This window comes from Cylas formicarius, unplaced genomic scaffold (genome assembly GCF_029955315.1).
Source record: "Cylas formicarius isolate icCylForm1 unplaced genomic scaffold, icCylForm1.1 PGA_scaffold_1__22_contigs__length_36826433, whole genome shotgun sequence".
Taxonomy (NCBI): domain Eukaryota; kingdom Metazoa; phylum Arthropoda; class Insecta; order Coleoptera; family Brentidae; genus Cylas; species Cylas formicarius.
Genome location: NW_026844264.1, coordinates 15,202,447 through 15,779,162, shown reverse-complemented (window position 1 = coordinate 15,779,162; position 576,716 = coordinate 15,202,447). Strand labels below are relative to the sequence as shown.

General features: G+C 33.3%; 13 protein-coding genes and 4 long non-coding RNA genes across 36 annotated transcripts in view; 9 read left to right on the top strand and 8 right to left on the bottom strand.

Annotated features, from left to right (window-relative positions):
• The window catches only part of LOC132697019 (uncharacterized), a 286,016-nt gene extending 219,121 nt beyond the window's left edge, over positions 1 to 66,895 (top strand). For 3 of the 4 annotated variants that reach the window (XM_060662263.1, XM_060662262.1, XM_060662264.1), the window contains 5 exons: positions 7,287 to 7,492; positions 25,099 to 25,234; positions 38,581 to 38,714; positions 56,990 to 57,254; positions 61,273 to 66,895. In XM_060662263.1, the coding sequence (XP_060518246.1) occupies positions 7,287 to 7,492; positions 25,099 to 25,234; positions 38,581 to 38,714; positions 56,990 to 57,254; positions 61,273 to 61,370 (839 nt within the window). In that variant the 3' untranslated portion in view covers positions 61,371 to 66,895. Of the gene's footprint in view, positions 1 to 4,653; positions 4,827 to 7,286; positions 7,493 to 25,098; positions 25,235 to 38,580; positions 38,715 to 56,989; positions 57,255 to 61,272 lie in introns of those variants that run through there. The other variant, XM_060662265.1, reaches the window with a different exon arrangement.
• Positions 66,896 to 91,629: 24,734 nt separating this feature from the next.
• Positions 91,630 to 127,166, bottom strand: LOC132697513 (period circadian protein). 4 transcript variants are annotated; one of them, XM_060663114.1, is made up of 20 exons: positions 127,086 to 127,166; positions 122,251 to 122,385; positions 122,116 to 122,196; positions 121,712 to 121,845; positions 121,468 to 121,569; positions 120,549 to 120,685; positions 120,285 to 120,492; positions 119,205 to 119,408; positions 103,055 to 103,240; positions 102,712 to 102,995; positions 101,635 to 101,772; positions 101,356 to 101,576; positions 99,237 to 99,395; positions 98,229 to 98,710; positions 95,383 to 95,690; positions 95,084 to 95,203; positions 94,224 to 94,406; positions 94,012 to 94,170; positions 92,270 to 92,398; positions 91,630 to 92,218 (listed from the first exon to the last, which is right to left on the bottom strand). In XM_060663114.1, the coding sequence occupies exons 2-20, from the start codon at positions 122,343 to 122,345 to the stop codon at positions 92,087 to 92,089; spliced, it is 3,462 nt and encodes a 1,153-aa protein (XP_060519097.1). In that variant the 5' UTR covers positions 122,346 to 122,385; positions 127,086 to 127,166; the 3' UTR covers positions 91,630 to 92,086. The 4 variants fall into 4 exon arrangements, with proteins under 4 accessions (XP_060519097.1, XP_060519098.1, XP_060519099.1 ...); XM_060663115.1 differs by having other exon boundaries at positions 121,468 to 121,527; XM_060663116.1 differs by lacking the exon at positions 95,084 to 95,203.
• On the bottom strand, positions 103,610 to 104,803 carry LOC132697516 (uncharacterized). The gene is made up of 2 exons (XM_060663119.1): positions 104,665 to 104,803; positions 103,610 to 103,956 (listed from the first exon to the last, which is right to left on the bottom strand). The coding sequence occupies exons 1-2, from the start codon at positions 104,708 to 104,710 to the stop codon at positions 103,610 to 103,612; spliced, it is 393 nt and encodes a 130-aa protein (XP_060519102.1). The 5' UTR covers positions 104,711 to 104,803.
• LOC132697517 (uncharacterized) lies at positions 105,131 to 109,617 on the top strand. The gene is made up of 4 exons (XR_009618164.1): positions 105,131 to 105,263; positions 105,324 to 105,387; positions 105,444 to 105,772; positions 109,603 to 109,617. It is a non-coding gene; the product is annotated as an uncharacterized LOC132697517 (long non-coding RNA).
• Positions 112,758 to 118,772, bottom strand: LOC132697518 (uncharacterized). Its single transcript, XR_009618165.1, has 4 exons — positions 117,112 to 118,772; positions 116,988 to 117,051; positions 116,603 to 116,931; positions 112,758 to 112,772 (listed from the first exon to the last, which is right to left on the bottom strand). It is a non-coding gene; the product is annotated as an uncharacterized LOC132697518 (long non-coding RNA).
• Positions 127,167 to 128,356: 1,190 nt separating the features above from the next.
• Positions 128,357 to 130,239, top strand: LOC132696627 (RE1-silencing transcription factor-like). The gene is made up of 2 exons (XM_060661565.1): positions 128,357 to 128,956; positions 129,013 to 130,239. The coding sequence occupies exons 1-2, from the start codon at positions 128,449 to 128,451 to the stop codon at positions 129,591 to 129,593; spliced, it is 1,089 nt and encodes a 362-aa protein (XP_060517548.1). The 5' UTR covers positions 128,357 to 128,448; the 3' UTR covers positions 129,594 to 130,239.
• Positions 130,240 to 130,706: 467 nt separating this feature from the next.
• On the bottom strand, positions 130,707 to 136,302 carry LOC132697515 (WD repeat and HMG-box DNA-binding protein 1). The gene is made up of 3 exons (XM_060663118.1): positions 135,943 to 136,302; positions 134,898 to 135,881; positions 130,707 to 132,498 (listed from the first exon to the last, which is right to left on the bottom strand). The coding sequence occupies exons 1-3, from the start codon at positions 136,017 to 136,019 to the stop codon at positions 130,848 to 130,850; spliced, it is 2,712 nt and encodes a 903-aa protein (XP_060519101.1). The 5' UTR covers positions 136,020 to 136,302; the 3' UTR covers positions 130,707 to 130,847.
• Positions 136,303 to 136,446: 144 nt separating this feature from the next.
• Positions 136,447 to 145,975, top strand: LOC132696406 (zinc finger protein 271-like). The gene is made up of 9 exons (XM_060661218.1): positions 136,447 to 136,659; positions 136,709 to 137,414; positions 137,542 to 137,757; positions 137,811 to 138,201; positions 140,694 to 140,751; positions 142,653 to 143,136; positions 143,189 to 143,464; positions 145,347 to 145,514; positions 145,567 to 145,975. Exons 1-9 carry the CDS (start codon positions 136,504 to 136,506, stop codon positions 145,929 to 145,931), a joined length of 2,820 nt encoding a protein of 939 aa, XP_060517201.1. The 5' UTR covers positions 136,447 to 136,503; the 3' UTR covers positions 145,932 to 145,975.
• A 1,416-nt stretch (positions 145,976 to 147,391) lies between these two features.
• On the bottom strand, positions 147,392 to 149,977 carry LOC132697249 (SUN domain-containing protein 1-like). The gene is made up of 6 exons (XM_060662589.1): positions 149,875 to 149,977; positions 149,749 to 149,811; positions 149,508 to 149,697; positions 148,442 to 148,551; positions 148,052 to 148,356; positions 147,392 to 147,638 (listed from the first exon to the last, which is right to left on the bottom strand). Exons 1-6 carry the CDS (start codon positions 149,963 to 149,965, stop codon positions 147,393 to 147,395), a joined length of 1,005 nt encoding a protein of 334 aa, XP_060518572.1. The 5' UTR covers positions 149,966 to 149,977; the 3' UTR covers position 147,392.
• Positions 149,978 to 157,375: 7,398 nt separating this feature from the next.
• On the top strand, positions 157,376 to 173,544 carry LOC132696316 (nuclear receptor subfamily 2 group E member 1-like). Its single transcript, XM_060661069.1, has 9 exons — positions 157,376 to 157,643; positions 165,392 to 165,516; positions 166,749 to 166,864; positions 171,016 to 171,258; positions 171,320 to 171,463; positions 171,570 to 171,766; positions 171,996 to 172,089; positions 172,164 to 172,313; positions 172,708 to 173,544. Exons 2-9 carry the CDS (start codon positions 165,392 to 165,394, stop codon positions 172,953 to 172,955), a joined length of 1,317 nt encoding a protein of 438 aa, XP_060517052.1. The 5' UTR covers positions 157,376 to 157,643; the 3' UTR covers positions 172,956 to 173,544.
• Positions 173,545 to 174,247: 703 nt separating this feature from the next.
• Positions 174,248 to 177,607, top strand: LOC132696236 (pheromone-binding protein-related protein 6-like). 2 transcript variants are annotated; one of them, XM_060660960.1, is made up of 7 exons: positions 174,248 to 174,407; positions 174,471 to 174,549; positions 175,824 to 175,870; positions 175,940 to 175,975; positions 176,032 to 176,137; positions 177,319 to 177,383; positions 177,514 to 177,607. In XM_060660960.1, the coding sequence occupies exons 1-7, from the start codon at positions 174,345 to 174,347 to the stop codon at positions 177,529 to 177,531; spliced, it is 414 nt and encodes a 137-aa protein (XP_060516943.1). In that variant the 5' UTR covers positions 174,248 to 174,344; the 3' UTR covers positions 177,532 to 177,607. The 2 variants fall into 2 exon arrangements, with proteins under 2 accessions (XP_060516943.1, XP_060516941.1); XM_060660958.1 differs by having other exon boundaries at positions 177,493 to 177,607.
• A 140-nt stretch (positions 177,608 to 177,747) lies between these two features.
• On the top strand, positions 177,748 to 181,604 carry LOC132696237 (uncharacterized). The gene is made up of 4 exons (XM_060660961.1): positions 177,748 to 178,099; positions 178,164 to 178,230; positions 178,535 to 178,584; positions 180,597 to 181,604. The coding sequence occupies exons 1-4, from the start codon at positions 178,040 to 178,042 to the stop codon at positions 180,735 to 180,737; spliced, it is 318 nt and encodes a 105-aa protein (XP_060516944.1). The 5' UTR covers positions 177,748 to 178,039; the 3' UTR covers positions 180,738 to 181,604.
• Positions 181,354 to 293,187, bottom strand: LOC132696234 (5'-AMP-activated protein kinase subunit gamma-2). 4 transcript variants are annotated; one of them, XM_060660955.1, is made up of 16 exons: positions 293,051 to 293,187; positions 292,449 to 292,646; positions 289,924 to 290,213; positions 276,584 to 276,910; positions 275,962 to 276,273; positions 275,220 to 275,408; positions 265,914 to 265,932; positions 216,941 to 217,083; positions 201,351 to 201,399; positions 187,773 to 187,910; positions 186,199 to 186,419; positions 185,583 to 185,690; positions 185,317 to 185,520; positions 185,116 to 185,262; positions 184,913 to 185,053; positions 181,354 to 182,423 (listed from the first exon to the last, which is right to left on the bottom strand). In XM_060660955.1, exons 3-16 carry the CDS (start codon positions 290,134 to 290,136, stop codon positions 182,187 to 182,189), a joined length of 2,448 nt encoding a protein of 815 aa, XP_060516938.1. In that variant the 5' UTR covers positions 290,137 to 290,213; positions 292,449 to 292,646; positions 293,051 to 293,187; the 3' UTR covers positions 181,354 to 182,186. The 4 variants fall into 4 exon arrangements, with proteins under 4 accessions (XP_060516938.1, XP_060516937.1, XP_060516939.1 ...); XM_060660954.1 differs by lacking the exons at positions 289,924 to 290,213; positions 292,449 to 292,646; positions 293,051 to 293,187 and adding exons at positions 283,870 to 284,355; positions 285,534 to 285,851; positions 289,112 to 289,448; XM_060660956.1 differs by lacking the exons at positions 289,924 to 290,213; positions 292,449 to 292,646; positions 293,051 to 293,187 and adding an exon at positions 278,068 to 278,207.
• LOC132696239 (uncharacterized) lies at positions 220,260 to 224,099 on the bottom strand. Its single transcript, XR_009618008.1, has 6 exons — positions 223,656 to 224,099; positions 223,411 to 223,603; positions 223,193 to 223,361; positions 222,940 to 223,141; positions 222,242 to 222,610; positions 220,260 to 220,361 (listed from the first exon to the last, which is right to left on the bottom strand). It is a non-coding gene; the product is annotated as an uncharacterized LOC132696239 (long non-coding RNA).
• Positions 232,213 to 236,052, top strand: LOC132696238 (uncharacterized). Its single transcript, XR_009618007.1, has 6 exons — positions 232,213 to 232,656; positions 232,709 to 232,901; positions 232,951 to 233,119; positions 233,171 to 233,372; positions 233,702 to 234,070; positions 235,951 to 236,052. It is a non-coding gene; the product is annotated as an uncharacterized LOC132696238 (long non-coding RNA).
• A 1,458-nt stretch (positions 293,188 to 294,645) lies between the features above and the next one.
• Positions 294,646 to 299,259, top strand: LOC132696490 (polypeptide N-acetylgalactosaminyltransferase 35A-like). 6 transcript variants are annotated; one of them, XR_009618039.1, is made up of 10 exons: positions 294,646 to 295,018; positions 295,071 to 295,209; positions 295,261 to 295,558; positions 295,616 to 295,820; positions 295,874 to 296,031; positions 296,081 to 296,233; positions 296,413 to 296,660; positions 296,714 to 296,942; positions 296,986 to 297,152; positions 298,590 to 299,259. XR_009618039.1 is itself a non-coding variant. In XM_060661341.1 (10 exons), exons 1-9 carry the CDS (start codon positions 294,724 to 294,726, stop codon positions 297,126 to 297,128), a joined length of 1,851 nt encoding a protein of 616 aa, XP_060517324.1. In that variant the 5' UTR covers positions 294,646 to 294,723; the 3' UTR covers positions 297,129 to 297,152; positions 298,590 to 299,258. The 6 variants fall into 6 exon arrangements, 5 of the variants coding, with proteins under 5 accessions (XP_060517324.1, XP_060517327.1, XP_060517323.1 ...); XM_060661341.1 differs by having other exon boundaries at positions 297,003 to 297,152; positions 298,590 to 299,258; XM_060661344.1 differs by lacking the exon at positions 298,590 to 299,259 and having other exon boundaries at positions 296,714 to 296,815; positions 296,868 to 296,942; positions 297,003 to 297,282.
• A 183-nt stretch (positions 299,260 to 299,442) lies between these two features.
• On the bottom strand, positions 299,443 to 403,424 carry LOC132696489 (probable nuclear hormone receptor HR38). 5 transcript variants are annotated; one of them, XM_060661334.1, is made up of 6 exons: positions 402,853 to 403,424; positions 331,676 to 331,785; positions 308,927 to 309,431; positions 305,635 to 306,236; positions 304,718 to 304,979; positions 299,443 to 300,966 (listed from the first exon to the last, which is right to left on the bottom strand). In XM_060661334.1, the coding sequence occupies exons 1-6, from the start codon at positions 402,998 to 403,000 to the stop codon at positions 300,710 to 300,712; spliced, it is 1,884 nt and encodes a 627-aa protein (XP_060517317.1). In that variant the 5' UTR covers positions 403,001 to 403,424; the 3' UTR covers positions 299,443 to 300,709. The 5 variants fall into 5 exon arrangements, with proteins under 5 accessions (XP_060517317.1, XP_060517318.1, XP_060517320.1 ...); XM_060661335.1 differs by having other exon boundaries at positions 304,724 to 304,979; XM_060661337.1 differs by having other exon boundaries at positions 403,032 to 403,424.
• Between the last annotated feature and the right edge of the window lie 173,292 nt (positions 403,425 to 576,716).

Below are 576,716 nucleotides of genomic sequence, written 5' to 3'. Positions count from 1 at the left end.
TCAGACGCCTTAACGGACATGAAAAGACTAAATCTGTTTGAAAGTCGAACTATTTCGGAGAATGTGCCATGCGTGTGAAATTTACGAGTATTACATTTTTATAGTGTCAAATTTTCAGATTTTTAGCTAGCTGTATTTTATATTTTAAACATTATTAAAATTAGATTTTTTTTTTGTTCATCATTACTATCAGGGCACTATACAAAATGCAATTAAAAAACGGAAAATAGACCGAGAAAAAATATCTGAAATATAACTGAAATAATAATTACAATTAAACGTCTTTCTTTTATCAATCAGGTTGGTAGGGACGTGGTTCAAAGAAGCATTTTACTAAGATAATCTGTCAAAAATCAAAGGTGTACCTCTCTTGCTGTATACGCTATATCGCCTCTTTTGTCAATTACAGTTATTTATGAAGACCAGATGGTTCCGATGATAACGAGGGAATTATTTTCCTTTATAAATGGCCTATTTTACGATGCGAGGCCCTGCCTGAAAATTTCGTTGGTCCGCCAAAAGGTTTTCATAATATTGCTCTTTTGTCTTGATACATACCGTTTTCACTTTGCTTTCGACCTTCCGATCATTAATATTGGGATGTAGATAAATGGTTCCATGCGGATAGAGGCATTTTTTAAAAGGATGGATGCATTTACCCGCTCGTTTTTTAGGAAATTCTGTTCCATGCCAATCATACGAGTTGTCACTCTTTAGTTTCTGAGATATTGTCCTATCATTAATCAGTTTTTGCTATAATGTAGTTATTGATTAGTTACTGTGCAGATATAATGATTCAAATAGTTCAATATAACTAGTAAATCATTATTACTATTTATTATTACCACAATAAAAATCGCTAAAACGTACTTTCAAATCAGTCCCCTACATTTACGTCACGCGTTCGAACTTTAACAAAGCCTGGATTATAGACTGATTAATTATTATATTGGACAGTATGTCATTTCATAATCAAAGCACTTAAAGAAGAATTAAAATATAAGACCAATAATAACAAAAGATTATTGAATTTTTTTTAATTGTCTAATAAAATTAAGGTAACTTAAGGTAACAATTGTGGTATACTTTCCACCACTCTTCGCGGTAGGCATCGAGCACTCGTGCAAATTTTGCATTAAAATAAATCCATCACTGATTCAGATACAGGAAATGCGCCAGGTATTAAATTCACTTGGTTTCATCGGTCAAGTAGAACATAATTCCTATATATAGCTTTTTTTATTTAAAACGAATGTACGTTTCGGCTAACTAGCTAGATTATAACTAACTATATTGTTAGTTATATTTAACAAACGCGACTGGAGAGTCCGTTAATTTTGAACTCTTGATAATCTTTTTTCAGACATCTGCTGCATGTCCAATGTTATATCAAATTATTTGATCCGGACGGGGAATTCGGATTAATGCACTCGGTATTAGACTGTAAACTTGCGGACCCTTTTGAGAGTAAAACAAATTGATGACCCCAAAATAGATCAAGACCGCGTTTCTCGCAGTTACGAAGAGGTGAGATCGGTTCAAAGCAACTGGAGATCTATTAGGAGCGTGACCAGGTCGGAATCAGAGCACCTAATTTACTTCTCGCGCCGCGATCCGTCTAATCTTTAAGCAAAATATCCTTTGCCTTATGATACTTGGAAGTTCCTCCGCCATTTTATTTTTTATTATCCCTCAATCGCAATTTAATTAATTACCCCGCTAAGTTTCCTCAGTTTACTTGTTATTAAATTAAGGGAGGGAAACTATTATGAAAAGTTTTATTCAATCGCCCAGTTATGAATGTAGCCAGACCGAATTCTATTAATTGAATTAAAAACTTTTGGTTTGCTTGGTTTTTTCGAGGCACCCGTGAAGCAAAAAGACAAAATTTAATGGAGTGAATTCTCGAATACAACTGAATTGTGGAATTTGTTAGCACTTGCTTTAAGCATGTACTTTTATGATGCAATGTTACCTCTTCTTCTAAAAAGTTAATTTCCGAATAAAATATATCTAAACCTATCTTAAGCGGTTTTCAAGAAATTAATTATTTTTCATATTTTTATTCAAAATATAGCTCCAACGAAATCATTTCACCTAATTCGAATTCGCGAAGATCTATTTTATATACTTAAAGAAGTTTACTCTATAATACGCAGGTGCGTTCAAAATTTGAGATTATACCGGTGGAAACAAAAATAATGAATATTTCATTTTGGAACGCCCCATATTTTATCAACTGTTCTGAAAGACAATTAAAAACCCTCTCAAATGATATATCATGTTGATATACTTCAATATTAATGATTCCGAAATAAAATCGAGTATCTGTAAAAATTGGATTATTTGGCATATTTAGTTAGGCAGCCATAAAATTGTCAATCAATTCTATTGTGAAACTCTTCGAAATGGTCATACTTAATGGGTGAAAAAATAAACGACAAAATGTTTGGACAATCGCAATATAATTTCCTTAATTATGATTTAAACTGAATTTAGTAGTCACTCTAAATTAAAAATACGATAAAGCAGCATTTAGGAAAACTTCTAATTATAAATTATATATTGATGTATTTTGTTTTAAAATTTGTATTCGATTTTTTTTATTTTATAACTGTCTCTCTTGTATTTTGTATCGTCTCATTTCACCTTAAAAATGGTTAAAAAGATGCATTAAGCCTTAAAATTTTCGTACTTTTAACTGGGACTGGGGAACACTTATGGGACTCCAGCCGTGTGCGATTATGGAAAAATATACATTTGAAATACGTATTTAGAAATCAAAATTCCCTATTAATATAACAGAAGAATTAAAAAAAAACGAAATTCTATTACCATTCTATATTACTATTACTATTGTATTAAAATGTTTAAATACTAGTAGACCTAAAGCTTAAATGTCCGTGAAAAAAATATATCTTCTTGGCAACTTTTGTCTTAAATTACTCAAAAGAAGTAATTTCGCTTTTCCTTAGGAAATAAGGAAGTAAATATGTAAAGATGTCTTTCATGGTCTGCTCAAGAAACAATTGCTTATAAAGATCTTAAATTTAACTAAAAACGATTGCTAAGAATTAAAAAAAAAAAACATTCAAATACTTTGAGGCCATCTAATGGTGATATAAATTTTCGTTATATATTTTGGTCCAATTTGTTAACCCTGCTATTTGAAAAACTTCGTTGATCAGACTTTATAGTTTTAAACTGGATTTATAATTACAATTGGTGTAATATAATTCAAACGAACTAGTCTCAAGCAAATAGGTCGGGCTTTTCCGAAAAAATCTCAGCTCAGGCTATTTAAGGAATCTCTGCATTGCAATACCTTACCTTACCTTACTGGCTTCAGGTAAGGACCAAACAGCTAATCAAAACAGAAGCATAGAAGAAGGATAAAGTACAAAGAGCTAAGTAAAAGGGCAGAACGACGGAGCGAGCATCAACTTAGAAAATGCTGAATAATTGGTCTGATAGCTTTTTTAAATTTGTCATCTGTTAATCGTCTAATATTAGGTGTCCCGAAAACCTTTCTTGCGTTATCAGTGAGCTTTAGTAAAGGGTCTTTCAGATAAACTTTAGAAAATGCTGAATAATTGGTCTGATAGCTTTTTTAAATCTGTCATCTGTTAATTGTCTCATATTAGGTGTCCCGAAAACCTTTCTTGCGTTTTCAGTGAGTTTTAGTAAAGGGTCTTTCAGATAAACTTTAACATGTTTGGAGTATAAATTTCTTGACTGACTTTGTCCAAAGAGTACTTAAATTCTTAAATCAGAATTAATCTTATCATTTGCGTCTGCGATATTTTCGAGATATACAGAGTGTTGTCAGAATATAAATTAGCAAAGCAATGACGCAAGTGCCCTATTAGCTGAGACGTATGTAGACAGAAGAGTACAGGCCCGAACATAGAACCCTGTTGAACATCGCAAGTTATAGGTGTCGGAGATGAAGTGCGACTGTTTAAGTAAACCACCTGCCGCCTCCCAGTTAAATAGTTATTAAGAAGTGATAAGGCGCTCTTGTGAAAACGAAGATAACCCAAAGTTAACCCATAACCCAATTTAAAGAGTGTGATCGAGTTTATCAAAGGCTTTACTATAGTCTAAGAGAACCAAGTTAGTTAAATTCGCCACGTTCTGCAGCGGCAAACATTTTGTCGATCACTTTTAACAATTATAATAACAACAATATTTTATTACTTTTCTGACTGCCATTAACACCGGTTAAGACCAGTCGTTTACTATTTTAAAAGTTGTACGCACCGATCGATTAAATGCGATAAACGCCCAGCGCCATTTAGTTATTTGAGCGTGACAAGCGGTTGAAATTTGTTGAATTTATCTCAAAACGAATAAACAAATGATAGTTTATTAGTTCAATTCGAGCTGTCGATTATAATCACCCACATATTAGCAGTGACTGGCATTGGAAATTGCGTCGCCGAAACGCGCTGAAAGGTTGTGAATAAATAAATGGTTTCGGTTGGCCGCCGATTTAATGAATCCGGAAATGTCATTTCAACAAATCGCAACGCTGCGGAGCGACGGCGTCGCCTACTTCGTCCGCGCACAAATTCTGTGCGCATTTTTTTGTTCGAATTGGTTCATTCATCTGTACGTATTATTATTAAACGAGTCCGCGTCTAGTTGCGCGCAGCATAAAATGCGGGTCAGCAAATTTAATTGACCGTTTTAACCGATTCAGTGTTGTGTACGTAGAGGGAAACAAGTTGCTTGTAAAGCAGAACTTTGTGCTACACGCCGCATTTAGCGGTCACTGGGCAAACTGTTCTGCAAATGGAGGAACACGAAAACTTTTGACCAATGTGAGCTTGTATGAATGCGAACTCAAAGGGAACAAGTCATTGTTGGACATTTTTGCGCCCATATTATTATTTAAGCAAGTGTTTAAAGTTTATTTTGCGCGACGTACCGTTAAGTAAGTTAATTTCAGAACATGTTTTAAATCGACCGTAACAAGACTTCATTATTAACTGTTAAGTATACTGACGTGAAAAAAATCTTTTTATCAATAGTGTTGCACCCTATTATCTTCAAAAGTTACATATTTCAAACGACGACTCTGATTAGCAACGGCCAACGATAAGACAGGCGACATTTGCCATCCTTCTTCTTCTTGCGGTGCCACGACCGTTGTCGATAGTTGGCTATCATGTTCGCGATCATATTTACTGTTATTGCCTTAGTAACTGCTGCCCGGAATAATTCTCGCAGGTGCTTTAGCCAAGAATTTCTTTTTTGTCCTGAACGACTTCTGGTGGCAATGTTTCCCTGCATGATCAAATGAAGGAGTTCGTACTTTTATTGTCTTGGCTATTTTCAATTCACACATCCTTGTCATCTATCCTTGATCGTGTTAGTATCTATACCATTTTTTCATACTTCCCTTTGTCAAAAGCGTTCACAAAATTAAGCGCTCAGAGAAATACGTTGTGGTTGACATCCCGGCATCTTTGGATCACAACCTGGATTAAAACAGACATTCGCTCGCTTGATCTTGCAAAATATCTTAAGAAAATAGGAGTCGGTATGTTACGACAGGCACCTCTAGTTCTGTCCACAAATGTCCAAGCTTTCGTAAAATAACAATATTATAAACATATACAGTGCGACTCGAAATAGATTCTAGCTAGTTTTAAAGTTTGAATGAGTTCGCCATTATGTTTTTTAAACAAATCAATAAATTTAATGTACAATGAAAACTGATTTTAAAATATACAATTACACATCGACCTAGCGTGCGGAAACTGTCATTTTACGCGGTCAGTTTTGTTCCCCACGGATCCGATAAGGACATTTTTGGGATATTACCACAGGGGTTTGGGTTCCTATATTTTCGGAAATGAATTTTGACGTTTGTCAATTCTGACGGTCATGTCAGTGAATGTATTCGTGTTTGCAAAAATGTACCCAAAAACTAATACACAGAAACATGTAATGCAATGTATCAGACAATTTAAATACTACGTGTTATAAGCTACATGAAAAATGTAACACGTTTGGTAAACTTTTTAAGTCACATGGTAAAGTCACGCTTTCCGCACGCTAAGTCGGTGTATAATTAGGTATTTTGCAGAAGGGAGTTGAGAATAGTATATTATGCAACAGGTGCGGTAAATGGCATTTGACTCACGAGTTTGAATAAAAGAGTGACTTAACCCTACAGAAGTGGCGCATTATCTTGCAGATTAAAATATTTGGCTGACTGACCTGACGTAACAGAATTGACAAACGGCAAAATTCAAGCCGTGGGGTAAAATCCTGGAAATGTCCGAAGGGGCTCGAATTCGTGAGAAACGAAACGGACGTGGAAAAGTGACGCTTCCCGCACGCTAGATCGATGTGTAATTTTTATTTTGCAGACGGGAGTGGAAAAATATATTTTTCCCTAGACCAAAATTGCAAATTTCGTGCTTAATAATATGCTATGCTATCTCTTGGTATATCGGTTACCAGCTTACTATTATATGTAATGCGAACAGTTGCTTTAGAATTCTTCTAGTCATACAAAACGGCGAATTGATTAACTATCGGCAGTAGATTGATACATCATATATTTTTCTTGGCGTAGCATAAGAACTATGATAGATGATAGATGATAGAAAATACAACAATATAGGCTAAATACATGATAATACTTTTAGACACAACTTAGGACTGAAAAGAAATTTAGTTTTGTTAAGTTGCAGTTTATATTAGCCCAGTACATTGCGTTATGGTTACGTATTACGTAAGTCGTATGTACTTAATATGAAAATACAGTATAGGTAGAAAAGTACACCGTGACTTTAATTTTTATATTATTAAACTATAGAATATCGATTCATGTTGTAATTACGTATTACTTATAATAGAAGAACTAAAGAAGAAAGAACTTTTCAAACTTGATAAAACGACATAACGAAGAAATACAGTTATTTTATTCAATTGGATATTATACAGCAGACCACCTCATTAAATAGGTGCATAACCGAAAAAATTAACGAATTCTCTCAACAATCCGCCGGTATCACACCAATTAAAATAGGTATAAGCTGTTTAAGAATATTAGCCCAATTAAAAATTTCCGCAAATGTTGGCAGAATAATACCGCTATTTAGTAACGATTGGTAAACAGATTTTAATTCGAGAAAAATTCCCACCCGATGTGATGGGTAAACAAAGAAAGTAATCATTTTCCGAGCCGCAATACTTTCCCGTTCAAAGCGACTTAAAAATAATAGCGCAAAATACGCGCCACAATACATTTATTATTTCCCTTTCAGGAACGTCATCTCTAAAATCAATGGTCATAAAAGTGCCGGAGGTGGCGAGATCTGGCGACACGGTCACTTTAACTTGCAATTATGATCTCGAACAGGTTCCACTGTATTCCATCAAATGGTACCGGAATGGTGAAGAATTTTACCGTTATGTGCCGAAGGAGTCACCACCGTTCAGGGCATTCCTTGTGAGGTATATCAACGTTGATGTAAGTACGATTTTCATATTTATATTTTATATTATCTTTTTTTTTAACAAACGTGGATGAGCATGTCTCAACGCATTCGGAATAATAAGGAATGCGCTATAATATATTGCCAGTTCGCGGTTTTGCAGAGAAAATATTTTATTTGACTATAATAAAGAAAAATTACAAAACATATCAAATTGTAGATAATGTTTAGATTATGCATTTTTATTAGAAAATTCGAAAACAAAATATGGATATATACTTATTCTAAGCAGTCTTTATTACGTGCATACCTGAAACAAGTGCGGGATCCATTGTCATTGATTTTGTCGCTATTAACAATTTTTGGTTATGTTTCTTCTACCATACCTGATTGTAGTTATGGGGGCCCCTGGCATACCTACAGAGCTACCAAATGTGACTCAAATATCTCCAATGGTTTTTAAACTTTTTCGAACCATTCTCCATAAAGCAAACTTTCAACATTTTTTTTATACTTCCCAAATTTTTGTCGAAAAATATCAACATAATTATATACTTAAATATTGGCCTTTAGTATATTATCAGATCAGCAATTTGGTTAAATATGAATCTTACTTGCTTGTTAATAATAACATATTCCAATTAACAACGGTATTAATTATAATTTTGACCAACAGTTGATTTTACAACCAGTCGCACGATTTTAATCACATATCAAATAACCGTTGTTGCGTTGATTATCCACGTGTTCTGGAATATTGATCTAATAAACATCTGAACAACGCAATACTAAGAGATTCATATCTCTCCGCTGGCAATAATCGCATCAATCTTGATTTGGCGTGCTAACAAAAGATTACTTCAAAAGCTTTTGAACTGTGTAATATTAAATCCCAATTACTCCCTCTCGAGGGAGGGAGAGGGATTGCTTGGAGCAACAATATTCCGAAAGGGACTGATAATCTATCTTATTTATCCGTATAAAGAAAAGGTTTAGAAGCAAGGGCTAAAGGAATGTTTTATCTAAAAATTGAAACGCGGAGCGAAGGGTAAAACGCCTAAAATTTCTTCCCACTTAACGTGTTGCTTCAAAAAACAAAGATTTTTTCCCAAATTAGCACGGCAAGCTCGTTTTTTTCCTATTAGTTTTATTTAGCTTAATGTACAGATTTTTTTAAACATTAATCTCTGTCTGAGTCTGTGTATGATTTGTTTTTTGAACGATCCATTAAAATTCAATGTGTTTTTAGTTTTGGTTAGTCTAAGTTAGTTGTGTGTGGTTTAGCTGACGCTAGTTTTCAATTTTGAAATTATAAACGCAAATGTTCCTCCACTCGAGGTAGATTTTTTGCGATTTTTCGTAAAAAAAGTAATATCCAGAAAGCAGAGTTCTCATAAAGGGAGCACAAACGAAATGAAAAATGTGTTTTGTGCCATTGTCAATACCACGCCAATGAAAAATGTTTACCCTAGTGGCAATAAGATTGTACAGAAAACCGGCGAACGCGAAAAATGGTAAAGACGAATGCGGATATTATTGAAATTGCTTACTATTCATAAAACACTTAGGGAAATGACAAATCGAAGGGCATGAAAATTCGCGATACAGAGCTGGTAAAATGCTTTACCTGTAAAAGTTTTGATTCGAGGCAGGATTTCCGATACCTATACAAAATGAGGTTGAAATGCCAATATTTTTATATACAGATAACGTAAATATTAAATATTTTCTATTGGATTCGCTAAAATAGTACTATTTTGCATTTGGAACTTTAATCAAAACTTGCATGATTGATTAAAGAGTACTTTCAAAATGGCTCCATCGTGCGTAGCAATAAAATCAAAACTATTTTCAACAGAGCTGCACAAGACAGCTCGAGTAGTTCAAGTAAGTAGTTTCAAAGTTTGGGTTTCGCAATTTCCTTATGAACCGGTAAAAGTATTTTCAATTCGCCCGCATGCTGTTCTCAGAAATAGGCGAAGAGAAAAATTATTAGGAATTTATAAATATTAAGGATGACTGGATCCGTTAAATAGGAAGAAAGAAATGGTTAATAAAGGGTTTTAATTTGATTTATTCCAACGAGTTTAAAGCCTGGAATAAATTATTTTTCTCTGTTTTTTTAATCTCCGGTAGCCGTATTTTTCAACATCACTAAATAAGCGGGGGTGGTATTTGCTTTAATCTCTCGGTTTTTACGAAAACTGACAGCACCAGCCTCGTCCACTTGAACTAAACAAAAGTGGTTGTTTGCTTATTCTTTCTTTTTAAAAACTCCCGTTAAAAAAATCTCCAAGGAGTATTCGGTACTTGGATTGTTTTGAAAAATATTTATCACAATTTGAAACAAGTCTACCTGAGTCAGGTTTACTAGTGACTTTGTTCACAACTGTATAGTACACAAATACAAATATTTATGTATTGGTATTATTATTGTTATTGTTGGATATGTACACCTTTTTAAAATACTCTGTATTAAAAAAGGGCCCAACGACTCGTAAGTGGAGTGTTTGTCAGGATGGTTGTTATGGTTACGGTTATTGTTAACTTGGGTAGCCCACACAGGCAAATTTTTATTGAAATACAGTACATTGATTTATAATGGTACTCGAGCTTTACATTGCAAACAAGTTAACATCTAAATTTTATCTAATATCATATCGTAAATTGTAATGATTTCTTATTTTATAATCTTTTTGGATTAAGGTCAAATTTTCAACTGAATTTAAGGTATTATTTTAGCAAATAAATGAGTTGTATCTACAATTTTTTTTTTTGGCGCAGATCCTTCAAAACAACCAAGAACCTACATAATATATTTTATAAATTCAATAAATACAAATCTTATTTTTTCCAAAGAGTTTTTATGCTGCTGCTGCTGCCGAACTTAGTTATGCACAACAATTTGTTGTGTGCTGGTAGCTCAAAATTTTGTGAATATTTTGTGAATTCAGCCTCCTAAGTGTGCAGAAGAGTACTGTGCAGTAGAAAGCTCACCTCGAAACTATGCAATAGATTGATTCGAGTTTACTCTCCACATTATGAACTAAACAAATAAGATGGCGCACTTCGGTCAGATAAAAGTCGCCATAGAAGTTGTTTAGGTTTCGTTAACATGTGTAACTGGGTAGCGCGCCCTCCGAATGCATATATAATTCATAAGCTAGTTATTAAGCAGCGGCCGTGTAGAGCAGTCAGCCTCCTTGCAAGGAACAAGAAAAGTACAGAAATCATCAACACATTTATGGTCCTTCGAGCCGGATTTATGTTTAAGTTGAATGTGTAACTCGGCAACAGCGTAACGCGGCCTCCGAATACATTTGTTCATGAAGTAGCGACCATGTGGAGCAGTCAGCCTCGTTGTTAAAATTAAGCTTTTACATTACCCACGGTGCCTCTTTTTGACTCCACAAAAGTAACAAGAAAAGTACAAAAAGCATCAACATAAGGTTTGATCCGACTTGAAAGAAATCATAAGACATAGTTGAACAAAGAAGGTATGGTCGACAAGACCAGTTTTTAGGATAGCCGCCAATAAAGTGATGGAAGTGGAGGAATAAGTATTTAAATATTAAGAATGAATTTTTCATAAAAGTCTGTAGCCCATCGAATAACGACCCCCACCCTGCGTTAAATGTTACTACGAGCACAATTTATTGAGCCCTTAATTCCTTCTTCACGAGTACAGGAATCTTCTAGGTGAGGAGGCAAAGATGTGCGGATATAATGGAAGGTCTAACTGCAGCTCCCAGGCCATTGGTACAAGGACGCATGGCAATGCTACGTTAAACGCAACGTAATTTTCCTTCTCTATGCCGATTTTCTGAACACGCGGCCCCCTTCTTTAGTAATTCCATTTTCTAATAACGTTCGGTAAAAAAATAATAATGAGCGATACCTTCACGTCCTCGTTATCGACTAATATTCACCTCCGTTATCTGCGAGGCAATCTCCGAAAGAGCTATTTCATCGGCGCATAAATTATGCCCGAGATATAATTTCATCTTGAATCGAATTGCATCCACTAGGCACTAAAACGCCTGATATTTCATGCAAATTGACAACGCCGCCCTTTCCCCTTTCGTCTCTGCGACGCGTCGTCGCGTCAGACGAACCCTATTTATTCAAAAATTCAATCACTGTCTCGAAATTTTCGCCAAGATCCGCGAAATTATTACGACGCCCGTCTTAATCAGACGCGTGACGTAGATGGAAAGACGCTAATTTAACAGCGGAGGGAAATTTTTAAATTAAATTGCCTCGGCGCATTCTCAAAATACAACTTTGGATTGCCGCCTAATCCCGACTTCGATGCCCTACCGCCGCCCACCGTAGCTTTCCAGTGAGAAATTTGCAAGATCCGTCCGGGACGTTTATTCGGACGGCTTTAAAAAATGACGGATGAAGTAGATTTTCGTCATCGAACTTCCGGGTATTTAAGTCGACGGGTGGGGGAAGAGACAGAGACCCTTTTCACGCTCGATTTCGTCGTCTGGAAATTTTCCGCGGGAATCAAATCGAATTCGAACGTTCGCATTATAGAATTAAAAACGTTTTAAAACATTTCAAATGTCAGAAATGGATAAAAGCAATTATGACAAAATTAATTAAAAAATAAAATATGTACAATTTCGATGAAACTGGTTCAGAACTACACCATATATATAATGCAAGTTCAAGCCTACGTTCTATCGGTAGCTGAAGTCCCACATAGCTAGTATAGTATTGAATTTTTTTGATTACACAACCCCGTAAACAACCGACCTGGAACTGAAAGAACTAACAATAAGTAAACGAAAGATAGGCACGACAAAAATTTAAGAAAGTGTTTTTTAATTCCTCCAAACCTTCCAAACCCCCATAGTTCGTGCATGTGCCGAACGAAACATAGGAAATCCCTGAAATAACTGTAAATGTTCAGTTGAAAATGTCCATAATAAAGCAGAAGAAAGGGAGAATGGAGGTTTGAACACGTTACTGCAGGTGGAGGAAAACAAAATGATTGGAACGAAGATTCTTGGACAAGCTGCAAATAAACATTAAACCACAGTGTTGTGCTCATTAAAAAAACGCAAAAATTTATCATATAAATTCGAAAAGCATAGTAGCCCCAGTAGGGAAGGCGATGAAGAAAGAAGAGTAGCACTTTGTTTTGAAATTATGAAAAAAGCAAAGCAAATGATTGGGATTTAAAAAAAAATATATTTGTTTCACTGATGAATGTACGGGGTGGGCCGGTGGGAAACTACCTTATTTCAGATACTATAGGGGATGGAGCCAAAAGTTAATTGGGGTGTTTAATTTTTCGTGGGCGAGTATAAACTTTCTTATTTTAAATGGAACACCTGGTATGACGTTTTGAAGTTTGCAAGACGTAAAATATCTGCATTTCTTCATTCGGAAGAATTTATTGTTTCACTTGAGTAAGTTTGTTGTAGACAAAGAACTCGAATAACAAATTTCACCAGAAATTTCGATATGTATTAATACAGGGTACGTGAAAAATAAAATTATAAATGAAATTAAAAATCTGCCAATTTTTTTTTTGTTTAATGGAAACTACCTAGTGTTATTGTCACATTTAGCATTAAAAATTAAGACAATTTTATGTAATGGTGTATATGTCTAATATTTTTACTTTTTGAAATATTTTCATTTAAACATTTGTGTATCACAAATAATATGCTGTTGCCATATAAGTTCAGTTAGTGGTAGAACGCTGCCTCCTTCGACGCGTGTTTTGTTGTTGATTTAATTTATTCGCTTGCTTCCGTATCTTGTTTACCACAGAGAAAAAGATTGATATATTAGAAAGTTGCATATCGAACAATAAAAACCAAACTCTGGCTTCCATTAAAGAGCCGCCAAGAAAATAAGATCTTTGACAGGATTTACCAATACTTTAGAATAGAATACTTTAGGATAGACGTACGTAATAGTACGTAACAGTGTTTGAATAATAATAATTTATTTTTATGGCAAATTTAAAAAACAGTAAAATCAATGTCCGTGTAGTTGATTGAGTCCAAATTTCAATTGGAACTTCATTTTTGTTAATAGTACAACGCCGTACTGTAATTTGAATCAAGTTCACAATATTTATGGATTCTCATTTTTTTCCATTTCTCTCCTCAAAGCACAAATCAATCCACATTAAATGGTTTTAAAATCAGGTTATTTAAATTTTAGGCACTTTTTCAGCTTCGTTAAAGCGTACTTTTATTACGCTTTAGGAAACGTGTATATTAAATTTGGACAGCAGTAAAAATTGTAATTGCCGATAAAAATATCGCCCCTCGTCCAAGGAGATTTTTCTCTTGTCCTCCGGTCCGTCAGTATCGCATACTAAATTAAGTTAGACTAAATAAATTTCCAGTTTCGCTAATGGCTCGGGATAATAAAATTTGGAACGAAAACGGCAATAAAGGGATGTTTAAACGGATTATGTATTATTATACGCCCATTGCGCGCTAAGTTTTATGGTGAAAAAGAAAAATCCCAATGGAGACACAAGATTAACGCAAATATGAAACATCACATTGAACTTAGTTTAGAATTCTAAATGATTAATAATAAAACAGCACGCTCTATTTCTTACTCTTGGTTAAAACATTATTTGTTTGAGTCGTTTAATACATCAGTTTATAACTTATTCGAAGATGTCGCCTGCCTCGCGCTTTAACGATATTCATTTTAACTAACAAATTTCATGTTTTTTTATAAAACATTGTATTTTTGTTTTATATATTTAACTAAGCGATGCACACAGTTTCGGTTAGTTCCAATAGAAAGTTACAATATTTGCAATCTGCACAAGTATATCACCAGTTCATGCTCTTTATAATGTATCCATCATTTTGGAGTAAAAATATATCATACTAACTCTTTCTTTTTCTGCATATTAAATCATGTGCAAATAACGCATACTCAGACCTTTGAACTGCAAACCGTCTATAAATAATAATATGAAAAGGGGTCCAGGAATTGATTCTCGTAGAAACCCAAAACTTGTCAATACTCTAAATTCGATATCTAATATCTATATCAATATTGAATTGATGAGTCTAATTTAGTCTCAATATTTTGGTAATGATTGATGCGTGTCTGCAAGTGAATTTCAAAAATAATCAAAGATAATCACTTTTTTATGGATAATTTGATGCCTTCAAAGGCTTGAATGGCCCTTAAATGTCTTTTCTATTCTATGAGCAGAATATTAACTGCTCAGCGTATATCAAACCATCAAATGATAAAACTCAAACAACTACGGCAAGCTTTATTGACTACTATTTCCACACACATTTTGCAAGAAGATCTACATAATTTAATTCGTCATCTGGACAGAATGCACTTTCAAAATATGTTTAATATAGAACCTAAATTATAAAAATCTAATAAAGTGTTATGCGTTGCTTGTCCAAGATATATCAATGCGTTATAAGTACTAGTCATGAAAAAAATACAATATTTAAAAGAATTGGAAAAGAAAACAACACTGATACCATTACTATCTAGATGTTTCCTATAAAACCTGTGCAAGGGCAGTTTGTAATTTTAAAAATATATACGCAGTAAAGAATTCATAATTACTAATCAAAACTGTTGTTGTCAAAATACATGAAATCGATCTATGTACGAATAATTCATTTTTCATTGTTTTGTTTCCACATTGCAATCGGAAATATTTTTGAAACGCCACTGTATTTGTTTATTATCATATGAGATTTCTAACCTCAAAACATAAACAAAATTAGTCATAGAGAAATATACGACTGAACAACGTGTAAAAATTTTGGGCTCTACGTGAATTTTTCGGCGCACAAAATCGATCTCCTGAGAGGACAATTTGGAATGTGGTTCAAAAATTTGAGCAAACTCGATCTGTAACTAACCTCAAAGTCCCTCAACATGCTCGTGCAGGTCGGTCAGATCAAAATATTGCCATTGTTCCTGAAAGTGTAGCCGAAGATCCAAACACATCGATTCGTCATCGATCGCAGCAAGTGGGCCTTACGTATTCAATCACACAGCGAATTTTAATAAAAGACTTGCATCTACACCCAGATAAAGTCCAAATAAATGGATACGAGAACAAGGGGTTCATTTTTCAACGAAAATCATCTTTAGCGATGAGGCACATTTTCACGTTGGTGGCTTTGTAAACAAACACAATGCTCGTATTTGGGGATTAGAAAATCCAAGGGAGATTGTTCAAAAAGCAATGCATCCTCGAAAAGTGACTGTTTGGTGCGCATTTTGGTGCGGAGGAATAATGGGCCCTTTTTTTCGAGGATAATGCGGAGAACGCTGCTATCGCTATCGAAACATGATATCTGATTTTTTCTGGGAGCAGTTGGAAGGTATGGACATTGAAGGTTTGTGGTTCCAACAGGATGGAGCCACTTGTCACACGTCTAGAGAAACGATGCAATTGCTACGGGGCAAGTTTCCTGGTCGCATTATCTCACGTAACGGCGATATCAATTGGCCGCCGCAATCATGTGATCTTACTAAAAAACAGAGTGTATAGAAATAAACCAAACACTATTCCAGAGCTGAAACAGGAGACTAGAAACGAAATAGCCGGCATAGAACCTGTGTCAAAAAGTGATAGGAAATTTCAATTTCAATCATTTGAATGACATCAATTTTCATACCTAATTGTAATACACTAATCTAAAATGGCAAATAAAAATGTTTGTATATTTTTATATTCTTCCGAGTTCTTTTTATTATTTTAATGTAGAAACCCTTGTTGAATCACCCTTTACAATAAAATTAACTAACTGCTTCGTACTTGCTTTCACAATTCGACATGAATATTTGCCTTTTTAAAATTATGTATTGTACTGCATGAGGCATCGCCAGTTTTCTTGCAACCAAATATACATCGCCATTAGTACAGAGATTAACAATTATTTCCAGTAGAGTTTCGCTTGCACCTCACAACCCGGAGTTCATCTGTTTCACCGCAATTCAAGTCACGCAACACCCAAAACGTAATCATACTTATGCTGTTTCACAATCAAAGAGCGAAGGGTTGGAACATGTTAATAGGAATAATGATTAATGAAGATAATCAGGCAACATACAGCTTGACATTATTCACATTCATTTCTGGGAAAATCTCACGAGACAGGCACGAAGTGGCGCGTATACGTTCACCAGCCAGGGCGTCGTTTACCCTTTGAGCCAAGTTTGCGGAGTTGCCAAGTTAAGAAGTGATTATACATTAACGACTTTCGCGCTGGATCAAATAATACATTGACTGGGTCCGAAACTTTTGGAAGCAGTTTTAAAGGGAAGGCGTTTTTATTGCTTTCACTGTATACCTGCGTAATGAATTCGAAGTCATCGATATAGTCGTTAGCTCGCGATAATGGAGCGTTCAATACTTATGCCGCTAAATTAATGACCATATTTTCACTCGTTGTTATCGATGCAACTGTTCAATACATATATAGGAAATAATATACAAACTTCTGTGTATTTATAGCCCGCCAAATGAGACCGCATTTTAATGATGCTCTCGACATTAGTTGACAATTTTTTTCTATGGGAATAAACATATTGGATAGTAATATGCCATTAAGTAACCATACTAACTACACTCATGACGTGGTAACCACGGTTAAATTAAAGTCAAACTAATTAAAAGTAAACTGAGGAACACAAAAAACGTAAGACTATGGTCAGAGGGCTTAAATCGTTGGTCAGGTTTATTATTATTCTTCTGATGGCAGTCTTTTTATCCTAATTTATTAGAGTTTCTCTTCTTCTTGTACTCGTGCACAAGTCAGTATATTGTTGACTGTCCATCTATAGTCATATGCGAACACATTTCAACTAATTTTGCAACTCCGAATATTGACTTTTGTGGGCAAAGAGCTTTGAACACATTAAAATTAATAATTTTAAACATTAAGGCACAGGTAGTTCAACTTGACATAGGTAGACTTCTCCAAACAATATACCGTTTTTACAAGTGAGTTTAAGACCCGCCTGTTGTTAAGCGAAGGGACCATTCTTTTCAGCACATGTACCACAAGCCAGAGTCGTATTTAAGATGTTAGCCGACAAGAAAATGTTTACAGAAGCCGACGACTACCAGAATTAATTATTAATGCGGGGGGCCAGTGACAATAGTGACTATTTTAATATAGAATAACTTTTTTATTTTAATTTTTCACTGCATGGACTAATAATAATCGGGGAATCTCACCGACGAAACTCTACACGAATCCATCAACTTTCAGTTTTGTATGCAGGAGAACCGGTTCTGGAACGTCATTGTGGAATTGCGAATCTATTTATAGAGCGTTACAAAGAGAAATCAAAGCGAGATAGGTATAAAAATTTACCAAAGTTAAATACTTTAACAGCATGAGTGTCACTGCAAATGTAGATGTTACCTTACTTGGAAAGTCGAAATGTGACGAAATTAAGGAAAGAGTACTTGTTTTACAGCCGGCCCACCACTGTCGACGGGTGCATTTAAAAAAACAACAGATCCCAATCGAACCCGCTGCGTTCAAACTATTCAGTCGGGTATCTCTCGAGATTAAAAGGGTTTAAGTAAAATTAAAGTAATTCAATACGTTTCGAACTCGACTAAAACTTCGTCGTTTGGAAGTTTCAACGGGAGCTGCGAGCATGACTTCCGCGTCAATACAAAGAAAACTCGAAAATATCGTTTTCCAAAGGTCCCGCCCGGACGCTCTCTCAAGAATTGAATTATATGATGAAATCTAATCAGAAAAACAAACCTAGAGAGAGTTCGGGTCTCGGCGAGCGTCCCGAGAATATTGATTTCCCATTCTAATTTTCACGGATATCTATTTAAATTAGCATAATAAATCGAGTGCGAGACGCGTGGCTAAGGATTAGTTATTCCAGTTGTCGGGTACGGGTGTGTAGGGCGGTAGGTTGGAGAAGATGCAGCCAGGAATTAAGCAGGCAACAGACTTTTAGTTGGAATTTCTAATTGTCATTTGCATCGGAACGAGTCGAGAACGATAGCGCATTCGGATCTTTGTGCTTTTTTTTACTTTAGTCATTGAGAAATTGCCTAAATATGTTAATGTCCCTTAGATTTTTTTAATATGCATGCAACGTTCCCAAGCGTCTTTAAGCGTTGCATGAAATAGATAGGAGAAGGAAGATGGTGTTGATGGCATTATTGCATATTTTGGCACCAACTGTTAGCCTAACAAAAAAAAAACTTGAAAAAAAGCTAAAAGATAACGGGGAGGTAGACTCTTATTGAAGTATTAAATTAAGGGTGGTCAGACTATATTTGTACTCGGTGATTGACTAGTCGAAAGTTGTTTAAAATTGAGAGGTACGTCCTACTTCTGCCCTGGCCACTCAATTGATGAGGGGGGGTGGGTAAAACATAAGCAAAATTGGAGAAATTTTTGCGCCACCCGTTTTTCAAAGGACGTAGCTCCTCGAATAGTGAAAAACTGATTATCACAAAACGAGAAAAGAGCTGCAAAAAAAATTCTAGGCCTTAAGTTAACAACAAGCTTCTATTGTTATTAAACAAAGTCTACAAAAAAAAGTAGGAAAAACCAAAAGTACGAGTTTGGTCTTACATGAAGCATAAGCTTCCAAAGTTATAAATAATCGCTTCAGCTTTACGGTCTTGAGCGCTCAATCCTTACATAAGCCGGCCGCATAACAGGCATGTAATACACAAAAGCTCGAAATCAATTAATCAATCCGCTTTGGAACAGTATACAAATACAAATACCGAATTTTAGTGCTATTCATACATAGAATGTTCTGGAATGGACAGTCCTCAGTTTCAAAGGTCGCCGAGACACGAACTTCACCTTTCACCTTGGGCGACCTTCTTGGAGGTGCTGACAAAAAAAATGCCTGTCGCTGGTTATTCGAACAAACTAGTACTTGTTATTTTGATAGGGCCATTTATAATGCTCTAAAATAAAAGGTATAAAAAAAAGCAGAACCACCCTAAGTACCCAGTTACATCATGCCGTACCAGAAGAAACCATGTTATGCGGATCAAAAAGTGAAATTTCAAGATATTAACTGGTATAACGAGCTTACCAGGTTGTTAGTGGCCCTATTCGCTAGTTATCGGAGTTGTTTAAATTCGCTTCACCCAATATATTCAAATCCATAAAACGTGATATCAACTAAATGGACCTTAAAATATGGGTGCGAAACTCCGATGGGTTATATCCTCATTAGCATTCTAGATCAAAAAGAGCTTGTTCTTTTAATATTGAAAATAACAAAAAAACACAAAAGGATTTGAATGGTCGAGGAAAAGCATCCAACCGATTCGATATTCCCTAGCGATGACGGACGGTTGCGAAAAATGTCAAATCAAGTGTATCAATCCAACGCAGCATGACAACATAGGTAACTTGCTTTCCTTTACTTTACGCAAGAGTGCTTTGACTTTGAAAGTTCTAACCTTAATTGCCTTTATTTACATTGTAGCTAAGATAAGTAACAATTAAATTGGGATTCCGATCGCTACCCCATTTTGAAAGTACGACCAGTGTTTCCGGGACAAGGTAACGCAAGAAGTAAATTTAATTATTAAATTAAATTTAATTTGCTTCCAAGCGTAGTTAATGTAAAATATGTCAGCAATTTGGATGGGAAACCTCGATGTCGCCGGCGAAATTGAACAGAACCAATGATTATGAACACCTAACTGAATTTAAGGTAAGTGCAACGTGCAAAAATTGTACACTAGTTGAGTACCGATAGTATTCCTAAAAGTGATTTATACACACGCTTTCTATTCATTTTTTTTTAGAAGGACGAGAAGTTACTATCCCTATTATATAAATGCCTATTATTTATACCTGTTAAAATTATGATAACTTAGGTATTTAAATAAAAGCAATTTTCTGATTTGGGATAAATCTAGCCTGTAACACAATGTGTATTTGAAGACGATGCGATATTCGTGATAATGGTTATATGTTGATGATCCCAATGAACCCGAGTGGGATTTCATTGTGATAATGACAGCCGCTGATGTTAGGAACATATAAGTAAAAATATCGTGGTAAACGAAGGTCATTTAAGAAAACTTTAAAAGTAATTAGGGGAAGATAAGATACCTTAAAAATAACCAACCAACGTATTAAAGGTTTAAATGCGTCCCTAGAATTCTAATAAGATGGTGAATATAATTAGAGCTCTCAGTCTCCGGCAACCTTTAGGTTGAAAGAGAGTGATAAGAATCTCCAGGTGGACAAAACGTATCGCAACATGGAATGTTACTTCAATATTTGAAGCGGGAAAACTTCAAGACATAGACATACTGAGAGTCAGTGAATCAAGGTGGCCAGGAACAGGTAATATGATACAAAAGGACAGTATTATCCGGACCGAGTTATAATACTACAACTTGCCGGAAAACCAATGGGCATAACTTTAATACGAATATAGGCCCCTACTGCTGACAAAGAAGACCAGCTTATAAACTGTGTAGCAAACTTCGAATTGGGCCAAAGAAACAGCAGAGGAGACCGACTTATTCAGTGTTGTGAGGAAAATGACCTCATGGTAACAAACAGCTTCCTTCAACTTCCACCAGAGTCTCCCCAAAAAACAACAAAAAAGATATAATTAGTAATCATATATTTCATTCTTATAAGTGAAAGTTTTAAGAGCCGCATTAGATATGTTAGAACATACCCTGGTGCTGATATCAATTACAATCATAACCCGGTAATCGCCAAAATTAATATACGATTAAAGAAACCTCCAAAAACAAAGAAAAAAAATCAATTTGATCCAAGACTCCTTGAAGATAAAATAGCCAAAGGTAAACTGACCAAAGAAATTAATAATAATCTTGAAAAGTTACCAACTGATATACATGCACATAACTTAAACGAGACTTGGTAACAAATCAAATACAAAATAATGAAAGAAAGTCAGAAGCAGATAAGATCAACCAATCGACCAAAGAAGGAGTGGATGATGAATTAAATATTGGCACTTATGGAAAAAAGAAGACTACAAAAGAACGGAGAGAAAACAGCTTACAGGGAAAGAACCAGAGAAATTAGAAGAAAAATAAAAGTCGCTAAAGAAGAATGGATATCGAAAAAGTTATAAAAATAGACACATCAACCACCTTTGGAATGAGAATGGAAGAAGTCATATATTGAAAAACTCATTCAAGGGAATAATCCCCCATAATCACGATAGTAATTAGCAGGCGGCGCCTCCTATTACAAAAATAGAGGTTAAATATGCCATTCAAAATCATAAAAAAGTAAAAGCCAACGCCATTTTAGCAGATTTATTTTACGTATATACAAAACTGCTATTATACCCACAGAATGGCTACAATCGATGTTCGTTACCTTGCCAAAAGTAAATCACCCAAAGCGTCGAGAAGACTACCGCACAATTAGTTTGATGTGTAATATGCTAAAAATCTTTCTAAAAGTAATACACGGCAGAATATATCGGAAATATGAGATGACACTGACAAATACCTAATCCGTTTTCAGAAATGGCCTGGAGATTCGAGAAGCGCTGTTTGGCGTCAACGTGTTGGTACAACGATGTCGAAATATTAACAAAGATATATATTTAGGATTCATCGACTTACCGAAAAGCCTTTGACAAAGTTGATAGAAATAATTGACAATCTGAACCTAGACTATTTGAAGATATCAATTTAATAACAAATTTATACTGAAATTAAAAAGCAAATGTGTTGGTTGACTCTCAGATGACGAATGATAATGAGATTCAGCGAGGAGTAAGACAATTCTGTATTGTGTCACCATTGTTTTTTAATATGTACTCGGAGGACATTTTTAATCAGGCTTTGAAGGATATTAATGTGGCTATTAACATCCACGGGATCCTCATCAATAACATCTGATACGCGGATGATAGCAACGTCATCATTTATAGTAGCAATGAATATGGCCATAAATGAACATCAAAAAAACAAAGTATATGGTAATTGAACGAGGACAGCATATGGAAACACCAATAAGAATTAGAAGTGAAGAGATACAGCGAATTTACTAATATAAATACTTGGGTGTAATCATCACCGACGACTGGAGACAAGAAACGGAAATCAAATGTCGCATCGAACAAGCCAGAAAAGTTTTTATGAAAATAAAGACATTGACAATCGTGGCTGTAATGTCGGATTCAGAAAGCGTATCCTTAAGTGCTATGCGTTCCCGGTGATTTTATGTGGAATGAATTCGTGGACGATAACATAAACACTGTCCAAAAGAATTACCGTCTTTGGGATGTGGGCATATCGCAGGTTGAATTCTCAAACAGAACTTCTTCTTACCATCAAAAAGCGAAAGTTTGAGTATTTTGAGTAAACAAATATTAATTATTAAAAATGATAATTCAAGGAAAAATTAACAGACGCAGAAGACCTCCTGGCTGAAGAATTTAAGACCATGGACTGGAAAAACAACAGCTGAACTATTTCGAACAGCGGCTTCGAAAGTTCAAATTGTCTTATTAGTTTCCAACCTTCATAAAGGAGAGAGCACTTGAAGAAGAGGAACATATATGTGTAACGTAGGTTCTCTAGCAATAGGAAAGTATGATGAACTATACGATGTGTAATAATATATTGAAACACTTCATCAGTATCTATTTTTTTAGGTCAGCAATCTGATATGTTAATTGACCAAAAAAAATGACGTGGTTAAGGGAGCATGGAGCATGGATTATGGATGATCTCTTAATTGAATAACCGATGGGCCGATTTCACTAAAAAGGGTTAAACTTGTTGAATTTTGTCAAATTTCAAAGATTTTCATGTGTTTTTTAGATTTGATGTTTTAAATGTCGGTTTTATTTATCATGTCATGAATATGTTGTAAAGTATATAATTTTTTAAGAAGTCGTATTGCAAGAAACCATTAATATTTTGTTTCAATTGCACTTATTGTTCATATTTTTTATATGTTTGTGTGTTTGAATTTTGATATTAGTTTTCCTCTTGCTGATATTTTTATTCTTGCCCTCGAAATGTAGCTTAATAAATAGAATATTTAAAAATTTACTTAACTGACATTTTTCATTATAAGCAAGATCATTGGAAATTCGCGGCAATTTGAATGATATTTTGTTGTAATTATTGAAGTACTTGAATCTATGCCCTATGAAACTGATTCAACCTCCATTTTTTAATATAAGCCTTTATTAAAATAAAATATTTCTTTACTTAACAACACAAATGTTGGAACCTCCAAGTTTTCAATAATCTTCTCCGACTATGTGTAAAAACAAGATGATTTTTTATTTTTATTTTTTATTTTATTATTTTATTTGTTATACTATCCACTAAAAGGAAGAAAAGAAGATTTTCGATTTCCGATTATACAATATTTCCCTGCCCTAAAGAACAAAAGTGTTGCCATTAACCTTTGAACATCAATATTAACCATTCCCCTGAACAAGACAACTTCAAACTCAACAATCTAAGTCCATTTTCATCTTTCATCTTTATTCCAAATTAAAACACAATATCCCTGGATATGTAGTGAATTATATTACCATTTTAATAAATAGTGAACATTACTATGTCATGTACAATGCATTTGAACTGGAAGGTTTTAAGTTAAATTTGGAAATATATTTCACATCCATACTGTATTCATGCGGTGTGTTTATTTCATTAAGATTGACAATCGAGATCCAAATGTTTTTTGTGGCTTAATCAATTATTTTTTACAAAGTGTAATTACACGTTGGGAACTCCTAGGTACCGCGCTAGAGACGCTTATAAAAAACCCAATATTGCTAAAACCATCTTCCTGCGATTTTCTTCGGTTCACGGTTCGCTCAGAAAGTACAAAATATTTGTTAGCGTTTACTTTCTTTTTCAATTACTTCCGCATCGTCCCTTAGTATCTAAACCATTTAGAGGACCGTGTCGTTAGTTACACGTTAATTTGGCAACGTTGTGTTCGCAGTCTTACTTAATTGGACCATAAACATCACCGCGAGGCGTGGGTCCACTTGGCAACAGTTAATGAGTATGATGAGTAGTTGCGCAACTCCGGGGGATGCTGTACGATTTTCGTAATTTACTGATTAGGGTTTAATTTTAAGTAGACGAGGAAAGAAATATAAACCCGACGCTATACAGGGTGTTTCCGTTTTTTTCTTTTTATGCTTTAAATGAAAAAAAAAAGTTAAGATCTGTAAATCTCGTTAGAACTTTGTATGCCTATTTTGTTGAACTTTTCTGAAGGTTTGACTAGCCTATTTGATTACTTTTGTAACCAAACATCCGAAAGAAGACTTGAAAAGAAAATGTAAGAAATATTTCAAATTATATTGTATAAAATTGTATGATGTCATAAAGTATGACACGAATTTTTCAGCAAATTTTTTATTGCTGCGGTTTGCCATGTATAAGACAAACATACAAATATTTCCTATCGTTTATATTTGCCACCGGAGCCGTGGGTTTAGATTGACGATATAATTTCGATAGTCGATTTTGCTTGAATTTGCTAAAACCCACCGTCACTCAAAATATATTCGAGATGACACAACACCGTCACTTGGTAACAATATCTAACTTAAATCATTTCATCTCGTCTCCGTGTCATCCTAAACTTTCTTCTTCTTGTTGCAGATTACGAGATCCGGCGAAAACGACGTTACGCTGCGAGGGGTGAGACGGGAGTTGACAGGGGATTACAAATGCGAGGTGTCAGCTGATGGACCCCGATTTCACACTGACATTTTGAGCGCTCATATGACCGTCGTCGGTGAGTCATATTTTATATTTTATACGAAGCTTTTTGCCGGGATTTTTTTGCTTCTTGTAAGGTTGGCGTCGATGTTAATGTAGTGGGTTCCTCGGCGTCGCCGTCTAGTGCCTGACGTCCGCCGTAGGGTAAAAAATTTGGACGTCGGAGGCTGTAAAATATGCATTTCATTTATTACATTTTGTCACGCTTTTTGTGCACCGTAACGGTATCGGTAACGCAAAGGCAGCGTTTTACTTTTTTTTCGACAATTTGTTTACCATATGGAAAACAAATAATTACGGGGAAACAATTCGATCTACTTTTAGTTGAAATCACTGGAGTTCGGATTTTTATGCACAGAAAATGCTTAAATATGGGCATAAATATATTTTTCCAAAAAATATGTCAAATATATGCTTTTTTCTACCATACATGTATTTTTATGACCTTTATTTTTTACATATATTGCTTACTGAAAATCAAGGAGAGAATAGTCAAACAACGAAAAGAATTACATTATATTATATTATATTAATTGTTAGTATTTATTAACATTAACTAACAATAAATTAGTGATTTATATCTGTATACTTATACCTCACCTATATTAAAGCGTTATGGTAACACCTATTTAATTTTACAATCAGACCTATTATTATTGTACCAATTGACAATCAAATGCAGTTTTAAATTTTCTATGGTTAATTTTTGTCTTTTATCGCTTAATATGCTTTTGTACGTGGAGAAAGTCCTTTCTACTCGACCAAAGTAATTGGCGCGAATTTAAATGATGCAAGAGGTTCTGGTTCATAAGTAACTTTTGAAACCCTTCATTTTTTGTTGTTACACTATTAAATTTATCAAGAATAATTTACCCTATTCTGCTTGGAACTTTTTCAACAAATGTTAGCACTGTTCTACTATTGAAAGTGACTCTGACAAAGACATTTATTCGGTCTCTAATTGTTTCATAAAGCCACTTAAAAAATTAAAATTAGCTTTGATATATGTCAACTGATCTATAAATTCACATTTTTCATATAAATTTTCAGAAGAAGTTGTTAAAATCACATTAGATAAAAGCGTCAAACAAAAAAAGGGAAGAGAGCTTAATCCTTAGGTAACGGGATTTGAAGGCTATAAATGCAATTGCAGATACATTTCATTTTTAACCTTGCCCGTTTGGAAAATCCCAGTAATAAAGTAAGAATGAGTCAAAAATATGCGATTTTATACTCGAAAAATAGAAAATAGTCACTTTGTGTACAACAACCAAAAATATTGACTAAATCTTTATTTTCTGCGAAATATGTACTTTTTTTATATCGTCAATCTAATTATTTCATTCTAAAACGGGTATATCCAAAATATTGGGTTGATATTCCTAATAATAAAAAATATGTTTTTTACATAAAATCCTCACACTAGGGGCCAGGAAACTTAAATGTACAATTTATTTTGAGAAACTTTTTAAATAAAGGAAAAAAATGTTTTGAACTAAAAAATACTCTGTTTTGCTGAAAACATGCGTACGAGTTTTGGTAAGGCCATATTAAAATTAGGATAAAAACAATGTTCATCTTGGAAACAATAAAGGGACAATCTGGGAGATGTGCTATATAAATATGCTCACGTGGACGCGTGGACCTAAACCTTTCGTTGGAATAACAGAGAGTGTGCAGAAGAGCGACCTGAATAAATGACTCATGAGGTAATTGCATAAGAGAGTTCACCGGAACTGAGTCAGTTGAGGGTTCTAATGGCGGAACCCTCTACGCCTGAGTCCAAAAAAATCTGTGGCGCAGAACTAGAAACGCTGGTATGGATCGAAAGGTCTGAATGCAAAACCCTGGTCGATAGGCGGAGAGAATAGGAATATACAAGGTGTTGGGGAACTGTCGACGCCCCACTTCTAAATTGCCTTCGTTGAGAGAGCTGTGGTTATTACTAGTTTAGAAGTATTGAAGTCAACCATGCTTTAATCCATAGTACATACGACGATATACACTCCATGCCTCAAGTTAACCGGAAACTCTTCGTACTGATGACATCTAGTTGTTGAAATATTTGTTTTGGTATCCAAAGTGTTGCAAAAAGATTAAATAAATAAAATTAAATTAAAATAAAAGTTCATTTGAACAATGCCTCGTTTTCATGATGCAAACCATTTTTTAAAATTTATTTCAAATTTACCGTTAAGTTATTGAGGTGGTTGAGGTGGTTCACGCAAATTCTTTAAGAATGTTATAAAACACTTACCTAAAATGTTTTTCTTATTTTTAGATGTAGAATCTGCCAGTAAGTTTGCTTCACAACATTCTGTAACACCCTGTTAAAAACAATTGTCTAAGAAGAATTTGTCGCCGAAAATTTGATTCACAATCCTCCGCCTAACTTGGAATCGACTAATTGAATTACAGTCTAGGATCAAGTTATATTCGTTGTCAAATAACCCAAACATTTAGCAATTTACTTACATCGGTCGAGCTTTTAAGCACTACCAAAACATCTATATCTATATGGCGAACAATCTCCGTAAGCGAATATATTAATTACGTTCAACCCTAAAGCAAGTCCCTATTTTCTCCTTTTCGGTTTACGACTGGTTTTAATCCGATATCACGATTTATGTGTACGACATCTCCGAAATAATCCCTATCCCCCCTTCTCTTGATCAGGACGTGGTAAACCAACAAAACGAAATGATTTGAAAAACAGGCTTCCGCATAAAAAAATGCCTGAAAAATTTCAATCGCACTCAGGCATCGCTCTCTGAATAAATTTTGCCTTATATATACATTATTAGTCTGCTGCCAAATGGAACAAAAATATAGCTTTTTGTGCGGGCTGGCTGAGTGGAGGGTGCCGAAGTTTTGAGACATTTTTAAAACAGAGAAATTGGAAATTTTGCTTTGTACCGTGGTTATATGATGGCGGAAAATTAAAATATTCTACAAAAATAGTCTATTCTGATTATATCTTAGTGGTCAACATTGAAATAATGTAAAAAATATGCATAAATTAAATAAATAAATAATTTTGAAATTGTTCCATTTATGCACCGATGTGATTATCATGCGTTTTGTACAATTCATCATCGACTCCGACATTACGAAATTAACCAACGTTTGCAATTTGTCTAATTTAGAACTTGTCTTGGTTAATTGAAAACTGAAAAAAAAACTAATTGACATACAAAATTGACACTTCCATTACCAATTTTGCGTTCTTACCCCGACATCCAAAATTAGATCAACGGGGGTAAGATCGATTAAAATGGTGGTATTCTGCTGCTGCTGTTGATCAGAAAGTTGGTTCTCGCTCCAGATCCGTCGATAGAACAAATAAAGCGTATATTGAAGTTGGGCGATTGTAGTTAATATAGTGTCTCGGATCGGACGTCTTTCCTTGTGCGATGTCCGGTTTCCCAATGCGTTTTCTTTTAAAAGGAGTTTTCTATTCCACTTCTTTATTGAAAATTCTAGAGTTGTGAAGAAGCGATTCCTTTACGCCCATGCTTGTTCTTATTTACTCGTTCGTTTTCTTATCTAAGCGAGATACTCCTGAATCTTTCCATTTCCAAAGCGTTAAATCTCGTTTTGTTTTCTTCTGCAAGTCCACGCGCTTCTGATCCATATGGAACACTGATTTTTATCATTTAGCATGTATTTTCGTTTCTTTCCTATCTGTTTTGACCAGAATATGCTCTTAAGGCAACTGGTCGTCTTTCTAACTTGGTTAGTTATATTTCTGACGTCGTCTGTTTCAGTGTTATTGCAAAATACACTATTGCAATAGAATGGTATTCCTGTTGTAGCTTTCGACCTGTGTAAGAGGGATCGCCCTTGTTAATTGCAATTAATATTTGCAAATTGTAACGTCCATAAAATGGTATCTTCTATCTTGCTAGGCATTTTCGTTTCCATGCATATAGTACAGATATTGTACTAACTGTAACTGCCATAACATGAAGAAAATTGTTGGTTTCCTTGTTAGAGACCGCTAAATAACTCATTTTATGTAACATATTAGGAGTATAAAAAGCGTATCCAAAGTTTGCCAATTATCCACGGTATGGATAACGCAACAGCCTCGTAATAATTCGTTATATAATAAAGATGATGTCTGCGAGTGCAAGAGCCACGGACAGTTAATCTCCGACATTGACTAATGATTCCGTGTAGATGGTGCATGACTAAAGCGGCCCAAAGTAGTTGCAAATGTTGCCGACCGAGCGTTAAACAGCCCCGGACATTATTATGCTTTTTGTTTCGTTTGATTAGTCGTCCTTCCGCTAGGGGGAGTACGTTAGGTTCATAAATAATTTAAAATTGGAAAATGAAATTCAGTTTAATCGTTTGAATAATTGCCGCGGCTGACAAAGTAACGTGGAATTTTAATTTCGCGCTTTTAAAATGTCTATACGCGAAGCAATATGGCGATGTTAGAGTGAAATATGTAAATGATTTAAATCACTTAATATGGTTTTTCTGCAAATGCTTATAAAAGTTCGCAACTTAACACCATTTGCATTTGTTAAGAATCTCATTTTAAAACAATTAAAAGTGGGAACGAGAAAATTATTTTAGTTATTTGAAATATTTTTCCATTAGTAATAATAATGCTTTCATTTTATTATGTCATGAACCATGTAATTCTAGTCCTTGCAATTTTGACGTCCTGAAATTTGTTAGTTATTATAATTATTTATTATTTTTGCAAATCAATAATAAATATTAATTTACTGTCTTTTCGCGGGACTAATACTGTGAGAACGGAAGACTGTATGAAGGAACGCTAGAGGTATTTCAACTAATTACATGGGGCTTTGGGAGAATTCCACGGGAATTCCCATGAATTGCAGTTTAGTCGAAATGCAATTTTTGTTTTATATTTTACGTTGTTAAATTCCCAATTTACCAATTATATACCAATTGGTGGAAGTTATTTTAAGTAACAATTACCAACACAATATTAGTTCGAAAGCTTTAAAAAGTCGAAACTGATATTTCTTTTCCATCCATTTCTAGCAGTAAGTTTTTATAACAAGTACCAACAAAGCATTAACTCATTAAAAGTTAAATTTGACATATACTTTCATTTCCAAATTCTTCCTAAATTGAAATTGCAAATATAATTGAGTCAAAAAAAAATACATAAATATTAAATATTAATTAAATTAAATACCAATTTCAAAATCAAGTTTTTTGTGGTTTTTAATGGTACTGTTGACTGTTAAGGCAGGACCTTAAATATAACTGTGCTACAAGAAGCTTATTGCATCTAGTAAATTTCCGATAGCTACACTTTTCATTTTATTTGTATTTATTTCACCAATAGAGAAAACACTTCATTTATCACTGGCTGTAAATTTCTTTAAAAAAGAACATAAAAAAGTTATTTTTGTTTTGTCCCGGTAACCGGTTGCGAAATATGGCCGCCGAATTTTTAATTAAACCTGTGTTTACCGCTCCAAGAGGCCAACAGTTTAAGAGTATGAGCCCTATGGCGAATGCACTTCAGCAAAATTCCCAAAGTAAATATGTGCCCGCCCTAATGGATATTTAGCGAGCTCCATGTCACTTAATGCAAATGCTATTCGTGTTTAACGGAAGTTGGTCTTCCTGTCGCTGCCGGTTGCTGAAATATTGCCCAATCCCTTTGCAAGATACGCTATACAATAAAGAGCTTTATGCGTTAAAAATTCAAACCGCATAGCGTATTCCTTATCCCATCGCGGATTCGCACGAGGATCACTATAAGATGCTTTCGCATTCAAATATTCACATAGAAATTGAGACGTCGGAGGTTATTGTTTCGTATTTGTAATTTGTTCGTCGAACTTGCCGTTTCCGAATTCCTTAAGGCCAAACTGAATTTTTGGGAAGTGTTTATCTAAATTTTAGGAAATTGCTTTTTTTTGCATTTAGTTTAGTTAATATAATCTTTTCCACAAATGTCTAAAGCGTAACAGGTTAGTTATAACCCCAAAAAAATAAGATGAAATTTAACTTTTCATTTTCTTGTAAAAAAAAAAATGAGTTATATATTTTTTTAGATATTTTTTTTCTTTAAGTAAATTAATTACTCATACCTTCGCATTTGTTTTCAATCCAAAAATACGAAATCTAACATCGATGTGTATTTGCAACAAATCTTTACAAACACCTTGCTCTCCATCGCAATTGAAAAAAAAAACAAGCAGCAGACCAATTTTCCATCAAGTGCTGGGAGTCTGAAAAAGTTGTGAATTTTGCAAACTCCCAAATTGAACAATTGATGCCACCATATTTTCACAAGGTGCGCATGTGCTGAGTTAAATAAACATCAGCTTGTTAGGTGAAGTCATTAGAAACAAACTTCTGTGAAAACCAAAAAAACAATTAGATGTTCAAAGTGATTAAGTTTGAAGTTGTTTTTCAATTCCTGTTAATGTTATTTGTTTCATTTATTTTTAATATGAAACCCCACTTTTTCTTTATATATATATATATATATATATATATATATATATATATATATATATATATATATATATATATATATATATATATATATATATATATATATATATTTATATTGTTTATATTTTGTTTTTTCTTAATCCTTCTCTATATTTATGTTTAGCTTTTGGTTCTTGGGTTATAGGTCTTTGTATTAAAAGCGATTAAAATTTTTTTTGTCCATATATTGACGTTTCGGTCTTCTATGACCTTCTTCAGAAAGGGGTACAGTCTAAAATTATGTTATAGTACAGTTTTTTTTTTTTACATATACACAACGGAATTACAAAGAACCTTACCAAAAAGAGACAAACACAAATCTTAAAATTGAAGAGGTAGCATCATATGGAAGTTTATACTTTAAAAGCGTTTGGTTTTGTCATAGTGCCTAGAAATATTATTGTTTTGGTTTTTTCCAACTATGAGAATAAAAAAGTCATACCCTTGATAAAAGATAAAAGTCCAACAAAAAATGATTTGTATACGGCACTCACACACATAATACACACAAATTTAAAGAAACAGTTAAAATATATATAAGAGTTTAAAATAATAATAATAATAATAATACCGATACGCGAGGTTTGCTCGCGTCGACGTTACTGTAAAAACATCGTACGATGCACGATTGTTTTGGTGCAAGGTTCAGAGGATATACAGAGTGTTTTTGTTAATTTATAATTTTTTTCTTTTATTTATTTTAAATTATTTTTATATATTATAATTTTCTATTAATATATCCCTATGTTGTTACTTTCATTGTTGTTTTATTTCAGAATGTTGCAATATAACTTACTGAGATTGTTGGTGTCTGTTTTCGAATTTATAGAGTTCTTATTTTTTTGGATCTCAACCATTTCCAGAATTTCCCTTTTTTTGTATTATTTTCGGTTTTTAGAATTTTTACTTTCGCAAAGTTGAAAGAATGCTTGGTTTCCGCGCAATGACTCTTCAGGGCAGTCGTATTTTTTTTGTCGTATTTGTGACCATTAATTCTGTTTTTAAGATACTGGCTTGTTTGACCGATGTACACACCCTCACAATCGTTGCAAGGTATCTCGTAAATGACGTGACTCTTCTTTTCGTCCGGTATCTTGTCTTTTAATTTACTGAAAATGTTTTTTACCAAATTGTATCCTTTGTGAGCAATAGTAATGTTGTGATTCATAAAAATTTTGCTAAAATTTTCGGACATACTGGGGATATAAGGAAGCGAAAGATAATTTTTTTTTTGTTTTTGTTGGGTGTTGCTTTTTTGTTTAGTTTGGTTATAGAATAGGTGTATACGTTTTTTGAAAATGGTGTTAATTAATCGTTCCGGATAGTTATTTAGTTTTAATGCTTGTTTTGCTTTAGTAATCGATTTTTCTCTGAAATCCGGATCAGAGAGTTTATTTTTAGGATTTTTTTTGCGATATAGGGTGCTGGGAGTTAAAATTAACGTATCTGGAAGACCAGGTCACTTTAGTGTACCACTCGGTTTTAATTCCTTTTTTTAAATTATGAAGGGTTAAATCTAAAAAGTTGATTTTACTTTGGGACTCTATTTCTATTGTAAATTGTAATTTCTGATGGTAGCTGTTGAAGAGTTGAAGAATTTCGTGTTGTTTGTTTTTTGGTATTGCCGTTATGCAATCGTCTACGTATCTGTAGAAAAAAGGTATGTCAAAAAGGGCATTGCTAAGGACCGACTCCTCCAAATCTTCCAGTACAATTTGTGCGATGGCGCTGGAAATTGAAACTCCCATGGCGCATCCGTCGATTTGTTGATAAAAAACTTTGTTGTATGCAAAATAGGTTGATTTTAGTGTTATTTCGACTGCTTCTAAAAAGTCATCGAGCGGAATGTCGGTAAAGGTTTTGATGTTATCCCATTTTTTGATGATTACTTGCTTAGCAATATTTATTGGAATGTTGGTGTATAGAGAAGCAACATCTAATGAAACTAGGATGTAATCGTTGGGTAGAGAAATATTTTTAATTTTGTTTTTGAAATCAAAAGAGTCTTTAATATAGTATCTATTTTTATGTATAACGTTTTGCAAGATGTTCTTTAAAAATTTTGAGAGTTTTTCAAATGGTGATTGGATACATGATACTATTGGTCTTAGAGGGATGAATTCCTTGTGAAGCTTGGGTAATCCATAAATTCTGGGTGGCTGAGAATTAAGAATTTTTAAGCTTTGCGCTGTACTATGGGAAATGTATAACTTTTTTTCCCAGGAGGACACTAAGTCGTTGTTCTTTCTCTGAAAAATAGCTGTTGGGTCGTTTTTCATTTCTCTGTAGGTGGTATTGTCTTTTAGTAGATCTAGCATTTTTTTGTCATACTGAGCGTCCGTCATAATAACTGTTTTATTTGTTTTATCTGGTATCAAAATTTTGAGTTCTTTATGTTGTTTCAGGAAACGTTCTGTTTTTTTAATTTTAGCGCATAGTTTTGAATTTTGTTTATTTTGATCTGTTTTTTTTGGTTTTTTGTTGAAGTAAATTAAAAGACAAGATACCGGACGAAAAGAAGAGTCACGTCATTTACGAGATACCTTGCAACGATTGTGAGGGTGTGTACATCGGTCAAACAAGCCAGTATCTTAAAAACAGAATTAATGGTCACAAATACGACAAAAAAAATACGACTGCCCTGAAGAGTCATTGCGCGGAAACCAAGCATTCTTTCAACTTTGCGAAAGTAAAAATTCTAAAAACCGAAAATAATACAAAAAAAAGGGAAATTCTGGAAATGGTTGAGATCCAAAAAAATAAGAACTCTATAAATTCGAAAACAGACACCAACAATCTCAGTAAGTTATATTGCAACATTCTGAAATAAAACAACAATGAAAGTAACAACATAGGGATATATTAATATAAAATTATAATATATAAAAATAATTTAAAATAAATAAAAGAAAAAAATTATAAATTAACAAAAACACTCTGTATATCCTCTGAACCTTGCACCAAAACAATCGTGCATCGTACGATGTTTTTACAGTAACGTCGACGCGAGCAAACCTCGCGTATCGGTATTATTATTATTATTATTATTTTAAACTCTTATATATATTTTAACTGTTTCTTTAAATTTGTGTGTAATATGTGTGTGAGTGCCGTATACAAATCATTTTTTGTTGGACTTTTATCTTTTATCAAGGGTATGACTTTTTTATTCTCATAGTTGCAAAAAACCAAAACAATAATATTTCTAGGCACTATGACAAAACCAAACGCTTTTAAAGTATAAACTTCCATATGATGCTACCTCTTCAATTTTAAGATTTGTGTTTGTCTCTTTTTGGTAAGGTTCTTTGTAATTCCGTTGTGTATATGTAAAAAAAAAAACTGTACTATAACATAATTTTAGACTGTACCCCTTTCTGAAGAAGGTCATAGAAGACCGAAACGTCAATATATGGACAAAAAAAATTTTAATCGCTTTTAATACAAAGACCTATAACCCAAGAACCAAAAGCTAAACATATATATATATATATATATATATATATATATATATATATATATATATATATATTCTCACGTATTGATTCACGGATGGAAAAATGTGATGACACTATACTCCGGGATATCATCCGTTCGCTCGTTGAACTCCGACTGGAATCCTGCATCCGACTGGAATCCTGCAAATCCTGCATCCGACTGGAATCCTGCAGACGTTTCGCCAAAATCTCACTTGGCATCTTCAATGCTCGCGCTCCGAAAACACTTCGAACACTGTTCGAACAGTGTTCGAAGTGTTTTCGGAGCGCGAGCATTGAAGATGCCAAGTGAGATTTTGGCGAAACGTCTGCAGGATTCCAGTCGGATGCAGGATTTGCAGGATTCCAGTCGGATGCAGGATTCCAGTCGGAGTTCAACGAGCGAACGGATGATATCCCGGAGTATAGTGTCATCATATATATATATATATATATATATATATATATATATATATATATATATATATATATATATATATATATATATATATATATATATATATATATTCAAAAACCAGACTTGCGCTTCTTACATTCGATTAATTAATTTAATTAAATTAACGTGACTAACGTAAAAACTCCAAACAACACCAAAAAAATGGGACACAACGAATCAACAAAACTAGCGTTTGTGCATATACATTGAATAAATATTTAACAACCGCTGCAATAGGAAAAGCCAAATATGAAATATATTGTTAATGATTAAAAAGGAAAACACACATATTAATATTAATTAATATAAAAAATTAATATAACATGAATAAATAAATTTGAAGCTCGGGCTCACGTCCACTTTTTTGTGTTTCGAAGCACATAGAAAGCACGCAAATATAGAGATGTTGCAGGTTTATTTATTTCCTCTTTGAATTTTTGATTTAGTAAAATTTGAACGAAGTTAGCGCAAATTATAGAAACCACTAGCACAAAATATATTGCCATATATTTAGCATTATTTGGCTATACTACAGTTTCACTAGAACAGAGCAATCGATTGTTTAGAAAGAAAATTAATGATGCGATATATTGTTAATTATCTATGTTTGCTCTAGTTTGGACTAACTAAACTTTTCACGCATTGACGTTTCTTGTGTTACATTTCGCAGTCAATATGCAAACTATATATAAACACTTATTTTTAGTTTCTGCATCTAACTACAAGCAGAAGTACAATGGCTTCTCACCTTTGGCCTGTTGGGTTTTTCAGAGCTTAATTGGTTTGCATTTTGCTGTGTACCTGCTTATATACTGTTCGAAGGAGGCGGAACAGAATGGGGTGACATAAACATTGTGAAACCAAATAATAATTTTCCGTTCTTAGATAATCTTATCAATAGATATTCAAACCGAACATTGAGTTACTCAGTTTAAGGCGGGCGTTTCCAACAGATAAAACGAACATTTCTGGGCCGATCAAAATCCGAATAAAGAGAATAAAATACCAAGAAAAACATTATAATTATTAAGTATAAAATAAGTTTTCTTATTTACGATGATGCATTAACTTCGGATAAATATTTCGCAATATAGGTAATAATTAAAATAGAGCTATTAATTATATAGGTACTTTCAAACTGACAAATTTTCTAAATGATCAACAGTATTAATTCAAAATTTTATGGCTACCTAAGACAAATATGCCAATTTTTACTCGCTTTTATTTTGGAACTCAAATAATATATCATTTGAAGGAGTTTTTAATTGTCTTCCAGAGTAATTGATAATATATAGGATGCACCATTTGGAAAAAATGATTCTAGTTGGTGTAATCGCGCCCCTGTGTATTACATAGTAAGCTTATCTACATAAAATTACTGCAAACACCTACGTAAACCATATCCATAATATGAACTCTGTACGGATTCAAATATAAGTTTTTTGAACAAAAAATATTGAAAAATTAATTTTAATTAATAAATAATTAATTAAAAATATAATTAATAAATAAAAATTATTTTTTTTCAACCAGCTAAATCTTATTCTGCGAACCCGCCATCCATCGTGAATCACCCTATATTTTCGCGCAAATTAATTTGAATCCCGAAAATAAACACGAAATAAAATAAACAAATAATTAAAATATCTAATTGAATCCGAAAACCAAGTTCCGCTAATTTAACTTTAAAAAACTGAATTAAAATAGAAATACATATTCCGTTGTATGAGAGGTTTTATAATGTATTTTATATTTCGTTCTGGATTTAAAATTAACGTTCGTTGTTCGATTCGAGTGCTCTCTATGTCCTTTGATACTTTTAAAAAAATGAGCGCTATATTCGTTGAAGCCCAAAATTTATTTAATTGCGTTATGTTCAGCATAATCATAAACATTTCCTCTCGTTGAATTTTCTATATTAATTATTAACAACACAAGGTTTCGTATTTTGCCTTTCAAAATGCTGCGGCTGGTAAATATTTTTGCAATACGTATGCGCCTAAAAAAACCGCTGGTTTTGTTGGCTGGTTGGGGTGTATATTTCTATAGGAAGTGATTTTAAGTTGAAATTCACGTCATTTGGACAAAATGTTCCAAGTTTCTATGCGTATAAAGGGTCGCTCTCAGATCGGCAACACAATATGCATAAATATATATATTTTTTAATTTGTATTAAAATGTAAAAAACTCCAGGTTCAGAACTTGACTAAAACAGTTTCAGTCAATCTCTTAAAAAGCCAACAGGATGATTGGCGAAACGTCAGCAATTTCGACTAAACAAAAACCGACGCAGGGGGAATCCAGAAGTTTTGTAAAAAGCATTACAGTAGCCTGTGGACGTTTCTTTGAAAAATTAACAAATTCGATTTGATGGGGAATTAAATTGTAAATTCCCCGATTCTATTCAAATTAATCAAGCCACTTGTCCAATTCCCATTAGATTAAAATACATTTTTGGATTCCCGGTATAAGGTGACAAGGTATTTATTATTGGGATTTAAAATATAGATATTCCTTAAGATTTCATAAATCTTTTTGATCCTAATAGCATTTTTTAATTTAAAAAAATAACCATAACAAACGCCCAACCTTGTATTTTGACGAAAATATTCCGTGAGTTTATGACCATCTATAAAGACAATTTACGTTTTACAAAAATTCATATTAAAATTCAAGCAACGAACCTGCAGTCCTAACTAAGTGCTTCTCATCACGTAAAGTTGTCAAAATTGTGTATTCGCATTTAATTTTAATTTATTGTGACTATATTCGCCCGGTGATATTAAGTAAACATTTTAAAACGTTTGCTGAAGTAAAGTAATGAAATTTCAAGCTGTATTTTATGTGCGTGTCGCGAAACGCCCAAAACAATGGAATAAGATAGACACGGACTCGTAATCTAGTTCCGGGCATTTTTTTCCTTTCCAGAACTCCCCAACGGAAATCCGGTGATGAATATAGAGCCGACCAAAGTCGAGATCGGTAAAAAGATAGTGGCGGAGTGCTTCTCCCAGGGATCAGATCCGGCGGCCAACATAACCTGGTTTATTAACGGCGAACAGGTAAGAACTCACTTTTTTCTCTCTCTTTTTTTTCTCTTCTTTGATTATAATGTCGGAGATTTATAAGACGCATTTAAAACGGCAGATAAGGCGTAAAATAAAATAAATTTTTCAAATCTTCACACCGGGCGTCGTAATGTTTATCCCCGACGTCGAGGCGAGATTTTAATTTTGAGCTACGGTGACCGCTTTTTTTGTTCTTGAAGTTAATCTTCGTCGAGTGTAAATTTCTCAGCCGCTAATGCTAATGAGTGGATAAAATGCCAGCTTTTTGACGAAAAAGACGTAATTCGACTTCTTTATTTAGAGTTATATTAAGATGATCACACACCAAATCGCATGACGCGTATTTTTTTTTTTTTTGAAGCAGGCGAAGCGGTAGCAAGTTCGACTTAACAAAAACCGATGCAGGAGGAATCCAAACGATTCGTAGAACGTATTATAGTAGCCTCTGAGAGTTTCTTTGAAAAAATGACTCGTAAATTCTTACAGTAATTTCAAACGAAATAATTTCTAATTTCCACTGCAACAGTATTTTGTATCCCGTTAAGAATTGGTCTCAGGAAGCCCAAAAAAATGCAAAAGACGCCATGACAATTTGCAAGAAATAATGTTCTTGATATTCTACGCATTCTTCATTAATCATGGATTATTATCGACATCATAATAAATTCATCGTTTCATTCTCATATTTTCTTAGGAAAGTCGTAATCAAATTAAAGTAGTTAAGGGCTTACTTTTTCGAATTTAGTACTATTTTGTATTTATACATCTATCTATTAAGATCAGGTTTCCGATGATTTGTTAAGTTTTTATTATACCGTTGTATTTAAAATTTTAGAAAAAAAAAAAACGCGAAATTATGTAATTGAACGTCCCGTGGTGCCTAGTGTCAAATGCATATAATAATTTTTTATAAAGTTGAATATAAGGGATAGAGCGCTCTTTTAAACGAGAGCTAGTTTGTTACTTTCAAAAAATCGATGAAATCGATTCTTTTCGAAAGTATATGAGATCCTCACTAAACCCCAGATCTCGATAACGGTGCGTCCTACAGCGTCGCCGTTGGTACAGATGGAATGAGCATAAAAAAAATACGTTTTTATTTTTTGTCTGTCTGTTCTCGGTTTTCGGTTCTCTGTTCAAGGATTTTTCGAAGATAACTTCCCAACGGTTTGAGCTAGACGCTTCAAATTTTGTTCATTTTAACAGTCCACTAGGGGCATAAGATATTTGAAAATGGCGGCGATCGGACATTAGCGGCCATTTTTTTTTTCGTTTTTCTACCGTTTTTTGGAAATTGCTACGGAACACGATAAGTATCAAAATTTGAACCTACCGACTTTAAATTTAGCACAGCTTGGTTTCGTGACGGAACCTATTGAATTTTATTCTTAAATTTAAATTAAAATTAAATTTTGTTCTTGAAAATTTTTCAAAAATGTACCGGGTGCGCCGCAAATTCAAAAAAACTAAAAAATGGTTCCCCCTATTATTGAAAATAATAACTGAAAGACGTGAAAAAAGGTGCTTCAGATGTCGGTTAAACAGCTAACAGCTAAAACTTTGGTATTTAAGGTTTTCGCCTGATATTAATGATAAATTAACAGGAATCTCAAATTTGCAGCTATCGACTTCAGATTTTTCAGAAGGGTAGAAGTCCACACCCGCATTTCAAAGTACTTACTTAAATAATGCAAAATATTTTTTTAAAATTTTTGAAATTTTTTTGGTATATTTTGACTTCCAGAAAAAAATTATTTTTTCGAAAACTATTAACCCGATCGGCAAAACTTGTGAATTGGAAAATGCTTGAGATCCGGGAACATAATTTTTATTTCAAGCATTTTTGGCATTATATACAGGGTTTTCAAATTCTCTCTCTCGTTCTTTTCGCGATTAAATTATTAGCCGTAAATCAAAATTCCTGAAAAATTTCGCCAATTAGTTTAAACAGTGTTATTGGCCACATCGAGAGTTACAATTTTTGTATTTGCGGTTTTCGTCTATCACATACGCTGTTCGAGATATTTGAAAAAATCCAAATGAAAATCTGCGTTTCTCGCTCTCAATCTAGACGCAATGACGTCATTTACTATTACCACCTACCGCATGGTTTCAGAAAACAAGTACTTTCTTGAAAACCACTTACTCTAATGGAAAAAGTCAGATACCAAAACACGTGGGAGATCCAGGGCTATAATCTCTATTTTGATTTATATACAGGGGGTGTCGTTGATGGGCAAAAAAATCTAAAACATTCTAAAAATTTTCGTTTTTGTGTGTAAATTATTTTGGATAAATGAAAAACTGCTAAAGATGCGATAATTTGATTTGGACAGTATCGTAAACGGTGTCGAGAGGGAGTTTCAGGATTCGTCAATTATACACGGCGCGCAAGATTTTTAAAATAATATCATTCTACAACGCTATTATTTGTACAAAGTTTGCCGTAACTATGAAGTTCGACGAGATTTGAAAGACACTTTACACAGGGTGTATGCACAATACAATTACATCGATTTTACGAAAGTTTCATAGTGGTCCGCAGGAGCACGATAGAAAAACAATATCTCCCTCTAGGACAAGAAACTGCGAAGCTGCTTCGCACTACTCGCAACAAACTTGCCCCGAAAAAGCCATCTGGTATGATTCCGGTGACCCCAATAAGGAGTAGTTCATATTTTTATAAAAACATATAAAACCTTCTTCCACCACTTTATTTTAGCAGAGAGGGAAAAATATTTCAAACAGAAGGAATAACAAATTCGGTGAGGATTATGATGACATTATTTCTAATAACTGTTCTCTATTATAGAAAAAAACCGAGAGTTCAGGACGACAACTAGAAGATGGTGCAATGGATTCAAACGGTATATGGGAATATTAAATATTTGGGCTTTTGGCATAGAAAAAACAAAAACATGTAAATATATTTGATGTTTATTAAAATGCATTAGATGGCACTTTAAAATAAAATCTCCACGATTTAAGAATTATCATTATTATTTATTTTCTTGAGCTGTTTTGGGAAAACAAAATTAGCTCCGTGGCGCGAGCCAAAAACCAAATTTCTACGAATAAGTGTTAAAAAGCGAATATTGTGCTAGCGTAGTACACGGAAACGCGGAAACTTAAAACCGGTCGATGTAAATCGTAATTTTCGCTGAAATAGGAACTTCTCGAGAAATGCGATACCGAAAATGAAGTTTTCTTTTTAAAACGCAGAATTATGTTCCATTTTTCCGCAGTATGTGTGTATCCCGCTGAATTAATCCATCCCTATATAATTTGTTGACCTATCTAAATATTAGGCAATATCCTCTTCTTGCTTCGAGTCCAAAGGGCATATTATTGTGGATGGCTATCACGTAACCCAAATGTAAATTAAGTAAAATTATATTATTTTATATTTTATGTACGGCCCGAAATGAGTTGTGCAAATTCCGAATATGGCATGGGTTACAACGATTATTCTGTCCGTCACTTCGTCAGTGTTAACGATGTTAATTTTAATTTTAATTTAATAGTAAAAATTAAAATATTTATTGGTGCATAACTAACTTGTAGCCACCCAGTTGTATTCAAAAACAACATTCCATATTATATTAGTCATTTTAGTCTACAATGAATACAATACCTTTACGAGATAAATTATTAGTTATTAGATATAAGTTAATAATATTAACGGCTTATTGGTCTAGTTTTTATTTCCATTTTTTGTACATTTCTTGGTATTATAATAGAATATTCAATAGGTATTGTTTTCGCTTTCTCTTTAGGTATATTGAGAGACAGTTTCATGAATTAGTACAAGTTGTAGTTCTGCTTGACTTCGTCAATTGAACTCAATTGAGCATTTAATATAAACCCGACTTGAAAGGCACTAATGCTGAGGTTACCCCAGTTTTTACGATTTTTATGAGAACGTCCATCGTAATGTACGAATTTTTTGAAAATTTTTTTGAGATTTTTTTGAGAATTGTTTAGCAGAGTTTTCGCTTCACATATTCGTTACCTTTTAGCGATCCAAAAAAGCGCTCGTTGAGCCAGTCCATTTTTCGAAAAACTTCGTCAATAATTCTCAAAATTTAACCAAAACTCGAAATGCGTGACGAATAAAACATATATTTTTTTAAATGGAACACCGTATTTTTTAATTTTGTTTTCAATTCCTTTAAAAGTCTTCAAATTCTTTATTAATAATATTATAGACCTTAACCCAATAGTTTTTCCAATATTTTTATTTTTGTAAAAAAAAAAATAGTTTTCACACTTGCAAATAAATTACGCTCCATTATTTTTATAGGTAGATCACTCTATTTGATATTAGCTTTATTCGGAGATGACGTAAAAGGTATATTCGACGGAATTTATTACGTGCTGCAGGGTGTTCAAAATAAACGAATATTTTTCTTACAAAAAGCTACACTTTTTTTAACTTGTCCAATATTTACGCTTCTTTCTGTCTAAGACTACTACTATAAGATTAGTTGGCCATTTTTTACCTGACAACCGAGTAAATAAATTCAAAAAATTTATTGTGGTGTCAGTAAATAAAAAAAACTAAGTATAGATTTTTCTAAAGCTGAATTACTTTATATCATTTATATACTGGGTGAAACGGAATAAAAAACCTTGTTGGCAGTAAAACTTTACAAGACGAAGTACCCTAATAGACTTCCACTAACTAGACAATTTCTTCAGTGTTTAACGGAATGGTTTGATGCTAGTGGTAGGATTCAATATGAAAAACGGAAAGTAGTAAACCGAAATGGAAGTAGACCGAGAACTTCTATACCGTGATTTTGAACCAATGCTAAACTTCTGCACCGTTATAAATGAAGCAATAGAGGCCGATCCAAATTTTTTGTCTCAAATAATGTTTTCCGATGAAGCTACTTTTCGCAGTAAAGAAGAATTTTAAAATACCCACAAAATCGTGTTTATGTGGATCCCCTACAACACCATACGGTATGGAAAATAAGATTGGGGACGCGTACAGTAGAATAACACCGTCCAACAATGTCCAAGAAAATATACGAAAAAGACTAAACATTTGTATCCAAGTAGAAGGACATAATTTTCAACATATATTGAGCCATAACAATAGTTAAAAATAAGATAAGTTAATTTGCAGTAATAGTTATTTAATATTATTTCCTTTTTCTATTAATTTAAAATTTGGCCGTTATTTTCACCAAAACTGACTAATAACTGTGTGTTGCTTTATCTATGGCTCCAACAAAGTTCCTTCTCCTGTTCATTTTTTAATCTTAAGAACCCTGTTGGCAAATACTTTTGTCATAACCAACTAATATTATAGCAATAATATTAGACAATTTAAGAAAAGTCAATTTAAGAAAATCGAGAATTTTTAAATTCAACTGATCCACCTTTAAAATAATAGCGCTAATAATGGCGCGTAATTTTTTTGCAAGATTGAAAACTAGTAATTTTTTAGAATTAAAATATTGGCAAAACTATTAGTTTGGGGAAGAGTGGGACAAGGAGCCCACCTTAAAAATTAACCATTTTTTTTTCTTCTAATAGTTATAAATCCTTGTTATTTGTACATTTTTAGCCCTTTGCGTAATACTAGGGTTGAAATGGAGCGCTTAAAAATTCTAAAAAAAGCTATATAACCGAACCATAATTAATTCATTGAAAGCGTTATTTTTTGGATAATTCTATAGATTTAGCATAAAGCCACAGCTTTCGAAAATCTTAAAAATACCAATAACAGCGTTTTTAATCTATAGAAAAATAGTTAAAATTAATTAAATACTTAAAAAATAATTATGATTATTATATGTAACATTGTAAATATGGCAGAGTGGGGCACGACGCCCAGAAGCTTCGCCAAAACTTGGATAAATTTAGTTAAAGTTAATCAAAAATAAATCGACTTGATGGTTAAAAGCCACAAAAAATAATGAAAAGCTTAAGTGAGCCGCCTTGCCCCACCCTCCCCTAGGTATGTATTATAATTGATAAAGAATTTCAAAACGAATTCAAAACAAAATTTGAAAATAGGGTTTTCCATTGAAAAAAATTTTTCGTTAATATATTTTATACTTTAAAATAATTTTAAATTGTGCATCCTAATTATTCTTATTACTTTTGTATTTACCATTTTGTCATAATTTTTGAAACCAATGAGACAATGAACTATACTCTATCGCTTTGACTCACCGGGTGCACCGTGTGCTAAATGGACCGACCCACTATACGATCTGGAAACCCATGGGAAAAAAGTCTCTTACAAAGGTTTCTGGGATTCTCCTGAAGATTTAAAATATTTTTATTTTGTTGATACAGGGTGTCCCAAAAGTGTCCGACAACAACTTTGTTATTTTCAATGGGACACCCTGTATATATCATCATTTTTGGAATCCTTGGTTAAAATAAAGGCCACTTTCTTAAGAAATTCCTATTCTAATTTTGCATAGTTTAGGCATAAATTGAGGTTATGTTTTTTTTTTCATATGAAATATAAAATTGTGTTGAGACGCTACTGATCCAGGTATTGCAACCAAAATCTAACCAGAGACTAAGGAGATGATGGGCCACTCAATCAGTTTGACAGATGCGACTCAGCTTATACAGGCTGTCCCAAATAGGTGGTGCCGTTTTGGAGAACTTAATTAAAAAAATCTTAATATTCTCAAATGAGACCCATATATTTAGATATCAATTCTAGGACAAAAAACAAGGTAAGTTTGTAATTTACCTTAAATTTCAATTTTACTTACTTTTTGAGATAATGGAGGTTTGAGATAACACCCTATAAATTATTGTTGAATTTAAAGTTGCCCACATTAGGTCAGTTGCTGGCAACATTAGGTAGTTTTTAAATAGCAAAGACACGATACTACTTCTTTTAAAGATATAATACTCCAGATATACGAATAAAACCTATTTCTAACAATAATGTCCATTAATACGTGGAGATTTTGAGAAAAATCGGCTCTATACTACACACTTTAACAGATTGACCAAAACTTCAGAATTCGTATTTAAGGAAACATTTAATAGTTAATTATCTAGCTTGATTGAAAATCCCTAATAACATAAATAAAAATTAAAGTTAACCAAAAAATTATAACTTATTTAAAATACAAATAAAATATATACTGACCATAAACTAGACAACTATGATCCTTTTAAATTGAAATATGAAAAACAACAAAAACCAACAGATATTTCAAACTTTGTTTATACCTTAATGCGTCAAAAAAAAGAAGATTTTTAAATATTTTGATATTTCTTTAGCATTTTAAGAGGGAAATTTTTAACTAAATTTTATGGACCGAATTAACGAACACTTTTTAGTTAACTTTGTTTTATAGTTTTATTTATTCAAATTTGGTTAGTTAGCCTATAAACTTTAATTACTTTTTTGAGTTATTTGGTATTTTCAATCGAGCTAGAAAATTAACCATTAAATGTTTCTTTAAATACGAATTCTGTAGTTTTATTAAATCTGTATTGTTGGCAATAGGATTTATTCGTATATCTGGAGTACATATCTTTAAAAGAAGTAGGATCATGTCTTTGCTATTTAAAAAATACCTGATATTGCCAACAAGTGAAAATGTGGGAAGCTTTAAATTCCACAAGAATTTATACTGGTGGTAAAAGTTAGAAAAATTTAAATATAATATAAATTACAAACTTAGCTTATTTTTTATCCTAAGAATTGATATCTGAATAAAAATATAGGGTGTTTCATTTGAAAATCCTGAGAATTATTTAATTGAATTCGCCAAAACGGCACCACCTATTTGGGACACCCTGTATAAGCTGAGGCGCATCTGTCACACGGATTGAGTAGTGTATCATCCCCTTAGTCTGTGGGTAAATTTTCGTATATGAATATGAATATTTGTAACTGGATTCGACAATCACTGAACCTGTTATACAGGGTAATCGAAACTGGGCGCCTGTAATTTTTTTTTGTACAAAAATTAGTCTCGTCGCGGAATTTGCTCTAAATTGAATGGAGGTCAACAGGGTGTTACAGGACGTTGCGAAGAACAGTTAAAGGCAGATTCTATATCTAAAAATATAAAAAAAGTTAATATCAATATGAGTGTGGTTTTGGTGATCAACAGGCTGAGGCGTATCTGTCAAACTGATTGAGTAGTGCATCATCTACTTAGTCTGGGGTAAATGTTGGTTGCAATATCTGGATCAGTAGCGTCACAACACAATTTTATACGGTGCAATCAAAATATTAAAAAAACACATAACCTCAATTTCTGCGTAAAGTATGCAAAATTCGAATAGGAATTTCTTAAAGATTCCAAAAATGTCGATATATACTGGGTATTCCATTTAAAATAACAAAGTTGATACCGGAATCTTCAGGGGAGTCAAAGAAACTTTTGTACGAAACTTTTTTTCGTACCTCCTATAGGCTTCCAGATCGTATAGTGGGTCGTTTTATTTGGCACACGGTGTACATTATATACACGTCCATGTTTTGGTTGATAAATTAGGCAAACAACAATTTATAATAGGGACTTCGCCAAACAGAATCATACGTACGTAGGTGGCCAAATTTGCAACACAGCGCGATATCCTTCCTCAATTTATTTTGCAGTCGCGGGGGCCGGACTAAATCATCCCATAGAAAGTTTTATATGCAACAGATAAACCAATTCGACAATATATCTTTCTGCAGTACTCCAAAATATCAAATAAAACCGTGCTACATCATGAACGGACCGCAAACGCATTGAAACTTATTTATGAGTACTAAACCGTCCGCCCGAAATTGTATAAATAATGTATTGCTCAGCATTTTCTACATACTAACGAGCGAAATTACCCCTAAAATTCGTAACGACTCTCCGCAAAACGGCTGTATTTAACGTTAAATATACGCTGTTAGACCCTTGTAATTCGACTTCCAGGTGAATGCCGTCGCACAAAGACCACGAATTTTTCAAATGCCGTCGCAACGGCGCGAAACCATTTCGTTGTGTTTGTTCGTCGCGAACACAATTAATCGAACTTTTCCAATTAAATGACGCCGTCAAAAGTGCCATTTTATATGGTAATAGTTTTGTCTAAATTCAGACGATATCGATTAGCTGATGTAAATATGGACGTGCTTAAAATAAAATCGGTTAATCATAAAGGAGGCTATTATATAAATTGTTGCAAACGTTCCTATTTGACGTTCTTATCCCCTTTTTTTATTTCAACTCAATGTATGCCTCACGTAAGAACTGTATAACCGTTGTAAAACCTTTGTTTATTGTTCGATTTTGATTTTTTTTCTGTTGGATAGTCTGTGAAAAATGCACTAAAACCTTGTTTTGCTTATTGCTTCAACTTAAAGTCATGAAACTGATACCATTTAACAAAAGAGAGAGAAAAGAGATGTACTCTTAGAATTTAGAACCCAACTATCCAATTTTTATAATGTTTCAATGCAGGCTTAAGGCTCTACATCGTTGTAAAATCTTCAATTACGGTTTGATTTGGATTTTTTTTGTTGAATAGGTCTCTCAAAAACGCACTAAAACCTTATGTTTCGTTTTACATCAAGTTATGGCCAACTGCGACTAATTTTTGATGTCAAATTTTGAGAAGCGCTATTAGAGATGTCTTTAAGACTAAAGCTTCGACGAATTGCTAGTCAGGACTACATAAAACCTAACTATACTAATTTGCATAAAGTTCGAATACAGGGTGCTCCAAATGTGGCGAGCGATTCGCTTAAGTATTACTCCTGTAAAATGTTTGTTTATGGCTCAATTTTGATAATTCTTTTTTGCAGGATAGAGTTCACTAAACGACACCAACGGTTTTCTACCAAAACTAACCAAACAACGCTTTACAACGCTGTATTTTTTTAATTAAAAAGGATTTTTAATTCTTATCTAATAATAAAAATGACAGAAATATCAAAGTTGAATGACGTCACCATACTGTTAGTTGAAAATGATACTTAAAAATAAATGTCCCTTAAAAAGTACTTTTATCATTATTTTTGAAATTTATATAATTAAAATTTGTCAGATCTTACAATAACATACAAAATTATTGTTATTTACAAGGTTTCCAATATATATTTATTTTTTTAATACATTTTTTTGATACATTTTTCTCTTAGGCATACTGCAATCTAGCTATCCAAACGGAAACCTTTAAATATATCGATTTGCTTTAAGAAAGTCTAAATTAATCGCTCACTTATTTTTTGGCCGTTCTATATAGAACAAACGAAGAAAGAAGATATAAATGGTCGCAATTAATACTATTGCTATTAGTCTCTGTTATCGGCTTGAGGGAACGACTATTAACATTTTTCAATTCGAACTGCGCCATTTTTTATTTAGTTAAAGTATTCCGGTCTTCAATTTAGTAGTTTCCTGAAAATTAGTTTAATGTTGAATGCTCGCTGCCGTTGTCACTGTTGTTGCTTAAATATTTAAGCAAGACATAATTGTGGGGAACTTGCCTTCGATAAGTTTGCTTATTGAATAATCTTGGATAGTTATGGAAATAGGTGCGCCATTATTCTTTTGGGTCGATAGCTTTTTCACTTGGCAAACTCAAATAGTGAAGGTCAAGGTTAATTAAGTGTTCCGTGTGTTCCGGGGGGGTCCCGCCTGGCGCTACCACTTTTTACATCCGTCGATGCTGCGAAATCGTTTTCTTACGTCTGACACAAAAAAATGTTTTAACTCATTGCTAATCTTGCTGGCTATGCAGAATTTGCAAATACATCTCGATAAGTTTGTGTCATGGAGCCTACAACAATTTCCTCGTGGTGAAATAATATCTAATTTCAACCATTGCATAGAATGAAAGACTCTAAGAGCAGCTGATAAAATAAGAGATCTTGGTGTGTTGCTGATGATAGGTTGACAACGGATGACTGGGGATGTTGGGTTTTATAAAATTCTATGTTGCGGCCTCCTTAAAAATTCTTTTTCCGTGTGGAACCGTCAATACGCTACAAGTATGATGATATGCGCGAGATGTCTCAGATCAGTAGCCTTACTGGACATCATGTAAGCACTATCTATCATTTCGTGTATTCTTCGGGATTTGATATTTCTTCGATTGTGTGCATTTGTAATGCACCTTATATTTCTATAAACCTAATGTTTTATATAGAACAGAAATAGAGAGACGTAATTTTGGAGACCTTTTGATGTTGAAAAAGATGCTATCTGTAACCTCAGTTTCAATTTTCATGCCTTCAATAAGATCGCTTATTGAACAATCTTGGAAAGCTTTATCACTATGCGATCCCACCCGGCGCCACTAATTTTTATATCCGCCGACATTGCGAATTCGTGCGTCAGTCTAAAGTCTCTGTTATTCTCGGATAATACAAAAATTGTTTAAAGTGATTACTAATGCTATTGACTATGCAGCATTTGCAAAATTATCTTGATAAGTTGATAAGTAAGTCGTCTAAATATAATGATTGCAAGTATTGCATAGAACGAAAGACTCTAAAGAAAAACTAATCAAATCATAAATCTGACTGTGTTTCGCAATCGTTGACAGTTTTATAAACACCCCAATTTGTTCTCGGAAAATTCTTTATTGCAGTATTACTAAAAGCTACCTTGCACAAACTATACTACTATCTCTTTTAGCTTTCGATCGGTAGCCATTGCCATTCCTCGGTTTCTTTAATCCACGTAGCACATTTTTAAATCAGATAGCTGAGTGAGCTCTGTTTGACCGACACATTTTAATTGACTCTCATTATAAGTGTGGTTATTTATGCAGCTCAATTATATCTAGAAGTTGTGATAAAATAAATAAATAAATGCTGTTCCATTCGATCTCCAATAGAGTATATTACTCCTTTTAATGTGCCAACTGCTAAAAGCTAATAAAGCAGAAAAAAATAAAAAGATCATGCTAATTTGTCAAAATCTCAATTCCGCACTGACAATTAAGCCGTTTTATTTTATGATTGCATTATTCTTTTCCCCAGCGTCTCAACGATTTACTCGTTCGAGGGATAATAAAGTTTTCTGAAAATAATTTAATAATGAGTGTTTCGCCACCGCTAAACCACTTGTTAAACTCAACATTCCCGAATATATTTAAATAACAATAACGTTACGCTTTGCCCGGGTCCGTCCTATTGTCTGAAACGACTACCACTCCAATTTTAAACCTTATTAATATGCAATGTGACTCCGCAGGATTCGAAATAAAACAATAGGGGACGCTCGGGAACACCCCTAAAAGAGACACTTTAGTTTATTTGTGCGATGGTCATGTAAAATCCCCAAAGCTAGAAATTATTTTGAAATTTTACTGCACAACGAAAAAACAAACCTTTTCGGCGGGTTGGTCGTCTATTTTAGCTTTTTGTGACGCTTTGTGCCTTCTGTGGGTAGCAAAAAATAGTTCGTGAGTTTCGAAAAATTTATTTTCCCAAGCAAAGGTGCCCTTGCGTGAAAATTGAAAAAAGCTAGAAGCCGTCGATTGTGGAAAGTTTGGCTTTGCCGGTGAACAGAACAGGATAATTGATACTATTGAGACTTTTTGCTACTTTTGATAGTTTTTTTCTCATTTAACATAAAATACGAAAAGACTTTTGTAATATCAATTCACAAAGTTAGACTAAAAAAATTTTTACAAAAATACGTTAAGGCTTGATTCCATAGTGATTACCGCGATTGAACCACAAAAAAATCTTAACAAAAATAAAAAAAGCGATGTGTGATGAGTCATTAGATGTTCAAACAAGGAACCAGCTACTCCGTAAAAACCACATCTCAATATCCTAACTTAAAATATGAATGAAAGAACTAAAGAAGAAACTAAAAAAAGTTGAATTTTAAGTAACATTTCCACATTACGATTTATTAATGTCATACTGTGCCTAATTTACCAAATAAAAACCTAATTTATTATTAAATAAAATCTCCTCATTTATCATTACATATTACATTCGTTTCCCTTACCTTTGAAAGGCACAAAATTGCCCCGCACTTAGCAGTATTACTTATTTTGCTATTAAAAATTAAGTTTAGTCACTAGCTCGGTCACTAATCAATTGTTCAAGACCCACGAATATTATTATTTATTGATGTATTTGATTTTGCATTAAAGAATAGGATCAGGCATTCATTAGAGAAAAATTGCTATTGGTTAATTTTATTTTTCTTCTTTTATTTCATGTTTAACATCACAATTTTGATATTTTAAATTAATTAATTATATTTGTTTATCAAATTACTAAATTCTTACAATTTATTGAAAAAAATAAAAAACTTCTTCTGAAAAAACTAACCGTTTAACGGATGCACCAATATAAATTTCAATATTTTGATGATAAATACTGGATAGCGGGGACTACTACGAGTTGAGCGTTTGAGTAAAATATTGAATACATTCGGATGATTGGGATCGAGAGACCTATATTTGCTTACGGCTCTATATAAAATTTTACTACCTTATTTGGCAATGCGAATGCATTCCAGATGAAATTTGTTTGGAGCAAATATTTTTTCAGAAGTAATCGAAAACTCCAATGTACTATCGCAATTGATAAAGTTGCAACCAACGAAAAGCATTTTTAGAATCAAATAGAGCCTAAAGTTTATAGTAACATTTGTACCTTAATAAGTACACAATAATCAAAGGCACTTTGATGTAAAAAAATTTATCATCAATCTTTTTCCTTTCATCCGTTATGTAGTCTCGCCTGCTGCGAACCTTTTAATTGAAGCTATAATTTGACCCTAATTATCCAATTCATTTCAGGTGTGATAGATCGTAATCTGTTGTAGGGGAGATCCCTTCAGATCGATTGACCTTCCATTCTCAATATACGAAACGAAGTGATCAACTAAATTTGACCAATTTATTATTTACACTGGCTTTGAAAAACAAAGTGTATGACCTAAGTAACGTCTTTTTTTTTAATACGAATGCAATGCTAATAAATACAATTAATTTTGGTTATAAGCAAACAAAATAAAGGAGGTCTGTTATACCTAAATTTAAGGACTTTATAGAAATAGTTATGTAGGCGAAATTTATAGAAAAAAAAACAACAAACAGGTTATTATGTTTGTTTTCAAATGAACCCAAAAAATAAAAATATAACTAACTTCCAAAAATTTCAGATTTAAAATATGTAAGTCTAGATCTTGGATACGCTGAATATGGTGATGAATATTATTTCCAAATTGTAATGGACAGTCACTAACAAAACATCTAAGAATCAACCGTCAATAAGCAGCTTTCTCGCAAAAATTATGATCTGAAATTCACTAAGTAAAGTATCAATTTAATTATGAATCCGAATCAAAAGGCGAATATTATCTTGAAGTTTAAATTTCTTATTGCGCTAACCAAGGAATAGAGATTTTGTGTCACCTCTCACCGCGTATATAGCATCACGTGAGTATTATCAATTATTAAGTATACGGGGCGTTGTATCTTCGAAGCTATGGTACTTGTTAAATTGAAAGATTTTGAGCGTCTACATTGTCGATAAAGGACACAGAATCAAATATTCCTAACGAACAAGCATTTTTTTTAACACCCACCTATTGGGTTAATTTTGAAAGATAGAAAAAAAAATGTAAATACCAAAGTTTGAAGATTTTTGCTCTATTATCTCAACATGACAGCAACATTTTTTTTATGGAATATATTATTAGCTTAAATGGTAGACCATTTTCCTGATTTCAAAAACATATAGTTTATTGACATTTCATTTAGCCTTTTTTCGAGATATTTCAGTTCAAAAATAATTGTCATTCGATTTCTGGACAATATCCATATTGTTTAAAAATGGTCAAGTCCGCCTTGATAGCAACCATATTATCTATGTTTGCAATTGTTTCAACAATGTTCTACTTTTGACAACTAATCAAAACTAAAGATCTGAGAAACACCTCACCAAATAATAAAATTGTGTTATTCAAACAATAAAAATATCAATAATTAATGCTAAACATTTTCCACGTAACCTCCATTATTTTCTATACATCGGACAATATTTCCTTTCAATTTCTTATTAATACACGAGGTGCTAAAATCAGGGTTTTCTTTGTTTAGATCTTGTTAAACGATATTAAGTCTTTCTCTTATCACTTGTAAAGTTTCAGGCCTATTATAATGAATTTTATTTTTTAACTATCCCAACAAAAAAATGTCACAAGGATTCAGGTCGGGGCTCTTGACAGGCAATTTGATAGTTCCTTGCCTACCTATCCAAAGTCTATATTTATTATTTTAGCAACCGGTTAGACATTATGTGGAGATGCGCCATCTTGATGACAAATTAAATTTAAATAATTCCTAATTTGCACACTTTCTAACAACTTTTCTATGTCTGTTGCAAGGAAATTTAAATATCGTTGTCCATTGAAGGATATATAATGTATATAATTGGTCCGACCACCATATTGTTCAACATACCACACCATACATTTACTGACGTCCGTCCTTGAATTTTCACTGCCTGCATTTTGTGTGGACGATTGGTGGACCAAAAATGTTTATTCCTCCTATTTAATACACCTGCTCATTCGTAAATATTATTTTGTTTAGAGAAAAATTCCATCTTCTGGAGATCTTCTATACATTTCAAACCAAAATTCGATCCTCTGCCTTTTATGTGCCTCGGTTAAATTTTGCACTGGAAGGAACAAACACGGGTGAAATTTATGATATTTTAACGTTCGTTAAATTTTACTATAGGACTTTCCGGATATTTTTTTAACGTCAGGTATAGAATATTCAGAAAATATGAAATATAAAGATTAAAAAAATAGAACTCAAAGTCATGATGTCAAGTGTCATAACAGTATAATATTTTACCTTGAAATTAAAGTAATATACTTATATATGTCCGTTTGAATATACAATTTTATTATTTGGCGTTTTTCTTCCTCAGTATGAAATATTTTAAGTTATTTAAGTTAGGCTGCAGATCTTTAATTTTGATTAGATGTTAAAAGTAGAACATTGTTGACCATTTTTAAACAATATAACTATTGTCCAGAAATCGAAAGATAATTATTTTTAAACTGAAATATCTCAAAAACGGCTAAATGAAATGTCAATAAACTATGTTTTTGAAATCAGAAAAAAATAGGTCTACGATTTAAGCTGATAATATATAGAGCATTCCATTTTACAAAAATGACATTGCTGCCATTTTGACTGCTTGCAATCGCTGTTTGTTCAAACTTTTGTATTTACACTTTTTTCTGTCTTTCAAAATTAACCCTGTAGGTGGGTGTAAAAATACAATGAATAACCCGGTACAATTATGGAAACATACACACAAATATATTTTTGCCTTGCTTAGAGTCGGAAATAACAATCTAAGCGAAAACCCAAAACGCGCTGGCTGGATTTTTCGCCGTTAAGGGCAACAAATTTCTGATAAAAAGTTTAATCGATATCCTTCATCAAAGTGAAGCCCAAGAGTGATTTTAATTAAATCTTCCACAACGAGAATTTCAAATTTATCTTCCACAATGCTGGGTGTGACAATTTGTTTTTCGCGATTTAGGGCACGATTTCTATCTCATCCGGGCATTTACTGAGATCCAAACAATCGCTTCGAATTGTTGTAACTTGCGGATTTTGTAAGCGACCCGTTACATATTTATCTCAGAAATCCTAAAAATTTAGAACGACTTTTTTATAACCAGAAATTTATCTTGCCATACAGATTATAAGTTATATTTAGGCAATGGTGAAAAAAAGCTTTCTTGCGATTATCAGGGGTGTTTTTTTTCGATGTATAGAACTTTAAGTTGCAATAAAACAACGATGGATTATTCGATTGACATGAATTTTATTTATCCGAAAGATAATCTTATGGCATTACATTTTAAATATTATTTCTGGCATATGACCGCCACGGCTGGCGCGGATGTAGTCCAATCTGGACGTCCAATTTTCGATTACTTTTTCCAACATTTGTGGCCGTATATCGGCAATAACACGGCGAATGTTGTCTTCCAAATGGTCAAGCGTTTGTGGCTTATCCGCATAGAGCAATGACTTTACATAGCCCCACAGAAAGTAGTCTAGCGGTGTTAAATCACAAGATCTTGGAGGCCAATTCACAGGTCCAAAACGTGAAATTGGCGGTCACCAAACGTGTCTTTTAATAAATCGATTGTGGCACGAGCTGTGTGACATGAAGCGACATCTCCTGGATATCATGGTTATTCAATTGAGGAATGAAAGATTTAGTAAGCATAGGTCTATACCGATCACCATTGACTGTAACGTTCTGGCCACCATCGTTTTTGAAGAAGTACGGACCAATGATTCCACCAGCCCATAAAGCGCACTAAACAGTCAGTTTCTCTGGATGTAACGCTGTTTCGGCATACACTTGAGGATTAGCTTCGCTCCAAATGCGGCAGTTTTGTTTGTTCACGTAGCCATTCAACCAGAAGTGCGCTTCATCGCTAAACAAAATTCGCTTATGAAAATCGGGAACAACGGCAACCTCGTTTTGGGCCCATTCGACGAATCTACGCCTTACTTGATGATCGTTTGGTTTCAATTCTTGCACGAGTTGGATTTTGTAAGCAAGTGAACAAGATCCTACCTCAAAATCTTCCATAAAGTGGATGGACACATATCCAATTCCTGTGCTCGATGACGGATGGACTCATTCGGGTCTTCCTCAATGCTACGCTCTACAGCAGCAATAGCTTCTTCCGTGCGCACCGTACGGCATCTCTGGGGATGCTAGTTATCAATAAGAGTAAACGTGGTGCGAAATCATTCCATGGTTAATTGAATTAACTGCTCTGATGGACGATTTTCTCGACGATAAAATGGACGTAGTGCCCGATACGTATTCCGCACAGAACCATTATTTTCGAAATAAAATTGCACTGTTTGCAAGCGTTGTTCAGGCGTGAGTCTATTCATGATGAATTTCTAAACCAAACTGTTTTACAAAAATACCGCGAAAGTTCTGAGAGTTTTTAACTCAGGTTATATCTTGCTGATATTCTCCTATTAGTATTATTGTATATAACAATATATGGTTTGTGTTGAATAAGACTTACGACTTGTTTATATGGGACTTTATATAAAAACTTCATTCAGTTAATTATATATCTTTTGCTAATGAGGTGGTGAAATCTCCATAAAGAACCAATTACAACAGCAAAGTAAACTAGCCATTTGTTTTTTACGCGATGTCGAAATTTGCCAATTTTTCTTTATTTATTATTAGGACTCGCGGTATTGGTTTCGTATAACAAAGCTTTTCGTTTTATTTGCAGGTATACGAGGACAGCCCCAATATTCTGATTCACCCGACATGGTTTGAATACGAATCTTCGCTGGGTCTAAATTCGTCGAAATCCAAATTAGAAGTAATCGCGACCAAATCCCATTTCTTGCACGGAGTTATGAGCATAAGATGCGAGGCCACGATTTTCGCACTTTGGAGGCAGTCAGCTGAAGATTTTGTCAGGGACGATACGCCACGTTTGGCTCCCGTTCTAGGGTCAACGTCATCGCAGAGCCATGTTGGTTCTCACTTGGGTAAATAGTTTTTTTATTTACATAACCGCGCTTGATAAAAAGTGGAGGAAGTAAAATTTCTTTATTTATTTATCTAGTTTTCCAATAAATAAACAACTTACGATTACTAGATCGCTGAAAGAGTGAATATTTTTTATCTTCCCTTTCCCTTTCCTTTAACCGTAACAACTGTCGTCGCAATTAACGATACATTCGTAGAGTTGATCTAATATCAGATTCGGAAGAGGTAAATAACGCTAGCACGTCGCTTAGCACGCAAATGCCGGCCGACTAGACGTGACTGGAATTTAATCGCTATTTACTTCGCAAAAACATGATTGACACAACATAATTTACTGACACTTATTTTCGTGTCGCCAACGAGATTTCATCTAAATCGAGTTTTGTGGGAATTTCCATTCCGATTTCAGATACAAACGCGCAGTTGTACTTAGAGTATATGAGTCAAAACATCCACCGATAAATAACATTATTTCACTTTTAATATATTAATATGGCAATCCAAACAGTGCAAAACAGATTTCACATCACTTTGAACGGTCAGTCCCTTTCAAAAAACAAAATTTTTAAATTCCAGGTGTAAATTTAATTTTTGCATTATTAAACGTAATGTTTATTATATGGATCAGTCGATTTACAAACACTTTTCCTCATTCGCTTTCACGAATTTGTAAAAATGTTTTTCATTATATTTTTTTTACTTTTTTACTTTTGTTTCTTTTTTATATTATTATTTATTTGATTTAATCAAACCTAACACATTCACATTATTAACCACACATATAATTAAAAATATTAGAGGCTGACTCGAAAATAGTTTTGCCAAAAGGTTACTTTTGACCACAATTGCGTATTTTGAGTCTTTTTGCTTTATACTAATCCACGTGCGCAAGTACTTTCGGATTATTTTCCTGATTAAATTTTTAAATCTCCTTCGATCTCGATAATTAAGTTAAATTGTTGAATTAAGCTGGCTTAATTAATTTTCGGCATTACGACAGAAATCTTTACTATATCTACGGCGAATATGCAAGCACGCTTGGTTAATCCAGGTCAAAATCATGTGGGTAAAATAGATTATTTATCTTCATCCCGTTTTTGTATTCAGCATATTCCGTACGCGTACGTGTTCGGTTTGGATAATGCTGGGTGTATGATACGATTCAACGCATACGGAGAATTATTCATATGAACCTATTATAGCGAATATTTTTTTTTTTAAACGTATGGATGTAAATACGAGTCCGGATGTAATTTTACTAATTTTACAACCCTAAACTAATTTCATACCCAAAAAAGAGCCACACAACTTGCTGTAACAAGACTGTCACATTCTAAACGCAATATTTAAAATTTAACACTGTAAGACGAGTAAGAATTTTAGATGTTAATTTAGTTAGGAAGGATCGGCATTGCGTTGATTGCCAACTGAATTTATTGTATATTCGCCATTTTTTCGATTTTCAATATAAAACTAAAAACAAATTCTAAAATGAGAAAAATCAGCATTGGTTGAATTAGCGACACATTTTGTTCATGTGTTCTAATTATCGCCTAATTTATTCTACATTCACTATAAGGCTATGTTTCTAGTTTGTAGATTTCATTTTCGATTGGAAACGTTTCCGGTTTACATTTTCAGTTTTATTATCTATTTGGAATATCGTTCTTTTTGGACAAGTTTCTTGATCGGTCGATTGGTCCAAAAAATTGCTGTGCTGTAAAATTTCTCGTTTTCATGGAAATTGCTTTTTTCTAATTACGTAAACCATCGCTTAAATTCGTTCGCAAGTTAAATCCGACTTCTAAACTGCCTGAATCAAAACTCATAAAATTTATATGCGTAACACGCTCTGCCCGTGCCGTAAAAACTCCGTATCAACTTCCCTAATTTGCGCGTGGTCCCAAATGGTTCGAAAAGCAGTTGACCGTAAAGTTTGAAACAAGCGCGAAAAGAAAAAAATCGCTTTCACTAGGAATTTAAGCGAAAAAAGGGGTGTACCGAATTAAAAATCCGATTTATGGAAATTTCCCCGCCGAAACGCGTGACATAAAGATATTTTCCCACGCCCGAGAAAATTATTAAAACGAAATTAAGTGCAAAACTTTAAAGAATTCGAACATTTCGTAGCATCCACGAGCAATATTACATTTTACAAAATCTTTAAATACTTGAATCATCCATCGGATGAGCGATTCTACTTCGTTAACTACGTTTCGGTTAACAATATTAATAAAACACTGACGTGCTATTGAAAATCTATCGCCATGCAGCGAAAAATAAAAATTGATTTTAATTTGAAACCGAAGACATTATTGAGTCGAAACTAAATGGTTCCGAAAATTTAAAAAAAATTGAGAAGGTCCATTCAACATGCGCGTGAGTGTGCGGCACTTTTATGTTGGTATAAATCAAAGATTTCTTTGGTTCAGCCAATTACGTTCTACGATTCTAAATGTCAAAGGTTCCAGTTTATAGTGATGTCAATATGGAAGTAACTTATCCCTGACAGCTGAGGGATAAATCATGAAGTGTCACTAGTTATTTCATACACTAAATACCACAAAATAATTTTGAATAACCGTTGTATTAATATTTAGAAACAAAGCACTTCAGAAATCGCAAAATGGCAAAATCACCAACAGCAAATCACCAAATTCGGAGACCATATTCGAAATGTCAAAGATACAAATACATCGGACGTCTCTTTTGATAAAAAAAAAATTATGCATTGTAGTAAACATTTAGAATATGATCGGTGCCTGTGGTGGAAACGGCCTTTGTTTTTCCAAGTATACTTGTTTTCCGATTTTCTTAAAAAGATACTTAATTGCTGCTATACGACTACCACTCAGTGTATCAAGTACAAAAGAAAACAAATACTGATTTATTTATTCGGTTTTTTTATTTTATTAAATTCCAGAGGTTAATAGGAAAAATACAACACATTGTTAGAGATTTCATAGGCATTCTGTATATCCTGTTTGTATTGCAATATTAAAATAACCTATAATTTCACAAATTTTATATAATGTTCAAGGATGATCAGGTTAAGCAATCAAGTGGAATGAGAGCCATTTTTCATTATGACTTAATCTGGCATAGAACGGAACAATCTAAAAAGCTATTTCATAAAGACCTAATATAGAGTATTATTGCAACAAGTTTCCTCTGCTCTCGAAGACAACAAAGGTAATGAAAGAAAAGGCGACGAGGGCTCTTCAAAGCGGGCTGACTAAACTTGTTGGAAAATTAGCCATCAAAAAATGGATAGGAAGACACAGGACATATACAGGCAAAGGAATTCCTCAGAGGTCCATATGTCAAATTTACAGCAGACGTGCTAAGCTACAAAAGAAAAACCTTAAGAATAATGGAAATTTTACTACTAGTAGCACTACTTCCTGCTTAAGCCTAATGGGAATGGAAGAAAATACTAAATGCAGATTCTGCCAAGAAACGGAGGAAACCATACCATGCACCATACCAATGCGAACTCCAATCGAACGTGGGCTTCCATCAGCTGGGCGTAACCAAAGCATAGTCAATGAGCTACACCAAAGAGTCACGATAGAAGCTATGGAGTCTAATCTGAGATATGATATAGCTATGGAGAAAATTATTTGGGGCGCAGTGACTGACAAGCAGATTGCTAACTCTCTCAAATCTTCAATCTTGAATTTTAAGGTTAAGATAAATTCTTACTCTTTATTATCTTGCCCATTTTTACAAAATTTATTTTTAGACCTCGAAACAGTTACAGACAATTTAAATAAATGTTTCCATATTTAACCGCAACATTTATTCTTTCCATGACTCCATTCCGTTATTCCAACTTTTTGATCCATAAAATATGTCCGCGTCTCATAATTTCGCTGAAAAAGCACGACCAATTTTGGGTTTTACACGCCACATGCTGAGGGCAATTGACCGTGATTCTCATAACCTCAACCGCGAACAAAATGAAAACTGCCACGTCCGGATTTGCCGCTAATTTGTAAAAACTTTCTTTTCCAGAAATGCAGAACGGAGCCAGATGGACGTGCTCTCTCCCCAGCACGACGACCTTTCTGGCTTGTTTTTTGTTCTCCATCATTTACGACATGTTGCGGTAATGTCTTAAGTTTTAAGGGTTTTTAATTACTGTTTAGATATATGGTGCCTACATTGTGTTTACCGAAGGTGTTGGTAGGCTGGCGACTGATTAAAAATGATTTTGAAACTATCCGTTATTTATTTATTTGGAGAAAAGTGGACAATTTTCCCGGCCTTTCATTTTGTGTTAACGTTAACGTCAGATTGATTTTTGCGTTAAATAACAACAAAAAATAGAAAGCAGCCAAAAAAAGTTCTTGTCGAACAATGTTTCGGGGTTACTAAACCCTTCATTTGTGGCCCACCTTGTATGGTTCGAGAAACGTGCGATCGCTCATACCTAAATTTATTTACAAATTTAATATTTAAAATCAATTTTATTATTTTTGATATTTAATCTTTTTCGATCTGTCAAATAACTTTCAAACAACACCAACTATATATGAAATCAAATATTTTATTTTTCAGATCAATTTTTGTATTAGGTTTATTTAAGAACCTGACATCGGGCACTGAATGAATGAATAAATTTGTATTTACCATTTCTCTAAACACGGTTCTCTTAACTCTGGCAGAGATCAAATATAATTTAAGAAGTATCAAAATGAGACAAAAAGCTGATTGGCTATTATGAGCGCCTATCAGACGTGGAAAACTTGATTGGCCCTAATTACTGGTTCAGAATGAATGTTCCTAATTTACGCCCAGTCACCAGCCTGCTAAAAAGTTAGTTTCCGGGTTTATAAACGAAAACATACCATTTTTCACTTCCACTTTAACTTCCAAATTCGCATATAAGTTCCCTACAAATATAAGAAAAATAGTGATTGATGTATTAAAAATGTTTACCTCATTCCCATTATGGTGAACAACTTGTAGCACTTGGTTGTCTCCAAATCTTAGTTCCGTAGTCATTTATTTAGATGCAAGAAATAAATTCTGATGTCAATATTTAAATATTCTTAAAAATTATGTAGCAAATTATGCACTAACAAATATAGCATGATATAAAAAAAAATATTGTTAGTGTTTACGTTTCGAAATAACATATTATACAAGTACCAACAGAATTCAGTTATATCAAAAGACTGTATTATTGTCTTTATTGAGTTTGGACTAAAATGTAGCGTTGGAGAACCATGTGTTGGTATATTGGTAGACAAATATTCGATTGAATAACCTATCGTTCAATTAGTTTTATAATAACACTCGTTAAGGCATAGTAAAAATATTATTGATTTTTCTTGGGTTTGTAGTCCATCCATCAAAAATAGTTTAGACGACTAAAACATGTGCTACGTACACGGATGACTCTGCTCTTTCAAAACTCAAACCAAAAAGTGATTTCTTTACAAACTCGGAAACTATCGATACCAATTCATCCCCCCCTCACCCCCGAACCCAAAAAAAAGAGATTATGTAAGCAACCAGGCATCTTCGCCCCAACGAAATAATAATTAGCGCTACGAAAACGTCAACAGAGCTATACTAACCAAATGTTTATATTCCGAATATACGTTTCGAGTAATAACATTACCCTGGGCTGTAAACGTTTTAGGTCTGTAAAATAACGCATTGTTTGGCGGCAATAAATTGTCCTAAATGTGGAAATCCTATTTAGCATTTTACCTATTCCCGTTTGTTATTGTTTAATTGCACAGGGTGATTTATGCGGGCGTATTTTGGTGCTTCTTTTCAAGAAACTTTTGATAACAGTAGAAAAACTTTTTACAAAAAAGTGGTACAGTACGAACCGTACGAATAAAACCAAATCATCGCCGCAAATGAAAAAAAAATCAACAGCTTCATTTTTTTAATGAAGCACCTTGCATACTTTTACTTAAAAGAAAAATGCTTTTTAACCGGAATTTCAAAATAAATAGATTGTTGGGATTTTCTTTTATCGTTACCATTATTGCCTTGGAAAACAAAACATTGTTTATAAATTTTGATGACATTCAGACAAACATTAATAATATCTACCCCTATTTACATGAAAACATGAAATAATGAATGAAGTTGTTCATTCAGAAAACAAAAAAAAACTACAAATTTAAACCATTATTTGGGTCGTTATAGTATCGCCCTGTGCAAAAGTTAATGTTGATATATTTCTTAGTAAGTAAATAAGTTTCCTAGTCCATTTATAATTATGTGATAATTGTATAGATTTAAGTAATGAAAACTTGCATTCATCTTAATAAGTTGTCACCACTCCTATTCAAGTTTTTAATGTGACTAGATGATTCTGGTTTATACCCATCGTACGGTATTGTTATTATTTTCTCTTGTAATATGGTAGAAGGGAAGAACACAAGAGAGGCTGCGTTTTCGGAAATATGTATTCAGGTTTGAGACAAAATCTTTATTCATCTAAATTATTACTTTCAAAGTACCTTTAAAAAATTCTTAGTCATTTTTGGTCATTTATATTAATTAGCTTCATTTATTTAAAATTTTTAGATTAAATTGCTTTAAATAAAAATATTAAATCCCGGGTAGCAAAATTAGCTACCATTGAAGTATACCTTAACCTCAACCAAAGGTTATCTCTTTGTTATTTCTTTCGTATCAGCAGCAAATTCTATGGTGGGCAAAAAGTAAATCGTCATGTTCAAACTTGTTAAATCTTTTTTGCTTTTGTTCCTTCTTTGAGAAGCAAATGAATACCTCGATTCAAAATGTTTGGTAGAAAATAACGTTTTACGAATTTTCTCGAATGTTACGACGGCGGTAATAATTAATATTAATTTACTAACTGTCGACAGTTAGATTAACGATCGCAACTTTGGTCGCTTAAATGGGGAGAATTGAGAAGACTTTGACGCGTCTGTAGTACAGTTTTTGCAAATCTCTTACGCCGTTTTTACCCTTTTGATGGATACGCGATATATATTTTGGTAAGATTTATTGAAAATGAATGTAGCTTACAAGCAGTTTTTGACTTATGGAAGATTTTTTTAAACCGATATTTGTCTTATATTTTCTCCACTAATATAATATAAATTTTTAAATAAATATCTTATGCCAAAGAATATTAAATTTGAGAAAATTTAAAATAATTAATTTGTTCAAATACGATTCGAAAAATCAATTTGTGTGTATTAGAACAAGGTTAGATAACTATCTATCGTTATTAAATATACGGAATACTCATTTTCTACCCACCCGGCCGGGTTAACTTTTAGGTTAGACTTTACAACCATATTTAAGTATTTGGCGTATACTTCTGTTTTACACTTTTGACGTATCGAATTTCTTTAAAAATAACTTCTATGTCAATTAACTTGGTGAGGTTCTTCCTGAATTTCTTCACAAATTAGGACTGAGTCTAAATTTCCGACAAACTTTACGCGAAATTCTTACAAATGGCGGCAAATATGAAAGTCATTAAAAAGATTATTTATTATCGAAGAAGAAATTAATGTAAATAAAAAGGTACAAGAGGCTTAAGACAGCCTTACCTCACGGCAGAAAACATCCTGTGTAATACTTTCAATCTAAAGCTACTTTAGTTTCTATTGAAAAAAACACACCGAAAACTTGTGACAGTAATTTTTTGAGACCTTTCGGCCTAATTTTCTTGCTCCTGTAGTGTATTCGATTTCCACTTCTATTACTGACTTGCAGCATTTCATTTGTTAGTGGATTATTTTACAGCGTCGAAAAATGAAGCGCTTACAATAATGTCATCAATAAATTACCTAAAGTAAACTCTGGGGATAATTTTGCTGACCAAAAAAGTGTGATACGAAAGTCCATATGTTACGTTACATTTTGTATAAATTTTGCACAATTGAAAATGAACCTCCAGATAATAACACTTTGTTCGTTATCAATTGCGCTTGGGAGAATGCAATTTGTTAAAATTGGCCTTCCTCTCATTTTTTTGTTGTTTTTTTTTTTTTAACAGGAACGCTTACTTCGATTTAAAGAGTTTGTGAGTATAATCTCATATTTTGGTTAAATTAAAGGCTCAACAAAAAATTTTCGCTCGGCTAAGAAAATTTTCGCTGATCGTTCCCGATCGGCTCGCAGAAAGGTGTCGCTGATTAATACCTCGCCGTTTCAAGTCTATTCAATATCTGAATCACGACGCCCGACCCCTTAATCTTTCGCGGCGATAATGCTAAGAAAACAAATTTGGGGCTTCCCTCATTTACAAGACCTCAAGGTCAGATGATTTAGGCGGTCGTCCCCGAAGGACTAAGCAATGTTCTCCGCCTCGTCGTTTCGCGCATTATCTGATAAAGACGGTGTGCCTATAATTTTAAGCCAAGACGGGTTGAGGCCCTTTCACCGACATCGTTGTACGTGCTTATCGGCTGACGACGCTTCTGAACGCCCTCACCCCTACGATCTACGATGCGATTAATTTACAGGGCGGCGCACATTAAAACCGAGTTTGCAAACCATAAATTCTTTTCCAGAAATAAATAAATCGCGTTAAATCGTCAATAATTTCGTGTAAATCACCAATGTCGCCGAATGTGTTAGATGATGTTAACTCAAAGCCACAGATTTTTTGGTCCTGGCTAAAATTTTAACTACTCAGCTCTTAGAGGTATCAAAAAATGATTTAAATCATAGTAGGTTGAATTTTCAAGCACAATAGAACTCTATACTTAGCTTTGCATGTTGGCTTCTTATCCTGGTGCCTATAGGAACGTACTTAATATCCATAATAGGGCAAGACGCGTCTGCGGTTGAAACGTATAACTGGTATAATCGCACAGAAAATGTGATTGGTGATACGAGAATGAAACACGAAACATCCTTACTCACTACTCAAATATTGGGAGCATCATTGTATTATATTATAATATTCATTTCAGATCTGTCTTCGGCCATGTTTATTTTTCGTATTAATAATATGTGGGTTCAATATCATACTTCGCAGGCCGGAGTTATTTTCGGTAATTATTGATGAACTCTCAATTTTTTACGTTGTAAAAGAATCCATTTTCAAAGGAAGTCGTAACGGAGACGAAAATTTAAAATTTTTAAAGCAAATATTTTTTAAAACAATAAATAGATAAGTATTTAAAAATTTCTACATAGGATTTTTTAACGTATTACAATCAAAAGTGAGAAACTACCATATAAAAAAATTCCTAGATATTCAGCATTATTTCTCAGCATCATTTCTATAAATAGCATATTATAAGAGAATATAAAAACAATAACTCCGTTTTGTAATTTTACCCAATTTAGATGATAGAAAGAGAATGTTTATGGAAGAAATACTAATAAATGTACATTCGGCTGACTGTAAATGCCAAATCAGTATTGTAAATTGCTCAAGTATGGTTATTTTTGTTAAATTTGGCGATGATAGGTATATTTATATTCTTTTAGTAAATTCATTGTTTTTAAAGCAATTTTGTTGCGGCTACATAACACAAGACTTCGTTGTTATTCGATTTCCTCTGGATTCATATTAATAATGCAGACGTAGTTTGTAAAATATATTTTGCAGAGTTTGCAACCTATACATTAGCATAAATGTCTGTAGGATGTTAAAATTTTATGTATTAGTATCTAAAGACCATATTTGTAATAAAATTTGTTAACATTACATTTTCGCATTTCATTTAATCTTCTTGCAAATATTTTTAATTTTTTTAATTTAGTTATGTTTATATGTTTTCAAAATAATATATCTAAATTTAAAAAACGAAGACGTTGTGGACTCTAATTTATAAGATGGTTTATCTCTGTTTTGGGGTATAAAATACGTAATTAAAATATTGATGTCTTGTTTTGTGACGCTCTGTATAAATCAAGTCCGGTATTTAAGGCAAGTCAATTATGAACTTTAAAAAATACAAATATTTCGACCTCTTCTTCCCATTTACTAATTCAAATTGCTTCTTTAAGTATATTGTTTCTTACAATTCATTATCTACGATAAGGTATTTGGTACAAATTTATTATTTCTGAAAAAGGTTTGGGAATTAATGAAAAAACAATGAAATCGACAGGCAGTTACCGTTCCGTCAATCAGTCACTACAATCCAACGAGTTCCAGATTTTGCCGTTTCGCTTTGTCATGTTTTATTGACTCTTAGTTTACCGTAAATCGGTTATGGCGGTTATGGCAGGAAAACGACGGAAAATAAAAGGTGGGTAATAACAGCAATAATAGAAAAGAAGAACGACGCTGTCGTTTATCATGCTTTAATCCAATAGCGCTTCCGCCGAGACACGTAATTATTGCTATGTATTTCCTTTTTTTTTCCTCATATTCTTCGCACCAGGGAATTAATGTAGCTTTGTCCTGACAAAAGGGTGATCAAATAAATTATTTTCATCTTAAGTAGGAATCAATTTTGTCGACTCTAATGGTCGATTCACGGAAGCAAACATTAATTTTATAAATTAAAGGAAATGTGTCTTTCGAGTGCCAAATATTGCTTTTAAAAAATGGATATTAGGATAACAAAATTAATATTATAGCATAGTAATACAGTTAGTGAAAAAAAATGTTCTTAAAAGTTTAGATTTACGCTTTTAAGAAATCATAAATTAATTAAAAGGCGGTTACATAGAGTAGCATATATAGCTGTTAGTTCATAGAACACAAGCTCTTCCATATATAATTTGAAAAAGTTCTATTGGAAGATGAATTGCTGACCAATTTTTGTTAGCATTTTGTTATGTAATACACAATTCAACTCTAAGCCTTTTCTATAACGTAAACTATTCGACTTTCTAATGAAAAAAGAGCATCCGCCTTTTTCAATAAACCACCATGTATGCAAATGTAGAAGACAGGCGATAAAATTTTCGTCAGTTTGTCTTTAGCAACACACGTTAAAGTCCGGATTAGTTTACAGCCTGCCGGACATAGATAATATTAAAATGTGCTGCGTATAACTTCGGCACTAATTTCTGGTTTTAAACTTACCTAGAATGTAATCCAGGGATATTTTAGGACGGTGTCCAATTTATCAAAGTTACGCCCCTAACGGGAAAAACTTTTGACACTCCGGGCTCATCTAGATAGCTCTCGATTAGTTCGGAAAAACGGTTGCCGACCTTAACCATATTTTAGAGCTAGCGATGGATATTGAAACAGTTTGGAGACAGTGGTACGAGTCTCCACAATCGATTAACGATTATGGGATTTTGCAGGAGTAAAAAATTATTTCCTTCATAATTAAAACTCGTGTGAGTAATAGAACACTATTAATATATATATATATATATATATATATATATATATATATATATATATATATATATATATATATATATATATATATATATATATATATATATATATATATATATATATATATATATATATATATATATATATATATATATATATATATATATATATATATATATATATATATATATATATATATATATATATATATATATATATATATATATATATATATATATATATATATATATATATATATATGTTACTTGCAAACTTTAAAATCCGACATTGTATATAATTCCTAGGTATTATAAAGATATATTTTATACATTTCCTAGGCATTTTATAGAATGCCGATTTGAAAATCCTCAATGTACAGAATATTATGCGTAAATCTGGCAAACATGCTTCTGGCGCTGCGTTGATTTCTTTGTTCCTGTTTAGTTTAGTATTGCATCATACTTTTCGTCGTGCACACGTTCCCTTTGTGCCATTATAATATGTCCGATTCACGAGTTTCGTTAATGAAAAATAGATTTTACGCAGAATTAAGAACTAAAAGGCTTTCAAATGCAAAGAACTGTGTTTATATTGAAGATGATCACTACAAAGTGTTAATGAATGATGTTAATAGTGCGAAATCAACAACCAAAAAGGTCCCCGGGATTATTGGTTGCTGAATCCTTATGATATTTTGACAATTGATCAAAATGTCAAACTAATATTTCCTGTTAAAGAATCTGGGAGCAACATAATTTACTACGTCTCTGATAGTGAACTATTCGACGTTTTACATGAAGCTCATATCACTATTGGTCATGGGGGAAGAGATCGTATGATCGTCATGCCGATATCAACACTTAACCCGTTCTGAAATAGAACTGTATATTCAACTTTGCGAACCATGTCAACAAAAACAAAAAGTGAACTGAGGTGGCTTGTACTTGATGAAAATCCATTTATCAAAATAAATAAGAACTAAAAGTTCAGATTTTCACGAAATTATATATTATGACATGACAATTGTTTCGGCAACACCGTGTCTTTTGCCGAAACAATTGTCATGTCATAATATATAATTTCGTGAAAATCTGAACTTTTAGTTCTTATTTATTTTGAAAAACAAAAAGGTGTTAGAAAAGGTATTGTTGTGACTTTCAGTCACATCCAGATGGTGACTATAAATTCATATTGGTTTACCAGGACCATTTAACTAAATTCGTTGTGTTAAGAGGTCTTAAATCGAAACGGGCGGAAGAGGTTTCTTATATTTTGTTAAAATTTTTTACCTTAATTGACGCGCCCGCTATACTACAATCTGATAATAGGCTGGAGTTCTCCAAACAAATTATTTATAATTTGAAGCAGTATTGGCCTTCACTGACCATTGTGCACGGAAAAGCAAGACTTCTCAGAGCCAAGGGAGTGTTGAGAGAGCGAACCAAGATATCGAAAATATGTTGACTACATGGATGCAAGATAACAGCGGCCGACATTGGAATGAAGGATTAAGATTCGTACAGCTGATGAAAAATGGAGCCTATCATTCTGGAATTAAACGAACACCTTACGAGGCTGTCTTTGGATGCATAGTAAAAGTAAGTATAGCATTACCAAAGGAAGTTGCGCAAAATCTTGAAGGCGACGAAGATTTGGAGCGAGTGATCAACAAAAATATGCATGAAGATAGTAATGAAACCGAATCTCCTCAGAACTCAACCTCTAAAACGTCGCTGGACCAGCCTTTAGCCAGAGATTATATAACTAACGAACCATCAAGTACAGAGCATGTAACTAGAGAACCACTTGATATTGGAGATATGTCACGAGCCATCTGATACTACTCGTGTATGTTGTGCATTTTTTGAGGAAACTACTGGAACTCAGAGTTGCAAAGCATGTAAACAAACTATTCATTCAATCTGTGCTGTACCAAAAGATTCAAAAAGTGATGAGGAACGTGCGTCTGAGATGTTATGTCCTTTATGTACAAAAACGCTACTGGCAACGGAAAATCGTTACTCTGCGAAAGAAAACATAAAACAACAAGCAGAAAAAATGTTAAAGCATAGCGATAAAAAATTTACTTCAGTATCTGTCGGTACAACGGTCAGAGTCCCAGTGCCCGAAGTTGATAGGGGACGAGGTGATGCTCGCAATGTTCTACCAATAGTAATAAGTAAAACAGACGATGAACTGTACCAGCTCGGTACTAAAAAAGGAGTGGTTAAATCGTTCTATGCCAGATTGCAGTTTAGAGTGTGTCAGAACAGATTCTTAGAAATTAAAGATTTTCAGGATAAAGAACCGGTCAAGGATTTGTTAGATGCAGTTGCAAAAAGAACTGTAAAGTGACTGAAAAGTAAATGCCATTCAACTTTACCTTGCAAAAATAAATAGAAAAAGCGACCTCGATAGGTTTTGAAACATATTTGAACGTTGTCTGTTATGTTCCTGTTTTCTTTATTTAGTGTAACGTTTCTAAAATAGTCCAGTGAAGATATCATTAAAAAAATGTGAGCAAGCTGATTTTTTCACGGTTAGGGGCGGAGATCATACTCACCACCCTTTGTGCAATAGGGGTGGTTTATTATTATTATTTTTTAGAATTTATTTTCCAGCTTGTAAAAAACAATATTCTCAACAATTTTGCCTTACAAAAGTTTTTGCAACTTTAATATTTCACGGCCCAGAGCCCTTATTGTTTAAAAAAAAAAACCTCAAACGTGCATTTTTATAGTTTTCTGCTAATAAATCCAAAACTTTCAGGAAAAATACCTTGAAGCTGGTAAAATTTCCTATCCAACAATTTACCCTCCAAACTGTTAGTGATGTACACTCCATACGCGTCCCACAAATAGTTTTTTTTTCAAAAACTGCACCCCCTATCAGACCGTCTAAGTCTATTGGACTGTAATTAGGGTTAAGAATAATAAATATTTTTATATTATAATATTCCAAAAATTTTTGTTATGCTCCTGTTTCGTTCGTTAAATTAAAGATTAACAACCATTTCAATAGGTTTTAAAACATATTTTAACTATGTTTCTTATGTTCCTGTTTCCTTTGTCAGCTTAAATTTTTCATTTAACACTTTTCCTAATGGGCATTCTAAAAAATTCCTAGTTATTCCATGAAATGTCTAGGAAAAATGTAAAAAAATATTTAAATCAAAAAAGATTGCATACATTGCCTGAAATCATTACTTATTTTATAAAGTACCTAGGTTTTATACAAAATGCCTTGATTTCATACTTTGCCGGTAACATAGTAACATAGTACCCTCTCTTTCAAACAGGAATTTACTATTTAGGAAAACATCCTGGCAAGACTGGCTCTCAAATATGCAGGTAACTAAATAAGGGGTTCTCAATTGTGAAGGAAGGTGTCAGTTTTGTAAAAAAAAAGAATAATATTTTCGCAAACAATATTCCCCAGTCGAGTGCACCAATATATTTCCAAAATTGCTAACACACGGCAAATAATGTTGCACAAAGTCGAATAACGTAACTAAATTTGGCACAATTTCTATAGATTGTTAAAAAAATTAGAATAAATCACAAATATCCAGGAGGAGTATTAACTCTAATCTGGCAAACGTAACCTAGTTTAGGCAATTATATGCAGCATTTACTGCATTCTGAGTTTGGTTGAGTCAATCTCCAGTCCGCAAAAGCAGCTGTCTAGCATTTGCTTCCACAATTGTCTACAAAACTGTCTAAAACTAATCAACTTCGACATGACTCATACGAAAAGTCACACTGTTATTCGTTTATTAGACACTCACTTTGCTGCGTTCCACACGTGCCAAACAAACTCGAAACTCTTTCATTTTTTCTTTTTTTTTTTGTTAGAAATATCCACCAGTAGTCTTCAATCAATCAACGTTAACCTTGGTGAGACTATTTTTAGCAATATTTACAGCATTTTGAGCCTGCTAGCAGCATTATTAAGACGAAAACATTTAAATAATTTTCATTATCTTGACTAACATAATTCGTATGTAAATGTATGAGAACGTGAACAAGATTGTTAAAATGTGTTCTTTATTTAAATGCTGGGTATAAATGCGAGTCATATAGATATATAATGTAAATGTATAAATCGCCAAAACCATTTCACCTCATCCCTATCAAACCTGCTATGTAATAAGGTTTAAATTGAAGAAGCCGCGGTTGAATACAAAGTATTAATTCGCAGAAATCGAATTCACTTAAATCGAAAGTTCATTAAAATCCGGCGCGAAACGGAAAAACCCGGCGGAAAAGATTTAACTTGCATTACAGAAGCCGAATCTCGGATTGCGCAAGAAGGGTTTGACAAAATAATCACAGCTCTCTCCAGAAAGTTTTAAATTAAAATGTTAGAATTCACCTTTTACCACCTTTTTGTCTCGTTTATCTGCCTTTTTAACGCGTTTCATTGTTCGTTTTAAATTCCTTCGCCCGTTCCTTTCATCGACTGAGATAATAAACGGATTATAAAATTTTAATGTTGCCGCTAGTGGTTTTTGTCGGCATTGCGTAAACCAAGCCAGGCAATCAGTGATATCTTTTTATTTTGTTCGGCATATCAAATATATTTAATTTATTTTAATTTCGAATTTTTAATAAATGCGTCAGGAAAACGTCCACATTCCTTCGAGTTCCTTAAATTGATCAACCTCGTTCTTTTTTAACTCTTCCTCTTGGAATTCTTTCACATATTATACAAATAAACAACTTTTAACTTAGAAATTCCGTTTCTTTGAACAATTACCAATGGTGTAATATCACATAAGCAATAGAACATGCAATAACGGCCCGAGCACAATTTGTACAAGCTTAGATCGTTTGGAAGTGTGACCCTCAAAAATTTGTTGTATAGTCTGTCTCAATCACCATCGTGATGGCTTTTGTCCGCTTTATGGAAGTTACTTGCCGACGCCAATAAAATTCAGGTGCGGTAGGTAATAAAGGACAGAATATTAGGTTTTGGTAATGATATATATTTTTTTGTTTATTTAGGAGAGTATAATCTTATTATATTGCACTAACAAAAAACAATAAAATACAATACATTCATGGCAAGCAATATCTATACATAACTTCTTTTTTATTCTAAATATCTAAATCCAATTCTGTTTCACTATCAGAGTCGTCATTGATATTAATTATAATAGGATTTATGTTCTCTTGTAAAAAAATGTAAGAGTCCTCATTTTTTATAATGTGCTGTACTGAATTTTTCCAGCTTTCAATTAGTATGTTATTAATTACATTTTTTATCAAATTTATAACTTTGGGGCTCAAAGAAGGAGTAACATTTTCTGCTCTGACCTTTGCAATGATATGGAGGAAGACGTAAACCAGTATTACCCAGCCTGTTCTTTAATTACATATAAATTTAGGACTTCCAAAAGTTGTGCTGAATTCAAAATAAATATCTTTGCTAACAAATATTCCTGGATTTCAGTTTTTTAACTTGGTCCTTTGCGTAGTTGTCGGCTGTGATAGTTGTTATTGGGAATATTTTTTAAAAGATTAAAAAAGTTCGGCACTTGTATCTTCATGATAGTCCAAGCTAAACAGCAAGCTGGGGCAAATCCGTCTTCAGATCCAGCGTATATAATGATGATGCGTTTTCTTTTATTGGGATGTGCTTCCCGTCTGACAGTTTTGAGTGGAATCAACCCATCACTTTTTATAGAGTGTCGTGTGTATCGAACCATATTTCATCAATGTAAATTATGGACCGCTTATCTAATTTATATCTTTAATTTCTTGAAGGTAATTAAATCTTCAAATGGGTAATCTGTCTGAGTACATTACTACTTGCCTCTTGTCGATTTTGCAGTAGTTAAATCCAATTTCACAAACAACTCTATGGATGGTGGCACGGCTTATATTGGTTTCTTCTTCTAGCTTCTCTTTTAGTCTATTCAAGGCAGGAACAACTTCCCGTTGATAAAGGCAACATATTTTCCTTCTTATTAGGTCCCGATGACTATTATCTATACGGTCAGCTTGAAAATTACTGCGTTTATTCATTTGCTTCAATTCTCCACAAGGTTTCGTTTCAAACTTCTTGTTTAATAAATCCTCCACTCTTTAAAGTTTCATACACATTTTTCACAACCTGTTTTGTATCAAGCGACAAATGATTTCGACGGGACATTGTTATATTCTGGAAAAATACTGGATTCACCCTGCGTCGGTTTTTCCTTAGTCGAACTTGCTGACGTTTCGCCAATCATCCTGTTGGCTTCTTCAGAACTTAACTGAAACTGGGTCGCATTTTACTCTGTATAAACACTGCATAAACACCGTCTCCGATGACTGATTCCCATATTCGTGACAGGTAGAGACCTGAGTCGCGCTTAAGATTGTTAGGTTATTTATAGATTTCTATAGACTCTCGGATTTTTCGTGGGTAGAAGAATTGATTACAAGCAAGAATGTTATTTTTATCGAATAAAATTTTATGTCCGGTTTCGAAATTGTGTTCGGAAACAGCTGATGAGTTTATTTGTCTTAGTCGTAAGGCTGTTTCGTGTTTTTTGAGTCTAGTTGATATTTTTTTGAACGGTCTTTCCAATATATTCCTTGCCGCATATGCAGAACTTTCGATATGTGGTCAGTGATATTATGAATGTAAGGCAGTGGCAAGTATAGGATTGCTTTCGGGCTCATTGCTATTGGAAGGTTGTTGTGAAGTATGTTATTTGATGAAACGCTTAATATCTTTAATGTGGAAATTAGAAAGAAGAGCAGAGGTACGGTGTTCTGATTCTGGGTTCAGTGACTCGGGCTGAGAAAATTTTACGGCTCTGTAAAAAGAGATAACCGATGATTTTTGGGCCGGATGGTGATGTGACCATGCATTAAGGTATCGGTCTGTATGCGTAGGTTTTCTGTAAACACAATGACCCAATGTTAGGTCTGATTTTCTATTAATAAGAATATCTAAGAATGGAAGGTTATTATTAGTTTCCAACTCAATGGTAAAACGTATGTTCCGGTGTATAGAGTTTAAATGTCTAAGAAAATCTACTAGGGTTTCTTGACCATGAGGCGAAATCACAAAAGTATCATCGACTTATCGTTTCCATAATTTTGGTTTTAGATGAAAGGTGTCGAGGGCTTTCTTCTCAAAGGCTGGTGCTAGTGGAGAACCAAGAGCTGTTCCAGACGTTTGTTCAAAAATTTGACCGTTATAAGAAAAATAAGTTCCAGCTAAGCATTTTTCAATTAAGGTGAGAAGGTTTGGTTTCAGATTCGCGGACTTTAATATATTTGAAATGATGTTGAGAGGTTCAGGAATAGAAACTTTCGTAAAGAGGGATTCTACGTCGAAATTAACTAAAATATCTTGTATATCTAAAGTAATACTTTTTAATTATTCGATGAAGTGAAAGGAATTAATTACGACACTGTCAGTTTTTGTTGTGAGGGGTTTTAATAAGGAAGCTGAATATTTTGCTGCAGAATATGTTGGAGAACCAATGGTGCTGACAATACGTCGAAGGACTAATCCTGGTTTGTAGATATTTGGGAGTCCGCAGAGATGAGGAATTTTAGAGTCATAGGGGGCGACCGATTTTTTTGACAGAGTCTGATGGAGAAGAAGCATTAATAACAGATTCAAGGTTGCGATCCATAGATGACGTACGATCTTTTTTAAGTAGACGTTATGATCCGCCTGTAAGAATACCTTGAATCTTTTCCTGATATTCATTTGTGTCCATGACCACCATAGCGTTACCTTTATCTGCTTTTAGGATTACGATGTCTGAATTAGAGTTTAGATATTTTAGGGCAATGGGTTCAGGCTTTGCAATATTGGATTTAGGAGGTTTTGATTCTTTAAAGATTTTTGCGGTTTCAAATCTAATTTGTTAGCTGTTTGAGATGGCAGTTTGTTTAGGATGGACTCGACATTTGAAATGATTTCTTCTTTTGGGATAATACGTAGGGCAAGGACGAAGTTGGAAGATTTTGAAAGAACTAATTTTTCCGTTTTCGAAAGTTGGTGCTTTTTTTACAGTGTTTGCTAGAGAGTTTCATGGTTTTCCTAGTGTTGATGTTAGTCTTTCACCAATATAGGAATCAGTCCTCCACCCCCCTCAAACAATATATAAACAGGTACAGAGTAAAATGCGAGCCAGTTTCAGTCAAACTCTGAAGAAGCCAACAGGATGATTGGCGAAACGTCAGCAGTTCGATTCAGCAAAAACCGACGCAGGAAGAATCCAGAAGTTTTGTAAAAAGTAAGAAAATCATAATACTTATTGCAATTATTTGTCCAACAGAAAATTGAAAATATTATTTCATTTAAATGTATGGTAAACATTGATATTAATATATGCTTCCCTGTGCACGGTACTTATACTATTTGGTTTGAGCTCGAATGTGGTGATGATGATAAATGATTTCACTATGATTTAACTCCAGAATATTTAAAAATTTTAAATGAAATTTAGTTCAAATCTTATACCATAAGTAATCAAATGCCATTTCTCGAGTATCATTTTCTTTTGCAGACTAGAAATCGAGTATATGCCCAGAAAGCACACTTTAATCATTAAAAGAAAACTTTGTACCCCCTGGGTAAAGGTTAGGTGATTCGAAAAATTACGCTCAAACGTAATATTACAGCACAAACCCTATAACCAGAGAGTAACTGAATACATAAAAGGGAAATATGGCAGAAAATATTCATAACGGTAACCTGTTCCCATGCAAATGCCGTCAATATATTTCATCAGCGGGTGGAAAAAAGAGAACATCCTTCATTATCCGACCATTCGCCGTATCCAGGGCCCAATAACGAAGAAGAAAGAAGGAACATTTATACGAGGCAGGGTTTATTTTGAATAGAAATGGTGTTTAGCGGGTCGATTTCAATTGCAAATTGCGTCTCCAGTTTAAATAGTTCCATTTCGTGAACAGGAACCGTTTTCTCGGCAAAAATTTTCGGGACGTTTTGTTCCGGAGTCGAAGGTGAAGGAAGACACGCCCACAAAAGGGGATCCACGATAGTTATTTGTGTTGAAATGGGGTAAAAACGTTCCCGCAATTCAAATTGGGTAACTGGTTAATCCCGACGAATAATAATACGCTTTAATGATTCAGAATTATTTCATTTAACCCAGATTGAGCGGGTGACATAAAATTTGTCTTCGTGCGTTCAATGTGAATATGTGAGGATCTTTTCCTAGATGTTACGATGTTAAAAAACTCCATTTAACCCACGTTTATTCTAAAAACACTAATTTTTCGGAGAAAAGAACACCTTACCAAAAAAATGAAGGCCCTTAAAAAATGAAAAATTTGAAAAATAAAATAGCACTCACCCCAACACGAATTATCCTGTTTGTGTTTATTTTTTCCCTCTATATGCTTAAATAAATTCATGAATTTTGAGATTAAGAAAACGAGATTCAGAAATTATAAATCAAAATCAAATCAATAGACTATCTTTAAAAATAAAAATTTCACAGATAAAAATAAACACCCGCTATACGTCAGCTTCCAATGTTAAATTTTTGACACACGAATAAGCTCGAATGCAGAATATTAGTCGAACGTACACTTTAGCTTGTAATCCACGAACGTACATATCGTGTAGGACCGGCTTCATTTAATTTAAAACCCAAATCCTCAATTTTCCAAAGTAGACCCTTTTCGATTACTGCGGACTTTAGTCCCTAAATTTTAAATATATTAACTTTTCTCGTTTCAAAGCTTTTACGCATAACTACAGGGTGAAGCACGGAGTGTAATAGTAGAGGTTCTGGAGGAATAATTGTCTGAAGAATCAGAATATAGGTGATGTAGGTGGAACAGAAACAGGACACAATAAGGTCTTAAATAATATTTGTCTTGAAATTCTTGGGCATATAAGTGTACAAAATGGGAAACAATATATGACAGACGAAGTTACGGAACTAATGAAAATATGTACAATGCTTAAAAATAAAAGTTCATACAAACATCTTAAAACTTAATAAGGCAAAAAAATTGCCACACAAGAATTGGTAGGTAGGAAAAACAAGACTATTTCTATATGTATAAAAAAGTCAAATAATCGACACGGGTAAGTAAGCTAAAAAAAACAAACTAGATAGATAAAAAATATTACCGACGTATTTCATCATACATACATACATATTACCGCCAGAACTAACAACGTTGGAAGATCTTAAAATAATAGATTGCGGTTGGTCCTGATGAGAATCCATGTGAGATATATAAAATTATTGAGCATAACAAAGCTACATGAATGCTATTAATTATTTTCTTCAATAAAATATATATGAGCGATAGAATTATCAAGGCATGGCTCAGTTATTACTTTACCCAAGAAAGCAACTACTAAAACATGTAGCGAACATAAAGCTCCTAGCTTAATGTGTGAAAATACTTCGAAAAATAATTCCTAGACGATTTACTCAAAATGTGAAAAATACTTGAGAAGTACTTTTAGAATTACCATCATTGTTAGTGAGGAGGTAATTAACAACTTGCAGTATGCAGATGACGCGGTACTCCTAGCATCTCATGCAGGTTTTCAAGATATGCTGAATATCAAGAAGATGTTAAAGCCAAATTGTAAACCACAGACTAACATCCTGAACAATGCGTCCAGCACCAAGCAGCGGGCGGACGGGACGAAAGGGCAATACGCTTAAAAATACAACTTAAAATTTTTAAAAGTATTAGTCAGGCACAGTCGTGTAGTGTTGCTATGAACTATGTAATAAAGTTATTGCTGTTTATACCTAAATCAGCATTTCATTCGCAGAAACCCAAATGCTATTTTGAGAAGTGGACTTCTCAAAGGAAAGAACATAAGTGGTATAATTGTGGAGAGAGAGAGAGCATTCTTATTTCAAATGTTCCAAACCCAAGGTCGAATGCTCTAACTGCAAAAGAATGTGCCACCTAAGCAAAGATTTCTTCAGAAACAAGAAATTTAATAAAATAGTTGGACACGACCACATAAACCAAAACAACTTCAAAAATTTTTTCGATTGCTGGGTAAATGGCCAACCTTGTCACTCATATGTCGATACCGGGTGTGCTACAGTCCTAATACGTGAAAGCGAGTCAAAGACGCTTACCATAATTTCTAAGCCTAGCGATGTAACAGTTGTTGGTTATGAAGGGACCAACATCAGCGTAGTTGGAAAGGCATTCATTCGTTAGGGAATCGATAAGGTGGAGGCAGAAGTTGAAGCGTTTATTGTCCCAGATGATGTCCAGGGCGTAGCTGTTATCGTTTCTAGATAATTCAGACGCCATGTTAGTGTTGTGCGAAACAACGAAGAGGATTCTACCAAATGATAAAAATATAGTAAATTCTGTAAATAGAGAACCCAGAAAAATATACTTGTGGGCCAAGGACCACACTGTCATACCGCCAAAAACTACTGTTCTAGTTTCCGTGACGTCACGAAGAAACTTTTCTGGGAAAATCTATGTTACAGGTGGTCTGCTTTCAAGATTTTTTCTTAGCTCAGTATATCACTAAAGCAGAGAATCAGTAACCTATCTCATAACAGAATTGAGGTGAGTGATACAAAACTTTCAGCCCTATCTGTAATGTGTTTTTAAAATATAAGTTCAAAAATAAACCGTTACTGAACCAAATACACCACCATTTACAGAAAAAGATATATTTATCAATAAAAATTTATCTCATCAACAAACTGCTGATGTTGCGACTTTAATCAATGAATTCCGTCATTATTTTGCACAAAACACTTGCCAACTATGTAAAACTGAAATACAATAAAATACATTTAAATGATGACACGCCGGTAGTTTATAGACCCTATAGACGAACGGAAAGTTATAAGAGAAATCGGTAAGGATTTACATAATAATAACATAGTTCGCTAGTCTGAATCACCCTATTCAAGTGCAATTCTATTGGTTAAAAAGAACTGCACTGTGACCTGTAAAACAAGTTTCCTTTTCGTAGGGTTGACGACTTTCTGGAAAACTTGCCGGCGGATATCATCACATATTTTTTGTAACTCCTGACACCTTCGGATTCGAATTCAGATTGTGTAATGCTCCCGCAGTCTTCCAAAGATTGCTCAATAAAGTTTTGGGAAATCTCCGATATGGCAAGGCGTGACAAATTCATATAAGATAATTTTAGGTAGGTATTAGAGTCCTTTACTAAGACAAATCTTACCCTGCGGTTGTCTAAATGTCAGTTCTTTATAGAGAAAGTTGAATATTTTGGTCATGAGATAAGCAAGAACGGCATTCAACCAGGAAGCAACAAAATCGAAGAGGTAAGCAAGTTCCCGGTACCCACCGATATACGAGGAATGCGGCCCAAAAGCTATTGATGTTTGACGAAGAAGGATGTCAAGTTTGTTTGAGGTGATGAACGAGCTAAGGCATACAAAACACTGAAGGAAAAGCTAGTGACTCGACCATTACTAGCATTTTATGATCCAAAACTGAAAACCGAGGTCCACACCGATGCCTCCAAGTTCGGTATAGGAGGTATTCTTTTGCAAATACAAAAGAATTTAAACTTCAGGCCAGTCTTGTATTACACCAAGCATACCACAAAGGAAGAACAGAGGTTCCATTCCTATAAGTTAGAAACCATGACCGTGGCATTCTCAGTCAAAACATTGCGGATATATTTATTGGGATCTAGTTCAAGGTTGTCACTGACTGTGATACGATACGACCCACGTAGAGTAAAATGATTGGGAAATGGTGGTTAAGCATGACGTGGAATACCGACCTGGTCAGCGATTGCTCCATGCCAATGCATTGAGCCGAAATCCCATTTGCGGAGACAACGGCGTTCAAGTTGTGGCTAACATGGTAAATATTGCACATGAAGATTGGGTACTGACTGTTCAACTGTCTGATGAGCGATGCCGATATCTTATCGATGCACTAAAACGAGATCCAACGGAAGACAAAAATATTTCTGATAAAAAGAAAACTTCAAGGAAAGAGGTAGTTGCAAATTTTCATGATAGAAGCGGACGTTTATCAAATGAGAAAACATTATCATCCTTATCTAGGGCATATTGATTTCCAGGACCGAGGAGATACGTTAAACGTACATATCCTTTAGGGAAAAAGGCGGGATACCTACATCCAATTGGAAAAGTTTTGATGAATTCCTCTACTGGAAAATCAGTGTAAAATCTACTCTTTGGCTGGGAGCCTATTTGACTAACGAAGTCGGTGTTGATTCGATGGGAGATAGAGATTTCATGACAACGCGGCTAGAAGCGTCAAAAACCATTCTTGAAAAACAGTTAAAGCAAAAAGCGAACTCCGATGCTAAACGATACCTTGGGAACTTTAAGAAATCAAGAACTCAGCAGAAAGCTGTTGCCCAAATACAGCGGACCCTAAGTAATTACCAAAGTCTTCAATCACGATCGCTGTATGATTGAGGATATTAAAGGTAGTACACATCTCAGCGCAAGTATGAAGGAATTGTTTCTATTGACAAGTTGGACAATTCAAGACAGATATCAGCTCAGAATCCGACGGAGACCCTGATGATGCTGATGGGGCCACCCAAAAAAAAAGTATATAAACTGAATTGGATGGAAATTCGGCGACTGGTTGAAAGCCGCCTATGTTTCTGGTACAAATAAGTGTATTTCGACTGGAAGTATCTTGTTTTCAAAAGTAATAAAGAGAAGAACTTCAATTTTGATTGGAAGTGCAATGGGGGTTTAAAGGTCGATAAGGTTTTTAACAGAAAAAAATGATTTCAACTGGAAATAAGGTAATCGAATGGGTTTAAAACGATAATTTTCAATTGGAAAATATAAAATTAGGGTTCGAACGAACATCCGATAATGTGGAATATATCGATTGGATTTCTTGTATAGTAACCATTGTTTGCAGTAATGCATTAAAAGACAATAGGGATACTAATTATTCCTGTGCACGTGAAACGAATGGTTTTGAGTGTTTTTTGTTTATTACAGCACAAACGAAAATTCTCCTACGAGAAGTCTGGCCGACTGTTAACGCCAAGTTGAAAGCACACGGTAACATCCTGTACAATACGTCCACCACCAAGCAGCGGTCGAACGGGGCGAAGAGAGCAATACCCCGATACCCACTTACAATTAGTTAGTGTTAGTCAGAGTCGTGTCGTGTTGCTATAAACTACGTAATAAAGTTCTTTCCGTTTATATCTAAATTTTATTTTCATCTCGGATGTATATTTTGTACAAAGATAAAAATTGTAACAATCTGTAAAGCAGCTAGCTTAACAACTAGCATCTCCGTTAAAGGGAAGGTTCTGCAGCAAGTCTATCTTGCCTGTGTTCGAACAAAAAATGCAGAAAGTCAACATGAAATAAGATCAAGTGTTGAGCAGGTTCGTGCCGTTTCCACAAAAATGAGTAAAATCCTACGCCGCCAGCATTTAGGGCTGTCTCTAAGAATCAGACTTTTGAGATGTTATGTTTTTAATATTCTTCTGAATTGACTACTAATAAAGAGGTTTTAAGGCTTTTGAAATGTGCTGTTACAGATTCTATTGAGAGTACATAACAGGCAGAAAATATCGTCTATTACAAAACAGAATGTAAGGCAACACGGTTGCGGGTCGCAGAAACAAACTCCGAGACAGTTATAGCCTAAACTCCTGCTCACTATTTAGGAGAAGAAGAAAAAGTCCCAAAGATAATTTGAGGTACTTCCGATTTAATGTCGAAGCTATTTGAACACGTTCCATTAATAACGTCTTACTGACATCAATCAGACAATCGTAAGAAAACTTGGCGAAGTCCAAATTTGAAAACACCAATACTTTAGTTGAACGAAACTTTTAATATGACACTCAATGTGAGCCACTCTATATGTTAAAATATTTCAAACGCGCTGTATCGCAGGTCCAATATCGGGTCCTAAAATTTACTGACCCTTTGAAATACGTAATCATTTATTCACGGCGCGCGTAACCACTTTACCGTTTCCGGAAAAAAAGTTTAAACGCGATAATAGTGATAAAACTTTATGTAAATCTTCAAACGAACGTACGAAATCGGCCCTTTTCGAGCGTAGATTCGCATTAACTTCGCTCTGACGACGATCGCCCTTACCATATTGAGGGCAGAACGGGGAGAGGTAGATATGCACCACTTAAATTTACAAAAGCATTGCGCATTACAACTTTCCTACGGTTATTAAAAACTTTTTCGGCAACGAACTACATAAATTGGGTTAGCTTTAAGCCTCGGGCAACTCAAATATAGAGGGAATATGCGGTTCCTCATACGATATTGTAAAGTTGCGTGTGTAATAATACTCTTTATTCACCATAGGTATCTCACGTTACATACTATTTCAATTCGTTTTAAGTCACTCGGTTATTTATAAATGCCTTTTACCACAGTAAATTATTACAATTTTTTTAGATTTTTGTTTTGTCTCGAATCTTTGTAGTGCTTAACGTGGATGAGTGAAAATATGTAATTTCCTATTAAGCAGAAGTAAAAAAGAAAATAATAAAATCACATTATATTCTAAATTAAAAATTCTTAGATCTGATTTTTTTGTTATTCTTTTTAAAAATCAACTTATGGCTTATAATACCAATAAAATGAACGTTCAATGGGTTTAGGTTTAAAGCGTAAAGCTTAGAATAGAGGCGAAACTCTCTAAACGATTTTTCGACGGGAATCTCCGACCATAAACGTTAAAGTCATAACTTCGAATTAACATACCGTCCATTTAAGTCCTTCGAATGCGCGAAAACCGTTGAAGGGAAAACCGAGGAAAAAATCCAAACGACCATATTCCGCTGCCTTACTTTTTCTGATTTATTCGGAATAAACAAAAAACCTTTTAAGAGACCCATTTCATAGTAATCCATTTAAACTGGCTTTTTCTCCAACTTTTTTAAGGCATTTAAGAGTAAATTGAAGGTTTGTTTGCTCTCCTTTTTGCTCACATATCCTCCCGGTTTGTTTGTGTTTCGATGGTTGTTTTCGTTGTTCGTCACTCGTCATACAATCGACTAATGGTACGTTTAGCTGTTCATATTTGCTCGCTTCCCCAATTTTGTATTAGTTGGTTTATGGCATGGTGCAGATATCTTACTGCGAGCACAAAAAAATTCCTTCTTCGCTGGTCAAGTGTTAAAACTTTCCTAGTAAATAGCATATTAAAAAAGAGTTAATAAAAGAGTATTCGAAAATTCCTCTTTTAGAAGCGGCCCTCCGAACTGGTTTATGATATTTTTTATGTTTAGTTTTTAGTTTATGATATCTACTGAAATTTAGACTACAAATACTTTTGATTGGGTTATAAAAGTCACTCCTGGCAAAATTTCAATAATATTTTTTTAGTTGTTTCTAAAACAATCATCATTCAATGAGATAATTTTACAGCACGAAAAATTACTTCAATTAATTCATTAATTCGATCTGTATTACTTGCTAAAACCTAAAATAACTAAAATACCAATAATTTTTTCGACTTTGAACGGTATTGTTTTTTTAAGCCCAAAAACGTAAAAGTATTCCTATTTTAAAAAGTGGTAAGAGCAAAATAAACGACATAATTTCGATTAGATAAGAGACTAATCAACAAAGTTATAATAGAAATAAGAATAAGGAAACAAAGTTTTTAATAATTTTTATGTTGATTTTAAATACACTAAGATGGGCTTCGCCAATGGTAGGACCTCTGCGGTTTCGCATTGCTCAGGTTCGAAATTCAAAGAATCTATCTACAATTATCTTTATTCATAATGTCGAATTTAGTAGTAGATGATACATTGAAACTAAATATAACTAATATAAAGTAAATAGTTTTCCTAAAAATTTAAGAAAATTTTTAAATTGCATGTTATATATACTAAATTTATTTTTAACTTATCCTATATTATGTTGTTATTGTTTTTCGGTTATTCAGTTTTTCAGTGTTTATACTTCCACTTAATATGCTACTGCTTTAATAAGGTGTTATGGAAAATACAATGTTATGGACTTTTTAGACCCGTCATTTTGGCAATGTTTTATTTTATCCCAGACTTGAAGTGTGCTCACATGATAAGAAATAACGTTTTCCCTTACGAACGGATAAACTTCAACGTTCGCTACAACGAAATAAGGTTTCCGTTAAAAAGTTTATAGCACAAGCAATGTTTCCAGTTTCAAAAATAGTTCATATTTTTTGTCAAAAATGTAAAAATATAATGATTTAGGATTTATTTCAGTATACCAGAACTGTGTACTAGAATCTATTCAATCAATTTATTTTGCTAGTTTCTTTTTAATTTGGTAGCAACCAAAGAACTGTGGTCGTTATTTTATTTGATTTCGATGTATATTTTTGTATATATTTCCTTTCGTTTAGGGAATGCGGGGATGTAATTTAGATATTTAGAATATAGAAAACATTTCCAAGAAGATCACATTTACAAGAGATAATTAAATTATAGCTTAAAGAAAATTGAGACTTAACGGTAAGAAAATTCCGCTTTGACACTCGTTCAATCATATACTTTGGTGAGACATGGTTTGACACTCCTGACAATCCAGTTACATGCTGGGTTAGAAAACGGTTGCGTCCCAAACGTGACTTAGCTGTAAAAACATTACTGGTATAAAGATACAACTTTTTGAACAATTTGAAAAATTGCCCAGAAAGTTATAGCTTTTAGTGTAAAATCGTTCCGCATTAAAAAATAATGTATATTTACTAGTCGAGAGGAAATGGGATAAACAGAGCGTTACGGCTACTATATATTATGGTAATCCTATAGCGGCACAGGTGGCATCAAATAAAATTAAGCATTATGTCGCAAAATTCTTCTCCCACTTTAAGAGGCGCCACCAGATGTTTGCACATACTCGGTTATTACTATCATATTTTTTATTATAATTAATTTAGATAAAGATATGGGCAGCGCACAGAACTGGATATAGGATTTGTTTGTCATTGTTTTCTTAAGTTTCTTAATGATAACCTTATATTTGGAGATCCAAATCGCCAAAATCAATCAATCAATCAAATCAAATCAAATCAATCAATTCTTGGGCGTAAAATTTTAATTGTCATTTAAATCTAAGTTTAAGACTTATCTCCCAAATAAATAACACTAAGCTAATTTAAATTATAGTGGGCGTATTAGTGATAAATAAACATATTTGTTTATTGGAACTATACGAGATGTGTTCTAGAAGTAAGTTTTATCAAAAAGTATTTATTTATTCATCAAAATTAATGTTGTCCTTTTCAAAGTAATTCTCCCCCATTTGTGGTAAGCACTTTCTGGTATAACATGAGTTTTTCCAGCGATTTTTTCTTTATCTCCTCAATGGTTCCAAAGCTCTTTAAATAGCAGGAGGCATATCCGGTGAATATGGTGGCTAAGACATGATTGAATTTTTGTTTTTGGCCAAAAAATTAGGCACAAGCAACGATGAGTGAGCAGGTGCATTATCGTGATGCAAAAACCATTAATTATTTTCCCACAATTCCAGACGTTTTCTTCGTTTTGCTTCTCGCCAACGGCGCATAACTTCAGGGTAATAATAATATTATAATAATAATCAGCGTTTAACATAATGACTCTAAAATATTTTCCTAAGACAGCAATCCAAAATCTTATGTAGATTTATATTGGACGTTTTCCCAGTTTGCTATTGGTTGATTTCTCGGGGTTGGTGAAATCGGAGTATGCAGTCAGTTTTATGAAATACTATTTTATTACCCGTCGAAGTTTTGGAATTATTTCTATTCCGTCTTATGTTTGCAAATAGTAATTACCAACTTACTGTGATTCAATTGTTTTTCAGGATTCAGTGTGAAATTTTTATTGAGGTACCATATATATTTTATGACAATTTATTTCTTACCAAATACTACCATTATTCAATTTTGTTAGTCACTTGCGATGCCCAGCGACGAAGAAGTTGAGATTGTGGTTGATGACGTAATATTCGTTGATGACGAACATCCGTCAAATTTAAATGGATCAAAGTCTCGGACACAGTTGCCGGTTGCCGCCAAAATTATAATTTTAAATGTGTTTCTGGGGAAAGTCGAGCCATAAAATTAACGTCCGAGATGACTAAAACACAGTATGCCACAGTAAGTGACATAGTTGTGAATGGTGTTCAGGAAAGAAAAACGTTGAAAGAGCGTGGGGTCCCAAAAAATCTACTTGACATGCACTATACCGCAATAGTGAGGTGTTGATATATGACACGTATCAGAAGAACAATTAAAGTATACATGAAGAGTTGCGAAGTGTTTTGAACATTGGCTGTTGCCAAGAGACTTTGCGTTCGTACGAATAATTGATTTTTATTACAAAACCAACAATAAGAGTAAGTTTTTGTATGCACGAAGTATATCTGGAACGTCATTGTGGAATTGTGAATCTATTTATTGAGGGTTACAAAAAGGTAGGCTGTTAAACCTTCCTAAAAATTTACCAATCTTAAGTACTGGATTATGTCGTAAAAACGGTATATAGTTTGGAGAACTCTAACAGAAATTTGATGTTGTTTACCTGCTGCGTTTGAATGGTGGCCGGTATATTTTACCATTATTTAACCTACATCCGTGTTAATTGTTGGTGGAATATGTGACAGGAGCAATATGTGAGCTAAAAATGTGAGATAAAAATACCAAGCACAAGTAGGGTTATAGTTGTTTCGTCCTTACAAATATTTTTTACCAAAACTAGAGAGTACAATCACCGACCCAACGTCTGGGCGACGATAACTTATTTAAAGTCGAAAATTGGTTGGCTTATGACGTTTCTTTGAATTCGTCGTTCTACCAAATTCACGTTAACACTTAACTTACCTAAAAGTAAGGTCAGAAAAATACTACCAAGGCTGTAAAAGCACTATAAACGATCGCATTAGTTTATTTTTTACTTAACCTTATTACGAACCGGTATTACGCAGCTAAGTATTCTCCATTATGATGCTGTCAAGACTTGCACATCACGCATCGTATTGTTCAGAAAAGCGCGCAGTGCACGTCGTTTAATTTTCCCATTCGTAGACGGATCGTATACGTACGGCACAATCGCCGTCACAAAAATCACAATGCGACAAAGAAAAATGTATGTAGATTTTAAGTACTCGAGATGGCGGGGCGCGAAGATCATTACGGACCAAAGTTTCGAAAACTTTCTTTCTAAAGAGATATGAAATCTTCCGCGCTCATAAATATTAAGGGTTGAAAATTTTGTGTCAACATCAAGTAGAAATGAGCCCGAGTCTAGTATTAATGTATGTTAAAAAGCAATATAAAGTTAGGAATTCTTATTTTAAAATTATCACCGGCTAGATTAATACATTTAGATGAGCATCTCTATTTCCAACTTAAATTAGTTTTTGCAATCTTTGTTTCTCGTCTCTCGTGCAACGCTTTACGGTCTTTTGAAATTTTTACCGTACCCAAAAGCACCGCGGATGGGTTCCCCAGCTTTCGGTGATAAAAATTTTAACGGCGGATTAGATGAGCGAGCTTGAATATCTGAGTCGCGGGAATTGAAAATGAAATTTTTAAAAAGGCATTTGGCTGATGTAACTTCGTCCAGTTTTTAATTCGCTCGCTTTTAATAAATAATGCCGCGATGAATTTCATTTCGCCATACGAAATTCGCTAGCCAACTGGTTTTTTTCTATCAGTGACTTATTAAGCACCAAAAATATTATATCCAAAAGAGGTACCACAATTCGTTTATAAAAGTCCACATAAACATAAACATTTGTGAATGGTTTCGTGAATAAATGCTTACCTATGGAAACTAAAATTGAAAATGATCGCAAATTGTTATTTCACACACCAAACACCGCAAAACCATTTTAAATAACCGTTTAACTTATATTTAGAAATGAAACACTTCTCAAATCATAAAAATGGCAACAACAAACTAAGCTGGTTTCGCGTCCAAACTGGAAATGTCAAAAATCGCAAGGCATTTGCCGCCTACTCTGATTAGGTCCACATTTTTTCGAATCATGGCAAAACGGCGTAACGAACGAATCCTTGCCTATGAAAACCATAGGATGACCATTAATGGTGATTCCAGACACTAAACACCGCAAAGTCAATTTTGATAACTGTTTAATTAATATTTAGAAATCAAACATTTCTCAAATCAGAAAAATCGTAAAGTCACCAACGGCAAACAACTAAATTCCGCTTACAAATTCGAAATGTCAAAAATCGTAAAGCATCAGTCGCCTTCTCTACGCCTTTCTACGCAACATTGTAAAATGCATAAATGGTTGGTTTTAACTAACACTCGCCTGCAGAATCCGCATTCAAAAAGAGTAGGAATGATGTGCCTCTACGTCATGTAAATTATATGTAAATTGTATTCGATATTGTTACATATTATAACACTAGTGGAAACTTGTTAACAATTCTATCCAAGTGAGGGATATAGGATTTGATCAACCTAAATTTAATTTTATTTACAAAGAAAATCCCAACCCTCTCATGATACAGACTTTAAGAACTTCTATTGTCCTCATAAGAGATTTCATTTTTTATTTGAATTTCATTATTTTCAAATAGGTAGCACCAATTTATTAATTACAACCGTAGTTGTTAGTGATTCCGTAGAGTATCCGTTATTTGTTTATTATAGTTATATTATTATCATTATTAATAATACTATTGTTATTATTATTATTATTATTATTGTAAAAAGAGATTAGATTATTATGAAGCTAAAATAAATTTATTTTTCTTAAAAATAGCTATTACATACATTATTCAGCGCATTAATTAATTAATTATTACAGATTATAATCATTATTTGTTATTGTTATTGTATCACCCAAATTTGTACAAATCTCACTTTTTGCTTTCTAGGATATCATCTTGATTTTCAAAAATTGAGTTTTTACCAGTTGTGTTGCGATCCTAAGAAGATGAGCTTAAATACGTAAACACCACATTAGGATCAAACATCTGCAAAAGCTAACGGTGTCAGACTGTTATTGCTTCGTGTGTATGCCCAATTATTTGGATTAATTAAGTAACAAAATCCACAATATCAACGAGACCTGACGATAACAAGCAAAACCGAGAAAAAATAGTCGATGCATCTCAAGGTATCGGGATAGTAATATTTCGCTGATATTTTCTGAAGTCGGATAAAGTAATCTTTTAAGGGCATTATTGTTATTTTAGTGAAATCAGATTTGCTTCACTTAAAATCCAACAAAGAGAATGTGAAACCCCTTAATTTTGAGCCACTTTTCCTATTTTATTTTTTCATTAGTAACGGCTATGTTTTTGCTCTAATTTATAAAACAAAACACAAGTCTAAATATGGAAGTATCTCTTAAGCAGCACATAATAGGAAGTATCATCATCATCATTATTTTTAGAGTAATATTGTTAGCTTTTCAAGAAAACTGTTGTTATCATTTTACCGGTAGTAAACGCAAATTAGGTTTGGGTTTTAATTCGCCGAAAAAAAATTCGGCGTTTAAAATTCTAACTCATCAGCTGTGCGTTTTTTAAATGTTGAGCTTCCAAAGAAAATATAGTTTATCCGGTAAATTTGCGTTAGGAAAACATTACCGCCATTTGTTCTCGAAACAACGTTTTGATGAACATAATACAACGTAGCCTTTATCTCAAAGCGCTTAGACGACAATAAAGACTGAGCGTTTGGTAATGCGTTTTAAATTTACCTGAACCTGAATCTACTTGGATTCACCAAAATTTAAAATTTGTTTTTCATTTCATCATAGAATACCATAAGAATTGTCTATTAAAACCGATGTAAAACGGGTAGCTTAACATTTTTCTAAAGTTAATTATCTGTAAAAATGAGCTATTATTATTATTACTTCATTTTGTTAGTACATAACATTCGTTGCCAATTCCTCAAGTACGACATTAAATTTTAATATGATTTAATACAAAATTAAATGTTAAAAAATTTAATTTAAAAATTAGTAGTTTCCTTAGTGCATATTTCTTTAATTGAAACAACATATGTAATACTAAATTTTTATTTAATATAAATTACATTATCTCAGTCTATGATTATACATTAATTACAACAATAAAAATATAAAATTTTCTAGAAGAGTTAGTAAAAGTTCCCCAAAATTAAAACTTGCTCAAAGAACATTTAAAACAGTATTAATAAATTCATCAAGATTAAATATAATACCTGAACAACGATAACATGTTTCTGAATTGAGACATAAAAATACCAGTTCAACTGTTTTTTTTTTGGTGGTAATAAATATCATATTTTAGTCTTCTAGTAATTCAGATTTTTATAAATTATCGTGTTTAATTGAAACCACATACTAATTACTAAGATTTTTTATTAAATATAAATAACATTTTCTCAATCGATGCTTAACATTAATACAACAACAATAAAAATATAAAATTTTCTAGAAAAGTTAGTAAAAGTTTTCCAAAATCAAAACCTCCTAGAATAACCATCAAAACAAATCACATCAAAGAACATTTAAAACAGTATTAGTAAATTCTTTAAGATTAAAAACAATATTTGAACGATTAAATGTCTTTGAATGGGCACATACAAATACTAGTTTGAACTGTTGTCATCACTGGAGGCTTTCTGATACTCGTTTACAAAATGCGAAGCATTACTGCTGATCTCGGACATAAAAACATCTTCTTCGCAGGTCAAAAAGTTAAACGATCTTCTTTTGTTCCCCTAAAATCAGGAGATCTAAACAGCTTCTGGGTGGCCATGAAATAACTATACCTTTGCTGGAGTTGATGGCGCTCCTTCGTTGCTACTACACGAACTGCATTCCAGAGTCAAAGCTTTCGAAAGACCCTGTAATTCCATCTCTACATAGAGCTGGTTGAGTTGGTTCCTCACCATTTCAGGCTAAAATTATCCCAAAAAAACTTGACTTTAATTTTTTTTTCAGTACCAACAAAGTATTTCCGCAATTATGAACAATAGTAGTATATACTTCGAGCGTTATTGAAAATTTTCGTTCGTTGCCAAGCAAACAAATTCTGAATTAAAATTTGGTAATAGTTTCGATTAATTTTGATTAGAAATAACGTATTATTAAAACAATAATTATGAAAATACCGAAATATCATTTAACAACGCCTATATTAAAATTTAAGGCAAAGTTACTCGCTGCTCAACTTTGCTATATCAAACAAAATTTAATTATTTATATAACAGGTTTGGTGTTTTATAATTACAATTTATCAGTGTATCGTGTGTAATGAGTTCATTATTCATTCGGAGGTGTGAATAAAATACTTTATTTGCGTGTCAGTGCCGTAAAATATTAATCACTTTCATTTTGATGATTCTGATGAAAACTTGAACTTTTAAATTCAAAAATACATTTTTCAAAGAAACTTCCAGAGGCTACTATAATATAATATTTTTAGAAAACTTTTGGATTCCTCCTGCTTCGGTTTTTGCTGAGTCGAACTTGCTGGCGTTTCGCCAATCATTCTGTTGGCTTCTTTAGTTTCAATCAAGCTCTGACGAAGCCAACAGGATGATTAGCGAAACGTCAGCAAGTTCGACTCAGCAAAAACCGACGCAGGAGGAATCCAGAAGTTTTGTAAAAAGTATCAAAAATACATTATTATTTAATCTCTGATGTTCATCTGCTACTGAAATAAAAAATCATTTTTCCCAAAACATTTTATTTTTTTATTTGAACTATATAGAATTTTAGAATATGAAATTTGACAGTTTCCAAAAGTTTATCAGACGTAAAAGCATTTTTTTTATTTTGACATTTTGCTTTTAGAATTTAAGAAGGCAAGCGTATTATAAAAGAGAAATGTCCATAAAATGCCTAGAAATGCGTTTTGGCGACTGAATCTGCTTTACATAAAGTGGTTTTAGCCTACGTTTGGATGTATGACTTCTACCAGATTGAGCCACAATGTTTGATATGTGAACACAACAAACATACAACATACAACACAAACATAATAATATGGGAACTCGTGTTGAAAATCACAGATCGGGGTTGTTCTTTTTTTTCCCATAGATGATAAACAACGCATAGTAATAATTAATTTCTTCTAGAAATATATGTCAAAATAAAATAAGAAAATGAAACGTATCCGTGTAACTGAAAGCGCGATCTACCGCGTTTTGCGCAAACAATGGCAGAAGTAATGGTATCGACCCAACTAGACGACTTAAAGAGATCTCTTTAAATTCTAATGGCTGACGAAGTGGCCCGTTTTGCAAACCTCAGAGCACAATGCTGCTATGTTACATTTTTGAAATCTAATTTTGCTGAATATTTCTGTATACTTGTACACTTGTAAACAGTACATTCCTAAAAAAAATTCTTCAAATAAAAAGAAAATTTTGGTCACTTCAGAAACTTCAGAAAGTTATGTTTGTATATTGAAAAATATATAAAAAATCAAAAATCATTAAAGTTATTTTCAAAATAAGTTTTTTTTTCAACAGCAGAATGAGCGTTTTGATATAAAAAATCATCATACCTGTTCCATGAGTTTCAACTTTGTGAGGTCGGATTCTAAGACTTCGCTTAAATCTTTAACGGCAACTTGGTATCTGTAAATGATGTCCGCCGATTTTCCAACAGTCTGCATCCATTCGGGCTCGGCGTTACCCTGATGTACTTTCATTTTCTTTGGCACCTACGAAAAGTTGAAGTTACCACGCATCTGGATACATCCAGTAGGACGCTTACATTTACGCCCTTTGACAATTTGTCTTCGGTGATTTGACTGGAGCCGTCTATCGATCCCGAACCGGTATCGGTCTTTAGAAATGACGAGAAAGAAGACGAATAGCAACTACTGGATTCGTCTACGGTTTTGCTCCGGTACGTGACTGATCCGGGCTTGGGCGATTGATTTTTGTTTTCGTTTATCTGCGAGAAAAGAATTCAAAGAATGCGGCACCGATCATCACGACAGGTAGGTCGAAATCATACGGAAAACGACAGATAATAACGTTACCAATAGCATTTACCAGCCAAATCTCTGTTGGTTCTGGTTGATCTTCCTTTGAGTTTATACTCTTCTATTTTATTTAGACACTGCTGTCATCGATCGAGATCTTCACCATATAGCAGTAAACAGAACACAAAAATGGTATTTTTCGAACCAATTTAAAAAAAAATCTTAAACATACTGTTTTCTAATTTAAAAAGCTACGTTTTCCACATTAAACCGTAATGGTTTTGCAGCGGTGCTTATTGTGTTCCCTAAAGGAAAATTTTTTGTTCGCTATTTACTGTTTCCGCAAGATGTCTTCCCAAGTACATAAATTAAAAAAAAAACGGAATTAAAGGCAAACAAAACAACAAAGAAAGGGCGATTTTCCCTGTTATATAGAAGAACTTACCATCTGTAATTTTTTGATTATTTTCCGTCATGAAACATGCAAATTTATTCTCAGGGTTCGAAGCTCTCGCGATCACTTTTAAATATAGATGTCGAAACGCAGTTTATAAACAACGAACAACTTTTTTTTTTCGTTTCCTATCAATTACGTCCAGCAAAATAAATTATAACGAAAGGATAAAAATAGGTACACAAAAATGACCTTCGAACAAGAATTTAATTCCTTCGGTCGGGCTCCTTCATCCGGACGGTTTACCATGGGCGATTCGAACGAAAACTCGGACTGTATGGCCGTTTCCTTTCGTGAACTTTCGGAAAATGCCTAAAAATATTGCGTTTTTCCCATTTAGTATTAGATAAAACTAGAAAAGTGCTTGAATTGTCTTCCAAAATGAAGCTGATAAGGGGTAAATTTATGACATATATATTAACCAAATGAACACGAAACTGTACCATATAATGAAACAGAACAAGCTTGTTGTACGCGTAACTCCATTTTACCTTGTTCGCCAGACTAATGGAAGCTATGGAACACATTCCACTACCAGGTTCCGCCTTAACCGACATCGCTTCTGATCCAGGTCTTTGAAACTGGTAACCGGTCATCGGTTTTGAGGTAGCACCGAATTGTGGTACGTTTTCATTGGTGCCATTGTTGGGGCTAACATCGGCGTTCTGTTTCATCGCGTTCATATGACGCTGGTCGGACATAGAAGTCGAAAATGGAACAGGAAAAACTGGCAGTGCCGAATAAATAACCGGTGAGGAAGATTGGAACGCGTTGTAGAACATTCCGGGAACATACTGAACTGAAACCAAAGATCATCATGTGAGCCCTAATTACTGGTTGATTTTGAAATAATTTTGTTGGTTAGTGCATTAAGTGACCCAAAATGGGATAATAATGCCCTGCATAAAATTATATAGCTACTTCCGTAAAAGAAATAAAACCATCTACGAACACAAAAGTTTTGTCGATCTGCAAGTAAATCATGGTAAATTACTGATAAAAAATGGTAACGTATGGGACAAGAGAATGCGCAATAAAGTGGATTAGATACTTTTTACAGGTATCATCTCATAGGTATTATTGTGGAAAACTTAAAGGTCCTAGTTCTGGAACAGACTACAAAGAAATAACGAATATTTTCAATTTTAATAAATAATTCAAATATTTTAAGTTTTTATATTATTGACCGTGTTGTGATTAAATACGACAAAAACGAGAGCTATCTGTCAGTAATAGAAAATATTTGGGCATTACTTTAGAACCGCAATTGACACATTTGATATTTTCGTAAATGGCATCTAGTTGTTATTTTTTCACTAAAGAAGAAATACGTTAAATGTAGGTAAACAATGCCCATACTATCAGGGAGTGGTTGATGAGAGAGCGGAGGTTAGTTTTCTCAAATAGCTTCTTTGTCTTCCAAAAAGAATACTGTTAAACTCTCGCTACTTATTTTTAAATCTATTTTATCCTGGCTGACAATAAAAAAATCTACTCTGAGAAAATTGAGTGTGTTGACATGTTTGAAAACTGTGTGACTAGATCTCCATTTCAAGATCAACATTTCTATTATTTTCCACCTATTGATTTACCATATTCTTGCAAAATATCAATTGCAAAAAGTTCCGCTCTCAATAACACTACCCTACAAAAAATATGTTCGATTTGTAACTTACTGAAAAACGAAGATGTGCAACACATTTTCTTTGAATGTCCGTTTTATACATCTTCACAAAACCTTTCTGTTAGAATTAGATTCCCCTGCATTTAAAAATATATTTGCCATCAATGAAGGTAATAATTAAATTGTTAAAACTAGAATAAAATTTGTTGGTTTCGAATTTATCACACAATCTTGAATGAATTCAACTTGTACTTAAATTTAATATATTAGGGCGTGTATCTGATTTAATGGAATGTATACTTACACACTTCATGTCAACTTTTGTAATATATATGAAATAATTAGGTGAAATAAATTACCTGGTACATAATTCCATGGTAAGATATGTTGACAGCGGTCTTTTGGCCAAACCATATCATTGTCAAGATTTTTTAAGATATACTAATATTTGTGATTTCTTAGAAATCGGCCATATAGTCGTACTGATTTAAAAAATAAAGAAAATACAATTTTTTCCGCAATATGTAAACCTTCCTAAGTAGACTCTGTATCAAAAATTCAATACAATACAAAAGAAAAAAAATCGAAAAAATTGTATATTTGTATATTGTATATAAACTAATACACATTTAAACTTATACCTTGTACTTAAATTTGGATTTAGGAAAACATTGATCGAATATTTATTCAATTTGTTAAATTATTAAGGATTATTAAGTTATTCTTATTTGTCAGCTCAGTGCGAAATATAGAATCCTATTAATAATAAAACCTGTATAAAGTGTTTTTCAAATGAAAAACTGATTGGAAGTTAGCGCGGGATAAAGAAAAATTGAAATCAATTTAAAGTTATCGAATTTGTTAATTTAGGAACTTGATTAGGTGGATTGCAAGATCTTCTGTAGTGTAACTCAAAGAAGCCAGTAATAATGTCATTAAATAGGGGACTAAAATTGCGAACCCCGTGTTCTAATATATAAAATTGTAAAAAAATTAAAACACATTTCAACTTATACCTTGTACTCAAATTTGTATTTAAGAAAACATTGATCGAATATCTATTAAGTTTGTTAAGTTATTACTAACTATTGTTAACTATTATTAAGTTTTTTTTTGTCAGCTCAGTGCGAAATATAGAATCCTACTAATGATAAAACCTGTATAAAGCGTTTTTCAAATGAAAAACTGGTTGGAAGTTCGCGCGGGATAAAAAAAATTGAAATCAATTTAAAGTTATCGAATTTGTTAATTGAGTAACTTGATTAGGTGGATTCCAAGTTCTTCTGTAGTGTAATTCAAAGAACACAGTAATAATGTCATTAAATAGAGGACTAAAATTGTGAACTCCGTATTCTAATATATAGAATTATAAAAAAATTAATACACATTTAATCTTATACCTTGTACTTAAATTTGTATTTAAGAAAACATTGATCGAATATTTATTCCATTTGTTAAGTTATTAAGGATTATTAAGTTATTCTTATTTGCCAGCTCAGTGCCAAATTTAGAATCCTAATAATAATAAAACCTGTATAAAGCGCTTTTCAAATGAAAAACTGATTGGAAGGTCGCGTGGGATTAAAAAAAAAAAGAAATTAATTTAAAGTTACAGAATTTGTTAATTTAGTAGTTTGATTGAAGTGGATTTCAAACAACGCGGTCCTAATATCATTCCACATTTTTTTAAATACAACTTAGGATGTCGCTTACCTTGACATCTGGATGCGGAATGGTCGGAACGAGCAGAGGGACCTGCCGAAAATGCAGGAATGTAGTAAAACGGTACCATGTGACCGTTAAATGTTCCATTTGGTCCTGGCTCGCTGGAATCCTTGAGCGATGTTACATTCAATGTAAACGGTTGATGGGAATCCTGATATTTACATACGGTGGGATGTTTTTTGTCCCGTTTGGGTTTCTTTGTGGAATGGTTAGTTTTGCCGGGGATCTTTTGTGTTACTTTTTTATTAGTACCGTTTCGACCCGTATTTTTTGAAATTTTGTCCCTAGATCCCTCCCACGAAAGTGGTCCACTTCGCTTGACGCCGCGCGTGCGCGTAGTAGCCACGCCCGCTTTGGAGGGGCAGTTCCTCTCCGCTTTGTCCGCATTCTTTTTATTCTCTCGATCTTTGTTGTAAGACTTTTGCACTTTACGCTGCTTTATCATTTTTTTTACCATATCTTCGTTATGCCTGAAAACAATTTTCGGAACATTAAAATTATTGACTATTGTCGAACAATAAAAAATGGTTCATTTAGCTGTGAGGTGCGCAAATTGATTACTGCAAACATCGAAAGTGTGAGAGTTCTGTTTTGAGTCTACAAATCTTACCTGAAAACTCTAAAATCAACAGGACAACGGGTAATTTTTAGAGGAATCTTCGATCGTCAGGAAAATCGCTTCAAACGCTTTCAGTAAAATTTAATTTCGACTCAAAAATTCGCATTAACTGATTTAAAATTTGGCCGTAAATGGTGTAACTTACCCGTCCTTATCCATCGGTCCATGCTACCTCAAAGAAAATACAAATCTGTTGAGCGGAGCCGGAAGGTACGAAAACCAAAGTCAGACTCATACGGATTTGAATCCCTAATTAAAATGAGTCCTGAAGATTTTAACGGTTTTTGTAGATGGGCAAGCAGTCGGTTACCATTTTTTATTAAGTACAACAAGTGTAGTAGTTTGGAGTTACCTCGGCATCGGCGAAGGGTACTTACTTAACTAAAACCGATACGGTCAGGTGAGGTTTATAAGAATCGTTTGACGTGTTCGTGGTGCTTGGTGCGGTATTCAAATTGGTGTTACTTTCGAAACTTGATAACGCACCGCTACCTGATCGGGTGTGTGCGTTTTTGGCTACGGGCGAAAGGCACTTTCTGCAAAAAAGAAAAAAAGAAATTGTGACGGAACAGCAAAAATTTTTCGCGCCAAACGACAAATGGTTATGGGAAAATCTGTTTCAGGAATTTGCATTGACTTATATACAGTTTGTCCCACTTAAGAACTGTACACCTTTGTAAAATCTTTGTTTATGGTTGGATTTTGATAATTTTTTTGTTTTATAGGTTTTTGAACATTGATCAACCTTGTTTTACTTATTGCATCAACTGGAAGTCATGGGAAACTGAAACTATTTAGGGATTAGAGATTTGTTTTTTAAATATATTGGCAATGAATTCTTATTTAGGAGCGTTTCAATATAGGGTGTTGAAAATATCGTTTGCGAGCCGCTTAAGATTGTTTGATTTTGATAATTTTTTTTTGTTGGATAGATCTCTCAAAAATGCACTAAAACCTTATGTTGCTTATGACATTTCATGGCTAACTGGGACTAATTTTTGATGTCAAATATCGAGTGTAAGTGTAAACGAATTCTTTTTCAGGACTACATAAAACCTAACTATAGCAATTTCGATTCAGTTCGAATACAGGGTGCGGGCGCGTCGCTTGAGTAGTACTACTGTAGAATGATTTTTATGACTCAATTTTGTTAATACTTTTTTGTTGGATAGATCTTACCAAAGAGAAATGAAACTAGAGAGAAGTACAAATTGAAAGTGATAAGAGATTCGTGTTCAGGACTACCTAAACTAACTAACTATTCTAACTAAAATTACGCAATATTCAAACTCAAGAAGAATTGTCAACAAGTTTAGGAATTTTGTGGCAGGAACTGGTGACATTCAGTAAGGTTGGTAAGGTTGAAAAAATGACGCTAGGAAATGCAAAATTTACAGAGTATGTCTAAATTGCTCAACACGGATGGATAAAGCTACTAAATACATAGAGGCCTGGTCTATATTAACACAGAAATATTGAGAAACGCCATTTGAAACCAGCCAATAGCACCGGCGATTTCAAATCAAACAATAATAATTACCGAAGTTTAATAAACAATATGGCTGGTGCCAATTAGACGGGTTACAGTTAGATGAAGCAATTTACGGTTCCGATCTCGTTTAATTTTCTGGGAAAACAAGTTAAGTGACGCAAAGAGCAGGTTAGTGTTTCAAATTCGGAGGCATGCGCGGAAAACCATTACATTCTCTACGAAAATATCATTGCGGCCTGACGTGCATCAATTTCTACCCTCATTAGGCAACTATATTATCTAATAGCTATGTGGTTAATTCAAGCGGATACTGGATACGTGCATCGATTTAATAAACTTAAATTGCTAAGTTGCTCACTTTAAAACAACACTTAGTAAACATGCTCGGAAGTCTTATACGTATCTGGTTACTTTTTAAAAAGTATTTATTCTAGATTGCTTGCCAAACATTATTAATATCAGTAGTATTATCTTTATTAACCTTAGATAATAGTAGATAATAATTAGATATGACAGAAGCGAAAGTCGCCTAAAATCGTATACCCAATCTACATCGGGTGGGTTAGTGAATCGACTTAAGAACATAACAAAATAGAGGACAGGGAATATATTTAATAGTATATTTAGTTAGCATATGGCAAAAATGTTGTCCAATTACTATGTGTGTTGTGAAATAAATAAAATAAATAAATAAATTATATACAAGATTTAAGAATATGTAGAGCAAATAAACTAACTTAAAACTTATCTATATTACAACAGTTATAAGATATAAAGTTACATTTTATATATAAAATGTTAATATCTTTTATAAATGCCATTAGATATAGATATATTGTTTCAAGGGAATTATTAATACATTTTGGCAAACTTCTTTAGTTATTCGTTTATTAAAAAAAAAATTAGTGATTAAGGGGCCGTTTATCAAACTGGTGGCATAACATCCACTATATCGAGAAAAAAAAGAACATCTATTCTGTAAACGTTATGAAATATATGCTTACTGATTTGCGTTGGGCTGCTGCATGGTTTTGGTGACGCTTTCATTTTTCGCGTCGCTGGGTTGTCCGTTACTTTCGTCCGAAGCAGCGGTTTTCGGATTGCTCTCGAAAAATCTCTTTATGTTCTCGTTATAGTTCAACTGGTTATAGCTAGGGGGCGTTTCCGACGAGGACTCCCAGTCGTGGTGAGGTGATATTTCGCCCAACATTACGAAATCTCTTTCCTAAAAGACTCAAATAAGCACGATGCTCGTCTTCCTCCCAAGTTTTATTAAAACCTACCGAAATACTGCTGTCCAGATCTTTGGGTGAGGCCAAACGTAGGGAATTGGCAGTCACCTCGTCCATCAGTGACCCCATGGCGTTCGAGACCGCTTTGCACCTCATGAAGACGCTACCTTCCAAAGGTCTTATGACCTCCTTAAAAAAAAGGCAATTATAATACTGAGTTTTAGACACTTTTATACAATCATACACTCCAGTATGGCAAAAATGTTTTTTTAAAACTAATTGGATAAATTATAGCTCATTAAAATATAATTTATAACTGAAATTTGGACAATTATTTGTTTAATTATTTATTTATGTATATATCGTATGGGGATCCAGAGCTCAGAGTGATTGCTTCTCTCTAATGTAGTTTATACTCAATTCTATTTTCAGTAAATGGACAGAGAAAAAGGGTGTTTCTGATTGAATGATGCGAAAAAGCGATGAAGAAATAATTTTTGGTTCAAAATTAGATTAACACTGATAGACAATAATTTTCCCTAAATCTAAACAAAGAAGTTATATGAAAGATCAAACTTGAATTTGATTATCAACAAACCGCGGCAGTAAGCCTTCAAGAAGTGTATATTTTTGCTTTTAGACTTAAAAATGCGGGAAAGAAGTGTATCGAAGGATAATTTCCTGAAGGAAATTAAATTATGAAAAATGGACTAAGATTTGTTTTAGGAAATCCTAAATCTCTGTATTCCAGTATAATTACTGTTATTGGAACAATTGTGTGTTGTAGGGTTCCAAAATGGGTTTCGTCGAAATTCACTTGTTTGGTATACAAGGTGGCCTAATTTTTGAACTACTACTATCAATAATGAAATTGAAAATTAAAACACGATGCATTTTTGAGCATTTGTGGATTATTTTAAAAAAATAAGTAAATGTTGTAAGTCTTACCAGAAAAAATCAGTTGAAAATTGGAATATTCTTAATTTTAATTTAACTACTTCCTGCTCAAGACACTTTAAAATGTTGTGGCACTTCTCGGGATATGCAAATATACAATACAATAATATAAATCTCCAGAGTATTTTATAGAGATATAAACTATTTTTTTAAAAATGTACTGGTGCTTACGTCTTTCAGCATTTGCAGAATTTCCTCCCGCAACAATTTCCCTTCTCTAATCGTTCGTTCCGGGATGTGCCGCAATTCATTCACCTCAATCGCGTCAAACACATCGGGATTTAACGGGCCTTTGACGACCCTATTTAGACTTAAAACAATTTCCAATCGCCGGGACCACGGATTTACAATGGTGGACCACTCAGTCTCGATGGTAGCGAAACAGCCGTTTTGTACAAGAAACCTGTAAGGCTTGCTCCGAAATATTGAGCCGTTGATTTGGCACGTTTTTATCACTGCAAACGTTATAAAAAAACAACGTCAAGAATAAACAGCTATTTGGCGTAATTCTTACCAGACTTGTAAACACCTCTGAGAAAAGGCATATCTTCGGGATGGCAAAAGTCAAAGATGGACTTGCCCAACATGTCTTGGGGAAGGAATCCAAAACTGGTCACTACGTCAGGATCTACGTGGGTGAATTTACACGCAGCAGTGTGACGCATTCTGAATTTGGATGATTTTTTTCTCTCTCCCGGAACTAGTAGATGTATAGTGCCGATATAAGCAACAGAAACCGTACATAACCTCAATTTCCTAACCCCCCCGCAGCGGGGGCCCCCCGCGCGTGGCGTCCTAGTGTCCCCCCTGTCTACCAGAGTGCGCTCCGCCCCCCACCCAGCTTGTGTAGTGTCCTGTTTTGCCCCGGTTCCGCCCGTCGCTGCTAGATGTCGCGCGCTTGTGTAGCGTCCTGTTTTGCCCCGGTTCCGCCCGTCGCTGCTAGATGTCGCGCGCTCCGACCGTCGTAGGCCCCCCCGGTAGAGGGCGGTGACGGTGCGGCGCGGTGACGCGGTGGATCGGGAGGATAATTAAATAAACTTGAATTTTAATACATTTTATTTTATTTTATTTATAAAATTGGTCTGGCGAGGAGTTTCTTCTTCTTTTTATGTCGATTCAGTCGACCATCCCATTGTTCCTGTTCCTTGCGTTGTTCTTCTTCCCGTTCCCGGAGGAAATCTAAATACGAAGTGCACTCCTCGCCGTCCCACTCCGTCGACCACCCACCCGGGTACTCCTGCTGCTCTTCTTTTGATCCACCGGGTTGCTCCTGCTGCTGGTGATGTTCCCTTGTCGTTTCATGTCGTACCGGGAATTCTAACCCCCGGTACTCTTTGTGTGATTTGAATATGTGACGCCCTAAGCGATGCGCCAACATAATATGCGACTTGTCATACGGACAAACCGCGATTTTTTCTAGAACAAAACAAAGTATGATATGTAGCGTTTCCTATAAAACACACATTTTTTTTTTTAAACAAAACTTCCAAAAAGGGGGGTTATCAAATAATTTTAAAAATTGTTTTTTAAGTTATACGCGCATACCAAAATTCACGTTTCAATTCACTGTCATTTAAATGTACGTGTATTATTGTCAAAAGGGCAAACTGTAATTTTTTAGTACAAAAAATAAACAAAAATATGTATATATTTCGCGTTTTCCCCATAAAACGCACATTTTTGAAACAAAACTTTCAGTAAGTGGGGGTCATCAAATAATTTTTAAAAAATTGTTTATTTTTTAAAAGCCAAAATTCCCTATTCACTGTCATTTAAAAGATATTAAAAACGCTCAATTTAATTCGATTATTATTGTCAAAAAGGCAAACTGCAATTTTTTAGTACAAAAAATAAAACATATTTCGCGTTTTCCCCATAAAACGCACATTTTTGAAACAAATTTAAAAATTGTTTATTTTTTAAAAGCCAAAATTCCCTTTTCCATTCACTGTCATTTAAAAGCTATTAAAAACACTCAATTTAAATCGGTTATTATGCAACGTAAAAAAGATGAGTATCATATTTTAAAAACAGGTAGAAACTAACCAAAAAAGTGATAACCCAAACTGAAACCCACAAGAAAAGACGCGCACTGTATAAAGGTAATTAAAATATAAAACTTACCAGTTGTAGGGTCGTAGGGAAATGGACATCGCACTTCTGTATTCATTGCACTGAATATAGTCTATAATACACATGCAACGTATTTATACACATGCACTCCCTTCCATGGTTGAATTAAAAGTCGAAAAGGTCTTCTACCCACAAGCACCAACGCCGATTTGAATAGACGCGATGTTGTCGCCAGACAACCGTGCAGGTAGGAGTCTCAAGGTCAACACGCTTTCACACGGGAACGCAACCGCTTCGGACGTTGGACGAACGTATGTTGCCGCAAAAGATCAAGGCCAACTTGCTTTCATTTTTTACAATCTCCGTATGGGATGTGGAATTTCATAACGCGCCGAGTCTAAATGTCGAGTTGTTTTGCTTGTTGAGAATAATAATTAATTGCCCCCTTTATATTTGCTCCGTGGGATTAACGTAATGGGAAAAATTTGTTGCAACGCATGTGGAGGTGTCTTCGTTTGTTAACTTTTAGAAAGTATTCTCGCACCGTATAAATACATCTCATTTTTCTCTGTTTTGTCAGTAGTTGTTTTTGGTATTATTCGTGCAACGTGGAAGCTAACTTAGTGGTTTGGTGTTCGTACAAAAAAGCAGTAAGTACCTTTTTTATTGTTTTATTTTAATTCTTTAACATTTGTTATTATTTTATAAAGGTCCTAAAGATCATCTTAGTACTCTCAACCCGTAACCGCAAATAGAATAGCAGCAATCTTAAGCGTAAGTTTTTTTTATTTTTTTTATTTTGAGATAAAATAATTAATAATAATTTATAGATGGACTTAAGTCAACTGAATCAAACCTGTCTTGCAGAAGGTGATTTTGAGCAGCCGATTGTCAAACTGCATGAATTGCCGATAGGCGTTCCGTTTAAAATTACTAGAGCCAAAATTGTTAATACAAAATTTGGCAATTCCGTGTTGCTGCAATTAGAAAATTCCGTAGTATTTCTTCCTACTCGCGTGACAGAAGCTTTCCGTCCGAGACTAGAACACTTTGCGTCGGGGCAGTACAAACTGGTCTACGAGGGATCCAAAGATATTGGAAAGCCCAACTCTTTAAAGAAATTCAAAATAATTCAAAATTAATCAACATATTATACAGGGTAAGTCTTATTTACTGTTATATATTTAATAAACCACGATGCGCGTAAAGCAGATCATTCATAGAGCGCAAATCTTAATTTTAACCTTACAAAAATTAAAAAAGCATATTTCCGACAAGTTCACTCTTAGAGATAGTGATGTGTGGCTTAGGAGACTAAATAAAAATATTGAATCTTGCAACCAAATCGTTTCTAACGAAAAGGATTTATCTATTGGGTTAAAAAGAAAATTACAAACTACAATTCAACATCTGAAAGCTATTAGAAAAATTATTCTTAATTATCAACATAAGCATTTTGGATTGGGATTACAAAGTAGTAGCCGCGAGACAAACACAAATGAAATGGTTGTATGGGAATCGGTAGCGTCGTGTTTCCAGGGAAGAGTTCAGACTGGTGTCATAATTAATTTACTTCATAAAGATTTAATTCAATTTTTAAACGATTGTCGTCCAATATTTCAACAAAAAATTAGTCAAATTTTAAAGAAATTTTTATTGCTGAAAGTAAATACCACATTTTGCGGTGAATTTATTAAGGCAAAAAATGATGTCCAAGGCGAAGTTGATGTTAAATATCTGAGTACCGGAAATGCTGTAGTTGATTTAGGAACAGAATTGAATGATTGGTTTGTTGAAAATGTCCAAGATAAAATTTTAAATCAAATGTCAGAGTTTCAGGAACGTGATTCCGGGTGGGCTTTAAATAATATTATTTATTTAGAGATTAACATTAATAAATTTGAAATGGGTAACGGGTCATCCTTCGTTGAGTTGCCTAAAGAAATTGCGAATAAAAGGGCTTGTATTAACATTAGAAATGACGATCAAGCGTGTTTTTATTGGTCAGTTGTATGCGGACTCTTTCCAGCACGTTTTCGTCAGTATTTACCCTCTTCATATCCATACTACAAAAGTGTTTTGAAAACTGAAAATTTACAAACACCTATGGAAATGAATAAAATAAGCAAATTTGAAAAAGACAATGATATTTCCATCAATGTTTATATCTTAGAGCTTAATAAAAATGAAAAAACTAGTTTTTATTCCGTGTTACCTGCACGATTAACAAAAGAAAAACGCGAAAAACATTCAAATTTGTTGTTAATACAAAATAAATATTATCCAAAAGTTAATGATTTTGATCCTGATCCGCAAGATAATGATTATGAAGAAATAAAATATCACTATTGTTACATTAAAAATTTGTCTCGATTAGTTTCCTCACAGCTCAGTAAATATAATCACAAGAAATACATTTGCGATAGGTGTTTGAATTATTTCAATAACGAAACTCGTCTACATGACCACGAAACAATATGTTCCAGTTTCAATGAGTATAAAGTGTCTTTTCCCAAATATGATTACGTTGAATTTCGAAACCATATATATAAACAAAGGACTCCGTTTGTAATTTACGCCGATTTTGAGAGTCAATTGAGAAAAGTAAATTTGAAAATTTCAGATAAAACCTCGAAATACCAAAAGCACGAAGCTTACAGTGCTGCATATTACTTTAAATGTTCTTATGATGATTCAATATCATTTTTCAAAAGTTATCGTGGTCTAGATTGTATTGATTGGTTCGTGGAGGAAATATCTAATTTATCAAAATTTGTTCGTTCAAAATTTAAGGATATTATACCAATGGATAGTGAAATTAGTCTAGATCAAAGGTCGAGTCATTGTCATATTTGTGAAAAACCTTTTTTAAAAGAAGATGTTATTGTTCGTGACCATGATCATTTTACTGGTAAATTTAGAGGTTTTGCCCATCAGGCTTGTAATTTAAATTTTAAAAAAATATTTGTAGTGCCCGTAGTATTCCAGAACCTTTCTGGATACGATAGCCACTTCCTGCTTCCGGTTTTAGCAAAAAAAAGCTATGTATCCATAGTTCCGGTTAATAAGGAAAAATACATCTCTTTTACATATTTCGAACCTGATTATAACATAAAATTTAGATTTATAGATTCGTTTAGATTTTTGGGAGCATCTCTGGATAATTTAGTTTCCAGTATGGATAAAAATGAACTATATATTTTAAGAAAAGAATTTTCCGATCTCGACGAATCAAAATTAAATTTACTGTCGCAAAAAGGTATTTTTTGTTACGATTACATCGACCATATAGACAAATTAAATGAAACAACTTTACCCCCGATTGAAGAATTCTATAATAAATTAAGTGAAAGCAATATTAGTGAAGAAAAATATTCCCACGCACAAAGTGTTTGGCAGTCGTTTGAAATAAAAAATTTAGGCGAGTATTCAGATTTGTATTTAAAAACCGACGTTATTCTTCTGGCAGATATATTCGAAAATTTTCGAAAAACTTGTATGGCAACACACGTTTTGGATCCGGCGTGGTATTTCAGTATGCCCGGGTATACATGGGATTGCATGCTTAGATTCACAAAATGTCGTTTAGAACTTTTGCGCGACATTGACCAAATTATGTTTATCGAGCGGGCTATACGAGGTGGAATTTCGGTGTGTGTTGGTAGATATGCGGAGGCCAACAATAAATATATGCCCAACTACGATTCATCCAGGGATGATTCCTATATCATGTACTTTGACGTCAATAACCTCTATGGCAAGGCCATGTGCGAGCCTCTTCCTTACGGAGGATTCGACTGGATGTCTCATCAAGAGATTGATTCATTTAATGTCATGAACATTCCAGATGAATCTTCCCAAGGATATATCCTAGAGGTAGACCTGGAATACCCGCAGAAATTACATGACACACATAGAGATTTTCCATTTTGTGCCGAACATCGAGTGCCCCCCAATTCAAAGTTACCAAAACTAATGACTACTTTGTATAATAAAGAAAAATACGTCATACACTATCGCAATTTAAAACAGGCTCTCAAAAACGGTCTCGTACTAAAGAAAATTCACAAAATATTAAAATTTAACCAATCTCGTTGGTTGAAATGTTATATCGATCATAATAATAAATTAAGAACCCAAGCAAAGACAAAATTTGGTATAAATTTATACAAATTGTTTAATAATGCCGCTTACGGTAAAACAATGGAAAACATTCGCAAGCATCGTATTGTTAAATTTGTTAAAGCGTGGGATGGTCGCTACGGTGCGAAAAATTTAATTTCTAGTCCTAGATTTCACAGTAGAACCATACTTGATAACAATTTGTTGCTTATAGAATTAAAAAAATCGGAACTTTGCTTTAATAAGCCACTTTATATTGGAATGTCCATATTGGATTTGTCGAAAACGACCATGTACGAGTTTCATTATAATTACATGCTTCCAAATTTGGGTCCCGAAAAATGTAAAATTCAATACATGGATACGGACAGTTTCATTTATAATATCAAATGTTATGACGCATATGAAAGCGTTATTAAGGCCGATTTAACAAAATTTGACACGTCTGATTATCCTAATGACAATCCCTATAATATACCGCAAATCAACAAAAAGGTTTTGGGGTTGATGAAGGATGAGACTAATGGCACCATCATTAGTCATTATGCGGGGTTAAGGTCGAAAATGTATACTTTCAAAATTTTAACGGGTTCGGTAGTTAAAAAGTCAAAGGGTATTCAGTACAATATTGTAAAAAATAAAATTTCATTTGATGACTACGTAGAATGCTTAACAAATTTTAGGGAAAAGTACGCCACTCAACGAACCATTCGTTCATACACTCACAATGTATTTAGCATCGAACAAACAAAAGTTGCCTTGAGTCCTTTAGACGATAAACGTTATCTTTTGCCGAATTCATATGAAACGCTTCCGTGGGGACATTATAAAGTGCCGTAATTATTTTTTAATATATTTTTGTTACAGATTATGGTCAAACAACTTACATTAGAAAGCCTTTGTATTATAACAATTTGCGAAAATATTAGGTGTAGTGCTGATTTTTTGCTTGAGTCACCTTTGCCTTGGAAACTAACGATACTAATATTTAAATATTATTCGAAATATAGATGGAAGTACCTTAAACAATTAGCGCTCCAGTCTGATGGTAATTCTTTATTAAATTTAGAATTCATTCTGTTGAATAAGACATTTGGATCGTCTTACAGAAATAGCATTTTGGCAACTCCAACCATTGATTTTGACGGAGAATCCGCTTACTGTTTATGGGTCAGTTATTACAGGATAAAATATTCGGAAATTTTAGTTTGTAAATCTTGTCACTTTATATTTCAAGTAGTTAAAAAATTTAAAAAGAAAAATTTTAGACTTTTATTGGATCACTATCATTTACAGCTGGATATAAATAATTTGAATGATGTATATCACGATAAACAATTTTGGTGTCAAAGCTGCTTTGAAGAAGTTTTGTTCACTGTAGAAACTGAAGATGAATGTAATTTAATGCTTCACGATGAGAGGAAATATGGAAAAAAGTTACGCTTTTCTGATAGTCCATTGAACTATTAATACTGTGGTTTTATTATAACATATGTAACTGTAGATAAGACTTTTATGTATTGATTGTATTCCATTGTATTGCAACAAGAATAAACATGTATATATTTAGACGCTATTTTCTTTTTTACCACCACCACAACACCGCATAATAATTACACAGAAGTTTGTAATTGTATAATTTATTTATTATATACATTATTACTATTTTACAATTTCGTTAAATGCTAAATTATTAAATTGTTCTAGTTTTCTTTTGCACTCTTGAGCTTGCATCCGCGCCACTTGCAAGTCTGTATTAAAAAGCGCAATTTGTGTTTCAATTTCGTTGATATTGCACTCTAATCCCGACAACTGAGACGCCAAGTTTCTTTTTAAATTGAATGCCTCACAAATGACACTTTTTTCTCTACCGTCCGTGAACACTTCGAGCCAATCAGCGGATGACGTTGGAGCTGCAAACGCTTCACTTGTGGTAGTTTTCTTCTTCTTCTTGCGGGATACGACCGACGCACTTTGTTTTCGTTTGGTCGCAGATTTTTTGGTTTGTTGCTCTACAGGAACGAAGCTGGACGGGAGCACTTCTGATGAAGGAAATTGCAACTCGAAATTTTCCAATAAATTATACAATTCGTTGGATGTCACAATTTTCTCTTGAGCCATCATATACACGTATTTATGTCAGAACTTCTAAATCGAGACTAAATTTATTTCAAAACGTCTACGTTGTCTACCCACGAATCGTGCGACTTATCCAATCCCAACCAGCGCACGAGAACCATATTGCCTCGTCTGCGCAACACCTTTTCGACGAGATATAAGTCCGGGTTAACTGTCTTCTGCAATTCTTCTTCATAAAATCCGCCCATTATGGGTTTACCCTGCATATCTTGAAGCAAATACGTTACGGGGTTAGTAACCCGTACTTTAACAATTTTAAACAATTCCGTGGTCCAATTCGGTGTATAACCTTTGTTGAAAACGTGCTTGACTTTGCTGATTCTAACGATGTCGCCGACTTTAAGTTTACGAGGACCGAATATTTTTATGCTACTATACGCGGTTTTCAAAATTCTCTTTTCGTTGCTCTTACTCACATCGATGGGTTTCGTACCCGTCGTTCTATGTTTTGTGTTCAACTCCAACCATTGATTTTGACGGAGAATCCGCTTACTGTTTATGGGTCAGTTATTACAGGATAAAATATTCGGAAATTTTAGTTTGTAAATCTTGTCACTTTATATTTCAACTAGTTAAAAAATTTAAAAAGAAAAATTTTAGACTTTTATTGGATCACTATCATTTACAGCTGGATATAAATAATTTGAATGATGTATATCACGATAAACAATTTTGGTGTCAAAGCTGCTTTGAAGAAGTTTTGTTCACTGTAGAAACTGAAGATGAATGTAATTTAATGCTTCACGATGAGAGGAAATATGGAAAAAAGTTACGCTTTTCTGATAGTCCATTGAACTATTAATACTGTGGTTTTATTATAACATATGTAACTGTAGATAAGACTTTTATGTATTGATTGTATTCCATTGTATTGCAACAAGAATAAACATGTATATATTTAGACGCTATTTTCTTTTTTACCACCACCACAACACCGCATAATAATTACACAGAAGTTTGTAATTGTATAATTTATTTATTATATACATTATTACTATTTTACAATTTCGTTAAATGCTAAATTATTAAATTGTTCTAGTTTTCTTTTGCACTCTTGAGCTTGCATCCGCGCCACTTGCAAGTCTGTATTAAAAAGCGCAATTATGCGGGGTTAAGGTCGAAAATGTATACTTTCAAAATTTTAACGGGTTCGGTAGTTAAAAAGTCAAAGGGTATTCAGTACAATATTGTAAAAAATAAAATTTCATTTGATGACTACGTAGAATGCTTAACAAATTTTAGGGAAAAGTACGCCACTCAACGAACCATTCGTTCATACACTCACAATGTATTTAGCATCGAACAAACAAAAGTTGCCTTGAGTCCTTTAGACGATAAACGTTATCTTTTGCCGAATTCATATGAAACGCTTCCGTGGGGACATTATAAAGTGCCGTAATTATTTTTTAATATATTTTTGTTACAGATTATGGTCAAACAACTTACATTAGAAAGCCTTTGTATTATAACAATTTGCGAAAATATTAGGTGTAGTGCTGATTTTTTGCTTGAGTCACCTTTGCCTTGGAAACTAACGATACTAATATTTAAATATTATTCGAAATATAGATGGAAGTACCTTAAACAATTAGCGCTCCAGTCTGATGGCAATTCTTTATTAAATTTAGAATTCATTCTGTTGAATAAGAGATTTGGATCGTCTTACAGAAATAGCATTTTGGCAACTCCAACCATTGATTTTGACGGAGAATCCGCTTACTGTTTATGGGTCAGTTATTACAGGATAAAATATTCGGAAATTTTAGTTTGTAAATCTTGTCACTTTATATTTCAAGTAGTTAAAAAATTTAAAAAGAAAAATAATCAGCACTACACCTAATATTTTCGCAAATTGTTATAATACAAAGGCTTTCTAATGTAAGTTGTTTGACCATAATCTGTAACAAAAATATATTAAAAAATAATTACGGCACTTTATAATGTCCCCACGGAAGCGTTTCATATGAATTCGGCAAAAGATAACGTTTATCGTCTAAAGGACTCAAGGCAACTTTTGTTTGTTCGATGCTAAATACATTGTGAGTGTATGAACGAATGGTTCGTTGAGTGGCGTACTTTTCCCTAAAATTTGTTAAGCATTCTACGTAGTCATCAAATGAAATTTTATTTTTTACAATATTGTACTGAATACCCTTTGACTTTTTAACTACCGAACCCGTTAAAATTTTGAAAGTATACATTTTCGACCTTAACCCCGCATAATGACTAATGATGGTGCCATTAGTCTCATCCTTCATCAACCCCAAAACCTTTTTGTTGATTTGCGGTATATTATAGGGATTGTCATTAGGATAATCAGACGTGTCAAATTTTGTTAAATCGGCCTTAATAACGCTTTCATATGCGTCATAACATTTGATATTATAAATGAAACTGTCCGTATCCATGTATTGAATTTTACATTTTTCGGGACCCAAATTTGGAAGCATGTAATTATAATGAAACTCGTACATGGTCGTTTTCGACAAATCCAATATGGACATTCCAATATAAAGTGGCTTATTAAAGCAAAGTTCCGATTTTTTTAATTCTATAAGCAACAAATTGTTATCAAGTATGGTTCTACTGTGAAATCTAGGACTAGAAATTAAATTTTTCGCACCGTAGCGACCATCCCACGCTTTAACAAATTTAACAATACGATGCTTGCGAATGTTTTCCATTGTTTTACCGTAAGCGGCATTATTAAACAATTTGTATAAATTTATACCAAATTTTGTCTTTGCTTGGGTTCTTAATTTATTATTATGATCGATATAACATTTCAACCAACGAGATTGGTTAAATTTTAATATTTTGTGAATTTTCTTTAGTACGAGACCGTTTTTGAGAGCCTGTTTTAAATTGCGATAGTGTATGACGTATTTTTCTTTATTATACAAAGTAGTCATTAGTTTTGGTAACTTTGAATTGGGGGGCACTCGATGTTCGGCACAAAATGGAAAATCTCTATGTGTGTCATGTAATTTCTGCGGGTATTCCAGGTCTACCTCTAGGATATATCCTTGGGAAGATTCATCTGGAATGTTCATGACATTAAATGAATCAATCTCTTGATGAGACATCCAGTCGAATCCTCCGTAAGGAAGAGGCTCGCACATGGCCTTGCCATAGAGGTTATTGACGTCAAAGTACATGATATAGGAATCATCCCTGGATGAATCGTAGTTGGGCATATATTTATTGTTGGCCTCCGCATATCTACCAACACACACCGAAATTCCACCTCGTATAGCCCGCTCGATAAACATAATTTGGTCAATGTCGCGCAAAAGTTCTAAACGACATTTTGTGAATCTAAGCATGCAATCCCATGTATACCCGGGCATACTGAAATACCACGCCGGATCCAAAACGTGTGTTGCCATACAAGTTTTTCGAAAATTTTCGAATATATCTGCCAGAAGAATAACGTCGGTTTTTAAATACAAATCTGAATACTCGCCTAAATTTTTTATTTCAAACGACTGCCAAACACTTTGTGCGTGGGAATATTTTTCTTCACTAATATTGCTTTCACTTAATTTATTATAGAATTCTTCAATCGGGGGTAAAGTTGTTTCATTTAATTTGTCTATATGGTCGATGTAATCGTAACAAAAAATACCTTTTTGCGACAGTAAATTTAATTTTGATTCGTCGAGATCGGAAAATTCTTTTCTTAAAATATATAGTTCATTTTTATCCATACTGGAAACTAAATTATCCAGAGATGCTCCCAAAAATCTAAACGAATCTATAAATCTAAATTTTATGTTATAATCAGGTTCGAAATATGTAAAAGAGATGTATTTTTCCTTATTAACCGGAACTATGGATACATAGCTTTTTTTTGCTAAAACCGGAAGCAGGAAGTGGCTATCGTATCCAGAAAGGTTCTGGAATACTACGGGCACTACAAATATTTTTTTAAAATTTAAATTACAAGCCTGATGGGCAAAACCTCTAAATTTACCAGTAAAATGATCATGGTCACGAACAATAACATCTTCTTTTAAAAAAGGTTTTTCACAAATATGACAATGACTCGACCTTTGATCTAGACTAATTTCACTATCCATTGGTATAATATCCTTAAATTTTGAACGAACAAATTTTGATAAATTAGATATTTCCTCCACGAACCAATCAATACAATCTAGACCACGATAACTTTTGAAAAATGATATTGAATCATCATAAGAACATTTAAAGTAATATGCAGCACTGTAAGCTTCGTGCTTTTGGTATTTCGAGGTTTTATCTGAAATTTTCAAATTTACTTTTCTCAATTGACTCTCAAAATCGGCGTAAATTACAAACGGAGTCCTTTGTTTATATATATGGTTTCGAAATTCAACGTAATCATATTTGGGAAAAGACACTTTATACTCATTGAAACTGGAACATATTGTTTCGTGGTCATGTAGACGAGTTTCGTTATTGAAATAATTCAAACACCTATCGCAAATGTATTTCTTGTGATTATATTTACTGAGCTGTGAGGAAACTAATCGAGACAAATTTTTAATGTAACAATAGTGATATTTTATTTCTTCATAATCATTATCTTGCGGATCAGGATCAAAATCATTAACTTTTGGATAATATTTATTTTGTATTAACAACAAATTTGAATGTTTTTCGCGTTTTTCTTTTGTTAATCGTGCAGGTAACACGGAATAAAAACTAGTTTTTTCATTTTTATTAAGCTCTAAGATATAAACATTGATGGAAATATCATTGTCTTTTTCAAATTTGCTTATTTTATTCATTTCCATAGGTGTTTGTAAATTTTCAGTTTTCAAAACACTTTTGTAGTATGGATATGAAGAGGGTAAATACTGACGAAAACGTGCTGGAAAGAGTCCGCATACAACTGACCAATAAAAACACGCTTGATCGTCATTTCTAATGTTAATACAAGCCCTTTTATTCGCAATTTCTTTAGGCAACTCAACGAAGGATGACCCGTTACCCATTTCAAATTTATTAATGTTAATCTCTAAATAAATAATATTATTTAAAGCCCACCCGGAATCACGTTCCTGAAACTCTGACATTTGATTTAAAATTTTATCTTGGACATTTTCAACAAACCAATCATTCAATTCTGTTCCTAAATCAACTACAGCATTTCCGGTACTCAGATATTTAACATCAACTTCGCCTTGGACATCATTTTTTGCCTTAATAAATTCACCGCAAAATGTGGTATTTACTTTCAGCAATAAAAATTTCTTTAAAATTTGACTAATTTTTTGTTGAAATATTGGACGACAATCGTTTAAAAATTGAATTAAATCTTTATGAAGTAAATTAATTATGACACCAGTCTGAACTCTTCCCTGGAAACACGACGCTACCGATTCCCATACAACCATTTCATTTGTGTTTGTCTCGCGGCTACTACTTTGTAATCCCAATCCAAAATGCTTATGTTGATAATTAAGAATAATTTTTCTAATAGCTTTCAGATGTTGAATTGTAGTTTGTAATTTTCTTTTTAACCCAATAGATAAATCCTTTTCGTTAGAAACGATTTGGTTGCAAGATTCAATATTTTTATTTAGTCTCCTAAGCCACACATCACTATCTCTAAGAGTGAACTTGTCGGAAATATGCTTTTTTAATTTTTGTAAGGTTAAAATTAAGATTTGCGCTCTATGAATGATCTGCTTTACGCGCATCGTGGTTTATTAAATATATAACAGTAAATAAGACTTACCCTGTATAATATGTTGATTAATTTTGAATTATTTTGAATTTCTTTAAAGAGTTGGGCTTTCCAATATCTTTGGATCCCTCGTAGACCAGTTTGTACTGCCCCGATGCAAAGTGTTCTAGTCTCGGACGGAAAGCTTCTGTCACGCGAGTAGGAAGAAATACTACGGAATTTTCTAATTGCAGCAACACGGAATTGCCAAATTTTGTATTAACAATTTTGGCTCTAGTAATTTTAAACGGAACGCCTATCGGCAATTCATGCAGTTTGACAATCGGCTGCTCAAAATCACCTTCTGCAAGACAGGTTTGATTCAGTTGACTTAAGTCCATCTATAAATTATTATTAATTATTTTATCTCAAAATAAAAAAAATAAAAAAAACTTACGCTTAAGATTGCTGCTATTCTATTTGCGGTTACGGGTTGAGAGTACTAAGATGATCTTTAGGACCTTTATAAAATAATAACAAATGTTAAAGAATTAAAATAAAACAATAAAAAAGGTACTTACTGCTTTTTTGTACGAACACCAAACCACTAAGTTAGCTTCCACGTTGCACGAATAATACCAAAAACAACTACTGACAAAACAGAGAAAAATGAGATGTATTTATACGGTGCGAGAATACTTTCTAAAAGTTAACAAACGAAGACACCTCCACATGCGTTGCAACAAATTTTTCCCATTACGTTAATCCCACGGAGCAAATATAAAGGGGGCAATTAATTATTATTCTCAACAAGCAAAACAACTCGACATTTAGACTCGGCGCGTTATGAAATTCCACATCCCATACGGAGATTGTAAAAAATGAAAGCAAGTTGGCCTTGATCTTTTGCGGCAACATACGTTCGTCCAACGTCCGAAGCGGTTGCGTTCCCGTGTGAAAGCGTGTTGACCTTGAGACTCCTACCTGCACGGTTGTCTGGCGACAACATCGCGTCTATTCAAATCGGCGTTGGTGCTTGTGGGTAGAAGACCTTTTCGACTTTTAATTCAACCATGGAAGGGAGTGCATGTGTATAAATACGTTGCATGTGTATTATAGACTATATTCAGTGCAATGAATACAGAAGTGCGATGTCCATTTCCCTACGACCCTACAACTGGTAAGTTTTATATTTTAATTACCTTTATACAGTGCGCGTCTTTTCTTGTGGGTTTCAGTTTGGGTTATCACTTTTTTGGTTAGTTTCTACCTGTTTTTAAAATATGATACTCATCTTTTTTACGTTGCATAATAACCGATTTAAATTGAGTGTTTTTAATAGCTTTTAAATGACAGTGAATGGAAAAGGGAATTTTGGCTTTTAAAAAATAAACAATTTTTAAATTTGTTTCAAAAATGTGCGTTTTATGGGGAAAACGCGAAATATGTTTTATTTTTTGTACTAAAAAATTGCAGTTTGCCTTTTTGACAATAATAATCGAATTAAATTGAGCGTTTTTAATATCTTTTAAATGACAGTGAATAGGGAATTTTGGCTTTTAAAAAATAAACAATTTTTTAAAAATTATTTGATGACCCCCCACTTACTGAAAGTTTTGTTTCAAAAATGTGCGTTTTATGGGGAAAACGCGAAATATATACATATTTTTGTTTATTTTTTGTACTAAAAAATTACAGTTTGCCCTTTTGACAATAATACACGTACATTTAAATGACAGTGAATTGAAACGTGAATTTTGGTATGCGCGTATAACTTAAAAAACAATTTTTAAAATTATTTGATAACCCCCCTTTTTGGAAGTTTTGTTTAAAAAAAAAAAAATGTGTGTTTTATAGGAAACGCTACATATCATACTTTGTTTTGTTCTAGAAAAAATCGCGGTTTGTCCGTATGACAAGTCGCATATTATGTTGGCGCATCGCTTAGGGCGTCACATATTCAAATCACACAAAGAGTACCGGGGGTTAGAATTCCCGGTACGACATGAAACGACAAGGGAACATCACCAGCAGCAGGAGCAACCCGGTGGATCAAAAGAAACAAAGGAGCAGCAGGAGTACCCGGGTGGGTGGTCGACGGAGTGGGACGGCGAGGAGTGCACTTCGTATTTAGATTTCCTCCGGGAACGGGAAGAAGAACAACGCAAGGAACAGGAACAATGGGATGGTCGACTGAATCGACATAAAAAGAAGAAGAAACTCCTCGCCAGACCAATTTTATAAATAAAATAAAATAAAATGTATTAAAATTCAAGTTTATTTAATTATCCTCCCGATCCACCGCGTCACCGCGCCGCACCGTCACCGCCCTCTACCGGGGGGGCCTACGACGGTCGGAGCGCGCGACATCTAGCAGCGACGGGCGGAACCGGGGCAAAACAGGACGCTACACAAGCGCGCGACATCTAGCAGCGACGGGCGGAACCGGGGCAAAACAGGACACTACACAAGCTGGGTGGGGGGCGGAGCGCACTCTGGTAGACAGGGGGGACACTAGGACGCCACGCGCGGGGGGCCCCCGCTGCGGGGGGGTTAGGAAATTGAGGTTATGTACGGTTTCTGTTGCTTATATCGGCACTATACATCTACTGGAACTGAAACAGAACTCAAATAAATTATACCGCAATTAAATTTACCAACACCGAATGTTTACCTTGGTAAGAACTGTATATGGGCATAGCGACTACGACCAGAAACATACCGCCATTGTTCTCGCATTTCAATTCGGGAATATCGGCAACGTATCTAATAGTAATGGTCAGATGAAAGGCTTGATAAGACACTGAGTTTTCGGATGCAGCTGCCGAGGTCGGATCGTTGTATCGTCTCAGGCACACGTAGAGGTAGTTTTTTACCTCTGAAAATGTATTACTTTAATCATTTTATTTTTATTTTGTTCTTAGTTTATTAAGAATATTTTTCTTCGAATCTGACGGTGCTGGGTTCATGATCATTACAAATTAAAACAACGAAAATTGGGTAATAAAAATTTAGTGTCTACTTTGGAATATTATAAAAAAATGAAGTACTACAGTACTATATAACAAAAATTCAAAATCAACAACTCATTTTAATCATTTCTTTTAATCTACTACGCCACTAGATATAAAAATCTGGAAAACTTAATTTTTTACTTTATTTTTTGTTATTATTAGTTGATCAACCGTGCTGACGTGTTGTCAAATTAAATTAATTTTAATGTAATCGCCCATCTACTTGAAAAGGTGATTAATAAATAACTTTAAAAAAAATACTCTTCTAACTTGGTTTCTAACTATCTTTGTATCTATCTATAGTTTGGTTTTACATATGTCGTCATTATTTTCAAAATGCAAAATAAATTACTTAAACATGAAACATAGATTTCGGACGTTTCTAGTATTTTAGTAATGGGTTTGGGAGAGGTGGATTTTAGCCGTGGCATTTGGCCGTTTGACAATTCAAACAATCACTAGCCATATCACTCAGTGAACGTATTCATTGCGTTTTGCAAAAATGTGCAAAAAACTAATGGAAATAGAAAGAGTATAGCACTCAACGGGTTGATAAACTTCTTTAGCTGCTCGTTTATTAGGAATTTGTTGCATAATCTACTAAGTTGAATAGTTGGTCCAATAACAATAGGTCATAAAGTAGTTTATTAGAGAGTAGAGCCTATTAAAATCAACATTATATAAAATACCCCTCAAATGAAGGTTACCGTAGGTCCATCAACTTTAAATTTGCATGTTACCTTGAACTTTTCCCTGGGTATCGATATAGGGCAACGCCATGCTGGTCACCACGTGAGTCGAAAACGTTTCCCTATCTTTAGGGTGGACGAAATCGATAAAAGATTTTCCTAACCACGTGTCCTTGGGAAACCCGAGGACAGAGGTTAAACCTGTTGTAGCGTACAACACCAGTCCATCTTGTACAGATATGATACAACTAAATCCTTCCTGCATTAAAAAATTTCATGTTCCGATCAGTGGGTAATAATACTGGGAAACTTTACCTCTTGCCTCGGCTCCTGAATCGAACCGGGATCAGAAAAATACTCTTCTTGAGGTGCATTTTGGTGCGATTCGTCGCCGGTTAACTGCATCTCTTCGTTCCATTGAGCCGTTGTCTCTTCTTCGGCTCGAAATTTTTCTGATGGTTAAAAACACAATGTTCAAAATGTTAAGCAAATTTTCACTAGCCAAGACTTCCAAATCTTTAACAGAATTATAGTTCAAAAAATAACTTTCATTATGATACGTAATGAATGAATCAAAAAGCAAAATTATGATATTATATACACCAAAATTGACGTTAACCCCAATTTTTTAATGCTTGTTGATATCTAAACATTTTTCTTGCAATCAAATTCTGAAAAGAGATGTTCTTGCTCTTATTTTTTATATTTTGTCTAAATGTCACATTCAAAAAAATCGAAATGTTACGGCATTTTCTGATTTTTTTTCGTATCTTCATTTTATTTTAATAACGTAATTTTTCTTCGTTTTTCTTTCGCCATAGACACTTACTTCCAACACTAGATGGATCATTTTTGGTCGTCAGCCTGTTTCAAATACATAATATGAAGGTAGGAATGCGAATATACAATACAATGATGTGGTGCATAACTTCGGGTCATGATCCGTGTTTAAAAAAAAATCATTTTAAATAGTATGCGTTGATAGTGGAAAACCTTTAACACAGTAACGTTTATTTAAATGGCGTTTTATCCAAATGGAGATCAAGTAAGTCATGCCATGTGTTGGAGATAGAGGGAGGTTGTTTTAAACACATTGTCGTGTTTTAGGTAGAAAAAAACCACAACCACACCGACAAAAATGTGGATTTAGCATCAGCTGCGTGACTATTATTACTTGTTTTCTCAACCTCGGATATAAACCCATTATTTTATACAATTATGATAATTGTATTACCTGGCAAAATTTGTACTGATTGTGATGCCGACACCGGTTCTTCGTTACTCGTTACATTTTCTAGAATAGAAGATGACGCTTCAGGTACGACGGATGGCAAGGCTTTAAAAATTTTTTAAAATGCGCGTTAGGTACAACACAAACAAATACAACCCCTAAAAATCATCAAATTTTCGTAACACCACATATTGTTAACAAGAGGATAGGTACGCACAAAAATAGGGTCTTATGAATAATTAAATACCTAAGTTAAGTTGCGCAGAACTATCTAAACAATCCAACAACGTGTCGCCGGGCAACACTTCGGAGGCTCGCAATTTTTTCTTGATGTGATCCTCATCTTTGTTACGTTTAGAGGGGTGCTGGTGAAGATTATCACTGCAACGGACAAAAATCGGGTACTGTGAAAGCATTAGTTATGTTTTGGCCAATTTTTATATATTTATGAAGCATAATTTAAGAAATATATCCAATCTGTTTCATTTACAAAAAAGAATACTTTACGCCTGGAATTTTCCAACTCAAGAAAAGAAAAAACTGATTTGATTCTCGATCTAGGAAAACCCAAAAGTTCAACAAATCAATAAAGAAAATGGAACTGAACCGTCGAAAGGGGACAGAATATACCATTTGCGAAGTATTTCTTACCTTCCGTTTGCATTTGGTGCTCCGCCATATCCGCTACTGCCACTCGAATTGCTCCCGCTGTGTCTGGATTTAGACCCAGCGCTTTAAAAGGAAAAATTACGTATATTACTGAGATACCAGAAAGTAGTAGCTAACCTTCTTTGCGAGTTACTATTACTACAGCTGTTGGGATATCCTGAATCGGAATTGATTGTGTTTTTCGTAGTGGTTGTGCTGGATTCAAATTCCATGATTATATTTAACAGACTTTCACGATCATTAGATTAAACTCTGAAACAAAAACACAGGATTGGATAATTATAACGAAGCATATCTGGAAAACATTTTTGGCATTTGAAAAGTAAGTAATATCCATTTAGTAAACAGTAGAATAAATTTTTTGTCTCATAAATGCTCCAAACTAAAACTACTGAAGATTTCAAAAGTTGTTACCCATGTAGTTCCACACGCCAAACTAATAAAATCCTAATTATTTACGTTCTTCAAAAACATTTACTCAAATGGGATCAATCATAGACAGACCAGCCGATATCTTGTTGACTGGTGCAAATTGAAAAATGCGTTCTTCTCACAAAACTAATTTTCCTAGGTTGCGTAACCGGTAGAATCCAATAAAGGTTGCACAAATGTTTGAAAACGTGACCCGCCTTGGAGGTGGTCGCTGTGTTTAAGACCCCATCGAGTTAATTTAATGGAATCCAATTGATTTTGAAAACTGATATACAAGTCTGAATGTGTGGGTTGTGTTCGTTATTTGCTAGTGCACCAGTATAAGGTTGTGGAGTAAATTCCAAACTGTTGCTCTTCCAACATTGTCGACATATTACGGGAAAACATATGTCACTTTTGAGGAGGACATTTCCATTTTGGTACGATTATCGCATCCCATTCGCAAATATAGCTCTTGATTATATAAGAAATTGAAATTAAACGGACTTGACGTCCAATTAATTGAGTAATCGATAGGAAATTGCTTTTGTTCGGATATTCCAAAAATAGAACTACCAATATTACATCACTCGTAACAGCTACGGTTTACAATGAAAGTGTGCTAATTTTATTCCCATTGTGAAGATTCATTTAACGAGCAATTTCAGATTAATTAATTGACTATTCTCGTGGCGTCGAAAAACGGTAACAGACACGACATTCGAGTGACTTAAAAAAAAAAGAGGTTTTTTAAGACATTCTCTAACTTTGCTAGCTTTCTGGAAAAATGTTTCTCTTCAGAACTTCCCACATTTTTAAAATTTTTGATCAAAGGTTTAGCATTTTACAGCTTTTATTGGACACGTTATGTCACTAGAAATGGAAAAGATTACTGTACCCCAATCGTTTAAAAAACTAAATTAACCAAATGGGACTAACTAATTTTTCATACTTTTGCAAATTTATTATGGTTTCTGAAGAAAATTCTCAATTAGCGACTAGAAACATTGTTATTGCTATTATTGATTATTTTGGGCTAATATTGTTTGGTTAAGGCACCAATTAATTTGCCTAAAGTATGCACTATAATCATTAACAGACAGAACTGCTCAAAACATGGATGTTTTCAAAGTGTCTCCCATTTCGAAAATGTTGATACTGACAAATGACGACAAAATGGCGAGAGCAATGCAATCACTGAACTCAAAGATTTGAATAAAGCACTTGCGGCGCATAAAACATTACATATCATTATAATCACTATAAGACAGTCATGAATCATCATTAATACGGTTAGGATGTTGAATCATTCTAGTGCCATTAACTAGCTCATATGAGGAGATCATTTAAAGTTCAGCGCAAAATTATCAAGACTATATTTAGTAAAAAATATTCTGAGGATGTTATACTAATTTTTAAACAAAATAGGCAATTAAGAATGCATAGTCTATACATATATACAAGGCAGCCAGATATACATGTAGATTTTTCAAAACTTAAAAGTAACAGATTTTGTTATTGTTATACACTGCCTTAAGGACCAGAGTGAAGCACTTTAGCAAAGCCAGTACATAAAACAAATTTTATTGGATAATTCTATTTGTGACAGCCATCATGCATCGCACTTATTGAATGATCTATTTGTGAACCTTTGTGCTATATGTTGGTAAATTCCATAAGTTTGGATAGCTATAACCTAAATGATAACAATCAATCTTCAAAAGCCCCAAAAATTTCAGTTCAGTTGATCTGTGTACCGTTTGCCCGGGTGATGATGCAATGGCTACCGGGGAAGCTAATCTCACCAAGAAATCGGACAGAAATCCCGAAATTGAGTAATAGTGTAAAAGATAGTCCACTTGAAAGCGACGATATGCTGTATATGTTCAATGTATTGAATATAGATATTGTAATAGAGTGGTCATATATATGAGCCATACACGCGATGTAGACAAAACCACGCCCAATACAGTGGTATAATGAAAGAAATACCTACAAAATTCTTCACAGTAGCACTAATATAAGAAGTAAAAACTAATCTGCCGGTCCACCCACCTAGTTTAAAGTAAAGTACTTGAATTATAGAACATGGAATAAGATATTCCAATATTTAAATTCACACGTCTGCTCAGATCAAGTTGAAATCCATTACGGTCATCGACATTCAAAACCAAAAATTGTGTAACGTTGACTTCTCGTTGCGAAAAAGTCAAACTCGCCCCTCGCATTTTATATAACTGGGATGGGGAACTGATTACGAAACGAAATAGGGATTTGTAGGAAAGGCACGTACTGATGCTCACGCCCCGTGCAACGTGACTTTTAAATGTGACCCTATTGTTTGCAATGAACGCAGCTTTAAATTTTCCACAGCGTCTCAGCATTATGACGTTAATAGGGTATCAAACAAACAAACATCAGCAAAGATAGACTAATTGTATTCAGGGCGAAACATCCGTTAATATATGAAACGCAGGTTATAGTTTGTGCAAAACTTTAGTTAAATTTGGAATTGGAAACTTTTATTTTCAGTAAAAGCTTGATAGGACAAAAAATATGTTTTGATTGATACAGATAATACGGTGTAACGGAGCTACTTTGTAGTACCGCCAATTAGCACTAAGCTGGTAGTCTAGTCACGCAAAAAATCTAAATCTACCAATCGAAATTTTCAGAAAGCAGAGGTGCTCAATTTCGGTAATATTGGGATATTTTAGACACAAAATCAAGAAATACTTGAGGTAGTTGTGGCTATTCTACTATTCTGGCTATTCTACAAGATGACATTTTCAGAAGTTCAATCTACGGTTCGTCGATCGAGAATCAACAACCTTTAGGTAGATATTGAGACGTGTGCGGTAGGCTATTACTGAAAAAACTATATATATTATATCCATTTGTGTAGAAGTGAGTACACAAATTAGATAAATACCTCTACGTATCTACGACCCTTATTTTATAAAAAAAAAGTTTTTTCTGGAGCTGAAATACATTGCCGAATTGGATTCCGTATTAATGAAACAACACAACCAAAATGCTTAATCTACAATGCAAAATTTGTTTGTTAAAATCGATCGGATCGACTATTTCCGTGAAGCCTGCAAAAAACGTTTTCCCTTTCCAAAGTAAAATAAGTATTAAGAAGATCTGGGCCATAACTCTATTTTTTTTTTAAATAAGGAAATTGCCACTTATTGAATGTTTCAAATAACGAAAATATTTCAATTAACGAATAATTATAATTATTAATGTCTAAATTTAGCAGGATAGGAAGGTAAATTAGGTCGAAAGCTTTGAAAAGTTGAACTGAAAGTTCAGATTTTCACGAAATTATATATTTTCACATGACACTTGTTTCGACAACACCATGTCTTTATCAAAAATATTTGATAAAGACACGGAGTGGTCGAAACAATTGATAAAGACACGGTGTTGTCGAAACAATTGTCATGTGAAAATATATAATTTCGTGAAAATCTGAACTTTTATTTTTGAGATCCATTTTTTACATTTATTTGCATTTACACATTTTTACTAAATTTGTTTGTGAAATTCATAAACTTTGATGGAATTTTGTTAAAAAAAAGCACAAATTTCGTATAACTTTTTTGAATATTCACTAACAAAATTTGTTTCGTAAAAATTTTGCGAATTCACTCTCTTTATACAGAAAACAAAAATTTACAACTTTTTTCTCAAATTTCGAAAAAAAAACTTACAAACTTTCTACGAAATTTTGTAAAAAAAGTGTGAAAGTACAAAAATGTTATTCGTAACCACATTCTGGTAAGTATGCAATTGCAAATGCAGCAAAACTCGTTAATTATATATATATATTATAATCTGCAGTATATTTTTTAAAAAGGTATTTGAGATTTGATTCAACCAAAAAATTAAATTATTCTAGGGTATGCGTGTTAACACTACGAACGTTTGAAATTAACAAAATTTCGGTCTTTATGTTAGATTTTCGTGTGCAAATAAAATATATACTGTCGTATATGCTCCACCAACGCCTTTAGAAAATACAAAACAAATGTTTGGGTAGAAAAAATATTGGCAATATAGTAATCTTGTCACCCGACTTCGTCATATAGTGTATTTGTTGAAATTTGTTGAATAATATATTATTACAAAAGGCCCACTTTTCCGGGTCTTTTCGATCGATTACAATGGAATGGTTGGTTTTTTAAAAATTCAAATTACTTTTGCGAGATACGACTCCAAAGAAAATCTTCCGACAGCTACGATGCAATGCCACCGCGCTTGTCCAGATCTGATTCTTAACAATTTCATCAATTTTATATTCTTAGTAAATCGATCTCGCTGCGTAGCTTCAATTACTCTATGAGCAGCACCGTTTGTCATAGTCAAGTTTCCTTATTTATCTTTTATTGCTAAATTTACATACTTCCTAAGAAATTAAAAAAAATATATTTAAATTAATCAAAATATTTTTAAAATCACAAAAAAATTATAGTGCAAAGGAATTTATATATACATATACAATTAAACTGGAGAAGTCTAAATTTGTTTCTTACCAAGTTAAGGTTGTATTCGTTGTCGCTGCTAACACTAAACTGATTGCAAATATGAGGCTAAAATACAAGCATGCGTTAGAGCGACAAGGATAGAGAAAACGCGGGATTTAACGCTCACGCTGACTGCAACGTGACTTTAAAATAAGCAAGTTATTTTAAGCTTTCTGTCTCAATAATTACCCTTTGGGGGGTAAGAAAGAAATATTACGAAACCCAATATTTTTAGTGAAACCTATTATTCTAGACAGGACAGTTTAAATATTCTTGAATGGTTATTGCGTATTATAGCTGGAAATAAATCTCTACGAACACTTAATAGCAACGACAGCAGTATTATGCTGGCCCGATCCATCCTGCTACCAGCCAACAATTTGGCTTGATGATTTTTAGGGCTTAGTACTACCTACTTTTGTTTTTCTTTGTAATTAATGCTCAAACTTGAAATACCCCCTTTTCTAAAATAATCAATTATACACCGATCAAGCGTGAGGAAATTGTCATTTTACGACTTTAGTTTTGCCACATACGACTGCAAGGCACTTCGGATATTTCCGAGATATTCTCCACAGGTTTGGGAGCGAGCACGGTTTGAATTTTGACGTTTGTCAATTCTGACGGTCATGTCACACGTCAGTCAGTGAATGTATTAGTGTTGTTTAGCAATCACTTACCTAAAAACTAATGGTCATAAAAAAAGACGGAAGACGTTTGATAGAGTTTTTAATCACTGGTAAATTAAGTGCCGTTTACCAAACTTGTTGCATAATATACTATCAACAGTTACTAGAACAAAATGAAAATTTCTAACAAATATTAAATTAACTGCATGTAGTTACAACGCTTCAGAGTTCTCCGACTTAATATATACTAAAGTGTCCAATTTTACGAAAAACGTTAATGATTTCTACCTTGAGTCGACAAAAGCCGCTATGTCTGTTTTAAACTTAATAATATGCGACACGTTCCAAATTTTGGCGCTATCTATCGGTAAATAGCAGCGTCTCTGGGCGTTATTTTTGCGTTGGTATAACGTCAAATAATGCGTACAGCAATTTAAATCTATTACGAAGGTTTGAATTGTACGCAGTAACGCAACGACGATGACAAAAGATATTCCTTCATTCTATTCTACACGAACCAAGATGGGGGAAATAAATCGTCAATGTAACCAACGAGCCAACCATACTAGCCAAGAACGGTGTTAGTCACCAAATTGATAGACCGACTTTTTATAGTTTGGTCTATGGTCATCAACTGACCATGTAGGCAAAATTAGACAGTGGTGGCTTCTGCGTCTTTTCTTTTCACTTTCTTCTTCGACTTCATCGTGTTGTTTGATTACCCGTGGTTTCATTCGTTCTCAATGAAAACCCGAAAAGAGGAGGATTCACCAGAAAACGAAGAAGATGGTGAAGAAGTGGAGCCTTTCGAATGTAAATACTGCGACTTTGAAACAGACGACATCGATATTTTGGACGCCCATATTTTTGGTCACGAAAATGAGGAGGACGACGAATCAAAGGTGGCAAAGTATACCATCAGTCCCGGAAGGAAAAGAAAAGCTAACCAAGACTATTCAATTGTATCCCCATCACAAGTTCAAACCGGCAGTGGGGCCAAGAAAACGAAAATAATGAACCAATTGGATGATGAAGACAGCACGCTCCAGAACGATGATGAAGGTCCAGAATCGTTCATATATGTGTGTCCATATTGCACTTATCAATCAGAAAGAAAAAAAGGTATTACAAAACATATATCACTCCATGAAACTCCAATTGAAGTCATGATTTACAAATGTTCGGAGTGCCCATACCAGACTAAGCGAAAGTGTGATATGCCAAAACATCTGCTAACACATTGCACAAATGGTAAGAATATTGTTTGATTAAAAGAATATTTTTCTTAATATAAATTTATTTTCCAGCACCAATGTTCGAGTGTCCAATTTGTGACTACAAAACTAAAAGAAAGAATGATTTACCAAAGCATGTTCTTTGCCACAAAAAACCCGGAGAAGCTACAACATATAAATGTGACCACTGCCCTTATACTAGCAAAAGGAAGGGTGATCTGAATAAGCACATTGCAGTGCACAAAAATTATGCCACCGGAAGATTTGAAGATCGCATTTTTAATTGCACTGAGTGTGGATACACTTCAAAACGTCTCAATGATTTACATAAACACACTGTGCTACATTGCGACAGAGAATATAGTGGAATTTTCAAATGTAAGAAGTGTGACTATGCTTCGGATAAACCGAATAAGTTTGCAAGACATGTGTTGAGCAGTTGCCAGATTATGGAGGCTTGTATTAGCCTGGATGATTGTATCTTGGTCGAGGAAAAAGAAATGCCCTATTATGAGCAGCAGGTTGAAGGGGTAACAGAACAACATGTGCTAGAAGAAAATGAAGAAGAAGTAAGTGAAATTGATAGCCAAAGGAAAGTTGTTGTTGTCACAGAATATGGAGAAGATTCAGTCGAAACTGAACAAGAAAATTGATTTAAAAGGATTACTACATAAATTTTGCCTCTCCAAAGAATTCCAAATATTTATATGTCAAAAGAAGGCATTTGCTTTTTATTTTAATTTTGTGAAATTATAATTGCTTGTATTTTACCTTGCTTATTTTTGGTGTTTGTTGGATTATTATATTTCGTTTAAAAGTCAATAATTAGTTGTTTTTACTTCATTTTATGAGGATAATCGACCAAATCTTATTACTAACTCAGAGTTACCGAGTAATACTGTACTTTAATATATAATAATAGCATATGAGTTGTATTTCTTCTAAACAGCCTATCAGTCAAAACTATTTTTTTAAATATATGTTTTACTTATATAGCTCACCAGTGGAGATTTTAAAAAATATAGGTTTATTTTGTAAAGTATAACATACAATTAGCAACAAAGATGATGGCAGCTTTATGTATCATTTTGTCACTTTGAGAACATCAAAAAACAGTTCTCGAGAGTTCGAACTCTAACTAAAGGAAGGAGGGGACTGTGTTGCATCGTAAGATGATAGTAAAAAGAATATTATATAATGAAGAGGAACAGAAACTTTTTTTGTATGTACATATGCAGAGACGATGAGGGTGAAGTTTGTTGACGAAGAATTAACATTGTTTAGAAAAATTATTACGATAAATTATTCGAAAAGCTCGGTTTGTTTCCTTTTTTACCCGCTATTTTTTAGCGCTTCAACAGCTTGTTTTAAAATATCCGGAATGTTCGTGTTTCTTTGTTGCCGGAGCCAAAATCCTCATTCTCGGCTTTAAATGATTGGGTTAGGTGTGACGTCAACAAATATATATAAAAGCATAAGTATCCTTCTCAAAATTTCGCATCCATGGAAAAAATAAGAACAATCACACTTCGTAGTATTCCTCGTCTACTATTATTGTGAAACAATTCCACTGTGCGAGAAGTATAATGTCATTGTTATCAACTTTGAATTTTTAATCTTAAGAGCAACGCTTGGTTTGTCGCGACAGTTTCACGTGAATAATAAAAATTCTCTTCTTAAGGCATGCGCACATTTATCAAATTGTCTTAAGCTCTAAGTGTCCAAAAATATGGTAATGGCAAGCTAAGTAAATATCTCGCACCTTCAGCTTGTTATTCAAACAGCAAAGCAAGTAATTAAATTATTTACAAACTAGACAAAGACAAATAACTGCGGGACGATGTATTTGTCACGCTACATAAATAAAAAAGATACTTCTATAAATAACAATATAATTAAAAGCAATTTCATTTTACAAAAAAATTATTTATTTTCTTTTGATGTCCTTTCCGTTCTTCCGGTTCCGTTTCTCCAAGTTTTCTTTTCTCGCCTACTTTATCGCGGCCCTGTAAATCGTTTTTCGCGTAATTTACGCCGGCGAGTGTATCCGTTAAACTCAATGGGTTCATTTTATTTGAGTGACCTCTCTTTAAGAAAGGATTGTCGGGGGTGCGGTGTTGGGTTGGCTCAGAACCTTGCGAAGAAAAAGTCTTGTCAACAACACTAACACCTTCTTCATTGAATAAAGACTCCTGAGTATTCACAACGGACCCACCGTCGTTCTCGTCTTTCGTTTTAGCATTTTTTTTTACAGTCCTTTTAGTAGAACTAAGCGTAAGTCTTCTTATAGCTGGAGGTTTGATAACCGATTGATTATTAGGCGTGTGAACTTCCGAGATTGGTACATCGGTTTCATCTTCTTCGTTAATTAACTTAGCTGCAAGTTCCGTTAGTTTTTCAGCCAGGCGTCTTTTGTCTAACCTTGTGGCGTATTTTAAACCCAAGTTTAAAATTTGCGGATTGCCGATAATTTCCATGAACTCAAATGCCCTCTGGTCTAGATCGTTTTTGCATGCTAAGGCGAACGTTTTCAAAGCTGTTTCTTTGTATTTTCTGTCGATATCAGCCACGTTTAGAATGGACCATGCGAATAGATTGGATTCCATCTGAGTTTTCTCAGTGTTAGGCTCAACAAATGGTGGTTCCAAAGGAAGCTCGCAGACTGTCGGTCTAGGAATAAATACCGGATACATGCTGCCTTTGCACTTAATACCGGTGACCGCTTGGTAGGACTCGAAAATGGATGTCACAAAGAAACCATCTCCAGGACTTTTCCGGTGTTTAATAAAGTCGCAGCATGGAATCCACACATTGCAGTTTTGAGGATATAAGTTTAGCATTCCAAGAGAGTCCACCATTGCTGGAGTGCCGGCATCAGAAAAACCCAACCATGAAAGAGTTGATTCTGGACCCAATGAGGCGCCTAGATCTTTAGAGATTACAGATGATTTATCAACGGTAATTAATTTTATATTGATACACTGATCATTATTTCTAATGCCGCCGAAATGATAAGCAACCAACAATGTAGTTTTAAAGGCAGCCATAGATACTATGGGCCCCGGAATTGAAACTACCGCCCGTTGTGTACCATATAGGGAACATATGCGCACTATATAATTAGACATAGCGCAGCACACCAAATTTTCCGACGCTGCTACTAAAACGACTTCTTCATTTTCCTCAAATTTGAGAATCCAATCCTTTGTGCTAGCCAGTAGGGGTACGACGATTAGCTGGCTTGAATTTGCCACTACCAAAGCACCTTTGCTTAGGCAACCCATAGTATAATCTTGATAGTTTGGCATCATCATACTATTATGAAATGTAACATCGTGAAACTCTACCTCTATGGACTTTGAAGCTAGCTCATCGTCAGCACTGTTACCGTAGCTTTTGACGATACCCACTTCATTCCAACAGAAGTACCGTGGATCAAGATGTTCGGGAGTGGATCCCGGCATGAATGGCGGTTGCAAGGGCACTTCGGGAGATCGAGGCCTCGGGGATGCAACTCGAGATGATCGCTCATCAAATTCCTTTAACTCCGACTCTGGGCTACGGAAATTTTTTTTTACAAATAGATGCTTGTCCGCAAAATTTTATTCTTTCAACATTAGCTACAATCAAGTAGAAATTGGCTTTAAAAATAGATTTTGTATCCGTTAACACTCACATTTTAAATTGATATTAAGATTAAAACCGTAATCATAGAAAATAAATACCGAAGCGTAAGCACTCTACACGGAATTTGAAAGGTTCCCTAGCCTATTTTTCGATTTTTGAACCTTTTTCTGGTAACAGAACGCAACTTTGCGATTTTATAAGAACACACAAAAAAGTTATTGCAGTTTTTGTTTATTACTTGTACCCCTCAAAAGTTACGCGCTTGGCTGAAATTTGATATTGATAATTTTAGAATCAGAGTCAGCATGCTAAAATTACTAAAACGGTAAGCTTTAGAACTTCCTAAAAAACAATTTTTAGATGCATTTATTTCATGTTCATATAAAAAACTAGGGCTTATTTTGAACGTAAAATATGCTGTTATACTTTGGCGCACTAATTTCGGGAGGCCCTCAATATCCATACGAATTTTGCTTTTATATGCCGATTCATTTTAGGATTTCAGGGTGTTTAAATTCACAAAAAAATTTTTGACCGAAACTAAAAATTCAAATGGACAATCCCGCATGATCAACCAAATTATTTCAATTTTGAAACTAAGTTAAGAGTACTAGACGGTCTCGAAATCCTGTTCCAGAGTCTTGAGAATCATTAAGGATACACACAAGAAAACTGTCAAACATTGATTTCTAAACTTATAGAATGTCAAAAAAGTAACGTTTCTGTAGGGCTCGATTGTTTTTTAATTTTCATATGTTTCGTTTTCATCATCTTAGCCAACTATACAAAAACATAAAAACGGTATAGGATTTTTACATTATGTTTGCGTTTTTTTACTAATATTTCCAACTTTTTGAAATGGGCAACATTACGCTAAGTGTTACTCTTTTTTTTATTATTTATTTATTTATTTTTATTATTTATTTTTTCAATATCATAGACCCCTAAAGTAGCAACTCTATAAGTAAATCAACTTAAAATATAAAACAAGTCAATTTTGACATAAAATTTAAAATTTCACAGACACGGTATGATTTACTTATGATATATTACGTATGTCAAAACAGTACCGAGGAATTCAAAAATTTCTTGTATACAAAGTGTTCCATTTGTAATAAAAAAATTGCTATTTGTCCACAAAATCACAAATGCCCTGTATATATAAAAATACAAAAGTATAATAGTTTAAAAGTATAAGTGAATTTAAACAACTTTATCTTCTAGTTTAAATAAAAAAATAGCACGACCTGGTACATAATCACAAAACTTAGTCACATTTATATATAAGTTCTCCAATTTGCATACTTTATTTTATACAGGTGGTAAAGCAAATTCTGTACCTTCTTTTACATATTTAATCCAGCATGCGATTTAAAAAAATTGAAAACAAATTAGTCATTTTTAACATATTTACCAGATGATGAGTGTTAATTTAATTTTTTAAATTTTCAATAAATGTAAATCTTTTGAAATTGTCGGTTAAAATTAATATAGTCATACCAAAACCAAAAATGTATGGATGTGATTGATAGATACTCTTAAATAGCAGGAAAATTTTTGTAAAAACAAATGCAAGTTTTGCCAACAAGATTGAATTCTGTGTATTACGAGGACAACTAATTTTTACAGACCCTATTGAAGCCCTTCTGATGCAGTTAAAGATCAAAAGCAGGTAAAATTATGTAGTAAAGTTTTCTTTATTTCTGTCTCTTTTTGGTTCAAATTTTAGAAAAAAATACCGTTTGCCAAACTAAATGTCAAAAATTACGCAATTTAAATACAATTTTTTACGAACTAACATTGACATGGGATAAAATGAACCTATACATACAGAAATTCCACCAAAACTAGCTAAAAATGCAACATTTTCAAAATCCCGAACTTAAAATATTACTTATTTAACACAAAAATAAAGTTAAAAAATATTTTCCATTATATTGGTCGATCTATTAACATATAACATAATACCTATTTTTGGTAAACTAGCCAAATAAATCTTTCAATTATGACAATTATTATTAACGGTAATTATAATTCCTTCACTCCTACTCCCACCATAGAAATTTTTGAGTCTTAGTAGCTGTGAATTTAGGATAGCGAGTTAATAATAATACAATATTCTATGTGGAAATCATTGAAATTACTATGAAATACTGTCACAATTTTTGATATAGTATGGTTAATCTCCTCAATTAAAACTAAATCCCATAAATGCATTTAAAGTATTCAATTAATATGTATTATTCTCTCTCTATAATTGATTCCCATTAAAAACTTAAATCCCATTGGTACAAATCTAGTTTTAAATATTGCAGTAGATAATACCTTACCTGCCCAAATATTGTTGTTTAAGTTTCTCAACCGATACAACATTGTCATTGTCTTCATCATCTTCAAACTGCACATCTTCAAAGTTAACTTCATTTTCCATGAAGCCATCCTCATCCACAACTTTGCTTATTGTACTTTCTTCACTTAACAAACATTTTGACATGATTCCCAACTGACCTTCCACATCAGTATAGACAATTTCTCCATTGTTTTTAGGATTCCACATAAGCCCACAAATAGACAAGCCTTTTTCATGTTTGCTAATTTTAATTATCTGTTTAGTTAATACCTCCCATATCACAAAATCCCCCTCAATAGAAGAGGCAACCATATATTTATTACAAGAAGAGAACTGTACAATTGAGTACGGAGAAGTAATATCCTCACAGTTTAAATAATGCTCTGACCAATCAGTGGTATTAAGCAACACAACCTTGGTTTCATGTGGATATGCTAAATATTTACCATTGACTTTATCAAAATCAATCCGACATAATAATTTTGCATTTGCAAAGCTATTTGTTTTTGGAAAACAAGATACTTCTTTCACTAACTGAGAACTTTCAACATCCCAAACTCTCAGATTACCATCTCCAGACGCGGCCGCCAATTTCTTGCCATTTGGGCATATAGCGACGCTCAAGCAAGGTCCTCTCAAATCCGTAAATATCCCAATTTTGGTTTTTGTTTCTAGGTTTAGTAATTTCACCTCCATATCCTCACAAGCGACTGCCACAATATTCCTACTTTTACAAACTACAATTTGATTAACGGGTGCAGTGTACCGATCTAAAACACCTTCCCGACTTCCTTCAGGATGCGAAAGAATTTGAATATCATTGTTGCTGGTTGCAACATACCACTTATCTTCTTTCTGACAAACACTAAGCGCCCATTCACCAATACAAACATGATGTGGATCATCGCTATTATGGATAGACCAGATTCTAATGTCGCCATCAGCCCCACATGTTACAAAAGATCTAAAAGAACAAGTGTGGAATATATAGGTATATTTGAATTAAGTAATTTATTCATATTTACTCTCCGTCATGGGCATAACATACATCCGTGTGTCCTTCTTCATGAGCGTATCGTAAAGGTTCATGAATAATAGTCATGTTTAAAATAAACGAATAAACCAACTAAACAGTCGTTGATAATTATACAAATTAAGGTTAGGCTATGTAAGATTTTATTGTTTAGAAATTCGCGCCGTTTCTTCGTTTTTTAATCTTTGTTCGTCAGTTTACTCTGCAGTTTGTTCTGAAAATTCTAATCATTCATTTTTGTGTGTTGAACATTAAAGATTTTATGCTTTGCTCTATTTCTTTAAAAAAATATCCTTTCTTATAAAATAATGCGAATACCTCATCTCGAATGGATAAAAGTAAAATACTCAGTTTTTTTTGTTAAGCAACTTAGACTATTACCGACATTAAGTAATGAACCAAGCTCAAAGTTCCCTTGTCTTGTCTCTAACCGACCATTATTTTATTTCAGGTTTGCCAATAATAAATTTTCTCAAAAAGAAGAAGATAATTTTGGGAAACGATTGATTGTCAAAAGTTTTTCTAAAAACAAACTTTTTCTTTTTGTTTAGAAATGGAAGAATGGAGTAAAAGCCACAATTCTTCAATTTGTAGAGTTTGTTTGACTGAAGAAGGAGAATTTCAGACGATCTTCATGTCGGTTCAGTTAGACAAAATAGGGATATCCATTCATCTATCAGAAATGTTATCCTCTTTTACCCTTGTTCAGGTAATAATATTAAATCTTGATTACAGAGGAATATAGTTATTACTTTTAGATGACTCTTGGTGATGGTTTACCTGAAGAAATATGTTATACATGTGTCGAAGATACAATTGCAATGTATCTGTTTAAACTGAAATGTGAAGAGAGTGATAGATTGTTAAAAAAAAAATTATTTGATATGAATGAAACCCAAACCAAGTCAAATATTGGGGATAAAGTTCCTAGTTCAGTTAGCAACCCAGTAGGAAACAAAACCAGGGACACAACAAAAGTTTTCGAAGAAGATTTTGTGGACTTTGACTATCCAAATGATGACAGTGATGTGGAAGCGGCATTTCCTGAGGAATCGGCTGAAACATCTTTACCAAAAACCACTGAAAAGTCTAAGCAATTTGAATGTGATGTTTGTTTTAAAAGGTTTTCACGAGATGACTTACTAATGAGGCACAAAATTGCCCATGCCAATAAGATGCCACAAGAAAAAGTAGAAATTGATGGGACATTTAGTATGGCTGAAGATGACACTGTAGTACTAAAGGCTGATGATTGTGTCCAATTATTTTCCTGTCAAAAATGCAATATGATTTATTTAAAAGAGGCCAATCTCAAACGTCACATGGAAACTCACTCAGAAAAACCAAATAAACACCATTTGTGCATGGAGTGTGGAAAAAATTTTAGTAAACGAAATCAATTAAGTGCACACTTAAAAGTTCATTCAGGAGTTAAGCCTCATTTGTGCAAGATATGCTTTAAAGGTGAGGATGATAGTACATTTTTTGCATATATCCCTGTCTTAATATTAATTTCATTAAAAAATAAATCTCATTCATTTTTTGCAGCAGAACTGAAACAAATGGGAGATGTAGATAATATATTTTTTAGGTTTCAATCAAATTTCCAATTTGAAAGACCACCTCAGAACACATAACGGTGAGAAGCCATTTTTATGTTCAGTATGTGGAAAAGGTTTCAATCAGTTGGGCAATCTTAGACAACACACAGTCCGGCACAGTGGGATAAAGGCACATTTATGCAGCACATGTGGAAGTGGGTTTGCTAGCAAAGGAGAATTAAACACCCATCTCAGAAAACATACTGGTACAGAAAAAAATCTTGGTAATAATCCTATTTTGATTAGTGTATATTTCAAGGGGCTCGACCATTTGTTTGTAATGTTTGCAACCATGGGTTCACAACATCCAGCTCCCTCACAAAACACAAGCGGATCCATTCAGGTGAAAAGCCTTATGAGTGTGATGTTTGTCACATGAATTTTTCAAGATCTGGCATATTGGCTCGTCACAAACGAACCCACACTGGAGAAAAACCCTATCTGTGTTCATTTTGTTCCAAAGCATTTACTCAGTCCAATGATTTAACATCCCATATGCGGATACATACTGGCGAAAAGCCATATATCTGTGATGAGTGCGGACAGCCATTCAGGCAAAGCTCAGCTCTAAAAACTCACAAAAAGGTACACTTGAATTCCGAGAGGAAGTTAGTTGCATTGATGAAATTCAAGCGGGAAATAATCAATGAGTGATGTAGTATTGGTGTGTATTTATTATTTTAGAAAGTTTTGTTGAATCTCATCAATTGTAGATTTACCCACCTTAAGTTATTTTTTTATCTAATTAGGTACAGGTCATCCAATTCATTTTTTTTATCATTTATTGTAAAATCATTCCAATCCATAAAAAATAGCAAATGAAATGAACACTTGAGTTATAAATCCTAGGTTGATCCATATCTAGTTGAAATAAATAACATATATTGGTGTTAGTTATTTTAAAATTTTTGTGGTATATGGGATATTTCAAAATTCAGTAACAAGATCTTGAAACCAATACAACGGATTTACAGAATGCAAAATTTATTTTTGGTTGTTACTTTGTAGCTTTTGCAGTTTTTGAACAGCCATTAGATAATAAGGCAAAATTGATATACATAGTGCAGGCTGTGACATCCTCCCATACATGCTGCTAAATTTCACAAATTAACCTGTACTTTAAGCCCTCTTTTGAACAACGATCTTCGCACAATTAAACTGTTATTTCCTGAAAAAACCTGATTGGCTGAAAGCAAGATTTGAAAAGACGTACCCATGCGCATCAACATTTTTTGATATTGGATCCAAAAGAGGCCTGTTTTATCAGTAGGTAAGAACCATGTAGGTACTACAGTTATAGAGGCTCTTATTTTGAGATCCCTTCAACATGTCAATCAACAATCTCGTTTTTAACCAACGACGTTGTGGCGTTCAACAACCAATATGGTCGCTGGCAGATCTTTTAGATATATATATATATATATATATATATTCTCACGTATTGATTCACGGATGGAAAAATGTGATGACACTATACTCCGGGATATCATCCGTTCGCTCGTTGAACTCCGACTGGAATCCTGCATCCGACTGGAATTCTGCAAATCCTGCATCCGACTGGAATCCTGCAGACGTTTCGCCAAAATCTCACTTGGCATCTTCAATGCTCGCGCTCCGAAAACCCCAGTGTTCGAAGTGTTTTCGGAGCGCGAGCATTGAAGATGCCAAGTGAGATTTTGGCGAAACGTCTGCAGGATTCCAGTCGGATGCAGGATTTGCAGAATTCCAGTCGGATGCAGGATTCCAGTCGGAGTTCAACGAGCGAACGGATGATATCCCGGAGTATAGTGTCATCATATATATATATATATATATATATATATATATATATATATATATATATATATATATATATATATATATATATATATATATATATATATATATATATATGTATGTATGTATGTGATGACACTATATTCCGGGATATCATCCGTTCGCTTGTTGAACTCCGACTGGAATCCTGCAAACGTTTCGCCAAAATCTCACTTGGCATCTTCAATGCTCGCGCTCCAAAAACACTTCGAACACAGTCTGCAGGATTCCAGTCGGATGCAGGATTCCAGTCGGAGTTCAACAAGCGAACGGATGATATCCCGGAATATAGTGTCACCACATTTTTCCATCTGTGAATCAATACGTGAAAATATATATATATATATATATATATATATATATATATATATATATATATATATATATATATATATATATATATATATATATATATATATATATATATATATATATATATATATATATATATATATATATATATATATAACAGTGTTCGAAGTGTTTTCGGAGCGCGAGCATTGAAGATGCCAAGTGAGATTTTGGCGAAACGTCTGCAGGATTCCAGTCGGAGTTCAACGAGCGAACGGATGATATCCCGGAATATAGTGTCATCATATATATATATATATATATATATATATATATATATATATATATATATATATATATATATATATATATATATATATATATATATATATATATATATATATATATATATATATATATATATATATATATATATATATATATATATATATATATATATATATATGTGCAACACTCAAAATTTCAAGAATGTGGTAGAGGTTTTCATTACTGTAAACACGCTACAAGAAGTGAGAAATAGATAATTAAAATGGGTATTTAATTACATAGTATCCAACTGTAACTGTAAATATCCAAATGATGGTAAATACCGGCGATTTGAAAACTGAGCCCTATCACATGTCAACATAAAGAAAATTGACTTACACAAATTGTAAATGTTAAAAAATACAAAACACATTCCAACATAAAAAAATTGTTTAACTATTCCTTTTTATGCTTCCTCGCTGACATTATTATGAATGTTTTTCATATGATTGTTTAAAAAGCTAATATTTCTAAAATATTTGCCACAGTATGAGCATTGCTTTTCGTGAGTTTTCATATGCCGATGCAACCTACATGGGTGATAAAATTTCATATTGCACTGATGACAGCAGTACTTTTTTCCTTCTTCAGTTTTTGCGCCATGTGCCCTTTTATGAATCTTCAAGTCGATGGAATTTGAATATGATTTTGGACATTGCTGGCAAGCATAGGGTTTGTAGCCTGAATGTACCCACATGTGCCTTTTTAGTCGCGACGAGCTAACAAAGCCCTTGCCACATTCATTACAAAGGAAAGGTCTCTCGTTGGTGTGGTAAGTTCGAGTATGTACTTTCAAATGATCAGATTGGTTGAAAGTTTTTCCACAAAAGCTACAACAATATGGATACCGTCCTGAGTGTAACAATTTATGTCTTTCCAAATTTGATTGTATTTTAAAAGCCTTGCCACAAGTTTCACATTTGAATGGCTTTTGAGCTTCATGAGTCTTCATATGATTAATCACACCAGCCCATCTAACAAATCCTTTATTACACAGTTGACACTTATAAGGTCGTTCTCCTGTATGGGTACGAAAGTGTACCTTAAAAGTGCTAGGATTTGGATATCTTTTACCACAAATTTTACATTCATGATCTCTTGTCATTTTATGTCCCTTTAAGTGATTAATTAATTTTTTTGATTCCTTAAATTGTTTTTGACAGATGTTGCATTCTAAGGTATTCTGACTTTTGCACCTTTCTAACTTGTGATTTCGTAATTCAAGAATAGAAATAAACTCCTGATTACATAAACTGCAATTGAATTTCAGATTCGGACTCTCCATTACAGTTTGCAAAAGTTTCAAATCCACTGAGGGCTTTATCGGCACCAAAGGTGGTAGGGCACTATGGGTGATACCCTCCACTGTTTTACAATTTAAATTGATAGAGTTTTTATCTAAGTTGCTTTCATTGGAGCCTAATGGCACTAGAGGTGGTAGTTCATACGATAATACATCCTTATTCAATTCATAGTTCAACAATTCCAAGTCCAAGTTTTCCAAAATAGGTTCAGAGTGTTTTGGCAAACTAGGTGCAATATTGTAGGTTCAGAGTGTTTTGGCAAACTAGGTGCAATATTGTCTTTTGTTACTAATGACACAGAATCAACCAAATTAGTATGAATGTCAGCTTCATCTAAAGCTATATTAATTATATCCCTTTTTTGGCATTCATTATAATAGTGTTGATGCTTGATGAAATCTTGTAACATTCTCTCCACCTGTAGTATTTTTCTGTTAAAATTGTAGAGCAAAGTCAACAGTCGAAAGCATGTATTACAAATTTTATTTGGCAATCTGTTGCTTTCAGAAATCTGTAATTTGTTTACGTAAGAATAAAAATTCGCTCAAATTTTTACATACTACCTGAACACTGGAACAATTAAAAATCATATTGGATATTTTCTTTCCTTTAATTTCTTTCATACTGCCAGCTTCCTTCATACAGAACCGACATATTTTTCCCATATCTACTTTTAAAAGTTTTTGATACAGCCGAGACTTGAGCATATTATTTTTTTAATTTTTGTATTTACAATAAAAACAATTATAAAATATGAACATTTAATGTAGATTTATCGCAACCACAGTTGGGGCAAAACTAACATAAACAGAGAAAGATGTAAAAAGTGGTAGTTGTGATTTGATCCTAGCATCTTTGGTCCCTTGAAGTTAGGAAGAAGAAATAGATAATTTGATGGTTGTTGGTGGAGATGTATTTGAATATTTATTTAATAATTTGTTGCTTGGATAACAATGAACGTACCTTATGAAATGAGCTGTAGATTTTGTTTGAAGGATTCAAAAGAAATGTTAGACTTGTTCGATCTGTTTTTACGTCCCCATGAAGTTCGGGTTATAAATTTTGTAGAGAAAATAACAGATTTAAAGGTTAGTATATTATCCAGTGATACCTCAGAATTCTATTAATTCGTGCTTATGGATTATAGATTATGAGGGGTGAATTCCTTCCTGATAGAATTTGCATTGAGTGCAATGATGCAGTCAAATCTGCTTTTTATTTTGCTAAAGTTTGCATCAAATCAGACGAATTATTAAAAATGGAAGAAACCAGAAGGGAATTCCGTAAAATTGAGGAAGAGGCACTGCACGATGATACTGAAGTTGAAGATGACCAAGCAGAAAGTAATGTAAATTATGATTTAGTATTATGTTGTGGTTGCCGTTTTCTCTCAACAAGAAAGTGGGGACAATAGTGAGGTGCATAGAAAGTCTTGTGAAAATATTAATCATCATATTGGTAATGGAATTAATGATATATCAGAAGCTTCAAACCACGAATGGAATTTGAAACAAAATGCACATTCTATAGTGGAAAAAGAACTAACACCGCAATTTAGGGAGAAATACAAATGTTTAGTATGTTGTATGAGTTTTAGTAACAAGAGCAAATTTTTGAGTCACCAAAAAACTCATGATGATTCAAAACCTTTCAAATGTGTCCAATGCTTTCAATCATTTTTGAAAGAAGTGCATCTTAATGTACATTTAAGGTCTCATACCAAAAATGAAGAAAAGAAATTTGACTGCAAAATATGTGGCCAGCATTTTATTTTTGAATATCTTCTTAAGCAACATGAGTTTAAACATTCTGATGTTAAGCCGCATCCTTGCCCAAAATGTGATAAAGGTTTGTATGTTATGTGCTTTCATTCAAACAGCTTGTGCCATTGCCGTTTTAGGATGTTTAACATCTGAAAGTTTGCGTCGTCACATGAAGGTGCATGACGAAGATTATTCAAAAAAGGTGCACATCTGTACAGATTGTAAAAAAGAATTTTTATATCCAAGTGCTTTAATGGAGCACATGAAACTGCATACTGGGGAGAAGCCCTACCTCTGTCCGTCATGCGGCAAAGGTTTTCGACAGATTGGGACTCTTCATTATCATCAGAGAACACATACAGGTTACAAACCATTCAAATGTGGAGAATGCCAAGAGAGTTTTATGTCACAAAGTAAGATTTACTTATTCTATTCATACTTGCAAATATTTCAAAACTTTATGGAACAACAGACAAAAATTATTTGAAATGATTTTGCTGATAATCAATATATGTATAGAATGTTTCAAAATATATACCAAGACACGGTAAAACAATAAATAAGGAGTAGTTTGCTTTATAAATGTTGGGTCAAAGGTCAACCATTAGGGAAAAATGTTTTTATTTCTTATCTTAAAAACAAAAGTATATAGAGCAATAAAATATTAAAGAAGGATTACTACTATAATAGTATATTATGCAACAAGTGTGGTAAAAGGCATTTGACTCACGAGTTTTTAATAAACGAAACAAAAAGTTGACGAACGTGTTGCATACTATCCTTTTTCTACGACCGTTAGTTTTTGGGTCCATTTTCGTAAAACAACACGAATACATTCACCGACGTAATCGTCAGAATAGACAAACGTCAAAATTCAAAGCGTAGGAAATATCTCCGAAAACATCCGATTGCTCCCAAATCCCTGCGATAAAATCACGGAAATGTCCGAAGTGGCTCGGATTCATAGGAAACAAAACTGACTTGATAAAGTGACTTCCCGGACGCTAGATCGGTGGGTAATGAGGTATTTTACAGACGGGAGTATAAAATAGTATATTATACAAAAAGTGCGGTAAACGGCATTTGACTCACGAGTTTATTTGACACGAGCGGAGCGTAGCGAAGCGAATTTTTAATAAACGAGTGAGTTAAAAGGTTTACGGGACGTGTTGCATACTATACTTTTTCTACGCCCGTTAGTTTTTGGGTCCATTTTCATAAAACAACACGGATACATTCACTGACATGACCGTCAGAACTGGCAAACGTCAAAATTCAAAGCATGGGAAATATCTCCGAAAACATCCGATTGCTCCCAAATCCGTGCGGATTCATGGGAAACGAAACTGACTTGGTAAAGTGACACTTCTCGCACGCTAGATCGGTGGGTAATTGGGTATTTTACATACGGCAGTAGAAAAGAACACTTTCTGTATATGTTTTATCTTTTTTTTTTTAATTAGTCAGGGGATTGGACTAGACTGCACCAATCATTCTACTCAACTAAATTTAAGGAAAAACTTAGACAATGACTTTTTTTATGTTGTTGAAACTTTTTTGTCTAATATTTTTTAAATAATATTTACCGATTTTAAATAAGAAATTAAATCGAAGCCCATTGATAAATGGGATCAAAAAATCTAGTGGGAGGCTATTACTCCTTAAGGTGTTTCTTCTTACTGCTGTATTTGTCATTGCTCAGTTAGTTTGAATACAAAATACGACTAATTCAATCAAAAATCATTTAATGTTTGAATAGTAACAGTTTTAATTCAATAATGGTGAATTACATTAATGCAAAAATTGCAGATATGCATTTTATGTACAGGCGTACGAAAATTTTATTTTTGTTTGCCCTCACACATCTACATTATTTAAGTTATAATAATAATTGATAAATGTTGCTACCAAATTCAAGTGCACCCAACTAAATTATTAAAACAAAAAATTGCACGTGCAATGCTTTACATTTTATTTCTAAGTTGTAAGTTTTATGAAAAAATTGTTATAGAAACTCATTTTGTACATACATTTAAAAAAAATTAAAATGTATGTACAAAATGAGTTTCTATAATAGTAATGTTTTCGTAATATTTTATTGTCCTATCTAATTTGGTTTTCAAGATAAAAAGTAAATATATTATGTTTCCACTATTTTTGTAGCGCGATAATGGTCGACTTTTGAGCCAACGTTTATATAACAGTTTATAAACAATCTCGTTTAGTTCTTCGAATTAGTTTTCAAACACCTTGCATATATATCTCATTTACGAAATAAATACTCTCTTTGTGTAGGTAGATTAAAAGTTCATATAAGAAAGCATACCAATGAACGACCTTACGTTTGTGACGTATGTGGAATGGCTTTCAGACAATCAGCAGATTTAAAGAGTCATGGTAGAACCCACAGCGGTGAAAAATCTGTTGTGTGTCCCCTTTGCGGCAAAAGAATGTCCAAAACAGGTAATTCAAACTCAGTAATATGAAAACTGTTCAGCACTTAGTCGTCTTTTAGGACAACTTACGGTACACCTGCGGAGTCATACCGGAGAAAAACCATACTCTTGCACCACTTGTTCGAGGGCTTTCACCACAAGGACTCTGCTAACCAAACATGAAAGAATTCACACAGGCGAACGACCCTATGTGTGTCACATTTGTGGCAAAAACTTTTCCCAAAGCTCTACTTTAAAAAGCCATTCAGTTACTCACATTTTAACACCCAAGGAGAAAGGTGCAAAGCACAAGCCAGGCAAGAAAAAAAAGCATATTAAATTGGAAGAGTTTGACATAAAAACGGATATCAAAGATCAAGAAGTGATTGCAAAAACTGAGTTTTTAGTGATATCTCCCGCGCCCATACCTTTGTTAACTAACTGACTTCAGCAACAATCCCCTTTTTTAAAATAAAGACATTATGTAAATCCATCATTTATAATTCTATCATAATTCTACTACTCCCGCTCCAAGTAATCAGTTCCGGTTTTAAAAGTGTATTGATATGTGATGAACGAAAACCAACAAAACTTACATCTCGGCAACGATAGGTCCCACATAAACCAGTAAAAAATTGAGTCCGATCAAACCACGGCGTTCATCTTTTTTTTTAGATTTTCGACTGTGTTTTGGACATTGTATGAAGCACGATAAGTGTCCTTTGACACACATAGAGTTTGAAATTTTCTTTTGTTTTTTTTTACCTTCTAGAAAAGAAACTATTTAGCCGATCAGAAAAAATTCTTGAGCCAGGATACTCGGCAGATCCCGGACTATAACCTTTAGCTCAAGCGTTTTTTCGATTATATACAGGGGTTTTCAAATATGGAGACAAATCTAAAAAAACCTTTCTCATCCTAAAATTTTTAGCTGTAAATGAAAATTCGCAAATAGTGTTATAGGCCACATCGAGAATTGCAATTTTTGTATTTACTCTATTCGAGATATTTGAAAAAATCTAAATGAAAATCGGCATTTCTCGCCCTCAATCTAGACGCGATGACGTCATTTACTATTACGACATACTGCCTATTTCAGAAAACAAGTAAAAATTTTAATATCCACCAAAGTTTGAAGTTTGTCGTAACTTTGAAGTTCGGCCGAGATGTAAAAGAAGCTGTATTTAGGAGGTATGCACAATACAATTACATCGATTTTGCGTTCCTCTGGACAAGAAACCGTGAAGAGCCAGCTTTTTGAATTACAAAGCCGCATCGCGCTACGCATCGAACTTGCCCCGCCCAGCTACGACTTGCTAAATAACGTTTTCCTAAATTTCTGTCCTTGCTTTGATGGTAGTTCCAGTTCTCGATCTAGGTCGAGTGCCAGTCGATATTGGATACCTCGGACACCAAAAACGAATTTCACTAAGCGTGAATATAATCTGAAGGAGATATTCGAAATGTCTAAAAAACAGATATTCGTTATCAAGAGTATTGGTTAGGGCCATAGAGATGCTTTTATTTTAAAGAACTTTCACTGTCCATGTTATTGGTGACAGATTTACTTCAACATGAACACAACTTTGAAATTTTAATGACAACAAATAAAGATGACCACCCGAAGGTTTATTGCCAAATTATAGTTTCATTTTAGCAACATTTAATCTTCATTAATTTAAACAATTCTTCTATCGAATCATTGCCAAGAAAAAAAGTGCATTTAGAATTTGATGTTGAATGCATAATATCTACTTATCGAATTTCATTTGGAGATATGCTACGTCATATCCAATAACTAATAATACCATCATGATTTTTTGAACAGTTTAATTTCTATAAAGTAAGTATATTCGAGTCACAAAATTATTAATTCTTATTACAATAAAAAATTCGCCCCAACAACCTAGTTACAACACTTTCTTGCTGATCCAGTTTTTCCCAATTCCCTTCTCCCATGCACTCTAAATCTATAAATGCAAGTAAATTCTTCATTTCCGTAATTACTCATAACTCTTAATTCGACCAACCCGAAGAGTTTATCGCGAGTATGGTTTTTTACCATAGGAAATGTCTGATGTTGTTTCGACGTGTAGTCGTACGTGAAGCTTCCCATGAATGTCCCGTGAGCATCGAAATCGTCTCTAAATCCCTATATATAAATTATTAGCTTAATTTATGCAGCAAGATTTTCCGCATGGATGCTTAGTTAAATCATTTTTACCTCAATAATTGGTTTTGGGAGTGCATTAGTGTAGATTATTAGAGCTTTATAATATTTACCAGATTTCTGACATTGAGGCAGGTAATGCGCATGCGAGCAATGTATTCAAGCAAGGAATTACGTACGTACGTACTTATATTTTTTGACGAATTAAGAAACTATTCTGGTTGTAATAACAGCTGTTGAACATAATAGAGCTTTTATAAGTTTGACTTTGTTTCCATCTGTTTTTGAACCTTCATATAGTGTAGCATAGTAAGTTTATAATAATTGATATTTTGTGGACCTTAAGCTAGTCACAATATTTCTGGATTTACTTTAACGATACGAATTTTGCTTACATATACTTCAAAATCTTTTGGGGCACTAGCCATTCCATCCGATCCTACCAGGATCCGCGACGCGTGCCCTACAGTAACTCCCCAAACCTCTATCTCCGCCGCCAGTCGTACTCTGATGCTGCCTGTGGATCCCCGAAAAGCAAAACAACTGCCGGGCAACGTGCAAGGTCTTAATATCTCTTCGGGACTGCTCAATACGTCCAATTGGACGAGATTAAAGAGCGAGAGCGGCTTGTGCGTTGGATAAGGGTGCGTGTTTTTGGATATCTGGGCGATGGATCCTCCGGCATAGTAAGCCGCGTGATCTGATGGGGCAACATAAATTTCGTACAAAATTTGACAGACGGTAAAGTTCGAGAAAGAAAATAGTATTTTAAATCGCGGTCTCACCGGGTAAACCAATTTCGTCGGAACTAAATATGGTTAAAGCATGCTCGATCATTGCTTCTACATTTATTTCTCCTGTATTTTTTGAATCCATCAATTTTTCGAATTTGATTCTAGAACCAACATAAACTATACAGAAAAGTATACCTATTAAAAATATGGACTGGTATGCTTAGTATACCAAATCTTTTTAAAAAGATTTTAACAAATAAAGGTGGAAGATACTTTTTACATAACTTCTGTATTCCTCCTGCGTCGGTTTTTGCTGAGTCGAACTTGCTGATGTTTCGCCAATCATCAGCTCGACTCAGACTGACAGTTTCAGTTTCAGTCAAGCTCTGAAGAAGCCAACAGGATAATTGGCGAAACATCAGCAAATTCAACTCAGCAAAAACCGACACAGGAGGAATCCAGAAGTTTTGTCAAAAGTATTACAGCAGCCTGTGGAAGTTTTCTTGAAAAATTAAAGGTGAAAGATCCTTTTTCCAGTAAAAAGTTCACACATTTCAATGCAATATGAAATTAATTATTTTACATCACAAATGTTTCAAGAAATTTACGATCTGCTTAAGGATACATGAATATTTAGGTTTATATTAAAAAAGGATAATACAAAGTAACTCATAAATGATGCATGTTGTAATGAGCATATACAATCTTTTATTTTTACTTCTATAGAAGCTACATAATTTCAATCATACTAACTGGCGGTGCAAGCTAGTAGCTTTTTAAGAAAAATATTGACACAGATACATAAGTTTCGTCAAGTGACATAAATAATTACGTAAATACATATGACCTTATAACGAAGAATTGCCAATTTAAAAAAAAAGTTCGTGTAATATTTATTTTAATTTTAATATTTAATTATTTATCCTACCACCTAAGGTGTATTAATTTTTACGGTAGTAGGACGACTATATTGTCTAAGAGCCAGATGATTTATCTCAGTGCCATAACTTTTTTCATATGTTCTTTTTGTTTTTTCCTTTCTTTCTCACAACACGCAATCGTTAGAACCCAGTCTAAGCATATATGTTTATAGATAGCTGCGAATTTATCTACTTACCTCCACATATCAATACTATCTATTTGCTCTCTTAGTAAATTAACGTCACTTTTTAAATTATCGAGAAGTAAACTATTCGATTCCTTAACACTTTGAAAACTTGCTAGGTTGGCAAAACCTGTAGAACGGCTTGTGGTCATTTCTTCATCGCGGATATGCCTGTCGTATGGCTCGTAAAAATTTTGGTAATCTAAAATCGGCTTTAAAATTGATGCACTTGGAATAAATAATTAATGCTTACAATAAAACCCCCCAAGACACATCACCACCGCACATGCTACGGCAACAAAATGAGTGCAAATACCTGAAAATAATAATTAGCCGTATTTCTATTTTGCCTGAAATTTACAAAAAAACAACATTGTACCTCTCCAAGGTACGCCTTGGCTGGAGCGGAAGTTATTACAATAATAGGCTGGCAACAGTTCCGCTACATCTATTCCATCATGCAACGACATGATTTCTTTTCTTTTAACTACAGATAATATTGATCTAGATATGTGTCAAATGAAATATTTTTAGCGTCAATCTGACTTGACAGTCCAAAGCCTACTTGTTCTGTTTATCTTCTTGTGAGGATTTGTCAATGCTTATTGTTATAATGATTCTATTAACACAGTTTTATTTTGCAACGTTTTTTAATTATGAAAATGACATAACTTACGATGAACCGTCGATACTAGAATCCATGGCCAACTTGACAGCAAAATTTCATTCGGCATGCATTAACATTTTTAAATGCAAATAAATAAGTATATGAAAGGCTCCTAATTCTGATTAATGATTTACTTAAATATTAATAATTATTTAATTAATAATAAAAAATATTTGCACCTGCACCCTATCATACAAATTTACGGGGAATTTGATTGCTAATAAGAATTTTAATAGCAATTATTTTTTTAGTGGATATAATCCAGGTCGCCTAATGGTCACCGAATATAATATAGTTTGTTAAGTTTCACTATTATATAACTCAATTGCAAAACCCATGTCACCTAATTCACATGCTTTAAAAGTGGGCTCAAAAATTTCCGATTTAAGGAGGCTTATTGAAATAATGATATTAGTAGGTGTTTAAAAAGCAAAAACTTGTATCCAGAATTTGAGCCAATCAAAAGCTTAGATAAAGACTGAGAAAAAGTGACCAATGCACTTATAAAGTGTCTGAATTCCCACGTCATCTCTCACTGTAAAGCAAACTGACAGTCTATATAATCTAAAACAATATATTTTTTAATGTAATAAAAACAACATCCCCTGCATTGTACCTAAGTTAAGAAGGCTTATTCAAATAATGATGGTAGTAGGTGTTTAAAAAGCAAAAACTTGTATCCAGAATTTGAGCCAATCAAAAGTTTCGATAAAGTCTGAGAGAAAGTGACCAATGCAGTTATAAAGTGTCCGAATTCCCACGTCATCTCTCACTGTAAAGCAAACTGACGGTCTATATAATCTAAAACGATATATTTTTTAAGCTGATAAAGAGAACATCCTAAGTTAAGAATATGGTTCATTTTAAGTAAAGAAGTCTATAGCCACTAAATACTAAATTATCTTGTTAAGACGTTTTTATTATCTTAAACCTTCTATAGGGTGGGCCGTTTATCTTGGAACACAACCATATTTCGGAAACTATAAGGGATGGAGGCAAAAGTTAAATACAAAAGTTGATTAGGGTATTACAAACCTTCAATTTATTTTAATGTTGTATATACAGGGTGTTTCATTTTTCGTGGGCGAGTATCAACTTTCCTATTTTAAATAGAACATCAGGTATATTACTTTAATTTTGAATTGTATAGAAAATTTAAGACATATTTTGTGTATCCTATCCCTAAGTCTAACCATCTTTGGCATTTTTAATTTTTTAGGCGAAAAGTGACGTTTGCACGACTTAAAATATCTGCCAATTTCTTCATTCGGAAGCATTTATGGTTTCTCTTGAGTAAGTTTCGTTGTAGAAAAGGACTCGAATAACGGATTTCATAAGAAATTTTAATACATATTAATACAGGGAACGTGGAATATATGATTAAAAATGAAATTAACAAAACTGCAATTTTTTTTTAATGGAAACTACCTATTTTTATAATCTTGTCATTAAAAATTAAGGCAATTTTATATAAGGTTGAATATGCTTAACATTTTTACTTTACAAATATTTCCTTTTAAACATTTGTCTATCAGAAAGTAGGGTAAGGTGGGTATATCGGCGTTTAAACAAAACAAGTTCTAGAACGCTGTCTCCTTAGACGCGTGTTTTGTTGTTGAGTGCTATCATAATTGACACAGAGATGATTTATTTATTTATCGTTTATAAATTTAATTTATACGCCACAGAGGAAAAGATTGATATGTGACAAAATTACAACAATAAACACCGGACCCTACCTCTTAGGGAGTATATAACAAAATTTCGATTAAGGAGGCGCCAGAAAAAAAGATCTTCGACAGGATTTACCAACACTTTAGAATATATGGAATCTTGAAGAAAGAAAAAAATAGGCGTCGTAACATTTTGAAAGATGCAGAGCAATCTTAATATTTTGTTGCTTTTTGCAGAGACCCCTGAAGAGTCAACCCGAAATGCTAGATCTATATGTCAAAAGAAGTTAGGCTTCGAACGTGCCTTCAAATAATGAAATGCAAGTCCTATAAATTCTGTCCAGTGTCGAAATTAGAGCAAGACACTTTTCAGAAAATATATTTGCTAATATTATTTGGACAGATGAGTCCATATTTACAACCTCAACTAAATTTTTTAATCGGGAAAATATCCATTATTGGAGCAACAAGAATAATAAAAAACATAAGGAAGTTACAAGATCAGGTAGAACTTCTTTCAAAGTATGGTGCGCCATTTGGAAGTTCAGAATAATAGGTCCAGTATTTTTTTGATAAGAATTTTAATTCCCAACGCTACTTAGAGCTTTTAATAAAAGGGAATGATGAACTAACTGAAGTTATATGGCAACAGCATATTATTTGTGATAGACAAATTAAAGGGAAATATTTCAAAAAGTAAAAATATTATATGAAATTATATTACATAAAATTGCCTTCATTTTTAATGCTGAATACGATAGTTTCAATTAAAAACAAAGTATTTCGCATACCCTGTATTAATATGTACAGAGAATTTCTTATGGAATCCGTCATTCTAGCCCCTTGTTTACAACAAAACTTACCCAAGTGAAACAATAAATGTTTCCGAATGAAGAAATAAAAAATTAAAAACTTCAAAAACGATTAGACTTAGGTATAGGACATTGTACACAAAATGGTTCATTTAAAATAGGAAAGTTGATATTCGCGCACGAAAGACACACATATACAAAATTAAAATAAATTAAAGTTTTTTAATACCTCAATTAACTTTTGTATTTAACTTTTGGTCCCATCCCATATAGTTTCTGAGACAAGGTGGTGCCCCAAGATAAACGGCCCACCCTATACATATTGTATAAGGCGTCCTCTATTTCGCCGTTGTATAAAAATTGATGCGAATTCCTTTCACCGTGTAGTATCTGAATCTTACAGGCCTTAAAGTGTGAAACCGCGTTCCCTAATTGGTTTCCGATAAAAGGTTTCTCCGTTTACTGTAATGGCGTCAAAGTGCCAACCTGGGAATTTGACCAGATGCTCGGCTTTTGTCTCCCAAATACCGCAAAAGGATCCACTACTGCGAACGGAGGCATTTTCATGTCGCTACCCGACGATGTCTTTGTCTGCTGGTTTTCTCGGGATACGTCTAAATCCTACAGTAAACCCCAAATTGGCGAGAATCTTTCACATTTCTTCCGTACTTCTATCATTGACTTTTCTGTAATACCTAATAGCCCAACAAAACAAAACGACAATCATATTCGACAGAATAGGGCCGCATTTGATTTCTTATTGCTAAAAGCGTAATATTACGTGAACAACTGTTGATGAGACATCCAAGGTTTTGCAGTGGGTACTGAGAGGCTAGACGAGAACGCACATGGTTCAATACGATTAAACTTGTAATTTGTAAGAAGCTCTTGCTAGAAGCAGAAATAGTGAAAGAAACTTAAAATAATTTCATAGACACCATAGTGCAACAAAACCCCGAAAGAAGACTAAAATTGACTGGATAGTAGGTTGAAATAATTCAAATTTGTAAGACAAATTGGAAAACAATTAAGATGTGGTTTTAGAACAGTTTAAACTTTAACAGAAAAATTACTGTTTAATCATATTTTTTCCATCTATATGTTTACTAACGTGAACGTCACTGGTTAAAAAAAAAACGTTTATCAATTTTTAACAAAATATCTACAGTCTACAGTGTCAATGAAATGAAGAAAAATTTTTTTTGGCTTTTACTTTTGCGCGCGAAAGACGTGCGTCGGAGAATGAGGTCTAAACGAAATTTGTTCCAGAAGTGAATACCAATAATTATTTTGATTTTTCGAAGCCAAAGGGTGCCATTTCTTTTTTTAGAAATAAAACGGACGTCGCCGTTAAAATTAAAAAAACACACCTTTTCCGTCAAAAATGCGCTTTAATGATTAAAATGTGTATTGTAAATTTCATCTGTGAAAAGAAAATTATTTTTTTTTACATGCCAAGATAAAGGCAGGCCAAGAAATTCCTCAGAAGTATGTAACAAATCCAGAGGTAGTGAGCTAGACCAGGGAGTCACTATCGAAGCTGTGGAGTGTAATCAGGGAGACGAACCTAGTTAAGGCTCTATAGCCATGGATAGAGCTATAATAGATCTTCTGGGATAGGTCGGATAGGTTATTTGCTAACTCTACCAAAGAGTGAATTAGAGCCACTCACATAAATTAGAAAAGTCGCAATTGATTAAAATATTTTATGTAATGCACCTTGTATAAAAAATTGTATAAAAATATGCAGTTATCCGTCAAGTATAAGAGTCGACTGATCAAATACCGGCGATTCCCCAATATTTACAATGTTATAGCCAGTAGATGTTATTGAACGAGAGTTGGGTCTGCGAAAGCACTCCATCGAAGCCGTCAAATGCCAGGCAAGTGCGATCTTTTGTGTCGTTCCAGAGCAGTCGCGACTAATAATCTGCCGCAGGCGTAAATGAACACTCTGAAGTTTGCGCTGTCGTTATCACTCATGTACATACATGTTTACAATGTGACCCCGATTTCGGTAAAACATATTTTTTAATCAGTTCATATTCAATAGATGAAGTTATATTTTTCAGACATATTTGAAAGAGGCACAATAATAAAAAAATAAACATGAATAAACATTTATGAATTGTTTGGTTAGTTGTGGCGATAGAGCGGGTTTTCCATAATTTGGTGCAGTCAATCAGGCTCTTCGCTTTGAAATATCTAAGCTTTTAGTTTATACATTGGAGTAAATCACTTGGGAAATCTGTTGTGCCAGCTCTGTAAGATGTATGAAATCCGTGAAATATTTGTAAAATTATAACTTCGAAGTTGTGAGTACTTCCATTTTTTAAAATTAAACAAATTAAAATAAAAAAATGCCAATAGGTAATTATTAAATTCATATTTTAAAGTTATTTGTAGATTGGCGTCTAAGGTGCAACATTTAGTTTTACTGTAAGCAATTTCAACAAATATTATTATTAAATTAAACGAACTTTATTGGTCTTAAACATTCCTTTTTATATAAATAAAATTACGTAATCAAATTGTTTAATATATTAAAAATTATTCTATTTAAAATAAGCAAGTTGGCACTTAATTCCGGTTTAACTGCAAGAGACGATATCCCAAAAATATCACTCGGATGGACACACCCATTCCAGTATAACCTGAAATTTTCAAATTATAGTTATCTTTGCTGTATGTGATGCGATAATGTTTGTATGATGTATATAAGGAAACATATACAATGTACTCATTAAAGTTTTATTGTATTTATTTAACAAGTAAATACGTTTTCTAAATCTGAAAAGTGACATAATGTAATTTAATTTATTTTACATACTCACATCAGCATTTTTTGAAAAGGTGCTTGGTGCTTATTATTTATTTTTCAGTCAATCAGTCAAATTCGTACAATTTTTTAGAAATCCATAAAATCTTTGTAAAACACTATTTGGTTAGCCAATGCTCTAAATAGTTATGTTCTTTACCCTTGTTCCGCTGATTACATCTAACTGTTTGGGTGTTATGAATGAGAAACTGCAAAGCAACAATTTTTTGTTCATTAATTAGTTAGTTTGCATCCCCTAGTCGATTTATCTTAGTTGATATTCCTTGATTGTAAGTATTGAATGTAGAAACATGAAATGATTTATATCGCTTTTAAATTTAAATTAGATTACGTTTTAAATGTAATTCCAACTACCGAAAATAACGATGAAACGGTACCACAGATCCAGGGAAACGGACGTATGTCACCAATGCGCTCGCTGCATTTGTCTTGACGTATACATGGAAACCCGAATTTATTCCGTATACTAAAAGTCGCAAGACCATTTTAAATAACCGGTTAAATAATATTTCGAAACAAAACACATTTCCAAAAAAAAAATTCGATGTCGAAATTTGAAATGTCAAAAATCAGAAAGCTTCTTCTGATCTATGTTCTATCTAAATGTTCAGGAATTGTCAGGAGTGTTGGTTGGTGACAAAATGGTAAATTTAACGAATTTTTTTATACGAAGACAAAAACAGATGCACATTCTTAGAATTATTACCTTAAAATTTAGGATTTTAACTAGAAATTTTAAGGCAGAATTTGTGATAAAGTAAAAATGGTCAAAGTTAACCACAGAGGGCAATGGTCGGTCTGCTATTTATACGTTGGAAACGGTCAATAGTGAAGAAAATATAGAAAATTGCATGAGATGCATAACATAAAATTATTTTCATATATACAGGATATAGGATAACCTTCTGACTTTTACAGTCTACCGTAATTACAAACTTTAAACAACAATATTAGAATTCTGAGATAGATAATTCTACTTATATTTATTTCTGTAACAACAAATTTGTAAATAAAGAAATGTATTTGAGAGTATTAAGTTGTATTTTATTATGTTGAAAACGTAATACTTTTCTAATAGCAAGAAAAACATAACTGGCATAAAAAAAACTGTATTCCATTTAAGAAATTTGAGATATTGTGAAGCTTCATTTCTCCCATCACCTACTTGGGATGCTTTGTATAGATCTGGCAGATTCTATTAACGTCAACGGTTAAGCTGTAATATCAGCAATATTTCTTTTCTTTTTTCCTCTTCCAATTCCCAATCAAAAAGTAAACTGCGCACATTATTTGTCAAAGAACATTGTCAACCTTTCATATTTTTTAGCAAAATAAAAAAGTTCAAAACAAATATTTGGTTTAATTTGTTATATAAAATCCAAATATGAAGAGGGTTCCATAAGAAGAAACGTTATCTTTCGTTTCCTAGTGCTAGCTAGAGAATAATAAAATGTAAATTTGCAATGGCAGGCTTCATTAAAGTGGGTCTACAACATCTCAAATTGTTCCTCAATTAGGGTCTCACTAATACGCGAACAATAGAAAGACAAGACAAATATGTATGTTAAAATTTTGAGTTTCGAGGAAATCTTAAGATTGGCTATGTATCTAGGTGGTGTGTCCCTTCGGCGTTTTCACAATAATGTAGATAAGAATGTCACTTATAAAATATTTTCGTCATAAGTACACACCTACCGCGTTCTCCAATTAAAAAATTCATATTTTATTCTGTAACAACGTCGCAAAGCTAACGAATTATTCAAGAAATGTCATCGGGGTTCGGATCGACAACCGTACCACTCAATATTTCATGCTAAATGTCGGTAAAATAATCGTCCCGTATCGCGGGACATACCTGATGATTAAAAAAGCCCCGGCGTTTCCAAAGGGTGAACGCGACAAAAAGACCGACCAATCGTGGCGTTTCAACCCTTAATCTACGACCAATGGCACCGGACCGACCTCGGTCGGAGCACCACTGATCTGCGGCCTTTTAACCCTCTAGTTCCCTGGGCGGAGATTGTATACAGGGTGTCGGACAAAGCGCGAGCGAGCCCCGAAGGCGGTTTCAATTCTGATTTCGTCTGTGCTAAGGGTGGTCGTGTACGCGTAATTGATTGTTGCGGATGTGATTTTGTGATTATAATCGGATTGAAGGTGAGGAACATCAACTCTTTGAGCAAAATATTATTTTAGTGTCTATTTGTCTATTGAGCTTACATTACGTACTTATCGACTTTTTTTTTATTTCTAATATCATTTAAAAAATTAAAAGATTAATTTTGCTCAACAAACATTATTAACATAAAACTCTATCTCATTCTTATTTCTTGAAAGGTGCTTTTTATTGTGCACTTTATGTAACTTCCATTTGTAGACCTAATGATGTGAGTGTAATATACTATAATAATTTTGTAACCAAAAGAAAACTAAATCTAAATTACAGCATTATCCTTGGCGACCTAAAATTTCATGAAATAAAAAACCTTTTTTAAGAAATGGTAAGGCCGGCTCTAGGATCGACTCCGACTCCGACTCCACTCAAATAAGCATTGGAAAAACATAGATTTTATATTATTCATCGATTTATTTATAACCAACAAAATGAAACAAATATTTATTTATCTCTTACTTGCTTCAATAATTTTTAGAATTGTTGGACTAAATTTTTATTCCTAATAAAATGTATTAAAATGCAATGTTTCTTGTTTTTATTGACACAAATTCCTCCAAAATTTGGCTTGTACCATTTTTGTCGCAAATTTCGCTTTCAACTGAAATTATAGAGAAACCAACAAATCTTTATTATATCCTCGTTGATCTCAAATAAGTTTGGAATAAATTTAACTTCGAAAATGAGCGTTCACTACTGGCTACAGAAGCAGAAACTGTAACTAAAATTTTGTATAGTAATGGTCAAATTTGGAAAAGCAGAATCCAAATTAATAGTAAAAATAAAATTGAGGTATATTTAAAAAAGCTATTTATTTTCCGACTAATACGTAAATTTGTGTCGCTAAGAATTCTTAATCTCATCAAACAATTCTGCTCGTCGCTTAATAAACTTGCGATACTTTTTTAAATTGGCGACATTTGTACTATAAATAATTGTTATTATTAATTTTATTGCCAACTTGCAGGATCGTTTACCTTAGTGCTTAGTGGTCAGGTGACGGCAACTCCAATTCCACCGTTGATTAGACATTACGTTTGTTGGGTTTTACATTTTTGTTTGCTGTTTGAAGGGATTTCGATTTTAAGTATTAACGAAAGTTTGTTATTTTATCGAGTTTGTTTGTTTGAAAAATATTACCTATTTGTCAATTAATAAAAACAAGTGGCACCAGATATTTTATTGAGTAGGTATTAAATCACTACTTTCTTACTAAAAAAAATGAAACTTTAATCCATTCATCCGAATTTAATTACTCAGTTATTAAACTCTTACTATAGATAACGCAACTAAGAGAGTTTCACTATTTTTTTTTTAATTAAACACTATAAATTTTCCAATAAAATCAAGTTTTTTCATTGAACATTTATAAAATTATCTCCTATGTTTTTCATAATAAATTTAAATGGATTTTAAGTGTTTATTAGCAAAGGAATGAAATATACTAAGCTCCAAATGGACGAAATAAACAAGATTGTTTTCGAAAAATCGTCGCTGGGCGGGGCAAGTTTGTCGCGAAGCAGCTTTTTATTTCCAAAAGAAGCCGCATTGTTTTTCTATCGTGCTCCTGCGGACCACTATGGAACTTTCCGCAAAATCGATGTAATACCTCCTGTATACAGCAACTTCAAAGTTACAACAAACTTTGGTAAATTCAAAAATTTTTACATGTAATAGCGATTCCCATTTTTTTTTTCAAATATCTGGCGCGCTCTGTATGACAGATGAAACTCGAAACTCTCTCTCGACATTGTTTAAACCAAATTATCCCATGTTTTTCATCCCATAATTTTTCATTTATGACTAATAATTTACCCACGAATACGGCAATTTTCGGGATCTCTTTGTTTTTTTACAAATAATCGACACACCCTGTACATAATCGAAAAAATGTCGCATCTAGATCTAGATCTCCCACATTCCTCGGTATATGAATTATTTCAATAGGATAAATAGTTTTCGAGAAAATACCTCTTTTCTGCAAAAATACAGTACACCGTAATATTAAATGACGTCATCGCCTCTAGATTGAGTGCGAGATATTGCGATTTTCAAAAGGTTTTTTTCAAATATCTCACACAGCGCACGTGACAGTCCAAAATCGTGAATACAAAAATTGTAGTCCTATAACACTGTTTCAACGCATTAACTATTTTTTGTACGAAATTTCATTTACGGCTAATAATTTACTCCCTAAAAGAACAATTTTCAGGGTCTTTTAGATTTTTGTCCATAAATAAAACACGTTGTATATATTCGAAAAAATGCGTGAAACAAAAGTTATAGCGCCGGATCTCCCACGTCCTACGGTTGCAAAATTTTTCGGATCGGATGAATGGTTTTGGAGGAAAAGATGTTTTTCTGGAAGTCAAAATAACCAAAAAAAAAATTCAAAAATACTTCGCGTTATTTTATTGCTCCTAATTTAAAGAGTCTATCTAAATGCGGGTCCGGACTTCTACTTCTCTTTCAAGTCTGAAGTCGGTAGCTGCAAATTTAGGGCACTTATTACGTTTTTTAATATTGCACGGAATATCGCGAACACCCTGTACAACTCTTAAAAACCTTAAATACAAAAGTTTTAACTGTCTATACGGGTTATATCGCATGTAAAAGAAACTGGCATCTAAATCACGGATTTTCAGTAATAGGGGGACCCATTTTTCAGTTTTTTTGAATTTGCAGCGCACCCTGTATATTTTTGAAAAATTGTCAACAATAAAGTTTATGGAGCCATATCCTCTGCATGTTCCGTTTCAAGAAATTTTTCGGTATTGTAAACGGTTTTTGAAAAATGGTCTTTTTTGTAGGCCCTTGCACACGCGATTTTTAATTTTTTTCCCGACGCCCCATCCCTCCATATTTTTAATAGGTTCTATCACAGGGCAAAGCTGCATATATGCGCCAAACGTGAATTCGATTGCCTCAAATTTCGGACACTTGTCTTGTTTCATAGAAATGTTCAAAGAACAGAAAATTGAGAAAATGTTGGATGCCGGAGTCGGATCGAGGTCATTTCTTACAAGCTAATGTATCTCGTGAAGCATTACAAAAAAGAAGGTAAATTTCAATTTTGTAGCTCCAACGTGTCAAAAGTTATTCAGGAAAAACCAAAAGACGAGAACGTATCCCATAGGACCTACCATTACCGAGATATAAAATTTTTATACGAGCGTAGATACTTTCAAAAAATTCGATTTTTCGACAGTAACAAGAATCCGATTCAATCCGATTCAAATTTAAATAAACTCCAGCACACGCAAAGAACCATATTCAAATTATATACTTTTCTACATATCCTTATAAAAAAATTATAATAACTATTTGGCGTAAATGTTTTATTAGTAATACAAATTTAAATAAAATTAAAATCTTTATTATTTGATTTTGTTTGCATATATTTTTTTTTCAAAAATTGTTTTTTATGTTTATTTTATGCTGTTATAAGACAAAATTATTCGTTTATATCGTCAAAATTCTGTTAAATGCAACCCCGAGAAAATGCTCACACCGTGTATGCAAATGTCCCGTCACGGCGCAACGTGCGCAAAAATGTCGAATTGATCTATTTTTTATGACAGTCATCGTTCGATTATTATTTTTTAAACTTGTCAACCGCACTAGGTTCCTCCAATTGATTGATTCTATTCATAAAGCGACCATCGTGGCGCGAATTTGCATTTATAATTCGAACCTGGGGTTGCAAAAAATACAACTCATAAGGAGGGATCGACACTGCACAAGGTTCTTTGTAGCTTATCCACTTCACAATTGCCAAATTGCTGCCGGTGTTTTAAGCTGACAAAAGGAAAGCATGAAATCTTGTGTCTGAAAACTAAGTAGTTATGTCGTTAAAAATTGTATAACCAAAGTAGCAAACAAATGCAGAATAATACCGCAGGACAAAGACCTGAAAAGCTGCTCTATATATTATTATATATTACTGATCTCCATCGCCACTCTTTCACGCGGCTCAATATCATTTCTTGAGACTAGGTGCTGATAAATAAACAGGTCGTAATGCTAGTCACACGAGTAAAAGTTTGAGATTGAGATTTACGATCCGAATGAAATGGGATTAAAAATACATATAGCATGCCAGGTCTGAAAACTCAAAGTAAAAATTACAATTATAGTTCACTTGGATCCATTTAACAATTTTGCATTTGTTTAACAAGTACAACAAAATTATGAGCTTATAAACGCAAGCAAATAAGATCCTGATAAATTCTACATAGCCGTTAAATAACATTCGAATTCATTGTCGCAAGATCGTTATGCAAGCCCAAACGTTTAGCTTCGACTTCAAGGCATCAGAAGATTCATGGAAGACAGATTGACTTTGTTGATTGATTGATAAACCACCAGATACATATCCAGCTTTCTAAAGGTTGATTTCCATCACAATATAGTAGGCCGTACACAGTGTGTTGACCCTAAAGGATTTGATTTGGGTTGATGTTTGGTATGAGGTGCCTTCTGCAGGGTGAGCTTTCCTATATGCATTCTGGATATGTCACGGTCATTACTAAACTCATATTAAACGCTTTCATTCGAACTGAACTGGATTGTGGCGCTACAGCTTGGAAACCCTTGTACATTATCAATCTCAAGCTCTCCAATCCATACTGAAGAGTTTTCCAAAGTGGTGGGGATTGTCAGACCATGATGCAGCCATTTCGTAGAGCTTAGACGAATTGCTTTTTGAGTGAGTCTATTCCATGTTTCTGGATCTTTTGGAGAATAATAAAATTTACTGTCCTCTGTTAAATAGAAGAACTTAGTTTTCATCGAAATTTCATTGATTAATACATTTAAATAAAATCCTGTAAAGTTGTATACTTTGCGTTCTTTTAATTTCTTCTTTCCTTGAGACGTACCTGCCATTTGTTATAGTTCAGTGACAAGCTACTGAAAAATCAGCAACTAAATATATTTTTTTAATTAGCGATTTAGTGGTTTGATAAGTTTTAATTCGTGTTTTACAATTTATACCAAAAAAGTTCTTAAGCGTGAGAAAATTTTAATTCCCAAATATTTAATAGTCACCGCTGCCGGATAAAAGCTGTACATTGACTACGTAGACCGAAATAATAGTTTTGACACGAGCCAAACGTATAATCAAATTGCTCGTATGCCGTGACTAAATAATTCTTAATTTTTATCGGGTACCGTTTTCGCCGTATAGAGGGAGCTTTGCGGGCCATATGTGACCCGTCTTTACTGTGGTTTACACACGTGACCGCCTTTTGTGGCTTATCGGAAACTTTGTATGCACACATTTTCCGCATGATTTGGTTTTAAAATGTTCCGGGGAACTTTTTAATAATATACCATTTTTTTGTCGTTGGTCGATATACGCCGTTTTTAAACGTTTGTTGCTGGAGCGTTTTGTTTCCTAAAACCGCAAACGACATGCGATGTGAAAGTTGATTTGAATGGGAATTTCGTATCGTTCTCGAAGCCAATGCTGTCCGTATAGGTGTCAATATTTTTTTTATATTTAAACGTTATAGTGTTTGGGTAGCTACATGATCTGTTAGAACAGGAATGGGTATTAAATGCTGCAACTTGTAAATTGATTTTATTTATCTTGACCGTCAATTGACCACTTGACAATTGATTACTTCTTAATTGACTATTCAAATTCAATCAAAATGTTTTAAATCACATTTGTAGAGTGTTATCTATCTTTACGTAATAATAATATGTATTTTATAATTAATTATTATGCGTTTGTGATGTCCAATTTACCTATAATCATCTTCAAGGAATACTAATAATAATACACAATAAAAATAACCACTCCATTCAGTTCTCAGAACGACGCGATAGCGATATAACGTACAATATAAATAAATAAATATAAATTTCATTGCGTTTTTAAAATTATTTTTGGTCAATTGGCCGGTAAATTGACTTAATTCCACAACTCTAGTTAGGTACCTAGATGGAGTTACATGGCGACAGTATCTTGCACAAACCACTAAAATCCAGTAATAAAGGCTTTGAATTGAATTGTGTATTCGCATGTTTCCAGCAACTTATTAATGAAATAAACAATAACAGTTGTAAGATTATTTATTATTAGTGATGTACTTCTTAAAATATCTATTAGTTAACAGTTTATAATATTAATTAAATCCATTAAAAATATTTGTGTGCCCGAAAGGATTAGTCATTGAATATTTTCAAGAATACAGAAATAACAACTAATTATATAGTTGTTTTTAATTTTTATTGAAGTTGCATAGTAGCATAGAAAATATCGCTGGTTTCTGATAGCTGGCGTCTTAGCTAAGCCACTATGAAGACGTTCCTTTTAAGAGAAAATTAAATTTAAAAGACTCTCTTTTAAATTTATCGGTTTAATTTAAAAAAAAATTCTCCATGCAGCGGTAGAAAAAATGATTTTAACATAAGTCGGATATAATATAATATCCATAATCCTTTTCATTAACTTCATCCGCGTATGACTCTAGAAGCAGAATACTTCAAATTTCAATTTGCCGCGAATTTTTTAAATACATATAAAAATTATTATACACCACTCGTCTTCTGGGAAATAACCGATTCTGGCAGTGAAAGGAAAAGAAATTCAAAAATTCCCTTACGCTGAAATAAAAAATTTTAGTTGTCACCCCAGCAAGCATAAAAACTGCTATTTAAACCATTTATCGTTGAAATGTCAAAATATTCGCACTCCATTAATAATCTAACCCGGAAATGACAATTAAATCACTATCTACCTACATGTTCATATGTTACGGGTTGTCAAACCGTATACTTCTTCTACCCCTATCCTTTGCACGGTTGAATTTTCTAGGCAGAATTTTTTGTCAGGAACGTATTAAGTATTTTTTCTATATATTACACATTACGTTGTTTCTCCTTCGGAAGTTTTTTTTTTGCAAAATCGAAAAACTTGGCAAAAATCTATTGTTGTCTAGGATTTCATATAAATTGATAATTGAAATGATAAGTGCAGAAAACATCCAATAGTGAAACTTATGTAGTTCGGACCTAGCATCTAGCGATTTCAATTTGTTTCCTAAATACCTGATATCTATGTATGGTGAGCGGTTTCACGAAGTACGAGATGTAGAGTATCACCAAATTTAGATTTAGAATTTTAGAATTTTAGATAATTTTTATTACGGATCTGCCGAGGGGTGTCGCCGCAGATAGTTCGAGAGATATTTTCAGGGGCTAGAGGGTTCGTGATATCTGACCACATGGTCGAGAGTAACATATTGCGTAATTTGTACTCACATTATCAACTAATTGCTAGATTTGGCTACCGCAGGTATACAATATCGGTAAGGGTTGGGGTTTCGCGGGGAAAGTTACAGGTGTTAAAGTCAGCTTAGCCCTTATTGTAATAATTGTTTGCCTTTTGTCACTATAACGATGCCCACCCCTAAAAAACGATAATATTTCGGTATTTCCTTTGAAAAAGATATTTTTTATTGCTATATCTTTATTTTTAATATTATGTTTTATATTTTGAAGAAACAAAAAATCAGTGTTTCGTGTCCTCAATAAATTACCTGCCAGGTTTTGCATAATGCCTAATTTTCCTGGATAAATCAATTTTGTTTTATTGTTTGTAATGCCAACAATAACATCACGTTTAGAAATAAGCAAGAAATAAAATGGCTTTGTATTTTGCTCATATAGTACCCAGTTGCAAATTTCTGTAGGGGAGGGATTTAGGAATATTTTTTCGCAGATGGATGAGGCCGGAAACAAAACTGAAAGTTTATGCCGCGTTTGTGGAGATAAGGCGTCAGGAAAACATTACGGAGTTGCCAGCTGCGACGGTTGTAGGGGATTTTTCAAAAGGAGTATTAGAAGGTAAAAAAGTTTTTATACTTACTCACAATGTTACCAAAGTTTCTAGGGACATATTGAAAGTCACGTTTTGCTAAAATAGATAATAAAATAAATATAAAACCTTTTTGACAATTTTCAAAGTTGAAAAAAAAATGCAAAATTTAAAAAACAAACTAAACTTATATGTGATGGGTAATGGCAGATCCGCGGTATAACTTAATTTTATTTTCATCTGTGTATTTTTCTTTTGTATAAAAATGTAATGTTTTCCTGAAAATTTTAATCCAATCCCATTCAGTGACTTACTGGACAATATAGATGTTATGTTTTTTCCGTCATGGGGTCCATTTATGACTTCCTGGACATTATAGATGTTGTATATGTCGGGGAAATATACCCGTTTTAGGTATATAATTATATGCAATTGGCATTTAATACTAAAAACAGAGCCATCCATAGTAAATGTCTAGCTATATGCCTAAAAGTGCAGCATGTCTAAGGCACATATACCATAAAAATGATAAAGATAAAATATACAAGGGGATTTCAGTTGAAACGATTAAGTTATATTTCAAAATACCACCCTAGCACCACATATATTTGGAGCTACAACATCAAAAATCAAGAAATATATATACACAGTAAGAACTGTTTCTGTTAATTAAAATGTTTTATTCTTATGGTGCAAGTAATTGTCTAATTCGGTGAATTTATGTGTTTAATTGATAAATCAATTGGTATCAATTAAATAAAATCATATAAATCGGACAAAGTTGTTTCAAAGGAGGGGATGGGGTGCAAGTATACTAGTTACTTAATAGCTTATAATAAGATATTTAATATTTCTGTTCTTAACAGGAGTATCTATATAATAATTGCTGGTATATTTTATTCATTATTAACTCAATTACAATTTAATTTGCGGAATAAAGTATTTAATTCTATACTTTTTATTAACCAGCCTTTGTTCCTTAATGTGAATTAGGTTTTTCTGCTTAGAATTAAATTTTTCTTGAGGAAAGTATGAAACTCGACTTACTTTCCACTACTCCCAGTATTCATTCATTCATAGACAGGTACCATCTTTGCGCAAAATGAAAAGTATAGCCGTAATAACATTTTGCAATTAATTATTATAAAAATGATGATGTCAAGGATTTCACTGTAGAATTAAACTCAGTAGTTGAACTAAAATGAATGGACGAATGGAAAAATTTATTTGATTGTCCATATAAATTGAGTTGCTTTTCTAGGAACTTGGAATACGTCTGCAAAGAAAACGGCCGATGCATAGTGGACGTTACGAGACGAAATCAGTGCCAGGCTTGCCGATTCAAAAAGTGTCTACAAGTTAACATGAAAAGAGACGGTGAGGGCAAAATTCCTAATTATTATTTCATTCGAGAAACGTCCGAATTCCGCGCTCAACCATATAAATCACATCACGATGTCAAAATCAACTAGATAAACAAATTTGAACGAGCGAGGCGTCATTAAAACGGGGTGTGAGAGTGGCAGAAAGCCATTGTCGACTAAAGTGAATGTTTATTTCAGCTTGAGTTTCTCACACCCTCAGAATTTGACGATGGGCGATTCGGAACAGTTGCGTTTGTTTTGTCGGGGGTATTTGGATAAAGTCACCTTTTATTTGTTTCTTTTTTAATGAAGAGCTCTCATTATTTTAATAATTTCTTATTAGTTACTTAACTGCAGTTCAAAAGAAAAAAAAATTACTTACTTACCAATTATATGGACATTAAAGAAAAAAACTTCCTTGAATAAGAATCCTTACATGGATTAAATAATAAGAACTCACATCATACATTACAAATTAACGGAGAAATTAAGCACATTATGATTAACTACAAAAATTTTTGAGAAATGACATTCAATAAGCGCACGCGCGTTTCAACCAACAAGACCTGTCATTTCAAATCTCGTCTTAGACCAATAAGATGTCGCAGCGTTCTATAAAGAACATGGTCGTTCAGAGTTCATCATTCCTACAGTTTTCAGTTCAAATCTACCCAAATCCTATTTACGTTACAATATAAGTGTGTAGAGCTGTACAAATTGGAGCAAAGTGTGTGAAATTTAGGGGGTAACCAAAGCTAATCACCACGAAAGAGGAGACAAATCTCAAAATTATCAAAGTCTTAAAATTAAAATTACCACTAGAGACGAATGTTCAAAAATGAGCTCGTCATATAGGTATATATAAACCTAACACAACGTAGAACAAAGTCCTATAAGCTATAAGCTCTTCATTGTCTCTTCTTTTTTCCATGTGCGCAAATTTAATTCATAACTTATTGTGGGTTTCATATAAAGATTATACCAAATTTATTTTTAAAATTTGACTTCAAATACATTGAGAAGATTACGATTTTTCTTATACAAATAATAAAAGATTCCCTAAATTAAAAAAAAATCTTGGTTGATATAGCAAAGACCATAATGTGATTGTAAGTTAGAACTTGATTTTGTCAATTTCTCTATGCATTTTGCAGTATATATATCTACTTTCTTTGTGTATACATTCTGCAGTTGTTCAGTTTTCTTCTGTTGTCTCACTTTTTGAACTCCCCCCCCCCCCTTAATTAAATAAACATAATCCGTCATCTAGTATTTAAGGCACTTTAGTGCCCCTCTTCGATTCTTTCAATCGATCTCAACTTTCATGGACCCGTGATATTTTCATATTTTACCCTCTCCGCATTGAAAATAATCATCGCCTGAAAGATCGAAACGGTGGCGTAGACGCTAGCGTGGGAAAAGGGCACCTGTGCGCAGCAAACACACGACGCCGAACGGCCATGATGTCATGTCACAGAGCAGGCCCTTAATGATGATTACCCAAGCCAGCATCTAAATATTTGATGAGTTTCAGTTTTATTTCTCCACGACGCGCGGGACATTGTATTTATCGCCGATTTTCCTAGTCGGTAAATTTGCGGATTTATATAACTATAATTATTTGATTTTCGTTCCTTGGATCGATGAAAGGCGCAAAAAAATTATCGAAACTTTTGGGATAAACATTTTTCCGCCACTCTTATGCCTCCAGAACCCATCCTCTTAGAAATCTTAAAAATTTATTAATGTATTAATAATAATAGTAATAATGTTAATAATAATAATAATGATTATGATAATGATAATAAAAATAATGACAATAGCTTATGTACAAATAGCACATTTAAAAGAACATTAAATAAGTAAAGATACATAAATAGTTAATAAATAGGGGAAAAGCTAACGAAATATTAGCAAATGAATATTTGTTTGCCAGCTGAATAATATACATAAGTCAAAAAATAAATGCACAAAAATAAGTTTTAAGTGTGTGGTATATAACCGACTTGCAAAAATCACAACAAACTATATAGATCTTAATTAAATGAATTGCAATAATAGAATAAATATTTCTAAACCTATGTGCTGGTGGATATAAGTCTTGGCTGCTGAATAATCCATTCTATTATTTTCTTTTTATATCCATTGTATGGTCTATTATTTTGAATCACTTCAGGTAATAATTTTTATTACTAAGTAAGGAAAGCATCTCTGACCTATAGTCCTTTCGCGCTTTGTTACTCACAGTTTTTGCCTTTGAAATATGTCGAATAATCGTGCTCTAATAGAGGTAGCTGTTCTTGCGTTTGTAATAATAATTCGTAATTTTGACAAAAATAATTGTCAAACATCTAAGATCTTTGCCATTTGATGGAGTTCTTCTGTAGGATAAAGGAGCGGTTTATTATATATAACTTTAGGAATCCACCCAAAAGTGGATTCCTAAAGTTATGGGTAATTGCAATTTTCCTGTAGTAGTTAATCTCAAGTTTTTAATGAGTTTAGTTTTTTATATTTCCAATTCATGTGCTTGTCCACGTAGATATCAAGGTATTTAACATAAATTTGGGAAGGTACGCTAATCACAGACGAATGGGAGGAAAACAGTTTTTGATATCAATCAGTGTAGTAATGGCATCTTGGGTGGATTTACCGTTCTGGAAATGAAATTGATGGTGGTGTATGATTTTAAATTTTTCGAGATGGCTAACAATCCCGTTTTTTAACTTGAAAATATAGAATCGGAGAATCAATATAATGGTTAACTCTTTTGAAGATAAACATGGGAGGTTTATAAAAGGCAATTTCTGAATTTTGGGGGAAAGCTCTCGCGTGTAAGGTATTTCAAAAATTATTCTTGCAATAGTTCTGTGGAGTTCTCAACGCTGATGTAATCAATTAAATATTTACTAATATAACAATTTTATAGGTAGTCTGTGTGTAATAGGAATGTTTGTATCGCGTAATACACAAAAAGAGTCAATCATTTACAATTTCTCATTATGTAGAAGAACTTAAATAAAAAAATTAATGACAACACTTTCGAAAATAAATAAAATAAAACGAGCATAAAACAGGAAACCAGAAAAAAGTTTGAAACAAAATTATTAGAAATTAAACCTAAAAAGACCAAGGAAGGCAAAATTTTTATATGACTAAAATAAATGTAATATGGAATCGATTTATCGTTATCGTCGCATTAGCAACTCATTTATTTATTATGTAATATTTATTCTTGATTGTGGAAGTAGGTATTGACCGATATTTAAATTGTATTCTACTGTATTTTGGGCAATAATTATTTATATGATTAAGATAGTAAGACTTTCGTTATTATTCTGCGGCACCGCAAGACCATCGGTTTTACGTAACCAACTTGCATTTTGTATATTTTGCCGCTGTTCGACATCCTAACATTAAATAAATAAATAAGTAAGTAAATAAATATATACATCATGTATTTGCACTATGTGAGTATATAACATTAGCATGCTAAAATTGTTGCAAAAAGAGTCAGAAACGATGATAAATGATCATTGTTCCGACCCCTGTGATAATTTATGTGAAAAGCAAGTCAAGGTTACCTATAAGATCTGATCATCAAAAAATGATTGTATTTTAATTTAAACTGTTTTGGATCTGTGTCCCTCTTGTCGTTTTTTTCGTTGGTCGTTTGGTTTTAAACAGTAATTATAACGATCTTGATCACGTTTAAAATTTCCTTCACACAAAATTCAACCAATACCTACATACAAAGCAGTACATACAATAAACGATTAATGCTGGGTATTGATGTGGAAGATTGTCTGTATTGCGTAGTTACAGTTCTTCAAGGCACATCTAAGAAGTGACCTAATCTAGCTTCACAGCTATATATAACCTTTTCTAGAGTGATGTCTTTTACAACTGGTTAAAATTGGTTAATATCGGCCTCTTGTTTTTTAGTGTTATATTGTACTTGTAGTATATAATAATTATAATAATGTAATTAACATAGGATACGAAAGTCGTATTATAACGATGTTACCATCAAACTCGTTTGCATAATTATAATTTAATCGATTTTTTCCCAGTGCCTAGTGCATCAATAAATCATTAATTTAATTTGGTTAGATTCGAAATGATATTTCTCCTTAGTCTTATAGTGCAAGGTTTTCTTTTTAGCTGTGCAACACGAAAGGGCACCTAGAACATCTCACGCATCGATTCACCATTACCAAATGAGTTTGGGCAGCAGGTTTCGAACTCTTCAAACTTCTCCAGTTTTCCCCGGACTTCCATTGCATTATGCCCCCACCTCGTCACTGTTAGACCACAGCGCCACTTTATCCGGAAGCTATTTATCTCACGGGTTACTCTATCCCGGCGTATTAGGCGGTTTCGCTAGGCCGGTTCATCACGGTTTAAGTAATTATTGTCTGTGGAACTAAACAGAACTACCAAAACAGCTTAATTTTGCGTACCGTAGGCATTCCGCCTTGTATACCATCGCCATATGTCATCAAATACCAGCAGAATATTAAAGAAACTATATCGAGCGGCGGTGATATACTTAAGGACGATGAGGTGTCCAGTTCGGAGGAAGTTAATCAAAACAGATCCGTTGCTGGTGGTAAGAGACTTTTGGTAAATTCATTTGGAAGCAATAGCGTGCTGGTTAAAATCATATCTGCAATTTTTTCATCTAAAATATTAACCTATAACTCGTTTCAATTTAGGAAATTCGTCTGCAGAGGGGTTGTTTAACTCCAGATTGAAATTGCCAATTTTGACGGATATGGAACCAAAGCCGCAAAGTGCGGTAGATATAGAGACCGCACCTTTGTCGGTCTTTGCCGAACCTGTGTATGAGTCAGCAGCTAAGTTACTGTTTTTAGCTATAAAGTGGGCTAGGACAATACCATCCTTTTTACAGGTAAGATGTGTTTTGATTGTTTAGTCCAAACAATATTCAAGTAGTGTAAATGCTCATTCAGTCGTGAAACGTAGAATTTGTAATTTATTTACATTCCTTATATTAGGTTAAAGACATCTGAACACCGGAGACTTTCTTGACAAGACATTAATCAACTAGCTCAATCTTTTAAACTTTAAAAATGTGTGGAAAGATGTAGAAAGCAACCAATTGCTTTTTCTTATTTTAGCTATCGTATAAAGATCAAACCATATTACTCGAAGAAAGTTGGAACGACTTATTCGTTTTGACCGCAGCGCAATGGGCACTGCCTGTCGATGAAAGTAAGTAAATGTTATTTATTATGGCGTAATTAATTAATTAATATTAATTGTTCGTAATTCGTTTATTTTTTCAGACGTATTGCTTAGCAATGTTCCGCCATCAAGACAGTCCGCTTTGGAACAAGATGCCAGAAAATTGCGAGAGGTCATATCAAGGCTGACTATGCTAAGAGTTGATCATACTGAACATGCGTATTTAAAAGCTCTAGTCCTTTTTAAAGCTGGTGAGAGATAAGACAATAGATAAAGTGCACAAAAAATGCACTAATTATATATATTTATAAATTTAGGCAAATTTCGAGATCGTGATTGGCCAGACTGACAAAAGACTTCTAAATACAAATTGAAGGCTAAATTTGAGATGATATTTTGTTTTATGCGACCTAAACATTTGAAAATTAGTATTTTAGTATAACTTTTTTATTGTTTCTAAACTTCAACAAATATTTTAACATTGCCTTTTGCACCAATATTTTTATAAAAAATGAAATGGAAATCTCCAAAATATGTTTAAATTTTTTAAACGTTTGTTTTCTTTCTCTTAAATACAAAATATTCCTTATAAAAACGGTCAGGTCCATAGTTCGTCTCTAACCTTGCACACATGACATTTTGCAGAATCTCGAGGTCTTTGTGAACCAGCCCACGTGGAACTGCTGCAAGATCAAACTCACGTGATGCTCCACGAATACTGCACGCAACGTCAAAATAATCACAAGAGCCGCTTCGGTCGACTTCTTCTGATGCTACCCGGCGTTCAGTCCGTTTCCAAGCGCGGTCTGGAGGAATTGCTTTTCAAGCAAACGGTCGGCGACGTGTCAATTGACAAGTTACTCGGAGATTTAGCTAAATCCTCTTATCTTTGAAGTTAATTCGTCGAAGCGGTTTTAATTGTCTATTCGAATAAATAATATCTGTGATTTTTATATTGATGTATGCGTTTCTAGTCACTTTTATGATTCCTAAATGATATATTCTGTGATATAAGTATCACCACACCACAGTTGGAAAATTTGTGAACTATAATGTTCAATATACAAGGTAGTTCTATGTACGTGACGAAATGCTTGGTTTTCTAGGTACAGATGGTCAAATTTAGAGAAATAATTTTGCAAACAAGTAAATTTTTTTTTGTCTCTTGGATTTTTTACTTTATGTTGGACAAAACCCCTTTCTAAAATCATAAGCCTGCGAGATACAAAAAAGAAACACTGGCGCCCATTTTTTGATAAAAAAAATAAAATAATTTTTACCTAATTTTGCCCCCGTCTACGCATCTTGAAAACTGTGCATTTCCATCTTAAAATCATGCACGTACTCCTTTATCATCCTGTATAACTGTGTTACGTAATATCTTCTATTAAAAACAATAATGTAAACGTGCAATTGTAATTTTTCATAATATTTGTTAATTGAACTGTTTCCGAAAATGCGAGAATAAAAAGTGTATTATTGGGTGTGAAATTGAATTTTATTTCTTTTATATGGAAAATAACAGGTCTCGAAGAATCAAAACCTGCTTCTTTCAAACCAAAGTTCCACGCAGCCACTTCTTCAGAGAGCTAGCTAAATCAGTTTCTATTTACCAAAAAATCTGGTTGCCCTCTATGGTGGTTTAGCATCTAAAAATAAAGACATTGTTGGTTATCCTGCAAGTAGGTCGACGTATCATGGCTATAGTCAACAACCCTTATATTTTTCACACAGATTATTACTATATGTGACCCAGACCATTTTTATGCGACGTTTGGAATTCATTTGATAACAGTCCACTACCAGCTTTATTTTTTAGGTTTTTAATCAAAAAAATGTAAAGTCTTCGTGGAATTCAATAGCGAATAAAAATTCTTATAGTTTTGGTTATAGGGACACAGTGTATGTATACGAAATAGATATAGAGGAAATTAAAATATAAAGACTAAATTTAGTTATTAATTGATGTCTGCAAACACAGGTAATGTAATGGCACAAATCATTGTTTCTGGTGGTAATTGTGCAGCATTAAATCGAATAAGGAACACGTTCGAACCGCTATCAAAAATTAGGAACTAGTTAATTACGAATTAAGCAATTTTTTTTAAATTCCAGGTAATTTAATGTCCATCGTTCGGCATCTATAATTAAGAAAGTTATTAGGCAACGGAAATGTCAAGCTGTATAAAAAAAATACAACTTTCGAAGATTTGCTCGACCGGTAAAGTAGAGTATAAATAGGGTAACCCGAGCGCCTAGGCCTAAAGTAATCCCCACTGAAAATGGCTAAAATGTTTTGGAATATTTTCGTAGCAGTTAGCCTCTTGGGCTACTTGGAAGCAAGGGTAAATAAAATGATCGCGTATTATTAGTTTAGTAATAAATAAAATCTAATGTAAATGTTTTAGATAACTCTGCCGCCAGAAATTGAGGCCTTTATCGATAAACTACACGCACATTGTATAGAAAACAGCGATCTTACCGAGGGTAAGTAGAATATTTGCTATCGGCCAAATCAGACTTTCCCAGGTTAAACTGCTTTATCCCGTTAGAACGAAATCAAAGCTGCACAACATATTACATTTTTAAAACTATTACATTAAATGTATTAGTATACAAGTATGAATATTTGAGCATTTGATTTACCAGTTTATTTCTTAAAAAAATATTTTTTTATTCCCGTCTGTAAAATACCTAATTACCCACCGATGTAGTGTGCGGGAAGCGTCACTTTACCACGTCACTTTCGTTTCCCATGAATCCGAGCCACTTCGGACATTTCCGGGATTTTACCGCACGGATTTGGGAGCAATCGGATGTTTTCGGAGATATTACCCACGCTTTGAATTTTGACGTTTGTCAATTCTGATGGTCATGTCAGTGAATGTATTCGTGTTGTTTTGGGAAAATGTGCCCAAAAAATAACGGTCGTAGAAAAGGTATGCAACACGTTCGGTAAACTTTTTAAGTCACTCGTTGTTTATTAAACACTCGCCCGCTACGTTCCGCTCGTGTCAAATAAACTCGTGAGTCAAATGCCGTTTTCCGCACTTGTTGCATAATATACTAATTTCTACTCCCTTCTGTAAAATACCCAATTATACACCGATCTACCGTGCGGGAAGCGTAACTTTACCTCGTATCTGAGCCACTTCGGGGGCATTTCCAGGATATTATCTTACGGGTTTGGGAGCAATCCGATGTTTTCGGAGATTTTACCGCACAGCTTGAATTTTGACGTTTGTCAATTCTGTTATGTCATGTCAGTCAGTCAAATATATTAATCTGCAACTAGAAGCGTTTTTCCTAAAGTTAGATGTGCCAGTGGTGGAGATTTGGGGTATTGGTAGGGTATTTTTTCTAAATATAGTAGTACATCACTGGTTTATTGATGACTGGTAACATTTTTTGTTTGCTCTTTCAATTTTCTACAAATGTTTTATAAAAATTAAAAACTGAAATCACCTGTATACCACCTCATACCCTGCATACCCAGCATCTCCAGTACTGGCACCTTTAAATTTTACTTCAGCTTCATCTACCCCCTACTCCAATCGTGCAGTGATTAAGTGTTACATTAAAAATCAGCTTTGTTGCCCATGGCCCCGAGTCACTTCGGACATTTTCGTTATTTTAATCAGGGTTTTGGAAGCAATCGGATGTGTTCAGCCGATTTTAGCCACGGACTGTATTTTGGTGTTACTAAATGAAACTAATGAAACTAAACTAACTTGTAACTTATGTAACATATATAATTTCAGAGGATCATGCTGCTTACGAAGTTGGACACAAAAATGAGGCACTTATGGTAAACGATTTTATAGTTATCAGTTATTACAACTAACTACTAAGTAAAAACGGTTTATTCTCGTTTCAGTGCTATATGAAATGCCTGATGCTCGAATCAAAATGGGTAATGAAAAGCCTCTTATTTTTAGACTCGTATCTGGATTTGCAAATTATTTTCAGATGAGCTCGGATGGAGAAATCCAGTATGACAGTATTATACAGAACGCGCACCCGTCCTATGCAGATCTTTTAACCGCCGCCATAAACAAATGTCGAAGTATCGAGAGTGAGTACGATGTAATGATAGACCGTAAGAACAAAAAATGCTTTTTTATTAATGGATTTTGATTATGCTCTCGAAATTTAATTTAATTTTAATTGAAAAAAAAAACACTTTTGGCAATAAATATGTATCTGCGCGCTTTTTAATATCTTTTTCGTAATCAGTAACTTGTGTTGCGAATTCTTGAGTCTTCTTATTATTAAATATCTTATTGAATCTTGTTTTCGAGGAAAAAATAAAAAGTTGTTTATTGCGCGTTTTGACCCATATTTTGTATTAAGGCGCCCTATAATATACTTGGTAATAAACTAACTGCTCTAAAATATGTACGAATGAAGCATGCGAAAAGTGTCAACTTAAAACCTCAGCTTTATTTCACATGTTAGCGAGCCACTTCGGACGTTGTCCGTATTTGGGGATGGTTTGGGTGTTTTCGGTACATTTTGACGGTTTTCAAATCAGATAGTCACGTTACGCTCGCTAATGCATTGATCTTGTTTTGCAATAATGCACCCAAAAAGTATTGGCCATTGAAAAAGAATAGCATGCAAGACCTATAAACTTGATAATCTTCTTCAGTTACTCGTTTATTAAGCACTCGCTCCGGTCCGCCCCGATCGTGCCAAAACAAAGTCGTAACTAAAATACCATTTATCAGACTTTTTGCATAATGTACGATTTACGTTTTGACACCTTGTATCGCGGAAAATAGATATTTTAAGACACAAGTTTTGTGTTTTTTTTTTTGTTGGTATTCGAATGTTGAACGCTACAATGGCGGAAGGCTTCATTTCTCAAGGTGCATTATATCTGCATATTTTGAAAATGAAAAACAACTAATAATAATTAAAGTTAATTAATTATTGTTCCTGCACTTGCCGGTATTGATTTGTTTTTGCTTTATTTTATGCTTTATACATCCTGGATATATTTTAATATGTTTAATGTAATTTAGCAAAAGTACAATAGTTTTATTTCAACTTCCAATAAAGTTCGAAATTGTACAATTTGTTTTAAAGAGCGTAGAGATAAATTTTAATTGTGTGTTGTTGTGGCCTCCATTATCTCGTTAACATATATTTTGGCATATTGTGTAGAGGGCTGCAGAAAATCAATCGCTTTGAATCTATAAGAAAAACTGCTACATTTGCATTCAAAATTTAAAAAATAATGTTCTCTTTTAGATGGAGCCGATTTATGTGAAAAATCTTACAATTTCAACTACTGCATGCATCAGGCTGATCCAGAAGTAAGTAAATTTGATTGTACTTCTTCTCTATGTCGTTGGACTTAAGTCATACTTCTATACCTAATGACGTCATTCTTAAGTAATGGATACTTATAATTATAATTTTTAGGACGGTTTTTTTATATTTCAGAATTGGTTCCTAGTGTGAGGTACCCGCTTCTTCGAATAATTTTTATAATTAGTATGACGAACGAATTAATATAGGCAGATTCACAACTAGAGAAGTTTCCTTAATTTCAATGACCTCTTGCCAGTAATAAGCAAAAAAAATTATTTTCCTTCGTTTTTTTGACTATATATGACTAATATCAGTAAGGCAATACCATGACACCACCAGATATTTTTCAGTTTCCGTTGTTTGTCAATCGAAAGTTTCAAAATATGTAATACACACAAGGTAAAGCAACGAAAACGTTTAAGTTGACATTAATTTAAGAAAAAAAAGTATTCAATTGCGTTGCTATCTCCAACAAATCAATTACCGTCTCGTCCTTTAAACAAGATGATTATTATCGAAGAAAATATTAGGAATTTGCGATAATAGTATACAATTGAAATAGGTAGTCAATATTTTTTTTTTACTGGCATACACAGAATGATATAAAAGAGGAGTTTACACAATCGGTAACTGAGTAAGTTGCACAAAATTATGTGTTATGCATTTTAAAGTTTTAATAAATCTGTTAGCTGCTTTAGTGGCGGTCGCCACTGGAAAGGTGGGTATAAAACAAATTGCTAGATGCTGGTTGAGGATAATTAACATCATTTGATTTTTTGAAGTTGAAGATTTCTACAACGCTGACTGAATTGCACAACACATGTGTGCAGAAATCTGGAATAACTGAAGGTAACATGGGGTATATGCCTAAATTAACGTACTGTTATTTTAATAATATATGATGTCCATTGATAGAGTTTGAACTCAAATGGTAAGCAGTTTAAAAAAAATGTAATGACTTTTTGAACTTGAATTTTTCATTTATTTTCCGAAAATAATTAGTCAAGTGACTGGGTAACTGGAGTCAAACGGTCAATATAGGTTGTAAATAAAAATAATACAAAAATAATAATTCACTTAATTTTTTTTTTTTTGGTTTTGGTTATTTAATTTTATTCAATAGTGAATTTTTAAAGTTGTGTAATCATTTTAGAAGAACATTTGGCATACGACATCCGCACCAGCAACGATTACTCAATGAAAGTAAGTTTTATTTTTGAACGAAAACGCCTATGAAATAAGTATTTTATATTAATAATAATAACAACCTTAGCAGCAGAAATGAATTTTCAATTTTTCAAAGAAACTTAAACAGGCTATTGTAATACTTTTTACAAAACTTCTGGATTCCTCCTGCGTCAGTTTTTATTAAATCGAACTAGCTAACTTTTTGCCAACCATCCTTTTCGCGTCTTCGGAGCTTGACTGAAACTGGCTCGCATTTTACTCTGTACCTGCTTTTATATTGTTTAAGGGAGCGGAGCTAAATGAAGGGCATAAACACCGTTTCGGATGACTGATTTCTATATTGGTGACAGGTAGAGACCTGAGTCGCGGTTAAGAGGTTGGTTATAGATTTTTATAGACTCTCGGATTTTTCGTTGGTAGAAGAATTGACTACATGCAAGAATTTTAGTTTTATCGAATAAAATTTTATGTTCGGTTTTGTGATTTTGTGCAGCAACTGCTGATGAGTTTATTTGTCTTAGTCTTATTGATCTTTAATGTTCTTTGAGCCTAGTTGATATTTTTCGACCGGTCTCTCCAATGAAAACTTCATATACATGGAAAGCTGTAAACTCCTGACATTTCAAATGGAATTTTGTCTTTGACAGATCGAAGATGTTGAGAGATTTTTGGACTAGTGGTAAATCTGGTTTTGATGTTATATTTCTTTAGTACTTTTGATATGTGGTGATGTTTTGAATGTAAGGAAGGACAACAGTGGCAAGTGTGGGATTGCTTTCGATTTCATTGCTATTGGAACGTTGTGGTGAAGTGTATTTTGTGATGAAGTGCTTAATACCTTTAATGTTGAAATTATTAGACAGAAGTTCTGGGTTCAACGACTCGGGCTGAGATAGTTTTAAGACTCTGTAAAGAAGAGAATTGATAACCGATGATTTTTGGGCCGGATGGTGATGCGACCATCACCCAGAATTAAAACACCTTACCTCTGCCCTTCTCTCTAATAATTTCCGCATTAAAGATATTAAGCGCTCTATCACAAAATGCACTTCACCACAACCTTCCAATAGCAATGAAACCGAAAGCAATCCCACACTTGCCACTGTTGTCCTTCCTTATAATCAAAACATCACTGACCAGATATGAAAAGTTCTAAAGAAATATAAACGTCAAAAACCAGATTTACCACTTGCCCAAAAATCTCTCAAGAATTTCCATCCGTCAAAGACAAAATTCCATTTGAGATTTACAGCATTCCATGTATATGCGACAAAGAATACATTGGAGAGACCGGACGAAAAATATCAACAAGGTTCAAAGAACATGAAAAAGCATTAAGACTAAGACAAATAAACTCCTCAGCAGTTGCTGAATACAATTACGAACCGGACATAAAATGTTATTCGATAAAATTCTTGCCTGTAATCAATTCTTCTACCAACGAAAAATCCGAGAGCCTATAGAAATCCATAAGCAACCTAACAATCTTAACTGCGAGTCAGGTCTCTACTTGTCGCCAATACAGTCATCCGAGACGGTATTTAGTCCCCTCATTTAGGTACGCCCCCTTCAAACAATATAAAAGCAGGTACAGAGTAAAATGCGAGCCGGTTTCAGTCAAGCTCTGAAGGCGCCAACAGGACGATTGGCAAAGTTAGCTAGTTCGACTCAAAACTGACGCAGGAGGAATCCAGACGTGTTGTAAAAAATGAATTTTCAATTTATTCATTACAACTTTTTTTCTCTTCAGTGTTACTTAATGTGTCTATTGCTGGAGGAAAACTGGGTAAAATTATGTAGAATCTTGATAGATACATATATTTCTTGGGATTTTGTTGTGTTGTTCTAGATTAATAATGATGGAGTTATACAGTAAGACTATATAATTGAAAGCGCGCATCCCGAGACAAAAGATGTTTTGCTAGCTTCTCTAAATAAGTGCAGAGGCATACCAGGTGACATATATTTGGTCACCAATATTTATGTATTATGTATGTATGTATCCTTAATTAATGTTTTGCTCGTAGATATTCCGGATCTATGTGAAAAATCATGATTTTGACAAGTGTCTGCATGATGCTGACCCTGAAGCAAGGAAAAATATCGTTTGGAAACGAAACATTTTCTTATCGTCTTTCCTTTTCAGAACTGGTTTCTTGTTTAAGTAATTGGCAGCTAAAAACTTTCCCTTAATGTTAGAAGAGAATATTTTAACATAAACCAAACAAGTGAGCTAATTCAAAACTATTAGTTTTTTTGAAGCAGTTGAACAACCAGCTACAGATTGTAGGTATATTTTTAATTAAAATCTGTATACGCCTTCCAACCGTTTTTAAGATAGCAGTAATCACCTACATTGTATTCAGAGCACCTTAGTTAATATGCGAAAGCTTTAGTTAAATAAATTTTGACTTTTATAGTTACTTGCCTGTTTATTTTAACTTTATATCTAAATAAATATCCGCATTAAGTTAAATATTTACTTTTACTTACTTGGCTACCTATTTTCACTTTATATTTAATCAAATAAAAATCCGGCCGGTGTGCCCCAGTAAGGCTATTGTGGCAACTTTTTCTTTCATGTGGACGGTCAGATTGCTTTTCATTTGTCTATTACTTGAATTATATTATTGTGGAGGTTTGAAAGTGCTGGTTTTGAAAACCACCCAAACGCTCTTAAAATGGAGTTAAAATAGCTATTTTCTGGAACAGCCTTTTAATAGCGTCGAAAAACCAAATAGGAGAGAAGTAAAAGTGAGAAACTAAGTCAGAAAAACAACAGCGCTCCTTAAACTATTTATTTCAACAAATTCTCAAGTTACTACACACGATAAAAAATATAACCATTTCACTCCAAAAACAAAAGAAAAAAAATTTAAGTATACTTATCTTCCTGCAGCTACAATTATTATTATTAAACATACTTTCTACCGAAATAAGGCAATTTTTTTTTCTTAGCATCGTTATTGTATTCAAAATTATCGTTCAGCGTTATAAAAAGTATGTTCAATGGTTCTCAGTAAAATGTTCACATGCCATCTTAGCCGTTAACAATATCTGAAAAGCTAGTTAGTATTAGTAAATTTTTCAACATGTTTAAGATTAAATATAGCGAATATTTTACAATCTACAGGCAAGATGCGCTGCACACATATAACCACTTTATTGTTGTACCGTTGGATAAAAATATATTACAATTCAATTAAAAATTAATATTAAGATTCCTGTGGTAAAATATACGGTTTTATGTGGGCCACCTTGCGCCTCTAATATTAACCGGTATTATTATATGTAACATACAAATAAATAAAGCATCATAAATCCTGCGAATTGTTTCATTTTGTTTGCGTAGACAAGCAGTCTTTGGTATGTTTCTTACTCACTTAAGTACAAAAAAAATTGCATCTATGTACCTCTTATCTACGAATGTTTGCGGGGCCGTTATCCAGGAAAGACCAGCTCCCATCATAATGCAAATATTGCAAAATAAAACAGAAACAATTCCCGAACTCATCTCGCGTGATCAATTTTCGAAAGCCGATAAACGATCACTACCGTACGAAAATTATGTTGTGTGTGTGTGTGTGTGTATATATATATTATATTTTGTTTCCTCATCATTCCCCCCCGCTAATGACGGTTACTTCCCTAAATATGGCGCCTTCGGACGCGAGGGATTTTTCTATAGTCGGCGTGTTGGGAAGACGGTCGTCCGAATCCTCTTTAATTTCCGCTGAATTCTCGCCCGCTTTGCCACTCTCTTCGGTCTCCTCTTCTTCCGGGATTGTTTCGGCCACTTCCTCATTCGATGAGCTTCTTGACGTGGCCATATTTCCTTGCGCCTTTAAGATGTCCTGAAATAGAATTATTTTATGATCAAGACGTGAGGAATATGAAGAAACGTTGGTTTGGCCTCTTAAGGAGGATAGAAAATAATACATAGCCAAGAAGAGCTTTGGAATCCAGAAGAAAGAGAGACCAGCAATACCAAAGAATCGAAGAGGCGATGATAGAGCATAATCTTTGGGCAGAAAAAATGCAGAGATAGGTAACAATGGTAACACAGGTGTACAGTGATTTTGACGTTTGAAAGCTGTTTGCTTATTTGTATATTTTCGGGGACTTAAAAAAAGCGTCATATTTTTGTTCTATCAAGTCATTTTTTTATATCAATATCTTAAAAACATTATTTTATTAATATTGATATCTATGACATGAATAAGTTTGTTATATGTTAGGCACGATTTTTAAAAGAATTAAATGTGATTTGTCAACACTGAACAATATTAAGATTTATCTGCAAAACAACAGAGTTGGCACAGAAGCGTCAATATAGTGTTGTAACTTGCTTATGGACATTTTGGTTTTATTGGTCGTATTTCTAGTGTTCCAGATTGTATAAATATCTGTGGTAGTTATGTCGTAGTAAAGCAAAGGCTTCTTTTGTGAAAAATGTTTACCGTGCTCATTTTGGTGTAAAAATTGGCGACCAAGACAAATCCTGGGCTCTCCCGTTTGCGTTTAAGCATTAAGAAACTGGCAAAAAGGTTGGAAGAAATGTTTAAGCTCTGGTGTTTCTATGGTATGGCGAGAGTCTAGGAATCACAATAATGATTATTATTTTTGTTCGTCTAATGGGGTCACATCAAGGTTTTACCGGAATCGCGAAAAAGATTTTACTCAGGAAGCACCGCTAGTGTATTGCAACAATATTCCTGACTTAATTTCAAAATTAAGAAATGTGCCTGTTTACTGACTCAAGAAAGCGTAGTTTTAAAGGCCTTTTTATTGCACAATGGTAACGAACTGGCCTTGGTTCCCGTTGCTCATTCGGTACATTTAAAAAAAAACGTATGAACATTTAGGACTTCCATTGAAAAAAATAAACTACCAAGAACATCGGTCGATGCTTTGTGGTGACCTTAAAGTGGTGTGCATGATCCTATGACAACAAGGAGATTATACAAAATTTCCATGTTTTATTTGTGAGTGGGATAATCGGACAAGAGATAGACGTTGGACTCATATAGAATGGCACATTAGAACAAATCTTACACCTAGTAGCAGTTGATCCCAAAAAAGTTTTACTGCCTCCTCTTCATATCAAACCTGGCTTGATGAAGCCGTTTGTTAAAAAAATAGTCAATGTTTCAAATATTTGTGGAAGAAATTTCCAGTCATATCTGATGCCAAAGCAAAAGAAGGTATTTTTGTTGGACCGCAGATAAGAACAATATGCAAAGACAAGGTTTTTCAAAACACAATGACCAATGTCGAGAAAAATGCCTGGGTTTCATTTCAAGAAGTATTTGATAAGTTACTTGGAAACTCTAAGGACGAAAACTAAGAAAGTATTAAATACTAAAAGGATGTCGAACTTCCATTGTCTTTATTTTTAACTTGCACAAAACGTTTCGTACAGTTGTATCACTATCCGTTATCAAATGTAAACTGAATCAGTGTCTTCCCCGCAGTGTCTACCGCCTTCAAGCGAAAAATTGGTTCTCGCTCTTGATTTAGAGCAGATTATAGTCAAAACCAGCATTTTCATAACTTACAGGACTGAAATTCACTTGAAAACTACACATAACAACTAAAAACCGAAACGTTGTGTAAGTTAAAAATAAAGACAATGGAAGTTCGACATCCTTTTAGTATTTCTACTGAATCAGTGTTTACCAAGTTCAAGCAAACGTAAGAAAGTATTGTTCAAAATATGTTACAACACTTTCATCGTCTAGGTTTTAATATGAGTTTGAAAGTGCATTTCCTATTTTGACACTTGAATTATTTTCCTGAAAATCTTAGAGCAGTTAGCGAAGAACAGGGAGAGAGGTTTCGCATTAAGGAAATGGAACGGCGATACCAAGGTAGACGGAGCATAACGATGATGGCGGACTACTGCTGGATGTTAAAACGTCGCTTTCTGGCAATAACACGAAGATTTCACTCAAAGGTCTGAGTAAATTTTTTATCACTTTTTTTTTACCTAGCATTCCACTTTTTTACTGAATAAAAAAATATCGTATATATATATTTAGAAATATCGTTTTTTTTTGTAATATTTGCAAAAAAAACTTACGTAATACAAATAAATGCATAGAATTTTTGTAATCAGCCTACCAAAATTATATAAAATCAGTTTTCAAAATCAAAATCATCTGTCAAAAAGTATAATTTTGTAGACCTGTGTAATCAAAATGAGGAATAAATTAATAAAAGTTATATTATTTTCAGTTTTGAATTGTTTATTATGTTTGGTTCATTTAAGACATTTTGTGGCACATTTCAAATGAATACTAAAATAGAGAGACGGTTGAATATAAGGGTTTAAACGAAATACCTGAGCTCGTACAGATGCAACACCATCCGGAGATCCGCCGTCTTCCCCGCAAGGCCTTAAAACCAGGTACAACAGTAAATCTGACAACGAGATAATGCCTATCACTTTGTCATCATCGTCGACGACCACCAACCTATGAACCTTTAATAACACCAAAAAAAATAAATCAACAAAGGTCCGCCGTAGATGGAATGTTACCATACCTCCGCCCTTACAATCTTCTCCATGACGTTGAACAAAGTTTCATCAAGTTTGCAGTTGTGGACTCCTTCGAACCACTCGTTCCTGTGTTCGTTGGCTTTTTTCAGAGAGACGTCCAAGTCGTTGTACGTCTTTTCTGCGGCCAAGTTCTGCAAAACGAATCGTAAACATGAAACCGTTTAGACACTTTTACGGATACATACGATTACGTCGAACTTGGCGTAAATGTTGACCAACCGTCCCTCCGGATCTACTATAGGTAAGGCCGAGACTCGCCTCTCGACGAACTTCTTTAACGCTAAAATGATCGAGGTGTCTTGCGAAGCGGTCTCGATGTTATCGAAACTGCCTATCCTCAGTTCGCGAAGAGTTTTGTTCATGTAACTCGGTTTGGGTAATTCGTTTATCTGCAAAACGTCACGAGCAAACGTTGGATTCGATGCGATCAAACGCAGACCACGACACTTACATACAAAAATAAGAATCTCAGTATTCTCTTGTGAGTTAAAATGTACAATACGTTTCCAGTATCTGGATCAATCACAGGCAATCTATGGATGCGGTTATGGATTAGCACCTGAAAATCAAAAACGATGGTGAAAATGGCAGAAAAACAATGGAAGCGCAATATCAAGAAAAGTTTTGTGATCATTATTTTATCATTGACAATTTTTTAATTAAATTTCATCACTTAAAGTTTCACCTTCCATAAATTCTCCAAAGGAAAATTATTATAATAATTTTTTATTTCGGTTAATTACAGTAGAAAACAATAGTTTTTTTTGGAAACCATTATCAAATATTGTATTTGTGATTTAATTCTACACTAGACTTTTGAATTGGGTTCATTTTCAGGGTTTTGATAAAATTTGGGTTTTTGTTGAACTACTTAGGAATGAATGAAAGAAACTAACAAAGAAAACAACTAAAATTAATCAAAACAGAAATTTTAACTGTCAACGGTAGAATTTTCATCGATAAAAAAATCAAGCCACCTTACAAGCAAAAAGCCAGAAATGTAGCTTTGGAATAGTATCATATGTAGTTTTTCATTAAAAATTTAAGATGGCAGCAAATCCGCTAACCTTGATGGCATCATACAGCGACGCATCGGGTCCAATATGAATCAGGGGTCTCGCGTCTTTCAGCACCCGTCTCCACGTGTCCAACTTGTGCTCTTCCAGCTCCTCCATGGCCACGCTGGGCGACTTGTAATACATCCTCAGGATTTTTATGAAATCGGTTATGGTCAGCATGCCGACGAAATCTTGTTTTTGGCTATCCCAAAGCGGCGCCGCCCTCACACCTTAATAATTAAGAACAATACACGTGTAGGGCTAAAGTTACAAATTGAAATTGACAATACAATACAATACTCGGTGAGTACGGATGTTACCCCACCTAATTTCCGCGAGTTTTCGGGGAGCACGCATATTCTTTTTAGCAAGGCCAATTGCACGCTAAGCGGCTGTACCTCGCAAGCCTTTGACTTGCGAGGTACAGCCGACACTTTCGAAAATAAATATTTAATAAGAATATGGAAATTATACTCAAGTTATTGGTACAGCCGTTGGAGGAGAACACTAAATGTGACTAGAAAAATCCAATAACCACTCACCAAAAAAAAAGCATTTACAATACAAACGAATTCGTGTCAGAAAAGGCTATGTATGATAATTTAGTAAATCTATTAACAAATGGATGGAGTAACAATTGGCACAACATATTCTGCTAGAGTTTTTGCCTGCTTGCTATTTTTATTGCTGTTTGCCTAACTGAAAAAATATAATCCGCACAAACGAGAAATTGATTTGAATTGGATTGTTTTATTTTTGTCGATAGAGCGTTTGACCGTGAATGTCGTTCGAGAGGTTAGCAACTAACACGTTTTTAGTAAGCGTGAAAGACTGTCATCAAAATATTAACCGCAACAAAGTTTCATACGGATAATATGATTCAGATTGATATATTTTTTGGGAGCGTCGAAGCTGTACGTGGCGACCTTTAATTCTTCATAAACACTGCATAATTTGGCATAATGTTCCAGACTGGCTGCAGCGTCAGATTGTCTGATATGCCAGGCCTTTTATTTGTAGGTTTATACAACCGAAATCGTTTATTTCGATCGCTGTATAGGCTTCATTTTGTGTGCCGCACATTACTAGTTATAGTATACCAATCACGCTAATTCAACTTCCGTTGGCTGCGAAAGGTTATCCTCCAATTCGTTCACTACCTTAGTAATTGAAATTTTTAAAATTTGGAACAGGTTGTCATTTTTTAGCATAAAAATCATTTTATCTGTTTTTTAAATTTATTCAATACACTGCATTATTTCCTCAAAAGTAAAAAAGATGTCGGCATGGCAACCGGAGCTTTACATACGCCACTGCCCGCCAACACGCTTCTTTTTCTCATTGCGTACATTCCACGCGTGGCACGTAAATATTTGGTGGCCTTGGCTTTGCCGTTTAGTACTTTTTTTTGTTTCTAAAGGATAAACAAGATGATTAAGATAAGCCTGTTCTACTCCGCCGGACCCCCACTTTTCGCAAAGTACAAATACACGATTTGTAAATATTGTTTAGTTCATTTTGCAAATTTAACAGTTTCAATTTAATTTTGTCAATAGATAGTTTATTTACGTGCACACTCTTACCGTTATAGACGAGAGCAAAAAAGGCTTTTTTCACCAGCAGCTGCGTATCGAACACCACCAGCTTGGCCGAAGTAGGAATAAGGTCGTAGCACTTGTGGAACTTGAAGAACTTGACGAATATTTGAGATTCATCTTCTTCTGCAAAACAAAAAACACAATAAATCACCAACACAAATAAAATGGTGTCTTATTCTGGGATATTATTAACAACTATATAATATTAACAATTAGTTCGGAATTATTGTTTCTTTCTTCAAATTAGTTGCAAATATGCGGTACTATATTAACTAATTATTAACCTGTTGGAACATAAAATAAAATTTTGTCAGGAATTCCAAGTTTTCGCTAACCACGAAAATTTCTAAAGAATTTTAGTGACCTAAAATGAAAACTGAACCCCCAGTATGCTCGTGTATAAGTGTACTGTGAATATCAATTATATTTATCAATAATCAAATTTCACACAAAAAAATCGTTCAGGTAAATTTGGTAGGTAAAAACTTAAGCTTCCATGAAGGCTCGCAAAAATTTAACAGTCTGAACAAGTACAGCAGAGAAATTATATATTTCGACATTTTTGATATAATCTTGCAAAAAAAAACAAATTTTTGGATTAGGGCTATTTTTTTTTTAAGATTATTGAAAACATTTGGTTATAATCGCGTGCATGCTCCTTCAACGGGATAACCGTCATTATAAAACCGCATTAAATAAGGGCGATCTATAAATATAAACAATTCGTTCAGAAAGATATACTTTACGGTAAACAATTTTGAATTATAAAACGTTCCGGATTTGACATTAAAGCCACCGATGGCAGATTTCCCTCGTTCCGTAGCAAATAACTTCAGGCGCTAACTTCCAGCGAGGGTAATGGACAATAAAACGTAAACCGTGACCTACATTGCTTATCTAGAATAGACACATTTTTCACAAATAAATGGAGTATTATCCGGAACGTTTAAACGAGACGATACTCCGTATGTATTGGTTGGTATCGAGTTCGACAATAAAGTAAGCATGAAATTACAGACGCAGCGTTATCTTGCGGAAAATGGTCCATCAATCAGTCGGCGATTGTCACGATAACTTTAGGAAAACAGATTTTCATGGCCGAATTTATTTATTTTGCTGAATTGAGTTGAGTTCAGATTGTCAAACAGTGTAAATGTTATGTTTTTCGTTATTAATTAAGTTAGGTCTTTAATTTTGGAAACATTATATGTATACTATGTATACAACATTATATTTATTAGCAATATGTAGCAACTTCGTCCGCATTAGTTTTTATAAACTTTTGCGCGGGTGTTCATAGATATAAGAAAGTGATTAATTGCTTTTGAACGGATAATCCAAGAGTGGTCATTAACATAGAATGCAACAAGATTACTGCCTTAATTAATAATTAATAATTACCTAAATTAATAGAAATAATCTTGTTGCATTGTATGTTAATGACCACCCTTGGATAATCCGTTCAAAAGCAATTGGTCACTTTCTTATATCTATGAACATACCATACATATATTCTCTACTCCCGTTTGTCCGAGTCACTTCGGACATTTCCGCGATTTTGCCGCACGAGTTTGGGAGCAATCAATTCTGACGGCCATGTCAGTGAACGTATTCGTGTTATTTTGCGAAAATGTACCCAAAAACTAACGTAGAAACGGATAGTATGCAACACGTTCGGTAAACTTTTAAGTCACTCGTTTATTAAACACTCGCTCCGCTCGTGTCAAATAAACTCGTGAGTCAAATGCCGTTTACCGCACTTGTTGCATAATATACTATTATTTTAAACTAGAATGAAGTAATTTAATTTAAAAAAAAGTTAACAATTAACAACCAACAACTGTGATTTTCTTCCACAAATTAAAAACGAAGAATAGCTTTTTACTTTTTGTTAATATGCCGGTTCATGGTGCCGTTTCAGCAGCCAGTTGTAGATTTAATAAATAAAACAATATTCATTTAGGAAACAACGCTGAACTGACACTATGTAAATGTGAAAATCACATTTACACATGCATCAGTTTTATAGCCTATAAGGTCAACTAACCAAAACTTTCCTAAAAATTTTTTTTTTCGGTAACTTCAATATCGGAGCATTTTGGAAATCTATTCATATAAATTTTTATTTCTATCCTGAACTGAATTATATCTGAACCACTGGACCTTAAATATTACGACATACAAATTTCGCCCCGTACGAACATTTGCTTTATTGCAAATTATTGACTATTGCACGAGATCAATATCTTGGGTGGTTGGCACTTAGACAGCCCCTTTTCGACCTGCATTTCCATTTTGACCTTTTGAAAAAGGATGATGGCAACATTAATGAAGTGCGAATTTATTACAAATACTATCACAGTACATAAGTGTCAGCAAAAAAATATCAAGTCCATTGATTTCTCAGAGCTGTGGTGATCGCGCCAAGTCGAAGCGATAGGTTGTGGCGCTTTTCTGTCTACACACAATTTATAATATGAGGATACTATCTAAACTCAACTTGGATGTTTGCCGGGTAAGCAATGTGTTCCTGAGTATTGACAGGTATTATTTAGATAATGTTTAGTTAGGATAGCTCAGTAACTTCCTCGCTAAACAGTTTTTAATTTATTATTATGAACCCTTTAAGAATTATCGGGAGCGTTACTTGATCCGTTTTACGATGGACGCTAGCAGGTCTTCAGAGGTCTGCCGTTCTATAGAGTCAATTTTGGCGGTCATGATATCGGGCGCCCAAATGTTCTAGATACAGATTTATGTAATGTTATCAAGAATCAGGCCGTTGTCTTCAAATCAATAAAACACTGAAATAGCCGATTAAGCATAGAAATTTTAATAACTAAATACTGCTAATCCAATCCAAAGTTTTTTGATAATTTTGAGGATTTACTGAAGGATTTTTATTAGAACTGCGAAAATGCAAAGAGGAAAAAATAAAATTGGGTAGATAATTGGGCAGGAAATATCTGTGCGAAATTTCAAGGTGCTATCCATCAATTGGAAACGTTCGTTTCAGCGTGTTTGTGACAAAACATGAAAAAAGGATCCGCCAATAATCCCTGAGACACAACGCCCTGTACGAAGAGCTGGTATACGTCCACAAAACGAATTTTATTTTCTGGGAACGTGACCACAATATCTAACTCATACTCGGGCATTCTACATTTTGTTACAAAAACATTGGGAACCATACATGACCCTGAGTTAAGATTCTTAATAAACGAAAAGACACAACACAAATTTATAGGTTATAAAATTTTTGTTTTACTAGGTTCATTAACGTTTAAAAACCTTAGTTAAAATATATTAAGCACTAATGGTTTTTTTTTTGATGTGTAGAACTTTAAGTTGCAATAAAACAACGATGGATTATTCGATTGACATGAATTTTATTTATCCGAAAGATAATCTTGTGCCATTACATTTTAAATATGATTTCTGGCATATGACCGCCACGGCTGGCGCGGATGTAGTTCAATCTGGACGTCCAATTTTCGATGACTTTTTCCAACATTTGTGGCCGTATATCGGGAATAACACGGCGAATGTTATCTTCCAAATGGTCAAGCGTTTGTGGCTTATCCGCATAGACCAATGACTTTACATAGCCCCACAGAAAGTAGTCTAGCGGTGTTAAATCACAAGATCTTGGAGCCCAATTCATAGGTGCAAAACGTGAAATTAGGCGGTCCAAAACGTGAAATTAGGCGGTCACCAAACGTGTCTTTCAATAAATCGACATCATGGCCATGGACATCAGGAATGAAAGAGTTAGTAATCATAACTCTATACCGATCACCATTGACTGTAACGTTCTGGCTATCATCGTTTTTGAAGAAGTACGGACCAATGATTCCACCAACTGGATGTAACTGGTGTTTCGACATACACTTGAGGATTAGCTTCGCTCCAAATGCGGCAGTTTTTTTTGTTGACGTAGCCATTCAACCAGAAGTGCGCTTAATCGCTAAACAAAATTCGCTTATGAAAATCGGGAACAATGGCAATCTCGTTTTGGGCCCATTTGCAAGCGTCGTTTAGGCGTGAGTCTATTCATGATGAATTGCCAAACCAAACTGAGAATAAATCAATTGACAGCTGTTAAATCGGTCGCCATCTTGAACAGTAATGCCAACTATACATCGAAAAAAAAAACACCCATTACATACAATATTAAATGCATTGCTCAAGTGATATTAGTACACTTTTTGCCCCTAAAGAATTATCAACGAAATGATCAACTTTTTTGTAACTCCCTGTATTGACGTGTATCGTAAATTCAGAATGGGGCACTATTAGAAAAGCCGCAGGTCCGAAGCCCCCGATCGCTTACAGCGGAGACGAGTGGCGGTGCATAATTCATAGTTAATGAGACACTTTCCCTTTTATACCAATTTTTAAGCCGTATTTGTACAAATTGCCTGGATATATAAGAATAATCAACTACAAAATATTAAAACAATCAAACAGAGCACTGTTGGGAGCCGAACAATAGCAATCGCCACGTTCCGTCCCATTACGAAATTACGTGTACTAAATCAATCATGAATTTGTATATCCCTGTTGAAAAACGTACAAAACAAACGGTTCTTATCTCATCTTTCGTTTTAAATATCGAAATAAGCCATAATTGAGATGCGATAACCTACTTTAGCCAAAATTTCGACATGTTATCATGTATGGTGGCTTACGAAACCAAAGCGCCTATTCGCGAATTATTCTGTGGGCACTGCTGACAGACAGTAAACAAACGTGTCCGTAAGAAAGTATTTATTAATGTTTACCTTTCAACGTTTAACCGGCCCATTCTATCTGCACAAAGCAGTTTTGTAGTATGTGGTTGGTGGAAATGTCCAAGCGTTATTAAAAGCAAAACTTGTAATTTTAATTCGGTCTACTGAAGAGACCAAAAACTCAAAGGGCATTTTTTTCATTGTTCCTTCAAAATAGCAAAATTAATAGGACCAGGATAATTTAATACATCCAAAGCTGTTACAACCATATTGGAGTGACACCCATCAACGGAGCAATTTGTGGTTGGATTTGCTACCGGTAAGCTGTTCCTCTAACGTTGAAGATCCGAATGAATCCATAAAATACCAAATGAAAAATTTTTTTAATCAACATCAACAAAACCATACAACGCAGATACGAAAATCAGGTAGACTAACTTTTTTCAGCCAGAGGTCTCGTTGATTCGTAAAATGGTCTACAATACCTTTCTCTAGGATGTCCGCGAGCCATTCCTTGTAGCCCTGAGAGATATACTCGAACTCTTTGATCTGATCTATACGGTATACTTCCTCCTCCTCTGCGATAGGCGGCAGCACTAGACGGAAGTGGTTGGAGTAGAGGTGCAGACGTAACATGCCCCCGCGCGCCAATCAACAACATGGCACCACCAGCGTGATCGTCGATTCGACTCACGAAAATTCGATTTTGACATTATTCACAGACATTTAACGCCGCGCCGGTGATGTTTTGACACTTTCGATCGCGACGGCAAAAAGTCAAACTCACGATATTACAAAGTCACGTGCCGCACATAATAATGCGCCCAGCATTGCCGACGAACAGGCTTCTTGGTTAGGAAACAATGTTTTGTTTTCAAGGTTCCGTGCATGACCTTATAAATTATAAAACGTGCGTTATCTGGAGATATTCACGTTTTTGGGTAAATATCATATAATTTTGCAATACAGCCCGAAAATCTCGCAACATCCGCATTTATTGCGGCCCAGATTAGATTCGATAAAGTGAAAACGCCGTAGACAAAAGCGATCAAAGTTCGAAAGCATTATGTAATGACAGTTGCCGTCGACGTGCTATATGCTATATATAACATAGTTCATAGTAGTGCAACCCCAGTTAGATGGATGATATGGGTGCTAGGATAGGAAGGGACACAAAAATATAACAGCAGCCGACCGCTGTTTTCCAAAATGTCCCTGTGTAAAAAGCATTAGTGATTTACTTGATGAACGGCTTATCGTTATCAATACTTCAAACAAACCAGTCTGTTATCTTATGTTAAACAAAGCGAAGAATCACGTTTAATGACGAACTTTGCGCAGATTTACGAGAAATTATAAAGAAAGAATAAATAGTCGATTGTTTGAGAAGCGAATCACCGACGAATTTGATTTTGCACGAGGAGCGAGACTTCAAGAAACATCATCAATACAATTAGTGTAACGGTTCGTTTAGACTTGATAAACGTCAAAATTCCATCCGTAGCTAGAATCTACCGAAAACATCCAATCGCTCACGTGACTCAAGTTTCGGAAATGTCCGAATTGGCTCACGCCAGTGAGTAACAAAGTAAACGTCTTAAAGTTGCACTCTAACCCACGCTTGATACGTGCATATCAGGGTACAGAAAGTAGGGAATAGAAAAAAATATCGCCTGTTTGTAAACCAAATGATGATTAATACCTTGCGAGATTCGAATGGGCGAGAGTGGCATTCAAAACACCCGACATGGCTAATTTGCATGCTGGTAGCAGAAAATAATAAGATGAAAGTACATTATTAAAAGAACACTTATCTGAGCGGTCTCCTTCTACTAAATTTTCATTCAGTTCAGTCTTTCCATGTATAAATCCGCGCAACTAGTTGCGGGATACAACCAACCAGGTACCTATTGGGAAATGAGCAGGCAGATTTCAATTTCCACAAAATACAAATTAAAATATGTAGACCAAACTGATGACTATAATGAAATTTAATGATATGTTTGCAGATACCGTCTCTGAATTGCGACTATACACTACTAGATTGGTTTACTGTGCTGATAGCGAAAAGCTTGTAAAGCTAATATCTGCGTCAAGCGAGTTTGAAACCTTTATAACTGATCGCTAGCTAGCGGACTGATTGATGTAATTGTTTGAAGTTCGGAGGCGTATGCAGAGTCAGTGTCAAGGTTGTAGCTTGGAAAGCTGTCGCAATAGCTGGTGTCTATATAAACTTGAAAACTAACCAACGACGATTCTCTCGTAAGGACAGAGCGAACCGCGGATATGACTGGCATTGAAGGTGAAGCTTGAACCAATACAGATTCTATTTTATTAAATATGCACTTAATTTTTGTCTACAAAGTTTAATAGTAAATCGGTAAATGGTTGAAGAAATCTTGATTAAGAAAATTTAATCCAGACGATTGCACACATTAAACAAATTTGGTCGGGAAAAATGATGAGTCAGTGATCGAAACTACTAAGCCAGGTCAAAATGGTGTAAAAGTGGGAAAACAAATTTATATAGTCAGCGATGGTGTATTGTAGAATTTATAGAACTTAAAAAACATGTCGAAAAAACATTTGCCGGTATGATTCAACGTAGTACACATAATTTATAATTGCTAATAACGGGATTAGTGTGGGAAATCTCGGGAAAATCATAACCATCAATTAGAACAGTATAATATAGCAACGTTCTCAGCAATTTGAAAAATTAGAATCCCCCACGTTTGCGGGTTTCACTTGTAAGTATCATTCCCCAGACACTTTGATAAGGCGAATTTTATTTTTTTACATGCAAAGAGAGTTTAAAATCAGAGATTGTGAGGAACGTTTCTTTCGGAAGTTAAAATGAAGCATTTTAATTGGTTGGTATTTGAAATGTTGTTCTAAATATGAGTAACACCAATGTAAAAATAAATGATGAAGATATTGGTACTGAGGTAATATATAAATAAACTTTAGATTACCGAACAAGTATCCTGAAAGTGTGAACTTTTCGATCTTTTTAAATCTGAGGCACTGGTGTGGTAATTCGCATATAAACTAATCGAAATTTTTTTGCTGTAGCTGAGAAGCACACAGTCTTAACAATGATATAAAGCAAAGGTATGAGTGCCCAAAAGTTCTTGTATAAGAAAAAGCACAGTAAACAGAAAATTAGATGACACTAGATAAATTGGGTTAGGGGAGAGGCATATATCAGAAATGTGATAACTATTAATTTATGGCGGGTGCAGTAGTCTAAAACTTTCAGTCCTGTCACAAAGTGACGGAGTCGCAATCGAAAAAACCAGGGATGATGTAAGAGTGACAGTCGAACTGGAAGTGGACACAAAGGGAGTTGAAGCAGCAGATGGAAGCAAGGGATCCCCCAATGGGAAAACAGGATGACTAGTAAACGTCAGTGCAACGTGAACGCGAATAATTACGTTCCTCTCTTATACTTCTGGGAAGTAAATGCATTGCCGGCGTTAATAATTAGCAAAAGCAAAAGAAACAAAAAGCGTTTGAATATTCATGTCGACCATGGAAAAACGTTAAAGCACGGCTCAAAGATATAAACAAATAACATTCAGCGTCGCGGTCCAAAAATAACGCGAAACATTCTCAAATGGTGGTCAACAAAGCCCCCACGTCTTTACGTGAAAACAAAACATTGATGAGCGCGGCGCGGCCGTACGAAACGGAAAAACGCTGCGGTCTACATTACCAACTGGACGTTTCCCAACGACAAAAACTATCACCCGGCGAGGATCACCGCTAATTGGTCGAGTTTTTTGTTCGTTTCTCGCTAACGCGAACAATTTTCGAAGTTTCCGATGCCCGGGAATCGTTGAAAGCCGAAATGAGACTGCCGGAATCGGTTTAAAACGCTATTATTGGCGACCGAAACGCGTCCCGATGCCAAAATTTTCTGACCGAGCGCCGAAATCACTTTATCCGTTTATCGAGACGCGCCCGCCATCGGATATATTTTCCGCGGTCCAACGGTACTGCATATCGACCAATTTCATCGATATTTAACGACAAATTTAATAGTATACAGAGTGTTAATTAGGAATGTACACCGTGTGCCAGATAAACCGATGCATGATACGATCTGGAAACCCATAGGATATACAAAAAAAAGTTTCGTACAAAAGTTTCTTCGACTCTCCTGAAGATTTGAAATATTCTAATTTTGTTGATACAGGGTGCCCTCCCCCCTACATCAACTGCAATTTTAAATGGAGCACCCTATATACTTCGACATTTTTGGAATCCTTGGTTGAAATAAAGGTCATTTTCTTAAGAAGTTCCTATTCGAATTTTGCATAGTTTAGGCAGACTCTGAGGTTATGTGTTTTGTTTTTTCATATTTTGATTGCCCCATATAAAATTGTGTTACGACTCTACTGTTCCAGGTATTGAAATGAAAATTTAACCACAGACTAAGGAGATGATGCTCTACTCAATCAGCTTGATAGATGCGCCTCAGCTTATACATAGGTGGTGCTTTTTGGCGAATTCAATTAACAAAATCTGAAGATTTTCAAATGGAACACACTACACTACATTTTTATCAGATTTCAATTATAGGATAAAAAATAAGGTAACTTTACTTACTTTTTGAGATATTAGAGGCTTAAGATAACACTCGCATAAACTCTTGTTGAATTTGTTGACTTGTTGGCAATATCAGGTATTTTTTAAATAGCACATACATGATATTACTTCTTTTAAAGGTATATCAATAAAACCTATTTTTAACAATACCATTAATACGTGGAAATTTTGAAAAAAATCGATTGTATACTACACACTTTAACCGATTTAATATAACTTTAGAATTCACATTGAAAGAAACATTTAACAGTTAATTAATTGAAAATATCTAATAATAAAAATAAATAAAGTTTATAGGCTAACTAAACAAGGTAACAAATTTGAATAAATTAATCTACAAAAAAAAAAACAGAAACAAATAACTAAAAAAAAAGCTTGGTGATAGTGATACTGTAATATATTTTCATTATATTGTCCATCCTGCTGGAGACCGCATTTCTAATCGCATCCTATTATTTAAAGCAAGAATCTCTTGTCTAATTTTTTCCTTTAGGTCATCAACTGTATAGTTATTTCGCGATCCATTAAGTGCCCCACAAAAGAAAGTCCATGTTCTTCCACAAGTTGTCGGGCAGGTTGTTTACTTCTAGCATTATTGCATTTTGAAGCAAAATTAAAAAATTCTGTCCGTTTAAATAGTTTTCAAAAAAAATGTGGTCAACAATTCTATCCCTTATAATACCGCACCACACTTGAACACACGATGGCCCTGCTTATTATTATTATTATTTTTTCATTACAAACTTATTCTCTGTGGAATCGCCTTATCAGTCCATAATATTTTGTTAAAAATGTCCCTCTCAAAATGTTCGTCCATCATGACCATGCAGAAGTTTCGTCTGGCTTTTAAAATACGTCGTACAGCTGAAATAGTCAATAAGTCAAGGTCCCTGCTTGCATCTCGCAAAATTTTTTTGGGAAATTCAGTGAAGTATAATATACGTTCAGTTCTGTCTGATTAAAAGGGTGTTCGGTTTCTCCCCTTTTCTATATTTTAGAACACCGTGATTTAACAGGTGCAGGATAATTCTATTAAAAACTGTTTTTGTTGGTATTTAACCCCTGAAAACTTTCGTTGATACTCCCTTCATGCTTAGGCTGCACTTTTACCATTGGCCAAGTAGCACTCATACAATTTTAGCAGAATATTGCGGCAGTGTAACCAAAAAGTATAACTTATTTAAAATCCATACTAACCAAGAACTTGACGACTATGAACTTTTTAAAAAGAAATATGAAAAAAAAAGAACAACAAACAAAGAGAAATGTCAAAGTTTGCTTATACCTTAATGCAGTGGTGGGGAAAGTTTTTAAGACGGGCCATTTGTAATAACTAGACGATCGTAGCGGGCCAAAGAATAATGCTTAATCGTTAAAAAATTTATGTGTTTTATAAACATATTATTACTTATTATTACTTACTATTATTACTTATTATTTTAATAGTAAAAAAGCAAAAGGTAAGAAAATTATAAGCATAAAATATAAAATGAATTTAGTGTATTTGTCGATGTGAAGTATTATCACTTTATTTTCTGGTGTCATTACTGGTTGATAGTACGCGACAAAAATGAAATTGAGACTGTTTTATCAAAATTTCATCATAGTCCGGTTCCATTTGCGAAGGAGAAATTCTTAAAACTGATGAAAGGTGCTCATCTGTAATTCTGTTTCTTAAAGAAGTTTTCCTAAGCTTCATTGTTGAAAAGATTGTATTGCATGAATCGCATGGATTTTTCCGGTTCTTTCGGAGGAAAAACAGAAAATGAATCGAAAATGCGAGGGTGCCTGGAAGTTTCGAGCGAAGAGGAGTCAGCTGTTTGGGTCGGATGGATTTACCAGAATACTATTGTGTTTTGAATATCGGCGCAGGTAGTTTTCATGCGGGTCGTCACATTACGAAGCAAGAACGCGTTCAAACATTTTCACGACGGCACTCTTAAACGGGCCGGATTAAACCTTTCCATGGGCCGGACTTGGTTTCCCCATCACTGCTTTAATGTGTGAAAAATGAAACGATCATTTTAAGAGGAACATTTTCAACTAAACTTCATGGCCCGAATTAACGAACTCTTTTTAGTTAACTTTCTGTTTTATAGATTTATTTATTCAAATTTCTTACCTTGTTTAGTTAGTCTATAAACTTTAATTATTTATTTTTGTGATTATGTATTTCCCATCAAGCTAGATAATTAAATGAAATTTTAAATACGAATTCTAAAGTTTAATTAAATCTGTTAAAGTGTGTAATATTAAAATAGAGTAAAATAATATTATTAAAACCCTTTACAGGGAAAACTGACAGTTTTGTACTTAATTCCTTTCGCTTCATTGAACAAATAAAAAGCATTACTTTAGATGCACAAGGTATTTTGATACCCGTGAGGCAAGGAAAAATATCATTTGGAAACTAAACATTTCCTTATCCTCTTTCCTTTTCAGAACTGGTCTCTTGTTTAAGTAATTGGCAGCTAAAAACTTTCGCTTAATGTTAGAAGAGAATATTTTAACATAAATCAAACAAGTGAGCTAATTCAAAACTATTAGTTTTTTTGAAGCAGTTGAACAACAACCAACTACAGATTGTAGGTATATTTTTAATTAAGATCTGTATGCGCCTTCCGAACATAAATTTTTATTCGATAAAACTAAAATTCTTGCATGTTATCAATTCTTCTACCAACGGAAAATTCGAGAGACTATAGAAATCTATAAGCAACCTAATAATCTTAACCGCGACTCAGGTCTCTACCAGTCACCAATATGGGAATCAAGTCATCCGAGACGGTGTTTCTGTTCGAGTCAACAAAAACCGACGCAGGAGGAATCCAGAAGTTAAAAAAAAAACGAGCAACTGTCTACAAAAATGTTTTATAATTCCGTTACAAATTATAAAAAATTATAAAATTTTTGCTGTAGATAGCAAAATTAATTGTGTTTGTGACAAACATGCTTTGATTTTAACAAATGTCAAAGCTCGGGGTTCGTTCGTTTATTACAATGTTATGGCTAGTTAATTTGGGTCAAGTGGTTCAGATATCATACGTTGTATTTTATCACTGAAATGTTCATCAATATAAATGGGCCGATAGGCCGTAATTCCAAAGGCGCACTTTAGAATTAGAATTTTTATTCACATTTCTAACATACTTTTTCCCATTTTGTTAAAATTTTGTGATCGTTGAGATAGGACGCTAGTCTTTCATTAACTATAGATGATAGTCAGAATTACAGAAGCCCAACAAAAGGCAACGTGGGCAATAAAGCAGCTTATACAGTGTATACCAAGTAAATTTGATAAAATTCATTCATTAAAAAGTTTATTATTTCTTAAATTTCGCGTTTTTGACACACCATTTTTAAATGTTATAATCGACTAAGTTTGATCATTAATTCTCAATTTCTGGATATCTGCTGAAGGTCTACGAAAATGTAGAAGCTCTTCGGTGCAGGTGAATATCGAATGTATTTAAGGATTGGAACTCATTATTATTTAGTTGGCACAATTAACAATGTAAAATCTGCAAAATGAATTACAATAAGTAACACCCCGAACTTGCCCAAGTGGTCCTCTGAATTCGATATTTATTATAAATGTTCATTCGCAGACGATAATTCCCAGCTTAATATCATAGGTCGAACGCTGTCACAACAATTAAACATTTTTAGTCTATTTTGATGTTTGCCAGTAGCAAACAGCTGGTGCGCATAACTTAAGCCTGTAGACAGTAATTTCTCTAATTTTATTTTTGTAAACATATGGGTCCCAGTGGTAAACCGATTAATTGAGCTTGAAACATTAACTGAGATTAATTGAACGTGAAACGCACAGATGCGTGTAAATACTTGATTAGGTACATCAAATTTACTCAAATATCGTTCAAAATACGACCGAATGGTTAGTCAATCAAACCGCATAGGATTACATACTGTTTTGCCAATACGTTGAAATCACTGCTAGAAATAGATTCGATGCATTCTAAAAGTTTGAATTCACATTGAACATGGATTTATTTATGCACCGTTCATTTTATAAAACTGTTGCGTTGTTTTTACATTCTGTTCTAATAAACTGATGTAAAATATTAAAAATTAATGTTACTAAAAATAATATTGTTTGGAAAAATTCATTATTTTTGCAATATATTTAAATATTTTTACGCGTTACCGTTAGTTTATTTAATTTTATAAACATACTATTTAGGTCTTTACTTACCTAAATCGGAAATATTTACTTTCTCCAGAAATGGATCCACAACCGGCAACTGTAAAACAAAGAAACAAAATTAATTTTCTAAATTCGTTTGCTCCAAATGTTAACGATGCTTTAAAACCATTGTACGTTGTCACGATTTGTGAGGTCTATTAGCTATAAACCATTTGTATACCTGTAAACACAGGTATGAATAAATCAAAGTTATAATTATTCATTTATATTCGTGGTATAGAACGCATTAAATTTTATACGGACTTCTTAAATGAGCTAAAATTATAGGTATGTGTGCTTCCATTTAAATATATCCGCAATCTAAAATATGGGTCATGGTACTTCCGTTTTGACGACTGATTGTCTCTTTCACAATACTCAAAAAAAAAAAGAATAAAGAAAGGCGATCTGGAAAGTTGAAGCTATGGAGTCGATTCAGTGACATGCAAAATTTTATAATTTTCATTCTTGGTTTTGTTAGAAAGAAATTAAAATTTTAAAATAAATCGCGGGAAACTGTCCAATGGTGACCAAATCTTTTGAAATTTCAACTTTCATCTCAGAATAATAGGCATCAACTTTTTAGATACTAATTAGGGGCTGCCGTGAATTATTTCTATTTTATTAAAACGTAACATTTATTTCTGTAAATTAAAATAAATTCAAAATGTGCAATTTTATTTTCAAATAAAGCCCAATTAATTAAAACGGTTTTCCAAAGTCGTTTTTTTTATTATTATTTTTTTAATAATAAACTTTAAACCCAGAATGTTTAACCGATTCGATACCTCTTAACGTTTTCCACTATTTAATTAATTGAACGATATTTATGTCAATCTGTTTGGCAGTAGGAGAGCCTTCTTCAATCGTAGCTACATTCCTCTCCGTCTATTAGGGTCGTTGTTTTTCCCTCTTTCCTCCTCGCTACTGCTTTTTTTTTTATTTAAGAAGGCTATTTTCGAGATAAAAAGCAAAGGATATTATTTCCCTGAGAGAGATGAGTGTTTCTGAATCGGAATCGCTTTCTGTATTCGATATCCGTCGCTGGTCTTTGATGCGCAACATAATGGCTGTGCCACCAGCAAATATAGTTCACTGATAAGCAGAGAAAAGCAACTCCGGAACACGTTCCTTTGTCCACCTAGATTTTTATATATACAGGGATATTTACGACCTATGACTAAAATAAGTCGCTTTTTTTATAATCCAGTCCACATAATTTATTTGTTTTAATAATGTGGCAACTCAATATAAAGATTTCAATTTTTATTTTAATTATAATGTTTCAAATATTTAAGAAGAATTTAACTTATTCAGACGAAATATAAATGTAACAGTAAATATGTTTTACATCTAAATCTTATAAGAATACTTAGTGGCTATAAATTACTTTAAATAGTCCGCAGCATTTTTTTAGCTTACTAGGGAATGTGCTTTCCAATTGTGTTTTTTAAAGAAAAGTTACATCCCAAAAGTAAAACTATTTATTTAAAAACCACGTATTGTGAATATTCCGCGCAATATATACAAACATGGCATCTGCTATTTATATATTAAATACATTTTGATTTTATAAATATTAGTCGTATTTTTAAACGATACTGTTTAATAAAAATCCTTTCAAGTTGTTGCGCTTCAAGATTGTGATTTGGCCTTTACTCCCTTATTTCAAAGGAAAACTAATTAATGTATATTGACCGAATGAAATTAAACCTGTTTGAAATTTTGCCCTGGGCATTACTCTGATTAAATCGCGTGGGCGTTTTGCAGGTATACGAGAGTTTACGGAGTTGTTTTGGAATCAATTTATTTCTTAGCGGGAGATTCTTTCTATAAACGGATTCTTATTTATAGATTTCTCGTAACAAGAATAAAGTAGTAAAATTGAATCGGCTTCCCAAAGGGAAAAGAGGATTTTGTTTTCCTGAACTCCGAATCAACTTTATTGATTCGCAAACACTGTTTCTAAAGGACTATTTAAATGAAATACGACCGGAGATTATAGTGTCGCATTTCAACTGATTTTACTTTAAAAAATAACTGTGAGCATGAATCCGATTTATTTCATGGAATATAATTTATAAAATCAATACGAGAATCTTTCGTGGGCGCATTCGATACTATTTAAATTTTCATTGGACGATAAAGGTTATTTTAAAAATTGTCTAGTTTTTATCTTGTCAGAAGCTAAGGTAAAAAAAAATATTTTGTTCGTTAAGCTTAAACTTTCAGCTCTAATTAACATCTTAATATCTTATTCTAAACAGTTTTAAGTATTTTACAAAATTGTTAGTCTGTGCGTTGTCACTGTTACTGTGGAAGTTCATTATACACTTACACACAATAACGCGTTTTACCACAAACCGAAACTCAATTTTACGTACTCGACGCGCCTGAAGATGCCAACCAAATTGGCATCTTCAGGAGAAGATTAAAACTAAACTTAATAGAACAAATGCTCTCTATATATGCTGTCATACATCGGGAAGTAGGAGAGGGAATTACGCACTATTCACGCAACCAATCAGCGCGTATAATGGGCTAAATGGGATTGGACCTCTGTCCTTGTTCAGTGCCTTATTCCTTCTCTTAACAATTTCCAAGCTTTCGTAGGCATCTAATTTTCTACTATTATTTACATGTTTAACTAATTTTAAATTACTTACAATATTCAACAATAATCATATGATTATTGTTGAACATATGTTCGGCTACACTTGATCTTTCTAATCTACCAAATTTTAAATGAACTAAGTGCTACAACATATTTCATAAATTCCCGACTTTTCAAGGGTGTCTAGTTTATCCTTGGGATTACACAAGAGATTTTTTTATTTTGATCCGGAATGATAGACTCTTCGAAGACCTGCGGCCCTGAGGACTCTATCAAGTCCACTTGTATATTGGGGAGAGAAAGGAATTGAGACTACTTTAAAATTTTCCTTATCAGCTTGCTCTCCCACTTCCCGATATATATATATATATATATATATATATATATATATATATATATATATATATATATATATATATATATATATATATATATATATAGAGAGAGAGAGAGAGAGAGAGAGAGAGAGCATTTGTTCTATTAAGTTTAGTTTTAATCTTCTCCTGAAGATGCCAACTTGGTTGGCGAAACGCGCGTCGATTACGTAAAATTGAGTTTCGGTTTGTGGTAAAACGCGTTATTGTGTGTTAGTGCAGTGCCGAAGGTTCCAGTCAAGAGATTGATTATACACTTAATCACAGTCATTCAAATAGTCTGGATCGACCAAAGAGAAAATGTGAACTGTTCATTATTTTATTCTGAAACCCCTGTACATATTATTTTTCACAAATATGTTTTTTCTTTCATTGGGATTGGTTAGATAATTCAATTTTAATCTGACATACAAACTCTCAAAAAATCTGAATAGGTCAAATATAATGTGTAAATGCAAGGGCACCTACCCCACAAGTAAAAATATTTAAATGACAATTCGAAATATAGAAAGGGATCTAGAGTTTCAATTTTCAATAAGATATAATTATAAAAATAGTTGGTTTAAATTAAAAACGTATATTTTCGATTCCCCATTGCTGGAGCGAAATTTAAAAAAAAATAGTAGCATGGCAAGACGTTCTTCGCAAAGAGGTTGAGAGCAAATAGGACATGCTTAGGGAATGTCCACCAATCAAGAACGAAAATTATTTGTACACAGATCTATAAAAGAAACTTGAATAGACTAGGTGCATCTTAGTCATGCTCTTCACAAAAATACAGAGCGTGTTCGATTAAAAAAGAAGCAAGCTGACGTCCAGTTGAAAACATTTTAGTTAGCATTTATCGCCATCCAGAAGTCAGTACATGTTTCGAACATTCAAGTGCTCATCTTCGCCTAACTCTGGTAATATCAAAACAGCATCCCACCCTCCGAAACCGTACACAAAAACAAATGGGTGTAAAAATGCAACATCTTTAATTGCGCTGCAACTATAAGTGATACATGTTTGGAGGACATTTAATTAATTTTAATTATATTAAGTTAAAGTAACCAGTAGTCACTAATAACTAGACTTTCGCAATACAGTTTTAATCCAGCTCAAGATGGAGCAAACCTTCTGTGTGTTTTGACTCTACTCAGGGTGGGATGTTGCTTTTAAATGGTTTTACATTAAAATGGTGCGGAGGAGGACACGGTTTTGTTTCCCTTGGGTTTACAACTCAACTCAAGATAGACTACTTTTCAAATTTGACGCTGTGTTGCCAAATTGGCTGGGTTTTACCTTAGATTAGTACTGTTTTATTAAAGCTTAAGTATAATTTAGAAGGATTTGGTCCGGGTGATCCAAGGTCCACACAATATAGTACATTGTGGGAACACTTCTGGTTGGCACCCTTTAACACTGAATTTATTAAGTAGATTAAATTATTACACATTTAAGCGAGAAAAATGGAAATAAAAAACGAAGAGAAGAGAAAAACAGGGCAGATAGTTAAATTCCGAAAATTGTGTTATTGTCGAATTTGTATATAGCGTTGAAAAGCCTGCAATTTTGATTACATTTTATGGAAATTTGAAAAAATTGGTTTGACGACACTGGTAAATATTAAGGTTCTAATGTATAGGTAGTGGAGACGCGGAGTAAACTAACCAAACTAACCAGAGCAGTTCTCTTGATTATTTTCGGCGACTGAAGGTTCTTCTTGACGTTCGAAGAGAGCCAGTTCCATATTCCCGCCGAAACTGGCGGCGAATGAAGAACCGTAGGGGGCGGTTTGAAATTCCTGTATTCGCCAGCGTAACTCACACGACGTAATATAGTTCTTTTTGGTTTCGGCTGAACACTTTCCATCACTCGGTACGATTTTCACTTAAAAGCGCGTATACGTACGCGCGCACTCGAACTTTTTGCGTTCCTCGCTTACATGTTTCGGGCCTAAACGAAAATACGAGAGATTCGTGTACTTCTTTCGTTCGATAGCGAGCCGCCCATATACAAAATGAAACTCGACAATTTAACGAAGTTACATACTGGCGGTTGCTAAATTAATCTTTATCTTTAAACATCCAGTTACTTATTTATACTGCTTATTTTTATTGCCCCAGTCAAGCGGTTGTAAAAACAAACGAAGCTGTTGGAGAAAAGGTAAGGAAATATTCTCGACTAAATCCATGAGACGAAATCGAGTATAATAAAAAGACGAATTCGCTCAACTTAAAGACTTTTGTGCACGTTTGACTAACTAGATGGACCGATGAGTTGGGCATTTGAGGCGAGAGTTGCCGGTTTTTCTTAGAAATTAAATACTTTTTGTCCGATTCGTTGGCCAAACGTGCCTTTATACACAGGTCGGTTACTTCATTTACACGCCCTGGTATTTGCAAGATTATCTCTTTCCTACTGTGTGAAAGACCATAGATTATTCGAATATTGCAAATGAGAGATTTTAAAAACAATTTACTTTTATTTGTCAATATTCCGATGTTCAAAAAGCTTTTAATAAAAAGGTTTCTCTTAAATTTACCTTAAATACTCGATTTCAAAGGAAATCTTCAAATCGCACCTATAAAAAGTTTCTAAGTTGATGGCAAGTTAATATGGTACTATTATTCTTAAAACCAAATACGGTTTAGTTTAGACTTTATCACAAGACTTCAAGATACAATAAAAAAAATTAAGTTTACTTGTTTTCAAAATGTTAAAACCATATAAACTTTGTATATTAACCAAAACACTTTATTAAAAAAAGTTAGATTAGAAAAACGTGAAAAAATGAAAGTTTAGCCAACCTTTAAAATCGGCACATTTGTAGAAAAGTTTCAAATTTTTCGGGGTAAAATGTGAAAATTTAAAAAAAATGTTTGACTACCTCACGTGTATCGTCATTATTTATGGTATGAGTGATTACTTTAACGGATTCAGATAAGATGCTAACAAAAACAATCAAGCACAAAGAATTGTGGTAATTGTTTCTCAGATAGAAGAATGTAATTAGGATAGTTGCAAAGAAAAACACAATACATTTACATCTTTTTTTCAGAACATATTCATACAACACAAAGATAAAATTTATAGAATATCTTCAAAAATTAAAAAATAATTACTCCTTCTTTCTGTGCGTATCAGGTATAGTTTATTGCTGCTGATGTCTGTACACAACCGACTGGCATTTTATTTAATAGCAACATCTTGCAGGAAAAAAAATTGACAGAATTATAAATACCTTTTAGGATAACGCCACAATATAATATAAAAGAAGACTTTTTCCGGTTATCTCCGAAATTATAGCATTAATTTTCTCAATTTCAAAACTGAAAACCAAAACCCACCACTTTGATGCGATGCCATTTAACCGCTTTTACTGAGATGTAATACTTTTGCCAGAATACAAGTTTCCACGATAACTTTGTAAACTAAATTTAATGCACGGAAAACTGTATTTCACAATATAACTTGGTTTTATGAATTAAGTCATTGATAGTGTCTAGAAAGTGTGCGTTTAGACTGGTGGATTAAACATGAAGCGTTTGACGGGTCTCCGTCCGATTTAATGGGATTGCTCGGTCTGTTTTACCAACTACTGCTTATTTACGAGAATCATCTAGCACGGACAGGATAAACACCGTGTACTTGCATTCCGTGAAGACACACGGACGCAATGTCCGAGAGAGCGAGGAAGGTGAACGGGTCAAATAATATCGCAGGTTCGAAACATGTTTTCGCGCGAGCAGCAATTAAGATTATAATATAGTGAGAGTCAATAAAAGTTCCTGGCGTTATCTCATTCAGTTGTTTAGATCGAACAAAGCGCTTAAAAAATATTTCCCGTTCCTTATTCAGGGCACGTACGAGTAAAAAAACGCAATATAAAAGAACGCGTCACACAAAAGGAACGTTCTTCACTAATGATCAAATAAAAACTTTTTAGGGAAAATACATTTCTCATATTGTCCATGGCAAATTCGGATAATTTAACGTTGTATATCCATCGATAAACGAACACGTTATACACATACTTAACACGAAAATCATCCCCATTTGTCTTGAAGAGTAAAGTCCATTAATTTTCCTTCATTCCTTCGAACAATTATGAACTTACGCATTCGATAATTTCTGCGACGATTTTCTCATTTCAAAAGAGCTTATTCAAAAAGTCACAGGCCTCAATCTAATTATCGAGGGCAAGATCGAGGGTAGAATAAGTGCATCGAGAAATCATGGAAATCATGGTCGCAAACATTTTTTTTATTGCTTTAATACATTTGTTTATGTATAGAAATTACACACACCAAATATATAAAATCAAAACCCCATATTCAAGTTGCAATAGATAATTCAAGTTGTGACACCCGGATATTCCTTTTAAACCACACTAAAAGCACGGGAATGACATGACGTCATACCGCTGCTTTTCGATCGATGCGGCGACACGTTATAGTGTTATTTTACGATTATGGACCGAGAATTATATTATTTACGTTTATTTTTGGCTCGTGTAAAGATGTGTTTCTATTTAATCTACGCCAGTTTGGAACACAAAAGAACATTACAAATCGAGGATCGTGTTTGAGTACAACCCGTAAAACCCCAGATAAAATTTTTATTCGTTTACCAGAAAATAAAAGGCTTCGCTCATCTTTAAAACTTTCTTTTTGATACTAGACACAAAATAACAAAAGCAAACGACAGGTTCAAGACTAAAATTAAAATTAAAACCACCAAGACGAACGGGTTGTCGTTCTCTAATGACTTCTCTATGCTACCGTCCGGCTGACGCGTAATCTTAGAAGCGAATTGACGTCACAACCGGGCACAGCAAATGACAGCGCGTTTCAAAGAGAATTTAAATTTTACAATTTTTAATTGCTTATATTTGTTGCATAGAACTACGAAATTATTTTTTTTAACAGTAATAGTAGAAACTTTTGTAATGAATATTTTTCAAATTAAATCGCAGGAAGCCAGAATTGTTGGCATAAGTTTACTTTCATTTACCAGGCAACAATAAAGACACCGGAAAAAATATGTGTTCTTCTGCGAAAATCATTTTCATGTAAGTAAACATATTTATTTATGAATCTTTAGATAAGATACATATACACCACCTACTCAGGTTATGATTTTATCTGGCTGAGGTTAGAATTCGGTTTATTAAACGATTTGAGTTTATTTATGGCGCGAAACCTTATTCAGAACGTAACCTTTAATCTCGTCTTTAACTTTGACCGATTGTGTCAAAAAAAAAAAAATTCTCTCCCCAAGAATACTGTCCGAAATCCTAGAAAAACTTTACCGTTACGCAAAATCAGAAAAAAAATAGGCAATCGTAAGGCAAACAACTAACACCATCAATCAACTAGATAAACTGTATGCACTTGTAAACTACCAAAGTCAGTAATACAAAAATCCAATATTTTCGTACCAGATTTCGACAAGCGCACAAAAAATACCGTCAAGGTAACAAAATATTTTAGGTGATAATTGTTCATCCAAATCCGATTTTCCGCACATTGTTTGAATAAAGACCTGTATACAAGGTGTCCCAGTTAAGATGGAGACGAGCCAGCATCTCGGTTAGTTTTTGAGCGATTGTTTTCATTTTCACTGCGTAAACTCATATGCGTACGTTTTATAGGGATTTGACTTTTTTCTTTGACTCTGTAGTGTGAAATTTTTGGGTTTGAGACCGCTCGCGCTGTTCAGTGCTATGCTAGTTTCTACTTCAAGTGGGACACCCTTTATAAATTGGATCGGCTAATGAAGTTTGCACACAAAACACAAAATAAACGAACAGTATTTGCCCAACACTTCGAGTCCACCGAGTAGATTTGTATTACAAACACGTGCGTTTTTATTTCTGATGTCTTTATCTGTACGGATCCAGAGGTGACTAAGATGCCTTTGACGTTTTGTTTCAATCTTACGTAGTTTTTCGCGTATATTTCGCAATTATTAATAAACAAGAAGGCGCTTGGCGATCGGCCGCGCGGTTTGTATATTGATTTTCTTCGTAGGCCTACGTGATGAACCGCACGATGTTTATTAAGAACCGATAGAGATAGGTGTATCCTATTGGCTTTGATTTCAGTTGAGAAATGACGAAATAATTCACAAAATAAAACGTTTATAGAGATAAAGATTATAGAGTTCTTCCAAAAGTGCGAACAGCATCAAAGGAGTTTTTTTATAATGCACCCCCCATCCCAAAAAAAGTCCGAGATTCCATAGACTTATCTAACCAACCAATCACCCACATGGGAGTCATTTAACTCAGACCCCTCAGCAAGTATAAAGCAGAATGCAAAACACTTTCCAATTAAGCTTTGAAGAACAGGAAGACTGACGAACGTCAGCATGTTCGATGTATCAACCACCGACGCAGGAAGAATTCAGAACATTTGCAAATAATAGACCACAACTTGAAACTCCTAATAATAGAATCCGAACCAAGGTCAAAAATTATAAAAATATAAAGTATATGTGAAAGTGATCAATGCAGCTATAAAATATCTACATTCACAGACAATAAACTAACTTTCCTGCAAATTGATGGCTTCAATAAATCATCTGTAATTCAAATTATTTATAAAATCTTACGATTTAGATACCATAAAACAATTACATAAATCATTACGTTGATTAAAACAGGCAAATCACGAACATGACACGAATTTGTGGGTGTACATGAATAAAACAAGTTTTTTTCTTTATTTGCAGTAAAATTCTATGAGATCATTCGAACTGAGCCACAACTAAGAAACAAATTTGTGAGCTATATAACGTTATTTATTGTTAAATCCGTATACGGCATATGAAGAGGAAATACCGGCTTGCGTTTCCTAGACCTTTCGCATTTGATCAACACAAAAATAAACTTTGGAGTTGTTTTTAAATGAGGAAAAAAAAAGTTGAAAAATGAATGCAGAACAGTTTGTTTTAAATGCGACAGTCGGATGAGGCGCCAGTTCGTATGAAAAATTGATGCACATAAAAATGCACTTGTTTATGGGGCAAGGTCAAATGGCGAGGAAACTGTTTTAATTGGCATAACGCTTGTTAGTAATTAAAGAAAATCTTTATGCGGAATCTGCCGATAATCAGTAATGATGACGAAATTCCATGTTTTTCAATCACAAAAATCTACTCTGCAAATACCTGTCGCGCACTTCCATAGAAACTAATCAACGCCCTAAACTTCTTCTTTATTAAAGTGAAGGCGAAGGTGAAGAACAAGATATTTTTTAAAAAAATTTTTAAGACTTGTGTATAGTAAAACCAGGAAGGCTTTAGCGAATTTTTTAGCTTTTCAATTTTGATAACTTTGACCACAAAATTAAAACTCTGACTGTCCTATGTCTTATTATCCTAACAAAAATTAACCATAAAATTAAAAACCTGACTGTTCTATTGCCTATTATCCAACTATTTTCGAGACAAAAATTTAGGCATTTAAAATATTTGGGACAAACTGCTTTTATACTTTGCTATTTTAACATACAAATCGAGATTCAAGTAAGCACTAGAAGCGAATGATACCATACCGAGTTATTTAGGGTGAATTTCAAACTGTGATCAAAATGATCAAACAACAATTTTTTTCTAGCCTTGATTAGGAACCCCTGTAGACATTTTAGTGAAAAGTCCTATATAATTTTTGTTTTAGTTTTTTGAATATTCTTTGTAGTAAAACATTCTCTTAGTTCACTTCTTTTGGCGATTGATAAGTTGAAAAGGGGTGGAGAACTTAGATGACAAACGCCTAACAAAGATTCGCAGTATTATCAAGACTACGGGATCTCCTACGAGGATTTTTATTAAACCTTAAATAATGCTTTCCATTGGCTCGGTATTCCCCGAATAAAGTATATATAGACTTCGAACAAAGCCGATGCTTTTACACTTCAAAGCTGTGCTATCGATCTTTATAAAAATACATTTTCATAGATACTGATATGCGCCTTAAAAGGGGCAGGGATGATGATGCTCCCACCAGAAATAGACCAACGTCACCACCAAGTTGCTTATTAAATAACGCAACCTTTTACAGCTCAATGCAGTTCACCAACTTTATTTGACGATTTAAGAATCAACCAAAATGAGGAGTTAAAAATTTAACAATTTCTGGAAGCTGTCAAATAGAAATCAAACTTTTTCCCCTAAATTGACTTATGGTCTTATAACTACGTTTGATCATATTTTGTTTCTGAATCCCGTTTTCGCCAAATAAATATAGTTTCATTATTAATAATTAAATCATTCTCTCTTTAATTGTCGAGGCAGCCAGCTACAACTCGCTAATGTAGCTACAGCACCGCCCATTACTTAAGTCTCTTGTCTGCTTACCAAAAAAATTGCCTAGGCAACTTTCACAAGTTACTTGCGATATGTGTAAACAGCAGCGCTAAAGAAATTTTGCTGAAAATTTCACACTGTTTCAAATTAGAAACGTCACTACTTTTATTATAGCTGACAAGTCAGAGAAATTTCCACTTATTAATCTAGCGAAGTTTGCACTTTTTTATTTCGAGACTGTTTCGCAAGTTGTGAATTTTTTTGAATTTAATGGAAGGGAATGTACATTGCAAAGATGTTAAAAATAGAGTAAAAAAACAAGAATTTGCAGAACGACATCTAAACATGAAATTCGCAGCAGTACGTAACTGAATCAGGAGTGGAAAGAACGGTAAAGGAAAAGAAAAGGTGACAAATGAATTGCCTAAAAGCAAAAGGGAATTCTTTGGTCCTTTAAAATTTACATTATAGCTACAAACACACATAGCTCTACAAAAAAATATTCTTGCAAAGAAAACTTAATATTCAGGTGAAACAAAATAGTCCTTCAATTCTTCTCGAATTATTTTAGAATCATGGGAGCAATTGTGAAAGTGTTTGTTCTTCAGTGGCAATAAATGTTGACTGACTGACCATTTACAATACTGTCTTCCACCGTTTTCTGTATCAAACATTCCTACCGGTGCATACTTTGCTCTGGACGGGTTTCTTATGAAAATTATGAAAATTAAGAGGCGCCAAATAATTTTCTTTAAATCTTTTTGACGCTTTCGTTTTACCGTATTTGTTTGTTGCTAGTGTAATTTGTCGCTATAAATCTTAAAATCGTTTCGGAATACGGTGTCCGTTACCTGCAAGTCGAGATGACGCTTAAGAACCAAAATATAAGTCAAGCTCTGAAGAAGCCAACAGGATGATTGGCGAAACGTCAGCAATTTCCACTAAGCAAAAACCGACGCAGGAGGAATCCAGAAGTTTTGGAAAAAGCATTACAGTACCCTGTGGAAGTTTCTTTGAAAAAATAACCAAAATATAAGTTTATAATTTACTGGCCACTGGGCGGTTAGTACTTACTAGTTTTGTAAAAAAAATAATTTGCCCAAAAAACGCAATAATAATTAAATAAACTTTATAGCAAATATGCAACAAAAAATGAAATACCCAAAAAAAATTCGAATTTTCGAACAGTGAAAGAAATGCACGAATCGAAGCGCTACAGTACCCGCGAGTCCCGCTCGATTCGCCTCAAATTAAACTCAAAACGGGGCGAAAACGGCAAAACCGTAACCGATGAATCACCTAATCACAGTCCGGGATCATCGAGTTCGCACTCACGCCGCACATCTTCGTCACGCACGATCACCTACAAAACTACTGTGTCGTCTCGCGTCTACAATTCGTAATAATTGATCGTAAACAAACGCCAAACAGGTGTCTGTTTATCTAAAAGCGCAACAGTGTTCTCGGCTCGGACATGTCCGTCGAAAAAGCTCGCCGAAAAACGCTTATTAATAATTCGAATGATTCTGTCTTGACGTTCACTTTTTTTGTTGTTATTGAAAATGTTGCGATAGTGCGCGTCGGCGTCGTCCGCTATGCCAGGAAAAGCAAAATAAAATCGGATAAAAAATGCGGCGGCACGTCGATTTAGCGGATCGTCAGTGGCGCCGCCCGCTTATGTGGCGGAAGTTGATAAACAAAACGCTTTGCGCGTCTCCTGGATAGTTCGCTTACGTAAGACAAGGTTCTTTTGTATTGCGACAAGAACGTTGTGGTTTAGCGGCTTGAGCATAAGCGCATAAATAACTGTTGTGTGCTGGAAAATTTACGTATTGATTTTTCATTCTTTTAGAGACAGACTTTAAACACAAGAGTAGTCTAGAAATCATTATTCGCGAATCTATTCTCCGAGGCAGTATCGTCTATAGTCGATACCATTTGTGATGGCATAGTCGGCATTAAAATGCCAAACAGAATAAAACGGATTGTTCATCTTGCTTCTACTTATATTTCAACAGATGTTGTTCCGCCCTAAATGTCTATCTGATCAAAGCAAGAAAGCCGTCACTTACTTTCACGATTTTATTACTTGGAAGACAGAATCGGTTGCACTTCGCACTTTTCAATTTATTTTCTGTTTAATAATAGAACAGGGTGTTCCTGATATGCGACTATTTAAGTAGATGAATCTACATGAAAAATTAAATAAATTATTGTACGAAAAATATATATCATATCGTATAAACTATAATTTGCCAAGAGCAAATATACAAATAAGCAATATTTAATTTCAATTTACGATGAAACATCATCAGAGCCAAATGGTACCGTTATATCAAGTGTATTCTCTTTTTTTCCAGTATTCTTTTATTATATCGCTCACTCACTATAGCTCAATAATAGTTCCGTGAAAATCAGTGCTTTAGGAAAATAAAAACTGAAATATTGAGATAACTGATATCAACTCTCTTATTACAAAATTTATAGTGACATGTCTTTATAATTACATATTGATTTGTATTATTCTCTTTTTAAAACAAAAAAATATTGATATTAACTAAAAATAGATACTTTCGATATGTGTCATTATTGCACCCAGTTAGCGATATTTTCTGTGGGTGTTATACAATTGATCCAATTTTCTTTGGTAACTGTTCGGAGAGCTGCCTTCCAAACATATACAACTGCAGTATCATCGTGCCTTGCTTCGCAATATTTTTATTAAAAAATATTTTACACTGATCCCAGGCCAAACCTTAACACCTGATGAGCGACCCATTTCAGCAAACGGCAAATTTGTTTTGTAATTTTTTACAATTTTTAAAAACTCACATTTTAGACCATTTTCTGGGTAATTAATCTGCTTACTGCGCAGTCAATTTCTTCTTTCTTTTTGTCGACGCATTTGGTACACTTTCACTAAGTCTAGAATGATGTCGTGCATTATCCATAACAATTAAAGACGGCCTTTCGAGTTTCGGCAGCGGTTCTTCAAAAATGCGACCCTGTTTTGTAGTGGAAACTGGTGTAATTATCCGGTAATTGGTGTCTGTAGAGTGTACGGCACTGGGGCGTACTAGACAAAGGTATGCACAATGACAGGTAAATCGCCGGGTTTTGCCAATCTTAGTATACGAGTGGTAACAGGTAAAATGCTGAGGCACGTTCTGTCTTGGTTTACCTTTGAAACTTTGGCCGGCTCATTTTAACTGCATAAGAACCATATCTAAACCGGCGTTTTGTGGAAGGGGAAACATCATTAAATGCAAAAGATGCAGAATCCGATAATTCAAATTGCATATATTTTTGTATTGTGCGTATCAAAAAAAACTCTATCAAATTAAGGGCCAATTATATTTTGTAAAACGCCAAGTATCCAGTTGCTTGCAGTTGTAAAGCCGGTTTGTCGGGAAGTTGCAGTTGGACAAACTGTATTGATGTAAGATATTCAAAATTGATAAACTATTTACGCTCCACAAGAGAACATAGTTAAAAAGTTGTTTACTACCATACTAAGAGATGTTTATGTAATTTGTGTATCAACTTCTACTTCTACGTCACTCCATATTTTGACAATAATTCCTATTCGCCGTAGTTCAACTGCCAATTATCTTTTTCGGGAAAAATGCTTATAAGAAATTGTTACACACAGCAGCTTACTTTAGCAGGAGTGCTTGTGTGTGCTACTGCAGGTAATTTGTTTTTTTTTTTAGCAAATCCGCTAATAATACCTACACCTACACCTACTAATAATACTATGGTTAGATCAATGTCATTGATAACATACCTAGAAACCTGCAACCAAATGACAAATCATCTGATAAAAATCTCAAATCTCAAAAGTTACGCGTGAAACTGAAAATGAACGTTGGCAATTTCATGTTGTATGTAAAAAGAAAATTTCAATACATGGTTAAAATTCATTCCCAATTTTAATTTATGTTGTTTTATATGTTTCTAAAGGCATAGTTTCATAAAAAATTGGTGGTCGCTTAAAAATTTAGGGCTTTCCTGTATATATATATAAGACTATGGTTGCGGTTATTAATACCAATACGTCACGCAATCCAAAAGTATGTATCATATTTGGGAACAATTGTATAACTAGATGAGACACGTCTATTTTATATTATTCCTTTTTTTTATATTAAAAAAATATTGCAACAAAAATCAAAATCTTTGCCAATATATAATAATATTACTTGTTTCCCAGTAAGATGAGAACGCTTCATTTAATTTAATCTAATATCTGCCGAATGCGCCAGACAAAAATAAATCAGACGTTCACCGAATATTTTAATCAAAGTAGTACTTACTCCTCGCGAGTCCCTGAACAGTATGGCCGCATGGTGGGGGTCCAGAAATGCGTCGGACGCCCTGTGTATGTTCGTGGGTAGTATCGATCCCAAGGACTGCCGCCTTCGCTCTGGATCGAGCGATCTCTGTTTTAATTGGGCTCCTATGACAAGAAATAACGTAATTATTATTAATAAAGTAATCACGTTTAGTTGATTAATTCATTATAATTATTCAAATTATTTAATATTCTAAATTTATGATAAATGATGATAATCAAACTACTTAATTCTTTATAATTATCTAATAGTAATTCCAGTGATTTAAATAAAAAATTTCGCGCTCCCACCAATATAGCAAGAATTGTTAAAGTAAATTATATTTTGCAAACGTGCCGAAAATTAATACGGCACCCATCGTCGGGACCCAAATACCAAATTTGACAAATACAAGGGTTATTTATGTGAAAACCGAAATTCGGTGGGGTTTGTGTATCAAAATGTTGTTTTTCATCAAAATCTTGGCACCAAAATATTAAGTTTAACTTTATCTTTGGTGCAAGTTGCATCGCGCTTTAAAATTAATAAATAACAAGTCAATATGGTGCACGATTTTCTTATAGAGGAAAATTACTCCGTGAATAATTTTTTCACGGAGAACCCTGCTAATTTTTTGAATTTCCCAAACGTTTATAAAACAAAATCAGTGCTGCATAGAACGGTATTATATTTACCAACAGCAGCTTCATTTTCAAAAATCTGTACCTTGATATGAAAGCGTAATCATGCTTTTCTGTATTTATCACATTGCAAACCCCACACCCATATCACAATTCGTTACTAAATCGCAGCAGTCAAATTCACAATTTCAATGGAGATTTCAAATTTTACTCAAAACCATTTTGCTGATTGACTGACGACCTGTGTTAATAGTTCCCTGCAATATGATTAAAACTGTCCCAATAATTATTTAAGTGCTAATTGCGAAATGCAGAGATTTAATTATTAGCCTTTGAATATTGCGTTCTGGAATATCAGACACAGATCAAATGCTCCAACAATCGCATTAGCAATAAAAGTGGAAAGTTCTGGAATTTAATAAAATTCATTTACGCAGTACATTTTCGTGGATATATATGTCAGTTGTTGTGCACGTTAAATCGCAATTAAAAGTTTTAACAGTTTCCGAATCCGTCTGCGAACAAATGTAGCTTAAATCGCATTTGGAGTCGAGTTGGTAATTAACACTTAACTCACGAAATACCTAACGATATTGTAAAGCTTGTAGTAAACTAATTAATGGCAAAACTATCAAGCATAATCATTATAGAACATATGAAGAAAATGTAAAGTCAACTGAACTCCACGTTTTAATAAATTTTCGTGACTAGTCACCCAACGAAACTGAAAAGGACCGTCCAACACGCAAATTTAAAAATTAGGTTAATTTACCTTCCTGTATAATAGGAAATGAAGGGCTCTTGAACGATTGTATAGAAACTTAGTACAGGGTGAGCCAACGATAGAATAAAGTTCATTACCTCGTTGGTTTCAAAAGTTGAAGAAAATGGTAAATACAAAAATTGTAAAGATTATTAGGATGCACAATTTAAAATTATTTTACAGTAATCAGGAATGCCCAAAAAAGTGTAATGAATAAAACATTCATTTTTTTAAAACGCCTGTTTTTAAATTTTATTTTGAATCAGTTTGAACATCTACCATTTTTTTAATTAATAATAACACATACACCTAAACCCAATTTTCCAATATTAATTTAATTTTGCAAAAAAAAAAATAGCGCCAATATTTTTAAAGGTAGTTTCCCTCATATTTAACATTAGCATCATTCGAAGATAACGTAAGAGCTATATGCAACGGGATTTGAATTTAATGCTATATAAAATGTTAAAACAAACGAATATAGTTGGATTATGTTATGGCGCACCATATATTATATTGTTTTTTTCTGAAAGATCTTTCATATACGTATTTTTTACTATGCGATTTTTCATAGCCATGACAAAACCATTAGCCGACAGGGCTCTGTCAAGATAATAAAAATGAAGAAGACATTTATCAGCAATTTCTGTTAAAATAGAGGCCAGATTTTAAATTCACGGATAAAGTAAATAACATTAAATACTTATTATTACAAATTAACTTATCTTATTTTTAATTGTTATTATGGTGCAATAAATGTTCAAAAATATGCTCTTCCACTTGGACACATGTTTAGCCGTTTTTCTACTTCCTTCTGTAAAATACCTAATAATACAGCGTCCAGCGTGCGGGAAACGACACTTTAGCGCATCAGTTTCGTTTCCCACGCATCCGAGCCACTTCGGACACTTCCGGAATTGGAAGCAATCGGATGATTTCGGAGATTTTGCGGCACGGCTTGAATTTTGACGTTTGTCAATTCTGACGGTCATGATGTCGGTGAATGTATTCATGTTGTTTTGCAAAAATGTACCCAAAAACTAGCACACAGAAAAATGTATGCAATATATCAGACAATTTAAATACTACGTGCTATAAGCTATAATTAAAATCTAGTGGACTAGTCCGTAAGTAAAGTGACATTTAAGCTTCCCACAGATATGTTACATACCGTTCGCATGAAATTTAGTGGTTTTTAAACTTTTTATATTCATATCTTGCCAAGACCAATCGTACATTTTTTCATCAGGATGTTATTTGTGTTTTCTAGTGGTGCGATTAACGGTAGATTGGGATGTATCATATAAGCTACTTGACTGCCATTGACCTGGTTATTATCTTGAACTTGAAGTAAAATTTCCGATTCTTCTTCCTCATTGGTAGCATTCCGGTATAAAACTTTCCGTTTATCATATTCAATGCTATCCCTACCATCAACCCGTTCCATTAAACACTCAAGAGATTATCTAGTTGATATACGTCAGTAGTGAATAAGTATAATATAGGCTTCCCCCACTCCTCTCCCTTTTGTGGGCGTATCCTCCTTCCCCACGACTCTCTAGCTCCTCCCCCTTTACCCATAATCCCTTGAAACTGGCTCCCATTGGATAAGCAACCAGAAATGCGGTTTAATCAATCTCCCCACCTCTAGTTTGCGATGGCGGCGAAGCCAATCAGAGCCCAGATATTTTCCCACCCCTAAGAAAAGCAATGGCGTCAATGAGACTTGATCATATTGTTCGCGTGACCATCTGCACCCCCTAGCGGTTCGAATGTAAACTAGTGTCCCCTCTTGGAATAAGATTTTCTTTAATAAGGTAACCCCACCTAGTGAATATTGACCAAAACATTTATTTTAAAAACATATAGTTCTGCGAATGTGTACCCACGCGGGTACAAACTGTACTTTTATTGCGCACAAAGGACAGGGGAAATAAAGACGAAAAGTGTTGGATTTCTTTTCTCGGAACTGGAAGCTGGCAGGCACCACCAATAATATCTGCAAAACAAAAAGCTGGTTAAAATTTTCATTAATAAAGTAGGATATTAGAAACCATATACCTTTTTAATTTACTAAGCAATCTACCGTGCGTTAACTTCATACATATTTCCGCATGCTTCTGTTTTAAGGTATCGTGAAATATTTGACTATTTATCTGGGAAAAGTTCATATGTCGAAAATATTATGTGTATGTGGCCGTGGTAGGCTTTCTTTACTATTATAATTTTATTTTTATTATTTAATATTTACAAAATTAATTTATCTATCTTATTGATGATTTTGATTTTCTTTGCTATTTTTATTATTTGTTTTTATTATTTAATATTTTCAAAATTAATTTAATTTATCTATCTTATTGATGATTTTAAGATATCGCAGTCAACTTTACTATTTCATCAATTTCTTTTATTTATTGCTGATCTTTGAGGATAGTGTACATACTTTTTTTCGTAACTTATCTGTATCTACCCTTTAATTTCCTATCAAGCCATAAAGCAAACTCGAAAGGCATCTTAACTAAAAAGTCATATACTTTAAAGCTGCTGCGACTACTACATGAAAGTGTGTTTCTGTGAAATCTCAACAATAATGAAATCTGGACGCTTATATTAAATACTGTAATACTCTTCTCTGCTAACGCTCTAGGAGACGCTATTTGAACCCTGTTCAAAGAAAAACTTCTACAGCCCAAATAACCCCTCTGAACCACACTTAAGCGCATCACTCTTTCACTGTCTTGCAGCCTTCAGATTAATATTCCGTACTAACTACGTATGCCATACACGAAACGTTCTCTTTTCTAATTTTTTTCTATGCGCTACATTAACGAACAGGATCTAAACTTTTCTGTCTGTGTATTTTGTTAGCCACCTTAAAAAAATTAAAAAAAAGGTATGCGAACCTAGAGGATATTTTCCATATTTTTCACAAATGGTGACAACAATTAATGCAAGTATTATTTTTAATAATAATCCATCTTTCGCTATGACACGAAAACATCGACTTTTTAATTCTAACTTTTCTCATAGAGCTTCCCTTTAGTCTCTATCTGTTCTTTAACTAAATCCCCACCTTTTTGAAAAACCAACCTCTAAAAATAGTTAATTTTCTCTAATTTAAATTTGTACGTTTTCCGCAATATGTGTGAATATTTTCGCTAGAGCATTTAGTTACTTAGTACATGTCCTAATCAATATTTTAAAAATATAATTCTAATGATACGTGTTTACGATTTGAAGATAACGAAACATTCCCCAGTTTCATAAATGAGAGCTCACTGCCAAACTACCAAACATCACAGTACAAACTACCGTACTACGCCCCCTGGACAAAATCAGGTCAGTCAGCGTCATTAATTCTACCTGCGTTAACGAATAGCGTATTGTTAATTATGGTTTAATACGCAGAAAATTTAAGTAACAAATAATTGCAATGAAACTCACTAACATCATAAATTATTAAAAAAAAAATTAGAACAGTTGGAATTTACTGGAGTAACCAATTTGGCACTAAAAATGGAAATTTTCGATACTCTACTAGGTGCCTACAATAAATTTTACTATTATTTTTTAATGCAGAGACACAACGATTTTCTAGTTCTGAATTTGATCAGGGGTATATGACCATAGTTTACGCCGACTCTAAAAGGCATGCAGTCTATTGTTTTTGAACGCCCCATTTTGTGTATTATGTTCAAAACAGAGACTCTCTGGGCTTACGACTACAGCTACCAGCTACTACTTTCAATAATATTAACACAAAAAAAGTAGGTGGCATTTCTATAATACGTGCAAAGTTTATGTGAAACTGACTGGAAGACAGAGTAATGCACCAATATGTTACTAAACATATTTCGATAGAATTCCGTAAGAGCTTACCTCCAAGTTTCCTCATTTAGTCAGTCAAAGCATCAAATGGGAAATTCCAATCCAACATAGGTAGTGGTGGAAATATATCAATCGCCTACGTTACCGATGGTACCCGACTGAAGCTTCTGCGTCTTCTTTACCCCACATGCCTACTTAAAAGATACTGGTCTAAGTCTCAATATTCCTGTTAAAAAAAGAGAGGTTCTATATTGCCATAACTATGTGTTTTCAAAATTTTACCTGAATGGTTCGTGATTCCTTATATATGCAGTGTTGGCAGCAATGTGGCGACGACTACGCTGAAACTTTCCATATCTCGTGTCCCCATGACTGGTCTGTTTCATATATCAAACCTCACCTCGCACGGGTTTGAACCTCCTTTAAAAAAAAAAAACAGGCAAGACTTATACTTATATCAAAGTAATACGAGGAACTTATATTTTATGCCAAAACTTATTTCATCACCTCCAAAGGGGAGTAGGGGTTTCTAAAGTATGGTAGGTACATCTCTTTCATTTTTTAATTAAAAAAGTGACACAATTACGCGACGTAACTCGATCCGGATCGTTAACGCGTCTCAAGATGGGGGTTTAGAGATGCTGAGGTCATTAAATTGATTCACTATTACCAGTACACACTGAAACCCCTTATTTCCAAAATAAAAAAATTGTTAACTGTTAACACAACAAAAAAAACTATTTTCTCACCAATTATATTTCTGGGTCGTTTTCAGAATTTGTCCAACGTAGAATCCCAAGAGGATAGGGCCGCAATTTCGAAAAATGTTCATGTCTCCCCACTATGCATTTGTACAAGAAGCAGGGCCGGATTAACAGCAATTATATTCTTGTCAGTCAACATACAGCCGCCGATTGAATTCTCGGATTCTGCTTTACTAGTTGCCATGGTCTGTCAAATATGTTACTTAAAAATTGTATATTTTTTTTACAAATAATATACCTTTCCTAAAATAATTCCGCCTTTGTCAAGTGGGACACGGGCACGTCTGTCCGCTTTGAAAAGCGCAGGCGTATGTATCTTCCAAAATGATCCAAGCAGGCCCGGATTGCCAGCAAATACACAACTCCCCGATTCAATTCTGAGATGTTGCTTCACGAGTTACCATGATCTGTCAAATATTTTAATTAAAAAAAATCTATTATTTAGCAACAATATACCTTTTTAAAATAATTTCGTCTTTTTTCAAGTTCAACAGGACACGTGTGTTCGTTTCAGTTGGACAAGGGCACGTCTGTCCGCTTTGAAAAGCGCGGCGTATGTATCTTCCAAAATGATCCAAATTGTTAACCTTTTTTTGATTCCTCGTTCCCCGATTCAATTCTGAGATGTTGCTTCACGAGTTACCATGATCTGTCAAATATTTTAATTAAAAAAAAAAATCTATTATTTAGCAACAATATACCTTTTTAAAAATAATTTCGTCTTTTTTCAAGTTCAACAGGACACGTGTGTTCGTTTCGAAAGGTTTCGTAGTCTGTAGCTCTGTCGAATTCTCCAAAATTCGTTAAACCTTCAGATATTTTCAAAATTTGTCCAACGCAGACTTCCACTCACGCAGTTTCGAAAACTTTCTGGTCTCCCCGCCATGCATTTGTACACGAAGCCGTTCTGGACTATCAGCAAACAGCACATCCGTCATTTTTCTTCTCGGATTCCGCTTGACGAGTTACATCGATCTGTCAAATATTTAATGTAAAACAATCTTATCTATTACTTTTACCCAATATTAAGTACCTATTCAAAATTAGTAGCGCCTTTTCGAGTTCGAAAGGTTTCGTAGCCTATAGCCCTGCCGAAATGGCATTGCATTTGTACACGAAGCAGGGTCGGATTGTAAGCAAACAGCACCCCGGTCACTTTTCTTCTCGGATTCTGCTTGACGAGTTACATCGATCTGTGGAATATTTAGCGTAAAAAAAAATTATCTATTACTTTTACCAAAAATGAAGTACCTATTCAAAATTAGTAGCGCCTTTTCGAGTTCGAAAGGTTTCGTAGCCTATAGCCCTGCCGAAATGGCATTGCATTTGTACACGAAGCAGGGTCGGATTGTAAGCAAACAGCACCACCGGTCACTTTTCTTCTCGGATTCTGCTTGACGAGTTACATCGATCTGTGGAATATTTAGCGAAAAAAAAAATTATCTATTACTTTTACCAAAAATGAAGTACCTTTTTTCTTTAAAACAGTTCGTCCTTTTCGAGTTTGAAAGGTTTCGTAGCCTATAGCCCTGCCGAAATGTCATTGCATTTGTACACGAAGCAGGGTCGGATTGTCAGCAAACACCACAAGCGTCACTTTTCTTTTCGGTTTCCGCTTGACGAATTACATCGATCGGTCAAATATTTAATATAAAAAATATCTATTTTACCAAAAATACGTACTCTTCTAAGATAAATTAGCTCTTTTCGAGTTTAAGAGGACACGTATGTCAACTGTAGGATGTTTTATTATTATATTTTCCAGTGTCTATAAATTAATAAACAACAGAAGCTTCCGAATACAAAAATTTCAACATGAGTTTTTTTTCTTGAAATTTAAAAGTTCTAACCCCTAAAACCATATTTTAATACGCTGGCGGACGTATAACAATCCCCAAAAATTACCATATTTAAATTGTTACTATTGATATATTTCTATTCCGAACTTAACTCAATACATGCAAAAAAAAACTAGCGAATGTTATTTATTATCTCCGATGGGTGGATGATTGAGAAACGTTTAAATAAATCTACCTTTCTGTCTCTCTTTTTCTATATAGGTCACTCATTCTCTCTATCTGTTACTTTCCACAATCCGAATTTACACTTGGCCCCCCAAAAATCTTGTAAAATTTTATCTGCTTAACTTCTTCGCGTTGTTCATATGGCTGAATTTTTTGGGAGATATATCGTGCGTTATTTCTATTAAAATTCTGTTTCCTTTTTACCTACTTCAAAAACGTAAGCGAGCATTTTTGGTTGTTTTATTAAACAAAAATTGATACTAACCAAGATCCGTATCTCCGACCTCAGCTTCCTTTGATCACTCCCCAATTTTTTTTAATTAAGTATAGAAACCTCGTCGAACATATACTAGGTCAAAATGTTACGCGGTTACTCATTAAAGTCGCAATTCCGAAAGCTTCTTACCTATCTTTTTCCAGTCTTTTTTGTTTTATTTATCCGTATATGAAACACACATTGAACACAAAACTTAAACTCGTTGGCGATATTGCATTAAGCAACAAACGCGTATAACAGAAACGAACCCTTAACACAAACGCTTCTTTAAACTTCGACTGACACGTGAAACAACCCGCATTCCTACGAAAGGCAGGTAAACCAAGCAGGTCAAATTTTAAGCTACCCTCCAGTGTCGTCGTAGGTTGGGGCATAGTAAATAGCGAATACAACAAAGCGGTAATTTATAATAATTTAATTTGCATTTTATTTAACTTAAGTTGTTTTGTAGAAAATGAGACATTTCTACAATTAATCAATATACTACGAGTACTTTTCCGCTTAATTACTATTTTTGAGAAACAAAAGGAAACGTTAGATTCCATTCAAACTTTTTCGGTTTTCATGATATCTCGCGTTTATTTAGAAGCTAATGGCCTGTGGCCTTAACCAGACGTTTCCAAAGCCTGGTTTGATATTATGTATATAAATCTTAACAAACACGAAAAATAGAGTTATATTGCCACCGAAAATCTGAATTTATGTTTAAAAATGTAACTTCCCGTATTTAAACTATTGCCTGCATTGGCGCCTATATTTTATAGTTTTTTTTTTGTATCCTATTTTTTTTTGTTTTGCTTGCAAATGTGTGTCCATTTTTCGGGTACTGAATTTTTTTTTCTCAAATTATTACAAATTACTCAAAACGGAGTTAAAAAGAGACGAGGAGAAAAGGGTAGAACCCTTATTTCTCCGACACTGACCTCCGATGTTTATAAAAATTGACCCCTTGACACCCTCCCCGTGAATATTTTACAAAGGATTTTTAAAATTTAACTTCCAAATAACGCATACTCTCGCCTAGTGTCACAGTTTTGGGCCCCATTTTGCTATGGTTAGACAGGTTTATTCTTGTACATTGTCGGGACAAAAGAAGCATCTCCTTCATCCAAATTGACTTTTTCATACCTAATATAACAGCTGCCGGGCATCATCTCGCCTTAATTGTTTCTATTGAATTAATTTTAGTTACAAAAAATTAGATGATCGTCAAAATTGGCATAAAAAGATAATCAAGATTTAATTAAAACAAGAATATGCACAAAAGAAAAGAGATAAACTCCGACACGGGAAACAAGGAAATATCGCTGAAACGGCAATTGATCTAGCGCGCGCCTTTTTTAAAAATAATAATTTTTCAAAAGAATTCTAGGCTAAGCTAAATACCTGGTGCAACAAAATATTGAAGGATCTTCATGATCCTACCTGTGAGCGAGTAGAAAATTATTTGCAAAGAGGATAAAGGTATATCTTAATATAAATAGTTTCACTATTGATAATATGTCCCCTTTTAAAATGGCGCATTATTTGATACGTACTTTTTTCTTGTCAGAGCTTGTCTAAAAAAAAAAAATCGGGATGGATGGAGGTTCTCCGTCAGGTTTTTTTCCTGTCGAAACAAGTATGTGCGGCGTTCGCTTTGGATCTGGGGGAATGGGTGGGGTTATACATATATAAGCTATAAGAAATTTTAATTTTTTATTCAGTTTCCACTCATACAATTTCGTGATAAGTGCAGAGTGAGAAAAATGTCCGAAGTCGAAAATTATCCAACGCAAGCATTGGATTCGTGGGGAAGATTTGTGGTCAATGCGGAAATAATCCGCGAACAAAAATACATTTACGAGGCAGCAATTACGCTGCCGGAATTCGGACTAGAAATTACCTCAGGTCTTAGCCCAGCAAGAATCTTCGCTCCGGCAGTGAAAGTGAGCTTTATCCCCTACGTTTTGGCGGAGAAAAGAAGCATTTCGTTCGACGAGATAGACTTCACAGAATTAATACAACAGCTTCCATTGTTATTGTTAGCAGGCCCGACTGGTAAAGTTATGTATTTAACCTGCTTCAAACTCAGCTGTCTACAATGTGATGGTGAAGTCTTGGTCAAGATTGAAAATAGCGAGGGTATACTCTATATTTCGAAAGACTGGGTACAGAAATTAATTACCATAAGCAAATTGGTATTTAAAAGAATACGAGTACTGTCTCGTTTGAACTTTTACGAGTACTACGATAGAATATTGTATTTGACTATACATGAAAATTTACTGGAAGACGCCAAAATCTTTCCGCATATAGAATATTTATGTTCTACAGAAGAGAGTGAGCAGAGCTACTGCATGGAGGACTACATGCGTTTTGGAAAAATGCAGATAAAACAAGATATCAACAAAAGGATAGCATGGGACATACCTGTGTTTTAATAGAAATTTACCTGTAAACTAATAATAATAAATGTATTTTTAAAATTCAGTGTGTGTGTATGTTTTATCCTTACCCCCATAAAAAAAAGTAAAAAAAAAAACAAGTAATTGCGTAAAATAATTTTATTAAAGAAAAAAAAAATAACAACAAAATATATTCAAACAAAACATGGTACCACCGGAATGAAACCATCAGAAATTACCCCAACAACGGAGATTCTCGCATATAATTTACCAAAAAAAAAATTTGCAGTGCAAAAGTCAAAGTTCAAAGCTGGCGATGCAGTGAGCATAAGTCGCACAAAATCGGTTTTTGACAAAAGCTATGAAATTAATTGGACACCCCGAAAATTTCAAGATTGTTAAAGTAAGTGGTTCCTTCCCTCTTACGTATATTTTGGAAGATGTGGAGGGGCGTTAAATCAAAGCTTCGTTTTATGAAGTCGAATTACAAAAACCGTACTACCAAATAGTCGATTCGACTATTTGGTAGTACGGTTTTTGTAATTCGACTTCATAAAACGAAGCTTTGATTTAACGCCCCTCCACATCTTCCAAAATATACGTAAGAGGGAAGGAACCACTTACTTTAACAATCTTGAAATTTTCGGGGTGTCCAATTAATTTCATAGCTTTTGTCAAAAACCGATTTTGTGCGACTTATGCTCACTGCATCGCCAGCTTTGAACTTTGACTTTTGCACTGCAAATTTTTTTTTTGGTAAATTATATGCGAGAATCTCCGTTGTTGGGGTAATTTCTGATGGTTTCATTCCGGTGGTACCATGTTTTGTTTGAATATATTTTGTTGTTATTTTTTTTTTCTTTAATAAAATTATTTTACGCAATTACTTGTTTTTTTTTTTACTTTTTTTTATGGGGGTAAGGATAAAACATACACACACACTGAATTTTAAAAATACATTTATTATTATTAGTTTACAGGTAAATTTCTATTAAAACACAGGTATGTCCCATGCTATCCTTTTGTTGATATCTTGTTTTATCTGCATTTTTCCAAAACGCATGTAGTCCTCCATGCAGTAGCTCTGCTCACTCTCTTCTGTAGAACATAAATATTCTATATGCGGAAAGATTTTGGCGTCTTCCAGTAAATTTTCATGTATAGTCAAATACAATATTCTATCGTAGTACTCGTAAAAGTTCAAACGAGACAGTACTCGTATTCTTTTAAATACCAATTTGCTTATGGTAATTAATTTCTGTACCCAGTCTTTCGAAATATAGAGTATACCCTCGCTATTTTCAATCTTGACCAAGACTTCACCATCACATTGTAGACAGCTGAGTTTGAAGCAGGTTAAATACATAACTTTACCAGTCGGGCCTGCTAACAATAACAATGGAAGCTGTTGTATTAATTCTGTGAAGTCTATCTCGTCGAACGAAATGCTTCTTTTCTCCGCCAAAACGTAGGGGATAAAGCTCACTTTCACTGCCGGAGCGAAGATTCTTGCTGGGCTAAGACCTGAGGTAATTTCTAGTCCGAATTCCGGCAGCGTAATTGCTGCCTCGTAAATGTATTTTTGTTCGCGGATTATTTCCGCATTGACCACAAATCTTCCCCACGAATCCAATGCTTGCGTTGGATAATTTTCGACTTCGGACATTTTTCTCACTCTGCACTTATCACGAAATTGTATGAGTGGAAACTGAATAAAAAATTAAAATTTCTTATAGCTTATATATGTATAACCCCACCCATTCCCCCAGATCCAAAGCGAACGCCGCACATACTTGTTTCGACAGGAAAAAAACCTGACGGAGAACCTCCATCCATCCCGATTTTTTTTTTTTAGACAAGCTCTGACAAGAAAAAAGTACGTATCAAATAATGCGCCATTTTAAAAGGGGACATATTATCAATAGTGAAACTATTTATATTAAGATATACCTTTATCCTCTTTGCAAATAATTTTCTACTCGCTCACAGGTAGGATCATGAAGATCCTTCAATATTTTGTTGCACCAGGTATTTAGCTTAGCCTAGAATTCTTTTGAAAAATTATTATTTTTAAAAAAGGCGCGCGCTAGATCAATTGCCGTTTCAGCGATATTTCCTTGTTTCCCGTGTCGGAGTTTATCTCTTTTCTTTTGTGCATATTCTTGTTTTAATTAAATCTTGATTATCTTTTTATGCCAATTTTGACGATCATCTAATTTTTTGTAACTAAAATTAATTCAATAGAAACAATTAAGGCGAGATGATGCCCGGCAGCTGTTATATTAGGTATGAAAAAGTCAATTTGGATGAAGGAGATGCTTCTTTTGTCCCGACAATGTACAAGAATAAACCTGTCTAACCATAGCAAAATGGGGCCCAAAACTGTGACACTAGGCGAGAGTATGCGTTATTTGGAAGTTAAATTTTAAAAATCCTTTGTAAAATATTCACGGGGAGGGTGTCAAGGGGTCAATTTTTATAAACATCGGAGGTCAGTGTCGGAGAAATAAGGGTTCTACCCTTTTCTCCTCGTCTCTTTTTAACTCCGTTTTGAGTAATTTGTAATAATTTGAGAAAAAAAAATTCAGTACCCGAAAAATGGACACACATTTGCAAGCAAAACAAAAAAAAATAGGATACAAAAAAAAAACTATAAAATATAGGCGCCAATGCAGGCAATAGTTTAAATACGGGAAGTTACATTTTTAAACATAAATTCAGATTTTCGGTGGCAATATAACTCTATTTTTCGTGTTTGTTAAGATTTATATACATAATATCAAACCAGGCTTTGGAAACGTCTGGTTAAGGCCACAGGCCATTAGCTTCTAAATAAACGCGAGATATCATGAAAACCGAAAAAGTTTGAATGGAATCTAACGTTTCCTTTTGTTTCTCAAAAATAGTAATTAAGCGGAAAAGTACTCGTAGTATATTGATTAATTGTAGAAATGTCTCATTTTCTACAAAACAACTTAAGTTAAATAAAATGCAAATTAAATTATTATAAATTACCGCTTTGTTGTATTCGCTATTTACTATGCCCCAACCTACGACGACACTGGAGGGTAGCTTAAAATTTGACCTGCTTGGTTTACCTGCCTTTCGTAGGAATGCGGGTTGTTTCACGTGTCAGTCGAAGTTTAAAGAAGCGTTTGTGTTAAGGGTTCGTTTCTGTTATACGCGTTTGTTGCTTAATGCAATATCGCCAACGAGTTTAAGTTTTGTGTTCAATGTGTGTTTCATATACGGATAAATAAAACAAAAAAGACTGGAAAAAGATAGGTAAGAAGCTTTCGGAATTGCGACTTTAATGAGTAACCGCGTAACATTTTGACCTAGTATATGTTCGACGAGGTTTCTATACTTAATTAAAAAAAATTGGGGAGTGATCAAAGGAAGCTGAGGTCGGAGATACGGATCTTGGTTAGTATCAATTTTTGTTTAATAAAACAACCAAAAATGCTCGCTTACGTTTTTGAAGTAGGTAAAAAGGAAACAGAATTTTAATAGAAATAACGCACGATATATCTCCCAAAAAATTCAGCCATATGAACAACGCGAAGAAGTTAAGCAGATAAAATTTTACAAGATTTTTGGGGGGCCAAGTGTAAATTCGGATTGTGGAAAGTAACAGATAGAGAGAATGAGTGACCTATATAGAAAAAGAGAGACAGAAAGGTAGATTTATTTAAACGTTTCTCAATCATCCACCCATCGGAGATAATAAATAACATTCGCTAGTTTTTTTTTGCATGTATTGAGTTAAGTTCGGAATAGAAATATATCAATAGTAACAATTTAAATATGGTAATTTTTGGGGATTGTTATACGTCCGCCAGCGTATTAAAATATGGTTTTAGGGGTTAGAACTTTTAAATTTCAAGAAAAAAAACTCATGTTGAAATTTTTGTATTCGGAAGCTTCTGTTGTTTATTAATTTATAGACACTGGAAAATATAATAATAAAACATCCTACAGTTGACATACGTGTCCTCTTAAACTCGAAAAGAGCTAATTTATCTTAGAAGAGTACGTATTTTTGGTAAAATAGATATTTTTTATATTAAATATTTGACCGATCGATGTAATTCGTCAAGCGGAAACCGAAAAGAAAAGTGACGCTTGTGGTGTTTGCTGACAATCCGACCCTGCTTCGTGTACAAATGCAATGACATTTCGGCAGGGCTATAGGCTACGAAACCTTTCAAACTCGAAAAGGACGAACTGTTTTAAAGAAAAAAGGTACTTCATTTTTGGTAAAAGTAATAGATAATTTTTTTTTTCGCTAAATATTCCACAGATCGATGTAACTCGTCAAGCAGAATCCGAGAAGAAAAGTGACCGGTGGTGCTGTTTGCTTACAATCCGACCCTGCTTCGTGTACAAATGCAATGCCATTTCGGCAGGGCTATAGGCTACGAAACCTTTCGAACTCGAAAAGGCGCTACTAATTTTGAATAGGTACTTCATTTTTGGTAAAAGTAATAGATAATTTTTTTTTACGCTAAATATTCCACAGATCGATGTAACTCGTCAAGCAGAATCCGAGAAGAAAAGTGACCGGGGTGCTGTTTGCTTACAATCCGACCCTGCTTCGTGTACAAATGCAATGCCATTTCGGCAGGGCTATAGGCTACGAAACCTTTCGAACTCGAAAAGGCGCTACTAATTTTGAATAGGTACTTAATATTGGGTAAAAGTAATAGATAAGATTGTTTTACATTAAATATTTGACAGATCGATGTAACTCGTCAAGCGGAATCCGAGAAGAAAAATGACGGATGTGCTGTTTGCTGATAGTCCAGAACGGCTTCGTGTACAAATGCATGGCGGGGAGACCAGAAAGTTTTCGAAACTGCGTGAGTGGAAGTCTGCGTTGGACAAATTTTGAAAATATCTGAAGGTTTAACGAATTTTGGAGAATTCGACAGAGCTACAGACTACGAAACCTTTCGAAACGAACACACGTGTCCTGTTGAACTTGAAAAAAGACGAAATTATTTTTAAAAAGGTATATTGTTGCTAAATAATAGATTTTTTTTTTTAATTAAAATATTTGACAGATCATGGTAACTCGTGAAGCAACATCTCAGAATTGAATCGGGGAACGAGGAATCAAAAAAAGGTTAACAATTTGGATCATTTTGGAAGATACATACGCCGCGCTTTTCAAAGCGGACAGACGTGCCCTTGTCCAACTGAAACGAACACACGTGTCCTGTTGAACTTGAAAAAAGACGAAATTATTTTAAAAAGGTATATTGTTGCTAAATAATAGATTTTTTTTAATTAAAATATTTGACAGATCATGGTAACTCGTGAAGCAACATCTCAGAATTGAATCGGGGAGTTGTGTATTTGCTGGCAATCCGGGCCTGCTTGGATCATTTTGGAAGATACATACGCCTGCGCTTTTCAAAGCGGACAGACGTGCCCGTGTCCCACTTGACAAAGGCGGAATTATTTTAGGAAAGGTATATTATTTGTAAAAAAAATATACAATTTTTAAGTAACATATTTGACAGACCATGGCAACTAGTAAAGCAGAATCCGAGAATTCAATCGGCGGCTGTATGTTGACTGACAAGAATATAATTGCTGTTAATCCGGCCCTGCTTCTTGTACAAATGCATAGTGGGGAGACATGAACATTTTTCGAAATTGCGGCCCTATCCTCTTGGGATTCTACGTTGGACAAATTCTGAAAACGACCCAGAAATATAATTGGTGAGAAAATAGTTTTTTTTGTTGTGTTAACAGTTAACAATTTTTTTATTTTGGAAATAAGGGGTTTCAGTGTGTACTGGTAATAGTGAATCAATTTAATGACCTCAGCATCTCTAAACCCCCATCTTGAGACGCGTTAACGATCCGGATCGAGTTACGTCGCGTAATTGTGTCACTTTTTTAATTAAAAAATGAAAGAGATGTACCTACCATACTTTAGAAACCCCTACTCCCCTTTGGAGGTGATGAAATAAGTTTTGGCATAAAATATAAGTTCCTCGTATTACTTTGATATAAGTATAAGTCTTGCCTGTTTTTTTTTTTTAAAGGAGGTTCAAACCCGTGCGAGGTGAGGTTTGATATATGAAACAGACCAGTCATGGGGACACGAGATATGGAAAGTTTCAGCGTAGTCGTCGCCACATTGCTGCCAACACTGCATATATAAGGAATCACGAACCATTCAGGTAAAATTTTGAAAACACATAGTTATGGCAATATAGAACCTCTCTTTTTTTAACAGGAATATTGAGACTTAGACCAGTATCTTTTAAGTAGGCATGTGGGGTAAAGAAGACGCAGAAGCTTCAGTCGGGTACCATCGGTAACGTAGGCGATTGATATATTTCCACCACTACCTATGTTGGATTGGAATTTCCCATTTGATGCTTTGACTGACTAAATGAGGAAACTTGGAGGTAAGCTCTTACGGAATTCTATCGAAATATGTTTAGTAACATATTGGTGCATTACTCTGTCTTCCAGTCAGTTTCACATAAACTTTGCACGTATTATAGAAATGCCACCTACTTTTTTTGTGTTAATATTATTGAAAGTAGTAGCTGGTAGCTGTAGTCGTAAGCCCAGAGAGTCTCTGTTTTGAACATAATACACAAAATGGGGCGTTCAAAAACAATAGACTGCATGCCTTTTAGAGTCGGCGTAAACTATGGTCATATACCCCTGATCAAATTCAGAACTAGAAAATCGTTGTGTCTCTGCATTAAAAAATAATAGTAAAATTTATTGTAGGCACCTAGTAGAGTATCGAAAATTTCCATTTTTAGTGCCAAATTGGTTACTCCAGTAAATTCCAACTGTTCTAATTTTTTTTTTAATAATTTATGATGTTAGTGAGTTTCATTGCAATTATTTGTTACTTAAATTTTCTGCGTATTAAACCATAATTAACAATACGCTATTCGTTAACGCAGGTAGAATTAATGACGCTGACTGACCTGATTTTGTCCAGGGGGCGTAGTACGGTAGTTTGTACTGTGATGTTTGGTAGTTTGGCAGTGAGCTCTCATTTATGAAACTGGGGAATGTTTCGTTATCTTCAAATCGTAAACACGTATCATTAGAATTATATTTTTAAAATATTGATTAGGACATGTACTAAGTAACTAAATGCTCTAGCGAAAATATTCACACATATTGCGGAAAACGTACAAATTTAAATTAGAGAAAATTAACTATTTTTAGAGGTTGGTTTTTCAAAAAGGTGGGGATTTAGTTAAAGAACAGATAGAGACTAAAGGGAAGCTCTATGAGAAAAGTTAGAATTAAAAAGTCGATGTTTTCGTGTCATAGCGAAAGATGGATTATTATTAAAAATAATACTTGCATTAATTGTTGTCACCATTTGTGAAAAATATGGAAAATATCCTCTAGGTTCGCATACCTTTTTTTTAATTTTTTTAAGGTGGCTAACAAAATACACAGACAGAAAAGTTTAGATCCTGTTCGTTAATGTAGCGCATAGAAAAAAATTAGAAAAGAGAACGTTTCGTGTATGGCATACGTAGTTAGTACGGAATATTAATCTGAAGGCTGCAAGACAGTGAAAGAGTGATGCGCTTAAGTGTGGTTCAGAGGGGTTATTTGGGCTGTAGAAGTTTTTCTTTGAACAGGGTTCAAATAGCGTCTCCTAGAGCGTTAGCAGAGAAGAGTATTACAGTATTTAATATAAGCGTCCAGATTTCATTATTGTTGAGATTTCACAGAAACACACTTTCATGTAGTAGTCGCAGCAGCTTTAAAGTATATGACTTTTTAGTTAAGATGCCTTTCGAGTTTGCTTTATGGCTTGATAGGAAATTAAAGGGTAGATACAGATAAGTTACGAAAAAAAGTATGTACACTATCCTCAAAGATCAGCAATAAATAAAAGAAATTGATGAAATAGTAAAGTTGACTGCGACATCTTAAAATCATCAATAAGATAGATAAATTAAATTAATTTTGAAAATATTAAATAATAAAAACAAATAATAAAAATAGCAAAGAAAATCAAAATCATCAATAAGATAGATAAATTAATTTTGTAAATATTAAATAATAAAAATAAAATTATAATAGTAAAGAAAGCCTACCACGGCCACATACACATAATATTTTCGACATATGAACTTTTCCCAGATAAATAGTCAAATATTTCACGATACCTTAAAACAGAAGCATGCGGAAATATGTATGAAGTTAACGCACGGTAGATTGCTTAGTAAATTAAAAAGGTATATGGTTTCTAATATCCTACTTTATTAATGAAAATTTTAACCAGCTTTTTGTTTTGCAGATATTATTGGTGGTGCCTGCCAGCTTCCAGTTCCGAGAAAAGAAATCCAACACTTTTCGTCTTTATTTCCCCTGTCCTTTGTGCGCAATAAAAGTACAGTTTGTACCCGCGTGGGTACACATTCGCAGAACTATATGTTTTTAAAATAAATGTTTTGGTCAATATTCACTAGGTGGGGTTACCTTATTAAAGAAAATCTTATTCCAAGAGGGGACACTAGTTTACATTCGAACCGCTAGGGGGTGCAGATGGTCACGCGAACAATATGATCAAGTCTCATTGGCGCCATTGCTTTTCTTAGGGGTGGGAAAATATCTGGGCTCTGATTGGCTTCGCCGCCATCGCAAACTAGAGGTGGGGAGATTGATTAAACCGCATTTCTGGTTGCTTATCCAATGGGAGCCAGTTTCAAGGGATTATGGGTAAAGGGGGAGGAGCTAGAGAGTCGTGGGGAAGGAGGATACGCCCACAAAAGGGAGAGGAGTGGGGGAAGCCTATATTATACTTATTCACTACTTACGTCTATTGGGGTATTTCGCCTTGTAAACTCTTACTGTCAACAAAGAATTTTTTTCCGCATCATTCAGTACATCATATCAATATATTAATGCATACTTAAGTTTTTTTTTTAATTTACTGACACCACAATAAATTTTATGAATTTATTTACTCAGTTGTCAGGTAAAAATTTGACGTCATTTTGTCATGTCCAACTAATGTTATAGCAATAGTCTTAGTCTTAGACAGAACGGAGGGTAAACATAGAAAAAGTTAAAATAAAGTATTAAAAAAACGTATAAAACATACTTAATAAAAGTTGTAAGTTTTTGTAAGATCTTTCAGAAAAATGTGTGGTGTGTCATCTAAAAACAAACGAGATTTTCCTAATTAAAATTCAATGATCCACCTTTAAAACCAGTATTTTTTTAGAAAAATTTAAATATTGAAAAAACTATTAGATTTGGGTATGTATTATTATAACTTAATAAAAACATTGAAGAATTTTAAAAGGAATTCAAAACAAAATTTAAAAATAGGGTGTCCTATATACTTTAAAATCATTTTGAATTGTGCATCCTAACAATCTTTACACCTTTTTTATTTACCACTTTCTTCAACTTTTGAAGGAAAATTCTCGAGAAAAAAATGCTTTTAGAAAAATTCTAATTATTAGAGTTTAATAAAACCCGTGACCATCCAACAGTGACGCAGCGACTTGCAAAATTACGATGAAAAAATTACTGCAGTGTAACACAACCAACCGACTCGATGCGCTTTGGTGATGAGTTACGGAGAATTCGCAGAATTGTATGTAACTATTGTGGTACTAGTTTTACTATACGTATTTTCACTTGTTGAAAAAGGAAATCAAAACTATTTTTGTTGAATTTTTTTAACCGAATGTTGCTTAGTTTCTCAAAACTTTTACTCTTTATACCAAGTTTTTTTTAAGACACACACAAGATTTCTGCGATGGGTGATGGTATGTAAAAATAGAAAATGTTGGTTAGGATGAACCGCGTAAATACAGAGGAGTCTAGGAAGACCTACAAACAGATGGTTACCGTAACAGGCACATTAAACCTAAAACTTGAATTTAATTGAATTGTTCTATGACCGATGAAATGAACTACCACATAAGACTTTTTTCAGTAGTAGTAACTATTGTTATAGTTAAAAACATTTTATAGTAATTTTGATAATGAAGAGAGAATGTTCTTATTGGACCAGATAATGAACTCAAACAATACAAACGCAAATGAAATTTGAAGAATACTTTCATAATAGGTAATAATTTTTATCGACTATGTGTTGCTTGCAGATAAAGCAATTTTACCCCAGTAAAGAATATTTTCAACTATTAGCCCAAAAATTTATCATCGTAAAAGTTTAGACCTTAGCTGAGAAAAAGTGAGGTAATTACTTCAAACGGTTTGGCACTTTTTGATTTAGTCCGTCTAATTCGTAAAACCTTATCGACTCTGTTAAGCTCAATAACGTCTAACAAGCCGGTGAAATTGTCTCCCAAAGTAAAATCATTAATCAGTTAGTTCAGGTTTTAAGTTTTATGGCTAGCGAAATGATTTTAATGTAATTTCTACGGGCGAGAACGAACTATTGCAAGAAACTTAATATGGCTGCTTAATCTAGGAATTGGCGGGACGTTTTTTGAAACTCAGTTTACTGTAAACTCTATCCGACCTTTTTGATGACCACCCCTATTTAAAACGTGGAATATAAAACCTTAAATATTTTTTCCTGGTTTCGATCGCTCGTGTGCCAAATAAAACGATCCACTGTACGATCTGGAAACCCATAGGAGACACGAAAAAAAAAATCGTACAAAAGTTTCTTGTCCTCTCCTGAAGATTGAAAATATTATAATTTTGTTCAAACAGGGTATCCTAAAAATGTCTCCCCCCCAAATCAAGTTTATTATTTTAAATGGAATACCCTGTATATTTCAACATAAGAAATTCCCATTCGAATTTTGCATAGTTTAGGCAAAAATTGAGGTTATTCATTTTTCATGTTTTGATTTCCTCATATAAAATTGTGTTTGTGACGCTACTGATCCAAATAAGTGGTGACGTTTTGGCGAATTCAATTAACAAAATATCAAGATTTTCTATTTTTATTCAAATAAGGATAACAAATAAGGTAAGTTTGTAATTTATGATATGCTTCAATTTTTCTTGCTTTTTGAAATATTCGAGGTTGAAGATAACACCCGTATAAATTCTTGTTGAATTTAAAACATTAGGTCACTTGTTGACAATATTACGTATTTTTTAAATTGCAAAGATACGATACTGCTTCTTTTAAAGATATAATACTCCAGATATACGAATAAAACCTATTGCTAATAATACAGGGTGTCCATTAATACGTGGAGATTTTGAGAAAAATCGACTCTATACTACACACTATAACAGATTTAATAACACTTCAGAATTCATATTTTAAGAAACATTTAATAGTTAATTATCTAGCTTGATTAAAAATACCTAATAAAAAAAAACAAATATTAAACTTTATAGGTTAACCAAAAAACTAAAAATACAAATAAAATATATACTAACAAAAAACTTGACAACTATGATTTTTTTAAATAGAAATATGAAAAACAACAAAATCAAACAGAAAAATGGCTAAAAAAAGGATTTTATTTAATGTCATAGCCAACTACATTTTTAAATAAAGAAGAACTAAAAGGTCAGATTGTCACCAAATTATATATATTCACATGACAATTTTTTCGACAACACCGTGTCTTTATCAAATGTTTGTACATTTGATAAAGACATTGGGATACCCTGTATACACTAAGGCGCATCTGTCAAGCTGATTGAATAGTGCATCATCTCTTTAGTCTGTGGTTAAATTTTCGTCGCAATACCTGGGTCAGCAAAGTCACAACACAATTTTATATGGGGCAATAAAAATGTTAAAAAAAACACACATAACCTAAACTATGCAAAATTCGAATAGGAATTTCTTAAGAAAGTGCCCTTTATTTCAACCATGGATTTAAAATAACAAAGTTGATGTCGGAGGGGACACAAAATTATAATAATTTAAATCTTCAGGAGAGTTCAAGAAATTTTTGTACGGAACTTTTTTCGTATCTCCAAGGTTTCCAGATCGTATAGTGGATCGTTTTATTTGGCACATGGTGTACTTGCAGGCAAAATTACTAGTACCGATTTTACCGCCGTCGCGATATATACGCTACCGGTTCTGAGTAACTTAATTTACATTATGATTTATTCATGCGCGGGTTATTTGTTCACCGGTAAAAAAACAAATCGGATATGGGAAAAATTTCAAGATCAATAGCTGCGATGTGAGCCGCCTTGGACTATATCGATATCGGATTTATTTTTACGCATCGTTTTTGTTCCAACGTGGAGAATAATAATTATAGTAAGAGGTGTTAAATTTCGTTGGCTGGTACTACTGAACGACATTGAGATGGACCAAAACATGATATCGAGGTCAATGTATGAAGGTAAGATCGTTCAAACGAAAAACATTTTCTGTTTCCGAAGTGAGTTTTTTTAAATGGATAGGACAAGGTCTGAAACAGGAAACGGAAGAAAAAAAAAAGAAACTATTTTCCTACCTCATGGGGCGCACCAAATATGTTATGAAGTATCTACCCCTGAACCTTGGCCACATTTCTTAGGGTGACGTTGATACTATAATTGATTATAATTAAGAAACGAGACGATATTATACTTGCCTAGGAATTTTTAATGGAGGGATTCCTAGCAGCAGAGATATTTGGATTGTGCCGTCCATAAACGCACTGAATTTGCTGATAACAAGGAAAAAAAGGCAGGCTTTAGAGCTCATTAGGACATTCTCTAGTATGAGACAACTTTTAATCACATCGCTTTACTAAGATTATATTGTCGAATTTCTCCGTCCAAACTAGGTTTCGGAATGGCTACTGGGAAAATCAAAGCATAATTATTACCGGGATTAAACGCCTACTCTAAAATAATTACATACATGTTAACCGCAAGCGTCGAATCACTTTGAACTTCGACCCACGACAGAGCCAATTAATGACGACGCCGTTAAAACGAACCCCCAATAGTAAAAATAGAACAGTGACACGGTGCGTTTGGCTGATGGAAAGGATCTACAACTTCTGACATTAAAAGCGTCAGCGTTAGTTTGATACTGAGATTGAAAATTATAACGAAATTAATGTGTTTTTCATCTGAACAATATTTCTGGAAAAATACACAATACAGAATGGAAACTGAAATTTAGATAATGTAGATAGAGAAAGGAGACTGACAATAAACAGAAAAAAAAATTGATGCTAGTATACTGTTGTAAAATAAAGTACCATGTCAAAGATTTAACAAAATTTAAAGTATTAATTTTGTAATATTAATTTCAACTAGACCAATGCCCAAATAATGACCAATGATTAAAATAATAAATAATAAAATAGTAACTGCTACAATAATGAATTCGTCGATACCTTTGTGGTACGCTAATTGAATATAAAACAAGTTTAACAAGTTTAATAAAAACGAAAGCTATTTCAGAGAGTATAGAAAATTAAAAATATTACCAATAATTAGAAACAACCAACAAAAAATTTTTTTTAAACATTTCAGAAAATCAACCAAAAATGCGTGAACGCAAATTAACATTAACTAAATATGTTAAAAGTCAAAAACCTATTAGTGCTATAATTACCTTTTTTTTATACCGGGTGTCCCAGTAAGGACGAGTTACAGTATTAGGGAAACAGACAGTCCTAAAATTTGAAAAAAAAATTAAGTACGTCGGCCAAGAGAAGATGGTGGAAATTATTTTCAATTATTTCAAATGGCCACCAATGATCTTTTATTAGACATTAGATAGTCAAATACGGGCCAAACAATCCAGTGAAAACCGCATCCCAATATCTTTATCCTAACCTTAAATATGAATAAAGGAACGCGGAAAGTTAGATTATGGCAAAAATTTCTACTTTACCTAATTTGCCAAATAACACGCTAATTTATTATGAAATTATCAAATAATTCAAAATTTGTTTGTATCGAAATTTTGATAATAAGTAATAAACATAAATAATAACATTTTATTTTAATTTTAAATAATAGTTTCTATTCTAAATAATAAATTATGATTTTATTTGATAAATTCAGGATAATTAGGAAATTTTTCCAAAAATTCCAATTTACTTCCGAGCATTAAGTTGTTTTATTCATATTTTAGGTTACGATAAAGACATTGAGTTTGCGGTTTTTAAAAGATTGTCAGTAGCTTATTTGACCATCTAATGACACCAAAAAGACACATCGTTGAATTTATTCCTCTTTCAGAAAATTATTATTTTTTTGCTAATATGCCACAAAGCACCGCCTGATCTCAAAGCTCGCAATTAAAATCGCGTCACTCATAGCACGATTCATAGACTAGGACACCAAGTATACTAAAATGCGTGAAGCCGTTTTTGAGAAAGGGATATTTATTTAAGCAAATGTCCGAAGAATCTCATTTCCTAGTATAGTTAGAGCAAATTGCATTACACACTTTAACTATGGTTAACAACAGAGATTTTTATAGAAATCGAATTTAGTTCAGGAGAAACTCGAAAACAATTGTCAGCATCTTCACTTAATTCAATCACTCAATAACTTTTTTTTTCCAAATTTCTAGAACCGATGGTTTCTGTAATACCGTACCTCGTTGCGTTTACAAGGGACACCCTGTAGTATTTATTCAACATTTTAAAATTTTCGCCTAGCAGGAGAAGATACTTTTAGATTTGTATACAAATGTACCCACCTTCCCGTAGAATAGTGTTGTATATCCTATACGTCGATTCGCAATCGCTATAAGCAGGTCTTTTTGTGTTGCAATCTAACGATTTGCTCCTACTTCTGAATTCATCAGAATTTTGGTTGCCGCTCTCGCTACAAGAGTTCCTGCGGTAACCACTTTCCGAACGCCAATTATGCACTTTTTTCCGAAAGTGTCCGATTAGTTCCTGTATGGAATGGTGGTGATGGTTACCGCTGCCTTGCCTTTGAAACGGGGTCTTCGGCGATGAAGAATATTCGACTTTGGGCGACGAACTAAACGATGTTTCCGACGATTCGCTGGAAGGAGTTTCCGGACAACTTTCCACGCTCAGGTTCGACGGCGGCGTAACCTGGTAATACCCGTTCAAATGCTGATGATTGTAATGCCCCAAATACCCTAGTTGTCGGACATTTTGGGGCGGCGTTAACTGATGGTGATGGGATGGGTGGTGGTTCAGATGAAACAGATTACTGAAGCTCTGCATTTCTAAGTCGTTTTCTAGCCCATTCCTTTATTTCCTTATCGGCTTCTCTCGTTCGTCCTGTATAGGAATATATTGGTGGTTTGGACGTCGCAAAATATCGCATATGTGCGTGCCCAAGGTCATCGGATTCGTACACCACCATTTTTAAAAACAAATTGGAGCATAATCAAAGTAACAATTATTCGCGATGCATTTTTTTGTCTCGCACTAACAACTTACGTAATACCAGACATTTGTTCTTTTTTTTTCAGTCACGAGTTATCAGGGAAAAAAATCTATATAACAACTAAAAGAATTTTATACATTCGAACTCGTTCGAATATGGGTATAAATGCCTTTCACTTTTTACGAATGGAAACATGTGAATGAAAATAATTCTACACGTTTACGCGCTTTAGATCTGAAAAGACAAGATGTTGGTGTTTAAGTTGGGTTGATTAGTCTTTAAACCTCAAAGTTCAACATATAGTTATAATAACATGTATTGATAATTTCTAAAAATACCAATTTTCCCGCGAAAGGAAGATAAAAGAAATATAATTACCAACAGGGTGTTAAAAAATTCCACTGAAAGAATTGTTAGTAATAATGAGGAGATTGTTAGTAATAATGATTTTTATAGTAAACCTAAACGGAACTATTATTAGTCCGGTTAATAAGTGCAAAAATCTAGGTTTAACGATTGATTGTGATTTGCGCTTTCTGGATCATGTCTCTGACGTAGTTCAGAAATGTTTTTACAAACTTAAGCTCTTATATTTGCATAATGACGTCTTTGATACAAGCATAAGATTGAGACTCTGTGATACTCTGGTTTTGTCACATATTAATTATTGTATTTCAATTTATTGGCCGGCCTTATTTCAGAGGGAAAGAGATAAGCTCCAAAAATTGCAGAATGCTTGTCTGAGGTTTGCATATGGTTTGCGGAAATTCGATCATATCAGTCAAAGTTTCATTAACTCGAGATGGTTTCTATGCAAGAAAGGTTTGAAATAAATTTTTGCCTTTTTTTATATAAAATTCTACTCCATCGCGAACCTATCTATTTATCTGAAAAGTTGGTTAGTTTTGGTTAGTCGTAGTCGTGAACTCCTTAGGGTATCTAACCATCGTACAACCTTATTTCAATGTTCTTTTACTTACCAGGCCTCAAAATGTTTTAATAAATTACCTTCCAGTGTCAGATGTGCCCCCACGATCTCAATTTTCAATGAAAGGTTATTTACTTTCTACCGTTCTATTAAACATGAGTAATCTTATACTACAGTAATCTGTAATGATATACTTTGGTCATCTTGTTATTCTCCTAGTCTGTGTTTTGGATATTTTATATGTTATTTGGTTAATCTGGTGGTTGTATGAGCAACTCTGTTGAATACCGCCACCTACTTTATATGTTTTTGTAAATATTCTGTCAACATGAATAAAGACATATTATTATTATTATTATTATTAATTGCAAAGTTTTAATGCTTTTGGGTGAAAAATGATTTTTGAGTACCTACCTGGAAAGTCAACCCATAGATTGAATTACCTTTGAGTTTTTGCTATTACCATATACCACTGCCGTTTTCATTTAAATTTTAGAGTGGATGGTGGCAAGCGATAGCACCTAACGACTTCATTTAGTTCCACTTAGGATAACAGTATTTATTAATTTCAGTGGCAACCCGGTAGGCATTCTACCAATAAGTTCATTTGAATAAACCGTAAAATTATATGTTATGTGAAATAACTTTCGTGCAAAAGTTCATCCTCAAGTCTATCGATATTTAAAGGAAAAGCGTTTAATCATCAAAGTAAATAAAATCCGGTACGAAACTGGTCTTTGAACTTTTTTGGGAACGTTCGGTTTTTATTGCATAAATTGATTATTAAGGCTATTGAAGAGAGTGACCGCCAAAATTAGGGTTACTGAAATATTAAATACTATAATAATAAAATAAATAAATAATAATTTGCTAATTATTTTGAATCAAAACAAAATTTTGAATCAAACAGTACAGCATTAAGCGGTATTAGGTATTCGTAATTATCTTTTCTACACTCTTTGTGTTTGCAGAGTACCTTATTTGTCAACTTTTTCATATGCCATTTAGATAAATTAGAATAAAAAACAGGTATATATACTTACTCGTATACTTCAAATTCCAACGTCTAAAACAGATTTAACCATTTTCTACAGCCCACGGAAATATTTATAGAGGACACAGAAAATAATTTTGCACAATATGCAATTTATACGATTTAATGGCAGACAGGCGAGTTCTGAGCTTTTTTTTGCGCCAATTAAATTGCGGCAGAGAAACAAACGCCAAAAGACAACATCCAAAGAGCTCTATAAAAAATATGTTTATTGGAACTGGGTACGCGCATATATACAATTATACCGGTAAATTGACATCAAAGAGAATTTTAGGTGCGAAAAAAAAACTTCAAAGTCACATAAATTGAAAGTCGACACCGGCTCAAAGGCAATTTTTTCTAAAAAAAAAATACTCCTAAAAGCCCCGACGCTTTTACCGCTTTGGTCGATTGGTGATACTTAAACTTAATTATTGTACGGCATTACGGCTCATATAAAAGCTCGTTTGGAAGCAAATTAATACGCTCAAACCGACGTTTACACAATCAAACCAAATACTTTTATCGCAAAGCAACAAAATCGAAAATAAGTATTCTCGATATTAATATTAACTGAAAACTAACTTTTTATCATCAAGCTAAAACTTAAGTTACCCAAAATTGAACTTTCGTAAATTTCTTTGAATTATCAATGGGCGTTCAGTGCAAGGTATTTTTGGGAAAATATAATCTATTTTTGAAAATGAATAAGTGCTGAAGTATTCCTTTACAAAAAATAAATCAGCAGGAAATTTTGATTACCAAATAGATGGTAATATTTTACCAGTAGACAACATCAGTGTTCGCGTAACTCAGTGCGTAATGAAATAACTGCAATAAATCATATAATTTAACAATATACACAATATTGACTTACTTTGTTCAGGTGCAGTTAGGTTATTTAGTTATATCGCTAGAAAATGTGCTGAGTTTATTATTTAACGCGTTTAGTTTAGTATGGGTCTATACAAACATCGCTTATTAGGGTTCAAAAAACTACTAAATTTTATCTTACTTAAGGAACACTTTATAATCCAGAATAATGCTTGTGCAGTGCTTGTGAACACTTTAATATTACCTGATGGATACGTTCTTTTATAAAATTGTAAATTGTTAGTCTCGACCTCAGATTAGCAGAAATTCTACGACCACTGTCCACTATGTAGAATAGTAAGAACTAGGAATGCGAAATATAAGTACCACAGTACCACAGGCAATTTGTTTTTGTTTGGTTGATTAAAAAGCAGCTTCAATGCTGTATAAAATCTTCACATGGGCTGCTTGAAAGAAGAGTGACAAAACTAAAAAAAGTACGTTTTTAAGTTATTTGCATCAAACTATTCCGAAGTACCGCTTCAGTTTGCAGATTGTTCTAAAGGTTCTAAAGTGGCATATTTTGTATTGTGCCGTTTAGTTCACATAACAAGTATTTAATTTTTATTAAGAGGTACCATTTCCAAATGTGTCTTATCGATAAAAATTGAGCATTTTCCTAATAAATTTAGTCGTTCATTGATTCTTAAAGAACGTATCATTATGAAATTGGACATTGTTTAACGTAACATTCTATTTTGAAATGTGGCACTATTCTTCACAAATTAAATTTTGTCCTTTAAATACCTCTATTTAAAATAGGGTATTATTTCATGACGTGACGCGTTTGTGGATTTTTTTAATTACTATGGAGTATGTCACTATTCTTTAAAAAAATGTTTTACCACTTTACCTAAATGATTTTTTACAGATGCGGCGATGTGAAATCCTGCAAATTACATGTTTTTTTTTATGTAAAAAAATGCATAAATAAATTTCGAATGCTTGCACCCGTTGCATTTTTTAAAAATTCTTAGTGAAACATATGCCGTTTGGGCTCGTTGATGGTAATACAGAACTCTTGCAATGCCTTTAATTTTGCGAAATCAACTAGATCTCCCTATACGATTTCCTTAACTTCTGCACCTGAAATCTTACCGAAGTCGTAAACAAATAATAATATAATGACTGATAAGGTTTACAAGAAGCAAATAATGATTTTTCAAAATAAAGAAGGCAAAATAAATCCTTCAAAAAAATTGCCTTATTCTAACATATTCATTTTAGACACTGATCAACCTGGTCTCAAACGTTTAAAGGTAAGCTCGTCAGAGTTAGAAAATACCACTACGCTTGCGACGAGGAGAAGAAATTAGATAATGCTCTTGAAGAAAAAAATAATTTTCTGAAATTTTATAGTAATACAAATTAAATACCGTTAAAAATAAAATTACATTTTTAGAAAAAACGTATTAAAATTACCAAAGGAAAAGATTCAGAAGAGGATGGCCCCTTCTACTATCGGCAGTACTTCATCAAGTTATTCCACGTGCAGCAGCTACTCACTATCAGTCAATGCGAAATTGGAAAAAGCAAAAGGCCATGAAGAAGTTCAAAAAGTTGAAAATAGTCAACGAGACCTTAAATATATAGGGAAATGGTTTGATAGCTACTTCAGTGGAAAGTAAAATATTGGGGAAAGTAACTTAATAAATTTTATAGTGGAAAGGGCATTTTTTTCAGATGAGTCTGGAATCTATTATCTGCTACCTCCAAAAAATCCCTTGTGAGTCCGAAGCTAGACCAAAGCGAAAAAAGAAATGAAAGAAACAAAAAAAAAACGCAAAACGCAGTGCAGAAAACCCCTGTTTCAACAGTAAAAATGCAAATAAACGTTTCTCAATAATCCGTGTCTTTTTTTATGTCTGTTTCTGAAATCTTTTTTGGAGAAAAATGACACATTTAAAAAGAAAATTGTAATTTTTTTCCCTTTATTGTGACTTCTGCAATTCTTTATATTAATCGAATATATTTTAGTAGATTTATTTTTGTGATCAAATTGAATGTTCCAACTAAGCAATGGATATTACAACTAATTGAAAGTTTAAAATAACTCTCCTGAAAAATTGAGTTTTTCTTTAATTGTCCCACTCTTCTTCAACGAAAGAGACATTTAATTTTGTGTCCCTTTGGGTTGGCCCGGGAAAATGCCAGTTTAATTTCGTCAGTTCAAACCTATAAACAACAATTACTAACGTCTCTATTTCCGTCTGTAATTGGGTATATGGGTAAATGCAAATATAACCCTCAGATGGTTGTACGTACGTACGAACTTGATCTTTTGCGATCTGGCCGCGAACCTCGAATCCCCTTCGGATATTATTTACTTACATCTCTCATCAGACACCGACTAATAAATTATATACGGCCACAAATATTTAATTCTTCTGATCAATTATTGTGTGACGTGTTTTCGCATCCGTTCTGCGAGTCAGATAACCTCCGCGCCAATTTCGTGTTTCTATTTTTGGTGCAGAGATTGTTTTGCATTTTCCATGTGTACTTTTTTGTCCTATATAGATGATTCCCTGTGAAAAGTCACGTACAAAAGAGGAGACGATCGGATGAATATTCCAGCGCGGCAAAAAAAAAATGTTATTTATGGTAAACAGAGACCCCGCGTTGTTTGAACAGTTTCAAAATAAACAACGGCCTCCGCTTGAAATGAACTTATCTGAAATATTATAAAAACGTGACATTTCGTAACGGCTGCTTTGAGCGTTTTGCATAAAATTATCTTATCAAAATTACTGTTCGAAACACGACCCATTACCACCTTTGCGCCAAATGGGAAAGGTATATCGAAAAAAAGCATTTAAAATAAACATTTGTCCCTAAGTTTCTTATTAAAATAAAATCAATAAGCAGGAGAAAAGCAAATTCAGCCATACGAGAGGCACCAACTTGTCTAGTAGTTCCAACGGAAATTAGCCAATAAAAAGATGTAATTCCGGCCCTGTAAAAAAATCTTTTTAAAATGTGGAAGGGACAAGTTTTTATATTGAATTTACTTAACCAAAAATATGAGATTCTCAAGGTTTTATAAACTAAATAAGAATTTTTAAAAAATAAATGTGTCTGGGTTTCTGAAAATTAACTTTTTTAAACTAATTAGCGGACCGCATTGAGAAATTTTCTAAGTTTGGATCTAAGCAAGCAACAAAAATTAAACCTGAGGTAAAGTTTAATAAAATATTTCGCATTCATAAGGCAATGGTTTGCATAGAAGGCAAGGAAACAAACCTTTTAATATTATTTCTGTTTGGTAGGTTTCACATTGACAGTTTGGCCATTCTTATATATGGAGATAGCGAAAATATGCATCAATACAGGAAACTTCTAATAAAGCAAACTCTAGGAATCAAGTAGAAATGTACGTTGGTATAAAAGATTTTTGCGCTAGGAGGGGCGAAGTTCTTGCTCGCAACTAACGCACGTAAAGATACCGAACCAAACCGTTTAATTCAGGACTTAGCACGCTGTTTAGAAGAGGAGCAAACTCCCATTTATCGGTTAATCAGCAGTGTACCATGAGGGGCAGACGAAAGAGAGCGCACCTACTAGGATCTCAATTCTTTGAGCCCAAGTACTGCACTTCGTTGAGCTCTACAGGCCTGGGACTGAGACTGGATATCAGCGATATATGTGGGGTAATTAGCACACCTGTCCAGGACACTTTCAGCTCTGGTGCGATATGTTGCGGTTATTGCCCCCATGATTGGTCCCTATGCAATAGAGGTTGATGCAAAAAATAACGTTAGCGTTTTGAAGGTCGCCTCTATGCATCATAATTCAACATAATTCCACGGTCAATTAAATTAATCATATCTTTAAAAAATAATTGCATAGAAACGCAAAATCACTCGCGGGGACGCTCACAAAATTATACGCCGCGAGACGCGACCGCTCAGGTCACGAAGTTTAGAATAAACGAAAGTAATTTAACGACAATGAAATGGTGGTTTAGAAATTTGGTGAGTCACCGTCACCAGATTTACATTCAATTTAAGACCGTCGGTGAATTTGAATAAAGTTTATTGAATCGCAGTTGTTTTTTGGGAACACCACCTTTAAGGCAAACGGATATTATTTGCGATGCAGAATTAAAAAGTTCACATTTCCGATTTTCCAAATAACCGTCGCTTATTGCGACGAATTTTGATTGCTTACTAATAAACACGCAACAATTAATGCACACGAAAACAATTTGGGTAACTCGTTTGAGACGTTACCCAAAAAGATTGCAATTTCATGTTGGGAGAGTCAGACTGTCACCAGACCCAGAGAAATTCTTAACAATTGACCTTCCGTGATAATTGACCTTTATATAAGTTCGAGTCTCAAATAAAAGGTGCCAATGCTGTCAAAAATTGTTTATTATATTTATATCTTTCAGTAGTGTAATAAACACCTTCAAATTTTCGTTTGGAAAGTGAAAAGAAAGAGTATTTTTAATTTTTTACACCCCAAACTCTGATATATCGTAAGAAAAATTAAATTAGGGACAAAATAATTTTTATTTGTACACAAAAAGTTAATTTGTGCTAATTTTTATGGTGTAAATAAAAAAAAAAGAAAGGTGTGCAGCAAGTTTGACATGGATATCTCAACAATTTTTTTAGAAATTTAAGAAAAAAAAACTGCAGTTCTGGACGCAGAATCGTCGTAATATATGTGCGCCCATTCAGACACCATTTTTGTTTTTTAATTTATAATGGAGATTACTTCAAAAATTGTCATTAAACCTATAATTCTAGAGACAACGGAAGCGAATTTATAACATACGCAATCATAAATTGCCGAAATTATCGATATCGGATAAAATATGGTTCTATAAAAATGTAGATTACATATACTCAAAATGCTTCATAACAGTAACATTCCTCAAAATCGTATCCAAGAGTTTTTTTTAAATGTAAATACGTTCTGAAAACTACAACGTTCTATAAACACTTCTATTTCTATTTTATAAGCTTATAGTATTTTCTGTCAAGATAGATACCGAGAATACCTAATTCTAAAAATGCTTTTTGCCTGTCTGTCAATTTTTTGCGCAAAATATGGTTTCGTAGCCACATATTTCTATAATTAAGTTAAAAATTTTACAGTTTCTATAGTACCAGCCAAAGACAAAAGAAAACGGAGTGTACTTAAATTTATCGAACATCTTTCTAATTAGAAAGAGTACTGAAACGAGTTTTCCGTCAAAACCAATAGATGCGAGATTCATTCGGTCATTCGATTAACTTGGGCAAACCAGCGCGGCTGTTATCGCTTTTCCCCTGGAGAAATTCCTGGTTTTCATCTGATTTAATTACAACAAAATCAAAAAACGACCATAAGGTCACATAAAAATTATTTTTGACCGGAGAATGTTTTACGATCGACATTGCTTCACCTACAAATGTTCGGCGGTGCTGCAGGCAGTGGAATTGAGAGTCAATAAAAAAATTATTAGTCGTGATAACAGCAGCAATTTTCGCCGATGTATTGTAGACACTAACCAATGAGGTATGGTTTGTTCATAGATATAAGAAAGTGACCAATTGCTTTTGAATGGGATTATCCAAGGGTGGTCATTAACATACAATGCAACAAGATTATTACCTAAAGTTTCGGAATTTAAATTCAGGTAAAATTGTGCTCCGTAATAGAAAATTATTTTATACCTGTGATTAATATTCTTTGGTTTGGTGTACTATTTAATTTAAGTTTATTAGTAATCATTCTTATTTCGTGTGTAATACAGCGTGTGTTGAATCGTGTGCGAATTATGCAAAATATGTGGGAGTCTAGTGTATCTCAGGAGATGCTCCCGCCCAAATGTAGAAAACACTATTCTATTGATACTAAGGAAGTTATAAACAATGTTTATTTGACTGTCATTGAACGTGGTGCCAGCAAGCAAGCATCTTTAGAAGAAACGGCCACATTGACGAAAATTCCAACAAAATTGTGGATAGTCCCATTTCAGCGAGAAAAAAAAGCGATGCTGACATTTTCTCGAGTATAGATGAAAGTGATCAAGATATAATACGGCGTAAAATTTGCTAGTTATATGAGGAACAAAGCGTGCCTACATTAGATATCTTAATTACGAGGCTTGAAAAAGATGAAACCGGTGTTAAATGTGGCAGAACTACTTTATGGAAGTGTATTCAACACATGGGTTTTAGATTTAAAAAAATTGACAAAGGGCAAGTTTTAATGGAATCTTTTAGAATTCGGAAATGGAGACTGGAATATCTGGAAAAAATTAGGATTTACAGAGAACAACAAAGGCCAATTATTTATTTGGATGAAACCTGGTTCGACACTTATGATACCCCGGAAAAGGGTTGGGTTGACTCAACTGATAAGTGTAAAACAAACGCGCCATCAAAAAGAGGTAAAAGAATAACTATTTTGCATACTGGCTCTAAAGATTCCAAATGGACTTTCTCTGTCTGCGAAAAATATTAAAGATTCTCCTCTGAATTACCCTGAAGGCACCACCGCTGATTTATTTGAAAGTTGGTTTAAAAACAAACTAGTTACAAACATTCCTCCTAATAGGGTAATTGTAATGGACAATGCAAGTTACCACAGTAGACAGTTGACTAAAACCCCTTCCTCATGTGACACAAACAACAATCCAAAACTACATGTATAATAACGGCATTTATTTTCACGAAGATACCAAAAAGCAATTAATTGAGGTTCTACAAAGCTTGAACCTACAAAAGGAATACGTCTGTGATAATTATGCAAAAAATCTAAGGAATACAGTTAAAATCCCATTGAACATGTTTGGCACCAACTGAAATCTGCCATTCGTCGTAGTAATGTTTTTCACTGTGTTAACTCCAATGTGCTCAAACTTATAGAAACCGAAGTTTTAACATCCCTCCACAAAGTGAAGCAAATTCTGTAAAACATATAGCAAAACTAGAACAATCGTATATCCACATTGCAAATAATATAGAACAAATAATAATTAGAACAGGCGATGATAGGGATAGTGATACGAATACGATATGAATAATTTTAAGTAATTTAACTAGGTAATAAAAATAATTTGTAATTTTATTTTAGATTTAATCATAAATACATACATAAATACATAAATATTGTTTAGCATCTTTCCTAACAAAACCCCAAATAATTAAATTCTAAGCAAAGTACGGACCTGTTCGGCCATATTTCGTTCGTACAGCTTGCCCGGGTCTTTCCTTACTTCGTATCTTTCTTTTATCTATGAACAGACTTTACTTGCTGGAGACAGTAAAAGCGTTGTTGAGACATTAGAGGTATTCTTAGGCCATTTTTGCAACAAGTGGGGCATTAGCAGTTGAAATTAAAGAGCTGTTATAAAACACGAATATATTTTTCGGTGAGAGTTAGGTGTATACAGTTTTAACGAATTTAATTATTTTGCAATATAAAAATCTACCTCCAGTTTGAATGAAATAAACAATGCTCGGGAAACTTTTTTTCGGTATTATCCACATCTGAGATAGTTTCGATACAATAAATTATACAATTTTCTAAAAGCGAATTGTGTCCTACAACTAGACTTTTTTTGTTAACGTAAAACTCCCGAGGAAAAATCCTGTGTGAAGCTTTATTAGCCCACAATCAGGAATTTCATTTTTTTAATAAAATTTTTATCAAACATAAAATAAAATATAAATAGAACTTCGCACAGAATTACGCAGTTCGAAAAATTTTGAACGCCTTAAAAAATACGGATTAATCTCAAAATTAGGTCGTAATATATGATCCAAGCTTTAGTAAGTAAGCCACATATCTTACTGATTACTGATCCTAAAATTTGTTCACACTTCAACCTTGCTCTTACGATTTAAATATTCCCCAAGAATGGGTTAAATATTCTGTATTCTTCTAAAAATTTTTATATGTGCCCATGAAGAATACAATTTTATAAAAATAGAATCAGACGTTAAAATGTACTGAAAAAATGTCTACTATTTCTAGCGACAAAAAAATAGATTTTTTTATACAAAATTTGTCCATCGTTTCAAATCTATGACGATTTCAAAAATTTGCGTGAAAGTTTACTCACTCTGTAAAATTGTAAGTTATACAAATTTTCTTTTGATTTACAATTTTTTCTGATAAAAATCTACTATATTGATAATAATAGGTAAATGTGAGAAGGTTAAGTATTTTTTAAATTCAACCAAATTTCAATTGCTGAGTAAATGTACCCATATTAACGGCCCAATAATAATCGAGTCTTAAAGTTGTTGTTCAATTATATTCCACAGGTAGATAAAATAAACTCGCATAACAAAAATTACAACCTACAAAAACATAGGTGAAAAATATTGATCTATGTCACGATTTGGTTTTAATTGTGAATTTTAAATATGAATAGTACTTCAGCATTTTATCTTATCACAACAACAAACAACATATTTGCATATAGTGAGGTAAATACGAAAGTAAATAGCAATAGCCAAACGAATTTTTAATATTGCAGAGCAATATAATTTCGTAAATTGAATGGTTATTTTATGTGAAAGTAATTTGATGTAATAGTTTTGACATATAGTAATACTATTTTACCTAGAGTTTCACGTATCCCGAATAAATTTCATTAGACACTGATCAACATATTTTTAGGAAAATATAACATGTTATTATGGGAACCAAATGGAATGGTTTACATTACCAATAATTGATTTTTAATTTAAAATCTACTTTTAAGTATACATCGCTTACTTCAAACCAGTCCTAGTAACAAACCCAGAAGCGACTTAGTATTCCCAAAATTCTACAATTCTAAATTTTGAATTTTAATTTAATTAATAGTCATTGATAGTCAGATTACAAGAACCATATAGGTTTTTGATGTTATTGCACTTGTCTTGTTGGACAAATTTTTGGTGATTCTCAAGCACACATTAAAAAAAAATAAGATGCTTCTATAGTACGTTACAATGATTTATTCATATACTATAATTATGCAAATTATAGGACTCTTCAAAAGGCAAGAGAGTCGTCAATAAAGCACTGTTTATATAGCAAATTTGCTCCAAAAATATATTTCCTTAATTAGTTGATATTTTGGAAAGCTGGCAACGTAGACTTTGTCCCTCGTTTGCTGAAATCTAACTAGGCACGAAAACCGATATCCCAACGCCCATTTACCTGTCATAGGGGCGACCTAAAACACTGTCGCAAAAATACCTGCAACCGTTACACTATTTTCCTTCAGTTACTTCACACTTTTATTTGTTTTCATTTTCAGTTTGTAAACAGTTAACGGACAGCCGACTATTTATATTTAATAGAAAAAGCTGACGCGATGTATGCAAGAAAACAAAACAATTATTTATCACATTTCTCCATCCAAATAAAAGTTTACATTTTTTTAGGTTTAGTGACCGGAATGGTAGCTAGCGCGGTACCTACTGGGGTTGTAGAAATTCTTCAACATGAATTTGTTCTTAATAAACCAACAAAAATGTTAAGTTTTTTGTTCACCCGTAAATTTAATTTGTGCAAAGCTGGCAACGTTTATCAGAGTTTACTTAATTTCTTCTTATCTGCGATTGCTGTCAGTCAAAACTCGCCTTCAGGATAGTCTATGCTTTTTGTTATGCGATAATTTAATGTTTCCCTATTTTATTAAAACAGACAATTATGATAGCCTTTGCAATTGCGAGTACGTGACAAATATTTGAAAGCATAGTTTGCTATTTGACAAGGAAAGTATGATTCTTCAACCCGCATCTTTATGGAAGAACAGTTCATATTTTATAGTTGATGAGAGGCCAAAGGTTGTATAAGGCGAAATGAACGAAAACCTATCTATGCTCCAATTTGCTTTTGCAGAAGAGTCTGCCCGCAAGACGTGTACAAATTCGCAACCCGACGTAATCTACATACGATAACCTATATATACGTACAGTTCGTTGTCCTATTCCTATCGAACGTTTGAAACGAAAGTCTACCGCAATCACTCCCATTCAGAACACTGCACACGATCGGCCGGACGCAATCCGATATCGCTACAACCAATAATACACCCGAACATGTGAATTCGAAAAACCGGAATAGCTAGGGAACCGATGATACCCCGATAAACACCAATGTCGAATTTTTTTTTTTTAAGATAAGGAAACAACAGTTGCCGCGAGACAAACTGAAACCAGTTAGGTAAACAATAAATCCGAAATACCTAACGACCACGTGGCGCACTCGGACGACCGCGAACCCAAATAAAAATACACCAACAACGTTAATCTTACTCGAGCGTATACAGAGTAGTGGTGTTCAGTTTCGATGGAAACGATAGCAACAACGCGGTACGTGCTAGACACTCGCCGTCGTCGCCGTCACTGCTTGCTCGTGGTGCCGGTGTCGCCTGAACTATATACGATTCCTCTCTGTCGTTTTTAAACGCACGCCGATAAAGTCGCCACAAATTGCAATTATAAAAAAAAGACAGTCGATTAAAACCGGTGAAGCGGTTAATTTTATAATAAAAGAGTTTCAAAAAGCACGAGTGTTTGTTTATCTTAAGTCACAACAAAGAGATCGACGCTTCTAACACCGTCGACGTCGTATCAGCCCGATAGCACAGCGCCGAGTGGCTGTCCCTGCAACCAGTATTTTCATTTAAGGCCTTTTGGGCTCCGTTGTATTCTAAACGCGACGTTGTCGCATCTCTCGAGTCGGCTTCCCTTTTTGACGCGAAGAGAAAGTGAAGAAAAAAATCTCTAGAAAATTTCAGTCGGAAATTGTTTAAAATGGTTATTATCCTTATTTCTTGTATAATCGATAACGTCGGGGTTAAATTTCCTTTAGAGTAGATGTAGAGAATCTAGGACCCGCAAAACCCGTAAAATTGGTACGCCCCAAACGAAATGCTCCTAAATTTCACCACCAACCTGCATTTCGCGCCATTTTCTTTATAAACAGCGATCTCTATACACCTAACTCATTTTTTCCTGAAAATTGAACGGCATATTTTGACAAATTGAAAACTTCTTACTGCGGCGATGTTGAACGCCTGAAGGTCCTATTCGTTGAAAGTGAATTTTGATATGAGCACATGAGCATATTGAATTGCTCTTCACGACATTTTTTACGGCAGCTTCAGAAGCGTCTGTATTATCGGCATACGCGAAATCTCTTAACATCTAGGTGGCTGTATGGCAACTATAAAAATGTATCAAGCAAACTAAGGGCCAATGATATTACGTGATATAAATTCTATTGGCTATAGCATATAGAACTTAGCATGTTGATAAATCACGTGAAATTTTTGGTCGTTGTGTTTTCCAATTTTTTACTTGTGGTATTGCAGCGCTTTAGATACGTCTAGACCGCTCCTCCCTTAAAATAATTGTGAAACTATCAATTTATGCTCTTGATCACCAGAACTGACCAGAACTCTAATAAAACTAACTTGAAGCAAAATTAACAAAATGTAGTAGAATTTCGATCAATAAAGATACAATATTACATTTGAAGAGCTTAACGTAAAGATAGTGGAGGATAGACGCTCATAGTGGAGTCACGTTATCAGTGTTTTAGTATCATATCAAATGCGGAATCAAAATGACAAATCTGATGGGGTGGCTTTTGCGCTAAACTCAAATTGAGTGTCTTGTTACTGCCCCCAATAAATGACAGGTTATTGTGAATTTTTCAAAGAAATTTTCACAGGCTACTCACACATCTTCTGGATACCTCCTGCGTTGGTTGTTGATTGATTGAATTCGCTGACGTTTCGCCAATCATCCTGTTGGCTTCTTCAGAACTTAACTGAAATAGTTTCAGTTCTGAAGAAGCCAGCAGTTAACTTTAACAAAAAATGATCATCAGCTATGTCTAAACCGATTTTTTTTACTCAAAACTATACGATTTCTTCTGAAATTTTTGTTCGCATCTTGATTATCTTGAAGTCTTTTGGAATATTTCCAAATATACCTACGCCGGCGAACTGAAAAATATTTTTGGCAACTTATACAATAACAATTAAAGAAACGTGTAATTCATATTCAATAATAAATAGCAGAGAATAATGCGACAAATGGTACGCAACTTATAACCAACTAAAATAGACGCCCGGGGATAACTAAAATAGTGTTTGAAAGTGAAACAGCGCGCAAATTTGACAACATCGCGCACTGCCCGCGCACACTACTCCGCGTCCCTGCATTCACAGCATCGCCCATTGGGAAGGGTCAGTGGGGCAACGTGTAGTGTCCTTGAGAAGTTTTTGAATTGTATTCGGATAGAGCGCAGAGTCCCGCAGTGCAAACGGAAAGCGAATTAGAGCCTAGTAAAACACGGTGCTGGTGCGCATTTAGACGAAGCCCCTTCTTGTTATCGAATGTAATGTTCTGAGCAATGTCAAATTATAATAAGCCCACATAAATCCTATTATTTGAAGGTCACGCGTCTCTATAAGAAAGTTGACAAGTAAGGTCGGAAACACCACAACTAATCATATCATTGCAGCTGACGATTTTATATTCCAGGACAGGGGGGATTGGGGCGGTTGAGTTGACGGAGCAGATTTAAATTTTAGCATCAAAAAAACAACTAATCAAACCTATTATTAAAATGATAACTATTCCAAATGTAAAGTATATTACCTGATGTATTTAAAAATTGTATGTAATCATACAATTATTTTCATTACATTAATTACAATTACAATTACATTAAAACAGCAAAAACCAATGTTCCCCAGTAAAATACAGTTTTCGCAATTTTCAAATTTTTGAAATCACATTTCACATTTGCAACCAATTAAGATGTTATTTTGGTGATTAAATCTCGGGAAAACCAACAACCCGGACCACTACCACCATGCTAATTTAGAGAGTTTTTACTCTTAGTAACAATTAACAGGCATAAAAAAGGAATGTTCAATTTGCCATTTTATAAAGAAAGGTGGGTCTCATCAAAACTCGTTCACAGAAAATAAGACCCGTTCTAATCCACCAACTGCTCGGGTGCAACACTGAAAACAAAGGCCCGTGTGACCTTGAATCCCCCTATCGCACACGGACACGAATGTGTTCCACATCATTTTCGTTTTGAACGATACTAACTAAGCACCAGGCTGTTTCGGTTTTGTTTCGTATAATCGGGAATCTATTAAAACGAAAACTTTCTGGGAAAACGAATTCATCTGGCAAAGACTGACGGCAAGAGTTTTAATTTTCATTGCCAACTCGTGGGGCATCGAGGTGTTGATGATAATATATTCTCTTTTCATTTAACGTTGCAAATAAACGCGGAGCCCACAATTAATTAATACCCGGAACGGGTACAACCGCGAAACGCTTGTTCCCGATCTCCGTCGCAATAGCGCGTCCTTCCTTTCTTGATCAAAAAAGGGATGAAAAGCACACGTGTCTTTAATTATGCACAACCCACGTTATTAGCGTCAAAACAACAACGTTTCGCAGAAAACTGAGTTTTAAATTAAATTAAACGACGGCTCGGTCGGAAGGAAATGTAAAAATGTTAAGCAACTTTTGCAGACTAACTTTTTATCATAATTTAGCATTAAGTAATTACTTTTTGCATATTCTCATGTCTGTCTCTGTCCGTGGCTGCAATTTGGCAACCACAAGTGAGTCGTTCTGGGTGCGAATGTTCATGAAACAGGCAAGAGAATTCCGACGAAAAATACAAGGAATAGTTTTAAAGATTTCTCAACTCCCTAAAAATAGCAACAACGCATGGAACGAGATTGAATGTTATATACACCGACGGAGCCGGAAATTAAGTGAGAAGGCGCGAAAAGTTACTGTACCTTACAAGGCCAATAGATATAACTAATTGCTCTTACAACAAAACTCACTTTTTAAAACAAAAGAACAAACATCAATAGGACCCACTTTGGTAATTCCAATTTACTTACCAAAAGTTTTCGCGATAAAAGTTCGACAACAAAACGAATTACAGGTGTTGCCCTTCGAGATTTCGTCCGTTCCCAACTTGTTTACAAAAATTACACGCCGTGTTCTAAAAATTTCGAGATGTTGCTCGTCTTTTTTAATTTGAAAACTTTTACGGCGCAGAAATACATCTAAAAGACTATATCCGGTAGCGATGATCAAAAATTTCATAAAAAAATAAATAAATTAGAAATAAAGCATGCTTAATTTTCAATAGTTCACCATTCGAAAATCGTGGAAGTAGCGAAAAATCTGCCTACGCATCTTATCGAAATATACAAGTGTATGCCATTTTCTTCGCCACAGAGTAATGAGTGACAATATAAATAGACGTAAGATCTGTTCAATTACATGCCATGGCAAACGCGAAAAGGATATAGAGTGTTCAAACTGAAACTTTCAAAACGGGTATAAAATTCAAAATTACTGAACCAGTGTTTTTGAAAGCGAACAATCCAAATATGAACTAGCCTAGGCGCAGCTTTCACACTTAACGACAAATTATTTTGTTTATAATTTTTCAAATGGTAACGTTAAGACTGTTGTGTTCGACTTCATATTGAAGAAAAAAAATAACTGGCTGTGTTTAACAGGCATTCTATACAAAAGTTACATCACTTAATAATCAAACATAAATCATCAAAGAAAAACGTTGGTTAAAAGTGATAAATCAGCAATCAGAAAACAAATTATTTCGAATAAAACGGAATATTAAATTTTTTATCGCAAGTGGTCAAGGACGCATGCGATCAGATCTTAAAAATAATTTTAGTTTACTTAACTTTGCTTCAAAATATGATACGGGTTATTAAAAATCTACTTAAATACTAACGTCCAGTATACAAAAGACTATTTAATATTTAAAAAAATACCTGATAACGATGATATTTCGCAAAAATCGAATAAGAGAAACAAGAAAGGAATTGGGAAATTGAAATTATATATCGTAATAACACAGGTATATATATCAATATAAAAGTAGTCAAATGTTAAACACAAACCAACAGTTTGCAAAATAATTGGTTTCCATTTTTATAGAATATCGTTAGGCGCTCTGTATAATGTTAGTACTATTTTCATGTTCTGAAACGGTTGCAATATTATTATTACCATTATTAAATTATTTTACAATTTCTTTTAACGCGTGCGTTCAATTGGTTATACGTTCAATCTGTGAGATTTCGTAGTATTGAATAAAGCTAGCGTGTTACGGCTTTCATTAGCATCGCCTTTTTGTGAAGTGAAAGCTGGAACAAACAGAAACGTCTTTTTTTTTCATTTCGAAAATTTTGAACTTTTAGACACTCTTTGTAGTTCGGTTATGCGAAACAGTAAAAACCACGTCGGATTCGGTTTTCCTCTAGAACTCAACAAATCTTTATTTTGTTTTGACCTATTTAAATATATACAGTGTGTCCAATACAAGCGTAGGAGAATATGGGGATATTGGAAATCATAGGAGATATAAGTTCGTTTAAATTACGAAAGTTCTTTTTTTTTATTTTATTTTAATAAATATTTTAATTGTGATGTGATGCACTTATCATGTTAGGGTCACAATAGCAAAAGTTGATCCGTGATCGCTCTCGACAGAATTGATGCGCCGCAGGCGGCATTGATATTTTCGTAGTATTTTTATATAAAATAAAACTATTTTCCGCGCATGCCTCTGCATTTCACATACTAACCCCCACATTGTACCATTTTCTTTCTAAACAGCGAATTCCGCACACTCGACTCGTTTTCTCAGAACATTTAACGAGATCTAGGCATATTTTAAGAAAATACGAAATAGAAAGAAAAAAATAAGAAAATGCCGCATACAAACGTATTGGCAATCTGGCAGCGGCCATGTTGGTTGTTGAATGGCGCCAGGTCATGTTGGATGAACCTTCTCAATTTTTTTTCATAGTTGCTTTATAAGTTCCTCTTTTATCGACATATCTCTAGTAGCTATAAGGAAAAAAAAGTTTTGACGGTCCAGTGATCGCATACACTAATATTAAATTTATTGCTTATTCCAAATCGAAATTCTCGAATCGAATCGAATCGAATATCGAATATTCTTCTTAAAAAAATATTTCCTTAATGTATTAATTCCATGATTATGTTTGTCGTATTTTGGGCCCTACTTACTAAAATAGAAAACCCAACTTTTTATATTTTCTCGAATTTCTCAGAAACAATTCACGCTACAATCATTTTGCGGTCAGATTTAAGTTTCTCATAAAATTCTTTAAAACTTGCCTAATTTAACAAACCCTGTATCTCCTGTGATTTCCTTCATCCCCATACTATCCCATTGGAATACATACAAACCTTAAATATCTAAGCCACTGGATCTTAAGAAAAAAATACAGAGCAGTTTTCACATTTTCGACAAGTTGACGCATACCCGAACTAAAAACTAAAAACTCAAAATCTTCAAAACTACCCTCTATCTAAAAATAAAAGATAGCTAAAAAATTTCTGTTTGTGGCAGCTTTCATTTTATAAAAAAAAAAACAGCCTTGGGCGACGAAACGCCACACTGCCAAATCAAAACATATAAATTGCGGTTTTCATCACTCAACCATATTAATTTTGGAAATTTAAAACTAAATACACGTGTATAAATTATTTTTGGCAACCTTCATTCCCTAGATTTTATGCTAACATCTTCACGTGTTTATATTTATCTAACAACTGAATTTATGAATAAATTTGTTGGTGACTTATTTTCAATATTTCAAAATTATGCTAAATTATCCCGCATAAAGTTATTATAGTCGTCAGTATGTTTTTGCATAAATTCTACATAAATAAGTGGCCTTTCTTTCAGTTACGCGTATGCAATTTGCAACGCTGTCTTTCAAACACAAATTATAGTAATGCATTAAAGCACCCAACGGCCTACGGATCAATTTTACCTCGTTGATACAATAACATCAACATCGTTGTTAAGCAGTCAATGAAAATAAATTCCTTTCAACAATTGAAAAATTACTGACGAGATTCGAAAAATACCAATCAATACACTATTTGAAATAAAACTATGTATTGTCTGTCTCAATCTTCATCGTGCTGGCTTCTGCCTGCAATTATGGAAGTTACCTGCCGACGGCAATGAAACTCGAGGTCCGGTAAGCAATAAAGGACTGAACAATAGGGGGGACTCTCAAAGGTTTTAGTAATAATATATATATTTTTTAATTATTTAGGTGAGTATAATCTTATTAAATTACAATAAGAAAAAACAACATAGCTAGGAATATATATACATAACTACGTTTTTATTCTAAATGTCTAAATCTAAGTCATTGCGATTAATTATATTAGGATTTATGTTGTTTTGCATAGAAATGTAAGAGTCTTCAATTTTTCCGGCCCACAATTGGTATGTTATTAATTACATTTTTTATCAAATTTATGACACTGGGACTTAAATCAGGAGTAACATTTTCTGCTCTGACCTTTCATTTTACTTGATTCCACAAATGCTTTATGGAGTTAAACATGCAATAATATGGATGAAAGCGTAAAAAATGCCCAACCTGTTCAGTCAAATTATCGCATACATATTGCTTGTTAATTGCATATGAATTTTGGACTTCCAAGAGTTCACTTTTTTGTAAATGAATTGAAAATAAATACCACTTTCTAACAAATATTTTTGAAAGATTGGTTTGAAACCAATTTTAAAAAAGTTCGGCACTTGTATTCTCATAATAATCCAAATTAGAATCCTTAATTTTTTTTTTCTACTCCCGTCTGTAAAATACCTAATTACTCACGGATCTAGCGTGCGGGAAGGGTCACTTCACCACGTCAGTTTCGTTTCCCACGGATCCGAGCCACTTAGGACATTTCCGGGATTTTACCGCACAGATTTGGGAGCAATCGGATGGTTTCGGGGATATTTCCTACGCTTTGAATTTTGACTTTTGTCAATTCTGACAGTCATGCCAGTGATTGTATTTGTCTTGTTTTGCGAAAATATACCCAAAAACTAACGGCCGTAGAAAAAGTATAGTATGCAACACGTTCGGTAAACTTTTTAACTCACTCGTTTATTAAAAACCCGATCCGCTCGTGTCAAAAAAACTCGTGAGTCAAATGCCGTTTACCGCACTTGTGGCATAATATAGTATTGTAGACAATAAGACGAGCAGATTCGGACAAATCCGTCTTCTGACCCACCGTGTATTATGGTGATGCCGTTCCTTTTATTTGAAGGTGCTTTCGTCTAACAATTTTGAGTGGAATCAATCCATACTTTGGATACAGTGTCTTGTGTGTCATCAAGGTAAATAATGGATCTGTTGTCTAATCTATATCTTATAATTTCTTGAAGGTAATTAAATCTAGAAGTGCGCAATCTGTCAGCGCATTTTGTCTATTTTGCGGTATTTAAATTCCATTTTATAACAACTCTATGGAGGCTCGCACGGCTTACATTTATATTGGTTTCATCTACTTTTAGCATCTTTTTCACTTCATCCAAGGTAGGAACAACTTCGTATTGCTAAACACAAAATATTTTCCTTCTTATTAACTCCTGATCACTTTTGTATATACGGTGAGTTTGCTCCTTTTCTTCAATTCTTCATTATTAATAATATCTCTTATCGACGATATTGCCGATTTTCTAAGTAAACAGGTTTCTTTTAAAGCTTCTTGCTCTACTGATTAAAGTTTCATACACGATTTCGACGCGACATTCTCATATTCTCGTAAAATAAGTTTTTCAAAACGCACAGTAAAACCGATTATTCAGCACCGATATAAATGGTCAACATTCGAGAAATATATCAGAAAGAAAGAAATATACCTGGCCCATGCCTGCCTTGTCACTCAAGTAAGAATAAATTTTTTGTTGTACTTGAAAACTAAACATGTGTGTCCTATTCACGTATGAAAATTTGAATTAATCTACGGGTGTTCCGTTAAAAAAAAAAAAAACATGTCAAAATTTGACATTATCCTAAAATGTTTTAATTATTCACGAAAAAATTGGGAGGTCCACAAAAAAAAACATGAAACTTATTTTTTTACATTTATGGTGCTATGGGTAGATCGACTGATTGATTATTCAGCTTTCACCGTACATGGTAAGCAAGGAATAATTGATTACCACAATCTATACATCTCATAAATAAAAATACGTTTCCACTTATATCGTATTATCAATTTCTATGATCGAAACTACATAATATTTAAATCCAAGATTAGCTATTGCGTCTCGGTTATTATAAAAATAGAATGTCTACGTGCAGGACAAGCCTCCATTTGAAGCATGCGCGTTTTAACGAGCACTGTTGTCACATTTTGAATATATTGTTGGACTTAAGTTACCGGAAAAATATGGAACGCGTATGGAAAACATGTAAACACAGATATACGTATTGCTTATGAAATTACTTTCCCTTTTCATTGTTAGGTTTTCTGCGGCATATATAATCGTAATACTTTGAATTTTAAATTACTTATTACTGGGCCCTCAACGTTTTCATTACTTAGATTCATCATGTCCGGCACTTTGTTACGGTAAATTGTAACAATTTTGTTGTGTATAAGTAACGAATTACCAGAACTGGCAAAGGGTGTTAAAATTTCTTAGCTCCTTCGTTACACTGCAAAATTTGATAGTACATTTGGCAACACCCGAAGCGTCGTCAGTTGCATCGATTGGTTAAAGCAACGTGTGTAAACATAAACCTCGACAGGAAAGAGAAAAAGTGAGCTTTTGGCTATTAACCCCGTAGAAATTGATTGGCTGGAGTCATGCATCTCGGGTCAAGGTCATTATTGCTTGTCAGATGGTTGTATTCAGACACAAACTTTCACAAGAATTTTACAAAACGAAAACAGGCATGCAGTATTGACTACTAATAAAATACTTGATGATATAACTAATACAAAACAGGAAGTTATGGCCAGTTGCAAAATTATTGCATAAAAAGCATATTCTGGCTTGGAATTGTATATTATAGTATTAAACGTTAAATGCATTCTTAGCAGAAAGAAGACAAACCCAAGCGAATTCCATTTGTATTATCGCTAGCCATAATAACGCGCGGGAAACTAGTCCTGCCATCTATTGCTCAGGAGCGGTATTAAGATTTAACCAAAACAGTTTTCTTTTTAATTATTATACCTTACTACTTAATTATTATACCTTAATACCTTATGAAGATAGAGTTTTGACAAAAAAAATAAACACTTACCTAAATGTTGGTTCGCTTTCTGCAACAGAAAGAAATAGTATTATTCACCCTTAAACAAAAAAACAAGCTATTTGAAAGTGAAGATTGTTAACAAATGTTATATATAAAACCACTTGTTTCCAAGAAAATAATTTGATAAGGGTTGGTGGTTACACATCAAACGAAACGTTGAGGTATATTTCAAATAAATGCAATGGAAGTCCAGACAAGTAGTTTTAATAACTCGTAGCCTACCAAGGCACAAAAATTTAACATATAAATATCAGTTTAAAGAATTGCACACAAAATAGGCATGTTTAAGAAGGGCATTGGGAACAATATATAATAATTTGCGCGTAATTCAGTAACTATTCGTCAGAGAATAATGTCATATATATTTTGTTAGACACGGATTATTGTATGTGCCATAAACATGTTTTTTGTTTGAAAAACGTTTGCACCATTGGATAAACGACAGGAAAATTCGTTCTACTAAAAATTAAGTACTTAAGCATTTTTAATTTGTAATCTAGGGTCACCTTGTCTATACAACTATCATTACAAAAACCGCTTTGTTTCGAAAGTGTGTTTCAATCAAAATTAGTGTCAAGATACAGTTTTTTTTTTTGCTCAATATAACAAAAACAATTTTTCGCGAATACAGTGTCCTCCGTTAGGTTAGCTACATAATATGGGATATTTTTTTTGTCCAGGGATAGCAAAATTTATCGCTCGTATTATTTTACTTTTATACTATCACTGTCAGGTCGAATTTTTCCAATTTGCCGTCATGATATGGCAACGTGACTGACATCAACGGTTATCGAGCAGCAGGGGCATGTAGCGAAAGATGCGTTCACATGGGTTGCAATGGATTAATGTTTAGGGGATTCGAGATTTCTCAATCACCTTCGAATCGATTTTAATATTGATAGACGAAAATAGATTTTCAAAATCTCATTATCTCATACATAGAGGAAATCAAAATTTCCCAAGCTGTTTCCGTTAAAATGAGATTATATATATATATATATATATATATATATATATATATATATATATATATATATATATATATATATATATATATATATATATATATATATATATATATATATAAAGCGAAAAAATGGAAGAATGCGTAATAAAGGGAGATTGGACAGTTATCATTATATTATCAGTTTTATCTGTAACCGAATTAACAAATTATTATTAATCCCAAACTAACAAACAAAAGCTCATTTTATCGATTACACTTTTAAAACTCAAACGCTGACAATATATGCCAGCGTTATATCTCATTCTATCTCACTAAGCCTTTCAGAAACTCAACTAATACAATAATGTTGTAGTGTTGTGAATTACCTGCAACTTACGCGTACACAAAAAAAAAGAGCAACATACCGTTTCCAAATTATTATTATTGAGGTAATAATTGGCAGTAAAACTTCTCAGCCCTGATGCCTCCAAGCTCCTGGGGTCCAAGGAATTGCTTCTAGGTTTAACAAACGGCAAATCATCTCGTCGCTTATTCTTGCTCCAACGTAAATATTGGGACATCTCTAATTATCAATTACACACGCGTCACGCGTAACAGTCCCTTAGTCTCATTTAAATAGTATTTCTTAATTTATCGGTGATTGCATTTAACTTAAAAAAAATAGGACCGCCTATGAATAATATGGAGCACTAAGTAAAGCACATCGTAAATCACAACAGATTTGTAAACAAAAGCGATCAATCAAGTTTTTGTTACGCACCAATATTATCTACAGAAGCGCACGGTTGTATCTTTCCTTGCCAGTACCTATCTAACTGCCTTACCAGCAATGCCCCAATTCCGAGGCAAAGATAATGTTTTTCAAAACAGTTTTATGTCACCGCGTCACGTGGTAAATATCAGGCCGTGTAAAAATTAATAATTCATTGAAAGGCGCCTTCAGATAATGGAAAAAAATCCAGAATAATGCAAGGTCTTTAACCTAGAAACGACCTGGTAGTTTAATCCTACGTCGAGCCGAATTAAAATAAAATGCGTATCGCGATTTCCGTTTGCATGAGCCGCCCTATATGAAAAGAAAAATCGAAATCGCATACCACCAATATGTAAATAAGCCGTTTAAAAAAGAAAAAACCAACCAGCAGCCACGCACAGGGTAAATTGAAAGTACTGTAGGCCTTATATTTAATTTAAGAATTCATTTTTTTAAGTTTAGTAATACGTATTCCACGTCCACGCCATAAAAATAGTGATGGTAGATGAGCAAAAAATTTTATAAGTTAAAATGGTCAAAAAAGCAAAGTTTTTTTATAGTTCAGAATGTCAGAAAATTCATTTGGTTGGCTATTACGTAAATTACAAATTCAGGAGAAATACGATTACAGAAAATATATTTTTAAAATGATCGTTACGAATGGGCCTTAAGATGTCAGCTTTCCCGATTTAGGAGCTATCGGATATTTTTGGTAGAATTTAGCTACGCACTGATATTTTTTTGAAATTTGTCAGTTCCGGAGGTGACGTCACTATGTAAATATATTTGTGTTGTTGATATGTTGATAAACTTCTTTAGACACTCGTTTGTTAAATAGTCGCTCCGGTAACGTGTCATTTAAGAAACTTGTCGAATAGACTTATTTCTAAATTTTGACTTAATCTGTCGCCTTGGTGAGCAACAACACCACTTTTCACGCTTAGGAAAATAAGCGCCAAAAATACCAACTGCATCAACACTGTAATCAAAATGTCTCCTTGTTTAATTAGATATTATAACGATAGGTAGACGTACATTTAATGAGAAAATAATACGACTACACGTGAAAATTCATTTTAATTGTCTGTTAACCAGACCAAACACACATGGAAACCCTGTTAGTCATTCGAACAAATATAATAAAAGAAACGGTTAACCAATCAACCCAAATTGCCTTCAAACCTATTACCAATTACAAATTACGTTTTTTGCTTTCGACTACGTTTTGCATTCGATATAGCAGATCCCAATAAAATTTACAACCCGCAGCTATGGAGTACAAATTCAAACGAATAATGCTTTTTTCTATTTCTAATTTCTAAAATTATAAATTTGCAATTAAAATGAAACAAAACAATGAAAAATGATATTCCATACTTGGCCTGACCATGTGCTGAATATAACGTTTTGAAACCAAATTTCATTATTATGCATTCATTTTTATCAGTCGGCAGATGTTCTAAAACTTTGTTAGGAAATTCATTAATTTACTTTGCATAACCCCAAGCAATGAATTTCAAACTAAATTTTACAGACATTGTCTGATTAGTTTGAATAGTTTAAATAGACAAGAAGCTGCATTCTTCATTACACATTTATTACTATAATTATTGTTATTAAGAAACTTATCGAAAGAACATATTATTTTTGAATTACATTACGAATATGCAAAACTTTATTCCTATTATATCTTCACAGTAATTATAAGTATTGAAGTCTAAAAATATTTTGTTTATACATATGTATCAAATGAAACGTAATAATTTCGCATATTGTTTTGAAACTATAGCTGCGGCGTATTTTAAATATAAAGTAGCCTTGGGTAAGGTATATTTTTTCCAAAATTTGTTTTACAATAGATAAAATCCAAAATGTTTATGTAAACTATGGATCACAGCAGTTCATATATTAATATTTATCGATGTAATAACACACATCTGCATTATTTACATCAGTAATTTCAATTAGGGTTGGTATTTTCGGAAAAACTTTATTTCCGATTTACCATTTTTATTGAATCGAGATATATAAACTTCCGCAAATCGGAAAGTATCTGCCAATTGCAAAAATGAAACGGGGTTTCTACAGCCTACCATAAAACTTGGATAAGTACCAATTTATTTTCTGTGACCGAGTTGCTGTATTAAATATAAAGAAAAATTAATGGGCATTAATTTATTACATGGAGATGTAAAAGGGCAATTTTCTTGGACTATATAATAAAAGAGTGGTTTTAATGGCTTTTAATTCCGAGTTTTGAAAATTTTTATAAAATTTTAAACAGAAAAGTTTAGGGACATTTTCTTTAGATCGCAGGCAGATAAAAATAGAGAAAAACAGTAATGATAAGTGCGCTTAAACTTTTTGCTCATCATTTCCGAGCACCCTGTATAATTCCGCTTTAACGGAAACTTCTGTTTCATTATAAAATAAGCTCGAAATATATCACCGCGAATTTGACCGAAAAAAATTATCAATTGTTTAAACGCGAGACGTCATACAATTATTTATTTATGGTATATTTATAATTGCGCACACGTGATTTTTGATCTATTGTTTTGCAGGAAAAGCAAACACTTCTTTTGTGAAAACGATACTGGTAAATGAGTTCTGTTTTATTTTTTGTTATTTGTGTCCTCTACACCAAATGCTCAATCAGGCAGAAGCTTAAAATAACTTCTATAGCAGAAGCTATAGTTTCTGCATGCACGCCCATGGGTAAACAATCGCCACATGTCATAAACGTAAAATATTTTAGGAATCTATTAAATTCGATGAAATTGCTTCAGCACAAATAGGTAAACAGAAAATCAATAAAGATCAATCAAAATACATCTTAAATCACCTATATATTTGAATGGAAATTTTAAAAGCGAATTATTTCATGCAAAAAACTACTATAAAATAATAACATGACAAAAATAAATTTTCAAAGCTGACGTTTAGTAGTATTTATGACTATGATGAGACTATAAATCAGCAGATAATAATTCGGGACAATATATCAACGGAATGAGTGGAAAGTTACGGGATTTACGAAACTAGCGCGTTTTAAAAACTTAATTTTGCATTAAAATTTTTGACATTGTGAGAATATTGTCAGGTCAAAATGGTCACCGTGTCGACCTCCACAAAACATATTTTATGGTGATATCTAAAATGACAACGTAAAAAATAAACGCAACATCATTTTACACGCAAAAATACTTGTGGTTCCAAATTATATACCGGGTGTCCCAGTAATGGCAACGATGAACGGTATTGGGCAAAAGGATCGTCCTAGAAATTTATCGGCCAAGAGAAAATGCTAGAAATTATTTTCAAATTTCTGAAATGGTCGTCAAGGGGTCTACTTGCCATTTCGATTTTTAGAACCAGGTTTCTGCAAATTTTCTAAGATAGTACAGGGACTACTGTTTGAAAGCTGAGAGTTATTTTTTTTGTCTATAACTCGCTAAAGACTTAACGCAGTTGAAGTCGTTGAAGAGGGACATATTGGCAAAAAAATATATTTTCTAAAAAAAAGCAAGGATTTACATGTAATATCTTTATCCTACAGTTAAACATTAATTAAAGAACTTGAGACTAAAAACTAAAAAAAAATTGAATTTTGGACTTTATTGAAATAAAATGTTGTTATTGATCTTTATTACTTTTTTTCGAAGGGCCCCAAATTGGTTGAAAACTGACATCCCTATCCGTTCTCAAATATTTAGTATTATCACCATTCTTTTCATTTAATTCAGGTTAACTAACCAAGACTAATTTTATTTACTATTGACGGCTTTAAGTAGTAAAATGTACAAAATTACAAAAATGCAAAAATAGTTACTCTTCAGTAATTGATAAGTTTTGATTCCCTGACTAAACTTAATTTTTATCGAAAACGTAAATCATAAATGAATTTAAACCCGGCCAGGATATCAAAACGTAATAATAATTTCCAAGTACTGCAAAAAACGTAATAAAAATAAATAACAAAATTTTACTTTATTTTCAAATATCATTTAGCTTAAGTAATAAATTTAATTAATAACAACCCGTAAAGTGAAAACTATTTTTTTTTTCATATTTTTTTATTTATATTTTGCGTTAAGATAAAGATATTGGGATGCCATTTTCACTGGGTTGTTAGGCCCTTATTTGGCTGTCGAATGGAATAAAAAAAGTCCTTCGTCAAATCAATTTTTTTCTCAGATTTTTTCTGCGAATATTTTAGAAAATGTCAGCAAGGTAAGAACCAATCCCACTCACATAGCACAATAGTCCAGAAAAGGACTTTTTAACGACTCCAAGTTTGTTACAATGAGTTAAGCCTCTTTGGAGTTATCGATATTTATTTATATTGAAATTAATAAAACGCATTTTAATCACGAGTTTAATTTGGCGGAGCTAGTACTTAATAAAAGAGTGACTGAAGAAGTTTATCAATGTTTCTGGGTACATTTTTGCAAAACAATATGAAATACATTCATGTAATGTGACTTGGCAAATGTCAAAATACCATACCAGAAATATCCGAAGTGGCTCGCGATTGTGGGTAACGAAGCTAAAATGATACTTTCCATGCGCCTGAACTGTGCATAATTTTTTTTAGAGTAGGGAATAGAAAAAAAATATTTTTCCCATCATGTCACTCAGGTATAATATAATATGAGGAAGAATTTGATATGCATACGCACAAAATGCAAAATATATACAGCATCCAAGTAACATAAAATAGCATCATCTAAATTTTTTTGTCTTCATTCGCCATTTTTTTCATCATTATTAATGGAAAATTCTACAAGAAATGTTTAAACATTCCTAAGCATGAACAAGAAAAGACGATGCAGTCATTAGTTATATAAGTAATTTTGGTGACCTTGTCAAAAATACCGTACACATTAACTATTGACGTTCGTTTAGTATTTAATGGTAGTAACTGTTACAAAAACCTGCGGACGAATTAATTGTTATTGTTTTATATTTAAAAATAGTTGCTACTGTTTAGATTATTATTGAGTAAGGAAAAGTACCTACCTATACCATTAGAACACCATAAACGCTTCCTCTATGCGTTTGTGAAAAATTACCGTAATTATTGTAATGATGCGTTAAGAATTGCTGATTAATTTATTCTAGATTGCATATTGCGTACAGAACGAAAATTTTCGTTTGCTCCTTCTACAAAGTGTAACTAAAACACAGTTGTGAAAGGGTAATTACCCAAGCTGCCCACATAATCAATTAAATACATTTTGCTACGGCCTGGAAATGGCAGCAAATATTAAATATCTCAAAAAAGGCAACCTTTAGCTATAGACACATTAAATTTTTCGCGAGACTGCTTCATTCAAAATAAGCAACATGAAGTTTGGGCGTATTTTGGTGGTCATCTCCCTAAACTGACGTAAATGGAAGAACGCGCTATTCGCTTGGAATTACTGAGTAATTATTCTGATATTTGCTGTTCGTTATTCTGTTTATTATTACATAATTTCTGCGCATTGATTCTGCTTCTGAAGTGATGTCCAACGATTGGCCAAACAACAACAATATTACACAAGAATTAAACATTTTCTCGCGGTAGGTGGTAGTTAATATGGCCAAATACACTCGCATATACCCAATATATTTTTAAAATTGTTTTCCCTTCTGATAGACGAACAAGATTCCTCAAAACCCAAAACAAATTACTTGCGTAACACGAGTACTTGAGGGATAATATTCGCGCGTCACAATTACAAAAAAACTGCTTTTTCCCAAAATATTGGCACGTCATAACGTGATTGATCGAATACGCATTGTCATTTGCCGATACGCATTTAATGTGTCAGCAGACTTATGTTACACAAGAGATAACACGGTTAAATCAAAGTAAATACAAAAATTATTATATAAAAAATACTTCTTAGTCGGTACCGACGCGGTGCTATTTTCAACGCCCGGATAGACTTGCGTTTGCCACTGAACAACTCACACAGATCACAAATTCGTCACATATCCAGCGCGAAAAATCGCGAATTTTTCGTTAATTTCGGCGGTTCCGATTTCGATAGACCGGCAGCGTTTAATCATACATTATGTATCTTTCGATTCACTCCATCGGGCCTGATAATAAACTAAATGAATTTGTTGTAAACAACGTTACCGGCGCTGTTGCCGACGGCACCGCGTTATCTCCCACCGCAACGTCGTACATTTCGGATGCATTAGGGAAAACAGCTGACCATCTACTATTTTTTTTTCAACGCCCCTCCTAGGCAATTGCCACTAAACTGCCTGATGCACTTGAATTAAAGTTGTTTAACGTAACACACCAGTAATGACTCGTAATTTGGTCTATGTCCTGTTTTTTTTTCTTTGAACCGCAACATCGTGGACGGGAAGATACTACAGCGATCAAGGTGAAAGCAACACTAATTATGATTTATTCCGTTGGCCACGGAATTTCTTGCAATTTCAGTTTTAGGAGCCGCAGAATTTTATTTTCAGTGAAAAAGTGACGTTGCGTGAGAAAAATCGTTATAAGCTCAAAAACAAGAAGGATGGCGAAAATCTTCCAGATACAGACACTACTTTCTTTTTATGCTTTGCAAATACCCTTTTTAAATTTTAAACCTAAAATTAGTTTGAAAAAACTTTTGTCTTAGACGCATTTTACTAAAGAGCAAGAAAATATCGAACTTGTGCTGTCAATAAAATACTAAAACTAGATTATATTACTAAACTACTACTAAAAATAACCATTTTTCTAGAGAGTCTCTAAGCTAAATCCCTTTAAACCAGAACACTGATAACATCTAATGATTTTGTAATCTTTTTCCAATGGTGTTTTTTTACGTACAACATAACTTTATACAATTTGTTAAAATAAAATAATATTGACCTTTCCAAACAATTAGCTTCGTCGCAAAAGTAACCTTTATCTTTCAAGTACCCACATTTCATTATCTAGGTCAAATATTAACAAAACCGTAACATAATAACAAATTAACAATTATTCTCAAACTGTCACAGGCGCAAGCAGTTACGTAACCGAAAGTAAAATATGGCCTTATTATAAAATTTTCAATTTTGAAGTTCACAGTTTCTAAGAACAAGTAGCGCAAACCGACTGGATATATCATATCCTTGAATGCTAATGGGAACGAGAACATGCATTGCTGAAAGCAAATGGTGCTTTAATATACAAATTGCCACAAAACAAACGAATAAATATTACGTGTAATAAACAACATAATCCATTAGACAATTTGGTTTTCATATCTGATTATCCAATTTTCATGAATGAATAAAATACCTTACTTAAATAATTGGAACCACGATAAGTTACATCCTTCGGTAACATAGAATGAAGAGTTTTTCAAACTTTGAACACACTACTTTATTTAATTATGAAGACTGAAAATTTAATGATTAATTTATCTTCCTAGCGCATTCGCCGAAATATCTGATCGATAGTAAATATGGTTATAACACCTATAGAAACTTAAAATAAACGTGGTGCTTAATTATTGTCAATTGCTCCGAACAAAGAAAAAATCGTATTAAAGTCGCCAACGCATATAACTGAAAAACTATGTCTTACCTTTCGCCGCTCTTCTGGTGGAACACTGGCGTGAGACCTGTTCCTGAATATGTCCATTACTTTCGTCATGGGGCTCCTATTCGATGACGCCGCGGTAACCGTATGATAGTACTGGTTGTCGCTATCTCGTACCGGATGAGCGGACCCATCTCTAGGTCCCTTTGGTCGTCCGTGAACAAAAGCGGACGCCTGGCATATCGGAAAAATGTAATTCATTAATATGCAATTTTTATGCAATATGTTAAAACTTTAACGTTTTTCAGTAACAAAGAAGTTACCAACAGCCCACAGTCTTCTTACAGGAGCCATGGGATGAAGGCAATCTTGAACACGCATCCATTCATTAGTTATAAGACTACAAAAAAACTAAAAGTTGAAAATCTCCTTGCCAAGAAAAGTACCAAATTCAAAGGTATAAGCTACTACCAATTACTAAAAACATTAAAAATAAACTACAAACACGGCCACTCCATTTTTACCTAAAACAACACTCTTCTCAAACATTTAGAAACATCGCCAAAAACGTAACTGAACTGGGATACTGCGCATACATCATACAATATACAATCAATAATAATCTCTCGTTTTCCGCTGATGCCATTCCGAATATAGCTATTTATTATTGTTTATTTAATGAAAAGTATTAAAGTAGAGGCGATTGTTATGAAAAATTACATATAATACAAGAAACGGTTGTGGACCAGACACAAATTCAGTTTTGCATGAATGGATTCAAACGTACCTTCTCCCTTCTTTTTTTGTCTTCTTCCCTTTTTTTCTCCTCTCTCCGTTCCCTTTCTTCCCTCCGCTTTTCCTCCCGACGTTCTTCTTTCTTTTTCTCCTCCTTCTTCTCCTCGCGTTTGATAATTTCCTCTTCCGATTGATAGGCGGGCCGAGTTCTGAATATGTCCATCACCTTAGTTACCGCGCTTTTATTGGACGACGCGGCAGTAACGGTGTGGTAATATCTGGTGTCGGAACTGTCTGGGTGTTTCACTGGATGAGCCGAACCGTCCTTTGGGGCTTTTAGCTTGCTGTGTATTAGCCCTGTGTGCTTTGGAAAAACATCCAAAAATATTGGGACTGTTCTATTCGAACACGCGCATAATAACCGATCGGCTATAGGAAAAAAGTCGGAGTAGGGTACTACCTATATAAATAGCTATATACATGCCCCCGATCACCGATTTGAACCACATGAAGTGAAACAAAATATCGTGTCGACTAGAATTTGAATTTTCTAAATGTTTCTAGAAAAACCTCTCTAATATGGTGGTTAAAGGCCCAAAATATTCTACAAAACCAAAAGCCGGAAACCGCTGCTACAACCAAAATTTACCAGCGGCAACGCATACCCTACTCACCAACATGGCGTTCTTCATCGATATCATGAATGCGCTACCCTTCCTCTTGCTAGCGTCGGAGTTCGATCTACTTCTCGAACCTTCCTTCTTCGGACTGCTCAGATCTTCCGATTTCCGACGTTCCGTCGAACTGGAACGAGAAGTGGAACCGCTTCGACTACCGTTGGACTTATCTTTTTTCTTTTGCTCCTTGCTCTTGTCTTGTTTTTTCGCCTTTTGTTTATCCTTCTTCGCGTCCGATTTGGCACCCCAGGTGCCGGATCTAGGACGCGGAAATGTCTCGACATCGTCAGTATTTATTGTCGGCAACGGTTGTGATCCCAATTCCTGGAAGAAAACATTGGCATGCATAACCTACATAAGGATTCAGTTATCCGTCAGCTTGGCATTTTCAGTTAGTTGATGAAATAAAAATAACAAGATATGCAGATTTACGAAAAAACTATACTTTCGCAATTGCATATTAGACTAAGGCCTCAAGACAAATTTTCAAGATGCGGCAACTACCATTGAAGTAAATGCTTCATATTTTCCCGTCTTTCAGAAAATTAATTTATTTCACTTATAGTGTTCCACAGAGAGGACACAGATTGGGCACAATTTGCACTTTACAACAACCATCTTACCCTCAGTAAATTATAGGCCAGCATTAGCACGAGCGCCAAAGAAATTGACCACAGCACTCTCCTCTCTGATCGCAAATAAAAAACAACAGAACTGGACTAAAAACGAAACCGCAACACTTCCGACTCGGAAAGTTACTGACATACACATTTGCACACTTAATTTGCTCGAAGTGCTAATGATTTTTGTTAGTATTTGCAATTCGCAAGCTCGTAGAGCAAAACGATTATTCAAACATTCTGAGAGAAGGCCTATAAAAATGTTATTATTATAAATGGGCTGCAATTTGCAACCTACTTTTAAGCATGACTGGATTTTTATTAGGTAATTACGTCTGGATGCATGCATTCGGCCAAACATTGCGGTGCCATCTATAATTCTCGAAACGAACTACAAAAAATGCCAATAATGTAGATAACAGATTAGTAACCAGAAGTTCTATTTAATTACTTGATATATGCATTTTATTTATTTTGATTTAGTTAATATATTTTTATATACACTTTAATATATTAAATTAGTCTACCAATCGTAAATGTCTAAAGTTGATTTTTTTTCGTTTAACTTTTCCCAAATTCGAAAAGGAAACAAAATTGACATCTGTATCACTGCGCCGCGATAAGGCCGATCATAAAAAATATTATCTATAACAAGGTTGACTGGCAATAAATATAAATCTTTGCATTCACAAAATCTAACAAATGTTTCAAAACAACATAGCCAAAAGCAATTTAACGATTGACAAAAAAAATTGTTGCAAATTTTTTGTGGCTGTCATTTTTGCCGGAGATACTATATACATCTAAGAGAATATTTTTTTTTCAATACAAGTTCTCAACAAGTGGTAAAACGGATTCTACCCTTCGTTTTGAAAATTCGAGACTCCCTTCTACGCACTCATCGAGGTTTTTCAAAAATATCTGGCGCAACATTGTCCATTGATAAAACACTATTCTTTAATTGCACTACACACAAGTAAAACATCGCACCGATCGTTGGTGCGTGTAAGAAACTGACATTTCTTTACTTTAGAAAAGTGCATGATAAGTAATAAGCTAATAGCAGCTTGTCAAACCCATGAACGTCACAGTTAAATATCCGAGCGTCGAACTACAAAAGTGTGACATCTGATTTCAGGGTTATTCGTGTAGAAATGCTATTAAATTTTTGTTTTGATTATCACTTTGCTCTTCATAGGAAATCATTTGGAATTTCATAAAAGTGAAACGTAAAATGGCTAGAATTTTTCAATTACCCATTACAAGTGGGCCAGGTATTTTATGGACTTACGGGGAGGAACTTAATAAAAATACGGCAAGGTGGGTGATGTTATAATAGTTCAAAGACCAACCACAAAAAAAAGAGGACACAGAGTAGAAGACAAAATACCAAAGAAATTAAATTAAATTGCTAAATAAATTGTAAAAGTATTAAGAAAAATACATATGTTTTCGATATTATAGTTAAACTACAATTTAAGTCGCACAAATTTACTTGACTGTTTAAGACGCCACTGCTCGTAAAAAAACTTATAACACTATACATCAGCGTTTACTGCAATAAACATTTTTGCCAGCAATGCGCAAAAATGTAATATCAGGTTGCTGGATTCATAAAAAAAGCTTCTTAATAAAAATAAAAACGTTTATTAAAATAGCGCAGTCGTTTACTAATGACCATTTGTTTATGACATTTACTGTCACACTTATAGGCATGGTTTTGCTTTCCAAAATTCCGCAAATGCGATGTCTTGTAATTTCTACATCGTATCGTACTTCGAGCCTTTGGGGCGTTCCTCAAAAATATTCGGCTTCCAAATGTAGCAGCCTCAACGATGAGTACACAATAAGTGAGAACAGATTATTGCAGAAGTGGTTAGTGAGACTGTTGTTTGTATACGACCACGACATGTCATATGAATAATTCATAGCAATAATTGTTTCTCCCACTCTGATCGGTATTTTTGTACCGCGCAGTGACGCGTTTGCCTTATATAGTTATTAAAGATCCGTTAAGCACGTGGGTAAAAGTTTTTTGTTTTTCATTTACAAATAAAAAAATTCCGCCGCTATTGTGAACTCATTAGGAAAGTTTAACAACAACCATCCATCCATTTTTTTCTCTTAACGTCAGACATTAAAATTTCTCAATGTCATTACGAGCCTCTAGAGATTCGAATACTATCACGAATATAGTACACCCATTTAATGTGAACACTCGGTTATAATGAACACTTTTTGAAATACACTCAAAAAGTCTCATAAGACCAATGTAAATTCTTATTGTTATAGTGAACCCGGATATAGTAAACTTTCGGATACAGTGAACTAAATTTCGTCAAGATTAAGATACATTAATGAACTTTTTTCGGGGGTTCACCAGGTAATTCCCCGGAGAAAGGTTAAAATATATTTGTTTTGTTATTGTTTTGATGTCACTTGTGATTTAGATTTCGTGGAGAATACTGATGACAGACCTTCAAATGGAGAAGCAAAAACGAAAAGCATTAACTTTTTTAATTTGCCTAAAGCAACTGTCTGTCTCCACTACCTGGAAAAAAAGATATGATTCTCTCGTTCTATGGTCAAGTGAATGCAAGTTGTAAAGGGATCAGAAAATCAGGTCATGAAGACGACAATAAGGAACTTTTACAGTGGTTTGTCCAAGAAAGAAAAGAAAATGTTCTCATAAGTGGTCCAGTTCTTCAGCAAAAAGCAAGTGAAATGGGAAGTGGAATAGAAGGAAGAGACTTCGTGTGTTCCAGAAGTTGGATTGAACGTTTTAAGAAGGGAAATTGTATCTCTGGAGGAAAAATTTTTGGTGAGTCTGGATTAGTTAATATGAATGTTGTTAATAACTGGCTCTTAACAATTATGACAGTGACAATATTTTTAAGGCCGATGAGACCGGCCTTTTCTACAAACTAACCTCTGATAAGATATTGAAATTCCAAGGAGAAAGGTGTGCAGGTGGAAATTTGTCCAAGGTTCGAATAACAGTTCTGGTTACTCCAAACATGTCTTGGACAGAAAAGAGACAGCTGTTTATTATCGGCAAATCAGTAAACCAGAGATGTTTTAAAAACAAGACTCTACCAGTCAAGTACAGGTCAAATAGCAGAGCGTGAATGACATCTGACTTATTTACCGAAAAGCTGCTCCAATGGGATACAGAATTGTAGTAGAAGAACAGAAAAATTATTGGTTAAGGCTTTCGCGGCCCGTTGATAAGCTATTATCTTGATTCGGGTTTAAAGGCCGTCGTCGGTTGGAATTACTTCCTAACGTTTCGCTGGCACGAGTGGCGAGCTTCTTCAGAGGTCCTTCCATCTCCGATGTTGGACGTAGACTACGTCCGTGCCAGCGAAACGTTAGGAAGTAATTCCAACCGACGACGGCCTTTAAACCCGAATCAAGATAATAGCTTAGAAAAATTATTGTTGTAGTAGATAATTGTCCAGCACATCCCAATGTTCCGTTGAACGAAATCAAACTATAGGAAGATTTTCCTGATAAAGATGATAGAGGCAATTGATGACTTAGAAGAGTTTTCAGTCAGCTTATTGGATGCTGTAAATTTTATTCACCGTGCTTGGCAGGACGTTAGCAAAAACACTATTGCAAACTGTAATAAACATGAAGGATTTTTTGAAGCAGAAGATGATTTTGAGTCTGAGGATGAATTGCCTCTAACGGAGTGGCTAAAAAAACATTCAGGAGATCCCGATAATAGCAAGAAAAATACCAACCCCCAGAAAGCCTTTGAAGCAGAGATTAGGAATAGGATTGAACATTTCGACTTCGAAAGTTACATTTCAATAGACGATCAAGTTATTCCAACCGAATCTTTGACAGAAGACGAAATTATCCAATTAGCGTCAACAGGTATCTATAACATGAAATGTTAGATATTCGCACGTTTTTGGAGTCACGCGACGTTCCTGAGAAAGTTTGTAATCTTTTTTGTGACCTTGAAATAATATTAACTTTTCTAACACCTTCGTACAAACCAAATTATCCAACTTGTTTATCCAACAGTAGGTGGGTACATGTATTTTCTTTGGTTTATTCTTTAGATATTGTTTACTTGTTCTTGTTCACTTGTTACTTGTTTTTTACAGAATTATATTTAATTCTCACTTTTCCAACATTACGTAATATATATACATATCAAGAAAAATGCTAGCATATGGCGGCATTTTCTACAAAACCAACGTACATAATATTATATATTATGCAATAACCTCCATTCACGTGTAAACAGCAGGTGTGTACAAAAGTTCATTTATTGCTTATAGTAAATCTCGGATACCGCGAGTTCACTATATTCATACTTCACGGTATTAGAATCGCTTCGCTTCGATTCTAATTCAGAAAATTGTTTTTATTTAAAATTATACTTACGTTAAGTGTTCTTATCGCAGCATTTCTAAATTATTCCCGGATTTTCCGAACGTGTGTATCGCTACCTAATCGCATTTACCGGAAAAAGTAGTTCCCAGGTTGGGAATCATCGAAAAAGCATCACAGAGCCCCTATTTTGGATGTTGATCCAATTATAATTATATCAGGTATCCAAAAATACATTTGAGCCTACATGGTTACATAACCTGGGAATGTGAAAGGGGAACTTACAAATGGAAACTCAATTTTCTGTCTGTGTAGTTTTTCTGCTTTTCTTATTTTCCGTTAAGTTTTGGAAAAATATGAGAAAATGTAGTTTTCGCGACTAAAGGGCTCCAGACACGAAATTGATGTTGATGTTTTTGAACCGGTTGAAAATTGTATTCTAATAATTTATTGGCGATTTACGATTACAAAACTATGGATTTGCGGAGTGAATGTGATCCTGGAATGGGTCATTAAATAGGACAATCAACAGGAAACACGCTCATAAAATATCTTCCACCAACTTTTTCCATTAGAATATCCACACAAAACATTTAAATTTGATAAAAATGATATCCAATAGGAATTAGAAATAAAGTATGCCGTCATATTTGTTAATTGGTTAAAATTGTTGATATTTCAAGAAATAAAATAATTCTTTAGAGAATCACGACGCACACGCGACAACCGAAAGAGGTTTCATTTAGACAGGGTGTCCGGAAATTAGACGTCAATATATTGTAACCAAGTATTCTGTGATTCAGAATAACGATAAAAGCTCCTATAAACTAGGGTAAAAAACGTCCTGGTTTTTAACATATAGGGTGTTAAATTTGAAGAGGTGATGGCGATTTTTTGTAAATATTTTCGAAACACGTAAAAATTTTTAAATAAAATTTGGTACAGTCACTAAATTTTTTAGGCTTTATTTAACGAACTAAAACTTAGTATTGGATTGTCTTCAGGGGTGTATAACTCAGGGGAGGCGTGGGAAAAATTTGCCCCAAATTTTTTGTTTGTTGAATTTTCTACGTAAATAAGGCACCCTTGTCGTACCTCGCTAGAACACACCGTTTTCGAGAAACATGCTTTTGAAAATTAATTACAATTTTTTTTTTAATGTTTACAATCGAGGTGCAGATAATCATTAGTAAGCCTTGGAAGTTAATGATGCAGTTCATTTGTTTGTGTTGCTGGGTAAATAAAGAATAAATGTCAATTATTCGACAGCTTTCCATTTTGTTAATTTTTGGTACAAAAATAGTTTTTACTTGGATTGTTCTTAAAAATACTTTTATTAAAGAAAGACAAATCAAATTATCAACTGTAAAGCTAATTATTGTAATAAAAATTATAAACTTTTCATTTTACGTTAGATACTCGGCGATTAGGAAACCTACGATACTCTTGTACCGCCTCCTCAGTCTGCTATTGCAAAAACCGTATACAAAATAAATATCTTCTAATTCTCTATTGGAAAACAACTCTATCAGCTTTAAATAGCTTATTTTTCATCAACAATCGACCTTCTTTAAAATGTAAAATTATAATTTTTATTACAATAATTAGCTTTACAGTTGATAATTTGATTTGTCTTTCTTTAATAAAACTATTTTTTGTCAACAATGAACAAAATTGAAAGCTGTAGAATAATTGACATTTCATTTTTATTTACCCAGTAACACAAACACAAATTATTATCAGCATCTCGATGGTAAACATTAAAATAAAAAAAAATTGTAATTAAATTTTCAAAAGCATTTTTCTCGAAAACGGTGTGTTGTGGCGAGGTGCGACAAGGGTACCTTATATACGTAGAAAACTTGACATTTTCAAATTCTGCAGTCCAAATTACGAAAATTCGACAAACAAAAAATTTGGATCAAATTTTTCCCACGCCTCCCCTGTTATACACCCCTGAAGACAATCCAATACTAAGTTTTAGTTCGTTAAATAGTTTTATACCTATTTTAGGTCACAGAATACGTCTAATTTCGAGACACCCTGTATTTTGCTGTCGGTCGGAATGTTGAATAAGTACTGACCACTGACAGAGCAGTGAACATGATGGAAAGTGTCTACAGTAGGTAAACCAGGCATGTGAACCAATCATAAAATCAAGATAGGGCAGGACTCGGTAGGTGTTCCAATTCAGTTCGTGTTTGGTGACTTCCTTATATTAGCTGTTTATAAAGAAATAGGCAAAAATTTAGTTACGGAAGATTTATGTGCTTAAATAGAGTGTCCCTTTAACGGACCTTTCACTATACTTACCTTTTTCTTTTCCGGTTCGATCCTTTTCACCCAAATGCTATCGACACTGTTGTCTTGGTCCGCAGTCGAACTGCCCGAAGATTTACTTTTCATTGCGATCAATGTCGAATCGAAAAACGTGGTGTCGTGGTGGGGGTTATTTTTAAAAATGGCATAGGCTGGAGGCCTTCTCGAATTCGGAGAAGGAATGGCTCCCACCGTGTTCGACTGTTTGTACTGTTGCCTGGAAGCGAAGAGTTTCGCCGCCTCCGATGGTTTTCTCCTCGGCGTACCGCCGCCATTAACTTTTTCAATGTCCGAGAATAACGGCGGCGGCAGTGAGTTATTTACTTTTTGATCCGGCGATTGTTTGGTTTTCATTATCACAAATTTGTGCGTTGGACCCGTCACTGTATCGATCACAGACGTTTTAGAACTATTCGAAGATTCCGAAAGCGATTTGTCACTACCGCCGATTTCCAATGCATTGGACGAAGGCACTATAGTCTGACAAAAATGGATTCCTTGAGCGAGGGGCTTTTCTTCTTTTGTTTTGGTTTCGGCGAAACCGACGAAATTGGAAAAATCGACATGACATTGGCAGATCATTCGGTCAACGTGACGTTTTAGCGACAAGCGCGGCTGGTCAAACTGAGGTAAATTTAATTGGGACTGAATCTGCTTTCTCACCCAGCGAGAGTTAAAATGCACATGTATAAAAAAACCTGGTTATTTTACCGGGCAGAAAGTCTCCATTTGTGAAGATTGCAACTCCACAGAATTCCAGAGATATCCTTGGGCCACGAGAGATATACAGTGGGTCAAAAAAGTCTCCGTACACATAGTATTTTTTCAGATTTCTTTTAGTTTCTTCTTTCACTTACATTTAATGAAAAATATATAAAATACAATAAAAATCGTTTAAGACACTTTATTTGAACGATAAAAAATAAGGCAGCTTACAAGCAAGAAACTGTGTCAAATAAGTATCCATACACTTTAATAAATCACTATTTAGAACTGCAGGTAGAACTTTTAATTATCAATATTTTATCAAGTCAGCTGTTTTGTGTATTTCAATAACCTAAACGTAAAATTCAGATCTCAAAAAAATACCAAACTAATCAAAGCAAAACTGCACAATGTACCCAAAATACAAGGTTAAAAAAGGGTTGTCAATTTTAGGCGAATTTTAGACATCTTATAATTTCTAAAATATATTTCTAAAAACAAAAAAATCAAATTAAATGTCACTTTAAAAATCGGATTTTTGCTCCACGCATACCGATAGAAATTAGAGTTGGATGCTTTGTCAATAATCTTGTTAAACATCTGTTCGATATACTGGGTGGTATAACAAAAAGCTCAGGCTTATTTAATTACTTATTTAGTTACTTTTTCCCCCATAATTTAAAAATGTATCTCAATAACTTCGAAAATAAACCAAAGAGGGCGTTTTAACGTCATTTTTAACGATTGTTCTGTGAATTTTTTCTAGAAACGAAATTTGGCTTATTTTGTATGCTTTTTGCTTAACTCGATAACTTTGCAATAGAAACTTATTTTTTTCCGTATACGTATGCTGTTGGTACCTTCCAGCATGGTTTTACTAATCGACATTCGCCAGCCATCTGAATAATCTGCCATCATTTGCCTTTTTTTTTTTAAAGAAAAGCCCCTCATACCGACTGATCCTTTTTCTCGTCGTCCTCGTCTTCTTCGCGGCATTGCGACAACCTCCTGGCAAAATTAACCGTCAGCCGGCTTGGCAAACTATTACTATGGTTTTGAAAATATCTCTGATAAAACGAACTATTATTGTCTTCCGATTGTGTGGTGGCTTGGTGATGCCTTGGAATCGACTCCTGATCGCCGTCACTTTCGTCCGAAGCGGAAGACGAAAGTGTCGACGAACCGGAACCAGTTTCTCCATTGTCGTGAACGTCGATGATGTCATAAGGTTCCTGGGGGGGCGCGGCAGCAGGGGGAACGTCCGCTTCCATCTGCGGATCAATGACGTGCTGGTACAGGGTTGTAAACCCTTTCCGAATTGTACGAGTTTATCAGAATGGCTATATATGCTGCTTTGGTTTCGTAGCTATCAGTGTGCGTCAGCAACGCGTATCGCGAATTTAAAGTAAAGTTGTGCAATCGTTGTCAAAATAAGAGTCATTTATTTAAGTATGTACTTAATTGTTACAAGTGATATTTAATTTTGTTGCAGGCGAAATCATCTAAATAAATACCTCTATTGGTTTAATTCGCATTGCATAGCATTAAAAATAAGCATTATGTAGCAAACTGTCATAAATGTTGGATCGTCAGTCAGGAACTATCAAAATAGATATACGCAAAATTCGCAAAAGGGAAGCGAATAGTTAAGGACGACTTTTTCTCATAACAGATCGTTACCTACAATGAAACCAACTGTGCATATCGAAAACATCTGCTCGCTACTTTGTAAACGTTCAATTAAAGCGTTAATTAAAGCCGACATCATTCATTAGCTTGATTCCGTATAACGAAGAATTAATCGGAAGTTTAATCCATTAGGGAAGAATGCTAACATCGAATAACGGTATCATTCTTAGAAATCGCCAACAGAATAATTACTCGGTTTACGTACAAAAATTGATTAATAGTTAGTTATGTAGATGCCATAGCTATTTTCGATTTTTTTTTTAAATACCTTCAACTAAGATATCATTGCTTTTCAATGATTTCGAGGATAATTCCGTAGCTATATACAGAGATTTCTAATACTAATTTAAAAAAATATATACATACACATACGTATTTTTAGATAGTATACCTGGCAATGCTAATTCCATGCAGAAGTGAGAAGTGCACCCTTAAAATTTGCCCTGTCTGAATATTTTATTTATGGATTATATATAAATTTTTTGATGGTAAAAAAAAATTCGTGTATTTTTTTTAAGACCCCGGTAATGCTAAATTTATACGGAAGTTCATTACCACCATTAAAACTTGCACTTTCTAAATATTTCATTAATTGATTAAAGTGTCACTTTGTTGTCGCAAAAAACTGTTACTGCTAATTTCAGAGGGAATGTGATACTGCCACTATTAAAATTCTAAATTTATAGATATTTTACTTCATCCGAAAGTTGACATTAAGTGCTTTGAAACTTGCACTCTTTTAATATTTTGTTTATGGATTAGCTGTAATTTTTTTGTAGTATATTTGTCGCAAAAGAAAAAAATTCTAGTGTTGCATTTCATATGACACAATTCTTTTGATAGTGATGTTATTAACATTAGGTGGCCCTTTTAGTTTAAAGTTTCACCTATTATCGTGTCGACCTAACCTAAATAAAAATCCAAATAAAAAAATTACATGCATAACAATGGCGCGAAGTTCTATTAATTGCTTTGAGTTATTTTCAAGTTGTCATGAATTAACCATTTTTTATAATTTATACATCATCAGCCGAAAGTTAGCATTATTTTTTAAAGATAAATTTACCAAAAAATAATTATACCTAAATAATTATTTAGAAGGTGACAGTTTTAAGAATTCTAATGGTGTGAACCATTATTAGGGATTTTTTTTCGAAAATAATGCGACGTGACAAATTATATGTATTTTATAAACCCCGTACCAAGTATACACTCTGTTGAAGATTCAAAATTCAAAAATTAAGGTCAACATTTTAAAAAAATACCATATTTTAAACAGTAATCTATTTTAAGCTAGAATAGCCGCACGAATGTATACTGACACCGAGAATGACCCTTAAAAGATTATTTTAAGCTTCTAGATTACTAGTACTTTTTAAATTTCCGTATAATAGCTCGCGCAGCGAAACTAGGAGAATGTGTAGGTAATACCTAATGACAACAAATTATTTTCTAACGACAGAGCGTTTCAAGTTAGGATTGAACTATTGCGAACTACATGCTTGGATAAATACCAAAACTTGAAGAACTCTAGGACCTCTTCCTCGACTCCCATTATTTGAAAAACTCTACTTAGTTTAATATTATTAAGTGAATTAAGAGACTCACTGAATTAACAGAAGAAAATTCAAAATGGCATCTTGGATGTGAAACACATCTACTAAACCTTCCACTAGACCTTAGAAGGCAATCGAGACGAGAACAATATTTCAAAAACTGTTGCGGAACAACCTATTTAATCCGATTTAAGTCCCAGAGCTTATTTTCTATTGGTTCTCATTTCCACGAAACCATTTGTAAATAGGGAACAAAAGATAGCCGTCACGCGTTTGCACGGCAAAAACAAATATCAATTCCAATAATAACAAAATTAATAATTATATAGGAAAAACAAGCGGCGTTGCCGGTATGCAACACCCGTCGGCTATTAGTAACAGCAATATTTCCACTTTTGTTTTTAAATATGCCAATAGAGGTGTGAATGTACTAGGAGAGTATACATATTAATAGCAGTTTTTCGCAGGGTGACATGCGGTCTCGGTTAATAATAACAATAATACTTTTGCCAACATAGAGTTAACCGGTGAAATAATTCATTTTGATTTCGGATGCCAAATTTTCGGAAATAGGTAGCCGGGCCATAAGTGGGCGGCTGTATTATTGTTTGCAGGAAGTGTCAAGTACCAACTTGACAATGTTTGAAGCGAATTCAATCAAGGAAGCTTTGCATTTCCACTTCTGTGAAAAGAAGAAATTAACCCCATTTATCTACGCTCCATCAAGAAGTTCGCATTTAATTTAGGGCGTATTATTCGACGTTAAAATGCACGGACGAAGTTTTCATTAAAAATTAACTTTAATTTAAAATAACGAAAAAAACTTATTTCAAGACCAGCGAGACAAGCGTGAAATTATTTATTTTTTGAATGTAAGTATGTCCATCTAATTAACACTTTAACTATACTGAGATATACTGAGTATTAAAAAAAGGAGTCGGTACACCTTGATTACAGTCATGGCCTAAAAATAAGAGAACACTTAAATAGACTTCTGCATCCAAAAGTTTGACGGCAATTACATTCATAATTAGAATGTGACTAGATTCATTTTTTCTCCTAAATAGGTATTAAAATCACTAACTTTCCAATAGTGTTTTTCTAATCACGTCACCATAAGTATTTACTTTTTGACAGGCTCGTCGCCTGTCTGCCAATGTGATTAACTTAACGAACATATTGTTTTGTTAATTAACTTTAATAGCCATTCTATAAACTCGTACTCAAAACGCAAACAACTTCGTTATTTTCCAACATGTGGGAAAGGGAAAACATTTTGAGGTTACCTTTCGATTCGGTCGAAAAACTCGACTTCAGCGTGAAGCAAACCAAAATTTTGGCGCAATCCAGCTTGCAACACAATGTCTAGAATCTACCACTGAGTTCCACCAAACCCGAAGAGTGCACTGATGTTATCGCGATACTGTTGTTTACGTACTTACACACGAAAAACATTAACAAACATAATTCAAAAGGCCAGGAATTTAAAAGGCCAGAATGGCAAAAGCACTAAAAAATATTGGAAAATACACACTCCGTACACAGAAACAATTTGAGCTCGTTATTTTTCACCACACTTTCCACCGCCGTCACAACGTTGTGAACTATCAGTTTCCATGGAAAACGAATAGTAGTGCTAACTTTCGACGTTAGTGGCGGAACAGCTGATTTCATTTAGTACCGCGCATTGCCAACTTCAGATCGGCGTGCCATGAAATTATTTAGATAGAACGCGAACTTTTTTTAAAAACGTCCATATTGGGGATGCTAATTGCCATCGTCAAAATACATATCTGCACTTATTGCAATTTATCATTTCCCGAAATCATGATGATATATTATGGCGAATGCGCCAGAGAGGCAGGGTTATTCTAAATATCCTTTTACTGTAAAAAGCAGGAAAAGCAGGTAATAATATATTTTTAAAAAATTGCTTGTAAATTGTATTGCAAAAGTTTAAGATATGCGTTCATATGAACTTCTCCCTTTAAAATGAACCACCCTTCATTATTGAGATTCAATTAAAAAAGACTCACAAAACGAAATATCAAGTTCTGGCTTGTTGCTTTTTTTGCACCCGAGGTGATATGGTACTTACGGAATCACTTTCCTCCTGACTAAAATCCCAAGATGGCACTGGAGAGGCGGCTCTGCTACTTTCGCTGCTAAACGGGCCCGGAGTTGCACCCTGGCTGTGTTGGGATGGGGGATCATCCAATGCGTGATCTTCCGGTATACTAGCAAAGGGTTGGCCGCGGTGGCGGGGTACGGGAGACGCTGAAGATTGAGAAGATCCCAGCTCACTTCCCATACCCCCCGGACCCCCACCACCGCCGCCAGGTTGTACAACCGTCACATTGAACCGTCGTACCGAAACTGCGCCTCCACCTGGGGTAAAATAAGCATAAATGAAAAATGGCAAACTAATAAGTTATATTTTTGAAAGGTGTATATAAACATGTAAATGCCGCCCCCGGACAATTGTTTTATTTTTAGCTTTAATAAATACCTTAAATATACCGATTTTTTTGAATTTAGTAGTGTGGTTTGTGTAATTAAATTAAAATTATGAAGTGCAGTGGCGTCCCGGGAGGCACCCAAACGAATATTTTCCACAAAAAATATATGCTCCTGACATTTTTACCAATTTTAAGCAACTACAAATGCAACTTTTTTGTCGCTTGCATTTTTTCCGTACCTTGCTACTTTTTCGAAAAAAAAAAAAACATTTATTGCAATAAATTGCTGTATTTTTAAGAAATATTTTTTAAAAAATTTTGACACCTGTATCTTCCAGACCGATGCTCATATCAAAAAATTGTCTTATTTTTTCATGTAATTAATTAAATTATTCCAACTTTATTTCTGGACATACTATATATTTATCTATGTAATCCAAAATAAGGTGTTAGACATTAGGGCAATACATTTTTGTGGATATATGATCTTAACAGATTTTAAAAAATTAACCAATTTACCAATTAACCGAATTAAATAAATATTTTTGTCTATAGACGAACTTTAATACAAAATTACATTAAGTGTCCAATATCAAAATTATTAGATAAGGAATATAAGGTATTCTACAGAGTGGGGCACTAGAAATCAAAATATGTAACAGGCTCCTTTCAATGATTTTTGCAGAAATATGAAAGAAATGAGAAGGAAAACGAAACAATATTTTGCTAGTTCTTTCTGGTATACAGATACAGAGTATTTTCAGTAATTTATTTCATTCTCCTCGTCCTATATTATAATTTTAGTAATTAATAATTTTCAGTAAAGAATTTAATATTTGAAAGTTTTCACGGAAAGTCAATGTAATTAACCAAAGGAAAATTAAATAGAACACAGACTTCGGAATAGGGTTAGAAAGATTCGGTTAGTGATAGCTTTTTCACAAGAAAGTAGTACTTCCACATTTTTATACATGTATTTTTAGAAGGTCAATCCAAACTAGACAACTAAATAATGCAATTTTTTAACAAACTTTTCAAAAACTAGTTTCAAGCCTACTTCTTGAGAGAAATTATTTTCTATTTCATAAAAGGCGCTACAACTTGCCGAGGTTATTTTAGATATTTTTGAATAACAAAAATCAACTCACATACGCGCAATAAATAATTCATGAATAATACGAAAAAAGCCATATCGTTCAATTATTGATTGTTTTCGGAAAACTAGCAAAATACGGAAACCATTGTAGTTAAGACGGCAAGCCCTGGTTTCGTTTTTACTCAACCGCCTGAGATTATTTTAAATCGTCTTTGGTGTTGATAATCATCTTAAATTTAGAACACCATCAACAATCTTTCAGTAGTCCAAACTTATTATTACTTGCAAAAAAAATTTTTTTAATAGTATTTAATAAATATTTCAAAACAGTAATTTTGCTTTAGAAAATAAAATATAGAATACAAAAAAGACATTACTCGAATAGTGGTTTATTCAAAATTATTTATTTTTATTTGATTTCCAAATTTCCAACGGAATTTGAAAAATACGCTTTACAAATTCAGTCAAAATTTTCTAGCGATTTAATCGTTTATTCAGGGAGGTGGAGTGGAAGGGGCTGCAAAAATACAACCTTGTCAACGTTTCCAAAAATTCGTTATAGCAATTTCCAGCAAAAAATTTCATGAAAAAAAGTACACTGATCATTTACAGGCCAAACTAAAACACAGTTTACATCGCACCTTACTTTGTTTGCCCGGAATTATTCTTTAAACCTAATAAAATGCAATGAATTAAAAATAGAATTGCCAATATTTTTCTAAACAAAATCAATAGAACTCTACTTCATCTAATATTTAATCATTTAATTATTTCGATTTTTCGCAAACAGCATAAAAAACATATTTATGAAACGCAAAGTTTTCGCATATTGTATTTAAGATTTCAGCATTTTTCCCGAGTGTTTCCGAACTCCATATGTAAACTTTGGAAGTTTTTTTTTTAAATCAGGGGACTATAGCATATTTGATTCCTTTAATTACCCAATGTTTCAACATTGTTTTTGTTTAATTTTGATTCCGAAAGCTAGGGGTCGAATTCTAGGAAAATAGGTTACTTATATAAAATTATCAAGTCAAGAGACACAAAAAATCTAAAAAAAACACTCACCAGAACGTGGCTGTCGACGCCACGATTTCTTTTGTGCCGACGTTTTGGAAGCGTTTCAAACCATCATCATAAGCACGAACTGATAACTACCGATAAAATCAAAAACGATTTTTGTACCGAGCAGCGCATAATTTAATTTGAATGTAGGTACTTTTTTAGATCCACGGATTTGTTGCTTTGGCTTTAGAGACAATTATCCTAAAAATAGATCCAATTAATAAGTTGTGGCGGTGTAACGGGTTAATCTGGTTATATATGTATATTGGCCCCGCAGTGAATTATGTTCCAGAAATATCGAATGCGGTAAAGCCATTAATCTATTGGTTTTGAAAAGTTTCCTAAAAATTTTCCGTCAAGATTCCCGCCAATTTGTATAACATAAGTACGAATATTCGTCCTCAAAATTGTCAGACGCTAAATACGAAATATTATGAACATAATGGTATCTAATTTTAGCCCAAACACCATGTTTTGCATATACATTTTCAAATCGGACGTAGGTATCGTATAAGGTCCGCGTATCTATTTGGCGACACTGAAAATTTCAGCAACGGCACGACGCGACGTCTGAGGTTATAACGAGGTCAAATGCAAAAACTCACGGAAACTGAAAAATGACAGCTATCTAAGATTACGGCACAATTTTTAGAGAGTTCCGTCCTTCTTAGCCATTTTTCCACCGGTTTTGTGAAACTAGCGATTTCTTGGACCGATTGTTTTGTCGTAAACTGAAATCGCGACGTTGCCGGCGTTAATTGGACTATTTCCGACTATGATGTCGACCAAAAATTTTTGGAAAGCAAGTGTGGAACATATTTATTTTCCAAGTGTGATTGGTTCTATTAGAGCGCCATTGAGATAAGTTGCTATCTTTTTGTTATTTCGGAACTGTGTACTTGCTTTTTCGTGTTTTAGTTTCTCTTTATGGCAATAGTTTAATATGGCGTTCATAAAGTTGACAGTAAAGGATAATCAAAACATTAAAATAAAAAAAATCAAATTCTGAAGAAATTCTATAGACCCCGGCAACTTTTAAGTTTTTGAAAATATTTGAGAAAGTAAAAAAGTTGATGTTACCGCCGCTGTCATCATAACTAACAAAATTATGCAAAACTGAAAATTGTTTTCCATTGTTTCAGCTTTCAAGTTAATGAAATTCCTATACTAATTAAGGTCAACTCAACGGGACTCCAATTTAAATTAAATTTTACGGGACAGTTGGAATAGGCATTTATTTATTTATAAAACCAATCATGGACGGGAAGTCATTCGATTCCACGTGAAAAAAAATACTTTGTTACAGTACTGCACTGTTAATTAATTTCTGATTATAGCATTCATATCAGAGGATTTTTTAAAGATACGACAAACGTAATAGCTGACTTATGAAACTTATTACAAACATATTAAAAAATTTTGAAAATTAGCTACGTTTGGCAATCGCGAAGCTGTAATCAGCCGGTGCGCCACCTATTCTAGGTCACGAAACCAAACGCTGGTGCCTGAAAGGCTGAAAACCGCGGCAGTCGACTGAAAGCCCATGAAAATTGATTGGTGTCGCGCATAAAATCTTAACTGCGTTTATTAAATTTCCCAATATTTTCTCTCTTACATTATTTTTCCGTAACATCCTGAACAAAAGTACATATTGCAAAATTTTCATTTCATTTCATTGCGTGACAATATTACACATTTTTACAATTTGTGGCAAGCTATTTTTAGAATCTTGGAAACACGCGTGACATTATAAACGTGACTAAGGTTCTAAAGCTTAAAATGCGAAAATGCAGCATCTTATGACTACGACTACTATATTAAAAACTAGTTTAGGTAGATAAATAATTTTTTAAAAATGGACTTGAGTCGACGTCGATAATTATTTTACTGTTATCAAATTAAAAAGAAATCTAAAATAAATATTCTTCTAACAATATAGGTCTTTGAATTTGAATTTCTCTTCAAATTTATGTTGTTTTTAATAATCGTTCTTTATTTATTATTATTATACTGCAAAGTCTATTATTATTTATTCTAATTCAAATTTTGCAAGTCATTATTATTTCTATATTATCCCATAATAACAAATAATAATAAATATCAAATTAAAAGCTTTTAAAGACATTGCAGCTTCTTCTGACCCTGTTCATCGAGTATCGACGCTTCTCTTGTCCATGCTTGATTTCAGTTCTGTGCATTTTCGTGACATAACCTTATTTCAAAGTAAGATTTATTTTTTTTTATTACTAATTTCAATTACTGAAGAACAAAACAAAAAATGGTTAGCATTAACAAGTCATTTTTATACGGAATCGTGTGCGCTTCTACTACCTGGATAATTTCTCTATATTTATACTCGCAGTTAACAAAAAATGTACCAAATAGAAATTCAAAAATGTTCTTGCAATTTCCTGAATCAAATAATAATGTACTGCAACACGAAATTGATGAGAAGGAATCGACTAAAAGTTATTTAACAAAGAACAGTGGGCATAGATTTGCTACAAATCACCTATTTAAGAATTTAAGTATCAGTGTTTTGTCACAAAAACCTGTAAATAAATTTGAGGATGGTAAGCAAAACTAAAAATCACTAAAGAGGAAATTAAATTTTATAAATTTCAGAGTTGATGGACCTTGGATTGGTTAAAAATTTCAAAGATCAAGAAATTAAAGATCAGGGTTATAAATTGTATGCCTACAATATCTTAATAAGTAACAGATTGAGTTATCACAGGAGTATCCCTGATACAAGACATTCCTTGTAAGTTCCAGTAATTCTGCGCAATTTATCCGTCATAGTAAGGTGTTCTAGATGTAAAAATCTTTCCTACCCAAAGAGCTTACCAACTGCGAGCATTATCATATGTTTCTACAATGAACATTTGCATACTCTAATTCGAACAATACATTCATTATTGGACAGGACTGGAGAAGCTGTCCTACATGAAATCATTTTAATAGATGATTTTAGTGATTTGCCCAAGTTGCATCAGGATTTGCAACAATATTTATCTAAAAACAAATTAGAAAAAGTTAAACTATACAAAACCGAAAGAAGGGAGGGACTCATTCGTGCTAGAATATTTGGATCTCACAAAGCCAGTGGAGAAGTAAGTAGCAGTACATGTTGTTTAATTTTATATAGTTAACAATGGTTAATTATATAGGTGTTGGTATTTTTGGATAGCCATATAGAAGTCAATGTCAAGTGGCTTCCACCACTTTTAGAGAGAATTAAGCAGAACAGATCCAATGTAGTCATGCCTATTATAGACATCATCAACCCTGACACTTTTTTTTATAGTTCTAGTCCATTAGTCAGGGGTGGTTTTAACTGGGGACTGCATTTTAAGTGGGAAAATCTTCCCAAAGGTATTCATTATGTCAGCCTTTTTGTAATCTGCACACTTATTTTGTTTTTAAAGGAACTCTAAACAAATCTGCAGACTTTGTCAAACCACTAAAATCTCCAACAATGGCAGGAGGATTATTTGCAATTAACAGAAAGTATTTTATTGATATTGGCGAATATGATGCTGGAATGAATATATGGGGAGGTGAAAATTTGGAGTTGTCATTTCGGGTAAGAGATTGTCAACAAATGATCTTGAAATTAATCATAATTAATTTAGATTTGGATGTGTAATGGTTCTTTGGAAATCATCCCATGCAGCAGAGTAGGTCATATTTTTAGACATAGAAGGCCTTATGGGTCACCTGATGGAGAAGATACTATGTTGTATAATTCCTTGAGAGTCGCCCATGTGTGGTTAGATGATTATAAAGTGAGTTTATTTTTTTGGGGATGTAGGGTGTGTTGAAACTTTCTGAAGGCTTTCAATTCTGCTTTTATTTGGTTTGTGTTTTAGAAGTATTAACATTTTTTGTCTTTGATTTTCAACTTTTTTTTGCCATTCAATAGGGCGTTTTTAGACAATTCTACATTCAATTAGTTATTTTTTAGGAATATTTTTTAAGTCAAAACAAACAGGCGAAAAAAATTAATTATGGCGACATATCCTCTAGAATTCAACTTCGCAAAGAATTGAAGTGTCAAGATTTTGATTGGTATCTCAAGAATATTTATCCAGAGCTGACCTTACCATCGGACGATACAGAACGTTTAAAAAAGAAGTGGTCCGCTTTGGAGCAGAATCAATTTCAACCATGGCATTCAAGAAAAAGAAATTATGTCAATCAGTTCCAGATTAGGTAAACTTATTAAAATACTTCAGAATTATTTATGTTGTTCTTATCATGTGCAGGTTAAGGAACACTTCACTATGCATTCAGAGCTCCAAAGATGTCAAAAGTAAGGGGAGCACATTAATTTTGAGACCATGCGTCAGGAGCAAGAAGCAGCTGTGGTATGAAACTGATAAGAGTGAATTAGTCCTTGCACAACTGTTGTGTCTTCAGGCTTCAAAACCGCTACCAATCTTATATAAATGCCATGAATTAGGAGCAGATCAAGAGTGGAAACACAAAGGAGGAGTAAGTCAACACTAAGTTCTCTTAGTTCAATTTTTCTTGATAGTTTTTTTCTTGTTTTAGGAAGATTCACCAATTTACAATTTGGGTTCAGGAACTTGTCTAGGAGCAAGTAAAATTGCAGTTAATGCAACTATTCAAATGAAGTTGTGCACAGATCCAAAACTGAATGTCTGGGACATGATTTAAAGATTCTCATGTAAAAAAAAACAGGCAAGGAAAATTGTTTTGCTATGATCAGATCTGAAAGTATGACCTACGAAGACTGAGCTGTTGATCTTTATTTTAGTTTTGTCATATAATTAAATGAGTACTAGATCAATAAATAGATTTTAGGAGTTTATGTTCCTCTTCTGGTGTAGTTGGAAATAAAATTTATTTTTTTTACTATATTATTAATACAAAACCAAAAAAGTTCTGCATAAATAAGTGAGATGGCAAATGTATGAAAATGTTCCAGTAAGTATGATTTGTTTAGATTCTTAATTTTTATTCTTAACATTTCAAAAAATTTCAAATTTTATTTTTATTTGAAGTAATTGTCTTTTGTATGGGTGTTGGGTAACTCTAATGTTTATGGACTTAAAATTATACATCTTACAGCTTCGTTCAGGTGCCTTTTCCTTCTCTTTAAGGCATCTGCAATATGTCAAAAAACACTACAATTTATGAATATTTATTTATTCAAATAAAATTGTTACAATATATCTCATAATTCTAACAAAAAAGTACAAAGCCATAATAATTAAAGATAAATAAACGATAAACCAAAAAGGATCCATTTTATAATATCAAATATTAAGTACATACATGTATTTAGTTCTTAAAATTAACAGCAAGTATTTCTCGAATATTACTTCTTCTAGATATGTTTGTCGCGGTAGATGATAAGTCATTTTTTGAAATGCGTGCGACACACACTGCATTTTTTTTTTGATAAATTAATAGAAAACGAAACCTTGTACATTTCAAAAGCAGGACTATATTAATGAAAAATATTATTTCGCAAATTAGTAAAAAAATGAAAACATTGCGGACGTTCTGGTAACTCTAGGTATAATTATATATTTGCAGTGTTAAGCTAAACACAATATCATTTAGTTTAAATCGTATATGAATTAGAACTGGCATATCATGGCATGGTTCAGCAAATTTTTAAATTAAATTAATTTATACAAGGCGCAAGTTTAATGTTTTGTATAATCAAAATATGAGAAAAGATTTTAAAGGTGAGGCTTTTAGGTTGTCGCTTAAATTGAAACGAAAGCCTGTAACGCCTCCTAAAAAGTTTATTAAAACACAGTTTTATTTTATAAAATTCTTATTCTCTACTGCCCAGTATGAATTAATTTTGCTGACGAAATCGTCGTATAAAATTATAAAAGAACAGGTACTTGTAAATTTTACTTCATAGAAATATTGCAAGAATCCCACAACGCTTGAACAAAACATACAAATTGCATTTTCCATTTGCATCGCATTATAGGAGACAAAAAGTGTATTATACTGATATTTAGAAACCAGTCAATCTCTTCTGTATTAGTAATCCAGGTTTTGAAAAGACCTTTGAAATAATTTGTACTCTTACATAAAATCGCAAAAGTAGTTGTCACAAGGATTAAATATACAGGGTAACAAAAAAAATTGTAGGTTTCCAAAACTTTGATCTAAAAGCTTTCTCTGGAAAATTTGGGATTTCTTCTGACATTTCAACATGGTCAAATATGATCACCCTGTATGAGTCAAATAATATTTTTATTGCACGGGGAGAGGAATTACGAGACAAATACAAGCGGACGGTAAGTTAGAAGTGCAATTTATCCTAACGTGTAACACAGAGTGTCTTAAAAATTAATTATATCTTTTTGTTTACAGAACACCCTGTATATTACAATGTCTTTCCATCAGGTAACTAACTTTTCAGTCCATCCGTTTCAGTATTCCAAGGCAGTTCATTGATATGAAAAATAAATACGTTTAAATTGATAATAATTAGGACACTTTAGTGGAACGATACAAAGTGGACCAACAAATTAGCGTTAGTAAATCAGTATTCGTTATTGTCTTAGACTTCAACTTCAATTTCTTTCTTCTTGTATCACCTCAAGCATTTAAATTTAAGATTATAGTTCATCCACCTTGTATAACAAATGGTCCAAGTGGGAAATGGCACTATATTTTTTAACTCGAAATGATGTTGACAAGAGGACAAATCTTAAGTTTTTCTAATTTTTGTCTATTCGAGATCAGGATTAAACCAAATCCTTCTAGCACGATCATTTAAGATTTGTCCTAATTTTAATGTAAAATAAAAAAAACACGAAACAAAAATAAATATCTAAAAAAATCATAAAAACACTTAGGTAACTTTAGATAGGTAAGTTCACAACACTAGTAAAATATACATCTTTTTTTTGTAAAACAGTGTAAATAAAATATCTCGATTTTATTTGTTTCAATTATGTACAATAATTAAGTGCCTTGACTAGGGAAAATATCGCATATAATTAGTAATTTTCCACACTTTTTGTGGTGGTAACATTGAAAAAATATATTAAAAGCCTAAAACTGTACATCTATATAATATCACTTATCTCCAAAAAGAAACTCATGAAAAATCTTTCTGCTCGAGTATATTGTATCAGGTCTCTTTAACCATATCTTACGTCTTTTTATCTTTAGCGAATGACCCAAATTATCATTTTATGCTATATTATTTCATAAAGCATAAAATTGAATAATTTCCAGACCACCCAAAAGTTTTATGAACCGTCTAGTGAAAAATGCTTAAAAGTGCTAGAGTATCATATAACAAAGTAGACATTTATAAAAAGTTGCGTACATAACACCTTAAACACTAATGTCACTTACGAAAAATACATAGTAAATTGTTCTATCTAAGAGTTTAAGTAGCTTCGACATTAAAATGTAAAATAAGGACATCTATATAGAAATATAATGGGCAGATAATCAGTTACCGTAACCATTTTCTGCTCGCAGTATATTCTTACTCGAACGCAGCGTAAATGTAGTACCGAGAAAAGTCTACAGACACATAGAAGCCATAAGAGTAGAAATGGGACTCACTAAACACCGAAATGTGCATTTTTAAAAATAGTACAACACATCAAACGAAATTTTGCAATTTGATAAAGATGATTGTTCGGTCCACTGACAGAAACTCGGAAACCCTTTTGATATGTTAGGCCGTAGTTTAATTAAAGAAGGAATGTACGAGTATTTTAAGATTTTGAACAGACCAATTTTTTCCTATCTTTAAGTTTCTAAGTGCTTTAGGGATCGACAACATTTGGCGTACCATTCTCAACAAAACGGCACCAATATTAAAGAAAGACTATACATCAGAAGTGTAGCACATTATTACTCAACTATCAAACAGAAAAAATGAATGAGTTTCAGCTGACAAATGCCCATATGTATCACAAACCTTTGCTCAATTGAGTTACTACTTACTACAGCAAAGTTATGACGAGAAAAGCAAATCATCGACGTCGTCGATCATTTATTTTAATTAATTTATTTAAACACAAGGTTATTTCAATCACTTTCTTCTGATTCGTTCTGGCAAGAACCGACAATCCTCTCTCCCAAATCGTACATTTAACCATCTAAAACTAAAATTTTATTTAAAAAAAAAACACTAGAGGCTACCTACTCGTAACAAATCACAAAGAACAGTTGATATCACGTTTGGAAAAAGTTATCTCTAGGATCACTCGAATTTTGGAGTTTATATATTATTAATCATCTTAAAAAGGCAAGCTAGCGACGAACATTTTCTCTATCAACGGTGGGGCAGGAACCAAATCTTCTAATTTTAAGTAAAATATCCGTTGCAGACCCTGGACGCTCAAGGATCGCAACTCCGGAAGTTTTCCAAGTAATCGGCTGAAGTAGTGGGCTTTACGCTGAGCCTCAGCATTGTAAGTCACGTGATCCCTCAGGGAAGAAATAATTTTCATTTGGAGCTGCTCCACTTTGTGGGGTTCCTTTAAACCATGTCGTTCTGTAACAAGAAATCTTTTATTATGTACCTTAATGAAAAAGAAAGAGGGAAAAGGAGAGAGAGAACCACCCGACTCTATCAAATCTTAACTAAGTTTTTAAAGAAGACTGAAAAACATCAATTTAAGGTAATCTCTACTGCTACCGATAGAAGATTTTTCAAACAATAACAAAAAATCCAATCTCAGAACCGAAAAGGATTATTGAATTACAACGGAAATGCGATTTTCCAGGCAGCAAAATGTCAGGAATTAATTGATGTTTCACAAAGCGAATATTTCGTTGGGACAAAAAGTAATTTTAAGTTACAAGTTGTGGGTTTTTGCTATGCCAATTAAACGGTTTTACCATTGTTTATTTTATCTTTTTAGAGTAGAGCAGAGTAGGTTTCGATAGTTGCTTGTAGGAAAAAAAGTCATTCTCTATAGTATGGAAAATATTAAGACAAAATCTCTAAAATTATGTTAGACTGAAATTGAAAAATAGCATTTTCCAACTTTGCAACATTAATTTATTAGAATGGATGGAAAAAAAATACAGATTTATACATTTAAAAAACATGAGAGTCTGCTGCATTTCTGGGATTAGGTGTTAGAAGTTGGAAAAATAAAATATGTGAATAATTGAAATTACGCTATGCCAATTCAGTGCCATTCCAACTCTATTTCTCAACGCACACAAAATATTTTGATCGCATTTAAAGTTGTGAAGCAACACCGATTCCAACGACAACAAAACAACCCACATCAGCTATTGTTTTCGTGTAAAACCCAAGGAACGGCAATCTTTCTGATCGTCTAAACCATTTCATTGCATAAGTAATTGAATTTTGAAAGCGGCTAGTAATGAAATAAGAAAAAGATAATGCATTTGGTTTGTCTGTTTCGCAATTCATTGTAAGATTCCTCGGGTGGTTGGATATTTTCTTAATAGTTTTACTAAAGGAGAATAAATACGACGGCTAACGAGTCAGTGACGTGCAAAGAACGTATACGGTACTATATTCCATATGCATATGGAACGTAACACTTTCCCGCAAACTTATTTTAAAACATAATTTGCGACTCTCTTTTTGTATTTTATAACCTTTTTATTAATTAATTTAATTAATGAATTATACTTTATCCAAAAATAATGACATGTAACGCTTGGGGGGGGGGGGGGGTGGAAATCTAATACCCTATCTGAGAAATACATTAAGCTGCAGCTCTAAAAATTTGAAGCATTGCCAAGTTGTCACGGACGCTAAGGACAACTGATCTTCGACTATAATACGAAACTATTATCTTCGATCGTTACATATTTTTTAAGAAAGTTTTTGTCAAAAAAGAAACACATTAACACAAAGTTATAGAATATTGTTGACATGTTTCCGTGACGCCTCTGAAAAAATGTTGAGCTGCCTTTTTGTATATCGGCAAAATTAATTTATGTTCATAATAGTGTTAAGTCACGGTCTCAACAGACAAATAAATTATTTATACATAAGCGAGAACATATTGAATTAAAATCACGCGTTCCCAACGTATACAGTCCGGTGGTTTCGTGATCCAATTTTACACGGATTGATTACACCTTCAAAATATCATCGGGTTTCAATCAACTCACGATGGTAGTCTGAATTATTTATAAAACGACTGTACGAAGACTCTTAAATATATAAACAGGTGGGTACGCTTTGATTGGTCGTCGGCGAGTATTTCTTTGCTATTAATATTACACACATGCGGTGCCTAAAGTCGCACATATGCTCGACACGAGTATAGTCGATACGAAGTCGATTTGAGTAACTTGCAAGCGACATGTTATTTATGAAGGAAGGACTATTAAGATAGGTATTGCAGAGAGGATTTAGTTTAGATTAGGTTACATTACAGTATTGACCATTTCTTACATTTGGACAGAAAACCCGAAAATGGTCTTACAACAAACTACAACACATTAAAGAAAACAATTTTTCCATTAAAACATTAAATGAAAAGAAAAAATAACTATTTCGCATGAGTATGTAAGTAACTATATTTAGTTTTTTGTAAAACCGACGCATATTTAATCTTTTTATTGCATGTAATTGTGATGCCAAACCTCTGGTATCGCTTGTGCTCGAAAGAATTATTCATTCGGTGAGCTCGATCGAAACTGTCATGGCAACGGCGTAATAGAAAATTGAGGCAAATTTTACAAATAAAAAAGACGGCTAGCAATGGGGATTGTCGTCTTTCTCTTGCTCATTTATATATATCCGAGAACGCGGTGCTTTCGTTGTTTGAGTACTTTATATACGGATATGAACTTCTTAAAAACTTTCAAAAAAAGCACATAAAAATTGATCCAATTAAAAAGAGTACATTCTCTTCATTTCTTCCTAAAACCCACATTCAATTGTTTTCCTATTTTTACAATCGCAATCAGTGAAAAAAATGCTGCTAGTTTGCTAATTTAATCAGCTTTTTTTCTCTACCCATAACAAAGTTGACTAATATGACACAATATGTTTATGATTATCTAATTCCTACAAAAATTTCATTATTAGATTATTTATGAATCATCAATGAGAACAAATAATACAAGACATAAAAAATCACAGTTTAAATGAGTCCCTGGCTATGATAATAATACAGGAGCTTATAAGGCAACTATGAAAAACATTTCGAGAAGATTCATTCGACATGCGCATTCGCGAGAATGACCTTGCGGCATTCAACAACCAACATGGGCGCTGACAGATTGTCAATATGTTTGGATGCGGCATTTTTACGATAGTATTTTCTCAAAAAAAGCCCAAATTTCGTTAAATATTCTGGGAAGATGGCTCAAAGTGAACATTCCTGAGAAAAATGTAGAGGCATGCGAGGAAAATTTTTATCTCTAAGAAATTATCAATGCCGACTTCGGCTCATCAATTTTTACTGCAGTAGGCTCACAATATTGTCTAATAGCTATATGTACCACCTATCAGAAACAAAAAGATAACTGGGGATTCAAAAATATAAAAAGTTCAAATTAACCGATTTATAATGATAAAGGGTTAATTTTGGTTTAATTAGACTAAAATTGTTAATTCCAGTGCCCAGAAGGTAACTTAACAAATACTATTCTCGAAGATATATAAGTCACTGCATTTTTTTGCAATTTTGGTAATTTATTTGTAATAAGCCAATAAAAGTACAACTTGGATTTCGCATCCTGCTTCGTTTTCGAGCGAGAAAATAAAAATTACGAAAATTAAGAAAACACTTTGATACACAATATAAAAAATGTATCAGTTTCATTGTATTGCATTAATATATAACGTTTTTTTTTTTCGTATTTCTTAAATGACAGATCCGTTTTCTAGATACTTGCGGTTATAGTTATATCTATTATTATTAGCGACCGGATTCGAGGGCAATTGTTAGAGATGTCTAGTACACAAAATCCGATCATAATGTCAGCAACGAAATTCGAACGTGCGCATTACACGATTGCTCGTAAACGTAAATTAGCATGCACAGAAATCGTCTCTAATTTATTTAACGATTCTCCGATCGCATATTTATTAAAGAGATCCATAATCATTAAGCTTATCGCTAATCCGATCGTTGCGAGCGGCTCGCCTCGCGTTTAACGTAGCAACTCGTTGATAAGAAGTACCTTTAATCTTTTCTGCCGCGTGTATTCATAAAATCCACTGCGCATTTTTTTGCCGATCCTAGGCGTGTCGAGTTAGAACTCAAAAAAAAACGTAAAAAATAAAAAATAAAACCACTTACCCCTACCTGTAATCAATGTAAGGGCGCAGAGGCAAGCGAAAGCCGATATATCGATTTCCATTGCGTGGAGTCCGGCACAGAATTCCATGATGGCGTGCAGCCACTCACCGAATGATCTCTGGCATTGTTGCATTTCTAGGACCACCCCGTTGCAAAACGTCAGCTTGTTGTCGTTCGGGTGAGTGCGATACGCTAACCTCAAAACGAACAACTCCAAATAGGCCGACTGGAAGAGGAGGTCTCTGTCTTCCACGCAAATGTCCTGCAACAAATAACAACGTATGCAGCAGGATTGAAAGGTAAGAGAAGTTTCCAGAAAGTACGAAAACCCGTGTCCAGATAAGTACGAAGGAATTTCAAGTTTAAGACTCAGCTTATCAAACCTTCATCTCTCTAGCTATGTGTGCCTAGAGAAATCATGTGTTCGGCCGGTGTTACTTATTTACGTTGGTACTTCTGTCATTGTGTTTTCGAACTTTTGACATTGGCCTCTTATTTTGGAAATTTCGTCCCAAGATGGTGACGATAATTTCAATACGTCAAGAAAAAGGAACCAAGAGTTGAATGTTTGTTAAGCTCTCAGTGGGTGCCATCGCAGTCGAAAGAGAAAAAATTAGAATTATCTGTTAAAAAATGATCTATAAGTTATAAAAACAAATACCAATGCCATCGGTATTTTTCCTTAGTTTAGAATGAATTAAAAGCTATGGAGTTAAATGCGACTCCTCCCACGACCTAAGCGAAATCGATCACTAACGTCTGAAATTCAGTTCACGTAAGCAAGTTTTGAAATAAAACCAGAAAAAATAATACTTGGTCGGTAATGTCGGTTGGTTTACCAACGCAACGCAAAAATATTCAATTCGCTGATACATTTCATTATTCTAGTACTACAAAAACAACTCAGCTACACTCACCATGAAGCCGGGTATCTTCTCAGCGAAACTCTTAATAACGTCCACCGATGTGGTCAGTAGCGAGTAAAATTGTTGAATTTTCTCTGCTTCCGATATAACGGGTTCAATAGGGGTAGGTTCTAAATAATGCGAGTAATCTAAATTAGCGAGATCTGGAGTAGTGTCCACGTGCGCTCTTACTAAAGCGGTAATTAGCGATACCGGGGGACTTGGGGGAGATTCTTGGGGCGATTTGGGCTTGGATGGTAGTCGTCCGCGTCTCCCTTTGAGGGAGTCCGTCCGGACGACTTCTTTAACCATGCCTACGGCCAAGCACTTTTGAAACCTGCAAAACTGGCACCTATTCCGTCTCCTTTTGTCTACCGGGCAAGCTTTGTCTGCTAAACAAACGTACTTGGAACCTTTCTGCACGGTTCTCTTAAAGAACCCTTTGCAACCCTCGCATGTTCGAACCCCATAATGTTGGCAAGCCGCGGTGTCGCCGCATACGGCGCACAACTGTGAAGGGGAGGGCGGCGTGGGACCTTTTGAAGCGGGCGGTTGGGGTTCAGAAGGGCCTCCTGGTGAAGATGCTGCTGATGAAGAAGCTGATGGACCTGGACCTGAAAAAAATTATCACTTTGTAATACGTGCAAACTCCGCCTTTGCATGTAATACCGACATATATTTATCTTGTGACTATCGAATTGGATGTAATGCTTGATCCTGAATGTCATTTCATAAAATGAACTTTGTTAGCTTCCAATCTACATTATAACTACCTAAATCTATAAACAGTATATTAGCACTGGTCCCCAGGTCACAATCATTGCCTACACTTCTAAATATAGTCAATAAACACAAATTGTCTTCAATTACTATTATAAATCTAGCAATAATTATTTGCTAAAAAAACAGATTTTCCACTAATTCCTATACATTGCACGAAAAGAAAAAGAAGCTTCAATAGACTTTATCTTATTTGGACGAGTATTAAAAGATTTAGCTGCACATTGCATAAATCATATTTGTTCGACTGCTGCCCAAATAGAAATTATTTCTATTTCTTATACAGTAATAATAAGTGATAAATAGAAATATTTAAATTTTGGCCTGTGGATTTATTTTGAATATTTTACTTTCAAATATATTGCCATTTTTTCAAAGTCATTTCTATTACACGTAATAAAATAACTGAAATGCGTCAAAAAGGATGTATTTTAAATGAAACAGCTATAGTTTTGTCAGTAAGATATGGTTTTCATTTATTTTAAAATGTTGCTTTTGTAATTGAAAAATTACTTTTTTTTTGTTATACAGCATGTACTTAGTTTTGTCAACATGGGTTTTTAATTTCTGATAATGTAGCCATTTAATATAATTTCCAAATCCTGATTTACCTGTTCCATCAATTCATTCATTCTAAACCCTAACGACCATTGTGGCACTCCATTAGAGAACACATTTCTGTATAATACGACCAAAAATATAGTGCATTTATTACTTTGACGTTTGAGTATTTTATAACACCTTAACCGCAAACCTTGGCAGGACCGTGGTAAAACCCATCCCCAGATATTTATTCTGCATTAAGTAGGTCTTGCCTGAGATGAAATTTTTATTTCAAACGAAAATGGACCCTTTTAAATTTTATTAAGCATTGATGCTTCGGGGTATTTTCGAATAAGAAGAAGCGTTTATTTTAACATCAAGTGATATGTGTCGTCCTTAAGAGCTTAATCTAAATTGCAATATGTTCGTATATATTACGCAAGCAAATAAAAAATGGATCAATTTGTCTTCGGATGCTAAACAAATTGTATTGAATGTTTACAATTTTATAAGAAATTCAGAAGGGGGAGTAGGAGCAGGTACTTTACGAGTTTTTAAAGAACCACACGCAGATCTAATTAGGCTTATAATCTACGACGCTTAAAAAAGTGAATAGCGTTTTAACCCTAGAAGAACTGCATAAAAAAAGTACTGACAAGACTTAAAGATTAGTTGTGCCAAAGATTGGTTGGGTACTTTTTTAAAGAAAATGGATTTTCAATTCTAAACAATTAATAAACGTCAAGTGTTAATGGAATCTCAAAGAATTTCGCAATGGAGGGTGGATCATTTAAATGCAACTGAAAAATTTCGAGAGTAAAATAGTATGTGATATAGTGATAATAGTAACAAGTGTGTACTAGACGTGCCGCCTTCACATGGAAAACGCATAATAATTCTTTATGCTGGGTCCAAAAATGGTTGGGTGGAAGAGGACTTATTTTTGTCTGTCAAAAGCGTCAAAGAATCAATTGTGGATTACCATGAAAACATGACCGCGGAAATATTTGAGGATTGGTTTGAAAATAAACTGTTGCCAAAACTATCGCCATGGATAATGGCTCGTATCATTCAGCCCAAATTAGAAAAATTCCAAATACTTCTTCAAATATAGAAGAAATTAAAGAATTTCTGCACGAAAATGATTTATATTAAAAACAACTTCTGGAATTATTAAAAATGAAACATTTTAATAAAGACTAAAAAATCGATTCGATAGCACAACAAAAAGGACATGAAACCTTGAGATTACCCCCGTAACATTGTATATTTAACCCGATTGAGATGATTTAGTCTGAAAGTGCATATAAGAAGAAACAACACTGCACCAAAATTTGGTTTTAGTACCATAAAAGTAATTCGGCAAGAGGTAGCTAAAATATCAGTACCGAGCTGGTCTAACTGTGAAAAACGAGTAATAAAAGATGAAAATATTTATTGAGAAGGATTAGTGACGCAGTTGAACATTGAAATAGGTGACGACAGTGGGTGACTGGGTGATTTTTTTTACTTTATTATTATTATTATTATTATTATATTTAATATTTTGTATATTAATAATAATACTATGTAGAAATATAATGAAATACAACGTAATAAATTGTTACTTTGTACTAATTTTTTTATGTATATGTTTCAAGAATTGCTCAGCGAAAAAGATTGAAATAAAGGCTACAAAATCGTAGGCAAAGTCAATGACAGGGTCGATTGTAAAACCACTATATTTCTGGTCGAAGTATACCACCTAACTTAACCTACTGTCATTTATTGTTTAAAAAAGAATGAATTCAGTATTCGCGTGAGGACGACTGGTCGAAACATTGTAGAAGTAAATAATAAAAACAATTCCATTATCACTCAGTGGGTTTGAGATATAATTTGCAAATGAGTATTTTTTTTATTCATTATACAATTTTTGTTTATCCGCTTCAAGCGTCCAGTAGTTAATTTACATTAGGAACGTTTTGAATTACGAACTCACCTGCCATACGAAGTTTTGGACTTTCGCTGCTGCTCGTCGACTCGGAACGTTGCAATGGTAGGGAAGCTCTTCTTTGTCTTGGACTTAACGACGTACTAACGTGAAGTTCTGCAGGCGTGGTACTCTGGTATGCGGGTAGGGAATAATGCGACTCCTGCGCCAACAATGTCTCGAAACTAGGACTGCAGGTTGGTGGCGGTGGATAGTACGGACTAGCTGCAGTATATTGAAGTTGTTGATAATCGTAGTGATGGGCCGGAGGTACCGGATGATGGTAGGAGACGTTGAAACTGCATTCTTCGTCCATTTTGAATGGCGGCTGCGGTTGCTGGTATCCGCGATAAGTTTCTTGAAAACTCGGTAGGGGGGCAGCGGGGGGCGAAGGCTGCGGGGGGATAGCGACGTCTGCGAAAGGGTCGAGTTCTTCGGGAGACAGGACGGCGCTTGGCTCATCCGAGAAGGGTGCATTCAGTAGCTCAGCGAAGCTGCTAGTTCCAAACTGGGCCTGAAACAATTAAATTAATTTTATTTAGAATAATTCTACGCTGTCGCTTTTAGTTCGACCGGAACATTTTTTGAAAATTATTATTATCGGGAGAGAGAGAAAGTATGTTGAAGTCATTTTGAAGTATGCATGGTATAACACAAATTTTCCGTATATTGTAACTGAATAATCCGGTTAGGTTTCTTTCGACGATCGTCAATGCATGATTACTAATATTTAATGACGTTATTTACAATATTAAATAACTTGTTTAACGGCACTTCCATATTAAATCGAAAACTTTTGTGTATTTGTGTATAAAACCTCTAAATAGTAAGTACTGTGATTTTGTGAATGGGCTGTGGAAAAATGTGTGAAAATTTTCACCTAATATTTTGACAATGTTTTCGAAGTGCCACGCCTGTCTGCTTCTCTATTTTACTTATTTTAATGTGACGCAGTGTAGTCATTTTTCTTGAGAGTTTTTGTTTTAGTTTACGAGAACCAGTACCAAATTACTTCTACTGATTTTTCTTACCATACATCTATATTTTAAGGTATGGGTTAATTATTGACATCATTAAAATGCTTCTAAATTTGAAGCGTAAGGGCGCGGACTCAAAATTTTGGTGTAAAATAAGTTTATTAAAATAAAAAATCTGTATATGCTGGCTAATATTTTGCCAAATCAAATTGAATTGCTGTCTATAGAAAAATTCAAAGTTAAGGTTAAATAAATATTTTTAGTAAAAAGTACATTTTACATTGTAAAAATTATTTTTTGTTAACGAATATAAACATTTATAAATATTATTGTTGTCTGTAGTTGGTAGATGTGTTCTTCAAATTTCTAGTTCTCAAATAAAATTTTCTGAAAATGCAGCTTTTCATTTTGCCAGGTCGCTTATGTGAAGTGATTCGCATTCAGTTAAAAGTGAAAAATTAATAAAGCAAACTTTTCGGACATTCTATATGCGCATTATACTATTTAGTGTTACGTGTATGCATTCAGGAAGAAAATGGGTGGATTAGTCAGGAATGTAGATATTAAATTTTACATATGTTAGGAACACAAAAATTTATGAGGAATCCAAATTCGTAATAAAATGTAGAAATGCAGATGGTACGGTCTTAATTTATTCATTAAAAAATTCAGAAGTATTGGCAAATATTGCAAACAATTATTTAAAAGGAAACTGCAAGGCAATGACAACTGGCTATTAAATAACAAATTCAAAATAAACAATGAAAAAATTAAATACATTTTATTTAAACAAAAAAAGTATATATAACTTTAACATTAAGATAAATTATTTCATTTTGGAAAGAGTTGATAAAATAAAATATTTAGGGCTTATGCTTGACGAGCAGCTAAATTGGTCAGTAGTCATATAAAGAACAAAATAGTTCCCTTAGTTGCAGCGTTATGCGGAAGTAACTATTTTGCAAGATTGCAACATATAAAATTTATAATGCATGTTTCTTGTCGGTTATAAAATATCTTATTGCAGTCTGGGATTCATATAATAAAACAAAAATAATGCAAAATAAAATCCTTAAAACTCTATTTAATTTAGATTACAAAATGTATACCGAAACGCTGTATCATTCACTTCAAATTAATCCGATTGAAATTATACTAAAATTTGAAATAGAAATAGAATTTGATAATACAGAACACCAAAATGATATCAATGAAATACACATAACTTAAGAAATCACACTGACATACGGTTACGGATTGTCAGAACAATTAATGAATTGCAAAATCCAATAATCGCGGCCTCAAATACATACAACCTACTACCTAACATTGTGAAAAATAAGTTAAAAATAAGTAAAAAAAGTAGTTCCGAGCCCGAAAAATCCGGTGACGTCAGGGAAAATTATGCTAATAATACACTAGAAATTCGGTTGGCATCGGTGACGAAATTATTGCATCAAAACTCAAAACAAATGTATGGTCGGCTCGCGGGATACGCGTTATTATTAGTGATCGGTCTCGATCGGGATCGTTTAATGAATTACCTGATGCTATTTACGGCTTCGTAGCCGGTACTTTGCAGATTCCACCGTGCGTTTTATAATACCGGCGAGTGGGTTTAAAAAAGACGACACTTTCTAAAAGAATCCTTTATAATTGTTACCGACCGGATTATGTAACGGACTTAACGCTAACCGTACGCACTAATACGACCACATTCCGCGCATTTCTAACATAAATCGTCCTTATGGTGGGTGTATTAGATCTTAACTCGAAACACCTATCAAAATGTCTCGGATAACCCTTAACCAACATTTGTTGATTTGTGCGACCCCTTTTCAACATTGCATTATTTTTAGAAGAAAGGAAAAGGAGAGCTAACGCTGTAGGAATGGATGGATTCAAAATATCTTTAGGACTATCTCGCTTTGATAAGAAACCGAACGAGGAAATAAGAAGAAGCATGTTCGTAACGGAACTTATTTGGGATGGACATGTGTCTGGGATGGACAACTCCCAAAAAAGCAGTTGAATGGATACCTCCATTTAAAAGAAAACTAGGGAGATCAAATAAAACATAGACCGAAAGCAATGGAAACTGGACATCGGACAACGTCAAACGACATTTTAAAACCGAGAAAATATATATTATTTTCTGCTATTTTTAGTATTTTCTGGCTAGCTAGAATATTATTTAATAATGACTTAGCATGTTTTTTAACATCTACATTTATATGAATTTAGCAGTGTCACGAGACAAGCTACAATTTTTTTTTATGTGGAATATAATACAAATCATTTCATCTCGATTTTGTCTTATTTTTTCTTTCGTTTTTGAGTGTGTTGCCGCTACATGAAATTAACGTCCTCCCGCATTTGATTCTAACAGTACAAAGTTTTTTAAGGCTACCAGTTAGTACAATTTAAATACTATCTAAATACTGTACTAAATTCCATCTAGTTTTTATTGTCCGCATAACACAACTTCGAATTGCTTATGTTAAGATCGACAAAATTGTACAAATTCAAAATGTCACTACTAGAATGAAAATAAGATCCATTGAAAAATGTTTTCAGTTTGTGCTATTAGAAGAAAACTGAAAATTTGATCTGATTGGTGGTTCATAGAAGTACTAAAAATATCAAAAAAGATTTTCATTATTTCGACATTTTCAAATTTTAAAAAAATTACACAAGGGGTTGGTATATTGTTAATTTGCTTTTTTAAATAAAAATTTTAATAAAACTTGTAATAAACTTAAGAACATTGTTTGTGGTGATCAGCCCACTACGTCTAAATTGCATATTAATAATTTTGGGCGTGGGTATTTTAGGTCATAAAGTTTACCTCACTAAAATAATTTTTATTGGGTTGTGTAATACTTATGTCGACTTCTTTTCAGAGTCGATAATGATATTTTATAGAATTTTTTGATATCAATATATATTTTCACGAATTGAACTTATACCGGCAATTACAAATACTCAGTAGAATAATTTTTCACTCAAAATGGAAATACAACTACAATTGCGATCGTTTTTTATACATAAATATATATTAGTTTAAGTCGGAGTGAAATCTGTCGTGGTACCAAAACAAGTACATACCGACATAGTCGGTATAATAAGTATCTTATAAGTGTTATTTATAGCATGATCAACATTAACAATTCTTTACTGTGAATATTTTGCAAGTGCATTGCCTAATTTCCCTTATTTTTCTAAGGCCTGCTATTTAAATTGCTTTAATTTTTATTTAAAAATATACAAAGTAGCATAAAATTATAATAATTATTATAATAATTAAGTATTATAAGTATAATCCAACCAAAAACACTTATTTGACATCAGAAGTGATATAATTTTATATATATTATATTTCCACAATAAGTCAATCAGCTTAAAAATATTTTTTACATTATAACCACTTTTTTATAAAAAGTTTTTCTCACTCGTCGCATATTTTGAACTGATTCCATGGACCTGATATTTCATACAACATTAATTACTTCTGGCCTATCAGCAACTCATAAGTGTGAAATGACATTTTCTGACGATCACTCTTCGCTTTTTATTTTTTCGTTTTCCTCTTTACTTTTTTCAGTTTAAATGTGTTTCATCAATCATTTTCTCTGTTCCTTTTTATTCTTTCTTTGGGTCAAAACAGAGTAAGTGACAACGATGCAAATTTAAAATAACTTAGGGTGTGCTTTGTCATGACAGTCGATGCGGGATTGTAAATATATCGTGAGTTAAAAAAAGAAAACACATACTATTAAATCTATATAGAAAAACAAATGACAAATTGTAGATGCTGATGGCGCGGCTGACTGAAAAGAATGTTCTAAAGCGCTTACCAAAAATGTACGACATAATAATTTTAAATTAGGTATTCAAAGAGTCGTCCGTATATACGCGCCATTATGCGCAAAACCATTTTTGCGGAATCCAATTCCAAAATGGACCACCTCCATCCGACGTCCAAGTACGGTAAGTTACAGCCACCACGTTCGCGGAATAAATACCAAAAGTAACGGTTCGACTCGCCTACCTAACGCGATACCCGGTGGTACCACTCCGAACGCGTATAATAAAGTGATTGTAGTTTAAAAGTAACAAACAAACGGTATGTGCAATTCACCAAGCAATGACTGCTAAGAATCTAGATTTCTCACTTAATGGTTCCATGCCACGCGTTATTAGGGAGAACTGCGAGGGCGTGGCTATTTCTAGCAAAGAGCCGATTGGTCGCTGCCGCGACCCGCGTCGGCGTCGGTTCCGTAACAATGCGTCGGGACGCCCGGCATCCAGTGGATCGCGGTGGGGAGTTTTCGGAAATATGATGGAGCGTCAGGTAGTGTGTACGTATAGTAAGAACTGGTTGCGATGGGTTTTATCTTAGTTCTGGTTTGGTTATTAAAATATCTCATTCATAAAATTAATATTAATATTCAGGAAGAACATAAAATGCAGCTCAAATTCTCCTCCCACTGTAATTATCAAATCAAATTTAAGAATGTTTTACTTATTCAGAAACTTATTTCTAAAGCACCACTATATAAGCAAACAATAATAATTTCATAAAAATATATAATTGCTTGCCTAACAAAAAGACAAACTTCATCGTAATTAAAAAAAAACGATATTGTTATCTCTTAATGAAAATAAAGTAGAGTTTTGTAAATCCTGAATATATGCACAATTTAGCAGTTGATATTTGGGGACGAATAATGTCATTGATATGAACATGAACCTTTATAACTAGTTTATAACAACAACTAAATACTTAGTAATGCCATATAATTTTTAATAAATGTACAGCCACACTGAACTCTCGGCTTTGTTTCCATCAATATTTGTGATTGTAAAAACATATTTTTATTACATAATTAATCTATGCTTCCTACTAATTTACTGTCGATATATTTGTTTGCATGCGTCTCGCAGTAGTAGATCCGTTTACAACCTAATGCAGATACCATTAAAAAGCATTTATAACAATTATAATTATAACACTAATAACTAAAAATTCAAAAAAGGCGATGGTAATCTAAATAATAAATAATAATAGTAAAATTGCAAAAAATACAAATTGTGTCTAATATTAAGATTATTTTAATAAAATTAGAAATCTCACTAACTGTTAGTTAACTGCTCCGAGGAAAATATTTTGTTGATTTATGGTGAATGCTCCGAAGTTGTGTTATTTAGATCTACTTCCATTGGAAAATATACATGATACATCTAAAAATACAACTTTTGTAAATTTTCATTATATTTTTTTAAAAATTGAACACGCTCACGTAAAAATCTTCGGTTACAGTTCCTTTTGCCGCGACAACCTAACACTCTTATCAATTTTGAAAATGATTCAAGTCCAATACCCATTTTTCATGCACAATTTTCTACACAGTTCTTAAATTTCGCTACTATTTCCTGGATATTCGTGGGAGATTTACCACTTTATAATTGATTTCTAAAATCAAAAACATTGTTTCTGCTTCAGGGTGCAAAAAAAAGAGAAAATTCTTTTTTATTATTCATGTTGTCACTTTAAATTGTCAAAGTCTCAAAACTGACAACTGTAAATCAAAACATTTTGAAACCGCTCATCATATGAACTTTATTTGGTGGGTACAATTAAACCACTTAAAGAAAAACAAACGTGAATGTTTATCGTTGGCCCGCACGATAAGAGCGGTTTTGACTACATTGTTTTTACTACATTAAACTATAAATAATTTTCAATTTAATTTCAATTCTTGTTATTTATTTTTAATTATAGCTGGTAGTAGTAAGAAATAATTAAATTTTTGATGTTGTATTCAAGAGTCGATCCATTCGAAAAAATCAGCTTTTTTATATTATTCATTTATAGAGATGAATAGAATTACAGAACCAGTAATATCGTTATAGTTTGCAAAAGAACAGAATAAAAAAAGTTTTGCGTGTCTCACATATAATTAGTAGTTTAAATTACTGATAGACTGTTCATAATCAGTATGCGACTACATTAATTGACGAATTATTATGTCACTTAATATGACGGTACGTATAATTAGCCTTTACAATATTCAATGAATTTCAAATCACGGTAGCGACCCGATTTTTCTGGTTTTATTATCCGGTAAATAAGACGCCCGTTTTTAGATGTTTTCGCAAGATTATTAAGATGTAATAAACTTAATGTAAGCGGTAATAATAGCGTGTTAATAAACATTCGCTGTATCACACGGGAAAATGTGTCAATGACACTATGACTTTTAATAAAATTTCTTAATTCAATCCGGTCCTGGTATAATTATATTAACTAGAGAGTTAGTTCAATACTTTTTGGGGATTTACTATTTAAGCCGTTTATTTGTAGTATATGCGTATATTTTAAAATACTCACTGCTTATTGTTTTGAAAACTGAGAACAAGTTTCAAATCTTGACCATTTAATTAAATTTTCTGTTATGCAAGTTCTATTCAATGCACTCGAATACTGCATAGGCAAAATTTGTCGCTGAAATAGATGATCTTAAAACAGATAATATGGCAGTTCACATACACTGATTATTTTTCTGATGAATACTTTGTAAAAATTAATGTATGGAATATAAGCTAAAATGGACTAACTATATTATATATGTGCTACACATAGTGCTACAAATTACCTTATTGTGACATTTTTCAGGTAAGTTTCAACCTTTTTAAAAAGTTCTTACGAAAGTTGGTTCTGAAAAGGAAGGGAGAAATGAGAAACAGGAAAAGAAGGAAAGAGAAACGAAAATTGAAGACGATCTATAGAATAATAATTGTAAAAAAATGTAAACTAATTGTGTTTTTGTGCTGTCTTCTAATGTAGTGATGGTAAGGGATGGTTTTAACCCCCTCAATGCTGTAAACCTAATTCTATTGCAATATTTTCTGCCACATGCTGCTAGAAATTTGCCTTTAGAAATTATTATAAAAACAAAAGCATCGCGCAATTTTCGAAGTTATCCGTTTTGCACGTGCAGGCAAACGTTGCAACTTGCAATTTCTTCGAAGAGTGACTCTATAACAGTGATGTAATTTACGGGCATTTACGGCGAAATTTCGATCTCGCAACCACAACGCAAGAACCGCGATCGGAAGTGTGTATTTCAAACAAAGTAAAACGTCCATTAAATTTTACGACCGTGCGGGAACACTGTGCTCGTATGTTACAGGTAGTGTTTATAACGCAAACAAACAAATGTATAGTCGCAACCGGTAATAATTGTTATTGGTCGGCGTATGTCTTTATCTCTGTATCCGTCATTCCGTTCGTATGATGGAAAAGTTGGACCGTTTCGCAGTTTTTACAGGAGGGATCATATTTATGACCTGATTGTATATGCAAAATATATATATTTAACATTTATTTACACAATTTTCAAAATTCTTAGCCTTGAAAGTTTTACAAAGCTTTACCATCAAGCTTCTGAGATACGCTGAAAATTCGACGAAAATTCCTGGCAGGGTAAATCTAATAATTTGGAATTTTGATTAGTGTTATAAACCAGGAACCTGACAGAATTAAATTCAAATTGCATGTGAAAAGAGGGGGTCAATCAGCAAGCACAGCCGTGGCTTTAAAGCGGCAATCTATTTACCACATGATGTAGACACATATCCTTCGGAATAAATACTAAATTTTGTCAGGAGAAGAAATTCATCAAGCTAATGCATTATGCATACGAAAACGATCATATAAACTGCAGCCTCTCTCTATTGCATTAAGCAAATTTATACGAAAAATTCACTTTATCTAAATATAAACTGAGCAAGGAGCTAGCACATGACATAAATAGCTACGTCGGCATCGAAAAAAGCTATTAAGGTACGAACTTCCCACATATAGTATACTATGTTAATAATATAGCTAAATTGCTTTTTTTAGGTATTATTTCTAGTGCGTGTTATTTTCCACTGTTTCGATCTGTAATTCAACTGTGCAAACTTTGCCAAATGTTTGCCAAATCATTTTTTATTAATTTTGTCAATTAATTTTTAAAATTTTGAATTTTAATATGATTTACAATATTGTACAGTTTTAAATTATTTTTTGACTCTGAAGTATTAACTCGGTAGACAGGATGCAAATGCCAACTACCAAATTGCAAGAAATTTGGGAGACAAAATTACCAGCTACTTTTCGCAGAATCTGTATGGCGCAAAACGTTTGTTTTCATAAACTTACAGGCTTCAAAATCAAAAATGTAAATAGAGTCCAAATCACGAAGCAACTGCTCATTTTCTACAGGAGGAAATTGATTCCGATGGAGCTTTTGGTCCGTTCTTCAGAAAAAGCTAACAAGCTAATCAAGTTCTCCTCGGCAAAATACTCACTGCTCCCTCGCAAGTCTAGTGATTGCCACATTAAAATTTCGTCTCCCAATATTATGATGAATATACTAGTTGACTATTTGTTAGAAAAAACTGTAGGAATAGAAATTTAACTAGGAAAATAAAAAACTAGAAGTCAATAAATAATTTGTTTAAAAAAACTGTATTAGAGATTTGTCCAGGAAATAGTTTTAGAGAATAAAAAAATTAATGTAAATAATATAATTGGGTTTTATTTAGCACTTCAAGCACTTAATATCTCAATTTTTCTTGCTTTTCGTTTTGGGATTATGGATTATCCTTGTACACCCACAAGTTATTATTATGAATTATTATATGCATAAAGCCATTAAATTAAAGCGTCCGAAAACAAAAAAAAATCGTTTATTGTGTCAAAATTCAAAATTTCCAAAAAAAATGTTTTTGTTTGTCCGTTCTCCGTTCTCCGTTTCTCCGTGCTCTGTTCTAGAATTTTTCGACAATAACTTCCGAACACGCTACACGCTTCAAATTTTTTTTACAGTCCACGGGGTGCATAAGATGTGTAAAAATGGCTGCAGTCAAGCTTCGGCGTGCATCTTTTGTTTTTTCCGATTTTCGACTGTTTTTTGGACTTTGCTATGAAACACGATAAGTGTCCGAAAATTGAAGCTATCGACTTCAAATTTGGCAGGCGAATAGTGCTTCGTCCCCTAACGGAACCTATCGAAATTCTGTGTGTGTGTGGGGGGGAGGGGGGTTGGGAGCTCGGGAAGTATTTAAAAAAAAATAAAAATCGTGTTTGGAAGGGTCTAACAAAAAATCATTTCTCGAAAACCGTCTATGCAACCGAAAAAAATCTTGAACGAGAAGATTTGGCTCCGAAAAATGCATTCTTGATAAGACTATACAGAATATACAATAGTGACAATTTGCTATAACTAAAAGATACAGAATAGATGGCTAAAACTTTTGTTATATAAGAAATCTGCTAAGTGTCCTAAATTTGCAGATATTGACCTCAAATTTAGCAGAGAAGTAAAAATCCATGTCCACATTTAACTGAATTTGGGTGCAATCAAATTTCACCAAATATTTGTTAATTAAATAAAAAAAAATTTTTTTGGGTTATTTTGACTTACAGAAAAACATGCTTTTCTCCATAACCATTCACCGGATTGTCAAAATTATTTAACCAGCAGATACCGAAGATCCAGTGCTATAACATTTATTTCAGGCATTTTTTCGATTATATGCAGGGTTTTCAAATTATAAACAAAAATCTAAAAGAGCCAGAAAATTGTTCTTTTCGAGAGTAAATTATTAACCGCGAATTAAAAATCGTAAAAAATATGGCCAATCAAGAGCTACAATTTTTGTATTTACGGTTTTCGTAAATACACGCTGCTCTACATATTTGAAAAAATCCATATAAAAGTCACTATAGCTCGCGTTCGGTCAAGACGCGATGACGTCGTTAATTATTACGGCGCACTGCATGGTTTCAGAAAATACTTAATTTCTCGAAAACCATTTACTATTTTGGAAAAATTCTTGGACCAGGAAACGTAGAAAATCAAGGACTATAACCTCCATTTCAATTTTTAAGTTATGTACAGGGTGTGTCGATTATGGGTAAAAATATCTGAAAATTGCCGTTTTCGTTTATAAATTATTAGCCGTTAATGAAAAAACTATAGAACTTGTAAAAACAGTGTCGTAAATTGTGAGGAGAGAGAGTTTAAGGTTTCGTCTATCATACGGGGTGTGCGAGATACTTGAAATAATATTATTGGAAATTGTTATTACTTATCATTATTACAATTTTTTATATTTATCAAAGTTTGTCGCGACTTTGAAATTCGGCGATACGTGAAAGGTGCTTTATATAGGGTGTATGCACAATATAATTATATCGATTTTGCGAAAGTTCCATAGTGGTCCGCAGGAGCACGATAGAAAAACAATGCGTCCCTCTAGGACAAGAAAACGCGAAGCGTCATCTTTTTGAAATAGAAAGCTGCTTCACGCTAATTCGCGACGAACTTGCCCCACCCAACTACGATTTTTCGAAAGCAATCTTTTTATGGCGTCCCTAAACTAATTATACAAAACCAGGCAGATTGTTAACTTCAGTGAAACTGTCTCATATGGTTGAAAAGTAAATCTAAATTCGCGGAAATCAATTTCGTTACACGACATGGTCCAGTCGGATGTATAGTAATATATTGTCCTCCTATGTACCTACGAGAAATTGACTCGCGACATTGATAAATATTTCTGAGTAATGGAAAGACGTGATGGATCATTAGTTACAGCAAAAATAGGAAAAGATTATTATCTAATTATAAAGTTGTGTCGGCAGCCAGGAAACACATCAAACTTTCTCTCACGAGACGTAGAAAAATTTTATTGAAAATTTCGTTGCTGCGATTGTGCAATGATGACTGGCGGTTTAATTAAAACTTAAAATTAAACGTGTGTGTTTGAACATATGCGACAACAATGGCGGTTTATACAAGATTTTGGTACCTAGGCAGTTATGAAACAACACATCTGTTTTTTAATTATTGTTTTTAAGGTTTACACACTTATTCGCGTTTTATTGGCGTCGTTTCTTTTTAAGCAATGGTTGGAATAGACATAGATAGATATACCTGGTGATTCCAATAGTAGTAGTTTTGTAGATTATGTCTCACAGTTCTGACGTTGCTTCGCAAAAGTGTACCCGCAAAGTAATAGTCGTAGACAAAGTGTAGTTGCATTTGGTTTTCATGTTAGTTTCATATTTGCGTTCCGAATACAACAACAATCCTAATACATAATAGCTTCTGATGTAAAAATGTTCTTCTTTAAGCTTACCTAACACACTTTAAAACAATTCTAGAAATATATTCTTCCAACTTCCTGAAAAATCAGCTTTACAATTACAAGCAACCCGTTTTACTTACATCGATTAATAATTTTGCAAGTTTGAAGGCACAATATAAAAATGTCCTTTGAATAAACAGCTTCTGTAGTAGGACTAATTAAAATTACATGTGAATTACATAATGAATTTCAACGTAACAGATTTCTGTTGTTCAAAGGTGCAAGGTTAAAAGGTATGAATTAGTAGTTTCTTACCGCCATGTTTGTTTATTGCCAGCAGGGCCAGATTCAGAAAAATAAGAAGACTATAAAATGGAAATCGGAATCAGTATTTAGGAGCAGAGATGAATGACAAATCCAAAATTTTGTAAAATCCTCCAATCGATGTAAACCTGGCAATGTCCGTTCGAAATCTTTTAATATTCGCAAATAACGTGCCTATATATATTACGCGGTTCATAAGAGGACATATGTTTCGCATGAGAGTAACTAAATAAAATACTCATAAATAATGACGATTTACCATAATTTTTTAAACTGCTTCATACTTTATGAACAATATTTATTTTTCCTCATTCATACTCGATAAACCAGTAAATTTGTTAGATTTATTTATTACTCTTTTTAATTTTTCTACTGAATGAGGATTCATAGAAAACTCAAATGGTCACCTACCTAGTCAAAGAAGCGGCGATGCGTGTTTCAATTAGACCATTCCTTACCAATTACAAATGGAAAAGCGAGAGAAAAAAAACGGTTACAGTCGAAGCCTTTTGCGTTGCTCTCGTCTCGGTCTATCCGATCGTGTTTTTATTTCCAATCGCCGCCGACTTGTCAATAATGGGCGTCGCGAATAGCCTTATTGATAGCATGAGTTATTACTGACAAGGGCAATTAATTTTTCATTAGACTGCGGGTTTATGATCCGATAGATAATAGGACAGATTAAATAATGTTCGGATAATGGATACGTGGCCAATGCGAGTGCAATGCGATGCATAAGTTTGGTTTAGTTGTAGTATGTACAGTGCGGTCAGAACAAAAGAAGGGAAGTAATATAAAATTCGGTGTATAACAGGATGGACGAGAAGTTAATCTTCAACTTAAAAAAAACTTTTCAGTGTGGTTCCCAAAAATATCAAACAAAGACGAATATTTCCAATGATTTATAAATATGACAAAAGAAAGGAGGACAATTCACACCCAATTTTAAGAAGAAAATGTGGTATACAATTTTTTGGAATGTCGCTTCGTTTTCGGAATACATGGTGTTTTATTATTAATTAGCGGCAAACGATGTTACAGTGACATTGGGTGCACAAAAAAGGAATTTTACACTTTTCAGTTAGTTCAATGCCTTAGATCCTCAGAATTTCCAATAATTTAATATGCAATATGAGAAAAATGCAGGAAACGTAGCTAGCTTAAAACTGTTTTTTGCGGTAAATAAGATAAAAATAATCAATGCTGAAGGGGCTCGTATCATGTGCTTTTGCAAAATTATCGCCAGTAAACTAATTAAAACGTTTAAAATGGACACAATGCAAATTACTAAAGCTCCTTCTTCTGTGTACCAAATATGGCTGGAATATCGTTTGCGACTAATTAATATTAAAAAAAAAAAATACAAGTCAAATTTTATATTTTCAACAACCTGTATTTTGCAAATGGAGAGAGAGTCCAAAAAATGTTATATAACATTTTCATCTTAAAAGTACGCGAGAATTCTCCTCCTTCCTTTTGTGAGATAGGTGAGGTAACACCCTGTATATAAATGTAAGTTTTTAAATATTTCGAAAATCCTTAAGACGCCGATGCTATGTAAAATATTTATAGTAATTGGAGCGATATAAAATGTTAAAATTTAAAGAAATTCAAACTTGCCTTGTATTTATTTTACTAAATTACACACTTTATTAATGGTTTTTGTGTTCTTCGAATCCTAACATTTACACGATGCGACCAGTGCATTCACAAGAAACTTGGTAGTTTTGGTTGGCTTTCCTGACATGAAAACCGTTTCGATATTATACTTTTGAGCTGCCCATACTGCTGAGTCTGTTTTACATCTTATTGTAATTCTAGTATTCTCAAAAATGATCAGTTAAATAATGTTGTAATGCAGTGTAAGAACGTAAGTAACATAACCAGCCGAATGTAAAATTTGTTTGTTGCCTTCAATTGAACGCGCTGTAATTTTGTTATTTTTCCCGCGCATCGACGTCACTGTCACGTTTCTGTTTATTAACATATCGAAGACATCGCCGGGCGCAACGCACCTTATTCGTATGAAGCTACGCACGCTCCGTAGTTTATTGTCGATTGTTCTGAAATTACAATTGTTTACATAACTTTTACGTCGGTTTACATACGGCTGGATGCAACCCTAATTTGCATCGCAAGTGGGCGCGACTTCTTAAATTGTGTCCCCGTGACGTAACTGGCAGGTTTTCTTCTTCCGGTTACGAATTTTTCGATTGCGATTTGCATGCGCGACCATGATGATGTTTAATGGAATCCTTGCATTTTTAATAGGATGTGTGTGATGCAGTTAAAAGAAGTCAGACGAGGCCTAAAACTCGGCACGCAGCATGAACAAAGACCTAACATTCACATAAAAAGAGAGAAATTTGTCTTAAGCAGGAAAAAAAAAGAAATTGTCTGTAGCACATTTGCGATGATTTTGTGCTTCGTTTATATCCGGAAACAAGGTTCGCAAAAACAAAATGCTTCTTTTAAACTTGTATAAAACTCTTAAACTTAAAAACTTTGCTATTAAAGTGAAGAAAATAAAAGGTCATATTAATCATTTTTTATATACGCCAAAACCGTTGTCCAGTGTGCTTTTTAAAGGGTTTAGAAGAAACTTTTTGTTTCCGTGTGTCCGCATATAAATATAATATGTGGAATCAATCTATTTGGACTTGCAAGGTATTTTTCAATTTAATTACATTGAGCTCCTTTTTAATGCTACTAGAGTTTTCGTTCAGTAGCTAAAATTGTCTTAGAATGAGCGGTTCCAGAGGTTTACGTAACCACCAAGCATGGATTTCAAATTTCAAATGGATGTTCAGTTAGCTCAGAGCTCTTTAAATTTTTCAGTCTGGACCAACTGTAGTGATCTTAGTTTTTCTGCAAATATTAGTAACAAGTCGAAAATTAATATACGTATAATGTTGGACATCGCTAAATCAGAAATTGATTCAAGACGTAATTGGTCTACTGTGATCTACCAGCACTTAAAAAAAAACAAAATCCAATATATTCAAATTTATTAGGGTCACGGGGCCCAAAGAATTAAAGGTTTCATTGAAAGGAATACCCTGCAGAAGAACGCAAACCTCGTTAATCCAGATTTCACAGCTTAACGCGCAAGAAATACAAACAAAGGTTCGCGCCGTCGTATTGAGAACGCCTGCGTTCAACAACTTGGGCAAAATTGCTATTTTCCTTTTACGGCCGAACTGAAATGCAGGCACTTATTGGACGCGGCGCTTGTTACAATCGACTAATTAACTAGTATTAACCGTTTCGCTAACCGACAATCCTGTAATGGCGAAGCAGTTAAAAGCTCGTCTGGATTAATAATGATTCTATTGTCTGCATTAACCGCCTTTTTTTTGTTTTTTCAATGCCTGCCACCGTTATCGAATTTGCAAGTACATGTGTTCCTAATTTCCGAAACAAACCAAAACTAACCAAACGAGATAAAGGTAAAGTTCTATCACAATAAATAACAAAAAACAGAAATACATTTTGCTTGCTTTCTTGTCTTAAAGGTTGATAATAATTGCTTCTTCAGTCACCCGCGGGTCGCAACAGTTATCAAATAATAATGCTACTGTATCATAGTCATTTCCACTTCATGTGACCACTAGCTAAGCTCCATTATGAGATAAAAAAAGTCAGTAATATCTCTGCCTTTGCATGATAGTTCCTGAGTTTTCAACTATAATGCAATAAAAGGGGTGGAAACAATGTCCACCTTCACCTTTATTCCATGGTTCAAAGTTAAGTATTTTATACCAGAAGTGATATTCCATATTTTCCAAATTTACAGTTAATTTATTTTGATTTTGTGCGGTGATTTGAGAGCTTTTAAGAAGAATTTAAGATTTTCTTACGTTACTTCACTTTATTTGTTACATTATAGCAGATGTAATAGCAGTTGCCTAAAATATTTTCAGAAAATCTCGAGTTTGATAAGGAACTAACCGAAACAAAGTATGTAGATGAGCAAACATTTGTGGTAGTTTCTGGTACAGGTCCTTAAAAGCTCTGCGAGATGCAGTCCACTTTCTCACGGCACGGTGGGCCCTCGCACGTTTTTTTTCGTGCCCATATTATTATGCCATTACGTCGGTGCTGCACCAAAGCGGCCAACAAAGCGGCAGTTCTACTTGATTTGATTAAATTTGTGAATCGCATTCTCGATTCTCGCATTTGCCTTCAACGGTAGAAAATATTACTGAGTCACAGCTCCCAGAAATGAAAATTTATATTAAAAGCAAAGGCTAATAGGTACTTTGTTTCGCGTTCTGAGAAATGCGTAGAGTTTATTACAAGGTTGTTTAACATTAATAGAAAGATAGTATGCGACGGTATTAGTTTAACCCTGCTCCGTTTAATGGGTGACAAAGTTCCACATTTGCACGCGTTTTTAATGTGCGATCGTTGGACTTTTTCTATCCCATGTTTGTAGGAACCTATATATGATGTTATACATGGTGAATGATTGCTGATATTACCTGTATATGCATTGTATTTGGGCCGTTCCAAGGCACCACTGGGGCAATAACCCTTAATTAGCAGGATAGGTGTTTTACGGATTTGGTAAATGTTTTTCTTGGGATTTAAATTTAAATATGTATATTGTACACTGGGAAAAAAGCCCCTATTTTATAATTTCACAAACAATTCCCTGTATATCAAAATTATGAAATTTTAAGGTATGGAAATAGGTTAAACGGCAAGATTAACTTGCCAAAATTAACATGCCTATGATGGGTTCCTACATAAAGTAAGAGAAGTTAAGACGACAAACTGCAAACTTCCTCAAATTTTTTCAGGATCGTTTTTGATCATATAGGTCAGTATTTTAAAACAAATTTCAAAAATATGATTATACAGGATGTTTGAGATCTTCAGTGTAATTATGACATGCGATTTGAACCAGCCCAAGTAAAGGGTGATTCAATAAGGGTTTCCACATTGAAATAATAAAAAAAACTCGGAAGAATATAAAAATATGCATTTTTATTTGCCATTTTAGATTAGTGTATTACAATTAGGTATGAAAGATGAAAATGACCCCCGCGGCTCATGTGGCATCACGTAATTCGTTTATTGAAATTTCCTATCACTTTTTGACACAATTCAGGTTCTATGCCGACTATTTCCCCTGTTTCAGCTCTGGAATAGTGTTTGGTTTATTTCTATACACTCTGTTTTTTAGTAAGATCACATGATTGCGGCGGCCAATTGCAACTTGCACCGCAACAATTGCATCGTTTCTCTGGATTTGTGACAAGTGGCTCCATCCTATTGGAACCACTAATCTTCAATGTCCATACCTTCCAACTGCTCCCAGAAAAAATCAGACATCATGTTTCGATAGCGAACACCATTAACCGCAACAGCGTTTCCCGCATAATCCTCGAAAAAAACGGCCAATTATTCCCCCGCACCAAAATGCGCACCAAACAGTCACTTTTTGAGGATGCATTGCTTTTTGAACTATCTCTCTTGGATTTTCTAATCCCCAAATACGGGCATTGTGTTTGTTTACAAAGCTACCAACGTAAAAATGTGAATCATCGCTAAAGATTATTTTCGTTGAAAAATGAACCCCTTGTTCTCGTATCCATTCTGCAAACACGTGGCGCTGTTGATGATCTGGAGGTTTCAACTCCTGAGTTATTTGGACTTTATATGGGTGTACGTGCAAGTCTTTTGTTAAAATTCGCGGTGTGGTTGAATACGTAAGGCCCACTTGCTGCGATCGATGATGAATCGATGTGTTTGGATCTTCGGCTACACTTTCGCGAACAATGGCAATATTTTGATCTGTCCGAACTGCACGAGCACGTTGAGGAACTTTGAGGTTAGTTACAAATCCAGTTTGCTCAAAATTTTTGAACCTCATTCCAAATTGTCCTCTCAGAAGGTCGATTTTGCACGCCGAAAAATTCACGTAGAGCCCGAAATGCTTTTTTTCTTTATCGACCATTTTCATAATAGGCTTGCACAATTTTTACACGTTGTTAATCGTATATTGCTCCATGACTAATTTTGTTTATGTTTTGAGGTTAAAAATCTCATATGATAATAAACAAATACAGTGGCGTTTCAAAAATATTCCAGATTGTAATGTGGAAACTCTTATTGAATCACCCGTTATGTATAGTTTTGATTTAATTTGCGTTTCCTTTGCAAAGTTTGATTTTATTATTACAAAAGAAAAGTTTTTTTGAAGAAATTTATCAAATATTGTGAAACAATTTTTAGATTTTTTGTGACCCGATGTACGAAAACAAAATTTCTAGTTGGTACGTAAGTAGTAGTAACATAGTATACATTGGGTTAATTAATTTTTCTTTTATATTTGCTTACTATTTATGTATATTCCATTTTATTTATTCCTTTAAGGAAAACAAAATAGCTTTGTCGTATGCAAGTACGAATAGTAAAGAAAGCAGTTCTATTTGGTTCCGCTTGAAAGCACACACGATGCTGTTAAAATCTCTGAACAAACGCTGATAATTGATCTATGGAATGCTGCTGCTCCTGTAATTGAAATCTGCAATAAAAAGTATTTGACCGTTCGTCATTGCTGAATCGGGGAATATGACAATAACTATTTTAAACTCTCATGCAATAATTTCATAATAATATCAACGTTTTTCCGTAATTTATTTTTGTGTTTCACACTGTCTGATTTTTAATATTTGCACTGCCAAAATCAAATTGTTTTAGAGGCAAATGACCATTCCCATTACAGTTTTGTTTTACGGCACTTTAAATAATTGTTGCGACAGTTCCGAACGGCACTTGCAACTTTTCGCTGACAATTGTGTCGTATTTTTTAATAATCCAGAATATTCTGCACTTGCCTACTAGCCAGATAATATTGAAAATATTCTTTTTTTTAACTTTTAGATTGTAAAATTATACCAGGGTGTTTAAATTATTTTAATTTTCACTTTAAAAATAATAGAATATTTTGAAAACAATGAGTATGAAACCGTTGACATGATCTCATCGATTTTTTAAACCATTGAAATCGATAGATTTATGAATAATATATTAAATCACGACTGTGAGTCAAGAACAAAGTGCTATTAGTAAAAGGCGTGTCCGTTACTACGCATAGTATGCAAAATATTGGCCTAGTTTAGGACTAAATGCGTTGACATGCCTATAGATATCTCACTAAGATATGCATTATTTATTGATTGTAAATGTAAATCCAACTATTGAACGCATAAAAATGACAAGGAATTCTTCATTCTGCGATAATTGTACAGCAATTTAGACTTCTTGTTTTATTTTTCGTCGTAAAAACGTAAATATCATTTTCAAATATTTGTAAACAACTTGACTGGTAGTAATATAAGGATCCTTTTCTTTGTTAGTTTCAGTTAAGCTCTGAAGAAGCCAGCAGGATGATTAGCGAAACGTCAGCAAGTTGGGTTTATCAACAACTGATTGCAGTGGCAGTGGAAGTTTATTTGAAAAAAAAAAAACGTTAATACTAATAAACGGTAAGTGTAATAAGAGATTGTTTTAAAAGATTTCCCAATTTTTCTACAAATTGTCAAATCCTTTTATTCGTTTAGCCTTCTTTGACCAAAATGATGTGATAGTGAAGTATACCTAAAATACAATAAATGAATGCTGTTGTTACCTCATAAATATTTTTTTAAATGGTAAATTATTGGGTTGTGTTGTATAAAGTTATTTTTTTTTTTTGGTAAGTTATTAACCGCTATTACATATTAGATTATCTGATTTTTTTAGTAACTTTTACTAACTAATTATTATATAAATTATTTGTATTACGTGTGTATTCAAAGCTTTTTTTGAAATATTACTACTAAAAATCTACGTAGTGCCGGACCAATATTTTTTTAAAACGTTAAGACAGTCTTAATTATTTTGAAGTATATTTTTGAACGTAGATTACTATCAATTTTATTTTTATTTGTAATAATAATAGTGCGTAATTATTTCTATAAATTTATATAAACTAACAAGAGAACAAAAAGTATTCTCATTATTAGCCGTCTTTTTCTATCTTAAAATTTGTTTCACTTTTCTTTCACGCATCCTTTCAAGTTTAGATGGAGTTCACTGCTGGTTAAATAAAAGACAGACGATTAGATCGTGCTCGCCATATGCTAGGGTAGTCAGCCGAGTGCAAAAAAATTAAACTGATACGGAATATCGCGTTACCTCTAGCTCGTGGTATATCGCCGGGATCTGCGATTTCCTCATAATTTACAAAACACTTCCTGACACCTATTGTGACTTATGGTCGCCAGCAACCGTCGTTGTATTGTTAGCGACACAATAAAATATCATATTTTATCCGACGCGAATCATAATGGAATTAAAAGCGTCTAAAAAGGCGTAACTAACAAATGCCGATTACTATCGTCCAGAAGGATGAGAAGAATTGATATGACTTCACCCTTTTGCCAGGTAGCTTAACGTTGTCGGAGGAAGAAGAAAGAATAAAATATTCATCAGGACCTGCCCAGCCCAATCTAAACTGAAATTCCGAAACGCAAATAAAAGTGATTAATATTCTATACTTCGAAACGAACATTATTTTGTAATTTCGATTTAATTTTCGAAGATATATTATTTTAACTTCGTATACACCGATCCTAAGAACTAATAAAATATTCCAATAATTTCATACGTAGAACATGACCCACCTAAATCGGTAGCATCCGATTAAAATCTAAATGGCGCTAAGGTTTTTTGCACTGTCAAAAAAACAGTAGCTTTTGTCTTTTCAAATTTCGCATACCACTGGATTAACATTCGTTAGCAAGGCATTTATTAATAATAGAGTAAAATAACAACATTTATGAAACTGAGAATATTCTATTCTTAAACGGTTTGATACAACAATTCGAAATTAGTTAATATAGGCCAAACATGCAAGTTTTGGACACGATGAAGTCAATGGATGCACTTCCGGTCTAAGCGAAAACGGTGGTACCTTTAATTTAAAATGACCATACGGTTTTAAATTTCTATTAAATTGAAATCTATATCTAGGCTGATGATGTGGATCGGTGATGGCAAAAATTCTAGATAAAGCTTTTTGTTATTTATGCAATAGTAAATGTAATTATGGAATCATTTTTTAGTTTTTTCAAGTAGCGCCGTAGTAGGAAATACTTTTTAGAATCGGCACTTTTTTTGCAACATTAATTTTTGTTGGGAATCACTTATAATAAAGGTACATGCTTTATATATCTATCATAAGTGTTTTTTACGGAAACCTATGCGTTAATGTAAATGTAAAAAAGACTACTCAATATAAAAAGCAAAGTCTCCTATGTTATATTACATTTTTATAGAAAGGTCTTTACCGATCTGGTATTTTCCTTCCCGTGAGCTTATTTTTTAACGGGTTTTCGAAAAAAAATGACGGTTTTAACAAGTGTTTGTTCCCACTATGATATTTGAAAATACTAGGTTATACTAAAAAAATACGAATTGATTACAGCAAATGTTATTTGCTATTAAACAAGTAAGGAAATGTTTAATTCAGAATTTTTCCCATTACCAGTCGACCCGGTAAATTATAGTATTGTCATTAGCTGCCTAGATACAATTTTTAATATGAAATAAAAATTATTAAATAAACAAAGATTTTTTCCTATCATGTTTAGAATAATCTCCTAAATACAAAAGGGCAAAAATATAGGGCGTGTCATTTAAAATTCTGAAGTTGTCGTTGTTTCAGTTCAAAAAGTGTATTTGTAACACAAATTTCAGATCACTGGGTCAAACCGTTAAAATGTTATATATGTTCTCACAGTTTTGTTTTCCAAGTTTTAAAAAATCAATAATTGGTTTTAAATTATGCCATTCAAAATGGTTCCAATAAAAGTGGGGTTACTTTATGTCATTCAGTCAGAAAGTAGCTACAATTTAATTTTATTTTATTAAATACGCTGGCGTGTACTACTTCTCGGGTTTCCAGTATCTTCACTCTAAGTAAAAAATTGATTTACATAAATAACTGGTTTCCAAAACTAATGTTGTTAAATCTTTGTTAATGGGTATATTTTTTTACGAAAATTTGGTCGCTTCTAATTATAATTATTTGCAAACCCAGTGGCGTATTTAAATTTTTTAATACCCAATAAACGTGACAACAAAAACTTTTCTAGATCGATTGAGAAACGAATATTTCATAGGAGGTATTTAAAATTATTAATGTTCAGTTAGAAACTACTTAGTGAAATTTTTGAAAGTTAGGAAAGTAAATATAAAAATATAAAATAGTCAGGAACAATATTAAAAAACAAAAGAAATTATGGAAATACGTTACCTGTGTCTGGAGAAGGAGCATACTTGGCAGGGGACTGCCGGGGGTGGAAGGCTGAGCACTCGCCGCCACCAAAGGGGTGTTGGTCAAATCGCCCTGTACTAGTACTGAGCCTGCAAAGAAAAAACGGTTTTTATAAATATAAGCGGAATTTTAAAAATTCAAATGCGAAAAATTAATTGCAACGTTATTCGTCTTCGGCTAGCATTAAGAGAAAACTATTAGGCATTTTTTTAACGCTAAAATGAATTAGTTATACCTTTAATTGATACTTTTGTTGCGAGACATTAAGGAATTTCAACGTTGATTTATCGATCCTGTACACAAATAACGAGCAATGCCAGCAATTATGTATTTTTTATTTATGATATTTTTTTCGCATAGACGTGGACGTGGGTGTAAGTAAAATTACACACCCTATTTCAAGCAAGCGTTTGAAGAAATAATTTATATAAAGTAAAGCCAGGACATGCAAGCGGGTATGCTCAATGTACAACACTAATTGCGAAATGATTAACACGATTTATGAAAAAATTATGCGCCTTTTTCAGCGTATTGTTATTAAATTATTTATCGACCGTTAAATCGCTTAATAATGGAAAAATTAGCCACGGCGATGTAGAACAATGTAAGTAAGCGATGTAACTAATTAGTCGCTTTAACTGATTGCCGTTGGAAAAATTATGTTCACTATAATTATTTTCTTGATGCGTGAATTGCTGTAAACCACTTGAGTCCTTTTCGTAGGTTTTCCTAGAATTAGAAAAGTACTTTCGTTTGAACTTTTTGTTGTACATTTTGGCAAAATATTTTTGCTTTTTTAATGGGGTTGCGTTTTATGACATACATTTTTAATTGAGGAGGGGGATTAGTTTAATTTTTTAAGTGCTTGGTATTTATGGTTTGTTCGAATTCGTTTACAAGTTGCGCTGAAAATCATTTATTACATCACATTTCAACATGCAACTTGAAGAGACAACTAGTTTTTTAAATACCAAAACAAAACCTCTAAATTTTTACAAAAGTTATTTTTGAAAATCGAAAATTTTATTGAATTTTTGAAATAGTATTTTCTGCATGGACTAAAATAAAGCAAGTTATTGTTTTCTTAACATTTAATAAATAGTAAATAAATAAATAAATAATTAAAATAGATTAGACAAGAACTAAATTTTCCTTTTCTTAAAAAAATAATACTGTCCCAATGACAAAAATATTCCTCGAAGTGTGTAATTATTCTCTAAAAAATAATAACTGGAATTAACTACAATGGAAATATTCAACTTTGAGATCACTGGAAATGCGTTTTTTAGAAATAGAAATGCAACCAACAAACTGTTATATCTCAGGATTAAAATGGCTCAATCTTATTTGTTTTTCACTTCTTTTTATTATTAGTGCTATTTTATTGTTGTATAGAAAAAATATGTTCAATATATAGCGACTTTTCAACTAAAAATATCACTTAAAATTACACATTAAAATTACGTGCAATATCTTCAGTTTTGAATCACCCTGTATATCAAGCGTTTTGTAGAACTATTTTTTTTACCTGGAATTTGGAAAATGACTTTCGGTTCAAATTCAAGATGCGATGACAAAATTAACGCGAAATCCACTCGAAATTATCGAGATTTTTGGCTTTCGAATAGGACCCGTAAACATTGGCAATCAATTACACAATCCCCCAAAACTTGTTTGAGACTTGACCAATTAAATCAGACAAGTGGAAATTTACGTCCCATTGTGAGTCGTTAATTCGAAAATCTAAAAATTCGACAGCCCGAATATATTGTTATAGACGTATTTTTTTAATAAGTTCGGGTGATACCTTGGCGTTTTATTTTTCGTAGCGAAGGTAGTTTCCGACAGTTTCTCCTTTTTGTTATACCGTTTGCAGACAAGACTTGCGCAACTTCGCGAGATAATTAGCAACAAAGGCAGACGAGATTTCTAGTGCCGGTGAAACCGCATAAAGTGTGGGCCAAATGTGAAATTGCCAAATGCATTTCTGCTCCAATGTTTCATGCCGCCACTCTCTCTGTGTCTCATTCCCTTCCGACACCAACGATTGACGATGGTTCAAAGACTTTAGAAAGGATTAAACCGCTTGTGAATCGGCAATAGTTTATCTGTTTTGCGTTTTGTGGCTAATTTAAACTAGCCAAAGAAGGGGTCCACTTCCTGTTTAAAACTAATAAAACTTATATCAAACTTATATAAAGTTATATCAAAAGTAAGTTCTACATCGGCGCATTTTCTATCAGAAATTTATATGAGTCTATTAACATTTTCTGAAAATTGGAAAGTTTTTATTTTTAAGCCGTTGTAAGTATAAGGTCGTTTTGTTAATTTTTGCGTTACTCCTCACTCCATTGAGATAAAAATCGACAAAAAGCTGAATAAAAATGTAACTATAATAATATTGCTGACATTTATAATATTAGTGACAATAATATTACTGACTAGCAATAATACATTTCATCACAAACTGGCAAAATATTCTTTGAATGCCTGAAGTCTTTTCTTAGGAATTACTTTAAATTTTAACAGTTTATTGTTTCTTACTGTGCCTTGCCTCTCTCTGAATAACCATCAAAAATAATAGTAATATGAATGGACAATATACTTTTTTATTTTCTATTATTGTATTGTTATTTTGAATAGCATGCATGCATACTTGCCAAACTAGTGAGGAAATATTTCAGGTAGCTTTGATGAAATAATTTTATTTTGAAAAATGTTTTTATAATTTTGCTCTATGCTCTATTTAATTCGTTATAACCAAAAAACAAGTAATTATGCGCAAAAAAGGGACTAAAGAATGTGTAATATTTTTTGCAAGCTCTTATATTTACCGAGATCTATAGAAACGTCTCACTTTGCATACCCTGTACGAAATTATGCAATAGGTGTTGAAAATATAATTAGTTTTCACTTGTCACACCTATGTTTGAGGTGACAATTAATCTTTGCGATTATGTTATTTCCGTGGAGAGAGACTCGAATTCTGCGGCCAAAAAGAAAACTAGATACACTTAAGGCGCAGTTATAACTTCTCCATTTAAATAGTCAATGCAGCGCAAAAAAAACTGTAATTACTAACCCAAAGAGTCTCCAGGTGAACACATTATCCGCTACATATCGATGAGTAAAAACGTACCTTACTAATTTAGAGTTATCAAATATTCACATGTTTGTTTCTGTCACGGAAAACGAATGGAAATCCTCTCATTAACACTCTTTAACACCGTGACGGCGTATGTCAACAAAGCTTTCACGGCAATTTTGCGTCCGCTTTTATAGACTACCCCCTTACGGGGGTGTAAATATTCGCTAGCTACACCTCCTATAGTAAAGGGGCGTCTCGAGGGACCGAAATCACTGATATTTGAAGCCCCGTCGCAATTGAGCCCCGTGGTTATGGCCCGTGACGGCCCCACACTTGATTATTTAGGCTTCAATATTGTTGGTGCCTCTACAGGCTATGATTTTATTATGATACGGATATTATGATTGTTTCCTGATTACTACTGGGAATATATTCGAGATGATACCCGCCTTTGGGACTGAGAAAAGACAAAAAGAAACGAACAAATAGCTGGTAGCGGTATTATTTTCCCGTGGCAGATCTTAACGTGGTAAGGTAAACATTTACTCTTTAACGAGTTAATCACGAAACTGACAATTTCTTGCCAGTTGGCGAAGTAAATAAGGAGCATAGGTGGGAATCTCTTGTGTTGAACAATTTTTTCTCCCACGTTATAGAAAGACACGCATCCATTTTTCAATTAGCTTTAGTTTGGATCAGGTTATTGGTGCTCGATTTTCGAAAGGTATTTGTAGAAATTATAATTTTCAATATATTTCCCACGCCTTGAATTGTGACGTTTGTCATTTCTGACGGCCATGGCAGTAAAGGTATTCGCGTTGTTTTGCGAAAATGTACCCAAAAACTAACAGTAGTAGAAAAAGTATGGTCAGTCAAATGCCGTTGATCGCACTTGTCGCATAATATACTATTTTACCACACTTAATAATATGCTGCGTAATGAATTTGAGAAGTGACTACTCTGATGAAATTTCGGTTCATCATTATTAAAAAAATCAAATTAACGCTAAAGAATATTATAATTGCAGTGTTCGGTGTACTTCCTTGTCCAATAAAAATTTTAAATCTTGGAAAACGTCTTCAACCATGTGGCGAGAGTGGATAGTGAGATCATTTTCAAAATATCTTCAGTTGAAAATTTTGATAGCTTCATAGCCACAGCACTAGGAATAAAAATCAATTAAATATTCCCATTTCAGGGTTAGCCCTAGTACATCGGAGTCCTCGTCATTTAGGGCTTAAAATTGTCACTCACGCTGTTAAAGTCTATAAATTTATCAACAAACCTACGATTTACAAATATTTAAAGGGAAAACAACAGCTTATAATAACAAAATGTTCCTATTTGTTCCATTTGTCCTCACTAGGGAGATAAGAACCCATAAAGAAGACGCCGGAAAGTGTTTTTTGTGAATAACTTTTAAAATGTATAGAACATATTTAGCTTGTTTAGCTTTGTAGGAGTGAACAAAATTGTACACCTAAACGTACAGTTTCATTTAGAAAAAACATATACTTTAGAAATATTTATGGGAAATTTTTAAAATAAGAAAACATTTTTAATATTAGATTAGGGTAAATTCGACATATCAATTCTAAAGAAAGCTAAAGTAAATTTGTTTTTTCGTTTAAAAAACCGGCTCATTTCATTGTAAGGAGAGTCTGTAGAAAGGAAAAAAAACTTTTTTCTACTCCCGTTTGTAAAATACCTAATTACACAGATCTAGCGTGCGGAGAGCGTCACTTTACCACGTCAGTTTCGTTTCCCACGGATCAGAGCCACTTTTCAGGGATATTACCGCACGGGTTTGGAGGCAATCTAATGTTTTCGGAGATATTGACCGCGTCTTGAATTTTGATGTTTGTCAATTCTGACGGTCAGTTTAGTGAATGTATTCGTGTTGTACCCAAAAACTAACGGTGGTAGAAAAAGTATAGTATGCAACACGTTCGGTAAACTTTTTTAGTCACTCATTTATTAAACATTCGCTCCGCTCATGTCAAATAATCTTGTAAGTCAAATACCGTTTACCGCACTTGTTGCATAATATACTATTTTCTTGCTCTAACCAGATCCCACATTTTCCCGGAGACCCGGTAAGTATAACATCAAAACAGCGAGATACACATTAACTTTACTTTATTAAAATATTGTATATGCAGCATTGTAAATATTGAAACCAGAAACGGATAAAATGCACATTGGATTACTTTTTCAAAAACACAACCAAATTCCAAAGGTATTCTAAAAATTAAAAAATGTAAAGAATTTGAACATAAAACTCAAGGTCAGATATTATTCTGACTCCTCAAATACTGTATATATATAGTTTTGTGAACATGGAGATCACCAACAAGAATTTAATACCTCTGTGATTTATGAAAGTTTATTTTTAAATTGTATTTTATGTTGTTTGGTATAAAATGTATGTTTTAAATAACAGTTTCTAGTATTATTATTATTATTGTTCATAGTAAGTGCCGATTGGCAGAGCATAAAACTCAATATCCCGAATCTTTTCCCATGAGACAATGTTGCTTATTCGCAATTCTCAATTCGCCCTCGTATAAGCTCGCGATCAACACCTGAGCACCAGTTTGTAAATGACGCAGTTGCGTAACAGGGAAAAATGTTCGTCACACCGTCTTTACAGTGCCGATTAAATTTACTCGTATACAGAGAGAAGCGCAATACTTGCGTAACGCTTAATAATTATGGAAATACCGGTATTTTATTATACTGTTCATCGAGGCAACTGTTTATTTTTTCCTTACCATCATCTAGAATATACCGGGCAATTTGTTGTGCAAAAGAATGACTTAATATCGGTAATTTACAGGAGGCCGAACTTTTGCGCTTTCAACGGAGTAAATCAAAATATTAAGTTTAGTAATTATTTTAAGTTGACAATCACGATTATGTGATAAATTATTTAGCAAAATCGTGTTACTGTGGCCACGATTATCAAGAATCGACTGTTCGATGACTGGCTATAGCGGTTTACCATTTGTATATGTCGTTTTTGCATTTGTTTTTTTTTTATTGGATTCACGAACTTTATTGTGTACCGTATGTGGAAAGACGGCATATAAATTGCTCAACGTTAAAATTTATTAATGGCATTTCCAAGAATCTTTTCTCGTTAAAGAGAGTCCCGTTTTTTATTTTGTCTTTTTCTCGCAAAAATATTCATATAATATGTTATTTATATTCGTTCGAGAACGCTTCATGATGTACATATCACAACATATTTCACAATTATTACAAATTATAACAATCTATAAAGTAATTATGAAGAATGAAGAATGAGAACCTACATTTGTAAGAAGAACAAACAACAAATTTCCAATCTCAGACAAAGATTGAACGTCATTAAGAATTTTGTGTATACTCTGAGATTCAAAAGTTTCCCACCCTAATCTCTGAATTGCTTCAGTAGTGCTGAAACCTATCCCAAAATTGAGGAAGATCCACCTCGCGGTTGGACCATTTCTGTTTCAGTAGCTAAATTTGGCAACTTTGCATAATTAACCAAAACTAAATATATACAACCTACATATTCGAACAAAAAGTACAGTGGAAACAATTTACTTTACACATATTAAATTGAAGCATTAAAGTAAAAAACAATGCAAATCTACTTGTTTGACCACTTACTAAGAAAAAGGAATCTCGATTTGAATATCAATTACTTATATATTTTTTTAAATATTTGCAACATTACTTTAGCCAAAAACCAGATATTTGATCTACCCATATTCAAAAAAGTATGTTTATTTTTAGAGATTAGAGAACAAATTGGTTCTATTCTATGGTTTGGGTTTTGCTTGAGGAGATTTTGGTTGTACTAATATGCCACATATACCATTATAATTCATCAAAACCCAGGAAGGAATATACAAAGAAAAGTTGAATAATTATAAATCTAAAGAGAGGTCAAATAATTCAGTTCGTCATAGCAATTTCTACAAGCCACTGTAATACAATTTGCAAAACTTCTGGATTTCTCCTTGCGTAGGTTGTGACTTAACTGAAACAGTTTCTGTTTCCACTAGGTGATTGGCTAAACGTCAGTTCGATTATCAACAGCCATCTAATTTTCATTTAATTTTGTGATTAAATTTCAAAATAATCTCTTAAATCGGAGCGAAGCACCTAAATCAAAGCTAACTTAAAAATATATTCAAGATAAATAAGTCACAAGATTAGCCTTAATTTTGCAACACTGCAGAAACCTACCTAAATTTTTACATTCATGTAGACTGGCACTTGCATCTGCACTTTTCTTTCGTCGACAGGAAACCGATTTGTATTTTTGCGCAATATACATGGTTTAAATATATAAGTTACTTTAAATTATAAATCTGAAGTTGAGCTATTTTCATCGGCACCGCAATCGCATACAAATGTAATAAGAGTAATTTAGTATTAAAATTCCATAATAGAATAAATAAATTATTCGCATTTTAAATCAAGGTTTCTCTGTACATGTATGCATTTTGTCGAGAAACGTTTCGTGGTGATTTTCTTTTGCCGGAACGACGCTGCAATCTGGATCGGAAAACCACGATTTTGGCGTTAAGAACGGCCTCGAAACCCATTTATAGATGGCAGCACATATTAGGCAATAAAAGTGTCGACGCTCATGAAAAATTCATTAAATGAACCACAGCGGAGATATTTGTCGGGCTCACAGTTAACAGGAATTAATTTGTTTTTGTAGCGAGTGAAATCTTCGTCAATATAACCTTGCATTGTCTTGCCTTATTGATGTACTAGAAGATTCTGAAATGGTTTCGATATTGTAGAGCGAAACTAAAGCCAAACCTCATCTTTTATCATATCTGCGTTGTTAAAAAAAGAGACGTAGTCTTTTATCTCTGCCATTTTCGCTAGTTTATTTAATGTAGAAGAGTCTGCGTGGAAAGTCACTGTATCATCAAAAATTCAAAAATCTTTTTTACCTGGTAAATAAAATGCAGGCAAAGCCTTAAGATTGGGAATTTCCATTTACCTCGATTAATTTCACTAATTATCTTTGAACTTAACTTTATCTGACTGTGACTAATTCGCATCACTGACTAAGCTCACTGATAATTGCGAATTTGGAGCACTACGGTGTTAGCAATGAAGAACATCTAATAGGAAATCCATTTACATCAACCAAGTCATTTTTCTGTATGAAAATTAAAACAAATAAATGACATTTTTAATAAAAAATGATGCTATATTTTGCTATTGTGTTGAAAACTGAGGCCGATATATAGAAAATTCTCTCAAGTGTAACACAATTTACAATAACTAGGTGGAAAACGAATAAATTATAATATAGTTCGAAATAATAAAAAATAATAAATCATTTAAACTTTATTTTTATACTAGGCAAAGTATCAGCACTTACTAAGTTATTCAAAAAATCGATTAAAAGGATAAACTGTGACTAGTTATAGAGAAAATCTGAATAAAACTGTCGCAATTTTTTCAGAACAAATATACAGGGTCAGGTCAAGAAGTCCTGACGCCCCACTAATTGTTACTTGTTAAATTTGCTTGAGGTACTTTTTTTTCTATGCGACCAACTAGCACGCGACCAAGGTGCGATAATTAATATAAAAATAAGCGAAAATAAAATTGGCAAACGACGCGTCACGATTTCTACGATTTTAAGCACCACAATAAACATATCAACCGGAGAAATATAAACAGTTGTAGGCGTGTATACGTATACCGGAGTAATTGTCTAAGATTCCAAAGTCGATACACGTTGCATCGTGGGAACACTTTCTACATAATTTAAATCGATTTACGGACAGGTCTGAACGCTGAAAATTCGCAAAACGGCAATTAGAACTAGCCTGAAGAAATCCGAATCGCATTCCGACCTATTGAAAAAAAAATGTTAATGTAAGCGAAATTCTTCTTGGACGCGGATGATTTTCTCGTCCTTTCTTGGACGGTTTTATTGTTCGGGTCCTTGATGACTTTTCTAATGCGTGCGTATTTGAGGAATCCGAGGTAAACTGTTAAGTTCGTTAGTTTTACATTTTAACGTGCACTTTAAAATTGCCAGACGCATTCTCTCTTCTACCGGAACGCGGTTCGAAATTTAGAATTCCCGTAATTCCCGTAAATCGGGTAATTTGCTTTTTAAGTGACACTTATCTTGATATCTGGAGGGTTGTAAAAAGGTAAACCTCGATTGGAGTGACTTATTGAGAATTCCCGAGGATTCAGCGTCATTTAGAGACGTTACGTTAGATAACTGTAGAACCTGTAGATACAATGGAATTTATTTCTAAATTTACGAATGTTATGAATTTTATAGTAACCATAACCAGTAATTAATATTTTGGTGATTTTAATTTTAATAATATAATAAAAATTTAATACATTACTTTATGTATAGAAATAACGCATACCAAAACTCGAAACCCAATATTTAAGTTGCAATAAATAATTCAAACTGTGACACCCGGTTATTGCTTTTAAACGACGCTAAACCCGCGGGAATGATCGTGACGTTATACCGCTGCTTTTCGATCTATACGGCGAGATGTTATTATCAGGTTATAGGCCGATAATTATATTATTTACGTTTATTTTTCTCTCGTGTAAAGGTGTGCTTGTATTTAATCTACGCCAGTTTGTACTTGTGCATAGTGCGCTTTATATGATAACAATGGAAGCAACACAAAAACAATATTAAAAATTGTGCCATCGTGTTTGAGTACACCCGTAAAACGCCAAATAAACTTTTTATTCATTTTGTATAGATGTCACGTTAGCTTTAACAGTGCAAGTATTTTTAACTCATCGAATTTGCACCCATCTTATTGCAGTCTCCATAGGAATGGCGTCCTGATCTATATAAAATAAAGAACACTTTATCAATGCCATTATACTTTAAAATTCGTATTTATGTTTCCACTAGTTTCAAAATAAATCCTTGTTTTTTTTTGTTAAATAAGTTACATTTTGTTTGATATACCATTTAAATTTTAAAAAAATAGAGAAAAAAAATATTGGTTTAAAACTAGTGGCTAAATTTTCTATCAAAGGTATGTTCATAGCTTTCATAGGTTAGCCACCGCGAATTTCAGCACACGAAAAACTTTCGGTGTTTTGCATGTAAGATGTCACCATAGGTAAAGGTAAGGTAAATCATCAGAATGGCCTTTTTAAAAATCACCTTCGGTCATTTTCAAAACTTTCTTTTTGACACTAAACACAAGAAAACAAAAGCAAAGCGACAGAATCAAGACTAAAATTAAAATTAAAACCACCAAAACGAACGCGTTATCGTTTTCTAATGATTAATGAATGACGTCACAACCGATCAGAGCCAATGACAGCACGTTTCAAGGGGGATTAAAATTTTACAATTTTTAATTGCTTATATTTGTTACATAGAACTACGAATTTTTTTTTGTGAACTGTGGCTATATAAATAGTATAAGCTTACTATCGTAATAAATATTTTTCAAATTAAAGTTTTGTTTAGAATGAAATCCTGCGACAGTATTCAGGAAGAGAACAGGCTCTCGCCATGAATTGTTTTGGACGATTTCGATCCTTTAACTTTAGATACTGTTGCTACTTGTACACATCAAACTCAACCTTATCGATTCCTGCACGAATTTCGAAACATTCATACGTTGAAAGTGGTTTTCGCTTTTTATTAAAAATATTTTATTTTTCTTAACATTTATCAAATTCAAATTGGAGGAGTGGCAAAAATATTTACAAATAATATTTAGTGTATGTATTGTATGTATTGTATTAAAATTGATGTCCAAACAGCCAAAAGTGAAGTTAGTTTAAGCAATATGGCATTTGGTTGACTAAAAATTAGCATAATATATTATTTTTCAACAATAATTTATGTAGAGGCAGAGAGAGAAAATTCATTTTAATTTAAGATATGTTATTCGTTTCACTTACTCATTACATTTAAAATTCAAACTTTCAAAATCTTAACCTCATAAGATATTTACACCAACAATTGTTATTAATTATTAGAAACAATTGCTTGAGAGATTTTAAAGCAAAAGTACAAGTAAATACTGGTTCTGAAAAGCATAGATTTTAACCGAACCGAAGTTTGATAGAAGGATACTGAAACCCTAATTAAGCCCCATTAGGTTAAATTTATTTATTTCAATTAACATTGTTGATATCAATATCTACCCTATAAGTGGTATTGTTGCTAGGAATAAGCAACAATATCACGCTTTTTCGAATCACCTTTTGTTATTTAAATGTTAATTTTTTTTATACAAAAAAGAAACAAAAATTTGAATATTTAGTTGCTCAATATAAACAAAAATTGAAACTGCGAAATATAGGAAAAAAGGCATTTTATTTTATTCTATTTTAGCCTTAGAGAATGAGCTCACGAAGCATATATATTGAACGTCCATGTCAATAAATTCGTAGATTTTGATGATTGAGAAGTTTTATACTGCCTTGCTGCACTGATAAAAATGCATTCGCAATCCGATCTTTCTTTATTTGGATTGGGGAATTCTTTTAATTGGCATCGGGTAATACTATTTGCAGATGATTGCGTTCAGTTTAAATTTTTTTATTGCAAAAATGATCTTCAGTTGTGTTGCATTCCTGCGGATAATTGCTGATAATTAAACCCATCGCACCGTATATGTAAAATATAAACTCTGCCATTGTTTATACAAAAAATATATAATTGCGCGTGCACTTGCTAATACGGATGAAGCTGATTTAGCAGAAAAACGGCTTATTTTCGACGGATTTGAAAGAATTTCCTTATATAATTTTGCGCACATTTGCCGCGACTAATAATTTTCATATAAAGTTTAACGGTGTAAACGCGGCAATAATATAAGTTTTTGGAATTTAACGATCGCCTTGATTTAATCTCGCTCCTAAATTAAACGAAACAGAACAATTTATTTATTTCACTCGATGTCGACATGTTTATTATTTAGGTTAATGCGAGGTGCAACTTTAAATTAATGAAGTTTATTGGATAGCATTCCGAAAATTATTTTGAAATATTTAAACAAGCGAAATCTTGAAAATTATAGTATTTTATAAGCCGTTGAATTGTTATCTCTAAACGTTAAAGTCCATGTCGTTCAGTGTTTCGATTGTAATGGTTCGAAATATTGAATATTTCAATATACACATTCGTTACGAATTTTTATTACTAATTGTGACACTAATTCTCGCATTCGGATAATTTAATTATTTAATTGCACCTCGACCTGATTGGTAAACAGGCTGAAATTTCTAAAATGGGCTTCACAGAAACACCTGCCTCCTTTAGTTTAATATGTTTGTAAAGCATAAAAGTACTTTTTTACCAATTAAAACTGGATTCGTATAAACGATATTTTTGCGTAAATGTTTCGGAATTTGTGTGTCTTCATAACTTTTTTTCATCTCACAAATAAGAAGGACAATCTATCTGTTCTTCTCTTCTCTTATAAGCTAACTCATGTTTAAGATTTTCCACGAATAAAATTCAACTAAAATTTTGATTTTCTAATCAGGTACATATATAGCCATGAAACATTGGCTTTTAATGACATTTATGAGACCTACTCTAGATCTAACATATCTTCTTTTGGCGCCGTCTCCTTTCGAAGGTTGGCGATCCAAATAGCTAACGTGGTTCTAGATACGGCCATACGGAAGATGTGGAGCGATGAGCAACCAAACCATCGTCTAATGTCCTTCAACCAAGAGTTTTGGCGCCTGCCGACCGACCTTTTGCCTTGGACTTTGCCTTCTATGATTATTCGCAGAAGTTCATACTTTTCACCTCGCATTATGTGCCCAATATAACGAGTTTTTCTTTGTTTGATGGTAAGCATAAGTTCTTTTTGTTTTCTCATGCGATTGAGAACTTCTACGTTTGTTACTCTTTGGACCCATGATATTCTTAGTATACGACGGTAAATGTACATTTCAAATGCATCTATTTTCTCTTCTAGTGATGGGTTTAGGGTCCAACTCTCACATCCGTACAGAAAAACATAGGATTGGTATAAAATGTAAAATTATTCTTAGCCTCATTGAAAAATAGTTTATTACTTGTTGATATTAAATTTGATTGTTGTTAAATTTGAGGTGCTTAGTGATGTTGACTGTTACACTCTCGTAGGCACAGCTATTTTTTTTTCATACATACCTTATCAACCTCTTAGCTTCTTCTGTTTTTTAATATATCTAGAGGCGGATAAAATTCGCAGTATTTTAATAGCTTAGCTAGCAGTAAGGTATACTAAGGCAAGATAATCCAGTAAATAGAAAAAAATAACAATAAAGGTATAGTCCGAAAAACGAAAAATTTCTGTTAACAAAAAGAAACAACTACTGCTACAAAACTATAAAATTCTAAATGTGACGACTGTTTTTTCTTAAGCAAAACTAGTACATTTTTGTAAATCTTTCAGAAGCAGAAGGTAATTTACAAAAGGAAGAGAAGATACAAAAGTTTGTGTTGTGTAATTTTGATAAGTTGCTGTTTAATGTTTGTCAATTACGTATTAAATTATGCAAAATTGTTATTTGCGTGTGTATATTTTTTAATAAATTGTAGTGTGTAAATATACAGGGTGTTCCTTTTAAAAAACATAAGTTTTAAATTTTGTGTGTGTATGTTAAAAAAAAATCTACGTGAAAAAATCTATAATCTATCTTTTCAATACGTTAGAAAATAAATGAAACACAAGGGAGATTGCAAAATTGAAATGTTTCAAAATTAATCAGTACCTAGAATAAATTCGAAAGTACCTGGAACAGTGCCTGTCGCTCCCAAACCCAATAAAGCATCCACGGGAATATTTTGAAAATATTAAATAATTTAATTTTCAAGCGTTGCTAAATAATAATCCACCACATTAAAAAGAGATTACGATTCAAAAGTATTAATTACATCACGCTGCGGCGATGCCACAATCCATCCGACGCTGTGGGAAATAAGAAACGAAGAAGCGCGATGAGATTCAATTAAATTATATTTTTGACTAATTTCAAATAAATAGCCGGCGAAATCTAAGAGTCGGTTGCAGCGTCGGCGTGAAATTTAATTACACCTATTAAATTTATCGTAATGTAATAGGGATTAAATAATCGTCAACGCGATGGAAGAACGTTAATAGAGAAATGCACGGAAAAATTTTTGAGCGGTCCTGGTAAATGAAATCGTTCGTTATACCGTACGAAGGCGATACATTAATTTCCAAAGTTGTCCATCCCATTTAGGCAAACGCGTGATAAATTAGTCGCCATTAATCAAAGTCAATTTGACTATTTCACGTTGCTACCGAGTTACTTGCTCTGCAAAGGTAAATATTTAGCGATGTTTGGTCAGATGTGACTTTTTTCCTCTAATTATTTATAATTTATCGTCACGAATTGCTAAACGTGTATGAAATATTATACACTCGGGCGCGTCGTCTCAGTGATGTAAATTAAACGCCATAATGGTAAACAGTTTTACAATCGCGCTTTAGGTTTGGCTGCTGAAAGCAAATTGCTTGAGATGGTTCAACAACACTTCCCATTGAAACTGCGGAGTAAGAATGAAAGTAGTTGTTCGTGTTCTTTTTTTAATTTATTTTGTTCATTTTCTACTGTTAATGTAAATTAAAGCATGCATTAAAATTACACAGTTTTAACTGACGTTGTGTCGATATAGAATAGAGGATAAGATTTTCCAGAGTACAGTATAATATAAACACACACCATTACTAGAATTTTTTTACATCTACTGCCATTTCGTGTTGAAACAAATGTCATTCATCCCAGAAGCAGTAATTTTTACAAGAGGAAATAACAAGATTACATGTTGACACTGCCTTCTCAGAAGTTCAACAGACCATGACAGGAAGGTCTACAAGGTCTACCAAAAAAACGGAGAACACTAACAAAGCTGTGGAGTCTAATTTGCGGGACGAATCTAGATCAAGCTCTGTAATCTTCGTCATGATCCGAATGATCTATTATAATATTATTTTAAGGCTTCAACTGGGCTCCCTTGTGTAGCTTGTCTCCAGCGATCTGGTTACGCCTAATGAAAGAAAATGCTCGATAAGCCTTTACACTGCCACAGCATGGTGGTGGACTATTCACAATTAGCTTAAATGTCTCTTTAGTGGTCAATGTTTTCGCGTAGTCCGTTTCCACCAGTACAGGGTTTTGTCCTTGTTTTACCCTTTTATCTACTTCACAAAGAATTCTGAAAGCTGAAAGCTCCACTATTTCGTCGGAGCTTTCTTCATGTCGATGGCATTGCTATCATATTCTGACTTCCAAACTTGTCTAATTTAGGTGTTACACAGCCAGAGTGCAGCCATTGTTTATGCAATGCATTTTCACAATGAATGTCCGGAAGCCTCTAGATTTATTGCCCCAGTTTAATGTTAAAAATGTATAAATATTTCACGGACGTGATTTCACCACAGTCCCACCACCACCATGGAATACTTTGGAGTGGCCAATCATAACTCCGCGACTCCAAACGAGTAGGAATTTATTTCTTCAAAAATAAGACACAATGGCATTGTGTATCGTTTCGCTAGACAACAAAAATGGGGCCACAAGTATCAACTGTGGAATAAGCCTGAGCTGGTCGACTTTGAGATATCCGTAACTAATTCACGTTAGCGTAAGGGACATCGATGCTAATTTTGTATTAGTACATCCGGCCGAGTACCGAGGAATATTTTAAATTGGCATATTCCCCTAATCAGGATGTAGTATCTCATCTTTTCGCGACGGCGCGTCGCCATGATTTGCATAAATAATTAAAACAGTCTACTTCGCCGCTACATAACGGAGAGATTAGATTTCTTTTTAGCAAGATAAAATTCACAAATTCCAAAATGGTAAAACCTTCAGCATAAAGAATTTAATTCAACATTAAATTAAATTAAACTATTGATTGTTAAATGCAGTGTAAATAATTTCCTATTAAAATTTCCATTATAATCCAGCAATCGAATATAACATGAGATAAATTATTCACATAAAATCAGCGATAAGGAACTCAGTCCGGACTGTCTTAAAAAATTAGAATTGCAAAAAAATAAATAAGCTAAAGCTTAGTCAACTTGAGGTTCCCGTGCTTATCGGCTGTTGATGTCTCCGGGACTGTTTGCCTCTTTATGGGCTAATTGATTTGTTTATCATTTAAAACGTGTCCTAGGTTTCTTTTGGAATTTTGTTTTCATCATTTCATGTGAAATAATCAGTAATAGTAAAAGTTCAGTTCAGCTTTCTGTTTTCATTAAACGAATATTTTAAAAAAAAGTATTTCAAATGTTAGCGGTTGTTACTTTATCTGTCTGTGATAAAGTGTGTGTTGAGTTTCTTGGTTAATATACTTTTAAGTTCCTGAATTATGCTCCTTTCCTTTTTTACTTTACTTTTCTTTACTTTTATCTTAAAATTTCGTAAAGTTAAAGTATAATAATGTTAAACAATAAAAGAATTCTATTTTATGAGAGAGCGAATTTAGGTTTTCAAGTTCTCAAATTGAAAACATTGACGACCTACCTGATTACAGAGCTTAGATTTTATTTACCCCCGCGGACAACTTTGAAAATGTGAAATTTATATCAGTTTGAATCGAAGTAGGAAAGGTTTGTATAAGAAATATAATTAAGTTGTTCATCTGGGGTGACTTTTACTTGATCAAAAATCCATTTAACAGAATAAATAAGAACTGAAAGTTCAGGTTTTCACGAAATTATATATTTTCACATGGCAATTGTTTCGACAATATATAAAATATTTGATAAAGATACGGTGTTGTCGAAACAATTGTCATGTGAAAATATATAATTTCGTGAAAATCGGAACTTTTAGTTCTTATTTATTTTGATAATTAAGTGGATTGAAGCATTTATTAGTTTCAACATCTACGACTCCATTGAATATAAGGTTTAGTTCTGCGTCGATCCAGTGAATACGGATTCAATATTTTGACTACGATGTGCTAGATCTCTTTCGACTTTAGCCATGATGATGCATAATAAGCAGACCGTATACGAAAAAGGTGCTCTAAACATGATCTGTAGGTTAATAAATCAATATCAGTATAAAATGTCTACGTTACTTCCTTTATGTCGCGTGGCGTCGACGATTTAAGTTTAAGTACAACATAAAGATAACGCCGTCCGTGTACTCTGCTTTTAGTTCCCGACATGCAAATCGTTAGGAAAAAAACATCAGCGCGTATTTACGCACACGTTCGAACCGGATTTTATAATGTTCCGAGAAAACGCAATATTTTTTGTGGGAACTGTTGCGATTCTGTAACAAATGAGGGTCAAGGCGTATTGGAATCTTTTCATAAATCAATGCAGAATTGCGATATTGAAGGCCAATATCGGAATCTTGCAAAACACGGCACAGTCGATCAATCAATATGGAATGCTAGACCAGTTATGTAGCTTTTATAATAATAACGATCCGTACCGCATCGGGTAATGTTAAATCTGCTTTGGTTTTAACTAATTTGCGGTATTTTAATGTTTTATGTGGAGCGCGTTGCGTTTCCGTTAGAAACAAACAAGGTCGTTTATGAAATTGCGTTTGAGATTTTTTCTGGACTCAATCTACTACTCCCTACTCCGACTACCTACTCCCTTTGAACTACCAACGAACTTCCATACATAGGAGTCCAAAACAAATATTCGATTCTAAAATTAAAGCAAGTAAAAAATAGTTATACATTACATTTAAATAAATATTAAATATTGCCTTATTTTAAATTTATCAGCCGAAAATGTTAGATATACAGTGTGTTAAGACTTAAGAACTGTATACCCTGGTGAAATCTTTGTTCATGGATAGATTTTGAATTTTTTTTTTGTTGGATAGATCTCTCAAAAATGCACTAATACCTTAAAGTCATGACCAACTGGGACTATTTAACAAAAGAGAAGTAATATTAGGGATTTAAAAAAAAAGAAATTTTCAACGAATTTTTATTCAGGAGTACTTAAATATGATAAATAAATGATAGAGCCGGATCAATTTCCATAATGTTTCAATACAGGGTATTTGAAATATCGTTTACGCCCCGCTTAAGGCTGTACATCTTTGTAAAATCTTTGATTACAAGTAGATTTCTCGACAACGCACTAAAACCTTATGTTTCTTTTTACATCAACCTTAAGTCAAGGCCCAGATTTCTTTAAGAATAAAGTGCCAACGAATTCTTATTCAGAACTACATAAAACCTAACTATACTAAATTCCATGAAGTTCGCTTAAGCATTACCGTTGTAGAATATTTTTTTAAGCAGAAAATCGAGAAGGATTTTAGAGATTTTTTCAAATTGAAGAAAGACAACATATTCGTGTTCAGGTCTACCTAAAAATAACTAGACTCATAACCAAACTTTTTGTTTTAAAGAAATAAATATTTTAAAATTTGTAAATAACGATTATATGTGATTTTAAGATCTTACAAATTTTAGTTATACAAATTTCAAAAATAATGATAGAAAAGACTTTTTATGAGACATTTATATTTCAGTATCATCTTAAAATAACATAATTAATAAATCTTAGTATTCGAAAGATATAATGTATACAACATTAAAATATAAATTAGCGAGTGAATTTGACTGTCGAATATTCGTTTCTTCATGGCAAACTTGGTTTTATAAGGCAAACAGTATGTCGACGTCAATCAATTTTGATATTTTTGTTATTTTCATTATTAGAATTAAAAAAACCCTTTTAATTAAAAAAATACAGCGTTCTAATATCAGTTTATTTCATATCTAATCATATTCAATTTTAATAAAATCGGCGCAAAGGCAACGAAATTTCAAAAACTCTGTATTAAAACATTATAAAAATTGGTATAGTTGGGTTCTAAGTACACCTAAATAATAATTCGTTGCCAATTTATTTTTTTAAAAATCTCTAATAGCACTTCCCTCTTCTCTCTCTTTTGTTAAATAGTTTCAGTTGGTCATGACTTTAAGTTGAAGCAATAAGCAAAACATGGTTTTAGTGCATTTTTCAGAGATTATTGGAACAACATGTATGGGTAATTTCTAATTGTGTGGAGTCTTGTATTAAGTTTGTGAGTGCTATATAGATATAGACCGTCTCATGAACTGAAAGGTCGTTATTCCGATAATATATTGAACAATTTTAAGGACGTGTTTAATATTTGGCCCCACTTTTCTACAAATTAAGAAATTTAGAGAAATTCAGAAGGAGTATATCCTAATTATTATTAAATTCGATTTTTTATAAAAATTCTTCAACGTGATATTGTCGAATAGGAGGAGATTTTTAAAATGCAATCGATGATTTCATGTAGTGAAACGCAGGCAATTTTATCGGATGCACTATTTTATAATCCAATTGTGAAATTAGGGTTTCCGTTCTCATCGGCTGTTGATATCTTTTTGGTTATTCACTATTTATCAGTATTTGGTGATTATCTCTTTAATTGCTTTATTTTAAATACTAGTAATAATTAATATGTTATTATTAATATGGACATTAGCGTCTGAAAAGTGAAGTTTTGTTAACTAATGAAAGATTCGGTCAATTGCTGGCCAGTTCAATATTCGTCTTTATGTCATTCCTTTGGTCAAGGACGACAACTTTAAATTAGGCTAATATATTTTACGATGACGTTTCAATTTTAAGGACGACGCATCGTTATTTTCATTATGCCCAGCGGTTGAACGTAAGTAAACAAACATTTTTCAAGATCAAGACTAACCATATAAAAATTTTATATAGTTAAGAGATACGAAACCAACACCTCATGTCAAAAATAAAACCGCTTAATTTAGACACGGACGCGTTGCCGATTTGTTATTAAAAAACGACGTTAATTTATATCCATCCAAATTAATTTTACCGATCAGCTCGGAGTCATTAAATAACCTATAATTTGGAATGAATTTATTTGGAAGATCTGGGTTAAGACCTTAATTAAATTTGAATTACTCTCAGGAACAAAAGACAGAAATAGTGTAATATGCGGCACAGAGGTGTTTTGATAATTATTTACAAGGTTCTCGAAGTAATAAATTTCGCTTATTGCGGTCGCAGAATTTAAATTTTCACATAGATACATTGTACACATCGAATTTAATAATTTAATAAGGAATATATGGAATATATTGTAATTTTGCATGTTAGACCTCTTCTACGGTTTTCAAAAATGTTTAAAATTTTAAGCGTTATATCAACACAACGAAATTTGAGGGAAGGAAACGCTATTAGTCATAAAGATACCAACTTTATCGCACATCAGTTAACAATTTTTGTAGAAATGTAAATAAGAGGTGCTTTATTCCTAAGTGATCCGAGAGCCGTACAATCCACAGTCTAGAGCAGGTCTTATTTCTAATTATTTTTAGCGTGGTAATAATTTTTTAAAGGCTACTTCTCTAAAATTTTTATTTGCTAAGGTTTGAATTATTAAAGTATATGGGTTTGTGTTTTTATTGATTTAATTTTTTTTCTTATATTAAATGCGATATATTTTTTTAAGTTAACCTGCATTCCTGCATTAAGATTCTTTGTTAAATAATACTTAAGGCAAATACATTGTCTTTTTTTAATTTTACAATTATGATTATATATATATATATATATATATATATATATATATATATATATATATATATATATATATATATATATATATATTTGACATCTTCAATGCTCGCGCTCCGAAAACACTTCGAACACTCGAACGAACGAATATATGTATATATATATATATATATATATATATATATATATATATATATATATATATATATATATATATATATATATATATATATATATATATATATATATTTCAGAGAAGAATTCACTCTATTATTAATTCTTCGTAGTAGCTCTCCTTGTATATATTTTCTGTTCGTAACCGTATTGCGTTTCCCTTTTTAGTATGCGATATATCAAGTGCCCCTTGAACAAGTACAAATGGACAGACAAGTCGAATATATTCCGCATCGGATAGTATTATTTAAAGTATGTTCATATTAATCGACGATTTTATCTTCGGAAGCGTGTTTTACGGCGATATAAATTGAGTAGTGAATGCGTATATTTATTCCCGTATGCGCCAGTTTAGTATCAGATTTATATCCGTTGGGGTCTTGAAAGATAGGAATTGCGATGTACCCGCTCACTTTCAGAATTCTTCAACGTTAACAAATGCCGCGTGTCGTCATTCCAACACTGGCTTCGAAAATAAACAGTTCGCCAAAAGATTTGGGCAAATTTTTATATAAAATGTTTTTTTTTAATTTGAATATTTTGCTCTACCTAGATCCATTTATCCACATTATCAATGTTGTTTATTATATATTGATAAAACAACCCAAAACAAAATTTTAGGATACCCTGTCGATTTAGGGGAGCTTCCATTTTAAACATCTCCTTCATTTCTGATCATTTTTTAAGTTATTTCGAATGGCACTAGACTATTTGAAAAAACAAAAGACATCTCAAAGCTTATTGACAGACAGATAGCTAGTAAAATAGATTTTTCGAGCTTCGTTGCCTACGTTCGCGAGACACTTTGGATTTCGGTAGATTTTAGGTACGGTATTTAGAGGTTTATCACTTCTGACGGCCACGTCACACGTCACTTGGTAAATTTATTCGTGCTTTTTTGCAAAACTGTACCCAAAAATTACGTTGTAAGCTTATTGAGTCACTCATTTATTAAGCATACCATAATAAATTATTATTTTTAAAATATCTTATAACAAGTTACACCGTTTTTTTATACACTAATACATTACACAATTTAAATTTTAACTTTTTTTTAAATAGTAAACCTTAAAACTATAGAGGTCATACGAAATACAAAATCACATTCGAAAAATTAAACTATTCTAAGACAAAAGCTAAGTAAAAGGAAGTTAAAACAACCCAGCTATCTAAACGCAAGCTTAAAAAATACGTAACGAAGCTATGCAAAATATGTATGGCGGTCACAGAATAAATAGAAGAAAAACGGCAACAGTTGTTTCGGTTCAAACCGGAAGTACAATCACTCACTTCATATAACGGGAAAATTAAAAATTTGACACTTAATTAAGCATCTTAAATTTGAAATCGTCAACTCAAATCTTTTCAAATTTATATCATCGCAGCTGCGAGCCAATGAGGTAACAATATATTATTCAACAAGTGTAGTAAACGGCATTTGGCTCACGAGTTTATTTCACTCGAGCGGAGCGAGTGTTTAATAAACGAGCGACTTAAAAAGTTTACCGAACTTGTTGCATAATACAATTTTCCTACGACCGTTAGTTTTTGGGTAGTTTCGTGTTGTTTTTCGCAAAACAACACGAATACGCTCGCTGACATGACCGTCAGAATTGACAAACGTCAAAATTCAAGGGTGGGGAAATATCTCCGAAATCATCCGATTGCTCCCAAACCAGTACGGTAAAATCCCGGAAATGTCCGAAGTAGCTTTCCGCACACTAGATCGGTGTGTAATTGGGTATTTTACAGTCGCGAGTAGAAAAACACTATTTTAAAACATTATGTTGTTTATTTAACTTTCACAATTGATCATTAAGTGGTTTATTTGAAGAAAAAGACTGTAATTGGAAGAAAAATCTTCCAAAGATAGGGCTTTTAAGAAGATTAAATTGGTCTTGGCAAGATATTAATATAAAAACTGTAAAAACCACTAAAGTTCATGCGAACGGTATGTAAAATTTCTGAAATTATAAATGTCACTTTACTTACCGACTAGTCCACTAGATTTTAATTGTAGTTTATAACACCTAGTATTAGTTTTTGAGTACATTTTTGCAAAACAACACTACATCCATTGACATGACCGTTTGATCGCTCCCAAACCCGTGCAGTAAAATCCCGGAAATGTCCGAAGTGGCTCGGATCTGTGGGAAACAAAACTGACGTGATAAAGTGACGCATCCCGCACTCTACGTCGGTGTGTAATTATGTATTTTACAAACGGGAGTAGAAAAATGTCTATTATTTAATTATTTTTGGTGCGCTTTTGGGTGTATATTAAATAAAATTGTTACGTAAGTTGCTTATACATTTTTGTTAAAAATCGGATATGTTAATGAAGATGTCGAAATGAGACAAAAATGAATCATCTGAAAAAAACACGCGGCTTGATAATTGAAGCTCAAATAAAAAATTTAAAGAATTCAGTCCACAGTCCAAAATAACTGCAATCTCAATCAATAATTTTAATGAAAAGATAGAAATAGCAACAAATGCAAAGTTAATCATTTGGCGTCCATTTAAAAACTTTAGTAACCAGGTATCTAACCGGAATAAATCTTTCGCAGCACTCCTGGACAATGTCAAAGTTTAATCAATTCAAAAAGCAGACCTATCAAGGATTCATGCGATAGACAAAATACCCATTGTCATATAGACGCACTGTTACGCGCGAACGTCTAATTAATCTCAAGCGACTGGAAAATGATTAATTCTAAACGATTTTATCGACGGATCTTAAGTGACTGGGCGGGAACGCCACGTGGGACACATTTTTAAAAAACTTATAACAAATGACCGACGCCGGTGACCACTAGTATAACGTCAGAATAGCTGCGGGTCCCATTGTACGATGGAATACATAAACGCGCTTGTATGTCACCATCAAAATATTTCCAAAGACAATTTGTCAACATTATCGTATGGATCTGTGTTGTTCAAAGAGTAAATTCGTGGAGGCCTGTCTTGTTGGCAACCACTTCCGCATGACTAGAAGGACGCGGCTGTATTTGATTTGTTTAAATATAAGACAGTCGGGGACGGGGGTCAAGTTCAATACATTTCTTAACAATGTTTGCAGACATTTCTGTGTATAGTACCGAGCATGAACAATGTACACCAACAACACAACGTGCAGTGTAACTTTGAACTGAAAATAAAAATATTTATTTTGCAAGGAATATTTTAATCAAAGGAACATGGATGGTTTCTTTCTTTTCATCATTTCAATCGTTTATCCATCCGAACTGTTTTTGACATGTGACGATCTAGTATATGTATAGAAATTTTCTATATTAATGTTAATTAATAACCATTTTTTATCTATTATAAATAAATAATAACTTAACGAGAAATATGAAGAAAATATATAAATATCATGACTAAATAAAATCATAATGATGATTATTCAGAAATAAAAGAAAAATTATTGTTTATGTATTCTTTATCTATCGATTTTGTTGTCACAATAATTTAAAAAGAAAATTATTAATTTGTTCAAGAAATAAAAAATATCGGTTAGATGCATATAGGCGAATGTGCGCCTTTTTCCGATTCCGATTCTCTATATTTTCTATCACGCCTTCCTCATTCCAATTTGGATTGAGTTTACTGGTGTTGTCGTGTTTGATTTCGTAGTAAATGGTATTCCTACTCGATGGCTGCTGTATTCTGAGTGAAATGTTTTACCGCTAGCTCATTTACTTTTCTCTAAAGCTTATTATTCTACACATATGTCAGACGTTGTAACCGAAGACTCATAAAAGAAGTATGCAACCGGACTTAGAAAACTATGAATTTGTATGTTCAACCTTTCGAATGTTTATATAAAATAAGAGGCAAAATAAGAATAATAGAATTTACAATTTTGACTGCGAAATCCGCATTAGAAAGTATGGAAGTTTTCGAAGCAGGCCCGAGTTATATGATATATTAAATATTATTTATATATGTTTAAATTAAAGTGAGTTTAATAAGATAATTTAAGCAGATAATTGTACATTATTTTACAGATATTTCAAATACCCTAAATATTCATGAGGCTGGAAAATTAATCACAAAACGGACAAAAAAGTAAGTAAATACACATGTACTTAAAATAATGTGTTTTGGAGGTCACTAATAAATACATAAATATATTAACCATATTATACGTTAATGCTAAATATATTAACCATATTTTAATCAATCGGGTGGTTTAAATTAATATTGCGCAAATAAAAAACCGCTCTCAGTTAATCTAATAAAGCTTGCGAAACAATTAATGCTAAAGTATTTTATTTAAAAAAAAAATGGGTAATATGCGTGGACATCAATACAGCTTTATTGAGTAGTGTACCATACCATAATGAGTAACAATACAAATTAGAAACCATAAAGTTTTATTATTGCATCTTTTTTGTATCCTTTTAAAGATAACCTAGCTTATTTTTCTTCTTTACTTAAAAACGACAAAAACAAAACAGTTTACGAGAAAATTTAAAATATGTTTTTGCTTATAAAGAAAATTTGGGAAATAAAACAATAAATAACACTCATATCATAATCAATCAACAATCAACATCATAAAAACTCAAACTAACGCAAAGAATCGAGAATATTTTGAAAATACCTCATGAGTTTTTATTCAAAATAAGGCTGCTCATATTTAAATAGCCTAACGTTAAAGAAAATCGGGTATATACGTGTTTTCATTTAAGAGCGGATAATATTGTAAGTTTATTAATAACTGGGGTCTTTCTCTTTGTATATGAGGCGAACAGGTGCGTTTCTGCGTATACGGAAGGCCATTAAAATTATGATTTAATACAAAAAGTTTGTGTTCTGATTAAACGAGATAGAGAAGGGCCCAGTCGCATGTGGTCCGATTTTTTGCTTATTATAAATAATTTATCGATAGGTTTCAGTTAATCGTATTAGATGCATATAATCGCCTTGTACTGCGAATTAGTCGTCATCAGAAGGCCAGCGGGGTTATTAAGTTTCGCGGGATTACACGTGCAGCGATATAATTGAACGAGTTCGCGAATTGGGGCGCAAAAATCCGACCGAATTTCTGCTTTCGTTTTCCAAAAAATCGTGGGTTACTTTTTTTCGACGTCCAATCTCAATGTTAACTTTGGGCGATCTGCCAAACGCGTTTATTTCAATTAAATAAATTTCGCTTGACAGTGTAATGATTTATTTAAGTGTTAAAAAAGTGGCCCGTACGAACAAAGAAACGTCACTTACCAACGCGAAAATGGAATAATTGGACCCGTAATGGATGTTTTAGAGGTCCGACGTCGTTATTAAATTTATCGGCGGAGGAAAAAAATCCGGGAAGCTTTCTCGTAATAACAGGTTACGTGCGTATATGAACGTGTAATGTACTTGACCACAATTTACGATATTTTTCCGTTAACTACTGGTAAATTAATTCAAAAAACTTGATCTATCTTAATATATGGTTATTGTCTCTTTTTATTTTAATAAAATCATCCCGTTAAGCTGTTTCAAGGTCGGTATAGATTGAAATCGAAACTTGTATCGTTGCGCAAGAGACTGATTCTTCTGTACAGCGCGTCCCAATTTCATTATATCTGCCTGACAGTTCATCTGGCGATGATGCAATCTTAATTAGCAAAAAGTCTTTCAAGATCCTGGTACACGTTGTGGTGCCTACAAATTTTGAAAAATTCTGACTTTATTAATAAAATTAAATACATAGGGCGTCACGCGGAAGGCCAATCAAGAGGACGATAACTACTTGAATCCGCTCGGTCAGTGGTCATCGGCCAAATTCATTTGCCTCAAGAGACGGAGGGATCCGAGGACGACAACCCTCTGTATGTTCATCGCTAGATGTTCAGCCGATGCGCGGCATGCCGGTATTCTCTTAAATTCCTTTCCTGTGTCTGTGTCTCATTCCCCCAAAAGGTCCAGGATTAGAACCACAAAATGAAATGCAGTCGGCATATTTCACTCGCTATTCCCTTTTGATTTCGAGGTTGGTTTCTGCTGGAGCAGGGAACTCTATGACAAACATCGAGTTACTTCGCTTATCCAACATAATTATGTCCGGCTTATTACCCTGGAGTCGGGTTGTAGTGGGGAAAGCATAATTTCGGTAGATGCCTCAGTTGCTGTTTTCCACTACGGTTTCAATATCACCTAGCATTGGTGTTTCATCAATACCGCAGCAATCCCTCAAGTAATAGTAAAGTACCCAAAGAGCCGCCTTATGCCGGTACATCTCGCTCGAAATCGCGTGTACCGGGCAAGCTGATAGTAAATGTATAAACGTCTAGGGATGCTGACGGCAGATCCTGCAGCTAATGTCGGCGACATTAGAGAACTGACTACGGTATGCGAGGGTGTTAATTACTCCATCCTGGCAGGCAAGCAGAAATACCTCGGTCTCAGATCAGCAGATCTTAGGATCCCGAAACTGAGTCTACTAGACAGGTCCAGAGTCTGGACGTGCCTGTAGAACAATCCATGCTGCGGCTTACTAACTTACTTGGAGGTTTTGCTGTTCCGCTCTCTTAATCTGCGATTTCCTGGCCTCCGGGTCAAGCTTAGTAAGTGAGTGATGGTTTTTTGCATCTAATGTGAAGGTGAGACCTAAACGGTCTGCCGCTTGGCTTGCTATTCTTAAGAGGAATGCTCAGATACTGGAAGCTTCATGGTCCCTCACGAGTCTCAAAAGTGGTTCCACTATTGGCGATTTTGCAGGCAACGTCCAAGACAAGCCCGTTGTGCAGACACTCCAGACTTAGAATATTTCTTCCTCCCTGATCTCGTGTAAGTTATATTCGGGAAACGGATGAGCGGGGGGGATGAATCCTACGATTGAGATGCATCATCTTACACGTGCTCACATCCAGATCTCGCAACTCTTCTCGTCTCCACCTCACCACTCCGAAAGAATAGAGAAGCACCGGCACCGCAAACATATTTGTAGGGGTAATTTTATTGATACCGATTGCCATATGTTCCGTAGGCGCTGCCTATACCTACTTCTTCGAGTTGTTTACACATTCTCGTTGTCTTGTGTTCGGTGTTGGTCGACTCCGAGATACCTATATGGTTCGTTGTCTTCAAGGTGGCGCAGTATTGCTGAAACAGTTGCTCGTTTTCTATATGGTTTCCGTAGAGGCCCCTCTGTAATGTCAACACGGCACTTTTATCGAAGCTAAACTCCATTCCTACGTCTCTGGAATTTTCTTGGATCACGTTTACAGATTGTTGTAGGTCTCTTTGACTAATAGCGCAAAGCTTCAAGTCATCCATGTAAAAAAGTGAGTGACTTTATGCGTTCTATTTCCCGGTGGTCCACAATGATAGTCTCCAGTATTGCGCAGGGATACGGAGATAGGGAGCAACGAAATGCAGAAGAGAAATGCAATCAGAGAATCGCTTTGGAATAGACCCCTCCTAAGACTTATACGGTCTGCCGAGAACTTATCCTTTCCAAGTGATAAGGAAAATCGTGTTCTCCACAGCGACATTAGGTCTTGTATGCAACGAATTAGAGGGTCGAGGACTTCAAGCATTTCCAACAAATACATTAAAAGTGTATGTGATGTTGCATCAAAGGCCTTTTTGTAGTAGATTCAAGCCATTGACAGGTTACGTTTGTATTGAATCGAATTTTGTGTAATACATCTAACTATCAGTAAATTCTCCTTGCAGCCTTCAAGTTTTTTCCTTCCTCCACGTTGCTCCCAATGTCGTTCACAATCGACTTAGTCGAACTCAATAGTCGAGAGTATATAACCCATGTAAAGATCTTATAACACGTGTCGAGACAAATAATCGGTCGGTAATTCTGGGGGTCTCTCAAATTGCCCTTTTTCGGTAGTATTAAAATTGTTCTTCGTTCAACAAACCATACTGGTATTGGTTCGCCCTCGTTAATTATTATTAATAATAATAATAATTATTATTATTATTATTATTAACTTTCACGGTGTAGGTATTTAATTTCTTAACATCGGGGTTCACCAGTTAACCAGTAAAGTTGCACACACCGTGTTCCTTGGGTTACCCTAGAACACTTCGTAAAATGTGGGCACTTCTCTTTATTGCCGTGGACTGAAGGTATCTTTCAAAATTCTTTGTGAGTGTTCCAGTCGTACCAATTACGATGGGGACAATTTGGGTCTTAATATTCCACATCTACCTATTTCGATGGCTAGGTCACTGTAGTTAAGTAATTTTTCGGCTTCTTTCGCCACAACATTGTTATCGGTTGGAATTGCAACGTCAACTATCGTACATAAGTTGTTAGGTCTATCTTTAATAACAATATCTGCTTTGTTTGCTGTTATTTGTTTATCTGTTTGAATTTGTTGATTCCACAGTATTGTAACATCTTCCTTGGTTGTGACCTGCTCGGCTCTGTGATCATACCAATTTCTGGTGGTGTTAATATCAAAATTTTGGCATATTTTGAAGTGCAACAGTTTAGCCACATTATCATGTCTCTTTATATACTCATTTTTTTCTAGTATTGGACAGCCAGAGAGGATATGATTCACTGTTTCATCGTACTTATTGCATAACCGACACTTTGGGTCTAGAGCGTTCTTTAAGATATTTCTTTAGTAATATCGAGTATTAATGGCTCGATCTTGTGCCGCGACTAGTAGGATTTCTGTCGGACCCTAGGATTATTATTAAAGTGGACCCACTTAAATTACTGAATTGTGATAACGTTTACGGCCCGTTTTTAGCTTCTATTAATTTATATAAATTTAAACAAAAATCAGAATCCCTCGACTAGCCAGAGTTATTTTTGGAATAAGACGGTGACGGGGGGTGTCACATAGATCAAAATATTTGGATTGGTTGAATATGCACCACAAAATCTGTCTTATTGCTCGTCAGTAAATGATATCTCCACTTCACTGTTGATAGTTGAAATTGTTGATTCTATATTTTGCGCGACTCTGACTCTGTAGTTTTGGTTCGTTTCATTCAGATTCAATTTGAATTTTGCTATTACATTTCTGCTGCACCAACAGCACTCCAACTAACAGGTTACTTCTTGTGTTAAAATTTGTTGTAAATATGATTTTGTAGGTCAAGGTCTTAATTTTTCAAAATACACTAAATTTAATCTTGATTTCGACCACTTAGGGAGCATCAAGGCGGACCCAGTAGTTCGAACGACAAGCCTTTAGCAAAGTCAGACCACAAACTATTGTGGAGATGAAATATTTAGATTAGTTAGTGTAGACACCTGATTTTTGGGATTTTGGACATTTCGTTTTATTGTTTTTTAAGTATTTTCCTATTGTGTTTATAGTTCTGAAAGCTATTGTTAAACCACATTTTGATAAAGGTTTTGAAACTTTTTCACTAGGTTCTCCTATGTATGTAATTGTTCTAAATTGTGTTCTGTATTAGGTTTCGGATAAATAGAGTTTACTGTTGTCTGTATTTGTTTTTTATTTATAATTTTATCTATAATGGACGGATTGTATGTGTATAAAAGAGTTAAATGCAGCTATTTTGTGTGTATAAGGGTGATTTGAGCTGTTATGTATGGCTGTGTCCGTGTGTGAAGGTTTATGATATATTGAAAAATCTAATTTGTTTTGCGCTTTCGTAATAGTTAAGTCTGAAAAATTAATATAGTTATCCTGTTCAATCTCGATAGTGAATTTTATACGATTATGTAATTAGTTAATGTAATTTAAAAAATAATTGAATTGTCTGTCCGTTCCAACAAAGCAAGCAAAGACATCATCCACGTATCTATACCACCATATAAAACTTTTACTTCAGGGATGTTCTAGTATGATATTTTCCAAATTATCCATAAAAATCTGGGCTAACAAAGGACTAAATGGGTTTCCCATAATCAAAACTTCACATAAATACACGTTCAGAACACATAAATGTTGTTTGAATCTCGTTTTCTATACTCGTGTCTTCGTTCTTCCTTCATCCATTTCATATAATATGAATAAAATCAGGGTACTGAAATACACATATGCAAGTCTTACATTTTTTGAGATTTGTAGCTGTCTGCTACTTTTTTCTTGCCCTATCGGTCTTGCCTCTTATTACCAATAATTCCAAGAATTCTCATAGCCAATTTTCTGCTGAGTAGATGCTTGTTGGGTAAATCATGACCTAGTTAATTGAGATCCGTTCGTTTAAATTTTATTACACCAATTATAATTATAATAATCCTGATTTGAAATATATATTCAATATTAATACCTACGCTGTCACGCCGATATACGCTTCAATTCACAACCAATTTTGTGGTTTACTAGTTTTATAAATTAAGATTTATAAATTAAAAATTTTGAAAAAGCGATCATTATCTCAGGAGTTGATCTGGTGTTGCAATAGTTTTAATTTTTATTTTATCTTTTTGGGATTCTATTTTTCGCTAAGAAACGTCAACATTTTCCAAATATTTAAACAATTATTTCGTTAGTATTGTTTTACATACGCATATTCTCAAACTCATTATCACTTTGGTGTAAATTTAGACAAAATGACATCTGTCTTCAATTCGTTCAAAATCTTGTCCTAACAAGTTGGTAATATTTTTAGTCTCTTATTTATTGTTATTTAGCATAATAATAATACTTATACCACTTTGCAATTTGTAATTTCTTTCCGATATATTATAAACGAAAAACCATCTAAATAGGTTTTTCTTTTTCTTGCGAAGAAATTTACCACTTAATGCGTTGTACCAAGCGAGCGAGTAAATTTTTCTGACACCATAAACAATAACTTTGGACTTTTTAAATTTTCTCATGGTGCCTTGGTGTCAACACGTCGCAAAAAAAGTTGCACCAGGATGCATCGGTCTTTCATATCATGTGCGCTCATTTTGTAATATCGATTTGCGTTTTTTGCCTTGTTGCCTCCATATATTGCGACAACAAAACGCGACGTTCGAGTGCAAGATGTGATCAAAATCCATTACGAAATAACTATCCGAAAACGAGTTATTAATTTGGGAACGGGCGCTCAATTAGCGAAAGATAACAGCTTTTAAATAATAATATCGCATTTTTATTACGCCAAGACGAATTCTCAACATGCAAAAAAGGCTGAAAAGAAAACGTTATGTCTTAATTATTGAAACATTATTTTAAAGGTTTCGTCACCACACGTTTTTTCGATCGCCCGACAAGCAACTACCATTGTTATTGTATCAATTAACACGTCAGAAATTTTACCAGCGAGGAAAAAACAAAATCGATAGTGTGATCAGATTGAATAGATAAATCGAACAGTGTATCGACGATCAAATTGTTTTTGACGTGAGGACAAAAAATATTTAACAAACAATAGCACGCGGAAAAAAATAAAAAAAAATCTGATGGATGTATCTCTCGTTAGCTAACAGGTGTGCCGAGGATTGTGGTAGTAGGAGATAAGTAGGAAAGCGATATGCCGATAAAAATCAGTGAATCAAATTTCATTTTGACAGTCCAATATATCACAGATGTCCGGTCGCATTAGAATACGTCACGGTTCACGATTTCGAATAAAGCTTCTGAAACCGAAACTACAATAGAATGGATAACAAATACTGAAAGTGGATAAACGATAATTTAAATATCAATTCTTTTCTTAATGCGTCACTTACCGATTGCGTAAAGAATGCTGTGATCTTTTTGGGAGATATCCGGCTCAAGAATTCGGAATTTGATTCATAACAAATGACGAAAAGAGACAAAAAACTAAATGGAACATTTTTTTAAACAATAATAATAACAACGCTAGAGAAGTTAGAATTAAGATACAAATAAATGATAAAGAGAAATTTGAAACAAATTAAAAAATCGTAAAAAACATATAACGTTTAGAAGATTTCCGTTGCCGCAAAACCAAATATTCAAACTTTCAAATTCCAATTCAAATATGTGTGACTTTAAAAATATAATATAAAACTGTTCTGATTTTCAGATTTCCGCCGCTTCATACTGGAAGGTATAATGTTTCATTTTCCAAACACATTTTTATCTCCTTACAGTGAATCATGAAATAGTTTGATAAATACATGTTGTTAGAAATCCGTAATATTAATTGTTTATTTTGGCAATCAATTTAGCGTCTTTTGCTAGCAAAACATAGCAAAACAAAAGAAAAAGGATAACACCTTTGTGAAAGGGTATATTTTGTTATCATATTAAAAGTAATTGTAGTAGAACCTATGCTACCAGCAAGTCAAATCCGATAAATCTAAGTGATACTATAAATAAAACATTACACTTTTTACATTTTTCTTTACTTTTTACAAAACTTCTGGATTCCTCCTGCGTCGGTTTTTGCTTAGTCGAAATTGCTGACGATTCGCCAATCATCCTGTTGGCTTCTTCAAAGTTTGACTGAAATTGGAATCCAGAAGTTTTGTAAAAAGTATTACAATAGCCTGTGTAACTTCCTTTGAAAAAAAAACATTACACTCATTCATAGTACTTGTTTCATTATGACAACTGTATCCTTTTTTATGTATTTAATGTTATTGCGTATGATTTTAATTGAAATAAATAACCACTCAATCAAGATTTATTATGGACCCCAAAAGTATTTAAATTTGAGATTTATGAAAAGATTCAATTTAAAACTGATGAATTTGAAATCGTCTAGGACATTTCATTTATCAAAATTGAAAAGTGGAAGGTTTGACAGGTAAGGAACGAGGTATTGCAATATTTAAAGAAGCCGGCAACTTTTCTGTGATTTCCTATTCATCAACACTCAGTTCTCGCATAGAAGGAGAAGTTATTACACAATAACTCCTTTTGAATTATTATCAGTCTTAATTAATTTGGGAAGAAAGGCGTTACGTCTAATACTCATACACCGAGTAATATAATCACGGAAATGAATTGATTCCCAATTAGGAACTGACCTACTTCACTGCATACACATGCAAGCAAATAAATGATGGCATATAATAGGATCCATCACCAAGATTATCGATTACCTAGTTATCAGCTGTCATTAATTTGCATTTTATTCCGAAATTTATTTTGCTTTTCGTATGTATAAAAAAGAATTAAACAAAAAATACCCAAAATCATATATACTGAAACGATTGCAATTTTTGGTGACGGTTTATTTAAAATTTTTCTCAAAATTATGCATAAGTCTGTATTTTCACAAATTTACGTAAATTTGCATTACCAAATAATATTACGGACTTATCACTAATATATTGGCCTCATTTTTAATTTTTGTTATTTAATAAATCAACTTATAGTTTTTTTTTATAATTTTGGATATAAACATACCGCTTATATTTTATTTCGTCTAATAACTATAATATCTAGAAAAATGTTCGATGATCTACAAAAGAATAGATAAACTTCTAAATCATAATATTAAACAACTGATATGAAGCGCTTTATTGTCTAAAGGCAACGGACAACAAGTCAAGCGAACCTACTCGGTGTTCGACGGTAACCGTCAGAGAAAGATTAATGAATTTTAATGATGTTGTCCGGATCAATATGTGACAGTTCTGGAGCAGCGAAACAATTAAAATTACTTCTTATTGCTTATTGCTTAAGGTTGTAAAGGCCAATGTTGATTTGTTAATCATTGTGATCTAATTGTGCTTAACGCTATGCCCATATGATATTTGAGATCTAACGTTTCTATTGTCTTAAATTGATCGATATTCCAAAATTGCTATTCTTTCGTGAGTTTAATAAATTCGCATTCAATTTAAATGAAAACTTCTTATCAGTATAATTGCAATAAAATAAGTTCCATTTGTTCATTTTGAAGGATTGAACATAATATAGTGCCTATAGATGCGAATGCAGAGACAAGAAAGGTTCGTCGTCGGATTGCCTATCGAAGTCTCTCAGTGTTAAGGCTGTATTAGCTGTATAAATATGATAAATTAATGAATATTATTATTACATTATTATTATTGTTCAATAATCTTCTTTTTTTCAAACTGAAACGGAACTCAAGGCACAGAGATGCACGATAATAAAATAAAGGTATTTATCATTTAAACTGCACACGGCGTAGTAATAATAAATTCAGTGCCGCGCGTAAATAAAGACGCGACTACCTAAAAATAATATGCACGGCACTATAATAATAAATTACAAAGATGGCGTAACTCATCGCTATTAATCAGGAAACCGACACTTTATTGTTGCGGTGGCGTTTGATTTTATGCTGCTTGAGTAAACGTGTAGTAAATCCATTGACTAGCTAGTTGCCATCGTCAATATTTAAATTGCCGTAAAACATTAGAATCGCTCTTAAATTTTAACTCTACGATAGGCTCTTCGTTATAAATATTTTTAACTTACGATACAAAACTACAGGCAACACATACATTGAGGAACATCATATTGTTTAGATGTTGGTATAAAACTGAAAATGTTTTCTTTTTAGCAATGACATATTTCTTTTTAATATTTATACAATTTTGGATGTTAAGCAACACAGGTACCTGAGTACAATGAGGTTCAGTGGAGCCTGAAATTATTAAATCAATGATGATTCACTTGTTTTGGAATGTGAATTGCGGGGTTCACAAAATAGAAATTAGATTAGAGGTGAAGAAGTATATGCGTATATACCGAAATTACAATATGTACATTTATTATTAGATATTATAGATATTAGATTAGAAAATTTCGGCAATAATTGTCGATATTGGGAATGTTATTACTAATATTATTGGCCAACATTGAACAAAACTTACTTTATTGAAAAAACACAGAGGCTGTTAACTAATATCACTACTTTTAATATTATGGCATAAATTATTAACACTCACATCTTCGGCGCCGAACAAAAAACCCTAGGTTGTATTTTTTAGGAAAAATTATCATTTTTAGAATCCCTAATTGGCGATGGTTTGTCGCGTTTTGTAATTATCTGATGTAATGAGCGATTGTTAGTAGGAATTAGTGAACGAGACGCATGCATAAGTAATACATTAATAAGTATGTAAATATAAATAAGTTCACACTGCGAATCACATATCTTGTGATTACAGGAAGGATGTTCCTCTAATGAGAACTCGTTCGCTCAAAATAGAAACTCATAAATTTCAAATTTAATATGGGCTTAATCGGAAATTTATTAATATACAAACGATTCATCTTAGGTAGGCCAATTATTGTAAAATTTTCATTCCATATTTACATGTTCAATTGAAGTTTTAGTTAGTAATATGGTAGGAGTAGTCAATGATATTTAAAGAACAATAGACCAATTTCAGATCGACAAACCTTAACGTCTAATATCATTCCTTGTGCTGTCATCTATATACTGCAACCAAAAGTAAATCAAATAAATATCAAATTCATTGTTTGTCGACTAACTTGAATTTTAAGCCAATACTTTTAAAGCAATTTTTCAATTTAATCCTTGAGCAAGATTTGTACGAACAGAAAGGGATCATTACACAATATATTTACCATCACTTGAATATAAATATTTTTCAGAGAAAAAACAAAAATGTAATTTTTTTAAAGAGCTCCTGTCCTGTCATGTCTACTGGAATTGAAATCTTTTTTTTTAATTAAAAATTGTTCTACCTAACGTGCGAAGTAATTTAGAATCCTATACAAATAAATAAATAAAATAAAATAGAAAAATTAAATTTTTGACACTGAAAATCTAAAAATAAAATATATATTACAAATATATAAAGACTGTGAAATAGATTTTGATGTGAACAAGCGAAATTAATGCAAAAAGAAGAAGACGTATTACAGAAACACACAATTAAGTAAAATTTAAGGAGAAATTTGTAGGCGATTTGGGTTTATGGTGTCGGTTTAATGTCTTTTCTGACTTTGTATTATTTAATTTAAACAATTTAAATAAATAACACATCTGCTAACTCACAAAATCCATTTAAAATAATGCATATTGCAATATCTAATGTAATTTAAGAGTGCAAATGTGGTGGTGGTAAGTAGCTAAGTAACTTTAAGTAATATGCACTGATTAAAACATAATTAGGTAGTGATTTTTATTATTTTACATAGCCAGATACAAAGAAAAGCAAAGAAACAAAAGTTTTTCGTCGCCAAACCTTAAGAAAAATCATATCTACTTCTATAAACAATAATTTTCAACAATATCGGAAAGGGAATGTTCGACATATGAATAAAAAACAATTTACAAAGAAACTTTGAAACTCATATTTCAAAAACCAATATTTTCGTGGAAGTGGCAGGAAAAATAAACGTTCAAAGTGTTGGCCTCTCCCGCAGAATTAAATTACTACGTCGTTTAATAGCAACTTGTCTGCGTGAACATCTCAACTCTTGTCGTAACACAGGACAGCTGAAAGGGTGTAAACAGTCAGAATTTCAATTCTCATTAAAATTTAACGCCGTCTTATAACGAGTAGTTTCATAATTTTGCAGTTTACTCGAGGGGATTTCATGAAGCAAGGCGTTAAAAAAATGGAGAAATGCGTATTTTAAGCTGTTACGCTAATATTTTGCAAACGCACCGTAATTTTATGCAATAACTCCGTGAATTATGTTTTCTCGGAAATTTGGCACGTATTATATAGGAGGTAAGTTATTTGCCGACATGTTATCGGTTATCGTCAAATGCCCGGCTTCTAATAAATTCAAACCGAAATGTAAACTTAATTTTTCCGGCAAGAATGCTAATGGGTTTACGAAAATTCCTAACAACCTTCGCTATACCCGAAGGAGAACCTACAATAATGGGCGGTTTCTGGCTCACCTCGATTAGGTTATGATATTATGAAGATTAATAGCGTGTCTGATTTAATTTAATTAAACAATTTATTTTTGCCGTCATAAAATACTTATAATATATGTAACTATAGACCGTTCTAATATCTACTATTAATTATCAGCTGTGGGCCGATCTTACTCAAGCATTTAACGATCCCATTAAAGATGAAACTTAATAAGGGAAAGAACAGATATAAACTTTTTTCAACAAACATTTGAACTTTAATTTAATAATGTGTGCATTAGCCCATGAATGGTGCCAGGAAAATTAAAAATAAAAACTGAAATTGTCAGTATCCGTGAGTATTTTAAGGCAAACAAAAACCTTGAAAACATGCAAGCTTGGTGACTTCAAAATGGTAGAATTCATAATACTTGTAATAAATTTAATCCAGAATTGTTGCTTTTGTTTGTTTCAGAAATTATATGCAAATAAAAATTCGTTGATTAGATTTGGGAATAAAATCGGATATTATCTTTCACTGTCAAGCTTACGAGAAATAACTACAACTGATTTTTTTCCCGAGAAAATCCTAGAGATGAGGCTAATTAATTTTCCTAATAATTGAACAACACCTGGGAAAACTTCGCATCAATAGAAAACCAACAATATTTATTGTTAGAAGCTTATTAGCACACCACTCATGAAATTGCGTCAATATCATAGGATTTAAAAACATAAAATCTGCTAGTAATTATAAAACCAGTCCTTGGGGATAAAATTGGAAAATTTCTTCCTCGTTTGTCACCCGACTCGTTTATAATGGGGCAACTAAATAGGTAAATAATACGGTCAGAAAATTACCAACACAGATTTTAATTGGTCAAACAGAAACCGGATTGTGTTTTGATTTTTTACGCCGACCTAACAGTACATTAAGCGCATATTTTTCACGCTGCAATTATACTAAATATAGTTTAGCTTGGAGAAAACCTTTTTTTCCCAGCCGCCGTAATTAAATTATCTACTGCCAAAGCTTGCGCTTGTTGCAACAATCACAAAAAAGGTAAATAGATCGACGTCGGCTTAAGTATTAATGGAAAAATAATAAATAATGGGTTATTAGTGTTGCGAAAGAGTGAAAAGTCGCGCAGAAATCGGCGTGTGTTGCGCGTATGTACAGGGTGTCCATTTTCCGTTTTTTCGTTGCTTGGAGCATTATAAAGGAAGGACAAGAATATTTCGTTTATTATTAATATAACATTTCTTCAGCGCCTCAGTTAATCAATTACTCATAATTAAAACAGTGTCTAGCACGTTTTTTTATCGTCGTGGTCCTATTTGGTTGGTTAACCCAACATTTTGACATTAATTTTATTGCCTAACCTGTGGAAACATATTTTTTTCTACTCCCGTCTGTAAAATGCATAATTACACACCAATCTAGCGACACTTTAGCACGTCCGGTTTCGTTTCCCAAGGATCCGAGCCACTTCGGACATTTCCGGGATTTTACCGCCCAGGCAAAATCGGATGTTTTCGGTCATGTCAGTGAATGTATTCTTGTTGCTTTGCTATAATGTAACCAAAAACTAACGGTCGTAGAGTATGCAACACGTTCTTTTTTTACCGCACAGGTTTGGGAGCAATCGGATGTTTTCCGAGATAATTCCCACCCCTTGAATTTGACGTTTGTCAATTCTGAAGGTTATGTCAGTGAATGTATTCGTGTTGTGTTGCGAAAATGTACCCAAAAACTAACGGTCCTAAAAAAGTATAGAGTGCAACACGTTCGGTAAACTTTTTGAGTCACCCGTTTATTAAACACTCGTTCCGCTGCGCTCCGCTCGTGTCAAATAAACTCCTGAGTCAAATGCCTTTTACCGCACCTGTTGCATAATATACTATTTTGTATTCCCTTCTGTAAAATACCTGATTATACATCGATCTAGTGTGCGGAAAGTGTTATCTGTTATTTTATTACAATCCCGTTTCCCATGGATACCAACCACTTTGAACATTCCCGAGGTATTAGCGGACGGGTGTGGGAGCAATCGGATATTTTCGGAGACATTACCGCACGGCTTGAACTTTGACGTTGATTTGCCAAAAACTAACGGTCGTAGTATGCGACACGTTTGGTAATCTTTTGGCCGTTTAGCACACCTGTATGATTACTGAAACATATAAATAAATATTGGGCACTTAAATAAAAAACTTTAAAGTAAAAAAAAATTGAAAAGTAATATATCATATCACATTCAAAGTTCCAAAAAACAAAACAGCTAATAGATCACGAAACTTTTTATATTTTTGGAAATACTGGGCAAAGCGACTAGTTTTACACTTATTTTTGAATTTTTCCTTTTTTTGTGTTATTTTTTTCTAGTATTATCTTGTTCACTTTTCCTTTTAATTCCCTTAATTAATTTTTTTTCACCAATTCTTCTTCTTCTTCTTCGCTGCAATTATTTGGCACGATGCATATTACGGTCCCCATCTTTTGCGTGGTCGTCCAACGCTTATTCTTCCTTCACATTTGTAATTAAAGACTTGTCTTGGTAATTCATTTTTTGTGCATGACTTTCTTGTTTCGTCGTCGTCTAGATATTGCTGTCATATGGGATGACTAGCTGACTAGTAAGCAGCTCTTATAAAATTTTCGATATTTTTGCAGTGCCCAGAATCGCTTCGCAAAAGACACATTTTTTTACCAATAAAGGTATTTATTATAATTATTATTTACGTTCTAGGCCCTGACCTTGCTCTGAGGGGGGCACTTCGCTTTTATGAAACGCCTGCTCGAGATAAGAACATTGAAGTAATCTTTCCGAGAAAGGCCGTCTTCGGTCGCAAATAATTTTGAGCAGAATTATCTCATTTAGAACCAAATATGTTAATTTTATTAATCTAGGTTTGATAATTGTTAAATAACTTAAACTTCGGTTAAGGTCAATAATTTATCCCAATTTCAATAAAATTAGCTAAAGAATTGGCAAGATACAATAACAAATATAATATTTAGCACCGCGTATCGTTGAAACGATTATTGGATGTTTGCATATTAACTTTTTGTCTTAGAATTAGAAATATTCTTCTGAAGAACAGTTCCATATGGTCATTATTGTATCCGATACCGGTTAGAGCGACGCGATCGTGTAGTTTCTTAATATTGGTTAAGCAATAAGCAATATTCTATTCAAATACGACCAACAAACAAACTGGGTAAGAAGGTGGGACCCAATTTCAATTAGCATATTTTGTTAATAGAACGGGCAGTGCGTTGTCGTATAATATATATTAAAATCTATTGTCGTGGGGTCCGTATTTTGAAATACGCCGTGTTACTAATCGAAAGTGGCCAAACAATTTCATTATGCATGGAAAACCTAATGGATTAAGCCTATCAGTTTCGATTGAAGATAAATATAACGGGCAGGTAAACAAGGAAACTCCGATTTCGTTCGATCGCATTAGCCCGATTTCGTCCATTTTGAAAAACCGACCGCCATTAATTAAGCTTTGACACAAAGTGTGTTGTTCGCGCTCGTGATTTATTCGCATTGGCAATTTAAATACGTCAAAAATGTATTTCTAAGCGGCCATAAATCGTAGTACAACCAGATTCATTGCCACAGATAAACTTTTACATTATTTACGTAGCGTTTACAAGATGCTTGTAAAAGAATAAAAGAGATTCCAGAATAAAAACTGGCCTTCTCAGTAAACAACAGCGGCGTCACGTGCTACGATTATCGCGATAGTATCTCTGCCGATATCTACGTTTAATGTAGAATTTTGTCATATACAGGGTGGTTTATCAGAAAGGTTTTGGAAACCATTAACATGTTTTTATTATTTGTAAATCGTATTAAACTATATTATTTTTGGTACACGCTCGAATGACACTTGAGAATTTGACATTTAATCGCAATCAATTTATCGCATGCAAACAAAAATTGTAATTTAAACACTGAATCACCACTAGTTTTTTTATACAGCCGCAGAGGTGAAAATTCTAGGACTTTAAATCGGGTGATTTGACAAACTATGTTCAAATTATCGCTAACTGGAGTGGACTTTGGGATTGATTGTAAAAAAAACGATAAGAAAAATGGAATAACATACAATAACAAACATTCGAAATATTTTAAAATGAAAAAAAATCTTAGATTATTCTTGAATTCAAAAATTTGGAACAGTTTTTCTATTCACGGTAACTAACTAACGAATGACCACAGACCCTGTATATTGAGCGTAGTATACTTAACATGTAGAATTGAGTGTGGAACAACGGTTTATTATCAAACAATTGACAAGTTTATGTGATCCAAAAAAAGAAAACACGTCGCTGGTACGTCTTTTCGATACACTTGAAGTTACAAGCTGAAGACCGGAGGGCCATAAACCAGCCCGACAGTGGCGGCCCGCCGCCTTTACTTGTTAGAGTCATCTCGTAAATTGTATCTTACGACTCAAATGCTCCTGTAATTACTTCTTCTTCGTGAATCGGTCGCAAGAAAAGTTTCAAGTAATGGTTGACAGGAATCTTTCCGTATTTCTTATCGTCGCCACGGCCATCTTCGTTGTAGAGCTTTTGCCATGCTAAAGGTTACCGCACACGTTGAAGTTTGTCTGCCAGCAATTCGCAGGCGAAATACACGTTGTGTAGAGAGGTTAATTTGACAAAACAACTCCAAAACATAAAGTAGTGATTCTATTGTTTCCAAGTTTTGACCATCCTCTTTAAGTTATATATTCTAACAAATTTTTTTAGATTTATTTTTTTACTGCAAAATGGGGAACTAAAACTTAATAATGCTAGTGACCATGATATCTTTAATGATGTGCATCTTTTATATATACTTTTTAGGGTTTAAAATAATAGTTTTTAATTTTGAATAATAACTTTTTAATACACATTCGTTTAAAGACAGGAGAAATTTTAAGAAAAGTGTTAATAATGTCGTCAGTATCTAATAATTAATTTAAACAGTGTTGATGATTTTAACTAACAGTTAGCTCAAAGTCTCTTTGAAGTTTAAAAAATAAAATAATACCGTAACAATCCTACACTAATAAAGATGAAATAAAGGATATGATTTTCTTTTACTTTTTTTGTTACTCTTAATATTTTTTTTTACACTATGCAAACTATGTGAGCTTATTTATTTATTTATTTATGTACAATATAGATTACTATGTCGGGTTGAGCAAATTGAAGGTTTCCGCTTCCCCTACAAATTTTCAAAAGTACATTTCTGATTTTTTGAAGAAGTCACCAGATTTATATACGGTAGCCACTTTTATTGCTCTTTGCGATTTTAAACGCATGAAACTATATAACACCAAATTTTCAAAGCCACCTTGAATTAACATATAGTACGTAACTAATTGCCGAAAAGTATGAAGTTGTTCAAGTCTCGAATTTCAGAAGACGGGAACAATTCGCAACGTGTAAGGCGAGCCTAACGATTAAAATTTTTGTCGCGTCCTGCTAAGTAGCATTACCGCCTGGCAATTAGCAGAAGAAAATATCCCATGCGGTGTGTTAAAAAGTATGGCCGGGAACATATTTTCTTAGCAAATGAATTTCAACAATTCGATAGTGGTCGCAGTCCATACGACGGTACTAATTTTCTAATTAGTACGTACTACAAGTAATGTTACTGTCTGGGATGTTTTCAGGTGATAGCAGTATATTGAGACGAATAGGTAGGCGTCTTCATAGCGTTTGAAACATGGAGGTAATTCTCCCACCAGCTTTAAACAGCAGGATAGATGATTCGGATTTAGAATATATTTATTTCTAACGGAGATCCGATAAATGTCCACATTATTTCGTTATTCGTGGATAAATGTTGTTTATGATTGAAGTATCATTTTGCACTTAATAATATTTCTTTTTCCAGCATTTGCATATCTTCAAAATAAAAATTATTTTATATTCATCTGCCATAATTAAAATAGGTGGAGAGCCTCTTCGGAATTAGGTTAGGTTAAGTTAAGTTAGAGGACAAGTTAGTACCCCATGTTTCCTTAAGTTTTTCAAGTAATGCGATGTTATCTCGTAGCTCTGAGTTTTGAATATATGATCCGTTCTACCATTGGACATCTGAGCTTTCAAGTTTGCCCTAAAGGTCCATGTATGTTATGTATATTATTAACAGCAAAGCGCTGATCCAGTGAGGCTTCCTGTCATCGATTTTCCTCTACCACGTGTAATATTTTGAAATATCTGCCGATTGTATTTTTGTCTTTCATTCCAATATATGAATCAATCCTGGAACCAGTGCTGCTCTTATCCCAGTAGTTCAGTTTTAATAAGAGCTCTGTCCGACACTGCAGATGTAAATAAAGACCTCGAAATGAAATTCGGCTAACAAGTACCAAGGTACTGGAAGGAATTTTCCTATTGCAGATATTATTTGATAATATACCTACTAGATTTGATGATTTTCTTACCACTGTGTAAAACATTTCGACAAATGTTAATGATGCGTTGCGTATAAGTTTGTTTTAAATAACTAACGAGATGTTTATGGTAATACCCAACATAATGTTACCAAATGCCACGAAAAAGAAACACTGGGAAACTTAAAATTTAATTTTGCTACAATAGTATTATTATTTTACATACATTTGAAATGTTCATTATACAGAGGGATCATTCTGTATATGAATTTATTTTTAATTTATCGTCAAATTGTTATCAAAATTCATATACAGTTTACCTACAGCGTTTCATCATCAAACAAACACTTGATATAATCGGATTTTCCTAAATGCTTACTTTCCAAGATACGGGGTATTTTTTTTACTTTTTGTTTATTTATATTTAATAACAATAAGTCAATATAAGTACAACTTTTGTTACTCTTATAATGTTTTTTGAAGGGTTTAAAACAGCTTGATACACAATAAGCTTAGTTCTAGAAAATTAACAGTATAGAAAGTTGAGAAAATGACTACCACCAGTCGGCATCAGCATTTGTAGAACATTTGGCGGTACCTAATGAATACAAAAGCCGTTTTTTTAAAAATTTGCATCTTTGAAACTAAGCACTCTGAACTTTTTAGCTTTTGTTGTGGATGACGAATCTGCAGTAGAGAGTTGGCGCTTTCTTTTAAACACTCTGTATGTTCATTGTGAAAAAATAGTGTTTGTAATGTTTTTTAAACAACTATTACAAATCAAGGAGCCTCAGAATAACGAAGTGTTCATTGGCAATAAATGATTATAGTGCCGGTATGTAAATACTTTTATAGCTGTTAATGAAATTAAAATGCAGTCCTCAAAAGTTAAAGATTGCCACGTTATAGGGGCTAGCTCCCTGGGAGTGTGATAATAGTTGGCAAATATTATCGGCCGGCCCGACGCTAACGAATTTCAAATCGCATGAGCGCACTACAAAAGGACATAAATGAGAAGACCACAACACCTTCATAAACAAGAGTATATTAGCACCAGTCTCTCCCATAAATTCATCAGATTAGGTAATTATAAACGTAAACCGGTCTTATTTGAATCTCTTGCTTGGGGCGATACACATGGCACTTTCAGTTTCTTCGGAAGATCTTCCCACTTTGTTGTTCTTAAACAAACAGATAGGGGGTTAGACAAGAACCGACCCAAGTCTCGGGGCCAGGGACGGACTACATCTATTTTTGCGAAGGCGTTTGGGAAGATTTGTAACGCCGCTTTTATCGGTACGATTCGAGCCTATCTTGCTAACCTAATTACACACGCGCGTTGTTAATAAAATAAATTAATTAATATTTAATTGTTATGCATTTTCGACTGCGCTTTTAACGACGCGAGTCAATTATTTTAGTACGGGCCCGGAGGAACGCACTGTAATATTTTACGTAAGAGTGACCAAATCACTCCGTTTTACACTCTCGGGAGTTACGTAAGACGCAAGACGAAAAGATTGATGAGATAATTTGTCTTCGGGTTGGATGAAAGTTTTGTAGACGTTTTGTCTGTAATTATTGTATGTGGATGTTAATGTGCATATCGGGGATTAACGGTTCCGAACATGATTTATTCGATAGAACCTAATCAATCAATATTTATAATTATTTTAAAAGTAAACCGCGGATAATGTACCCACATACTGACATAATTACGGGTACAGAGTTGTTTAAGCAAATTTTTAATGGCGCGATCTACGACCTTGAGAATAATCTACCTATCAATTAAAAGTTGAACTTAATCATAGTTACCTAGCATTAAAATAATTTAATTTAACTTTTTTTTGTTTCAACGCATTGTTTACATTTTGTTATGTGATAAACCAGACTACCAGTACTAGTGAATGCAATGTAATGTACGTTGTTTAAGCTGTTTTATTTTCTTTCCTTCAACGCTGTCCAGCGTTCCTGAAACATTTTCATTCACTCTCTGCAATTTTGTTATTCTATTTATATTTAGACGAGCCCTTCAAAGTATAAGTTAGTATAAATCATTTTTGAGTTATACCTGATTCCTATAGATATAATGAATTCAGTAAATAAGTTCGTAAATAAGCGATATTAGTAAGTGCTGAATTTTATATATGTTTAGTTTAGTTAGTTCCTTCAACAGCTTCTAATTTTTTTTTGCGACAAAATACCCTGACTCTCAATATTCAATTTCCATCTAAATATGTTCAAGATTGCCAAATTATAAGAATATCCTACTTTTTAGAGCGAAACTAATCATATATTGTAACAAACCTAGTAATTTCCTTCAATATATGTATATAAATATACTGGCTCGAGTAAATCTACACTGCTTTTTAGATAAATAAGAACTATTTCTAAATTATAAACTGTTTCGTTAGTTTGTTGATAGTTTAATAGAGTGTCATTTTGGTTCTAGTTTCTCTTCACGCATCTTATTTTTTGTCATTTTCTTTTTACATTTTTAAAATTTTACCTCTTTTTCTTTTCTTTTGCGCTATTTTGGCCCTTAATACCCAACAAAGTTCTTATGTTATCTGTCAATCCAAATTAACATATTAAATAAATACTAATGTGGCCATTAAAATTGTACTTTTAATAATATTACTTTAAATATGTTATTTTTGCTTACACTAATTTAAGAAAAAAAAAATCGTCACCAATTTTATGCTTTAATGACTAATACTTGCCTAGCTTCTTTTAGGTTTTCTTTTAATAAATCTCCAATGTAAAAAGTGAAATTCCAAAAATCCGTATCAAATTTTCTCCAATTGAAAATTATTTCGTTGCCTACTTAATTATAAAAAAATATTTTGTACCAGGAAGCAACAACCAAGTCGTTTAATAAAATGTTATCCAAACAGCGAATAAGGCTTAATATGCTGTAACTAAATCTATTTTTTTATTAGTTTATTCACAAAAAAATCACGAAAATGACATTTAAAATATGTTTCTCAGTCTATATCCACTATGTCCAAAATTGATTAATCAAGAACTGAAATTTTAAGAATAACATAAAGTTGTAGTACAAATATTCGTGTAATACATAAAAAATAACAAATGTGCTTTAATGGTCCCAATAGGTTGGTTCCTAATTGTAATTGTGAATGAGACAAATATTTTAAAATATTTCGAATAATGGCTTCATTAACTCGAGTAAACTCGAAGACAAGTCCGTTCAGCGCTATTTCTAAATAGTTTTTCCGGTCGCGTCACGAAAAGTTCTCCAATAAACATGTTTACCTAGACGAGCTTTCGCTCCCGGCATCACTTTGGAGATTCACGCCTGTGATGATATTTGTATATCGTATTTCAGATGTGCACGTTTTCCCTTATCAATCCGTTTAACAATGTAAATAATTATTGTGTTTCCAAGGCAGGGTTTGTCGGGTTAACGTATAGTCTTGCTGATGCAAGAATTCAAGCTGACAACATCACTGACTGTCCCTAACGAATTGCAAAATGGCAAAAATTTATCGGGAAAGTTGAAACGCGAAATTGTTTCCTGCAGAAATTGAAGTGCAATTTTTACAGGCAGTTAGTTAAAAGTTTACCATGAATACGAATACTCGGAGTTAATTTTCGATAAATGAAAAAGTTACTGGTATAGCCAACAGTTGTATAATGGTTAGTTATCATAGGCGTATCACACTGCAAGGGGCAGTAAAAAGTTAAGATCTAACCTTTTTATTGGACAAGTTTTGTATACTTTTTTAGTTCCATAGTAAGCAAAATTATAGATTATTATAAAAAAATTAAATATACTTTTAACACGACAAAACCATGTTGCTTATAAATAAAAAGAACGTATCGTGGGTTCTCTCCTCCTCCAAACTATACTTCGATCTGTAGAATGTCCTTATACTCATTGATATTTTAAATAATACTACAAAGTGAGTTACAATGGCATTGGATAACCTTAAATGTAACGCCATAAATTAATGTAGCCCAACGATCAATTCTATGAACCCTACCCACTCTAAAATACCCCATTATACACGGATCAAATGTGTAGAAAGTGACAAGTCAAGACGTCAGCCTCGTTATTTACAGTCGCGAGCTACTTCAGACGGTTCCGGTATTTTAGTCACGGGTTTAATAACAATCAGATATTTGAAGTAGACTTTAGCAATATTTTGACGTTTGTCACTTCTGATGGTCACGTCACACGTCACTCAGTCAATGCATTCATACTGCTTTACAAAAATGTACCCAAAAACTAAGGGTCATAATAAACTCGTGACTAATATGGCGTTTATCAAACTATTACATATCTTAGACTTCAATCGCCCCCGTATTTCGTTTCTAAATAGCTCATGGACCATTCATTACCTTTAATATAAATTTCCTTTTAAAACACAGTAACCTAACTTTTGTCGACGTGCTTTCTTTAAGCACTGAGTTCAATGGCATTTGCAAAATTATATGTACTTGAGGTTAAACCAGATGGTGATTCGCTCATATACTCGTACGTACGTGCGGGCATCTCAAAGCACCCTTTGTAATATCGAACTCATTCGTGATTGCTACATGACACGGCAATTTTGCAAACCGAACAATCGTAAACTCTAACGAAGACATCCGTTATCAAGAAAAATTATATGCGCCGTTTCATAAAACCATTCTTCATTATCTTCTTTTAATCCGGCAGTCACCGGCAGTAGTAAACAACAGGTAGCTGACTAAGAGCGAATTATAAACCATCATGCATTACCATCGGAATCCGTTAAAAATAGTTGGAAAATTACATCGCGTAAACGTTGCGACTCTACGCTACAACTAGTATAACTTTTATTGTCTATTGTTAAGTTTCAATTAACGGTTATTAATTGATTTGATTGGTTGCGTAATACCATTCGTCTGCGAATTGTTTGTTTTTGTTTTCGTGGGTGTTGTGTTTACTTGTGTGCGCTGGAGGATACTGTTATTAATGGTTTTACTTGCACAATACTAATTGGGATTGAATACTTGTTAGGCAGACGCGAAATCATAGTTATAGCTTACATGGATTGATTGGATTATCGTTTATGACTAAACTAAGTGGCACATCTTTGCCTCGCTTAAGAACATTAAAAAACATTTCGCATATTTTCGTTAATTGAAACAACTCAACAACAACAAATTTCGTTAATTACTGTTTAATGTCATGCCCAGTTTGTAGTAAGGGGGACAGTGGAATTTTTGCCATTGCCATAACAAATGAATTTCCTATTTCTTGAACTTCATGAAGATGCAGCAGTTTAGTGCATTACACGAAACTAATGAGATAAAATAAACAAATGGAGCATCGGAAGCAAAATCAAACTATTTGTGAGTACTTTAATTACATTTGCCCTTTTGACAATTAACAAAAATCAAAGAAGTGTGGAAGAAGTTGTTAATTGTCCTGTCCGGTACTGAAACTCATTCGATCTATTATAAATTCATAATTATAGTGCTTTTTCCAAGCTAATTTTTCTAAGTTAATGTCCCTGCTTAGACTTTAGAGCTTCGATAGGGGCCCTTGGTGTACCTACTTGCCTTTTGGTTCTACTTCTTAGCCGGCAATGATCTAACATTTTCCTTCTGAAAATAGGTACTTGGTATATTTACTTGGGCTGCTTATCTCTCTATTGCGTGCACTTTTTTTTCATCCATTTGTTGATGGCAAAGCACATTGAAGGGAGTTCTCGCTCAATTATAATTTTGAAGTACTCCCAAAACTTGTTTCTCATGTAAGTCAACATTTTAAGAGATCATGGTTGATTAATCTTTGTGTTTAACATATTTCCCTTTTTTTGACAACTTAATGAAGAGCCAATATTATTTAAAATATTGAAAATTACATTAATGGGACGAAGTTTCGCTTAATATTTTGGGCAAACCGTAAGTAACATTTCATAATAACGTTCCTATTCATAGTGTTGTTTAATAGATTTTTTAACTTGTAAAATGTTTAATTCTAGGGAATAAAACCATGTTTTCAAGTATCCATTAAACCAATCAGTGATGTAACAATAATTGACAAATTTAATTATTCCTTGAAAACAGCAGCAAAAACGTGGTCTAGATATTTTTTATCTGGAAGTAACAAAAATTAGTTTTACAATAGACGAAATAAGATCCATTTTTCGGAATATTTCATATTTATGTTGGAGAACCATTCAAGAAACTCTCACAGCTGTCAGTTGTAAGTTACACATTCAAGATACTGGTTGATTTACAGCATTTAAAAACCACGGCGGGTTATCTAAACACGTTCCGTTAATTGCTAGGGTAAATAGAATGTTAAAAATTTCCTCCTACAAAATGTAAAAGGGGTTCCGAAAAATCATGGTTGGCTTCACAATCCTGGGTGGGTTTATGCCTCCGTTTTCCTTTGCCTAGCATTATTTACAGGCCATCTTGAATGTCGCGTCTATTATTTCTCAATCTAAGGAGCGGTCGGCCCAAAAAACGTTTTCCTTTTGGAGTAGCCCCCATACTAGCTTTATCATTCTGTTCTCTGGCATTCTTCCTACTTGACCTACCAACTGTAGTCTTTTGGCCTTTACTTCGATAAAAAACAACTTTTGCAGCAGATATTTGTGGTCTAAATTTCATTTAGGTATGGTAAACCGTTTCAAAAATTAAAAAAATATATTTTCTGGACATCCCCTTAAAGGGCCCTTTTCTGAAAGAAATCTTTTCTCACACACGTTTATTAACCAAACTAATTTTATTTTTTAATATTCTATTTACCGTAGAAATTAATGGAACGTGTTTTGAAACATCCCGTATAGAGAGCCAATACTTTGTTTTTGCATATTTATCTTAAACAATTTGAATATCAAAATCGTATTCTTCAAAAATTCAATGATTTAATCATTTTCCGCTATATTTTTTTGTTAAAAAATGTTTTCTTTTTTAGTAAGTGACGTTATTTAGATTTAATTGAAATGATTCTGTCAATCTGGTTGATCGATATACGGTGTTTCCGCCATTTTGAAATTCCTCGTTTGCCGACAAGAGGACATTTACGACAATATTTTCAGTAGGCACGGTTATTTATACGTTTACAGATAACTGGAATGATTTTCTACGTGCACCTTAAAAACGGTTATTTATTAGTTATTAATTCATATTGCTCTTTGCTATTAATATTTATAAACGGTCCATGAATTATTCAGTACTTAACAACAACGGCATAATTATCGAAGTTAATTACTTATCAGCCATCGTGGATACGAGCAATTCAGGCTATCTAGAGTACTGACGAGATAATGACAGTTGGGGTAGGCGGCGCTGCTACCAATTTCATTGTTTATGCGAAAACGTTAGTTTGCGCGAAGATTAGCATCAGCGTTTCAAGAACACTGGTATATTATTTGTTTTAACATTGACTGATAATCTTGGGTTTGCCGGCAGCGGTTTTAAGAACTGATATGAAATCTTAAAAGCGGAATATTTTTTCATTTATAATTTAAAAAAAAATTAATAATGCTTTACTTTTTGTCATTTTCATTCTGACTTGAATGCAAGTGCATTTTTTGAATTGCATTATGATTTACACAGTCAGCGCGAAAAAACTTTTATAGAAAAAATATATTTATATGTAAAGAGGGAGCAAATAAAATATGCTTTCGCTCAGTTGATTTGGCTTTTTTATGAAGTCAAGCTTTCGCCCATAAATGTAGGCTTCATCGGGACACTAATTATGTTATTAGAGGTAACATTCCATTATAAAACAGAAATGAAGTTTACTTACGGTTATGTACTTTGATGAATATTCCTTCTTATGGTACTTTTAGTGTTCTGATGAAGTTTACGTTTACATTCATGGGCGACAACGTGACTTCATAATAATATAATTACCAGTAGCCAGTTACTGTCTCCCCACTTAGTCTTTTATATTGGTGCAGGAAGACTGTGTGGTTTCTTTTTGGATGTTGTTCATTTCCACTGAGAGAAAAATATTTATATAATATATAATTTGGTTCGTCCATATCAATCGATTATCGTCACTATAAGTAAATTGGCATGGTTGCTTGTCATGGACGAAGTTAACATTAAAATATATTGTTTGGGTTCCGATGCCCATATCCCACTACTGACGCACTGACGCGAGTATCTCGTACGCTCATAGGTCATAAAACTCATAAATTTCAATAAATTTTGACCAAATTGGTGGATACGCTCCTCTGTTGAGATATACATTGGCAGTATAAAATCTCATTGCTTGCTTTTGACGAAACATGTCAAAGTATCATTGTAATACAACATAGGTGGAATGGTACCATACATATACGTACAAATATCTGATAATAAGAAATTTACAGGAATTAATTTATTTAAATAGTATAATTTATTATTTAGATGTATACTTTTAAGAAATGCAACGTTTAAAGGTTCGCTTGGAATGCGGTGCCTCTAGCAGCAAATTTAATTACGATGGGGATTTCAGCACCACTACGTCAGCACGGTGATTCATTGTTTCTTCTTTTTTAATCCGCCTGGTTTTTGAGCCATATTTGAAAGTAGTCAAGGGCTGCTTTTTCAGAGCTCACTGTATAAAATTTAGTTAGGATCAAAAAGCTATTTTACCGCTACTGTATATAAACTTAATATTAATACGTCCGACCTCCGCAATCTTTCCAGTTTACATACTTCGGAAACAATTCAGTGTTAAGGTTAATCAATTTTTCACCAACCCTGTACGTGGGTAGTAAAGGTGGTGGAATAAATCAATGTTTAAATATACCTGTGCCACGCGAGCGAATTTATTACAATCGGGGACCTCCAAAATGTTCTGAACCCCAATTCCCAATACGAGAGAGATCTGAAACGGGTTTGAAAATATTCTTCAAAGTTACTTTTGGGTAACGTAATAGGCTGGTCCGTGATGAAAGCGCAAAAAATGTCTGAGTTTGAGCAGAAAAATTTCTTCGCAAAATTAAAATTGGTATTTCTTTATTGCTCGGTTTCCTTAACCAAAATAAATATTTTATATCTTGTTTCCAAAAATCATGTTATGATAATTTTCAATGAAATATTCTACTGTAACACGACTACCGTCCAGATTCCATCCTGTTAAAACACATCGTGAAGTTTTCATGCGTATATGTCAAAAATAGTGCGAAATATAAAAAAAATCTACAATTTCAATTTAACTAAACTCAGTAAACTAAAACTCATTGTTTCCATCAGTTTAATCTAGGATTGGCTTTTTAATGCATTCAATACGGTTATTATATACACAAATCATTTATTGCAAAAACCAATAAAGGCAAATTTTCACGAAAAGGAGTGCAAACATTTTGAGGAGCACCGGAAAATACAGCGTTTAAACTGGTCATCGTCACCTCGAGTGTTAATGTAATCGATTTGGGATCAGCTGAAACAAGACCGCATCGAGAGAGAGAGAGAGGGTCCCACCTGGAATACCGTGACGGCATACCGCGGCACCCACATGACGCTATGACGTCGCAGATCAATACCGAGTCTATTCACAAATCGTCTGCCCACCAGCAATATTGAGAATATGGAGTTAAGCCGTTTCAATGACGACAACCTCTTGAAAGTTTTGAAAGAGAGGGCTGTGGGTAATTGGTTAACGTGATATCCTGAATGTAAAAGAAAAATGAAATTTCTAAATACCTATCTGAAAATATTCAAGTGACGGCGAAGCAACATTTTAAAAAATGAGGCGAACGTTTTTTATTTCTTACTTATAATTAATATTTTAACATAAAATTCCTTTACACTCAAGTTTGTACTAAACTATTTTATTTTATGTTTTCATTATAAACCCCAACTATCAACGCCAGCTAGCAGTTTTTAAATCCAAGTTTAATTTCATTTTGATTACTTATTTTTGAGTATGATAATTCTTACTTTTGTTGTATGTTTACTCATTTTTTGCATTATATTAAAATATAGTATATAATGATATTTTTTATATATTTTGATTGTCTGTTATAGCCATCTTCATCCCTTTTAAAGTCCTTATCTATTCAAATTTGTCATTCTACTAACATTTAATATTAAATTTAGCTTTAACTCTCTTATTTTTCCGACATATATATAAAATATTGAACTTAATTAAATGACTACATTGCTACTCTCACAATTTTAATCAGGTTATTAATGTAAATTATTAGCTTTTAACAATCCTATTTATACCAAAATTAACAGCATTACAATTATTTTTCATTCATTGAACTTCTACCAAATACACTTTAAAATTCGCTTAATTCACAAGCATTGAAAATCATGTGAATATGCAACCCGTCATAGTTAACTTCAAATTTAATTAAATACGTACATGTCACTTAAATCAGTGTTGTGATCTATTAAACATTAATTGCTGTTAATAATTAGATAACAATTTTTTATTTAGCGCCAATTATAAACAATATCTATAAAAAAGGTGTTTTTCTATCCTTTCCGCTGATGACAACGCTACTTTTATGCAACCGAGTATGCATTTTAATATTAAGGATCTCACAAACTCGCCAATTGCATCTGTAATGGAAAGCAAAGGTGCAAATTAGTTTTCGCTCGAAACTCCGAATGCGGGAAAAATGCAGTTTTCGGAACCAAAACGCTAGACCAAATACTTTCACATTTTTATTTGTTTAACCGTTACCAGTTACGAGCGGTAAGCTTTAAGCAAACATCAAAGTCAATATTTGACAAACGTGTATATGCATATAGAGTGTTCACTGTTTGCAAATAAAGATCGGAACATCTTTCTAAGTTCTCAAGTAATCCCATGGACAGGTAGTGATTTATTTATCAATTTACATTATTTGAAAAAAAAAAGTAATCCCATTAATTTTAACATTGAAGGAAATTGGCACATTCGTCTGTAGTGGTAACAATGTTTGCATGGATAAATTGGCTTATGTGATTTCTGGAAAATAATAATTAGTTTAAAAGCGGCCTATTCGATTTTTATAAATAAAACCATTGTTATATTTTTTATTCAAAATATAAAACTTTCACATTGTTTTTAAGGAAATAAGCTTAAATGTCTGGGGTAGTGACTCAAATTTCATTCATTATACAGGGAGATTTTTGAATAATTTGAAATATATAGACTATGCAATTCTGAGCTAAAAATATTCAGTTTTTGCCCAAATCACTTAGATAAAATGAGAAACGAAATGTTAATACGAGTTATTAGAAAAGAATTATTTATTGCAATTTCTTCCAACCAATAAATGCGTTAAAAATTAAAAAAGAAATTGTGGTTCTTAAAATAACCATTTTATATAAGTGATTTCGTAAACTTTGGTTACTTTTGGTTAGTTAAATCTTAATATTTTGCGCTCAGAATTCTACAGTTTCCAATAATTAATTAATTATCCTGTATATATTACACGCAAAGTATGAAATTCTAGGTAATCTATAGAATCTATAGAATGTGGCAAGGTATTAAATTTTATAGAATGTCCATGTTATATTGGGAACCGTTTAAAATAACAGTCGGAGCAGGAGGATCAGGGTAAATTAATAGAAAATTCAAGAGAATTCAAGAAAAAAAAACTTTCGGAATTACCACCTTAGACCAAATTGGTTTCCCGGTTAGAACGGCAATAGCAAAACCTAATCAAAACCAGCGAACCCTGCTTGGCTGAGGAAAAAATACTTTTTGGTCAGTTTTGGTTAGTATTTGAAATGACTAGTCAGTGCATTTTCTCTTTGCGTATCTTCTGAATGCCAGTTATCGTTTTTAGTATAAGAACAAATCAGTCTTGTTCATTATTTTTAAAAATAAATATACCAAACAAGTTTGTTTTCATATAATAATATATATAATATAATAGTTGAAAATAATTGCATCTTGTTACTTTTTTGTAATAAGAATAAATTTTATTTTTTAACTCTATGTTATATAAGCTATTACTCTATAATGCCTTTTTTAAAATGTTTTCAGAATTATTGTTTTTCGTTTTATGAGGGTGCGTCAAAACTTTTCTTTATTTATATTATTATTTGTATTTATTAATATTATTTACACGTTGAAACTCGTTGCCAAATCTGGGTACTATATGTATTAATTGAGAAGCAATAACACTATTACCATTGTCTGTTGGTTCGTATTTTCTCTTTTCCTGTTTTCTTATCAAATGATTTTGGCCTAGAACAAACTGAATTAGTCTGACATCGGGTTTGACCGACATACTTCGACCAGAAATATAGTGCTTTTACAACCGACATGATGATGAACTTTGCCTACTGTTTATTACTCCAAAACCGCAGCACTCCTGCCGAGCAGACCCTTATTTAATATACAAAATAATTAATATAATAATAATAATAAAATGTCATTCAGGCACACAAGACAAAAATGATAATTGTTATACTTACCTATAAAATACGGGTACTTAACCTTACCCATTGAAGTATTCATTCAAAACAGCCTCCCAGGGTCAAATCGGGTATATAAATACGTACTTACTGGAAGGATCACAGTCAAATACCTCTGTAATATACACGAACATATTAAGAACGATACTTATCACCAGATTTTAAAATAAGCGCTTCTGCTTATTCGAAAATACCCCGCAGCATCAATGCTTAATAAATTTTTCAAAGAAACTTCCACAGGCTACTATAATGCTTTTTACAAAACTTCTGGATTCCTCCTGCGTCGGTTTTTGCTTAGTCGAAATTGCTGACGTTTCGCCAATCATCCTGTTGGCTTTTTCAGTTTCAGTCAAGCTCCGAAGAAGCCAACAGGATGATTGGCGAAACGTCAGCAATTTTGACTAAGCAAAAACCGACGCAGGAGGAATCCAGAAGTTTTGTAAAAAACAATGCTTAATCAAATTTAAAACGGTCCATTTACGTTTCAAATAAAAAATTGAAGTTTCTACAAATACTCGTTACGGTCCATCCCAGGCAAGACATACTTAATGCAGAATAAACATCTATTGGGAAGGGTTATACAACGATCCTGCGAAGTTCTGCGGTTAACGTATTTTAAATACTTAAAACGTCAAAGCAATAAACGCACTATATTTTTGGTCGTATTATAACAGATCCAGCAGAAGATACAATTTAAAATATGGAATCTCTAAAAGGAAAAGCCGAATTAGCACTGAACAAATTAACTGCGTTTCCGATTAACAAATTGATATATAAATAATATAATTTATTTCATATATTGACTGCAAGTTTTATATAAACATATATCAGTTACTTTCTAATACCAGGAAAATGATTGCTTCTCCATTGACTGGCGTACACTTGGACGTCATCGAAACGACACACAGTACATACAGTCTCGCACGTCGATGACAAATCTTAGGCTTGGTTATACATTGCGCGTTTTTTTCTGACGTGGGCGGACGTTTCGACTGCCAACGGCACTGGACGGAGAACCAGAAGTAATAAAATGCCGTGAGATCAGCAGACTATTAGTCGCTGTGTTTGTTAAATCTATAAAGTATGCGACTGTCGTACAACGTATGTGGGTTATTATTATCTGCTCGACCAGAGGTGTTCCGCAATGTCGGAAATTTGACTGGAGACGCCTGCGAATAAATACCGAATTTCGCCAAGGAATCCTTTTCGAGTTCCCAGGTCAAGCATTGACGTTGGTGTTTTTTTTTTTTAAAGAAAAGCTCCGAGTATTTTTAGATTTAGTGGGTGTCAAGTAATAAGGAGTCTGAGTCCATTTACGACTGGGTATACAAAGTCTGTTATTGCCGCGAATTGTGTAGGTAGTAGGAAATCCCCCAGCTTAGGGTTTATTTTGAATTTAATTGTTTACTCTCGAAAATAGCAAAACAAAGCAAAAATGGCGTCGCATTAGCAACTTGTTTACGTCCAAATTACTGGATGCATCGAAAACAGGAGCGGGAAATTTTCTGCATCGGAGGGGAAGTCTTAATTAGTTTTGCCTTCCCCAGACTTAAAAAAAATCATTACTTGGTAATCATCACTCCTTTCCTGATCGAAGTTGAAGCCATGTCAGGAAAATACAGAATTTAAAGAAATGACAGCCACAATCTCCGCACTGCGCACATGCTGCGGTCGGATCTCAAAATATATTCTTTTCAAAAATGAATAAACTTTTTGGAATAAAGAAACCGCTTTGTTGGACGGTATAAATTCTAGAAAAAGGAGTATGCAACCAATTATACGCTTGGGCATTTCTCCTCATTTGTGACGAAGAACGCGTTTTACGCCACTATTTCTAGTTGATTTTAATCAGTTTTACGAACGATGGTGGAAAAATGATTTTTGTGCTCAACGTGTGCACGCACGCCCATGAAAAAATGCAGTAGACATAAAACAACGTAATCCCATTAAGAGATACGATAACTCTGATTTACTTTTCGAAGCGGATCTTTTTCAAAAACAACTTTCGTATACGTTTCGTTTATAGGATTTCCGTGAAACACATTAACTTAGAATCGCTGTCGCTTAAACCAGGATTAAGATTCAAATAATGGATAACGTAGATGTAGTTTATTTAAATACGCGCTATCATATATGCAGCAACAATCGAATTTCAGAATGACATAAAATATTCAAATGAGGTCCTATTGGTGTAGCTTTTTATCTACGCTCGATTTGATTCCTTATTTTGATTAGTCCGCATTGAATTTCAAAATAACAAAGCAGTCGCGGCTCAAACAATACACGTAAATATAGGACGAAAGGATACGAACGTCAACACTTTTTATATAATAGAAATAATTGCAGAAGCATAGGCACTTTAGTAGCATCCTCGATGAGACTTAAATAATAAAAGTGTTGTCACATTGCATAACCGACATCGTACAATTTCCTCATTGATATCAAAATTATCCCCCGAGGCTGCCTCAACTTTCACGTTCTAGATTTTTTCTGGTCTCACGTTGGATCTAGAGTGCTAATTGTGTTTCTAATCGGGAGGTCGTAGGTCAGTCTGTATTGACTGCGAAACTTTTACTTTGATTCTTTTGTACGATTGTGCAGAGTTATGTCCCGATCATGTTCTCAGTCGTCAACACAGTTGGATCTCTTTTTTGATGACAAATTGACGATGAGAATGTAAAAATTCGACCCGGATGTTGTTAACTAAGCTTTATATTGCCGTTTTTTTTATATCTCAGCAATATTATTTGAAAAAAAAAATCATAATTAACCTAAGTGTAACTAGTTAATAAACAATTAGCGAGCATACATTTTTTTATTAAAAGAAAGTATATTTTAATAGTAAATAAATACATTTAACAGAATGCACATTGCAAAAAACCTCAAAAAGGTAAAGGTAGTTGATTCTTTTGATATTAATTTACATTTAATACTATGTGAATATTGTCTAAAAGTTTTGTTTAAAAAATGAAGGAATGTAATCATAATTCATACAAATTTTCAATTTCATGATATTAAAATAGTCATTTATGGAGAATAGGTTAGTAATAGAATTTTTTTTAGAAAAGTATGTATTTTCCTGTCTTTTCCTGCACATGACGGTTTAAAGTCCCTCGCTCCGATAGAATCCCTTGAATTTGTTTTAAAATTTTTATTATCGATTACAATTAAGTGGTTTTTGCTTTTGTGAGTTTTATGAAACTTATTCGTTTAAAAGTTGGAACAAGGGTGTATTGGTATTGGTATTGGTATTGGTGTAAATATGTAAAAGCCATTTCTAGAATATTTAGGAAAAATATACGCATAATTTGCAAACGTATTGTCCATAACATGCGATTTTTATAATATTTGTATAACATATATACGAGGTGTAATCAAAAAGTAAGGTGACTAAGTGTTATCAAAAAGTATTTATTAATCAAAATTGTTAGGCGAATTGCCTCCTGTAGCAGTGATCAAATAAAGTGTAAATGAAGAAAAAGAACTTATTTAGATAATAAATATAAATTGTTTGGGTGCAAAAGTGATCAACTGATCGGAATTTAACGAACCTCTTTTAAAATTGCCACTTATTATTTTATAGAATGGCATAGTAGCGTAAAAGTAACACCCCAACTGATGCCATTTATGTGATTATGAACAAACTTGGAGTGCGATGATTTGCTAAACGAGTGAAACTCACCGAAATCGCTCGTAATTTTGCCCCTTTTCTATTAACCGTACCAAACCGATGCTCACTCAAAAAGCGTCAACAACAACGATAAAAATTAAAATTTTCAAAACAGCTGAACGGCTAAACGATATGCTTAAAACTAGGGCAGAGGAGACACTGCCACAAAACTTTCTCTATGACCTCGACTCTGTCGTTCTAGAGCGAGACCTAGCTAGCTCTACGCAGAAGAGAAACAAAGACCGAACTAGGCGACCGTCATGCAATCAATGCTTCCACTGTGACGTCATGTTGCGGCACCGGTGTACGCTGTGACGTCATTCGACGTGGGCATGCCGGTCGTTATGGAACGGAGGAGGAAACCAAGTCGCATCTCTTTCCATTATGTTAAAAGCGAGTGGGCGCGTTGACGTCACAAGGAAGAGCGCCGATATTGCCAAGGGGATATTGGAAGTCACGTTCGAGAACCCTTGCAGTAGTCGCCGACCACAGCTGATCGGGTTACTTTACCTGTTGGTTTACTGATCAAGATGTTGAAATAAATGTCATTCTGTATTATTTGATTTTGAAATGCGCATGTCTGTAGACACCGTGTTTGTTAAAATTAATACAAAACCTAATAACGCCAAATCAGACTCAAAAAAGGAAAACAGCACTTTAAATGGATAATGGATAATAAGAACACTAATAATAATAATAATATTAATAAATAATTGAGTGCTATATTATATTACCACTTTTTGTTACTATTTGACTTGAAATGGTCAGTCATAAATATACAATGTGACCCCATGCATTTATTTGGGTAGCTTAACCAAAACTAATGTTTATTTGTAGTACACTGACTAAGACGCGGAGCAAAAAGATCGTTAGCGTGCGAATGCTTAAAGATTTCAACCACGAAAAATAATTGATAAATTAAATTCAAATTAATTAAAGTTCTTGGTAGAATGGACATGTCACTCCTTTAACACGCTGTGCCCATTGGAATAAGAAGTTCCATTGGCCAATGAATAAGAACGAAAAAAAAAATCATTTTAAGAACTGTCTGCTGCAAAAGTGATTTAATTCGACGCTTATGGATTCCCTGTTCAGAAGAAACATCGGACAACTAAGTTGGGTTTCGTCATGAGATCTCCAAAAAGATAATAATACCAAAAGAAGAAAATGTGTTAGTGCTTGCGAACGCATCCACCAACACCAACAATGGCATAGAAAATTTTCGTAGAGAGAGTAAGCGTTTTTATTCTGGTCTTCGTAAACTGCTATTTTCTCAGCAGCTGCTTGTTGGAGATCGCCTTTACAGGTAACGAAATTAAACGGCCCAAAAAAAGTACTCACGAAATTCCTCATCACTTGCAGTCCGTTTGTCTTGTTGCCAGTTCATTTTGTTTGAAGTTCACGTCTAAGTGTTCACCAAAATCGCACAAAATCAATTACAACCGAAGCGCAAATTACCGCGACCCATTACACTATCCTACACCTAAACAGGTAATGAATGAATGCCAAGTTCAAATCCTACCACTACGGAAACTCGCGATCATGTGCAATAAGGGAGGCTTGAATTATTCTTATTTTACTTTGGTAGTCACACGCACCCCTCGAATCTTGAGGGTGACAAGGGCCGCGTGACCAATTTACGTCATTAACTCACAACCGGAGCCGTTTTTAGAGCATCTCGCGGGATGTGTCCTTCGCATCCATTCATTCACGTGATGCATCACGGTGTAGTAATGTGGGTCCATTGACGTCAGAACTTTCAAAAACTGTAGACCCACTTTCCGAGTGGACGTGCTGATCATTCACCGTTTCTGAAAATAGCCGCGAAAGGAGCCGCTTCTTTGGGACGGTGACACGTGCCTCTTTCGGAGATGGTGGGTGTTAAACAAGTTTACGAAAAAATGACGATTTGTTAGGCAGACGTCCGTTTGAAAATAACGCATAACACTAATTTCATTTCATCGAATCGAAAAAATCCATAGAAGTAATGGAAGCATAGGAAATGAAGATGGAGCGACAGAAATATTTTATTCAAGAAAGGTGTTTCGAAAATTCTTAAAACTTTTTTGTTTTAGAGATCGCTACAAAATCGACAGCCACATCCTATCAGAAATAGCAATATTTTATTTGGTTTTTGGTGCCTAAAAGCCAATGCGTCAAAAAAGTAAAAAATGTGTTTTAATTTATTGACAAAATTTTCAAAATAATTATTTCGGTATGGGAATAGCCGTAGATGAAAACCTCCTTATGACCCTCTTCTATGCTGATGATCAAATAGTGATAGCCGAAGATGCAGATGATCTGAGCTATATGGTACGGAAACTGAACGAGTATTATGTACATGCCGAATACAGAGTACATACAGAATACATGATTGTAGGTAATGACGAAGTAAGAGATCTACCACTCGAAAACGAAAAAATGAGAGGAGTAGAAAGATATAAAGAGCTGGGTGTAATATTTAATAAGGGCGGAGATAACTGGTAAGAAATTCGGGAAAGAGTAGCAAAAGGAAGAAAGATAATCCGATCACTTAACTATGGGAGAAGAACATACGGAAGAAAACAAAAAAACGAATGTACTCTTCCTTTGTGGAAAGTGTGACATTATACGGAGCGGAGATCTGGGATCTGAATAGAAACAATAAAAATAAATTATTATCTACAGAAATGGATTTTTGGCGGAGAAGCTTGGGCGTATCACGATTAGAAAGAAAAAGAAACATCGATGTAAGAAGAGAAATGGAAATAGAAAAAGACATTACAGAGGAAATAGAAAGGCGACAACTGGTATGGTTTGGACATGTAAACAAAATGACAGATGACAGATGGCCAAAACGAATTTTAAAATGGACTCCCCCGCAGAGATGAAAACGTGGTCGACCAAAGGGCAGTTGGAGAGAGGAGGTGGAAGAAGCAATGACAGCAAGAAATATTAATCCGGAAACCTTTTGCGATAGAAAATTATGGAAACTGAGCACGGAGAAGCGAAGACAATCGCATTAATCCGTTATTAGTTGTTTTAGTTTGGGTGTAATTTTTCTAAGTGTTAAATGGGGAGCTTTTCACCTAAACGTTTACTCTACGCACAAGTCACGTGTTACGTCACGTTATAGCGATAGCGCGTACGCTGTTCAGTACGAAAACAAGTTGTTTAAGATGAATGAGCGTGTACCAACAATTTCAGGTTAATTAGAAATTTGATTTACCGGCGTCAACGTGACCCCTTTGTTTGTTTGCCTGCCGCCTCTTTTACTCGGAAAATCATGTGTGAATATGCACACCGACAGATTCAAATAATGCATTAGGTTTAACGTAGGCTATACGTTTACGACAATTTTCTATGGGAAACTATTTTTACAACAACCTTAAGGAGGAGCCGCCATACTATTAGTTAGTAAATGAGATCAGTAACAATATCGGGATCCTGATAAAAAACTATGCAGGCCGAAGAAAACGTCAGGTTTTAAAATGTTATAGTTACAGTTACTAAAAATCCACAACTTCTTAAGTGCGACAAATACAGTACTAATTATCAATTCATTTAAAAGAGCATAAAATATTCAGTAAATATAAAAAAACATAATTTAAATATTTTTACAGGTTTGCAAGTTCATAAAAACTTTTATTTCAATTTTAGGGCACTTTGTTTGATGTTTTCTTTTTATTGCCGCACAACACTCATAAATTTCCTTGTCTCTTAGCTATATATAAACTCCTCACTGGAATTCTACGTGAGATGAGAAGAATACTTCCAGGGCAACATTTGGTCATCGACACAGACATTAGGGGCACGCTGGCCACCACAGAACAGACTAAAAGAGAGTTTTTGACAATATCTAAATCGTCAACGTTACCAATGACTCTCTGTGTTTTTAGTAACTATTCAAAGTCGTGTATTGTACAACCACTACATGAAAAGGCATTTAATAATTGGAGGATATGAACTATGTATGGGATATCTCGCCATTAAACTAGCAATCAGAATGTAAAAGGAAGGAATAAACAAAACTGTAATAAGTTTTAATAGAAAGCTTATCTAATGTGTTAAAGACAAAGTTAATGATCATATCTATATAACAGAAAGGCACATCGTGACTCTGACAATAAAAGCGGTTATTAAACATTTGGTTTTCTTTGTAGGGGTAGTATGTCATTTTGCTGCTTGGTACTAAAAATGAAAGAAGAACAAAATGACCTAAATTTTCAATAACATCTACACAGGAAGGCGAGAAGTGGTAATTGACTCAAAGCACTGATATGGTGGTAGCAGATCCATTGTGCCAGATTTACGGCGATGATATAATTTTTCACGTGTACTATCTGGTCTTGCTGTTCGTACAACCTGCACGAGGGAGTTCAACTTCATAGTCATTTATTTTTTGGTCGCAAGCTAGTTAGCAGTTTTTTTTGTTATCCTATTGTCTTCCTTTTTGAGCTCCTATAAAGGTCCTATAAAGTTTAGTCTAACATTAACTATCGACTGACGCGTCAACGAGGACACGGTGCATAGTGCTAGTAAAGCTGTAAGTTGACGTAAAACGTGATCTATGAAGTATCAGAATTGCCCATCTGCTATCTGTATTTCTAATTTCTTCTGCGGCCACAGTAATGCCATCCAGCTCTGTTTGTAGCACACTGGGCATCTTACCTATAGCCATCCTAATGTTAACGTTGAGGGATATGGACTACACTGCATACCGTGATACTTTTTTACTCTTCGAACCATTGGAGTAGACATTAATTACGACTGCCTTGTGGATGCGTATAAATTTTGCACCCAAGTTTCTTTCAGCTCTCGTCATTTTACTGCATTTTTCAGTTTTGTTTTTTATTTGGATGGCCAGGCTAGTCTAAATTGCACACGGGAGTCAAATTACAATTGACCAGTCAATAATAAAATAGTATAACAGATAATCAATTTTAGAAAAGAGCCTACATAATGAAACATTTTCTTCGTGTCGGATTTTCACGCAATTAACGACTACCTAAAAAAAGATTAATAAAATTAATCATAGGGGTCTACAAATATGCGTGATTAGCGTTTTTCGTTTTTTTTTTATCGAATCCATTTAACGAGTTCTGCCAGTGGGATATCTTAATAAACCATTACTTAATATAGACGCAATCTTTTAGATCGAAACGCTTGTCTTACTTATTGCCTACCCCAGCGGTTTTTTGGAAAATCTTGTGATCAAATACAAGCAAATGCACGTGAAAATGTTTACGTTGCTGTTGTTACTTATTTAGTGCATCGGCTGACAAATCATACTGGGCCACGAGCTGCCAAATATCCGTCAGGCGCTTTTTTTTTCTAGGCGCCTGGGCGCGGACAAAATGCACGACCGGCGGACTAATCGCGGTTTATTATATTATTAAACGAAAAAAAAGAATAATCATTTTTAGCTGGAGGTCTCGAAAAAATAAAATAAAATTTTGCTTCCAATAAATCAAGTTCCGCGAAAGCTGTCATATTACCGCATACGATTAATCATAATTTGGTGCTTTAAATCATTAGCGCGTAGTAATTATCTTTGTGAAATAACAAGCCAATTCTTAACGTTGATCTCAGGTCGAGATTATAATGTTTAAGCAACGTCTTTCAAAATTTGAGGAGCTTATTGAAAAATATCAATTTATCACTCACTGACAGTTCATCAAACCATCAGATGATCATATGTTTTCCTTCGTTCTTTGGCAAAGAATCGTTTAGGTAATTGCGCATAGCAGCTTTTAACGCAATAAAGCAAAAATTTGGGCTATAGATAATTTAAGAGCGACTGTGCAATTTTCCCGGACCCACAAAACTTTCGATCTGGCACGAGTCTTGATCGCAACATCACACATCCCATTTTTGTAGTCGCACACGCCGAACCGACAGACTTCGTGAGTCATTTTTGTCACTTGCACGCGACTTTGGTAGTACTGAAATGGGTACTTTTGCGGATTATCTTCGTTACGTCAACAAATTTTACTGAAAAAATCTAGAAGAATAAAACTAAGCAAATTTAATTTGTTGTTAAATATAACGAAGATACTCCCCAAAAGTATAGCCAGGCAATGAACTGGGATATTATCAACATAACATATAGTATATAGCATTCATCGCATTATTAGATCAGCCATTTTGGTGGTAAAGAAACATGATTTTTGAGGATTCGCAGAAAATTTAATATCTTATGCCACAGTTACTATGTGCGACAAAGATAATCACTTTCAAAATTAGAGACCTGTAAGATTGCCAAGATATCTGAGTATTATTTGTAATATGGGCTTTGTAAAACATTTGGAAAAACGCCTTTTCATCAAAAAGCATTAAATTGTGCCTATTTGGGTATATACTTAATGTTATATGTAATTATTTAAATAATGATTTGGAGTCATTTACTTTCTATTGGTTAAATTATCGTTTTTTGGAAACTCTAGCTAGAAGGATGCTGATTGCCTGGGTTCCTGTCTCTCGTTTCTCTTCAATAATTGCTATTATTTTCTGTATGAGCTTAGGTTATCAGTGTAGATGAAGTCTGCCCTTTACCAGCGACTTTTTTCTATAAATGTTAGCTTTGTGAAGTACCAGACCCCAATGACAGTCCCAAGACCTTTTTGGCATATCAACACTGAAAAATAAAATCGGATCAAACTTGGTAAAAAAAATAAACATAGAAGGAGAAGTAGGAAAAAACTTGATAGAGACGTAAAGCTAGTTGCGCTCAACGTTAGGTGAGCGCTTCGATATTTGTTAAATGGTTGTAGAACTCGCAAACTTTGTTATAAGATAAGTCATTCCTTTACCAGTTAAACGGATACAGAGTAAAGTAGGTAAATTTAAGGAGGCAGTTAAAGTTAACTGATACATTCATAGATGAATTCGCACTTTAATTTTGAAATAACCTTAAAGGGTTGCAATATCAGTAAGTGTTCTTCTGTTAGTGACTCTTTAAATGACAAACTGCAATATGATTCTGTATAAAGTCCAAATGCGAAAAATGGCGAAAAAAATAAGAATGTTCTTGGAAAATCTCGCTTTTTCAACACGTGTTGAAATATATCGAAGTGGCGAACGTATAGTCTAATATATCCGTGCAATAAAAGAAGACGAGGAACGCACTAAATTCCGGTATAATTGACACCCAGGTTTATAATTGCTTATAAACTTTAAATTAATAAGGTTTTTCTCCAGTACTCCTTATAGGTACAGTCGTAAAACGCGTTTATATTGTATACGCGCGTACAGTTCGCGGTAAAGGCGTTTAAAGTTAATGTGAACTATGCGAAATTTATTGGCTGTAGTTTATAAAGAACGGCGCAATAAATACGAGACTTTATAATTCTGTAAACAGTTTTCGTCTTCTCCGCAGCGTACGTAGATCGCGGTCTATCTGCGTCTTGAATATTTCTACACCAATCTGACTGAACATTCTTTAGAAAAAGTCCACCATTTTGATATCGAAAACGGTAAGGTTCTCACTTCAGAAAGCGAATTGAAAAAGGTTGAAAAAGGTTTCATAACCGTTACGATATTTAAAGCCAATCCAAAATTGACACAAACTTAATAAACTAAATACACCTTATAATATTAACTTAAGTCTTTTAACACCTTTTTTAATGTTCGTCTTAAGTAGTTTTTATAATGGTTTCTTGTGAACGTCTTATCTAAACGTCAATAGCTGCAACAACAGTATTATTGCTAGTCACATTTATAGTTGTTATTTATTATATTATATTGTTAAATTTAATGGCTACTTATACTACTCCGAGAAAATAAGATTTCTGTGGATTGTGGTCACAGAAGTAGTGAAAATAGTCTATAAGCTTTTAAGCAAAGTTAAGCAAGCGTTTCGAATTCAGATCATAAACGATTACATGTTCTAATGCCGTAATGAAAGCTTATAAATTCAAAATATTTCATAAAAATATTCCAAAATCCTAGCTAGTACGTACGTAAATATTAATTGGGTTCTGACTTTTCTTTGTGGTTATTTCAAAGTATGGCATCACATAATAAATCCAGATACATAGTAGTCGGTCTTTCTAATGCCACTAGAGCATACGATAAATATAATTCAAGTTTTTATATTTAAAATATTGACCAATTAAAACGAAGAGGTTGACAAATTTTGGACCGATACAAGAACACCAAAGGATTTCGTTTGAACAGGAGCAGATCTTACAAATACATTAAAATCATAAATAATTGTCAAGTAAATTTCTGAAACTAACAGACGAAATTTTAATTGAAGTCAGAATCTGACTAAAAGTGATCCTGTCTGCCAAAAGAATATTAGATTATTCGGAAAGAATATTAAACAAAATTTCAACAGCAAATTTATAACATGGTATGCGCACTGTAACTACGAAAGGTTCAAGTATGTAAAAGAGCACCAACAAAATTAAAAAATTGCAGTTGCGTAGAGACTAAAAGGCACGTAATATTTTCACAAAATGTCGTCTCTAGTCTCAGGCTTAGTAAACGGCTCAAATTTGCATATATTTTTTCTTATTCCCTCGACAAATACACGAAGAAGCTAATATGTAAGTAGCTGCGTCTTTATTTATCCTACCTCAAACCTATAGAAATAGGGAAAATCACTGGTTATCTGAAAAAATTTCTAGAAATTCGTAGCTAGATAACAATATTTATAATGTAAATTTAAATAAACAAAAACATTTTCAAAATAAACTGCATAAACCAATATCCGCCATTATCAACGCCACAATATACCGCTAATTAAAAAGATTCAGACTTATCTTTACCCACAAACGTGAATCCTTAATTTGGAACGAATCCAATTTTTACGTGATCGTAAAAAAGATTTATCTTCCAATTACCGGAGTCAAACATTCTTTAAGGTGTGTTCCAAATATTGTTATTTATTTGTACATTGCGGATGTGGCTTTGGTATGATTCGATACGAGTAAATAAATCCTTCGGATTGCTCTAGTTTCTACAAATTAGAATCGAAATTTTGACTCCAAAGGAAAAGCTAGGCGGAACTATCCCTAATTTATTGGAACACGTGTAAGATCACCTACTCGGTTTGTGTCGTTGAATGCAACGAGGATGTCGAAATGGACCTTATTCGCGTATACTTTATCGACTAGTATTAAGGTAATTTGAATTCTTTTCCTTTTTCTAACTCGAACGGTCGTCGTAAAATTCCGACAGGTTTTGGTTTACCTACGTTCACCGTCGATATTAAACAAAATTTACAGCCATTTCAAGGCTGGCGAAAATATATTATAACGAAGAACGAATTTGTCGGGATGCTCATTGAAATTGTTACAAATATTTCCTTATTTGTATAAAGTTTCCAGCTTATGTTGAAACTGAGGTTAAACAATATCTAAACAATATGGTAAAAACATTGTGGCGTCTTAGATACTTCCCAGACGGTCAAATAAATCCTGAAAAATATCAAAACTAGGAACGAATATGATCGCAAAGCACTTAATAATAACTTCAAATCTGATGAGTTAAAAAAGTAACAATTTGATAATAATATTTAATATAAAATGTTAAAATTATTAATTTTATGACTTAAGACATACCTGCTGTTTTACTAAAGAAGATATTATGACAATATCTTTTATAATTTATTTTTATTTTATTTATTTATTTTTGATCATTGGTAAAACCTCTGGGAAATAAGTATACAAAAAATTAAAAGAAATGTTAGGACACTTCTACCTGTTAGGACACTTCTTCTGACTTGTACCCTACTTATACAAACACAATTTAAAATAACGATTGAAATAAAGAAAAGAGAAAATGGCAGAATACTTTAAGGGTTCATAATTAAATTTTAACCATCCTCAGGTTCTGAATAATTTCAAGAAACTTCTCCCGCAAACGAAATCACTGCGAATGGTGTCCCCCGATATAAAAAAAGTATATTTTTAAATTTTCTTTTCGGACTTTCTTACTACCTTTTATTTTGTTAATTCGTTCTTTAAAATAGTCATTATTTTCGCGAATAAATCGAAGGAAAATGTCCTAAAAATTGTATCTGTTATTGGTGCTATCTCTACCGTGCGTGGTAAATTAAGTAATTGTAGTAATTTAATTTTTCTGCAAATTGATAACTCACAAATTTGAAATATCCTGGACCAGTTCCTTCTCATTGAGTCGCTCATCAAGGGCTATTCTTGATGTGCAAAAACATTAATGATGGATTTCCAAAACTAATCTGACTATCCTTATCACGCGATATCTACCGAAATATTTTTCGGTTCCCATTAAGCGGGTTTTAACTAATTGCCGCGGGACTAGACTAACCAGACTTTAATGATTTCTACAAACAAAAACTTAAACTTTGCCTAGACAAAGCATATTCGCATTATCGGCAATTTAAAATTTGTTACTGTTTCGAAAAAATAATTTGTTTTAAAACTAAAGTTCATGTTTATTCCTGCACTTTTCACTTAGAAAGTGTGGGACAGTAGGGAAGTTAATGGTAATGGAGAAGCACAAAATTACCGAGTTCAACCCCAAACAAATTGTAGGCGGACCGGCTAAATGATGTTAATAGGTCATTAAACGAGAGCATTAGGTAACATCGCTCCCTCACAACACTTTGGCTGATATCAATTATTATTTTGCGTTTCATGCTTCCGAATCTTTTCGGAGGGTTATGAAAAAAAATTTTACTCTTTAGTAAAACGTTTGTCCCATATAAATATTCAAAAAATATAAATATCATCAAGTATAAAATTTTCATCACATATTGAGTTGAGTAGAAATATTTTATATAGAAATATTTTATAATTATTGCCATTTATTATTAGTCTGGGATACAGGTAAAGGATTATACATTCGATAAAAAGCCGCGTTTAGAGAAACATTTTCCCTTGTCTAAAAACCAAACTAACCAGTTTGGAAGTGATTATTTTGTTCTTACAAATTCGAATTGTTTCACCGTTAATTTTAATAACTAAAATTTAAACTGGGCAATTAGAATTTAAATCGATATTAATATTTGCACGTGGTCTTGGTCAATAATATCGGCCACTTTTAAATGAATGGCATTAAGCTTTTTTGCTCGGCAAATTGCAATTTTATTGAACAATTTCACTTCCGCGTTGATTTTTAGATTGAGCACGAACGGATTAGTTAGGAGCCGCGGCGGCAAAGCGTTAGGTACCCCAAAATCGCCACCGTACACCAAATTTCAAACGTGGTACGTACACTTGTTCTGAAGATGGCAAGCGTAACCTGGCGAGTTATTATTGGAATCTGTGGCGTCCTGGGACGCTTGGGCGCCGTTACAGGGCCTTCGAGGTCCCGTGAAGAAGTCTTCCGGGTGCCGAACGGTCGTGGACGCACCCGAACGCATTTCCCGTCTGTGGCATCTCGTGCCCACCTACCTCAGCAGCATGCGATCGTCTCTAACAACAACAATACGAACAACATCGACAAAAAGTCACCTGGCGACGAGGGCGAAGCCTCCGCTTCTAACAAGCTCTCCGAAGGAGAATCCACTTCGAATAACGATGATAACAGCACCATCCAGAGTTGTTTATCACTTAAACGTAGTTCTTTGAACGTTGCAAAAGGTTCTCGGATTCGAAATTATTTCCCCGTTAAGCGCGCACTATTACAACAAACAGTCCGCGGATACGTGCACCGGCATCGCCAACATCTTCATAGTTTTATCACTTTCGTAGATATACAGGTGGTTTCGTCGATTTAGACCGCGTGCTATTCACGGCGCGCCTGCACCAGGTCTCTGAGCGCGCTCCAAACGTTCACCACGACGGTTGCCGTTACTCTGTATCCCTGCCACTCACAACGCACCCATTATAAAACCGGCGTTCAGTCGCCGCGACGCTCCGTGACGTCACTGCGGGGATATGACGTCACGATGCGGCGGCGCCTCGTCCCGGAGCCGCTCCACACTCCGTACCCGCAACGGTGACGTCACGGGGATGATGCCGCAACCACGACGACGTCATGGTATCGATAGCGTCGCTTTCGAGGGCATCGATCCGCTAGGTTAACGGGGGCTTGAACGGATGACACCCAGGTGCACGACGGGCGGCAGGAAGGACAGTACTGGACCGAGGGTTGAAGTGAATCTTTCAAGAATTCTTAGCTCCAAAAATTTTGTTTTGTTTTTCAATATTTAGGGTCCGTTTTATTAGAAAAGACCCCGGTTCCTAGAAACATTGTTTATCTTAGACCTGTTACTTTGTTCTGTTCGTTCTATCACTTATAAAACCATTAGTTAAAAAGGGTTTGTGGCCTGGCTTCTCTAAACTCTTTGAACTGGCCATGTGTAAACGTTTAATTAATTTTTTATCAAATTGCAAGTTTTTTGTAGGGAAGGTCAACTCAGACAGCAATTTTCCGATTTGTTAAAATAGGGTTGCAATTTTTTGAAAAAGGGGAAGCAGCAACTGGGATATTTTTAGACCTAACTAAAGCCTATACCGAAAGTTACGGACTTAAGGGCAATGCAATGGTTGAAAACATATCTTAAAGGCCGAATGCAAGTACTAGGGGTTAACAAAAATGGCGAATTCAGTAATGGGATTGCACAGGATAGTATTTTGTGGTCACTTTTATTTGTAATTTTCATAAATGAACAAGGCACAATTGTTAAACGACAGCATTATTTTTTTTATACGAATAAAAAACTGGCTCAATCAAAATAAACTCATCCTTGACATAAATAAAAAGTATGCAATACTTTTAAAACAAAGACTTCCAAATTGGAAAATATTACTGACTTTAAAGTCGAGGAGCATATATTTGGTATTTCAGATAATGCCAAGATTTTGGGTGTGTTCATTGATAAAAATATGGAATAATATTTTGGGGCCGGCATAGTAGAATATAAGAAATTTTTGTATCACAAAAAAGGACAATTCAAGTTGTAAATAAAATAGGCACTACTATTTGACGTCGTTTCATTTTGTTATATTATATAATAAATTTGAAATAAATATTATTATTATTATTATTATTATTATTATTATTATTATTATTATTATTATTATTATTATTCGACCTTATGCTTTGACATATATATGTACTTTTATCACTACATAAAAAGCCTGTGAATGTGGTTCCTGTATGTGGGAATCATTAATGGAGCAAATCAATCTTCAATGTACAAACAATAAATGCCGATGTTACAAGGCAAAATTGCAAAGGACTCTAGATGTCATAAAAGTCCTACATTAATCAGCAATGATATATTATTTTAAACATTAACCGGTAATCTCTATAATGACTACTGTTATTAAATAATCAATATTTTAATTTTGGTTTGAAAGAAATATATTTGTTAATGTTTGTTTTATTTTGGAGAAAAACATACATATATGAATTCCACAGATCGAAAAAGCTCAGTTAGGTCTCGAATAATAATAAAACAATCGTTTATTTTATATTTTCGTCTTGCTTGATAATTAAGCGACGTTGATGAACATAATCTGCCGAATAGAATGTTTTTTCGCGAAACGTAGGCCATAATAGTTCTACCTCTAACTGGAGATGACCGTCGGACAGCAATATAACTGGCCCGCAGATTACCAGTATCACCGCTCTTTGCATAATTTGCAGCTATTCTGCATGTTATATTTTAATTATAAATGAAATATTTGTTATTTGTCTGTTTAAAGATATAATAATAATGATAATTATTTAAAACAATTTCCTTTATTCATTCTTGTGAAAGTTTTACTGTCGATGACGTCATATCATTATATTTCACATCTTACATTGTACTTAATTCTAAGATCTATATTCAGCGCTTATAATTAACGTTATATTTGAAATATAAAGATATAATAATAATGGGAATTATTATTGAGCAAAAAGCGAATCAACAATCAGTCAACAGCCAACAATTAAAATCAATTTTTCATAACAATTCCGTTTATTCATTCTTGTCAAAGTTTTCCTGTCGATTTTTATTTCTCATTTCTTATGTTGTACTAAATTCAAAGCTCTATATTATAGAACTTGTAATATTTTAAATATAAATGAAATATTTGTTATTAGACTGTTTAAAAAATATATTATTATTTAATAATTATTGACCAAAAAGTGAATCAACAATCATCCAACCGCAAAGAAATTATTTTAAAACAGTGAATGTTAAATACGTATTTCAAGTGTTTCCCGTTATCATCCATACAAAGTTTCGGATGCCAATTATATATATAATATATAAAACCTGGCTGATGAGAAGTAGACACCATATTTACGGAGAGTGAGCCAATTTTATACATCATATTTTAGTTAATTGTCTCGATCACCCTTAGATGAAACGAGGTATTTTGGACATTGTTTGTATATATTTAGTTCCACAAGGTCAATAGCATATAGTAATGACCTGAAGGCGACTAGAGATACTTGCTAATTAAAACGTAAAAGTAAATAATAAAAACTATGGAAGTCTGAAATATTGCGTTTCATTAAACACACCCTTAGCTGACTTCTATGCAGTAGCTTAGCTACCTACTTTGTTTTTCAAATCTTCTTGCAGCTCTTTGAACTAATTCTTTGCTTATACGTTGAGGGCTCTCCATTTGCCATCCTCAGGAAAAGTTCAATACTAGGCGCTTCTTTGAGGCTTCTTTACAGGTACAATCTGCTGAGAAGCGTGATTGTCTGATACGTATTGTGCTTATTCTTATTGCTCCAATTCAGGATGTTAGGAATTTATGCGACTACTGTTCATATCCAAGTGTATACTGCTCCTATTTTGCAGAAGCACCTTTAATCTCATTTTAGGGATTCTTCTGCCTTTTTTTCTGCCTCATCCACAGCGAGAGTATAAAATTTATATTTATATGTATTTTGGAACTATTTTCAGAAAGTATTTAACGTTTTTAAATATTCGGCGTATTCATTGCGTTATGTGAGAAATTAAGAAAAACCAACAGTTCAGATCAAAATATTCAGTAATATCATGATGATAGTTATGATAAAATTCTTTATTTAGAACATTTTTTTGATACCCATCTTATATTTATTGTACTTTGCAGCATAATAATGTTAGCGAGCGCATAAGGCCTTATATATATTTTCTTCAGGAATAATCTAAAAATTCATTAAGAATTAAATAGGTACACTCAAGTAACATTAATTCTTCGAATCTCAAGTAGATATTGGTGTGACAAACATTAAGTGCAAAGTAAAGGCGCAATCTTCTAAGTATACTTAATGATGCAAAGCTTATTAGAAACTACATTGTCGTTTTTAATTTGAAGGTGTCCAAATTTTGAATATTTCTAACCCCAATTCATACAATTTCAAAATTTACTACTTAAAAGAAGGATTTATATAAAAACAACAAAAAAATGTTATGTGACCCTGGCCTAAATATAAATAAACAAAAAAGAGGAAAACAATACTTAAGACGGGACGAGAATGGTCAGATGCACAAGCTTTAGGTATGATATATGTTATTCCATTCCGACCAATTGTAATCTCGCTATGACACCATATTTCACATTGACATTGGGACATTGAGGGGGACATCTTCAGTCATTTCCTTAAAAAACAAGGTATTTCAACAGAATTGTTAATTAGGAGGATTTGGCGTTTAAAAATATGATTTTGGTTATTGGGACATTGAGTACTAATTCGACGCTGTCAGCATGACGCAAGCTAAGAAGAATTGATGGCGCCGATTGAGACATTCAAAGAGCATTAAGTATTCGCGTATAATTTTTCATATAAAATTTATAAAAATAGGTGTGAATGGTTTTTTTTTAATTATTTTTGGATCGCTTTTTCAAAAATCGTTTCTCTCCAAAATTCCGATTTCTTGAGGAATTAGCTTTAGTCTACCCCTGAATACTGCACCGCTAATAACTCCACAGACAACGATCCCTATCGCGGTTTCTAATTTGCATATATCGCTTACGCCATCGCCATCGGATGACAAGTCCGGGACTCGCAGTTAATTATTTAAAAGCATACGTTGCGGTAATCCAGCTTTTGATATTTATTTCGCTATTGGCTAATTTAGATTGTCCCGATACAGCTCAATGGTCTAACTATAGGAGGTATTAATCAATATGCTAATTCGCGTTGGTGATAAACTTCTAGATATTCTTAACCTAAATGTCAAATCTGCAAAAATTTGCGCGTTCTACTAGCTAATCGAAAAATGTGGTACGGTATCATTCCGTAGTTATAATTTTATACTTTTAATTGGTCTTCAGGTTTTGATGAAGATTGTAACTTTGTTTGGTAACGTCGTCATTACCTAACTTCAATAAAAATTGTTGTACAAGCTTTTTAATGGATGCATTATTAAGTTTAAATTACAGTATTTTTTTTAATCAATTTGTAAGATAACGTCATTGTATTCAGATGATAATAAAACTTGATAGAGACTCGTTGAAGGAGCAGCTGTAGTTTATGCAACACTTGATATCTTTGTTTCCATATCGATACGAGACCAAAATTATGAAGCTTCCAATTTCAAGTAATTTGAATATGCGACCACCAATTCACCCCAATAACGCATTTTACGATAAATTAAAAGCGTCCTGGTCATAATTTACCACATGTTTACAAATATTCTTATATAGGCAACACTTCGATTAAGAATTTCGGTCAATTTCTACCGATGTACCTTTCTTTTGGATATCTGAAATTATTTAGTTATTCAGCGTGTTTAGAATAACTATATTCTCATTGTCCTAGGCCCTTTATTGATACCGAAAAAACGATCCGTTTGCAGGACATCTCTGACTTAGGTATTAGTAATATTATCAGGTCCAATTTCCCTAGTTAATCAGTCTGGTTAGTAACAGAGTGCAGGCAATCTTACTACGTCATGAAATGAGGCTGGCTCGACTGAATTGCGTCATTGTTCCAGCCGCTTCAGTTGCCAGTTTATTGATGTTTTGAAAAACCACACCATGAGCGCCATCTGTTGGCAAATAGGTGCGGTATCCGCATATCCACGTATATTGTCGCAGCTTTAAAGATAAAACTACTAATTTCGGGTAGATCTATTTCTAAAAAGTTTCCGGTAATTGCGCCTTTGAATCGCAGAACAGAAACAAAAGTACGGACTCGAATATTTCAATAGTCGTTGGTGTACGATGGTTTAAAAAGTTTAAACATAACTCACTTCTCTGAGCTTTATAAAACGGCACAGGACCCAAGTGTATACTGCTCCTATTTTACAGAAGCACCTTTAGTCTCATTTCAGGGATTCTCTTGCCTTTTTTTTTCTGCCTCAACCATAGCGAGAGTATAAAATTTATTATTATATGTATTTTAGTACTACTCTCAGAAAGTATTTAACTTTTTTATATATCCTGCATAATCATTACGTTATGTGAGAAATTAAGAAAAACCAACAGTTCAGATCAAAATATTCAGTAATATCATGATGATGGTCATGATAAAATTCTTTACTTATAACATTTTTTTGTTACCCATCTTATATTTATTGTACTTTGCAGCATAATAATGTTAGGGAGCGCATAAGGCCTTATATATATTTTCTTCAGGAATAATCTAAAAATTCATTAAGAATTCAATAGGTACACTCAAGTAACATTAATTCTTCGAATCTCAAGTAGATATTGGTGTCACAAACATTAAGTGCAAAGTAAGGGCGGAATCTTCTAAGTATAGTTAACGATGCAAAGCTTATTAGAAACTACATAATAGATCAACATAAAAAATAGGTTTTCTACTCCCCACTTTAAAATACCCATTGATTATGATTAAGCTTACGCAAAGTGTCACTTTAAGACGATGGCGATTTGTCAACTCGCGGGCGTACTACAGTTTTTCTACGACCATTAGTTCTTGGGTAAAATTTTGCAAAAAATATTTTTTTATTATGGTAGAAGGAAATAAAAGTAACAATAACAATATTAATAAATGGTCTCTAATCTTATAATTAATCAAAAAAAGAAATAAAGAAACACACAATTAAAAAAGAACAAATGAAATAATAATACTAGAAGAAAATGATACACAGGAAAAATTGACCATTAATTAAAACGATTGCATTGTCAGTTTTTGCTATGTTGTGTGAAATGAATTTTTTCTAATGTTATGGAAGGGCATGATACAAAAATTTAACCTAATTTATTTTTTTAATTTACCATTAACGGCAAAGGACAACATTTCCAAGCGATACCAAACGTCCATTACGAACCTTTGAAATGTCTATTTATCTTGTGAAAGTTCCAAAACGTATTTCCAATGCCGAATCACAGAACAAAAATTAGGCGATTCAGACCAAATTTTCCTATTGATCAAAGTTCCGCTACTGTTCGCTAAAGTCGCTTTAAAAGATTATCCTTTTTTAATGAGGGGATTTTGAATAAACTAATTGGTCGGCGATAACTACGAAATGGTTTTTAGGGCGATGTAAATATAATTTTTGGTCGAGATAATACGAAACGTATAATGCCCTAGGCGCGGTCTCATTTATATTGAACATTAAATCCTTATAAAAACGGACAGCGAAATATTAGCGAAATTGGTCCGTCAAATACGTCGCAGTGTCCAGATTTCAGTGGCGCAGTTCGTTTTTACCAATGTCTCTCTATGGGATTCTAATATACCGAAGAAAACAACAATGTAAGCACACGATAATTATCTCCCAAGTAGCTTACGATGTGGGACTTACCGGTTAGACGATTTTTATCTCATAATCCGACCAATAGTGCGAAACGAATGTGAATTTATGGGAGGTCGTTACACAGCTTTACCGTCAGTAATTTACCTAATAATAGCCGACACATGCCCAGCAGGGACGAGCAAACCAATTCTAATTATACCGACTTTGGGCGATTGTTCTACAAGGCGTTAGTACATAAATTACCGAGAAGGTTTTCACCAGAAATTGCCCTGTTGATTGTGTAGGAATTACCTAATGACTAATAGGAATAGGTGGATACAGAACGAAACTAGATAGGCAATACATTTGCCAATACTTGCGCAGTATATTAAGGAACATCGCATGACATATTTAGACTTAAAAAGTGTGCTTACATTGTCTGATATCCAATCTGATTTTCCGTCCCACTGCTTATATTGAAAAATATCTTACTTTCGTGAAATGATTGGATTTTTGAGCTGATGTCAATTTTTGTAACCTAAGTCGAATTGTTATTATTTAAATTAATAGTCTCAAGAAAAGCACTTTTCGCTTACAGTAATAAACATATAGGAAAAATTATGAATGAAAATGTACATACAGTACATGCCAATGTATAACAACACAAAGGGTAGTTATTAATAACAGGCGGTTATCGAATGGGAAACAGCTCTCTGAAAATTCTCTGCTATGCGGACGATGCAGTTCTTGTAGCGGAGATGACCTGCAATACGGCTACTAAATAAACTCGAGGAAACTGTAAAGAGATACCTGATCGTCTCCACTGAAAAGAACCGATCCGGTACAAGTTACTTGTAAGAAGATAATTGACATTCAATTACTTAGAGGTCAGCATGTCCAGCTCCAGAGATGTGATAGACGCGCATTGGAGTATATGTGAGCCACGTGATCTGGAAGAACAAATATATGTCAGCCGAAATTAAAGTTAGGATATGAAAAACGTGTGCTCATATGTCTCAGAGACGAGAGCCAACAACTCAACAACAAAAAGAATGCTCCGAACAGCGGAAATGAGAATACTGAGGAATATAAGAGGAGTCACTCTAAGAAATCGGATGCGCAACGAATCTATTAGAACGAAGCTAGATATAGAAGATATCGTAAGATCGATTAGGACAAGGAGACACTATTGGAGAGACCATGTGGACAGGATGAGGCCAGGAAGACTCGCAAAATGACAAAGGACAGAAAATCTCTCTCACAAGAGGCACTATTAGCTAGACTATACAGTCAAAGAAAAAGAAGAGGATTAATAACAGGGCCATGAAAAACAAAATCTGACTCATTCTTTTGCATTTATTGTCCATTTTATACATTTTAATAATAATTTTACGCACTTGACAAACTTTCCAACCGCAAACAAAACACGATACGAATATAACATAACATTAAATTAAATAAAACAGCAGATAGAGAAAACAGATTTGGGTCACAAAGCCAATAACGAAGGTGCCGTTAGGCCTTAAGCAAACTGCGAGCATTTATTTATTTTATTTACAATATAGATAATCCAATTACTAAGCGGAAAAATCATACGTATTATAAAAATATATAGTACAATAAATTATTACGGAAAATATTGGAATAACTATGATTAAACAAAAAATAAAATATTGAAAAAAAAATGTTTTTGGCGTTTGGTAATCGTATTCACTTAGTGTATTAATTTATTTATTGAACACTAACATCAATTCAAATTGTCAGTTTTGTTTTCCATCTTACTAAAAAGTCCAAAATATGACTTTTCAAGCTTTGTGATAGTTGGACGAATTTGTGTTTTTCACTTCGATCACGAAAAATTACACTACGAAATACTGAGAATCCGTCGATCTTTTCAAATCCGTTGAATGAGAACAAGGGGTTTCGAGTCCAAAATTTGTTTATTTATGTTCAGTCCCAGTTTTCGTGAATTGTCTCAATGATAAAGGTCTTAAGCGCTTAAGAAATTCTATATTAGGAAAAACTGTCGACCACCCCGGTCACGCCACTGTTCCTGCTTCACTCGTCTGTCACAGTCGGCAAGAATACGATTTATACTATGCCGTAGGAATTATAATAATTACGAGATAATGCGATGGTCGTGCTCAAGTTTGCGTTATAGGACACGATATACATGTCAATAAATAATTCTATCAGCGTTGAAAATTATTGCCGATATAAATATTGTAAAATTCGAGTGAAAAAATCCGTTAGACAAGATTTCTTCAACCGTTTTTTTTGTATAGTTCCTGGGGCATCGCGGCATCGGACAAATGACATTTGAACTTTTCAGTCGACTTATATATTTTTTAAAACGGTTAATTTGTGAAAGAATTATATTTTTATTATATAATTAGGTAACTCTACATTTACTTTTTATATATTTACTTTGTTTGACTTCGCTAAAGTAAAGCACATAAAATGGTGCTTATATGTGGTAATAAACGATATGCATTTGTCTATTTGTCTAACTAGGCGAGCATTTTAATAACTGATACAAGGCTGAACAGGAAAAGAGCCCCTTTTCCAGTTATTTATATCTAATTTCCAGGTTATGCAAAATGTGTCGCATGGCAACATCTGTAGCTATATCTAACTATAAATTCTAGCAAATCTTAAACTAAGATATAAAATAAATTAGCGGTCACTAGTATGAGTATGGTATTACCAATGCCCGAAAGTGCAGCTACTTTTTATTTTTTATTCTGTGCACCGCACATTGTTATTAATATTATTATTATTATTATTATTATTATTATTATTTTGCAAAAGAAGATATTACAAAACAATCTTTTTAGTATTTAAGTTATGCTTGTCCATGACTTTCCGCAAATAAACAATCACCCTAGTTCCACTAAAACCGTAGTCGCGCGTGGGTGGGCTCTCGCATAAATTTTCACAAAATGTAGAACCTCTAAACTAAAATAAACATCAATAAACAGAAAATAATCATCAACATTAGTAAATACACTCTAAAACTCGGCAACATAATTATTATCTTATACCCATACTAATACTAATCGATGCCAATAGAAACCCTCTCCTCTATATACACAGATATATACATAACAGTCTTTAATTGAAAGAATGAAAGAGTCAAATCAATTCATGTATTTCATTTCTGTTGGCTTGTGCAATGAATTTTTTTATTTGCATTTTAAAGATGTGTATCCGATCAGTAGTAATTACATGTTGCTTTTGGGCTGACGGCAAATAGTTGAATAATTTTTGTTTTTGTGTATAAGTGTATAAACATTATTTGTAAAAAATATAAGAGTCGGAAATCAAAAATATTTGCCTCGCCATACAGCAAACGACTTGGGTACATTCTATCCTTCTTCAGCAGTACTTTTAAAAAGTGCTTCTGCAAAATTTCAACTTTCCTAAGATGAACGTCCAAAATGCCATACTGGGGTCCAGACTGTACAAGAGCATAATAGATTGTCCTTAAGTGTTTTTCGCTTAAGAAGTTTGCTAAATATTTAAATTTATAAAGGATGCTCCTTAAGTTTTTTACATTAGTGGCGTGGTAGTCCCACCTCAGATGTCCATCAATCCACACCCCCACGTATTTGATTTTGTCTGTCGATCTGATCTCTGCCTTTTCCGTGTTACCAGCGATAAGTGTATCAAAATCTGGGTCTGTTTTGCTGGTGCAACTAAATGTGACAAATTTTGTTTTTTGATAATTAATTGTCAATAGTATGTTATGGAAGCAATCAATTATATCTTTTAATGTTTCTTCAGCAATTAATCTAAGCTCTTTCCAGTAATCTGCTGTAAGATATAATACGGCATCATCTGCAAAACTTATGACATATCCAGGAAATTATTTTAGGAGTACACTATTTAAGTAAATTATAAATAAGACTGGGTCCAAAACTGTCTCTTGCGGAATACCAGATGTAACAGACTCTGGAGTGCTTAGTTCATCTTCAATCAAGACGTGTTGTGTTCTCCCAGTTAAAAAACTTTTAAAAAGATCAAGAGATATGTTTTTACTGCTATATCGTCCAAAGTTTCAAACATATGTGTGTGGTTAAGGGTGTCAAATACATTTGCGAGATCTAGCAATATCCATAAAGAAGGTTTACTTTTGTCCAGACTCTCATAAATTTTTGACATTAGTGATGTTATAGCATCTTGTGTGCTTGTATTTTGTCGAAAGCCATATTATTTCGCAGAAATTATTTTAAATTTGTCTAAGAATTTTGTTAGTTTTAGTTTCAACACTTTTTCAAAAACTTTCGCCACTGTAGATATTAGGGAAATATGACCTGTAGTTCGTCATCTCTTGTTTGTTGCCGCTTTTAAATATTGGAGTGACAACATAGAGTTTAAACTGAGATGGACAAATAGCAACTGTAAAAATATGGTTAATCAGATTAGTTAATGGTAATGTTTAATAATGTCTGATTTTATTCCATAAATTCCAGGGGCCTTTCCTGACTTGAGCTCTTTAATTATTTCCTGCACTTCATTTGTAGTGGTATTATGTATAACAAAGTATTTTGTTGCTTTATGTCTTGTAGGTTTACGATTTTGCGGTTCTCTAATTTTTCCTGCTATTTCTTTCCCTACACCTAAAAAGAATTTGTTAAATTCGTTTGCTATTGTCTTTTTGTGGGTGATTTGTGGATTTGCATTATTTACTTGAATACTGGGGATGTTTGTATTTGGTTTGCTACTTATAGATTTAACAACTTTTTAGAGGTTTTTTGTTCACAAAAAATTTTTTTCTACTTATCCTTTATAATAAGTAGCTTAGCATTTTTTATTGATTTATTTAGAATGCTTCGATAATTTATGAATCTGTTTTTTACCTTAATTCATTTTCTTATATAAGTTATTTTTTTCCTTTACTGATTTAGTTAAACCGTTTCTTATCCATGGTTTTCTTTTTTTTACTTTGTTTTTAAATACAATATAATAAGATGAGTCCGCAATTTTATCCTTTAAAATTTGTATAAAATAATTTGTTTTCTCTTCTAATCGGCGTTTGTTTGTTTTTTGTAAATTATCTTTAACTTTGTTTATATCAGTTTTTTAAATTTTATTGTTTGGTGTTATACTACCTAGCTCACATTAAATTACTTAAAATTATTCACATAATATATCAGCATCACTATCGCTATCATGGAATGTTCTAAATCCTATTTTTTTCTAGATATTCCAGTCGCCATTTCCGAATTCTAAAAGATTCTATTAAAACTCGCCTTTTGTCAATTTTTTTTAAATCTAAAACCCAGGTGTTGAATATATTTGCATAAGGTAGTTCTGCCACATTTAACACCGGTTTCATCTTTTTGAAGCCTCCTAATTGAGATATCTAATGTAGGCACGCTTTGTTCCTCGTATAACTGGTAAATTTTACGCCGTATTATATCTTGATCACTTTCATCTACACTCGAGAAAATGTCAGCATCGCTTCTTTTTTTCCTCGCTAAAATGGGATTATTTACAAATTTCCATACAGCTGATGCAATTTTCGTCAATGTGGCCGTTTCTTCTAAAGATGCTTGCTTGCTGGCATCACGTTCAATGACAGTCAAATAAACATTGTTTATAACTTCCTTAGTCTCAATAGATTAGTGTTTTCTATATTTAGGCGGGAGCATCTCCTGAGATAGTACACACGAAATAAGAATGATTACTAATAAACTTAAACCAAGTAGTATACCAAACCAAAGAATATTAAACACAGACAGGTATAAAATTATTTTATATTACGGACCACAATTTTACCTGAATTTAAATTCAGAAACTTGAGGTAATAATCTTGTTGCATTCTATGTTAATGACCACCCTTGGATAATCCCATTCAAAACCAAATGGTCACTTTCTTATATCTATGAACAGACCATACATGTAATGTTATCCCATAATGGTATGTAATGGAAGTTTGGCTATTAATAAATATGTAGTCTAAAGATGTTCCACATCGTGGTCTTGTTACTTTGTTGATAGCAGAAATCAAGTTAAACTCCGATAAAAAATTAGAGTAATTTGTAGCCAATTCGTCCGTTCTCTCTAACAAATCAATGTTAAGATCTCCAACAACGAAATGATATTGACTTACGGTTTTTATTCCTTTTAAATATGACTCTCATTTCTCAATAAAATTATTTTCATCAATCGATGGTGGTTTATACAGTCCAGTTATTGGTTCAGCGTTTTGATTGTGTACTGTATTGTAAATCTGAATATTTTTTACAGTTACAATTATTTTAGTGTATGGAAAAAAGATGTTGAGGATAGTATGGTGATATAATGATACCTTTCTGTATGCCATTAATTCATAAAAGTTCGAGGTATTGAAAAATAACAGGAATAAGAAAAAAAAAGTAAAAAAAAATATTTTTTCATTTTCCACAAGATGGTCTGTTGTTGTTTTATGTCTCAATAATATTGAGCACCATCTCATTTGGTTGAAAGTACTTACTTCTTCTCAGATATTCTTAGAGTTTACCTGTCATGCTATCAAACAAAAAACTGCCAGACATACAAGACTTGGAAAAAGCGTACAATCCTAAATACTAAAACGTGTTCCACGTAGACAATTCGGGTTTTTCTTATGTACAAAAACTTAAGAAGCGTGAAATTATTTGCAGAAACCGTAGTCAATCATTTAATAGCATATATTGATGTTTAACTATACAATTATTCACATCGAACAGTATTTATCTGCACGCCATGTTCTGATTTGCAGTAGGTACCACCTACATTGCATTGCTCCCCACTTTTTTCCAATACAAATTGCAAGGAAATAGCATCATCGAATTATTTTTATTTCCGATTTCAATCTTTACCTGGCTGATAATTCATGAATTTTCCTCAAGATACACACAACTCATTTAAGCTACCGTGTTCTTGTTTCAAGGTTCCTAATGACGCTAGATCCTTATTCCTATTCGAAATAATTTCAAGATGGCACCTGACATAAGGTGTTAAAAGCTCTTATAAACTTTTTGCTTTAACAGTTGTCCCTCAAGAAATAAACTTAATAAGTATAACAAAATTATAAAGAAATTGCAATAAAATAATTAAAACAAATTTCCATTAAGCTGAGGTATTTTATGATCTCGAAAACGTCAGATGGAGTGTCAACACAAGAATTTTTCATTTATTCTTCCATTAGCTTCGAGTTCGAGTTCATTTTAAACTCACTGGTAGGTACGCCATTGCGTATGCAATGGATACTATATTTCATACGTTTAAAATACTCCTAGAACTAATAAATATGACAACACTGACCAGGCGGAACCAAAGGTATAGCACTGTCATAAATATACCTACCATGCAGGAGTTTAAAGGCGTATTTCCACCATTTTGAGTTATGAGGGTACAAAGTGTAGTGATTAATAATGAGCTTTCTTATCAAAACCGAAATTAGATAAATTATTCTCTTTTGCACGCAGCACCTGTCTTTCGACGATATATTCGAACTAGCCTTACACAAACATACGCATTTGTAAAACGTTAATAATAATTGAAATTGCTTAATTTATATAACGTTGCTAAGATAAAAGGTTCGAGATATTTACAAACTATATGTATTTTTATGTTGGTTGGGCTGACACAGCGCGTGTAATTAATTAATAGCAAAATATACAATTTTATGGGGAATCAAATAAATATTTATTTATTATTTAGCGCCTACTTAAATCTTGGGGAAATATCAAATAAGAGATTTTAACATTTCAGAAATTCAGAAAAACAATGTATGTAACTGCTTAATCTCAGAATATTCTTTTAGTTGTCGTCGGACCATTTCACTTAGTATTTTGAACAGATACAGAGAATAATAAAATAACAAATTTGTCTCGTTAGAGCCATCAAAGTTATTGGATAATCAATGATGGATGCTGTAGTTAGAGCTTCGTATTTTGTGTGTGTGTGTGTGTGTGTGTGTGTGTGTGTGTTTTGGAAGCTACGCTTTATACAAAACATTTATTTTGCAAAATAGGCTCAAATTTGCTTAAAGCCCTCTTAATTTAAAATCGTCTCGAAGTAGTGGAGTGTCGGAGTCATAGATTTTTTTAGATGTTTCAAAGTATCTCTCGTCTTCTTTAATAACGTGGACCATTAATATTAACAAAGATTTATTCAAATAAATGGATAGAATACGTCCGCGTCTAATATTAAATCTCGCGCTTATTCACTGGCGACCACAAATTAATACGTTTGAAATAAATGCAAACGTTTTAGCCTAACGTAATAGCAAAACTAAATAAGTTGTTGATTTTCCACTGAATAAATTAGCGCCAAGGGAATCCTGGGGAACAGACCAAGTGCTTAATTTTCTGCAAGGTAATGCCGGAAACGATGCATAATCGCGAGTGGGTTTCGTCGATATTATTTAACTTTTCAATATCGGAAAACACTGATTGCATTGCGTGGGAAGCCTGTGGAAACTACCGGATGTCTAATACAGAAAGTGGAATTTGTAGACTCGCTTGTTGAGACTTGTTCAATGTGTTTATTATTGCGGCTATCTTTTCCACATGCTTGAAAACTACCCATTCTCCCAATAGTACTGAAAAAAGTAGAGGGATACTTCTTAAAACTATTTATATAATAGGTATTCATGTTCATTTTCGTCATTATCAGCGTTAAGTCAGGAACAGTCTTCTACGACCACCCTTGATATCACTGTCATTCCGGAAATATTCCCATTTAATTGTCTTCGTATCCTCGCACTACGTACAAAATTTAGTATTCTTATATGTCCAAAAAATATCAATATTTTCCACTTGTTCGAAGGTAATATTAACTTATCTCATACAAAGTTCTTGTGTTGGATTGCGCTGCATTGTAAATTGCAGAAAATATGTTTTATTTCCCATAAAACATTGAAGAAAATTGGGAGGTAGTATGAACACTCTATCCATTCTATTAAAGCATTTATATATATTTTTTTAATTTTGGAGCCAAGTTTCAAAATTTCCTGAAATCGAGGGCACCGTTTTCCAACGTATTATATTTACTTAGGTCGTGCTTTTCAAAACCGCTCGTAATTAATTGCGAATCTAATAGCAATTATTAGTACATTACCGTGTTGTAATACAATATAGCAAACGATTTTTGTTTTCGCTTATACGGAACGAGTTCCAGACAGCGTGCTAGAAATTACGATGCAGACACCTTAACAAATAGTATTAGTTATGCTTCGATGGCCCGTATCCTTTTTGGTGCGTGGGAGTTTGCATTCTCGATTAGAAGAAGAAATGGGACGCATCTCGATTTTTAAACGGTCACCACGACTCGGACGTCGGTTATGGAGGAGTGGTTGATCATCATTAATCCGTTACCTTTCCTTAGCCAAAAAGGAGTCCTTTACGTCAGCGTTTTGATATTTTGGGGCTAATCATTTTTAAGAGTTATTGTTATTTCGAAAAACTTTGACTATATCTATATTTCCATACCATTTACGCTTGTTGTTAAACCGAAATTATTTTACTAACGGATATACAATATGCAAGGAATTTTTACTAACATTACGACCTTCAAATTAAGAACATTGAGAGACCTTTTTATTATATATTAAGTTGATTTAAGCACTTGGTCGGTAAGTTATACCATTCTTTAATTAAAATAAAGAACATAATATCGGCGAACTCATATTACAAAGAAAATGCTTAGATATTTTTATCTTGTAAACTGATACTGTACATAAATATTTCGTAAATGTCACAAAATCTTCGTAGGACTTTGTTAGTAGGTACTACTTACTATGTACCTAATAAATTAAGCTACAATGTTTATTACTTTATATCAGCAGTTTTAATTAACTAAACTATACTACTAAAAAACAGATACGCATATAAATTTAGAACTCTTAACCATATTTAAAAAAAAAATAAATCAGAACTAAAAGTTCAGATTTTCAAGAAATTATGTATTTTCACACAATTGTTTCGACAACACCGTGTCTTTATCAAATGAATAATAATGAATAATTTCGTAAAAATCTTAACTTTTAGTTCTTCTTTATTTTGTTAAATGGATTTTCATCAAGTAAAAGTCACCTCAGTTCATATTTTTATTATTTATAATGTTCAAAATGGATTTAGATAAAATGCACAGAATAGAACAGAATATACAGAATATGATTATTTATTCACAACATATATGTGGTAAAATAAATAGATAGCAGTAATAAGTGTGTAAGTTATCAATTCTAAATTATGATAAATTGATAATACCTAGGCTGTAGAAAAAGTTTGAAGGCTCTTGAGGGTTTTTTACTACTATTAATCACATTTTTATAGATCATTATTTGATAAAGACACAGCGTTGTCGAAACAATTGTCATGTGAAAATATATAATTTCGTGAAAATCTGAACTTTTAGTTTTTATTTATTTTGTTAAATGGATTTTCATGAAGTAAAAGTCACCTCAGTTCATATTTTTATTATTTATAATCTTCAAAATGGATTTAGATAAAGTGTACAGAATAGAACAGAATATACAGAATATGATTATTTATTCACCAAATATATGTGGTAAAATAAATAGATGGCAATAATAAATGTGTAAATTATCAATTCTAAATTATGATAAATTCATAATTCCTAGGCTGTAGGAAAAGTTGGAAGGCTCTTGAGTATTTTTTACAACTATTAATCACATCACATCATCACAAAACACAGAAAAATATTTGGTACTACAATGAAATTCTTACATCTATATCATTTTTATAGATCATCATTTGATAAAGACACGGCGTTGTCGAAACAATTGTCATGTGAAAATATATAATTTCGTGAAAATCTGAACTTTTAGTTCTTATTTATTTTGTTAAATGGATTTTCATGAAGTAAAAGTTACCTCAGTTCATATTTTTATTATTTATAATCTTCAAAATGGATTTAGATAAAGTGTACAGAATAGAACAGAATATACGGAATATGATTATTTATTCACAACATATATGTGGTAAAATAAATAGATAGCAGTAATAAGTGTGTAAGTTATCAATTCCAAATTATGATAAATTGATAATACCTAAGCTGTAGAATAAGTTGGAAGGCTCTTGAGGGTTTTTTACAACTATTAATCACATCACAACACACAGAAAAATATTTAGTACTACAATGAAATTCTTACATCTATATAATTTTTATAGATATAAGATCATTGTGAGTCGGACAGTTCACCAATTAAGTGCATTTTTAATATCATCCGGCAATCCATAAAAGTATCGAAGCCCATGGTAAAATAAACTTTTTTTCAGAGTTTTAGATAAAATGTTATATTTGTGGAAATTTCCTCACTTTTCCATAAAACATTCAAATACCCAATTTTATCAATCAGCATGACATTTACAGATTTAATAAACAAAAATAATCAACTGCAGCATATCTATCACAACCCTAAAAGATGAACACAACCTTTTGTTGTTATATTTGCAACCTGTGTATGTTTTCTTTAATTAATAAAAACTTTTTTTCATTTGAAGGAAGAAGCGATCTTTAATAGAACGTGTGTTCTAACATCTAGCCATCACTAACTTAACAAACAAATTTTTGATTTAGAATTCTGGAGAGAACCCCAGTTTGCATACAATGCAAATGTCTAAAGTACAATCCTAAACATATTTCGCAATATCAAATCAGCCTTCCAACCTGCAGGGAGTACAAAAAACACTTAGAAACAAATCATTAAACCTGAAATTAAAGCTTTAACTCTGTAGATTAAATTGCATTAGATAGATTACGTTTGGAGTAGACTATCTTGCTGCGCGTTAGAGGCTTATATACGATTTTAACTGATATTTTAAATCAGAAACTTGACAAGCGATAACCATAATCGATAGATCAATGGTTTTTATTACAATTAGCTACTGTGCAACGTAAGGATTTATAAATTCTCAGACCGGATATCGAAGCGGCGGCGAAATCCTTTGCGGTACGAGAATAGAACGAAGTGAAATAAGAGTACCTGCTTGTGCGGAAGTCAAAAAACGGCAGGTATTAAAAACGAATAAGGTGAAGTTGATGCCGCGCAATAAAGAAAATGGTGAAGCATTAATCCGTAGCGCAGGTGCAGCCCCAATAGGATGATTTCCTGATCAGTAGATTGGTATTTATTTAATTCTGAGCACTATGAAAATGTAAAGAGCATGGCCAAGAAGCAGTAGTGGTAATGAATTTCGCCAAATGATATAATAAGGAACATCAGCTCATTGAACATAAAGGAGCATTTGTAGGGGAAGAATAAAATGAAACATTAAAAAAAAGTTGATCAATGAAGGTAAAAAAAAATAGATCTGTCTGATCTTTGAAGGAACAAGAATTCCTTGTTTATGATTTTTTTATAGTGTTGTCTTTTGTCTTATTTTATTAAAACATTTTTCCCCATCAATATTGAATGTTATGAATTTCGTTTCGTTTCGGTTATATTAAATTTCTATATAATTAATTTAATTAAAATTGTATATAACCTAGTAGTTATTCTAGTTCTAAAAACAGCCATTTTTATTTTTTGGATACAACAAGCACTTAGGGTTTTGTTCCAGTGTGTTCTTAAAGCTTTGCCTTTTTTGAAAAAGATGTAGTAAATATAGACGTTTTAAAAATAAATTATATACCTAAAATTATTTAAAAAGTTACACAAACCGCAGAAGGGAATTTAAACAAACAAGTACGTATATGACAATAAACAAACCTTTATAAAAAATATATAATTCTATATTAAAGCACTTCCAAAGAGCTAAAAACTTTGAACCTTAGATATACATTACATCCATCTTTATTACTAATTTTTTTTATTTATTTTTCTAAAGCACTAAATAGATACTTCAATAGTTATTTTTTAAAGGATTCGATTCAAATTCGATAAATAAAAATGTAATTATAAGCACCATTCTGTGTTACGAACTATTGAAAAAATCAACAGCGTCAATTCGGATCCGAATATTTACGTAGCAAGTGAGGCAGGATAAAGTGGAATGTCTTAGAGCGTGACTCTGGTGCAAATTAAGAAAGCGGCGTTACCATTTGCCGTAATTCGACAAAGAACAACTCTCGTGAACTTTGAACTCAGACAAGGCAGTATCTCCGGGTCCAGAATGTGTGTCAACTCGATTTACAGACGCCCTATGCGGCATACATATTCGGCACGTTACCATAAGATTTGTTTCCTTTGATTCAGCTCGCGTTTGAAAGAATTTGGCTGTCAAATTTATTGGCAATTTTATGTTTGTAATTATTAGGGTGTTACCTACCTTTATAGTTGCTTTTGTATTATTAAGCTTTAAAAATTGCGTCCGATATAGATTTTTATTTATTTCGTTTTCATTTTCAAGACACAACGACAAAGTCATATAATAATAATAGTTGGATTGAAGAGGTGAATTTTTTAACAGACAAAATAATACATTAATATCATCTGGTTCCATAAGATACCGTTTTGAGTTTTAATAGTTATTTATTCGTATATGGTCAGTTTGTTTGTTTGTAGTACATTATTCAACAAGTTTGATAAAGGTCACTTTAGTCAAGTACCGGAAAAGTCCGGCACCCAACAATTTTCGCACACTTGCTCTGTGCATAAATGGGTATGTTACGAATATTAGGAAAGTTGACTATAATTAAAATGTATTAAAATCTAAAATGTCGCTGTATAGCAGGACAAAAAATAATATAATAACAATGTTTGTTCCCCTGTATCTTATATAATTTTAAATTGCGCAACTAAACGATGCAAACGTACACCAAAAAAAAGAAATGGCATAGCCGGCCACCTACATCACATTGTTCGAATAAGTGCTTAAAGGCTCGTGAATAAAAGCGTTTAACGTTTGGATTTTCTGACAAATTTCTGGGTGGTCTGTATGCATTAATCAGCTCCACTGATATGATACATTTACAATAGTATCTACACTCCTTTTGAAGTCACACGTGATGCAAATAATGACACATTATATTGTGTTAACCGGAATTGATCTAAAACGACCTTTCGTTGATTGGCGTATTTCTTGCGTAAAAAAGTCAATATGAGAAGATTTTTAGTCGTGTTAATGATGGTCATAAATCTATACACAAACATAAAAAGGAATAAATAATCCATTAAAAGGTGTAATACTCAAATCTCAGTTACACCGCCAATTCTAATTAGCACATTTTGATGAAATCGACTTTCGCGAAAGCAAAATATACAGAGCGACTTTTTAGGAATGAACGCCAACTACTAACCCAAATATTTTTAAACTATAAATTCCTACCTGCTTTTAACTGTATAATAATAATAATAATCATTTTATAGTATAATACGACCAAAAATATAGTGCATAGTGTAAAACCCATCCCAACCAATGTTTATTCTGCATTAAGTCTGAGATTCACCGTAACGAACATTTATAGAAAAGTTGAAATTTTTATTTGAAACTTAAATAGATCCTTTTAAATTTGATTAAGCATTGATGCTTCGGGGTATTTTCGAATAAATAGAAGCGTTTATTGTAACATCAAGTGATATGTATCGTTCTTAAGAGTTTAATCTAAATTGCAACATGTTCGTATATATTACGAAGGTATTTGACTGTGATCCTTCTCGTAAGTACGTATTTATGTACCTGATTATCGAGCTTTGGGTAAGTACAGGTAGGTTTGAAAATAATCATTTTTGTCTTGTGTGCCTTTCGATTAATAATATTCTTCTTCTTGTATTTTTGCATCTTCTACATAATCCTTCAACAACAATAGTCTTTTTTAAGACTACAGAGCAACTGCTATTGTGTTGGATAATGCCTAGTATCATTCAGCTCAAATTAGAAAAATTCCAAGGACTTCTTCAAATAAAGAAGGACATTAAAGAATTTCTGTACGAAAATGATATGTATTTTGAAGAGAGCTATACAAAAAAACAACTTCTGGAACTATTAAAAATAAAACATTTTAATAAAGACTACAAAATCGTAGGCAAAGTTAATGACAGGGTCGATGGTAAAAGCACTATAGTTCTGGTCGAACTTTCTCCCTGTTGTTGTCCGTACGCGTTCTTTACCTGTAGATGCATTAACCGAATTTCGCACCTTGATCAATAGCCGAGACCGCGGCTAAGGGATTTACATTTTCAATGAGCTTGATAGATCGGTCAAAATTATGTTAATAAATGATGGTAATGGTTAGGCCATCAACACGTGTACTGAAAATCTCAAGTAATCAACCCAAGAACTTAATTATAATACAATTCAGTCAATTTTAATATTTAAGCAAGAAACATTTCTTGTTCGATAACTCGAGTACGTTTGCCTTGTCACTGGAGCAGAAATAATATGTAAAACTTACATATTAAACTGTCCCTTATTGGAAACCAGTAAAATTTATAACAAAAAAAATGACATAATTCCATTGAGAATTTTTTCCAGCATGTAGGAAACGATACTCACTGTTATGTCCCTTTCTCTAAATCTATTGGCTGATGGTGTTACCTGGGTGGAACTCATTAGAAAAATCAGTGATCCATTAGAGAGGCTCCTAAGACTTAGCTTAGAGACCGTTTCAACTAACTAACCATCTTAATCGGTCCTAAAAAAAAGACATCGATTTATCATCGGGGAAAGAGAGCTTATTGACTACAGTCTGGTTCAAAGTTGCCTCACTGGAATGGAAAGTGGGGAAGCAGGTCATTTTTTTTGTGAACTCACGGTGGTTATAAAGGAGTCCACAGAAAAGTACTAACTCTAATTTTGTATGGGGAGCATGAGACTACCATTACTATAAGTGTGATAGTTTAGGATGTTATAATAGTTTGAAGCAGGTCACCTTTCCTTTTTTTGGAGCGAAACATGATTGCTCAATCCTACATTAGAAAACCTAAGTAAGCCAGAAACAACTGAACAAACATTTGAACTTCGTATGCCTGAAACATAATTTTAGATAAATCCCTCCATGTACATCTTCAATATTTTTTTCTATACCATATAAGTCAGGGATATAAAGTAGTTCAAATGTACCGAAAGATAACAGACTAGAAACATAGGTAGATTATAAATATGATCACAGGTAGTGACACGCCTTGGTTAGTTCGTGACGGTAAAACTATTCCTATAATTTGACAAAATTATTCGTTTGACATTAAATAATTGAGATAAGAACGTGAATAAAATAAGCATAAAGTTAAGAAAATAATTCACACAGAATGTAACAAATATTGATCATAAAAGTGGTTTTCCTTTAAATACTTGCTTAAAGTTTAAATTTAAATAAAACTGTTTTCCATAGCATCGTTTCTCTCTAAAGATTTAAGTTACAATTAAAAAAATATATATCCAAATTAAAATATGTTTATAGTTACTGTACAGTATAGTACACACAATCCATTTACCAGAAACTCCCAAAATATAAATTGGAGGAATTCGAAATATTATAGTAATCTTTTCGAGAATACTTCTTAAACTTCCTATAGTTTTCTATCATTAAGTGCGGCAGAATTTTCTTTGATTAAGGCAAAAAAAAAATCACAAAATCGCACACATGCATGCTTGAACGGAATTGTAGTGTAATTATATTTTTAACGGCTAGCGAACGGATAATTATGACACATGATCATTTCAGTACCGCATAGCACGTATTCAATTGTGCATAATGACCTCTGGAATAACAGCAGTGGAAAAGTAATATCTTCTTTGATTGTTATACATAATTAGAGAAACACATGCACCTGCTTTACGGCTGACCGGGCGCATTCGATTTTTTTCACTACAGTATTTATTTATCGGGTTGTGCTCGATGAAAGTTACGATCTGAAATCTCGCCGCTACAAAAAATATTTACGTTTACATGAAATCGCTCACCGCTTCCGGTACCACTGCCGCGAGAAATTGTTGCACATGACGAAGTGTTAACTGATACAAAAAATAATTGGGTGAAATAACCTTTAATATCGACACAGTTCACTTTTAAACCAGAATGACGGTTGAACATTAAATTTGCATTGATGTCAGGTCGATAAAATTTACCATGGTGCTTTAAGTACAAAGCTTATATAATGTATATCTAGAAAAATGTGTAACAGTAAAACATCAGCAAATTCATTTGTTTTGGATGAAAGCTCTATCAATTGATTCGTCTAATCATATCACGTCCATCTCAAGACCAAAACAACAGGGGCTTATTAGGACTGGTCACAGGTTTTTCCTAGTTTTCCGACATTTTTTTAATTTAGTGTACAAATTTGACCTGAGCAGAGCAAAATTTGATATGCCCTCCCGTCTGTAAAATACTTATTTACACACCGATCTAGCGTGCGGGAAGCACTTTACCACGTCAGTTTCGTTTCCCACGGATCCGAGCCACTTCGGACATTTCCGGGATTTTACCGCACAGGCAAAATCGGATGTTTTCGGTCATGTCAGTGAACGTATTCTTGTTGCTTTGCTATAATGTAACCAAAAACTAACGGTCGTAGAGTATGCAACACGTTCGGTAAACTTTTTAAGTCACTTGTGAATTAAATACCGTTTACCGCACTTATTTCATAATATACTATTACGCTTTTCCCTTACCCATCCGTGTGTATATGTTACGAAAAAGCAACGGTAATGATGAGACATTATTTATATTGTAGGGTATTCTTTGATCTGAAACACATTGTACTCAAAATTATGTTTTGAAAATGTATAATATGAATTATTCATAAATAATATTTTGCCATATTTTAATGCATTAATTTTTCGAGGTTACCGCCAGGATTTTTTACTATTTTTTAAGGTATTTTACAATATTATACAACCTATTAAATAGCAGCTTTCAGCCTTCCATTTTAAATATGTTTCTGCCAGCTCCAGATCTTTCCATATATACTCACATGAGTATTACTGTTTTTAATCGACAGTGTAGAGTGGTAAGCGCAGCATAGAAATATTTTCTTTTTCTGCTATATCTTTCACGGCATGTGTCAAAAATCGATGGTTGTATAAATTTACTATAGCTAATAGTTCTTTCTTTATCATGTTTGCTACGAATGCCATATCTTTGCAGTTAAGCCAGTTGATAATCAGATATTTTTGATATTGCATAAACTCATTAAGAATAATAAATTATTCTGTTTATACCTTCCCAAAAAAAATTCATATCCCAGATTTTTCGCAATAGTTTTCTACTAGAGTGTGAACTTTTATTCGAATCGAATGTTATGTGTCATCATTAAGTATTATGGCTGATCTTCCTGGAGTGTTCTTGGAAGATTTCACTTCCAGTCATCTTGCAACATTTTGAAGTATCGTAAATCTGGATTTATCATGTCTAATGCAATTTTTTGTTCACTGATAAAGAAGAATTATTGCAGCTTCTTTTCATTGGAGTGAATGCGGATGATGTACTCAATAAGCCATCAGGAGTTTTGTCTGTGTTCATTATTTACCTAAAGTCCTTATTTTATGTGATTTTATGGCATAGTTTCAAACTACTCTCATAAACGATCCATATCATTCCGTCATATTTAACAAATGCTGAATGCTTTGATGCCCTAACCTCCTTTGTTTCAGACGATTTATTTATCTACTGCCAGATAGTCACCATGTCAAATTATTATCAGCTACTGGATGCGCTGGTTCATAGTTTATGAAATTAAATCACATGATTGAATGAGACTAAGTACAATATAGGATCTCGTGGTAGATTCTGATCAATCATTTAGTTCTAATGATCACATCGTTAGTTTTGGTTAATGCTTCAGCACGGGGAACTTCGTAAAATTGTCTTTTGAAAAAATTTTGTGTTTATTGTTTGTAGGATTATAGGAAAATAATGGCTTTGTCTATTTTGCACAATAAAATAGACTTAATAAAATTAACCATCTTACGAAACAAAAATTTAAGAAATCCACTTACCTTTCACTGCCAACCTCCGAACAATAAGATGCTAACAAGATTCTCCGAAACATTATTTATGCCAAATGTTCAACAACTTTCGAAACGAAATTGACTGTTTTTTTTTATCGAAATGAAATGTCCAAAAGGAACAATTGTTCGGAATGACATTTTTTCTTCTCCCTAATATGTATGTCATCTGATATCATCATTGGTAACTTTGTTATAAGTAGTGATACAAAGTCGAATACATTAGCAAAATAGTAGTATTTGTTCCATTGATCACGATAGTGAAAACAGAAAAATAATAGGGTTTAGGAATAAATAAGGAAAATGCGCTCTATTTAAACGGGACACTCTGTATACTTTTTACATAACCTTCGAAAATTACCAACTGAACAAAAAAGTAGATAAGAATAAAATGAGCGTCGAAAGAATATGTAAGGAAGTATTCTGCATATTGGAAAAAACGCTGGGGGCGTCACTGGAGTCGCAAGCCAGCATTGAAGAAATGCATAAAATTGTTAGAGGTGCAGATTACTCGAAGCAAGAACCCAAATGACGAAAAGTTGGATGAGAAACGAAATCCTAGACCTCATGGATTAGAGACAAAAATATGGACATCGAAACGAAGAAATATCAGACGAAAGCGGAATACCATGCGTTGAGATAGAGGAATATGCAAGACGTCATGGCCAATTTGACTGATAAAAGCATAAAAATAAAGAGCATTTCTGGGCAGAGATATTCCTACCCAACAACATCGTAGATCGCAATGGTAATAAATTAATGGAGTTACAGCAGCAGAGAAGCGGGAAGAAAACATCGCCGATACCCAATTTGGCTTTAGAGAAGCACTTGGAACTAGAAAAGCACTGTTCGGCGTACAAGTATTGATCCAAAGATGTCGTGATGTTAACTGCAATGTGTACGCTTATGCTATTGATTTTGAAAGGTCGTTTGATAGAGTTCAGCATGAAAAAATGCTTGCAATACTTTGTAAGCTGAACCTAATTGTAAAACTGTATTGGAACGAAAAGGCAACAGTGAAAATGCGAAACCAATTTACAGAAGACATCGAAATTAAGCTTGGAGTGCGTCAGGGCTACATTTTGTGCCCCTGCTCTTCGATCTGTATTCAGAAATAATATTCAATGAGGCTTTAGAAAACTCAGGGATGGACTGAAAATGAACACCAGGAAAACGAAATATATGATTATAAGTAAACAAACTTTACCACAGGACAAAGGCATTGTAGTCAGCGGAATGCCGATAGAAAAAGCTCACCTACATGGACAGTAGCATTAATGATGGTTGGGATCCATCAGGGCAAATAAGAATAGAGACGGCAAGAGCAACGTTTCTTACGAATGAAGAAAGCATTGTGTGATGTGGGTGTATCGGCGTCCGCTCCGAATAAGTTGGATGGATAGAGTGAGGAACATCAACGTTCTAGCCAGAATGAATAAAGAACCAGAAATAAGTGTGGGTATTAAACGCTTAAGCTACAATATTTTGAACACATCAAGCGACACCCCGAAAAATATGGACTGCTACATCTAGTCATGGAAGGAAAGATAAACAGTAGAAGGGGCCCCGGACGAAGAAGAACATCGTGGTGAAACAATTTACGTCAATGGTATGGTCAGTCCTCCGTAGAATTGTGCCAAGCAGCAGTAAACAAGACACGAATCGTCAACTTGATAGCCAACAGTTACGACGCTACAAGAAGAAGAAATTTTGTTTACTGGCGAATCAAAATTTTGAAATTCTGGAGCTTATAATCCAAATATCAAAAAATCATCATTATGGTTCAAGAGAAAAATTATTTCTAGTACATTCCCGAGGTCCATAAGTTCGTTTCAGCTTTAACGTTTGTTGCGGTATAATTGGTTTTCGCATTGTTGACACGCTGACCGGTGAGCTGTACATTGCAATTATTATTGAAAATCTATATGGTTTTCTAAATGAGCTTGACCTCATAAGTAGGCAGAATTTCCATTTCCAACAAGATGCCGCACCAGCTCAAAACTTCCTAGGCACATATAAATTTTTGACAACGATTTTTAACAATAAATGGATTGCTACTAATGGACCTAGTCCTTGGCGTCCTATGTCACCCCATTTGATTTCTTCTTGTGGGGTTATTTAAAGAATGAAATTTCTGAAGCAAGATACCAACACGTTTTAAATGCTGCAATAAGATAACAAATAAACCAGATAGACGATAGAACAATACTAAAGGCAATTCGTTCAATAGAGAAACGTGCTCAAAAATGTATTGAAGTACGAGCTGCTGTGTTTAACACATATGGTTTTTTAGTTTTTTTTTCTATTTTGTTATATCCATGTTTCTTGCGCTCAAATAAAACAATAAAAGAAAAATGGAGTTTTCTTTCGTAACCGAGTCTAAGAGAGAAATGTGCTGATAATTCGGTTAGTTTCAATTTTAGGCTAATATTGCTCTGTTAGTGATTTTTTCCTAAACCTTATATTCAATTGTTTTTCTGTTTTCACCATCGTAATTAGTAGGAAAAATGTTACTAGTTTGCTATTTTAACCGACTTGATATCTCTACTCATAACAAAGTTACCAATGATGGTTAGTGCAGTATAGCTAATTCATCTTTATTTTTATTGCTTTTGGATACTTTCTTATTTTTTTCTTCTTCTCTTCTCTAAGTTTTCTGTTGCACATATTGAAATCTATATTGCCGTTATTCCGTAGCATGTCTGATATATATTTTTATGCTTTTTTACTAAGTGGGTAACTGTTGGAAATAAGGAGCTCCTTTTTATACATTTATTTATTTATAATAACGGCCAGCACGAAGGAAACAGAAAAAATAACACGCAACAACGGTTTCAATTACGCGCTTGCGTCGTGCAACCAATTAATAAAATGTAAATTATCCGATGTGCAAATTACACGCTAACGCCATCTCGGAAAACAAATATAACATTACCTTATTGCAAAAAATACACACGCTTATTTCCACTTGTTGCATCGCACTTGAGGGAACGTTCGAGATATGCCAAATAAAATTACCCCTAATTATAGTTTTTTCCTAAGTCGATCCGACACGTCGATTCGGTGCCTGGAACATTGTTCATCGTTAAAGTGTCCGCTATTTGAAATTTATGGCCCTCGGCGTGATTTTTTTTCCTTCGTCGTTTTCAGTCTCCCCTCTCGCTTTTTCTGTTTCCTTCGCTCGTTTCGTTACGTTCTTCCTCGTAATAAGTTTCACCTCTGACCCGGTATTTACCGATGTGAGTCGCGAACGAACGTAAATAAATTGCCGGAAAATTTCAAATGAAATATTCTATATGTTCGGTAAATAAATCGATTGACGTGGAGAGAAATCTTTGGGCATCGTCGAGGGCATGCACGACCGCCATGCCAATTAAAAAAGATCGAACGCGTGGATTTTCTTGAGTTTTGTAGCCGTTATTGGCCGGTTAACAAGGCAACGAGGAACCAAAAAAAACCTGCCATTTTCGTGAGTTAGTGCCGGTTGACCAGTCCGCGAATTCGTTCATTAAATTTGGCGAATTAGTATTCAGCAGGCGCTTTTGTTGGACAATTCTAATTGGCGTTATTTATTTATTAATTGCACTGCTTAACAGAATAAACAGTTAATAACCAAGAAAAGTGTAAAAAATATTAGGGTATCCACCAGGGTATTGGGGTTGGGTGGAAAGCCACTGGGACCATTAGAATTTTTTTTATTGAAGTTTTACGATGTCAGTTGTTTTGCGAAAACAACACGAAGACAAAAAGCAACGATCGTATAATAAGCAACACGTTTGGTAAACTTTTACTCACTCTGTCGTTTATTAACCACTGGCTCGGTTCGCCACACTTGTTGCATAATACACTATAAATTAAAGATGTCATAGGTATAGGCCTTTTTTTATAAACAATATTGAAACAAACGTAAATATATATTAACTTGGTGCAATTTAATGCTTCTCCCTATACTGTGTGTGCGCGAGCGAAACACTTGTGTTCAGCCAAGAATTTCTAGTAGGTAGTTTTTAATTCTTTCACTGCTTGCACAATGTTGGCAATAAAAAGTCACTAGACCATTTTGCTATATCGTTTAATAAATTTAAAAATATTGGCTTGCTTATTATGAGAAACAGTTAATTTGTAGTTTAATGTTTAAACCTTTTTTTAGATTTTCAGAATTGTTTTTGTTAATTTGAGCCATCGTTTAAACGGGGGTTAGCGTTTAGGAAATAAAATAAATGTGTAACATAATAAAGAGGCAATAGAAAATGAAATAAAACTACGATCTTATAAATGCAACTTATATATATTTTTCTGAAATTTAACCTTCTATTCAGTGGTTTGTAATAAATTAGTATATATAAAAAGTATTATTATATATTATATTATAAAGTATTATTATAAACAGTTTTGCAATTGCAATTGATAGTAACTTACCCATTACTTTGATTTTATTATTCAAAAAACAGCTCACAAAAAAATCTAATTTATTCTGATCTTTCTGAATTTTTGTTCTAGAATGAAATTTTGATCTTTTTATATCCGTGTATATGCCTCCTTCAATAACCATAAAAACATTATTTTTAGACTCTGGCGAACAACAGCTTTCTACAAATTTTAATGATAATGATAAATTTACGTAACAAAAAATCTCTGTAGATGTATCGTATTGCAATAATTATATAACAATATAATGTTTTTCTGTAAAATACCCTTGTAAAATATCCGAGACGCTTCCGGGATATTACCGCAGTGGTTTGAGAGCAATCGGTTGTTTCCGGAGATTTTAACGCCCGGCTTGAATTTTGACGTTTGTCAATTTGACGGTCATGTCAGTGAATGTATTCGTGTTGTTTTACAAAAATGTTTTACAAAAAAGTATAGCATGCAACATCTTTGGGAAACTTTTTAAGTCACTCGTTGCATAATATACTAATTAATACACAAAGGATTATGTAGTTTAATAATATTAAAGTTAGAAGCTAACAAAAAACCAACATTTAAAGAAGAGTGTTTTTATGTTCAAATATTCAGTAATGTTAGGGGCATTTAGTTATTAGACGAATTTGGATTTTTTATGATATTACCTAAGAATTAGATTTTTAATATCTAATATATAATAATATATAATGTCTAATATATAATGATATTAAATGTATATATTTATATATATATATATATATATATATATATATATATATATATATATATATATATATATATATATATATATATATATATATATATATATATATATATATATATATATATATATATATATATATATATATATATATATATATATATATATATATATATATATATATATATATATATATATATATATATATAAGAAGCGAAGGACAGTAACGGGGCTACTGGTAACACACAAACAAACTGTTAATTATTGGGATCACCCCAACTTCGATGGATCTCTGGTACCAGAGTTTTTTGATACGGTCAGGTTGTAGTGGGTTGCTAAAATTGTTGCTATTAATGTTTAAAAACAGTTTCCTTTCTTTGTTTCTTTCTCCCTGTCCTAAAGGATTGTTTCTAATTACCCTTCACGTTAACTTCAATAATGTAAACATAGTTATATAAATATTGTACAATGGGTGCATATTTGAAAGAATTCTGTTTAAAATTCCCTCCCTTGTTTGGTGTTTTACATATGTTATGGTTGGCTGTACAGTTGGTATCATTGACTGGTTTCTTGGTTGTGGCTTTTTTAGGTTATTGCGAATTGTTAATAAGTTCCCGCACATTTAGTTTTCCTTCTCGACAATATGGAGTGTCATTTGTGACAAATCGGCTGTTTTTTTTTCATCTTTTAATATTTTATCAATCCGGATATTTTATTGACCTTAACGTTTTATGTTAGTGGGATTGTTTTGTAACGTTGTGGTGGATGTTAATATTTTTTTACAGTTGGAAATTTCTTCCATTAATTTCATCCATCGAGTGTTATGTTGATAGTTAGAACGGGCGAAACACTTTATTTTATATACCAATGTCATCTCTCTATATGTAGAGGTTGAAAGAGGCGTGTTGTGTAAGTTTTTCACTATTTTTTGGTTAGATTGTTAACTCTGATGAAGTGTTTTTTTGTTCTCTATATGACTTAGTGTCCTGATGAAGCCTGTATCCATGGGCGAAAGCTAGATATTACAATAAATTGCCACTTTGCTTTGAGCTTCAACATCTTTTATTGCTCCCTTTACGGCGATCCATCGATATATATATATATATATATATATATATATATATATATATATATATATATATATATATATATATATATATATATATATATATATATATATATATATATATATATATATATATATATATATATATATATATATATATATATATATATATATATATATATATATATATATATATATATATATATATATATATATATATATATATATATATATATATATATATATATATATATATATATATATATATATATATATATATATATATATATATATATATATACATATATATATATATATATATATATATATATATATATATATATATATATATATATATATATATATATATATATACCCTGATCAACCTGATTAGTATTATTGGGCAGAGCATCAGGGACGACTTTTTAAGGTGTTTTGAAAATATAAAGATTAAATCTTATCATCAATCATCTTCGTATCATTATCACTGTTAATAATACCTTTTATCAAGTATACTGACATATTTCTAAGTAGGCAGGCTTCTGGTCGATATCTACCTGACTCGCCCTATCTTATGAACAAATTTTTGATTATTGGAGTTACCCAGTGGGGGAGATTCAGTTAAAAGTCAAAACGATATACTTTGAGGATACACTTTACTTTCCTCGTTATAATTGTTTATGTTCATTTTAAATATTTTAGACAATGAAAAAAGTAATTTTTATCTGTATCTGAGGAGCCACCCCCATATAAGAGACCACAGCTTACATTTGATTGAATAGATTAATGTCATTTACTGAGAACGCTGATAAAATAAAACGAATAACAATAACCTACGAGTAGGTTAACATGAAATCCAAATTTCCATAATTTTCGATAGTAAATCGATTAAGGTCGATTTACGGCCACTCTTTTCGAGGCGTTCGCACTGTTCGAAACAAAACAAAAGAACATTGAAATCGGGTTCGACCTCGCTCGTTACGAACAACGCTAATTATCGCGGTTCGTCATGACGGCGGCGTAGGCCCTTTTCACGAAGCCCGAGTTCATAGGATCGTCCCGGACAAATTTGCATTTCTCTCGCAGCACACAGGTGAAAATATGCACCGAGCTGATGTGGGTTGCATAAGAGCACGCCCACACCAGATACGGAATAGTATCGTGCAAAGCCGGTTGCAAAATCGGGACCGAACGCGCCGAAATTATCGTGCTGGAATATAGCTCGGGGGCGTTTCTCTCTCTCGTACCGTACGGTTAGGTAATTTGCTAGGCGATGATGGTTCTCGGTACTTCGGACAGAAGGTTGAATTGTGAATCTCACACACTTTCGCTTAGAACGGCTATTTGATTGATTTTTCGATTGTTTTTTTTTATTTTTACGTTCCCTTTTGGGTTAAAATAAAAATTGCACGCGTCGTTATTGATTGGGCCGGTTTTGATATCGGTCGAACGCTATTTGGAGGTTGCATTGTTCGATTTTACGGCAACCTACAAAAAAATCACACCTTTCGATTGTCTTATGTTGACGTGTAATACGTTTGAGCGGCAAGTGTATCAATCAAATTAATTGCCCCGCACGGTTAGGACGAAAGAAAAAACCGCGTCTTTCGTTTAATATTTAAGAAAAAACTATTCCTTTATTCTATTCTTCGATTTTAAGATTTCAGAGTATGAATGTAAATCTGTGACTGAAATTCGACAGTGCTACAATATTATTAGAATTTCAACAAAAAAAATAATTTTAAATTTAAAATGTTGCAAAATTACTTAGTAGCGTTGTCAAAGCAATGCTCTTCATAATTACATAACACTTTTATTGTGCTCGCAGTGGCGGTTTAAAATCCATTTCGATGAAATTGAATATAGTCACTACAGGTAGTTATTTATTTTATACAATTTCTTTATTTCCGTCATGGAGTTTATTAAATCACATTTTTCTCTATGTACTACTCTTACTCTATCTACAGTACGGTCTCTTAAATTTAAAAAGAATTCCTTGATGTTATACCAACATTTTCGAAAAATATTTCTGGAACGTGTTTTATGCATTTTGTGGTCTGTAAGGTATTTTTATTCAAATCAAGTCAAATTATAGCCTATACTATTATGACAAATACTAACTAGATAATATGTTGTGAACTAATCGAATTGGGTCTACATCTGTAAATAAAATACAGCCTAATACTATTTCAGAGAAATTCGAGTCAATTTTTAATTATTTCAGATATTGAGAGACAAACCGTACTTATACCGTATATCTGTATGTTTTGGACCGTATTTGTAGTTCGCTTATGCGTCCACTTATCGAAAAAGTAAAAACTGGTCTGGATTGGGTATTTTATTCTTAATTCAATGGCGTAATCAGTGTATTATTAAACTCACAAATTTGGTATACAAATTAAATTCGCTTTTATTAAATTGAACACCCTGTATGCCTCCTAATAAATTTGTTAGGATTATGATTGCCATTTGAAAAGTATATTACATATAAGAACTATTTCAAATATAAAGCATATAACTTTAATTATATTTAGAGACCAGAGCGAACCATTTAAATTACAGTTTTTTTACAGAAATAACATAATTTATTACAAAAAGTTAGATATATATATATATATATATATATATATAAACTATCTGTTTGTGTGTGAGCTATATTAAATAAGCATTGATTATATATATTATTATATTATATATATATATATATATATATATATATATATATATATATATATATATATATATATATATATATATATATATATATATATATATATATATATATATATATATATATATATATATATATATATATATATATATATATATATATATATATATATATATATATATATATATATATATATATAAACAAATTCATTTACTGCTTACAAAACTTCTGAATCCATCTTTAAATGATATATATTTTTAATTTAATTAATTAATCTTTAGCTGACTCTTGCAACACAAAAGGCATCCTTTCTTAAATCAAAAACTGTTGACGGAGTGTTTTAACATTATATATATTTTAAAGGCTTATTTTTTTCTCGAAAATGACAATCTATAATATATTTTAAGAATTAAATATAAAAATGAATTCAGTATCGTATATAAGAATTGTAAATTTATTTTCATTTCTTATTTATGCTGCACTTATAGCAGAATCTTCCAAGTTGTTTCTCGAAATAAACGATGACATTGTGGAGAAAACAAGTTGTTTTTAGACAAACATTAGTTTTCGCGTACTTGACAGGCTAATTAATCAATCAATCAATTACGACGCACTGCTCCCGGGGCATAAATTATGTGATCAATATGCACAAAATATTTTGCAACGAATTATTACGGACGGAACTTTCCAATTGAACTTCAGCTTCTTTAAAATAATAATTACATACGATTTATGGTCGTTATCGCGATATCCAATTTGATTGAAGGGTGTAGGACTACATTAAACGTAGCAAATTTTAAGAACATTGCCAAATCTTTGAGATATGAACAAAAAGGTGTCATTAAGTAACGCCCTGATTAACCATTTCATCCTCTTTTAAATAAGCAACGAATAAAATTTATGTTATTGTCTTAAAAGTGGGACACGATTCAAATTCAAGCAATATTAAAAGGAAAACAAATCATAGGAGGATTTACATGTTGTTGTTTTTGCACAATGGTGGGCGGATACGTTATCCCACTAGCAGGTTCGATTTCTAACGCATCGTTGAAGTCTCCGTGGTGTACTTTCTTCGAAATGAAATCTACCGTCATTGGTAACAGATATGATTAACGAATATTGTAATTTAAATTTCTGCTTGCAAAAATAAGTACCAAAGGTAAATTTTATACTAAAATTAAGTACATTTAATAGCGCAAAATACACTGTGTTATATGAAATAAAACTTAAAACCGCAAGTAAGTTAGTAACTAAAAAAAGTATCTATTTAAACTTTAATTAAACTCGTTACTCTTTCTTTAATGATCTGTTGTATACGTGTCGTATACAGGGTGTTTAAAAAAAATTCATATGAACGTAGGTCCGGAAATCGTTAGTTTACCAAATAAGTTGGGTTAAATAATTTCAAAAAAGAGATGGGCTATATACGTAGATGATGGTGCATTTTCATTTTCTTTAGTGTGTTTGTTTCATTTTGTTGCATCAATCTTTAAATTTTTTTTATTCGAAAACATGACGAGATATGAAAAAAATGTTGCAAAACACATGAACAATTCTTAAGACTTATAGTAAAATCATTTGCAATCGAAATGTTTGGTAGTAATTGTTGCTGATCTTTATTTTATAGTTTAAGAAATTATTTTTCTTCGGGATATCGTGTAGGTCCTCCCTTTCAAATCTTTAGGATAGACGATCCAAAGTAAGAAAGAAACAAAAGGAACAGAGAAAACGATTGAAGAAGAAGGCTTTAGATTAAAAAGATAATGATGAAGAAAGGGCAATTAACGCAAATATTTTGAAACTGATTGTATGACTTTTTGCCCAAATAATTACTCATTACCTAAAGTTATATTCGAGTTTTAATTTTATGCCATTTAAAAAAAGCAGAGTCTCAAAGTTACAGTACTTATCATAAAATTCAAATTTCAAAAAACTGACCTATCAATTGTTAACTATTTCTTACTTTTAAGAAAATGATTGCCCCAGTAATAGCAATAGCATTTTTATTTTACTTCCTATCACTTGCCTACCGCGTCGGACAGTATAAAATACGTTCACGCATGTACACCTCAGTGCGGTAACTATTCCAAAAAAAGGGACAGTAGAAAGAAAACGGCGATCGATAACGTGCCATGCAGCACGTATCCCTCGAAAGAACGTTTAGAGTAATAACCGGCGTATAAAACAGAAAATATGCACCGAACGGCATTATAGAAAGCAATTTTTTCAATGCGGCTATAATTCGCTCTTAAATGATTTAATAGGATCTGGCACTTTTTATGAAACATACTATGTTACAAGGGAAATTCCCAACAATTCGTCTATAAAGGTGAGTGAATGGAATCATCCATATGTTTTTGTGCGTTCATTTCCAAAAACGTTACAGATTTCCAAACAAGTTTTCTTTTTTGTTTCTTTTGTAATTCTTGTTTAAGTTGTAAAGGCATCTTCTGTCTGCATAAAGGACGGCTTGTCATTAATAGCTTCCAATTTTACTAAACAACGTTTTATTTTGTGATAGTGTCCTATGATACGGTAAAAACCTGAAATGTTGGTTACTCACGTAAGCGAATATGAGCTACCTATGTAAAATATGTTTGGCCGTGCGGGGTTGCCAGATATACTAGTAACGTATATCAACTTTCGCTTTTTAAATGGAGCTGCATATTATTACATTTTTAGATTCTGCGAAACATTCTGGAACTTTTTTATGTAACATGTACCATATCTATCTTGAACAATTTCGAAAATAAATACTTTTTAAGAAATTTGGCTACAAACAAGTCGATATAAATTTTTTTTTGCAACCCGTACAGCTAAACTCTTGAATTTTTGGTTGCGGTTCAATATTAAATTGCTTTATCATAGTATACTGTAAGAATTAACTTGTCGCCTATAGGGCGTTTATAAGATAAGGCCCAATTGACAAGACATAAAAATCCATATTACATCCCATATTATATATTGGTACGTAAATGAGCAATTAATTTGCAAAATATTGCAATTAAAGCGAATTAATCTCGGTGGCAGATTCTGGCCGGCCATGGTGACGTTTCTTGCAAAAAAATAACTGACATGTCTAGATGCATTCGGATTTGAGACGCAGATATTTTAAATTTGTTTTAGATTTATGATGAGTGTCAAAGACTTGTTTCAACAACGTGCAGAAGATTTAATGAACATTCTTAATAGAATTGAAGTAATTTTTCGAAACCTGCCTTCATATGCCTCTATTCCGAGCTCTAAAGATATCTTACTCGTCCATTCAGCGGATACTGAAGAAAAATAATATGCATTATTACATTACTTTATTATTTAACAGAAGGAATAGTAATTCTTGGTCAACAGAAAATTCAAAATTTGTACGAGAAAAGCGATTTCAACATAGATATAATTTTAATATGTTTTGTTTGATGATGGATAATAAAATAGATTTTTGTCAGTCCAGAATTTACAATCATATTTGAAAACCGAAGGATAAGGCGTCTATGTGCATGGAATTGGCCACCGAGTTCGCCAAATATTACATCTTTGGGGCGCTATTAAAGGGAGAGTGTATACAAATCCAGTTGGTACAATAGACGATTTGGAACGCCGTATCAGAGAGGCTTTTCAACAACTTGATTGGAGCAAATGGAGATCACTTCAAACATAATATCTAGTTGTATGTAGTTAAAAACAATTTAAAACCGTTTATTAGTCTTTAACATTAGTTTTGTGTATAACAGTTTCTATGAATATTAAATTTTTGTGGGCACTTCCTTCTAGTTTTACTGTTTCAATTATTCATTTGAACACGCTATGTGAATAATTTAATTCGACTTAATTGCAATATTTTGGTTTTTTGCTGATTGACTCGAAAGCCTGTGGACATAAATATGCCATAGTTTAGTACTTTAGTACTAACATGGATTTTTACATCTTGCCAATTCTTACACTATATTATGATAAAGCAATTTAATAGGGAACCACAACCAAAAATTCAAAAGTTTAGCTGTACGGGGTGCCAAATTATTTTATATCATGTTGTTGCCAAATTTCTCAAAAAGTATTTATCTTCAATGAGATTTTAAGGTTATTTCTCAACTTATATTGATCCGAGTAGGTTCAAATCTTTATAGAAAATGCACATCAATATGGTCTATCCGCATATTCTATAATGTCCTCCTCAGCCTCCCATTTTCGATTTATTATTTTAATTTTTATCATGTTTCGAAGTTAGAGGTCAATGAGGTCCAGTCACAAATACCATAAAATAAGCCTCCAACCTTTCGCCATCATTAGTTAATATTCTCAAATTATAATATTCATAGTTATTATGATACTCCTCAAAAATTCTCGTTTTCATTTTTTTAAAATACCTACCTTGCTTCGAAAAGATTGAACTTTTTGCTGAAGATTAAAGTTAATCAGGTCTATAAACAAAAATTATAAAGTCCTCCCCAGCTCATACCATTTAATTGTAATAAGCGAGATATAAATCATAAAATACTGACAATCTATTTTTGAGCTGGTATTTCAGATCAAAATGGGATTTCGAGGTAATATCCCAAAAGCTTGCAAAATTTTGCCTAAAGTGGTTTCTAATAATAAGAAATCTAAAACCGAAACTACTTATTGGAAATACCGACATTTTCTGATGATTTATGATTTTAGGTATGGTACATAGAAATATAAAATATAAAAACGTAATAATATACACCGCGTTTCATTTAAAAAACGAAAGTTGATATATGTTACGAGTATATCTGGCAACACCGCATGGCCAAAGATATTTTACATAGGTAGCTCATATTGGTTTATATAAGAATCTAACGTTTCAGGATTTCACCCTAAACGTCTAGCAGGGCTCTTACCGTGAATAACCCCTGTATAATTATAAACTCTGTAGATTGGAATCCAAATATGCTGTTGTTTCGCGTTATTTGTTTATTTAATTGTATACTAAGACAATGCTTAAAAGTTTTTTTGAGGAAGATGAATTTAGGAAATTGGTACTTAAAATTTTGGTTAATCGATCAGCAAACCCTTAATTTCGCAAATTTTGTTGGTATTTTCTTTGATGACAACAACGTAGCGCCCTTTTGAATCGACTATAATTTATCTCGAAATATACGCATTGCCGTGAAAAAATTTAAAGCATTTTAAACAATCCAGCGACATTTCTCTTTTCTAAGAATATCAAGCAAACGGAACAACAACGCGACGTTACCGAATGAAGAAAAAAAAACTCTTCAATACCCTCGTTCGCATTCTTGCGCTCTTTGTATTCAGCGTCCAATACATCAACGACTTTCTACACTATATCTCTATTAGTTTCCGAGATTTCGTGTTCACGTAGGCATTTCTTGTGTGTGTATACCGATTCCATTTAAACAGATTTTTATCTTATGAAACAGCGGATTCCGCGATCATGTATGTTTCTACCGAAGACGCCGTGCTACCATAAACGTATATCTCTATCGGTGAATCTCGAATCTTCTAAGACATGAAGGGTACTGTTACAAACTAGTATCGTTTTAAATGTGTTGCCCGGACTCTAAATCTTCTCACGCGTGTATACGGGGCGTTATAGATGCTGTACGAATGCGAAAGGGCGCGTAAAATTCATCCATTTAGTGTCAATGAAAAAGAAACTCGCAATATTGAAACGAAACATGGTGTATTGCAGAATGTGGGATTCGGATGGATGGCCAAAATAACATTTCAAGTTAATATTTTTCCCTTCCTTTCTCTTCTGCCCTTGCGTAGATATGATCCCCTAAAGGATACCGCTCTAAATTGGTTTTCTTTGAACTTAAACGTTTAGTGCTCAATAAAAATGTAATATGATAGACCTTAGCTTAGGCTTGTTTACACAATATAATGGGTGTTTTTTTCGATGTATAGAACTTTAAGTTGGCATTACTGTTCAAGATGGCGACCGATTTAACAGCTGTCAAGTGATTTATTCTCAGTTTGGTTTGGCAATTCATCATGAATAGACTCACGCCTGAACAACGCTTGCAAATAGTGCAATTTTATTTCGAAAATAATGGTTCTGTGCGGAATACGTATCGCGCACTACGTCCATTTTATCGTCGACAAAATCGTCCGTTAGAGTAGTCAATTCGATTAACCATGGAACGTTTTCGCGCCACTTTTACTCTTATTGATAACTCGCATCCCCAGAGACGCCGTACGGTGCGTACAGAAGAAGCTATTGCTACTGTAGAGCGTAGCATTGAGGAAGACCCGAATGAGTTCATCCGCCATCGAGCACAGGAATTGGATCTTTGTCCATCCACTTTATTGAAGGTTTTGCGGAAAGTTCTTGGCTTACGTGCTTACAAAATCCAACTCGTGCAAGAATTGAAGCAAACGATCATCAAGTAAGGCGTAGATTCGTCGAATGGGCCCAAAACGAGATTGCCGTTCTTCCCGATTTTCATAAGCGAATTTTGTTTAGCGATGAAGCGCACTTCTGGTTGAATGGCTACCCAAAACTACCACATTTGGAGCGAAGCTAATCCTCAGAAAAACTGATTGTTTGGTGCGCTTTATGGGCTGGTGGAATCATTGGTCCGTACTTCTTCAAAAACGATGATGGCCAGAACGTTACAGTCAATCGTGATCGGTAAAAAGTTATGATTACTAACTCTTTCATTCCTGAATTGAATAACCATGATGTCTAGGGGATGTGGTTTCAGCAAGACGGCGCAACATGTCACCCAGCTCGGGCCACAATAGATTTATTGAAAGACACGTTTGGTGACAGCCTAATTTCACGTTTTGGACCTGTGAATTGGCCTCCAAGATCTTGTGATTTAACACCGCTAGACACTTTCTGTGGGGCTATGTAAAGTCATTGGTCTATACGGATAAGCCACAAATGCTTGACCATTTGGAACATTCGCCGTGTTATTGCCGATATACGGCCACAAATGTTGGAAAAAGTCATCGAAAATTGGACGTCAGATTGGACTACATCCGCGTCAGCTGTGGCGGTCATATGCCAGAAATCATATTTAAAATATAATGCCACAAGATGATCTTTCGGATAAATAAAATTCATGTCAATCGAATAAAATCCATCGTTGTTTTATTGCAACTTAAAGTTCTATACATCGAAAAAAACACCCCTTACTTGAAACATATTTAGTTTGTTTCGTTTATCAGACGTGGACTAAGTTGCATAATTTTTAACACCCTGTATACTTGTGTAATGTCAATAACGTGAAAAATGTAAACAAAACAAAAATTAAACATTTTTTTTTTCGAATTTTGTAAGAGAAGACGGTTTAGATAATAAATTGGAGCAAACTGAACACATAAATTATTTACTTGCAACCAACTTGCGGGTATATTTTCCCAGATGCCGAGCGTATTCAGGGTGCTGGCAACGTAAATTAGAAACGCGTAGAATGTTTGTTGCTGTTGGCATGTTTGTTGTTGTTTGCAAATAATTGTGGAAAGGAAAATGAATCGATGTGGTCGACTTTAACCAACAAGTAGCTTTGGTTTGTGCATAGTCACTTTTGATTACCTATTTTTTAACGCTTACTTATTTGAAAAACCTATTTATATAAAAGAGTCTTTGGGACAAGCTTTTATTTAAATGCCTTTAACTAATAGTTTCTCAGAGCATTCTTGATGGGATGCGTATACTGTTTAAATCCTCAAAGAAAAACCGTGCAGTCCGGTCCTCAAAGATGTGTCAGTTTCGATTATATTGCAAAATTCTCAGGCTATGTACTCTTTCTTCGGGAACTCTTTCTATAGGAATAAGTAAGATTTTTTTTTCTACTCCCGTCTGTAAAATACCTAATTACCCACCGAGCTAGCGTGCGTCACTTTACCACGTCGTTTCCCATGAATTCGAGCCAATTCAAACATTTCCGGGATTTTACCGCACGGATTTGGGAGCAATCGGATGTTTTCGGAGATATTTCGCACGCTTTGAATTTTGACTTTTGTCAATTCTGACGGTCATGTCAGTGAATGTATTCGTGTTGTTTTGCGAAAATTTACCTAAAAACTAACGATCGTAGAAAAAGTATAATTTGCAACACGTTCGGTAAACTTTTTAACTTACTCGTTTATTAAAAACTCGCTCCGCTGCGCTCCGCTCGTGTCAAATGCCGTTTACCGCACTTGTTGCATAATATACTATTGTTTTTAGTAGAGGACGCTTCCATGACGGTGATATTTGTGGTGTAGAAAAAAAAACAATCAATGAACAATAATAATAAAATTTTAATAAATTTCTTATTTGAGTCTGGAAAAATTTAATTGTACTATGTAGATTTGTAGTATCCTATTTCTTACAGCACGATATCCTATTTAGAATGCCAAATTTATGAAAGTCAACTGTTATGTTTTTATAAACCGTTAAGTTTAAACAAGAGAAATAACTAAATAATTTTGCTGTGCATTTGTTTTCATTGGTTGTTCCTTTCTTTTTCTTTACGATTATTTTGCATTATTAATTCAATTCAATCAATTCAAATTTTCATTGAAATTACATTTATTTTTTGCTGTTTTGCTTGTTTCGTAACCGTTGCTCAAAGAGTTGTGAACGAAAGCTATTTTAATGTACACTCATTTTTTATTGTTTATGTATATTATCTATCGCATTTCGATAAACAATTTTTATGATTTTTTTTTGCTTCCTTTCAAAATTTAAAAAAAAATTGAAGAAAATTTATCAGGACAATCAAAAACACCCATCGTTAAATGAAAAATAACGAATAACCCGAACGTTTACCCATTCCTAAGGAATAAATCTAACTGGCGTCTCCCGTGTGTGCTGTTATGAGCATAAAAAAGTCATGTTAATTGACCATAATCCATAAATAAAGAACGGTATAAAAAACGCCAAGTCATTTTGAAACCGCACACTTTTATTTTCATTCACCCACATACTGCAGAAATCCTCAAATACATTTACCGGAAATTACTGCGGTTTTCCATTATAAAACGCGTGACATATATAACAAACCCTCAAACCAGTGGCGTAACTGCTCCAGCACCTATGAAAATGTCTATATCGTCATAGAGTTTTGGCAAGTTTTATCATTGGGGAAACGGTAATTATATCAGATAAGTCAAAATACGCCGTTCCTTTCGAAGTGCAGCATAAGACAAGCAGTTATAAATAAAACGTAAGTCAATGAAGAAAATTAAACCAATAAGTGGACTTTCTTGTTCACCCGATTATATTGCCGTCTCAAGTTCGTGACAAAATTTTAAGTGGCCCAGATTATGGACGCGTTTCGTAATGTTTTTGTTTTGATAAATGTGTGCATTTCCTCTCCTGCCTAACGAAGGTTCGAAAGCATCTACCAAACTTTACAGAATGTATAAGTTGCCTCACTCCCCGTAAATCAATTGTAGGCTTCACTTTAAAGAGCTCCCACCATTTTTGTAGCGCCAGATGTTTTTCTGGGCGGTACAACTTATTATTACCGACTCAAAGATCGACCAGCTCCAATACTAGACGTAGACAAATAGTTTGGATGTAGATTGTCTATGATACTGTTGCAAATCATGCTATAATACAAGTTTGTTAAAATGAAATTGCAAGTGTGTCTGTGAATTTCCTGCTTCAATCCGTTATTATATATATTCATAATTGTTCCGTACCCTACGTTGAAACTGCGGCATTGAGACAAAGTACTTGCGAAATCTAGAGTATTAAGTGTTTTAAGTAAATGTAACACGTACACTACTCAATATTATTATTATTATACTTCTAAACATGCGATTTTAACATAGTTAGAATTATTAAAAGCAATTGTTTTGAAATATTTTTTTAATATTGATTGTGAATTTCTTTCTATCATACTTAATATATTGAAGTAATTGAAGAAAAAATATATTTACACACAAGACACAAATACTTACACTTTTTCGGGTAAGTAATGCTTCAATAATCTTTTAAAAGTCCCTAAAATAAGATAACTATATCGTTTTGTAAAACAGTCACTAAAGCTGCAGTAAAGCGATGGCATATCTGAAGCTTATCCAACCAATCCACGAATCCAAAACAACGTCGAGAAACAAAATCCACCCTACACGGATTGCGCTGCTCAATTGCAACAACATCGGTGCGGGGAAGGAGGTAAGTAGTCGCGCTTGGCGTCGAGTGAAGTCTCTTGTGTATTACGACCCAAACATTGTTCTACCATTATTTATTTCTGTGCTTGAATCACCATGCTATATAAAGTGGACCAGAATACGGTAAAAAGCTCTCAGATATTTTATTAATTAGAACATATGCGATTCAAGTGTAAGGTTAATTTAATTGAGTAAAGAATCACTTACGTTTAATTGGTCGACATTTTTTTTTACATTAACTCCAACCAGCGGCAAATACTAGTTAATTCTATTGATCTTATTTAACACGACATTGTATTTCAAAAGACGCACCGCCGCCTTCTTCATTCATTTATGCGGAAAAACGTTAACCAGAGGATAACTAACGAGGACTGGTCAGTAATTTCATCGATATCCGCAGAACTGTACGTTTTGCATAATTTTAAATATGTTGCGACCGCAGAGAGAAGACCCGACCGGACCTTAAGAGTCTTACATTTCGGTGTCAATTAACTTTCTGGACCACTAATTAGTAATTGGCGCGTGAATCACGGTGATCTAATTACCGACGTTTTAGCGCTCTTAAAATCGCCACGGATCAGATTACTTAAAAGCGAAGTGAAAGAAAATTTAGCAAGCGGTGAAATGTATCAGCAACTGGATTTAATTTGTCACTCATTAAATAAACACACCAAACCCACATCAACTTGTTTGTTGGGTTTGTCCGGAATGGTCAGAGATTTTAAAAAAATATATTTTATCGAATCCTATTTGTTTTAAATAAAATCGTATATAAAAGGTTTTAGGCATTTAGAAGCCCAAATATAAAAAATCCAGCTATACTCCGAAAAAGGGATAGTTTGTAGTTATGTATTCCTAAAACGGTTACAGACTTCGGGGCGGCCGTAACCCATTATTCTCAGATTACAAAATTTCCAAAAATGTTTTTATTTATTCATGTTGCCTAAACAAGGTACATAAAGAAAGTTTCAAAACTAAATTTAGCAACATGCTATATATTACATTTTTGTGAAACAATTTTATTTTTTAAGACGCCTACTTGTTTTTTCCCAAGTGAATATTGTTATACACCAAATATTGCCCAAAATGTTATTTTAAAAAGTCAAACACCAACCTGTAAACAAAACAAACCGTATTATAGGTTAATTTATTAGTATTCTTTTTTTATTTTGTTTATTCTTGAAAACGTGAAGCCAACTTCATCGAGTAAAATTTGAAGTAAAAATCTAGAGGACTAAAAGAGGATCGTTTTAGAGGAAGTTATATAAAAAAAAACAAACCTATTGGCATTTTTTTTTTAATTATTCCATTTTTGCCACAATCATTTGTGGTGCAGTAAAAGCGAAATAAAAAGAGGAATGTTTGGCTATCAAATTAAACAAACGCCATAAAATATAATCCAACTTTCGGGTCGTACATTTATAAAGTATCTCACCTTTTTTTTGTTATATGTCCTGTCGCTCGATCCAAACTTATGACTTTTATCAGCGCATTTTATTACTCATCACCCATTTCTAAAGATCTTCAATGCTATCCAGCGCATCAGTAGCAATATAATATTTTTTTAGCCGTTAATCTGTAACCTGTTTTGACTCAAACCTATGATATAAAACGGTCATAAAATACGATTGCGTGCACTTTTCTTTAATTTATGAATAAAATCGAACGATTCGTCTGGCAAAATTAATGCAAATAATGCAATTTGCATAATTCGCTTTTCCAGTTTTACTACCGACTGAATAAAAATATATATCGATGTACTGTTTTATGTGAATTGTACATATTTATTCAAAAAATGTTGTGAAATCAATTAGGTAGTTGTTTCAATTTAATTTAATGCGCATAAGATTTCCTAGCGTATGAGTTCATGGAACACGCGTAAAAATGTCTGGTGTAAGATTTTTTTCAATAAAATATATGTATTCATATTCAAATTAAAAAACACTAAAATTTACTTACATTGACATAAATACATCAGAAAAACAGATTAATTTTTTCTAAGCACTTCATGGAGGGAATAATGTGTCAATGTTGTTTTTAGAAGGTCCCCTAGACGTTTTAGCTACGTGGATAGCTTTAGGCTCGCTATAAATTTAGGAGCGTGTTAAAACAAATAAAAGTTATAAACGCGCCGGTGACCAATTGACGAGAACGCAGTTTTTCGATTCAATTATACATTGCACGATATAAAAACGATACCTGTTCTGCAAATAAGATCTCTGCAAATTTCAAAAATAATTTGGCGAAATTGGCTTTTCTGACTTCAAATTCTGACTCTAAAAAATCGAACCAACGACACTAGGCATAACTTTTGGTGTCATTTATTGACCCATCTGTCAAAAATTTAATAGAAACTAATTTTTTAACGATTCAACAGTTCCAGAGTCACCTTGTTTTTTTTTTTAATTATGGTCCTACTTAAAAAGTAGTATTGAGTACCGCCAAGCTATATGCTGTTAACTTAATTTAATTGTTTATAAATATAAAAAAATGGTTTTAGTAAATTTATAATATGAGTTTTGACAGATTATCTGCCAGTTGATTGTCCGCTTGTGCGCCACACAAATGAGCACAAAATAACATGTTGCCTGAATTTCTATATTCAGTATGTATAGCATGTTTAATGTGTGTAAGTTCATAGGAAATTTTAAAATGTCAATTTACCTTTTAGATTGATATTTAATCCTATAATAATGCAATTATACCAATAAGTAAAACTTAAGTATGTTTGCAAATTTTTATGGACTACTTTTACGTCACAAGTATATGTAGAATACCTTTTGTGTTCTACATTGTCCTTTTTTCAAAAATATTGTAAGAGCAATAATATTTTGTCTTAATACAAATATCTCGTTTAATATTGGCCGTTCTCATGCGGTAACAAACACGCAATATTAAGTAACAATTTGTGAATAGTTTTAACTTGCCATAACAAATAGCCGCTATTAAAAAGGTTTGCTTATTAATAAACACCTGATTAGTATCTATTGACTTTTATTACTCTATAAAAACATACACCTCTACAATCAAGAAATCAAAACTAGACCTGAAACTATATAATATGTACAACATAATAGAACATTACATAAACATATTTATATTACTTACCTGCCCTACTTCTTTAATAAAATTCAGCACGCAGAATAAGCACATATAAGATATCACCTTAAAGGACAATAGGAAAACATCTGCCACCGCACTGGTCGTATGATCACGTGACCAGATTCGTTAATGTGATTGGTTAATTCTAAAATCACATTTAATTTAATTGAAGTAAAGTTTAATTTTAGTGTGAATTTAAAGAAGTAAAAATATATTTAAAAAGTATATTTAGTATTCATTTTGTAAATATACACTTCCGTGTGTGTTAAAATGTATTTTTTTAATGCCGTTGAATAAATATTGTATAAAATAACCCTTATAATTATCAGTGTAGAAAATCTAGATGCATTTTTAGATACAAGCTATAAGAAGAGGAGCCGATAGGAGCAGCCTACCCACACTTGGGTACAGTAATATTTTTACATTAATTTAACTCGGCAGAGGAACAGCATCGCATCCTCGATTGATTCGTCACAAGCTGCGATAAACGTTAAACATAGGTTTCGTTTTACTCTAATATAGGTATTACCATAAACTGCGAATTTCACCACACAGGTTGACAATTTCAATTGCTTTTCTTTCGCGGTTAAGTAACGCTTAATATACGTGAGAGCCGACTCTCTAATCCAAAACGGAATCACCTGCGATAATACTGTTGCTGCACCTAGCATGAAGCTATTAAGGCTACCAATCCTAGGTGATTAATTTTCGTTAAAGACAGTCCATTGTATGGAGACGACGCGTCGTACGGAATAATTGATAAAGGTACTTGTAGGTGAGCAGGAGACCATGCATCAGCCATTTTGTCTCAGGTTAAAAAGCATATGAGGCTAAATGAAAATGTAAGGCCCACGTTGTCTAGGTGATTTTGATCAAATTCTAGTCTAAACTACCTCAAATTTACAATTATAAACAATAAACGTTTTCTGGGTTGAACACTAGCTCCAAGTACGATTTTCGACGAAAAAAAAACACCAAAAATGAAAGAAGACAATTTCGTCACCGCATATGACTTTTTTATTTTTCAAGGGATTGTCAGGATAAGCACAAAAGTTCCGTTCCAAGTGCCGACAATTAGTTATTTTTTTTAGACCTCCGCTATTAGCAAAATTATTATCTTCTTTCTTCAATACCTGTAAGTGCTACATCCCAGTTTTGTTTTCAGAATTTTCGACTGTCTTAAAATAACACCAGTAAAAGTACAAAAACTAAAGCAAAACTTTATAATTAAAATTATTGGTCCGATAAACTCAGCTGTTTGTAGTTACCAAAAATTATTAATTAACAATTGATGAAAACTAAAGATCATCTCCGAGACTAACCAAAAATTTTGGTAACGAATCACGTCAACAACCGCATAGCCGCAGAAACATAACGTCCTAATGCATAATGAAACAAATTAATTTACTTTGAAAATCACCCCCATTTCGAAAAACGTATGTCGTGCGTCTGCGGTTTGTTGCAACTAAGAGTCGGTCTGACCAGGTTCCCTATTTTGCTGTCCGTCCATCAATCAACCGCTAATGATTCATAGGGACGTTGATCTGCGAACACATAATAACATAATCAATAATTTATGCCGTAATTAATAATGTAATGAAGTTAAGTTTTTTTAACTTAGCTAGAGCGACTTTTTTTTATATACTTTGCTTTTATTTTCCCGTATCTGACATTTGTTAGAGTAATTTTTAACATGCTCAAAACACTGTTAGAAATTGGTTTTTAAGTACTATTGGTAGTTAGAACACCCAACCATCTACAAATCATAATTCATAGAATTAGCTGTATTAACATTTACATTGATATTGGCATTGACATTGACGATCTTTGTTCGAAAAAGAGTTATCAGGATTTTAAATAATTTTAAAGATCGCGTCGCATATCAATTCAAAATTAGATCTGATCAGATTTACTCCCGCCTCATATTCATCAAAACAAACGAGACCTGTTGACCATTGATTTAAGAGAAAATTTAAGGAAGCAGGGAAGCAAGGCAGGAAGCCAACCTAAGGCGTGGCAGAGACAAGTCAATTAGAATTAAAATAACCCTATGTGTTTTTACGGATTATTGATGACTCGAAAGTTATTGCAGTTGTTGTTTTTTAAAAATTATTCCAAAATAAACTCGACATTCTGTTGTATTATTTTTCTTACAAAACATATTATTTTTTACCTTGTTTCTTTAAGTATTACAAATTTTATGTTTCTTTAATTTGTTTAATTCACATTAATCCCTATGTACACATTTTATAATCAAAAAGTGAAAATATTTCAATATGTCTATGGTTTGAATAATTTCAAAACCTGAAACTTATAAAATAACTTTACAGTAGGAGGCGTTTAATGCTTTAATAACCACAAAATTGATAAACGAAAAATGTCAAAATAAATAAAAACTAAAAGTTCAGATTTTCACTAAATTATATATTATGATATAACAATTGTTTCGACAACACCGTGTATTTATCAAACGTTTGATAAAGACACGGTGTTGTCGAAACAATTGTCATGTCATAATATATAATTTCGTGAAAATCTGAACTTTTAGTTCTTATTTATTTTGATAAATGGATTTTCATCAAGTAAACGCCACCTCAATTCAATTAACGAAAAATGTATTTTCACAATCTTTTTTAACATAACTAGAAACAATCCATTTGCATCATTTACTTAAATTTCATTTCAGTAAAATATTCCCTTTCCATTTGGTTTGATCGTCGACTTTTTAGACAGAATCTTAGTGGAAATCCAATGATACATTTTCCGAATGAACAATCTTTAAAGATACTCGTTATACCGCTCAAAAGTGTAGAAAAAAGCGGGGTGGACGGTTGATTTTATGCGCCTTCTTCAGCACGATTAAACCGATACTTTCGCCATGTACAAAGTCGCGTTGATAATATTAATTTTTCATTTTTATACGTACATTATCCGAAAATAACTGTACGTCGATACCCGATACATGCGAAATGTCATATAAATTCGCGCGAGACGAGATTTATGTACCACTTTGCGCGTTTAAAAGAAAGTATAAAAGAGCGTCGCGAATAAATCACCTTAAATACGCAACGTGAATAAAACAACAGCTTAAAAGTTAAAATAACAAAATAGTGAAAGCTTCCGAAACGTGCGGTTTAATCTTTAAAGAAAACGCGAGGTGTCGATCCGACAACAAATAATTTCGGATTTTACACATTTTGTTACAATTTGCTTTCTAGAGTAACTTTTCAAATTTTATACTACTCAAACCTACAACAACCGTATAAACGATCACTTAGGTTGCCGTCTTATGGACCGACATTTCGTGGAACAACTATTGATAAGAGATTGTCGCGTGCCAGATATTTGAAGTAAATAATTGAAGCGCAACGGTTAACAATATCGAGTATTTTGCACATTTCACTTCACCTTCATTCATCGAGTGGATTTTAGACATCACGAAAATTTTAAACTACCATTTGGATCGTTTGGAGGTTTTCCGTTTAACATCTTGCTAATATAAATATAAAAAAGTTGATACCGATTCTAAATGTCAATTGGCGATTGCTGTTTTTTCAAAACAATGTACTCACCAACAATGGTTATCTTAAAAGTTTCCCTTGAAAGCATGTCATTATTTGAAACTTTTAGGAATGAGCAGTTGGAGTGCAGTCCCCAGAAATATGCACGCAGTTTTCGACATTTTTTTGATTTGTTCTTCCAGTTTTCTGCTTTTTATATTCTTCCGAACTTCTTTATCCATTCTTCTGCAGCTCTTCCTTTTTTTTCCTATGTGGCTTATGCTCATTCGAGGTATATGTCCGTACCACTTAAGTCTGCTCTTTCCATTTCATCTGATATCGTGGTTCGTACATTCATTCGTTCAGTTTTTTTCTGTCTGTTTTATTAGTTCTTGAAAAAAATCTCTTTGACCTAAGCTTATAATTTTTTTGAAACACTATTTTTATTCTGTAGAGGAATACCAATAATTGATAAAAGATATTGTCTGACACCTGATAGTCGGCACTGTTTTTCGATATCTCCCAATTTGTTTTTCTTCATTTTGTATGTTATGTATTACGTTTTTATACCTATTTGTCATAGATTTTATCTAATTGTATACATTTCCTTGGAACGATTGTTAACAGAGTTACATAAAGGACCTATCTATATATTCGTCTGTCTATTACGTCTCCTGTACATATAACAATATACTATGCACAATACTTTTATGCAGACTTTTTTGGTCAATTCTTTTTTGGGGGTAGACTAATTCTCTAAACTTGTAAGTCCATAATAAAACTGTAATTTGAGGAAAATCTTGAAGTAAATTAATTTTTATTGTATAAAAAAGTAACTTTCACACACAGATAGAATAGATTTTATATTTGGATAATTTTGGCTTATTAAAAAAATTCAAAAATAGTTGTGTCACGATTTTTTTCAAATTATCTCTTTTTTTTTCAATTTTTTTAATTTTCCGATATTTTTAAAATTCCCTTTGGAGGCACTGCGTGCCCCATTTAAACTAACAAGAAAGCTATGCATTTATATTGACGTGTCTGTTTATATACGTTATTTAAGCACAATAAGGATTTTAATTTAGTGATGGATTGCTTTATTTTAATGCGGTACGATATTTCTCTTTCTAAATAGACTTCGACTAGTTGTCTGTCAACATTTAAATCGGCTTTTCCGAAACATATTGTTACCAAAACTGTATCAAATGCATATAGTTTCTGTTGTCAATTTCGATCAAATTCCAGTCAATATCAACAACTTCGGGCCTTATTCTAACGAAAACGTCAATAAACCAGCAGATATCAATTGAGTATAAAGGTATTGGAGGCAAGCAGCAGTCTCATCTTGATTCGCGCTTCGAGACGTCTACGGAGCGACTTTATAGTGGCAACATCTCATATATTCAACAGTTTCTGGAGGGGAACAGCGTCATACAATGTTTCTTGATTCCGCAATCGCCATTTTACTATGGTCGGGTTGATGGTAAAAATGTTGTCGACACAGGATCGTCCTGCTGTGCTCTTCTCCAAGTAGAACAAACGGCACCCCAATGATATGAACGCAGTCCAAAAAAAAAAGAAAAAGAAATAATTAGGTTAAATAACTTAAATTATGAGAAAAATATAAATGTAGTCAAATTTTATGTAAAAAACTTGGCTTATTTTTTTACCATTGTGTAATCCTTATCACGCAGTGTTGTAAAATGTAAAAGAATTGCAAAATAGCATATATGCAACAAGTGCGGTAAACGGCATTTGACTTAAAAAGTTTACCGAACGAGCTTTAGATTAAGCCGTTACAAGGAGAACTGAACACAAAGTACAAAGTTCTCATATATATAAAGTTTTTATGCAAACGTCGCGTCGCTGGTACTTGGAATACTAAAGCTAGCATTTCATACGCATATTCTATCACATAATTTGTTGCATACTAGACTTTTTCTACTCCCGTCTGTAAAATACTTAATTACGCACCGGTCTAACGTGCGGGAAGCGTCACTTTACCACGTCAGTTTCGTTTCCCACGAGCACACAACATTTCCCGGATTTTACCGCACGGATTTAGAAGCAATCGGATGTTTTCGGAGATATTTCCCATGCTTTGAGTTTTGACGTTTGTCAATTCTGACGGTCATGTCAGTGAATGTATTAGTGTTCTTTTAAGAAAATTTAACCAAAAACTAACGGTCGTTGAAAAAGCATAGTATGCAACACGTTCGGTAAACTTTTTAACTCACTCGTTTATTAAACACTCGCTCCGCTAGTGTCAAATAAACTCGTGAGTCAAATGCCGTTCTCCGCACTTGTTGCATAATATACTATTTTCTACGACCGTTAATTTTTGGGTACATTTTTGCAGATCAACGGGAATACATTCACTGACATGACCGTCAGAATTGACAAACGTCAAAAGTCAAAGCGGGGCAAATATCTCCGAAAACATCCGATTGCTCCCAAATCCGTGCGGTAAAATCCCGGAAATGTCCCAAATGTCTCGGATTCGTGGGAAACGAAACACACGTGGTAAAGTGACGCTTCCCGCACGTTAGACCGGTATGTAATTAGGTATCTTACAGACGGGAGTAGGAAAAATGTTTTAACAAATTGAAAGAATTTGATAGATTAACGGAAATTGTTTCCAACTTTGTTAATTAGTAAGAAAGTTAATCGCACTTTATGATTTTATGATCACCCAAAAAACCTTACATTAAACTTATCGTACCAACACTTGATTTTTGTAACGAAGTTTTGAAATACGGCGTTCTGTTTCTATTAACGGTTACATTTTTCAAGACTCTAGCCCATGAAAAAGAAAAATCTTAACATAAGAAAAGTGGGTTTTGATGTACAGCCCGGACTGGCTGCGCTCGTTTAAGATAATCCAAAAATGAAATCCAATTACCCACACGGATGCCTTAAGTTTGGTTCTCGTTCAATTTCGTAACCGAGAGCTACACGAAGCAATCACGAACGTTGATGAATAATGATATTCGCGGTAAAGAGTATTAATTTCTTGTCTGCAGTTAATTCATTAGAAACATTTTAGACAATGGTAATAATTCACCCGGATTTTTAACGCCGGACGAATTGTTTATGCTAATTCAAAAGTGGGATTAAGCAAACTGCCGTCCATGGGAACGGTACCCGCGCGCTTAGTAATGCATTTCGAGAAACCTCAGATTAATTTAAGTTTCATGCAGATTCTGTCGGGTGATTAGGAGGGACTAACAATTGGATCGACCGTGTAATCGATACGTTATTATTAATGAACGAAAGAAAACACATTTCGATATGGAAAACACCGCCGCTGGCCGCTTTTTCTGATGAGTTTAAAAGAAATCATCAAAGACTGGTGTTGCGTCAACTTATTAACTTTTATTTCCTTTGTTTTTTTGTTTTGAATATTTCTGCTACAATTTTCTAAACTACGAGGGTAGTTCCTTAGAAAAAAGTAGAGAAAACCATTTTCTGGCAATTTTTTAAATTAATTGCTGTTAATTAATTTAATTAATTAACATCATCTCCTTTCAACTTTATGCATTTGTCTAGGATTCTGGAAGCTCCTCAAAACAAGTATTTATTTTGGCGATTACTTCCTAGATGGACGTAAACTTTTGTCCACCAAGCCGCCAAGTCAGGGTGTCAAATCTGGTAAATACAGTGGGGATGTTGTAATAATTAGAAATCTAATTCCATAATTTTGGTGATCGCAACTACGCAGGTGTGCGCTGGACATTGTTTTCTTTTTTCTTTTTCCGATTTTCGATTCCTTGGTTTCTTTGTTCAGCACTTCCAATCAAGACTCATAATATTCTCCTATTATTGTTATTCCACTTCCCAAGTCATTAATGCAGATGATTCCTAGAGCATAAAATTAACGATCCATTTGGACTCGACTGTCTTCGCCTTCTTTGGAGTAAGTTCATCCTGAAAAATACACTAGTTTGACTGTTCCTTTGCCTCTGGAGTAATGTATCCATCCAAAAGTACAATCGACCATACGATCGCGATCTTCAAACGATCTTCAAACTGTGAGCAAACGCGATACTCATAGTGCTGAGATTTTTTAAGAATTGAAGTTCTGGAATAAGCCTGTGGCCTGAACTATTTGGTTTACTTTGATTAGTCGATCACTTAAAATCATTTCGTGAACTTTGTCAATCATTTCTGAGGTATACGCTGCCACACTTAGTTCGCATCTGCGTTTATCTTCTGTGGATGTACGACCACGTTTAAACTCATTCAATAGTTGCAAACACAGGAGCAGATGTACGATGAATTTCGTCGAATTTAGCTTTGATTTCTTTTGTCGCCACCCATCTGAAATAAAGTGTTTAATCACGACTCGAAACTCACTTTTATCCCTTTTTAAAGACAAGTTAAAGTTGTTTACTTCAATCGACAGCACTAATTAAACTATGTGACATATACAGCTGAAACTTTAGCAGCTGACTAGTTAGGAGTACTACTTAATGGCAAATCGTACTAGAATCGCCGTCCCATTGATTTCCTAAGGATTTATTGGACGACCCTCGTAGTGCAGATAATAATTTATGGTAACTTTTTTTTCTGTTGCGTCGGTATACGTTATTACTATTAAAATAGAACATGCTTGTTAAGCTAGACCAGAAAATTCGAAGCTTGAAATGTGCTATAAGAAAACAACGCTTTTTGTAAAAAATGATATTGGAATTACCATATTTTGTAATAATTAATATATTTAAATTCGACAATCAACAGCTGCAATTAACTGTAAATTTTGAGAACACAAAACAAACAAAATTAACCATAAATGCGTATCCGAATTAAAGTTTTAAGAATGCCTATATTGAAAGAAGAGATTGGGTAAGAAATTTTTACAATTATTATTCTTATTATTAGGAAATTTCTTTATTTCAAAATAAATTCACTTTTCTTGCTGCATAACATAGGTAAATACCCCAATTACTAGGCTCGACTGCAGAGCTGGAGCGATGTAGGGAGTGGAATCCTGCAGAACAAGCTTCGAAAAAACATTTGCAAATTCGATTATTTCTTGATCTAAGTCATTGGGTACGCAGCATGTAAATTGCTGCACTTAGAACCCCGTTTGAAATATTAATTAATCGAGACAGCTTATTGAGTTGGCAATATTGACGTGAATAATAGACGCTGCAGAACAAGACATTTGGATTTGGATTATTAATAAAACAACATGCGTTCGTGTACTCCATTTCGACTCGTGATTATTAACAATGGGATTAGGGAAGGACTGAGGTTGATTGCGAATAGTATGCAATCCATTCTCCACAAGCACGTAATTGGGAAATAATAATAAAGAATAAAGAAAACCAATTTCTGATTTGGATGAGTTTCTGTTATTGTTTTTCTTTTCATTTTGTTGAGAATGTGGTGGGCACTACTGAGATCTATTGCTGTAGAAAAGTTCCAGGAAAATGCATGGTGAAAAGAAAATTTTAGAAACAATGGAAGCGGATTCAGAAAAAGAGATTACGGAAGTAAGCTTGAAGGTCGCGAGGAAGACTAAGAAAGAGCAGAAGAGACAGAATCGAAAAGAAAATCGGAGATCAAAGAAGGATGAACGAAATCGTATGCGCTGACAGAAAGAAAGAAGAATCGAATATAATAATAACTTTGTTGGTTAGGAAAATATACCTTTCTCATCAATTAATAGAATAATAGAGTTGAGGTTCTACCAGTTTCCTCAGCCAATTGTCGTTTAAACAAGAATACTAAACGATGAAGTAACTTTCGCGAAAGACAAATGCGTATTAAAACGAAATCGCTAAATTTGTTACGGCGCAAAATCGAAAAGGATTTTTCTGTCAAAACAAGCAAAAAAAAAGACGCAGCTTTCACCTCCGAAGGAAAAACGAGCTCGAAAAAGCAATTCGGCGTCCTATATACGGGAAGAATGTCGTGAAGTAACCTGATTGTAGTTTATTATCATTAATACCCATCGCACATTGCGGGATTTTTATTTGTTCATCGATTTAATATCAATAAACGCATGTTTTTTCACGTGAAATATCGGAGACTCGCGTGGTGATATCTTTTTTTATGCTGATTGGACACACAGCCTTATTATTGCGCTTATTATTTATTTAAGGCTCGAAAAGGCAATATGTTTCGCGGTATAAGAGGAATTATTGGAATTGCACCCGGACAACATAAATATTTTGATTGCAATTTGTTGCCGTCCCAATCCGAGAGGTTATTTGGTGCCGCTTAAACGCTAAAGTCGAAAACGGACTTTCTGAAAAGGAATTTTTATTTCATTATCACAATATCATCGAGCCTTTTAGCACCGTTTCAAAACGCACGAGATATTCGGCAAGTTTGTATCAACGCCGTTTTACAGCAACAATTTAACAATGACTTTTTGTTGATTTCGTTAAGGCGAAATGAGGCCAAAATGACGAGACAATTTTGCACCGATATTGCCGAAATTGCACTATTTAGTAAATACCTGCCTTGACCAACGACACACCTTCAACATATACAGCGTGTCCAAAATAAAACTCTTCTTCTTCTTGTTCCTTCTCCTAACGGAGATTGGATATTAACATGGCTATCCTAATATTGTTAAACGCTGCTCTTAATAGTTGGATTGATGTCATTGTCACCATTCCCTTAAGTTTTTGAGCCAAGAGGTTCTTCTTCTCCCTTGATACCTTCTGCCCTTGATCTTTTCTTAAATAATGTTTTGTAGCATCGCATAGTTAAGTTCTCTGATCACGTTGTCCAAGTATTCCAATTTTCTTTGTTAATTATTTCCTCCTCCGATAACACCATCTTTCAGAAGCCCAGATCTTGTCCATATCTGCCTTTTACAGTGTCTATGCTTATGACCCGTAAAATAATGTTGAAAAAACGTAGCATCGAAGCAATCTTATTCTTAATCCGAAATTTATATCTCTGCTGCAAAGAAACTTTTTAATCTTTACAAATGAACTTCTGTCTACTTCTATGCGTCTTTTGATTTCATGAGACTCCTCCATTGTGTCGGGTAAGTGTTTGTATGTTCTTACTCTTTCTATTATTGTGTTGTCTATAGCAAGAATTCTCTTAACATTTACTTTTTTTGTAATAATCATATATTTAGTTTTCCTAAGGTTCATGTTTAGTCCATATCTTTCGCATGTATCATTTGGCTTCTGCAGCAGGGTTTGCAAAACTTCAAGCTTGTCTGTAACTATAATGGTGGGGCGTCCGCATAAAGTAAATAAATCTGTCCGTTTATGGTAACACCCTCTGTCGTTCATCCATAGCTTCACTGAAAATTGCCTCACTATATCCCCCAGGATCACCATTTCCTCTGTAAGCTGATCTTCAATTCTGGGTCATGCTGTTTGGTTCCAATTAAGATTCGCTATGATTCTGATGTTTATGTTCTGTAATATTTCTATAAGTTTTTGGTGTTGAACTTTATCAAACGCCTTTTCAGAATCAACAGAGAGCCTCTTTAGTCCCCATACGGTTTCTAAGCCTAATTGGTTATCATCGATTTCAGAGTCCAACTTAGCAAATATCCTATTATGAATACTTCTTAAAAATACCCTCAAAGTCTGACTCATAAGGGCTATTGTTCGATGATCCGAACATTCTGTAGCATTTTATTTCTTAGGTAACGTTATAAATGTAGATGAAAGCCACTGCCCTGGAATAACTCCGATTGAGTATATGATATTAAAGAGATTTACGAGCATCATAATTGTGTCTACATCTATAATTTCAAGAAGCTCGATCGGTATCTCGTCAGGACCATTTGCTCTCCGTTCTTTCGTCTGTTGAATGGCATGTAGAACCTCCCCGCGCAGCACCTCCGGACCAGTCATGCCTTGTCATTGTCAATTGTCATTAAAAAGGTCCAGTGAATCAGCTATCGGTTGACATCAGTCGAAACTTCTCAATATACTAGACTGCCTATGTTTCTTCATTCCGATTATCTCTTTCAGCTTCCTATGCATGTATCTCCTATGTATCCTTTCACTTCATCACACTCCCTTCTTATCCAGTCTTCTTGGGCAGATTTAATTTTTCTTTGAACTATTTTGTCGATTTCTTTATTCTGTTATTTTTACCCGCCTTTCGTCCATTAAGCATAATATTTTCTCTGTCATCCAAGTTTGCCTTTCTTTTCGTTCTGAAATCAGGCATTTCTTGACCTGCTGCTAATAAGGCGTTTTGCATGCCATACCATGTCTTGTTTATAAGAAGTGTCTTGAAAATTTGGTAAACGCTTTAGATTGTTATTAAATTTTTGTGTCGTTTCCTGAAGTACGCTGGGCCCTTTATGTTTTCTTACATCGATTCTACATTTACTTACTGCTCGTTTCAATATTTTCAATCTAACTTTAATACTAGAGACTACGGGGTGTGATCAGACTTGACGTCGGATCCTGGATATGTCTGTATCTTATCAAAATCCAAGTCCATGATCTGCGCTTTGGTAGCTTGAAGGTGTTCAAAATGCATTATACAATTTTTTGTTTGGACACCTTCCTGATCCTGACCACTGAACATCGCTGACGGAATAGTTAAGATTTCGGTTCAACTAGCAATATTTTTCTTGGGTTTTTCAAATCGTGGAAAACGATTTTCCCGATAGTTTCTTTCCTCCACTTTTTGAACACCAATTAATTTTCAGTAATTAATTTTGGAAGTGGGGTAGCTAGCAACTTTAATTAATTAATTTTTGGCTTTTGTTGGTCCCCTTTTTTATTTATAGGCATAATTATCATTAGAGATTTAATTCAAGAAAATGCTGAACTATGCAAAAAATTCAATTTGCCTAGTTTCGTGACCTAGTCTAGCAGTTATAAAAATGAACGTATTGATGACTAAAGTTATATTGATATAGCTTTTTTATGTTATGTTATGTTATGTTAATGTTATAAAAGCTTGTAAACTCTTTTCCTGCGATGCACAGCTATCTGCTCCATATAATCCAAAATATATAATTTGTAAGCTATTTATTTTAAAAATTTATTCATATTTGAAATGAGACTGCCCAAGAGAACAATACAAATTTTTTAGCGCATTTATAATGGGTATTTCTGCTAATGAAATCAAGCACCTAAAAGCCTAAATGATGGCATTAGAAGACTTGCAACCAGTGTACTCTTATATATTTGATGCTCGAAACATGATCTAGAATATTCTGTAAAACTGAGTTATTAAGGTTGCACTGTAACTTCTAATTGGATGTCAGAAACTAAGGGGACGATTTTTGGCTCCATTTTAACTGGAAAACTTTATATGAACATCTGACCTAAACGTCTTAACTTTTGATATCCGTGATAGTAAAGTTTTAAAAAATAAATATATTTTTTTAATATCTGTAATGCCACTTTAGATTTTTTAATGATATTTGGCAAACATGTACTGTGTACCTAGACGCATTATTTAGTGTACCACATTTCTTTAAAAATACACTAGTGGTAGGCGTACGGAATTTCACCTGTCTATTTTGGCAGATATTGATGGTCCGCCACTGATTTCCCTTAAAATAAAAAAAATCAATAATGTTATTTCTTTTTTTTGAAGGATACTAGTTGGTAACTAACAACTAGATATTTTATTTTACATAGATATTTTATTTTTCACAAAAAAAGTTCTCGATTTAACCAGTACAGTAGGGACCAAATCAACCAAAATATTATTTGCTCATAGAAAGTCAGTGGCAAGCCACTGATTTCCTTAAGAAAAGTAATGACATTTGCATTCATTTATAAGCAGATTTGATCTCTTTTTTTTGTAAGTCGCACTGTTTTCACTTAAAAATGCATGCTGTTATATTAGCGATATAGTTATGACCATGCAGTGGCAATAGGTTTTTACTTTTTTAAGCGAAAACCGTACATCGGATAGAAAAAAATCGACCAATTAAATTTCTTTAGAAATGATTGGAGATTGTAAAAATAATTTTTATTTTAACAGGAATCAGTGGCGTACCATCAATATATGACAAGACAAGACAGGTGAAATTCCGTACACCCGTCACTGGTGTATTTTTAAAAAAATGTGGTACGTTCAATAATCACTTTTGATGCATAGTACATGTGTGCCAAATTTCATTAAAATATCTAAAGTGGTATTACAGATATCAAAAAAATATATATATTTTATTTTTGAAAATTTTACCATCCTGTATCTCAAAACCTAAGAGGTTTAGGACATATGTTTATATGAAGTTTTCTTTTTAAAATGGACCCAAAAATCGCTCCTCAATTACTGTTAGCTTTATCTAAAATTTTACTTGGAATTGCAGTTGGCGTGTAACATTTTTGCATAACCAACTAGCTAACAGTATAAATATTTTGTGCGAGTCCTTGATGTCGCTGCGAAATATTAAATAACTCACAGCAACTCACGAAGCACATAGAGTGAGAACAAAATTAATTAAATTTACAGTAATAAATAAAAAAAACGAATAGTTTCAGATTCAAGGTCGCGGGTCATTAAAATTATAGGATCGAGAATTATTAGTCTAATTAAATCAATAAGAGCATTCTGCGCGCGGCAAACCATGTGATCTTGTCCGTCTCCGGTGCCGGAAATAAGTCAACCCTGAATGAAGAGGTGGAAGGCGAACTCCTCGGTTTTTTTTTTTTTTTCGTTGTGCATACTTACGCATTCTTTTAGGATGGCGCCAGATCATTTTTTCCTTGGCGCTTCCAATTCGATAGACTGGCTGCTGTTCAAAGATTTTTTTGTGGTGGAAAACTAACACAGTCGAAAAAAAATGGTTTTGGAAAATAAGTCACGAAATAATATAAAAAAAACTATCAACTCCCTCTATGACTCTCTGACTTCAGTCTACGCAAATTGTTTGTACCGAGCGTTCAATTTATATGGATAACGTACATCATTTATCATTTTAATTTATAATGTATTTCATTTAAAACATATAATGGAAATTTTGTTTTATAATTTGTAAACCAAAATTGACTGCTAATCCAACATTTATTTTTGTTTATCTTGGTATCTTGAAAAACAGAAAAATTAAATCAAAATTTTATATTCTCATTATATTTCTTATTATCTCAGTAGTAGCCTCAATTTTTTTTCTATAAAGAAATATCTACCAAAGTCGTGTTTATCTTTCTACAATCACAAAACATTTTTGAGATCCAAAGTACCCTCAATAATTCATTTCTAAAATTACCCTACAACTTAAAAAGTTGTGGAAATTTCCAAATAGTTGCTTCATTACATTTCTCATAAAAAAGCAGTGCAATAAACCCCAAATTAACGATTCTCAATTAAAGTCAAGATTGGGTTTCGTATCTACAGGGGTGAGCTGTTTGTAGATTGTGATAAAAAAATGGTTCCTTGCCATGTTTTATTCAGTATTGTCATTATCGATTTGAGCAAATGCAGTCCCATATTGGGAGATGTTGCGCTGAGTGTGAGTATGTTTAAGAGCTAATTGTATTCGGCTTTTATTAAATTATTCACTGCAATCGAGGCAATGTATATACCGGAACCATTGGGCGCCAGATTAGTGGGTTTGCGCCCTCCGTTAAAATGTCATCTCGTATTGTTAGTAAATAAATGGACCACTAACACGAAATACAAAACAACAATTGCTCAAAATCGCGACGCCCGTGTCGCGTTTTCATGTCCTCAATCTCAAAATGCTGTTCGACCACTACCGAAAAAAAAGTGATTTATTTACAACATTTCTTTTTGCATATCTTTATTCCGGGATTAAAAAACGGCAATTAATTTACGTTCAGGACGCTAGGCAGTGCAGTAAGTTGAATTTTTATCAACGCGTTATCCTTGTACCCAAATATGCACCTGCTACGGCAACTAGGCAAAATTTCTGGGCTCCTACGTCAATCGTTATTTGTCAATGGCTTCGTATTATGTATTTATTCTGATCGATTAAGCAGATGAAATTGGAGGTTTTGGAAAAATTGTTTTTCAACCATGATTTATAGTATATATTCGCTTCATTACGAGAAATCTATGACCAGATGATTCAATGTTCAATTTGTTTAACTCCAAAATATTCAGTATGGCAATTAAAATTGGTTTCTTAATCACCATGACATGTTAGTAAGCTTTTTTAAAATTTAGAACACACACCTGAATGTTAATTTTAACTTGTACACATTTCAGTGAATTTGACGGCAAGTTGGTAAGTATAACAAATATAACATTGTTAAAACCTTAACTAACAATAAAACTTGGGTCAATCAGAATTTGAGTAAAAAATAATCCTGTTTAATATGAAATAGTAATCGAACAAGGTATAAATGTTCTGTTCAAGCGAAGTCAATGAAATGTTAAGGTATTTTTTGCTCTAGCGCAAAAACTAAATCAGTATCTTTGCGCTACTGAAAAAAAGTGTTTTTTGAATTAGGGCAAAAAATAAAGGTTTATTGACAGCAACAGTGCCTACATTAGATTTTTATCATTTGAGTTATTACCAAGGATTTGCTTTGGCTCCGTTGCCTTAAAAGCTGCAATCTGCTATTTACTTCAAATGTCTACGATTTTTGCATTATCTCGACAGAGACAAGCATTTCAGTCGTTGTATTTTACTTACAACATAGGCTCTTTGTTATTGTTATTCCTGTTGATTTGCGATATATTATATGCATATTAAAGCGTCAGTTCTGGTACTTTATATTCGAATAATCTTCCGATTGTTGAGTTGCAGTATACATTTCATTACGGCCATTTATAATGTTGCGTGTTCTTTAAAATGCCCGAGCAATTTACAATTTAAATGAATTATGTTTCGTATTAATGTTTAGTATTCATCGCGCTTTTCAAATCTTACATTTCACTTAGTCATTGTACTGCTAAAATCTTTTATTGACACTTCATTCTTTATAAGGATTTGTTTTTGCTTACGATGACTTCCTACAAAATTTACCAGGTTTTTACTCTTTATAGAATTCAAGTTAATCAGTGTTTTCCTTACATGTTCATATACATTGCTTTTTGGTGATCGTATTGGTGACGCAAAATTTTCACGTTATGATTTAGTACTTGAACGTGATAACCTGGTTAGGCATTTAAATCAGCTAGTGGTCGGCCTGGTGAAAATATTTCGAATAATTTTGCTCTTTAATGTCGCCTTAGCAGTATACAAATTACCGGTTTACATATTACATTAGCTGCCTTATACAGCACAAGACATAAACAAATTCTTAAAGGAGTTTTTTATTTCCGCAATAATTCAAGGTCGCTATTGTATGTACAGGAATGATTTCTTATAAAAATTGAACTAGCACATCTGGTGGTTTATATTACGATAATTCTTTTAGGTGAACTTTAATTTTAAATTTAAATATGATTTTGCATTTTTGAAAAATGGATTAACCCCTTTATTGTTATTAAGAAGCATGAAATTTTCGCGATCATTGACAATACCACATTATGTTGGGAAAATGCTAGACGGCTATCAAGTTTTGTTGTTAGTTTGACCGGAAATACTGACGTTTCTGTAGTTTTCGATTGTTAGCGGAGAACCACCCTTTATGCTTAGATGTTTAGTTGTCAACAAAATTAGAGCAAAACAAGATGTTGAGCTGTAGAAAGAATAATAATTGCCTAATATTAACAGTTTTATTGTACACGTGAAAATAAAAACACTGTACTTACAATCCAAGAATTATTATTATTTTTAAATAGCTTTTGCTGCAGTGCCTTTAGATATGAAATAATTGTATCCTTGACTGTGCCAAGGATTTCCTCTAACAGGACGGAAATATCTAATGGACTGATACAACAAATAATATTTTATAATGGTTTACTTAAAGGCCCAATAATTAAGTGTTTGCTAATATAAAGAAAATCATAACTTTTTATAGACTTAAATTTATACTTGCGTGGGGTACATTTCTATGTCAAAAATACCTAAATGATAAATCCCGTAAAGTGCAAACCTATTAAGCTTGCAATTTTATGTTTTTTGTGTACAACAATATGCGAGTTGCTTCGGTTGCGAATTTCATATTCGACAATTACCTTATTCTGTGGTCATAAATAATCGAAAATCCTATAATTATAATTAATCGGCAATAATATGCCGAATGATTTATACAAAAAACCGCATATAATTTATCGGAAATAAGCATCGACGGTTGGAATAAAAAAAAACTTAAAAATCACCCACCGGCGGTCACTTAATCTGCATAAACATATTAATTAGCCTATCAAAAAATGAACGGCCAAATCAGATAAGGTACCACGCCGCTCGGTGACCCGCCCATTAAAAATCTTGTACCAAGATTTGGAATTGCAAGATTCTTCTTCGCGTCGAGGTGATTCTTGCTTATAACGCGCCGTACACCAACGGGTTATATGTCCTTAAATATCAGACTTCGATAATATCAAAATCTTTGAGTATTTCAATCATTGGAAATCATAATACAGGAACCATGGTTATTTTGACAAATTTAAAATAAGTACTGCTTTTAGTTATATTAAACTTGAAAGACAATCAAAAAATGTAGGACAGTAAAAGAAAAAACTTTCGTTCAATTAAAGAAAAAACTGATATTCCAACAAAAACACCAAAATTGATTTTTATATTTATATAAAATAATACAATATTGTTATTATCATCCACTAAAATTTCATCTTAGTCAACTTTTTTTTATAAAGACACCTTTGAAGAAAGAAGAAAGCGAATATTAAAAATAAAATTAGTAACTTTAAAGAAAATTAAGTAACAATCAACTTACGCGACGTTGTCAAATTATTTTATATTATATAATGATATTTACTTTTCACCTCAACCTGTGATTTGCCCAAATGTGTTTCTAATAGTGTAATATATTGAAGACGAATTTGGAGTCTTCTGAATTCAAGCGCTTATCAAAATAACATTTTTATTATAAGTAAGCACGACCTCCGGAATATTTGAGTCTGGGATCTCGAGTGGAGGACTATGTCGACTCCAACGTCTTATCTAATTATTTTGAAAGTTTGATTGTTCGTGGTATTTTTCTGTCCTTTCCTTTACTGACATTTCTTGAACAAAGAAGCCTCCCGAAAGTGCATATTAAGTAGGTTCGAAGTTCATCTTGTTAAGACGTAAAACGCAAAACAAAATTAACGTGTATGCATATAATTGCATTTCTATAGGCATCAATTAACTTGTAACACTTATTGATTATAACGACAGGGCTAAGCATTGGTATACTCAAAACGAAATTGTTTGAGCTTGTAATACAATTTTATTGATTGCCATTCTCATCAGCCCGACAGCTGTAGGCCCCTTATAGAACAATTATACTACAAATTAAAGAAAACTGTATACAACCCACGCCAGATGGTTGATTATAGAAAGTATAATTAATTAACACTTCACGAACTTACTAATTTGGTTTGGATGCGCCTGAGGTCTGGTTGGATCAACAATGCGAACAAAAATAGTTAAGAAATCTTACGATGACGGCTTTACCGACGGCAACCTAAGTCAGTATTTTGTAAAAATGATGTTTATATCAGCGTATAATTACTACATTTTGTCTCGCAAAAAATTTAATAAAAATTTTACTTATACATTGTACAATACATTTTTTTAAATGTATTTTATACAAGGTAAAACACAATTTTCATTTATTTAAGTAGTAAAAGCATAAATTTATAATAAAAGAAATATATGCAAAGAATATTTTTATAACGTCTCACACAGAAATTAATTCAAAATATTGTTTTGTCCCTTTCATTGGCATTGTTCTAAAGAAACAACAATGGTTATTTGCAAGGTCTTAAATGCTCAGTAATGCTTTAATAAAAAATTTGAAAATTTTATTATAATGTTTCTATGAAGTGAATGTATGAATTTTTCAACACCCTCGAACTAAACTAACCTAATATAACATAATGTAAAAAATAAAATTAATACGTAGTTGTAGTTTTGGTTAGTTTTAAGCTGATAGAACTCATATTAATTTTTTTGTTAATTTTTAGTTAGTGTCTGTTGTTCTTCATAAAGAACATGTTTTGTTTGAAATACGTCATGCACATTTCATGTTTTTTTTTTGTATTTTTTAATTGTATGATAAGTAATAAACGTTAATATTATTATATTTTAAAACTTGTTCGAATTCTCGTTTGATCGTCATAAGTTTTTCTAAATTATGCACAGTGCTACTCAATAAAATTCAAGTACAATTTAAAAAAACCTTATTAATAACAGAATTCTCCTTATTTTGGGATAATTTCGGACAAACGGTAGCCTTGAAAATGGCAAAATTAGGTTACTACCAAACAAACCAAGTAAATAATTATTATGTAAAACCAATCGTAAATTTCGTTCATCATGCCGGACAAGGATATAATAACAATTATTTAACGAATACTACAACTCAGGAATTAATTTGTGATTAAGTTTGTACTTATGGTCCCTGCATTGAGAAAGTTCGCGTGATTAGCACGTTCTAAGAAACGTCTGCGTATCGTAATTATTGGTTTAGTTGCCAATTTATACAAATTACAATAATTAACTTAAATATTTCGAATATCATTGACAGCGTATTTACTCAGTATACGGAGTTATAAGCAGCTTAAAAACAAGTGCTTAATTTAGTTTTATCAGCCAGAAAAACCGAAAACAGTTACTTACGTAAAAATAAATATTTTTGCGAACATTTGCCACATTTATTTTTCTGTATTTTAGACTTTGAACTAGCCAAAATGTTTGTAAGTTTTAATAATTCAATAATAATTAATTTTTGTTTTTTGAGTTTAATTGGTTTCGGTTAATTTTTAGTAGTTTTAGTGGGTTGGTTAACTTCAGAGCTCTTATTGCTCTTATTGTAATCAGGATAGAAGTTTTCTTTAAACTTATTTAGTTTTGGAAAGCATCGGCTTATCAAAACTTTAAATTTCTGAACTGGGAGTAGATTGTTGACGAAATGGGAATGTCGGTGGTGAAAGGAATATTAATTCTATAAAAATTTAGAATAATATTTAGTACAGCGCAATATTTCTGATTTTGATTGTTATTTTGAGGTTTGAAATACCAATAAAAAAAAGTTTGATTTGAAAACATAAGAATATAATATTTTTCTTTCAGGTTTCGCTAATTTGAAGGAATGAAGGAAAGGAAGAAAGTGCTAAACCCTAATGTTCTTGTCAAAATTGAAATGAAGACAATGACGAAATTGAAACAATGTTTAATAACTCTGAGTTGATCAGGAATGAGGTTGAATAAGGAACAACAAATGAAATCAGTTCTTAGTCGGTAACCAAGCACAATATTTCCAGCGTATCACCACTCAAACCGAAGGTTTTGCGGCATATATTCACACATGCATTTCCACAAGTATATTATTGATTTCTCGTGGAAAAAATTCATGTCACTATTGCCAAGCTTCGTATATCGCATTCATATTTCGACAAATCGTCAAACAAAAAGTCATTACAGCGAGAGAAACAATCGATACGTCGTAAATAGGAGCCGGACTTATTGTAGCTAATTAATGCAATAAGTTTTGCAGACATGCCTTCCAGACAGCAATTGCGGACTGTTTTTTATTGCAGCCTTGACGAAAAAATAGACCCAGAATCAACTTGAACGGGAAAAAACGATTAACATATTCTTAACATATTCCAATAATACGCAAGCGTATTACTGAGTGTGCTTCGAGATGTATCGTCTATTGTTTTATCCCACGCATTGTCGATAACTTTGCTACATATTTATACAAGGTGCTGATCTATTTTGCCAATGTAGACGCCGTCGCCGTTTGAAATTTATTGCCGAAAAATATTTTTACGAATTTTCATTGGACGAAGTTCGAGTATGGGAAAATATTTAGTACATACTATAGTCAAAAGAAAACATGCTCTAAATATAGAAAAAGTCCTATATATTTGAATTAAATGAAAATCATTTCTAATCTGTTAATCAATGAGCATAAGACCTCCCAATACTACAGAATGCTGTAAGCTACAAGAACAATCTGATAAGAAAACTATGAACGCTTACTCAGGCATCTTTTTATTATAAGATTTTTCATGATAGGATATTTATTTTTTTTCCCAAAAAATCCATCGATTTATTTATTTCATTTTATTACAATGTTTCTATCTTGTCTCGGGAGCATTAGAAGAAAACGTCTTTTATCCAACACCTGATAGCTGGAATACATTTGGAATTGGAATTTTGAATTGACCATTCAGATATGTTATACAAAAAGAAATGGTACATCCAAAATAACAAACATTGAGAATTAACTTAAGCTATTATATTATAGACAATTATAATTAGCGAGCACACAAAATACAAGATTTCATTCCAGAGTTCTATGCCGAAGTAGCTCTAAGTATTTATGAGTGTTATGAAAAACTAGCTTTTTTTTCTGTTTCTGAGATTTGACTGGAGAACATTATATAATTGGATATAAATTTTATTAGATTGCGAAGGCGTCCAGACTAACCAGAGATGATCATATCAACTTGTCTTGGTATTGCAGTCCTGTCTATTAATTGCTATAGAATTTAGAGTAATATCATAAGAGAGCAGGATGTGCAATAGTCAGACAATAGCTAAGATCTCTCAGTTAAGAAAGAACTTGCGTCGAGATAGTGTTATATAAACTTTGTCAATCAGGCTAGTCCAGGACAGAATTCTGTCGATAACAAATCTCAAGAGATTAATGTTATGTTAACGTAGAAAGTGCACTTTGTTACGAAGAAAGTAAGTTTTTGCTAGCTTTAACGTCCCAGTTCACTGGTAAAACGCGTCAAACGTAGAATAATAATAATAACAACCATAATAAGATGCTTATTATTTATTCTCTTCAGTAAATGTAAATCATTTTACATCTGTTTACAAGAAACACAAAATATTCTTTTTGCGATGTACAAGTCGATTATGTAAATATGAAGGAGTTTTAAATTTAATAATTTTGAAGATAAAGCTGAAATGCGTGCACCCTGTATAAAATGTCCTTCACATCTCGTCGAACTTTAAAGTTACAGCAAGCATCGGTAAATATTAAAATTTGCACAAATAATGGCGTTGTCGAATGATATTTTTTGAAATATCTCGCGCCCCATATAATTCACGAAACTTGAAACTCTCTCACGACACGGTTTACGATACTGTTGAAATAAAATTATCTTTAACGGTTTTTCATTTATCGCCAATAATTTACCCACAAAAACGTAAATTTTTAGGATATTATATATTTTTTGCCCATAAACGACACACCCTGTGTATGATTCAATCATTGCTCGAAGTAGAGGTTATAGCCCTGGATTTTCCACGTTTCCCGGTTCAAGAATTTTTTGAAAATTGTAAATGGTTTTCGAGAAAATAAGTTTTTTCTGAAACCATGCAGTGCGCCGTAATAATCAATTACGTCATCGCGTCTTGATAGCGTCCGAAATAACGATTTCAATATGGATTTTTTCAAATATCCCGAGCAGCGTATGTGATAGACGAAAACCGCAAATACAAAAATTATAGCTCTTGATGCGACCTATGACAGCGTTTGAACCAATTACCCATATTTTTCACGATTTTGGATTTGCGGCTTATAGTTTACTCTGTAAAAGAACAATTTTCTAGGTCTTGTATATTTTTGCCTATAATTTGAAAACCCTGTATATAATCGAAAAAATACCCGAAATAAATGTTATTGCACTGGATCTTCTGCGTATGCCGATTAAAGAATTTTTTGGTACATCACACGTCACATGCAATTATTCAGTCCGGTCATTAAGTAGAATACGCTCCTTTCTGCCCGATAAAAACAATTTTATCACTACATCACGATGAAATCCTACCTAATTGAACATTGACATTAATATCATATAAACGGCTATCGTTGTAAACTTAGAATATTCGGTAATTGTGGTTATAAGATAACTATTGATGTCATTTTAATACAGTTTGTCCCTAATCAAAATGAGACCGTTTTTTTAAGTACCTCTAGTACCGCAAATAAATACTTATCGCCAAATAGGGCACCTAAACCTTTGACATTTTTGCTATCAGTGATTGAAATTGAGGTCTATTTTCGTCCACAAGCAAACGGTAAAGAGATCAAAGCCGTAATGCATCGCGGCGATATATCATTTCAAGCGGTTGCCTTTCGTTTCAGCGGCGTATAAAAATACCAATTATTAATAATCATTTTTGCAACATTGAAATTACCTATAAGTTATACAATTTCCTATAATTCCCACGAAGTCTTTAATAAACGTGCGTTTAATTAAGGACTGGACGTTATTTATCTGTTTTAATCCAATCCATATTAGAATTTTAATAGATATACTTGTAAAATTATGGCGTTGCTGTCGCGCGTTGGGCAACTTTTTTCCTCCACACGTAGTCGGATAAACAAATACCTTGGAAATTTTCTTTCGGACTCTGTTCTTCGCCACATTTCGAGACAGTTGCGATAGCGCCTATTCCCAACCTTGTGTGGCTTTAGAAATTGCTACACGCCACTAAATCAATATGATTAATGTTTTAATAAATTCTGGGCGAACAATCGGATTTTTTCCCGCGTTTTGGTTAATTTATCGCGCTTGCGTGGAGTTGCGGGAGCCGGTGGGGTTATCGGGAAATATTGTGACGCAGCTGCGCGGAGAAGCCATTGAAATAGTTTCAGCGGTAGCGAAGTGTTACGCGGTTCGGAATTTGATATATTTGCCACTAGAAACAATTCGTTTATCGGCAATTAAAATAGCGGACGCTATAAATTACGAGCAGATACGGATTCGTACTACTACGGATCATGCAAATAATTCATCGGATTGCCTTTTCTCGCTTTAGGGATCGGAAACGTCTTGAAAAACAAACAAACTTGGTTTTACGCATGACCGCATGACGCTGCGATAGGTGTCACAAGAATTTGTTGCGAACTTTTAATTCAAAAGTCTGATTTATGACGTGATTAAAACAAGATTGCTTTCGAAAAATCGTCGCTGCGCGGGGCAAGTTCGTAGCGCGAAGCGGCTACGTATTTTGAAAAGAAGCCGCTTCGCGGTTTCTTGTGCTCGAGGGACGCATTGTTTTTCAATCGTGTGGATCACTATGCAACATTTACAAAATCGATGTAATTATATGGTGTATGCACACCCTGTATAAAGCGTCTTTGACGTATCGCCGAATTTCAAAGTCACTACAAACTTTGATAAATATAAAAAATTGTACAAGTATAACGATTTCCAATGATATTATTCTAATTATCTCGAGCACCCTGTATGGTAGACGAAACACGAAACTTTCTCGATATAATTTATGACGCTGTTTAAAGCAAATTATCCCATGTTTTAGAGTTTTTCATTTACGGCGAATAATTTATCCAGGAAAACGGCAATTTTCAGTGTCTTTTAGGTTTTTTTAACCATCCTGTACATATTTGAAAAAAATCCGGACATGGAGGTTATAGCCCCGGATCTTCCACGAATGCTAAGAATTTTTATAAAATAGTAAATGGTTTTCGAGAAAATAAGATTTTTCTGAAACCATGCAGTGCGCCGTAATAATCAATGACGTAATAGTGATTTTTCATATGGATTTTTTTGTAGCCCTTGATGCGACCTATGACACTGTTTGAACCGATTAGCCATATTTTTTACGATTTTTGATTTGCGGTTAATAATTTCAATTTTCAAAATCTTTTAGATTTTGGCCCATAATCTAATGATCCTGTATATAATCGAAAAAATGCTTGAAATAAATGTTATAGCACTAGATCTGACAGTTAAAGAATTTTGCCGACCGGGTGTATGGTTATGGAGAGAAGCATGTTTTTCTGGAAGCAAATAAAAAAATTCCAAAATTTTTTTAAAAAATACTTTGGGGCACTTAATTGCGCTCAACTTTAACAGTTTAAATGTGGGTTTGAACTTCTACTTCTCTGTTCTCTGCTATTTGCCTGCTAAATTTGACGTCGATAGCTTCAAATTTAGGACACTTACCGTGTTTCATAGCAACGTCCAAAACACAGTCGAAAATCGAAATAAAAAAAGATGGACGCCGAAGGTTGAACGCAGCCATTTTTGCGTATCTCATGCACCCCGTGCAAGGGAGCAAAATTTGGAGCGTGTAGCTCAAACCGTTCGGAAGTTATCGTCGAAAAATCCAGAGAAAAAACAGAGAAAAGGAGAACCTAGAACGAACAGAAAAAAAAACCTGTACCAACCGCTACGCTTTACGATGCATCGTTATCGTGTTTAGTTAGGAGCGCAAATACTTTCGAAAAATCGATGAAATTGATTCTTTTCAAGTTGTAAAAACATTTTTTAATTTGCATTTTGTGACATTTCTAATGATTTTATCTATCTTTTTTTTTTCAAATTCGGTAGTATAGTCATATATTTCGTATACATTTAGATGTTTTGAAGAGAAAAATAAAAGAAAACAAATTTGCGATTTTGACAGATCCCTAAAAAAAACATTGGGAATACTAAAAGACCAGAATATATTATGGCTATTGGAGTGACATAGAGCAATAGGCGTTAATAAAAGAAATACAGAATGTTGTAATTTGTAATAGTATTCCCATTACTATTATATTTTATTTATTATCCATATGTGCTTGACATTACTTTATAAAATGAATAAACTTTCTTAATTATGGATTTGCGTTGACCAGAAATAAATCAAAATAAATAAGAACTAAAAGTTCAAATGTTCACGAAATTATATATTTTGACATGACAATTGTTTCGACAACACCGTGTCTTTATCATTTGATAAAGACACGGTGTTGTCGAAACAATTGTCATGTCAAAATATATAATTTCGTGAACATTTGAACTTTTAGTTCTTATTTATTTTGATAAATGGATTTTCATCAAGTAAAAGCCACCTCAGTTCAATTCCAGAAATAAATATTAAAGAAATGCATTTTATAAACTTGAAACTTCCTTTTGTAAAATTTTCAGGGGTTTTCTACACTGTCCTACAAGTACTTGAATTTACAGAATTTCTATATTTCCTGAGATGATAATAATTTTATGGAAAAAACCAATATGTGTTAATTGCTAAATGTTTCAAAACATCGTGTTCTTACGCATTAAATTGAAGCCAATCTGTGAAAACCAGTAACCTAGTTAATCCTTGATTCTGTATTAACGTCAGATGGATTGGCTTTTCCCAATATTGCGTGTGTATTTCTTATTAAATTTAATTTTAATTTAATTAAATTTTCAATCTGTCAACAGAAAAGGCTAAGGCTTACGAAATCATATTTGCAGTTTGTGAAGTGATGTGATGAAAAAGTATATAAAAAAAACTGTTTTTCTTTTAGATATTTTGTGAAAATTTGTTAGGGACATAGAATGCATACAATTTTTTTTTTGAGTGAAAACTTTTTTTTCTACTTTCCCTAGTGGCGTCGAAATGAGTATGATGCTATAAATTTTTATTGAAAACAATGATGCAATGATGGGTCACTGTTTTTTTAATACATTTTTAAAATCACGATTTATTTCTTCGTAAAAGTGACCTCTTGACTTTTTTAAGGGATTCCAACAAAGTTATGGTCTTGTTTTGAGCTAAAAAATCAAGGAGCACGCGCAAAACACACGGGATGTATACACTTTTATGTTTTCTGGATTCCTACAACAAAATAACGAAAAAAATTCGTTTTCTTATATTTTCAACACTGCATATAAAAAATAAAGCCGCGCATATATTGATAGAAAGTTTTTTTCTTAAAATCATCCCTCTTATTATTATGAAACATGTACATAAATAAAAATTATACTCCTTCAATTTAATTTGGCAGATTTTTTTCCCTATGAAACAAACCCATTCACCTTGCGCCTCGAACCTCAGTTATCTATAACTAACATCCGAATTAACATGAGTAACAATGGCAGTTACATTAAACGTACCAGGTTTGACAGTGACGTAATCAGAACAACCGACTAGAGTAATATTTTTCCGTTTTTGAAACACGGTATAATATTGCGTTTATTGTGTAGAAGAAAATCTTATCATGGGCGACATTTCACGGTCAATGGACTTTTAATGCCCATGTTAACAAATCTATTTTATTTGGAAAAAAAAGCGTAGATTTTAACACTACAAATGAAAACAAAAATGATTCTGAATATCTGGATAATAATATAAATATATACCATAAATGTCGCTATCCAAACTATGTCTGTCGTAGATTTAATACCCTTACCATTTTTTAAAAAGAGATTTCTGTCTGAAATAAAAAAAGTGATTTGATTTTATCTGGAGTTTTAGATCTCGATATCGATCGATTCGCGATTTGTGAGAACAGTATACAATAGAATTATCGGTTGTTTATACGGAAATAATAGCGAGACGTGATTCCGACTCAGCTATGATTGTTCCCGGGTTATTGTTCTTCGGGAGGTTGTAAAAAAATTCACGAGCATGGGTGAGGAAAGATTTATGAATAGTACCACTGGGACCTACGCTTATACCTATTTACAGGGAGGTTTTTAGGTTGGATTGTTGTTTTCAACAAATTCACTTCATAGACATCAGGCTGCCAGATGAGATATAAACTAAAAAGTGATTACCACCTACCATTGGGTTTTTCTAAAATATTCACCGTATTATGATCGCTTAGTCAAAAGTTCTTTTGGCCATACCTCATATACAAAAGTTACACAGGTTAAGATCTGGCAACCTCGGTTACCAATTAAGTTATCCACCCCTATCCTATATGCCTACGGATGGAGCACAAAAGATGAAATGAAATATATGGAAAAATTCACCCTTGTGCGTACTTAAAAAGATAAAATAATACAAACTATGAAATATAAAATAATAATTTACATTTACTTTTATATTGAAAAATACAGAAATTTTCGAATATATAAATTTGGAATTTTTGATTGCACATATGTAGGTGTTTTATAAATTTTAAAACAACATTTTTATTTAAAATTTTGTAATAAAGCTACAAAAAACACCATTTTACTCTTCAGCAAATTTAATATTATTGTTATTTTTGGGTACCCGGTTCAATAAAGCAAACTGAAATTGAGAATCTTTCTTTAAAATCAAGATACACCTTTTATAAAAATTCACATTTTTCCGTATCTTTTAAACCACTTGTCCTCCTGACTACTTTATCCATATGCATGTAGTATAAAAGAAAAAGTTTTATTTACCAAATTTTACTCTACTTTAATTAAATGAACGTTCTACTGCATCTTAAAGGTAAATAGTAATTAATTCTATTTCTTAATTTCATAAGATGATATTTGAAAAAGATGTTTGAAAGAACTCAAAGCTGTTTAAAAATTATCAATTCAAATTTCACCAGAAATAAGAACAAAGGGGAGATGCAAGAGAAGCAATTTTGTATTCAAGTTAAGGAAGATGCTATTTTGCATGTCCGTAAGCGGATTTAAGCGATACCAACATCATATTGTAGAATTAGCCACGCAGGTGATCATAAACTATATTTGCATATATAAGGTAAACGTAATTGGATATTAATTTCGTTTTTTAAATAAAGTTTATTCGGTGTGACGTTAAGCCAAGACTCATTATTTTAGCTCAACAGTTAAGTTGTTTGGCATGGCATGTGGAATGAATGCACGCACGGGTATAAATATTTTTAACCGCGTTGATAAATAAGATGAATTGCGATTTTAAATAAAAAGTCAAATATTTTTGCAACAAAAAGTATTGGCTGCTTTCAAAATGAAGTGAAGTGTGAAGTTTTGGAATATTTTCTATTTCCTATTAATATCATTAACGTATAAGCTACGACAACCATTATTTCCAATTTTTGAAGAATATTTTTGTGTGCTTTGATCACTTTCGGTGCTTCTTCAATATAAAAAAAATGCTGTGATCCACTCTTTTCGTAGCAAAATTGGCTTATTATAACAAATATTTTTCACAAATGAATCCAGCGATGTATCATAGCGAAGACACGCGACCATATTTCCAAATGCAAAACACAAACACACTAATAGCATCGTCAAATTTACGTCCTACTTATCTGGACAGTTTAATTTCAATTAGTCGGTCGTACTTTTCGGCGGCCAATTAATCTGTACGACGCTTAACGATATAGGCAACGAGAACGCACCACATGTGTCATTTAACGGTATAAAATAAGAAGAGCAGCGCAAGGAGGAAGAAAAAGCGAAGTGAAATTGCTAATTACGGGTCCTGTCTCGGATTTTCTGCGAGCGAATATTTATGGCATTTGGCCGATCTTACTTTGTATCTCGGCCTAAAGTCCTAATTAGAGCTCGGTGATGTTGAATTGTTTTAGCTTTAAACGTAGACATTAAGCAAATAAAAAATCAACACCGGATATAGAGATGAAAATGGTTAATTAGTTCTGTGACCAAACCGGTAAGTCTGATGTTATAACAAAAATGGAGTGAATCAAAATACCAACAGAATACATAGCAATCAGAAAAAACTGGCTTTGGTATAGGACCTTCCTGAAATAGCGGCATTTTTTACTATTGTGCATCAAAGTTAACACATCACTATAATTTGGCTCATATTCGTAGTTAATTTTCTCGGGAACTGCCGATTCGATTTGTTAAGGTAATTTATAGTACCATATCTTCTCTGCATTTTCCGAGGATTTGTTTCCCTTAATCATGTTTTTATCTCACTTATTAGACCAAATATGCAATTCAATGTCAAACGTAACAATTACAGTTTTAAAAAAAAATGAGCAAAATCATAGACATTAAACAAGTAAAAAGTCAATATCGGATGTTGTCGAAACAAACTTTCGCACTTTTTTGGTTCTTCAAAATGTCAGTCAGATTAAGAGGACCCTGCATATACAAATTAAGATGTTATGGTTATAATGGCAAAATGATTAGAAGATCGATTTTTAGCTGGCGATATATTTTTTTTCTTGTTTACAAAAAATAATCTTTTGGAGTTTGCTACATCACAATCAATATCCTGATTATTCTTTTGCACAAAAATCTGTTTAGACTGGCCCATTATCACCATTTCAATCAGGTAAATTTAAGAAATGTAAATACAGCAGAACAAATTTATCAACGAATGTATTATAAATGTCAAAAGATGGGTAGAGCTTTTTAAAAAACTTCTGGATTCCTCCTCCGTCGGTTTTTGTTGAGTCGAACTAGCTAACGTTTCGCCAATCATCCTGTTGGCTTCTTCAGAGCTTGAGTGAAACTGGCTGGACTGGTTGGACTCAACAGAAACCGACGCAGGAGGAATCCAGAATTTTTATAAAAAGTATTACTGTAGCTTGTGAAAGTTTCTTTTAAAAATGGGTAGAAGCTATTTCATTTTTTATAAATAATCAAGTAAAATTTCTATCATTATGCTGCATAATTTGCGAATAAAGTTGAAATTATACATTATGGTACGAAATTTATAAGAAAAATGGTAGGTTTACAATTTCGTTAATTATTATGTTATTCTTTATTCTTAATTTAATTAAACAATTTTTCAAAAAATTAAGGCAATAATGTGTAAACGGCATCTTTTTGTCCTCAATAATAACGAACTTTTCCTTAAAGACATATCGACAATAACACCCTGTACTTAATGGCACTTCACGGAAAAATAAGATGAATGTGGGATTAGTTATCGACTATTAATTAAAGTGAATAATTGCCTGAATTGATTACACCGAAATAATCCATCTGTTATGAGGGCAAATAAACAAAACCAAAAAATGTAAGTCCTCGAGACAATCACTAAATAGTCCGTTTTGGATTCCTTGATGGTCAATTGTGTTCTCCAAATTACATTGTGCGTTCATCGCGGTCTCAAATTACACGATTCATGTTTAGTTGCATCGAATGGGCTTTCGAGTGTTTTGTAAACATTGAAATTTTTAGAAGGATTTGGAGGTAAGCTATTGTTCTCCGTGGGAATGGCACCAAAAAACGGCCAGGGCTGCAGTTTATTGCCTTGAAAGATTTTTAGGTCAGCGACTGGACGTAGGTATGTTCTCTCAAACTGTTTTATCCTAAGGCAATGCAAGTACAAATATGTATATCCTTACCTAGACTTCGCAAATCTTATATTTTTCAAATATTTTCTGTCATTTGCATAGATTGTGTCCAAGTACTTCAAGCAATGGTATTTCGATTGGCTGTGAAATAGGAGGAAAAGTTTGTTAAAATTACTCGTTAACACAATGTGGATGTTAATTACAAAAAATCCAAAGTTAATAAGTTAATTTCATATATCTTTGTTCTAAACGGAAGTACAAATCCCAAAAATATATAGCAATCTTCATGCATTAAACAAAGATAAACAAATAGATTACATAATTTAATAAAAAGGTTTCAAGTGGTCCCCCAAATATGATTTGCGTTTTATACACACATATAAAAGTTATATGCTTTTCAAGAGAACACAAAAATAAAATACGTATAATAAAATTCCCTAAAAATTCTGCACATTTCTTTTTCTTTTTTAAAATATATAAATATATAAAAGACCATAAAAAAACTTCACGAGCAAAAAAATAAAAATTGTAAGCAAACTTATTACGGAAATTTATGCTCCAGATCAAATAATGTTTCACAAACGGCAACAGCAGATTATTTCATTAATGAGAACGGAGACCGACTGGTAAACTATCAGCAAGCTATTGATAATTTTAATAACTTATTTATAGAATCTGGAAACAAAATCATAAATAAAAATAAATAAAAATCATAAATCAATCATCAATAAAAACAGAAAAAATATCCAGAAATAAAATAATAACAAAATCACTTTTTTTAAAGCTTTTATGAAGAGCATAAAATATTCGAGGTTATTTTGTCTGTTGGTAAAAAGCATTCAGCTGGCGTGGATGGCATTCTGTGCTCTCTTACCAAGTTTGTTGCTGACAGTCTGGTAGCACCATAATGTTTCTGGTTATAACTTATCTTTTATGCATTAAAAAAGGCAGTTATAGTCCCAATTCACAAAGGGCGAGACAGGCATTTATCTAACTACCAGGCTATATGTCTATTTTCGGTTTTCTGAAAAATCTTCGAAAAATGTTTTTATAAAATATTAGAATCATTTTTGAATAAAGAATTTTTTTTAAGTAATAACCAATTTGGTTTTCGGCAAGGCCATTCGGAAGCTGTCTTTACATACATTTATTTTATCTTGTTTCGAAGAGAATGATAAGTCTTTGTTTTTCTTTTTTGATTTGAGGTTATAGGTATAGAATTAATGCTCGCTAAATTCTATAAGTACGGAATGCGCGGAATTAGTTATTGTTGGATAAAATCTTAACTCACTGGTAGAGAACAAAAACCCAATTTATAAAATAATGATATCTCGGTTCGTTCATCTTATGCTCCAGATATCAGTGGAGTACCTCAAGGAAGCATACTGGGCCCGCTTTTAATTTCCTAGTTATTACGTTCCTGCATACACGGAGGATGCGGTCGTCACAACCTCAAATGCTAGTTTAGATATTTCGAAAACAGAAATTATGCTTTCTAGCTTGACAGATTTAAAAAACAGTATTCTTGTTAAATTAAATAATAAAACGGTTAAACAAACCAGAGTTGAGAAACATCTGGGAATTTTTATTGACTAATTCTTTACGTGGACTAATCAGGTTGGTGCAGTATTTAAGAAACTATCATTTTATGCGTATGTACTTTGCCAATTGAGATATAAAGTTGATGTTCAGCTTTTGTTAATTTACTATTGTGCTTGTCATATGCCGTCGTGTGTTGGGGTAACTGTGTCGGGGCGGTGTTCAGAGCATAAAAGTCATTATTTAAGCCATATACAAACATTATTTCCTAAATTAAATTTATTAACGTTTCCGTCTCTATATATTTCAGCTTCGATTAGTCCAGAAATGTTCAATATGATTTTAGGGTCAATTTAAATTTCAAGTTGCCTAGGCACAGGCTGGCTAAGCAAATAGCCCGATAGTTATATTAGTTAAACTCTATAATACACTTCCCAAAAAATGCTTTTTTCGCTATAGATGCAGCGCCTCAGAGCTTATGCCTTAATTATCTATTTAATTTTAACACATTTTGTATGACATTATTCAATACTTTGTTAAAAGTCAATGGAAATAAAAACTTGTCTTACAATATGTTCTATACACGAATCCAATCGTTTTTGAGATATATGCGCTTTTGCAATAAAAACAACATTCAAAAATAAAATATTCTAAAATTTATAATTTATGGCTGTGAAGTAGGTCGTCACCAAAAAACAAAATTTTTGTTTATAACTCACAGTGACAGTTACCAGTTACAGATTTAGCAAAACTTACGGTCTTTTTATTATAATTTATTGTAAAGTGAATAACAATTAATTTTGGACGCGTTTGTTAAAGCAAATAAGAGGGCTAAATTGGTTCGCATAATTACGCGTAATTAACCCCCGATTGCACCTACCAGATAAAAAAAAAACGTTTAATCGAATCTATGAAAAATTTTAACAAATCCGACGTATCCAAAAATAAGAAAACATTTAAGGACTTAATGTAACTAAAGTTGACTAAAATTTGAAGAAAATCTCAATATTTCCATAAGAAAAATATCTGAAAGTCTGAATTCGTTTCGATATTAGATTATGTGACGTAGGAACGTGTTTTCTCTCTTCTAAATGTATTGTTGTTATTATTATTTACGCGGATTTAAAACGGGCGTAAATATGTCGAAGCACTGTGGGTGGTTTCCAGACCGTCACGCGGTACGCAGCCAACCAAATTTTCACTTCGAGTTGACGATTTAATCAAAATAATCGGTCGCACGTCGAAAAACTTAACGTGACAGCTTATGTTTACGGTTTTTTTTGTGCCATTATTCGAACACGCTCGATGTGATTACCGCGAGATAAACGCTTTGCCAAAGAAAACGCGTGTACCGGTTGAAATTGTTTACAATTGACCGTTTTTTCGCACGTGAGATGCTGATCCGTCGATTTTCAACGTAAAAGTTTTGAAACGCTTAATTATCAAGGCAATTATTTATGGTCACAAAAATTACGTAGGATCAATAAATAGTAAATAAATACAATATATCAAACTTACTCCACCAACCGACTATTAAGTCTATCCCCAGATTTAAAATTAGAAAATATATTGAAGAAAAAAAAAACAACCCTGTCCATAACCACATTAATTTAATACAAAATCCTTTTTTAAAAATTCTTTTCGAGCACTATTTACAAAATTTCTGGATTTGTAGCGTCGGTGGTGGTTGAATCGAACTTGATAACGTTTCGCCAATCATCAGTTGAACTCTGAAGAAACCAACAGGATGACTGGCGAAACGTTATCAAATTCGATCCAACAGAAGTTTTGTAAATAGTATTCTTTGAAAAATTAACAAGTCTTAACTAACCAACCGATAAACGAAGGTCCTAGATGTTAAACTTAATTATAACTTAGAAAATTAAAAGCAGTACTATATTATAGTAGTATTATAAACAGTATAAGTTTACCCCTTAGCACTCAGGGATTGGTTAGATACTCAAAAAAAAATTTATTTCTTTAATTACTGCGTCATATATAACTAAATCAAAAAAGAATACCAAAGAAAAGCGATAATCCATAATCTTTCTTACGAGTGGACAATATAGAAAAATCCATTGTGAATCCTTAGAAATTACAATTATTAAGTTACTTATAAATTAAATTTAAAAAAAAATCATTTTTAAATATTTTATTGCTTTTGCTTTAAATTTTCTCGAGGAAGGCTGTGATTTTCATTCGTCGTTTATTTACTGCTCTACTGGCAATATGCAATACTCTCCCAATATACTGTAAAAAAATGTAATTAGATTTTAAAGGGGTGTCCTTTGACGTGGATCAAGGTGATGGACTTACTGCCCTGACATAGATATTTCAAAAATTTTAAATGTTTCTTATGGATGTTCTCTTTGGACACCTGGTAGATCCATATCAGTATGCAAGTTCGTAAGTTGACCAAAGAGCTAAATATTCAAATACAACTTCTGCAAAATGTACCGCTCCGCCGCTGCCCGGGCTAGAAGAAATTGAGGTTTCCCTTCTGATCGACCGTCGAAGTCTCCTACATTCGCCAGCATTTGAACTAGATATTCCGATATTTTCATGGTTTCCCGTTATATTAAACTGAAAATCACTTGATTTAGTGTTAGAGCGGTACTACGTAATTTCAAACAAATTTCAGAAAATACACGGATCCATCGGTGGTCGGTCCAAGAGCACAATAACGCTAAATCACAGCGAGAACAGAACAAGTTCCTATTTTATGTACCGTCCTAAAGTTAATGGCCCCTTTTGCCATTATAAAGTTTGTATGAGATCACGAATCTGTCCGCTAACCGTTGAACATCTAACAATTTATTGTTTTTGCCGAAGAAAGATTGTTTAGAAAACGTTTCCCACACACGGTATACCGCAATTTTCAACAAGAGTTACGTGATAATAAAACCAAACCCCAGTGTTAGATAACTGCTACGCTATAGGTTTTAGAAAACTAGAGATGTATGGATGTGAAATTTATTGTAATTTGAAAAATGTCAATCATGTTTTATTATAACCATGCAAGTTACTTAAAGTGATTATATTAATGCCATACGCCGCCAAAGTTTGCCTTTTGGTCAATCCCTTAATTTCGAAATAATTGTTAAGTTTTCCTTGTCCTTTCTGAGCGATTGAAATTGACGATATTTGCACACGATTTTCTTCTTCCAAAATTTACATTTTGGCATCCACTTGTAGAGTTTTTTAAAAAACATTTAAAAAACAAAATATTGTTTTGTGAATATATCAGAAAAAAAGAAAAGTCTGTTTAAAACCAATTTCAAAAATATGTAGTTTTTTGATATTTGGTTCAGCCATTTTTGAAATAAACAAAGTCATTTTACAACAGAATATAGGTACTAATAGACATAAACAAAATGTTTTATTTCTTTATTATACTTCACTAATCAATATGCACACTGTGTTTTCCAGTCATGGCATAGCCTAAAGAAAATAATTAGTAATAATATAACAAAATTATGAAATTGAAATAATACCTTAAAAGACAACTCAAAAATCGCAACAACTCTCAACTACTTTAATTCGTATTAGTTTTAATGAGATAAAAATTATTTTTTATACGTACCAATACCATATTATCTGTTTACATCCTAGCAAATACATTTTTCCGTAGTCTAAATCAAATTTTATTTTTTGTTTCAAAAGTTTTTATTTCATTATGGTTCAATGTATTAATAACAAAATTAAATCGTGGCATTTTTTGTTGCATTTACTCAGTTGTTAGACTTTGTATAAGTAGCTTATTTTCTCATTTTTTTTTTTTGCAAATTGACTTCTCGCAAGAACTATATTTTTACCAAAATATGATCATTTTATAATAATTAAAAAGATTAGATTACAAATTTCAAGTGTACTGGATATGATAGTATATCGAATTGGGTTGTTAGGAGTGTTGAGGCAATTTGTGATTTCCTAAATATATATTTTTTAAAATTTCTCCTGAATTTTGCATACCTTACCTTAATTCTAGGTGTATTAGCAGGGGAAAGTGGGGGAAATACGAACTTCTAAGAGAACACTTAAATAAAACTGCGGAATTTAATCACAGAGTTTCTTTATTTTTTAAATATTAACTATACATATCTGTCTAACGAATTCACTAATCAATATTTATATTTAAAGGAAAACAAAACCCTTAGTATTCGGCTTTACTCGATATTAGACTGGTAAATAGGAACTACCATTATTAACGACAGAGAACACGTTTAAAGCCCAAATTTTTTGCAGACGTAGCATATAATCCAGTCTTCAATGGGGGGAATATATTTACCACTACAAAAAATATAAAAGTAGTTTTCATTTTCCATTTCGTCTTTTTCATTCTCTCTTTGTTCTTTCGTATTTGAACGAGAGTCACTAAAGTCTTCAATATTGTTGAAATTCTTTAATACTCCTTTGATCTTTTTGTTTGATGGTTTCATCTCACATTTCAGTCATTTTATTTAATTAGGTTGAATATGAAGTTTGTTTTGTATGGCCTTCAAATTATCATAAAACATGTTAAAGTCAGTTGCATTAAATGCAGTGATACGATTCAGTGATGTCGCTTCAGGAGTTCCTTAGAGATATACTAACATAGGAGATCAATTGAATTTGGCACTACCCCGCGTTCGCGTTTCCCCCACTCTCTATAGTAATATTTATATCATAGCAATTCATATAAATGCTGTATTTCATTCCCTAAGAATTGGCAGATAAAAATGTTTTATAGCACTATAAACAATAAGCAACTAAGAAGAGTTGCGAAAATAAAAGATTGTATTTACTGTAAACCATCCCACATCGATTATAGTGAAAATAAGAGACCTAAAATGCTTAAGTATCTGTACTGAATATGTCACTTCATTTCATTTCATTTCATTTGTTAGCATGTTACAAACATAGAAAATGTATACAATCAGTAATGGCAATAAATTATAAGATGCAATAACAATTTTACAACATAACATGCACATAAAACATAAAGCGCTCTATAGGCATTTGATCATACATTAAAGCTTAACAAAGATTATCACAGAAACTTATTACCAAAGGCGGTAGGGCGAAGGAAAAAGATAAACTCCTCCAAACTGTAAAATGATTGGTTTATGAAAAAATCCTTGACTAAGTTTTTGAACCTGTTTATTATTAGTTGTTTTGTCTCGAGCTTAAGTTTATTAAAAAAATGGATGCCGTAGGCATTCGAACCTAGCCTACTCGCGTTAAGACGGAATAAATCAGCTCTGAGGTTGTCCTTATTTCGTGTTTTGTAGGGGTGAATTTTATTCCCATGTAAAAAATCTGTTTGATTCTCGTAAGCGTAAACTAGACACTTAAGTATATAAGCGCTTCTCAGTGTAAGACTTTTAAATTACGAAAATTTAGATCTAACATACTCTCTGTGTTTGAGGTTTTTGAATTACCATACGTTGTAGGTCGAAGACTCTTGCTGCAACGTGTATCAGACCATACAGTAAGTGGCAGTCAATTAAAGTATGATATGCTGTCAATAAGTGCCCTTTAGGCTACAAAAATGTTTTTTTTTTAATTGTTATAGTCACTTAATCTGTGCTGTGACACCAATTTAGTTTAGGCTCGTCAAAGGTTAAGCTATTCTTTGTAAACCAGTCCTTAGATCTTCTTAATTCAAAGTTAGCGTCAGAGAGATTTTGTTTATTTATTAAGAAAGTAGTGACGTCCGCAAACTGTTTTGATTGTATTTCAGTACTCACAGGACTATTAAGCACGTTTGCTTTACTTTACTTACTATTGATTAGATAGTTTTAAAGCCTTTTTATAGCATTTTAGCGGCCTGCATATAAATAAATTAATTAAAAGTAATTAAACAGAAATACAGATAAAGTTGCCCTGGTGTGGTCGATTTCTCTACAATGTTATATGGTTTCATATATTTTTAACCAGTTAACTGGACGAATAACGATGGGATGTGAGGCCATACGGCTTTCGCGTTAGAAGTTATTGATATATGGTCAAATTTAATTTGAGAATTATGGTAAATAAACAAATGCGCCGCGATATGTCGTAAATCGTTTGGAAATTATGATCAAGATTGCCTTGATTACAAGATTTATAACATCTGGTGAAATAATGCGTTCCGCTGGGTAATAGTAAAAATCGCGCGAAAAATCTGTTTCGCCCGATTGCCTAATTAAAATTTGCAAACGCGGAATAAATTTACCTTAAACGCCGATAAATCTGCCGCTAAAATAAAGTATTAGAAATTTATATCCTCCATACAATGTTGCATATTTATTTTATGTAAGAGGCGATATGAGCAATCTCGTTACGATCACGAATTTTTCTCGTGATTGTCGGTTTAAAAATTTCTTTTAAAACGGTTTTTACGTTTAAGGCGGGCATCTTTATTTTAAATTGCATCGTGGATTTTTATATAGATACCGTTAGTTGCGATTCCTTTCCCGAAATAGCCGGTGACGGGATCAAATGTTAAGACGAATAATAGGAACGGAGATTAGTTGAGGACGATATCGTGAAAAGCGACTGAAGCATAATTTTTGTTCGTCTTAGAGGTATAAAAAATATCGAATATTACGTAAAGCTGCATTTGCAATCAATTCGTTGACCGAGTTTAAAGTCGGGATTTAAAACAAGATAATTCTTGACAAAACATATTATTTGTTTAGTGAAAATCAAAACAAGCGACAGCATATAATTATAAATAAATAAATAATATAAATCTTCGGTTTAAAATGTGCATGGACGTTGTCCGATAGCTAGCCCCCATTGTCTTCGGTCCTCCCATTGGCCATCGTCTAAGTTTCTTGAGCTCATCGCTTTGAGAACTCCCTCGTGCCATTTACTTTTTGTACGCCCTTGTAATATGTCGTCGTTCTTACGCTATCCATGGCCGTACCAGATCAGTTGTTTTCTTTCGAAGTCGATTATGATTGTGTCTTGAAGTCCTATTTGTTCCCGAATGAATACACTCATTTCTAACTCTTCCAGTTTTTGCTATTCTTGCTGATCTTCTAAGTGCATCCATTTCAGTTGATTGAGTCATTCTCCAAATTTCTAAAGCATACATTGAGTTACTTATAATTAGAGTATTATATATATATATATATATATATATATATATATATATATATATATATATATATATATATATATATATATATATATATATATATATATATATATATATATATATATATATATATATATATATATATATATATATATATATATATATATATATATATATATATATATGTATTTATTCGATATATTTTTATTCCAGAGGATTCCGTTCAGACAGTTAATTGCTTTTCGTGACTGTATGACTCTCGTTCTTATTTCTTTGTCGTCTGAACCCGTTTTGTCCAGTACTCTTCACAGGCTTCCATTTCTTCCAAGTGTTCCAATTGTACGTTACCATTTTTCCTTCCTATGCATACATATTTCCTTTTTTCAACATTCATAGTCAGTCCCCAAGCTTCATAGGTTTCTTTTAGTTTGCATGCAATATATTCTAGATCTCCTGTTTCCCCTGCTATTACCGCCTGATTGTCTGTAAACTGTAGGCTAAATACTGTTCTGTTTTTTAGGGGTATTCCCATTCCCGAACATTTTTGTTTCTATTTTAGTAAGGCTTCTTTAACATAAATTTTAAAAAGCGTTTGTTACTCAGAAATCTCCGGAGAGTTTATTTCCTGTTTTGAGTTTGATTAATGGAGAGCGTTCGAGAGATCAATGAATAAGAAATATTCGTACATATTGTAATTCTAAATAGTTCAAAGCCAAAAGATATCTACATAAAAATTGATATTACTCAATTATTACTTCTCTACCGATACAGGGCACAATGAGTCACAAAAGTATTTTTTTGAAAAAGAGAACCTGGAAAATCCGAAAGATGGAAACACGGACTGTTGGAAAGAGTTGTCTTACATTCGGTCTTGCATTCCGGAAAAACAATTCCTGATAAAAAGCATTGCATGGCTTGCATATTCAAATCGAATCATATCATTTTTTGCTACTTCCTTTAGTCAAATACTTAATTATGTACACATCAAGATTTCCCAAAGTGTCGTTGTTTGACGACAGCTTCGTAATCCACGAACGGGAGCCACTTTTCATATTTCCGGTACTTTAGTCACAGATGTCTGGCAATTCTGAGGTTCGCGTCACACGTCACTCAGTGTATATATTCGGGCTGTTTTGACAAAAAATTAATGACATTGGAAAAAGTATGGTATGGTATGGTATGATAAATTTTCTCAGTCACTCGTTTATTAGGTAGAGGAAATGCAAGTCACGCGACATCAAATCCCGGATAGTTCTTTCAGGCTCCTTTTCAGGGAGTTTAAAATGCTGCCTTTAGCGTATATATATATATATATATATATATATAGAATTCTGTTTTTGGATGTATAAAAACAAAAATAACTTACTTACTTACTTACTTACTATAAAACACGCGTCAATAACTAGAATTTTCAAAAAAATATTTTACGAACACCTGTGTTAAAGTCTACAATAAACTCCACTAAAAATCAGTAGCAATACAAGCATTTTTAAATCCAAACTAAAATTTTCTCTCCTACGAAACTGTTTTTATAATTTAAAGGAATATTGTACTTATTAATGTTTATCACTGTATTGTCACATACTTTTAGCATATAATTTTCTAATGTAGTTTTCTGCCTCATTTGCGGGATCAATATTATATTTTCACCTACTTGACAAAATCCATAATACACCGATTGTATTCTAAATATGTGGGATAATAACGGTATTATTGTTATTATTATTAGGCATTGGCTCGCCTGCGAAAGATCACACTTTTGACTAAAATGGCGTTTATTAAAATTGTGCCGTAACATAAAATTGCAGGTCGGCATTGAATTTCATTGCAAAAGGCATCGTTGAAATGTTGAAATGTGTTTTAGTCCGAGTGCATTAAGTTCCACGGATTGTTAATAAACGCAGCCTCAACCGAAAATCTGTTTACTAACGTAACAACTTAATCGACGCTTTATGTGCGTTTTTCCACCATGACGCTGAGTATAAAGAATCGCATTCACGTTAAGATTCGTATCGATGCATGTACAAGTATCAGTATCTTTAGCTGAATCGCATAGTGTATTTGGCACTTAGTGTCGCTGTATGAACCCTCAGATAGTATCACTATCGTAAAACTTCCTGTATGTCCGTGGTTTCGTATTGCGGTACTGAAAAATATTAAAACAGTTTTACTTTTAACGTGGCAGATCGAGAATTTTGAGAGTAACCTGGAAATCATAACCATGTTTATGGAAATCGCATATTAACGAATATTCGGGGCATCTACCGACTTGGTCTGCGTAGAAAGTTTGTCGTTTGTCATGTAAAAATTAAAATGTAAAATGTAATTAATTATTTAGTTTCTTGAACTTCATTAACTATTGCTTTATCGATAATCTTTTTGGAAAGCTTTTTTCGAAATATCTGCCAACCTGCAACCTTTAGTTACCAGGTTTACAGCAGCTGCAATAAAGTACCAAATGGTTTGAATGGACTCAGCAGTTTCCAATTCAAAAAGGAGCTTTAAAAGATCGTCTAGTACTTTTTGTAGGATGTGCTGAAGCCCACTTTATAATGTAAATACATTCCTACTCCATTAAGTTCGATTTGGATGAAAAAGGGTAAGATTGAAAAGCTCTTACATGCATTAAAAGCTGATAAGAATAATAGTTTAGTAATTTTTTTCTGAAGAAGATTATGAGGTTACATTCACCACCAATGGGGTTGTATCATCTCAAAATTACAGATACTGGGTCAGAGATAATCTCCACTGGGTTATAAATTGAAAATATCAATATTTCTGGAATGGAAATGTGGGAGTTAAAATAATAGGTCCTTTTTTCTTTAATGGGCCATTAAATCCTTGTCGTATAATCAACTTTCTCGATGGTGCATCCACAATTCAAGAATTGTTCGTCAATGATTAAACTAAGAATTTCATATGCGATGGATTACAACACTCGAGTTTTATTTTCAGGAAATTATAAAAAATAACGTTTTGGTTAGGCACAATCTTCAAAGACTTGAAAAATGTATTCGAACAAAACCTACTACTAGACTAGTAGAGCGAAACATTTGATAAACTGTCATTTGTACTACGGAAATAATTGTTTTAATTCGTTTTTAATTTAATGAGTTACCTACTAAACATTATTGTCTTCTTAAACTAAAATAATTATTCCTATATGTTAGTGTTATTTATTTTACCGAAAAATTTAAATTACATGAATTACATTATTATTAGATTCTTTTTTCCATGGCACAGTAATTTATCAAACAAAAAAGTCAACTTTTAATAATTTTGTGCATTGACCAAAATAATTAGAAAACTAAAAATGCGAATTTTGTCAAAAAAGTTGGTATGTGGCGTTAAAATAATATTCGGAACAATTTTTTCAAATAACATTTTCCGATATCTCTAACGCGAAGCAAAATATGTATGACTGTATGACTATACAAAACTTCAAACCGTTATTTATTTAGATAACAAAAATATAGTAGTGTCTTCATCTTAAACATTTTTTTGCTTGCTTTCAGATTTACTTATTATTGTTCTTCAGAATTTTTAAACTGGTACATGCTTGATAATACCCCTAATTAAATTATTGTCATTTTCTTCGTATCTGATCTTATTCGAGGCGTTTTTGTGCCATTTTTATTTACGAAAAGGTTTATAATAATAATCTGGTTATTGAGTTCGCACATTTTACATCATTCTAAAAGATAAAACAGCAAATACTACTTCTGCAATAGTCAAGTTCATCTCAATCTTACCGAGAAAAAATATGGAGTTAGCCTTCCAGTTAACGAGATAGATCGCACTCCCAATATCATATTAATACATCTATTATGCACATTTAAATAAATACGAACAACAAAGTAATAGCGCATATTACAATAAAATAATAATTTAGAAAGAAGTGAAAGTTTATTCAAAGAATTCCGTTTAAAATTTGTAGAAATCGACTTTTGAAACCTCCTAATGATATTTCTCTGTTTAACTCATTTCAAGGATATAACGCACATATATTATAAAAAAAGGTTGAGAAAAAGGTAGAAGTTTTGTAGAAGATTATTTCATCGAACATTACTGGCCAATAATTTTAAATACCAATCCATTAATTTTTAGTTGCCATCCTCTAATGCCACAGATTAATATTACAATCATTCGGGATTTTTGGATTATATACTACCTACACAGAACCAGACAGAACGAATGAGTCACACACACACGACAATTTTTCTTTATGCCTGCAGAGTTTATAATTTTCTGCACAATTTTATTATTTATTAAAGATTGTGTGCCCACTAGACCTAATTTTTATTTAACAAAAACAGGGAACTGGCACAGAAGGATTTTCCCAGCGATCAATTAAAAACCTGTTTAGCAATGGTGCAGAATCAATTAAATTTGCACACATTAGCTGTTAAGTTTCCCGCGAAAAAGAGAAGTTTGCGTAACTTGCGAAAAAAAAAATCAAAATTCATTATGCCCGAACAACGATGGTGAAAAGTAAAAGTGGCAATTCTTGTTTTAAGTGGTGTTACCAAACTGCCGCGGCTTTGGTTTAAGTGGACAGGTTTTCGGACAGATAATCTGTTTTTTTAGAATGAACTGCTTTTTAATTTGGCCAATATCGACTTCGAGTATTAATTTAGCGGCTATTGTTCATGGGCAAGTGCGTTCCCCGAATTTGCTTACGTGTGGCTTAATTAGTTGTAGTAACGAAAGTGGTCGACCAATATTTTCTTCGACAACAAAGGATTTACGAGGGATGTTTGTAATCGGAACACTTCCGTTTCCGTGTGAGATTTTTTCGATAACCGTTCGTTATTTATAGATTAACATCTAATTAGGGAATAAATAAAACTAAATAGGTTCCATGTATCACCCAAGATTGAAATAAAACGAATGGAGTTACTGACTTGAATAAATTTGTTGTGACATTGATACCGTTCGAGTTTTTTCATTCAATTATTAATAGACGTGGAAAATTATTATTATATGCCCATATCCGTTTTCCCATGAAAAATTGCGCAATTTTCAGTTTTATAAATACGATAAATTATTTTATTCGAGTCGGTTCGGAAGATCGATCGGTAAGACACGGAGTTTGTCGCGATAGCTATACACAGGGTGTAAATACCTGGGTTAAAAACAACTTTGGCTAACTTTCGCCCAGTTGAAGATAAAAGAGGGTTTAAATATGTATTTATTTAATAAAGAAAGTGGTACAATGTAAAGCTATAGATTAACTATATAAATAAACACCTTTTCGATTATTTCATTTAATTTAATCTCTTGATAGCGGTTGGACATACACATCAACCGATATGTTGAGATATAATTCAAATAAAGGCGACAGAAGTCAAAAACAAATAATTTTTGTAATTTTTTTGTTTTTTAATAAAATTAAAAATGATTATATTATGTGAAATCTGACAAAAATAAATGAAAATATTAAACTTCTTAGTTCGTGTATATCAAAAATATAAATCCCAAGGAAAAATTTTTTGCAACCTTTATTATTAAGCAACAAAAATTCTATTCTGGTACTATTTTACATAGCTCGATTTTTAGTTTAAGTGCACTCTGCAAATGGCTGCAATTAATTAAAATTATTAAATTTCCACATTTGATACGAAAAAACTACTAAGAGAAAAAGCCTAGCAATGTTAACTGTAAAAACTAGTTTTTTAAATCTACTTTATACCTAATAACTTAGATTGGGGAAAAATTAAGCAGAGCACCTAGCATAACAAAAATTGTATTTAATAGCATATTAACCCATTAACATTACTGACTAGACTTCGCCTGTAACCTTTGGTTAATAAAGTCCTCTTATTATTATTTAAAAAGTAGTTTGCTTAATTCGTTACAATCAATATAATTTTAGCGGTATTAGTTTTCAGAAGGACAAGCAAATTAGAGTATTGACGCTTCAAAAACATTTATTGAAAATAAAAAAGTGGTCAAAACTATAGATACCATAGCTAATCAGCACTAATTCAATGAAATCAATCAAATTTAATGATATAATCGATAGAATCAAAATATTATTATTCTTTAATATGGTTTATTTTCTGAAAAAAGGCTTATCGCTCTGAAAACTATTAGTGTAGATTTTACCAAGGTTCAGCAGAATAAAAAGTTTTTTCGAAACCATCTGCGCCATTTGCCATATTTTTGTGATTAATTTAGCAAATCGTAACGGCCAGTGTCCCAAATAATTTATGCAAAAATTTAAGCCCAGTTCTGTAACTGATTAGATATTTACCTAAATTAAAAACTGTTTAACATACTGTACGCTTTAATCCGCTTTAAAATAATAATACCACGCCACGAGTTTCGAATCGACCGCTATAAGAGTGTCGAGGTTCCCGCGATCATATACCACAAATCTCTATCAAATGATAGCGGCAAAATTTCAACGTAGGATTTGTTAATAACGAAGATGTTGAGATGCACGAGCGAATAGTGCTCGCTAATTAAGTGTACCAAAGCACCTCGATTTGAAAACAATGAGCATTAACTAAACGATTCGTTGATAAGAGATAGCCCCCTATAGCAAGCTTTAGTCTCGGAATCCTTTCGTAACCAATACATTCCCTTAATGAGGATGCGTCCCTAAGAGTTTTCTAAGGCATGATCTCGCTTTTTCTCGCTCGGTTTCTCTCTCTCTCTCGCTTAAGAAGATGGAAAAATATCTGCAGCGAAAACCCAGTCCAACCATTAAAGATCCGCGGACACAATAAAAATACAATCGATCTCCGATAAGGCATGTGAAAGTCAGTGCCGCGTCGGCGAGTTACGATGTGAGCGAAATACATTTAAAAAGCTTCAGCTTCTGACGAATAATTATAGCGTCAAATGTTTGCACAGAATGGTCGTAATTAGAGTCTTTTAAAACGAAGAAAAACCTATTCCTAGACTAGATAGTGAATCAATTTTTCAATTTAGAAACATTTTGAAAATTGCCGATAGCCCGTTTATATAGGACAATTTTTATTTTACATACAAACTTTACTATGATTATTTTAAGATAAATGCAGTGGCGTGTCGAAGTTTCGCTCGGCGATAGTATTTAACATGATGGGGCTATAAAAACAAGCATTCTTTGAAGTGATTCGACAATAGATTCAGAGAGTTTGTCAGTAATATTAACACGAAAATATTGAATAGTTCCAGGATTTCATATTTTTATTTGAATTTAAAATTAGCGTAGCTCTTTTAAACTTTCGCGGTAAGTTGAATTTTTTTTTCTCTGCTCTGGAACTTTAGAAAAAAAAATTTTGACAGTAACATTTTCGTTTTAATCAATATCTTGAAATGATACAATGAAAATAACATATTTCTGGAATGATATTAAATCCTACTATTTACAATTATTTCAGTGAAATATAGAGAAAAACTAAGAATAAGATATTGCATTTAATTATGTAGGATATGACATTTAATATTAATAAAAACTGCTGCTTCAAATGAAAAAACAGACGCTCGCCATTGTGATCAGAAACATTAGAACTATTTAAGAAGCTGAAACAATGGCAAAAACAAAGTGACAATAATATGATGTATTGAAAGACAGTTTACATTGAAAACGTAAATTATAGAGCATAATAAAATAAAAAGTCATATACTCAAACCCACCAACCACAACAATTTCAAAAAAATACTATTAATCGCTCTATCCAAATATTTATTTAGGTATCTTCAAAAACTCACAAAATTTTAATAAATAAAATTTTAGATAATTTATTATTTATTGCTCAACTAATTGTTAGTTATCATTACGAGCAAGATATAAAAACAAAAATAATTTACGAAAAGCACATTAGAAACTAAAAATATATATAATATTTGAAGTCTAAGTAAAGCTTGTTCGATTCTAAAACATATTCACTCATATATATTTAGTATTTTAAATTTGAAAAATTCTTCGTAAATATTATGAATTTCTTTGAATTTAAAATACTATACTATAATTCAATATAATTATTATAATTCATTATTAAATTTGTTCGACTATATTACGCGCATTCTTATAGGATTTTCTTGCACTATATCAGCCAACTGGCTAATGATCTTAATAGCGATTGCATTATGTTCATTTAATACAGCGGAATAATCGTGATTTAATACTATTTTTTGTCTATGCTCTGTATAATACCAGATGGAACATATATATACGCAATTATTTCAAACTAAACCGTTTTTTGATACTAAGCTGCGGTTTATTTAGTCATTTAATTCTATTAATAAAAAACCGTTATATTCGTCTGTATATCATATAAAAGCTCTGATATATAGCGTCAAGGTTGTATGTAAAAACCGCGGATATTTGAATTCGTATTTGAAGTAAACAGATGCTAAAAATGCGCTATCTTCATCGATTTTAATTGCACCGATTTCATGCGATTTTTATTGCATGAATGTTTTAACGTCGACTGGCGTGCATGTTTTTTTAGTATAAAAATGGAAATGCCTATATTTATGTGACTTTAATAATCGGATTATTAATTTCCACGGGTAGGTAATCTACAATAATTTTCTTACCGTTGCTTCAGATCGTTAAATCCATCACAGTAGGCGGTAAGTGTATGCTTGGGCGGACGCAAACCACTTCGGACTTTCGTCTACGTACATAATAACATATTGTAATATGGTGAATTTCAGCGGCAATCACCACAAAATTGCTCTATTACCACGCAAAAATTGCGGTAACTCTAATTTCAATTACCAAAAGGAGTAATGTAAAAACCACCCACAAGTTTTATGTTCGCAGAAGTTCGATGTATCCTTAATGTGCTTAATAGGCCATCAAGCTAATCCACAATGACCTAGCAAGAAATATGCTATAGTTGACAGACATCAGCTGTAATTTAGGCTGGTATTTTGAATCTCAGCGCGAAGGCATGAATATGTAATATCAAACATACTCCGTAAGGACCATTTTTTACTTTTTTCTTAATAACCCTACAACTAAATGGGTGCATTCCTTCTTTAGAATAACAACGTTTCTGGCGAACTTGACTGCTTCCAGAGTGCAAGACTATTTAAGAAAGAACTAAAAGACTGTCGGTAAAACTATTCCGCTTTTCCTCGCAATAGTATTGTATACGATTGTGTTGGTGCCTCGCTACTCTTATAAGGGTCCTTACTGTCGTGTCGGTACTAACTATACCAATATTTAATATTTTGGAAAACTAATGTTTGTCATATTAGGGTAAGGTCTTTATCTATCTATTTCATTCTGTTTTAATTTTGTTTTATTTTATTTTATTTTGTTGTTTACTATTTTGTTTATGTGAATCCTATTTTATATTGGGCGGTTGGCCCGTTAACATATCTATATAATTTAAATAAGGTGATTGACGAAAGTGATTTTGACAAAAGAAAGAAAGAGAGAAAGAAAAAAATAACAACTGCAAATTACCAAGCTTCTTATAAAAGTAAATGTATTAATTATATTCATTTTTAGGTGGCGTAAACCGAGAAATGACCTATGTAAGTTATCAATAAAAAAAAGTTTTTGAGTGCGCAGCAGTAGAGTGTATATTCAAGAAAGATCGGTTAATAGTTTCAATTTATCGACCTCCCTCAAGAAGTATAGATGTTTTCTTCCATTGCTTAGAAAAGGTGCTCTTAGATATTTAAAAGGAAAAGAAAGATTTTAACATAGACATGCTTAGAGAAAATGAACATGAACATGAACTGCAAGCTGTATTGACAACATTTTTGTGAATTGTGAATACAGAAACCCTGTAGTATTTGACGCTTTTATTTCTGATTATACTGCCCATAAAATTACATACCGAATTTTGAACCACATGGGACTCATTTGAATAGAATTTTTTCAGAAGAAAATTAGCAAACCTTTATAAACTGTCTAAAAGAACAAAAGTGGAAGGATGTAGTTGTAGAATGGAACTCTTTTATGAATGTATTTGGTACATTATTTAATCAATGCTTTCCTAACAAAATAATAAGAAACGCTAGTGGCGAAAAGTCATATAACGTGATATTTTGTTAGTTTTGGCTAGGCAAAGTGCAGGGAATACAGAGTTGTTAAGAGCAACTATGATAATCTTTTAAAAATAGAACGATCCCTGGCATACGACGCTAGGCTAAAGCTTTCTGATAATAGAACCAAATGTGGTCAATATGCAATGAGATTTTGTGTGGAAACAGTATGAAGGGTGACATTGGAATAAGTGGGGATCCAATTAAAATTTCAAATCTTTTTAGTGAATCTCCGAATTATTAAATAACCTAGAAAAAAAGTCCTTTTCCAATAAAATATCTCGAAATTCCCAGTCCATGTTTGTGACAGCGGTAACACCTGATGAAATTAAAAAAGAACATAGCGGTGGAATAGACGAGATTCCAACTAGCATAATAAACATTTCTGTTTTATATGTTAGTAAAGTGTTGTTTCTATTGATTAATGGAGTTAAAATAGCTTTAATAAAACCACTCTATAAAAAGGGAGACCCAGAAATAATTACCAATTACAGGCCGATTAGCATTTTGCCTGGATTTTCTAAAATATTTGAGATAGCTATTTGCGAAAGACTAGTAGAGTTTTTTAATAAGTATAAACTGTTCAACAATAATCAGCATGGATATGTAGCAAATAATTTAACAAAAAGCATCATATGTCAATTTATAAAAACAAATGTAATACACTCGGGGGGAGGAAGAATAACTTTAGGCATGTAGATCTTTCTACGTATACGATACGATTGTATAGATAGGGTTTTATTGCTCAAAAAATTGTCTTAATTTTTACGGTGCAACAATCAATGTGCTAAAATTGTTTGAAATTGTTGAAAGTTGGAACGGAAACAACAATTAAATATAACCCAAAATGGCAGCAGTTATCTTTCGGTTATTAAGGAAAATAGTCTGGGCATAACAAGGTAGTATTCTTGGCCCAATTTTAATCAACATTTTTGTGAATGACTTGTACTTTGTAACAAGTCAGAAGAAGAGTGCATAATATGCTATGCGGCTGACACCAATTTGCCTGTAGGTGGAAACAGTCTTACCGATGTTAGGGTAACGATATTTTTGCCAGGCCTTATGACTGGTTTCTAGGAAATAAAGTGATATTAAACAAAGAAAAAACACATTTAATCAGTTTTGGAACTAGATCAGTTATAGGTGAAACACAACTTGGCATAAGGAAGGGTAAAGAAAATATGAATATAGCGAAGTGCACTAAATTCTTAGGTTTTACAAATTAACGAGTTTCTTGACTGGTCTAAACATATTGAGTATTTACTAAGTAAATTAAATTCAGTTTGTTATGGAGTTAGATTTGTCACAACTTATATGAATATGGATCTTTTAGGCATGCATGAGGTATGGAATTATTTTTTGGAGGGGTAGTGGCAACTACAGAAAATTGCCGTGGTTTAAAAGAAAAGAGTTGTACAGGAGTGTTCAAAACCGAAGGGATTTTCACCGTGTATGTTTTATATATTTATGAAGGATTGATATTCTTTTTTAAGAATAGAAATAACTTCGAGCTGCTAATATTTCACGGATAGAACACCAGAACATTGAATGTAAATTACCCTATTCACCGTTTAACCTTAACTGAAAGGAGTTATATGTGAGATTGTGTAATAAATTGTAATAGATATAAAATATATAAATAAATAAATAATGTAAAAGCAATTGCAAATCTAAAATTCTTTAAGTGCACTATAAAAAAGTTACTAACAGATTTAGAACCTTACTTTTAGATTTTTTTTTGCTGTAGAAATTAATTAATGCAATATAGGTAAATGAAATTTATAATTTAACAACAACAATTTTTTTATAAAACGTAATCCTTAATTGTACACATATAATAGAATTTGACAATGACTCATATATGTCATAATTGGGATATAGAAAATTTTATTCAATTGAAATTTTCTTTTAAGAAATTTTAGAATGAATTGCTTTAAAGCTGCCATTGAGGTCCTAAAAAATTAAATACACCTAGGTACTTTTTTCTTGACATCAATTTTTGCTTCATGATATATTTGCTAGATTATCTTCTACGTTAGCAGAAAAATAATCCAAAAAATGGCTTTTGACAAGGCTTCAACTTTTTTCGGGTTGATTTTGGGATTTTGGGTTCAAGAATTTTCCGAACCACAGCTGTCAGAGTATTTAAGTTCTTCCAGAATTAAGTTACATTTAATAATTCAGCTGGCTAGAAGGGGCAGTCATAAAATACGTAACATACGTGCGTAAATATATATGTCATTCGTTTGCAATCGAGTCTGTAATACTTTATACAAGGTTAATAACCCAAAAATCGCGCGGTTATTTTTAAATTTTCTAAACCGTACGAGGCAAGCCTTATCTATCAGCCGGCCATAGGTACAGGAAACTGTGGACAGACGGTGTATCTACCGGTACTTCTTGGAAGCTAATTGGTAAGATTAAAACATCCTGAATACACAATACGGCTTAATCGGGAATCTAGGACAGGAAATATGAATAATTTGTAGATTTATACGTTGGCTAAGACTTACGGCGTTCCTCGTATCGGCGAATTGCAAATAATTACACACATCTTCATTCGCCGAGCAATTAAGGCTGATCAACAATTTTCCTTCTTGCAATCATCGTACAATGAAATACATATTTTCGGTCTGCCTTCTGCAGATTATGATTTTAAGCAAAACGCTTTTACATGCATCTAATACAATACTATACTATATTACTGTTAATAGCACACCACGCTCAACTAAAATTATACAGAAACGTATAAATATTCCATTAAGACACAAAGTTTTTTTGTTTTGTACAAAATTCCGATAGATAGGACCACGAACGGAAGCCTAAAGCAAAAGACTCAATTAATATAGTCATAACCTAGTTCAGATCTCTCCAGTTGTTGAAAATCCCAAATCACCTAAAGAGTTTCAAGAGAGAATCTAATTACGACATTGTTACTTCACTACGACTATTATACAACCACAATGACAATTTTTCACGCTTGCAAAAAAGTTTCCAAGCAATTAAAAACACTCTGTATAAGGCCGGAGTACTTAACAAACCGCTGCTGCCTTTTTAGTTTCCGAACGCATCTAAAGCTAGGCAATTGTTGCGACAATTACGGCATTCTTCGGACAACGGCCGTCTCATTAATTAAGGTAAATTAATTAATTTGTGAACATCTGTAATTGAACACAAAATATTTCTCGGAGCCTATTCCGCTTTGCCAATTAGACAATGGCAAAGGAAAGCCGTTTTACTAGCTGAAAATGGAAACGTCGATAGAAGAACCGTGACGAGAATCTTGTATGGATGCCTGTTTGGGGATACGTGGTTACTTCGCATTGGTCAGCTTATTCTGACGAAATGCAGTTTGCGTAAAACCAATTTTGAGCTTCGCTATAACGTTAAGCGATGATTAAAAGTAGTTACACCCTCAAATTTGATGCTTGAATGCTATTTGAAAATGTTCGCAGTACTTTAGACTGTGTAAGACCGACCGATAATACTATCTGAATATCTACGAAGGGTGAAATATCTACTCTCTATGTTTGAATGGGATTAAGTAAATCTGGCCAATCATGTTATGTTTTCGGATGTTACTGCTTTCAGCTTCTGCGAAAACTGTGCCTAGTATGGTTATTATAGTTTATTCCACGTACTAAAGAGCGCAAGACTATTGTTTGAATCACAAAAGACCTTTACAAAAATCAATAAAATGATAAAAATACTTACATAAATCAATACAATGGTAAGAGATTTTTTAATGTCCACGGTATTTAACACCAGAAAGCAAAAAGAGAAACTCATGAAACTGAAGTTAAAAACATGATGTCAATTCGTGCCTGCAACTGATCAAAAATCCGCTGCTAGCGCAATATATACAGGATATCCCATATTAATCTGGTAACTTAGGAAAATAATGCAAAAAATGGCGGTAAGCGGTAAATGGCCTAAGCTGGAGAATGCGTGTCATTGTTTTCTTTAATTTTTCAATGTGAGTGGGTAATAGTCAGGGTGATGTAAATTCTCATTGTCATGCATACTTTTTCAACTTTTTAAATTTTATATAAAACGTATTGACTATCACTTTTTCTTCGAACACTTGTCATTTTTTTATTATGGAGACAAAAAGAATTGTGGGAGAATAGCTGAGAATAAATTTTTTAAGGAACAAAAAGAAGAAAAATTCTAAATATTGCGTGAAACGAACATTTACAGTCACCTCGGAAAGGTTTTTCAGCCTAAAGAAAAAGGAGCCTAATATGGAGGCCGTAAATGGACCGAAATTGTATACGTGCTTGAAAGATATATTTATTGTGTCGTAAACATCCGACAAAGAAGTGTTGTTTACGGTTATCTAGATGGAAGAGACTGAAGAGACAGATAAATCGCCTATCGGGAACAGTGCCTGCTATGAAATTACATCAAATTACGAGAAATTTCAGCACTTTTTCTCAACTGTTCTTATTTATTGAACAATGTTAAGGCGAAATATATCAGTTATTTACTTTCACTGCAATGTGCGATCCAGAAAATTGCTTGATTTTGTAGCCGTAGTAGTTTTAATTATCGGGATATCGTTTATAATTGCTACCGGCCTAACAAACGTATAGCTTTACTGTTAAGTTATTAAAGTCCGGTATAGTTATGTTATACCCGGCATTTTATAATTAATTGCGTAATTTGCTAGAGACAATTACAATCCTCGAGACCATTTGCAATTAAAGCAACATAAAGCTTAATAAAGTAGTAGGTAAATCATCGCATGCGTATACGATTAATTATCGCCGCCACTAATTTGAGCGAGTGAAATTTTCTCGAATTAAATCGTGTTTCGGCTATTTGAACATTATAAGTGGGTGCCAGTAGTGTCCAATTATATACCTTGAGAAAATATCAAACTAATTCAGTTAGATAACCATGGCGAACGTGAAAAAATAAGTTATTTGGAAATTCAAAATTAATAAGTAGCCAGTCTTAGGTTAGTTTTGGTTAATTTTGGGCTGATATTGCTATAAACACTATTCAGTTCTTTTTATTTCTTAACAGTTTCGGCATCTCTAAACTGATTTTTCAGATATTCATATAATATATCTTTCTTGATCCCTTTTATTATATTACTATAAGGAATAGATAATATCTTAGCAACCTTTTCTGGTTGTATTCTGGAATATTGTGAAACAAAAAATAACTTAATATTAATTTTAAATGCTTAAGTAAACCATTGTGAATTTTTTAGAAAAAATGGAAGCTTGCTCCTATCTATAAAACTGCCATTTTGAAAAAGTTTTTGAATCTGTTTTATTGAAACTATTGTTCTTAATATACAATTGAAACGTGTTAACATGGTTAAAGATTTGGAGGTTTGCGAAATTTAGGTTTTATTCTGAGAAGAATTATTAAGGGCTTTAAGAAACCAGCTTCTTTAATTACATTATACTACATTATGGTAAGAAGTGTTTTGGAGTGTACGCCAGAAGTTAATTTTTCACTTTTACAATGAGAGTTTACACTATTAGGCAAAATTTTGATATTTTCCTTTTACGTAAGATTGGAAATAACTTTATCAATTCTGAGTTTTGCGTAAACTATATTTTTTTTTCACGGTACCTTTCGGAACAAACTAACTTTTAATGTTCTGGCTTTCACAAATTATCTTACCAACTCTCCTCTTATACGATTGCAAAGATTATGGTAGTATTGACTCACTTAATATTAATTTATGTACCTTCAAAAAACTTACAAGGAACAAAATATCTGTATCATTTTACTTTCATCGCATTCATCGGCTTTGTTATTTCCTTTCAGCGTAATTTTTTATATCGTATTGTACTGTTAGAAGCCATTGCTGTAAATTTAAACAGCTTTTCTTCATTATCTGAAAAAAGTAATTTTGGCAGATACTCCCTTTGGCATTTCCTCTGGCTTCGTCAAATAGATTACAAGAAATTAAACGAAAATTTAAAAATAAATAAATAAATGTTTGAAATTATTTTCATAAATACGAAGTAACCACCGAAAAGTTAATTTGAGCCATACAACTTTGAAATATATTAATCCTAGGTGACTTATTTCCCATTTACTGAATGGAGACAGCAGATTTTAATAAATATTTTGTAAACTTTTTTATCAATGTTGGGGTGTGCTGTTATTTTTGGTTTAGACTGCTAAGTAATTCCGATACAATGGTGGTGCTTTAAATTCTTGAAATTCCGTCGAGATTATCTGTTTTCCTCCTCAGTTTATAGAAATAAATTTCTACACATTTTAACACCACATATCATTTAATTTTATTCTACAACTGATGCCACAAAAGCAAAGTCTTGTCTAACTGACCAACATATCAAACAAACAAAATTAGGAATCAATGGAAATTTAAATACAGAGGCAGAGAATCACAGTGACTGCAGATGTTTTTCGAAAAATATGTACACAAAAAGATAATTTTTTAATGCATATAAAAATGATATTTTTGAAAATAAACATTTTTGTATTAAAAATAATGTCTAAAGGCCTGCTGGAATATGCTAACGTAGCAAAAAGGTTAGAGACTGCCCGCACTCGTATACCATCAAAACCAACAACACCTGCTTACAATCTGTAAATTTGTCTTCAGCGCAACGCCGATGCAATATCCATTATTATTATTACCATAATTTAACAATTTTATAATACACTCGTGAGAAGTTATCCGCGATAGTCGTATTGTTTTCGATATTTTGTCGCTTTCTAGATTTAATTTATTGTTATTTTTCGCAAGGCACGACTTCAATACGATTCGAGATTAGTTACTTCGTGTTTCTGAAATTTACAGATATTTCGCCGACTCAATCATGTAGGCCCAACCTACGACCTATGCGCTCAATTGTTCTGCCGTTTCGGTATGGGTGTTTGCCTAAAGAACATCTGAATTAAGCGATCGTTTTACTCCGTATTATTTGTAAAGATGAGTAAATGAGATACGCGGCCTCGTGCCTACGCTGCAGATAATATTGTTTTCTCTCAATATTAAAATATAAGGTAAAATTTAAATAAAAATAATCTCACCTACTACCTACCTATTACTCAACTGCAAGTGAAAATTTTATTATTTTTTGTAGAATAAACCACCTTGAGATCTCTTTTTCTCTTTTTAGACTTTTTTTAAAAACACATGCATTGATTACTTCAAATCAAAATAATTATGACACGGTTGCTCTTAGCGACTTCTAGAATGCTCAGTTTGCCGTAAAAATGATGGAGGGAGTAATTTTTTACCAAAAATATAATACAGGGTCATACAAAAAGTCACAAGCGTTCAAAAATGGGAAAAGGCATGTCAGTAGCTCACCCTACAACTAAGAAGACATAAAAATAAAAGTTTACCTGAGAAGACCATACGTTTAAAACAAATTTCAACTTTAAAAATTATTGAGAAATCACCCTGTAAAAATTAACACCTCGTATAATAGGTGCGCTGGATCTGACTACCAAAATGTAGCATAATTAATTTTAATAATATTTTATAAAGTGAAAATCATTGTAATTTGATCTATAATTTTCTCATATTCATCTTATCCCATAAGTTAGTATAGGTTTTTTGTATATGCAATTTTCCTACCAATTGTATGTTAAAACTAGTTTACAAAATTTGGTTATTTAATAATCTCAAATTTCTAAAATCCATCGGTTTTGTTTTTGAGTTAAGTCTTGCGACTACGTGCCATAATCATTTATTATGAAGTATTATGCAATTGGCATGTACTGCATTAAATATTAGTTTGTAAAGCTGATAATGTCACATATCTGTAATAGATCCAAACAATAAAACTTTGAAGTTAAGTTTTACGCGGCTGATAATTCTAACGTTAATTATCTCAAAAAAAAGCTACATACCAAAGTTCTTGAATCTCGATCTGACATCTTAGAAACCTGGTGGTTTTACATTTTGCAACATAGGATTATAAAAAACAATGGTGTGTATAATATCTTTTAAGCCATATGGCTGAAATATTTTGAATAATTATTTCCTAATCAAAGTCAACATCCTCTCAGCTTTCTAGAAGAAACAGTGTTATTTTCATCATTCTACAATGTAAATTAGATCATTTTGCTATGTATGTATTTTATTTAACAAGTAAAGTAATAAATTACTTTGTTTTGCATAATGCTAAGCTATGAAATGGGAGATCGAAGCAAAAGATACCACGAATTAGTAGAAAGAAAAAATAGAAAATATTGCACAAAAATTATAGCTCAGAGCACGGCTAGATTCTGCTTGGCTACTAGACGCGCAACCACGTTATGAGCAATCACTGCATGGTAAAGAAACGTTGAATTAGTCAATAAAGTCTAAAAAGCTAAAATTTCGTTTCGGTTAGAACGTTATCAGCCGCGACAACATACGATTTTCTCAACTTTGTTAACAAAATTTCTTGCGGTTAAGTTTAACGTTATCAACAATTTCCTTAGTCCGTCTGAATAATAATAGGATTTAAGAATATAAATAAAGTTCGAACACTAAGCTCACAACTATGTTGTATATGTTTCTACTACTCTATTTTTAGAACTATTACAATGCTTTTAAATGAGAGCTCAAAATTTCTTCCGCAATTTCTTATATTTTAATACTGCTGTCAGTTAAATTATTCAATTTTTTTAGGAAAACTTGCATTGTTCGGTCACCACCAGCTATCGTGCCATTCGCAATATTTCATAGTTTATAGTTCACGCTGTTTTACACCGTAACCAAGAGCCGATTCGACCACGACACTTGTCAAATATATAACTAATATAATGTACCGCAATGTAAATTTATCTCTCTATTTAAATGAATATAACACAGTTCCTTTCCGAGAATGTTTCAATTATATTATAATTTTTTCAGGTGGTTCCGTGGAGCATGTTAAAAAAATAACAAAAGCGTTATTAATTGCCCATAAATTTGAATTTTAGTCGAAGCACAAAAGGCAAAAATTAATATAATAGTCACGCGCTTGCAACAAAGTGTTAAAGACATGCAAAAAAAAATCTGTTATTTTCCATCGGGAATATTAAATAATGACTAACACCCGAAGACTATTAAAATACGGTCTCGCATATTTGAAAAATATTTTTACATACTCATATTGTCCAATGGATATCCTAAGTCAATATTTGTAAATTAAGGGTAACATTCCAGACGAAATATTTTTTTAAACTTCGCAATTGGAACCCAGATGTTCTGCGAAATCGTTTGCTATTTAACTAGTTATTTAATAAGATGCAATTTAGTAAATAGATTTATAAGAAAATTGTTGGGAGAACCATCATTTATTTAACTAGCGGTATGCAAGACAGGAATCACGTTTGTCAATAACTCATCATCTGAAAAATACAGTAATTGAAGGAATGACTTCGTCTTTATCAGTCTGAAATCATAAATTATTTAAAAATGTTAAGGAGTATGCCTGTACGTAATTTATAACAGTTTTCTTTATTATAATTATCGTTCTAAAAGGTCCCACCGCAATTTTTTATGCAATCCCCGCACTTATCTCTTATACACGACCATTATTACGATTTGTCACGATCCCAGAAGAAAACTATTTATTAATATAAACAACATTAACATCACAAAAGGTGCATTGCTGTTTTAATAGATGGTTTTCATATTTAAATGCAACTGACATATCGCCAGCAAAAAAAAACCCTGTCCACATCCTGTACAAAAAAAATTGAAAATTTTAATTAACGGTGTATACAAAACTTAATATAAGTAATATCTTCCGGTTAATACAAAACTCAGAATTTAAATCAGGAGACTAAGAGATAGCCATCATATACCTATACAATTTTTTTTTTGCAATTTATGGTGGGAAGAAAATGTTAACCTAACCCGAACTAAAAGTAATCGACCGATAAAATTAACCAGAATTTTTTAATTTCTCTTTCTTTATTATTGACATTTACAATTCGATTTACAATATTTCGTAAAAAATTGTAATTTCGCGCTTTTTGTAGGAAATTTGCTAAAAAAAACATGTTAGCATTTTTGATATAATCTTTATTTAGCATTATGCTACATAAAAAATACAAAATATAAATTCTCAATATAAAATATAAACCAAAACCAAAAGCTAAGTACACAGAAATCAGAATTTAGACAATACATCTTAAAAGTTTACAAATTTATTAAAAGTATCACAGTTTTTAATATCATGCAGCAAATTGTTAAAATGGTTTAGGCCTTTATGTAATATAGAGTTTTGTACATAACTAGAATGACATTCTCTCAACATAAAATTACCACAACTTCTTTTATTGTAAGAATGAATATCTCTGAAATAGGTAACTTTTTCACAAACATAATTGGGAACACACTGCTGTTTAATTTTAAAAATAAATACATAGACATTTAACATTACTTTTTGTTTTACAGACAAGAAATTAAGAATACTCAACATGCTTTGAATTGGCGTATATCTGTTACACTTTAGTATATTTTTCATGGCCCTATTTTGAACAATCTGCAATTGCTCTAATTTATAATTAGGCAAGTTGAACAACACCGTGGAACAACATTCTAAATGGGGAGCAGCTAAGCTGTTATAACAATAAGATTTTGGTGTCAATTGACAATTTTTTCGCTATTTTAAATATAAAATTAATCTTTTTAGAAAATTTATTCATTATGTAATCGGCTTGTGTATGAAACGTTAAATTTGAGTCAAATATAAAACCCAGATATTTAATTTTGTTTTCACGAATTAATTTTTTGTTTTTAATATAAATGTTTACATCGAAATTTAATTTACTCAATTTATGTCGTTTCTTTGTATTTCATCCACATTTTTACCCACAATAAAAATCATAGTGTCGTCCGAAAATAATACCGCTTTAGTATCATCTAAAATATTTACAATATCGTTTATGTACATAAGATAGAACAATGGTCCCAAAACTGTCCCCCGAGGATCAACATGTTCTACAGTTATGCAATCAGATATACAATTTTTATAGTCCGTTTTTTGTACCCTATCTGTTAAATACGAACAAAGCCATTTATACGCTGTTCCCTTAATACCCATTTTGTACATTTTTCTTAACAGCCTAGCTCTATTTATTGTTTCGGAAGCACGCTTAAAATCCAAAAATACAGCCAACACAAATTTTACCATCCTCCAAGGCCCTCGAAAAATCATCACAGACAGTAACGACAGATTCACATGAATGTTTGGAGCGAAAGCCCGACTGGTTGCCCGACAGTTGCCGTTTCACCACAACCTCTAGAACCTTCTCATAAACTGGAACGGTATTAATTGGCCTAAATTCTTGATGTCATCCATGCCTCCGGAAAAATTCCACTCGTAAGGGAGGTGTTCACAATGCCCAACAATCGATTTCCAACAACTGCACAGGCATCAAGAAATACACTCTTTGAGATAAGACACTCATCGCTAGTCACATTTTTTAATTGTCTTATAATTTTTTTCAGGTCCTGCATAGTAATGGCATTAAACTGATCTATTTCTCCATAAGTTGGTATATTATCAGTGAAATCATTCACAGCTGGCGGAATGCCACTCAAAATATTTTTAACATTGTTTTAAATTACATTATTGTTTTAAATTAGCATGTCTTCCTCCAGTAAAGAACAGTGAAATTGCGAAAGGCACTCCGCGAGCCCAAGCGGCAATTAGCGCAACGGATTTGACAGGACAAGCGAGGTTCTCTTGGTCACGCATTGTCATGTTGTTCTTTCGCCCTGCTGATGTAAAACGATTAAAAATTTCATAATTCAATTAAATGAGTGAAATTTACTTTACGCATTTTATGTAACGACAGATTTTGGTTAATATTATTACTAATACAAATTTAGTTCTTTCTAAGCTCATACTATACTCAAATTACTCAGCACCATATTTCTATCCATTAATCTTATATCTTTTCATATTGATAAAAAATAATTAAAATGATCTGAAATCTTGTTATAAATAGAAAAGCAAAAGCAGGTTTTATTGTTATCAATTTATGAGAAAGTAGAAGTCAGTCAGTCCATTCATTCATTCATTTCATTCGTTTTAGTAGAAAATTTAATTTTTCTAGTTCATTCATCAATCACAAGGGCCAATTTTTCATTTCTCAAGGCAATAACTTGTCACCATCAACAAAGAACTACCAACCGCATTTTTGAGAAACGATTACCCAGTCAAAAATAAGGAATTTCCTGGGCATGATATTTATTAAACTAAAACTCGTGGCTGCAATAAAACCAGAAATTAACTTTACGAGTTTACGATTATCATAAATTACCTCCATTTTCGTGAAATTTTGTAACACCAATCATCGCGCAGTTTGTTCGGCAATAGAAAATTATATTGCATAAATATCGATTTATTGCAGACAATTTGCATGACCATAAACTACACTCTGCCGATTTAGCAGCTCTAAGTAATTTAGCCGAAGTCATTTAGCTCCATCATTTAGGTCCATCGTCTTAGCCATAAATTTTTGCATTTTCATTTTTTGAGACACAACTTATGGTAGTTTATCTAACAAAATAGTTGTAGAAAATAAAATAAGCAAAAAAGGTATTTTCTAAAAAAATTGTGCTTTATTTATTATCTCATATACAGAGGAAATTACATCAGGGTTGACTCATTCGTTAGAAACTCTTTAGGCAATGGAGCTGGTAACACTGTTGATAAAGGTGCTGATCAAGAAACACTCCCAGAAATAATTCCAATGGGATTAAGCTGAAACCAAAAACTGTTGCTAATGAACAACCCGAATGAAACGGTAGCCAAGAAAATCTGGCACTGACAAGGAACAAACAGTGCATGGCAGGGTAGGTGGAGTGTCGAGGAGGAAAACGAAAGCGTTGAGCCATTTTTGATTCAGTTGAGCCCTTAAGTGTCTGCGTAAAAATTATATCCTATCAATCAGATACTCTTACCACCGACGGTCACCCATCACACCGCCGTGACGGAATGGCAGCATTACAAGTAAAGAATGTTAACACACGGAAGAATTTTTTTTTATTTATTTGTAAAAGTTAATTAAATTGTGAAAACTAAAAATAAAGTTACCGAAAAATACAATCCACTCAATCGAACACGAATCAGCGCAGCAAATAACGTTGACCTACGTCAAAACCCACTTTTATTTTTGGCGAACATTGCAAAAATGTTGATGCAATGTCACAAAAATAAGTGTACAGTTTTAGTATAATTTTTAATCTATTTTCCGTAAGCTGCCACTTCGGGCCTGACAGTGCCATGATACTCGTACAGAAATAAATATAGATATATTTTTATTAATTCTGTGAAAATAAATTATATAGAAGTAGTCCGGTATGTTGTTTTATTTCGAAAAAAAGACTTTCTTTTACGGTCCGGTGGGTCTCTAATTAGATGGGAAAAAATACCGAGCGAAAAATATTGAGCAAAGCATGCAGATTTAAATTGCGTACCATTAGATAGCGATATGTGTATTATTAAGGATCGAAGCCATATTGCGATAAGTAAACGTCTCAAAATGGGTGTCTATTCGCTACGTACTTATTTTAATAAGCGGAAATTGAAACGGATCCTTTCAGCTTGTTTCGAGAGAAGCTTTTACTACTACAGCACAGTTTAATCTTAAGCACATGATGCAATTCCGATAAAGGATGGATTCTAATTAAAACTATTTATTGGGGTAAAATGAAAATATAGAATATTTATGAAGTTTTTGAAAGCAGAGCCTAAATATCAGTAGCGCAGCAACAAATGAAGATAAGAGCATCCTCAAGATCTCTTCAATTTTCATATCAAAATTACTGATCACTGACACTTCAGCTTGTTTAGTTTAGTTAGTATCATTTATGTAAATATTTACATTATAATTGGTAAGAAAAGATTCTTAGTAATAGAAAGTCTTTTCACACTTATCATAAAAAATTACATCTACCATATCAACGGTCGAACAAAAGCAAGAAAACTATGTTACGAGACCTACAAATTGATGGATAGCTTCGAAGGGTCGCTAGTTGTTTAACATTTTTATGATAGTCACAACTGGTGACCCAGCATCCCTGGGCCTACTCTGAATTTGAAATACTTCATACAAGATACTAAAAAATAGACAACTTAAATATTCTGCTATAACTACTAGAGCAAATATATACGTAAAATCGTGAGTTGTTTAAATAGTGATATAACATAGTTATTGCACCTGTCCTCATTTGTTCTACTATCGTATTGAATTGAATTGCTTGAATAATGGAATATGGTTGCAAAAAAGGAGTTTAAAACAATTAGAAAAAGTTCAAGTTCAACATCTATGCACTGAAAGTAATATCCATACATATAATGTCCGATCCTCATCAAACAATAAATGAAAAACTTCTATAGAGTTGGCAATAAAAATAGAATACAGAGAAAAAGAAAACAAACTAAACAAAGAAAAGAAAGTAAACAACAAACCCCGCTCTGCGCAAAGCCGCCTGCTACACGCAATCGTTCTCGAAAAGGTACTGTCTATAGAGATTTTTATAGTATATTATGCAACAAGTATGGTAAACGTCATTTGAGTCACGAGTTTATTTATCACGAGCGGAGCGAGTATTTAATAAACGAATGACTTAAAAAGTTTACCAAACGTGTTGCATATATTTATTTTATTTTATATATTATTTTTCTACTATGATTGGTGTTGGTTTACAAACCCAAATATATTTTTTATTTTTTGCGGAAAATTTCCAGCGGCCTATGGAAATTATAGACATGGATATCAAGCGCTTTAAAGAGTTTTCAGAGGAGTATCGACTCGAAATAAATGCTACCAAATCTTACCTTACGTTATTTGGTCAATCTAAAGGTGACCTTACTTTACTTAAATTTGGGACTAAATTTTGATAGTGATTTGCGCTTCAAGCCCCACATAAATAAGTGCATTATGATTTTAAAAAACATTTATCCCAGTCGTCACCTTTTAAAAACTAACCTTAAAATTAAACTAATGGATCGGCTGTTACTCTCTCGTTTTAATTATGCAGATACGGTTTATTGTCCTTGTTTGAATCAAGAAAATGTAACCAGGATACAGAGAGTGCAAAAGTCGTGTTTACGATTGATCTACGGTGTCAGGCGACGCGATCGCACATCATATAAACTCCGTGAGGCAAATTGGCTATCAATGGAAAAACAGTTTCATGCAGTCGTTTTTTACCACAACATAATTTTAAATGCCTGCCCCCCATATTTCTTTGAAAAAATGTGTATGTAAGTATGTTAGAATCTAAGTAGCTATGAAATTAGGGACTGGGCTTTGATCTTTTTTAAAAATTGTTTCTCAGTTCCGTTTTTTTGCGTTGTGCTTTTGGTTTACTGCTTGCTAACTGATAAATGTAGATACAAACTGCAAAAAATAAACATATTATTATTACTAAAAAAGAAAAAGCAAAAAAAATGCAGAGAAGATGTTTGCATTATTCCTCTACGTTTAGAGGGCGTGCGCAATTTGTCTTCTAAAATTTATATATTTATATATTTATATTAAAACAAAAAAAAAACGAAGTGTACTTTAAAATTTTATGTGAAGTTCAGGTTAGGTAAGAAAAGCTATAGGAACGCCCATACGGCCCCATACTCCCAAAAAAAAGGTTATTAATTAGGTGATATCCAATAATTCTTAACCAACAGAATAAATACTTATCGACAGACCTGAAGTTGACATCTAGGGTAGTTAAAATGCACCGACCTGTCTGGACGCAGGAACCCCTTTCCTACTACACTTATACTATTAGAAAAATTAAAGTGACTTAAAAACTAACGAATATCAGATGAGTCTTGTCGTGATAGCTCAACAAAATTATATCAAATACAAAATATTTTTGCACTAGTGCGACAAGGAAACTTCTGGCACACCAAACAATGAGAAAAGTATAAAGTTTCCGCACACTCGTAGAAAATAGTATATTACATATTAAGTTTTGTAAGGGATACTTTAGCCACTAGTTTTTTTGGCACGAGCGGAGCGGGTGTTTAACAAACGAGTATCTGAAGAGGTTTATGAACGTATTGTCTAACAAACTTTTTTTAAGACTATTATCTGTATCTGTAAATGGACATGATTCGCCAAGTATGGCTTCACGCCAAAATGAGAGGTTAGAACATTCGCACAAAACGTGTTCTACTGCCTCGTCTTCTTGTTCACGTACCCTGCACCTGGAGGTTTTACTGAACCTTATAACCTGAATTGGGGTTTGTTAGGTAAGCAATTACAAGTGAGAATTACCTGTGACTATGGTTAGCTTTTTCCTGGACATAGTAAGGTATTTTTTAGCTGCTGTTTCGTTTGGATAGCCAATAGCTTCTTAGCAAGGCAGCAGTTTCCTTTTTCTTCCCATTGTTTTAGAAATTGCTAAAACGTGGTCTAAAGTAATAGAAGTGCTTGTCTGCCGTCTGTATATATGTATACAATTTACGCCTGAAAAGTTCTTTTGCTGTTCCGTCTGCAGTAGGCATCTTACTCATAGCCATCACAATGCTAATTTTTCTGTTGTGCCTTGTGGCTCCAAACAATCACACCAAACGTCTTGCCTATTGTATTTTAATTCGATTTTCAATTTAGAAATTCGTTTTTCAAAAACAGGAGAAACAAATGTCAAAATACTATCAGAGTTTCAAATATATGCCGAAAATATCAGATCGCTCTGAATCTATAACTAAAGTACCGGAAAAGCTCCAATTGGGTATAAGAGTAAAGACCAGAAAAAAGTTGTTCCTGTCCATAAATATCATCTGAATTTTTTCAAAAACTCCATACTTAAAACCTTTGGATAGTCAATGGATATTTCCTTAAATCAAAAGCGCATACCGAGACAAATCGTAAATGAACATCTTAAAGCTAAATAGCCTGTTCGGTACATACTGGCGAATGACAGCCACGAAGTGAATTTAACAGCATTATAATTGCGTGGCTTACGAAACTATTAATCTAAGTGCAACACCCTGTCCATTAATTCGCCGTTTTCTCGCTACTTTAATGAACATCGCCGACCTTGCGGCCGGTAATGTATCTCCTCGAATACTTCAACTACCGTTCGCATACGTATATAATACACCTGTACGCACTTAATTCATTTTTTTGATTTGATTTATGCGATCTATCTTTTAGCGTTTTAAGTTTCGATGCGAAAAACGCCGCGTTAAATCGATGACATTGCCAGCAGATGGCCGACGACGTCATAAATTATCGACGCAAGCCACAAAAATATATCACGTTAGGGGGGGTTTTCCTTGTTACGGGCGACGGATAGTAATGTATCTCTAAAATCGTTTTATAAATCAAGTGTAAATTGAGTACGGTCGGCCTCTGTTAAGACGGATTAATTGCGACTTTAAGATTTTACGTTTCTTATAACTTCTATTGCAATTGACCAGCTACTAAACTACTACTAAAAAGATGTTGATGTTGATTTTGTGTTTGTGGTTCCATTTGAAGAAAGTGAGTTAAAGTATTTCTTAACTTTTTTTTAAGAATAGAGCACAGATGAAACCCAGTTTAAGAAGAAACAACGCCTCGCCGAAATTTAGTTCTGGGGCAATAAATTAATTAGAAGTGTAGAAAAAATATCTGCTTCTAGTTGAAAAAAATGTGTAGAAGAAGAAGAGAGTAAAATTAGAAATGGACCTATATATTTATTTCATACAATTTGAAAATTATATGCAGTTTTCAAGTAATATACGTCGATACTTTTATTCGTCTCCCAGTAACTGCCATAAGGATGCTTACAACAATAATCCCAAAGCAACCACGTAGAGGACTTGAAGTACTCAGTTAAAATTAATTAATAAAATGTTTATGGAAATGCAATGTTAACTTAGACTTACATTTTTGAGATGACCAAAGTTGCTAGCATCAAATACTCCTTTTGATTTCTTCTTTAATTGGTTATTGTTTTAAATTTACAAAAAAAAATAATTTGTACGCTCTCTGATAGACTCTAGATATTGATTCTCCTTAGATTTCGATATTAGTTAACAAAATTGGCGAATCACGAGTAAAATGATTAAAATACTAAAATCAAATTTTCCAGTTACAGTCGAACTTCGATAAGTCGAACTTTAATAACTCGAATTTTTGATAAGTCGAACCAAATTGGTTGGCAATAGCGTCAAAAGTAGGAAATGCGTGTTAGTTTGTCTTGATTACTCGAACTTCGATTACTCGAATATCTTGATAACTCGAACGAAACATTTGGTGCCAACTTCGATAAGTCGAATTTTCTCGGGAAACGCCCTAATTACGACCGATCTTAACCTGTCTTTTTAGCGTATCTAAGCAGTTCAGTTTCTGTGCTTGCTAAGTTCACTTGTATGACTAACTAGTTAATACTGAGTGAAAAATACTGTCCCTATTCAATTTACACATTATATTAAAAACATTTTTGGATTTTTGCATTTGTTGATATGTCATCAAAACGTACTTTAAAAGCTTGGTCTGTTGATCAAAAATTCAGTGGCTCAAAAAATAAAGATGTAGCTGTGAAGTATGGAATTTCGGCAAGTACAGTGTCTACAGTTTTGAAAAATAAACATTCAGTCATCACCGCAATGGAACGTTTCGAAGAAAACAAAAGCAATAACATTACACTAATGGATTGTGTTGACGACGTAACTACCGCATGGAATATCGACGTTAAGCCTGAAAGAATTTCCAATTGTTTTAAAAAAGCCGGTTTTGGTCAGTATTCTAAATGGGAAGAAGAAGATGAGATTCCCTTGATTTTCCTAAGTGAACGCCTGAAAGAAAAGAGTGAAGACGAAATCCAAATAGAAATCGAGTTTAAAGCTTGGACAAACATTAGAGGTATAGCAGAAGGTAGCACCATCAACGATTTTATATATGTGGATGAGGATATTGTTACTTCAGAGTTTCCTACTGATGAAGATATTATCGAGTCCTGCAGATCCGAACCGGTACAGTTAAACATCCAAGAGGACTGCGAAAGTGACACGATGGAGGAGGAATTGGAAGATAATTCTCAGCAACCACCTTCAAATGAATTGTTTGAAAATTCGTTGATTGTCTTGCGTTCCTATTTGAAAACCAGTGAATACACAACCGATTCCCTCTATGATTGTTTAAATAAAATTGAAGGTTTTGTTGAAAACCAAAATAAGAAATCCGGTCGTCAGTCACAAATAACTGACTTTTTTGCAGTGAAAGAGTAAACTTTAATATGTACATACATATGTATGTATATGTGCATACATACTATGTTTATATACACTGGGTACCTATACAATACATTTGTATGTACATATATTATGTAAATACATACATACATATGTACTACTATTTCATAATTTTCGTTTTTTGTTCAAAAATCTTAGATATTAGGGCATTTATGTAACGCATAACCCATTTTTAAAAATGAATGAATAAATGTCCTTCTCAAAAAAGTACATGCATTCGTAGTTTTTATTGATAACTCGAAGTCTTGATAACTCGAAATTTTCATGTGTCAAATCGCAGTTCGACTTATCGAAGTTCGACTGTATTTTATTTAACACACAACAATGAATTTCCATGAATTTACTGTAATCCATCGCTAGAACACACATACAAGTAAGCTTTACAAAAAGCGTTTATCTTTTTTTATATGTTACTGATTCACAAAAAATCTTACCTATAACGAAACGCCATCACAAAGGTGCCGACTGACCCGTATTTCTTCACACAGAAAATGCCGACATGTTGGTTATTTTCCGCAGGCAACAAATTACATACTTAACCGCCCATGGAACATTGAATTTTGCGACGTTAATCCTTTCCAAATTAAATTATACCAAAAGTCCGCCCGAACCTTCGCCATACATCAAGAATTTGTGCGGTATCATCAAAGGGTATCGGCATGAGTCTTTATTATGCAGTAAGTTATACGCGTTCATAATACCCGCCGTAAAGCAAATTGGCTTTAATGGAGTGGAGGCGGCAAGATCTTACGAAGTGTGCGACCTGTGAAATACCAGAGCAGGTATTAGTTCGTTGCCTTCCCAATAACACCGTTTATTGTAATTAGGCGATGATAGATTTGAGTGTTTGTGTATTCCACCTAAGCTGTGCTTTGTTCGCAATGAATACGTGCCTGGTAAAATTGGCAACTGAAATTAACCATCCAAGCGAACAGAATGGTTTCACTAAAGAGAAAACCTTTAAAAAGGGAGTGACGCATTAAACGAGAATAATCGGCATAGTTCTAAATAACAAATTGAGTTACGACTTTACGTATGCGATTCCGTCTTTAACTAACTGAGATAGTTGAAAGAAGACAGAGTAAGTTCGCGTTAGCCACAGAAAACTGCAAAAATACCCCATTTTAAAACGAAGTAACTACATTAATTATTAATGTTTTGTTTTAGAACTTGTTTTTATGTATGTACTCTTTAGTTTGCATTGAGTGAAAATGAGCCAGAACTTTAAAATAAAGATAAGTTGAAAGTAACGCTATTGTATAGTTAAATAAAATGTCTAAAGGGTTTTTATTCATTAAGACTAAATAGTTTTTTCAAATAATTCCAATCCAGTAGCGCTGGTGAATACTAATCCGTTTTTTACCGCAAAATCTGCAACTATGTTTTTTTATTACTTTGCTCTTTGGATTTCAGCTAATTACTGACGTTTAGAAGCACATAATATGGACAGTCCCAAATTTAAAAAAAAAAACATCAGTGAAAAAATACGAGTCGGTTATTACCAGTCACAACCAATATCCTGAACTTCACCAGCGTATATAAAAAACATTATTTGATGATTTATAAGATCTAGATATATATCTTGTACTATAGCCGAATTGTTATAGATATAAGTTAAATTGAATACTTCAAGCAGAAGAGAGTTGCCAGATTTTCCAATGTTTAATTAACATTTCGATAGAATAAACATTCACAATTGTCTTGGGATCATATCGTGTTAAGTTGTAGGTACGCTTACCTATCGTAGTGCCGATTTGTGTTCTATGCTACCATAAATCATTAATAAAACCTTAACAGATTTAATAATGATCTAAAATATTCGACGAAATAAAAAGAACAAGACTAGGCTTATCATCGACTGATTAAGAAATTAGCGATAAAGCTCGGTCAGAAGCAGTGATGCAGATTGATTACAGAAATTACGCAAAGTGAACGATAAGCAAGGCCGATTGATTTATCGATTTTATCGTAAAGGAATTAGCATCGGACGCTGTCTGAATCGCCTTCGCTGTTATTATCCTCTCTAGAAGTTGAATATACGAAGTTTAAAGATCTTTTAGGGAACAAAACCTTAAGCATTATTGTAAAGAAAGTATACAATGAAAATTTCCAAATAGACTAATATATTTAAGGTGAGTCTTATTATTATAATTGAAACAAAAAAAATAGGTATTGAGCTTGCATCAATCATTAAAACTAAAAATTTTATTAATTTTTACATACACAGATAAAAGTAGACACATTGTATATTTATCTAGATTCACGAGTCCATTATGACCTCGAATTTTCAAACTTTGTTGTTTAATTTCTAAAGAATTTTTGACAATAATCATGAGCGATATAATATTTTACTTAATATTTCTTCTATATCTTTATCTTCAACAAAAATTACTACATATAATAAAATAGCATTTATTGGCCCTAAAAAATTCAAATTTTAAATACATAAAACCAGGCACAAATGTTTACAAATAGTACATAAAAAAACAATATTTAAATTGTATTCACAGCTCCCTAAAAATGAAACAACTCTCGTAGTCTGCGAATTTGTTCGGTAGATTGGTTGTAAAAAGAGGCTCATAATAATTTTTCGATTGTCTAGAATGATTGAGTTTAGTTAATTTATTGTAATCTAAGATTATCTGAAACTCGCGTGACCTGATTATCAGTCATAGATGGATATACTTCAACCAGAAATATAGTGCTTTTACAACTAGACCCGTAATTAACTTGACCTACTGTTTATTACACCAAAACCATAGCCCGTTATAAAACACCCTTCCGAGCAAACCCTTTACCGTAACCATTCCAGGATTATTTTCGAACTTACCCTTTGAACTATCCAGTGAAAACAGCCTCGCAGGGTCAAAGCTCGAGAATCAAGTACATAAATACATACTTACTGGAAGCATCACAGTCAAATACGTCCGTAATATATATGAACATATTGCAATTTAGATTAGACTCTTAAGGACGATACATATCACCTGATGTTAAAATGAACACTTCTACTTATTCGAAAATACCCCGCAGCATCAATGATTAATCAAATTTAAAAAGGTCCATTTACGTTTCAAATAAAAATTTCATGTTTTTACAAATATTCGTCAGGCTCCATCTCAGGCAAGAAATACTTAATGCAGAATAAATATCTGTTGGGATGGGTTTTACCACGGTCCTGTGAAGGTCTGCGGTTAAGGTACTGTAAAATACTTAAAACGACAGAGCAATAAATGCACTACATTTTTGGTCGTCGGGACAGTGAAGAGTTTTTCTCAAGTTTCTATTTCCATAATCAAGTTGCATAGTGCCAAAAATAAACGGTTCATCGTCAAATCTAAAATTTGATTTCCATTTAATCGTAACATTTGTTATGTTTATTGCTAATTTCAAATTGACTAATTGTTAATTTGTTTAATCCAATTTGCTGGACATTCCCTTAATATAACTTATAACTTAAATAGTCCTTTCCTGAATATCCGATCGTTTAACGGAGATGCCTTTAATAACATAAATCGTCAGTATTAATTAATAAAAATCTCATCTCCTTTAATTATCGGTAAACATACGTTTGTGCGAGGCGATTTCATTAAATAAGAACATTACTTAAGATTTAAAATGCCTTAATCGACACAGAGGGAGATGAAAAGCATCATGAAAACGTCAGCTCGACCGTAATTAACTATCCGATGATAAGCTGTGCCAGAAAAATGAATCAAATTGGGTAAAAAAGTCGGCGTAATTCGCTAAAATTGTAGTATTTCCAGGTACGATTTATTACGCTTGTTATTGCCGTTTCCTCGTATGTATCGACACTTAATTTTCTAGGTTCGTGTTTGACTATTAATTTTCGACTTAGCAGGATTTTTCAAAATCTTACTTTCAAGCGATACATCCGTTTTAGTAGAAATTAATCTTATTTTTTCTGAATGCCTTTCGTGAGATTAAATATTTCGATTCATTGTGCTACTGCCAACTAACTAAATTAACCAATATAAAACAATTACTTGTTGTTTTTAGTCTCCTTCTGTTCTCATATAATATATAGATGACATATTCCAGCCATTAGAGCTTTTACATCATCCACTTTTCTACATGCTCGTATTTATTTTAGGCTTAACACAAATTAGAAAAATATCTTAACCTAAATAGTATACCAAATTAAATTAAATTAAAATATAATTGACCAAGGTTAGATCCGACAAATAATTGAAGAAAAAATATTGAAAAAGTGCATTTTTTAACCGTCATACGAGATGTGTTTTCGAACAAGTCAGCATCACTAATTTGGAGCAAATCGTTTTATGAACGAGGATATCTTATTAGTAGGAATCCGTGGAGAAAAGTTGACGCTGCCTTATAGTGTACGGATTTTCATTTATGGAGAAAAAACCTAGAAGGAAATTAGATTCAAATTTGGCGTTAAAACATATTCTGTAATAGTTCAGATTCTGGCTAAATCTATTAAAATGTGAGTGTCCCTAATTTATTGTACTTCTTTAATTTGAATGATATATTAATCATAATAATTAAATGTAATGATTAATCGGAAAGTGAAAACATACATCAATTTTTTATAAGCGGTTTAGTATATTTTTACTATATTTTTGTTAGCCTTCATCTGAAGAGGTTCGACGAAAGTTAGACAATATGTTTTTTGTTTAGTTATATTCTTACGTTATATTTAATTAATAATATTGAAAAGGTATTTTCTCGGAACGACCTTAACTCCTGTTATGCGTATTATAGTCTAGTCTCTAACAAGTGTTAATAATAATAATAATTATAGTAGAAACAAATACCTAAATAAATATCAGCCAAAAGATATATTGGAAGCTAAATAAAGCAAACAGTGATCTTCTGTATGATAAAATAATAAATAATATTGTAATAATATATTAAAGAAATTACTTTTCCGGCTAAGATCAACAAAAAAATAATAACAATACTTAGCCTTAATTTATTAATTTAAAAACAGCATAAAGTAAAAATAACACTAATGCTTGTCGGCCGTCCGCCTGCTTAAATCAATAAAAAACGTTTAAATCCGAGAAAACAAAATGGAAAAATAATACTAATAATTAGCCTTTCTTAATAGAAATAAGAGTACACGTGGTCAAATGTAGCAGCCCTATTGTCAACTTAACCACTACTATACAATGTGGATATTAACATGATTTGATTTGATTTGTTATTAAAAAAACAAAATAATATATCTTTGTTCGGCTGAAAGTTCAACCTAGGTTGCGATGAAAATTTGAAGCTTCGAAACCTAGTTATACCATATTTCGGCATATGGTAGTGATTACTATTACGAATTACCGTTTCAATTACCCTTTCACATATGTTTCTCTCTTTGACCAGTCTTTCGTGAGTCGCACACTTGCTTATTTTATACGGCGAAATAGGCAAATGTAGAAAACACGTTTCAGACGGATTGAGCCACATGGAAGTATGTAAAAGGTCCTGCAACCTGTCACTGCACCTCAGACAGGTCGCTTGCAACTTCTGCAAACTGTATTTGTCTTCCCATTGAGCGACAATAAGAGTAACAATCAAAAAACTGTCAATAATGGCAACTCATAATGCCAGGCACAAATCGGAACATGTTTTAAATAATTTAGGTAGATAAAAGTATATGTGCTCCAATCGTTGATCGTGGATAAATATTTAACATACGATTTGCATTCGGTTTTCATGAGATAATCAATATTTCCAAGGCGAGCATTTGCGAATTGTCGAGACAACGATTAAATCTGATTTGATTCACAGGTTTTAGAATGAACAAACATTAATTAGTCCTCCGGCTAAAAGGATAAGGGAGACCACCTAGAGAGCGAAACGTATCACACTGTCATTGCAACCGGATAGCAAGTGCACCATTTAGATATATTTATAGGGAAATATATACAAATATTGAGATATTCAGACTATTAAAGATGGTGCTGTCGATGAATGTATAATTCTTACTTAGGTCAATTAACGTTAATCCCGGTCATGTTTATATGGAAATATTCCGAAAAAATGAAGTCATGAATACTGCAATTGCAATAAATAAACGTTCCACAGATGTCGCGTACGCTTTCCTCTTCCTCTGATCCAATTAGGTCCGGACACCATCGTGGAATATTTTCCACGTTATTCGATACACCTGTAATTGGATATGTTCTACCACACATTTACTTAATTGAGAACAATCTTTAAACGATGTCTTTTAACATCCGTTTTAATTATGATGATGCTTGATAAAAAATGTCATCCCAGTACCATTGGAAGTTTACAGAATTATGTATACAATGAAATTTCTGTAGAATATGAAGCGATAAATCGCTTTCTAGAAGGTATTTTGTTAAATCATTTTAAAAGTTTATCTTTCCCTGAACTAAGTGGTTTTGAAGGAAACATTTTTTTGTCGGATAAAATACATGTTGTTAATTTGATTTTATCATTTGTATGATATAATATTGAATAATATTTGTGTGTATTACTTAGGAGTAAAATATAAGTCAGTTATTTAGTTGTCACAAAAAATTAAACAGAAAATATTATTTATCTTTTTCAAGAAACAAAAAATAATATCTAAATGTATACATATGCGTATTTTAAATTTTCTTTGAAATACTATTGCAAAAGTACATACTGTTATATTCAGACAATAAATTTTTCGAAACGTTAGAACTTTAGTTTTTCTAAAGTTTATCAGTATTGTTGGATAATGAAATAATAATATGTAAATGATTTCTGTAATTATATCGGTAAATAAAGTAATTAAGCCACGAGAACACCCCACTTTGCCAATTACATCAATGAGCTAAAGACAAGGTTCTTTATGAGTAGCTGTTGATTGTAATATTTTCATCAGTTTTCTATAAAGCCGTTGCCATTCCAGTTTAGCTCTAGTTCACTGTCCTTACCTAATGTTCAAAAGCTCTGTTGATAAATTCAGTAGTTTCACTTAAACTTTAAAGAAAAATGGACACTTTTTTTGTTTCGACCACGCCAATAGAAAATATTGAAACATGACTTCAGTCTTTTGACATCCACTACTACTCGTGTGTTCCTGGAATACTTTCAGAAACGATAGAGAATTTAGGTGCCTTTCGAAAAAAAAGACGAAGAATTCAAACGACGTGGACCACCCATTACGTGATAGCGGATAAGGCAACACACTATCGTATTAATCAGTAATCTTATTGGTTCTGCTTAGATTCCCATATAATGATTATTATACATAAATAATTAGATGCCATATTACGGCTTCATTCTCAGAAATTACGAACCTCTCTGCCATCTATTAAACGCGAAATGCGTGCGAATATAAGAGGTACGCAACGGTAGTTAAAAAAAAGGTCCGAGCGAATTTCTTTGGTGAGTAAAATGCTGCATCATGTTTCGGTCTGTTCAGCAAAACTGTGTCTGTGTTTGAATATCGAAAACTTGTCTACCCCGGAGATAAAAAAATGACCTGAAAGAAAATTGGGTCAACTATTTCCAAGTCTAATTTTCAATAATAACAGTATATTGTTGTGATATTGTAAGAGTTCGTAAAACTGAATTAACGATATATTGTACCATGTCATAAAAAACACAAATTGGAAATCTCTTTTTTGTATTTTCACTCCAATTCTTATATTTTTTTAGCATACTGCGGATTTATTTATTTCTATTATACATTTATTTTTTAAGATATGTAAATAAAAAATTTAGATCACAATAGTATATTATGAAACAAGTGCGATTAACCTCATTTGACTCACGAGTTTATACAACACGAGCGGAGCTCAGCGGAGCGAGTGTTTAATAAACCTGTGACTTAAAAACTTTGCATCCGATTGCTCCCAAACCCGTTCTGTAAAATCTGTTATTATATTGAATTTGTCAAATTGTGATTTTTTGTGACCGTCGTGGAAAAAGTATAGTATGCAACACGTTTGGCAATAGTATATTATACAATTGCGGTAAACGACATTTGACTCATGACTTTATTTGACACGAGCGGAGCGCAGCGGAGCGAGTGTTTAATAAACGAGTGACTTAAAAAGTTTACCAAACGTGTTGCATACTATACTTTTTCTACGACCGTTACTCATTGGGTATATTTTCGCAAAAAAAAACATCTTCAGAATTGATAAACGTCAAAATTCAAGGCTTGGGAAATATCTCCCAAAACATCCGATAACTGCCAAACCCCTGCGGTAAAATCTCGGAAATGTCCGAAGTGACTCAGATCCGTGGAATATGAAACTGAAGTGTTCAAGTCGCGCTTCCCGCATGTTAGATCCGTGTGTAATTAGGCATTTTACAGACGGGAGGAGAAAAATAAATTTCACTGACAAAATTTTAATATTTTGTACAGGAGTATCCCTAAAGAGAGGTTGCCTCAAATTTATTTATAATTTTTTGGACCATTAAACAACTTGCTATGAAAAGTACCTTTGTAAAAAAAATGCTTTTCCAGTTATTTGAGGTTTTTATCGAGTAATGCTGGCTTATCTTAAAAATTATTTCAATTATTTTTCATGCGCCATATCGAACTAGTAATAATGATTGACGTTAAATTAAAAAAATAACATTTTTTTGAGGTTCATTTACAGAGTGGTATCTTGTGAAGGAAGCAATTTAAAAAACATGTTTATTAACCAAACCCACGTTATCTTTCAATGTTTCTATTTAACTTGCTGGGGTGTATTCTTTCCCTACATTTTGTTTGGCATTTTAAAGAAATTTAGTGGACGAGACGATTTTTTTTTCGAATTATATTGTACTCCAGTCCACTATGTCTGAAGAAGGGTATACGTGAATACTAACTGCCGCTATAAATCCTCGAATTTTGATTAACGGTTTTCTTTTTCCTAATATGGTCTTGAAAAAAGCAATCGTCCAATTCAACTGCCATTCGAGTTCTATGCGGTTACTGATTACTCAACAAGCGCGAATTACTCACGTTCCATTTTACCAAGCATATTTTTAATAAATTCAACAAGGAAAATACATTAAACCAACACGTGATAAGATAAAATCTTCAAATTACGGCGTTGCTCATAATAACGTATTGGTGCGACCGCATCTGTCAAGCCTGAGAAATCCTTCGAGGGTGGCAATATCTAGTTACGAAACACATACCCGGCCGCACCTGCTCAAACAGTTTCAAGCTGTGCGAAATAATGCGAAATTATTATAATGCGCGGTCATTAAAATATAATTTCTCGACATGAAATCTTTCTATTTATATTATTATGATCGTGAAATCAATCACGGGTATAGACTGGCTCGTTAATTTTCGTTGGGAAATGCAAGTACGATGACGTAGAAATAAATCTGCCACGCCACTGAACCTCTGTATAGTTTCTGGAAGTGCTATGTGTAAAGTCCATTTCTGCAATTTCGGTTGATTTCTTACGGCCAATAAAATGAACATTTAACGGCATTAACCGTAAAACCCAACCATAAATCCACCTATAAGTATGGATTTTTTTCCCAAATTTTTAAAAGGACATTCGAAATATAAATCATAAATTAATTAATAATATTAATAATTACACTGCCTATTTCTTGGCGTAGGTGAAATAAACCTCTAAAATGATTTTGAGTTTGTGTCTTGGCAATAAGATAAGATAATAATAATGCCTTTGTCACCAAGTCCAATTATTACTACAGTAACATTACAAGATGTACATTGCAAGCATACAATAGAAATAAAGATGGTGCACTATGCACAAAGATGAACTTAACTTCGTTCTTCTAAGCTAAACGAAAGAGATGGGTTTCTTTTCCTGAACCCACGTACAATCTTTTGTCTCTTACTTGAAAGAGGGTGTACATTTACTTGTTAGAAATATTACCGGACAATTTTCTCTTCAATAGTGTTTTATGAATGTGAAATAGTCAATTAGTCTGTCAAATTTTGTGTAAATTAAACTAAAATTGAAAGAAATATTGTCAATGGTCCCAGAAACTGATTGAAACATCAAAAATGACCATGAGATGTTTATTTTCTATATTGACTTATGCACGCTACGGAACTTTTGTGTACCAACCGTTTCTTAAAATAAATTAAGATGGTTGTTTCCATCGGCGCTAATGGTTGAAAAATTACATTTTTAAGGTTATAATTGCTTATGCCTTATAATTTTCACTTTTAGTTTTCCAGAAATACAAAAATTGTCTGTTTAATTTTAAAAGCTTTACACATTATTTCTCACATTAAAGTCTTGCTACACACTGTGTATAGCAGGATCAGTTTTTTTTATTAGTGAAGATCCACGGAGTTCCTTCGTTTTGTGAGCTTGATTCAATGGGCATGTCGAATATTCTGATTTATATTTAAATCGTCAAGTATTCGTTATTGTTGATTTGAGAAAAAAGGCGAAAAGGAAAAAAAATTAGATGATTAGTATTTGCCTACGATGTCGCATCTTATTTTATCAAAGGCGTTATAACAAAAGCTTATTTTTTTCTACTTTTCAAAGATTTTCTATTTTATCTTGAATTTCATAGGCATGTCCACAAAAACATAACTCTGTTTAATGTCATTACACACTCTCAAAAAGTTCGTTTTGATCGCATTTGTTTGTAGTGATAACATCAGTTTTGGTTAGTTTAAAAACACTCACCCTGTATATAGAATGTATTATGAATAAAAATTATTGCGTCATATCATGTTTCGGTTCAGTATAACTACATACGCAAACTACAATCGCATCAAACACCCAGGCACCAGTTTTTCATCGTAAAATATACTATATCAATATCCAACAACGAATTTCAATGGGCTTACTTCCGACCTCTTGCAAACAGAAGATGTCTCTTTAATGCAGCCACCGCGGGAGTACGTTTCGTGGAATTCATTTGGCCTAATCGTGAGACCTGACGTGTCTTATTCTCTGCGGCTACGTATTTATTCTCTCCGTAAATGCACCGAGTCGTAATTGGACAAGAGCCTGTAGACGCGGGAACCGTGAAGCGTCATTCTTCAAACTGCGAAGAAATCATCCAACACACGAATCGGAAATAATAAAACTTGAGACTTCGCAACTGATACCGGTAATCCCGCGAAAGGAACCCCGGAAAAACTGGAGATTAACTGCAAACTTAAGTTAAACCGCAATTTATTTAAGGAAAGTACCGTTTATCGTTAATCAGAAGTTTTTTCAACAAATAAATATCGACGGCTTGATTCGTATGAGTTTTAAATGCGAGGCGTTGAAATTTTATAAAAACCAATCCAAACTTTAATGGAGAATATGGCAAACGTATGTTTCTGTTTTAATCAAAACGGATATTCAAAATATTGTAACAGAAATATGATGGAGAAACACATTAGTATCTGTATGATTATTTTATTAAACATTACAATCAATGTAAAAATACAAATATTTTTAAACAATATAAAATTCATAATATAGAGGATGACAGTCCAACATTCTGTATCTGTAAGTGAAAGGACACCTAGCACCTACACCAGCACTTAGACCTCAGTACGCCCATTGCTCCTCATGGAAAGGGCACTCATCTTTACAGCAAGCCTAGTAACCAAACGTAAGCGATGACAGCTTCAAGAGTATTCTAAACGAGAGATTAGGACATTCGCACAGAATGTGTTCAAACTCAATCTGAATTGGTGTTTGTTAAGTAACACCTGTGGCCATGCACTTTCCTGAATATAGTCAGGTATTTTTGGCTGCTGTTTCGTTTGAATAGCTGAATAGCTTCCCTAGCTAGCCTTTTTCATCCAATTATTTTAGAAATGGTTTGCGGAAGCTTTCCTTTATCAGCCCCTTACTTATAAAGCCAATTTAAGACAACAGCGACTGGTTGGATATTATGGTCACAATAAATATTTTCCAAATTTCTGGTTTGTTTTAAAAGTTTCATTATCACTCACTTATTTGCTTCAAGCTTTGCCAGTTTTTTAAGTGCGTGATAATAAGTTAGTCAATATATTGGTTTAACAACTTAAAAATTTATGCGTAGTGAGAAACGTTGGTAATACTAACTTCCAGTTAGCTTTAAGCTGGGGTTTTGTTAATATCAAGTTAAATTTCACATTGAAAGACCGGCACCAAGTGACGTAAGCCCAGTATACACATCCAGAGAATCAGTTTTATTCAATTAACAATTCAAACAGGGCAAGTAGGCAACAAAAGCGGTTTAAGATCAGTCGGCAACAATGAGCTAACAAATGTTTTGACTACTTCAATCCCTAATAAGTCGCATTAACAGCGAATACATCTAAGAAAGTATGATTGATGAACCCGACTTAAAAATGAATGGTCCCAATTTATTCAATGTATGTCGATTGTGAACATATCGACGTTATTTTTTTTTGTATCATGAAGCGAATTGACTAAGACGACAAACTGTATGATTAATCGTCCGGTTGCATTCGTTCGACAAAAGAGCATCGAATTTCTTAATTTTGACCTTGTTGTGACACGATTTTGGGTGTAAAAATTTGTTAGTCATTTGTTATTTGTAGATGCGGATGTGCTTGACTTTTCGATTATTTTTTGATTTCTCACTGACAAATCAAGAATCTTTACAACCACAAAGGATGTTTTAGATGGTTATATATCATCAAGTCAAACTCAAATTTTTTTGTTCATTTTTTAATTTTACATTTATTAATTGTAAACCTATATCAGTTAACTTAACTGTTATCGATAGATAAATAAACAACAGATCATTTCAAATTTCTAATGACACATTTTTTACCCAATCCAAAATCAAATTTAGACAAAACGTTATGTTATCCACTAAAATTCAAAAACGCAACTGCAACATACATAGTAAAATTATTTGGAATGACACTAATGGATTAAGTTAGGGTTCCAAATTGCACGACAAGGAAATTGCCATCGCCAATACGCCAATATTTATAATAGGAAGGCTGCGGGATATACTTGATAAAAACAACCTCCAAAAAATTTATTATACACTTTTTATTTCACACAAATCATGTGGAATATTGTAATTACATTTTTAGCCTAAAACAAAACTGTAAAGAACAAAATGCAGAGCGATTTACAGATAATATTGCATATAAACACAGACTTCTATCACTATTGCAGAAGATCAGCTAACTTTATTAGACAGTTTTAGATTTCAAATTGAAATATAAAAAAAAATCAATAGATTCTGATTTATATATTATTGTAGAATGTTAAAATCATACAATTCAAAATTTTTACATCGAAAGTCAAACAAGAATTTTATTTTATAAGCGAATTTAAATAAATTTTTCAAGCTACATAAACTCGCTGTTTACATTATTTAATATATTCCTTGTCTATTTTTTGTGTAATGCTGGCTGTAATATTTATATATTTTCTTTATTTTGTGGAGGATCACTTAAACTCTCTGTGCTCAAGCCTAACCAGTTTTTTGCGCACTGATTCGCAGACCTGGAGAGTTGCTAGAGGGCATCAGAACTATATATATATATATATATATTCCATGTGCGCTTTCAAAACCCAGAAAAGAATTATTAAGTGTATCCCAGAACATTCGGCAAACTGCATTTTGAAACTCTGGGCATCATTATTGTTTCTTCTCTATATTATCTGGTCCTGGTTATGTTCGTGAACAAAAATCTTAGTACCTTTGTCAACAACTCCCACTTTTATGTTAAGTCAATCTGAGAAACAGGACCGGACTCAGTATCCCTGTACACAATTCAAATGTATTTGAAACAGCTCCATATTATTGTGCCGTAAAGATATACCATTCTTTGCCTAGCGGCATCGTTAGGGTTAAGATAAGTCTAAGATAAGCTTAGACGAGAGGTGTATTCTATCGTTATAGCACAAAAGTTTTTCCTCTTTTAACTGTATTTTATTATTTATAAATTTTTGCTATTTTATTATGTAATATTATACTATTAGGTTATTTCTTTTAGTTGGATAAAGGATATTGTTATTAATATTATTATTATAAATACATTTCTACATTTTACATTTAAAAAATACTCAATACTGCAAATTTAATGCGAAATATTTAATTAATTTTCGTGATATTTTGAAATATTTTTGTTAATTTTGAGTTGTTTCTTTTCGTATAAAATATTATTACTCTGGACTTGCTAATAATAACGTGTCAGTGCTTGCGGATGTTTTGGAAAAACAAAAAAAGTCATCGGCACATAATCCGCATTTCAACAAAATGTTTTAAGACAGGTCATTCTGTGGGGTAAACAAATTGAGTCTTAAGCTAAAAAAGAAAAATATATAATGGCAGTTATTAAGCGGACATACCTTCCGTTAATACGCAAATTAATGTTCCTCGTTGTCGAAAACAACGTCGTAAATTTGAAGCACGCACACTGACGTGACGTGTGCATGACAAAAAAAATTAAAAAAATAAATAAATTATTAATGCGAATTTAAATAACCGCGTCTCGTTTTCCCGAAAATTTTCGATTAAAAGCAGAACCATAAATTATTTAAAATATAATTGATACCGAAAAATTTATACCGGCAAACAAATTTTAAAACGCTTTCCCTAATTTAAATTACCGGTTTCGAATTGTAAATTTCCCCCCAGCGCCCTATAATTAAATCGCGAAAAAATACGAGCGGCACGGCGACGGAAAATCGTCAAACGCGCGCGCGGAGTTCTGCCAATAAATTATTGGAATTATGGTCCCGACCAAATGGATCTTTCCAGATTGAAAATCAGGTGTTGCGATAATTGGCAGGTTTGCATATTATTCAGGGCGCTTGTAATTTCCTCGTATTCGTTTACATTGGATTGCCAGTAATTTATTGCGTAGATTATTAATGGAACCTAAATCGGGGTAATCGTAAGTGTGTCCGACCGAAACGAGCGACCACAATCAATTACCGACTGGTTTTCTGATGGTTGAAATTTATTTTTACGAGAGTACTACTAATATCCAGCTGAGAACTGAATGTTCTTTTTTTAGCATAAAGTATACTGAATGTCCAGAAATCAGAGCACATATTTTAAGGGATGATTCTACGTCTAAAATAAACCGAAAGAAAATGTTAATGTAAGTTGGCAATTAACTCCCAAGAAATCGTTTTTAGAACCAATTCAATCCGGAAACAAATTTTCAGAAATAATCGACACATTTTCATATCTCGGATTTATGCAATACACTGCTGTGATTGTGCTTTAAATTCCAGCAAATGTATATTTGTTCAAAAAGGTTTTGCCTTGGTTGCTTTACTCAGTCATTGCTTCTTTTTAATGTTTAATCCATTCAGCATTTCGTTTTTCGAAATAAATATCAAGAGTTCGATTTAAAAAAAAAACAGAATAAAATGCCTATAATCTAAACACTAACGAAGACATATTGTATTAAAACATAATAAATGTTTCAGTCACATACTTACACCTATTTATTTTCAAAAACTTTTCATACTCCGCCTTCCTCTTATTAATCATTGGAAGAGTACATGATCAGATATATCCACATCAACAAGATGTATACGGACCGTTCCCATTTGTTAACAATAGAGGTAATCATTTGTTTATTAATTTGTTGCAAGGGTACTTGAAAAAAACACGCTCCCAAAAACAAGACGAACAAACAAAAATAGTTCTGAGAGTTACAAGCGCGGATACCAATAAACCGCATCCAAGGTTCGTCTCCATTGGCGTAACAATTGACTATTAGGTTCGCAACATTATAAAAAAAGAGTCAGAACATTAACCCTGCCTTTAAATTTTTATTAAATTTCAAATATCCCAATATTTTCTGCTTTTGAAATATGCCAATCTTGTTTTTTATGCAGTCCTCAGCTTTTTGAGTACGAATAGAGAAAGAAGTTTTGAACGTTTTCTTACAGCTGACAAGTTTTATTCTAACAAACTTTTGTTAAGGGATTTAACACTGGAGTGTGTATATGTATTATTATTTACATATCATTTTAACAATTCTCCATTTTATTATCCTTCAAATGAATTATAAAGAATTAAAAAACTTTTGCCAGCTATTTAGTTAACTCCGTTCTTCCTTCGAAGTATATCCTGTTGCTACAACGTGCCAGCAGTTTGTAGAATTCAGCGAAAGCAAGGGATTGACTGATAATTTGCATTTTCTGTCAAAGATAACGACGTAACTGCAAAACAGTAAACTTGCTAGAAGTGATACTTAAAAGTAATGTTTTTATAGTTTTAGAAAATGTTTATCTCAATTTATCACTTTAATTATTAATGTTTTTAATAATGATATATCGTTCAATTTATTATGTCGTAAGAGCGAATCGTCATATAATATCGAATGACTTGTAAACAAAATCACAAAAGTTGACATATTTTCTTATCCCTAGTGTTGCTTTCACTTCGCGATGAAAAAGTTAACCAGTTTTGGTACTTACTTATTTTTAATAACTATAAGCAGCAAATTGCATAAAAAGCATAAACAAAAGACGACAAGATAGACAAGGCGGGGAAACAGACCAATATCAAATATAGATTAATTCTTCATTATAATACATATCACATTTATTTTACTACGTTAAACAGTTTCGCTACAACATGTTGAAACATGTTGGTGCAGTGATATCAAATTTATGATGAAGATCTAAATGATGTGAGTTATATCGGAACTTAGTTTTGTTATAAAGATAATATTAAAAAGTAGTCCCTGATGGTGGAGTTGAATAAATCAACGAAAAGAACAGGTATCGATAACATAAAATCACAGGTTACACTAAAACTAAAGAGTATTATTTATAGAAGACACATTGGATTAACCAATATATTACAAATCTTGGAGCTTGCACTTGAATTAGACCATCTCAGTCAGTACAACTAGAGAAAATTTTTGATAAAAACTGTCGGGTTTTTTAGTTAACTCCCTTGTTTCCTTCCTACATGTTATGAAGGTGCATAGAAAAGTGAATGTTTTTAATAGGTAGTTACGAAATGGACATTTCCGTTGACCATAGTTCTCCCAGGTGTTTGGAGCGCCTCGCCGAAGAGAAATATTCTAATCCTTCAGAGCGGCCGCGATAAACAAATGCATTTAAACGATTCCATTAAAACAAATAGATTCGTTTACCATGACAAATAGTTCCACTTACAAGTTCAATCTGCAATTACGGGAAAATTACAAAATAAAGTACGCGGCGTTCTCATACCATTAGCTCCCGCGGGTAGCGCGGACATTGAAAAAATTCGCGATATAATTCCCGTCTCGGGTTTCGCAATAATAGAATTAAAAACGCGAAACACAATAGCAAAAGACGTACTTTGTTTCATGTATAAAATTCAATTTAAAACCCTACCCCTTATTGAGATATTTCAGTTATTCACGAGGACGCAATTTACAATTATTCTCGACTGGCGCGCGGCGGCGTCCTGCTGCTTTTATCTGTGACGCCGATCACGACTCAGAAAAAAAGATGATACACATCGGATGTGATTTCTATTGCTCGAAAAAGGAGAACCAAGGACGAGATTGTCAAAATCGGGTGGCACTTCTTCTATGGGAGAAAACAAAAGGCTGGAGTCAGGCCGCATTCGATGAACTACTTTCGACTGTGTTTGCCCAGTGGCGTGGATTATACGCGACGATTATGCATTCGTCATACCAGATTATAACAAAATCAATTCTTATTAATTCACATTTTGGGTATGGCTAAAAAATACTGAATTTGGTAACACATTAAGAGTTTTTTAAAAAAACACCTACGAAAAATTTCATACGCTACATAAACTTCCAGAAAGGTGAACACAAAGAAAGGAGAAAGCTATATAAAAACAGAGGAGTTGATTTTTCATGCATATCTACGAGGTTAGTATACATATCCGTCAACTGCTCGTTATTATGACCACGACAATCGTTTTTCACAAGTGATTGACGTCGGTTAAATACTTCATGACGACGGTGCGTTTGTCATTCGTTTGTTTACTTTAACCTGTTTTTATTTTATTAAATCAATGCATGCAACTGAAATTTTTGAACGCTCCTTTTCATATAATATTGTTTCTTGTTTAAATAATTTGCCAAATAAAACCAAAAATTTAAGCCACCTAAAACGCTTCAAAACTAACCTTTTTCAGAGACTATTGGATGACAAATTAAGGAAATTTCTAGGTAACTGTGTGAGCTACATGTAATGAAATATTGCTTTAATTATTTTTACTTTGTGTCTGATTTTCGCGGGAACACCAATCTTTTTTTTTGTTAAGATGGAAATTCACGTACTTTTTTTTCTCTCTTTTATCGGATTAGATAGAACAGTATACTAATCTTTAGTGGACTGAATCTCGCCTTTTTGCAAAAATGTTATATTCTATATAATTCAAATAAAGACCTTTATTATTATTATTATTATTATTATTAATAATATTATTATTATTGTAGTGCAAGTTATTTGGCGTGTTTCATTTTTTTTATTCCTGGACAATAAGAAGAAGTTAATACTGTCCATCATGGTTATATGATAGTGGATCAATGAGATTCTGTAGATAGTAGTCGACTTCAAAAACGGAAAAATATACTGCCTGCCTTCCTGTAGATTTTTTGTAATATATATTTTATAACAGTTTCCGGGAATGAGGCAGGCGAGGCTTATGTTGGATGGGCCCGCCCCCCCTCGGGCCAGGGAGCTGCTTAGACTGACCAGAAGGGAGTGTAGAGCACTAACAGTTGAAGGGGGGAGACCCCGTATCATCTGCTTTGACATGGGCAAGATTTGGAGTTTTCGGAACGGCCCTGATCGATGCGGACTCAGTTCACGGTATTAAGCTAAAGGAGTTGCTGACCTTCTATAGGAGGGGCGGCATTCTGGACACCCTCTAGGGCAGTCTGGGGCACAACGGGCCCATCTGGTCCGCGGGGGGCGCCCCCCTTTAATACCAATACCACTACCAATAACAGTTTCAGTGGTTGGTCTCTCATATAACTGCTGCCAGCCTATGTTACTTGACCTTCTTTTGCGGAACACTTGAATATTGCTGAACAATTTCAGAGTATAAGAGTTCAATGTAATTTGTTACAAATAATTTTCAAATCATGCGATTTATTATTAGATTATTTTATAAAAATAAGTATGAAATATGTTGATTTTAAATTATTATATTATATATTATATATTATTAAGGAATGTTAGGTCTGTGAGGACTAACATTCTAAGGTCATTCTCATCAGAATCCTGTTTGCCAGTATTTATTCGAGCCACAGTTTGAGGAGCATGAAAAATCAAAGGTTCCAATATAATCTGCAAATCACAAATTCCTCATGTATAAAAAATGTGATTTATTTCTTTAACATAATTTAATCCAAATTAATACTTATTTATGAAAAGATTTAAGTTTAAAGGAAAACACTCCTCAAATTCATAGACAACCACTTAATTGATAGACGCATATATCTATACTCTCCTCAATAAAAATTGTTACAGACTGTACCATATTTACTTACTCTTAAAATATAAAAACAACAACTCAAAAAAAATTAATGTACACAACCAAAATAATATTGTCTTTTGGTGGTGAGCTGAAATGTAAGTTGTCGGGGAATGTTTCTTTTATTTTTCGTCCAGAAAAGTTTTGAAATATGAAAATGTTCCACAATGTTTTCTCAATATATCATCAAATCGTGATGAGAAATTCTGTTTTTAGTTAAATATTGTCAATATGAGTCAACCCAAGCTCATCAAAACATGCATCCCTAATATCAAAAGTTGCCGACATTCTTTGTGTCTTCTAAGAAATCGCTCTTTACTTAATAAAACTTCCACCAAGATACTGAAATTTTACTTCATTTATTTTGGACGGGATACAGAGATGTCGCTATAGCTTTTATTGGAACTAGACTGAGGTAGTCAAATTAACTTTAAAATAATGAGTTTTATGGAATGTTCTATTGACGATTTGTTTGGCATTGTATCTGAAATATTGTCAAACGTTTTTGTTTACATCATTGTTTACACAATAATACCCTTGCGCTTGCGAAAGATTACATGTTGAGATTATGGTACGTGTTGATACCTCAGATTTATTTCCTATGAATATTATCCGATGCTATGTCGTCCGCATAATAAATTGGCACGTTTGCAGCCGCATATGGTGGTTGACTTCAATAAATATGAGGTGATTTATATGTAGCAATTTATTCTGTATTTAAAAAAAGTCGGTGGAGTGTCGTCAAGATCATAAAAAGTAGTTAATATCATGCAGCGTATTAAAAAACGTCGATAGGTGTATACGAAATTTAAACTCGTTTTTCGACAAATTGTGCAGCCCAAGTTTACGAACATCAGAGCAGCATCGGATAATCAGAAAAAAACAGTAATCTGAAAGCGGTATTTTAAATGGTACGGAGGTTGTTCCGCTATTACAAAATTGTATATGTTAATTGATGAATTAAATTTTTATTATGGCAATTTAGATGTTATCGGATTGTGCGAGCCAGATGAAGCATTAAATGGTGTTAGAGGTTAATTAAAACTCGGTTTTATTGGAATTAATATTGTTCCTTTCCCTGTTGGATTTTTTAATGACATTTATGAAGTAAAAAGAGACTGGGTACAAAAGTTTCGACCAGGATACCATTCACGTTAATTGCAAATAGTTCTGGAAATATGAAACTTTTTTTTTTAAACTTGATTTCAAAAACTGGTAAGTCAAATTTTAAAAGAAAGTATACATTAATACTTACAATGCAATGGCTCAGTCGATAGGGCTGGAATTACAAAATTGGAAGCCATTTTTTTATCGTGCCGTACAACCATTTTAATTATACAATTATTATATTCACGGTTGCTAGAACTAGAGAGTAGTGCTAAAAAAATCTTTAAAATAATTAAAAAGTTTGTGGCGAATATATCTAAATTAAATAACTAGATAAAAATGAAGATAAACAAGTATATTCAATAAATAAATAGCAAAAAATGGTAGTATTTTCCACTTTCCAACAGTTTTATTTCCTAGCAGAGTTGTAGTAAAGAGCAAATAGCAGAGATTTTGCATTTGCATTTTGAATGCTATGAATGTCTCTAACTATTGACATACATATTGTTTTTCAACATCCACCTGTACTGCGATGCCAGATTTATCTATGTTTTCACATTCTACCTACCTATTATTTTTTACTTCCTACTCCCTTAAGTGCGCCTTTATATATCAAATCCTACAACAGTTTGCGTTCAATATTTTGTTCAACTTTACTATGCTATGCAGTGGGAACAATTTTCCAACCTGATTGCTACGTTGCAAGGCGACAAATTTTGTGATGCACTCTTGAACTACTCCTTTATTCACAGTGATCAATTCGGTTTTTCAGCAAGTTCAACTGAGTTGAAGTACGATAAACGTTGGGTTTTCAAATAATAGAGTTTTTTTATTGTGTTTGTGATATTTAAGTTTTAAAGAGAGAGAAAGAGAGAGAGAGAATGAGAATTTTAAATACTTTTGGATAAAAACCCCTAAATATTTATGCAACCGTCTTTTTGAATCCATCTTTGACAATGTTATAGAGATCTAAAACGTAGTTAAACATATGGTCTCTTGTATACCACCAAACGGCACGTATTTCCCAGATGTGTTTTATTGCTGCTATAGTCATAAATTAAGGGAAACGAAGAAGTAGCCAATTATCCGTATACTATTGACTGTATTTGTGTAAATAATATTTTTTCTTTGATTCCAATACGTTATTATATAACACAATTGCAGCGCTTGATTTTTTAAGGATATACCTCAAGAACCATTAATTGAAATCATTATGTTGTCAGCCGAGGTGCATAAACGAAACAAAGTTAAGGATTAACAGTTTGCATTTTAATAGTAAGTGATTTGTGATATGCGACGCATTTAAAAAAACTGATTAAAATTTATTAGCATTAATAATGAACGGCCTCTAGCGGTGGCAGTTAAAGTGCTCAAGTTGATTTTCTAAGCTCTGTAATTAAACCCCGACTAAACGCAACATAAAACAATACATAAATTTCTTTTGTAAGAGCACTAACGTTTGTGAAAGGTAAAAATGGTCAGCGATATATATCGACTCTCTTGCCCTGTCGCTGTGCTTGTACATTTTACATAAACTCGTTTTATTGATGGCAAAGAGGGCACGAAACTTAATTAGAAAAGTGGTAGCCGGCAATTAAGCATTCGATATTGGGTAGAAAAACAAAAGATCTGGTTCGTTTCCTTTGCCGATAATCGCGTTTCGACTTTAATGAGCTTTTCCTTCATTATCCTGCGGAAGCTTTGAAGAAAGGAGTTTTTAAGCCCGATAAATCCGAAATAAGCTTGACGGCTAAATTTTAAGTGTATTTTTTCTGTTTAAAAAAACAGAGTGTTTCGGAGCGGATATTTTTCTATAACATCTTTTCGTTGTTCTCTTTTCATAATATTATCTATGAAGCACCATACTAACCTAGAATCTAAGTGATATCTAAAACACCCGTGCTAATTTTTGCGGCCCAAGCGTTGGGTCGTACTTATCTGATCATGCCTTTTTTTAAATTTTATCATTAAATTCTTAATTCATTCGTATCGTAACATTTGATAATGTTTTCTGCGATGTTTATTCTATATCGTAAGCCTGAAATAACTTTACTTTAGTCATTTTTATACAATCTGGTAAACAAACTCCCGGCTCGTCTTCTTTGGACACTAATTTTTCTTAACATTTTCTCTTTGGATTCGAATTACGAGTAATGGGCCATGATTAATTTACTTAGTGGAGTTTGTTGAAAGGGAATTTGTTATGTTTGGTGCTATGCTCCATTAATATGCTTTTTCTAATCTAAAATACCCAACTATGCAACCAGTCAAGCGGGCGCAAAGTTTAATTTTAAGATGTCAACTACCTATTGAATTAAAAAAAATGGTATTTAAATTCTTCAAAATATCCAAGAATTTTTTTAAATTCTAGTTTTAATGGTTCAAAAAATAAGGGGTTGGCGGAATTTAGTTATAAACTCAGGGTGTGATAAACCAAGTTCTAATATCTAAGTAAAGTATATCCCAAAGTCTTGGCTTGTCGCGGGCCTTCTCCCAAAAAGGAATTACCATTTTCATAACTTTTGTTACTGGGGAAATTCAACAACTAATACATTATTTATAGGTTGGGGATAAGACAGGGGCGCTAGATATCGACCACGTATTGGTTGATATCAGTGGCAGTGTTGAATAAACCGTTTTTTTTTGTCGTTGTGTCGCATCGAAATCTCTTTGTGAAAACAAATTGAGAAAAACGTTTATGGATGTTTAATAATGATTATTTCACTGTAGATAAACTCAATAGGAAGCTAGAAGAAGATTAAACCAATTATTAGCCGCGCCACCCTACACAGAATTACTTGATAAATTCGATTTAAATACTGCACAATAGACATAGAACAAGTGGTAATGAAATCGCACAGATTACGCACTTGGAGATTTAATTGGCATCAGGAAATTAAAAAGTGTAGATCCAAAAACAGGTGTGCAATTTAACTAGATGAAACTTGATTCGATTCAGTGTCCAAGCTATGGCTTGATTTTCAAATACACGAAAACGCATCAGTTTGAGTTAACTGCGAAGAATATTAAGGACTTGGACCATCACGGTTTTCAAAAACTATTGTGCGTCAGAGTGGCATTGTAATGGAAAACGCAAGCTCTTACAGCCGCCTGCTACAAAAGGCATCAAATTCATCAAGCATAAAAACTAAAATTCAAGAATATTTGTAAAAAAATGATATGTATTTTGAATCCAGCTACAAGAAAAAGCAGTGTTAAATACATATCCTATTAAAAAACGTTATGTATATGATAGTTTAACTGAACGGAAGCGTCACTTTACCACGTGAGTTTCTTGTCCCACTGATCCGAGCCACTTCGGACATTTCCGGGATTTTATCGCACAGGTTTGGGAGCAATCGGATGTTCTCGGAGATTTTACCGCACGGTTTGAAGTTTGACGTCGGTCATATCAGTATTGTGTGTTGTATTGATGTTCTCTGGCAAAAATATACCCAAAAACTAATACACAGAAAAATATTATGCAACATATCAGATAATTTAAATACTCTGTGCTATAAGCTACAATTAAAATCTAGTGGACTAGTCGGTAAATAAAGTGACATTTGTAATTTAAGTTTCCCACATAAATTTTACATATCGTTCGCATGAACTTTAGTGGCTTTTACAGTTTTTATATTAATATCTTTTTAAGATCAATTGAACCATTTTGAAATATCCATGTCTCATCATTACAAACAAAACAAAATTGAAGGTTAGGACCTGCTTTTTCTTGCTTATACGATCTTAAAATTTTAATGGATGACTTTTCTTCCAATTTCAGTCTTTTTCTTTATATAAACTACTTAATGATCAACTGTAAAAGTTAAATAAAGAACATAACGTTTTCAAATTGTGTTTATTCCATTGCTTATATGACATATCCAAGAATCCATCTCTCGCTGTCTTATGTTGTTAAATAGAGACAACAATAACAGAACCGATTGAAACGATGAATGGTACTAAATTTCGTAATCCGATAATCTGTTATTATTTCAAATTTTTTAAATTGTGATTTTAAGTTTATTAAGCACTCGCTCCGCTACACTCTGCTCGCGCAATATAAACTCGTGAGTCAAATGCCGTGAACCGCACTTGTTGCATAATAGACTATTACTTCTTCTTTCATATCATTATATATTGAACCCCATAGAACATTTATGACACCAAGTAGAAAAAAAAAAGAAAAATATGATTAATAATATCGAGAGTTAAAAAAATACACTCGAAGACATTTTCAAAATTGATGATTTTTACTTTTGCATCAAAATATCATGTAATTAATTCAATGTCAAAATTTAGGTAATTATTCATAATTGATAATAATATATATAGCATCATCGCATTTTTTATTAGTATTAATTTGATTTTATTATAACTAAATAAACATACTGTTATCATAGCAGAAAGCATAGAAGACCTCCAAAAACTTCTAGATAGTGTGAGCACCATCAGCAAAGAATTGGGATTGAATATAAATACCACACCACATGAAAATGTTCATCTGGAACTAAACGAAGCTCGCATAAAAAGAGTCAAAAGGTTCAAATGCAGATTAAAAACCGAATTGAGGTTGTTTGTTCCAGTTTCTGTTCTATGAGGTTAGTGTTCTGCAATAACAGCTTGAATATAGCTCTTCGATATCGAATGGTTAAATGCTACATATGGTCCATCCTTCTATACGACATCAAGTCTTGGACACTAAAGATCAACACCTTAAACCGTCTGTCTGGGACATAAAATAAGGGGAAATTATAGAGGGAAAAATTGAAGGTAGACGAGAAGTTGATAGGAAGCAGATATCCTAGCTACGTAACATACGCGACTGGACTGGATACCAGACCGCACGAAAACTTCTTAAACTGGCAAAAAACCGAGATGTTTTCTCCCAAGTGATTGCCAAGGTCCGATAACTGATAGGGCACTGCAATAAGAAGGAGAAATAAAAATAATATAATATTTAATTTTTATGATATTTTTAAAACTCTTTGAAAGTCCGTCCCTGATGTTCTATCCCTCAATACTGACTAGTAACGTGTCTTGTTGCTACCGGCAGGTTATTTCTATAACAGCCGATATACTTTGAGGCAAAGTATACTTTCCTTGAGTGTAAATTAGCTAAAAAGATCCCAGGGCCCTCCTATCTCAGAGTAACGTCATCAATGCGGCAAGAACTTATACTTTTTAAGTGAGGCAGATGTTGACAACCGTGGCATCCTCGTGGAAGATTAGAAATTTATATTATAAATTAACTGAAAAGAAATTGTTGTTTTTCTGCATTGATATAAGCATCACAACTTTCGGCTAGTTTTAGTTGATAGGGTTAAATAAAAATTTAAAGTTACTCTCCCATAAAAATATTAAAACATATTATATTCAGACAAGCAAGTGAATAAACGTGTGTAAAAATAAATTGTTACATTTTTTTCATAATACCGGCAATTACTATGTAACTATGCTTTACTATATAACCGACACTGAAAAAATCGCATAAATTTTGAATAAAAATATTATTTATGGACTTTCCATGTGAATTTATGGTCTTTCAGTGAGAGACAATCGGCAGGGCATACGATAAACACAATCGCGAAAAAAAAGAGCAAAAGAATTTCGAATGTTCTCGCAAACCGGCCTTGCGAATGAAATTTATAGCTCCCCGCGAACTATTTGAATTTTCTTGTAAAAAATTTTGTTTTGCAACGAGGCGACACTCGGATTTTCCATTGTGAAAAACGCCCGACCAATTCCCTCGTTATTTCAACGCTGACACGTCGGGATACAATATTTTATTGCGTCGACTCAAGCAACAAAAAGCGAATATTTAAGAGTATTGTAATCATAATGGCAGTACTGGTGGTTCAAAAGAATTTAAATCGTCGTTGTAAATTAAACCCATTTGGGAATGATACGCCCGTATTGCGTGCCGAATTAATTGCCGACGATTTTCGAAGGAGTATTTTTTATGTTGCACAAGTTCCTTTCGGATTTTCGTTGCCACATAACGGGTAGGGTACGTAAACAACCGTAAACAACGCATCATATTAGATGAAATGGAAACGTGAGTCAATTGCTGTATTGACTTTCAGGCATTTGTTACAGTCGACCATAAAACTATTGGCCACGTTTAAATATTTTGGATTAGCTGATGATCTGTAGTTCTTGTCTCAAAGACTAGAAAACTGATATTTTAAAATCGCTGGAGATTTGTAATGTTGTGGCATATGCTGGCGATCTTGGAGAACTGCCGGAGTCCAAGTCTTTAAATTGTGAACTCGATTTTATGAATTATCTGTTGAATTTAATTTAAAATTAAATGCGAATGAACTTGAGTTGTTGACTTTTGGCAGTAAAAACAAGAACGTGCTAGTAAAAACTAACATCATTATCAATATAAATAACAAGAGATAACAATATGTTGACACAATATTTGACTCGCGATTATGATTTAATAAATGTGCAGAGCTTCTTTGCACCGAACACCTTTTATAAATAGGCACATCCTAATCTTAAAAATTAAAAATGCTTACAAAGCCTCTTGTTCTTTCGTTATTCAATTATAGCAATATCACATATTTTCCTGTCTAGACCGGAATTAATAAAAATATGTTAGAGATTATGCAGCACGCTTGTGTTTCCTCGTGTTAAAATGAGATGAAACGCCATATTGTAACTTTATTTATAAGATTTTGAATACCCCTGATCGTAATGCGGTGCAGTATGCTACGTTTTCGTAGATCTTAGTATAAATCTGTTAACTTGCCGAATTTTCTTCCGGATGAATTTAAACTTGTTTCGTCAATTTATAAATAAAAAAACAACAATTTTCCAAGGCCAGGTTTGGTTGATCGCTTGGTTGTGCGTTAAAAGTGTTACTAGGTTTCCATTATTTGATTAAGTAACACTGGTTTCGGTTGGTATAGTGCGAGGGGTGCATGCCGGGTTGAGTAGAATAGCATTAATTTCCTTTTCCTAGAAGTATTGGCTCTTCGGTTTTATAGTAGTTAATTTTTAATCGTAACAAGACCTAATTTATAACCTAATACTCAAATGGGGTGCATATTTGCAGCGTGTTCCATTTACATGGCAATCGCAATTGGGGTACCTCGGTTCCTAAAGTCTATTTCTAAACGGTGCCGAGATTACGTTCCGGATCATTAAGGATTGTAGCGTGGGTAAAACATTAATCCATAAACCTAAATAAATTGGAAAATATTTCAGGCGTGTAGTTAACATGACCGACAAAAATCTTTGATGATGAAACAAACTATGCGATTGGAATAATCAGTGCACTCTTCAGATCGCTTTCAAAAAGGAGAATACCCACACAATACAGAATTTTGATGAAGCTTGATCCATAGGGAAGTAGGAAACTGCCATACAAACCTTGAAGGAAATGTTTGTTGGCGAATAAAATATTTGAAAATATAAAACAGTACGACATGCGGCACAATATTTTTTTTTATCAGACGTGAATTAATGAGGCTTATGTAGTACCAAAAATATGGCAGGATAAAAATATCATTAAGCTTTCATGGATATCTAATCGACCGGTACTAAAGTACAAAAAGGAAGAGACGTTGGAAGCTAAGACGTTTTCCTAAGAAAAGGTTTATTGACATTTGAGAATGTCATGAGAATATGAATGCCCATGTTTGCGACGATTACTTTGGCGAAATTGTAAAATATGTTCCGAGTGATTATGGATAATGCCAGCTATATGTATGTATGTATATATGTATACATATGTGTCCATAATGTTTATGATCCACAAATATTAAATTTAATGTATATGTAATTTAATGTTAAAGTTACTTGTTGAAATAACATTTCTCCACATGCACTCATTTTTCAGGTGCCTCTGTTTGTTATCTCAAGTGTCTGATAACTTTGTTAGAAAGTTCCGAATTCTATTAGAACTTTTTCCGTAGAATATAGTGGCACAGTCAATTTTTATCTAAATTTGTCAATGTGGTCCATTTTCATAATTATTACTATTAACGAAGTTTCACTAATATAACAAAAATGGGCTACAATATACACCAACATTTCATTTGCTTAATATTGTTAATTTTTTATTGAAAATTAACTTTTGTTTGTGAGCAATAGCAGCGATATTTTTAAATAACCTTATGCAAATAAATAAACTCATTTTTAATTGTTAATTGTCACAATATTAATAAAACAAAAAAAATGATTATTGAAAACTAATAAACTATTTCCTTTTAGGTGTAATCTAATTATAGCACCCTAATGTTTTGAATTTTCTGCATATTTACACTTACGGAACGTGCAACACATAAGAAGATAACATTCACTATTACTACACTAGAACTACAATTAATTGCAACACTCATTTATGAAGGAGAGGAAAAAAACGATATTTTGTTATTCCTGACTGCGGTTTGAAAACATTAGCTCTTACTGTATTATCACTAGCCTCTTTCGGAAATGCTCGACCTAGAAAGTGAAAATTTGGAAAAAAACATTTTTTAAAACTTTTCTGCACATCTCTTACATTTCATTTCCTTCATTTACAGATGCTAGTGCAGAAGCGATACCACTAATCTGAGGACCTCAATCAAATTTCAAAATTGAAGTATAACAGAATTAACCTTTTCAAATAAATAAAAATGAAGTTCAATTTTAGAGCTATTATCTCTTCAAAACACAGTCTTATTTTCACCAACAAGCATCCCATAAATCGCGAACTATCTAGTGAAAGTGTCATCTCGATATAGAATCGAGGTATTTTAATTATTGTGAGAACATTTTTGCCATCCACCAGATATTTATAATTGCTTTTACGTCCAATAAGCCATTATTATTTCACAAGACGAGACCAGACCCTCTTTACAAATATTTTGACGCATTAGAAATCAAAGGCGAGGCGCCTTTCGCGGTTGTATCAAAAGGAGATCGAGTCACGACCCTGACGGTTTCCTGGTCGGCCTCTTGTTCACGAATTATGCCGAGTTTCAAGCGTCCGATAGTGTCTGCTTTATTATATTTGGGACACGAACTGGGACTTCCACACCGTCGGGATGGTCATGCTTTTGACACTAGACTTATTTATGTGGCTGAGAACTAGCCCTCTGTATGCCTCGCAGTAATGCTAGAGTCGGCAATCCTGCTGGTGGTATTAAAATTTCTTTAAAAGGCCTGCACGAACACGAAGGTCCATTGACAATCTACACGAGGGTGTCGCTTATAATAATAACTGACTTTTTCACAGCGCTGTCCACTACCGTTAAGTTAATATTAATACAGGAAGATATGCTGACAGCTGGCTGAGATTGATTTTTTAAAATTTATTTTTTCCCAAACTAACCAGACTCCTATGAATTCTTCTCGTTAAAAACAGTTCGGCTGCTCATTCTCCAGACAGAGCATTTTTTATTTTGCGATACGTCTACCGTTCTAGCATAAATGATAATGTTATATTGTAAGAATAACACTACAAAATCTACTCTATACTATGATGATAGAATACTCCTCAATACTATGATGATGATAACTTCTGCAATATTCATAATGGGAATATTGAAAAGATTACTGGTTTGGTTTGGCTCGCTCGTTTGACTTAAATCCGCACAGCTACAGTTCATTTATGAAAACATATTTCCTCAAGAGGATAGTTCAGCCTTATAACCAAAAATAATTTCGATAACCACTGTACCTTAAATAGAATTTGCTGTACCGTGCGTTCAATTGATAACATTTTAATTGGCTGTTACTATTTTGTTTTTAGAAATATCAAGGTAAACAAACTATAGGGTTAGTAGCCAAGTTTTCCAACTAACGTATAAAACAAAACACACAAACAATTTTCTGACATATGAGCCTACATCATATATTTTTTAATGGCACGCCCTATATATTATATATGTGTGTAATAGCATATCTTATTACGATTACAATGATGTAACACAATTTATATTTTGGTGTACTCGTTTTTTACAAATAGGCAAAAATAGGAAATTTTTACATAATTTCAAAGAGTTCCATGGCTGACTGCAACAGCAATCATTATTTACAAATTAAAGTAGAGCAAAAACATTAAAAATTGCAGGACACACTAAAGTAAAAAAATCTTTAACTATTATATACTGGTCTATTTGACCACCTTTTTCCTGAACACATTTCTCATATACTCTAATTGTATGATGTCTTGCGTTTAGTAAAGTTTTCGAATGGTCTCTTAACTGATTGATTGCCTCTGAAATCCCTTGCCGAAGTTCCACGACATTATTAGATGGAGTTCTGTGCACGTAAATTTTTATGTGTTCCCAAAAGAAAAAATCCACTAAAGTTTAGCTGCGGGGCTGTTGGCTGGCCAAACCATAGTTCCGCCGTTCCCTATCTTGCACAACATTGTAAGGAAGGACACCGTCTTGCTGCCATATAATCTCCACTTAACTTTTGACCTATAAATATCGGACCCATAATATGCCCATCAATGACAACACACCATAATTGGTTGGTATCCCTGGGTTTTTATTTCATGTATTTGTCTAGGATTATTTAAAGCCCAATATCGCGTATTTTACCTATTACAACCCTTTCTTGTAGTGAACGAACTTTCATCAGTCCATAAAATGTTTTTCAAAAAATTATTATTCTCATTATGTATACGTTACCGTTTTCTGCAAATTTCTTTGACCCCCTTGGAAATATCTCTTTTGAAGGAGCTCAGTTCTCTGCATAAAGTCTAATATACTGACGACGAGCTGCGGTTGCACTTTTATTAATCAGAAAGTATACTTGAAGCATATCAATCCTTTCATCGATGGTAAATTCTCGAAAAACCATTTTAACAATAATGATTTGTCAATGAAGAGTGAACTAAAATATAAAGTGTCATCATTGTAAACGGAATAAGATATTCTATTACACACATACATTTTAAAAAATGTGATGGAGGCTTATATGTCAGAAAATTGATAATGTTTGGTTTTATACGTCGTTTGGAAAAAACTTGGCTACCTACATTTTGTTTTTTGGTTTACCTTGGTATCTCTAAAAACAAAAGAGTTACAGTCAATTAAAATTTACCAAGATAAATTGAACGCACGGCACCTGTAACTAATTCGGCATTCACTAGTTTGATTTGTTTTAGTTAGTTTCGGTTAGTTTAGCTTTTGCAACAATTTAAACATCCTGTTTCGTTTTCTGTTTTCTCTGTTTAGCGGAAAACTACCACAAGCTTATAGAATTTGCATCTGGTTGCATAGAATACTGATTTTACTAGGTCTTCCAGTGCAGTTATAAGTTCTCATGGGGATAGTTTCTATATGATTGTCATCATAATGAAGCGCCAAAAGCGTTAAGAACAATAACGCGGGTCGGCGGTTTTGCGCCGGCCCATTGTGACTAATCTATAAATAACGCCGGCACAGCAACTATGCATTATTTATCCGCGTTTGGGATTGCAGTTCGTTGGTCACAAAAAAATAGCTTGGTGCATGGGTGTACGAACAATAGAGCAAGAATAATTAGAGCACTCGGAATAGTGAAGACATATCTGCCCACGATAACTATCGAACACCGCTGCAACAAATAGATTGCTAACAGTTTAATTTGCATATTTACTTTGTCGACATGGACGAATATATTTTACCAACGGCTGGGAATAACGCAGACGCGAAAACATACTGCGCCAAATTCTTCATTTATATTTTTCGACTTAAAAAAGTGTGATTTCGGATCACCAACAAGTTTTGTTTTGTTTTGCTTTGAATATTACTCTGTGTCAACAACAATACAAAAGACAAAAATTGACAAATAATGGACTAAAGATAAAGCAAATAATTTACTCGCTCAAATAGAAACGGTTGCTATAGCTACAGACTTGAAGATTTTGTACATAAAGTATTGAACTTCTTGACGGTAATATCAAATATGTAGGATTTCACTGTTACTACTATCACAGTAATGCAATTTTTTGAGACACCCTGTATGCTTTACCGTCAAACTCATTGCTCATTCAAACATTTGTAGCCCCTGTAACCCTTATAATCTATAACCCGTAACCAATATAACACCTATAAAATTTTGAAATAGCTTGCTCAATTACGCAAAAAGATATTAGGCTGCGTTTTCAGAAAAACATATTTTTTTAATAAGAGAAAGAGATAGGTATAGGGAAATGTTACCAAATATTACAGTTGTCGTCTATCTCAAGTTGAATTAGCAACACGGCAGTGCGTTTTAAAAAAAGTCATGGCGCACTATAACCTTGTACCCGATTTAAAAGAAAAACCATGAATATGAACAAATTTTGGACATACAGTATGCGCATGCACATATCATTTCAAAGTTCCCTTTCAATCAACCAATTAATGGTTTTAGAGGAAGTAAATTCCTTAAAAATTTAATCTGACCAGCAAAATCTTTTTTTTTAATTCCTCTGAGTAATAAATTTTTAAATGTTACGATATTTTTCTATTTCTGTTAGCATAGTTTTTTTCATGTAAAAATATCTCATCTAATAATTTTCTTGAGATTCGACAGATTAATTAATATACAATTAAAAGTCAAAATTGTTTTCTATATTTTATTTTAACGTCTACCACTCTCCGTGAGCGAAAGTATTTTTTTACTGTACATTTTTTCGCACGATGAAGAGGAGGAGCCGACCATATCATCTTGCAACAAGTAGGCGCGGTTATTATTAACCTCTTGGCTTGCAAGTTCCCTGACAAACCCCACTTATTGCTATAGACTATTATTATAGTTACACACTTTCACTATCGACGGCAGTGTATTGGATTAATAGCACGGTACGCACAGGTGTCAAATTCCAACGATATAGAATGCGGACTTTGATTCTTTCATTCCGATAATAAAATACAAAAATAACGGATTAATCTATGTGTATTTAGTCACGGCTCTGCAACTTTTTTAAATTTTGTTACTCTCCTGCTGTTGTAAAAATTAACTGCGAACTTCTGGTAGAGCAGAATGATAGTCATCATTATGAGAACACCTAACCTATCAGAACAAAAAATTTAAAACCCAATGATGGTCTTTAATTCCCTCAAAACAATCCGATGCTAATCGACCTCGCGTAAATCTTTGATCTCGTGTGGTGTAAATCAGATTGCTGTCTGCGTAACGTCGGTATCTATGGGTGTATCTATACTGACATCGCATCGATCTTGTGCATCTAATTGACGCTCTTAAATATCCATCCATACACACGCGAGAACAGCGATGGTTAATTTACGAATATAAGGATTTTTCTAATATAAAATACTATTTGGGCTCAAGGTTGTAAACGACAAAATGTAAACAAATCATCCTTATTTTGTGGTTAGTATCACATACCTGGGATTAAATAACTTGTAAAATGTGAACTGAATTTTTTCACTGAGATTGGGCACTTCTATCACGTATGCTTTTCAAACAAAATTATACATTCCAATTAAAAAGCATTTACATGCCTAACGAGAAAATATAATAAAACAAACAAAACTAATAATAAAACTTTGCTGGAAATTTTTTGTCCTGACAATAGTAAATCATTTGCAGTCTAACTTATTTATATTTACTTTAAAAGTTATTCCATAGCTTCTTTTTCCTCTTTCGGTATAACCATCTCAATTTTTCGTCAATCTTCTTATTTAGGGTAAATGCGTTCTTTTAGTTTAGAGTCAGAAAGATCCAGTTTTACACGAGTCCTTATGAAACGACAGTTTTTATCTAGATTTTTGACAAATTGCTTCGTCAGTCAAAAATATGAGCTAAGAAAAGTGAAAGAAAAACTCAAATTTGTAATTTGTTTTTAAAGATACATATTAAAGCTGTCGTATCATTTTCTAACTTTGTAAACTCCTGAGGTACGTAATTCAATTCATTTATTAAAAGGTTGACATTATTTTAGTAAATCTCTAGTGCATTGGCACCCGGTTAGATTTAATTATTTATTGGAAAATTTTAAGCACTTCGCGAATTTCATTTCCGCCAGATTATTAATTTGATGTCGAGACTATCAGCTCACATTAATTTCGACCATATTGGGTAAAGTACCCGGCGGTGATAAGGAAGCAAAATTGCTCGTTCCATAAAAGGTAAACGCAAGACTTCTCGATATGCGCGAGTTGATACCATCTAATTTATTAAGTGACAACGGAGCACAAACGGCAACATACGTTAAGTAAGTAAGTAATTGGTAAGTCAAAAAGTTCAACGTTTGACTTTCTTTCCGAAAAAAACAATTATTTAATTTAAAGACGCCGCCACTAATGAGAAACGGTATATTTTCCACCGATTATCAGCAAAAGCAACCATACTCATAGTAATGAGCGGTATTATAATCACGAAGACGGCTTATAATCTGACCCAACGTTTATCTCTTAGCCTTTGGAGACCGGATAATTTATAAGCAAACACAAAATTTATTGCCCCACAAGCTCTATTTTGATTATTTATCGACTGTCCATGCGCCCATGGAGAACCTTACAATAACAGACCAGTTTACGATATACGTTATTATAAACGGCACAGCATATTTCATTGTGGTTACGTAAGTTATATCTTTGCCTAGGCAAGCGGATTCATCAAGTCGCGTGGATTTTCTTTTGGACAAGTTTTTCCAGCTTGGAAACAATTATTTGAAATTGTCTCTTGTCTAGATATCACAAATCTACAAAAGCTACATCCTGTACGCGTACTTTTTACATGATCGATACATGATTGCTTGTGGGTTATTGGAATCAAGAGTGGACAAAGAAATATCGATACTATCGATATCAATGTCCCCATAAATATAGTTGCCGCCATACGATAAAATATGGTGCAGATTCTACAATGATGGAACAACCATTTCATTAAAAATTAGAAAATTTAAAATAAAACTTGTAAAACTTTTTAGAAGAGCTCTAATTTTATATAATCATTTTTCAATATTAAATTTCAAAACAAAAATATGTTTTGGACTAGGTGGATTTTTTTTTTCAAATATGTGCGAATTAGACTCCTTTTTTTTTGTTCAGCCAATATATAGAGTGTTACTGTATCTATGTCGAAAAACAAAAATTTATTTCTTTAAAATTCGTGTTACAGGTTTTAACGTACTACTTTAAAATTCAGAACCTGGAGGTTTTTTGAGATGCGAAGATGGGCGACACTTTTTCACTGTTGCTATTAGAGGACGCACCACACCGTACTTCTCAAAACATTGAAGCAATTTTGAATTACCAAAACTTAACATATTCGTAAGTAAATTATATATATTATAAAATGTATAAAATGTATAAAATGTCACAGTAAATTCACAACTAAACAAAAAATTTAAAAAAATCGATTTTTACTGTTCAGCTTAAATATTCTTTTTTCTCTTCCTCATAATATAATTAGCATTTTATGTTATCTTAACAAGAATGGTCGTTCTGCTGTTTAATCTCGTCATTCCCTTAACATACAGAGAAGATAACTCCTTTAAATTTCATCATTATTTTTTATGCTGGTTGCTGTTCTTTAAGCATTTTATAAACAAACTTGTTTGCATTTGTGTGCCTCTTTGGATACAGTGCAGTGCATTTGAAAATTTCGATTTTGGCCACCATAACTTTACTTCCCCATACAGGTGGGAAAAGTCTGAAAAATAAATTTCCCGTCGCGAGGCATTGAAATTTTAATCGAGTTTCGCAGCTTCCGCGAAGAAGAGTTACATCAACTTACGTATGTAGCGTGTATCGGTGGTACCTAATTTGCAGTAAACTCTTATATGGAAACATTGAGAACCACCGCACGCCGCTACTAATAATCGTACTGGCAGTTGTTTTTTACGTAGACACGGCCTCCGAGGTGGTCCGCGAGGCATACTTTACGATAAAACGTTAGCGGGCCCAGTTTTATGTGGCACTCTGTTTCTGGTTGGTAGACATCCATGCATGTCGCTTGAGTAACAGCACGTTTATACAACAAATACGACGTCTATGTTTATTCGGAACCTGAAAACCATTGTACAGCATGGACCAGGTTTCACATTACAAATCTAACAGCTGATCTCCAATCACATTCGAAAAAACAAATGTTTGTTATTATATCAATGTCTTTTTTCTACCAAGAGCTTTTTCCAAGTTTCTATTAAATTTCTCCCTAACACCAGAACCCTTCCTGTTGAAATTGAAAGAGTCATCCGTACAAAGAAAATGTTTATATTCCCTAGCTCTTGCTTTCTTATAAATATTATCCGCTGTCATCAAAATAATTAATAAAGTACAATAAGTATTACTAATTCTTTCAGACATACTTTTTTAATGATATTTGTTTATGAAATTACAGAGGATGTTAAATATAATATAATTAAGTATTTCTAGATTCGTTTTAAAACTAATCGTTGAACAAATATTAGTAAACAAAATTCGACTCTTCCTTGATTTGATATCGTACACAGGTTGCAGTAGTAGAATGCGAACATAGGTTAGAAATAGGTTAAGTTAGTAAAAAGTAGTGTTTTTTTTATGAGAACGCGTAAGTCTATTAATAATTCCATTATTATTATTATATCTTTAAAGAGCCGAGCCTAATCATACTTCTTAAAAAATTGAGCTTTTACAAGTGTTATAACAGTTTTGAATTTAGTTTGTTTGCCCTACAAATTCTTAAATGTTATAGATTGATGAAATTATCGGTGCACGGCTCCAGATCCAGAACGGCAGCAATAGCGGTGCAGGAAAGGAGGTGGATTCTCGCCGGCGTGACCTCAAGTGGTCCAATATATTCCGTAAACTTTGGTCCAACCGTTTATGGGATGTCGCCGTATAAGCATACTAGAAAGTGATAAGGGCTTGTGAAAAAAAAAAGATTACATTTGAAGAAATATATTTGTCGAAGATAAATATAAAAAGAAAAATGTATGTTATTTTCTACAATAAAATTTAATTTATCCTTCTTTTACAAGAGATTTACATCTATAACCGATCATTTTTTCCTTCGTGATTTTTCGGTAATTACCATTCAATAGAAAGTATATCAAATGGTTTTCCTTTGCCCGAAACATTTGTGCGAAATATATTCTATATGTATGTATGTATATTTATTAATAACTCCAATGTCGTGGCGGCAAATGTGGTTCCTCCTCCATTGCAGGAATCTGTCCAAGTCGGCATTAGACGTCCAATTACAGTGGGTGCAGCAAAGACGGTTTTACATAATGAGCAACTTGATTCCGATATAATCTACATTTATAACTGAATATAAGGATATCCCTTATAAGTAATTGAATTACGCCTGGAGCGATTTACCACATTTTTTCGTTTTCAATAACAGCGTGCTAAACGGACATTTTCAAAAGACCGCATCCACCTATTATTAGTGCCAATTTAAACAAATGAGTAATGCATGGGATATCGTTGTCTTGACACGTTATGAATAGTGTAAACATTTTCTGAAACGCAAGAGAATTCGATAAGAAAGTCGGATTTTGAGGTTAACTAGTGAAGGCTACTATCCACAGCAAATCTTCGAAGTTATATTTTCGAAAATTACAATCTTGAAATTCCAAAATTTAAATTTTCTAAGTGTAAAATAATGGTATAAATTTTAAGATTTTTAATGAAGTCCCGGACAAAATTAAGAGGTAAAATTTTCAAAATTTCAAACAAACCTTTAAATACTGGGCCAATGATTCTTTCTTCTGTTTACTCTGTTATGCAATCTTGTTTTGCGTTGGAGCAGTCTACAATTAAATTTTATATTGTACAAAAGTAGTCAAATTAAATTCTAATTCTAATGAAGGTAAAGAGGTTTAAAATTTTATTATCGTGGCAAACAATTAATGCTGGTTGTTCGATATAAATTATCGATCATTATTCAGCACACTCAGCACAATAAGTTCTGTTCATGTTAAACCATTTTTTACGATAATGGAATAAAAAGTCAATAATGTGATCGGTTTTGCGGAAATTTCAGTAAAAATAGGTGAGAACCTGTCAAACTTTGAAGAGTCTTCTTCTTTCTTTCTGGAAATTTAAATTGAAATAAATGTCTGACTAACTAACCAAAAAGCCATAATAAGCCATACAATTTGTTTTCTGTGTGCAATTGGTTATACTTGCTTTTCAAAAATGGCATACTGTATGACGCAACAGCGTTATGTATTTATTCAATTACGGTTCAAGCCCATTAACACAAAATTACAGGATAATGAACAAGATTAGTTAAATCATTGCACAATTTCAGGGTTCGCGTAATAAAAGACTGTTTAAATAAATAAATTATGAGTTTCCCATAATCAATATACATATCAATAATAATACCATGCGTATATTCACTAGAGCACCCCCAATACAAGTAGAAACATTTTTCATTCTTTTTTTCGGGAAATAATTCACATAAGTCATAAGTCAGTCATATTCATCTCATTTTTTTAAAATTAATTAAATTTAATTCTTAGTATTATCAAATGTAGAGTTCCTTCTTTCATTTTTCTAATTTTTAGTTTTATTTTATTCCACTAAAACTCATACCTTTTAAACTCATGCAATTTCCTTACATACGATTCAGGACCTAATTAAAGGGTTAAATAATAAAAAAATATTAAATTACTAAATCTAACAATGAATTTAACCGTGATCTTTCTAAAAATTAGAAAAAATAATGAAGCAGGTTTATATATCAATGTAAAATTTAATAGTAAGATTGCTGTAATCAAGTGCAATGTACTTAACATGATATAATAAATAATAAAAATAAAAATAAGGCTAAATATTTGCTCTACAATCCTGTAGGTACGATGTATGAATCAATGGGTAAATCCTGTAGGAATCGACAACCTCTTAATAAAAATCCTGACCAAATTAAATATTCCTCCGGGTATGAGTAATTCAATTTTCTTTATCATCTATCTCGTACTACACCTTATAAGTACGTCGGCTTCCTTAGTAAGAACCAAAACGTACGATCTCGTTCGCCAGAGATTGAACTCCGCCGACTAATAATTACGATCCAGATCGAAGCGAAACGTTTCCGTCCGATCGATCCGTGCGATATCAAAATCGATATCGAATAAGAACTCCCGATAAAAGACATTAGCGATTCATATCGGACGCCGACAACCTCAGCTGGCGATTTTCCACGTACGCCGGTAGTAGTTTAGACGGTAATGGCCTTTGTACCTTTGAAAATGGCCGAATAAATTCCGTTTTATAGTTGATCCAGTAACAGTTTAGCGAAATATTTATTTTATGTGTTTCGTTAGCCCGAGTTTCCGTTTCTAATATACCTGTTTTGTTTTTAAAATCCTAATTAGTTTTCAATAAAGTAATGCTAAATAACTTCTCGTTCCCTTTGGTATCGCCAGTTGGATATAATTATCGCCTGCTCAATCAAACCATTCTGTAAAATTCTGAAGCTGGAATACTCTATTTTGGCTTTGATATCTATTCCTTTTAGTCTTGCGTTTCCTGATATTTCGAAGTACTTATATTAAGGTGTTTCCATTCTAAAAAACCTAGTATTTAGTTTTTTAAATCCTGGGTCAGACCAAACTACTCTCTTAAATTCTTGAACTAGAATTTTCTTCTTCTTCTGCCTTGATTTATATTCTCTATAATCTACTATATACTTTCCAATATAGCGACGGCACAAAGCTTCTTCTCGTTCCCTCCGCTATCGCAGGTTGAATATGCTCATGATGATCCTAATTTAATTTGCAGCTGTTACAAACAATCGATTAGTTGTCATTTCAGACCGTTCTCTAAAATTTTTGGTTGGCTTCTTTTTCCTTTTATCTTTTCCGTGATATTTCTTCTTCTTCTCCTTGTTCCTAAATCAATTTTAGATCAGTTGTCATTTCCAACAATTCACTTAACTTCTTGAGCCAAGATATTCTTCTTTTTCCTTGCTTATTTTTCCATTAATCTCTTCCGTGATATTTTAATATGATTTATATTGAGATCCTCCCATTGTTAAGAAGTTTGTCTTAAGTTTTTAATATTATAACTAGTTTTCAATGAAGTGATACCCAAAAGCTTCGTCTTCTCGTTTCCTCCGATATCGCATATTGGACATGATCATGATTATCCTAATTCACTTTGCAGAAGTTCTAAAAAATTTAGCAATTGTCTCTAAAAATTTATATTTAGGTTCTCCCATTATAAAAAAAACTTTGTAGAAGCGCTTTCTTGACCCTTTTAGATTAGTTGGCTGAGGGTGCACTGATGGACTATTATTATGCTGCAGTTTAGAGGAGCTGAGGATTGTAACAATTTTTGGAAAATAGAATAAATCTTGCCATCTGTCCAGTGGATACTGACTAAAACTTTTACTCTTATTCTATTGTAATAAAAAGAAAAATAACTAAAAGCTTGGATAGTTATTTAACGACCAAAATTTGTCTGAAACAAATATTACAAATGTTAAACCTATGCGTTTGCAGATGTACCTCCATTTGTACTTTTTTAGCAACCTGTAGGTAATACCTTTTGTTCTACTGTCATAGATTCCTCCTTTGATATCTTAATAAACTTTTTGTTCACTGTTGAAGGTTTTCTTTAACCCTGGGTGCGAAAGCCTTAAGATTTTATGTGGACCTGCTGACCTAAATGTACGAGCAATTTGCATACCGTTGGTTGCGCAACTTGCAAGACCCACAGAACAGGATCCCGAGAACAGTCAGTCCAGTGGGCAGCGCGCACAGCACGAACCATCAGATTACGGCGTTAAATGTGTGTTCTTTGACATACACAGCGATTATCTTATGAATTATAGCGTTCCAGTAATACATTTGGCCAAGGATTTCGTGGGGGTGGACGACGAACTAATTAAGGGTATAGGCTAATTGAAGGGTGTTTGATTAATGCAATGTAACCGTGTCACACTATTTACATATGGCGCATTAATAGAGTACCGGCACCCACTACTAAATTAGCGGACTTCCGATAAATAACGAAATACGATTCTAATATTCGTTAACAGCCTTAAGAGGAGATTTTCCGGCGACTAAAAAAAAACGGAAATATGTAAAACTATTTTTCTATTTATTCCATACAGGACATTCTCGGCTTCAAAGGTTTCCCATGACATATTGCTTTCTGAGTTATGAACTATTTCCTCTCGAATCTCTTGTCTCAGTCCGGCAAAGATGCTTAGTCTATTTCTTACGACTGTCGTCGAGGTTTCCGGTTTACAAACGAGAATTTGATGTTAATAAGCAACTTAGTATCGGAAAACAATTCGTGAGACTTTGGCGATTTCGATAATGAGAAATTTTTGCTTTATAATAGATTTTAGGTAGGATTAGAAGTATTTCATGCTTTAGGCTTCTAACAATATCATCAGATATAGATGTGGATATAAACACACACACAATAACTACGGGACCACCCAAAAACTTATGTATGAAGAGGTGCTAATGTTCAGTTCCTTTGGATTTTATTATGAAGTCAAGCTTTCGCCTTTTCCTTTGAATGTAGAAACCTTCAGGACACTGATGATGAAACTGATGAAACTGGCTCACATTTTACTCTGTACCTCTTTTTATATTATTTGAGGGGAACGGAGCTAAATGAGAATCATAAACACCGTCTCGAATGACTTATTCCCACATTGGTGACAGGTAGAGACCTGAGTCGCGGTTACGATTGTTAGGTTGCTTATAGATTTCTATAGACTCTCGGATTTTTAGTTGGTAGAAAAATTGATTAATTGATGCAAGAATTGTAGTTTTATGGAATAAAATTGTATGTCCTGTTTCGTGATTGTGTTCGGCAACTACTGATGAGTTTATTTGTCTTAGTCTCAAGGCTCTTTCATATTCCTTAAGCTTAGTTGATATTTTTGGTCCGGTCTCTCCAATGTATTCTTCGCCGCATATGCATGGAATGCTGTAAATTCCTGGCATCTCAAATGGAATTTTGTCTTTGACGGATCGAAGACGTTGAGAGATTTTTGGATAAGTGATAATCTGGTTTTGACGTTATATTTCTTTAGAACTTTTGATATGTGGTCAGTGATGTTTTAAATATAAGGAAGGACAACAGTGGCAAGTGTAGGGTTGCTTTCTATTTCATTGCTATTGGAAGGTTGTGGTGAAGTGTATTTTGTGATGGAATGCTTAATATATTTAATGTAGAAATTATTAGAGAGAAGAGCAGAGTTAAGGTGTTTTAATTCTGGGTTCAATGACCCAGACTGAGATAGTGTTACGGCTCTGTAAACAAGAGAGTTTATAACCGATTTTTGAGCCGAATGGTGATGTGACAATGCATTAAGGTATCCGACTGTGTGCGCAGGTTTTCTGTAAACAAAATGACCCAATATTCGGTCTGATTTTCTATTGACAAGAATATCTAAGAATGGGAGCTTGTTATTAGGTTCTATTTCAATAGTAAATCTTATGTTAGTTTAAATGTCTAAGAAAATCTTCTAAATGCGAGACAGTTGCACGCAAGCTCTGAAGAAGCCATCAGGATGATTGGCGAAACGTTAGCTAGTTTGGGTCAACAAAAACTGACGTAGGAGGAATCCAGAAGTTTTATAAAAAGTAGCCTGTGGAAGTTTCTTTGAAAAATTTCACGTCAAGATAGTAAACATTGAATACAGAGACAATTAAAAAGCGAATTGCATATAAAAACTTAGGAATATCACATGCCGATATTAAATTTAAGATTATAACACAGTATAAGTGGTTTGGACATTCTAAGATACTATACACCTTGAATAAAGCGTAATATATGCAACCAAAACATTAAAAGGGTTATTTAAGTAATAGGTCTTAATCACCGAACATGCAGGTAATGCGCTGGCATAGAACATCAACAAAATATGAAATTTTAGGAAAAAAAGCAAAGCTGCAAGTCACGACGTCGATGTATGGAAAGACCGATACTACAAAGTTCGGGGAACATCATATTCGGGGTATTTGATATTTTTTGTTACACTTTGATTTAGCAAGTAGCATCATCTTTTTTTAAGTTGATATGGTTTCTGCATTTGTTAATTAAAACCTCCTCTTGCATGAGTTTTGTTCAACGTCCAATATAATCGGATCGCCATGACAAACATTATTTCCAGTATGGTTGATATGTGAGCTAAGGCTTAGCTAAATCAAAGTGTTACAAAAAATAATAAATACCCCGAAAATTATGTTCCCGAACTTAACTTTTATATATTACGCTCATTCTCTTGGTTGTTGCATAGCATCTTAGAATAACTATGTTCAAACGGATAAACTTATACTGTGTTAACCCCTTAAATTTAATGCGGGCATGTGTCCGTTTAATATAACTGATAATATGTGTCATTCCCAAGTTTTCTATATCCAATCCGCTTTTTAATTGTCTCTGTACTCAATGGTTACTATCTTGATGTGGTTTGCTTATCTAGTCTTAGCCAGTTGTTGCGACCATAATGTGTATTAGTAAAAAAAATCCATGTGAAGTGCCCCCTCACTGTTTAGTGTCTTTTAGTGGCTGTTGCCTTCGTTGTTGTGTATATCTCATTTTCTAGAACGTATAAATAAGGAAAGAAGACATTGTGTGACCAATCCAAAAAACTTTTGTTATAGTTGTAGTAGTAGTTGTAGTAGTTAAGCAATGGCAAACTATATCTTCTTTTGTGAAAAATGTATACCACGCTTATTTTAGTGTAAAATTTGGCGACCAAAACAACTCCTGGGCTTCTCCGTTTGCGTTGAAGCTTTAAGAAACTGGCAAAAAGTTCGGAAGAAATGTTTAAGCTTTGGTGTTCTTATGGTATGCCGAGAGCCTAGGATTCACAGTAATGGTTATTATTTTTGTTCGTGTAATGTTGATTCAACAGAAGAAATAAAAAACAAATTGTGTATCCCAATCTTGACTTTGCTATGCGACCAAAAAACTCATGGACTAGATGTACCAATACCTACTGCCCCAAAATAACTAGAAAACTTCATATCGTCAGAATCAGAGGAATCTATTTTCCGACCCAGATGCCTCAGACTTGACACCAGATTTCAGAGTGTTTAACCAGAGCGAATTAAATGAGTTAATTAGAGATTTGAACTTTCCAAAATATGCATCGGAATTGTTAGCACCCAGACTTTGTAACAAGCATTTACTGGCACCTGGCGTCACATCAAGCTTTTACCGGGATCACAAAAGAGTTATGTCAATATTTTACTCAGGAAGGACCGCTAGTATATTGCAAAACATTATTCCTGACTTAGTTTCAAAATTAGGAAATGTGCCTCTTTATTGACTCAAGTAAGTGTAGTTTCAAAGGCGTTTTATTTGGTAATGGTACCGAACTTACCTCAGTTATTGTTGCACATTCGGTACATTTAAAACAAACATAAAAATTTAGGACTTTTTTGCTGAAAAGAAACTACCAAAAACATCAGTGGATGCTTTGTGGCAACCTTAAAGTGCATGCTCCTAGGACAACAGGGGGCTATAGAAAGTTCCCATGCTTTATTTGTGAGTGGGATAGTCGGACAAAAGGTAGACATTGGGCTCAAATAGAATGGCCCCCTAGAATAAACTTTACACCTGGCAGAAAAAATGTATTAACAGATAGCTTAGTTGACCCCAAGAAAGTTTTACTGCCTCCTTTTCATATCAAACTTATCAAACTGTACAGTGTTTAAAATATTTGTGTCAAAAATTTCTTGCCGTGTCTGAAGCCAAAATAAAAGAAGGTATTTTTGTTGGTCCGCAGATAAGAACCCAATGACCAATGTCGAGCAAAACAGCTGGGTTTCATTTAAAGAAGTATTTGATAAGATTCTTTGGAACTCTAAGGACGAAAACTACGAAAGTATTGTTACAACACTTCCATCGTCTAAGTTGTAATATGAGTTTGAAAGTGCATATCCTGTTTTCATACTTGAACTATTTTCCTGAAAATCTTGGAGCAGTTAGCGAAGAACAGGGAATTTTTAAATAAGCCTACTATAATTATATAAAATCAGTTTTCAAAATAAAAACATCTGTCAAAAAGTTTAATTTGGTAGACCTATGTAGTTTACATGCAAAAATCAAAAACCTTCTTTTTTAGTATTTCTTTTATTGTCGTGTAGAATTTTTATATTATAGTTAGGGACCAAAGTTACAAACCAGAAAACATTTTGTAGGCTTTTGTTCAAAAATATGTTAGTTGAGACTTTGGAATTCTGTATTGCATAAACTGAGAATTAAAGAAACTAGGTACACAAGGGTACAAAAGGCAGATTGCATTATAATAAAAGTGTAAGAAAATGATGTTACTTTTGTAAGCGAGGCGTATTTCTAATAATCGGTGTATGGTTGACTTAAGATAGCACAAGACACCGGCAGGTTGTTCAAAATTATAAGTTTCGCAGTTTTATTACAAATCAATATTATCGCCTCTTTCAAAAGAGAGTGTTCGAGCAAGCGGCGGAGGTCAAAATTAATCGCATATTTCCACGTGTGAGTGTCAACGTTGGACATAACTCATTCCCAATGTATTAAAATTCAAATCGTTACCATTTCGAAATTGTTTACTGTTTCGTCTAACCGGATATCAGATTTTTTTGCGTAATGCTATTATTAAGAACATTATTAGGCCGGCTTTGTGTCCTACACCGTGAAATTTGATACGACAGATGTCCGTAGACATAAAATATCAATTGTCGAATCTGTTTTGTGAATGGGCGTTCTTATAGAAAGCGGTAGCAATAACGGTATCAAAAACATTATGGTATTAACGAATTTACGCCACCGATCTCCAAACATCATATCCCTAATGATGTCGAGCCAATTTAAGCGTTCAATCAATAATTTTTTTCGTCCAATAAATTAATCCGGGAAAGGAAAAGTTTCGTAATTTTGAAGATCGTTGTGCTAAAATAAAAATTTCAATGACCTTTTCGGTACCACTCATCCACGAACAATGTTAACGATCCCTTGCCTTGCTAGAATGTGTTGTACAAGTAGAAACACAACATATATCTACAATGGGCTCTTAACCTTTACCTATAAAGCAGCGACATGTATAACATTTTTCTATAACATATTTCTTTTATTGTTTAAAAAATAAGTTTCCAACCAATTAAAATTCATAATCTACCTTTAAAATGAATATTATATGGAACAGCACATGCTGTATGCCCATGTGTCTATTCTCTTGATGAACATACTTGAAGTTAATTGAAAACGCCAGGGAAGGCATGACAGGTATTACAAAAAATCGAAAAATAAGTTTGTTGGTCTCTTGACGCAAGAAGCATAATAGCAAGAACCTTCCACCCTCTAAATGGGAAGGCCACTCCTCAATGTTTTAACCATTTCAATAAGAGACAAATTAAAATTAGCAAAAGCGCAGAAACCACTAGGTTTCTTCTAGTTCCCAAAAATGTGTCTCCAAAAAATATCTTAGAAAGCTCTTAATGAAGGCTTTGGATGAATGACTTGCACTATGACGGATACCTTAGACAAGTTACACAATATGCATGTCAAAGGAAATACATTGTAATTATTATGTCATTCATATTCTGGCTGTGTAGTGTTCTCATCCCATCGTCAAACTAGATCCTAGGATGAACTGGTCTAATCCGGGTGATTCAAAATCCATGTGAGGGCGAAAACCTAGTTGGTTTTGATATTATCGGAAAAAAACGATTTCGAGGTGTTCTTTTAAAAACTTTATCACTGATATATGGCCTGGGAAAGATCCCCTTCTTTCCTTTGATTTTTAATTAACATCATAACTGTTTTTCATATATTTTTCTATTTACTGCTCAAAGTAAGACCGTCTCTCATTTACAGCTGCGTTCTATTTTATTTTAACTAGTTATCTGTATAAACTAAAGTGCAGAGAATGGATTAAATTTGATATCTCACGCAAATGCGGTACATTTAAAAAGTTAGTGTATGGGGCGTTTTAATTAGATTATTTGAAACTTTGTAAAGTAGTGCCTTACTGTTTTATCACCTTACTAGCTCTATAGTTGACGATTTAACTTTTTCTTCTTTCTTCTTCTTTTGAATTTATTAAATTGTGCATTATTTATTTAGCATTATTTAGCATAATCATAAGGGAAATATTGTAAATTGTTATAAAATATTTTGAAAATATGCAGCTATTTTACTTTGGGACCCACTCCCAGTTTGTGTAAGGTATTTTAATGACCGAGTTCTATATTCATCAGATCAAATCAGGCAATAACGCGAATCAAGAAGAAGAAAGAAGCGATTTGAATTTCATATTTGCGAGATACGTTCCCGCACTAGCTGCCGACATTTTTGTATCTACAATCAAATTTCGATCCGATAAACGTATCGCATTCTTTCGCAACTGCAAACTCTAATTAAACAGCCGCAACCGGTAAGATGGCAGTTAAAGGCACAAAGTCGTTTTGAATTTATTTTTGCCCAGTAGCTGCAAAAGCTGAAATATTCCCGGGACTATCTCCTACGACGTATTATTTCCAGCTTTACCACATTAAATTAATGCTGATTTACATCTCTTAAGTTGGACTCGGACAGAAATTCTTAGATTCCGCGCTTCCTCCGGGTCTCGAGATAAACGGAAAATATACAGAGGCGCCGAGGGCCAAGAAAAATTGAAATATCTCCAACAGCTTTTACGCGGTAGTCCGGCAATAATATAATTTGCAAGCGTGTTGTGTCGACAGGCGTTTTCTTCGTATCGGAGATCTGAAAAATTGTAAAGTGAGGCAATGGTTGACATCACTTTTAGCGGTACATTGAAACGCATGATACAACCGTAGACGTTTTTTTTTTGCTTTGACCAGATAAAAATCTACTAATTCTACCTGCATAGCGGATCCGAACATCAACACGTTCCTGCCACTGTTATTGAATGCAGAAGCGATGAAACGATAATACAACAGAAGCATATTTACAGTGCAGTAGAGAGAATTTTCAAAAATGTTGCTCATTCAAATTTAGATCCGATTGGGAAATTTTAAGTGGACCAAGACCACAGAGAAGAATGTAGTTTGTTTAACTGTTTGTAGTGTGATTTGCAGGACACAGATAAAGAAACTTAAGTGGGTTCTCTGATTTTTGCTGAGCAGTATTTGAGGTCTTTGTTAAGATATTTACAGAATGTTTACACAAAAATTAACTACTGTTATTATTATCATTTAAGATAAGCTTTGAGAATATCCTCTACTATTTACCTATTTATCTACTACTACTTTTCCGCAAGTTATGAACAGTTAGCTTAGTATTAGAATTTGTACCCCGTACTATTATTTTAATTTGTCTCAAAAATAACAAAAATAACACTGCATAATTCTGAACTGACTTTAAGACAAGCTATCAAATAATCGGTCAAAACGAAATTACTTATATTCAAGATCTCAAATACAAAAAGGCTGCTATAAAACCGAATTTGACTTATTTACTTAAAATTTCTAAGATTTTAAAACCAGACTCTATAAATTTAAAAGCCCAACACTATTAATTTTTCAAAGAAACTTCCACAGGACACTGTAACCCTATTATTTCTAGGTTCCTCCTGCATCGGTTCTTGATGAATTGAACTTGCGCCAATCATCCTGTTGGCTTCTCCAGAGTTTAACTAAAAAGATTTTACTACAATTTAACACGTCAAGAACAAGAGACATATTTCAAATTTTCGGTTCCACGGCACTGACTCATTTATCCAGGGTATTGACATAAAATAAAATTGATTTCTAAAATCATATAAACTCTTTGCACTATTTGGTCAACTCCATGTTTGTAAACACTACTTACATGACGTACGTTCAACATGATTCACTAGATATCTCATAAATATCAAGGTAGATGGCGATCCAGTCATATAAATTCAAATTCAATAATTCGATAAGACCAAAGTTTTTTAATCGGAATTCAGTGTTAACTTCTAATAAAAAAAAGTGTTAGTTATTTTAGTTTGACAATAAAAATAAGAATTTGTGAGTTAAATCATTTATTGCGACAAAAAAAAATTCACAGATTAATTTTAGAAATGGACATGACACGCTACTGCCATTTAGCTGATATATTGTAGCTTCTCTCTGAATGACACCTATATTATACAAAAAATATGATGAAATATGTTCGTGATCCAGTGAAAACAAACAATAAAATACGTAAAAAATCACAGTTACTACAGAATCACCCATCTCTTTTTGAATTTAAATTACTACCTTTCAGTCAAAATTAATTCAGACTACGTCCCCTTTTTTCAAAATTAAAACTATAATTATTTTATTTATTACTCCAAGAGATAAGGATATAATTTTGAAATTTATAAAGTAGACAGTTTTGCAAAATGTACAGAGTAGCTCATGAGTGCGGGAACTTTGTTATACCGAAAAAAAGTAAATACAAAAGTTGTTAATATATTGTACAGTTAAATTGATTGATGGCAGAAATTCACACCTTTTCTACCCTCATAAAAACTTAGTAAGGTGAAACCTTTTAATGTAAATAATGCGCTTGGATGCGCCTATTCTGCCAAATATTTAATTGGTTATTTCACACAAATACAATTTAAACCGATAAACCCTAAGGATATTAAACGTTATGGTTATCCTCCATGTTTCGCTGTTGAAATTAAGACGAAATAGTCGAAATCCCGCTGTTCCGGCATGTCTGACCCGTCAACGAAATTTAAACTATTAGGCCACTTTCTTAACTAATAGTCCGAAGCACGCATGAAGAACAACTTCATTTATATTACAACGTTAACGACCTTTTTGTTCAGCGCACGTCCAATTAGATAGAATAACCTGATGGAGTCCATCAATCTACCAACGATTTTTCTTTGTAATTAGACACTTGTTTGAGAAAATGGATCGTATGTTAACCAAAAAGGTCAATTACGATATTCACAGAATGTTGTTAAAAAAATCAGCAAATTGCTTTATTATTCAGCTTTTAAATTTTGCTTCTGTATAGGTCACTCACCACCTTTACCAAATGTGACTCAAAAACTAGTAAATGAGATAATTTATAGGACATCTAGTGACTCTCCAAGGTAAGCAAATTCGTACCAAAGAGGTTCAATAGTTTACTAAATGTCCAGAACCAAGTTTGCCTAAAATAATATTTAACAGGCAGGGCTAATATGGCACTATTTTCAGTTAAACTCTTGCTTCAGTGACTACCGACAGCATTTAACAATTTAAAGCATTTTCTCTTACATATGAATAATGAAAAAAATCCGTCTGGATGAATTAAAATAGAGGGAACAATACGTTATTTATAACAATAAAACTTCGAGTACATTAGAAATGAGAAATAGGCACCTACCCTCTTTGTCATATATCAACCCTTTTGAGTGGTTGGCTGGCGTTGTCTGCGGAAGACACTACTTCTTAATAAATAAAAAAAATCTTACTGAAGCACTTGCTGAAGCTAACTCTGAATTAACAAGAGCTAAAGACTGGTTTACAAAAAATAGCTTAACCCTCAACGAATCAATCTTCTCTCAAAGACGCATTAACGAAGTGAATAATGGACAAAGTGCAAAATTCTTGGGAATTCATTTAGACCTTAAACTAAATTGGTGTCGCCACGCAGACCAAGTGGATAAAAAAATCTCAAAAAACATTTTTCTAATAGGTAGCCTAAAGGACACAAGGTTGCAACATATTATTGACAGCATATCATGCTCTAACTGGCTCCCACTTGCTTTGTTGCCTGATAAATTGGGGCCAGGCTCTCGGTGCAGCAAGAGTGTTTTGTGATAAGAATAATCGCAAACCTCAAATACAGAGAGGATGTTAGATCTAAATTTTTGGAGCTTGAAAGTCTTATATACTTAAGTGTCTAGCTTACGCTTACGAGAATCAAACAGATTTTTTACATGAGTATAAAGTTCACCTCTACAAAACACAGAATAGGGACAACTCCAGACTTGATTTCTTCCGTCTTAATGCGAGTAAGCTAGGTTCATGTTACTACGGCATCCATTGTTTTTAATAAACTTAAGCCCCAGAAAAAACAACTTCCAATAAACAGGTTCAAAAACGTAGTCAAAGATTTTTTATAGAGCCATCCTTTTACAGTTTGGAGGAGTTTATCTTTTTTCAAGATATCAATAACTATATAACTATATCTAGTCAGTGTGATATTCTTCGTTCGGCTCTAGTGTATGTCCAGATGCCCACAGAGCGCTTTAGGTTTTATGTATTATGCTTTACGTTTTATGTATATTGTATATTCTCAATATTATGTTGTAAATTTGTTATTCCATGTTATATTTTCTTGCCATGAATTAAAAATTAAAATGCAAAAAGTATAAAGTTAATCAGATAACCCTTTATGGCGAAATTACCAGACTTAAAATTACTAACTGGTCAATATTAATATTAAGTAATTAATTAATTAAATTAATATTGATGAAGGATTTTAAGTTGAAGGTAGTGCTATAATTGATTATTAGAATTTCTAATATGTTTTTACGCCCAAAAAGAAGTTCTATTCAACAGACGCGTGTATTTATTTCTCGTTTGATTCAATAAGAAACCCATAAAGTGAGAAATTTTAAAACGCAAATATGGCAGCTACATGTTTCCAACAATTTTTAGTGATCGGTAGAAGCTTTCTCGAATTAGTTACCCGCAACTCGTAATACCTATCGCGCTAGGTTTTATGCACCAGGAATTCCATCAAATGGGGTAATAAATGACTTAATTATTTGATCGGATGCGCATTACCCGCTTCTTCTAAATGCAAAAAAAGTGGACCCGACAAATACGGTAAGTATTCAGTTTGCGTGCAATTGCTCAAATTAATTTGTTTTTTGTGATACATCGGACGTTTACCGAAGGAACTTATGAATATCCAGTTTGGATAGTAATAGTAAGTAAAGTAAAGTAAAGAATGAGGCTCATAGGTATTCATCAGGAGAAATTCGAAAGGTTGCTTTTTGTTAATTGCGGCGACCATTCTACATATTTAAAGGTGATTGTAGATACCCAAAGCAAGTATTGTTAATACTATGATACCTGTGCGTGTACAGGTATCATAGTATTAACAAGTCAGGAAGATCTGAAGAGGTGAATTTTAAAATTGCCATTTATTCTTTAATTTGAAGCTTTCCCTTGAAATTTTCAATTAATTTAGACTGCAAATATCAAAGTTATTAAATTTTTAATGACATTAACATATCATTACGGAAAATAAAATATTTTAAAACCTCATAACTTATTAAGCGAAGCCAACGTATAAATATTATATTGACATAAATTTACAGTTGATGAAGCATAGAATTATAGCAAAGCGTTAATTGCTTACTCTGGTCTGTAAACGAATGGCATCTCAGAGTAAACCCCAGTTAATGTAGTAAATACCCCGATATTGTGCTTCTGCATATACTTCTAGAACAATAAAAAGAACTAGCTGTTTAGAGACCCAACGTTTCAAATCCGCGGATTATAATTATAATAGTAATTTTTCACCAGTTGAACGCATAACAACTTTTCCGTAAACAAATCGAATAGGTACTTTACATTCGAAGACAACGTATGTGACATATTACTATATTTTATCTTATTTACAGCGGTTTAATTGAATAGTGTAATAACATCGACAGCTAAGTAGTCATGAGTCTGCTAGTCGGTTTTCTTGGAAGTATTCATAAATACGCTCCAGTTATATTCACAACGAGACGTTTGCATAGCTCCGTAAAAAACTCAACGATATCGTTACCTATACCCGTTTCTTTGTGTCGTGACGCTTATTAATTTTATTTATAATAACCGTAAATAATTATTTCAATCGAAATGTCCGTACTTAAATCTACATAAATCGCATATTATCATGATTCCACTACACGTGAGATGCACTAGAAAATTGCTACGAAGTTCACGCACTTCTAATAGTATGGCATTATTTCAATCTATGCCTTTCCTAGAGAAGCACTTTACAATGTAAGATTTAAATCAGGTATTATATAGTTATGTATATATTTTTGAAATGTGGCGGCAATTTCTATCAGTGGTGATGGAGGAACGACTGCTACTCCACGGATACTTGTATTGTAAAGTTCGTCTTTTATATGTCGATCTAACAAAGACCTACGATACAGTTCTCATCGAAAAACTATAACAAGTACTAGAAGAATGACCAGTCAATGGCCAGTTCTCGAATTCAGATCGGAAAGACCACATCGGATAGGTTTCAAATCTTGAAAGGACTCCCACACACTATTTAAAATAATAATAGACAACAGACAACAAAAAGAGGGTTGACAGTTAACTGTAACAAAGCAAAATATTTGTGTGTGGGAGTGATGGGGCAAAATCTGGACATGTGAAGAAAAATAACCAGCGACAACTTGTATGATATGCCCCGTGGGTAAAGAAATACTCCCAAAACAAATTGTAAAATAAACACATCCAGAAAGAAGGAAAATGCGAAAAGAGGAACTCATTTGAATATGATCGATCGCATTTCAATGCGTTTTTCAATAGTTCTGAGACCTGTTAATTCCCTCAAATTGCTAAGCCTCCTACCATGCTCTTCCTCCCATGAATATCAAAAGTCCATTTCCAGTTTCCAGTTTTTTCCATTCGTTTTTATTTATTTTTTTATTCTTTCAACGGTTACACCATTTTGCAAATTTACCTTAAATATTAATAACCCTATAATAACTTAAACTAGGATATAATAACAAAAAGAAAATAACAAACTATGGACAGTAAAAAACTATGGCAGATGGCAGACTATTTGAAACATTAATTAACGTAAGGATAAAAAAAATCTCAGTACTACAAATCAATTTAACCAAATTTGAGTTAATTTAATATTAAAATAATTTAAAGAAGCACCGAGGTAATCGATGGTATTGTATTTATTTTCAAAGGAGACCAGCCTATTTAAAGGCATAATCTGATCATGTCGAGTATTATTCAGTACAGGAGACAAGAGGTGACTTCTTCTCAAATGTCTAGAATGGACATGAAAATTAAAACTTGGCAGAATACAAGGAGAATCAATAGCGCCATTGATCACAAGACAAAACACAAATCCAGAAATTTTCCACGGTTCTTGAGAGTAACCAGTCCATGAAACCCCCCAACTTCAATGATATCCATTTAAAAATCGCTGTATCCCATCCTATACCTACGATATCTTAAAAACTTGTTCTCCACAGACTCAATTGGGTGTTGGTGAATTTCGTAAAAAATAGACCAGATTGTTCCCCCATACTCCAAGATGGATCGGACAAATGAACTGTAAAGCATGACAATACATCCTAAATTCTCAAAATATCCAGACATTCTCCACACCAGACCCAACATACGATTAGCCCGGCTAATGACATCCTCAAAGTGACACTTAAAACTAAATGATTTATTCATAACAATACCCAAGTACTTTATTACTTGCACTTTCTTCAACACTCGCTCTTCAATTCTGTATGAACACTCACATGATTTTTACGCCTCGAGAAAACCATACATTAATATATGTAGAAGTAAAATGATTTCCTTTCGTCCAATTAATAAATTGTTAATAACCAACCAATGATTAATGTTTCCATGCTTCTAGCGATTTTACTCCAGTACTGCCTATAAAAGGTAGAATCAATAGAGAAGAACTGATTCCGTATTAGAATTTAGCCTTCTAGTATAGTAAAAAACAGTTTTTAAAATCTGGGCAATAAAAAATTTGTTTTTTGTTTCATATCCACCTGAGGAGGTGTACGTTTGGGTAACCTCGATAATACGTAAAACAAAGTTATTGTATAGTGCTCATAGGTAAATAGTTTTAGCATGCAATTAAATTACCTTTGACTATTGGCAATAAAAATTAAAAATGCCGTAAATGAGCAATGTAAAAAGGTGTAGTGACAAAAAGGTATAATAAATAGAATAAAATTTTAACACTATATATTACAATATTACTTATGCATACTTGACTACAAGAGGCCTCTTCATATATTATTATAATATACAATTCAAACGATTTTATGACCTAATGCTAAAATGAAAACAATAATATGGTGATTAGTTAGTCCAGAATCATTTTCGTGTAAAATGTAACCTCTTATAAAGCTATTATATGGGAAAATGTTTTATTTGCGCTGGTGGGGAATTATTTGTAATTATCCCGGTTGTTAAGAAATACCGAATTAAAGACGTTTTGAGCACAAGGTTCCTCGTTTAAACTCGCCCGAAGAAAACGCGTAAAATTACTGTGTTTACGTTAACGACTCGTATTATATCCACCTAATCGGTCAATATCGAACAACTTCGCGGTTTTATAACCTCACTTCTACGGGCTTTATATGTTTTGTAATTTCTTTAACTGGTTATTAGACAATTTCCTATTATATGGGAGTATTATGTTTACATTGATATGAAGACCAACAAGGCGATAGATTAGTAATTACCGTATAAAACGGTGTGTCTCTATCAATCGAAAAAATCTCCGTACATGAATAAAATTCTGACCAGGGCTACCAGGGTTGTTTCGTTGCAAATTGAAATATTTTTTGGTAAACTCGGTGCAGACTGATGGGTTTTGTTTTCTTTGTCATACACGTTAATACTAATTAATTAATTTCCTATTTTTTTTAATTAATAATTAATTAGGAATTCATAAGAAACAACTCTCAGGATACAATTATTCTCGCAAACAGTTAGCTAAATCTAGCAGAAATCGCTGTTATACCTAATAGCAATCAAAGTGACACCGGAACCCAAGCGGTTCCAACTATATTTACCTTCGCCCAAAAATAAAGAGTTAAGAAGTACCAAAGTAAATGAATAAGAATAGATAAGCCGTTTGCATGCATTAACGAAGAAGTGAATAAGAATAACAATAATAATAATTATAATAATAATAATAATAATAATAATAACAAATAAAGTAAAAAATGAAACAGCGAAAAAAAATCAAACTCGGTGGAATAGAGCAAACAATTAAGTTCTTCCGTAGGTACGCAAATGATTACATTTTAT

Excerpts from the sequence above, each read along its gene's own strand:
- LOC132697516 (XM_060663119.1), bottom strand. The coding sequence starts at position 104,710 with ATGAATACAGAAGTGCGATGTCCATTTCCCTACGACCCTACAACTG. Across the intron at positions 103,957-104,664 it reads TCCCTACGACCCTACAACTG|AAAAAATCGCGGTTTGTCCG; the intron begins GTAAGTTTTATA and ends GTTTTGTTCTAG.
- LOC132697513 (XM_060663114.1), bottom strand. The coding sequence starts at position 122,345 with ATGGAATTTGAATCCAGCACAACCACTACGAAAAACACAATCAATTCC. Across the intron at positions 120,686-121,467 it reads ATCAGTACAAATTTTGCCAG|AAAAATTTCGAGCCGAAGAA; the intron begins GTAATACAATTA and ends TTTAACCATCAG. Across the intron at positions 95,204-95,382 it reads CCATTAGTCTGGCGAACAAG|GCATTTTCCGAAAGTTCACG; the intron begins GTAAAATGGAGT and ends CAATATTTTTAG.
- LOC132696627 (XM_060661565.1), top strand. The coding sequence starts at position 128,449 with ATGAAAACCCGAAAAGAGGAGGATTCACCAGAAAACGAAGAAGATGGT. Across the intron at positions 128,957-129,012 it reads GCTAACACATTGCACAAATG|CACCAATGTTCGAGTGTCCA; the intron begins GTAAGAATATTG and ends TTTATTTTCCAG.
- LOC132697515 (XM_060663118.1), bottom strand. The coding sequence starts at position 136,019 with ATGACTATTATTCATGAACCTTTACGATACGCTCATGAAGAAGGACAC. Across the intron at positions 135,882-135,942 it reads TGTTATGCCCATGACGGAGA|ATCTTTTGTAACATGTGGGG; the intron begins GTAAATATGAAT and ends TTGTTCTTTTAG. Across the intron at positions 132,499-134,897 it reads AAACAACAATATTTGGGCAG|CCCAGAGTCGGAGTTAAAGG; the intron begins GTAAGGTATTAT and ends AAATTTCCGTAG.
- LOC132696406 (XM_060661218.1), top strand. The coding sequence starts at position 136,504 with ATGGAAGAATGGAGTAAAAGCCACAATTCTTCAATTTGTAGAGTTTGT. Across the intron at positions 137,415-137,541 it reads GTGCAAGATATGCTTTAAAG|GTTTCAATCAAATTTCCAAT; the intron begins GTGAGGATGATA and ends TATATTTTTTAG. Across the intron at positions 138,202-140,693 it reads AAGCGGGAAATAATCAATGA|TCGCGACGAGCTAACAAAGC; the intron begins GTGATGTAGTAT and ends GTGCCTTTTTAG.
- LOC132697249 (XM_060662589.1), bottom strand. The coding sequence starts at position 149,965 with ATGTCGTTGCATGATGGAATAGATGTAGCGGAACTGTTGCCAGCCTAT. Across the intron at positions 149,812-149,874 it reads CCAAGGCGTACCTTGGAGAG|GTATTTGCACTCATTTTGTT; the intron begins GTACAATGTTGT and ends TATTATTTTCAG. Across the intron at positions 149,698-149,748 it reads GTGTCTTGGGGGGTTTTATT|ATTACCAAAATTTTTACGAG; the intron begins GTAAGCATTAAT and ends AGCCGATTTTAG.
- LOC132696316 (XM_060661069.1), top strand. The coding sequence starts at position 165,392 with ATGGATGAGGCCGGAAACAAAACTGAAAGTTTATGCCGCGTTTGTGGA. Across the intron at positions 171,464-171,569 it reads AAACAGATCCGTTGCTGGTG|GAAATTCGTCTGCAGAGGGG; the intron begins GTAAGAGACTTT and ends GTTTCAATTTAG. Across the intron at positions 171,767-171,995 it reads CAATACCATCCTTTTTACAG|CTATCGTATAAAGATCAAAC; the intron begins GTAAGATGTGTT and ends TTCTTATTTTAG.
- LOC132696236 (XM_060660958.1), top strand. The coding sequence starts at position 174,345 with ATGGCTAAAATGTTTTGGAATATTTTCGTAGCAGTTAGCCTCTTGGGC. Across the intron at positions 174,550-175,823 it reads AAACAGCGATCTTACCGAGG|AGGATCATGCTGCTTACGAA; the intron begins GTAAGTAGAATA and ends ATATAATTTCAG. Across the intron at positions 177,384-177,492 it reads TGCATCAGGCTGATCCAGAA|GACGGTTTTTTTATATTTCA; the intron begins GTAAGTAAATTT and ends TATAATTTTTAG.
- LOC132696237 (XM_060660961.1), top strand. The coding sequence starts at position 178,040 with ATGCATTTTAAAGTTTTAATAAATCTGTTAGCTGCTTTAGTGGCGGTC. Across the intron at positions 178,100-178,163 it reads TGGCGGTCGCCACTGGAAAG|TTGAAGATTTCTACAACGCT; the intron begins GTGGGTATAAAA and ends GATTTTTTGAAG. Across the intron at positions 178,585-180,596 it reads GCAACGATTACTCAATGAAA|ATATTCCGGATCTATGTGAA; the intron begins GTAAGTTTTATT and ends TTTTGCTCGTAG.
- LOC132696234 (XM_060660954.1), bottom strand. The coding sequence starts at position 285,851 with ATGGAAGCGGACGTTCCCCCTGCTGCCGCGCCCCCCCAGGAACCTTAT. Across the intron at positions 275,409-275,961 it reads ACAAAAAAAGAAGGGAGAAG|GCGTCCGCTTTTGTTCACGG; the intron begins GTACGTTTGAAT and ends CCGATATGCCAG. Across the intron at positions 185,054-185,115 it reads AGAAGATTGTAAGGGCGGAG|GTTCATAGGTTGGTGGTCGT; the intron begins GTATGGTAACAT and ends GTGTTATTAAAG.
- LOC132696490 (XM_060661341.1), top strand. The coding sequence starts at position 294,724 with ATGGTTAGCATTAACAAGTCATTTTTATACGGAATCGTGTGCGCTTCT. Across the intron at positions 296,661-296,713 it reads GTCAATCAGTTCCAGATTAG|GTTAAGGAACACTTCACTAT; the intron begins GTAAACTTATTA and ends TATCATGTGCAG. Across the intron at positions 296,943-297,002 it reads AGTGGAAACACAAAGGAGGA|GAAGATTCACCAATTTACAA; the intron begins GTAAGTCAACAC and ends TTCTTGTTTTAG.
- LOC132696489 (XM_060661334.1), bottom strand. The coding sequence starts at position 403,000 with ATGCGTTCGGGTGCGTCCACGACCGTTCGGCACCCGGAAGACTTCTTC. Across the intron at positions 309,432-331,675 it reads TGCTCCTTCTCCAGACACAG|GCCCAGTTTGGAACTAGCAG; the intron begins GTAACGTATTTC and ends TAATTGTTTCAG. Across the intron at positions 300,967-304,717 it reads TACATTGATTACAGGTAGGG|AACGACATGGTTTAAAGGAA; the intron begins GTAAGTGGTTTT and ends TTCTTGTTACAG.